Source organism: Heterocephalus glaber, unplaced genomic scaffold (genome assembly GCF_053883595.1).
Source record: "Heterocephalus glaber isolate CG9 unplaced genomic scaffold, H.glaber_assembly_v1.0 deba00001600, whole genome shotgun sequence".
Classification (NCBI taxonomy): domain Eukaryota; kingdom Metazoa; phylum Chordata; class Mammalia; order Rodentia; family Bathyergidae; genus Heterocephalus; species Heterocephalus glaber.
This window is the reverse complement of record NW_028258372.1, coordinates 27,438,974-28,015,689: the sequence shown is the minus strand read 5'-3', so window position 1 is coordinate 28,015,689 and position 576,716 is coordinate 27,438,974. Positions and strand designations below refer to the sequence as shown.

Below are 576,716 nucleotides of genomic sequence, written 5' to 3'. Positions count from 1 at the left end.
GAGTTGGTATTTCTTAAGTTATGCATAGTTAGGATGCACAGCATGATGTTTTACTATAAAAACAGAGAAAAATTAATACTATAATTAAACAAATTAACATATCAGATCACATATTTATCTTTCTGTACGTGATAAGATCACCTGAACTTTATTCTCTAAGCAAATTTTCAGTATGTAGTACAATACTGTTAGCTAAAGACTTACTCATCCTAGTTTTCCTATATAAATACAAATTTGTACGCATTGACCTTCATCTCCCCATTTCCTATCCCTCCTACATTCCCCGTAACCACCATTCTACTCATTACTTCTATTTATTTGACTTTATATTAAAATTCATATATGAAGGAGATCATGAAGTATTTGCTTCGCTGTGTCTGCTATGTTATCCTAAGTGTAATGCTCTCCAGGCCCTTTCATGTTATCACAAATGGGATGTTTTGCTTTAAGACTGAATAATATTATTGTGACTATTTATATATTCACACCTCAATGGACACTCCATATTTGGGCTGTTGTGAATAATGGTACAGTGAATATGAGAATGCAGATATTTCTTTCAGATATCGATTTCATTTCTTTTAGCTATGTAGCTATATGCCCACAAGTGGGTACATAATGTCTGATGTTTAAATTATCATTTCACAAAATAATGAAGACTTAAAATATCCTGCTGACAATGGGAATGAAAAAGAAGGTGAGATTTGAGAAGTTTTAGTGAAGTAGGTATAGCAAATATGTATGGCACGTGAATAAGGTGGTGAGCATGAGAGAAAAGTTAAGACGTCAATAAAACTTTGGAAATATCCACCTATATAAGAGCTGATTAAAAAATACGGCGTGTTTACATTTTTTAAAAATTTATTCAAGTAAAAAACACATTCTCATTATCCGCCCTCAAAATCCTCTCCTTTGTTTCAAATACATTTACCTCATGGTTCCTGACACTTTCTGAAGCAGTTCTAGAGGTTCTCCTTTGCAAGTCTTTGGGAGGTGTGATCAAACTACACTGAATGCTGCTGTCAAATGCTATTTAATGAAAATGTAGGCTTATGAAAACAGTACAATGTGTCCATATCTATGTTATTCACCATATCTGACTCTGGATGTGTTCTGACTCTGCCAAATTCAAAATGACCATGAAGGTAAATGTTTTGAATCAACTCAGGGCATTGAGGCAGACTTGATATCTCAGGAATTTTACACTGTCCATGTAATGTAGATGTTATTATCACTATTTTACAAATGAAGAAAAAGAGTTCTAGAAAGAAAAGTAGTTTCTGCAAGTTTTTAAATTGGCAATTTAAACAACCAATATTTGAGCTCTCATTGTTTTTGTTGTTGTTCTTTCCTACTATTCTGTTTTCTATTCTGAACTTTCTGATTTTCTCTAAGGCTGCATTCATGGATGGCTAAATACAACTGAAAAATTAATTTCAACACACTTTTAACTAATAAAAATAGATTGGTAGAATTCAAACATCACCGAATATTTTGCTACTAATTGCTATTTGTACAGTGGGATACAACATTCATGACACTAACATAATATAGATATCATTTCATTTAAGACCTACACGGCTTCATGAAGATGTGAGTCAGAATCCAGATAGGAAAGAATACTACACTTTGGTCTACCTCTCAGTTTTTCAGTTTCCTTCATTGGCCTATGTTTCAGTTTGTCAGCATTGGATATCTGAAATATAAAGAAATTAGCAGTTTTCAGGGAATTACCAAACTTGGGATCTAGAAGGAGACTTAGAAGGTGTCACATTAACTTTATTTATTAGTGAAAATATTTGACCCACAAATGGTAAACAATTCATTCATATTTACAAACTGTACTTAGCTTCATGAGTTTTCTTTTATTATTATTTTTTTTTTGAGACAGGGTCCCACTAGGTAGTTCAGGCTGGCCTTAATGCATTATATAGTTCAGGCTGACCTTAAACTTACAGAAATCCTCCTGCCTCAGCCTCCAGAGTGCTGGGATAACAGGAATGGGCCACGATGTAGGGCTTCTGTATCCTTTTTCATAGCCTGCTTTCTCTTTCTCTGTCATAATTACCTTGCTGTGCTTTCCATGGCATTTGCTTTTTCAAGACAAGTCTATTTTAGTGCAAGAAGTAAAAAAAAATCCATTTTGAAAATAAACTATATTTTCTAAACATAAATATACCATTATTTTTTGTTGCACTAAAAATATTGGTCGTATGTAGTAGTGATAAGCTAGAGGAATTAGAGTAGAGTAATATGAAGTGGTTGTCATCTAAGCCTAAGAATCTCTCATTATATTTGCCCACTTTGCTTGCTTGGGAATTGTCCTTATTCGAATCTTTTCTGGTTTTCATATTAGTTTTTTGAAATTAGTTCAATTTAAGTTTATTGCTTGAGTTGCTTTCTGGAATAGATTTCAAAGTTTATCTTTGGAAGTGTTCTCATTTTCAACCTGATTTTATCACTAACAAGATAAATAATGAGAGAATCGACATACAGAGTATTTAACATAACTATTTCATTTCTCCTAAACAAAAAATTACTAGAGAATTTATATCTAGTGGAGAATTTATATCTATCTATTGCTTATGTAAATGTATGAGTTTTGATTTTTATCTTTTTCCTGTATCTATGTGGAAATAGCTTCTCAGGGTATAATGTGTGTGTGTGTGTGTGTGTGTGTGTGTGTGTGTGCATGCATGTGCTGGGGTTTGGAACACTGGAGCCCACACACGCTGGTCATGTGTGCTGACAGACAAGTTCTTTAAGCTAAACTACATCCCCAGCATGGCTTCACATAATTATATTTGCAATCATGTATTAATAAAGTTTTTATATTTTACTTTGTTTCTGTTATAATAATTGAAATCTTTGAGAAAATATTATGCCTTTTTCATATAGATAAGATACAGGAAAATATTTTAGAAGCAATTATTTGCTTATCTGTTTTTATTCAGCAACGTCATTAAAATAGTCTCACAAATGAGGAGAAAACATTAATGCTATCATATCCATAAGAATCCAAAGTATAATTTAAATTTTAAAAAATTAAGTGCTCTTTAAGAATTACTAGTGACTTATCACAGAACACATACTTTTATGGAAGGATCAAAGTGGCTGTAACCAGCAGTTAGGTGGGTAAGGAAATAGTATTCAACAAAACCAGAACAATAATAATACAAATAAAAAACAAAGGCAATAGAGTGAAAAGATCACAAGTAACTCAAGGTTGGTTTTCAATCTCATTTTAGACTTCAATAGGCCTCAGTATATTTATGAATTTCTTTCAAGGATAGCCTCCTTTGAGTAAAGCTGATTTTTTGAGTAGTTGTCAAATGTGACATTTTCTGCCATTTTTCAAAAGTAGAAATTACTCACTAGGGATGGAAATCTTTGATAAGTTAAAGCTCAGAAATTGGCTTTTTGAGAATTAGCCCTTCACTGCATAGCTTGTAAGAGTAAGTTTCAGAATGTCTGAGAACTTTCATTCCCATCCAATAAAAATACAAGAAGTATCTGAACATCATTTCCTCTATCTAAGGTGACACCTATGTTTAACATTTCTTTCTTATTTCTAGGAAATATGACATCCAAATTACACAGAAACTCTATTTTCTCGATGTAGTAAATATGCTAATCTTATCACCTTTGTTTGCTGCTCTTGCTGAAAAGATTCTTTGCATTTACAAAACACTATTTTTCATTTGTATGTGATTTTATACTTAACATATTCATCAAAATACAGATTTTTATTTATGATCTAGAATTTCAGAATTATAATAGCAATACAGTATCAACAATCTCCAGTTACTATGCACATTTTGACTAAATTTATGTCATGATGTCATTATAAAGATATAATGTCGATTAAAACAATATTTAAGAATGAACATTGCCCTAATATTCATATCATAGAAGGAAAACAGTGAATTAAAAACATTAAGTTAAGAAGTAAATATTATATATTATACAATATTCAACTATTAAAGGTAATGCTTCAATGTAATTTGAGAAAAAATAATTAGCTAGAAAATTCATATACATCAATGAAGAAATAAAATCCACATTAAAAATTTGTAAGGAATCATCCTGAAGCAAAATAAATGGAACTGGAGATTCAGTGACTCAAAATAAGAGTCAGAAAGATATGTTTTCTCTCCCAGGTGCAATCTAAGGAGTTAGAGAAGAGGAAGTGAACAAGGGGAAAGGGGAGAAAAGGGGAAGAGATGCAACAGGAATGAATGGACGTGATGGAGGTATATCATGTGCATATACAAACCTGCCAAAGTGAAACCCACTAATCTGTGTAACTAATATTCACTAAGTTTTTAAAAGGGGAAAAAGAAATATGCTGAAAATGTAATATTATTTCTCAGTGAATGGTGGGAGTATGAGTGGCTTCCATTTCTCTTTATATTTAGGTCTCATTGAAAATCAATTAGAAGTTAAAAATAGTGAAAAGAATGACTAAATAAATCCAAAAAAACACACAATTGTTTTATTTTTCTTATATATTTCTCATTCACACTCTTAACTTAGATCTATTCTTTGAACTCCAAACTTATAAGTCCAACTCCCGATTTGCCACCTCAACTTTGATATTTAATAGTCATCTGCCATATTATAAATTCAAAACTGAGCTCTGCATGTTCACTCCTTAAAATTATTGTATTATTATACTTCTTAGTTAACATCAACTCTATTGTTCCGATTTCTGTAACCAAAATATTTGGATGACTTTTGTTTACATTTTCTCTTGATTTCTTCATCCAGCCAATCACCAAATCTTCATGACTTTGCTTTCAAAATAACTGGAATATGGAAATGCCACAGTACTTTCACTACCTCCGTGGATTGTTGTCTAGCCTCCTATTCTTTTTATCTAATTTGAAAGAGTAGCCAGAGGAATGACATAAAGCATAACTCATATTAGTTTTTCTTTGCACTCTGCATTCAGTGAGACCATAGTCCCAAGTTAACCAATCAAATACTAATCTAAGTGTGGGTGTGAATGTGTTTTGTAGCTATAATTAAAACTCATAATCAACTGACCTGCTAAGGGAGATTAGTCCTAGTAAACTGTATGGCCCTGATTCAATCTTGTGCAATGCTTTAAGAGCAGAGATAAGATTTCCTAGAAGAAGAAATTCTGCCTATAGTTAGTGATTTTGGTACATGTCTAAGAGTTATAGATTGGTCCTTCTGATGGCTTACTTCATTTATTTTAGATTTCTCCAGTCGTTCACCACAAACATGTAAACCAAAATCTTGTAATAAATAGAACAATAAAATTCCAAACTTAGACTCAATTTAATGGCAGAATTTATAAATACATCTGGAAAATCAGTAGTGGTTAAAGATTATTTTGCAAGTGGAAGAAGTTCCTATGATTTTATAACACTAGATTTTAAGTAAAATCAGAAATGATTTTGATGTTCTAATTCCAAGCAGTAATATTTTGGACTATGTTCATGAAAATAAGCAATCTAAATAATAGGTAGCTTTATAAGTGATTCAAATTGAATTGGATTTTGAAACAAATACTGAATAATGCCAGTATACATGGAAAACACTGTGAAACCATTCAGACTAACTCATGGTGCTCAGCTCTAATTAACAATACTTTCATAGTTTATTAAAATAAAATAAGTTCCATATAGCAACACCACAAAAGAATACAGTGACAACTATGTATACCTCTTGACCCAAAGTGATATAATTGGATGGTTTTTATTCAGTAGAAAAATGCATATGGAAATAATTTTGCTGTAATGCTGTAAAACAGCCCAAGTTTCATTGTTTATTATGTTCTTAATAGTTTAAATTAATACATTAAAATGAATACATTTTATTCCTCTTTTAAAACTTGGAACCATCTCCTTGCTACAACATCCCTTTCTTTCAATAAATGCATACTAGCCATCATTAGGTTACATTGATGACTGAGTGATATTACTTGTTCAAAAAGGAAAATGAAATGATGATAATATATTTAAGGGCCTTCTCAAAGCCCTGCCATCTCTGCCAACACAAGTAACCAACAAAAGATGGAAATACGCAGTCTGAGACAGTACCAAAGATGAAGTAGTTCCATCCAAAGTTTTGAACCATAAACCTGATGAGAATATTTGAACACATGTTAAAAATGTTGTAGTTCTCTCCCTTCTGCTGCTGTCTAATAATTTTTGTACCAGTAACAGGTGTGAGCATTAAAACATGATCCACACACTCCTAGTTTCATGGCAATAACACCATTTAGTAGCACCTGAATTTTGAACATAAAACATTTAGAATAGTTTTAAATATTAAATATGTATTTTTAACATTAGTACATTGGTTATTTAATGTACTCGTGTTCCCCTTTTCCCAGCTGGGAATTGAACCCAGGGCCTCATACATGCTAACCACATGTTAAGCACATATTCTATCCCTAAACAAGAACTTCAGCCCTATTTTGCCAATTTTGAAGAAACTTTAAATTTAAGATTTTAAGATGTTTAATTATATCTCATACCATAAATATCTATATGCATTATAATATAATTTTAATTTTTATTTTAAAACACATCAGTTATCTTTAAGCATCTGTTCTGGCAGAAGAGTGTCACATCCCTTACAGCTTCTTGGAGTTATCATTTCCTAAAAGACAAGGCTATAAAGATAATGATGACATAAAAATCAGCAGTATCATAGAAAATTTAGTGTGCTCAAATTTACTACCAAGAATTCTAAAGAAGAAATTTAACTCCTTTTTCTGAGTTATGAGTGAAGAGCTGAAAATATACCTGGTAGATAAAGAGCAAATGTTGTTTAAAGCTGACTGTAAGGTCTTTTCATGATACTGTCCCCTACAGTTTAAAAGCTCTGAGCTGCTGCTTCCAGGAGATATGAAAAGGTATTACTCAGTGTACAATGGAAACTCCACTCTTATTTATACTCTAAGAAGAAAATTTATTTTTACATTCAAAAGAATTTGAAAATGGCATTCCCATCTCCAGCTGGCTCTGGTGATAATACACATCCAGATTTCTCAGGCGAGATAAACATGTAGACAATTGAAGCATCAAGTGGCACTTACATTTAAAAAAAAAAAAATCACAAACAGGAAGTGTCCTCTGAGAAATCAAGTGATAAAACCTTAAGTTGAACAGAAATGTGACAGCCTCTCTTTTCAGGGTCTACCAGTAGGAGGATAGATTTGGCAGCCATGCACTATGGATCAAATTCAGACTCTGATATTTGTTGGCTTTTGCATCCCAATTGTCAGAAAGAATCAGAAAGAAAACTCAAAGTGCTTAACAGAAGAGAATGTAAAGAATGAATTGTTTTCAGACATAAATAAAAGTTAACTAAGAAATACAGAGAAGCACCCTGAGATGAGAAAGACTGAGATGACCCTTAGTGTTATCAGGAACTTAGCACCTGAAATTGGAAGGAGAAAGTGGAGGCCCAATCTCAGATGTGACCGGAAATCAGTGAAGGCTGGTAAAAGTGTGTGGAAACTACCCACATGGAGTTGGTGTAAAAGACCAGTCTAACTCCTGCTGGAAAGACCATGTGAATGCAAAACCATACCTGTGTCTCTTACCTTCATATCTCCTGCTACTGACTTTCATCACTGAAATCAAACTAAAACCACAAGTCAAGAGATCCTGCATGACGTGACCCATGGAGTTCTTCCTCTTCTGGCAGAGAGAACAGTGATGGAGCTCAATGTACAGCTCCATTAGAATATGGGTAGAGAGCAGGGAAATCATATAAGAATTGTTCTGTTTAAAAGACACATGTAATTCCTTCATATGAAATGATGAACTTGAATCTAAACCTTCTAACTAAGAGTCAAAACTTTTCTTACATTCATGTTATCTTCTCTAGGAAAAAAGCTCCTTTGGATTCCTGCTATATTAATCCTTTAGACTTGATTCCTCTCCTCAATATTTAAAACAATTTTTCCTTTGTACACTTCTGCAATGATTTCTTCTCTTAGTTTGTTTTTATCAATTGAATTCAGTTTAAATTTATAAAATCAAATTATCTTTAAACTGTCTTTGATTTCTAGAATTGTGTCTCAAAGAGTTTTTAGAAAGGATTTGTATTTAATATAGAGTTCAAGTGAGTTTTACAGAAAAGGGAGAAATAGAGTTCTGTGTTAACTCTGAGAACACAAAATCAATCTAGAGTAACAGAAGATAGAGAGACGGCGAATGGATCTGAGGAAAGCCAGACTTATCTGACATTTTGTCCCTGTCTGGTTGTAGGGATTCAATAAATGGTGACTGAATCTGAGGAAACACAGTCCCATCTTGCCCCAGTGTAGCTGCAGGAACTCACAATTCTTGATGGGTCTTTTCCTGCTCTTGTGGTTTTACTATATCTGTCTGCTGTCACCTAAGGGGCTCATAGCATCTTCTAGAGTTTTACTTTGGATAAGGTCCAATTCTGGTAATGAAATGAATTCACTTAGAGTTAGGGCTAGACAACTCTATCATAGGTTAAACAACTCTATCATAAAGGTATTGAAAACTGTTAAAAAGGAAATGATGACTTAGCTTCTAATTTTTTTCTTCTACCTGAACAGGTGATATTTAGCAATCACATTTTTCTCCTCATTGTCCTGTATTGAAAGGATTTGTACTTTGTAACCTAGAAAAAGATCTGGCAATACTATGGTCATTTTAGGGAGTTATGATTGCATAAAGAGAGCCATAGGGATCTTCCAAATTAATATAACTTCTTTGTAATGTACTTCAGTATCATATTTTTTGCTTTCTTCATTGCTTTTGTTTTTGCTTCTTAATCTCCAAGACCCATGTTAGGGACAGAAGCAAAAGATACTAAGTATGATGGGAAATAATTTCCTGTTCTCAGTAGGGAAAATGATGCCATTCTTTATATTTGCTAAATTTTCTGCATTACTTTGAAATTACTGTATTAAGTATATTAATTTGTAATAGCTTAAAAGATTATTTCCTCTCTGGCTTCTAACCCAGATAGTTAAGTAATAGAAGAAACATTTCTCTCCCTGTACTTTGAAAAAGAAACAGACTAACTTTAAAGTCACTACTTTTTTAATTCAAACAGCTGAATACATGGAGCAAGCATGCTTTTTTTGTGTAGAAATAATTGAATAGCAGTAAGAAGTGTCCCTCTAGAATAGGTGAAAAGTGATGGTCACATGCTAACTGGAATACAGACAAACCAGTTTTGGTGACGAGCAGAAAAACTGTGGGTCCTCTTGTTCTTGCAAGTTATTCCATGACCCATATTGGGAGCTGACAGAAAAGATTAGAAAGAGGTCTCTGAAGTGCCTTTTTAGGACAGAACTCAGAAAGTCACAGAAGCTATTAGAGGGAGTTTCCAGAAACTCTACTTGGATCCCAACAAAGTAAAGATGAAACCTTACCTTAATGAGGGAGACAAAAATAGCAAACATCTCTGCTGTTACGGTGACACCATCTTGCAATTTCATAAAAGAGTATAACCTCTAGTCTCAGAGAGTCTCCCGGGATTAGCAGCCCATAACTAGAGGCAGGGTAGGGGGCAGGAGAATGAAAATGTCTACACCATCAAGACTCAGAGATGGAGAGTGAGGGGAAAAGAAGGTGGGGAAAGAGAACTAAGCAGTACCAGCAGGTTTATTGCTAAATCTGAGAGGGACCTCTCTGTGGTAGCAGAACAGAGAAGGTGTCTCTTACAGGCCAGAGGCTTTTATAGTGTGTGTGTGTGTGTGTGTGTGTGTGTGTGTGTGGTGGGTTTTAGAGGAGGCAGGGGATTAGAGAAACAAGGCTGATGTGTCCTCTGTAACTTGCTGAAATGTCCTCAGAAGACAGCTCCTAACCTGCTGAACATGTCCTCTGTGACCTAACTAAAATGAAACCTACCTTTCATTTGAACTGGTGATGTCCCTGTCCAGGCTCTATGAGAGACCATGCCCAAAGCTAAAGATTAATCAGAACTACAGAAAACATTTCCCTCCTTTATCACATTTCCAGGCCAAGCCAGGAAGCCTCATTTACCAAGTATAAGCAAAATTCTTTTGATGGAGCAATAGGAACAAAGAAGATATTTCTGATGCACAGCAAAAGGAGAGACCCAAGATTCAAAACTGGACAGAACTTGCTAAAGTAAATATCTACTGTAAACAGCAAGTATTTACCCATGAGTTTTGAGACTGATGCATCAGTAAATCTAAAACCTAGCTCAACTTCTAGTAAGACAAATTAAACTCCCACACTAATGGCAGGACCAAAATAAAGGTGTTTTCTTCAGCCTCTCCTATCTTACACAAGATGTTTGGTGCTCAGTAACTATGAGACATACTAATTAATAAACAAACAAATAAATGAACATTTAAAGAAACAAATAGACTATCAGATGCAGATATGGCATATGTATTGGAAGTTGCAGGCAATACACAATTATTATGAATTAGGTGCTAAATGTTATTATGGGAAGGCTGAAAAGATCCAATATTACATGAACAAATTCACAGAGATAGTGACATCTATACAAAAGGATCAGAGAGAAATGGAAAACAACAAAATATCTCAAGACCTTATCAGTGTAAACAATAATTTTTAAAAAGCAAGATTAAAGACAGTTTGATGGAAATAATCAGGTGGAAACACATAAAAACTAAGAGAGAAAAGAAAGAAAGAAGAAAGAGACATTAAAATGAAAGAAAGAAGGAAAGAAGAGAGGGAAGAAAGCAAGAAGAAGTCAGGGAAGGAGGGGACAAGCAGGGAGAGGAAAGAAAGGGAGAACAAGAAAGTTTTAGGAGACAACAAACAGAATTACACAGTAAATAAATTAATCATGGCAAAATGGAGTTTTGGCCTTTGTCCTTGTGTTCTGAGAGGTAATTTCTAAACTTTTAGATTGTCCTTTCTAATAAGATTATCTCTGCTTGGGTACTTTGGGTCACTCAAGAGACTTAAGGCTGGGACCAGGGATTTTAAAAGACAGAATGTGATAAAGGATGGAGATTTGGAGTTATATGATATCAATGAATTGGCAACTGATATCAACCTTGTGGGAAAATCAATCATGCTTACATATTGGAGCCCCAGTAATAAGCCTGAATATTGGCTCTGGTGAACTTCCCAGGGTTGCAATACTGTGCACATTGTCACATATTAAAACCAGGAAAATAACCCATCCTGACTTCATGGAAGAAAAAAATAGAGGCTCCATTTGTGCTGCTTCTCAAGCTTTACTTTATGAGCTTCTTTCCTTGCCTGATTTTAATTTATATCCTTTTCCTGTGATATATTGTACCTGTGAGCATAATCACTGAGCTCTGTGACTCCTCCAGAAAATGAAAGAACCTGAGAATGGAATATAAGTGATGTCAGAAGTGAAGGTGGGTTGTGGTCTTTCTCATTTGGCAGTATTGACCTAAACCCTTGACACAAATGAAACACCAGAGATCAGTATAACAATAAAATTCTAAGAAATGTATAATGAGGATTCCTGGTTGAACAGAGAAAGAATGTGTGGAATTAATAGTCTAGAATTTTTCTAAATTAAATTCAGATAATAAAGTACGTATCTAGAAGCCAAGAAAAAAATACCTACAGGATAAACATACAGACATGCACATATACTTGTGTGCACAATATATTCAAATTACTCAAAGCTAGAGACAAAGAGTAATTTATAAAGTCATTTGAGAAGAAAGAAACATTCTATAATGATGAACAAAGAGAAGAAGCAATTTTCTCCTGGGAAAATATATAAGGCAAAAAAATATGAAATGTTGAAAGGTAAAAGAAAACTTAAAATCCACAATGAACACAAATTTGTCAAATCAGAATTCTTTATTATGTGAAAATATTTTTCAGTAATGAAGTAAAATGAAGCCATTCTTGGGGTAGAGGAAGGAATTCATTGCCATAAATCTTAATGAAGTTTTTTCAAGGAGAAACAGTATGATTTACTACACTGAATATTGGATCTACACAAATAAATCAATTGTGGAAATCAAAAGAATGGAGTCAGTGGTAAATTATTTTTTTTTCTTATTTTTGATCCCTTCAAAAACCTAAAATAGTACTAATATATCATATTTTTATACCAAAAGTTAAAGTAATATAAATGATACTACAAAGACAAATGGAAATGAGGACTTGATACTTACTGAAAATATATGCATATTGTATATCTTAGGGAAACCAATAAATCTTTTATTTTAAAGTGGTAGAAAAATAGATCAATAAAGAGATAAAATATATTCATTTAAAAATATTTACTGAATACAAAAGAAAGCAGAAAATACAGAAAAAGTCATAGCAAATATAGAGAAAATAGACAATGGCTAGCAAAATGAAAGATTTTAATCCAATCTATTAATAGTTATATTAAATATAAGTAGCCTACATACATCTGTTAAAATGTAAATATTGGACATAGTACACATATACTGGAATACAATGTACCACATTAACATACACAATTATGTTTAAAAATGCATAATATTGGATATAAATAAGGCTCAATAATGTGCAACATATAAGAAACTGACTTTGTACAGAAAGATATTGTTAGAGTAACAGGAAAAGAATAAGTAAATATTCACCAAAGAAAGATGGCAGAGCTGAGTCAAAAAGTAGAGTTCAGAACAAGGAGTATCATCACCAATAGAGAAGGATTCCATAATGGTAAGGAAAATCACTGCTTCAGAAAGATATGATCTTATATATGTTTGCATCTCACAGTAGATTTTAAAAATATATGAGGCAAGACTGGTTAAAATGAGAAGAATATTTTTTTTAAATCCACAATATTTGTAAACTTTAACACTTGTCTCTCTGTAGTCTGTAACTATTAGAACAAATAGAAAAATAATGATGAAGACTTGAAAATAATAACAGCCATATACACTTAATTTATAAAACTACTGTAAAATAAAGAAGAACAAATACAGTCCTTTCGAAATGAACACAGAATATTGAAGAAAAGTGAACATATTCTGGGCCATAAAACAAACTTCCATAAAAGCAAAGAAATGCAAATCAAAACATTGTATAAACTAGCATTCTATGCATTGTACTTTATATACCTTGGTCCTCACACTACAGTGGAATTAAGTTAAGAATCAAGGGCTTAGAGATTTCTCAGAATCATTAAATATTTGGAAATGAAACAAAAATGTTGAAAAATTTGAGCCAAAGAAAAAGTGATAAAGAAAATTAATAACTTTTAACTCAATGAAAATACAACACATCATAATCTTTTAATTGAACTATATCAGATCTAGGAGGATAATTTATAGTATCAAATATACATATATGAGATGAAACAATCAAATTAATTACCTAATTTTGTAACAAGACTAAAATAAGTTCAAGTTAAATCAATAAATGAGAGGGAAATAGTAAAGATTAGAGTAGAAACCTAATTTGAATGTAGAAAAATAATAGAAAAAAATTAATGAATATTGAATAACAAAATTACTTCCTTAAAAAAAATCATCACATCATTTCTTCATAAACTTTAGGCAGTCTGACTCTGGTAAAACAAAAATAATCAGTATCAAAAATAAAAGCAGGTCTAACATGATAGACTTCTTATGCATGAAAAAGATACAAAATACTACAAACCTATCTATGTACATAAATTTGACCACAGAGATGAAATAAATCAATTTTATGAGCCATAAATTATCAAAATTGAGTGATAAAGACTATATATAATTTATCTGTTTATAAACTCAAATATTTAGTTAAAACCTAAAATTTCAATGCTGGATGGCTTTATTGAAGAACTAACCAAACATCTAAGAAAGAAATAATATCAATTCTACAAAATCTACTTCTAAAAATAAGTATGGATTACTTTTCAACTCATTCATGATATTATTATTGCCATAACGCCCAAACACAGAAATATTAGAAGAAATATTAGAAGAAATATACTCTATGAATAGAAATGAAAATATCAAGAAAGTGTTAGCATATCAAGCCATATAATATGTGAAAACAATAACACATCTCATCTAGATAGTCATCTCCAAAATGGAAGCCTGCTTCAATATTTGAAAATTGAGGATTTAATTCATTATAGTAACATATTGCAATAGAAAAGCAATACAATAGAAAAGCAATGAGTTAATAATTCATCATTTCAACATATTGATGTAGAAAGCAATATGATAATTTTAATAGATATAATGAAACGCATTTAAGAAACTTCAATATCTCTTTATGTTGAAACACTATAAACTGGGAAAAAGGAGAAATGTCTTAACTTGGTTGACAACAGCTATCTAAAATCAACAAAGAGCATCATACCTGCAGTAAAAAATGGAATGCTTTTTCTAGCAGTTTAAGATGAATGCAACGATGTCTGTTCTCTTTACTCCTATTAACATTGTCCTGGAAATTTTAGTAAGGGCAACAAACAAAGGATGTTTTATTTAGAAAAGAAGAAATAAAAATGCTTCTATTCATAGATAGTATAATTATTGTTCTAGAGAACCTTAAAGAACATATAAAAAGCTCAGTATGATTATAGGATACAATTAACATAGGCTAGGTATGGTGTACCTCATACCTTTGAAAATCCCAACACACTCGGAACCAGGAAGCTGAGTCAGAAGAATCTCAAATTCAAACCCAGCCTGGGGAACTTAGCAACTTAGAAAGACTCTGTCTCAAATTAAAGGCCCTAGGTTCAATCCTCAGCATTGATGACAAAAGAAAAAAAATTATATTAACAATGAATATAAGCATTGAAAACTTTTAACAAATATCAGTTATAGTAGCACCAAAAATGAAGTGTTTGATGATAAATATGAGAGCTTTTTTTCCCTCTTTCACCCTAGAGAAAATAATTTTCCATGCTGGATTAACTAAGTTTCTATGTTTTCTCTGGTGCAGCTTCTTATATATAAATCACCTTAAATGTATTTAATTTTTCATATTAAAATACAAACTTATACCTCGGTTTGTTTTGAAAGAGCTCTAGTCAGTTTTATGACACAGTTTCATAATGTGATATCTACAAACCACACAGTAATAGAAAAGGTTTTTCCACAGAAACACAAAAGCCTGCATGTTTGTTCTTTCTCTCTGCACGTACAAGTTCTCATTTATTTCACCAGAGTTTTTTCTCACAGAGTGAGTAAAAACAACATGGGAAACTTTAGATAGTGTTTGGTAAAACATTACTATTTAAGATCTGCTAAAAAATTTAAAACAAAGTAAAAGAAGTTTCTAAATAGGCAGAGTTCAGTTGCTTCTGAACAATTGTCCACTTTGACCAGTACCTGCTGTCAGTCATTTTTCCTTTGTCTTTTCAAGTATTTTTTTTTCGGTGCTGTCAACTTGAACACACTACTTTTTTCTGGTACTCAAGTTAGATTTCTGTTAATATCTAGGTTGTTATCTCTAGAAGAGAAAATAAAAGGAAATGCTAGCAAGAGTCTACACATGTGAATAGATACATTGTGATTACACTAACAGTAAAGAATTCAAGATGAGAGGGAAAATGCATAAATTGCCCAAATAGAAATAAGATAATAAAATAAGTGTACTTAATCTAAACTATTATTTTTAAAAATTTGACTTGAGCCCTAGAATTCTTGACTTCACAAGAAAATATATCCAGGTGATAGATAAATAAATAATAAAGTTAAAAATGGATGTAATATCTCAAGTAGAGGAAATTTAGAAAAAAGGAGAAATTAAAATAGATAAAGAGAAATGGGTCCTGGGCTGGGGATTTAGCTCAGTGGCTTCGCTGCCTGCTGTGCAAGCACAGGGACCCAAGTTCAATCCCCGGTACCCCCCCCAAAAAAAGGAGAAATGGATCCTATTAAAATGTAGACACAAAGTAATTACCTGTCAATATAATACATTTCAAAAATTCTTTAATGGAATCATGGCATATCTATGTAAAGATAATATTTTTTGTCCCATGACACTTTATTAAGAGAAGAATTAAAACTTTTAATTACTGTAAATTAATCATTAAACAACAGAATAAAAATACTGAAAAAATAGTATGTGTGAATATATACTGTAATATATGTAATATAATATATGCAATATACACATATGTATACATGTACAGATATACATATAAGTACATAAATGTACAAATATACTCATACATATATGCAGATATGTAATATACATATATAACATAGTGTTATATATGAATATAAATAGGTTTTTAGAAATAAGTGAAAAAAGTAAGCAGAAAAGAACTTTAATAAAAAGAATTAATGATTATAACTTAATGGGATTTAGAAGCTGGGTCTCCTCGATGGGTAACTCAAAGCCAGTTAAGTCTTGTTGTCTCTACTTTCATTTTTTATTTCTCTTTTATTACCTTAAAACATTGGATCAGATCTCTAGTCAGTTCTGCATGTAAACATTTTTAATACAAGGTGTATTATTTCTAAATGTATCTACCCTATTTCATCCCCATTCAAGACTGAGGATCCAAGAGTAACTAAGGTAATTTGCAAGAATTGTAGGCTTATCTGATCTCCAGCTTTTACAATGTCCAGATTTAGGCCCCCTGGAGTGCTGCCTAGAAGCCTCCAGCCATTGTCTTAAACCTGTGCTGACCCTGAACTCCAGGAAAAGCAAAGCCTTGCAGACCACTCCATGACAAGGTCACTGCACCCCCTGCCATGTGGGAGCAATGACCCCAGGACAAAACCCAAAGCTGCCCCCCAGGCAGGAGCTGTCCTCCCATGATGAGACCCGAACTGTGGCCTCGAGCAGAGCAAGACACTGAATACCAATCAACCAGACCATGATTTGACCAGGAAACCCGAAAAGCATGCCTTTGTTCACCTCTTCTATAAAATTTCCAGGCTTTGGGCAACTCCTTGCAAACAGATCTTGACCCACTCTGTCCTTCCCAGAGTGGTCACAGTATGTAAAGTCCCACACTGCCTTTCTCCATGGCTCAGCTCCTGGACTGGTGCTGTGAGAGGGGAGGCTGAACCAGCTCTGTTGGGACCACTGAAGCAGGGATATTAACCCCCAAACTCCAATAACATGGTCAACAAATAAACATTATAAACAAAGCTGAACACGTATTTTCCCTTCCATTCTTTTTCAAAAGATGAATCAGTCGCCTATATGCTGCTTGAACAGAAATAATAAGAAGGACTGTGAAAAGCTAAAAAGAAAAAAGGAGACCCAAAAGGAAAAAGGTGGAATCCTCTTAGTAGATGAAGAAGATTGATGGGGACAAGGCTCATGGCTGCTCAACCCTAGTGAACCTATGGTGACTTTGGAGATAGGGGAAACAGATGTTCAGTTCCTTGTGGACACTGGTGCACCCCACTCTGTCTTGAAGACCCCCCTTGGACCCCTCACTTCCTCAAAAACCTCCATTACTGGAGCCATTGGGAAAGCGGCCTCCTACCCTTGGACCACTAGATGGACTGTGAATCTAGGAAAAGGCACCATCTCCTATTCCTTCTTAGTTATCCCTGAGTGCCTGTACCCATTGCTGGGAAGACACTTGGTACGAAAGTTAGGGGCTATTATTTCCTTTGAGCCTGAAAGAGGGAGTTTTGAGCTTAAGCCATCCTCTGCCATTATGGTGACGGTTCCCCTAGAAGATGAATTTAGGTTGCTAAAGGAGGGTGCAGAGCCTCCCGAACAAAAATGGGGCTACCTTCAGAAAAAGTTTCCCAGGGTATGGGCTGAAACCAATCCACCTGGGCTGGCCAACCACCATGCCCTGGTGGTGGTCCAGTTGCTGGCCTCTGCTGCCCCATCCATGTGTGACAATACCCCCTCTGGCTGGAGGCCAAGGTGGGAATCTCTAAGCACATCCACCGACTCCAAGAGGCCAGCATCTTGGTTCCTTGCCAGTCAGCCTGGAATACTCCCCTGCTTCCTGTGAGGAAGCCTGGCACCTCAGACTTCAGACCAGTACAGGATTTGTGGGAGGTGAACAGCCAGGTTGAGACTGTCCACTCAAAGGTGCCAAACCCCTATACTGTGCTGATTCTCATCCCTCCTGCCCATGTGTGGTATTCAGTACTAGACCTCAAAGATGCATTTTTGAGCATACCTCTGGCACCAGTGAGCCAACCCCTCTTTGCCTTCGAGTGGACTGACCCAGACACTGGGACTACTGGACAGCTGACATGGGCCTGGCTGCCACAGGGATTCAAGACCTATCCCACTCTGTTTGGGGAAGCTCTCAGCAAAGATTTATGAGAGGCAAGGAGAGTTTTTCCCCAAGCAACTATTCCTCAATATGTAGATGACCTCCTAGTGGCAACTTCAACCAATGAAGAATGTCTTGTGGCCATCGAGGGCCTCCTGGAAGTTCTCCAAGACCTGGGAAATCGGGTGTCCCGGAAAAAAACTCAGCTTTGCCAGACCAATGTAACCTACTTGGGCTATATTCTTGAGGAAGGGAAGAGGAGGCTGGAAGAATCATGGACATCAGCAATTCTCCAGATTCCAGAACCAAGCTCAAAGAAACAGGTGCGTGAATTCCTAGGGGCAATTGGGTATTGCAGAATTTGGCTCCTAGGTTTTGCTGAAATTGCCAAACCCCTGCACAAAGCCACTGCAGGGGGAGATACACCCCTCAAATGGACTGAGGTTTGCCAGCAGGCATTCCAACTGCTTAAAACTATGCTTGCTTTGGCACCAACCCTGGCATTGCCAGACATAACTAAGCTCTTCACTCTGTATATAGCAGAGAAGAACGGGGTAGCTAAGGGAGTGATAACTCAGCCTTTGGGACCATGGAAGTGGCCGGTGGCATACCTCTCGAAAAGGCTAGACCCAGTGGCTCGAGGGTGGCCCATCTGTCTGAGGATTGTAGTGGCAGCATCTGCTCTAACCTGAGAGGTTGACAAACTGACATTCAGACAGGATTTGACTTTAGTCACTCCCTATGCCATTGAGCCCTTATTAAACAGCTCCCCTAGCAAGTGGCTATCTAATGCCAGATTGTTGCAATACCAAGGACTCCTATTGGAGCAGCCACGCATCAAGTTTGCCACTACCGCTAGCCTCAACCCGGCTACCTTACTCCCAGAGTCTGATGAACAGATGCTCATCCATGATTTCCTTGAGACTCTTGAAAATTTACAGGGAGGGCATCTGGATTTAACAGACCAGGACCTCCCCCAGGTGGAGGTCACATTCTATACTGATGGGTGCAGCTTAGTGCGTGATGGAGTGCGATATGCTGGGGTAGCAGTGGTCAACCAGGACCAACAGGTGGAATGGGAGCAAGGGCTGCACCAAGGGACGTCAGCACAAAAGGCTGAGTTGATTGGTCTGACCAGGGCTCTAGAATTAGGTAAAGGTAAAAGAATAAATATTTTCACTGACAGCCATTATGCCTTTACCACTGCCCATGTGCACAGGGAGATATATCAAAACCGAGGGCTACTGACCTCTGAAGGAAAGACAATTAAAAATAAAACTGAGATATTGACATTGTTACAAGCTATTTGGCTGCCACGAGAGATTGCTATCATCCATGTCCATGGGCATCAAAAGGGGGCTAGCCCCAAGGTGATTGGTAATAATACAGCTGATCTGGCAGCAAAACAGGCTGCCCCAAAATCAGTGGGGAAACAGATGGTTCTGCTCGCCACACTGATGCTGCCAGAGAAACCAGAGTACACAGATGAAGAAATGGTGGAAATGACCAAAAAGCAGTGGACCCAAGGTAAATATGGCTGGTGGACAACCGAGGATGGAAAAGTGCTCCCAGCCACTGTGGCAGACACACTGCTACAAGAACTGCGTGGGTCCACCCACCTTGGTGAAAAAAGAATGATGGCCACTCTGCGACCCCATTTCTCAGCAAGGGAATGGCACAAAAGGCCAAAGACCTAGTGAGATGATGCCCCACCTGTATCAAGGTAAACACAAACCAGGTGACCAGACACCCAGGGGTCCGATATAGAGGATTAACTCCAGGAGAACATTGGGAATTGGATTTTACTGAAATGAAACCTGGCATATATGGGTACAAGTACTTATTAGTCTTTGTAGATACTTTTTCAGGATGGATAGAAGCCTTTCCTACTAAGAGAGAGACAGCCAAGGTAATCATCAAAAGGCTCTTGACAGAAATAATTCCTTGTTTTGGCTTTCCCTTAGCTCTGGGGTCCAACAATGGCCCAGCCTTTACAGCTAAATTATCTTGATTCATCAGTAAAGCTTTAGGGATAAAATGGAATTTGCATTGTGCCTATAGGCCTCAGAGTTCAGGACAAGTAGAAAGAGCAAATCGAACCTTAAAAGAGATTCTAACTAAATTATGCCTGGAGACCAAACAAGATTGGGTAGAACTTCTCCCCTTTGCCCTCCTTTGTACCTGTTGTGCCCCTAAGCTGCCCCTAAATCTGTCACCCTTCTGGATCATTTATGGGCGATCTCCCCCAATCATTCCTCTGGTTGATTTGGAGTTAAAGGAAAGACTTTCCCACCTCCAACTCCTTAAGTCCCTAAAAGCAGTCCATCAGCTTCAATCAGAGCTACATGATAAGCTGAGAAAAACTATGCCTGGTCCCAGTGAAAATCCTTTGCAATCCTTACCCTATAACCTGGGGGATTTGGTTTTCATTCACAGGTTTGACTCCAAGACCCTTGAACCCCGCTGGAAGGGACCATTTCCTGTCATCCTGGTGACTCCCTCAGCAGTGAAGGTAGCTGGACACTCTGCCTGGATCCACCGCAGCCATTTAAAGGCAGCATCCCTGGAGGAAGTGACCTCAACATGGCGGATTGATCAGAACACAAAGGACCCCCTCAAGATAAGATTGATCAAAGACTAGTTTGGACAATATGGGGGTTCTTGGGGCTACTGTTCTTACCAGCCCCAATGGAAGGGGGATCTGGACGCCAGCTGATGTTGTCCAGCCACACTCCCCAGAACTGGACTTGGTCCTTGAAAAATGCCTTAACGGGAGCTCACATTGCCACCATTACTACTGATAGACAGCCCCATTTTATTATAGGCCTGTGTTCTCTGGGGCTTCCAATCATTAGTGGTGGAGGGGCTGGATCAAAGGGTAAAGTTTCATCTGGAAAGATGGGTAAAGGGGGCTGTGGAGGGAGGTGTGGAATAGATGATAAGTTGGAAAAAAACCTCCAAGATATAGATATTTATGCCTGCCCCATAGGGAAAAATAAAAGGTGTGATGGGGGACCAGGAAACCACTGTCATTATTGGGGTTGCGAATCTATTGCCCTGTAGAAAAACAATTATGCATATTTGGCCTTGGAATGACAGACACCAAGTGGTTCATGTTCCAAAGGAAGATGTAATCCCATCAAGCTAACCTTAAAACAATGGCAAAATCCATATAAAGATTGGGAAAAAGGAAAATCCTGGATGATGGCACTCTATGTGGGTGGAAAGGACCCTATGACTGACCTCCTCATCCAGCATAGCCCAGTAATAGTACCGCCTAAACCGGTAGGCAACATTTATAGGGTCTCCAGCCCCCAAGAAAAAGAAAAGGCAAAAGGAACCTATAATGTGTCATTAGTTGCTCCTGAATCTCCAATCCAACCATACCTAAAAACTCTGGATGCCATGTACACCCTATTAAATGAGTCTACCTCCAATCTTACTCAAGTGTGTTGGCTGTGTTTGAGTTCACGTCCCCTGTATTATGTAGGGTTGGCAGTAAACAGCACCTTCTCAGAAGCTGACCAGAATGAGTGTGATTGGAAACAACTGAAGTTGTCAATTGGGGATATAAAAGGAAAAGGGTTATGTGTTAAAAATCCAAGTGTTACATCATCTTATCTGGACAGTATATTTTCTTATCATACACTCACCATCAGTAATGGAAAATATTTAAAAGCTGGAAACAATGCATGGTGGGCATGTACAAATGGTATAACTCCCTGTTTATCCATGACAGTCCTCAATCAGGAACTTGAGGTATGTGTAATGGTCCACATTTTACCCCAAGTCACTATAGATGGAGAAGACCAGGGTTGGGAATACCTAGCTAAGAGAGCACACACCTGAAAGAAGCACCACTAAGCATTGATTCCTGTGTTAACTGCAGCAGGCATTGCGGGATCAGCGGCTCTGGGTGTGACCACAATAGGACTGCAAGACTCTTGCCCAACAGGTAAAAATAAACTTAGGCCTACTTACCAAGTCAGTTTTTCTCATTTGGAAAAAAAAGTTTATTCTCTGGCTGAGATGGTCCTTCAAAACCGCAGAGGACTTGACCTTGGGTTTATGAAAGAGGGAGGGCTATGTGCAGCCCTAGGAGAGCAATGTTGCTATTATGCTAAGAAATCTGGAATAATAACTCTGGCCACTGTAAATAAACATCTACAAGAAAATTATAATAGATTGATAAAACAGGAAGGATGGTTCCAGTCAATGTTTAACTGGTCTCCCTGGATGACTCCCCTTGTTTCTACCCTTGATAGACCCTGTTAATCTTGTTACTGGCTTTGACTTTCGGTCCATGCATTATTAATAAGCTTATGGCCTATGTAAGGGCCCGGATAGGATCTGTTCGCCTAATGATTTTGAATCAACAGGCCAAATATCATCCTTTAAGTGAGTTAGATGAGAAAGAACAAAGATGGAGGCAAGAATACCAAGATAATGCTGTATAAGATTACGCAGCTATGGGAAAAATCAGTGGGGAATGTAAGACTGAACAACAGTTACTCCATCTTTGTAATAGGGCCCCAACTTGTCTGCTTCTGTTACAGATCACCAGGTAGACATCGAGTTCCAGGGATGTGCTTGTTGTTGTGCCAGGAAGGTCTGTTGTGTGCGTAGTGTTCTGTCATGCTTGCCCAACTCCATATCTGAATATGTTATCTTAAGGACAATGTGTAAAAGGTCTGTTTTATCTCTCTCCTCTGCTTTTGTATTTCTGCTTGCCAACTTCCCCTGCGACCCCCTATAAAAACAGCCTCAGACTCTGAGCCAGTTGCCTCTCTAAGCTACTTTGCTTTGGGAGTGCCATCTGGCCAGACTAATAAAGGTCTGTTTTACTTTCCAACTTGTCCAGTGTGTTCCGTCCCGGGTGTTCTTCGCTGCAGTCAGCTCCTCAGAGTGTTTGGTAAGTCCCTCGGTCTTATATTCCGATAAATTCTATTCTGTGATTCTTGTTTTAGTGCAAGTGCTGTGTGAAAAAGTGTCCATGGTCAGATCAAATGTGCAAGTCTATCATGGAAATGTCTGTAAGACAAAAAGTTCCTAACGATACAGACTTCTTTTAAAGTGAAGGTGAGAAGAAGGTAAATAAAGGAGGCAGATAAGGCACTGGAGTGCTGAGGAATATTCTGCAGGGTTATTAGGGAGTCATGGGCCCAACTTTCCTTTGCAGAGTACATCTTCCGGGGATATTCCTGCCTTCACATTCCCACTACATACAGTCCTTGCCTAACAAACCCTGGAGCCGAACTGAATTTCACAGTGCAGCAGCTGAGTCCTCAGGTCAGGTCTGCCTCCTGGATTTGAGATCTGAAAGGTGCACTTTAACAGCCACCACTACTCTCACCAGAACAAAACAAAACAAAACTCAAAACTCAAAAAAAAAAATGAAATAAAAAAACAACTGCAAAAACACAATTTCAGTTCTTTGTTCTCTCTTTTTCCCTTTTTGCTTCTATCTTGCCTATGAATCTATCTCTGAACTGAATGAACTTCTATTTATTTCATTATATAATAATAGATATTAAACTATGGGCAACAGAAATATTCTTAGAAGCAAATACTACTACCAATTGCCACTAGAACATGTAACAATTTAAATACACAATTACAAGTAAAATATGGAAAATCACATAATATATTCTCTAACCCAAATTAAATCTGAATTTCTATTAGCAACTTTCCAAAATGTCTCAAGGACGGTCCAAAGTGACAGAGGAGAAATGAATGAAAATGGAAAATTGATTGAGATTAAAATGTCTTACTGTTTTAAATTTTACAAAAATATATGACCATGTGAATATTTCGCTGGGGCTCCTCACAAGGTCTTGGAATGGGAGCTTGCCAATTAGGAGGCCTGATGATTAAGGTTAATTAAATCCATAGTTCATTTGCTCCTGGAGCTTGCTAAGTATCTAACTAAATTCTCTCTTAGTTTTAATTTTGAGAGAGACTAAAATATAGGTACCTAAGGCTCCCAGGACAGTGGAGAAGAAACCATTAAACCTTTTCCACAATAAAATAACTTGAGATTCTTCATCACCTGCCACTTGTTTAAATAAAAAGAACAAGATATGATGTTATAGAGAGAAATGTGTTTGAAGGACAAAACCATAAGCAAATGTGGGGGGAGTTAAAATAATTTGAGTTGCAGTTGTGTTTGTGTGTATGTGTCTTTATGCATAGTTCTTTCAAAGCTCATGAAACATGTAATAGGAACATAATAGCTTGAATTACATACTTTTTAGTAATTACTTTGAAGTAATATTTGAGTCTCTTGATATTTCCTTCAAACTTTCATGAGTGCCTTTATTATTTGTTTTTTAGCCTCATCTGCTAATATATCCTACATACATGAAATATTTAAAAAATGGATAAATTTGAAGACAGACAGAATGAACAGAAAGTAAATTTTGAAAGAAAAGATATGTGCTTTAATGATTGAAATGTTACTTTGTAATACATAAATGATTAAAGATAATCATAGAAGTAAAAGCTATACATCAATAGAAATTACATGGAGCAAAATTTCACATTAGTGGAATTGGGGTGAAAAGGTGGGTAGCAGTATTCTCAGCCAAGCTCTCATTTCATGTATCAAATATCCACACTTTGTTTTTTTTGGGTTTTTTTGTTTCAGATTGACAGAGCTCACCTTGAGCTCAGACTAAGTTTTTCAATATAAAGGTTATAAGATATTACAGTAGCTTGCATTAGGAGAATCTACAGTAAATCCTCAATATTAACCTTTAAGGTGAAATTAAACTATTTTCCTATGAAAGTTTAAATAAAGCCTCTCTTAGAGGTTAAGAAATAAAGTTGTTAACCCTGTAAGGCCTTTTCTAATCCTAGTAAAGTACATGATAAAGCAAAGTGTGAATTGGGAATTATGAATACAAAATCAGAAGCTTCACATCTATATTTTGTGGATAAAATTTGAAATTTATAAGCAAAATGTACATTTTTAAGGAAATAGCTAACTATATAAGGTGCCTTTTTAAGAAATGTAAAATGTGAGTAAAGGGTGTATAGGTTTCTCAATTTTTAGTTATTATGATTAGAAAAATTCCTTACATATATGTAAACCTGCTGTTTGTCATTGTCCACACTAGTGTAGTATAGCATTTCTCAATAATGATAATAATAATGTTGAGGTAGTTTAAGAAAATTAAATTTTATTAGCTGTGTAAATATTTGGCTATATGAATTGAGGTTCACATTTCTACCCAGTTGATTTTTATTCAAGAAACAAACAAACAGCAACAACAACAAAAAAACACTGGATAAGATAAAAATCCAGCCAGTATCCCCAGCTTTATTTATTTCATCCCAAGGGTAATATTTAAAACAGTCTTTAATGTACTCAAAATCATAACCTAACAATTTGTCAGTGGGACGAAGGATGAACAGAAGAATGATCTATTACTTCATCAAGCTCAATTAATGCCATTTTGATGGATTAACAGACCCATTGACTACATTAAATAATGAAAACACTAAATTCTTGAAACATAAGATTGCCAATGTATGTGGATATTTGATAATTACAACACCCTAAGCAGGCATTTTGAGTTGCACTTCAGATAAAGCTTATTTATTTGGATGCGAAATTACATTAGGGTCTTTCAGGTTGATTAATGTTTTGGTCTAATTTAATAATGAAAGATTGAAAAACTTTACATTAGATATGTCAGTATAAAATGTGGTACCATATATATGGACAAATAAATGTATAGATTTATACACACCTTTACCTATATACATATCTGTAAATATATAGAAGCAGGTATATATTTAGATGACTATGCACATATAATTACTGATACATATATACATCTAAGCATGTGTTTTAAATTTCTATTTAAACATGTGTGTAAATTTCAAAATTACTTCTACCATTTACATACTTTTATTAAATAAAGATTTATTCACACCAGATACTTAGAAGTAGAAACAAAGCCCTAATTTTTTTTTTTTTTTTTTTTTTTTGGTACCATGGATCAAACCCAGGACCTTGCACTTGCGAGGCAGGCACAGTGCCACTGAGCTAAATCCCTAGCCCAAAAGCCCAATTCTTTATTTTCGGGCAGAAAACATAAACTTTATGCAGCCATTGTCTGCATGAATGTGGTTAGTAAGAGGCAAATAATGACTTTTCCTGGACTCAGAATTAATTTTTTCTAGGCATCTTTTTTTCTGTCCTTGTTATTACAAGAGGCTTGAAAAGGGGGTTAATTTAGATAATAAAACATTGACTAAGAAATTGTATGGTTGCTCCTATATTGTCATGAGCATTCTCAAGTCTCTCTCTCAGCTCCTATTCATTATACATATACCACACACACACACACACACACACACACACACACACAAATACATCTCCTCAAGTATTTGCCTGTAATTTATCAGAAATAGATTATTTTTAATTCTCTAAACTATTTTATCTCCCTTAGGAAGCAAGATTGGCAATGCTGGGAAATCCAATGTGTGTCTGAAAGACCTTTCTTAACATCTCCATTATAATTTATTTTACCATTTCATATTTAATTGCTAAAACTGGTATTGCACATGCTTTCCTTTTACCTGTATGTGGAAAAGACATGATACTATATATATATTTTTTTGCTTAAATTCTTTTATTGGTACATTTTAGGTATACAATACGTTTACATTTATCATTGGGTGCTTCTACCTGTACATGCTGTATCTTGATACTTATTTTTCCCCATTCTCTGTGCTCCCTTCACCCCCTCCACCCTTCCCTATTTACAAAGACTTTGTTTCCATTTTTTAAACAACCCAAGTGCCCATCAACTGGAAACTGGATAAACCGGATTTTTATAAAACGGAGTACTACTCAGCCATAAAGAATGAGGAACTAGAGACATTTATAGCTAAATGGATGCATATTGAGGCCATACTCAAGTGAAATAAATAGGACACATATGTGTAAATACTTCTAGTGTGAGAAACTGAAAGTATAAATAAGGATTAAAATTATTAAAATGGATAATTTATAATTTGAAATAGGAAGAAACTGTATTTTGTAAAGAAAATTCCAAGAACTCAGGTTTCAAGTAGTCTTTCCCAAACTGCAAAAAAGGGTTATATAATCATAAGAAAACTTTAACACACGTCTTCTCTAATAGAAGATTAATTGATTCTTATGCTTTGTCAACGAAAGCCTTGGAAAAGTAATGTCCTAAGCAAAGACCACATGACCTGCTCAGACTGAAAGAAATGGCAATCAAATACATTTTTCTGAATAATTTAAGGTCAGATATATGACAGTTACAATAGATGCAAAATATTTAGATAGATTTTAGTATAAATATAGTAAAATTTATATTTTTATTTCACTTTACCACATATTTAAAAAAAAACAAGAAGGAAGAGAAAGTAGAGGAAGAAGATGAGGAAGAGGAAAATGAGGATGAACACAAGGAGAAAGAAAATAAACAATTAAGTTTCTAGTATACTCTTTCTAAATTAAAACATTGTCCATGCCCAAAATTTTCAGCTTAAAACATATGTTTGTTTGGAGAATTTATGTGATCATAGTATCCTGATTTAAAAATTTTAATATCCATTGAAATAACTAAGGAGTACAGGTAAAAATCTAGATAATTATAGTGACATACATTGGTAGGAAAACTCAATGCTCTTAGAAATGAAGATGGTATATGATAACAACAAATGTATAGACAGAATCTGAAAATTTTAACAATAGAAGGAAGTCTAAATTAAAATAGTCTTTTCTGAATTAATTCATATTCAGATTTAAATGTAATTTTGTATTAAAGCTTTAGAATAATCACAGGGACATAGCAAAACTTAATGGATGTTACTAATTGTAGAAGTTATTTTTATCCTAGGTTTAAACTGTATAAACTCTGGAATTTGTTCAAATTTGATCTATTTCTGTTTTTTAATTTAATTTTTATTAGTACATGTTTGCATCACATAATGATTGCATTCACCATGGAGAGTCGATGTATACACATAACACATTCTAAGGACTCAAGTGATATTTATTGATTTATTTTAATTTTAAAATTTTTATTAGAACCTGTTGACAATACATAATGTTACATTCCTTGTGAGATGTTGACATATGTACATAACACATCCTAATTCCTTTTCTCGTCTCCTTTCCTTCCCCACTCTCTCTCTCCTCACTCTATCTCTTCCCACTTTTTTCCCTTCCCGCTATTTTCCCACTATTATCTATCTCCTGTTTTGCTCCTTATTTATAATTTAGATTTCTCATATAAGAGAAATCATGCAATATTTAAGCTTGTGTGTCTGATTTATTTTACTTAACATTATAGTCTCACAGTGCATCCATTTTCCTACAAATGATTCAAGTTTATCATTCTTATGGCAAAGTAGTGCTTTATTTTTTGTAAATATCATATTTTCTTTATCCATCTAATTGTTGATGGACATATAGGCTGATTTCAAGTTTTATTGTGAGCTGTGATGCTATAAACATGAGTATGCATGTATCACTGTAATATAATATTCTTGATTCTTTGGGAAAAATATCTAGAATGGGAAAGGCCGGGTCAAATGGAATTCCTAGTTTCAGTTTTTTTGAAGGACCTCCATACTTATTTCCACAGTGATTGTACTGTTTACATTCCCACCAACAATGTAGAAGGTTTCTTTTCCCCTCAGTCTTGTCAGCATTTGTTATTAATTGATTTCTTGATAATGGCCATTCTTTCTTGGGTAAGATGGAATCTGAGTTTTGTTTTAATTTGGACTTCTCTAATGAAAACAGCATGTTACTAGCAAAAACAAAGTTTTAAGGATCAATGCAACAGAATAGAGGATGCATAAACAACTCCAAGCACATTCAGCTATTTGACAAAGGGACAGAAACATACAGTAAACAAAGATACAGTAAGGAAAGACAAGTTGATTTAGATAGATGATCTTTTAAAAAGTTTTTGGATTCTGTTTGCCAGTATATTGTTGAAGATCTTTGCATCTATGTTCTTTGAAGGGATTGGCCTGTAGTTTGCTTTTTTCAGTTGAGTCTGTCTGGCTTTGGGATCAATGTAATGCTAATTGTCAGGAATGACATGGGCAGTTCTCCCTTTCTTTTAATTTTATCAAAGAGTTTGAGGAGTATTAGAGATAGATCTTCCTTAAGTTCTTGTAAAATTCAATGGTGAGTGGGCCAGGGAATTAGCTCAGTGGTGCCACTGTCTGCCTCACAAGCACAAGGTCCTGAGTTTGATCCCTGATACCAAAAAAGAAAAAAAATATTCAATGGTGAATCCACTGGGTCCTGGACTTAACTGTGTTGGTAGTTTTAATTTTTAAGTCCTGTCTTAATTTCAATGTCTGTTATTGTATTATATAGGGTATTTACATCTTCTTGGTTCAGGTTCAGTCATTTTTATGTGTCACAAATTTATCCATTTCTTCTTGATTATCCAAGTTATTGAAAGACAGGTTTTTGAAGTAGTTACCTACAATCTAATGGATTATAGAGGTTTCTATTGTGATTTTTCTTTTTCACTTCCAATTGTGCTGATATAGGACTTCTCTTTCCTGCCAAAGAATCAGCTCAATTCATTGATCCTTTGAATTGTTTTAGACTCAATTTCATTAATTTCTACTCTGATATTTATAATGTTCACCATGGTATTATCTGTGGATTTGAATTGTTCTTGTTTTTTAGGACCTTGATGTGCATCATTCTTTGAGTTTGCATTGATATGGGTATTAACAGCTATAAATTTCCCTGTTGGGACTTCTGCTATTGTATTCCATAAATTTTCATTTGCTGTAGTGGCACTATCATTTGATTTTAGGCACTGTCTAAATTCTTCCCTGATTTTTCTATGACTCATTGATCATTCAAGAGTATAGAGTGGCATCTCACTTCATAAACTTAATTCATTGCACAATTCTGGGGATTATGGCAATGTTCAAGTTCATGTAGGCAAATTGGCTGTGGTTGTGTTCATCATCTGATAGAGAATTTATGAATGGAAACAAAATTTTACCAAACACTTATTTGTGAGCCAAATTTTTCATGAACAAAAGTATGTGAGAACTGAGGTATTACTGTATTGTTTTATATTCTTATGTTTCCATAATTTCTGTGGTTTCTTTGCCATTGATTTCTAGTTTCATTGCACTATGATCCAATAATTTCCTAGGATTATTTTGGTTCTTTAGCACTAATTAAGTATGGTTTATGTGGTTTATTTTGCAGAAAGTTCTATATGCTGTTGAGAAAAATTTGTACTTAGCTGTTTTGGGATGAAACATTCTGTAGATATCTATTACACACATTTGTATGAAGGTGTGATGGAACTCTGAGATTTCTTTGAATTTTTTTTGGTCTAGTTGTTCTTTTGGGGTGGGACAATATTCAGGTCACCTATTATAATTTTGTTGAACTTTATCTGATCTTTTATAACTAATAATATTTATTTTATGAAGTTGAGTGCACTAGTTTATGGTGCCTATCTGTTTATAATTGTTATCCATTCTTTTTGAATTGTTCTCTTAATACGTAGTGACAATTTTTGCTTTCTCTAGATAGTTTTGTGTTGAAGTCCAATTTGTCTGAAAATAATATAGCTACCCCTGTGTGTTTTTGGCTCTTCTTCCATGGAATATTATTTTACATTCTTTGATTTTTAGGATATATTTTTTTAGATTAAGTATGTTTATTGTATACAGCATGCCACTGGATTTGCTTTTTGATCCAATCTGAAAGTCTGTGTCTTTTGATTGGGAAGTTGAGCTCATTTACATTGAGAGTTTCTATTGAAAATTATTGACTTATTCTTATCTATGCATTGTTTTCCTACTGCTGATCCATTTTTTCCCCTCTTCTGCCTAACTGCTCACTTTACATGGTGATCCATTCCTTTATATATTTTTGGCATTGTTGGCTTTCTTGGTCTTTCATATATCCTTGAGAATTTTGGGGGGTTCTGGTTTGGTGTTCATGAATTTCTTAAGGTGTTCATTGTCATGGAAAGAACCCATTTCTCCATCAAGTTTGAAAGATATTTTTGCAAGCTATATTAGTCTGGCTCAGAAATTGTTTTCTTTTAAGGCTTCAAACACTTAAATACTAGCTCTGTTGGCATTTAAAGTTCATTTTGAGAAGTATGCTATCATTATTCACAAGTGATTTGTTGCTAGTCTTTAAAAGTTTTTAAGATTTTTTTCCTTGTGTGGGAATTCTGGAATTTTAACTATAATGCCTTTTGGAGAAGTATTTTTCTATTCATGGCTCTTGGGAGATCTATATGAGTCCTGTATGTGTACATAATATTCTTCCCTCATGCTTGGAAAGCTTTTTGGTCTTATTTCAGTTAATAGGCTTTTTTTCATCTGGGTTCTTTTCTGATTTTTCTTTAATTTCAATAAATCTTAAATTAGTCTTATTTGCATCCCCTAGCACAGTGATAGTGAACATTTTAGAGGTTTCAATTATAACAAACAGCCTACCACGGCATGTGTGTCATAGATCCCACACACACACTGATCTATCAGGTATTAGATACATTTTACATGATCTTTTATGGTCTTTATGGAATCTCTGAGTGTATGTTCACTTATATCAGCACTATGTTTGGGTTTTGGCCCTGTGTCCTCATATTGGCCACTTCTGTACCCTTATTTCAAAAGAACTTTTCTTCTGGATTTCTGTTTGGTATATTTGCATGGACTCATTCTTTGCTAACAAGTTTCATGTTTCGTATCATTTGGTTTAGCTCAGGTAGCTTTCTATTATTGCTCAATGATCATTTTCTTCATTAAATGTATTATTAGTTTATTTATATCATCATTGAACTTGCTGAGTACTTTATTAATTTTTTGTTTGTTTCTTTTGTTATCATTTAGTATAATTTAGTTCTCTGGCTTTTGATTTTTCTCTCCATTGAAGTCTCAAGAATTAGCTTTGGGGAACTTGGGATCTTCAAGGTTCATTTTCTGTTGCCTAGTTTTCTCAAGTCTCCACTATTTGTTTGTTAATGTACTGAGGTTTGCTGGCTGATTATACTGGAAGAACATTTTTATAGTTTGGATATTTCATTAGTAAGTGATTTCTTTGCATTGATGCAATCCACCTGCAGCTAAATATAGACTTATGCTTCTGTTCCAAGATCCAATGACCTGTGCTGATTTGTGGAGAAGGGGCAGTGTAATTGGCCAGGGAACCATTTCTCAGAAAATGAATTGTAGTTTTATTGATGACACAAAGAAAAACCAGATATTGACACTTAGTAAAAGCCATTTAATAGCAAAAACAATGCCACTCTGGCAATAGCAACAAAATCAACAATAATAGATACAAAGGCAAACTGGATGTTGACGTACCATAAGAACCAAAAGTACGATCACTGTGTTAGCCTTAAGAATGGAAAATAGATTTTTAATTATAAAATAGGCATAAATTCAAAACAAATACTTATATTACATAGCCACTAAATGAAAAAAATACCAGCTTTAAGAACAAAAACTAATTCAACAAAAATAACACAAAGCAAACTAAATATTTAAAATTAATAGAGCCTAATATTAATACTAGGATAGTTGGAGGAATGGGGAAAGGGAATATGAAAGAAGTAAATTTTGAAAAAGAAATGGAAGATGAGAAGGGAAAGAAATGAGATAAAGGATCCCATTAAGAAGTTGAAGGAAATTAAAAGAATTGCATAAAAACATATAAAACACAAAAACAATAAAAAGAAAAATACAGAGAGCAAATTAAAAAAAAGAAAAAAGGTAAAACCTCACAAAAGCAATGAAGTAAAAGAGAAATGAGTTTACAAAAATTCTTCTATGTTTTTGAAGAGTGGTTTTATTTCCCTAGAGTTTTCAGTAATTACAATCTAACAGATATGGGGGAGGGATAATGAGTCTCTAGGAAGACTTATTTTGTTTCCACATTTATATTTTTGTTTGTGAATGCAAAATCCTGCCCTTTTCTGCTGGGCATGGTTGGTTAATGTTGTCTGCCCTAACATCTCATTCACTCCAGCTTCTTCCAGTTTCTGTGTCCCTCTTTGTGCTCCATGTCATGTTTGTTCCACCTAGCTTTACAGTTTGTGGGTTTGTGAGGTAGCCCCTCCCTCTACTCCAGGGGCTTCTCTGACCATGATCCCAGGCTTTTGCTACCATCAAAGCTGAGGTGTATTCCTGATCATTTTGGCAGATGAAGAAGGCAAACAGACCAGTGAGCTCTGTGCTGGGTGTCAAACGAGGGATGAAGGAGTATTGAGCAGTCTGCTGGATTTAATAGAACCTGTCAAGCTTGAACCACCAGTGCTATATATATATGACTGACTCAGTGGATAGCTTGAACCACTGGTGATTAGCCACTTAACATCAGATAACGGAATTCAGATCAGAACCTCCGGGCTGTGAGACATATGAATTACAGCCCAGGCAGGAACATGTCAATGCCAACACTTTCAGACACAAACCTCTCCAAAATCTATACACAGTAAGTCTGGCCCCTCACATCAGGTGGGACCTCTGTGTCCTTTGTGGTCTGAGCTTAAACTTAGGTGCTCCATGCCTAGCCCAGCCCTCTGCCCAGCTATCTCTTGTAGCCATCTCCCACACCATGTAGTGACTGACATAGGGGGACCCGAGCAGCTCATAAGTGTAATTGTTCTGTGGTTTCTCAGCAGCTCTACATGAGACACCCTTTCCCCAAATGGCTCCTAATTAGACATTCCCAAATATAGCATGTGTTGCACTGGATTTCCCCAACTCTAGCCTGCCATGTTAAAGGAATCACTTTCAGAGTAAAACACCACAGTGTATTTGCAGTTTAAAAAAAAACACTTAGAAACTTAAAACAAAAAACTAAAAACCCTGAGCTCTGTTGGCCCTGTGAGTTTCTCCCTGGAGATCCTGACCCTCGCTAAACTTACTTTGTGTTAGTGGAGTCAGGTGTCTTTCTGGTGGAACAGGGATTAGCATTCCAGAATGCTTCATTCTTTTCACTGCATTGTGGTTCATTTCTGCATTTTCTCTGTATTTGCTAGTTTTTCTGTCTACTCTCTCCTAATTCTCAGAGATCTAATTCTTTTAATCTTCACTATGTTGTTATTTTCCATGTGTCCTGATTCCAGGTCACCAACAGGCTGTCTTTTGCTGCCCATCTCTACTCCTTCATTTTTAATTTCTCAAATTTGATCTATCTTTGGAAGAGAACTTCTTTCAGAATAAAAGAGCCTATGCATCTAAACCTATTAAGATTTATTCATTTAAGTAAAATTATTTATTTATTCATTCTCTTTGCTATTTCCTTCTTTCATTGAAATTGTTATTGATTGCATACTCTGTGGAAGGCACTTTTCTTACTTGTAAGGATACAAATAAAAATACAAATTCTAAGCCTTACATCAAATGACTTGCAATTACAATGTAGAGCAATATAAAAATATTGTTTTAGGATATGAGATTTAGTTTATTAGCAATGCTTTATTTGATCAATTTTTTCTAACTGTGAAAAACTATATAATCCTTTTCTAATGTGAAATGCTTTGTCTTCAAATTTCTCATTTTTCTTTGTCTTTCCAAAACATATCTTTATAATTGAAAGATAAATGAAGAAAACAATTTCTAATTAGATAACATCATATATTATATGCTCTACATGACTATGTTAATTGTTTCAGTTTGAAAAAATAATCACTAAAGTTTTACTTTCTTTTCTTCTAGAGTATTATGCAATTACAAAATAATAAAGTTTTAAGTTAATTAGTACAAATTTAGGTCATCTTGCCAAGAAGGGACAAAATAGAAACAGACATAATTAGAAATCATCATTCATTAAATTATTAGCTTTCATTACTGGACAGTTTCTAATAATAGTTTGCTCTTAGCTACCTAGTTAGTCTCAACTTTTTAAAAATTGTGTATTTGAACAATTTCTTAGTTATGAAAGAAGTGAATGTCAGTGGTCTTTAATAACCAATAATTGAACCTCATACATTAATTATGTTATACAATTATACCAAAGAGTCAATGAAACTTAATGAACATTATGTAGTCAATACAATAGTTATAAATTGTCCATGTCTGAAACTGAACTTTATTAATTAAACCATTAAGATAATTTCCTAAAATAAAGTATTAGACATAGGTAAAGAATGAATGATTTCTACAATAAGATCTGATAGTGAAAGGAGTTAGAACATGGGAACAAATAAAACTATGCAAATTTTATTTTAAATGTTTGAATTAAAATATATCCTATAAATATATATTATTATTTTATTAAGTATTTCATTAAATATTTGACTGATTATTTTTATTAGTTTATAAAATTTTAGGCAAGACTTTATTTATCTTATATGCCTGCCAAAAAGATTTAAAAATTATTAATAGTGAGGAATTACTTTTAAATCCAAATGAAATCAACTCTAATAACAATGTTATACAACCCCAGATTTTATATGTAAATTTTATAAGAATATTGGTAGAAATAATATTTTTTATTTTTATTATTTTTATTATTATTTGATACTATTTTTATTTGTTCCTATAATGCTAAATTTGATATAGAGTTTAATGTATTTTTATTCTCCATCACAGTTTTACACAAGTTATTTCAGATCACATTTCAAATTTAGACAAATACAATGTCTGAGGGTAATATTTTCTCTTTTCTCATTCAAAAATAGTCAATTTAATAAAGCACACATAAATGTGCTAATTTCAGATAGCTAAAAGACAAATTTGCATTAAAATTGTCTGTTATCTTTTTTTTTTTTTTCTTGGTACCGGGTATTGAACTCAGGACCTTGCACTTTTGAGGCAGGCGCTAGAACAACTGAGCCAAATCCCCAGCCCAAAATTTTCTGTTATCTTATTGAGACTCTCCTGAGTCTTTTCTGCATTGGCTTCTTCTGTAATTTTTTTCCTTGTGTTTATCTTTCAATACTTTGACTACAGTGTGATAAAGTGTAAATCTCTTTGACTTTATCTTTGGAATTTTTGAACTTCTTTGATGTGCAGATAGAAATTTTCCATTGTATTTGAAAGTTTAACGTCCATTTTTAAAATTTTTGTGGTACTGCTGCTTGGACACAGGCCCTTACTAGTTAGGCAAGCACTTCAGTGCTGAGCTACAGCTCTAGTCATTTTTCTTGTTTTTATTTTGAAATAGGGCCTTACTAAGATGCCCAGGCTGGACTCCAACCTGTGAGCCTCTTGTCTCACTCCCCCAAGTGGTGTTAATTACATGCATGCACCATTGAACCTGGAGACATTGTTTATTTGATCATTTTCCTCCATTGTCTCATTCCTCTCTTTGGGGAATTCTTCTTGCACGGACATCATTACCCTTGATAATGCTCCCTCCCTTTTGCCTCCATCTGTTGCTCCCTTTCTCTTGAGAAAGAACTATCTCTAGACTTCCTATTACCTATGATTTACTTTGTTCTGTATTTATAATTTGGATTTCTCATATAGGAGAAACTATGAAATATTTCATGTATCTGATTTTTCATGTAACATCATGACTCAAGGTCCATCCATTTTCCTAAAATGACTCAATTTGTCTTTCTTTATGACAAAATAATATTCCATTGTGTATAAACATCACATTTTCTGCATCCAACTATCTGTACATTTTTCCTTTCATGCTTATGCTTTAGGTATCTTTTCAAAAATTGCTTAATGCAACGGCAAGGAAAATTTTCCCTGTATGTTTTCTTGCAGTTTTACAGCTGGATGTCTTTGTTTAATAATTTTACTAAACATCAGAATTGATTTGGATTATATGCCTGCTTTTGTATCATATATATATATATACATATATATATCAATTTAATTGTTTTTCATATGAATATCCATTCTTCCAATTGCCAGTTATTGAAGAGACATATGGTATGCTCTTGACACTCTGCTAAATATAAGTTGATCAAAAACATTAAGTTCAGGGCTCACTGTTGTGATTCATTGGTCTATGTTCCTAATATACCATTGTAGTGCTATATTGTTTTAATAATATAGTTTTTTATATTACTGTTTTTTAATGTGTGTTCAAAACAAGAAGTGAGATGCCTCAAGCTCTGTATTTATATTTAAGTTTGCTTTACATATTCCTTTTGAATTTTAGACTTTTTTCCATTTCTGTGAAAAATATCATTAAAGATTTTGGTAGAAATTTCACTGGATCTGTAGATTGCTCTGTGTAATGTGGACATTTTAGAATAATAATTATTCTAATATAAAAAACAATGTTTTTCTTTACACTAATTTTGTCTTTTCTCTCATCAATCAATGTTGTATAGTTTTCAGTGTACAGACTGAAAAAGATCACATCTGGCTCAATTTATTCTCAAGTATCTTATTATTTTTGATCCTACCATAAGTTGGATTTTTTTTTTTTTGATTGCCTCCTGTTAGAGAAATCAAAACACCTCACTTGTCCTATTCTGGCTATGATATAAGGGCAGTGATGGTTTAGTAGGTTGAATTTGGTAGTGTTCTCTTCAATTTTTGAAAGAGTTTAGAAATGACTACTATTATTTTTTCTCAGAATTCTCAAGTCAAGCTACCTATCTCTGGCTTTTCTTTTTTGGTAGGTTTTTGATTACTAATTCTAATGTCGTACTAATCTTTCGTCTATTTAGATTTTTTTCCTCATGATTCGGGATTGGCATGTTGTATGTTTCCAGGAATTTATCCATTTCCTCCATCTCATGTTTTTCTTTTTTTTTTTTTTTTTGGCATATAGTGGTTAATGGTTCACAGTTGTCTTATACAGTACTATGTTTTCCTTTGATATTATTGGTAATGCCTTTTCTTTTTCCTTAACAATTTTATTCATTTGTATTTCTTCTCTCTTCTATTCTTGGCATTTCTATTTAGTTTTTTGTCCATATTGTCTGTCTTTTCAAAAACTCAATTATAAATTGTGTTGATCTTTCCTTGTTTTTAATTATTGCCAGATAATTTATTTCTGCTGTAATCCTTGTAATTTCTCTCTCCTCGTGAATTTTGGTTTACTTTGTTATTTTTTGAGTTTCTTGAGATATAATGGTGGGTTTTCTTTTAGTCATTTATCACTATAAAATTATCTTTTAGGACTGTTTTTGTTGCATCTAAATTTTGTGGTATGTTGTGCTTCTATTTTTATTTTGTCTCAAGGTGATTTTTGATTTCCCTTTTGTTTTCCTTTTTCACCCACTGGTTATTCAATTGTGTGTTGTTTAATTTGTACACATTTGTGAATTTCAAATTTTCTTTCAGCTATTGATCATTAGTTTCATACCATCATGTCTGGAAATATATGTTATGTAAGTTCAGTCTTCTAAATTTGAAAGTATTTATTTTGTTGCTCAATATGATCTGTCCTACAGAATGTCCCTTATATGATTAAGAAGAATCTTGCTGCTGTTGGAAGTTATGTTCATAGTGTTTCTTGTAGGAATGTTGAATCTTTTGTAGTCTGTTATTTACTTATTGTTTTTCTGTCTGCCTGATCTATTGTCTAAAAATTGATACTGAAGCCACTTCCTAATTTTGCATTGCTGTCTCTCCTTTGAATTCTGATAATTCTGGCTTGGTAAATTGAAGTTCTCCAAAATTGTTTGCTTTATATGCTTAGGCCCTCCACTATATTTACAATTGTTATGCCTTTTTGGTGAATTAACCCCTTTATCAATATGCAACAAATTTTATTCTCATGACAATTTTTAACTCAAACATTATTTTGTCATTGATGGATGCCTGCCTTATACATATAAACCCTGTTCTTTTTAGATTAACATTTATATAAAATATATATTTTCATGCCTTTACTTTTAGCTTATGTCTGTCCTTAAAGCTAAAGAATATGTTTTATATTTCAATTTTGAAGCATTATACGTTTTTACCATTTATAAGAATGATTTCACAGTGTAAATAATTTGCATTTGAATATATTTTGAGATTCAATTTTTTTCTCTGACCAAAATATTTCCTAGTCCCATCATTATTATAAAAAATAAAATTTTTGATTGTAGATAAATCTTAATAATTAAGTATGCTCTTAACTAAGATCCTAATTATAGTATAAGAAGCTATAATTCCACAATCTTAAACTTATTTATATATATATATAAATTAAGTAAATATATTACTACTTTTAGAGATTACCAATAATCCACGTAAATTTACCTAGATGAATATTTTGACTAGAAAAAAGGGATGTGTTGTATATCAGGTAGTGTTTAGTAGAGAAACAGATATAACACAAAATATACAAATATATCAAAATTTACAAGATTGGTTTATACTGACCAGCCAGCGAGTTGGATGAGGAGGAATGTAGAGGGCATGTTGGAAGTCTCAAGCTCACAGCTGTGTCCCCCATGAGCCCGCATTAGGAGGCTGAAAGGTCTACAGTGGCAGGCTAGAGTCTATGCATGGAGGCTGAAGAATCTGCTCTGGAAGCCAAGAGATGATGTCCAAGATGAAGGGGAAGACTAGAGCTCCTTGGAAGAAACAGAAGCCGATTTGTCCTTCTTCCTTTCCCCTTTATACTATCCAGGCAACCAGCCGCCCTAGGGTGGGTCTCCCGCATTCTGGGGTGTGGAATTGCTGAGCCAATTAATTTAGTTTCTCCTGCTCAAGTTGACACAATCAATCAACCATCATATGTTGCCCAAAATGAAAAGAAAGAAAAGCATTATCATGAATTAACTAATATTCTTGAAATAGTAAGTAAAATATTTGAAGACAAAAATAATTTTAAGACCTTTTTCATCTTTTTGCAGGTGTTTAATATTTCATAGAAGTCTATAACATTTAGTTGACAAATCCTAATTGTATACCATTACACAATACAGTGTTATGACTCTATGTATGTATGTAAAGTGGAATGATTACATTAAGCTAATTAATAAATCTAACACCTTATTTATGTTTTAAGGTGAGCCACTTGAAATTTACTTTACAATTTTGAAATACATAACACGTTATTATTGGATATAGTAATTTTGTTTTGCTCTAGATCTGCAAACATTCCTCTTCTCTAATTCAAATTTTGTGCTTTTTGATCAACTACTTCTTATTGCTTTCTCTACCACTTCAGCCTCTGGTACCCAGTATTCTATTTGCTACTTTTATAAATTTGACTTCTCATATCTGATATATGAGTGAGATCATGTGATATCCTTCTGTGGCCGGCTTATTTCCCTTAACATAATATCTTCCAGATTCATCGACATTGTTATAAATGACATTTTTTTTCTTTTTAAAGACTGGATATTTAAATTATTTCCCCAATATAGATGACTTCCATTTTTTCAAAATTTATAGAGTGCATTTTAATTTTCACTGCCTGTTTCCACAATTTATATAATTAACTTGTTTTCCCTTCATATCCTATGGAATTTTTGATTTGCATCCTTTTACATTTTACTTTAATATTAGTTTTTAGTTTCTGATTACTCACAGTCTGATTAAATAATCTTTATATGTTCTTAAGTATGTTTGTAAAATGATAAGTTTTTGGTTAAATACACATAAAATGGAATAATCTATGCCCTTCTGAACTTCAAATCAGGTCGATTAGCACTGGAAATTAAATTAACTTTTAATTAGTAATTAATGGGCACAATGCATAAACTAATTAAGTAATATAAATTATAATGTTTTCCATTATTCAACTATTTACTTAATCATTTATAGTCCTCTTAATTCTATTAAAGAATTATACAACATTACATTTTGGTGCATGTTGATAGATAACAAGATGCTTTCAGCATCACGTAGGTATTGTTGCTAAAAAGGCAAAAGAAGCATTTAATCATGAAAAAACAATAGAGCCCAACATGAAGTACAAAGCCAAGATCAGTCAGTGTGATTACTTTTGATTCAGCCTGTGTGTGGTTTTTATCACATACTGTACAATTTGAGAAAGAATCAGATGTGTTTCATTCCTTTTCATCAGCTATCTCAAACCTGCTGCCATCAATTGAGTGACACCAATTGTCTGCAGAGATCTTACTTTTGGGGTTAAGCTTGGTTCTGAACATTCACATAATAGCTCTATGACTCATAATTGCATCTATGTCATTAAGAGCTTTTTCCTATACGAGCTTCTTCAATGTCATTCCTTCAAATTTCTTTCTCCATAAAATCTTGGCTTCACTGCTCATTGTCATTTCAGTATATCCAGAGACTGAACTGCTATTTTATTTCCCTGCTATATTAATTATCTTCCGATCTATCTTTTTTTTTTTTTTTTTTTTTTTTTTGTGCTGGGAATTGAACTCAGGTCCTTGTGCTTTAGGGGCAGGCAGCAAAACCACTGAGTTAAATCCCCGGCCTTTCCCATCTATCTTTTAAATCCAAACTATTTTTGCACTGTTTGTACCTAATATAAATGGCTCATACATAAAAAAAAAAACTGTTTATAGCACTTAGGTAATAATCTCCAAATCAGCGGCAATACAGATACGGATGCAATAGTAGGAATTTTTTGTGTTTGTGCCTAACAGTACCTTTTTCCCCACCTTCCTTTACTCTTTTACTAAAGAAATTTTTGCAGCCTCAATAAAGATTATGATGCATGAATAGTTTCATAAAGTAAGAGAGAAACACTTTTTAAAGAAATTGTTCAGTTGTTATATCGCTCACAGTGTTTCCTCATAGTGATTACCATATTAGGGTCAGCAAAACAGGCATGATGCCTCCCTGTAATTTACATAAATCTGTTTTGGGACCAATTTTCTTATTCTTCCTTTCTGAGTAATAGACTCTCTCATAGTGTTCTTTATTCCTCCTCTAAAGTACTCTAAAGTGCTCATTGAGGGGAAATTCTCATTCTTCAGAGGTCTCTTTAAGTTGAGAAAAATCCACAGAAAATTCTTAAGTGATGAAAAAATAAAATCTCCTTAGCTTGCAAGTACTACTTCAGAAATTAGAGTTTTTACTAAGGGACAGTGGGGCATGGTTAGTAAATGTCGTACTCCTTGTTTGATTCAAGTGTCTCAAATCTAGCTGGTAGCGAAAATGTGTGCAGTTCCTCTTCTTTTTGGGGAATCTTCCTTTCACTATCATTGTTACTCCTGTGGCATACAAAGAATTGGCATTAGAATTTCACCAGATCCTCAGAAGATTAAAATGCTTTGGGGAACCTTGGTTAAACTCATTGTCTATAGATCTTTTAGACCTCTCCACCCTCTGATTTTGAGAAGAGCGAGTGCTTATGTCAAAGTATCTGAGTCATGGAAAGAAGACATTAAGTATCCAATCGTCATGTCTTTCCTCATCCTACCAAGCAAGCACTGAAATAATTAAATGAAGCTTCTTCTTGTGTCAGTAAAATACTTTAATTCATGAAGTACCAGAATTCTACTTACAATTACCTCCCATCTCAACAGCATTCCTAGTTCAGCTGCTAGCTGCTTTATCTATATTTGGAACACTGTTGTAAGTCATTGTTCAAGGCAATATTTATAAATAAATTTATTCAAGCCCAATCATGGATAGACAAATAAACCTGTAGACATACATCCCCATTCAATTTGTTTTAAAATTATTAACTACAATTTTGATATTTTTCAACAGTATTTATTTACACATTACAAGATCAAGAATTTTAGAAAAAAATATTATGTCATTCAGCAAATTCCACTGAGACTTCTAAGACTCTTCCTAGTGTTAGGTAAAATATGAGTTGTACACATGGCAAAACAACGTAAAGTTGATAATTCAGTGTTTCCTAATTTTACAATGTAACTTCAATTCTTTCTGAATTTTAATTCCTTTGAATATTTTACCTAAACCTAAATCTTTAAACTTCTTAATTCATTATTCCCCCCAAAATGCAAGAGTTTAACCTTCCTGGCAGTTTTTAAACACACATTCCAAACTTTAATTCTCATTCCATCCTGTACAAATTGTTGCTCTTTAAAAGCTACAGTACTAATGTACGAATTTGACATCTGAGTTTGTAGCAACAGAAACCAAAATTTTAAAATGGAATTTACTGTAATTATGCAGGTATTCAAACATTATACAAGGGTAAATGTACACTGACAGCACACTTGATAGTGCAATAGCAATAGGAAACAAAAACAGAATTAGGTCTTGTTGCTGTAAGTTGATCTCTTTACTTCCAAGATTACATGTTCAAAGGTGGTCTGGAAGGTTTTGCAATTTTCCATCACTTCCATCAAGAAATTAGTTATTCTGAGGGTAAATGCACACATTCTAGAATACAAATTCCAAGCAAATGACAGTGATTGATTATATCAAACGCTGATCCCGGGACCCTGTAGGTTTACCCGGGGTGTAACATTTTGTGTTATATAAGCTTGCCAGAACTACTGCTGTGGTGCCACATCTGTGTTAGCATAAGGACATGAAGACACCATCCATTAGTTAAAAACTATAGCTGATAGCTCAGTAAAGTCAATAATTATATTTCTTACATCTAAGTGTTCAAAAAAAGAAAACAGTCCTCAAAAAGTTTGGATCTTTTCAACCATTGCATTTATCTATAGCTTGGTGCTTATCTCTAGTAATTCTCTTGGTGAGGTGAGAAGCCCAACAGTTACATGGATGTTTCATCAGAAGTCAAAAATTAACAGAGAACATTCATATGTGAGCAAGTAACCTGGTTGTTCTTTACTTTAAAAGACAAACAAAATATCCAAAACTTTCATACCATATTTTGCAATCTAAATTTTTTCAATACTATTGATAGAATACAAAGCATTTACATTGAGTTATATTTTTGAGACAGTCTTCCTAAATTACCCAGATTAAGCTCAAACTTGATATCTTCCTGCATCAGTCTCCCAGAGAGCTAAGATTCTAGGAATGTACCATGATTTCTGTATGTAAACTAGATATTTTTGCATCTTATGATTTTTGTTAGTTTGAGAAATATTTAACCAAAAGAGATAAAAAATAATTATAAAAACAATTACTTCAATAATTTCATTCCAGAAAATTGTGTTGTAAAGAATATAATTCTAAAACTAATGTGCTCTGCATAAAAATTTAAAAAATGTATGGGACAATTTAGTAAGAGCATAGGATCTGTAGCTGAACTTTCTGAGTTAGTTTAAATCCCAATCTGGCACAATAAATTTGCAGATTTGAGGTAATTATACAAGTTACCTCTTAATTTTTAAAAGAGAAAAATTAATATAACAATTATCTATCTATCTATCATCTATCTATCTACTGTAAGATTTTAGTGAACATAGAAATAGTTAATAGTGATTAAGATTTGTGAATAGTGACTGGAACAGAGAAAGTACAGTATTTAGTAAATTTAAGTAATTCCATTAAAGTACTGCAATAAATCACAAATACTTATAATCACCACTGATTGTTTATTTGAGGTTCATATATATGGCCTCACCATTTCACAGTCTGCCTTACAACTGAACATGTCCTCTTCCTTCACCTGGGGATTGAACCCAGGAAGCTATGAGCTATCCCCAGTCTGTGTGCTATTTTGAGATAAGGTTTCAATAAGTTGTCTAGACTATCTTGGAAGTCATGATCCACCTGCCTAAACTGTCCAAGTAGCTGGGGTGACAGACACGTGCCTCATGCTTTCTTTGTCTTTCTGGCCTCAGTGGACTGTTTTTCTCAAAGGCACCAAAATTTTATCTATCAGTACATTTCAGACATCAGAATTCTGGCTGTCTCTTCCTTTTTCTATCAACCAACGTTCAGTCTCTGATTATCACAATGATCTTAAATAGTGTATGACATATTGCAAGGGATAGAAACTGTTTACTGAATTCACTGAGAAAAATTTTTAGATATCCTTCCATAACACATCTTACTATGAGGCTCCTTACATCAATCTTGAATTTTAGCATTGATCCCATATAAATTAATGATCTCAAGAAAAAGCTGCCCTTATTTCTGAACACTGTATACAATATAAAGGCATTTTCTTGGAATTCTATTTTGGAAACAGTAAATCAAAGGACTAAAAGAAAGCAAGCAAGAGAAAGAGAACTTCTCTTTCCATTACTCTCTCCAGGAACTCTGGTTTTCCACACAGACAACAAAGAGGTGGTCAGTGTTCAGTAGGTTGTGGTGATTGATTTATGGGCCCCTATGAGGAACAAGTGGATGGAGCAGTGAGGGTTCTGGAATGAGGGCATTCAGGTGACTGGCACTTAAGCTCAGCACTGGGCATTCATAGGAATTTACTGTCACGAGGGAAAATTTTTCAGAATGAATAGAAATTTTCCTTTCTATGTCACCACTTTGTGTGATTATAAAACTTTGATTCTAGTAACATTTTTGTACAAAACCAAAAATGAACAAAAATTAGTGTGCTCCTCATTTTTTATGCCAGAGATACACTAATTACATATGATTTTGTATTTAGTAAATATATGCAGGTGCAGTTAAGGAAAATACAATTGTAAACCTTGGAAATGAATGTCTTTTTTTATCATCCTAGAGAGACATTACTCAATATTTATTAGTTATAATCAAACTACCACAAAAGTTCAAACTTTCATCTACATTAAGTCATAAGTGCTTCTAGGAGTTTCAAGACCATTGTATGTGTAAGAGGAAGAGATATTCTCAGATCTTTCAGAGTACCTTTCTGGGGGCAAGGCATAGGTAAGGAAGGAAATGACAGCTGCAGAGTTTTGTTTATCTGTCCACCTATCTGAAAATATAGATGGTTAGATTTATTTTGCTAATGGTAGGCTTCAGTCATTTCAAGCATTTTTGTTTTGGGGGATGAGGGGCTTGTGATTCTGGGCATTGAAACCAGGGGTATGCGCAAGTTCTCCATCACTAAATTACACTTCCAGCCCTTAATTCAGTTAATCATTGCTGGGGATTTAGCTCAGTGGTTTCACAGCCACCTGCTGTGCAAGCAGAAGGACCCAAGTTCAATCCCCAGTACTAAAAAAAAAAAAAAAAGAAAGAAAGAAGTTAATCATAAAATAGGGAAAGGAATACATATATAGATTTCTAAAATTTATGATATTTAAAAGCATCAGGAAAGTGATCTAAACTTCACCTATTTCACTTATTATAAAAAGAAAAATATGCCAAATGAATCCATATAGATAAGAAAAAATTGACATAATGTTAAAATATAGTTTGATGGTAAATTGAAAAGTTCTTTCAGATGTTTGTCAAGTTATCAAAAAACTTCTGAAATTATTTTCCACTTTAAATGAAATAGTTCTATAATAAAATAGAATGCTTTTGATCTTTTATTTTTATTCTCAAAAAGGAGTATTTTTTGAAAGGAAACAAAGAATGAAACAAATATATTTTTGAGTGCTTTATATTTATAATTTCTTCTCTACGTTAATAAAAACAAAATTTAAAATGAGTAAACACATTTAAATTCCTTCTGAAATACACTATGCTCCTTTAATGTGTCCTGGTATGGCACTCATCAGGTTTATTTATTCTTTCTTCTTTTTTATGTACTGTAGGCAATGTAGACCAAATGTAAGAATGGATATGTCTCTGTTATTCCTTAAAACAAAACTCATCATGCTGGATTTTTGCTCCAGCAAAACATTCGCTAACATTTTTACAAAGATGAAACGTTCAAAACATTTAAAAAATAATGGAAATCATTTAATTAAACTGATCCCTCAATGAGCAAATAATTTGATAACTTCAACACAGCACTTAATGTGTCATAGATATAGATTGCATCTACCATTCTGCTAAAAAATATTATGTTCCATAGCATTTGTTTATTTACAAAATGCTGTACTGAAAAATATAGACAACAAAACAGCAATGGAGTCCCCAGAAAGTTTAACAAGTGTTGAAATTAATATAGCAAATATAAAATATATTTTATACGTTCATGACATTTATAATTTCCTTTTCTCAAACTAATATTAGGAAGTAAAATCTAGTTTGATTTAACATAAATATGAAGCTGATTCTTCCAAAGTAATTTATAATGAATAATGTTTGACAAAAAGCAATAAGCATTTATATGAAAAAAACTCACAATTTAATAATGAGAAGTTTGTTGCGTACATGGAGATCTATTTTCCTAGCAGGAGAAAAGAAAAACACAATTTGACAGCAGTATTATATCATGAAATTTATTATATCAGCAGTATTATATCATGAATATTATATCAGATACACTACCTTATAGTATTTTTTTTGTTTCTTAGATATTTTTGCATCAGAATGTATACAATATAATTTATAACATTAGTATACCAAAAAATTAACTTTTAAATTCAGGTTTGACTTAGAATTAAATTAAAAGATGGCTCAGAGCTGTAGTAGCCAAAACACTTCAGAGAATAATGTGTACTTGAGAAGGCAAATCCTAAATTAAAATCAAATATGTTTAGCTAAATAAGCAGATTAATATTTATATGCCACTTACACTTTTATGTGAATATAAACTTGTTTCTTTTTTTAAAAAAAAATATATTTATTGGTACATTTTAGGCATAAAATACATTTACATTTATCATTGGGTGTTTGTACCAGAACATGATGGATCTGAGTTTTTATTTTTTCTCCCATTACCTGTGCACCCTTCACCCCCTCCATGCTTCCCTATCTACAGAGAGTTTGATTCCATTTTTTTTCTCATAATTTTTTTCTTTCCCTTCTTCCCTTTCCCCTTTCACTTCCACCATCCCCAAACCCTTGGACCTTTTCTTATTTTAAATTATCAATTATTCATTTTAATCATTTTCATCCTTATTTACACTTTCAGTTTCTCACACTAGAAAAACTATTTGGTATTTACACATGTATGCCCTATTTATTTCACTTAAGAGTATGGCCTCAATATGTATCCATTTAGCTATAAATATCTCTAGTTTCTCATTCTTCATGGCTGAGTAGTAATCCATTTTATAAAAAAAAAACATATCTTCTTTATCCAGTTTCCAGTCGATGGGCATTTGGGCTGTTTCCAAGCTTTAGTTATTAGAAATTGTGCCGCTATAAACATAGGTGCACATATATCACTGTGGTATGATTCTTTTAATTCTTTGGGGAAGATTCCCAGTAGGGGCATAGCTGGGTCAAATCAAACCTGTAGTCCTAGTTCTTTGAGGTATCGCCATACTGATTTCCACAGTGGTTGCACCAATATACATTCCGACCAACAATGGAGAAGGGCTCCTTTCTCTTTACACCCATACCACCATTTGTTATTGGTTGATTTCTTGATAGCAGCCATCCTTTTCGGGGTGAGGTGAAATCTCAGTGTTGTTTTCATCTGCATCTCTCAAATGACCAGTGATGTTGAACATTTTTTTCATATATTTACTTGCTGTTTTCACTTCTTTGTCTGAGAAATGTCTGTTCATTTTGGTTGCCCATTTTTAAATTGGGTCTTTGAATTTGGGAGGTCTGATTTTTTTCAGTTCTTTATATATTCTTGATAGTAGACCTTTGTCTGAGCTACAGCTGCTAAATATTTCTTCCCACATTGTAGGTTGTCCCTTAGCTCTGTTGCTAGTTTCTCTTGCAGTGCAGAAACTTTTTAATATGATGAGATCCCAGTTGTTGATTCTTTGTGCTAGCTCCCGTGCTACTGAAGACTTGTTCATAAAGTCTTTTCCTATGCCAACGACATCAAGAGTTCTACCTAACTTATCTTCCAGCAAGTTTAGTGTTTCTGACTTAATATTTAGATCTTTAATTCACTTTGATCTTAGTTTAGTGCACGGTGATAGGTATGGGTCTAGTTTTAATTTCTGACAGGCTGAAATCCAGTTTTTCCAACACCATTTCTTAAATAGGCTATCTTTCCTCCAATGAGGGTGGTTGGCTCCTTTGTCAAAGATGAGGTGACTGAGTATGTCTGGAGTTGTTTCTACATCTTCTAATCTATTCCACTGATCTTTGGGTCTGTTTCTTTGCCAGTACCATGCTGTTTTTAGCACAGTAGCTTTGTAGTATAGTTTCAAGTTGGGCATTGTGATGCCCTCAGCCATGTCTCTGTTGCCTAGAATTACTTTTGCTATTCTAGGTTTCTTCTGTTTCCAAGTGAATTTTTGGATTGTTTTCTCTAGTTCTCCGAAGTGTATATTGTTGGAATTTCAATTGGCATTGCATTGAATCTATATAGTAATTTTGGAAGTATGGCCATTTTCAGTATATTGGTTCTTCCTACCCAGGAACAAGGGATATCTTTCCATTTTCTTATATGCTCTTCAACCTCCTTCTTCAGAGTGCTGTAGTTTTCAGTGTAGAGGTCTTTTGCTTCCTTTGTTAGGTGGTTGATTCCTAGATATTTCATTTTTTTAGATGCTATTGTAAAAGGAATTATTTCCTCAATTTCTCTCTCAATGGGTCTGCTATTTGCATATAAAGAGGCTATTGTTTTTTGAGTGTTAACCTTGTATCCAGGTACTCTACTGAATCTGTCAATTAGGTCTAGAAGACTTTTGACTGAGTTTTCTGGGTCTTCTATGTAAAGTATCATATCATCAGCAAATAATGACAGTTTCACTTCTTCCTTTCCTATCTTTATTCCCTTTATTTCTTTCACTTGTCTAATTGCTATGGCTAATGTTTCCAGAACAATATTGAACAGGAGTGGTGATAGTGGGCATCCTTGTCTTGTTCCTGATTATAGTGTGAAAGTTTTAAGTTATTGACCATTTAGTATGATGTTGGCTGTTGGTTTTTCATAGATAGCCTTAATCAGCTTGAGATAAAGATCTCCTATTCCAATTTCCTGTAGAGTTTTTATCATGAATGGGTGTTGGATTTTGTCAAATGCTTTTTCTGCATTTATTGAGATGATCATATGGTTTTTGTCCCTGACTGTTAATATAGTGTATTACATTTGTTGATTTTTGTATGTTGAACCATCCTTGCATCCCTGGGATAAATTCAACTTTGTCAGGGTGTATGATTTTCTTGATGACACTCTGTATTCTGTTTGCCAGTATCTTGTTGAGGATTTTTGCATCTATGTTCATCAGGGAGATTGGTCTGTAGTTCTCTTTTTGGGTTGGGTCTTTCCCTGATTTTGGAATCAAAGTAACACTTGCTTCCAGGAATGAATTTGGAAGCCTTGCTTCCCTTTCAATTTCCTTCAAGAGTTTAAACAGTAATGGCGATAGTTCTTCTTTAAATATCTTGTAGAACTCAGCAGTGAAGCCATCAGGACCTGGGCTTTTTTTTTGTTGGAAAGTTTTTTATTACATTTTCAATTTCACTCATTGTGATTGGGGTGTTTAGACTTTCTATATGTTCTTCATTTAATTTTGGCAATTCATATGTATCTAGGAATCTGTCCATTTCTTCTGTGTTTTCCTTTTTATTAGAGTACAGATTCTCAAAGTAGGTATTGATGATTCTCTGGATTTCTGCTGGATTTATTATGGTTTCACCTTTTTCATTCTTAATTGCATGTATTTAAGCCTTTTCTTTCCTTTTTTTGATAAGGTTGGCTAAAGGTTTATCAATTTTATTTATTCTTTCAAAAAACCAACTCTTTGATTCATTGATTTTTTGTATCATTCTCTTAGTCTCCATTGCATTGATTTCTGCTTGGATCTTTATCATTTCCTTTCTTGTATGAGCTTTGGGTTTGTTATGCTCTTCTATTTCTAGGAGTTTGAGGTTCTGCATTAAGTTATTTAACTGAGTTCTCTCTGTTGTCCTAATATGGGCATTTACTGCTATGAATTTCCCATGTAGAACTGCTTTCATTGTGTCCCACAGATTCCTGTATGTTGTACTTGCATTTTCATTTACTTGTAGAAACTGTCTAATTTTCTCTTTAATTTCATCTGTGACCCACTGGTTGTTCAGGAGGGTGTTGTTCAATTTCCATGTATTTGTGGGTGTTTTGCTGTTTCTTATGTTATTGATTTCCAATTGTATTCCACTATGGTCTGATAATATACAGGGGATAACTTCAATTCTTCTACATTTACTTAGATATGTCCTATGAGCTAGCATGTGATCTATTTTGGAGAATGACCTGTGCACAGCTGAAAATAATGTGTATTCTGATTTTGTGGGGTGGAACACCCTGTAAACATCTATTAATATCCATTTGTTCAATAGCTTCATTTAGTTCTAGAATTTCATTGTTAATTTTTTTTCTAGTTGATCTGTCTATTTGTGATAGAGGGGTGTTGAGGTCCCCCACTACAATTATATTAGTGCTTATTTGGTTTTTCATGTCCATTAATATTTGTTTTGTATAGTTGGGGGCATTTGTATTTGGTGCTTATATATTTAGGATTGTCATCTTTTCCTCTTGGATTGTTCCTTTCACAAAGATGTAGTAACCATCTTTGTGTCTCTTAACTAGTTTTGGTTTGAAATCTACTTTGCCTGCAAATAAGATTGCTACACCTGCTTTTTTCTGGGTTCCTTTGGTGTGGAGAACTGTTTTCCATCCTTTTCCTTTCAGTCTATGGATTTCCTTTTGAGTTAGGTGTGTTTCTTGTATACAGCATATTGCTGGGTTTTGCTGCTTAATCCATTCTGCCAGTCTATTTCTTTTGACTGGTGAATTGAGGCCATTAACATTGATAGTTATAACTGACAAATATTGACTCATCCTTGTCATGGTGTTTTACTGTTGTTGGCTCTTTTCTTATTCCCCCCCCCCTTTGCTTTAGTGTCTTGTCTTGTGTGGTGCTTTCTCTCTGCTGGGCCTCATGGAGTTGTGACCTTCATTGTCTTTTTCTAGGATATTGTTATTGTGAGTTAAATTAAAACCAAGGACCAATCCAACAAAGTTTATAATGAATAAACTCTTCAATATAGCATCTTTCCCCTTTGGGGTGGGGAGCTAAAAGGAGTTTGGGAGGGAGGGACAGGTAGAAAGAACAAGTAAGATTAGCGGTGAGGCCAGAAGACACAGAAAGATCACACAAACTCTAAGAAGTTGTTAAAGGCAAGAGAAAATGGCAGAATGCAAGAACAAAGATGTGAATAGAACCACCTAACAGCAACAGGGAGGCCAGATAGCAAATTTACTTTCCTTTAAACCTACTGATAATCAAGAGAAGGAAAAAGAGAAGAACAGTAAGGGAGAAATCCGAATTCAGTGCAGAAAGGAACAAATGGGGAGATAAGGGACAATGTGGGACAGTGAGAGAATGGGAGAGAGAGAGAGAAAGAAAAGATAAAAGAAAGAAAAGAAAGTAAAACTTTGAAAAGTAGAAAAAAAGTAAAAATTAAGAATTAAAAATAAAAAAAAATTCTTCTTTTTTGCAAATAGCAATAGAAATTATGGGCCTCCTTCAGGGTATGTCTCTGTTGTCACAGTAGGCAAGGTAGGAATTCCTGTGCATACACAAGTCAATGAGTCTCAGCAAGCCAGCAGCAGACCAAGTACAGTGGTCTGATGTGCCTTTGCTGTAGAGGTTCTCTTTACTTTTCTGCTGAGCTTCAGTTTTCTTCCAGAAGCCTGAGAAGCCCTCTTTCAGTTACTAACTTCTGCTCTCTCTTGTGGCCCTCAGGACAAGGGTCTTTATACTCTCCTGTGCCTCTGTAGTGTGGGACCAGGTAGCAGAAAAGCCAGAAGGTAGGCGGTGCAGGGTGGGGGTGGGGGGGACCAAGCGTTGGAGGCCCTGGTGGCTAAGCGGACCTCACTGTGCCATGGGTGTGGCCTGGGACAGTCGCAGGAACCCCAAGCTGCTTGTCTTGTTTCACCAGGGCCAGTTGCTAGTTGCAGCAGCTTTGAGAGTGTTGGGTGGGGTGGGCCTGCAAGAGGCCTCTGTGACCTCCCAGGGTGGTGGGCGTGGCCTTGGACCACTGCAAGGACTTCAAGTTTAAACTTATGTTTCTTATCACTATGAGTTCATATTTTTCTGATTGTTTCTACAGAAAATAAATCTATCCCTGACATTGAAAAACTTATTTTAACAGTAAATAAACATTATTTTAATAAGACTTTTATTTCAATGAATATGTCATGAACATTTAATAATTTGACTATTTTTTCAAAATATATTTAGGTTGATCAATGACCTCATTTTGACTAATTAACATATATTTAAAAATACTCAAGAAGGAGAACACCTAGGGTCATCCAAGCACTCTTTAGGTTCTGGTGATGCCATAATTACAAAAGCTGGTTACGTTCTAGTAAAGCAAACAAAAATTAAATAAACATATAATGTGTCAGTGGTGAAATGGTATAAAGATGATGTAGAAGATGGTAGAGGAAGAGATAAAGGATGTTGTTTTAAAATATGACAATGAAAAAGGCATCTCAGAACAACAATTTAACAATGACTGATGGAAGCCAGATCCCCTGGAAAGGGTACTCCAGGTAAAGACACCAGCTGGTGTGAAGATCTGACAGGAACACAACCAATATGCTTAGAGAACAGAGAACAGGGAAGACAGAGCTGCAGGTTCATTGCGCTGTGGTGATAATGGAAGAAGTGATGATGGATGGATTATAAAAGAGTGTATGACCTCATTGATACAACTCAGCATAAAAGATAGTACAGAATCACTCAGTGTTAACCCCTCTGAAGAGTTTACAATTAATTCCTCACACATGAATCAATTTTGGCAATTAAGTAAGAAATGTTTTCAAGATTGTACCATTTAATCTTTTAAGAGTTTTGTAAACAAAAAGTTTTTTTAAAGACAACCTCTACATTTGAGTTTATCCCCAAGGTTCAGTAAATTAATTGAACCAGCTCAGGCTTTTATCTTTTAATTTGGAATTATATATCCAAATGGTTATTTGGTTTTGTTATTTAAAAGGCTAATAGTCTTTGTATGCATTTTTCATTTTAAGAACACAGAAAACTTTAGATTTGCTTCACAAATTGATCCTTTCCCAGAAATTTCTGTTTGAAATTGGCAGTATCTTTCACATAGAGACAGAAAATGAAACAGTAATTAGGACCGGAAGGAGGAAATGCAGATGTGTAGATCAAAGATCACAAAGAAGCCCCTGTATAAGATCAACAAGTCTGGAGGGCCGGGGATTTAGCTCAGTGGTTTCACTGCCTGCTACGCAAGCACAAGAACCCGAGTTTGATCCCTGGTACCAAAAAAAACCCAAAACAAGTCTAGAGATGGAATGTGAAAACGTGAGGACTATGCTAATAAAAATGTATTATATTAGTATGTTTTACCTTTCCACAAAAATGAGTTATGATATGACAGACATGTTAATTTGCTCCACTATAATAACTATTTTATTAAGAACATATAAAATATATATACACATATATAATAACATCATTTTATGTACCTTACTTATACACTGTTTTTTAAAAAAATCATACTACAAGTGAAAACATAACCAAGAAAATATCAGATCTTGAAAGTTAATATTGTTATTAATTTGACTTAAAAAGTGATATTCTGCCAGCTTGATTATATACTTTTCCATTGTACTAATAGACAAAGAAAAAATACCTTGTACTAATAAATAAATTAAAAAATAATTTCATAATAGAGGACAATTCATTCAGTTTGTATAACTACATTATAAAGGTGCAGAATAATTTATAAAGTTTGGATAGAACAAAAAACATAATTTAAGAGCACAACAAAATGTGGAGTTCAAAACAATACCAAATGCCTTTGTTTTGAAATATATGAGAATATAAAGTGATAATTTGACTATCATCAAGCAATGCAGTAGTTTAATTGTAATTCTGAAATACTACATTTGATTAGTTTTTCTATTTTTATTAGTTTAAATGAAAAAATTACTGAGAAATTTTTCAAAACATAGCAATGATTCTATTTTATGTTTTTGCTGTACATCTGTATAGTCACATTCAAAAATATTCCACTAAATTAAATCTTACACTAAATTCAATCTTTATTAAAGTCAGATTAAACATATAAATGAAACACGGAAGCAAACTCACATAAACATGATTTCTTTAAAATGTTTTTGCTTTTATAAACAGCAGCAAGTTTTCTTGGAGGCAACAATTCTTTTCCAATAAGGGTTTGAATTTAAATTTTACATTTTGTCTATTGTAGATAGATCTCTCAGAATATAAAATGAACACACACACACACACACCAGTATCACCATTATGTAGAACAGAGCCCTTTGGATAATTTGTTTCATTTGAAAATGAAATGAATCTCTGTCCCTGCTCACTCTCTAGCGGAATGTCCGCCTTGGTCGGAGACCTATGGTGAAGCTTGAAGTGAATGGAGTTGTTCCTACTGGGCACCTGATCACCAGGGCTCCTTTCAACTCTGGCAAAGTGGATACTGTGGCCATCGCTGACCCCTTCATTGACTTCAACTACCTGCTCTACATGATCCACTATAGTTTCTCCCATGGCAAGTTCCATGTCACTGTCAAAACTGAGAATAGGAAGTTGGTCTTGGAGAGAAAGGCCACCTCCATCTACCAGGAGGGAGATCCTGCCTACATTGAGTGGAGCTAAGCCTCCCAGTACTCCCTGGAGTCCGCGGGCATCTTCACCACCATGGAGAAGGCCCGGTTCACCTGAAAGGTGGAAACAAAAGGGTCATCAACTCCAGGCCCTCAAGTCTGTGATGGGTGTGAACCACGAGAAGTATCGCAACTCCGCCAAGGTAGTCAGCAATGATTTCTGCACCACTCACTGCTTAAGGGTCCTGGCCAAACTCATCTATGACAACTCTGGCACTGTGGAGGAACTCGTGACCATAGCCTGTGCCCCCACTGCCACCCACAAGACTGAGGACTGTCCTTCTGGGAAGCTGATTGCCACGGGTCTGTCCAGAACATCATCTCTGTGTCCACTGGAGCAGCCAAGGCAGTGGGCAAGGTCATCGCCAAGCTGAGTGGGACACCCCCAGCCACGGCCTTCCACGGACCCTTGCCCAGAGCATCGGTGATGGGGCTGAGCCCTGACTCGTCATGCATCATCAATAAAGCTGATTGGACCTCCAAACACAAACAAAAACACAAAGAAGAGAAGAAGAGAAGAGAAGAGAAGAGAAAAGTAATGCTTTATTCAAAAACTCTTTCAAAGAAACTACTCTTATGAAACATTAATGACTGTGAAGTCCTGCGTTTGTACTTTCATTTTGTGAGTTTGTCTAAATTTTATCTGCCACTTTAATTTTTTAAAAAATTTTACTGTAATGATTATATTCACCCTGAGGATTTGGTACATGTACATAACACATCTTAAGTATTTTTTGCTTCCCCTCCACTTCCTTCCTTTGCTTTTTCTCCATCTCTTTGTTACCTGCCCATTTAGAAAAGATCACCCTATTTTCTATCATGTCTTTAATTTTGCTCTTTAATTAATTCATACTTTGTATTTTTATATAGGAAAGACTATAGAATATTTAAGCTTCTATATCTGAATTATTTCATTTAACATTATTACCTCAAGATATGTACATTTTCCTACAAATGATTCAAATTTATTCTTTTTATGGCAGAGTAGTACTCCATTCTGTATATATGCCACATTTTCTTTATCCATTCACCTGCTGGATCTTTCTGCCATGATGTAGCTATTATGAATTGTGCTACTATAAACATGGGTGTGCATATATCACAGTAATATGATGTCTTTAACTCTTTTGGGAAGATACCTACCAGAGGAATACTGGATTGAATGGAATTTCCATTTTTACTTTTGAGTAATCTTTATAATGATTTCCATAGTGGTTATACTTTACATTCACACCAAAAATGCAGAAGTAATTATTTTCTCCCACAGCCTTAGCAACATTGTTATTATTTGATGTCTTAATAACAGCCTTTTTTTCAGAAGTGAGATGGAATTTCAGTATTGTGTAAATTTGCATTTTTCTCTTGGCCATGATGTTCCCCATTTTGTCATGCACTTACTGGATATTTAAAGTTCTGTGAAGTGTCTTCATTTCAGTCACTCATTTTTGGACTGAATATTTTATTTTGTAGATTCTAATTTTTTAGTTCTTTTTACAATTCAGGTATTAGTCCTCTGAGGAGTAACTTGCAATTTTTCCCCACTTGGTAGGTTTTCTCTTCACTCTATTATCTATTATCTTCACTCTATCTATTATCTTATTCACTCTCACTATTATCTTATTCACTCTATCTATTATCTTATTATTATCTTCACTATTATCTATCTATTACCTTCACTCTATCTATCTTTGCTGTGCAGAATTATATTTGCTGATGCTTGAAATTATTTCTTCTGCTACTGGGGTTCTGCTTAGAATGTTCTTACTTGAGCCTATGTTTTCAAGAATCTTATCTTCAGTCCAAATAAGTGTTTCTGTTTCAATATTTAGTGTTTAATCTATTTAGATTTTATTTTAGTACATGGTGAGAGATATGGGAGCAGATGTAATCTTCTACATTTATATAGCCAACTCCCCGGCACCATTTGTTAAAGAGGCCATCTTTCCATCAGTGTAAATTTTTGGTCCCTCCTCTTGTCAGAGATCGGATGGCTGAATGTCCTTGGAGTAATTTCTGTATTCTCTATTCTATTCCATTTTTCCATGTGTGTGTGTTGTTTTTATCATCATAGCATTGTAAATTAACTTGAAATCCAGCATCTTGATGCCCCCTTGCTGCCTAGGATTGCTTTTGCTAGTCTGGGTGTCTTACAGTCCAGGTTGCATATAAATTCTAGGATTATTTCTGTGAGGAATTTTTTTTTTGTATTTGGATTGGGATTTCAATACATACATATACATACTTATACATACATATGTATTTAGGCCATTTGACAGTATTCTTTGTACTATTCAGGAATAGGGTATATCTTTTCATTTTCCAATGTCCTTTTGTATCTTTTTTCAGAGTAGCATAATTTTCATTGTACATATCTTTCACTTCCTTGTTAGGTTAATTTCTAAGTATTTAGTTTTTCTTGAAGCTATCACAAATGGTGTTGTTTTCCTAATATTCTTTTTGTTAAATTATTGGTGTACAGGAACTATATTAGTTTTTGTGTATTGATTTTGTATCCTGCTACCTTGCTGAATTTATTATTTCTAGGAGATTTTGTGGAATTTTTTGGGCCTTCTATGTAAAGGATTAAGTCATCTGTGAATAGATAATTTAACTCCTTCCTTTCTTATACATATCTTTTTATTTCTTTCTCTTGACTAATTTCTCCAGCTAAAGTTTTGAGTCCTATATTGGTCAAGTGTGGGGGTAGTGAACATTTTTGAAATTGTTCCTGATTTTAGAGGAAAGGTTTTCATTTTTTTTCATTTAGTAGGATGATGATTGCCATCTTGTATTCACACAATTATTTATGAATGACCAAATATTGACTCAAAGTTATTGACAGAATCAAAGTAGAATATATGATTGTTTTATGTGAACAGTTCAAATAATAAAACTTGACCAAAATTATCAGTACAATACTTATTTATGTTGTTTAAATATTTTTTTCTTCACGTGTTCTTAAGGTAAAGATGCATTATATGAAAAACAACATATATTTGGGGATGCTAGAATTATAATTTAATCTATTAATTGGTTAAGCCAATTGTTTGGTAATATTAACTAAGTTACTTTTGGTAGTACCCTTTCATTTATAAAATTAAGGTCAATTGAGAATTCTAGCAATAATAACATTATAGTTATTAGTAGTTGTAGTTTTAGTAATATTAGGTTATATCACAGGATTTTTATGTAATTCAAGTAAAGTAATATACAAGAAAACATTTTAAAATTTAAAATCATTTTGCAAATATGTGACAAAAGCATGTAGTAAGAAATGATTTACAGAATCAAAATGATGTATGGTCATTCATCATTGGACCTGAACAGAGGCTGAGTATATTACTGAGGTCTCAGACATGACAGCACACTAACAATGTTGCTCTCTGAGCATTTAGATGCTTTAGTAGTAGAAATTAGAGTATTGGTATATTTTTGTTTGGTTGGTTAAGGTTTTCCTTTGCAATATTTTGCATATGTAAGCTTGGTTTAGAGTTTTAAATCTTTTTCAGAAGTATTATCTTATTTCATACTCATGGGACTTTTCAAAGGTAAGTAGGGGAAAAAATTATGTGGTAGTACAAGAAAGGCAGTAGTAAGTTTCTCCCACATAATTCCAAAAACTGAGCTATCTGTGCAACTTCCCATTATGATGGATTATTTCAGAGGCCAAAGAACTTGGAAAGTATCCAGGTTGCCAAGAGTTCTCCCTCTCCTATTGAATGTGAAGAAAAAATATTTTCATGTAGTCAGTTCTCAGAACTTTTGTTTGAAGAAATATGGTGCTAAAGAAAACAGTTGGAAAAAAGAAAATCAACTATATTCCCAAATTTTTAAATTTGTTTTCATGATTGAAATAAGAAATAAAGTTGATCTGTATATACTTTTCAGTGTAGACTGCATTGTATGACAAGATTGTACATAAAACATTTCATAACACTGATTGAATATCTTTAATACTATCTATAGAGCTGTACTTGCTATAAACACCTACTAATGAAACAAATTGTTAATTATTTTACTTGTAGATACCTTTAATTATACAATCTATCATTGCAAATGATTATTTGTCTTATGAAAAGTCCTCTGAATATTTTCTCTATTTGCAGTGTACTGAAAGAATTGAATTTAAGGACCTGAAAGCTCAGGAATATTTTCTATTGGACATCAAGGTCTTTCTAAGCCAAGTGAACCACTGAACTGAACCCTGCCTTTCTTTGTAGATGCATTTCAGCCAAAAAAGATAGTTAATATACAAAGCATATGTTAGTTAATATACAAAGCATATGTTCTATGTCTTATTATATGTCACATTGATCAACTCAGTATATTTTACTGTATTCATCTGCTTTTCTTTCATGTCATAGCTCCTTTTAACCTATATTCATAACACATAGACAACTACATAGTGAAAGGTTCTTTGCTGCTCTATAAATATGTGCATTGATGATACTGGAGATTCCAAGTGCCTTTTACATGCTTTTCTGTGCTTTCTGTGCATGTCTTGCCCCCTAATAATTTCCTTTTTATGAATGGTGTTTCATGTTTACAATAAATATTCAAGGTGGCCCTATTTTTGCTTTTCATAATCTTTGCTCTTTTTTTTAGCACTTTGCCAATCATCTTTGGTTCATTTAGACTGAGAAGTCTAAGTGAGGCCACCCTCTTTTACTTTTACACAACTTACACAAAAGACCTAATAGAGATACTTCAATATATACAACTCATGATGCTTCCAAAGGTTTAATTCAATGTTACTTTGATTTGGTTGCCATTTTAAAGGAAAATAATCCCTTTCTTTTCTAGTAAGAGTTTTATGTATCATTAGATAAGTTTTCAATTTTTAAAGTGGTTCTTACTTTGTTACCTCATTTTCATGGAAAATCCAGATTACATGTATAGCTTTTAAGAGAGACAGCAGTATTTATCAAAATGATCAGATAGCATAATTTAAAAAATATTCTACATGAAGATAATTTATAAGTAAATGCAATTTAAGAGTTGTTCCTTTTTGATAAGTGATAATGGTTAATTATTTTGCCTATGAGGGTGGGTTAAATACTTTTTAAATATTCACTGTTAATATACATTTAGAAATCAATTTCCTTCTTATATTGGCTGTAAGATTTTAAAGCTCATCTGAGTTTAGTAGTTGAAAACCCAGGATGATCACTTTTCTAATACACCTTAATAATGTTACAGTATAAGCGACCAACCCAGAAGGTGATCACTGTATTAGAGAGCTGTCTACAAATGTACCTTTGCACTCAAATTACTCAGAGTCATTTTCCCCCTTATAGGTAGGATCTTATATTTCTCTTTCAAAATAAATTGTTCCACATAGATACTAAAACTGAGTTTATTTATAGTAGTCAGACCTTTCAAAAACTGTTTGAAATAAACTTTGCAAAAAGTTTTTCAGTCTATGCTTTATTAACATTTTTAATTAAATTTAAACATATTTACTTCATATTTGAAACATTTTACTAAGAAGGATATTGACATATGAAAAAAGAGAATATTGCTATTTGAAATGAAAATAAACTGGGAAAAAAATAGACTGTTGCAATTGATGAGACTAAGTACTTTTTTCCACAAGAGGAACCAATGAATTTCCATGTTAGATTCTTACCTGTTCTTTACATGAAATAGTAAGATGGTTTCCTACACAATTTTTCTTCTTTTTTATCTTTGAGACACAATTAACTCATAAATTTACTGAAAAGTGATGTCAGCAGTATTTCATGATTTAGCATAAAATAGGAAATGCACCTTCACCATTCTCTCTAGACCTACTTGGTTCTGTAAATGCAACCTTTGTTTATTTCACAGACACACACATATATAAGGAATAGAAATGTATTCATCTGTATTTAATAATCATTTATACTTTTCATATTAATTAACTTACCCCATAAGAGAAAATGGTGGTTCTGTATGGTTGCTTATTTTTATACTAATTAATTTACCATCTAAGGGAAAATGATAGTTTTTTATTTGTGAATATGAATTCTTATGTCTGTCTTTTTTCATAATCCACAGTACTTAGCATTGAATTAATGATACCACTCCTACATATTCAACAAAATTTGTCAATTATATTTATACAAACTACTGAATCTGATTTTTATTTTCATGATAATGTACCTTGGAGATCTTCAAATATCACCACCCACAAATGTATAGGATATTTCATGGATTGCTTGGGGATTCAATAATTCTAATTCATAATTATATTTTTCCATAATTATTTCATAGTAATAGGCTTATATTGGTGCAAATAAGAACATATTTTTTTTACATCTTGACATTCATATTCTGGTGAGTGAAATGGAGATTAGACAAATATATAATTAGGAAATAAACTCCAAATATTTCCAAAGAAATAACCATATTTATTTTAGAATTACTAGAGAAATTCTTTCCATGAAGGTGATATTTGAGTTCAGACATATATAATGAGAGAAAGTAGTAAACAAAAAATTAGGAAAAGGACAAAATGTACTGGATGGAATAAAGAGAATATTTTTCCCAGGGAGAACAAAAAAGAAATGATTGGAGAGATGAGTGGTAATAGAAGATGCTACAGTATCAAAAGAGCTTTGTAAGCAACATTAAGGGTCTTCATTTTAAGGAAAAACTCAAAATTACTGGAACACACAGCTATGTGTTTGTGTGTGTGCATGTGTGTGTGTGTGTTTATAATTAAAAATCATTCAGTTCCTGTATGTAGTATGAATTGTTGAGCAGAGTGAATGGAGAGAAGGATGATCACAACATGCCCTCATAAATTTTTTTTAAAAGTATTTAAATAATGGCACATTCAGGCTCATATGTATTGCTAGAAAAAGCAATGAATATTGAATCCAGCACCCCTGTGCTTTTTTTAAAACTCAAAATACTTGCCATTTCTTCTTTTGTTATTATTATTGTACATTTAAAATATTTCTAATTTTTAATTTTATTTTTGCATATTTAGTTGAACACTTTATGTGGCAAAGTTCTTATATCTGTAGTAGAATTATGTTTCCAGTAAATAGAAAAATACTTATACACTAAACTGCAAAATTCAAAATACATAATCACATGACTTTCACCATAAATTTAAATACAATATTATCTGGCATAATTTATCTATTTTATTGTGAATAATATAAGTTCAATGAGATGAATATTAAGTTGTGAGCATATTCTAAGGCAGAACACCCATTTGCATCAGAGCGTTTAAAGTAGGTAATCAGATGATTCTTTATATATAAGGTACAACAAAACAATAATTTTGCCTCTAATCTTTCCTACTGTATAAATAGCAGTATGAAATTAGTACACTGGTAGCATAGCCATTGCTAACATGACCCTCCACTGACTATAAACACTTGACAGACTTAAAATTTTATTCTAATTAGTTTTTCAATGAGTAACAATATTAGAGAAATATTTTCATTAATATTTCACCTTGAAGATCAAAACAGAAATTGTATTCACATAATACTTTCCCATAAGTGTATATAGAAGACATCTATTATTTTCTTTCTGAATAAGCTTATTTACTGCCATTAGCTTGCCATAGCTGTAAATACATTTTGATATAGTACACAGGAACAGGAAATATAATTCTTGGAACTCGGCAATAGTTTGAGTTGGTGTCTTTTTACAAGTAACAATTTAAAAGAATAGATTGCTGACTTGGGGGAAATAGTATATAGAGAATAAGTATTGAGGTAGTAATACAAGATGAATCAAACTTTGCTCATAGTAGTCATTCAAAATTAAACTCTGTGGACAAATGTGCAAAATTTATTGTTTTATTATAACAATTTTGCTCAATTCCTATATTCTCCAAATAATAGTCAATTTCTCCTATAAGTCACATAATGTACATTGTGTTTATTCTCTATGTTTAACAAGCAAAATGAACATGAGTTCATAGATAAGATTACATAAGTTAAATTCTGCCTCATATTTTCTCATTATAATGTATTATAATTTATGTAGCACCTGCTACATTATATATGTCCCAGGAAATAAAATATTTTCAGAAAGTAATCTTAGACTTTCGGAGGGATTATTTTTTAAAAATGAAATGTTTCAAAAATAACTTCATTGAAGAGCACCCTGATTTCTACTAATGTAATATGTAGCCTACAATAACAAAATCTTCAGTTTTGATTAAAATACACTGTGGCAAAATAATTGCTTCCCAAATATGTGCTCATCGAGGTCCCTGGAACCTTTGAAATCACTTTATACTACATGGAAAGGTGAACTAGGTAGCACTTGGAATTACATTGCCAATCAGCTGACCTTAATATGGAAAACTCTCTCCTTAATTTTCCATAAAGTACAATATAATCACAAAGTTTCTTTATGTGGAAGATGGAGCAGAAAAGAGTAAGTGTCAGAGTGACTCTGGATATATGAGAACGACTCCACTTGCTAGTGCTGGTTGCAAAGATGAAGAGTGGCTAGTTGCCAAAAATGCCAGAAGCTGGAAAAAGCAAGAAAAGAGATTCCAAAATGGAATGCAGCCTTGCCAACACCTTAATTTTAGCCTAGTAGAACTCATTTTGGGCTTCTGATTTCCAGAAAAGTAAGATAAAAATTTCATTTATTTTTAGCAGCCAAGCAGAGTTAATTGGTTAGAGCAATAATAAAGACACTAATATAGACACGGAATATTCAATACACAATTTTAAGAAAATGGATTTCATATTGGTAATATAAGAAAAGATAATTGATATAGTACCTCCTTAGATACACCGAAATGGAAGGTACAAATTCCTAAGGGAAAAAGGTAATGAATAATCCTAAAAAGGTCATGAATCCAACTCAAATTTAGCACTGATTTTCTTGGAACTATACTTCTAAAACTAGTACCATAGAGTGCTATAAATAAATCTCTCTAAAAATCAAGAGAACAAAGTTCTTTGATTATATATGTATCAAAGGAAATATATTTATTTTATTGTGAAATAAAAACATATTAGCTATTTGAAAATTATGATCTGCAAATCCTAAATTTAATCATGATTTCTTATAGGGAATGACTTAGTCAATTTTCAGCCTGTTTGAAGTAAATTCTCCCTTAAATAAATACTTTCCTTCTCTGAGAAGTTTTTCTTCATGATTCAAATTTAATCTCAATTTTTAGAATCTTTGTACTATTTGTAGGAAATAGTCTTGAAGAAGTTTACTCTTTTTATACTAGTATGAGTTAAGTAAAATGAAAATGTGAATTTTTCTTATTTCTGTTTCACAGCTAAGATGTTTGAGAATATTTTTCTGTGTTTAGTATGATTAAATTATTGTGTAAATATTTTTACACAATTTTTTGTTTACAGAAATAGACTCTAATAATAATTCAACTGTAGCTGCCTAAACAAAAAGTTGGTGTCTTTTAATGGTAAATTTTTCAAACATACACAAGAGGGCCAGGGATTTAGCTCAGTGGCATGTGCCTGCCCTAGAAATGCAAGGTCCAAGTTCCATCCCTGGTATGAAAAAAAAAAAAAAGAAACCTAAGTTGAGGCTGCAAACAAACCTAATGGTACCACACCTGCCTCTCAAGTGCAAAGTTCAGAGTTCAATCCCTGGTACAACAAAACAACAACAACAAATAACAAAAAGTATAATCAAAATAGACAAGCAACCTACAAAATTTTAAAACTTAAATATAAACTATCAATAAAGTGTTCTAAATTTAATCACCAACAATTTTTCTACACTGAAATAGTTTCAGGAGTACCATTAAGCCCCAAGTAGGGAATCTAGTAAATTATCTGCCTTACCCACAATGCCACTCTGTGACCATGCAAGAGACAGAGTATAAAGAGCAATAAGAATGCAATCTCCCTGGGCAGGAATGTCATCTGGAATAAAGAGCAACTGACATAATGTATTTAAACAGACAAATGTTAAGGCCACGGAATGATAAGCCTTTAAAATTGCAGAAAATTAGATGACACCAAACATGACTATATCTGAATTTACTCTATAATCATATGATATTAGAGGCCTGAGACAAGAACTACTATTATCTTTAAATTCATTTCTCATAGTATAGGCAGAAAATAAAAAGAATGCATTTTGTAGACTTCCTTTTATTTAAGCATAAAATACTAATTTTCGACACCATCTCAACATTTTTACTTAATAAGAAATAGAAGATGCAAGTGAGGATCTCTAGGGGAAAAATAAAATTCATATTTGACATTCTTTTAACATATCTACTTTTTGTCAATTATCTTACACTATAATTATTCTCTACAGTGTGTGAAGAAAAAATAATACATGCTTCCCACTGATAAAAAGGTCAAATTTTTGACAAGCATTTAAAAACAGATAATATGCTTTAGAAAAGAAAGGAAAATTGCTTGACATGCTTCATCTAACTAATAAAAATACAGACACATTCTGATCAATTTAAAGATTTCCACTTTCATGAGCAAAGAACTGTAGAGCAGCACATTAGAACATGAGGGTGAATCCATGACTCTGCTGTACCATACACAGGACAATCCAACACTAGACCACCTTGATTATATTACCAACATGATATCCAAAAAGTCATAACTGTTTGGGGAGTGGCAGGGCAAGGACTAACAAAAAAGCACACATTTTTCTGAGTAGAAAGGCAAACTAATTTTAATATCTATTAACTATATTATCTGATTTAATATTTTGTATTTTATTTTGGTTTTGAAGGAAAGATAGCTTTCTAGACTGTCAAGAATTTCCCTAAAGTCTTTTGTATATCAAAGGAAATGAACTAAAAATTCTAAATATATGACTTATTTTTGGGTGAGCTCAAAGGAGCCCAGTCTATACACCAATATGTGAACGTATAAGATGTAGCATTTTTAGTGTCTTTATTATTATCCCTCTAGTCTATAGACAGCTATCTCTTTTGTTCTTCTGTCCATCTCTTTTTCTGACTACATTCTTTTTGGGGTTTTTTGCTTTGTTATTTTTGTACAGGAGATTGAACTCGGCTCCTTGCGCTTGCGAGGCAGGGAGTGGAACCACTGAGCTAAATCCCCAGCCCTTTCTTACTACATTCTGATAGTCATTCTGTAAATCCTTACTTTCTGGCTATTAATTACGAGAAATGCTTCTCCACATTCAGGCCATAGCAGAGAATAGAATAGCCAAATAATTTGTCATACACAAAAAGAATTTACATGTTACTGGAAATAAAAAAGAAAATATATGTAAAGCAGATGTCATGTTAGGTTGTGTCAGAAATGTAAACAAGAAAAGAAGGAAATTATGAAGTATTAAGGTGGAAAAACGCTTCAATTTTACCCAAGTTAGACAGCAAAGATGGCAATTAGAAGGTTGAGTAGGACTATCACCACAAAATACAGTGGCTTAACATAGCTATCACTTTATCATCTCAATTTCTGTAAGTAACGAATGTACATAGGACGCATAAGTGCATTTGTCCTTTGAGATCTCTATGCAGTTGCCCTCATATGATGACTGGAGCAAGAATATATCATCTTACTTTCTGTCATCAGACCTCTCTCTGTGGCCTTTCTGCACTTGCTGTTTGGAGAGTTTTACAGCATGGTGGGCTTGAGATGAGTTACCTGGAGGGTTGAGTCTTCAGTGTAAGAGACAAATGTCTGGAAAGAGAGAAGTCTCTGAGTTTTACACTCTCATCTTGGAAATTATATACAGTCCTGTATGTCCCAATCAAAATCCCACCCAGGTTTAGAAAGACCTTAGACCCTGATTTTTTTTTTTTTTTTGGACCATATCTTTTTACTCTAGAAATTGGGAAGAATTACTATACAAATAACAAACACATATTTTTTTGTGCTTAAATTCTTTTATTGGTGTATTTTAGGTATACAATATGTTTACATTTAACATTGGGGGCTTGTACCTATATATGATATATCTTGGTTCTTACTTTTTCTCCATTCCCTGTGCTCCCTTCACCCCCTTCACCCTTCCCTATTTACAAAGACTTTGTTTACATTTTTTCCTTTTCTCATATTTTTCCTTTCCCCTTCTTTCCTTTCCCCTTCCCCTCCCACTTCCCCTACACCTTTGGAACTTTTCTTCCTATTTCAAATTATCAATTTTTCATTTTAATCTTTTTAATCCTTATTTACACTTTCAGTTTCTCACACTAGAGAAACTATTCAGTATTTACACGTGTGTCATATTTATTTCACTGAAGAGTATGGCCTCCATATGCATCCATTTAGCAATAAATGTCTCTAGTTTCTCATTCTTTAAGGCTGAGTAGTACTGTATTTCATTAAAAAAATAGTCTTTATCCGGTTTCCAGTTGATGGATACTTGGGCTGTTTCCAAGCTTTAGCTATTATGAACTGTCCTGCTATAAACATGGGTGCACATATATCACTATGGTATGATTCTTTTAATTCTTTTGAGAAGATACCCTGCAAGGGAATAGCTGGGTCAAATGGGATCTCTAGTCCTAGATCTTTGAGGTATCTCCATACTGATTTCCACAGTGGTTTCTCCAGTCTACAATCTTACCAGCAGTGGAGCAGGGTTCCTCTTTCCCCACAGCCCGGCCAGCATTTGTTATTGGTTGATTTCTTGAGGCTAGCCATTCTTTCTGGGATGAGGTGGAATCTCAGTATTGTTTTCATCTGCATCTCTTAAATGAACAGTAATATTGAACATGTTTTCATATGTTTATTTGCTGCTTTTACTTCTTCGTCTGAGAAATGTCTGTTCACTGCAGATGTCTGTTCACTGCAGATGCCCATTTTTGAATTGAGTTTTTAAATTGGGGGGGTCTGACATTTTTCAGTTCTTTATATATTCTAGATAGTAGACCTTTGTCTGAGGTACAACTACTAAAAAATTTTATTGTAGGTTGTCTCTTAGCTCTGTTGGTGGTTTCTCTTGCAAATGAGATCCCAGTTGTTGATTCTTTGTTCTAGTTTCTGTGCTACTGAGGTTTTGTTCATAAAGTCTTTTCCTATGCCAATGTCTTCTGGAGTTCTACCTAAGCTATCTTCCAGCAAGTTTAGTGTTTCTGGTTTAATATTTAGATCTTTAATCCACTTGGATCTTAGTTTAGTGTGTGGTGATAGATATGGGACTAGCTTTAATCTTTGCCAGGTTGAAATCCAGTTTTTCGAACACCATTTATTAAATAGGTTATCTTTCCTCCAGTGAGGGTGGTTGGCTCCTTTGTCAAAGATGAGTTGGCTGAGTATGTCTGGAGTTGTTTCTGCATCTTCTAATCTATTCCACTGATCCTTGCATATGTTTTTTTGCCAGTACCATGCTGTTTTTATCACAGTAGCTTTGTAGCATACTTTCAAGTTGGGGATTGTGATACCCCCTGCCATGTCTCTCTTGCCTAGAATTGCTTTTGTTACTCTAGGTAGACACTTATTCTTAATGTGAGAACTGTGAAAATTACACTATAAGCAAAAGAGTGAGATGTCATGTACTATTGGGATCATTTTACAATAAAGAACCCCAGTGGAGCCTGAAACTGCAGGAAGTATCAAACTCTATATATGATGTTCTTTTCATACCAAGAGATTTAGAATAAGCTTTCATTTATAAATTAGGCATTGTAAGAAATTAACAACTCTAAAATAATAAAATAGAGCACGTAACATTACACAGTAGTGAAATTGACAGCTTCACTACTCTTGCACTGCTGCGCCATTATTATATAAAATAAGAATCATTGAGATAGAAGCACTAGGATACTGTGACAACGGGTCTGTTATCAGAGATGCCTACAAAGTCATTAATGGACAAGTTGCCTGTAAACTGTGGGTACATTGAACAATGGAGTTATTCATTCCAGTAAGAACATGCAAGACTCATGTGATCTCATCAGGCTACTTAGAAACAGAAGTTAGAATTTATGAATAGTTAATTTCTGGAATTTTGCATTTAACATTTTCAGACTCCAGTAGGTAACTCACAGGGGAAAAAACTGTAAATAAGAAGAAATTGTATAGTATGATACAATTTAGTAAAATAACCTTTCTTCTTTTAAGATGATTGGATCTGAAATTTATTTAAAATTTGTATCTTAATTTTCTTATGTGAATGACTGTGATAATAGTTGTTCAAAATTACAGGCTTTTTATGAGAATTAGTACATGCAAACAAATGATGAAAACTCTTTTATGTATATTTTATTGTGTAATGGAAGCTATATTATATACTTACAGTACTTTTATGTTTACTCTATATTATTCTTCACAATTTTAACTCTTTGAGAGAATGTACATTCAAATTAATGTTTTATATACAGATCTTGTACTAGTGTCATCTGATCATTTCTTCAATAGATATTAAATATCAGATTTGTTTCTTGAGCAATTTCTTTCATATCTGAAAGAGTAACCTTTGGAAATACAGAAACAGTTCTTTCCATAATGTATGTCAGGATCTGTATAGTAAAACTTGGACTATTTAATTTAATAAGACTTTTTTAGTCAAAATTGCAACATTTTTCTTTCAAATTTAGAACTTTTTATTTCACTCTCAAGTTTAAGAAGTTCTAAGATGAATATCATGGATGTATCCTTTTATGTAAATAAGAAAGCTGTGAGGTGGAGGGGTTTCATTATTCTTTTTTTTTTTTGATTAGAGAAGACAATTAACTGCTTCCTAAAGTCATTTTCTCTCTCTCTCTCTCTCTCTCTCTCTCTCTCTCTCTCTCTCTCTCTCTCTCTCTATATATATATATATATATATATATATGCTGGAATTTTTTTTCCCATTTTCTGGGCAGTAGAATTCCTAGCATGTTTCTATCTCCCCCTCCCTCCCACCCTCTTTCTTTCTTAGCTATTAGAGAACAGGCTCAAACTTGGAATTTTGAGGCCAGGTTAGCATGAAATTTCCAATCCTCCCATTTCTGCCTCCCCAGTGCTGAGATTCTTGGTATGCACCATCACACGTGGCTTTCCCAACCTTCTTCACAGACAGAAACAATTACATTACTAATTCTTGTCAAAGAAATTTGAAAGGCAATAGGCCATGAAGGAATTTGATGCATGCACTTGTGTGTTTCACCCTCTTTCTGGTAATTGGACCAATCACGGAATCCCTAAATCTGGATTATAACATCAGAAACAAACCGATATCTATTCCACTATAATGTGAGGCCTTTTGTTAAGTGCTATAGCCATTCATTTAACACAAAATGAATTCGGGGTTAGAAAATGTCCTTTATTGCACCCAAATCTCCTAAGTCTAAACCTCTCAAATAGGTTACATGCAAGAAAATACAACATTGTTAATGACAAAATGAGTAACAATGGCATTGGTTTCCAATTCAAAAAAAGTATCCACGAGTATTAAACAATTATACAAGTATTATACAAGTACCACATGTATATTAAACAGGTCAGGATCCATCTGATATAAACAAATGGGTTATTGGGACAGATAAAATGGAGATTAGAGAACAACTCTTCCTTATAGTGGAATTTCAATTTATAAATATAGAAGGAATGATAGAAATAGAAAATTATACTTGTCAACATTGCAGCAATAATGATAGGCAAGAACAATCAGTGATCTCTAAAATTTGTGAGCAAGCGTGATGAGATAAAGTATCTTCTCACAAGATACTAATTTGAATAAATGGGAAAATAATAATTACAATGAAGAAATCTGGTGGAGCCTACCTTGATCAAAAGATCAATATATCAATATTATTAGTGTATTACTCTGAGTAATATGTCCATATATGATAAACTGAGTAAAAAACAATATAATTTCAGGAGCTTTACTGTCCAAACTCCATAACCTATATTTAATCCTGTGAAATCAGACAAACCCAACAGAATTTTCTAAAACAATTGATTAGTTCTTTTCAAAACTGTCAAAATCATCAGAGAGTGGCAAACTGTAGGAGAATAAAGAATACAGAACAAAATATGACAATTAAATGGCTTGCTGGAACAAACAATAAAGATGTTAGTGGGAAAATTCAAGGTTTGTTTTTTTTTTAAGTAGGAAGATATTTATTGATAGGAAAGCTCCTCAGGGGCGGGAGGGGTCCTGAGTGGGTAGCCCTATTATTTGTTATTCCTTTTTTTTTTTTTTTGGTACCGGTGGGATTGAACTCGGGTCCTTGCGCTTGCAGAGCAGGAGGCAGAAGCACTGAGCTAAATCCCAGGCCCATCAAATATAGTTTTAAAGTAGTTAATATTATATTGTTACTCTCCTATTTTCTAACATTGTACCATGGTTATGTAAAATGATAACAATAGGAGAAATTGCATAAAGGGCTATGGGACTTCTACCATTAATTCACTTTTAGGAAGAGCAATAAGCCTAAAATTATTTCACAAATAAAAGGAAAAAAAGGAAAGATGCAACAGTGTACATCAAGTATGGATTGCCTTAAAATTTCCTTCAGTTTAATTCAACTCTAATCAGGATTCTTCCTAGAGATAGGCTCCAAACTTCTCTTTTCTAATTGCATTTGAAGTACTGTAGAAAGTTTTCATTGTAAATTATTGGTCTTCTCTTGAGATGTACATATTCTTCTAGCCTTTTGAAAGTTTACAAGTCTTAAAAGTGAAATGTTTTTCTTGAGCAACAGATAGCAAAGTATTTGAGATGTGGTCATCAAAGTAAGTAGTTCCCTACATATTAATGCCAGATGAAGTTGAGAAAAGGTGACACTAAACTGATGTTGTATCCTTTTTAAAATCTGTGTAGTGCTATTTACCATTATTAAGGGGAGTTTTCATCATTTGTGAAAGAAAATCATAACAATTATGTTGTTAAATCATTTCTGAATTAATAGAAGAAAAATAACAAGTGCCAATTATGCATGAAAATTTAAATTAATGATGCTATTCTCATCATTTAAAATATAAGAAATTTAACAAATAGAAAATGCACTTTAAGAATTTATATTTGCACTAAAGTAGCTTTCTTGTTTTATTTTTAGTGGTGTTTTTCATAAGATTAAACATTAATTGAAAATTTTTGAAAAAAAATCAAATGTTCATACTACCATGGAAGTACATCCGATAAATTCAATTTATTGATAAATGTCAAAAAATGATACAATAAAACTTTTAATAAAAAAGCAAACCTGTAGTTAGCAAACAGTACTTCCTTAAGGTATAAAATGTTTGTTTCCATAATTAGCTATTATTTAAAAACTCCTACATGCATACAATACTTTTATAGTCCTATTAAAATGTTAGTGATTTTAGCAATGATAACTGATGAGCTAAATTTGAGATTGACTATTGTGAAGTAACGATGTTTCAAGGAATAGCATGACTTAAGAGAAAGAGTATGTCATGAGAATGTATTGGTTCCCTTTCAGGCTTATTGGTGTTAGGCATAAAAGATTAAATCAAATTCACATGAGCCTTAATGGAAATGTGGCTGTGGGTGGAATTGTAGATATTGCCTTCTAGATGTAAGATATCATCACAGATGTCCTGCATTCATTACATTCAGTTTCTTATAGAATTAATGTGTAATCAGATAATGGTTATATACAAAGAAAAATAAAGCATCAATCCCTGAGGGTATAATTCTAAAGATTATTTTTAAATAAAATAAGATATAAAATCTAGAAGGTTTATCATCAGAAGGGCACCATGTTCACATGCATCCATAGGCTTGTGGTCAGAAAATTTTCACTCTTTTTTTTTTCCATTAAGTTTATTGGTGTATTTTAAGTACAAAATACAGTTACATTAATCAATGGGATCTTGTACCTTTAAATGATACATCTTGGTTCTTATTTTTTCCCCATTCCCCTGCCCTCTCTTCACCCCCTCCACAATTCTCTATTTACAAAGATTTTTTTTCTCTTTTTTATTTCTCATATTATTTCTTTTCCCCTCTTTTCTTTCCCCTACCCTGCCCACTTCCCCTACTGCTTTAGACATTTTCTTCCTATTTCACAATATCAATTATACATTTTGATCCTTATTTACACTTTTAGTTTTTCACACCAGAGAAACTATTCAGTATTTACACATGTGTGTCATATTTATTTCACTTAAGTGTATGGCCTCAATGTGAATCCACTTAGCTATAAATGTCTCTAGTTTCTCATTCTTTATGGCTGAGCAGTACTCCATTTTATTAAAAAACATATCTTCTTTATCCAGTCTCCAGTTGATGGGCAATTGTGCTGTTTCCAAGTTTTACCTATTGCAAATTGTGCCGGTATAAACATGAGTGAGGATATATCACTGTGGTATGATACTTTTCATTCTTTTGGGAAGATACTCACCAGAGGAATAGTTGGGTCAAGTGGGACTTCTAATCCTTGCTGTTTGAGGTATCTCCATATTGATTTCCACAGTGGTTGCACAAGTCTCCAGTTCCACCAACAATGAAGAAGGGTTTCTTTCTCTCCACACCCTCGCCAGCATTTGTTATTGGTTGATTTCTTGATAGCAGCCATTCTTTCCAGGGGGAGGTGGAATCTCAGTGTTGTTTTCATTTGCATTTCTAGAATGACCGGTGATGTTGAACATTTTTTCATATGGTTATTTGCTGCTTTTACTTCTTTGTCTGAAAAATGTCTGTTCATTTCAGAGGCCCGTTTTTGAATTGGGTCTTTAAATTTGGTGGGTCTGACTTTTTTGTGTTCTTTATAAATTTTAGATAGTAGACCTTTGTCTGAGGAACAACTGGTAAAATTTTTTTCTGACATAGTATGCTGTCTCTTCCCACAGTTGGTGGTTTCTCTTGCAGAGCAGAAGCTTTTTAATAAGAACAGATCCCAGTTGTTGATTCCTTGTGCTAGTTCCCGTACTACTGAGGATTTTTTCATAAAGTCTTTTCCTATGCTAATATCTTTGAGAGATCTACCTAACATATCTTCCAGCAAATTTAGTGTTTCTGTTTTAATATTTAGATCTTTAATCTACTTGGATTTTAGTTTAGTGCATGGTGAAAGATAGGGGTCTAGTTTTAATCTTTGGTAAGTTAAAATCCAGTTTTTCCACACCATGTATTAAAGAGGCTATATTTCCTCCAGTGAAGATGGTTGACTCCTTTGTCAAATATGAGGTAGCTGAGTATGTCTGGAGTTGTTTCTGCATCTTCTAATCCATTTCACTGATCATCTGGTCTGTTTCTTTGCCAGTACTATACTGTTTTTATCACAGTGGCTTTGTAGTATAGTTTCAATTTGGGGATTATAATACTCCTGCCATGTCTTTGTTGCTTAGAATTGCTTTTGTTATTCTAGGTCTCTTCTTGTTCCAAATGAATTTTTGGATTGTTTTCTCTTGTTCTGAGAAATATACTATTGGGATTTCATTGAGGATTCTATTGAATCTGTATGACAGTTTTGGAAGTATGGCTATTTTCACTATAATTGTTCTTCTTACCCGGGAACAAGGGATATCTTTCCATTTTCTTATATCCTCTTTGATCTCTTTTTTTCAGAGTGTTGCAGTTCTCAATGTAGAGTTCTTTGGTTTCCTACATTAGATTGATTCCTAGATATTTCATTTTTTTGATGGTATTGTGAAAGGGATTGTTTCCCTAATTTCTCTCACAGTATATCTGTTATTTGTGTGCAAGAAGGCTATTGATTTTAGAGTGTTGACCTTGTATCCAGCTACTCTACTGAATCTGTCCATTAAGTCTAGAAGTCTTTTGGCACAGTTTTTTGAGTCTTCTAAGTAAAGTATAATATCGTCAGCAAATAATGACAGTTTAACTTCTTCTTTTCCTGTCTTTATTCCTTTTATTTCTTTCTCTTGTCTAATATTTCTGGCTAATGTTTCCAAAACTATGTTGAACGGGAGTGGTGATAGTGGACATTCTTGTCTTGTTCTTGATTTTAGCATGAAGATTTTCAGTTTTTGACCATTTAGTATGATGTTGGCTTTTGGTTTTTTATAGAGAGCCTTTATCAATTTGAGATAAATACCATCTATTCCAATATTCTCCAGGTTTTTATCATGAATGGGTATCAAATTTTGTCAAATGCTTTTTCTGCATCTATTGAGATGATCATATGGATTTTGTCCTTGACTCTGTTAATATAGTGTATTACATTTATTGATTTACATATGTTGAACCATCCTTGCATCCCTGGAATAAATCTAAGTTGGTCAGAGTGTGTGATCTTCCTGATGACCCTATGTATTCTGTTTGCCAGGATCTTATTGAGGATTTTTGCATGTACGTTCACTAGGGAGATTGGCCTGTAGTTCTCTTTTTTAGGGTCTTTCCCTGGTTTTTCAAATCAAAGTAATGCTTCCTTCCAGGAATTTGGAAGTATTGCTTCCCTTTCAATTTCACTGAAATGTTTAAAGAGTAGTGGCAATAGTTCTACTCTAAATGTCTTGTAGAATTCAGGAGTGAAGCCATCAGGACTTGGGCTTTTCTTCATAAATTTTTATTACATTTTCAATTCCACTCATTGTAATTGGGTGTTTTGAATTTCTATATCTTTATCCTTTAACTTTGGCGATTCATATGTATCTAGGAATCTCTCCATTTCTTCTTTGTTTTCCATTTTACTAGAATACAGATTCTCGAAGTAGGTATTGATGATCCTCTGGATTTCTGCTGGATCTGTTGTGACTTCATCTTTTTCATTCCTAATTGCATAGATTTGAGCCTTTTCTTTCCTAGTTTTGATAAGTTTGGGTAAGGGTTTATTGATTTTATTTATTCTTTTGGAACACCAGCTCTTTGATTCATCGACTTTTTGTGTCATTCTCTTAGTCTTCATTGCATTGATTTCTGTTCTGATCATTATAATTTCCTCCCTTGTACAAGCTTTGGGTTTATCTTGCTCTTCTTTTTCTATGAGTTTATGATACAGCATTAGGGTGTTTATTTCAGCTCACTCTGTTTTCCTAGTTGGGGTATTCACTGCTATGAATTTCCCTGGTAGAACTTTCATTGTGTCCCATAAATTCTTGTACATTGTACTGGAATTATCATTAAATTGTAAAAGCTGTCTAATTTTGGGGCCGGGGATTTAGCTCAGTGGTTCTGTTGCCTGCCTCGCAAGTGCAAGTTCTCTAGTTTGATTCCCATTACCAAAAAAAAAAAACTGTCTAATTTCATCTTTAATTTCCTCTGTGACCCATTGTTGTTCAGGAGTCCAGGTTTTTGAGTATCAGATTGTTGCATCTCTTTTCCTTTTGGGGTTGCTTTAGGTGATCTGAAAGTCTGGTTTTGAGACTTATTTATGTGTAGTCTCATTTCAATGGGGGGGTGGAGAAGAGGGCTATGTGCTGCTGGTCTACTCACGGCTCACCAGTCACCTCTTCAGAGCTGGTTGCAGCTCTGGTCCTCAGCACTGTGGGCATTGGTATGGCATCCTAGAAGGCTCACCTCCTCTGCTGGGGGCAGCTGTGCTCCTCATTGCTTGCTACTGTGTAGTGTTATAATTTGTTTGCACCAGTACTTCCTACTGCTGTTGTTATGATTGAACTAGTTCTATGAGTCTATGGTTCCCCAAAGACTCATACATTGAGCGCTTGGTCTAAAAAGCAGATATGTCCAGAGGTTGGGTAGTTCATAGGTGTTTCAGTCCATAGTTGGGTGGCTCTGTGTCTGGGATGGCAAACAAGCGTCACAGAACAGAGCCAACATGGTACATACAAGGCAGCAAAAGTAACAGGAGGAGTCATTTCTTCCTCTTTGATTGTTCCATTTACAATGATGTAATGACCTTCTTTTTCTTTCTTAATAAGTTTTGCTTTGAAATTTACTTTGTCTGAAGATAAGGTAGGTATCCCTGCTTTTTTCTGGGTTCCTATCACATGGAGAACTGTTTTCTATCCTTTTACTTTCAGTCTATGTATTTCTTTTTGAACTAGGTGCATTTCTTGTATACAACATATTGTTGGACTTTGCATCTTAATCTATGCTGCCAGTTTGTTTCTTTTAACTGGTTAATTGAGGCCATTAACTTTGATGGTTATTACTGATATATATTGACTTATCATTGTCATATTATTTTCCTGTTGTTAGCTCTTAATTTTTTTTCCCTCTCTTTCTTTAATTTCTTGCCTTGCCTGATGAAATGTTTCAGATTTGCTGTTGGGTCTCATGGAGTTGTGACCTTCATTGTCTTTTCCTAGGATATTGTTAAAAATTGTTTGGAGGGCCAGGGATTCAGCTCAGTGGTTCCACTGCCTGCCTTGGAAGCACAAGGTCTTGAGTTTGATCCCCAGTACCCAAACAAATTGTTTAGAGTACTGGTTTATTATTCATGAAATTTCTCAGGTGTCTTTTTTGAAGCAAGTATCTTATTTTGCCATCAATTTTGATAGATAGGTTTGCAGGATACATAAGTATAGGTTGGAGGTTGTTTTCTTTTAGTGCTTGAAATACCTCACTCTAGGCTCTCCTTGACTTGAGGGTTTGTGTTGAAAGGTCTGCTGATTCTGATGGGCTTTCCTTTGCATGTGATTTGTTTCTTTTCTCTAACTGCTTGTAGTATTTTGTTCTTCTGTTGGGTTTCTGGATCTTGATGATTATACGCCTAGGTGTAGATTTTTCTTATCATAGCTAGTTGGAGTCCTATATGCCTCAATGATTTCTATGTCAAATTCTTTGGCTCTGTTTGGGAAGTTTTCTATCATCATTATTGTGAACAGATTTTTTACATCATTTGTAATTTCTCCTGATATTTTGTGGACTCCGATCAGTCTTATATTGTTCTTCTTTGTGTCATCTAGTAGCTGTTGGATTGATTTCTCATGGTCCCTTACCATTTTTAAGAGATCTCTCTTTTCATGGTCATTGATTGCCATCCTTTCTTCTATAGCTGACATTTTGTCTTCAGTTTGGCTCACCCTGCTGTGTACACATTCAATAGAATTTTTAATTTACTGAATATCTGTTTGAATATGTTTCATGGATTCCATTTCTTTCCTATTTTGGGCATTCATGGCTTCTATCATGGACCTGAATTCATCTATTTTTTTAATCTGTTTCTGTTCTAGATTCTCTAATCATGTCTTTCATTCTGCTCACCATCTCTGTAGATATCTGGAATTACTTCTCTTTTGAATTTTTCTAGAGCCTCATTCATCTCTTTTGTTACATCCTGTGCCATCAGTTCAGGGTGTCCAGGAGGTTTATTTTCAGACTTTTACACCTCATTTCCCCTAGAATTTGCCTTTGGTGAGCTGGAAATCTAATCTGAATTTGTATCGTGGTTAAATGTCTTCTCATTTCTATTTTTGTTGTTAGTAATGTTTTTGGTGTAATTCCTGGGTTGATATTTCAATGTTGCTTATTACAAGTATCTTTGTTGCTTGTATTTAGAAGCCTTATTGAATGACTGCTTCTCAGAAGTGTCTTTCAGATATAGCTGGTCTTTAGATTTTGAGTCTCTAATGATTCTAGGGCAATCTCATTTTCATTATACCAGGAAGGATAACTAATTAGATCAATCACAACACCTTAGCTCAAGTGATACAATCAGCAATGACAATAGTATCAAGCACAGCTTAAAAAAATGACAATTTGTGCTAGTTATTAATCTATCACCTTTAACCATGTGAATTAAATTAAAATTGAAGACCAGCCCAAAATATGATTTTATTAAATAAACTCTTCAATATAGAAACTTTACCCTTTCAGATGGGGACTTAGAAGTATTTGAGGAGGGAGGGATAGATCAGTAGAAATATAAGGAAAAGTTAGAAGTGAGGCCAGAGCACACAGGAAGATCACACAAATTCTAAGAAGCTGTTGAGACAAGAGGAGAAGACAGAACTAAAGAACAAACACAAGAACAGAAAAAACCTAACAGCAATAGAGAGACTAGAAACTATATTCACTTTCCTTTGAAACTAATGACAATTGAGAGAAGGAAAAAGAGAGAAGAAAAGAAAAAGAAGAAATACAAATTAAGCCAGGAACCAGAACAAAAAGGGAGATGATGAACAATGTGGAAGAGCAAGAGACCAAGTGAGTGAGTGAGAGAAAGAAAAGAAAAAGAAGAAAGAAAAAAAAATGTGAAAAGAGTAGAAAAATTTAAAAAAAGTTAAAGATAACAGAAAAAATAATTTTGAAAATAAAAAATAAAAATTAAGAGCTTCCTTCAGGGTATGTCTCTGCTGTCACAATAGACAGTGTGGGCAGGAGTGTGGAGATCTAAGTCAATGAGTCTCAGCAAGCCAGTCTCCGACCCATGAGATTCAGATAGATTTCTGGCTGCAAGTCCCAAGTTGAGCTCCCTGTCCTTCTGTAGGGTTGAATTCTGCAAGGTTCTACTGCAGGTTCCAGTTGCCCTTCCCCAGAAGATAGTCCAGGTTCTGATGGGAGGTGATGATCCCTCCAACTTACCAAGTACAGTGGTCTGGTGTGCCTTTATTGCAGAGATTCTCTTCACTTTTCCATTCGGCTTCAATTTTCACCAAGGAGCCCAGAAGAAACCCTCTTTCTGTTGTTCACTTCTGCTCTATCTTCTGGAGCTCAGAACAATGGCCTTTATGACCCCCTGTGCCTCTGCAATGTGGATCCAGGTACAGTTGCAACCAGGAGGACAGAGGTGTGCCAAGGGGCGCGTATGCTGAGATGGTGCTGCAGGCACCCCCACACCTCTGCTCCTTACCTGTCCACTTGTGGCTCATAAACTTCAACACTGGAAGACTTGTTCACATCTGATCAAAGCCCAGATTTTTCCAACCTTAATACAGCTGGGGCAGGCAAAAATTTCACAAATATTTTGAACAAAACTAAAATGAAGATAGGTAGTCTGACTTAAAAGAGAGTGGTTCTGATGGAGTCAGTAAAGGTTGGCTTCCAAAGCTTTCTGATCTACTCTGTATGAGACCGTGGTGGGTGAGGAATACATATATAGCCTAGTGATGAGCCGTCACAACACACTTTTTAACTTAGTTCTTGAAAAAGCATATCAACTTTGTTTTGGGGTGATCTTTATCCTTTGTTTTGTGCAGTAATTAACAATGAGAAAATAAATCCTTATCATATCAATTTACAACATGAACTCTTTTACTCACAAATTTTTTTTGGTATGAGAATCCTCAACTTTTCAGATTATACTAGAAATTATAAAGTATTATCTTTATAAGTGGAGTAAAAATCATTGTACTAAAACAATAAAATCGTGAAATAAGCCTGTAACAATATTGGTATTCCTAGAGCAGTCATTATTTTTATCAGTTAGCTCTGAACATTCTTTATGTTTATATTTATTTTTGGTAGTTTTGTATTTATGAATTTAACTGAAGTATAATATTTGAGTGTTATATCTGAAAAGAAAATCATATAAGTTGTTAGTCATTTATTGAGGGAATAGTGTTTTCCCTGTAAATTAATAATAATTTTAATGCAGTGTCACCTTTGATATCTATTTGTAGTATCCAGTAAAACTTTGTAATGATGAAAATATTTTATACCTACACTATCCAATATGGAACCAATATACATACATGGCTACTTGAAATTTCTATAATATATATGGAAAAAGTTGAAAATGTATTTGTATTTAAAATTTAGCTAATTTAAAATGAAAGATCTACATATGGCTAGATGCCATAATATTGCTTAATATGTAGAATATAAACAAAATCATCTTGTCCCAATATCCCATAATTTCCTGTCTTTGAAATTATACCATAAGTTCACATCTATTATTCTTATTTTTCAAAATGTTCTTTGTCTTATTTGTACAGTAAATTTACTTGCTTATAGAAGTATGACTTTAAATGGCTAAGCATACAATGTAATAATTAGTGAATAATCAAAGCAATGTTTAAATTCTCCACTCTGAGTGCTAAAGTTTGAATCTGAGCTCTTCCTTGAATATTCCACAGGACAACAGCTTGTTCCCCACTCTGCAGTCCAATTAAAAGTAGATAAAACCTTTAAGAGATGGGACCCAGCGAGAGGTTTTAAGTTATTGGGGGAATGCTTTCAAAATACAATATTGCCAGGGACTTAGCTCAGAGGTGCCATGCCTGCCTGGCAAGTACAAGGTCCTGAGTTGAATTCCTAGTATTAGGGGAAAAAAAAATACAATGTAGTGGGAATCCCTAAATTTCAGACCACTGATCTGTACTGGTCAATCAATCTATGGCCTGTTAGGTTCTAGGCTCCATAGCAGGAGATAAGCAGTGAGCAAGGAATCTTAGTCTGTATTTAGAGCTGCTGCCTGATGCTCACATTACTTCCTGAGCTCTGCTTCCTGTGAGATCAGCTGCAATATTAGTCCTCATAGGAACATGAGCCCTATTGTGAACTGCACAGGCAAAGGATATAGGTTGCACACTACTTATGAGAATCTAATGCCTGATGATCTGAGGAGGTGAGGTCATGAGTTGCTAGTGCTCGGAATATAATTATTATGTACTGGAAACTAAAAAATAAACTAAAAACCCCATGAGTGGAAAAATTGTCATCCATGAAACTTGTCCTTGATACTGAAAAGATTGGGTACTGCCTGATTATAGAATCCTAGTCTGCTCTCTCTTTTTTTCCTAGACATGATGTGAATGGATTTCCACTCTCCTATAGATACAGTCTCTCCAGAAACCCAAAAGCAATGGAGCCAACCAACCATGGGCTGAACCCCTACAGATGTGAGCCAAAGTAAACCTTTTCTCTGCTAAAGTTGTTACACTGAGGTATTTGATTTGTATTGAAATATGAAGTGATTTAATTTGATTTGCCTTTGTGATAAGGAAATTTCTATGCAATTTTATTATTATGAAGATTTTTAAATGATAATTAGTAGCAGAAACATTGTCTTATTTTACTACTAGCTTGAATTGATCCGGTTTTATCCTATTGAGCAGTTACTTTAAGACTGTGGCTAAATGGTTATAGTTATGATCAATAGTTTAAAGGATTTAGAAGTATCTAGGTTATGATCATTATTTCTTTGTTATATATTGGCTACATATATCAAAATGAACCTCAAAGAAATGTACAATTAAAATGATCAATTTCAAAAGACAAATATTTGAATTTTGAGTATGTACTCTATTATTAAAAATAATTTTGAAATTACATAAGTAATAATCATTCTGAATGGAATATCAGAGTCCACAGAAGTAATATCTATTTATACTCAATTACTGTCAGAAGAATATATAAACTGTAGCAATTGATTTTAATTTGATATTAAATAAAATATTTACCTACAAAACTATTCTTTGAATCATTAGCATAAGCCCTAAAGAGAAAAGAAGAATCATTTCAATTGTTTTCACTTAGAAGCATACTAAAATATTATTTCTGTTTAGAAGAAAGTAAAATGATGCATTCTACTACAACTGTTTCCGAAATGTTTGTATTTAAACAGTATCAGGAAAAGCAAAAGATATATATTCTGTCCTCCTACCATAGCCTACTTAGTTAATACCTTATATACCCTTTTAGATTTTCTTTATTGTTTCTTTATTCTTTCTTTTTTATATACCCTTTATTTATTTTCTTAAATTATATACTTTGTAAATTTCAATCCACAAAAACATAGCATGTAATTGTTTCACAACTGAATAATATGCATTGCAAAATTTCATTCCACCTGCTGTGCTAGAGGAACTTTGGTTTTAGTAAGTTCCCTATTCTGAGTTTAGTCTAAATTCCTGAGGGTCAACCAGTGTCTAAGTTCTGGCAAGTTAATCCTCTACTTTTTCACATTTGCTGTTGGGCCCTTGGAGTCAACTACCTTTTCTCCTTCATTTTAGAGACACTCCTAGGTACACAGATGTTATCTTGTACCATGCCGAGCCATGGGAATATTGTGAAATATATTAGTAGAAAACTGTCCAATATGGGAGGCACTTGCCACATGTAAAAACCGAGCACTTAAAATGTGCCTAATTGGAACTGAACTTTGCTATCAGTCTAAAATGCAGACTGCGTTTTAAAGATTCTGTTCTCAGATTTCAAAGTCTTTTGAAAAACATTTTGCTTTGGGTAGGGGTAGAGACACACATAGCAGTGTCATAGCTAGCTCCTGTATCTGTTCATGATATGATGTTGGTTGGATAAGGGTCATGAAATGTTTTCACACTTGTCTGTATGAATTTTCTTAGATACTTTTTCTGTGTCAGATTTCTTTTCATTGCCAAAGCAGCACAGATTTTTTTTAAAAAGAGCAAACATACATGTATTCATACATGCATTATAACACATTTTCTATACATTCTGCTATATTCATTGAGTATGCAAAACATAGTATTAGGTGAACAAGAAAAATGGAAGACAGAAGTAAACACCAAGAAAATTAATTAGTTACAGTATTACTTTTCAAAAGAACTAAAGATGAGAACATTAAAAAATTGCATACAAAGAAAAAATACAAATGTTTTAATAAAATTTTGTTTGGTGAAATAAAAATAAAGAAAATCACCATAAATATTTATATAATATTTTTATTTTTCTCAAATGATATTATTTCAAGTACATTGATTTGAAATCTGATTTTTCAAAATTTTTGATATACATACGCTATTGACATCTTCCTCAAGTCAGTTGCTATAGGGCTATATCTGATTTTTAGATGCCTTTTATTGTATGATATGTAGATAACATGGGACATGTTAACATTTTTTTTTTTTTTGGTACCAAGGATCGAACTCAGGTCCTTGAGCTTGCGCAGCAGGGAGTGAAACCACTGAGCTAAATCCCCGTCCCATTAACATATTATTTTGGGGGAAATATACACTGTTTTCATTGTTATTACAATTTGCATAATACATATTGATACAAATAACATTGTACCTATATTTCAATAGAATAATTGTAAATACACTGAATAATATGAATTTGGATATAATATGATTGGAAAATCATATTCAAACTTTTTTTCTTTCTTGAACTGGCCATTTTACTCTCATTTCCTCTTATCCAAATATTTTATCTGGAATAGGATGATAAAATAAGTGTTAACTTCTTATGAGATTTTTGAAATTATTGCCACCTTTTGTAAATCTTATCCAATCGCATATCTCAGAAATTCTCCAACAGTTTTTAATCCAAAATCCACAACTTCTAATACCGAATCACAGCTATGGGTTACTGATTTGGGTTCAGGATCTGGATCACTGGAACTATTGCCTTCTAGATGTTTTTGTCTTGATCATTTTATTGAACACAAAATTAAATCACTGTCATTTACATTTCTAGATATAATTTAATTTATTAATAAACAGTTTTATTTCTGAAAAACATGTTGTACAATTAGGATTTTAGAGTGAAATAGTGAAGACAAATGTGATTTTTATAACAACTTACATATTGTTCTTTAACTATTATATATATATATATACATATACATATATTTGATGGCCAAAATTTATCTTTTCTTCACTTCAGCACATAACTACATTTCTTATTTTTTTTTGTATTGACCAGATCCAGTCTCATTTGGGATTATATACAAAAGGAAAATACATCACTATCACGATGATCCACAGCTAGTGTCTCTTTCTTTAAAATTTAATTTTATTGGTACATTTTAGATAGACAATATAATGACATTCATCATGGAAATTTGTACCTTTACATAATCTCTTGGTTCTTATTTTCTCCCCCTTGTCCTGCCCTCCCTTCAAACCTTCAATCCCTCCATATTTACAAAGAATTTGTTTCCATTTTTTTATTTTATTTTTCTTTTCCATTAAGTTTATTGGTACATTTTAGGTATAAAATACAGTTACATTTATCATTGGGATCTTGTACCTTTACATGAGTATTTTGGTTCTTTTTTTTTTTTCCCATTCCCCTGCTCACCCTTCACCTCCTCCACACTTCCCTATTTGCAAAGACTTTGTTTCCTTTTTTTTTCCTTTTCTCATATTTTTTTCTTTTCTCTTCTTTCCTTTCCCTGCTCCTCCCACTTCCCCTACTCCTTTAGACATTTTCGTCCTATTACACAATATCAGTTATACATTTTAAAAATTGCAATATCAAGATCTAGAAGACATTACAATAGATTTTACAGAATTTAAAAGGATATAGAAGGCATATTACAAAAAATCTTTTTTGAAATAAAATTTGACACAGTCTAAGAATTACCTTGGAAGACAAATGATTGCAACTGTCTTGGGAGGAAATATAAAATTTGGATAGTACCTATTAAAGAAAGTATATTCCTAGCTTGAAAACCTACTTATTTGACAACAACAGGCTCATATAGTTTTTAACTGATAAATTATGTCAAACATTTAAAGCAGAAGAAAACGGAACACTTCTTGCCTCATTTTAGGAAATCAACATTGTGCTAATAGTAAAACTAGATAAAGATAATAGAAGAAAAATGTATGAACATAGATAAAAACTTGTTTAACAAAACAAACTATTAGAAGTCAGATCTGGCAGTATGTAGAAAGTGGTTTTATTATAGGGATGGCAGTATTGGTTCAGCATTGGAAGATCCATCCCCAAAAGTCATCTTTTTAGCAGAGGAAAGGAAAAAGCCATATGATCCTGTCACCAGTTGGAGAAGAAGTATTGAACTAAATTCTATAGCTGTTCATGGTAAAAGCTATCAGGAGGCTAGAAGTAGAACAGAACCTTCTCAACAGATAAGTCATGTACTCCATACTTCCAGCAAAAATGCCTTATATGAATGGAGAAGATACAATGCTTTCTCCCTAAGTGGGGAACAAGGGCAGATATGCCTATTCTTCATCTGTTTATTAAACTTTGAAACACAGGCCCAAACTAAAATAGTCTGGCAATAAAATGACACAATTAGGATAGGATTGGCAAGGTAGAAGTAAAATCTTTATATGTTGATGAGATGGTCATCTACAGAGAAAATACTAAGAAATCTCTAGGAGCTCCTAGAACTTGTATTTGAATTTAGCAGGATTAGAATACACAAGGTATATATAAAAATTCAGGTCTATGTATACTTGCTGTAAATGAAGAATTGGATATTGAAATTTAAAAGTTATGTAGGAGTACAAAGAACCTAGGAAAGTAAAAAGAAAAACAAAACAAAAAACAAAAACAATAAAACCCACAGTGTTGGAAGACATTTATTACCTAATTTTAAGACTTCCTGTAAAGTTACAGTAATCAAGGCAGTGTTGGTGTAAGGAAAGACATATAGATCATTTGGATAAAACAGAGAATCTAGAAATACAACCACACATATATGGTCCACTGAGTTTTGAAAGATTATTTACTACTAACATTTTATAGAACATAAACTCAATTCAAGAGCAGAGGAAAAGATAGTGTTTTCAGTAAATGGCACTGGAACACCTGGTATCTGTATGTAAAAAATTAACCTCAACCCTTTATTTCCATACATAAAAATAACTTGAAAGGATCTATGAACCTAAATATGAAAGACTAAAGCTATCAAATTTTAAGGAGAAATTATAAGGTAAAATGTTTATGAATTTAGAGGAGGTAAGAATTTCCTAGGATATAAAAAACATGATGTATAGAAGAAAAAAATTGTTAAATGAGATTCCATCAAAATTTGGAACTTTAAATGACATTGTTAAGAAAATGAAAAGTAGTCCTTAAACAGACCATATTTATAATGCATATAACCTAAGAACAGAGTATATAAAGAACTCTTACACCTCATTAATAGACAATCCAATTAAAAAGTACACACAAGAAGATGATAAATAACCAGGAAAGGTGTGCAACACTAGAATCAGAAAAATACTAATCAATACAATAACAAGATTGAATTATACAACCATTAGGGAGATGAGTTAAAAGTTTTAAAAGAACAAATGTCACTTTAGGTGTGAATCAGAATTTACTAATACTGCTAATGTCAATGTAAAATGATAAAACCATTTTGGAAAACAATGTAGAAATTTCTTGTATTACTGTTAAGAACCAACAGTTCTGTTCTTAAGTTTTTACTTAAGAAGAATGAAAACACATGTTCACAATAGATTTGTTTATACAAGTTGATTATCCCTTATCTGAAATTGTTGGGATCAGAGTATTTCAGATTTTCATTTGAAATTCACTTGATTTGCAAAGAGTATAGCTACTCCTGCTTTCTTTAACTTTCAGTCTATGAGTTTCTTTTTGAGTTAAATGTGTTTCTTGTATTCAGTATATTGTTGGACCTTACTTCTTGACCCATTCTGCCAGTCTATTTCTTTTGATTGGTGAATTGAGATCATTAACATTGATGGTTATAACTGAAACATATTGACTTACATCGCCATGACTTTTTCTGTTTGTTTTATTCTCCCCCTTTGCGCGTAATTTCTAGTCACACCCACCAGATTCATTCTGCTGGGCTTCCTGGGCTTGTGATCCTCATTGTCTTTTCCTAGGGTATTGTCTAAAATTTTTTGGAGTGCTGGTTTGGTATTCATGAAGTTCCTAAGGTGCTCTTTGTCATGAAAGTATCTTATTTCTCCATCAATTTTGAAAGGTAATTTTGCAGGGTCCATCAATCTGGGTTGGAGGCTCTTTTCCTTTAGGGCTTGAAATACATCACTCCAAGCTCTTCTTGCTTGAGGGTTTGCATTGAAAAGTCTGCTGTGATTCTGATGGGCTTTCCTTTGTATGTGATTTGTTTCTTTGCTCTAACTGCTTATAGAATTTTGTTCTTCTGTTGTGTTTCTGGAATCTTAACTATTATATGCCTATGTGTAGATTTTTTTTTTTTTTGATCATAGCTACTTGAAGTCCTATATGCCTCACTTATCTGTATGTCAAGTCCTTTTCCCCTGCTTGGGAAGTTTTCTGCCATCACTTCTGTGTACAGATTTTTTTTTATGTCATCTGCACTCTCTCCTGTTTTTTCTTTGACTCCAATCTGTCTTATGTTATTCTTCTTTGCATCATCTAGCAGCTGCTGGATTGATTTCCTGTGGTCCCTTAAAATTTTAAAGAAATTTTTCTTTTCCTGGTGATGAATACCAATCTTATCTTCTATACCTAAAATTCTGTCCTCACATTGGCCCATTCTGCTGCACAGACTTTCAATGGAGCTTTTAATCTCTTGGAAATCTGTTTATATCTGTTTTATGGATTCTACTTGTTTCCTATGTTGGGATTCCATCATGTTCCTCAGCTCCTCTATTTTTTATTTGTGTCATCTCTAGATATATTAATCATGTCTTGCACTATGGACACAATCTCTGCTGTTATGTGAGAAATTATTTCTGATTTCATGTTTTCCAGATCTTCTGTTGTTGCCAGTTCAGGGAGTCCAGGTGGTTGAGTATCAGAATGTTCCATCTCATTTCCCTTTGGGGTTGTTCTAGGTGATCTGGAAGTCTGGTTTTGAAACTTGTTTATGTGTCTTCTCATTTCAATGAGGGGAGAAGGGGTTGCTGATGTCACTCACATGGCTCACCTCCTCTTTGCTGGCAGGGGTGGTACAGCTGCCCTGAAACATCCTCTTGTTCATTGGGAGCAGCTCACCACCTCCATGCTGGTGGCAGTGGTACAGCTGCCTGGAAGCCTCCTCTTGTTCCATGGGAGAGGCTCACCTCCTCTGTGCTGTGAGGGTGGTACTGTTGCCCAGAAGCCTCCTGTTCACTGGGAGTGGCTCACCTCCTCTGTGCTGTGGGGGTGGTATGGCTTCCCAGAAGCCTCCTCCTGTTCACTGGGAGCAGCTCACCTCCTCAGCTAGCATCTCAATGAGGAGGATTCTAAGACTTTAAGTGGAAAATGAAGAAAGCAGAAGGACCCTAGGATTGACAGAACACACTAAGAAGGTCACATAGTGATTGGAATTTCAACATATGAAAAATAAAATTCTGTTTTATTAATATACTAAGGTTTTGGAGTTTTTTTGAAAATTAGGCTTTTGACACAATAGAATGAATTTTCCACCACAGTTCATTGGTCTTCCCTATTTCATGTGATTATAATCAATTTTGAAATTTACCTGAGAAGTAATTGTATTCCCTTAATAAAGATTTACTGAGTACTACTTTGTGTACTAAGCATTATTCTTTGTGCTGGAAATGTAGTAATTACCCTCACATTCTCAAATTAGAAACCATCTCTTCAAATAATTCTACATTTATCACTTTTTGATAAGAGGATCCCTATAAATCATTTTATGAGATGGTTTCTAATTTGAGACCATAAGGCCAAAAGACTAAAGTCTGACAATGACCTACAGATAGTATTTTGGACAAGTAAACAACACACACACAGGTTCTTAAGACCAAGTAAGAAGTTTGGGAATTAGGTTAGAGAATAGTGTAACCAGAAATTCATAAGTGGGTACCAGGAGTTACCATCACAGATCTTGAGCGAACATAAATCATTTAAGACCATAAAAGCCAGAAGAAAGATTTTGGTTGACATTCTCCGTTTCTTTCCTATTTTCAAATTTTTATTTGATCGTTACTTAGTTCTAAATGCTGTTTATTCAACTTTAAATCAAATAGCCTCATTAAAACATTTTATGAGGTATATGAAATTAAACCTCAGTTTGTATTGTTATTTGTAATTTGTATTAAATTGTCCCAAATTTCTCTAAGAATGTAACTTCCAAGTGATTCATATTTACTACTATTGAAAATTTATATAAAATTTCAATGATGTGAGTTGTTTATGATATATAAAACCTTTATACAACTTATAAAAATATGTAGAAATAGTTCATATAAAGAGGTTAGAAATATTTGCTTTTCATTTTTTATATCTCCACCATACCTTTTAACCACAAAAAATATATGTTTATATTTTACTCCAACAAACAGAAAACAAATGTAACATTAAAATTATTCATAGAAATACTTACAGATCTTATTACATATCCTCCTTTTCTGGAATGTATTATTACATTAGCTTTGTTTGAAAGGAAACCTCCCTGAAAAGCTGAATTGTACTATTTTAGTGCCACAGACTAGAAATCAAGCCAGTGGATGGAAATGATGAAGTGTGTTATAAAAAGGATTTACTAAGTTTCTAAGGAAAAGAATAAATGTCTATACAGTGCACTGATACCACCGACCAACTGCTCTACTCACTGCTATCTAAATGTACCAAAAGAAACTTATCACCAGCAATACTGACAGATGCTATAAAGCTAAGCTACCCTTTACAAATGAATAAAAATGAGTCACAGTGAACAATGGAAAGTGAATTTTAAAAAATAAAGTAGTATAGTGAGAGTCTATGAAATTGTTTAACAAGTAAAAGTACAAAGAACATAGTAAATGTTAAATTTATAGGCTAGAAGACTTTAGTAAGACAAATATTTAAACTAATTTTGTAGTGTTTACTGGAGATTTTAAAAATATTTTTTTCTGAGAAATATCCAAAATTATTCATATAACAAAAATATTTTGTATGTTGGTTAAGCATGTTCCATTTAGATATTTGCTTCTGTATACTAAAACTGTACCTATTGAATATAAATCACCTAGATTTGAAATGATTCATATTTACTGGTGTATATGGAATTTTGGCAATAAATTTAAACTTTACCTTCTTTTAAAAGTGTATTGGTAGCATATAATAAGATATTATATAATCTTTATATGAATGTTAATATGTATGCAAAATGTTGAAATTTTTTTATAGATTCTTATTGAATAGGAGAGTGGTTTTTATTTGGCTTTATTTGCATCCAAGTCAACATTCCCCCAGAAAAGCAATAGCTATTGGTAGTTATAATTATCATCCAATACCTATGTTAACATCACACAAATGAATGTAGAAAATCAATATAAATCTTCAGAAGTAGTTAAAATAATTATAGGCCAGAGGAAGAGTTGTAATTGTTTAGAAACTTAGGTAAGGGGCAGGTGAGGTCCAAGACTGGACAATCACACTGTCCATCAACCTCCATTCCAGAAGATTCCCTCTTGAGGGGAGGGACACAAAACATTGTAAGGATCACTATTTTTGTTCAGGAGTTTGAACTCAAAGAATGGCCAAAAATAATTTTAAGTGTCATTATTATCTTGTTTTAAGGAAATATATATTTTAATTACTAAATAAATTTTGGAGAGACACTCATTCCATCATCATTTTATTAGGAAATCCTTTTTCACGAAATTAAATTGATGACACGAATTGCAAATGTCACTGCCTAAAATTTGTAAATCAAAAAGACTCCTCAATATTAATTATATTTTTAAATTATAATTATCAACTTTAAACTTTATCAAGAATGCTTTTTATATGCAAAATTCAAGAGATTATACTTTAAATATTAAATATTTAAAAATTTTGGAATCTTAATGGAAAACTTATTTGATTGCCATGAAGCAAGACAAAAGGTACTTCTGTCAAATATTAAGCTATACTCATTTTTTATAACTTAGTAAAAAATATTCTAATAATATGCAAAACTTACAGAGAGTGAGCTATAAAGCTTTTCCATGGAAAACACCAAGTTTCAAAGTCTCTATCCTAGAATCAGTAGTTTTGATCTGTTTCAGTCCCAGAGTTTAGAGTTAGCCAAGAGGCAGTTGGATCAAAGCCTGTCTCCTTGAACTATGTCAAAAAGAGAATAGTTAATCATGTTTACTGTTAGTGGGAAAGAAAGACACCAATAGCATATCTCAAACTGATGAATATAAAATCTATGCCTGAACATGGTAAGAAAGAATGGTTTTTCATATGTTTTTCTTTAAATGAAAATGTCTCAATTTTATTTCATTTATTTTTGTAAACAGAGGATAAGTCTAATTTGGGTTATATGTTTTTTTTTTAAGTAACCAAAGTACAAAGTGTTTTTCTGTGCAAAGATGTTACGTACAATGTCAGAGTAAAAATAAATGCCTTTATATCAAAATCAGAGGGAATATTTTTGAAATAAAATGTTCAATTAAATAATTGAAAGAAATACTGAAATTATAAGTAATATGCTTAATTTAAAATAATTCTAACATTTCCTTTTGATTTACTTGGCAATAAAAATCACATAAGGCATAATTTTTTAAAGCATAATATTTAATTGTAAATAATTCTTATTCACAATTCTAGGACATTTATAGAAAATGATATAATTTCATGGCAGTACATAAAGCAATTAATTGGTTTCTATTTATTAACCTTAAGATATAATGAAAACATAAGAGGAAGCAAAATATATTTTACTGTATGATTAGCATTATTACTGCTATATTTAAAGTTGTCTTTATATTTCTAAAAATGATCATATATACTATGTAGTAATGATTTGGATATAAGTCCAAATTAAATCACTAGAGACTCAATTAGAAATATTATGTTAATTTGTTTAACCAGAATGTATTGACTATATACTATATTTCAGACCCTGCAGTAAGTCTGCCAAGATATCTAATATTTTTGTACTCTGAAATTGTTACTGTGGTAATAATCTCATAATTATCCTAGCCAATCTATATACATGACATTATTTTCAGTTTGGTTTTCAAATAAATCAAGATATGCAATATTTTAACATTATCATGAAATGTCACATTTGAGAACTTTTAAGTATTATCCTTTCTTTAGGTATTTGCTGGTTTGTTTCAAAGAAAGTCATACATGGAATATAAAGAAGCTGTTCTCATACAAGTAGAAAGTAAAATGGTAGCAACGGACTTCTAGGGTGGTTGTGGGTGGAGACAACGAGTTTGTGAAATATTGGTTACAATTCACAAAGCTTCAATTAGATAAAACTCTTGTACAACATGGTGACTATAGAAAATATGTTATGTGCTTGAAAAATACCGACTGTAATATAAAGTGTGTTATCACAAATATAACCACATGAGGTAATACCTATGTTAATTAGCTAGATGTAGTCATTCTGCAATGTAATACAATATATGAGATACATATGTGTACTTCAAAACATCATAATATGATAAATCCGTACAATATTAGCTGCTAATTTTTTTTTTAATTAAAAAACTTAATTTGTGAACTCATTTGTTAGAATTGTCCTAATTCGATAGGAACATTTTATCTCTTTCTCAGGGAACTTTTTTCTTTCCTTTTCAATTTTGTTTTTAATGGACAAAGAATGATTGTCGTTTGTTTTTTCAACAGAGTATATGACATAAATAACTTTTGAATATCAAAACAACTGTGCATTTCTGGAATAATCCACATTTTTCCAAGATATGTGATACTTTTTATATTCTGTTAAATAGTTAATATAAAATTAAATATTTGTATTTTAATAAGAGGCAGTATTCTGCAGTTTCTGTTCCTTGCTGTGTCATTATCTGGTTTGGAATCAGTGTAACAGGGGTCTTATAAAATGGTAGGGAAGCATTTCCTTCTCTTGAATTTTCCTGAAGAGTCTATGTGGAGATGTATTATTTTTCCCTTAAAAGTACTGTAAATTCACAAATAAAGTCACCTGGGTCTGAAATTGTCCTCATGATAAGAGGTTTCTTTATTAAACTGACTACTTTCCTTGATGTAAGTTTAATATAACTTAATAAATCCATAAAGTATATGTTTTACTAAGTATTTGCATACTTCATTGTATTTCTTCTCATGTACTTACTTATTATACTATAGTTCAATTTTTTTATTTGGAGTGAGTTGTGTAGTGATGAATTAATTTTAATTCTTGATTTGCTCCTCTCTCTTTCTCTGGATATGTAAAAATGTGTTTTTTCTCTCTGTCTCTCAAACTGAGAAACTTGTGCAGAGCAAGGAAAATATTCAACAAAGTGAAGAGACAACATACCAAATTTTAAAAATATTTGCAAATAACCAGAATATGGAAGAAACTAAAATATTGAACAGTAAAACTAATATCTTGATTAAAGATGAAATTTTCAATAAATATGCCATACTTGCAAGAATTCTGATGAGGATGGAATTTCATTTAATTGAAATAAGATGCTGAGCAAGGAAGCTATACCTTCTCAAGTAAAGGAAAAACAACTCATTTTGATTTTCTTCATTAAAAGAAGAAGAAAACTACGAATTTTGATATGCTAGAATTCAATCAATCTGTGATAACCACCTATACAAAAGGAAATAAGCACATACATGTAAGTCAGAGAAAGACTCACAAGCAGTATAACCAGAGAGAACAATGGAATTTTACATCATCAGGATACTCCTGAAAGCAATGCAAGTGGAATTCAGTCATTTCCATTTTGGATCTACATCTGTATGTGTTTTTGCTTTTAAAATAATAATCTGGACTATTATATATTGATAAAAATAAATTATAAATATTTTATTCTATTTATTTTTTTCATTAAGTTTAATGGACATTTTAAATACATAATACAGTTACATTATCATTGGGATCTTGTGCCTTTACATGATGTATCTTGGTCCTTATTTTTTCTCCATTCCCCTGCCCTCCCTTCATCCCTCCACCATTCCCTACTTACAAAGACTTTGTTTCCATTTTTCCTTTTCTCATGTCTTTTCTCTTCCCTTCTTTCTTTCACCTACCTTTCCCAATTCCCCTACTCCTTTACACCTTTTCTTCATACTTCACATTGTATATTATACATTTTAATTCTTACTTACACTTTTAGTTTTTCACACCAGAGAAACTATTCAGTATTTACACATTTGTGTCCTATTTATTTCACTTAAGAGTATGGCCTCAATGTGCATCCACATAGCTATAAATGTCTCTAGTTTCTCATTCTTTATGGCTGAGTAGTACTCCATTTTATATAAAAAAAATCTTCTTCATCCAGTCTCCAGTTGATGGGCAGTTGGGCTGTTTCCAAGTTTTAACTACTATAAACTGTGCCTCTATAAACATGCATCTGCATATATTGCTGTGGTGTGATTCTTTTAATTCTTTTGGAAAGATACTGAACAGGAGAATATTGGGGTCAAATGGGACCTCTAGCCCTAGTTCTTTGAGGTATCTCCATATTGATTTCCACAGTGGTTGCAACAGTCTGCACTCCCACCAACTATGAAGAAGGGTTCCTTTCTCCCCACACCCCCACACCAACATTTGTTATTGGTTGATTTCTTGATAGCAGCCATTCTTTCTGGAGTGAGGTGGAATCTCAGCACCATTTTCATTTGCATCTCTTGAATGACCAGTGATGTTGAACATTTTTTCATATGTTTATTTGCTGCTTTTATGTCTTTGAGAAATGTTTGTTCATTTCAGATGCCGATTTTTTAATTGGGTCTTTATATTTGGGGGTCTGATTTTTTTTGAGTTCTTTATATATTCTAGATAGTAGACTTTTGTCTGAGGAACAGGTGGTAAAAGTTTTTTCCAACATATTATGTTGTCTCTTCACACAGTTGGTGGTTTCTCTTGCAGTACAGAATATTTTTAATAAGAACAGATCCCAGTTGTTGATACTTTGTGCTAGTTCCTGTGCTACTGAGGATTTGTTCATAAAGTCTTTTCCTATACAAATGTCTTTGAGAGATCTACCTAACTTATCTCCCAGCAAGTTTAGTGTTTCTGTTTTAATATTTAGATCCTTAATCTACTTGGAGTTTAATTTAGTACTTGGTGAAAGATAGAGGTCAACATTTAGTCTTTGTCAAGTTGAAATCCAGTTTTTCCATACCAGGTATTAAAGAGGATATCTTTCCTCCGGTGAGGATGATTGGCTCCTTTGTCAAAGAGGAGGTAGCAGAGTATGTCTGGAGTTGTTTCTGCATCTTCTAATCTATTCAGTTGATCCTCAGGTCTGTTTCTTTGCCAGTACCATGCTGTTTTTATCACAGTGGCTTTGTAGTATAATTTCAAGTTGGGGATTGTAATACCCTCTGCCATGTCTCTGTTGGCTAGAAATGCTTTTGTTACTCTAGGTCTCTTCTGGTTCCAAATGAATTTTTGGATTGTTTTTTCTAGTTCTGTGAAATACACTGTTGAGATTTCAATTGGGATTGTATTGAATCTGTATAGCAGTTTTGGAACTATGGCCATTTTCACTATAATCATTCTTTTACCTGGGGACAAGGGATATCTTTCCATTTTCTTATATCCCCTTCAATCTCTTTTTTTCAGAGTGTTGTAGTTCTCAATGTAGAGGTCTTTTGCTTCCTTCATTAGATTGATTCCTCTATATTTCATTTTTTTGGATGGTATTGTGGAAGGGATTCTTTCCCTAATTTCTCTCTCAATAAATCTGTTTTTTGTGTACAAGAAGGCTATTGATTTTTGAGTGTTGACCTTGTATCCAGCTACTCTACTGAATCTGTCAATTTAGTCTAGACGTCTTTTCGCACAGTTTTTTGGGTCTTCTATGTAGAATATGTTGTCAGCAGGTAATGACAGTTTAGTTTCTTCCTTTCCTAACTTTATTCCTTTTATTTCTTTCTCTTGTCTAATATCTGTGGCTAATGTTTCCAAAACTATATTGAACAGGAGTGGTGATAGTAGTGATAGTGGATAGTGGATAGTGGATTGTCTTATTCCTGATTTTAGCATGAAAGTTTTCAGTTTTTGATCATTTAGTATGATGTTGGGTTTTGGTTTTTCATACATGACCTTTATCAGGTTGAAATAAGAAAATCTATTCCAATTTTCTATAGGGTTTTAATCATAAATGGGTATTGAATTTTGTTAAATGCTTTTTCTGCATCTATTGAGATTATCATATGATTTTGTCCTCCACCCTATTAATACAGTGTGTTACATTTATTGATTTATGTATGTTGAATCATCCATGCATCCTTGGGATAAATCTGACTTTGTCAGGCTGTATGATCTTCGTTATGACTCTCTGTATTCTATTTGCCAGTTCTCATTGGGGATTTTTGCATCTACGTTCACTAAGGAGATTGGCCTGTGGGTTTTTTTTTTTTTTTTTGGTTGAGTCTTTCCATGGTTTTGGAGTCAAAGTAACACTTGCTTCCAGGAATGAATTTGGAAATATTGCTTCCCTTTCAATTTCACTGAAGTGTTTAAAGAGTAGTGGCAAAAGATCTTCTCTAAATGTCTTGTAGAATTCAGCAGTGACCCATCAGAACTTGGGTTTTTCTTTGTTGGCAAATTTTTAATTACCTTTTCAATTTCACTGATTGTATTGGGGTGTTAAGAATTTTTATATCTTCTTCATTCAACTTTGGTAATTCATATGTATCTAGGAATCTGTCCATTTCTTCTATGTCTTCCATTTTATTAGAGTACAGTATATCAAAGTAAGTATTGATGATCCTCTGGATTTCTGCTGGATCTGTTGTGACTTCACTTTTTTCATTCCTAATTGCATGAATCTGAGCCTTTTCTTTCCTGTTTTTGATATTTGGCTAAGGGTTTATAGAATTTATTTATTCTTTTGAAAAATCAAATCTTCTAGTTGTTGATTTTTTGTTCATTTTCTTAGTGTCCATTGGATTGATTTCTGCTCTGATCTTTATAATTTCCTTTCTTGTATGAGCTTTGGGTTTCTCTTGCTCTTCTTTGTCTAGGAGCTTAAGTTTCAGCATTAGTGCATTTATTTGAACTCCCTCTGTTTTCCTAGTATGGGCATTTACTGCTATGAATTTCCCTCATAGAAACTGCTGTCATTGTGTCCCCTAGATTCCTGTATGTTGTATTGGCATTATCATTTAATTGCAGAAACTGTGCAATTTCTTATTTGATTTCCTCTGTGACCCATTGGTTGTTCAGGAGGGTGTTATTCAATTTCCAAGTGTTTGTGGCATTCTTGCGGTTTCTTATGCTATTGATCTCTAGTTTAATTGCACTATCATTTGATAATATATAGGGGATAACTTCAATTCTTTTGCATTTACTTAAACATGTTCTATGAGCTAACATGTGGTCTATCTTGGAGAATGACCTGTGTGCAGCTGAAAAGAAGGTATGTTCTGATTTTATAGGGTGGAACGCTCTGTAGATATCTATTAAGTCCATTTGTTCAAAAGATTGGTTCTGTTCTATTATTTGATTGTTGATTTTCTGTCTAGATGATCTGTCTATTTGTGACAGTGGAGTATTGAGATCCCCCACTACAATTGTATTAGTGGTCATTTGGTTTTTCACGTCCATTAATATTTGTTTTGTATAGTTGGGAGCATTAATATTTGGTGCATGTATATTTAGGATTATCATCTTTTCCTCTTGTATTGTTCCCTTTCCGAGAATGTAGAGACATTCTTTGTCTCTCTTAATTAGTTTTGGTTTTAAATCTCCTTTGTCTGCAAATAAGATAGCTACCCCACCTTTTTTCTGAGCTCCTGTCACATGAAGAACAGTTTTCCATCCTTTTACTTTCAGTCTGTGAATTTCTTTGTGAGCTAAGTGAGTCTCTTGTATGCATCATATTGTTGGATTTCACTTCTTAATCCATTCTGGCATCTCTTTCTTTTGGTTGGTGAGTTGAAGCCATTAATATTGATGGTTATAACTGGTATGTATTGACTTATCATTTTCATGTTATTTTCCTGTTGTTGGCTCTTTTATTTTTCCTCCTCTCCCTTTAATTTCTTGCCTTGCCTGGTAGATTTGCTCTATTGGGCTTTATGGAGTTGTAAACTTCATTGTCTTTTTCCAGGATATTGTTTAGAATGGTTTGGAGTGCTGGATTGATATTTGTGAAATTTCTTAGGGGTGATTTGTCATGGAAATATCTTACTTCCTCATCAATTTTCACAGATAGTTTTGCAGGATACATCAGTCTAGGTTGGAGGTTGTTTTCTTTTAGGGCTTGAAATACCTCACTCCAGGCTCTCCTTGACTTGAGGGTTTGTGTTGAAAAGTCCGCTGTGATTCTGATGGGCTTTCCTATGCATGTGATTTGTTTCTTTTCTCTAACTGCTTGTAGCAATTTGTTCTTCTGTTGGGTTTCGGGAATCTTGATTATTATATGTCTAGGTGTAGATTTTTTTAATCATGGCTAGTTGGAGTCCTATATGCCTCACTGATCTCTATGTCAAATTCTTTTGCTCTTTGGGGGAAGTTTTCTGTCATTAATTCTGTGAACCATTTTTTTTTAATGTCATTTGTACATTCTCCTGCTTTTTCGTGGATTCACATCAGTCTTATATTATTTTTCTTTGCATCATCTAGGAGTTGCTGGATTGATTTCTCATGGTCCCTTACTATTTTTAAGAGATCTTTCTTTTCATGGTCACTGACCGCCATCCTGTCTTCTATATCTGATATTCTGTCTTCACATTCACTCATTCTGTTGCAAATACTTTCAATTTTTAGTCTCCTGGATATTTGTTTGAATATGTTTCATGGATTCCATTTCTTTCCTATGTTGTGTCTTCATGGTTTCCATTTCTTTCCTGTGCTGGGGATTCATGGCTTCCATCAGGTTCTTGAGCTCATCTATTATTTTTATCTGTTTCTATTCTAGATTCTCTAATTATGTCTTTCATTCTGCCCACCATCTCTGTGGTTATCTCAAAAATTACTTCTGTTTTTGAATTTTTCTAGAGCCTCATTCATCTGTTTTCTTACATCCTGTGCCATCAGTTCAGTGTCCAGGTGATCATCAGATTTTTTTACCTCATTTCTCCCAGTATTTGCCTTTGGGGAGATGGTAGACTGGTTTTGTGCCTTGGTTAAGTGTCTTCTCATTCTATTTTTGGTGTTGGTGCTGTTTTTGGTTTAATTCCTGGGTTGATATTTTAATATTGCTTATTGTAAGTATCTTTGTTGCTTGTATTTAGAACCCTTATAGAATGATTGCTTCTCAGATTTGTCTTCCAGATATAGCTGGTCATTAGGTTTTGAGTCTCTAATGACTCTGGGGCAATCTCATTTTCATTATACCATTATATCAATCACAACACCTTAGCCCAAGTGATACAATCAGCAATAACAATAGTATCAAGCACAGCTTAGAAAATGACAATTTGTGGTAGTTATTAATCTATCACCTTTAACTGTTTGAATTAAATCAAAATTGAAGACCAGCCCAAAATATGTTTATACTGAATAAACTTTAATATAGCAACTTTACCCTTTGGGATGGGGACTTAGAAGTAGTTGGGGTGAGAGGGATAGATAGGTAGAAATATAGGGAAAGGTTAGAAGTGAGGCCAGAGTACACAGGAAGATCTTGCCAACTCTAGGAAGGTGTTGAAGACAAGAGGAGAAGAATGAAGAACAAACACAGGAATAGAACAACCTAACAGCAATAGGGAGGCTAGAAACTGTATTCACTTTTCTTTGAAACTAATGACAATCAAGAGAAGGAAAAAGAGAGAAGAAAAGAAAAAGAAAGAAAAAAGGAAATTCGAATTAGGGCAGGGACAGGAACAAAAAGTTGAAGAATTGAAGAACAAGGTGGGGGGAGAGAGAGAGAGCATTGAGATAGAAAAGAAGAAAAAGAAAAAGAAGAGAAAAAATGAAAAAATGAAAAGAGAAAAGAATTAAAAGGTATTAAAAATAAGAGAAAAAATTTCTTTGAAAATAAAAAATAAAAATAAAGGGCCTCCTTCAGGGAATGTCTGCTGTCACAATAGACAGTGTGGTCAGGAGTGTGCAGATCTAAGTCAATTAGTCTCAGCAAGCCAGCAGCTATCCCCTGAGATTCAGGTTCATTTCTTGCTGCAAGGCCCAAGTAGTTCCCTGACCTCCTACTGTGCTGAACTCTGCAAGGTTCTACTGTAGGTTCCAGCTGCCCTTCCTCTAAAGATAGTCCAGGTTCCAATAGGAGGTGGTGATCCCTCCAACTTACCAACTACAGTGGTCTGGTGTGCCTTTATTGCAGGGATTTTTTTTCACTTTTCCAGTAGGCTTCAATTATCATCAAGGAGGCCAAAAGAAGCCTTCTTTCTGTTGTTCACTTCTGCTCTATCTTCTGGAGCTCAGAAAAATGGCCTTTCTGACCCACTGCCCCTATTTTGTATGGATCCAGGTTCTGGCATGGCCCAGTGGCCAGAGGTGTAGGGGGGAGCTTACTGGTGCCCATGCAGCTTGGCTCTTCTGCTCCTCTGTGCCCAAGGGGCAATGCTCCTGGGTGGCACCTGGACATTTTAAATATAACATTTTTCCTACTTAAAATGGACTTTTCAGAAATTTTCTATAATAGCATTCAGAAGAGGATCTTTTATTTTATGGTATCACATATGTAACAGCTCCACATATTTTTTTTTCTATGTGGTTGAATAGCACTCCATTTTATTAAAAAAATCACAACTTCTTTATACAGTCAATAGTTGTTGGGCATTTGAGTTGTTTCCAAAATTTAGCTATTATGAGGAAAGAAATGGAAGCAAAGCTTTTGTAAATAGGGAGGGAGGGGTGGAGGGGTGGAAGGGAGGGAAGGGGAATGGGAAAAAACAAGAACTAAGATATCTCGTGTACATGTACAAATATCCAATGATGAATGTGATAATAACATATATCTAAAATGTACCCATAAAGTAAATTTAAAAATAAAGCTCCACATATTGGCAAAACAATTCAAAATCTAGTGCCCATTAACACATCAGAAAAGCAGAAAAGTAAATAGAAACAGCTTTTAAAATTACATTTAAAAAATCAAGTCTCATACTCAAGTAGTTGAAATAATGTTGTGTTAATTGGTCCCAATATACAACTAGATGACTCATTTTTAGGCCTTTTGAGGATAAAACATAAGATAGTGTAAATTGGTAGAAATAAATCCAAAGTGTCAGCCATCAATTACAATTGGTAGCTTACTGACAGAGTTTATGTCAAAATAGTAATTTAGAGACCAGGAAAACTGAAAGGAGAAACAAGTCTTGAAACATAATAGATAACACAGAACAAGACCTACATGATGAGGGTGGGCAGAAAGAGCTATAGGGAGAGGATAGTCTTTTAAAATAAACTTTGCTGGGACTGTTTGATATTCCTATAGACAGACCTAATCATATATACCTTCCTGACAAAAATGATGTATCAACAGAAGATGCAATGTTGAAATGTGAAAGGGGGCATCATAGAACTTGTTAAAACAACTAGAGAAGACAAGTTTTTAAGACTTTGAGATAGGCAATATTTTTTTCAAATGTATTCAAAACATTCACACTAGAAAAAGTATAGCAAAGTTACAAAATGAAACTAAGAATTCTTACACGTGCAAAAAAAGATAAAAATACAGAAAAGAAGCTACAGAGTTGTATATAATACCTGAAAAAATCATATAAATGACAACAGACTGATGTTGGAAATAGAGATGTAAACTATTAAACCAACAAGGAAAAGGCAAGCAACTTTTATGAAAATGACAAAGGGTATGAGCAAGTATTTCACAGAAGATAAAGCAAGAAGATTAAGATACTCATAAAAACATTTATTACATTCATAATTAAGGAAAATCATAACTCATTAACCATTAGATGTGTGTATAGACATATATATCTACATATACACCTGCATACATACTTCTGTATATATGTTTGTACATGAATTTTTATTTATTTATTTATTTTGGTACCCAGGATAGGACTCGGGTCCTTGTGCTTGTGGGGCAGGTAGCAGCACCACTGAGCTAAATCCCTTGTCCTATACATGTATTTTTATAATAATAAATGTTGAGGGGCCAGGGATTTAGCTCAGTGGTTTCGCCACCTGCTGCGCAAGCACAAGGACCTGAGTTCCATCCCTGGTACCAAAAAAAACCCAAACAAACAATAATCAATGCTTGGTAAAGTTTTAAAATATCAAAAATTTCAGGAAGATATGTAAAGTAGTAAAATTAACATTAGAGATATACTTACTATATTTCATAACAATGAAAATTTAAAATAATTAACCTCTACATCCTGTCAATGCCAGTTTCAGATGTCTACCGCACAAAAAGTTTTGAATATGTGCACCAAGAGTCATGTAGTAGAAAATGTATAGCAACTTGGCTCACAGTAGCAAAGTAGTGAGGCAATTCAAATGTCCATCAATGATAGAACTGACAAATAAATATGATATTTTCATAAGTTAGAATGCAATGTGGCATCAATGTGCTGTAGTAATGTGTAGATTTATGCATGGGTAGATCCCATAATCATAATAGATAGATAATCATAATAATTTCTTTATCCCTCAATAAAAAATAAACTTTAGACCACATTTTTTAAATTTGAGACTACAAAAGTTTTCCTCATCTTTCTTTTCTTGTTTAGTGTAATTGGATTACACAAAATTTACATAAAAGAAACACTATCAATTAAATAGATCTTTCTAAGAGGTCAAGCTCTTTATTTAGTACAGAACACTTTTTTGAAGTAAAATCAGTAAATATCTATCCATCACTGTCATCTCCAATCATTTTCCCTGCTTATTCTCATCAAAAGACTATTGTGGTTTACAAGATTGCTTCAGAAAAAAAAATCATTTAGATAGTGATGCTTTACTCTTTTATTTCAACCACGGGTTTTGTTTCCATGCAAAAAATGAAAGTACAAACTAAGGTTATACTTGTTAATTATAATTAGAAACAAACATAATAGCAATAATTATTTTGCTTTCAATTTCTCATAGGCTCTAAAGGTCATCTAAATTTTAGTAATCAATTTCTAACAAATTTACATAATATACCTTAAGATGTGTTGAGATAGATACTGTGTCTTGCTACGCCCGACCCTTAAGGTGAGTTTACCTATATTAGCCCTCTCTGAAGATCATAATCTATACAGAACCAACAATATATGTTTCATAACACCTTGGGGTTTAGTTTACTCAGAACTATGGAGAAAGTGCAGCATATTTTTCTGAAAACTGACAAATCCCTTATATTGAAGAGTTCTTTAGGATAAGCAGGCTTTGCTCTTAACCAGACACTTGTATGGCTTCTTTTTCCTTCCCCAGCTGTCCTTACTTCTCAATTTTCAAGGAGATTACTTCTTTATAAATAACTGGCACAGCTATTTGCTTCCCTAAGTTTCCTTTCAGGAAACAGACAGTGATATTTAATCATTTATACATGTAGGCACTGAGATGTTGCATCAACTCTGACTCAACCACACTCAGAGTTTGATGATCATCCACAATCAGGGCTTTGGAGCAGAGAATAGTTTTTTATCTAGACATCAACTTTTCTTTAAACCTAAGTTCATCTCCAGTCACCACAATGGTTTTTTGCTCTTCCTTTAGGTAATTTTGTAATTTCATTACTTGTCAGTGATCCTTAAACAAAGACAAGTATTATCTTTGACTATAGAATCAGTTTATTTTATGCTAGGTTTTGTTTCTGTCACTATGGTAGACAAAGTGCATGCAGATGGTTTATGCGTTGCAGTGTGACTGGAAAATCACTTTTCTCTTTAACCAAATTATTAAACTCCCTCATTATACTTAGATTGCCTTCCGTTTATCAGTAGAGTAGTTATCTATTTTTTAATGAAGTATTTTCATGAGTTTAGTAAAAAGAAAACACCCATCAACTATTTAGAACCATACCCCTTCTCCTGTTACTCCCTTAAGCATCCTCCTAGCAGGCTTTGCTCATGAACATCTACTGTTGACGTATATCATGTTTCAGATTTGAGGTTACAATACCACTGCTCCCTCAATCAATTATAGCCTTCTTTTTTTTTTTTTTTTTTTTTTTTTGTTGGTATTGGGGATTGAACTCAGAACCTTGTGCTTGCGAGGCAGGCACAGTCCCACTGAGCTAAATCCCTGGGCCCAGTTATAGCCTTCTTGAAAAGCTTGTTCCTGTCATCACCAAAGTTAATTTTATTCATGTGCATGCTTAATTCATTTTCAGAATAAAGTCTGTAGCAAAGTGATAGCAATTCTTGATTCTTGATATAGTGTTTGCCCTGTATATTTGCATGTAGTTTCATACTTCCATTTCTATATTTAAAGTAATTGGTTAAACCAGTTTATTGATTGACTCTGAGAAGTTTTTGAATTTCAAAATGATCTCCTGTTTTCATAAGATATTTCCAATTTGGCTTCTCATTTATGTCTTTTTAGTCTTCTTATTCTCTCATTGACATTTATTACTTTGACTTTCTACTCAATTAAACTTGTAGTGCATCAAAAGGATTTAAGGAAATACAAATATTAGTGAGATGAATGTATAGATTAGTATACACTTCCTGTCCAAGATGATCAGAAATCAAAACATGTCTTCATTTTCACTGTGTGCAGTCTGGTCAGGAACAAGCTGAAAGTAAGGGGTCTGAGATTACCACAAGTGTATAGAATTGCTTCACATATATAATTTAAGAGATGGGAGCTTTGGGGATACCTTGCTGACAAAAAAAAATTCCACAGTAAAATATTTATAAGACAAAGTTCAAAAATTAGACATATATATTTAAAGATTTCTCCAGTTCTTTTTTCTAGAAAAGAAATATAAATTCAGTGAGTTTTTAGTGATTTATTTACATCCACAAATATATTTTATCTATTCAATCAGAATGTTGAAACATACTTGAGTGGCTTATATTTTTGTTAAAGATGTAACTAACAACATTATTATAAAAAATGAGTGCCCATGTAAATAACATTGATATAGATATTTCAGAAACATTAGATAAATTAGCAGGCAGCCTTAATGTTATACCAATGTTATTTTTAAATTTATAAATCTATTTTGAGTTCAGATTGTTTTAATTAAAATGTTTTTAGCATATAAAATGTTTTCTGATGGCTTAGATAATTTCTGAAGATTCCTTTTGTGTAGTACTGTTATTTACATACTTTATATTTATATTATATTTAGTTTTATATTTATATAAATGTTCTCTGGAGGTTATAATAAAGTTCTATGAAACACAAATGGATCCACTTTCAGAATTCTTCAGTGTCCTTTTCTTCTACACAGCATCCATTAAATATACAGATACACAAAGAAACACACACACATATGGATGCATGCACAAAAACATATATCAAGAATGAATTGAACTTAAGTTTCATGTTTAGCTATTAAGACCTTTAAAATAGAGGATATTTGGAAAATTATAATTTCAAATTCAAAAGTTGTTCTGCAAAGCTTTTAGAAAGTAAATATGAGAGAAATATCTGGCTCTTATTCTTAGCTACATTGCCAAACAGGCTAGAATATAAAAATCCATTTAAAATGACTCTCAAATTGTACAGATTGTGTAACACGTTGTCAATAAAATATGTGGAGATTCCTTTTTTGGTTTTTCTTTCCTATTTTTTTGCATTCTTTGTTGGTATATACATAATCCATTTTTCAATAAATACATTCATGTGCAAATAACATCACTTATCCTAAAAATCTGAGAACATTGTAATGAATAGGTAAGTTTAAATGGTATCACTGAGACTTAACTTGAAATCCATAAGACAGATCATGAACAAGGTGTGATATACAGAGATCTCATAATGATTAAAACATTGAAATGCTGTTAATATAATGTGGAGAAATTTTCCTACTTTTTGTTTCTCTTATTCATTTAATAAAGTCCTCACACAATGTCTTTTGGTTTGATAATATTGATAACTCAAAGAAATGTAATAAAATAGCGATTTATCAAATAATTCCTGATTATTCACTCAATTAAAGATACTAAGCTTGAAAATATGATAAGCAAAATCCTTGCCTACTCTCAAAAAGTACATATAGGAGATTTATTGAAAACAAATTACTTTCTTCTCATGCCAAAGTTTCAATATTGTCCTTTATAGAAGAACTTGAAAAATATCAAGAAGAAAAAAAAAAAAATTGACAAGTGGAAAAAGCAGCTAAGGATAATGGAATTAAGGCCAGAAAGCATGGACAATGTCAAGCAAGAGGAAATTATTAATCAAAATATAGTAAGTGTCCACCTCAGCTAGAATCAACAATATAAAAATACACTAAGCCACAAATGCATATGAACAGTACACACAGATCCAGTTCAATGTTTCTTAGAAGTGCAACAGTGCTGTTAGACTTGTATTTTAACCTGATCGTTTCTTTTTGCTACTGCTTACAAAATGGGCACTTACGGTATTTCTGTGTTAACTTTTTGTCACTGTGACAAAACACTTGACATAAATAGGACAAAGGAGGAAAGATTTATTTTGGCTTCAGAGGTTCCTGCCAGTGGACAGCTAGCTCTAATCCTTAAACTTGTGGTAAGGCAAAATCACCATTGAGGAGGGGACCAGTGTAGGAAAGCTGCTCACCTTACAGCTGCCAGGAAGCAAGGAGAGGGTGTAAAAGGCAGAGAGGAAGGGGTGAGCACCAGGTATAGTCCCCTAGGCCATGCCCCCATGATCCACTCCATCCACTAGGCTCTCCCTCACTTGCATTACATTATGATTTCATTAGTAGACTAATCCACATGATGAAGTTAAAACTTTCATGATCTAATCACTTCTGTAAGCCTCACCTCTAAACTTTGCTGTATTGGGGAATCAAGCTCACAGTACATGAGTCTTTCGGGCATATTTCATATTTAAACCAGAAAATGGCAGTAAAAAGTAAGGAACACATAAAACAAAAAGGGGAAAGTCATTGTCTTTTAAGTTGATAAAGGCAAAGTTATTTAAAAATTGTTAGGGGAGAAATAATAGCTTGAAATAGAATGATAGCTAAAGTCATAACAATTGATCTGCGGTTAAAGGTAGATTTTAAAATACAGTGAAGAGAATTTTCCATGGATTGGTTAATGTAGGAAATCATATTAATATGGATGAATGTATCATATAACCATAGTGGTAGAAAATATTGACAAAGTGGTAAATTAACAAATTTGTTGCAAGGAAGGTTAGAAGAACCAGAGATATTAGAGGTACAACTTTTATTAAATACTTTTGAGTTAACACCTAGATATTACTCATATTTATTTAAGGAATGCAGAGAATTATAAGTAAAAAGCTTAAAAGAAAGAGTGAAGGAAATGCATTCATAATTATTGGGCACATGGTATATTTGGGACAAAATCTAAATGTGTATAAGTATATATGATTTAATTTATTCTTCCTAAACTAAGTCAGGTGAGCATCACTGTTTTAATGTTTAGAAACTTGATATTTAGGTCTTTAATTTTTTTAAATATGAGAGATAGTAGCTGACACGATCAACCTTTCAATCTATTACTAGTTATCAAAACAAAACAAAAACTTTTCATCCCTCGATATTAAAGACCTACTGAAGATACAAAGATTAAACTTATGGTATTGAATGCTCTCCTTTGCATTGATAAAGAGCAATAGAGAAATAATTTTTTGCAAATTTTCATGAAGACTGAACAAATAGATTTTAGGATGGGCCATTAGAAGTGACTGACAGAAAAATAAAGAACTGATTCAAGAAGAAAGCTATCACATCTGAGAGTGACACTAAATCCATGAGTTTCAAATAATTCTTGCCTAAAGAAACTGCAAAATAGATTGAAGTTTCTGGCTTCACAAAGCCACCAGGGTCTTTCAACATTCCAGAAGCCAAAGAGTAGGCCTTAAAATGATACTGCAGCTAACCATTGGATTTCCGAAATAGCATTTTCTAAGAAACCTAAGAATAAGGAATGAAGAGAAAAAATTATGAAAAGGTATATGGGAGAGAAGAGAAATGTAACTCATGCTTTAAAATGAGTTCATTCTTCAAATCTTCCAAATATTGTTACATACCTGCTTCCAGTGATAGACCTAATTATTACCTAGATCCTATTCTGAAATAATCCAGACAATGTTTCCAAGTAGAAGGGAGATGAAACCAATATTTAGTGAGCTGATGGATAACATCCTCCAGAGAAATAAAAAGGATGAGCATAGTCATGTTTTTTTTAAGCACAGCAAGAAAAAGGAGATACCAAAATAAGTGACAGATAAAATACATGCAGAAATAAAGAACAGGAATAAGTATAATGCTATGTTTCCCCCCCCAGAAAAGTTACTGTATTTTTAGAAAATGGGAAATGCATTGAATATGGTCAAACTGTGGAAAAGATACAACAGAAAATACTGTTGTATATACTTCAGTTACTGCAGATTTAAGACAAAAATAATTTTACTGAAATATTAAAGGCGTTTTTGAAGAGGAAAGATCTTATTCAAATGAAAGAATTTGAAGATATCAGCATTTTAAATTTAAAAGATAATTGAGAAAATCTAGGCAAAAGAAAAGCAGCCATCGGAGGCAAAATGCAAGTGAGAAATGGAATAATGACTAAAGTGAATGTCTTGGAAAGGTAGATGGGTTTCAAATAAAAGAAAAACACATAGAAAGGTTTTTTTTTAGAAAGAAACATCATCCTTTAATCAAAGTGGTGTTCAGAAAAATAAACATATAATGGAATAAAAGTGTTTTGGGATGTAGGAAAGAATATTAGAAGAATTTGTTCCTTTGCTGTTAGAGTTAAAAGGTGAGGGCAGGAACCTGGGTGGGGGTTGTGGGATTGGGAGTTTGGAGATAGTGGAAAAGGAGAGGAGAAGCTAGAAAAGTAGATTAGAAGACAATATAGAATATATAAAAAAATTACTAAAACTATTGGGTTGAGGCTTGATTCATGTCAGGTGGGCCATGATTTTCTTTATTTCTTACATTCAGAAACACGAATTGGGATAAAAATAAACATATTTGAATATCGTGAATCTATTGTGATGACATATAATTTGGAAAATATGAAAGGGTTCAGGAAAATGATCATGCAAATGGCATAAATCAGTGAATGAGAGATGTGGAAGTAGATTTGCATCAGAGTAAGTTGAGAGTTAAAAATTTTGTGTGAGAGCCAAGCTGGAACATGACCAAAATAAACTGAAATTTCAAGTAATTTACAGAGATATAATAATAGCAATACTATATTAACCCTAATAAGTCTAATATTTATATAGAATATATGGAATAAAATTATGAAGTTTTTAGTGTTAAAAATTACTAAGGGGACCCAGGGATTTAGTTCAGTGAATCTGCCGCCTGCCTCGCAAGCGCAAGGACCCAAATTCGATCCCCAGTACCAAAAAAAAAAAAATCTCTAAAGAGGGTCATGTAAAGTTACAGAGCTCGATCAATATGAAAACTAACTCTCTGTAGAGCTCATTGTAGGAGAAGAGCATACTTCAGAGTAGTAAAATTTGCAAATCTAATTTTAACATATTTTTTAATACTTTTGAAAAATAGGACATGATTAGTATAAATTCTGTGTTCATCTTCATTTGATACAATATTATTAATAAATTATAATAGGAAAACAGTTTTGAGAACCTCTACTGGATATAGTAATAAAGCAGACAGTTAAAATTCTAGAAAATATATATCTGCTATATTTGTTTGAGATAATAAGATTGATTAGACATTTTAATATGTACTTATTAAATTAGATATATACTAACCTTCAAAATGATCACACATCTTTCACTGAAATTTCTCCAGTGTCTGGAAATAAATTTAATTTTTACTGTTAATGCAATCACCTATAGTTATTCTTCAGGTGATTATAGCATTATTCTAGATTGGTAATTCATTATTAAGTTTATTATGAAAGGATTGTTAGAGTATCATTCTATCTAAGTCACTTTGTTTAAATGCCTGTTTCTAAATTAATATTGTGTCTAATTTCACTATCAGAACAATAACCATTTCTATCACATTCTATATATATTCTAATTAGTGGATATATTAGTGAATATACTATGTTGTAATATAACAATATATTGTTATATTTATTCAGACCCTCTAACAGCCATTTGAGATCATAGCTATTTCTATGCTGTAAAATATATATTTTAAGGAATGAATTACAGAAAATATATGTACATATGTAGGTTATTGCTAACTTAAGACAAAACATTTTCTATGTATTTCATAAAACATATCATAATTTTATATGTCACTATAACTTTTATATATTTCAGATCATAGAAAGAGTTACCTCTTTGATTTATTTTATGACTCTAGTATCAGAATGAGCACTGTCTAGCCTCATATATTATCAGATGGATGTTGTGGCTTATATGTAGACTTTCCCCAAAACCTTATGCACTCCTCAGTGAGGCTTTTGGGAGGTGGTTGGATTATGGGTATGTGAGTCAAGATTAGTCCACTGATTGGTTTGGCATAGTTCTGAGTGAGGATGATGGATTTACTGTAGAGGGAAGAACCTCTATGGGTGGCAACAAACAATAGGCTGGTAGCATGGCTGTAATAAAAAGGGGTAGAAAAAGGAAGACTCACTGCTTCTTGCTTGCCATGCCATGAACTGTTTCTCATCTGCCATGTCCCTCCTGCTGTGCCACCATATCTTGGAGCCAGTTGACTATGGACTGAGACCTCTACAAATTATGAGCCAAAATAAACCTTTTCTTCTTTAAATTGTGGATGTCAAGTATTTTGTCCTAGCAATGAGAAAGTCACAATGATAATAGAGATGTTTTCCAGGTTCTTGGTGTCCTGAACAAAGAATTGGACATGACACACTGAAAAGGCAGTGGGAGTGTACACTTATTGAAAGCAGAAAAGAGGTACCCTCTACTGGGCAAAAACAAACTAGTGAAAAGGCTCACAGAGACCCGGAGGACAAGGGAAATAGGTTGTTTGCATCCCGAATTACTGGACTGACTTTCCTCTCATGCAAATAATGTATTGGGATGGTTGTCCTATCAGAAATTCACTTGGTGTTGCACACTATTTTAACTCTTCTATCAAAAGAGTTTTTGGTTTCCCACCAAATATAAACACAGGATTGAAACTAGCACTTTTCTGATTGGCCCTGAAAACAGCACCAGATTCAAATGAGGGATTGAATATATTGCTTTCCAATTGGTTCTGTGTACAGTGCCCAAGACCCATGAGTCACTTCGGGTTGTGTGTTATATGCAGGACCTCTGGGCTTTTCTGACTTTTGACATTCTGCCCACTTAGTTGTCTGGTTTGCCCCAGTCCTAGTTTCCTACCCCACTTATATTTATTATAAACTACCCTCCACTTTCCAAGGACCAAGCTGTTATAGTTAGAGGCTGAATATTTCTGTGGGGTGGGAGGATCAGGTTCTGCTTCTTAACCCTCAGTTCATGGCTATGTCACCAACCAGTTGTGTGCTTGGAGCTTATGACTCAGATTGCCACTAAATCTCACTGCAGGCCATGGAGCCTATGATCCCAGTGACCCTTGGATAGGCTGGATAAAGTAATCCAAGCAGAGGGTGAGCTTAATAGCACACAGACTAAACCTTGAAGAAAAACAAGATCAATAAATCTCCCTAATTCCCCTGTCTTTGAGCTACACAAAGAGATTCTTCTTTCAGCTCTTTTGGGGCCTCAGGTATCCAGTAAAAGCTCTTGGAAAACTTTGCTATATTTGTTCTAGGATCCTTTTAAATCATTAGCTAACATGCATGCTTCACTTCCTTTGCCTCTCAACTTCCCTTGTCCACATTAATTCTTTTTCTCCCTGAGGCAGAAGAGATAGGGTTAACTATGACGGCTGGCAATCGAAGACAAAAGCATATTCCACTGAAAGCAAATATTCCTTTGCTAATACTTTTATAGAGGAGGTATGTCATTCACTGTACCACAACCATAGGGCTACTCTGCTTATAGAGCAGTCTACTTTGCTTCTTAAATAAACTTTTCTGACAGCCAGGCATAATGGAGCAGTCCTATAATCCCAGAATTCGGGAGGCTGAAGCAGGAAGATCTTTGAGAGTTCCAGCCCAGCCAGGGCTACATAGTTCCATGCCAGCCTGGAATATACAGTGTGGCCTATCTCAAAAAATAAAAAACAATTAAAAAAAATTAAAAAATAAGCGAAGAACCTGCTTTGTAGAACAGCCTGTTGCTGTATTCTGTGTGATCCTAATAAACTCTTTCCCTACTAATTCCCTTGGGCTATGTCAGATTTCCATCCTTCCCAAGTCAAGGAAATGACAAACAAGTGACAAACATGTTGCTTTATAATGTATCTTTTAAATAAAGAAGGATTCATTCCTTAATTCTTTTTGTTTCCTCTGTTTTGAAGAGGACTCAAGTTAAGTCAAAAGAGGTTAAAAAGGGGGTAAAATGAAAAAGAAAACTTAATAAAGGTCATTTAATGCATTTAAACTCAATCTCAAATATTTCCTTTAATAATATAAGTAAATACATAAGAATAGCAAATAAATGCCTTAAAAGAAACTTCCATTATCAGATATCAAAATATAGGCCACTGTAATCAAATTATTATGTTTTAGTGTTTATAGGAAATAGTCATAATTTAAGAATATGCTAACATTTTAATGTACAAAAAGGGAAGATTTTATTTAAGTGAAATAGAAAGCTTTTTTAGTTAATAAATGTAAATACTAAGTACAAATCTGGAAAAACAGATAGACACCTATTGGCAATTATTATATATAAATAAATTCAAAATGATCTAAGGCATACTTTTTTTAATTTACAAGAAAACCTAAGAGATTATTGTACAATTTGAGGATAAGGAAGACCTTCCTGCCTTATAGACAATTACAAAGAAAAACAGATATTATTTTCGTATATTAAAAATTAAAATCTTTCACAACAAATGATAAGAAAAAATCTAATTCCAATCATAGACAAAAAGCGAATATTGTTAAAGCTGAAGTTTTAAAACTAAACAGAAAGCATTTTGAGAAATTGAAAATGGATATATACAATTTACAGGGAAATACTACTAATATGTGTGTGAAAAGAAACTCAGATGTATTAGTATTGAATGAAATGTTACTGCCGGAAATATCTATACTCATTAATTACTTAAAATTCAAATGATTATGTTAAACAAGAGTACACAACCAAACAAATATTACCTATCAGTAGTTAGTGCTAAAATGAGGAATAAGTGAGTAAAGGCCATGGGACAATTGAGAGAATTTTGTTCTGTTTTCTCTTAGTGTGGCAAAATTGGAGCAGGTATCTGAATAAAACGGAACGCCTGAGGCCGAGAGGTGGAAATACAATCGCCGCGGGCCCTGAGCTGAAGGGAAGCTTGAGTCCCAGGAAGGAGACCCTGCATTTGGCGGTGGGAAGTGAGAACTGGGACAGAGAGACACGCATTTAGTGCTAAGAAATTTAGTTTAATTTTACGGCTAAGAAATTTAGTGCTAACTAAGAAAAAGGAAGCAAATGATAGAGCAAGTGGATAGACTTTTAGGAACTTATACTTGATCACTAAAAATCAACAAATCTTAAAGTGTACACATTTTCCTACAAATGACTCAAGTTTATCCTTCTTTGGGGCAGAGTAATACTCCGGAGTGTGTGAATACGTTTGATTTATCCATCCTTCTATTGGTGGCTATATGGGACCATAATATTAAGTAAAATAAATCAGACAAGAATCTTAAATATCTTATCGTTTCTCTTATATGAGAAACCCAGGGTAAAAATAAAGAACAAAATAAAAGATGGAGAATAGGAAGTAGGAAGGTAGATCATTTTGAAAGGGGAAGGGGAAGGAGAGATGGAGGGAGAAAGGGAAAATAGATGAAAAAAGAACGGGGATGTGTTATGTACGTGTACCAACTTCACACAAGGAAAGTAAACGTTATGTACTGTAACCACGTACAGAAAAAGGAAAGGGGTCAAAGATTGGGTGGAGGAAGACGGGAAGAAAGGAAAAGAGAATGAGCAAGAAATCAAGATGTGCTATGTGCACGTACCAACTTCCCACAGGAATGTAAATACGTTCTACACATGTCCTAATAAACTAAACTAAAAACGTCAACAAGGCACATTTAGAAATCTGACTTTGCAATTTAGTCTGAAAGTTTTGAGTTACCTGTAATGAGTAGTAGAAAACCAACATTTTGTGTTATGTGACTTGGCAGGTGCACATAATACTCTAAACTATTAAGAGCAAAGAAAGTATGATTTCCTCTGTCTTATGGGATTGATATGAGGGTTAATTAGGTAACGTTTATAAAATGTTTTGAAGATTGAAAGTGCTAAGTATTATTGTACTTTTTACTCCACCACTGATTCATTCGTCTGCGTTCCTAAAGGACTTAATCTATTACTTGGCTAGCAATCAACTTTCAAATCAACAAGCCCCTGAAAATAGCTTCAAATCTGTAGCAGACTGTGCCTAAAATAGTTTCCTTTGAAATTGTCTCCTAAGAAGTCCTTTTACTGTATTTCACCCAATCTAACATCTTTCTAGATTACTCAGATTTCAAGTACCATAAATTATTTTTCCAGTGATTAATTCATTATATCTAACGAATATTGCTTTTGCATAACGCCTATGGAAGCAAAATCAGAACATTTTAAAAGTTTTACAAGGAAGCCTGCATACTTTAAAACTAGCATTTAAAAACAATAATGCATTTGTTGATTGCATTACTAGAGCTATATTTAGGTAAAATATTCAAACTTCATTCAGGCAGAAACACTGTCTGCATCTGCAATGACAACTTTACCTCAAAATAATTTCCCTCATTTGTTCTTTTTGTCATTTACATATATATTCCAGTTTCATCCGAGATATTGCTTCTTAGGTGACAGGTTTATATAATATTTTAGAGTCTATACCATGATGGGACTGCAAAAAATTTGGAAATCATGTTACAAAACTAGAAAGCCGATATTTATTTATAATGGGCAGACAGTATTCAGTCATCTCTTATGTTACAGGATAAAATGGGGTCAAATTTGCAGTACATTTATATCGAGGAAAGTAAAACCTGCATGTCAAAAATAAACCCATATTGAAGGTAGGAGAATGGGAAAAAAATGAATCAAGATACATCATGTAGCAGGTCTTGGTGGTGTACACCTATAATCCCAGCACTTGGGAGGCTGAAGCAGGAGGATAGAGGCCATCCTGGGCTACATAGTGAGTTCAGGGCCAGCTTGAAGTATAAAGCAAGACCTGTCTCAAAAAACAACAACAAAAAACCCCAAATATCATGTAAAAGTTCAAATTCCCTATGATGAATGTGATCATTATGTAAATCTAAATTGTACCTATAAAATTAAAAATGAAAAGTGGTTGTTTAAAATTTGTTCCCTCCAAAGATGACAAAAATTTAATACAACTAAAATAGTTAAAACCCACATCTCTGCTATTCTCCACAACATATAGCTTCCATTAATAGAGATACCTACATGATTTATTATTTTTTTATTTGTTTGTTTTTTGAAACAGGGTCTTTCTATGCAATTCAGACTAATCTTGAACTCACTATACAGCCCAGGATGGCCTTGAACTTGTGGTGATCCTCCTGCTTCAAAATCCCAAGCGCAGAAAAATGGCTTATTCTAATATTTTTGTTACCAAATTTTACAATTAAAATATTGATAAAACAACGTATATTATGACAATTCCTTCAATATTGCCACATTTGTTTAACTCAACAGTTTTGTCATATATTTAATTTAAAACTGGATTAAAGTGTGTGCACTGCAATGTGCATGTTTGTTAAAGGATTATTTATTTGCTCATCAGTAGAAACCATTTTCTCTCTCATGCCCTACATTATACTCTCAGATTTGGTCAGTGAAGTTTGAACAACTAGTAGTTATATATTTGGGATAAGATACGCTTTACTTTGACATGCACTAAGTAGATATAAAGCCAGTTTTTAATCAAGACAGTATCTGTTAATAGAATCTAGTCCTACACTGGAATATAAAGTAGGATTGAAGAATTTACATTTGTTTTTTTATGTCAATTGAAAGTTTTATGGATATTGATTGTTGAATTTCTGTAATGGAGAGGAAAAGTGACTAGCATAAAGATTAGAAGTTATTCCAATGCTTATTAGACTGTATATCCCAAAGACTTGAAAACAAAAAAGACATTTAGAGGATGGTTCTGATAAGCTTTTATAGGCTTTGGTAAACTCTCCAATTATTTCTTAAATTTTATCTTTTCAATGCTACCAGAGCCAGGCATGGTGGCACATTCCAGCACTCGGGAGGCTGAGGCAGGAGGAATGTCATGACTTCAAGATCAGGGCTACATAGTGAATTCAGTGCCAGGCTGAACTATATAGCAAGATCCTCTCTCACAAATAAATAAATAAATATTATTAAAAAGTTAAAAAGAAAACCAGGGTAAGAGTGCATGCAAATCAAAGTTTTCAGGGAGTGATACTGAAGTACTAAAAAATCAACTAAAAGTCCACTTAAAATATGTCCAGCATAAAACAAAAATGTATGAAAAATGTCAACATTTAAAGAACAATAATAGGAGGGAAACCAAGAAAGACAACAGATTAATAAGGGTCACCAAGACAGTATGCCATGAAAAGCAAGACAATAAGATAATTGGAAGAAGTGAATAGTAGTTTAGCAGTTTTGAAAGGTGCAGAATAGTCCAGTCTTGTGATATATTTATGGACCATTTCTGCTCCCACATTCATATGTTGAAATCCTGTACCCCAACACAATGGTACTTGAAGATGAGGTTTGGGGAAGGCAGTGCTTCATGAGGACTCCTACACAGAGTGCTACCCCACTCTTAGTGCCCACATGAGTCGTCTGCATCTCAGCAGAATCTCCCATCTCAACATCGGCCAGGCTGACACCGTGCTCTGAAACTGGTTGCCTCCAGAACTGTGAGAAATAAATCTATTTTTTGTTCCTTTCCTTTTGCAGGAAACTGAACCTAGGTCCAGTTGGATGCTAAGCAAGTGCTTTACTATTGGTATACCCTGAGCTCCAAATCATTGCTTTGTAAACTGGTAGCAATTTGCTACTGTAGCTCAAACTAAGATAAATTAGAAAAAAAGATGTTTTTTAACTAAACATAATTTGTAACTTTAGGAGTAAAGATTCAATTTTGGACCAAGTTAAAAAAATAAAAAAGAAAAAGAAATAGGCCATTTTTGCCATAGCAGAGAGGCAAGGTAAAAGAGACCCAAGAATTACTTTTAAGTCAGGAAGTGGAGACAGCAAATGCAGACGATTTTTCAAAAGTGTGTCAGAGAACAAGTCGGTTAAGATATGGATGTTATGACTGTGAACGACTGAAAGAAAGTTGCAAGACAAGTCATTTAATCTGGGAAACCAGGAAATTGAGCCCAGGGTTTTGAACAGGCCACCTGGATGAATGGGATGCTTCCCATTCGATAGATTGACAGTTAGTCTTTTACTAGAAATCTGAACTGAGTAGCAGTGTTTTTAGTGGATGATGATGAGGAACAATCACTGGAATGTCAATAACAAAGGTGAATGTGTTTCTGTTTTGGCTGCATCAGTGAAGTATATTTACTCTTAAAGGGAAGATAAAGACTAGATGACGCGCATGGAATTTGGGGATCAATAAGAATGTTTAAAAGAACCCAGTATAGAGCATCTTCAAAAGACAGTCACATTTTATTCAAAAAGATCAAGAAAATACTAGCTGTCTGTCCATCAGTCTGTCTGTTTGTCTATCTATCTATCTATCTATCTGGATGTATATGTATATATTTAAAAATCCAAAGATATTCTGTGTGGTTCATTGTTTTGTTGATTGGTTACTCCACCTCCTGTTTGGTTTCCCATGCAATACAATAGATTGATGATCATGTGTTTCTGACAGGAATTTATGCTCCCTGTAAAAATGACATTAAACAATTGTGTGTGTGTGTGTGTGTGTGTGTGTGTCGTGAAGATATTGGAAATTCATTAAAATTAAAATTGTCTTCTTTGTTCAGAAGATGAGACCAAGGAACATTCAACACTGAACAATAGCTGACTTCAGAAGACTTTGACAAATGAATATACCAACATGAGAGTGTGGGGGGAGCTACAGAAGTAAGCACTTTTAAAATGTTTGAAACATGTTGATATGAACTCTGATTTTAAAATATGATGAATCAAGCCAGGGATTTAGCTCACTGGTGCCACTGCCTGCCTTGCAAGAGCAAGCTCCCAAGTTCAATATCCAGTATCAAAAAAAAAAAAAATAAAATAAAATATGATGAATCAGGGAAATTACTTCTATTTCTTTTTTGTTGTTGTTCTTTTATTGGTACATTTTAGATATACAATTTATTTACATTTATCATTGGGTGTTTGTACCTGTACATGATGTATCTCGGTTCTTTTTTTTTTTTCCCTATTATCTGTGCACCTTTCACCCCCTCCACCCTTCCCTATTTACATAGATTTCATTTCCATTTTTTTCCAGACAAGGAAGTAAAAGCAGCAAACAAATATATGAAAAAATATTCAACATCACTCGCCATTCGAGAGATGCAGATGAAAACAACACTGAGATTCCACCTCACCCCAGAAAGAATGGCTGCTATCAAGAAATCTATTTCTAATTGACTTAAATAACCAACTCATTCCATGTTATCACTGTTGTCTAAGGTTCTAATTCCTAGACTCTCATAAATTCTTTCTTTGAATTTTAACCTCCAAAACTCATACACAGGAGTTTGGTAAGGACAGAAACAGGAATAAAATCCAGATATAGATAGGCTTGGCTATTCCCGTGGAAATAGATTTGTGCTTTTCTTTTTCATTTTTAAATTTAGTAGTGGGCAGTTTAGTTGGTAGTCTTTGTATTATGTTTATATTAGACCTCAGAGCTGAGTGTTCTAAGGGACTTTATCAATTACTATTTCTATGTAACCCCACTCAAAAACTTACGATAAGGTGATAAGATGATAGGCATTTATTATTGTTCACAAGACTAAAGGTTGGCTGAGGGCTTCTTGTGTTGGCTAGGCTCACATTTGCATCTGCAGGCAGCTGTGGTGTGGGTTAATGACTCTACTGGCCCTAGGTAGATTTCCTCACCATATTTTAAAATCAGCACAGCCTGCATGTGCTCGGGTGCCTAAGATAGGACGAATGTACTATTCTCGGCCTGATTCCTCACCTTCCAATACCTGAGCTTGTCCATTTGTTGATTTTTGGGTTCAGAAAGAAAAAGTATAAGCATGGAAATCAGTCTTGGGGCCCAGCCTCAGGCCCAGCGTAGCTATGTTTCTGTCACATCCTATTTACCACAGTAAGTTACAAAGCCATCCCACATTCAATGAGTATAGAAAAAGCTTTTTTCCCAACGGGGGAAGAGTAGATGCAAAGATATAAACAAAGAGATAAAGAATCAAGGACATATTTGAAATAAATCTTATATAGGGGCTTCAGGAGCTGAGAAAATGTCTAGTAACACCTCTGGGTGAAAGTAGAATTAAAGAGAAAAGTCCCTAAAGTCACTAAACTTTACTTCACAATTCTACCAAAATTCTTGTAGAAAGGAAATTTTCAAAAAATTGAGAAGGAATGTTGGGGAAATGCCAATTGTAATTAAATGTAACAATTAAAATTGAATATAGCAAAATTTTAAATCAAAAGAAATCTGAATTCTTGACTTTCATCACAAAACAAACCTCAACTCATGTAAAATTGTATCCATCTTTAATCATAGCAAAACCAGATAATAAGAAGAGTAATATTTAAAAAATCACTAAAAGGAAAATAAACAATGTGATACAACAATACCAAAGCATCACAATATTTGATATTCTAAACTACTGTCAAACCTCAAGAGTTTATTGTAAGGAGATTTGTAGTTATATACAGTAAATAACTATCCGTTCATGATTCATCTAAATAAAAAGAAATATAATAACCAATGTTTTAATAAACCCATACAGATGTTAATAGTAACACATGAACCTATTCTTTTGGCTTTTGACTTTCCTTTGTGTCTGTACTACTTGAACACAGTGAATAAAGTTTCATATTTTACAGCAACCTGTCATTTTAACTGATGCTTGTCACATTTCCTTACATTTATTTTACTGTTGTGTATTTTGCCCCTCTGTGAATTATATAGTTCACAGTTATTATCATTTTCTCTGTCTGTTGTTTAAAGTATAATTTGATGCATGTATTTTATTCTAATAAAGATGTACTTATATTAATTTAAACTCACTTCTACTTTAAATTTCCTGTGATCTCACTAGATATGTGTTATTATCAAATATGTATTACTATAAAAGTTAAGCCCCTGCTAGGCACAGATGTACAGAAATAGCATTGTCAGTAATCCATTTATTTACCCTCTAATTTCTTGAATAACAAAATAACTCTAAAATTTATGAGAAAAGGAAATAAAACTGTGCTATTTTCACTTCTTTTTCCCAGAGGAATGAGAAACTAACCACTTAGAAGCAGCATGTGAGCTAGTTTATCACATAGCTCAAATTTATGTCCTGTTTTTTTTTTAAACACTACTTTCAAACTCTCATTATTTCTATAGATTTCAAAGTATATGTGACCAAAATTGCCAAGCCAATTTTTTTGAATGATCCTTAGGCAGGATGTCATGCAAATAATCAAAGAAGAATGAGAAGACAAAAAAGTCACAATTTATCTAGGCCCAACTGCAATTTCAGAAATTCATCTTTGAACCTCTAATCTGAATTCAGCCCCTGAATCTCATAAGCATGTTGAAACATTCACCATATTTCAGAAAGCAGAAGAAACAGGGCTTTTATTCAGTCTATTTCTGTCACCACAACAGCAATAGTAAGAATAGCAGCAAGGGTTCCCACAGTTTTATGTATGGAGGAAGTGTAGAAAAACAGAGGTTGCCTGCTGCTTGGAGAGAGTAGATTTCTGGAAGCCCTCTACAGCCAATATATTCACACACCCTTATCAGCTCAGCAGCTGGGGGTGTTTGCTCTTCTAAATAGTGGCATTAATCTTCATCATCTCAAAAATATGCATATCAAAGTGGAGAAGGTAGTAACTGGGCACTTGGAGTGTGAACAAAGGCAATGGCAAAAAAACAAAACAAAACAAAACAAAACACCATGTATAGGATGGTAACTATGAATTCTAACCACTCTCCCCTTCATTCACTGTCACAAAGCCAGCAACTGAGTGATAATCGACTAGCATTCCCACAAGCAGCCATGTTAGAGTTGCTATAACTGTTGGCCTGAGGCAGTGTCTTTAATTCAATTTTAACAGTTATTAGTGACATAATAGTTATGAACTTCATAAATGTCACTTCAAATATTTTTGGGATTGTGTGTGTGCATGTGTGTTACTGGATATCAAACTCAGGGTTTCACCCATGCTACTATTGAGCTACATCCTGGTCCACCAACCCTTTCAAAAAACATTTTATTTTCAGACAAGTTGTCACTAAATTTCCCAGGTTGGCACCAAATTAGTTATCTTCCTTCCTCAGCCTCTAAGAGCATGAGATTACAGGTGAATGCCACCACACCAGGTTATGTATTCTTTTTTAATGAAGCTACTGATAAATTTAGTAATAAAATTGTGAATGTATGTGTATTTCATTTGTAAATATGTCTAAATCGTAATTTACAGTGAGTTTATTTTTTCCTTCTATTTAATATAATTTTTGATATAAACTAATCTTTCAAAAGAACAGTAAAACAAAGCCATTTCTAAAATTAGAAGGAGAAAGCAAAAAGCATTTGGATTCAGGAATTCAAAGACTCAATAATAAATTCTGTTGGAAAATACACATTTAGAGACAGATAATGGATTGTGTTTGGACATAAACTTTGAACACTTAGAATGTGAAGCATTTACTGAGTTTAAATCTGAACGACTTACTCACTGTGGAGAATTCTCTATGCCCTTAAGCAAATTTTGTCTTTGAGAAGCCCTCGTCCAGTCTTCTCTCCTTTGGCATAAAGTGGGTATGCAGTGTATCTTATTGTCTACCCACTATTTATATAATGACTCCCAGAGCCCTTGTCCCTGTGAGGTTGTTTTCTGGACGTGGAAAGAGGACCCCTCTCCACACCTGCTTCTTACCCTCAAGCCTTAGCATTCTTGTTTCTTCTTCCCATAGTAGATTTCAGTAAGAAATATCTACACTTACACATTAATGTATTTTCTCAAAACTTTCTATGGATGCATTCTTGTAACTAATAATGTCTTGTGGGACAACTCATAATGTAACATACTATATTAGGAAATTCTGCTGACATCTAAATACCATCGAAAACTGCAGGAGAACACTTGAGCCCACAGATTTGTAAAATGCTCATAGCCTCTCATCTTGTATAACACAGAGAAGGACACTGTTAGGATTGCAGTACCACGTGTGACATATCTATTTTACTCTATAGCTTATGTAAAGCACAACCTGCAAAAAAGCACTAGTGCTGACTATATGTAAGGCTCTGTGTTCTAAAGGAAAGCATAGATGAAAAAATCACTGTGAGCAAGTTTAATGGCTTTAAATACAACTCCATGGGTAAAGAGGGATTGTTAAAAGGATTCAAACAGAGAGATATCATGATTGTGTTGCCACATAAGTGGCTTCAAAAAAAATCTGAGTCTTTTTATGAATGAGTCTTAGAATTGTGCAGCAACACAGAGAAAAAAGAGCCAGGATAATAGTCAGAAGCAAATCACAATATTAGTCAGCAGTGAAATTAGCATTTAGTGAAAATAATTTGAATTTTTTCAATGAATTTTGGTAATTATAACACGATTTTCTACCACACATTATATATACATATATATATATATATAGAGAGAGAGAGAGAGAGAGAGAGAGAGAGACACACACACACACAAAGTGTGTACAAAATACATCTTCTCTATTCAGAGCCCTGATCCCCATAATCTTGCTATCCAGAGAGTTCACAGTGAAACACCTCTGCTACCTCCTTGTCACCCACAAGCCTTATTATTCATGCTTCTTCTCATATAAATGGAATATATATTCTCCTCAGTAATTATGCAAATTATGAGAATGAATTGAACTGAATTATTTGGGTATTTGTATTATTTGACTTATACCAAGCTATTTCTACTATCAATTTGAAAATAATGAAATACGTCTTCTTTACAATAGCATGTCTCTATTCAGAAAATTTCATACTAGCTCTTATGGATTCAAATTAATAGGTCATTACCATAAATATAATATAGTCAATTTGGGGGGGTAAAAGGAATCGAACTCAGGACCTTGTGCTTGTCATGCAGATAGAGCCCTATAGCCAATTTTTTATAGAAAGTCCTCTATTTCTGATCTAGGTACATTCAGTAGGGTAAAGTTTCTAGTTACCACCAAAAACTTGACTTATTAAGTTGATACAAAATATATTATTCATAGTTCTAAATAGCTTTATTATATCAATAATATTAATAACTTTATAACTGCCACAATAAATCCTAGACACCATGAAAGAGGTGTCACTTATTAAACTGGCAACCAACTTTCCCATGTACAATTTCATACTCAATCTCTCCTATAGGAGGGGACTCTCCTTCATGACTTCAACATCTTATATGCTAGGTTCTTGTCATGACTATAAGAAGAAGTTTCTATGATGGCTGTTCTCACTGGCTGTTAAGCATTTGGACCTGGAACATGCTTTAATCTCATTCAAGTCCAGCCTGTGGCACTATAGGGAAGTGATAGAAGCTTTAGGAGGTGGGGCCTATTGGGAGGAAGTTAGGTCATTGGAGGAAGTGTCATGAAGGAGATATTGGGACCCTGGCCTCTTCTTCTCTGTCTTTGCTTCTTAAATGCTATGAGATGAGCAGCTTGGCTCCATCTTGCATTCCCCAACATGATGTTCAGCTTGTCAAAGGCCCCAAAGCAATGGAGCCAAGGGACTGTGGGCTAAAACCGTGAGCTAAACATGAATCTTGCCCTCCTTTCAAATTACTTATCTTAGGTATTTGTCATAACAATGTAAAGTTGATTTGCACAATGGCTCTAGAATTGGATTACCTCTGCTTGATTTTTTTTTTTTCCAGCTCTCATCTCTTGTTACTGTAGCTCAGCTAATTACCGATTCCTATGCCTCAATTTCTGACTCCAAAAATTGGGAAAACTGTACTTACCACCACAGAATTGTGTATGTAGTAGAATGAATGAGAAACACATGAAAAATAATCACTTAAATACTCAACGACTTATGGAATATTATTATCACCACCTTTAAAGACATCTCCATTCTCCATATAACTGTCATTCTCATTTCTTTCCTTCAAAACTAAGTTTTTTCTAAATATTAATTGATACTTATGATCTCTATTTCTTTACTTTTATTTTTTAAAAGTTTTCAAATTTAGAGAAGATTGACAAGATATTACAGAAAACATTCATAAATCCTTCATATCACCAGTTGTTAAAAATATATGTTTTATGCAAGGCCCAAGGAAATTATTCTCTACTCAAAAAAAAAAAAAATACAGACAAAATAAATGGTTGCATTTTGGAGATGGCTGCAAGTCTAGAACACATTTAACCAACTTTTATGCCATCATATTCTCTATTAATAATTGGGTTGTAAAAGACCTCTTCTCTTTCTGGCTTGGTCCGCTAAAATAGCCTTGGAGCAATGATTGCCTATTAGTAACTAACACATGTATTCCTACATGAAATAATATGCTCAGTAACTTTTCCCACATAAAATTCATATATATTAACTACATTTTACAAGCATTTTATACATCAAACTATATATATATATATATATATATATATATATATGTTATATAATGGTGTGTGTTGAAATAATAAATATACTATTCTATTTCATGTTTTTACTTATTGGTTATATTTTAATTGGTGTTTTCTGCTGTGATTGCAAAGTGGATAGTAATGATAGTTTGTAGTTCTATTTATATTACATATTGGTATGTTTGAAGCTGAAAACATTGCAATTTAAAAAAATTAATTTTATTATTTGAAAATAAGTATATTCTCTATTTATTGGCTTAAAATGATGTCCATATGTCTACCTAACTACTCATCTATACTGACAATTCTCATTGTAATTCAACACCATAGAATCAGTTTTTTACACTTGTTCCATGTTTTAATTCCTTCTTTTATAGTAAATATTTAAGTGCACATCAATTTTTCATAATCACTTGCTCAATCTTACAGTAGAATTGAAATGGTTACAGATTTTGTACATTTAAATACTCAGAAAAAACCTTTAAACAGGGTTCAAGATTATTTATTTTTACTCTTCTCTATGAGTGAATATATAGAGCCAAAGTATTGGGTTAAAATTTATTCGAATTAGACATTCACTAATATTTGATGGTCTTTTTTACAAAACAGTTATAGGTTCACAGTAGTTTGCATGTCTCTTAAGAAACATCTTGGCAAGTAGGGCCAGATATTTAGCTTGGTGGTTCCGTCGCCTGCCTCGCAAATGCAAGGTCCCAAGTTTGATCCCTGGTACCAAAAAAAAAAAAAAAAATCTTTGCAGGGCATAGTGGCACATGTCTATAATCCTACCACTCTGGGAGCATGAGGCAGGAAGATTGAAAGTTTCAACCCAGCATGGAGAATTTAGTACCTTAGGAAGGCCCTGTGTCAAAATAAATAAATAAATAAATAAATAAATAAATAAATAAATAAAAATAAGATAAAGATCTAAGGATGTAGCTCAGGGAAAAGGTGCTGGGTTCCACCCCCAGTGTCAATAAATAAATAAATGGGATGAGGGTATACAGCTCAGCATGAAGGACCTCAGTTCAATCCTTAGTACCACACACCCACACACAAAGAAAAACCAAAGTATTTTACCTAACTATAGCACAGCAGAAAATTCATATTGACATAGTGCTACTAATTAGCAAGTAACTCTCATTCAGATTTCAACAGGGTTTACATGCATTTGATTTATATATTAACTTTTAAACAAACAGCAGTTTGCCTTGTATTTTTCTATCTAATTAAATCACTCCAGAGAAGGTCACTCCTGCTTTGTCTGGACAGAGGTGGATAAAATGAATGTATACCTTTTAATCCCTGATATTTACATGACTGTAGACATTGCTGACAACTTCCTTCCTTTTATCTCTTTCCTTAGTTTCTGAGACGCTGCTCTTCTGTTTCAGTTTCTTGTAGTTTCCTGAGATTTTCTTCCTTCAACTACCCCTTGAATATTATGATCTGTTCGTTCTATATCATTAGTGTTTCTCACACATCCTTATGCAATTGACAAAAATATAGGTTATAGAAATGGAGCGTGTGATTGTTGAATAAAAGTTTGGCTCTGTGCAACACTACTTGGGGATATTTTGTTATAATTGAATTTTCTTTTTTTTTGGTACTGGGGATCGAACTTGGGACCTTGCGCTTGCAAGCCAGGCAGTGGCACCACTGAGCTAAATCTCTGGTCCCTGTAATTTAATTTTAAGTTGGATTTTTTTCAAAGACTACCAATGAATATTCTAAATATTAAAATTCAATCATCAAAATTCAAAGCAAAAGGACTAATCTAAACTGAAAGTAATTTATCCCTATAGTGGATCCTCGTTATTTCAGTTCTGAACTTTGTCATGGACTGCAATCATGAAGCATTTTGGAATGGTTTGGGCTCTTTCAACATCACTGTATAATTAAAATTCCTGTTATTCTGATTAAATAAAGCTATTGGTTTTCAAACACTATCTATGAGAATTGTCTTGTTTAATTTATAGAGCATTAAAAAGTGATTAGGAAGGGCAATAAACAAAAAGCACATGAAACTATATAAAAATAAGTATATTTATACTTATTCTATAACTCATTTCTCCATTCATATGGAGTTTCATTAGAAAAGAGTCACCAAAAGATATATCTAATTGGCTTTTTTTTTCTCCCTGGCCTATGCAAATAATTTAAATATGTTAGCTATTTTTCCTATATCAGTTTACATATTCTTATTTTATTTAACACATGCACTCCAAATAAACATTTTTATTTAATATACAAGACAAATATTTAGATTAATGTGTATATGTATATTTTCTCATTCTTCTTAATTTCTGTCTGCATTTTCAAGTGTCAATCTATTGACATTTTTCCTGCTACTACAGAAGACATTTATTTGCTTTTTTGTTTGGAGGATATTTTCAAGTAAGTACATATTTGAAAGTTGACAATATTGTGATTGACTAGCTATTTCTGGTTCAGTGGGTTTATCAATTTTTCTCTCTGTGTGCGTGCACGCACACATGTGTGTATGCATGTGTGTGTGCTTATCTGTCTCGGTACATCTGTTTCTATCTCTTTTCATTTTCTTCTTCCCATCCCCATTCTCTGTCTCCTTTTTCCTTTTACAGAATATTCTGGATTCCACTTTATCTCTCAAAGACTTAAAGATGTAATATCTCTGATAGTACAGAACATCTGAGGCTGATATTCTCAGCCTCTCAGTCTCCTACTCTGGAATTGGGAGATCTTATAGGAAATAGGTTTCAAATATCAACCTCACCTCTATTTGGGTTTTGTCTTTTTAAAAAAATTAATTTTATTGGTGCATTTTAGTTATACAATATAATGACATTTATCATTGGAAATTTACACCTTTACATAATGTCTCTTGGTTCTTATTTTTCCCCTTCCCCTGCCCTCCCCTCATCCCTCCATCCCTCCCTATTTACAAAGACTTTGTTTCCATTTTTTCCTTTTCTCATATTCCATTCCCTTCTTTCCTCCTACCCCTCCCTCTTCCCCTTCTCCTTTCTTCCTATTTCACATTATTTATTATACCTTTTAGTCCTTAATGTGTACACTATCCCCATGATTTTTACTGCCTCCCTAGATCCAAAATATCCTTGAGCAAATGATTATTACTATTTATACATCTTTCCTAAGTGTTCTCACCAAGAGTATTGGTCAGAATTACCTAGGATGTCCTTGCTGAGGAAAGTCTGCACTACTTACAGTATTACTTTGGGAAGATATGGCCATTTTCCTGAATGTAGGTGAGACCCAGGAATTTTTACTGATATGATATTTTTCAAAGTTCTTGGCAAGAGACTTTGAAAAGAGCTTTCTTTTTTCCCTTTTTTTCTTTCTTTCTTTGGTCTTCTTTTTTAACAGAATGTGTTACTCTAAATTTTTTTGTGTATATTACACATGGGCAGTCATTATTATTTATATTTTAATAATCATTGGAAGCATGTGTGATTCTTTGGTGTGGAGAGAATTTTCCTTAGCTCCTTGTAGCCAGAATGTTCTCACAAGCAGGAGCCATTGCAAGTCTCAAGTGGGAGTTTAAGGCTCAAGCTTTCCATATTAGTATTGCTCACATCGTGTTTTTCACAGAACCTGCAGTTGTTCTCTGTCTCAGGAAAGATTTGTTCCTTTAGATTCTGAATGGTGCCTTTACTCTGACACTTTTCTGCAACATTTCTCTACTGCTTAGGTCTCTTCTCCCTGTTTCAAAGGCCCCAGTTTCCAAGAATTTGGTCATCTTCACTAGCTAGTTCCTCCCTCTGCTTCCAGCTACTAAGACTTTGACTCTTAGTATGGAGGTCTAACTTCTGCCTCCATCATGACCTCAGTATTATATTCAACCCAGGACTGGTTAGTGTGGAGTAAGAAAACTCCTTAGATGTTTTGTTCAATGAGGATACTTTAATAATATGTCATGCATAGTCCCTCAAAAGCTTTATCATGCATCTCAGTTTTATAGTAATTGGGTATCTCTCAACACTGAATCCATGGAGTTCAATAGTTGGTTATGCAATGGAGAATTGGAAGAACAATTGTTCAAACCTGATTCTTCTGATGCCTATATTGAGTCCTTTCCACTTCATAAATGCTGTGTTTTCAAAATAAATCCGACAGTAATTTCTTCAAGCTTAAATTAAAAAATAAGTTGTACTACATAGGTCAGTAAACTGTATACCTTAAGACAGGTAAGTGACAAATATGAGATATTTTAATACCATCCAATTGCCTTATGCAAAGAATTTGCAACCCTGGTAAAATCAAGTATCTCAGGATCTTTAATTATGAAACTTATTGGTTACAAAATAATATGTATTTTAACATTTGAATCATTTAAACAGATAAAAATTGCTTAGGAAACTGAGAAACTAGATGAAGAAACTGCACTATTGTTTTTAGTTGAGATGATGCATTTCACTTGAAAGGCTAATTTGCAAATTGTTTAGTGTGTGTAGTATATTTTCTTAAAAGAAAACATATAGAATATTTTATAATTGACTTTTTTTGGTTTTTTGGTTCCATTTCCTTTTCTCAGATACTTTTCTTAGATCAATGCATTGCCTTATCTTATAGAGGATAAATATAGTGATTATATTGCCTTAGTTACTATTAATATCTGACTTTTTATTCCTAAATTTTGTCAATTAAGGGAAAATTTAGTCTTTTTTCTGTATTTCTAAAATATAAGAAGTATCCTGCACTAGAAACTTCTGTCTGTTTCAGGAACAAAACTCCAAAATTCTGAATATGGGGCACTTATAAAGAAGCACATTATGATTCAATGATACATTCTGTTTCTATATAAGGCTCTGTGTGCATCTATTATGACTATAAATCCCGGAGACACAGCAGTCGGAAGAGATCCCATGGTGCATCAACTAACCCTGGACTTTAATTGTATACTCTAAGTGGCATATTAGGAGCTTTAGGAAGTGTCTTTGCTACATAGTCAAGAAGGATGATTGGAAAGATAAGATGCAAGATGAGAAAGTATTCCTATCCTGTGAAGCCAAGTGACGAGAACATTGTGATTGATTGCAGGCAAGGCCACTGTTAAATTGAGCAGAATCAAGACAGTCAGAAAACTCTGGGGTTGGCAATCAGTAGGTCACATTTTGTTATATGCACAAGGACCAGAATGTATTTTATGAAACATGTAGAAAAAAAAAATTCTTGAGAGGCAGTGTGGAGAAGAAAGGAAAACTATTTTCAAAGTATTTTGGAGTTGAGCTTACCGCAGTTTTAAGAAGATAAATGATGAGGAATATTAATGTTAGTAATAGGAAAAATTTCATGATTGCAAAAGAAATAAAGGTTAATATCTTCAGTTAGCATTAATTTGAGATGTAAAAATAAATCTTCAGTTTAGTTCTGAAATACTGAAATTATAAACAAATTTTAAATATTGAATTAATAATACTTCTAAAGGTGGACAAAAAGGAAGAACAAAAACAATAATAATTCACGAGGCTATCATTAAAAATTACATGATATGAAACAAGATTATAGAAAATGTCCATAGAGGAGACCCAATAGTTTGTTGTAACAGAAAATTATTTGATACTTTCAAATCTCTGTAGTCTCCAAGAAGGGAGTAAGAATCCTCTAGGTTCAAGGCAGCAGAAGGAACAATGTTCAAGCAGAAAGATAAGGCTGATGATAGATTCTATCTTCTGCATGCGGATAAGCAGTTTTCTTAGCACCATTTGTTTCAGAGTCTATAGTTTCTTTACCATATGTTTTTGGTCATTTGTCAAAGGTTGATCTTTGAGTGTGTTTTGGGCTGTTTCTGCATCATCTATTCTGCTCCATTGATTCACATGTCTGTTTTTGTGCCACTACCATGCTGTTTTTACCATTGCAAGTTTTGTAGTATAGGTTGAGATCTGGGACTGTAATTCTTCCTACTTTGCTCTTGTTGCCCAGGATGGCTTTTGCTCTTCTGGGTATCTTTTGGTTACATTTAAATTTTAGAATTCTTTTCAAGATCTGTGAATAATGCTTTTGTTATTTTGATTGAGATTTCACTAAATCTATATATCAGTTTTGGCAATATGGCCACTTTGACAATATTGGTTCTGCCTATCCAGGACAGAGGTATCTTTCCATTTTCTTGTGTCCTTTTCAATTTCCTTTATCAGAATTCTACAGTGTAAATTGTAGAGGACTTTCACTTCCTTGGTTAATACCTAGGTACTTAATTTTTTAAGCCATTGTGAATAGTATTGTTTGCTTGATACCTTTCTCAATGTATTCATTGTTGGTATAAATTTAATTTTCTATCTCGCTACTTTGTTCTAGGTGTCTTTGCTGGAACTTTTTGGGTCTTCTTTGTTCAGGACCACACTGTCTGTGAATGAAGATAATGTGGCTTCTTTCTTTCCTCTAAGTATCCCTTTTATTTCTTTCTCTTGCCTGATAGATCTAGATAATTTTTCATGTACTATGTTGAACAGGAGTGCTGAGAATGAACAACCTCATCGCATTCCTTATTTTAGGGGGAAGCTTTAAGTTTTCCCCAGTTTGATATGATGTTGGCCATGGGTTTGCCATAAATGTCTTTTATCAGGTCAAGACAAGTTTCTTCTACACCTGTTTTCCTCAGTTTTTTTTCTCTTTTATCATAAGTGAACATTGGGTTTTGTAGAAGACTTTTCCTGTGTCTGTTGAGATGTTTATATAATTTTCCCTTACTTCTGTTTATGTATTGTCTTACATTTATTGATTTATGCATGTTGAACCATCCTTACATCTTGGGAATGAAGATAACTCAATCATGAGGTATGATCTTTTAAATGATTTGTTCCATTCTGTTTGTTAGTATCTTGTTGAGGATTTTTGCTAATATGTTTTCAAAAGAATTCATTTCTTTCTTTTTCTCTTTTTTTCATCCTTTTTTTCTTTTTTGGTTGTTGTTAAATTCTTGTTTGGTTTTGATATGAGGGTAATGCTAGCTTCCAGGAATGATTTTTGGAGTATTCCCTCCTCTTTGAATTTTATTGAAGACTCTGTGGAGTATTTTTGTTATATCTTGCCTGAAGTTCTTGTGGAACTAACCAGTGAATCCATCAGATCCTGGCCTTTTCTTCACTGATAGGTTTTTATTATTGACTCAGTTTCATCACCTGTTATTGTATTGTTCAGTGTTTTTATACCTCCTTGGTGCAGTTTTGGAAATTCATATGCATCTGGAAATCTATCCATTTCTCTAGATTCTCTAATTTATTGGAAAACATGTTTTAAAGTAATTATGTATAATCATCGTGCTTTTAAGGGTGTTTTCATTTTGTCTTTTTCATTTCTGATTTCATTGATATGAGTCTTATCCTTCTTTTCAAAAGCTTGCCTAAGTGTTTGTTTATTTTGCTTTATCTTTCAAAGAACAGCTCTTTGATTTGTTAACTCCTTGTATATATTTTAGTCTCAATTTCATTAATTTGTGCTTTGATCTTTATCATTTCCTATGTTGTATTAGTTTAGAATTTGAATTATTATTCTAGAGCCTTAGGGTACATCATTTGGCTATTTAGTTGGGATCAGATTGTTTTTATGGTAAGTATTCATAGAGATAAACTTCCCTCTTAAAAGTGCTTTCATTGTATCCCATCAGTTCTGGTATGTTATAATGACTTTATGATTTAATTCTAGGAAGTGTTTGAATTCTTCTTTCATTTATTCTATGACCCATTGGTTATTCAAAATGTATTGTTTAATTTCCATGTGTTTACATAATTTCAATGATTTCTATTTTCATTACAGTATGATCTGATAATATGTAAGGAATTATCTTGATTCTTTCATATTTATTTAAACTTGCTAAACACCTTATTGAACTGTTCTTTCCTTGTTTGCTTTTTCATTTATCACTTTAACTTGTGGTTTCCATTTTACAACCCATTGATAGCCAGTGGGGAACTATCACTTTGGGTGAGTTAGAAAATTTTGGAGGCATTTTGCTGCTTTTTATTCATATTTCTATAGTTTTTATTGTTGTTATTGTTGTTTTACAAGGGTTGAGGATCAATTAGAATGAAGAAAATCTGTTGCTAATATGAAGATTACTTTAGTTAGTATTTACTTCCCAGTGCTGTGATTTTGGCTTTAGTTGCTTTTTGGTATTCATTTATTCTTCAACTTTCTGAGTTTAATAAGATTGGACCCAGTTGATAAGTAGTATGGGGAGAATCCCAGCTGATCCAACATCAGATCCAACCATACATCAATCATGCACACTAAAACTTGTTTTAAAAATGTCACCCTTTTATCAATGCCCCTTACAGACTATATTGTATGGCTATCAACAGACTGAGATATAGAGGAAAAATGAAAGAAGAAAGAAAAATAAAGAAGGGTTAAATCAGTAAGGAGAGAAGGAGAGATTTTTAATAGATAAAAATGGGATATTTGATGGTATTTCAATTATTTTTATAGCTGGAGGGGAAGGCTATTGTTGAGGAAGTTTGAGAGGATAGTTATGGGATAGTGAGAGGAGAGACAGAAGAAGGGAAATGTAACTGGAAATTGAGGGAAGCTGTGAAAATGTGGGAACCCATATTTGTGTTGATAGTTAGCTTGTGTTTGGTTACTCAGTACACAGTTTTGATGGTCACCCTCTCTTGCCCATGAAAGGTACTATTTAGATTAAAGCACTGATTAATTCTTACTGTCTTTTGATATACTGAAGATACAGGATATTTTGCTGAGAGAGCCATGACACTGGGCACAGCAAGAGGTGGGGTTTTTACGGGAAGTTGAAGAGATGGGATATGATTTGTGGATGTGTGGAGCCCTAGCTTGAGATGGTGAGACACTTTTACATATACACTAGAGGTAAGAAAGAAGGGAAGAGAGGGAAGATAAAGGGATAAACAAGAGAAGAAAGAATAAAAAAGAATGCAAAAAAGAATAAGAAACAATAACAAAAACAAAAAGCACACAATTGTAAATACAGTGTAGGGAAGCGCTGCCCTATAGAGAAGGCCTGAGTGGACCTCCAGCCCTGGCTCTTTCCTGCTCCCCTGCCCTTCTGTAACCATCCTTGTGTCCACAAGTTATCTCTTCTCACCCTTCCCAGTTCATAGCACCTCAGTTATTTCAGGTCTCCATGCTGGTCCCCGCCATGACCTTCCCATCTGTCTGACATCAAGTGAAGAGGTTTGTAGATTTGTTTGGCTCTCCAAGCTGACCTCTCAGCTGCAAGTGCTGGGCATTGCTACCTTTGGGTCTTTGCCTTTGTCTTAATATGTAACCCTTTGGATCATTTAAGGAGAGAAGGCTGCAATGTGATTGGCCTAGTACTCAACTTTTACTGGTTTCCACCAGGATCATCTTGATTCCTCTTCCTTTCCCTGCAAGGGAAAAGTTTTCTCTGATTTCTACCTCCCCAAGCTACCTGCCAAGTGTGCCACTGAATGCCCTCTGGCTAGGTTGCCACTCTCTGGCTCCCTGTGGGCCTCGATACTGCATTCAGCAATCCCTGGCAGGGCATACTGGGTCTCCCATTCTGAGTCTGACGGTAGGCCACAAGCAGTGAACAGGAAGTCCCTTAAGTATGAACACTCCCAGTGTTTAGGGGAAGAATGGGGCTAGTTTGGCCTCATTTCTCTCCAATGTCTAGCCATTCATAGACGACCTGCTCATGTTGCTGCAGTCTTCTCAGCACTTCAATTTGGGTCCCTAATCAGAGCCACTTATGTACCTGCAGCTTCCACAAGTTCCTGCCAGTACCCTGTCAAACATCTCTCATCAACTTTCACTTTCTCTGATGCCCTGGACTCCAAATATCTCCCTGTCTGTCTTCTTCTTCCTGGTGAGGAGGGCAGAAAGGGTAGGAGCCTTTTCCAGTGGTCTCACCACTTCTTCAGTGCTGGCTTCCTCCCTCAGAAATTTGAATTCTCCCTCATGATGCCATTTACACCAGACCTGGGGTGTGAGGAGTGCTGCATCTCAATGCAATCCAGCTTCCCTTTCCAAGTCACCCTGATACTAGATTTGGATCTGTTGAGTTTCTTCTTCTGTCTGCCTTCCTGTTTCTACCTTTCTTTGATGCCCCTTGTTTCAGAACACCTGACCATTCAATTGCAGATCTTGGAGCTTCCCTACTTCATTGCTGCCATGTAGTCTGTAATCATGGAACTTCAGCTGGGGTGTATTATTTTGCAAGAATCTGAGAATTTCGCCAAGAAGTCAGATCCACATCTGTGCCTTCTACTCTTCTTCAGTGAGGGCTATGGCTCCAACAGGAGCATCCTCTTTACCTTCTTATGTTGGCTGCGCTTTTGATTAGATCCCCCTCTCTGACCATCCATGTGCCTTAGGAAGCTAAACTTCAGATCCCAGCCCCAGCACAGGGATCTCTTTTTAACATACTAAAATAGGATTAAAATAAATTCTATATCGACCTATAAAGTAAGTTTTAATATTGTTCATTATTGAAACTGTTGTTAAAAATTTCTGTGTTTGGCATTACAGCTCATGATAAAAAGCATGTTAGCATGTTTAAAGACCTGCGTTCCATCCCCAGCCCCAAAACAAAAAAGTATTCTTAGACTACATTGAATTAAAGATTCCTCCAAGTCCTCACAGAATAGTAAGTTCAACTCATCAATTTATTTATGAATTTTATCACACCTAGCACAGTTTTCTTGCCATATTGCTTATATAACCTTAATTAGCTCCTTTCATGCTTTCCGGATTTCAGATTCTAGTGAATGAAAATGGGACATAAATAGTCAATTGAACAACAATAGAGAGATCAGACAGAAAAAGAAATATAGTTCACTGGGTGACCCACTCTGGGACCTATAGAAGGACCTATAGAAGACCTAGAGAAGTCTTAAAAGATGTGAAAATTAGGCAATTGAATATGAGTAAGGCTATTTAAATAAAGAGAATACCATGATATGGAACAACTATGATAAACCCATATTGTGTTCAGAATACTATTAGGAAAGTAAAAAGTACAGAATAGTTAATCTCCAGATGTCATTACCTGATGAATATCTACAGACTGACTCTACTGTGCATCTAGATGCAACATTATAAAAGGAGTTTTATCAAACTGAACTCAGCAATGATGAAAATTATGATATACCACCTATCAATACTTTTTCGGGGGATAGTTTAATATTTGAAAATCAATCAATGCAAATAATCATCTAAAGAAAGCCACATGAATATGTCAAACATCACATAAACCACTTCAGCATTCTATTAGGATGTAATTTCCTACTACTCTAGCAATAAAGCTTCAACAATTTGATATATGTCAATATGAACAGTCTAGAGATAACATCTAACAATATTTTCCTCTAAGATTGACAACAAGACAAGAATGTCTGCTCTTATCACTTCTACTCAGCATAATAATGGGGATCCTAACTAGTTTAGTAAGAGAAGAAAAATAAAAATTATACAAACAGGAAACTAAGAAGTAAAATACTACATTCAGAGTTGATGTGTTGTATAGCTAAAAAATCCTGATAATTTTACAAAACAATATGAGAACTAATAATAGTATGTCTACTAAGATCATAGAATACAAATTCAAATTACAAAAATCACTTTTAATTGTATATATAAGTGAGGTGTCCCTGGAAATTAAAAATTTCAAATGCTTGCCATGCAAGCAAAGGTGCTGAATTTGATCCCTGGTACCAAATAAATAAAATAAATTAATTAAAAAATTTAAATCCAATGTAATGTATCATCCAAATCTTGAAGTTCATATTTAAAAACATATTGAAATAAAGTTGCAATAGATCCTCCTTATTTTATATTTGTATAGAGAAATACAGATAAATAAAAGAGAATGAATGGAGATAAATAGAATAAAGTGGAGGCGAGAAATAGGACTACACATATATGACTATCTGATTTTCCATAAAAGTATCACTATCCCAAAATCAAGAAAGAGTAATCATTTCAAGAAATGGTACAGGAACAATTAGATATACATATGTAAAAAACTGAACCTCAGTTCTTACCATACATTATAGACAAAAATTAAAGGAAAGAAACAGAAAGAAAAGTAAGATGGTTGTCTGGGCATGTCAGGCACATTTCACTCTAAAACAAAGGGCTAAAACAACAGCAAAAACATGCAGAACAGCTACTTAACTGGAGTATCTGCAGTGGAGCCTCAGACTCCAATGGGAGTGTAGCATAGATACAAAGAGCAGAGCACAGATACCTACTGTGGCCCAGTAAAGAAGGGGTCTAAGCACATGACAGACACAGTCCATTTTGCAAGCTCAACCCTAAGTCAAAAGTGGTGTTGATGTTGTTCAACAGGGAAACAGTAAGCTGGAGGCTTTCTTCAGCTCCTGTAACAGACACAAGGCATTTATAGTTGGAGAACACTGTTGGAACAGCCATTCTTTAAAAATTTTTGAAAAGAATGTTTATTGCAGTACTCTTCATAATAGCCGAAATATGAAATCAATCTAAGTGCCACTGACAGGTGTGGGAAAAGAAAATGTGATGAATGCATATGAAATTATGCTATATAAATGTTGTTGTATCATTTGCAGAAACTTTGTTGGATGGAACTTGAGAATATCACATACATGAAATATGTCAGGCATAGAAAAAATAAATCACATGATCTGACTTATGTATAGAATTGAAAATTGTTGATCTCAAAGAAGCACAGAATAGAATATTGGTTGCTATACCCTAGGAAGTGAATTGAGCAGGGAGAGAGAGGAATGAAGAGAGGATGGTCAATAGATATAGTGGTGCAAATAGATAGGAAAACTCATATTCTATTGAACACTATAATAACCATAATTGACAGTAATTAATTGAATATTTCAAAATAGCTAGTAGAATGGATATTGAATGTTCCAAAAGCAAAGAAATATGTGCTCGACGTAAGAGATATGTTAGCCTGTATTAAGCATTACACATTGTATAAATATATTGAAATGTCTTATTTTACTCCATCAATGTCTACAATTATTATGCATAAATTCAAAATAAAAATATATTTTAAAATTTTAAATGAATGCATCATAAGCTAAAATAAAAGAGCTCAATTTTTAAACCTTTTAGACAAAACATGGGAGAAAATTTTGTTAGCTTGATTATACAAAAATTTTTAAGATATAAAACACATGCATTATAAAAGGAAAAAAGGTAAATTAAACTTCATCAAAACTAGATTATCCATGTATCATAGGGCTTTATAATGTAACTTTCAGAAATTTACAAAAAAAAGAAATGCAAATATTTGCTAATCCTGAGATATATACCTTATTATTTATAGCATCTTTATTCATAAATGCAAGAAACAGGGAACAACTTAATTATCAATAGATGAATACACAAACTGTTTTATATTTATGCAATGAAAAGCAATGAATCACTGATATCCACAACATAAATAAATCTCAAAACCATTTTCTTCTTCTATTGAGCAAGAAAAGCTAGAATGCAGAATTCTATCTATATGAAAAGTTAGAAAAGATGGATCTGACCTATAAAGACCCAAAGGTGATGAGTCATTTCCTGAGGCCAAGATGAGATAGAGAGGAGCTGTTTATACAAAAGAAACAAAAAAGAATTTTATGTGGCAAGGAAATGTTCTATATATTGATTTTGGCGGTATACCTTTTTGCTGAAACTTTTAAAAATACATGCTTAAGTGAGTACATTTTAATAATCACAAATAACACTTAAAATAATTAATAAATGTGCACATACTGAAATGCTGTTTCCATAGGAAATTAGCTATCACACAGAATATTTTGAAGCATGGGAAGACACCTTTGATATTCTACTCCATAAAACAAACAAGATAAAATTGATAAAATTTAAAAATCATATAATATTAAAAAAAAAGAGAAAAATAAATCAGAGTAAGAAGCATCAATTTAACAATTCTATACTCTGCCATGTGTAAGACAATATAAGAGGGTTGGGGTGTACAAGTGTGAAAAGCTGTTTCCTCATATAATAAACATTGATTAAACGGACTTTTAAATTACTGCACAATGAGCAAAGATATATTTTCAGTCTTTAGTCTTGCTTTGTATTATGTAACATATTTGGAAATTTTATAGGCAGAATCCAACTAATATGTGGAAAATTGCATGCTTGGCAAAATTGATAGTTTTTCAATTATATCAAATCATAATGAAACCTGATACTTTATCATGGCAATAATTTAAGTTTGAGGTTTTTTTTTTTTTTTTTTGTCATTAGAAGGTCATAGACTATGAAGGTATAAAATCATAGACATTCAGACAACAACTTACTGAACACAGAAACAAAATAAAGAAGGCTTGGGGTTATGGCCTAGTACTAGAGTTCTTGAGTAGCATATGAGAAGCCCTGAGTTCAGTCCTCAGCACTGTGAAAATGATTTTTCTTTTAAAAAAAGAAAAAAGTTCTGTACAGATAGCCAGACCAAAAAGTCTGGTAACAACTTTCTATGCAATGACATACAAACTCGATAAATGAAAATTTGAATTTATTCTGATGGACAAAAATTAGGAGTGATTGATCATATGACAGAAATATTCAATTTTCCAAATATGTTATTCAACATCTATCATTGTTAAGTACCAAGTGACTCACCTAGTGCGCATAAGTATTTATGGTCAAACCATTAAATATGCAACTTCCTTATTCCTCATAACAGCCCTCATATGGGTGATACTGCCTCATTTTGCATGTTATGATATAGAGCATAAAAAAATCCAAGAAACTTACCCAAAGTTCCACAGCTAGAGAGAGTTGGAAGAAGTGCCACCTTGCAATATTCCTTCCTAGTATCAGGGTATTTAAACTTTTGAGATTAAAAATTCAATATGATTTTATTAAAAATCCCCCACATCTTCTTTAGCCAGCCTCCAGTTGATGGGCACTTGGGCTGTTTCGCAGTTTTAGTTATTACAAACTGTGCTGCTACAAACACATATATATGGGTGCACATATATCGCTGTGGTATGATGCTTTTAATTCTTTGGGTAATATACCCAGCAGGAGAATAGCTGGGTCAAATGGGACCTCTAATCTTAGTTTTTTAAGGTATCTACATACTGATTTCAAGAGAGAATGAGAAGCTAGAGACATTTATAGCTAAATGGATGCATATTGAGGCCATACTCCTAAGTGAACTAAATAGGACACACATGTGTAAATACTGAATAGTTTCTCTGGTATGAGAAACTGAAAGTGTAAATAAGGATCACAATGTATAACAGATAATGTGAAATAGGAAGAAAAGGTGCAAAGGAGAAGGGGAAGTGGCAGGCGAAGGGGAAAGGAAAGATGGGCAAGGAATAAATATGAGAAAAGATTAAAACAGAAAAAAGTTTTTATAAATAGGGAGGGGTGGAGGGGTTAAAGGAAGAGCAAGGAAATGGGAAAAAATTAAGAACCAAGATATATCATGTAAAGGTACAAGTTCCCAATGATGAATGTCATATTGTATACCTAATATGTACCAATAAACTAAATGAATAAAAAAATTCAATATAATTGACTCACCGCTCTTCCTTTCCTCACCTAACTCCATCCTACTTACTGAAAAAAAAGTAGTTACCACTGCTCTTTCTCTTTTCCTCCTCATTACATTTAAAATCTGTGTGTGGATATGTACTACAACAGTAACTCACCAGGGGGGGAAAAAACCCCTAAAAAATTAAACAATGGAATCCAATGGATATATCTCAACATGGGAAAAAAGAATTGTAGAAAGAACATATTACTACATCAGCTCCATTAACATCAATAAATAATATTAAAATAGAAAATTTGACAATATTTTTGTTAAGCTTTACTATTTCAATTGTATAAGTGAAAGATTAGTATTAATTTATCTAAAAATTATCTCCTACAAGCTGACTTCCAAGAAAGGGTTTAGGGATCCTTAGAGAAAGGTATCAAAGCTTAACCTTTAGTCGATCAATTCTGATCAAGAAGCAAGGATTGGTCTTGGATCTCTCACACTGCTCATGAAAGGTTTGTGCTTTCTCATTCATAAACAGTGGATTAATAGGATACAACCAGAGCCAAGGTTCAATGGCCTTGTATCTTGACCTTGTCACACTTTACCATTTCCACAGCTTTGTAGATCTAACAGCATCCTTTTTCCTAAGTACCTGCATTACTTAGTTACCTCTCTCTCCTTGCTGAGACAAAAATACCTGACACCCAAAGTTAAAGGGGAAAGGGTTTATTTGCTCACAGTTTGCAGAAGTTTCAGTCAATAATAGGCTGTCTCCAAGTCAGGGATGGCAAACAGGCACCGTAGAGGAGAAACAATGTAGCATGCACAAGGTAGCAAAGGTAATAAGGGCAACAGTTATTGGCAGAGGAAGACATCAAAAAGAAACAAGGGGCCTTAACAGTGTCTTTCTGCTCCTTTTGTCTTATTCAGACTACTGGAATTAGGCTGGTGTCAAACCAATTACTCATGTGTAGTGGTTTAGTAATAACATGCCCTTAATCCCAGCATCATACATTCCAGATTTAGCTACCTTCAAAAAAGACTGCATGAGGCTTTTGGAGTACATCTAGACACAAGCCACAGTAGTACCATGTGATGTCCTTCTAGATGCCCATTTATGTTCTGGACAATAGAGGGCTTATAAACCTGAAGCAGCTCTTATCAGAAAAAAGTAGTCAGATGACTTGCTGATGACCAAATATGGGGAAAGAGTAAGAAATTGAGTTAAGACTAATTTACACAGTTGAATGGATTATGGTGGTACCATTCACGTACATTGGAAACACTGGCAAAATATTAAGGCTTGGTCCAAAATGAAGAGTTCATTTTTAAGTTTATTGATTTGAAGTGCTTTGTGACATTTTTCTAATAGGAGACACAGCATAAATATTGCATCAATCAAAAACTAAAAAGAGAAGTCAGGGTAGTATACATTTTTCAGTTATTTGGTTCTTCCAAAAGCAGGCAATAGACACGATTGTCGATCACTGAAGCACAAGAGTGAGTTTATTGGAAGGATTTTTATTAGCTCAAGAATCCTCTAATTTGGTCATATAACTAGGATCAGAATACAGGCAAGAATAAAAAAATCAAATGTCTAAATCAAATGAAAAATCACACTAGAGGGCACCGATGATGAGTGCGTTGATATTCTGCGCCCCCAGCACCACCTTTGACCCCTCTGCCACAGGCTAGCAGGTATAGTTGCAGGTGCAGCTACTGATACTGGACATGCCAACCCAATGTTGCTGCTGCCTCTGCTGGTAATGCACAAGCAGATCCCTTACTGTGTGTGATGATTTGTGCTCCTAATCACAGATTTAAATTGCTAAGTGTGTGTATCTAATTACCCATTTTACTAAGTCACATCTTAGCACAGGTAAAGTTCTTCTCAGTAGCTTCCCTGAGTCAGAAGCAGTCTTATTCAGTAGAGCATTCCTTATGCATAGGAATGTGATTCGGAGAGGGAGAAACCAATATTATGACAAATGAGCTTTCTGGACATCGCTAATTATGTGAGTGTTTTGAAAAACTTTTAGAAGAGAATATGGAGTGACAAAAAATGAAAATAATTCTATTTCAATGTAATTTGTTTAATTATTCCTGCATGGCAGAAAATGTGTCAGAAAGGGTCAATTGATACACTTTCTAATTTTTGCCACTGCACATCTTTGCAGTGCTTGTTAATTGATTTAATATTGTCTAAGTCTTCCCTTTTATGATTTCCTGCAAGTTGCAGTATAATAAAAAATGTTGTATAATTCACAGCTTATTTCATGAGCATTCTCTTTGGGAAATATTCTACATATGAGCATTCTTATCTCTAATATGATAGAATGGTAAACTGCTTCTAGTAGAGACTGTTGTTTAAAGGGATCATAACTTTAAAGACGAATTAGTATGCAAGTACATTTTCAGTTATTTGGTAGAATCTATGCGCTATATGGAGAAATGGCTGCCTCCTCCCCTGAAATTAGGATGTTAAATCACCAGCCATTTACATGAATGTACTGGACATAAAGTCTATAAAAAGCTGACCCAGGTTAAATATGATCATAAGGAATAACTTGATACAATAGAACTGTGCCTGCATATAAAAGGAAAAAAAATCATTTTCCACCATATGGGGACACAGGAAGAAAGTTGTTGTCTTCATGCAATCCTGAAAGAGAAATCTCACTGGAAAATAACCATACTGTCAATTGGATTTTGGATTTCCTAGCCTTGAGGATTACTAGAATAAATTTCTATTGTTTAAGATACCCAACCTATGGAATATTATTATGGTATCCCAAGCTAACACATGAATATACTATATGCTTTTCACCAATATTAATCTGTACAGCTTTAGAAGATATGAGAAGATTATGGTATGCTCCACTCATTGTTTAATAATGGAGAAGTGCCAAGATAATTAGCTACACTGTAAATGATATTTAACAGTACCATAACAATGTTTGAAGACATTTTTATGAATGTGAATGAATAAATATGACTTGTATTAAGCAAAGCATTGTGGTAATAAATGTATTTTCTAAATTTTAATGCAACAATATCTATTCACTGCTATAAGTGAATGAACAATGTATATAATAAACAGGACTTTTGTGAGAATACTGAGGGGGAATTTGTTTATATAAATATCATATCAATGATGAAATCATTCAAATGTATTGTAACTTGTTAATATTCATATATGGTACACGCAGCATTATGTATATCTTAATGGTTCACATTCTCTTTTATTACACATGTATTAATTTATAAATAGATACATTTTGAATTTTGGAAGGTTATACATTTTTCTTAACACTTACTTTAGAAAATTGTGCTTTTAAAACATCTATTGATGAGTGAAACTCAACAATAAATACTGTATTTTTTTTTGAGCAAATAAGAATTTTTTTCATGGGCCTCTCAAGGCAATCTAATGACTTATCTGAAGAATTTAGAAATAAGTGCTAAAAGAAATTTTATTTTACTGGAAATATTTGATTGTTTTGTCTGTGACCCAAATTTTTCTTTTAGATTTCCAGTATCTTTTTGTTTTTAATTGATTATATTGTGTTTTCCTACATTGTATGTAAACAAAATATAATTAAACCTGAAATACATTGTTTTACTTACCTATGAGATGTTTGAGGCTGCTAATATTGTCTTTATTTAAAAATATTTATTTTAAAATGCATTGTGTCTTACAAGTGTGTTTAGGAATTTTTGAATATAAGAATGGCAAACTACCCAAAGAGACCAAATCATATATGTGTAAATAAAGCATACTATTTTAAACAATATTAATGGACATTCAGTTTTGAGAAAATTAATTATTTGATTTACAAATGTTTAACACTATTTCCTCTTACAAATTAGATAGAATGGATTTTTCTTCTAATAATCTCAAGTGTTTAAATATATGTCTTATTTTATTAACATATAATAGTGTAGATAAGAGCATAAACAGTTATAATAATTGAACTACAGTTCTTTCTAAGACTCAACTAGAATTTATAAAAGTGACTAGAGTGGACAATGATTATAGATTTTTCTTACAGGAATACTTGGTTTTGAAAGTTGAAGGGCAGCTGAAAAGTTTTGAGGGAGAAAAAATATGATTATAATTCAAAACTGTTTAAAATAGATTTGCATGTCAGTGTTAACTAAAAATATTCTATACTTCTATAAGAAATTTACAATGGGGCCTGGGGATATAATTAAGGGGTAGGTTGCTTGTCTTCTATGAGCAAATCACCCAACATTATAAAAATCAAACAAACAAAAACCAAAACAACAAACACAGAAACCAAAAAAGCAAAACATGAAATTTATACTAAACTGTTGATTAGACTTAATCTTAGAAACTGATTTCTTTGCCTGATTTTCCCCTGTGAACACTGTAACTGCAAAATGTATACAATCCTCACGTATTTGCAATGCATTGTGGCTTCTCTACACCTTTTCTATACACATTTAGAAAACTTGAGCCTCAAATTTATTTTGATCTTTTGTTTCCATTGTAGTGCAATAGAGACATGTGACATAGACCACATAATTCAAACCCAAACTTTGGCTGATCAATTGAACGAGGAACTATGCTTAGCAATTCTGCAAACTTAACTGAACTGTGCTTGAGCACAAAATTAAATTTTCTTTACAAGAAATGAACTTTAAAGCTGTTAATTACACCATTAACTTATATGGACTAAAACATTCATTCTCCCTCATCTGGTACCACTTAAACTCTAAGCAAATTTCTCTTCTAAAAAACTCAACCTATAGGTTAGCGAACTTACACATTTACAGAAGATGTAAGTTAACATCTGATTGTGTTAATTTTTGTAAGATATTCCAATCCTTACCCTTGATTGTCTTAGCACATTATTTTAGGAAGTTCTTGGCCCATAGATGGGAATCAATAAAATGGTTTTCTTTCTAATAAAAGAACGATTGATGATGGGAATGAAATTTGCTACAGAATAAAAAAATATACTTATCAATACAGTCCCCTCTGTTCCAAACAGGACATGAATATTATAACTTATTTTTATATCCTTATAACATTTAAAATCATGCTTCTTGCATAAAATACCATCAACAAATGATTGTTGTATAAATGCTCAATAAATATTTGTTGAATTGACTTAGAATTGGTATCTTTCCATAAATATAAAGTGCATTCATTTTAGGTAGTCTTTTAACATTACTTTTGTCTATGAATTCATATTTTCTTCTCAGATCTAAATTCCATGATCAATATGAAGGATTATTTTTCATCCTACTACAAGGTATGTATTTCTCCTGAATAGAAATGCATGGATTAGAGAGATTTAAGAAACCAGGAGAATCAGGAATCAAGTAGTTTAGTTTCTCTCTCCTTTCATTAAAGAGGTGAAAGGCTTTCAGAGTTCATGAGACACAAAAATTAATGATTTATCCTAATTAAGTAAATATTCAGCTCCTTTTTCTTGATTACAACATTATACAAAATCTAAGGAGAAAAAGAAAAACAAATTGCTTCAGATCAATTTCTCCATGGAAATAAAATCCTCCCACTTCCTGTCAATCATTCTCTGTAGTGTCAATTTTAAATCTCAAATTTCTTTTAATATTTTGCTAATTGGCATCAGCTTCTATACTTTTTCTTTTTGTGCTTAGTACCTTTTCTTTACACTAAGGTTAGTACTTTTCACCTAGTTGTTAAGTTTATTGAACATTATGCATTTTCTCAGACCCACATTAACATTTTTGTTCCTACATTGGCAGTTTTATTCCTAAATAGTAAGGCTGTGTGCTAAGTTGTATATTCAACATAAATAAAGTTTTACAATATTATATTTTTAACTCATTTCCAGTAGTTTATTGCTGGAAACTAGTGATCCATTTAGTTTCCCCCTTCTTAGTTCTTGTCCATTTTCTGTGTAAACAAATCTTTACATTTAATTCCTCTAGTCCTGTTTAATTGAGGAATGATAATTGCTAAATGAATTCAGTGTTGACATTTGCCTTTAAGTTTTCAGTTTACAAAAAATTAAAAGCTTGCACATAATATTCAAACTTTGATATATGTGAAGGAATGATGAAAACTGATTGAGGTTCAGCCACTCCGGGAAACTGAATAATGTTTAACAGCTGAAGAATTTCCTCCTACTTTGAAAGGATTTTTTAAAATGACCACAAACACTCTGCTTCATATTGCAGAATTACTTTTATCACAAAATGTTCTTAGTCTCTTTATATCTTTCATGATGAGTGTGTAGTTTCAGAAATGCATCCGTTGTTTATTAGTTAAATGTATGATCATGAGATGATTACTTTCTTAGTGGAATAATCCTATTTAGTATATTGGTAAGATATTTAAGAAGTAGAAAAGAAAGGTGATATGATGGACTATCATATTACAGGAGGATGGAATTACCCAGTTTACACTGTACAGGAAAAAATAGTCTAGGGAACACAATGCATGGACAAAGGAACAGAGAATATTCCCTGAGAAGTTAGTATTAGGTTGTGAAATGTTCCTCTCTGACCTATATATAGATGTCCCACCAAAGCCTCATGCACTCATAGGTGGGGCTTTGGGGAAGTGACTGGATCATGGGTGCATGTGATTTGGTGGGTCATTGTGGGTGTGGCCAGGAAGGATATATGATGGGGCTGTTTCCTGTCTTCATGGCATGATCTATTTCTCCTAGGCTATGCCCTTCTGCTATCCACTCTGCTTTTGAGTCAGCCAACTATGGACTGAAACCTCTACAAACTGCGAGCCAAAATAATCCTTCCATCCTTTGTATTGTGTATGTGTTGGGTATTGTGTCTCATCTATAAGAAAGTAACTAAGATCCTTCCTCAATCTTGTGCATGGCTTCAGGGGATAAAATATAACAGAAAAATAACTTTCTATAGTGGAGGATATTAATTATCAAAGAAATATACTCTAGGCCGGGGATTTAGCTCAGTGGTTCCACCACCTGTATCGCAAGCACAAGGTCCTGAGTTTGATTCCCAGTACCAAAAAAGAAAAAAAGAAAGAAATATACTCTAAGAAGGATGGCTGTAATTTATAAATCTTTTTACTACTTTCTTCCTTTTATATATTCCTTATGTAAGTATTATGGTTGTGTTAGCAACTAATATTAGAATTTAACTGATTCAGATTGAACATTATGAAGTTAGGAAAACTATATTTAATCTCCTTAGGTTACTACTCGGTACTTGATTACACTAATCGAATTTCTCCAATTCTCAACTTCTTCACCTTTGAGAGGGATCAAATTAAATGATCCTTAAAGTTCTCTCAAGTTCAACATAATTTTCTTCAGATTGGAATACATTGCCGATGTTTATTTAGTAGCATATTGATCTTATATAATAAAATGTGAAAATGCCTACACAAAAAGGTACTTAAGAAACTTCTGACCTCTACAAGAAGAAAATGTTAAAAACAAAATAAACTCATAGCAAAGAGCATAAAATAAATAAATTTCAATAACTTAATTATCAAAATTATATATATAAACGTGTCATGTACAATGTGTGCAGAAGCAATCCAAAGTTATTCATCTTACTTAAACTCATTTTTGTTATAAATTAAAGACTAAAAATAATCTGAAGCACATTGACATTTTGCTTCACAAGAAAATTGCTTCACAATCTTTGCAGTAGAATATATAACCCCTGTGTGTGTGTCTGTGTGTGTGTGTGTGTGTGTGTGTCTGCAGGGGATCAAACCTAGAGATTCTCTCTTGGTAGGCACAAACTCTACTACTGAGAACAGACCCCCCCCCAATTTAATATGTTGTGAATGTTACTTTTGGATTCGATATTTCAGTGAGTTAATAGGTTAGAAATACATTGTTCTAAAAACAAAATCCAGCTAGAAGATATAAAGTCTGTGACTTTCTTTGCTGACTGAATGTACAATTTAACACAATGCTCCAATACTTAAATTATTAAATGTAACATTTATTTATTTATTTTGGCTTTTTGAGACAGGGTTTTGCTGTGTAGTCCAGGCTTGCCTTGAACTCAGCAATTCTCCTACCTCAGCTGGGATTACAGGCATTAATCCCAGTTTAATGTAACTTTTAAATACTACAAATTACATTAAGAGTTAGGAATTATGGGTCAAATTGTCTTTTTTTCAAATACTGTAGAACAACAACCTTAAATTTGTTTCACATATAAATTGGTTTTTTTTGTTGTTGTTGTTGTTGTTGTTTTTTGAGACAGGGTGTCATTACATAGTCCAGGTTGGCCTGGAACTAATGGCAATCTTTCTGCCTCAGCCTCCTAAATGCTGAGATTACAGGCATGCATCCCCATACCCAGCATAAAATAAAAATTTTAATGTCATATTTTTTCTACTTGAAGTCCAGTTTCCTGACTCCTTAAATGCATTTCTTTGAATAGCAAATGAGGTAAGTAAGCTTGGGCATCATATTCAGATCTTAAATGAAAAGTATGCTGCCTATGTATTACAATGGCTAAAATCATATTTGTAATGAATGTACTTCAGTATAGGGATCTTCAAGTCGATTTCAGATCTTCTTAGCATTTGTCAGCCCCTGTAAAACACAGAGACACAGAGAAGTCACCATTCTCTTGATAAAATGAGACAGCTGAAGAAAAATTTTTTCTCTAGGACATCATTATGGCTCGAATAAAGTCTGAAGAAAGAAAGAAAAGAAAAAAGTTTTACCTACATGTCAACATGTTCTTACTGAAATTTTTCCCTTGACAAATTTCATAGTAGTAAAAACTGTAGACCTTTGAGCACATGCATAATTTGCTTTGTCATTATAATGTGCTATTTAGCTGTCTTTCTTTTGGAGGTTGTATAATGATAATTTCTCTAATACTGATTATCAAAAATGACAAACATTTCCAATAGAATTTTAAAATCATATACTTTTGATGAATTTCAGGTCATCCTTGCATCAGGAATAAAATTTTGCAGCAATTAGCTGTCCCTAATTAGAAAAATTGGAGGACAAGGGGTTAAAGTAGGAGTGACAATAGAGGAAAAATGTTAATATAAGTATTTTACTAGTAATATATTTAATAATTCAAAATTGTAATGATTTCTTATGGAGCTTGTCTTCTGTACATTTAAAAAATATTAAATAAAAACATTTCAAATGATCAACTTACATTGGAAAACCAAATTCACACAGTTTGTGAGATTTGTCATTCTCCACACTTAGTGACATGTGGAACAAGCACAGCTGAGGGCCCTTTGGCTTCTTTCCACTCCTATACCTACCCAGCCTTCCCACTATGAGCAGTACAGGCTGGGGGTGCTGTAGACTCATGGAAAACCGGAGGGCTTTAGGAAACGCCAGGCAAAGAGCCAATTTGGGACACTGCTGATTTGTATCTGATACAAGAATTGGAACCAGTAGGTACATTTAATGGAAGATTTCTATAGTTTCAATTTATGTGAAAAAATAACCATTCCCAATGTCTATAATTGAAAGGATATTATATTTAAGAGCATGGCTGACGTAAACCAAAAGCATAAGCATCAAACCTTGGGCCACTACTTAAAACTATTTTCTTTATTTTCAAGAAGGAAAGAGAGTTAGGAAATAAAGAGGGTCCTTAAATACCATTAGAAACCAAGCAAGGGTGGACTTGGTATGTTTTTTGGTTTTCAGCGCAGGTTAATGAAGGACCTTAAAATGCTCACATTGCCTGCTTAAACCCCCCTGTTTCAAATTCACACTTAAATACTACTACTCTTTTAGGAAGGAGAAAAAGAACATTTCCACTGACACAGCTCGTGATTTACATACAGAGAGCAAATAAATGAATGGAGCGGGGGATGGGGCAGTGAGAAGCAATGTGTTTCCTTTTCAACCGCAGAAAATAAGATTACTCACCAAGAACATTTTTATCCAGGGCAAATGTTTATTCCTTCTATCATTCGGCGACTCAGTCTGCAAAAAATCAATTTCCACTCTACCTTTCTCTCCTACTTCAGGGAGGGAGGGAGGGAGGGGAGGGACAGACAGACGGAGAGTCAGAGCCCGAGCAGAGAGCAGGAGACTCCCTCCGCGCTCTTTACACGGAGGCGAGCTCGGCGAGCGATCCCAAGGGCTGAGGGCGGAGAATCTTCTCTAAGGAGAGACTCCGTGCGGGGAGGCGGACTCATTCCTCGGCCAAAAAATAAATCATGTACAAACAGAATTACCAGCCTCTCAGTCAAACAGACGGTTCCCCAGGGAAAGTAGGTTTCAAAGAGAAAAATAAAGAAGAGAGCAGAAAGGGGACGAGGGAGCGAGGGAGGGAGGGAAAGAGAGAACTTGGTCTTGGAGAGGGAATGGGTCCACTGAGAGGAAAAGGGAGCAGGAATAAAGCTAATCTTACCAATCGATCAGGTGATCGTTTATGCAGCATCCGGACGGGAAAATGGCAAGATAATGCGCGGGGCAGCAAAGCCCTTTCTAGCACACACTCCCTCTGTAACTGTGCAGAAATCAGAGGGGAGTTGGATGCCTCAAGCCTGCACTCGCTCCGGGGGATGCTTAGAGCCCCCAAAGCTGTAGCTACCTTGCTTAAAGCAAGTCTGTTGCCTTGAGCCCCAGGCAGCCGGATTCGCGAAGGACGTGAGACCTGCGAAGGCCTCCGCCGCAGCCGCCAGTGCCTCCCGCCGGGCTCCGGGCTCCTGCCTGAGCCCCCAAGCACAGCGCCCCCAAAGCGGCCGGCGACGCGGCCTCATCCTCACCCTTAGACTCTCCCACGCCCCACCACCCTCTCCCCGCCAGTGGACCTCGCTGAGGACTTGGACATCCTAATGTGATCTGTGGTAGTGGATTTTGGGGGTGCTGGTGGTGTTGGGTTTCTTTACTACACCTCCCTCAGTTGCGGCGAGTGAAGGAGTTCAAGGGAAATCCTAGTGACATGTTCTGGTGGAACACTATTAATCCTAGTAATAATGTTCCCAGAGCAGGTACCTCTTAAAGAGCTGAGAATAGGAAATCAGAGCAGGATCTTCGCAGGGGTGCCTCTTGAATTCTCATTGGATCCTCCCCAGAAGCCTCACTCATTCTTGCCTCTATATCTCTCAGGATGACTACAGCCTTGCTATCTAGTTCTCTCTTTATCTCGGTGTCTCCGACACATCGTTCTACTTCTCCTTGCAGATTTATCTGTGTTCCACCTCCTGTTCCTCACTGTGTGGGGATAAACAGTCTGTAAATCTCCACTTTGCCTAAGGACCACCACAAATAAGCCCCCTCGCCACAACCCCCCCCCCCAGCGCCTCTTTCCTAATTTGCTTCTTTTCCTTGGAGTTGCCAGCTCCCTGTGGCACTGGTTTTCACTTGGTTGCATGCCACCAGGAACTGCTGATTATTTCAAAGTCCTGCTACCCTGCAGATCATTACTTTACCTTGATTTTGAAGACCATGGAATATCTGTTTGAATCTTGGATGTATTTTTCTCACGGTCATCTTGCTTCCTGAAATTTCCTCTGGTAAGTTATTCTCTTTATACACTATCTATAATTAGTGGTATTTTTAAGGAGAATTATTTGTCGTGTCTCATTTTTGCATTTTTGTTACTTCCAGAACTGAAAGATCTGACAGCGTTTATTAATTAGTATGCTGGTTGCGATTGAACTACAAAGATATAGTCCATGTAATGAATTACCCCAGTGGATTTTATATTCTTTTTAAAACTTTCTTTTCTCATTTTATTACAGGTTATATGGATATTAACTGTCTTCACCCCCCATTAACCCCTCTTGGCATAGATTTTTGTGCTATTTGAAAGGTCAAATTTCATGTTTATCTAAGAGCAAGCTCAAATGAGATTATTGAGATTATTTGGGAAAGTTCCCTACTTTCTCTGATCTTCAGAAGGTTGTTCAGGTCAGTGTGTGCTCTTCTCATTGTAAGCAACCGCAAGACTGGGGGGAGGGCTTTGATAAAGTATATTTTTATGGGTTTAGCTGGACCCTGAGCACTAACACGGTACTGTGTCGTAAGAAGTGACAGTGAATTTCAAAACACCCTGTTTTTTCTTACAGCACCCTAAATCACTCATGAGCATATTATTTTGAACACTGCATGTGAATTCAGGCTCAGTATCTGGAAGCATATTTCTGATTTTTCGAGTTAGCTGATAAACAGTGAATTGGACATGGAATGAGTGTTCTTTTCATAGAAAGAGAGCTATCAGAAGAAACCACTGATTATTTTGCTTCTAATAAATTGAAATTCAGGGACCTCAGTTGCCTTAGTCTCACACTTTCCCATCCCACCCTCAATTTTCAGTAAGTATGTACATAAATATGGTCACTGCTGCACGCTTTTATGTGGGCTTAGCTGACAGGGTTATCACCTCCCCGTTAAGTATGGTTGTTTCGAAAAACACTTAAATCTACGTTTACTTCACGCATTGACAAGCGATTGATATTCATTAAACGCCAGATCTCCATGTATCAGTGATCTCTAACCGGTACTGAAGGTTTTCTCTGTGAACCGTCCCCCTTCTACCTCCCCCCCGCCCCCAGTACAAGTTTCTGGTTTCTGTAACATTTCCCCTTAGTGGGATGGATGGAGGTGAGAACCTATTGTCTAAGCTTTTCTTTCTTCCCTTTTCTTTTTCTTCCTTGTCTTCTTTTCCTTTTCTTTAAAAAAGAAAATTCTCGGAAAGCACTATTTCTGTCGTCATTAATAGCTGACGCCACAACCCAAGCAAGGCATTTTTTTTTTTTTTTTAAATTCAAAAGCCCTTTTAGCTTCCAGACAGAAAAGTCCCCCAGCTGCAGCGCCACCCCATCCCCCGCCGCCTCCAGTCCCTGATCCAGGGCTTCCCCCTTCGGCGGCACCGAGAGCGGCTCGGGCTGACAGTCCGCAGGCTCCGCGCCCCTCCCGTCACTAGTTTCTACCTGGGCTCCGAGCGGGTCCGACCGCCCTGCCAGCCAAGCCAGTGCCTCGCGTCCGTGACTTACTCAGAAGAAGCGAGGGCTTAGTGCAATTCTCCAGTTCCAGCATCCTCTTTGGAGGACTGCTGCTGTGGAGCGGGAGTGGAGGGAGGGGGGAAGCAACTTTGCTTGCAGTCAGGTCTTTCTTTCCCTTGAACCCCGTCTGCTCCAGCAAGGCACAAACATCCGGAATCGGGTAAGTGTGTTTCCCTGTATCCTAACCTAAAGCTTGCGCTTGGCCAAGGGGAAGGTACGTCCGAGAGACTCCCTCAGCCCAGGGGGCTTTAAGCAGAGGGCTATCAACAGGCGACTGTGCCCGGAGATTTCTCCGCAGCTCCGGGCTACTCGGGGGGCTCAGTGCGCGGTGATCGCGGTGCCCGGCTGGGGGCCGGTCCCCGGCCGCGACCCCCGACGCAGCTCCGCACTCGGTCCCCGAGGAGCTGGGCTTGGTGTGGGCGTTGCAGCCCAGAGAGGGACGGAGGGGCTGGCGGGGACTTTGCATCCTTCCGGAAGGATCCTCGTCGTCCTTCCTTGGCTCTTCTGTGTGAGAGGACAGACGCAAGATTCCCGGGATCGCTTATTAACGCCGTTCTGTGTGTTCCTGTTTATTATTTTTAATGAGCTGTGTCTTAGCACATGACGGTTCTTTAGTGAGCCTGCTTTGTAAAGCCTTAGCCGCCGTTTTCCTGAGAGTGCTCAGCAGGGCTGAGAATTGCTGAATGACTTCTCCGGGTCGGTGTTAAAGTGTTGCTGACCCCAACTCCTCTCCTTCCTTTACTGACTCCCACGAATCCGGAGGGCGGTGGGGTGAGGCAGAGTTGGATTTCAACTTGGAGCTAGAGGTTGAAATAATGAGGCTGAAGTTAAAAGCAGAGTCGAGCCTGGGAGCTGAGTAGCTTCTATGATAACCCTTTAAAGTTGGGCTTTCATCCGCGCCCCACCCCCCGCCCCATCTTCCGGGCTGGGGTGGGAGGTAGGAGGACCTGGGTGCCCCGCCTCTGCTCCCAAAAAGGGGTGGCGCCCCTGGACGCGGGTGACTGAATGGTCCTTCGCCAAACAGTGGCAGAGTTTGTCTCGGATGGCTGTTCCCCTAGTCCCCAAGAGTTGAACCATAGTCTTTTACTCTGCGCCAGGTGGAGAACGTTATGCGTCCTTTGGAGCAAGGACCTCTTTAGTCTCTGGCCGGGAAACCAGCCTTTTAGTTCAGAAGACAAAATGCATACTTCCAGCTGTGTGCAAAGCCAACCAGCTGTTTGAAAATAGGAGGAGTTGTCTATGGTTACAAATTAACCCTATTGACCCGTGCACGCATTCTAGCCGGTCACATGTATGTAACCAAAGAGGAAGGAACCAGAATATAAAACTGTCACAGCAGCGTCCAAGACAGATGATCAGATTTTGGGGACTTTTTTCCTTTTGCCTGCTCTTTAGATTCGTTTGCCATCATGCAGTTAAGCAGGTAAGGACTGAATGTCTATGTTTTATTGACAGCTATATAACCTGTGTTTGACCCATTCTCTGATGGCTTTCCCTCTTTCAAGTGCTGGAATAGATGCATTTTCAAATGTTCCTGCTGTAATGCATAACTTCTTAATATTCACATTGATGAATCTATTCAATGCTTTCAAACGCTTAATCTTTCAAATGCTTAATCTATATTTATTTAAATATGAAACATGAATTTACTTAAATGTTTGACAGTGTTAGAAAAATGGTAAATTGGAACTGAGTGAGGGGAAGAAAAGGTAAAGTAGAGAGATGGAGGAAGGAATGTATACATAGCCCTAATGAAGTATGGAAGATGGCAGTTGGAGAAATGCCTTATAACATTGCTTCTTGCTAATATCACAGATCTTAAAAGATAAAGGACAACTGGAAATTATTAAAGGTACCTTGAGCTAACAAAGTGATTTTTGACTACTTGAGAAAAAGGTTTTGTGGATTTTTTTTTTTTTATTTCTCATTCTTGAAACAACAACAACAACAAAAACATGATGAGGGAGTGGGTTGGGTTGCTAAATAGGATGAGAAGAGTTTGTCCAAGGACAGTGTTTGGGATAACCCTAGTATAGAAATCTTTGGATTAAGGAAAAGAGTTGGAAAAACAATAATAAAAAAAATCAAATCAAATTTAGAAAACTATAAGAACTCTCCCCCTAATAAACCTCTTTAAATTAAAAGTTTTATAGCTATGCAGATTGAGCAGTCCATAGGTTTCTTCTTCTATCAGATTTAAATCAAGTAAAATCCCAAAATATTTTATTGTTTTTAGTAAGTTTTGATATTACTACTAATATTGTTTTGTTGTGTTTTGCTTATATGATAAAGGATTTTGAGTTTCTAGTAAGTGAAGCAAAAAAAGAAGAAAAAAACTAAGACAATCATAAAATGACTCCATTTATTAATATCATTTTGTTATTAGAAAAATTGTCTTTAAAATTTTTTCTCTAGAGATATATTTTTTTCTGTTTGTAAAGCTTACACAAATTTCAACAAATAAGGAAGATAATAATTCCAACTTTGGGTTGTAAAGTAGCAAAGTTATAATACTCTTCAGCTTGGTGCAAAAGCTAGTTTTTACTTCATCTGAGAAAGTAATTCATGAATAAATTCTAAATTCTCAATTCTTTTGTATTTTAGCCTCTGGTATTTTGTTTTATTAAGTATGATTATGGTGTGTACACATTATTGCATGGATAGAGAAGATATTTATTTTATATCCACATTGTTTTGAAATGTCTTCAAAATAAAATAGAAATGATAACAATGATCAGTTTCATTTATCTTTTAATCTGATAACATAATGTGCCTTCAGATTTTCATGAGATATTTTCTTTTTAGAAACCCAATATTATAATAAGATTGTACTTTTTTATAAAATACTGGGCATATTATTTTGTTTCAGCAAAATAGTATACTACAATTTAGTAAATCAGACATAAATAAAAAACTATTGAGTTAATGAATGTGTTTGTGTCATTCATAAATATATATATATCATATATATATATGATATATATATGATATATATATTCTACCATTAGCTGTGCACTTAGATTTCTGTGTTTTTTAATAAATGTGTGGGTTCTTTCCAGAACATTGTTCTTGTATATTTCTCTCAACAAGTGTAGAGAACACAACTGACGGACTATCCAAACTTTAATGCTGCATTACAAATCTATGTTTCAGTTTTGAATATTTTCTGCTATTGTTTTATTTTTTACATTTATTATCTATAAAATGAAGAATTCCTGATTAGAATAACAACCTGAAAATTTTAGTAATCTAGAAAACAGGATATGAGTATTTAAAGAGTACTGACATGCATGAATGATACCAGTGTGTGACAGGTTAAGCATACACGTATGTTTTTTCTTAAAAACTAAATCCCAAATTTGGTTATGATTATTTCTGAGATTAATGATTAATTACTCTTCTAATGATGTAAGTTTTCCTCTTTCATCTCTTAATTATAAGTTAATGAAAAAAATACTAAATTTATTTTCTGAATTTCAGTTCTAGTTCTACCTAACTGATATGATTGTAGTAAGGTTTTTTAACACTATTCATTAATTTTTCTCATGCTTCACATGCAGATACCAGTGTACATTGCGTAGAATTGTGGACAAAGTGACAAAGATCACCACCACTGACAATAAAAAAAGAAAAACATGTTATGAAAACAAAATATGTTTTTCAGAAGATACAATTTAAGTTTAAAAGTTTGTTTCATTTCTGATTCTAGGAATGAACCCAGGGCCTCGAACATATTAGGTAGGCACTCTACCACTGTGCTGCATCCCCAGCCTAGCTAAGTTTGATTTTTAAAATTAGTTTCTTAAAATAAAGTTTTACCTTCACACAAGGTATAATATTAGCTCAACTTATTTTTTTAATGTTAGTATCAAATATTCTTAGTCTATGTTACCATGATGTCAAGTAAGTTTAATTAGTATTCCTTTTGTTTTGATACTATGTAATTTTTAAAAAAACTTTAAATAGTATGTTTCTTGAGTCACATTGGCTCTTAGAGTATATTTACCATGAGTTTAATATCCTTCTGGGAGAATAGTTGCTTTTACAAAACAGTTACTCTTGGTTTACTCTTCACTGTTATTTAAACAGAAATTTTGATTTCTTAGCAGATTATTTTGTCAAGTTGGTGATTTATCTCTGCTCACAGTTGTAGGGAACATCAAAATATTCTCATGTAATAACATCAAAATGGAGAAACTTTTCAAAAGTTAGTTTGTAACATATTTTGTAAATTGGCACTCAGCTTACCAAAAGTAAGTAGAGTGATATCTGACATTGTTGATGTTTTAATTTAGTAATTACTTGGATAATTTTATTTACATATTTAGGAGAGTAACTCTGACCAGTTTCTGAATGCCCTATCATATGAACTATGTCATTTTTTAATTTTAATGTCTATGTAATTCCTTTAGAAAAGCAAAACAGTGTACTACAGTTAAGTAAATCAGAGATGTGTTTGAATATTATTGATTGCTAATAGATGATCCTAATTGTTAAGAGTGGGATAGTGTAATGATGTTTCTTCTATTCTCTAAAATAGAAAATGAGTCACTGAGGATAAAATTTAATTATGAACACTTATGGCCATTTTACTGAGGAGATACCTGGAAATTCTGGTTTGGCCCAGTTCTTTTCTTATGCAGGTATCAAATAGTCACTGTAACCATTTTATATTGGTCATTAAATATCCTCATCAATAACACTGTAAGGTTTTTATAACTATCATTTTCAAGAATATTTGATGAGTTATCAAGAATACTTCTCTCCTGTTACTCACTTGCAGACGTATCCAGTTACAAAGGTTCAGTACATATTTATTTCATAAGGTAAGAATCTGCTACTTTATATATACTGTTTGAAATAAAGTATTGAAGTGTTTTTAATATTCAAAGTGACTAATCATGACTAATTGATTCTTTAACAATGGAAACAAAGCTAATTATTATTCACTAACAATTTATTCCAAATTAAAATACATTAATTAATATATTTTAATGAATTGGTTGGATTACTAGTTATTTTATCATGAAATAAATAGTTATGTTGATTTTGAATGCTTAGTTTTAACTAAAAAAGTATAATTTATGATATGGAAAGTTAATACATAACATACTAAATTGAGAAAAATTATAGATTCTCATTCTATATTTGACATTTCTTAATAAAAATATATTATTTTTCAAAATTTTATACTTTATTACACTTAGAGCTGCAAAGGGTAGTTATGCTCAATATAACCTATTTTTACTTGTAATTATTTTCGAGTATTGATTTTAATGTCTAAACACTAGTTTACTGATATGTGGATGCCTTTGGAACATTTGAAGCATAACAAATTCCCTTTAATAGCTAATAAAATAGCTACCATATTATACTTCCAGAAAATTAAATCTATAAAATACACGTTTATTGATTTAATTAATAAATATGTGAACATTACATTCAAATGTATTGTAACTCTCTACTATGCGAGAATTATTCTCTCATAATGGGATGTTTCATTTAAATTCCATTATAGATTTATTGTGAAAGGGTATTTATAGATGGACTTATTCTTCCTGAATCTGTGAATATCAGCCAAAGTCATCAGGATTGAGCTATTTTTTATTAACTTTTCTGGACTCTTGTATTTTGTTAATTTAAAAAAGCTATCTCTAGAATATTGCACTATTCAAAAACAATCTAGCCTTGGAAAGACCAGAATTGAGTAAGCATACATTTTAGACTTCACAGTCTCAAATAATGGCCAGTATACAAGCAAATCATTGCTTTATAGATTCATTAAACACTCACTATTATGCACAAAACACATTTTTCTACGAGATATTTCAAATGATATCCACAAATTTTGTTAGTTTGAAAAAATAATTAAATTTAATGAAAGATGTAGTGTATAAATTATGGATTTCTTCAACTGTCATATTTAAAAATCATATCTATGCAAGTAGAATATTATTTTGTTCTGTGCAATATCTTGATACACACATTTTCATATATAAGCTTTTACAAATTATTTTATATATACAATTAATATTGTGTGCAGAAATCCTGCTGTTATAGCTAAAGCAATTATATTCTAAAAATGAATGCAGTCAGTAAGTTCTTGGTGTAGAAAATATATAAAAGTGGCTGTATTAACTTTAATGTCATCCTTCTCATGATGCAGAAGCTCAGCTCTGTAAGTGTTTATATAGAGTTTGGGTACTCTACACAGAAGTGAATACTTCTTAAATAGTATTATATACAATTTAAATTTTAAGAAGAAAAATTATGAAAGGTTGACTAAATCATGCCAAGTTGCAAATTTTTAAAAAGATAATTCATACTTTCTTTAATATTTTTATAGATAGCATCAAGAATATATACTGTATATAATATATACACTAAGTCTAGTTTACTTAAAATATTTAAATTGAACATGTCCACTTTATAGTAATAGAATTTCTTACTGTTCACAGAAACAAATCACTGTTATAAAAAGGCAGAGTCATAGTCCATTGTATAAAGGTGATGAGTAATATTTTTAAGATAATACTATGGAAAAATGAGAAAGAAGATCAAGTTTTAAAAACTTAATCTAGAATGAATGGAATTACAATTAAACATCAACAAAAACTACAAAGTGTATGTTTTTCTTATTTAATACTAATTTCTCTTGAAATGAGCTCAGGTTTGTTTTTTGTTTTTTTGTTTTTTGTACTGGAGATCGAACTCAGGTCCTTGTCCTTGTGCAGCAGGTGACGAAACCACTGAGCTAAATCCCAGGCCCTCAGTTTTTAAAATAACTTGTTAAGTTTTACTAAAAAAATATTTCTGAATAAGCAATTATGATGGAAAATGTATTCTCCAAAATTAGAGACATATTCATTTTTACTTATTAAAGGTTTCAGCCTGTCATTCACAGTCACTCAAAGATAATATTATGGTTTTAAAAAATGTGAATTAAAAATATGAATCTAGTCTTCTCTAAGAATTTAAACTTGAACAGATGTGATTCCTAAGGAATTTCTTAAAGGACACACTATAAATTCTGAATTAAATTTAAAACTTATCTTTTGATTAAAGTAATTATTTTAAGGATCTTTTTCACCTTTGAGTGGAGAACATCCTTGAGAGATTTATAAGTTTCCCCCACTCAAAACCTTAACACACACACACACACACACACACACACACACACACGTACACTTTTGTATTACATCATTCCATTTTTCAGAACTTTTACATGAAGGACATTTTATTAAATTTTAAACATACATCAATCTTTGTTTTGGCTAAAAAGTGGTATACAACAGTAACTCTGAATAGTAAGTAGTACAAGAGATAAACACTTATATTTCATCTTACGGCAAACTCTGGTAGGTTTCTTTCATGAAATATAGAAACTGTGATAATCTCTTGTTCAGCTAATTTGAGAGAAAATAAATCAAATTACAATCTTTTAAAGATAGGGCACAATGAATGCAAAAGACTACTTCTGTCATTCTTGCTTTTTTTTTTTTTTTTTGGTACAGGGGATCGAACTCGGGTCCTTGCGCTTGTCATTATTGCTTTTTAAACCTGTCCTTAATGTAAGACATTCAAGGAAATCAATTCCAATTTAGAGTAAGAGTCAGTAGCTCTAATATAAACTGCTGTGATAAACTATTAATATATTTCTTTCTCTTCAATAATTTTGTGTACATAAAGTAAACACAAATTTAATCAATTCCCACTTGATTCTTTCATCACAAAACTGATAACAGGTTGACACATCTTTTGGATAAAAATTTGCAGAAGTCTTGGCTAAAATAACTATTTTGCTCAGTATTTGAAATCAAATAATTATTAGCTGTACATTACAAAGTATTTATTATCAAATTTTAGCCTTTGATAATTTTAAAATTGTGATTCCTGTGATTATTTTTAAAATAGTAATTCCTGCCAGGAGTGGTGGCACACGCCTGTAATCCTAGCACTTGGAGGCTGAGGCAAGAGGACTGCTGTGAATTCAAGGCCAGCCTGGGCTGCATAATGGGTTCCAGGACAATCTGAATGACATAGCGAGACCTTGTCTCAAAAAACAAAACAAAACAAGATGAAACAAAACAACAGAAAAAGTAATTCCTGACAAGTTCAGACAAGAGTCTTCAAATATTACCATTTAGTGTGTCCATATCACGCTGGATAGCATTGATATGCAATAGTCTCTATATGTCAGACATGGTAATTTTCCATTTATTTTTCCTTATAATATTCTTCAAATATCTGCTGGTTATTCATATATAAAGGGTGGCCTTCAAAAATACTGATCATTTTTATATCTTTTTCTTTAAAATTTAGTATCTCATAATCTTTGAGTTTGAAAACCATCTGCTGTATTTTAAAAGTTAAATTGGTATATTGATAAAAATGGTTCTCCATAATATCAAGTGTTTTCAAAATTGAATTTTGGGGAACAATTCTGCAAACAGATGCTCATTGTTATTTAAAAAACACTTAGAGAAATCAGAATATATTACCAATAACAAGCATTGTAAGGCTCACATCTTTGAAAAGCTATGGGCTGTACCAGCATCTCCATCAACTAAGTAAGATAGCCCAAGGTTCATTGCTAAAGGAGCATTTTTTAAAAAGAAATATGAACAGTTCAGGCATGCTTTATTAGACAGGAGATCAGAAGGTACTGGAGAACAGCAGATATTTTTAAATATGTGATGTTAAGTTGGTTTGCTCCTGTAGATCACTTCTGTTCTGTTATTTTTAGTTCTTTAAAAAAATATTTAATAAATGTTGGATGAATTGGGTGCACTGGTGTAAACATTGGAAGTGTAATGATGAAAACAGTCATTACTCACAATATGCTTACTTATTTTGTTATTTGGAGTACCTTTCAATTAATCCAATTCACAAATGCACTGTTTTGGCCACTAATCTTTTCACACATTGTTATGTAACTATAATTTACCTTGCTATGTAAATATAATTCTCTTTAAAAGAAGAGACTTATCTAATTCCTTAGAATGAAAAATGGTCAGTTAAGATGATCTTTTCTATACAAGGTACAAAAGAAAACTATTGAAGAGATATGGAGAAACCAAGGCAGTTTTGAAAATAAGTCATAACAATTCTTTAATAATTTAGTTGGCATCTTACTGTGCTTTACTTTGGTTTTCAAAGATGTCAGCATCTTTGTAATGGGAATATTTTTCAATAGGTTGCTATTTTTATTTTAGTAATTAAAATTCAATCCCAAAATTTACTTTGGTGTTTAATTATCTTATTTTATCTACGTAATAATGAGTTACTGAAGACCTTCTATACCCCAGGTTTTCTTACTTGTGCTATCCATGGATCAGTGAATAAAAGATACACAAATCCCTGCCCCACATTGCCTGAATCACAGTGGAATTAGCTTGTGAATTAAATGACATTTTTAACCAAGAAGAGGATAACTTTTGGAGTTTTTAACAATATTTATAATAACATAGTCCTGGTTTTAAAAAATTTAAATTTTAAATTTCTTATGCATAGAAAAACAGAATCCAAAGAGTATTGCTTTGAAATTTTAAGTTTTTACTATAGCCTAGATAATCAGAACTTCTTTTTCTACTTTAAAAAAAATTACTAAACCTTATTTGAAAGCTTCTTAAAAGTAGTATTTTCTATCACACATGTTTCATGTTCTGTAAGTTCTCAATAAGATAACTTCTGATGCTGTGGCTCACTTCATCTTCTAAATCTGTCTAACTCCTGGGTAAGTTTTGGTCTCATTATATTTTGTGAGTATTGTTCATTTGGTGACTACATTTATAAGGTTTCATAACTGTATCCAGTCTTGGAAACCTTCAAACGGAGTATTGAGAGAGCTTTTGCTGATCAAGAGTTAAACTTTCAGGTTTTCCCCAGTGTCACTGTAAAGTAACAACATAAACTTTCTAAGGCTTTGCACAACTCAAATTAAGGAGTAGATCCATAAAATCAGGGGTAAAACATTATCTTTGTACGTGCATAGATTTTCACGTAATATAGTGCTAAATAAAATTTTTAAAAATAAGCAATATTCCTCAAATTTCCTTCAAGTTGACATTTATATGACAAAATTCTTTTAACTATAAGAAATTTTTTTTTTCTCACAAACTAGAATGTTTTCTATTATCAGTCTCTGCCAGAAAAAGCAGAACGATTCAAAAGCATTGAATCTTCATGTCTGCAGCCACTATTTCAAGTACATTCCTATATGGACATTCTTTTAAAGTGTCTTTCATTTCACTGTTTTACAGTAAAATATATTAATGATAATAAGTTTTCTTGTACTCTTAAGGAAGCAAATTACTCATGATACTTATTAAAGAATGATAAAACAGACTGCTCAAGATGGGTATTAAAAAGTGGCGCGATAGTAGAAGAGTGGCATTGGTCTCAAGTCTAAACACAACAAATAAAACCGGGAATTTATAGTGCAGTACCAAGATGTGAGTAAGTGGATAGAAAATTACTAAGAGGAAATATTACAGCCAAGGAGGATTCTAGCTAAACTGATCCATTAAGATTCTAACGTGAAGAGGGGCAAAGGTGAGCAGAAATCACCTGGAAGATGGTGGGGGATGTGGAACCTAATTAGTAACAGAGTTATCATACATAGAGTATAAGGATTCTGCTAATTCTGAGTGGAATTCCTGCAGAGATCAACACTTAGCTAAAAATTCAGAGCTTATAACAATTGAGAGCTAAGAGGAGACTGACTTGTGTTAGCTCAAGGAGAGAAGTTTGTGAAAACCATCTTTATGTTTTCTTTTACAATTAGATTTTGCAATCTAAATGTTCTTTCAACCATTCTCTACGGGACCTTTCTTCTTGCTTGATTGCTTGTTTGTTTCTTTGGTTTCCAGTGGTGGGAATCAAACTCAGAGCTCTGCAAGTGTTAGGACAGCACACTGCTGCTGAGCCACACCCTAATCTGAACCTCATTCTTCAGTCTCCGACCATTTGCATTATGAATTAAATTGATGTGAAATCTAAATATTATAATGATATTGTTATGTGATAATTTATGTTGAAATACTGTGCTATTTTTATTTATCAGATAACCCAAGTGACCTTTAGACTTTGGAGCTTAGAGAATAATATCCTCTATAGTCTGGGTAAAATTAAGGAATGGAACTCACTTTCTCTTCATTTTTTCTAATCAGTTCTACCATTAGGTAGTAGCATTTAACTTTCTCTTTATTGGTAGGACAAGATTGTATTGACAGGATCAAGCAGGAGATTAGTTCCCTTCCCAGTATATACTCCTCAGAGGAATACTCACTCTCATTAAGATGGAAAACACTTAAAGCTCTAATTCAGAGGCACTGTATTGCCTGCTCAGTTAAAATAAATAAGGAAAAATACCCTCAGGAATACAGGTTTAACAGAGTTAAATGACTACAAAGCTGCCCTTCAAAGGCCAGACTTTACCTATACATTGTGATTTAAAACAAGGAAGCTCATTTCTTCTAAAAAGTTAAGGAAGAAGAAAAAGGAAAAAGTATTACAATAGTAATGCATCTCTAATTGGTAAATTTAGTGATAATCCCTTCCTGGTATAAGCACATTAATAAAATAGTTTATAAATTTTCAAAATGAAGCTCAACTCAGTATATATTCTAAAAATTTAGCATGTGCAAAAATAGCATGTTAAGTATTAGGGACCATAAAAATTACTTAAACATTTCGTGCCAACAAATACCTCTAGTCTAGTCATATGAAAGGCCTTATTTTCCCTAAAGGGAAAATAACAGCATATCATAAAAATTTAACTTCATGAATAAAAGTCCTTTTATTAAAAATATTCCAACTTACTGACTTCAGAGCAATTTAAGGTATTTATTAGCACATTAGCCTTTAAAAACTCTCAAGAATTATTAATTCAAATCATTGTTCATTGCATATATTTTTTAGTAGTTCATGATTGTTTAGATACATTCGGGTTACTGTGATGCTTGGAGCTGAATGATATCTTTCTGCTTTTTTTTTTTTTTTTTTTTTTTGGTGGTACCGGGGATCAAACTCGTGTCCTTCTGTTTGCGAGGCAGGTGGCAGAACCACTAAGCTAAATCCCCGGCCCTCTTTCTGCTTGTTTACACATTTAACTGTTGAAAGAATGATGAATGCAAAAGCAGAAGAAAAAATTTTCTTATAATTCTTGCATATACATAGTGGTAACTTGTATAACTAAACTCAGAATGACTTTTTCCTATTTCTGCATATTACTGTTTATTTCAACAGAAGCACAGAATTCAAACAACCATTCTTCTGTACTACTGTTAAATACAAAAAAGAATGGCAAAATCTGACCTACTGATATGGAAAATACTCCACAATTTGTGAAGTATCCAATATTTCATATCTGGATGAGTTATTTGGTATCTTTATAGAATAAATTACCAACTTTTAATTAATTCATTTTAAAATTCATTACCCCTTTAAGGAAGCAATGCCTAGATTAAGAGAGAATAACTTTAGGTCATTTGAAGTCTAAAATTATAGATTGTAATCTATTTCATTAAAGAAGTAACATAATACGTATTTAAATAATTAGTAAATCATCTGATAAACGTTACTTGACAATATACTGTATGCAAGTCATGAAAATTAAAAAATAAAAATCAATATGTATCTGCATGTCAGGAAATGATACATTTCATTGTCCATGTAAGAAAGAATATGTTCTTTTAATTTAAGGCAAGTATTAATAGCTGATCTAGAAAAGTAATGCCTTTAAAGCATTTTTCACCACATTCAAGGATCTTTCTCAGCAAATGGTCTTATAAGTTCTTTATGTTTTAGCTAAAATCCTGACTTTTCACGTTATTGTTCCTTAAAATAATACCTGTTACAAAAGATCCTCATATTCTTGTCATTATCAGGTATATATGAGAACATAATAAAACTGACCTTAATTAAAATTTTATGGTTGTATTTCAGCAAAATATTACAAGTCATCTCATTTTACTGAAATTTTTATTATATATCCCCAAATGAGAACCGAATCTATCATATGTATATTGGGCAGGGTTTTTTCTTAATATGTTAGTAGCACTGTAAAGCAATTTATCATTAAATTCAATAATCAAAACATGTTGGATAATTTCTGTGAAGGACAGTTTAAATGAGATTCACCATGATTTTAATTTTAAACAGTAAAAAACATATAGTATGAAAAAATTATTTTTCTAATTTTTTAGTTCATGGCAGATGTTTTAAAATAAATTTAATTATATTTAGTGTATTTATTACTTCCTCTGAAAACATTAAGTTATACAAAGCAGATACCTCCTGAAAATCCATATGTAATTTCTCAGATCACTTACTTATAATAACCCTATTAAACTCTTCTCTTAATTTTTATTTCCATTTTATTTCTATTTATTGTATTTAATATTTAATTTTTATACTAAAGGGGAAACAAAATCTTAATAAATAATCTTTCAGTCTGCAGTCAGTTCCTACTAGGTAGTAGTATGGTATAACACAAAGACTATGGTATTCATTTGAATTCAACACTGTCACCATTGATCCTTGCTCTGCTACATAATCATATCTCTTAAACATCATTTTTTTCTAAATGAAAACTGGAGATAATAATATACACCACATTGTGCATGAAAAAGTGAAATATTAGTAAAACTTCTGGCATATCAATGGGACTCAATAAATGTTAATTTGGTTTTGAAGACAATGAGTAGTGTGTCATTTTAAAATTCTTTTCCCCCCATATGGTATTGGAAGGAGGGTGACTCCAGTCAAAGTTATCTTTGTTGTATGACCTTCCAAGGAGGCTGAGACAATGTGTTCAACTGCTGTATTATTATTATTTAAATTTCCAAGTAACATACGCTGTTTCTCAGTGAGATTTGTATTTGTTTTCTAAGTCAAATCTGTTTGACTTTCATCCCGACTATTACCTTTAGAAACTATACAACACAAATTGAAAAGCTCTTATTGCTCTATAATCATGTGCACTATCATAATAATCTGTTATTATGCCAAAAATTAATAATCAATGCTCATGAATTTATATTTTTGTCTTTAACATTTGTTAATTAATATTAAAAATGTTTTGCTTTGATACTATATGGATATGTCATTTTTACTTACAATATAGCCATAGAAATTTATCTTAAAACTCCATTTTCTCAATTTCTCAGTTATCAAAGCTAGTGTCATCCTGAGCCATAGATCAGATATAAACTCCTTAATTTTTTCCTTTCTATGAAAAAGGAGTTTCTTAATCTTGCCATCTATATCACTTTACTTATACTTCAATTTACTACTTGGTTAATCATTTCTCATTCATACAACTAATACTTATTAAGCAACTTTATGTCAGGTACTTTGCTAAGTCTGGTTTTCATAAAGAAAAGACCAGTTATTTTATGTTGAAATTAATGTAACTGTGGGAAGAGAGGTAGACATATGAATAAACCAAGCATATAAATACATTTGCAGTGTAAATGTGTTATAATAGCGGAAGTCATGGGAACATAAAATACCACCAACCAACCTTGAAGGGTCATCGAAAGCTTTGTGGATGAAGTAATCTAGTCTCAGGATTCAAGGAAAGTCAAGTTTAAGCAGGTGAAGAGGTCGGAGTAGAGATGGTAATTCAGGGAGACGAGACTGCAAAGAAAAGATGCTGAGGGAGAAAGAAAGAAAAGTGAGTTGTGGAATAAAATTATATCTGAAGCATTTTCATATTTGATTGGTAATAGTGAAGATATACACACATGCACAAGATGTGGGTAAAGAATTAAACAAGAAAAGACACTTTTATAAATTACTTGAAAGAGTTTGGATATTATCCTGAAGACAAAGCCTGTAAAAGTGGAAATAAAGGATTTATCTCTTCAGATTTAATGACATTAAGATAATTCTGACTATATTAAAAATAAAAGTTTAGAGAGTTCCACTTGGGAGTTAGGAAGACCAGTTATGAAACTGATGAATCAATCTAGTTCAGAGACTACTGGGCAGTGTAGGCAGCAGGTCATGGATCTGTCAAGTAGAATGGAAGTGAAGAGAAGATGATGAATATTATTGATACAATAAACAATGTATCAATTTTATTGGATTGTGCAGTCCAAGTGGATTGGGTTGATAAGGTATGTGCAGTAAGTGAGAAAGTTGGAGAATATAGTGTTTAAAGGTAGGACTATGTGGAAGTATTTAGTAAGAAAACTAGCAAGAAGAAAAAAGAGTTCACATTGTTGAATATTCTTTAGTTGACGAAGGAATAGTTTTCTGATGAGGATGGCCACAGGTAGGTGTGCTGCCTTAAATAGTCCCTTCCTCATTGAATTCTAAGTTCTTTCAAATAGAAGCATTCTTTTTCCACCTGTGGTCCACCTCCACCTCAAAAATTCCTGGCAGTAATTTTCACACTTCAGGTGATCAATATGATTTACTGTCTTATTCTGATTTTTTCATCATGAATTCTACCAAATTAGAATTGAAACAATAAATAACTTTTGGGAAAAACTATTGAAAATTTATAATTAAAAACATTTTATCTCATTTAAAAGCATTTACTTATATAATCTATTTAATACATACTTATTTCCAAGCCAGTATTTATTTAAATAAATAATAATAAAATGTATGTAGGTGCCATACATTTTAACACATTGTGGGATTATATACTTATATTTTATTTTATAATAATAAAATGATTTTAAAATTTATAATTTAATACAGTCATATATAGTCTATTAAATTATGTATAAAAATTAGACTAAGTAGATGTACTCATTTTGGGTATTGGAGAGTTTGTTTTAAAGGTTCATGATTTTGGTCCAGGGATTTAGCTCAGTGGCACTGTGCCTGCCTCACAAGTGCAAGGTCCTGAGTTCAATTCCTGGTACCAAAAAAAAAAAGGTTCATTATTTTAAATCTGCTGACTTCAATATTGGTGAGAATTAGTGTAAAAGAACTATTTTAAAGAGCTTGCTTAAGAAAATCCTTGAAGAAAGATCCTTTCTTAATCCTTGCTTAAGAAAAAAAACTTGAAGAATGTGTGTGTGACCCTGTTATAATTAAATCAATTTTGTTCATACCTTTGATACTTAAAAATGGGCGAGGGGCAGGGGAAGAAAAAGAATAAATGATCAGATATAAACAACTAGTAATATAGTGGAAAGATACATGTTTAATGTATTGGTCTTTTAACTTTTCCATGAGTTTTACACTGAAATAAAAAAATTAAGTTTGATAGAATTATTTTATGAAACTTATTTGCATATTCAAGTTCTTGAGTGGATTTTATTCCTTCAGAAAATATTGTAGCATTAAAAAATTAGTCTGAATAAAGGTATAAAAATATACAGTTTGCAATTTAAGGGTTTAAAAACTTGTAATAGCTTTAAACATCCTACTGGGTAGTGTATAAGAAAACATTATGGTATATGAAATGAGCTAACTATCTAAAAGATAACAAGACTAAATCAGTGATTCCAAACATTTGTTTATATCTTTGTAGTTTCAGTTATACTGGAAATCACTTGCAGCATTTCAAGAAATATTTTATAAATGTCAAAAGTTCATGAATTTCAGGCATATATGTTATATCAGCATTTTAGGTAAAACTAATGCATTACCATCTTGGAATAAGATTATAGAGATCTAGTGGGGAAGAATAATTACCATAATCTAGAATATATATTATATACACATTATTGTATGTATTTATTATATGTATTAACATGTAATTTCTTTTTTATATGTTTTCTTTCTTCACAGATTTTTAAGGTCATTAGGTTTTCTCAAATAAACCTATATCAAGAGGCAATTTTCAGACTAAATTTTATTTTGTGCGAAGGAATTTGCTGGAAGAATAGGCTATTTCCTAAATATCTGTTTTTAGTGAGATATTTTAATACTGCTTCTTTCATGAAAAGAAAAACATCAACCATATATTCCACTTTTTTGGTTTTCTTAAAAATTTTCTTGGTTTTTTTTCTTCAATGCCTTTCACATAACATTTTTATATATTCTAGAAAATATTATAAATTGACAGTGTCATTTCCTTTGTTGGTAACTTGGGTACCTTTTCAGTAATACTGAATTCAAGATCATTTTTAATGTTTGTCATTCTGTAGGGAAAAAAATTGTTGAATTCACTGATTGGTTTCATAATTTTTATTTTCATTTATTAGGCCTTATGATTTTTTATTCTTACAGGACATCTGTGTTTAGCTGTTTACCTCAGGTGTGACCTCCAGATATTTAATATTTTGTTGAAGTTAAATGAACTCTACTCACTTGTCATTGGCAACTACCTTAGAAAACCACTTCTCAAACAAGGACTAATGGGGTTATTAACTCAATCCATATAATAAAAAAAATCCAACAATAAAAACTAGTACTTTCACAGGGATGATTCTAACAGACACTTACTTGCTTTTTTGGCAAACCAGAAACTTAAGCCTGTTTGTTAGTGAGTACTGAGTTAAATGACCACGTGATCTAAGGATGTTGAAGCCTACATCATTGACTTACAAATTCTGTCTCTGTTTTGTACCTTTTCAAGGAGAGTTCTCTGACTGCTTGAGTAGAATAGTAGAACTTTTGTGGGATATCTTAGTTTTGTTATTATAAATATCTTTTAAAAGACCCAAAAAACATCCTTTTAAAAATTTAACTTAATTTAGCTTAAATGTGATCAGGATTGATAGTCTCATGTAGTAATGAACTTTTCTTTTAGAAAAGTCATTTCTGAATCAAAATATCAACATATACCCAAAAGAAGAAAGAGATACATAATAATTAAAAAAATTAATGATAATATTCTTATATATTATATATTATATTTTAGGTAGCTACTGCTCATGTCTTAAGTAAATCTTTTCATCTCCCCACAGGTTAAGATGGCTCATATATTAGATAATGAACATGCTACTTTGTTCCTAGTAACTTTTTACTGTACATGCATGGATCATATAGCATCATGCTATATATCCTAAATATATACTACAAAACATATTTTAAAATGAAAAAATATGAAGTCCATGAAGCGACCTTAACACAATTGAAAAAGAAGACAATAAAAATGTGGTTCCAATTAATTACATATCAGTAATATCCTAAATTGCCTATTCCAAAAGCATATGCTGCAGTACAAAGAGTTGGTCTTCATTTTACAGTATATAATTATATGATTTCATACCAATATGAAATATAATTTGAAATACTCACTGTATATCCTTACTACATGCTAGGCTCTAATGTAGGTGCTTTATAAATTTTAACACATTCAGCCTTTCTAACAGACTGATGATGTGAACCTCTATCAGAGTTGAGGGATTTGAGAAACAAAAAAATAAACTTGGTGGAAGTCAAACGTTCAGTTGGGAGGAGACGAAATTTTCATACAGACAGTCCAGTTCTGCAGCCCAGTCTCCAAACCATAATGTGGACTATCTCATTGTTTCATGAACTTGCTGTATTGGTTGTTGACAGATCTGAAGAAAATCTGATTTTGTTTTCAAAGAAAAAGTTAGGATAGAATCATTCTTGTTTAACTATTATCAGTAACATTCTTATTCACAATGATATTTGCTAATAAGATAGCTTTACTTAGATGGTGCAACTGAGTTCAACTGAATTAAAAATTATTTTAAGATTTGATGTGGACTAAAGTAGTATATTTAGTAATTTATTTCACATGTACTTGTCAAATGAAAATGATTCTTATTTAAATTAACAAAAGATAACTTTTTGTAGCAATGATTAAATTTTGCTAGTTTTAATATATTTGATTGGCAGAGTAAATGTGTACATATTTTTAAAAGATGAGCAATGTTTATTGGTCATAACATACTATTGCACATAGGCATAAGTATTGATTTATGAATGTAAATAAATTAAATAATTTGAATATAAATAATATAGTTAACATAAAAGAAAAACTATGTGTTAAAAATGTTTTGTGCTTCAGCACCATTGAGTGCCACAAGTTGACTCCTTTGACAATTTTCCATTTCTAAACACATTGAAAGTGGTGCAGAATCTCTCCTTATCCCAAAATCTATTTCATACATCCTTAGGTCTTCTTATGATAAATCTTTTAAAGATGTCTTTATGTATAAAACTTTCCAGAGCGCATCCATTAATTGTCAGAGTTGAATAATTCATAACATTGGGTCAACTCATATATTATGTGAATATCACCCTTTTAATTCTGTAGTGCATAAAATGATGAATCTCACGATCTAGGGCACTCATATCATATCACTCTTTTGAAATATTTTTTGTCACAGAATTACTGCAGCATATTTCTCACATCAAAATAGTTAAGAATTAAGTTAGAAATTATAAGTCTGTAGCTGGAAAAGAAGATAAAATCTCTCAGTATCTTCATCTAAACACTAGAAAAATAAGGTAGCTGCTACTTTATATTGCCAATTTTTATTCTATTGTAAAAGATTTTGCTGACTGAACCCTTACAAATTAAAACAGCCTCATTAAGCAGAACCTATAATACTATATAGTTCATGTTTTATAAATATTATGACTTTAAATGATTGATGAGGATTGAAAGTAAAATTGAATTCAAATACCTCTGCAATCTTTTGTGTAGCACATACAAATTGTAATAGCAGCTTTGCATAAAGTTGTTTATACCATACCACACTGGTATTACAACTCATCTTACTTTGTTTTTGGATGTTTACGATACAATGTACATGGTTTCATAGTTTATGAACATCTGCATTTTCTTACTTTGTATATATATGAATTTTGTAGATATGACTCTTTATTTCATAAATAAGACACAATATATCCCTATCTGTCCAAAGCCTTAGAAATAGTTTCACTATGAATCTGTCTAAATAATCAGTGAAGCAGCTTGTCTCTGAGACAATAAAAATAAAAATATCCGGGGCCAAATTCTCCCCCTGCTTCATCTACACCCCAATCCAAATCCACACATCTGTGTGTCTATTTGTCTCTATCTGGGCAGAGAGACACACACATATATAAACACACATGTACTTGCATATTAATGTGTACTTCAACTTATATATTCATTCCAAGGTTAGATTATGAAAATAACTACATGAATAATTTTAATTCATTTACATAAAATAATTATAAATTAAATAAATATAGCTATTATTAAAACAACAAAATCAATTAAATACAAACATTATTTCAAAGGTGTCCATTTTTTATAAAACATTTAAGCAGAAAAATGAAAAGTAGCTGAAACTTCTGATTGTTGCTCAATAAGCATAATAATCTTCTGGGTGATATTGTTATGAGAAGGCCTATAGTGACTTAGTGACATGTTTTCCATTATTATATATATATATTTTTTGGTACTGGGAATCGAACTCAGGACCTTGAGCTTGCGAGGCAGACATGGTGCCACTGAGCCAAATCCCCAGCCCTAATATCTTTTAAAAGGGCTCAAAATATTCAGAAATATAGCTCGGAAAATTATAAATCATTTTGCTTTGCTTCTTACTCGCTTTTGCTACCATCTAATTAAAAACAACTGTATCAGATTTAAAATGTTAGCCACGCCAGCACCCTAACTGATAGTGAAGAACCTTCCAGGGGCTAACTAATTGCCTGTGTGTTTTGTCTAGGTGTTGAGGGAAAGCTAAGAGAATGAAGGCTGTAAATCCCCAGTGGAAGCATGGTATGGCGGAGCAGAGCTGGTGCTGAACTGTTCTCTCCGATGGCTCTATGGGAGTGGATAGCACTGAGTCTTCATTGCTGGGTTTTAGCGGTTGCTGCTGTCTCCGATCAGCATGCCACAAGCCCCTTCGACTGGCTCCTCTCTGATAAGGGACCCTTCCATCGCTCACAGGAATACACAGATTTTGTGGACAGAAGCCGGCAGGGATTTAGCACAAGATACAAGATATACAGGTATGAAGCAAAGGGAAAGCAATTACAGAGATCTCATTCTTCGAGGTTATGAAGAATTAGTTTTTGTAAGGGAAAGTTTCAGGAGGGTTATTACTGGCAATGAACCACAATAATTTTTTTTTTTGCTATTTAAAAATATTTCTTATAGATGTGACATATTATGAGGGAAAAATAGATAATAGTGACCATTTGTGTATCAGTCTCAAATTTTAGAATGCTACATTGCCTTAAAATAAATTCTAATGTACTTTGAGGCTGTGTTTCTCATTTAAAATAGTTGAAATTTTAAATGATGTTTCTTTAATTGCTTTTCCTTTAACAATGCTACATTACCCACTTTCAGCCTAAATGGAAATAACATCTTCTACTAGCATTGAAAAGTCGAGTCACCTCATCCTTTTCTTTTACCTGAAAGGTAATTGTACAGTTAGAACCTAGAGGAAGCAGTAATGGAATGAATGAAAAGAAATAGTAGACAAATAGGACATGATAGCAAGAACAAAGCAAAAAAAGGGAACTACAATCTACAACTTTTAACTTTTGTTACTCCTATATATTTGAAATCTAAATAAGTTATACAAAAGGAGTCATACATTAAATCTAACAAAGGGTACCTGCTCTCTGAAAGCCACGTGAATCCATTAAATAGAGGATTTTACAAGTGGTAACCTGAAGGAATTAGATTGTATTGATCTGTGGCTTATAAGCTATTTTATGTACAAGTATCACGTTGCGTGTTTCTTAGTGGTAAAAGTTTACAACTCCCAGTGACTGCCTTAACATTTAGCTAGAAGCAAATCTTATTTTTCATTTCTTGGTATTTGTTACTTATGTAGATAGTGGTACACAAATTTTTTTTATGTTATATGTGCACCAGAGGGCACTGTGCTTCACATCTGTAGTCGTCTTTTATACAGCACTGAGAGAAATTAATAAATCTTATCAGCAATCCACAATTATAGAAGAGACTGAGTGTATTGAACAAGTTCATGAAGCATCACACCACCTGTTTTGCTAATAATAAATTTCTTAGCCATGAAACCAAATTAGTGTTACATGTCTAAAAAAAACTTAATCTAATTTTTTAATGAAATGAAAAATACTGCACATTCTTTAGTTTCAGCAGAAACAATCAAGGTATTATGATTCCTTATTCATTTACTTTTATATGTGCTTGTTGGTTTAGTCAGTTTTTCATTACAGATTGTGTGAAACTACTGGATATTTAGGGTTGTATGAATGTCTCATCCTTCAGCATTGTGCAAGAGAATTTTTAGCTGTCAACAAACTGATGTCAAGGCATGTTTCCATGATGTAGTGATGTCTCCATCTGGGGGCTGAGGTATTGTCTCATGTGTGATTGTTGTGGTTTGGCTTATCAGTCAGCTGGGAGCTGAAAACAAGGCTTGACATGTTTCTAGAGTTTCTGGGCTGGATAAAAGAGACATTATTTTGATCACAGTACTAAAAGCTAGTGAATGAAAAAAACAAAAGCGTTTTGCATATTGCTTACTAGCTAATAAAACCTGATTAGTCATAAAGGGCTTCTATTTGGAAGATGTTTATTAACACTATGCTCCTCACCTTACCTCCGTCTTTACCTTGGTGGCTTGAATAAACTTGTATGAATGTTACATATATTTGTGATAATGTATTAAGGTGCTCCTTCCTAACCCTGATCTGGGTTATAACTCCTTAGGAAGCCAATTAAAGCTTTTGAATGATGCCATGCTCATTGATAATTGCTATAAAATGAATGATACAATCTGTTCATTAGAATTTCTTTGGTCTTGGAAATGTGAAGTATTTCATTTGTCCATCTAATTGTTTTCTTATATTTCAGAGAATATTATCTACCTATTTATACAGCATAGTTGATGAAAATTTTTCCTCTGGAAATTAATCTTATTTTTGAGAGGTTTAGGAATTTCAAATTCAGAGATTAGATTACCTTTTATATTTTGTTCAAACCATATTTTATTCATCTGAAAAATAATTATTGGACTTTATGTTTTAAAAATGGTTGCCATAAAACACAAATATGGGATTAGTGAACACTTAAAACATAATGAAAAACTAATATTTTTCCATATTTAAATACTTGATTTAATACTTCAAAAGACCATATAATTTCCTAAATGATCATCCAAATTTTATTAGTGCTTATTATTGCTATCACAGACTCCTTTGTTTGGCATATTACATTGACATAGCTTCTGAAAGCCATTAGCAATGAATGAAAACATCAAATTGCTTTCAGTTGTTTTTCTTCATTTCATCTCCTTTTACAAAAATATTTTTTCTCCTTATCACAAATATAGAAAAGCAAGATTGCAACAAAGATCACTAGGATCATAGGCAGGGAAAAATTATGTGGTTTTTACCTCTTCAAGAAAGATGTATTTTAGTCAAAGGCTTACATTTAAATATTTATATATATATATATATATATATATATATGTGTGTGTGTGTGTGTGTATATATATACATATATATGTATATATGTATATATATATATAAAGTATTTTCAAGTTGTGCTTCTGAAACTGTATTATGATAAGAGATAATTCATTGCTAGATTGCTGAATTGGAGGATTTAGAGTGTGAACACTAATACTTTTCTTGTTATTTGGTCAAGTGTGTTTTTGAGCTTACTTACAGATTGATAACTGAACCTAGATACAGGATATACCTAGATATAAGATAAGATGAATGTAGGTGTCCCCACATCCAGAAATTTAGCTATACTTGGAGAAATTTTATTTACTCTGAAGCATAAGATAGGTATACACTTGATTCTTGAATACAAATAAGTTGGAAAATTGTGGTTGCAGTTGCATTGTAGAAATATTTTCAGGCAGCAAGCCCACAAGTACATGTACACAAGTACATTTTTTTCTGCAAGTTGTAAAAAATCCTCATCCTTTTATAAATTACTGGTTTTCTAGATCAATGAATCATTTACTGATATGAATTCTAAAGTCATAGACTAATAGGCTTGTGCGGTAGCTCAGTGGTAGAGCACTTGCCTAGCATGCATTAAGTCATATCCTGCCAAGTTTATTCCCATAAAAGAAACATTTCACATAGGTAAAGATTCAGATATTTTAACAAAAAATAAAAGTCCATTTTATTCTTTCTTAAATTTTACCCTTCTTTCATCAGTCACATGTACAAATAAATCATAGGATATGATAAATTTCTTACAAACTTTCTAAATATTTATAGATCTGTCATAATACTACTAAAATCTTAGCTTGCTTAAAGAGTAATTTTTCAAGCATTGCTCTGAGTTTTAGTGAGAATAGGAGACTATTAACATAGTGTTGTGCTTCATTGATTTTTGTAGTTAAGCTCTCTGGGAAAATGTATTTAAAAAATGGCCTGAAAAGGACAAGTGAAGCTAGAAGCCTGAAAAAAATGGAGAAATATATGGCCACTTCATATACAACAGAATTGTAACAAAGCAGTTTATGTGTGGGAAAGTGTGAAATTTTGAATAAACAGTTATTCAATATGCATAATCGTATGAAAAAAGCAGAAATTGGATCTCTTCTATGTACTATGTACATATCTATTTTTATAGACTATAAAAGCCAACAACTTTTTGTTTCTAGAAGAAAACACCTTTATAATATGTAGAAGCCTAAGGATTTTGTAAAGCACAGAAAAGTTAATCATTAAAAATTAATCAAATCAAGCTGGGTTTGGTGGCACACTCCTATAATTCCAGCACTCAAGAGGCTGAGGCAGAAGGATTGCAGTGAGTTTAAGGCCAGCTTGTCAAGACCCTATCTTTAAAAAAAAATCAAATCAGGGCCCGGGGGATTTAGCTCCATGGGTCCACTGCCTGCCTCACAAGCATACAGTCCCTAATTTGATCCCTGGTACAAAAAAAAAAAAAAAATCAAATCAGATATAGTAACATTGGGAATAATGGAGGTAGACATTTGAATATGGAAAGGGGATCTGCAGATAAGGGGAGACAAGAGGACTAGTGAAGGAAGGGAACATAAAACTGATTAAGATGCAGTATGGACAGGTACCAATTCCCCAAGATTAATGTAATTATTCTGTATCACAAGCATGCACTAATAAAAAATAAACCAATACAATCACATGAATATAGCTACCAGTAACAACCAGTGTGATTGAATATCTAAAACAGAATTTCAGGTGAAGTAAATAACATTCATATGTATACAATTATATATGGTATGATTTTATTTACTTGAGGTTTGCAAAAGAGGCAGAACTATATTATATTGTTTAGATAAACATACTAAAGTTGCTTATTAAAACTTAAAAGTGAGGAAATTACTATGACCAAAATGAAGATTATGATTATTTGTTGAGAAGCAAATAGTATGAGATATTAGGAGAGAAAAATGACTTTTCTTAAATGGGGTATTTTTGGGACTCAAAGTGTGTTTTTCTTTACATACAGACTTTATATCTCAAAATATCAAAAATATAAAACTAAAAAAATACTGTAAGCTTTGAATTGAAAGGCTAATCCTCAAGTTAAGTGAATTTATTCTTCCTCTTGAATTATCTCTTACTTGTTCCTGAGGCTAAATACGCCACACTCACAGTTAAAGGAAGAAAGGTTTATTTGGCTCACAGTTTGTAGGGGTTTCAGTCTTTAATCAGCTGGCTCCAAGGCAGGTTGGCATGGCAGAGGGGCATCACAGAGGAGAAACAGTTCATGGTAAAGCAGTAAAGGCAGAAGGTAGCAAGCAGCAAGCAGTAAGCAACAAGGAATGACACTAGCCCTCTTTCTCTCCCTTACATTTTATCCAGGCTACCTGTGCTTAGGGTGGATAGCACTCACAGCCAGTGAGGGGAACCCTTAATCCTACCAAAAACTGTGCCAAACCAATCATTTGACTAATTTAGTAATCACATACCCTTGATCCCAACATCACAGATTAATTCCAGTATCACACAGTTTAGATCCTCTGAAAAACCCCATTTATGACCACATGATGCTTTGGGGGAACATTTAGATGCAAACTATAACAATCTCTAAATTTAAAAAGTATTTCTAAGATGTTTAAAAATTGAAATTCTATAGACATGTTAGTTTAGGCCCCATTATTTTTTATATTTATGAATAAATCCATGCACAAAAATGAAATTTGTTTGTTTCGTGTTGCTTTCAAAGAACTATTATATTTTTATACATTTATAATGTACCTTTCCATTGATTGTATTAATTCACTAATTTTGAAAAGCTAACATCCAGAGACTAAATGATGTTTCTACAAAAGCTCAGGCAAGTGGTAAAATATAAAACACTCATCTGTGACTTTAGGTTTTTAAGTTCAGTAACCATTTTATCACAATTAAAAAACACAAAAAATGAGGCATCCCTATAAATAATTGACCACATATTTAGAATGAGATGTCCTGATTATTTTTAAAAAGTATCTAATATCTTTATTTCTATGTTCACAGATATCGGTATCCTTGGCTCAGTAAATATATCCTCTTATCTAATATACATTCCTTGTTCTTGGTAATCTAAATGAAATTGCAATTGTTTTAAGCCTCCAAGTTTTGAAATGGATTTTTATGCATCATATATGATTGATACAAGTATCCTGCATCAGGAATATTGATTATAAATATTCATTAATAATATCATAAAGAATATAGAATTATAAATATTATATTTATTAAAGACTTTCTTTAAGAATGTACATATTTGCACAGCTATGGATGTAGCTCAGTGATGTAGTGCTTGGCTAGTATGCTGACTCAAGATTCAATTCCCAGTACCCACCTCACAAAACATGATTTTATGCATTTTAAAAATGAAAACTATGAGTATTTGGTTTAAAATGCCTTCTAAATAGTAATTTCTGATATATGAACTTATAATCTCCGATATAAATACTATATATACATAGAAGAGAAATGAAAACTTATAAAACCAAGCACCAATGTCAATACAAAGTTTCTTGCCAGAACAAGGGAGTCATTTCAACAGTTTATAAGGCTCAGTGATTAGCAAAACATATTCTAGTGCTCAAGCCTGAGAAAACCTGAGTCTGGACAAAGTGACCCTTACATTAAATACAACAGGGAGCTGCACCATTACTCTCAGCTACCTACTCAAAAATGCAGTGTATGTGCTCGATAGAGAGTATACAGCCCTCTCTCCACTCCAGACCCTGACTTTATGATGTGGACACAAATATCTCCATCTCACACCAGATTGGGAGGTGATGTGACACAAGAATAATATGTGTAGCTTTATTATTCATTCTGAGAAGTATATCTTTGCAGTATTTGGAACATGATTATACCCAAAAATAAATTGTTCTAATTTATTTGTCTGCCGTGTAGTTTTATTTGTTAATCCCGTATGCCAGTATTGATATCGATGATTATGTGTCAGTAACAATTCTCAGGAGTTGATTTAGAAGAACAAGTGGAAAAGCCCTGAATGTAGTGAGTACAGTTTCTCATGGACATTCTTATTCTGATGCTCAGCGACACTAGCGCCAGAGTTAATCCTGCCTCAGTCACTCCCTGACAATTAAACCCCAAATGCTGCGCATCAGTGCATTCTCAGGCGAACAAAACAGTAAGTGGGAAAAAATGACTCATGAAACTCTTTTCTTGAACAAATTCTAGGTATTAACAAACTCTTCTTTATTCCACATAAAATAAAATAAATTAGTAGTATGATTGAACGACTAGTGTGTGGCAGTATGACTGTAACCTGTTAAGGAGACTGTGCTTACTGAAGGAAGAAAGAGATTTTGAAATAAAAAAAAAAATAGATAAGTGATTCTCTTAAAACTCAGTGGAAGAGCCTACAACATTATAATGCCCCCCCAGAACACATGTGCACAAACATTAGGTACACATACATAGTTGGCCATCTTAGTAGATTTTAAGAGATTCTGAAAGCTCTAGAACCCAGAGTTGAAATGGTAAAAGTCGTTGAAAAGAAATGAGTTAGGATGATGCAATAATGCAAAAAACACAATAATATAAATGAAATTATTGCACATAGTATAAAATTGTGAACATAGTACTGATGAGATTACATAGAGATAGTTAAAATATATTTCTGGGAAAATCATATTTGACATGGGACATAGTGATTAGGTTAAACTGCCTTGAGCCCATGAGCTCAGACGATATGAATATATATCTAAAATAAGAAACAGGTAAAGGTTGAATAAAATCTGAAAAGTTTACTCAAAATTCAACTTTGTTTTGATTTTTAAAATAGAAACAGAAAAAATTAGTTTAGGATGTTAATTACAATCCTTAAAAAAGCAGCTTCTACATAAAAAAGAACATTGTGCATATCTTAAAATTTCTATTCACATATAAAACAAACACAAGGTCTAAGAAAATGAAAAGGATAGAATTAGAAAACTTGAGAAAAGGTAACTTCAAAAATATAAATGTATAACTAATATAATAAATGTAGATATTTTAAGCTCTACTGAATACTATAAACAGACTCAAAATTTTAATGTTACTTATTGCACTATTACCAGAAATAAAATTACATCTAACATAAAAATTAAAATGATGACTACTTCTCTTAAACACCACCCAACACATCATAATGAATAATATTTTATAGTAGATGGTATGACGTCAATTGAAAGGCAAAAGGACACCTAAAATTTTAACCTATCATTTCTATTCTTATGAATGAAATGGAAAATAGCAGTGTAAGAGTGGTAGAAGACCAATAATCAGAATATGGAATTTAGTGACATTGTTTTAATATGTAGAATACTATACAAAAGCATGTAATATGTTTTTTCTTAAAATATTCATTAAATATTTATATAATTTGATGATTTAAATACAAATTAATAATGCAATTTAAAAATAAAATATATCTATGTAAGCCTCAGCTTTAAAATTGAAAATAATAATAATTATTATTATTATTTTTTGCTTTGGTACTGGGGATCGAACTTGGGTCCTTGTGTTTGTGCAGCAGGCGGCGAAACCACTGAGCTAAATCCCTGGCCCCCAAAATAATTTTAATAAAACAAATAGATATGATAAAATATAACAAAACAACTTTGTGCAAAAAAAAAGGAACTATGTAATAGGTGGAAGTATTCTAGGGATCATATATATATATATGTATATATATATACACACATATATATATATGTGATGTATAATAGAAATTGGTTTTTCACATATCATTGAATCCTTTAAAAAAAATCTGAATAATTCCCATTTTACAAGTTAACAAAAATGAGATATACCTGTTGTCTTTTTGTTCTTCTCTCATATCCCTGCATATGTTATTTATGACATTGCACCAAAATAACCTGCTGATTCCCTTGAACTACAAAGGCCTTTAGGTGGGACTTTTTCATTTTATTTACTTTATTTCATTTCTTTTTGGCCATCTTTATATTCCTGTAGCAAGCCCATTATATACCTATCAAAGTGTCAGCTTTTACATTTGAATTTGCTTGACTTAAAAAATAATGCTTATCCCCTGAAATATCTCCTTTTGAGTGCATGCAGGAGGCATGGGTTGCTTTCTCCTTTGCCGTTAACTATTAACTCAGGTTTGTAACTTACTTTCTCAGACATTGGCATCTTTATTTGTATAATTAAAGATGCACTAGATCTCTATCCTCTTTTCCCCCCAAAAGCAAAATGACAGCATATCATTTGAAAGATAAGCATTTTTCAAAAAGTAAACTGTGGTTCTTTATTTTGCCATTTGTCTGTCTTTTGAAAAAGTCACTGTAAATACTTATTTAAACATAATATCTAGCTGGGTGTGGTGGTCATGCCTGCAATTCCAAAATTATGAAGCTGAGGTGAGAAGATCCTGAGTTCAAGGCCAGCAAGGATTACACATGAGGGCAAGGGCAGCCTGGATGACATGGTGACAGCCGATCTCAGTAGAAATCCAAATAAAAAAGCCAAACAATTCAATGTCTAGGAATCTCTTGCTCCTCTAAATTCACATATATTTGTACTCGAACTTTGTAATTATTGCTCTTTCCCACAACTCCAAATCTTTTGTTTCTTATATGTTATACAGAAGAGACTACAGTCAGACGGAAGTTGTTTGAGTTACTATAAATCATTCCTTTAGTCATAGCACACTTTCCAGTGCAGTGATGAATTAAGGGGATTATTCTAGCTAGTGATTTTATGCATAAACAACCACAATTATTTGAATGCATTTATTCAACAGTTCTAATACTTTATCTAGTTTAATCTTATAACTGTATTAAATTTTTCAACTTAATCTTCATTAACAATTAGAATTTACTATAAATTCATACTTTAAATATCCTTCATTTTACATTTCAGTCAACAATAAAAATATTAATTCAAAAGTTTAGAGATTAGAACCTAATTTATGAAAAATTAATTCTTAGTGATGATTGTATATAATCAAGGATTACATGTAAAATGTGTCTTGTGATTAGAATTTTAGTAAAAAGTTAGCTTAGTAGAGTATTCGTGTTTATTGCTATTAAAATGAAAAAATGAACAGAACTGCTAATTCATACAATTATTTACAGAAGGGGAATCAACAATTATAAGTCTTTGGTATTGAATACTTTATTTGATTATTTTTCTGAATCTAGTTTCATCTGATCAAACTCTCTAATTCTTCATTATTATTATATCTATAGTTTTATTCCAAGAGTAATTGCCAAAATTAGTCAGTGTTGTTTGTCCTTTTTGGCTGTCACTGTTCTTGAGGCTTTCAAATTGTGAATATGAACTTTTGCAGTAGGCATTATTCCCAAAGTTCAAAGCTTAGAACCATAAAAGAAAGACTGGTAAAATTTCTTAAAGCTTTTACTTGGTGTGCTTGTCTGTGTGTGTATATATGTATTTGACTGACTCTCATGTAAAAATAAGATTTACTTTTTACCACTCTAAATAAAAAGAAGTCTTAAGATTATCTCTATGGAATTTATGTGGCCTTCATATAAAAATAAAGCAACAGTACATCTTAATTGGAATACTTAAGATTTTCAAGTTGTAAAAAATTAGCTATAAAATTAGATATTATATTTTATTTTAATAAAATAGTAGATTAAACACCTTAAATTTTTATTTCCAAACTTAAAACTGGTTTGTCTCAGACTATTTATCCAATATCTGTAAGTACATTATTCTGTTATAGACATAGCAAGTTTTGCAAATTTTGAAATTTCCATTATTTTCAATAGGAATCATAATTCCATAATCAATTTAGGATATAAAAGTTACCTAGTGAAAATTCATTTGGCCAGAGAAGAGTCTCGAATCAGCTGATTTTTAATCTTTACTCATTGAATTCACCTCTATGATTGAAGAGATATATAATTACATATAATGTATATGATATATATCAATAAACAGGAAAATATTAATAAAATATTGTACTTTGGTCATAAAAATTAATAACTCTGATTATAGAGGAAATACTATTTCATACTCCAATTCTTATTAATGAACTATTAAATATTTTTGAGCATTTGTTATGAGTCAAACTACAAGGGGCTGGGGATGTAGCTCAGCGGTGCCTGGCAAGGGTGAGGTTTTGAGTTCATTCCCGGTACCAAGAAAGAAAAACAAACAAACAAACAAAGAATCAATGTACAGAAGGATTCTATAAATTTTCAAAATAGTTCATTAATGTTCATGTTTACTGTTTGGGCATCAATACCACAACAACACAAAGTAAATATATATATATATTTATATATTTAAATATATATATATTTATATATTTATATATTTATATATATATATGAAAATGAAAATATAGGAAATGTATGTAATATAAAAATATATGTCCTTCTTTTAATAATCTCTCTTTCCTTAAGTAGACTCTTCATATTCTCTTTCCCTTTGAAATGATTGAAAGGGGCAAAGTGAATGTCTTGCCCGTGTATGTGTGTTCTTTTTCAAGCAGACGGTTCCCTGGCTGCTCACTTAAACAGATATTAGCAGCTAAGTAATTAAACTATCTTTCCTGTCAGGTTGAAATTAGCAAAGGCTTTAGAAAAATTAGCAGGGCCTCTACTTTGCTGTGGCCTTATGTTCTGACTGTCTTATTTTAAATCACACACAATTATTATTCCAAAACATAATAGAAAATTAGATTTAAATACTCATTTAACGTTTTAAAGAACGTCTTCACAAACTGTCATCTTTCAAATATTATCATATTAAAAGTATATTTTTATGTAAATCTTTACATTTCATTCTCATGAGAATATTTTTCCATGATTATAAAAAGGTAATAAATTTCTTTGCAATTTTCTTTTGAAGAATGAAGGTCTTTTAATATATAAAACCAAAGATTAGAATTGAAGTGACCTTATGCCTGTTCACACCACTGGTCTTTAATTCATGCAGTATAATTCCCGTTATAATGTTATACCAAGTGAGCATCTGGCCATTCTTAAATGTTTCAAGTGTCTGGAAACTCACTACATCCTAAGATGACTGAATCAGTCCCAACCTTGAGCTTATATCTTCTAAGAATTATCTGAGTTCTATCTTCTCACTGTTTATTCAAATGCTAACATGCAGGGCTCACATTAATAATCCCTTTTGTACACATAATATTTTTCATCTATTACATGTTCTTTCTATGACACAGCTAGATTTTCCTACTCTTCAGAGAATTATATATGTCCATAACTCATTTAAAATAATATAAAAACGTTACTGGATCATTTGGCTAATCTGTCTAGAAATTACTTTTCTTGAATATAATCGAACATGTTGGTTATTTAAATCTGCTACTTCAAGAAAATATTTCATATCTGTTCATTCACATCATTGATAAAAATTTTAACAAAATAATAATAGAAACCAAGCCCTCAATCACAGCATTAGAAACCCTCTAACAGTTAAATTGCAACTTTCATGTGGGATCAAAGTCCTTTCAAGGTCTGTAAAATCTCTAAACTCTGAAAATAAAACATTTTTTTTCTTAACACACTTTAGCTTTTCCAAACCTCTCTTGACCTGGGTAGATGTGGAATTATTTATAGTTGTAATTTAATTTTTGTAGTTATTGCAAATAATTTTATATTTCATAACAAAGATGCTGGTGTATTTATTTATATATCTTGCTTTAGATTCCACTGAGTATATTATGCAACATACACAATACATACCTTATTTGCCTCTCCATCTGAAAAGCTCTGAACTCTACCTTCATGGTTTTAGATAAACACTTTGATTGGTTTTAACTTCCAGGCTTTTCTCTAGCTTCTTTTAGGATATTATTTTTGGCCACAGCATAATTTTCTACAGTGTTCAGGTATTTTACAGAATACAGTACTGAGCATTTTTCTTGATCTATAAATCTATTAATCCTGTTTAAGAAAAAAATTAACTATATTCCATTTTAGTTCTATGCTTTTTTTCTAATTTAAAAAAAAAATAGAATCTCTGACACACCTTTTCAATTTTGAACATTGTAATTATATTCTAAGCAATTTCAGTTATTTTTCACCAGACGTATTTTCTTATCAGTAGATTGCAAATCTTTATTTAGTTAGTGACCTCATAACCTATACTTCCTTGAAGAGTTTTTCAGTTGACCTTGGACATGATAGGCAATTTACTCATTTTTGATACTCTATCAGTTTAATCCAGTTTGTTTAAATTATTTAAAATGGAGAGGGAAAAACAAGACACACATGGATACAAGGAAAAATGAGTTGGCATTGTGGAGCTGAGGTTTCACATTTGTGTCTACCATTTTTTCTGTCCAATTGTGTAAAATGTTATCATACCCCTGTACTTTGAGTCTTCATCTAGTAAATGAGGAAAGCAGTGAAATCTCCAAGATTATTTCTCCTATAAGATTCCACCAAAAAAAAAAAAAAACTTCACTGGATGTCTTTCTGACAGAATCTATTTCAGATTGTTGATATTTAGAAAAATATAAATGTATTTTGAAATGTTAAATGCTTCTTAATACGCCAAAGAAAAGACTATAATTTTCTTTTCTTTAGAGTCAATAGTAGAATTCTTCTGACTATAGTTTGTGCTGTTGAATGAACTTTTTGGCTCAACATAAAGATCTTACATTTTTCTAAACTTCATGCATAGTTTATTTCAAGATAAGGAATCTTAGTTGTTTCTAAAAAGTACTGCAAGAACCGTATAGGGAAAAAATTTTAACCAATCCTTTTGTTGTTGTTGAGACAAGGTCTCGTTATGTAGTTCAGGCTGACTTTGAACTCCTTATGTAATCCAGGCTGGCCTCAAACTCTCAGCAATCCTCCTGCCTCAGCCTCTCGAGTGCTGGGATTGCAGTTGTGTGCCACCATGCCCAGCTGGGAAAAATTTTTAATGACCCTGGAAGATGAATTTCCACTGTCAATTCTTCTATAAATGCTTTAGCAGTTTTCAGATTAAAGTAGTTCCTCAAATTAGTATTCTGTAAAACCTCAGAGAAGGTGAGCATTCCTTCCTTTTTATGTAAATGAAAACAAAGAAATTAAAAATAAGAATAAAAACATTTGCCCATAACATGAAAACTTATATTTTTCCATTATTTTAATAATTTGGTGGGCCAAAATGAAGAGATAATATTTAGCATAAACAATATATTTTTGACTTATAAATTAATGTATATTTGAAATCAATAGATTATATATAATATCAATATATGTATATCTTTGAAACCAATAGTACAATTAATAGAGTGAATATTTCTGACACCTTCAGTTTCCTTGAACACTTTAGTAATGTCTCTGTCATTTTACCCCCCAAAACCACAGATCTGCTTTCTTTCACTATAAAATACTTTGCATTCCTTCAGCCTTGTATAAACCACTGTCTTGCTTTTTTAAGGCATGCCTTTTTAAGTTAAATACACAAAAGTATAATTTTATGCTATGATATTTTAACTAAAATAAGTTAAAACATTAAATAAACCAAACTAGGATCCTGGAGTTCAGAAACACTTTATTTATCAGTGTTCACTGGTTTCCCCTTTCAATACTTCTGTCCTCTTTGTTATACTATTTGTGTGCTCATTGTGCCTACCTTCCACTAGTATGTTTTTTCTCTTGGTAAGAAGGAAAAATAGACAACCAGGTAAATTCTGGCCATCTTTTTGTCTACTGGCCTACACTGTTTCAGAGTCTAAAGGGAAGAAACATATTCACCTGTACACCTTCTATTTTTTTGTGTATGTCATTTCCACACATACCTGCAACTCTGACAATGATACCAAGGATTGGATGAGACACAAACAGTGAATTAAATTCCTACTTTGTCATAGGAAATCAGGTGGCAAAAATTAAAGCCGGGAAATTTGAAAATAAAAATTGAATTTTTGAAATCAAAACTAAAGGGAAACAAGTAACATCCACAATAGGGCTGAGAGTTCTTCACTCTTGTTGTTAACTTGCACTGATAGCACAGGCATTTTACAGTTATATTTTGAGAGGGAATTTTACTGTTCTTTGATTGATGCCCTGCTACACAAAGACAGCTGTCTTTGAATCTTATGTAGCCCAGTGTATATTTCGGGCAACACTGCTTTTTAAAAGAACTGTTATGGCATTAGAGATAGTGCACATCAGCATTTTCTAAATGTAGAAACTTTGTGAAAATAATCCCAGTGACTTTAATATTAAGGATTCAATATGAAAAGACATCAAACTCAGCATAGGATACCAGGTTAGCTTAATAATGGGTTTCTATTACTAATATGTCAATTTCCTCCAAGTCAACAAGTTGATCTTTTTGATAATGAAACTCTAGAAATATTGTTGATGCACAATAAACATTTGTGTCAGCAAGATTTTGGCATAGATTACATACACAGAAAGAAATAATAAGAAAGGGCAGAAGAAGGCGATCGAGACAGGAGAGATGACTGCTTACAGGATCATCTAGTGTCTGAAGAAATGAACGAAGGCTAAAATTTATATTTAGGGTTATCTTTATATTTTTCTATATTGTTTTATAATTAAACTATAAAATTTCAATCACATTTATACTTTTTGTTAAACTATGTAAAGGTTTTGCTTAATACTGCAAGATAAAGTGATTTTGCAAGAACTCAGAGGAGTAATTCATCTTACAGAAAATTAATTTAGAATTGCTTTAGTTTTGATTTTGCTATGAAAACTTTAGGAGTGAAGATGACACCTTTATAGCATGTGTTAATAAATGTAGCATGCTTATATTTGTTCGAATATTATTTCCATAATTGTACCTTATATCTTTTCTTTTTTTTTTTTTTTGGTACCGGGGATTGAACTTGGGAACTTGTGCTTGCGAGGCAGGCGCCGGAAACCACTGAGCTAAATCTCCGGCCCTGTACCTTATATCTTAAAAGGAAAAAAGGGCAAAAAATCTTATGAAACATTATTTTTGAATATTTATTCCTCAGCATATTTGATTATCTATAATTCCATTCATATTAAAGTAAGTGGATTAATTACATTTCTATATATTTTAAACAGTTCAATACCATAGCACTAAACATTTTCAAAGTAGGGATAAAAATATTTAAACAAATAATGATATTATTGGATGTTGTTGGCTTTTCCAAATAGCACCAAGACAATAAATTGATAAGAATCAAGTGAATTTTATTCTTTCTGTTCTACATCAATGCATTACTACCTCAGTGACTTATATTGTTTCATAGGGGAGAAAGGAAAGTTGGAGTATTCATTGAGATAGAACAGTTTTATTTAATGTTGGGCTATCATGTGGGCAATGCAAGCTTTGAATGGGAGTATGTAAAAATCTTAGACATGATAGTTTAGATTATTGCACAGAGCAAAATTAGGACGTCAAAGGCAAAAATTCAGATTATTGGTAATAAGCTATTATTTGATGACTTCTTTTGAAGAATCTGTTTGTCAGAGAGATCTTGAAGTAAAGAACAAACTCATTTTAAATTTATGTCTCCAAGCAAGAATTTCCTGGAATTATAAAGTTATATGGATGAAGACACTAATATAGATAGATGTTTGCATGCTGATGGCTTTGAATCTCACAGCTCTGTGATTTTATTCCAACAGGACAATATCCCAGTAAGATTACCAAATTCTCTAAGGTCTTGAATCTGTTTTCTTGGCAACAGTACTAGCCCAGAATTTTTTTTACAAATAATATGCTATCTCAGTTTTCTTTAGCAGAAACCCATAGAAGTCACTTAGATTTTAAATTTAAAAATGACAATACAAAAAAAATAAGAAGTGACTTCAAACAATATTGATTACAGAAGTCTTTCAGCAGTACACAGGAGAAAGTCACCTTCATAGAAAGGTAGATAAAATAAAGCTGCTATCATTTATATTGTAAATGCTCAATTTCTGACAGTATTATTGGCTTCACGAGAGCAAATATTATATTTTGTTTATGTTTGTAGTTCTAGAATGTAGCATAAGCTATTGTACAAACATATGATCCATAAGGATGATGATAATCCATGAAAAGCTTTCAGCAGACGGCACTGAGTATCTGAGTCTCAGACTCTCTCATTTGCTGGTTTTCAGCTATTATCAGTTTAGCCAACCAACAGAATCTTAGTACTATTCGCTTAACATTATTCTTTTTTTTTCTGTGCTGGGAATTGACTTAATGTGATTCTTAACCAAATATATTTTTCTACATTTAACTATTTGTTGTATCATATGGGATGAATTATTTAGATAATTTTTAGGAACAAAAAATTTTATTTAACATCATTTTTAGAAAAGTGGATTATTAAACACTATTCTCTGTCCAATATACTTCCCTTTTGTGATCTTAAAATATTTAGAGAGGCAGATTTCCTCGGTTTTCAAATAGTGTAACTTAGTTTGTGTCACTTTGTCCAATAAGGTATTAAATTTTATCTTAATACATTACAGTATTTTTAGCCTTCGAGGAAAGTTGTTTAGCCATTTAAATTTCAACATAATTAGCATTGAAATTATCTGCTTGTGGTTTAATGCAACTAAACTAATCCCTACCTTTCTGACTTTTGGTTTCCACACCTAAAATCTACCCAGAGCAAAATAAAAATCATGTTTCTCCTGATTCAGTTCTTATTACTGCCATTGAGCTATATCCTCAATCCATAGTCAGTGACACTTTAATTTCCTACTCTATATCCAACTAAGGCAAATAAATTCCCCTAATCCATACATGTGTTAACAGATAATTTTAAAAAATGTACAACTATGACATGCACAGAAATATAAGGCAATCCCATACAAAATTTTCATTTCACTCATTAATGAGAATTATAACTGCTTCTGAGGAAAGCTCAATCAAGAATAATAAATTAATAAACAGATGCATAATTACTTTATTTCTTGGCAAAACAATTAATTGTCCCTCTATCTTACAAAATCTGTGATCATATCATTGGAAAAATATCATTGCATTGTTATCAGTTATCCAGAAGTTAGAGTTGTGAAATCTTCAAAGTTGTGGTAAAAGAAAGAGCTGGGATTTCTTGGAAGACCCAGTAAATGAGGTTAAATGATGTTAGACAAAGACCAAGAAACTAAATCCTGGGGTTCTAAAAGTGCAAGTATACAGATTTTTCTAAATACAAGACAAGACTATTTAAAGTTTAAAATAGGTTAATCTTATTTGTTTTTTAAACTATTCCTTGACACTCTGGAGATGATAGCTTACGGAGTAAATGAGAACAGACATGATAGCATTTATGAATTTTTCAGTAGTGTAGGATGAGTACGTGAAGACACAAACATGGATAGAATAAAATAAAATGAAATTTCAACACTTGCTTTAGTTTTGACTTGGAAACATATTTCTAAGTTGTCAGTGTAAGTATGTACCAGGTAGCAGAACAAAATATTCTAAAAGTGTCATTATAGTTTAGATCTCAAATGTCTCCCAAAGTCTCATTCAGAGTTGGAACTTTATGGGAGGTGATTAGCTCATGAGAGCACTAACCTCATGAATACATTAACCCACTGATGAGTTCCTAACTGAAGAATTTATGAGGTGCAACCCAGTTGGAAGCAGTCCCTGGGAATATGCCTTTGAAGGGTATATCCTGTCCCCAGCCTCCTCTCTTTTTCTTTGGCTCTTTTCCTATCTTTTGGGCTTCCATGACACGAGAAGTTTTTCTCTCCCAAGGTGTTTCTCCGGGATGTTTCTTCCTTGGAACCAGCCGAACATGGGGCTAACACCTCTGAAACTGTGAGCTAAGATAAATCTTTTGTCCCTTAATTTGTGTATATCAGGTATTTTCCCCAGCAATTAAAATTTGACTAAGATGTTACACATTTACTCTTTTTAATAAATTTGATTTTATTTTTGGTATAAGATTCAATGTGCTTCTCTTATAAAGATGAAAGCAAATATTATACACTACTTACAGATTTACATGGGTTATCAATTACTACAATCCCAAATAAAAGATGTGACCATTATCTGTGAATCACTGATAGTGCTCAACTTCTGGGCTATGGCAAATGTAATCTTAAACTTGATCTCATGATAAATACAGAATTTCCACAGGTGGACTAGACAGACTTTGCCAAGGAAACATAAATGTAAATTCATAAGTCTATTTAGTTCTGTGGAGACAGAAGCATTAATTCAACCACATCTCCTGTAGTGGGCAGTAAAATTGCAAGCCAAAACAGATAATTCTTGTCTAAAAAGTGTCAGGCGTGACTCCTCAGAGTCCTTCCTTTTCACACTGCAAATGCTATAACACATAGAGCTCTAAAAGATAGGATTTTTGATGGACAGTAGATCAAAGCTTAATAGGTTAAAATGGTGATATTTGCTGTGTGAACATGTGTGTGTGATAGGGAATTTGAACACCACTAATTTTGAATATCTCCAAAAGGTGAGTAGAAAATTTTCAATTCATAACTTGTTAGATGGATGTTATGGTTCCCACCATATCTAATTTGGGTCTAGAAGAAATATGTCTCTACATGGCAAAGGAAATTCTATCATTTTCAGCTGCAGTAGAATTTCAGGACTATCATATTGTAAGATTCATAATTTCCAGATCTTAAACATGAAAGATATGTTTAGTAGGTCATGATATGATGCATGTGAATGAGACGAGTAATAAGGCATGTATCTAAAGGATGTATTTTACAGAAGGTTCTGTGGATTCACATATTTGTGCTTTGGAGTCTTGATTATTTCCAGTGCATCACTCTTCCCATTGGTATGTATATTTCAATGTACTTTGTTACTCATACCCTCCTTTCACCTTCACAATTGTGAAATGAACAGCATTGTTCATTTCACAGTTTTACTAAAAATGCATGTCCTCTAGGGTTTATGGATTTAAAAGCAGAATATCACTTTCACATCTTTCAGTAATACAAATATGAAATATATTTTAGAGGGAAATTCATAATATTGTAGGTTAATATTAATCTAATTTGCACTATCTATGAGAAAAACAGGTACTGTTATGGCATAGGAAATTTTTGAAAGAAGCTAAAGTTTATTTGAAGAGTTCATGAGTGTGGATGTGTTGATTTTCTCTTACTATATTTCATTGAATCTGAAGTCTGCATTTTATTTAGGTTAAGAATTTATTACATAATTTCATTTATAAGAAGCAGTAACATTAACAGAATAAATTTTTACAAAGTTTTACCTTTTAAAATTGCATATACGTATTTGAGAGCAACACACACATAGAGAAAATCAAATGTATTTAACATTAATTAAGGCATAACCATAATAAATATATTGTTTGTGTAATATTTCTTAAATTTCTAGAATAAATTTAGATAAGAATAATAATATGAGAAATCAGGAATATACTGTACATTTAGACATGTTTCTCTAACATTCAAAGTAGAGAAGTAATATATAATGCTTCATAAATTGTCTATTTCCTGAGACTTTACAGTATTTACCACATTATCCTGTAGTTCTAATAAACATTATATTATTCAGAGATGTTTCTTTGAAAAATATCTTGTAAAGTTATAATTTCAACAAGATAAATATATTTGAACAGTTTGCAGGACCATTAATTTGATTTCTTATAAATTATACAGTTGGATTGAATTGTTTCATTTTATACATGCATTCTAATTGTAAAAATCACTACAATTGAATTTCTTCTTTCATAAAGCTAAATTATCACTTTTTGTCAATATGTTAACATTCCACATTAAGAAAGTGTGATATGTCATCATTGCTTTTCAATCTGATGATCTTTAAATGTCATGAGAACTGGAAATTCTTCCTTTATATTGAAGCTACAAAGTTTTGATCAAAGAAACATAATACTAAAACATATTTTTATTACACAATTTGGCAATGAGGTTCTGACCTATTCCCTGTGCCTGTTTTCATCATCTTTCCCAAATTGGTGTCTTTTGATTTTATCATCCACTTTTTGTAGGAGTCTCACCTAAATCCAGATGGCAGTAGTCCAGTATTATAGGATTGAGCCTTTCGTCCTCTATTTCTTTTGCTAGCACAACTTGACATTAATGGCTTAATCCTCATAAGTGAGATTTCACTTTGTTTCCAAGAATAAGCAACAACTTGTAAAGCAGTACTGTCAATTAGTTTTGTGCGATGGTTTATCTGTTTCAGTTCCAGCATTGATATCGCTCACTCTTTCTCTATGTCTCTGTCTCTTTTTCTCTCTCATATGCTTAAATCAATTGGCTAGCAAAATGGCCAATGAAGAATAAAACTGACTGACTTTAGATGTTAGAAAATCTTACCTTCTCGTAAAAGTAAAATTTGAAATGAATATTTATACTGGCGATTAATGCTGACGTTTTTCATTATGAGGCAAAGCAGAGAAGATCAGGGTAAAGTCAATTTTCTTTAGCAATATTCCTGAACTTCCAAACTATAAGTTACTATCCACAGACATAAAGATTTCTAGACTCCCTTGTAACACAATGCATTAGTCATATTTTTGTAGCCATGCATATATCAGAGACCCATAATTTAAAGGAAGAGAAGCTAGATTTAGCTCATGGTCTCAAGGTATTCAGTCCTTGGCCACTTGGCTCCCAGGCACATCAGGTTGGAAGGCTTGACAGCGCAATGCTGCTCACCTCATATTGGTCAAGAAGCAGAGCAGAGAAAGAGCACCAGTGAAGAAGAGGTGAGGGACCACATAGTACCCAAGGTCACAAGGCCACGACCTACCCAAAGATACCCAAAACTGTGCTCTACTAATTGCCTAGGTGGGTCCAAAGCCAATCAAGTTGACAGCTAATTTTAATCATCACACACGAGTTATCTTGTAATTGTTTTTTACAAATATCATTAAATTTATGAAAAATATGTGACTAAAAAACCTTGTAAAAATCCTGTAGAATTAATTAAAAATTAATGGAAAAATGTTTAGATTGGGGGCGGGGATTTAGCTCAGTGGTTTTGCCTCCTGCTGCTCAAGCTCAAGGACCCAAGTTCTATCCCCAGTACCAAAAATAAAAGAAATTATATATATATATATATATTTAGATAAATGGTTATATTTTAAATAATACTTACAAGCAATAAATATCTTTACTGTAAGTTCAAAGAGTGCAAAAATATTTGGTGAAAAGTTTCTTTCCTTCACTTGAACCTCAAGAAAAGAAGAAAATGGATTTTTTCATTTCCTTAATCTTCACACAATTTGATATCTTATTACACATCCAGTGAACTCTACTCTATTTTACAGCAATATAAATATAGGAGAAGACAAATAGCATATTAACTCAGATGTGGACTAAATTTGAACTATGATTTTGCCACTTTAGTAATTCGTGACCTTGAGAAAGTCATTTAAATCATTATTCATCTGTTTCATCATGTATAAAGAAAGATAACAGTATTTATTGGTTTTCTTGTGTGGATTCAGCTAAATAATACACAGCAAGATAGCACTTAGTCCAGAAACTGACTTAAAATAAGATGTTGATATAATTGTATTGTTATTGGCACATTGGCAACATATCATGCTGCTTTGACCACACTATAAGATCAGAACTAATTTCTTCTCAGTAGTTACACTGTAATTTACTCTCCTATTTTTCTTAAAACTCCTTAGGAAAAGGTCCAAAGGGGTAGAGGTAGGGGAAGGGGCAGGGAAAAGGAAAGAAGGGAAAGGAAAAATGATGAGAAATGGAAAAAATGGAAATAAAGTCTTTGTAAATAGGGAAGGGTGGAGGGGGTGAAGGGAGGGCTAGGAATGGGGAAAAAGGAAGAACCAATATGCATCATGTAAAGGTACAAGTTCCCAATTAGAAATGTAATTGTGTTGTATGCCTAAAATGTACCAATAACAGAATTTAACAAAAAAAACTCCTGATAGTTTATTTTGTGCAGTATATTCTTTCAACTTTTTAATGAATATTTCATTTTTTAGAGATGATTTTTGATGTAAGATGACAGTTTCTTTGCCACAATTCTTATCATGTCATCACTGTGATTTCAATCTTTGACAGTTCTTCATTACCAAAAAAAGTATATTGATACTTTTGGGTTTTTTTCTTTTCTTTTCTTTTTTTCTTTTTCTTTTTTTTTTTTTTTTGGTACCGAGGATCGAACTCAGGTCCTTGTGCTTGCGAGGCAGGCAGCAGAATCAATGAGCTAAATCCCCCACCCCTATACTTTTGTTTTAACTATGAAAAAGTTACCATCTGGTAGTACAGGGCAAAAAAAGGTGCAATACAACAAAAAATGAGTTTAAATTCCTATCCTCCAACAAGGGACAGCACAAGAAGGGGACAGCTGCCTTCTAAGCTGCCTTGGATGTATGGACTTTCTCTGAGCCCATCCAAAGCCCTGCTTTACTTAAAAATGAAGCCCTCTCAGGTCCTGTCAACACTAGAATTATAGTTAATTGTCTCCAAATAATGGCAAGTTGACCACAATATTGTTTCGACCATTGTTTGAGATGGCTGAACTTTCCATTTCCATCCTGTTGAATTGAGAATTGATGACTGTCCCGGCCCGTGGGTAAGTCAACGAAGACCCTAGAGGGGGAGCGAGGATGAGAGGGGACAGGGGACACGAGAGATGGAGACAAGACAGGTTTCTGATCAAGTCTCGTTTATTGTGGGAGCTGCTACAACATATATACTGTAGGGCTAGAGGGGAGGAGCAAGAGGAATATACTGTAGAGCTAGAGGGGAGGAGCAAGAGGAGGGTACTGGGGATACTTCCTTGTTGCCGGGTAGATCTTCAACAAGCCCGGGCATGTCCGTCAAAGGCCTGCAGCAAGCCTGGGCATGTCCGTAGAAGGCACTCAAGAGTTCCAGCGGGGGGGGGGGGCAGGACCCCCTACAGGTCCTCCTTTTAAAATTATTTTTTGAAAGGCGCCAGGAGAGTCAAGCCTGCGGGGGCTGAGCCTGTCTTGGGTCAGAGCGACATACGTGTCTGCACCGTGCACCTTACCCGTCCTCGGTTAACCAGAGAATCAAGGCTCTGGCACCTGTCTTAGGCGGTGTACGAGGGTTCCCTCAGGCATGGCACGCTTGCTCAGTTGCCCGTCATTGGCTTGCCAGCCCTCTCACCAGGTACTCATCCTGATCAGCCATGGCTAACCAATTATAATGGACCTGTATGGGTGCTGTTTTTATAGCCTCGAGTTGGGCCTTTAGGAAGGCCACGATTTTGTTATAAAGTATGGGCCCTAAAGAAATGAGCAAGAGTAGACCCAATAGAGGCCCCAACAAAGGGAGGAGATAGGGGAGAAAACCATTGAGGCCAGTCCAGAGGGGATTTTGAATGAGTTCTTGTCGTCGTCTGTTTAAATCTTCTTGAAGTTCGCGAATTTTTCCCCTGACGATCCCAGATTTGTTGGCGTAGAAGCAGCAATGTTCATTTAAGGCTATGCAAATCCCTCCTTGTTCCGCTGTGAGGAGGTCCAGGCCCCTTCTATTCTGAAGGACCACCTCAGCCAGGGAGTCAATCTGATCTTGTATATCTGTAAGAGTGTTGGAGAGAGCTTGAACATCATTAATCAGCTGGTTGGACAATTTGGCATAAGAATGTAACGCCACTCCGACGCCAGCAGAGCCAGTGGCAAGGGCGCCAGACACCCCTAGTCCCACGAGCAAGGGGACCAGTGAGACGGCCCTTTTATGTCGCCCAGCGATATAGTCAAAGCTGGGCAAGGGCACCGGCTCATCTCCAGGAATAAGGGAGATGTCCGGGAGAACAGTCGCCACCACGCACAGCCCAGTCCAATTAGTGGGGAGGGAGGTGAACGCCAAGCTCCCTCCACAGATGAGCACGTGACCCGGGGCAGGGCAAATGGCGGCAGAGTCACTAAGCACTACCGAGCAGAGAGAAAAATTTTGGACTCCAACATGTATGTCGAAGCTATTGTTGTTGACCGAATTTAGATAACAAACTGAGGCATTGAACTGTACTGGCTGGACCCTGAAGGGCAGGGAGAAGCTGCAATTGTAACTAGAACTGTTAGCGTAGTCAGTTTGGTCGACATTCGGCAAGGTGAGGGGCAGGGGCGTGCCAAGGGTCAAGCATAACCAACAACCTGCAGCAAAAGCTGGGTTGGATGTATTGATCACATGATAAGTGGCCTCTAGGACACTCAGGGTTTGGGAGTCAGGGTCTGGGCCTCGAGGTTTGGGAAGGACCAGTGGATGATAGTTTAAGGAGGGATACATCTCTTGGATGATAGTCTCAAGTTGTTTTTGTACTCGTTCTTCCCGGAGCTGATCCGAAGGCCCTCCACCGTCTGATATATGGGTGGGGGCCTGTGGCGGCCAACAGACGTCTTTTCCCAGAGTGCCGCGACAAGAGGCCTGACCAAATTTAGAGTATCCTTTGGGGCTGGGAAGGTCCCAGTCGCCTCCGATGGAGCCACTATAAGTTCTTTGCAAGACAGCAGTTAAATATATTTTCCCATCGGAATGGGTACATTGCTAGGCCTCAATATAGCAGGTAGAATGCATTTCGGTGGCCATGACACACCCGGCAGGGCATGGCCCTGGTTTGTCATTGACTGTTGGTATAATCTTAGGTTTAGGGACACATTTCCATTTTTGGTTATATCCTCCTGCTAATGCGGCCTCATAAACTAAATAAGCAGTCTTATCCCCACAATCGGTACTGCGAGTGTAACTTGAGGGCACAACCCTACCAGAGCCCCCTGTACAATCACAGGGGTTACCATACAAGGCAGTGAGGAATTGTTCTTTGTTAACTGGTTGAAATCCGCTCTCCGTTGTTGATGCCAGGAGCAGCAACAGGCCGTGCAACAGGATCAGGGGTATCATCTTCAGAGCCTGTAAGCAGAATTTGTCTTGTGATATAAACAAGGTCGAGCCACAGATAAGAGAGTTAGGCTAACCTGATTGAGCTTTTGAAGATAACCAAAGTGGGCATATTACAATAACATTTTCAGAACTTAACCACTATGAACGTTTTGTAACAACATATTCAGTGTTTAAACATCCTGAACAACTAATACAGTCAATTTACAACCTATTTAAATAATATTCACTATGATATATCTCCCATAAGATCACATGATATAAAATTTACTAAGGGGTCCCTTTGATGAATTAAGACCAGAATAATCATTTTCTGGGTGGCCACTCCTATATTCATCAAAGGGAGTTCCCATCTATGATCGTTTTAATTAAGAATATGTATCCTTTTATTTTACAACTGTGGATTGCAATTTGATTGTTGCCTGTGGGTGACAATGCATGTTACTTTCATAAATTTCACAGCCTGGGAAGAAAAGCATGTCTTTAGTTTAGCCATTTTTCTCTGTAAGTTAACTTAACAATAGGTGAATATCCTATAAAAGGGAAGGAACATTTTGAGCTCAACTATACGAACACAAACAACAGACAATAGACAAACATAAGACAGTGTACTTTTGATGATTGTTAAATTGTAATTGTAGGCGCCATTGCTAACTGGTTGAGATTGGGCAATGTCAGGTCATTGGTATCATCAGCATGCCTATCGACTTGTTTTACTAGGAGTTCTGGGAGCCACCGGGCTGACTTCATTTCCTTGGAGTAAACACACACCGATCCTCGGCCCCAGATAAGTACAGGATCGGGCCCGTGCCATGAGTGGTCCAGGGGGTCTTTCCACATCACCGAGGCAAATTGTCGTTGCGTCTCTGGTTGCCAGAAACGATTGGCTGCAGATAAACCTTTGGCATCCAAATTTAAAAAGTTAAGAATGAATAGTGCATGTGATATCAGGTTTCTAGGAGACCCCTTGGTAGGGTACCATTCCCCCTTTTTTATTTTGTCTAAAGTAATTTTGAGTGTGAGATTAGCCCTTTCTATAATGCCTTGTTCCTGAGGATTATATGGGATTCCCGTTATGTGTGTTATTTCAAATTGTTTGCAAAACTTGGAGAAGCCAGAACTGGTATAGCCGGGACCATTGTCTGTTTTAATTTGTTGTGGACATCCAAGTACTGAGAAGGCAATGAGGAGATGAGCGATGACATGTTTAGTAGCTTCCCCAGACTGCAGGGTGGCAAATATGAATGCACTACAGGTATCAATGTTGACATGTATATATTTAAGAACGCCAAATTCAGGGTAGTGTGTGACGTTCATTTGCCAGAGGGCATTTGGAATTAAGCCACGAGGATTAACTCCCAGATGAGGCGTAGGAAGGTGCAGAGTGCACGTAGGGCAGGCCTTAACAATTTGTCTAGCTTGTTCTCTAGTAAGCTTATACATAAGGCGAAGCGTGTGAGCATTAAGATGATGGAATTGGTGTGCCTTCCGTGCCTGGTCAATCGGAATGGGGGCATCAGTGTTTATTGAATAGGCAAAAGCCTGAGGTCTTGTGGCTAGGTCTGCTAAGCGGTTGCCCTCTGCGAGTGGGCCAGGTAGGTTAGAGTGGGCACGAAGGTGCCCAATGAAAAAGGATTTGGATCTTTTTTTGATTAGATCTTGTAATTGGAGGAAGAGACCACCAGTCTGAGAAGCAAGTCTGATCAGTCCGCATGTCTCTAGTAAGGGGACAGATTGAGCAATGTAAGCACTGTCAGTAAAGAGATTAAAAGCTCGCGCAGGGAATGCAGAAAAGACCGCTATGACTGCCTGTAGCTCTGTTAATTGGGCCAATGAGTGGGCAGTTTGGAATTGGACAATGTTATCGTCCCACACATAGGCAGCCATCCCGGTGGAAGAACCATCTGTAAAAACGGATAGGGCTTCTGGCAGAGGAGAACAAGAAGTGACTTTCGGGAAAATGAAGTCATGTCTGTTGGCAAAGTCAATGAGTTTGTTGGGAGGATAGTGATTGTCCAATAACCCTGAATAAGAAGCGAGAGCAATTGGCCAGGAATCGGTAGTCTGCATAAGCCAATCGATCTGATCTTTAGGGTAGGGTTGGATAATGACATCAGGTTCTTTTCCAAAGTACATCTTTCCATGGTCTCTGCCTAAAATAACCAGGTCTGCAACTGCAACATAATAGGGATAAAAGGCCCGCTTAGGGGAAACTGGGAGATGAACCCACAAAAGGGGAGTGGTTTGCCAAAAGACAGCAGTGGGAGAAAGAGAGGTTTTGCAGATGATATATTGTAAGGGAGAGTTATAATCTATAAAGGTAATTGTTTGATTTTGGATGGCTTGTTCTACCGTGCTAATGGCTTTGCGCCCCTCGGCAGTGAGCTCCGGAGGTGAAGTGGGGTGGCTATCACCTTGTAGGGTATCATAGAGAGGCTTCAGGTCATGTTTAGTGAGCTTTAAATAGGGCATAAGCCAATTAATGTCTCCGAGCAGTTTTTGGAAGTCATTCAGAGTTTTAAGACCATCCAGCCGTAAGGTAAGCTTTTGGGAGGAAATGTGACATCCCTTCATCTGAAATCCGAGGTAACTGTAAGGGTCTTTTAGTTGAACCTTATCAGGGGCAATTTGGAGGCCATGAGATTCAAGGGCCCACCGAAGGTCAGCATAACAAGCTAAAACCTCACTTCCTAATTGTCCCGCCACGAGGATATCATCCATGTAATGGATAATATACATTTGAGGCCAATTGTCTCGGGTGGATTGGAGTGCTGCGGCTACAAATGACTGGCACAGGGTGGGACTATTGGCCATGCCTTGGGGCAGCACTAGCCATTGAAAGCGCTGCATTGGGGTGCAGAAATTGGTCGCCGGAAGGCTAAATGCGAAGCGTTTTTGATCAGCAGGATGTAAGGGAATGGTGAAAAAGCAATCCTTTAAATCAATAATAACCTTATAATATCCAAGAGGGATGGCTACCGGTGAGGGAAGACCAGGTTGTAAAGCTCCCATAAGTACCATGGTTTTATTAACTGCTCTGAGATCTTGCAAGAGCCTCCATTTTCCCGACCGTTTTTTAATGACAAAAATGGGAGTATTCCAAGGGGAATGGCTAGGAATGATATGGCCAGCATGAAGCTGTTCCTGCACCAGCTGTTGAGCTGCTAATAACTTCTCCTTGGAGAGGGGCCACTGATCGACCCACACTGGATCATCTGAGAGCCAGGTGATCTTTTCAGCGTGGACCGCAGGAGTGTCAGTGACCCCTATGGAAAATGGCCTAACCCTGCTCGAGGGGGCCGAGGGACAGGCTCAATGGGGTGGGTAAGGCTTGTAGGGTGTTTTCCCAGCCCTGTTCCTGGAATGTACCCATTTTTAAACATTTGCATAGTGACAATTTCATTGGGGCTGGAAATAATTAGCCCCATTTGTGATAATAGGTCTCTCCCCCATAGATTGACAGGCAACCCTGAGATGATATAAGGTTGAATGGTGCCCTGATTACCATCTTGGTCCCTCCAGGTCAGATCTTTGGCACTTTGTTTAGGATTTTGACTTTGACCTATACCCCTGAGATGGGTGAGGGTGTCCTTTAATGGCCACGCCCGAGGCCAATCCTCTCCCTTTATGATAGTTACATCAGCACCAGTGTCGACCAACCCAGAAAACTGTCTCCCATCTAACCACAAGGTCATGAGAGGCTTTTGTGCTGAAAGTATCTCCGACCAGTAGACATCAGATGAGCCGAAACCCTGGCTACCTCAGGCATCGTTAAGAGCCTTATGAGAGGTAGGGAGAAGGGGAAGGAGTAACAGTTGAGCAAATCTTTGGCCTGATTGAATGGTGCTGATAACTTTGGGGGAAGAAGCCATAACTTTAATTTCCCTGGAGTAGTCGCTATCAATCACTCCTGGGTAAACCAGCAGTCCATTCATGGTGCTGCTGCTTCGGCCTATTAGGAGGCCAAAGGTCTCCTTAGGTAAGGGTCCAAAGACTCCTGTGGCGAGGGCCTGGACTCCCATTTCTGGGGTCAATACTGTGTGGGTGGTGGCACTGAGGTCCAATCCGGCACTTCCTTTTGTGGCTCTGACGAGGTCTGAAATGGATTGCTGTTTATTGGAGCAAAATTGAGCGCCCCGTAAATTTGTTTGGAATTGGGGGCCCGGGGCTGGCCCCCTTTCCCATTTCCCGAACTCGAACCCTGGAGAGGGGGGAGGGGTCGGCCCTGGGCATCAGTTTTGGATCGGCACTCACTCACCCAATGCCTCCCCCGATTGCATCGGGGGCAGGGCCCTGGGGGCGGAGCATTGGGGCCCTGCATTTTAGCGGTCGGGCATTCTCTAGCAAAATGGCCTGTGGCCCCACACCGGAAGCACTTATTGCTGACGTGGCGTTGCAGGAATTGTTTGACTGTGAAGCCTTGCATGGCAGCTGCCATGGCAAGGCCCTGTTGGTAGGCGGCCCCAATCTCAGAGCAAAGGCGAATGTAGCCGGAAAGGTCAGTTTTCTTTTTATAGGGGCGGATAGCGGCCTGACAGGCGGCATTGGCATTCTCAAAAGCAAGCTGTTTAACGAAATCTGTCCCTGTCTCCGCGCTCCCAAAAATCCGGCCTGCCACCGTGAGAAGGCGGTGGACAAAGTCCGCAAATGGCTCGTCTGGCCCCTGCCAGATATTAGTGAGGGAGGCACTTACGTCTCCTTTGGAGGGGAGTTTTCTCCAGGCCCTAGTGGCTGCGGTCTGAATCTGGGCATACAACCCCGCGTCAAATTGCATTTGTTGGTCGTTAGCGGTGTAGGCCCCTCCCCAAGAAGCATGTCAAGCACCCATCCATTTCCCGCCTGAGCATTGCGTCTAGCGGTCTCTCGGCAATTCTCAACATACTCAGATTTCCATAATAAGTAGTCACCTCCTGTAAGGGTGGCACGGGCCAGAGTCTGTCAATCAATTGGGGTGAGCCAATTTTCTGCCACCGATTCTAAAATAGCCATGGTGTAAGGTGCAGTGGCCCCGTATTGAGCCGCAGCCGTTTTAAGCTCTTTAATAACCTTGAAATCAAAGCCGCTATGGTGTCTCCATGCCTGACCCTGTGCGTCAACAGTCTCAGTGACAGGGAAGGCTTCCACAGGTTCAAGTTCTAGGGGTACCCTTGATCCGGATGGCACCCTGGGGGTTGCCCCTCTAATGGGGGGTCATGGCTTATGGGTGTCTTCTCTAGGGACATTTTCATGGGCCTTGCCTGTTCTTAAGCCTTCAAGCTGGGTGATAAGTTCTTGATGTTCCTTTTCTAACCTTATCTGTTCTTTTAGAAAGTCTATTTTGTCCCGGAGTTCCTTTTGGGGATCAACAACAGGATAGGCCAGAGCGGGAGTGTTGGGGCCTGGAGGGATATAAGGAGGGGGGCACCCAGAGCCGCCCCGCAGTGCTTCCCCCGCAGACTCGTCAGTCCCGGAGTCCTTTTGGGGCGGATCTGGGGTAGGAGGCAGGCAGCGATAGGCTTGAAGGGAGGGATATAGGGGCGGAGCCTCCCGTGAGGGTGGGGCTGCCTTAGAGGCAGTGACGGAGGGAGAGAAAGAGGGGGTCCAGCGAGGCTTTGCCTTATAGGGCTTGGCAGGGATCGTGGCCATTTGGGATTGGTCCAAGGGAGCGTTATGTCCGTCGGGGGCAGGATCATCGTCACTGTCAAAGGACATCAAGTCCTCTTCCTCGTCTGGCGAGGAAGTCGTGGCCTTAACGGGCCTGGGTCCCGGCGCCATATCGGCGTCCCGGGAGACTGCGTCAGAGCCGCCTGGAGGCGTTGGATTTTCACCAGTGCGGAGGGCTATCTCTCCAACCTGTATAGCTTGAGCTACCACTGGGTCCCTCGTCTTTTGAGAGATGATATCATTGATCAAATTCCAATAAGAGAACGCCACAATCGGGACCTTTCCGGGTCCGCAAGCGGCATAATAATCCTGAAGAGCTTCCCCTACCCTTTTCCATCTCTTTTCGTCAATGGTTCCCTCGGCAGGGAACCAGGGACAGAGATCCTTAATATAATCAAAAAATTTCAGCAATTGTTTGACTGTAACCTTTACCCCTTGTGCCTGTAATGTCTCCTTGAGACCTTGCAGGAACAATTCGTGCTGACTAATGCCCTGCCCCATAATCGCTGTTCAACTTACCGAGGTGCGAAAAGACGGCAGGTCTACGTCAATCGCAAGCCTCTCCTGTGTCGAGTGTGCTCTTTGTTCCTCAATCTTAATCTTAGGGCCCCTGAGCAGCGTCCTTCACTGGATCCCCCGTTCTCGGGCCCCACGTTGGGCGCCACTTGTCCCGGCCCGCGGGTAAGTCAACGAAGACCCTAGAGGGGGAGCGAGGATGAGAGGGGACAGGGGACACGAGAGATGGAGACAAGACAGGTTTCTGATCAAGTCTCGTTTATTGTGGGAGCTGCTACAACATATATACTGTAGGGCTAGAGGGGAGGAGCAAGAGGAATATACTGTAGAGCTAGAGGGGAGGAGCAAGAGGAGGGTACTGGGGATACTTCCTTGTTGCCGGGTAGATCTTCAACAAGCCCGGGCATGTCCGTCAAAGGCCTGCAGCAAGCCTGGGCATGTCCGTAGAAGGCACTCAAGAGTTCCAGCGGGGGGGGGGGGCAGGGCCCCCTACAGATGACTATAATAACATTCTGAAGAAATGTGATGGACTGTTTTTCTTTTTATAATGAGTAACAAAAAATCTTCTCTTTGAATACATTTTAGCACCTGGAAGACTATAGCATAATTTTAAAGCAGTAAATTTATACTTGAAGAGAGGCTCACGAAAGTAAAATTCCTAGCTTTCCCACAGCATCTCGAAAATTGTGCCAGGTGGAGAGAAAAAGGAAAGACCACTATGTCATCCCTTCCATGTGTAGTTTCGGAAAGGTGAAAATGAGATCATTTCTGCAATACATCTGACTTTAGGTACAACATTAAATGGTAGTCACTTTATTAATCACACCTGATCTGTGTGGCTCTCAAGACACCAATGTTCTGTATGCAAACTGCCTCTCTACCCATCACAATAGTCTCTAGACTTTTTTGATAGTACATCACTAAAATTCATTTAAATGTTCTGCATACATAATTCAATATACACATATTTGTTTAAATCATATATATGTGCTACTTTACACTTCAAAAGTCACACAAGGAAACGTTTCAATGAAGCAAATTAAGAAATAAAGAAATGTATAAAGTTGAGAGACCTGGGATTGAATTGTGTCAATTGAAATGTGTAAGGATATTTTATAAACTAGTTTATCTCTTTTTGAAAATAATTTTCTGTGGAAGCCAGAATAATTAAGATGTAGCAGCGTATTTTAAAACTACAAATATATCTGTATATATATAAAATTATGTCATCTAACTCACCGGAAGGCTTTTACTTTTCTGCTGTCATTTGATTATAACATGTAGAAATCCACAAAGACATTTCTTATTTAATTACTTCTTCACAAAAATATGCTGAAATTGACAATTGATTTCATGCCATGTTGCACTAATGTAATTGATATATATTTGATAATACCTAGATAAATAGGATAAAATAAGCAGAAAATGGGGTATATAATATATTTCAAATGTAATAATTGATAAATTTTGATTCATTAAAACCAGGAAATTCTTTTTTTCTTTGCTGAGGATTTAACTCAGGGCCTTACAAATGCTGTACTCCCAAGTTACACCCTCAGCGCACAATTCCATATTTTACCAGCTCTGGAGTGCAGTGATTTAACATGTGAGTTGTCCCAGTTGCACCTTTTTCGTTCTTGTTTTGTCTTTTGCTGTTTAACAGTGTACCTTTGGCAGAGAAAGAATCTGTTCACTTTTAAGAAAATTAAGTCTTTTTTTTTTTTTCCCCAATGTCTCCAAAATTTTTCAGTGTTACTTACCGTAGAAATGAAAATCCCTTGATGGGCGTTAAATATTTGGTCAGCGGTCACTTTCCCATTGCTCAGTCCTCACTCGCTGATGGCCAGTTCTCTCAGCCTTCTTGCTTTTCCCAGGACTATGGTGGTACTTCCGGGACTTTGCCTATTCATGTTACCTTTCTCTAAAATCCCCTTCTGACTAACTTGCTTATCTCCTCCTGAGAAGTCTTTGCAACTTCTTGGTAAAATTATCCTTGTCAGTTTACTGGAGTACTACTTTGAACTTCTACATCATTCTTTCCTCACTCATTCTTCCCAGTAGTTTATATCTGTCTTTCCTGTGGTCATACAGGTCCTTCCATTTAAATAAAATCTCCTTGAAGACCAGAAAATCTTCTACAATTTTTTTATGTTATTTATGTCAAAAGCTTCTTCAAGTATGTGTTGCTTATAAATGTATGTTAAGTTGGTGTCTAATTTATAGCAAGCATTCAATATTTTTCCTCGTACTCTTTTTAGAATGTGGTGCCAGAGGTTATATTTAGAAAAGTATTGTGATCTTGATCCCAAAGTCTGTGATACTCCGTTTTAGGAAATATTCATTGAGAATCAGTGAAATATTGAAGCTACATTTTCAAGCATTTTATTTAAAAAATAAAGAGGTTGAGAAAGGAGGATATGGAGTTAGAGAGATAAAATTTTTAGCATACTACATGGGAAAAATTAAGATCAGCAGTTTTAAAACAATAGCAGATTAAGGAAAGAATGAATCAGAGCTAAATCATTTGTTAGAGGCGGGAATTACATCTTATATTTTTTGGGTAAGGAAAGGGGGTTGACATTACTGTGTATCTCAGATAAGCATTGATACGATGACATGATGACATCTAAATAATGAATGTAGAAAGTATATTTCATATTTTCAATAATTTTATTTTGATGCAATAAACTTGATATGACAAACTATGCAGATAAAGGTAAAAATGAAATAATAGTGTATTCTATGTTACAATGTTATTGAATCCAGAAGATTAAATGAGTTTACCATAATATGGAGGAAGGAAGATTTAGATAATCATGGAGAACATATTAGGAAAAGCTGGAGCAGAATGGGCTGGAAGGAAAATAGTTAAAGGGACCTGAAATAGTTAAGAAGAAAATTTAAAAATTACAATGTTAGATATTTAAATAGTCCAAATAAAGCAACGAGTGTAGTATGCACTTTTTTATGAAGAAAGAACAATTTGATAATGGTTAATAACTATAATAAAAAGAAGAGCACTGAGTGTTTTTGAAAGACGTTTTGATGGATGTTTGAATGATGTTACGGATGAAATCCTGAGTTAAGAAGGTTAAAAAACATGGAAGGAAGGTGAAATATTCAGACAACTTTTAGAAGAAAATTTTCAATAGCAAAAGCAAAGAAAGAGTCAAAGAAGACAAGGACTTTTATTTTTGTGGAACAAATATATATATATATGCACATATATAGTAATATATATATATATATATATATTATAGAATTAGAAGGTATTCTTTCCTAAATGAAAAACTGTTGAATTTCCATTCATAACTTCTTCTGTATACCATAAAAATTACTTTTCTATTGCTATCATAAGTTGCATGGTTTAAAGCAACACTTTTATATCCCACAGTTCTGAAGGGCAGACAACTAAAACAAGTCACAGGGCCATAATTCTTCTTGAGGCTTTAAGGGAGAATGTTTCTTTAGCATCTCACATTTAAAAAAAAAATTAAGCAAATATTTTGCATATCTAATTCATGAATGGTTATTAGCTTCAACAATAGGTTACCAGAGTCTTTAAAAAAATGAAACTTACATGTCCAATTCAAAATAAAGTTACTATATTTTAGAAATGTGATTTGAATTCAGCTACTTTAGAAATATAGAAAGAGGCTATTGTAGAAAGGGGCTTCGATATTGATTTTGTTGTATGATTTCTGTCTTTACTGTCATATGGAATTCTTTTATATCAATCATTTGAAATCTGTGTTTAATCCTAAGTGGATGTGTCTAAACACACAAGAGTAGTTCAAAATACCTTGACATTTGGAAGCTTTTATTTTTTTTCTTAAATAACAAGATAAGGATTATTTGACTTTTTTTCCATTTCAAGTTAGAAGGCGAAAACATACTTTCTATAGAGTAAAGAACACAATTTTAAACTGGTTAACTGCTTAGAAGTATGTCTTGTTCTCCAAACTAAAGTAACTTAGAGAAGTATAGAAGTATTTCTCAAAACTCATCTAACAATTTTAATCTATGAAATACACAAAGTCTTTGACATCAAGGGACTAACATTTTAGAAAAAATATAGCAAATGTAAAAATAAGAGAGACAAAAGACAGGAAATTGAGCATTTTATAAAATATCCCTTTACACTCCAGGAAGGACTGGATAATTATGAATTTTCTCTTTTAATTTTCATGCTAATCATAACTACTATTTAGAACCCCTTAAGGAAGATAAGAGAAAGTTAAGTAACTTCCTTGAGCAATGCGTTGACCTACTCTATAAATTAGAATTATATTTTATAAAAATTTTCAACTTTTAACTTAATCAACAGATTGATATTTATATCTACACTTGACAGTTAATGAAACCTGAAGAAAACAAAATAATTTGGTTGCTTAGGAAAGAGTTTGGTGTTTTATCTGCAAATTTAAACAATAATAATTCTATAAACTTACCGTGACTACTAAATTTAACATTTGGTATAAGCTCCGATGTTACTTTTATGGACATCTCTACACAATTGAGATTTTTACTGGTGATTAACCCCAGAGTCTTCTCATAAGGATGTAGCTTAAGAAAAGTCTTTCAAATCTTTTTATTTTTATAATATTTTATTTTTTTATATTTTGAGGCAGGGTCTCACTGAGTCACTGTGTTGCCCAGGTTGGGGTCAGACTTGCAATTCTCCTGCTTCATCCTCCAGAGAAAAATTACATATATTTTGAAACTGTGTTTTTCTTCAATTTTATCTATAAACATGTCTGTTATTGTTAAATGTTTTTAGCCAGCATATTTAATTGCATTCAGTAATTAAGTCATAACATCTCCTATTAGTCATGATAAAGTAGAATGATAGATACTTTATAATATGTGAAATAAAATCACATTTAATTTGCTTTATAAATTCAATGTTGCCATTGTAATACTTCTAATTTTGTTTTGAAATTTTATGGAGGGGATTGTTGAGATCAGAAGATGAAACAGGGAATATTCTTCTTTTTCCCTCAAAAAAAATCCTGAAAATTATACTCTGGTTGGGGATATATGTTTCCATTACATATTTTCAAGTTAAAGGATACAAATAAATTTTTGCAAGCCTCAGACTATATTGTAAGATATGTGTTTCTTCATTTTTCAGGTTGTGAATTATACATATTAATATATACTTGCAGAATTTTCATGCAACATTGACATTGTGTATGCCAATGCATTTAAATTTCTGCTGATTAAAAATAAAATGCTAGGCTTTCCATTATTTATTGGCTTTTTGTGAAAGTGAGATTTATTGGCTTCCTGTTGAAATGAATATTGTTAGAAAGGAAGATTTTATTGCAATGATTTTGTTTGAGCCATTTACCGTTCAGAAAGGCACAAATCAACATTGTTTGGGTCTAATGGTTATTGATTTGGAAATAATTCTAACAAGTATAGTCCTTTAAGGTCAAGCAAAGTTTTTGCCAACTTAGCTGTTGTACAACATTATACATTTTCTAAGCCTCTTTTCATAATTTCCATCTTACTTTATAGGGCTAATCATTCATGTTTCTGATACAAGAGATAAAATTGAAGTGCTTCATAATATTCACTATTGCCTTGTTAACTATGTTCATGGTGACTCACAGTAAAAGGGATTGCCATTCTTTGCAAATTAAAAATTCCATCTTCTTTGAAATAAATAATTTGGTACTTTCTTAGATCTAGTACTCTGGGAGCTTTCTTCATTGTTGAAATAAATTCCCCGTTACAGATTGAAGATAGGAAAATCCTGTTCATTAATTAGTAGGTTGACTAGATTTATTTGAGACAGTATTTATGCACCTGCTGGTATATGTTTGTTGATTTTTAAAGTGATTGATACTCTCTTGAAATTCCTAAATCATTTCTACAAGTATGCAATCTATTCAGCTCATCTAAAGCTTTTAAATCTGTTTTTAATTATTTTCTAATGATGTACATTTTCTACAAAGCCTCTAATATACAAGTTTCATACATTTTTTCTGTCTTTTGGATTGCATTTTTGCTTCTCATTGTAATTTTTCCCTTTTCCTTCTGAGATTCGTTTTTCTACACTTTCCTCACTGTTCTGCTGTAGTTATTTGAGGTGTCAATTTTGTTTGTGTTTGCCTTCCATCTAATTTTTTTTGTTCCATCACTTCATTCTTCTTCCTTTACTAGCACTTTGTTTAGTCTTTAGGTCCTCATTCCTTCCACCACATGTTTAAAGATTTCTTGTCTTTCCATCCTACATATTCTTTTGCGTACAACTGACACAGTGCTGACATTTCCTTCTGGTGATAGAAAACAAATTATTTCCTAAAGCTGTCTTTCTAAAAGGGATATCCCTGAGACTTACAGATTTAGTTTTCTATAATCTGTGGTAATTTTAGAGCATTGCTGTAATGGTTTATTCTTTAAAATCTGAAAGTCTGAGTGATTGCAAACCAGTATTCTACCATCCTTACTATTTGCCATGCAATTCTCATGGAAAGCAGGATAGCAATCTCCTAAACTGTGGTCGCAGACCAAAGTTCCTGTGAGGCACTTCTTAGTGGGACAGCATTGGGGTATTAGCCTTGCAGAGTTCTTTGACAATCTGAGCTGGAAAAAGTTCTGTCATGCTGGTGCACAGCAGGGTAACGATAGATAATGATAAGGAACTAGAAGGAAAGATTTTAAATGTTTCCAATACAAAATAGAAATAAACATTTGAGGAGATAGGTATGTTTACCCCAATGTAAACACTGCATAATATATACATGCATATACTGAAACATCACATGATACCTTATAAATATGTATAGTTTTAATGTACCAGTTAAAAATAAATCTAAATACAATTTTATTTTTCTAAATTCCTTATGATAATTTATTACTAACAATTTTCTTCACTTTCTATGACAATATTGCCTTCCTTTTTCAAATGCCCGGGTGTGTTTTCAAGCTTGATATCTTTGCATGACCATCAAAATGCTGGAAGGGAAAATACTTATGATTATGAGTAATCAGGAAGCAACAGTCTTTCATATATTTTATTCTGCTTGGTACTCTGATTATATAATACTACATTTCACAAAATAACAAAGTAATATCTTCAAGAAAACTAGGATAAATGTTAGAACTGAAACATATTCAAGTTGTCTTTCTTGGAAATGAGTTGGAAAATATGTTTTTAAATCTGTAATAAGCTGGAGAACATGAAAACATGGGATGCATGCAAACATGTTTAAAAATATGGTATATGGGCACAATCCAACTGCAACATAAAAATACTGTAATATTCAAAAATGCAGTCAATAAATGGGCAGCTTGCAAGCAGCAGTGAAATTAGGTTAACCAGCTTCATACTGTTCAAAATTGGAATTACAATGATAGAAAAAAAGTATAAAATCCTTTTGACAGAAAATATTGTGCTTAAAAATAAAGCTATTGTAGTAACAATGGAAAATAAAATTCAAAGGTGTTTATGTGAATATTTTGTTTAGGAAGTGAGAGGATTGTGTGAAGTCCAAAGTTTAACAAACATACTCAAAAACAAGAAAACATCAAATGACAGCATTTCATTATGTTGTAACCATGCAATCTGTAAAAATGATTTTGTTTGGTACTGGGGATCAAACTCGGAACCTTGTGCTTGCAAGGCAGGTGCGGAACCACTGAGCAAAATCCTCAGCTGTAAAAATGATTTTGATTATGTTATACTGGATGGATAAATATAAAGATCAAGTCAAAAAAGATTGAAATAATTTTCTTGTCAAATTTTCAGTATGGAAAGGTACAGTGATTTTTGTCTTGGTAAGGAAATTTGGTTTATCTATTGCCAGTATCATAACAATTGTGGAGGATAGATTTCACACTGTTATATGCCTATATTCAAGAATGTCTATATATCTTCAAATGTAATATTTACCATTTCTCTTTTTTTTTTCTAAGTAAATAAAAATTAGGTCTATATAGTGGACAGGGCTGGCTAGGAATGACTCTATTCCACTACTAAATTACAGAAATGGGGATAACTTTTCTGAAGTTGTGCGAAATATATAGCAATAAAAAAAGTAATGGTCAAGGGGCCGGGGATTTAGCTCAGTGGTTTCGCTGCCTGCTGTGCAAGTGCAATGACCAAGGGTTCGATCCCCAGTATCAAAAAAAAAAAAAAAAAGTAATGGTCAAGAAAAGAAGAGACAAACCTACATCAAAGAGTACAGGAATTATTTAGACCTTCATGGCTACGTATGGTGTTGTAATATCTTCCCAAGGAACAGATAGAACTCACATCTCTCCTTACAGGGAGCAGGAACACAGCTAAACTCACACAGCTCCCTATCTAAAAGGCCACTGTCCAGGACTGAGGAGGTGAGGGCAGGAAGCACAGTAGGGTGAAAGGGTCTAGAAAATTTCTGCTCTTCCTTTCAATTGAGGAGAAGCAGTGGAAGCTTACTGTCTGCTTAGGCCACAAATGAATCAAAAAAGCTCCAGGTTTTTAAAAGGCTTTCAATATATAAAATGAAATGTGAAATATTGTAATAATATTTAATTTTTGAACTGTTTTTCTGTAAATTATCAGTTTTTATATAGGGTATAATATGACAATAGAAAATATATTATAACAAAGCTATTTCTTTCATTCTGAAATTGCAAACCTACAACACTTAACATTAAAAATACTCATGAGAGCCAGGGATTTAGCTCAGTGGTGCCTCTGTCTGCCTTGCAAGCACAAGGTCCCGAGTTTGATCCTTGATACAAAAACAAAACAAAACAAAACAAAACTCATGATCCTAGTGTTGAATGAAGTTCAAGAATTTGAATTCATTTTTTTCCCTGACCCACTTTTTAAAAACTGAACATGAGCTCTTATTTCTGGACACCTGGCTTCATAATAAAGCAAGATATGCTACTTAACAAGAAACAAAATTATATAGAAACTTAGACCTTGCAGCTGCTCGGGTAATCACTGTGTTTCTAGTTACCTATCACAACAGAGAACGTTTGTAATGAACTTGAACATATGTCGCCAATGCCTCATTTCGCATGTTGCCTTCCCCTAAAGTAGGCACAGTTTTTAGCAACTGTTGTTTTCATGATGTTTTGAAGATTTAAGTTATTGTCAATAGGAAAACCATATTTCTGCTTTTTTGTGTGTGTGACGCTAGACAATCAGAGCAAACATCTTCTCAGTTCTAGATTATTCAAGATATTCAAAGTGTATCACCCATCTCTATACTGAGAATGAATAATTAGACTGAAGAAAGCAAGAATGCACATTCATTATGTCAGATTGGTCTCAATTCAGAGCTACAGGCAGAGTATTCCCCGTCGAGGTCGCGCTTCAGAGTTTGTGGCCTCAGTTGTTCACGGATTTTTCTTTAAAACCTACCTAATAATTGTGGAAATCCCTCAATTTCGGGAAGCCGCAAGTATCTCCACAGTTGTTTTGTTTGGGCAGCAGATTTGCAAGGAACCAATCCGAGAGCGTTATTAAATTATCCTTGTTGCTGACTGGCTGCTGCCCTGTAACCAACCCATCTCCCAGCATTCCTGCGTCATAACGGGTTGCTGTAACACATGCAGCTATCTTTATTGTTCTCGGTTTTGTACTTCCTAAATCCCTAAGATCCCTAAGATTCCACCAAAACCCCTGCATTATCTCAGGCTTTATTAATATAGTATTTTATGAAATTAAATTAGATAACTGCAGGCCACATAGCATATTTAGGGTTCAAACTATGAAAATAGGCATTTATAGGCATTGTTCTGATCATATCTGAAATTTGCAGTTTTTCACAATTCGTGGTGTCCTAGGAACATAACCCACCCTAATTTCAGGGGTCCATTGTAAGTAAATATATACGTCAGATTTAAAGTGCTCCTGATTATAAATGTTGATATCCTGTCATATTTTTACATAATACATTTATTTAGATCTCCTGAGGGTAACTTATTACACATTATTTTATTATACAGAATTTAACATTTCTATCTTTAATTATCATGAAATCATACTTGTTGTTATGCAACTACTAATAGGTAATTCACCTTTGTAACAGTTCAGTTACTGCTAGTAAACAAAATAACACATTTGAGACGAAATGGGAATACATGCTAAGTGAAATAAATAGGACATATGTGTAAATACCGAATTGTTTCTCTGGTGTGTAAAACTAAAAGTATAAATAAGGATAAAAATATATAATTGATATTGTGAAATAGGAAGAAAGCGTCCAAAGGAGGAGGGGAAGTAGGAGGGGTAGGGGAAAGGAAAGAAGGGAAAAGAAAAAACATGAAAAAAGTAAAAACATGGAAACAAAGTCTTTGTAAATAGGGAAGGGTGGAAGGGGTGAGGGAGGGCAGGAGAAGGGGAAAAAATAAGAACCAAGATACTCATGTACAGGTACAAGATCCTAATGATGAGTGTAACTGAGTTGTATACCTAAAATGGACCAATAAACTTAATTGAAAAAAAAGAATTCAATTTATTGCATTATGATATGAATACTTTTCTTTCTAGATGCAATTATCATTACTTTAAAGGTTTCTGCCATTGCCAGTATAATCACTGTACTGAGGTGATATTAGTGTAATTTTTTTTTCAGTTTAAGAGAGAATCATGCAACTATTACATTTATTCAGGTTACAGGGCCAGTAACTAACACCTCTGGCCTCAAGAGGTGTCACTGAACAAGCTGTTCTGACCTCTTTCTGGTAACTAAATTTAAAAACTGATACCTTGTAGAAGGCCTGAAATTCCACTGAAATTACAATTCTTGTTAAAATCCTTATTCAGGCATAATGATCTGTAAAATCTCAGTTATCTTTCCAGCTGTTCCTTTGAATGAGATAGATAATATTACCTGGATAAGTAACAGGATTTGCGACTCCTCAGATTTCAAGAATTGTAAGATTTTTGCAAAGAATGATGGTTCAAAGACATTTTCTATAACAGGAGGAATAAAGGTATGATTTTTCTAATGAGAAATTTTCCAAAACTTAACATGTTACTAAATTATACAAAAAGTAATTAATAAGATGTGAAGTACTGCTGAAATTTTGACCATTTTGTGAGATGTGATTTTCGCCCGAGAGGAGAGAATAGGTCATTTTAGTTAATTGAGAAGAAAATGTTAAATATTTTATTTTATCCTAATCCTATGATGAAAGTAGAAAATCTAATCAAAACATATTTCTTTCCTGAACCAATTCTCTTCTTTTTTTCTATGTGAGCAATTAGATCCTGCATTCTTCCAAACTATGACAATCTCTAACCTTTTTCACACATGTCATGTACACCTGTTAAGGGTGTAGAGATGAGCTGTTCAGAGAATGTGAAATGTTGGGAAAATTGGAGACATAATTGTGAAGAAATGATTGACAGAAGATGTCAGCTCAGTAGACTGGAGAATTCTTAGAACAGCTGTACATGTCCACCATTGCTTCAAGTCACTAGCACATGCTCCTTCCTAAATAGCTTTAGTTATAAAGACATGACCACCTGCAGAGCCATCTGTTTGCTTATTGAATCTTATTTAAGATTCATATATAAATACATTATAAAATGAATCTACTTTAGCCCCCAAATTTGGTTTGCTTATAAACATATTATACCAACACAGCTGACATTTATATAACCTTCTAAAAGAAAGAAATTATTTTAAGACTGATTGGTTTCAAATAACATTGACACATTGACCTGGATATATATATTTTTCTAAACGATGTTTTTTCCCTTCTATTTATTACTGGCTGATATATTTACATTAATCTTCTTTGATTTTTAGAAGAATATTTCTCTTACTAGTTTCTTAGTAAAGTAACATAAATTTGGGAGTGTCTGTTGTATATATAATGTCACCATTAAGACTAGAAACTACAGAATATATGAAAGCTATGTGGCAAAGATAAAGATTTCCATCTTTGTTCAGTTTGTATCACAACTTGGTATAAGTACTCCTGCATATAGTTTCATTTCAAATATCTATTCATTAGAGTAAACAATATTTTCCACTAAATTTGGATAGAATAGGTATTTACTATTCAGCTCTAAACTGTATTAGGGTAGTTTCCCCTTAACCTCAGTTTCACTTTCTACAGTTTGAGTTAGCTGGAGCCAACAGTGGAGTACCAAACCTACACATACCCTACAGTAAGGTGTTTTGAGAAAAAAAATCACATTCACATAGCATTTATTATACTATATTGTCACAATTGTCCTATTTTACCATCATTTCATTTATAGTGTCTGTGATTAATTTATGAGTTAAACTTTACCATAGCTATGTAAATAAGAAAAATAAATATCCACAGAGTTTGGAACCCGGTGCAATTTAGGCATTCACTGAGAGTCTTACAAAACATACCCTGCTGATAAAGAGGACTTCTGTTAAAATATTATTGAACTAATTTCAATTTTATAGACATAACCAAGTATTTAAAGTCAATATAAATAATATACTTTGTGCTTATACAAAAAAGTTAATGAAAAGATCTGGGGCTGATTGATTTCTTTATTAATTCAATCAGAAATTGGTGGTCACGCAATACCAGATTTTTTAAAAAATTAGCTATCAAACTTTACAGATTAATTTTCCTTCTTAAATACATAATGCTGTTAAAACATCCAGGTTTTTTCACATTTTCCCTTTTGATAATAATGGTACATGTTATAAAAGTTTCTTAATATTTGAAGCTTGAAGTGTGAATATTAATTTAATATTTACTGTCTCAGGCAGTAAATGGCCTCCACCTGACAAATTTCACATATCTGGAAAATATAGAAACTCTAATTTTCATGAGAAATCTTGAATATAAGAAACACAAATACTTTAGAAAGAAATATCAGTATGGTAAAAATAAATCATATGATTTAATTACCCTGGAAAAGATAACCTATCAGAGTTACATTTTCAATAAAGATTCATCATGCATAAATTTGGAATTCATAACAACACAGTGTGAGAAGAGTAAGTTTTTTTTTTAAATCATAGCTGGCTTGTAAAGCTACATGATATAGAGGGTACAATATTTCATCCATATCTCATAAACACTTCTCAAATCATTTCCAACAAAGATAAATGTGGGATTCTGTAACTAAAACTCAAGTTCATTTTTTGGTATGTCTTTTTCTGGTTTTGTGGATTTTTGCACAATAAATAGAAGTATGTTTAATTTTAGGATGAATTGTATCCAAATGAATATATTTTCAACATTTTAAACTTGATTGAGATCATCAATTTTGAGTTAGTTTTTCTCGTGAAAATCTCAGTAAAATATTTAAGATATATTCATATATATGTGCAATAAGAAGAAAAATTTTAAAAAAGAAAACTTGTGAAAGATATAGAAAAATATTAAGAAACATTGTAAAACGTGTAGAAGTTACTTTCAGGCACAAATACAATGTGACACTGACATTTTAATTAAGAGAATAAGAATAATGAATTAAAACATAATTTGTCTTCATCAACTAGGCTTTAGAGTCTTCTTTCTAATAAATAAGTATAACACTAAAAATTCAATTTACATTTTTAAACTTCATTATTGGCAAAAATTGTTTCTTGCAGTTTCTATTCATTCCTTACTTCAAGAAATTCAAAAACTAATTAAGAGTACATATGTAGACACACAGAGTCCATACACAAATGAGTATGTGGGGTAGGCTTTGAAATTCTTAGAAGAATGTGAGATAGCTGAAGCCATGTTTTGGGCAATGCACAGGCAGGACTGAAACTCCAGGAGGTGCAGAGGTGCTATACCTTGGAGTCTCTATTAAGGTGACTGCAATGAGATAATAGGGAGCAAGGAGAAGGGATTTTCTAATTTGGGAAGAGGAAGAAACTATACTCTGATACTTTTAGACAAGATGAAGTCAGTGGTGTTAAAGGAATTGAAAGGTCAAGAATAATGAGATCTAGTCTGCTATATTTCTGTGCTAAGATCTTTGGGGAGTTAAGTATATATATTTAAACAAGGAACTCGATGAACCAAAGGACTGGTTGCAGTTCTCTTATTTTTTATCTTTGACATTTAAAATTTATCTTGATTTACGGAGGAAACATCTTTGGTTTTTACAGTACTTATATCAACTAGCTATTTTTCAGTGGGTTAAAGCCAACTTGAATAAAAATTATCAACTTGAATTCCAAAGAGAAAGAATCATATTTGTGAGTTGATATAAAAATGCACATCTCAATATTTCTTTTTCCTTCTTCATCATCTTCATAGCATCAACTATGTTTATATTCTCAGAGAATAAGACAGCTTATCTCAAACTGAAATAACTTTTGCATTTGTAGCAACTGCAAGTTTCTCTTTTATAATTTTATAGTTTTGTGTTATTTGCTACCCAAACCCATCTGATTTAACTTTAAATAAGGCTCAAATATTTACCATTAAAAATAACTTACATTATAAGAAAGGATAAAAATGTTTATATAAAATACCAAAATAATAGAAATATTTATATATTTAACAAACAAATTCCCAGACATTATTTAAAAAGAGCTACAATATTGTTACTAATTAGTATTAATATTTCAATATGTGTGTGTTGGTGAATATTGTTCCTAAAGAAATGGTAACAATGAATAGGCACATTATATTAATCAACCCAAAAGGAATTTTGCAAAAGCTATTAGTCCACACTCAGAGTAATACAAATGCACAAAATATGCCTTCATTTCATTTGATTTTTTACTCAGTAAAGTTCATTCATACAATTATTTTACTGCTTCCTATTATAAGTGTCTTGTTAAAAATCAATAAATGATATCTAATGTAGTTCAAGTAACCTCTCAAATGAGTTTTATCGATTTGATTTGTGATTCTATTGTAATAAATTTCTACTTTATTTCAGAAAATAGTTTTTCCAATTAAATTTAGAAGCATTATACACAATTCTAAACTTTCAGCTTCCAGGCATTGAAAAAAGGGGAGCGTTATGATACTAATTTTTCCAAAATAAGCATAGCAAAAGACACTTTATTTAATTTCTTGCATATAACTTAGCCTGATGTGGATAAAATAATGTGTCTAGTACAAAACAATAATCCCAAGTGGCTTTGATTCAAGGAAAGCCCTGTATATATGTCTCTACTATTGAGGTGGCTCATGCTCACAAGTAGGTCATCTCTCAGGTTGGAGACTCCATTTCTAGAATTAGACTGTCAAAATCTACAAAACCTTGGACTGAAAGTGTTATATTTTTTATACTTTAGTTTTCTTAATTGCAAATACTAGGTTATGATACTACTCTTCCTTAAATTATGTGGGATAATGAATGTAAAGTATTTCATAATGACTGGTATAAGTTTAGTGTTGAATAACTGATCACCTTTATTACTTATCTCAGATTTACATCAGAAAGTTATATATTCTCATAATCATAGTCTCTCATGAACATAGATGCCTTCTATTGCACTATAAAAGTCTTCCATGTTCTGTTAATTTGTTCACAAGTTACATGTGGTTTCAAAATGTAGTTTTGCAATTGAACTCAATGGTTATTTATTCACTACATGCAATGTGCAGTAACTCTCCTAACAGGTTTACTTGTATAAGAAAACATGTTTGTAATATTGGAGAAGGCAAAGAATTCTTTAAAATGTTATAAAAAGTGCTAACCTAAAAGAAAAAATAATATTAAAAATAGGGGTGTCATTTAAGGTCACAAAAGAGTGAAAGGGCAATTTATAGAGTAAGATATGTGGGTATGTACAATAAAAACAAATCCCAAATGTATGAAAACCTCCTAAAAATCAAGATTTTTAAAAGCCTAGTAAAATGAAGATGAGAGACTTGAAGAGAAAGCCAGCTACAAGAGATATTCCCAGGTGTGGGGTAACAAAGGGCATGTAAGTGGTATCAACATCAGTGCACCTTTATTAATCAGATAACAGATTGAAAATTTACCAAATTAAAAATATAGGCAAAGGAATTTGTTCATATGTAGACCTGGGAGCTATGTGTTAGCTTTACATATTTCTAAACATTTATAAACATTTACACTTACCTTCACATATTTATAAACATTTACCTAGACTTACATATCTATAAACATTTACCTTTATATGAAGGACATATGAGCAAAAATATTCAATGGCATAAATCTTTGAAGAAGTTTGTAGTTTTGAGACAACCCAGCAGATTTATATATCGAGTTGATTATTACTTAATCAAGTTTCATATTGTGTGATATAAAAGTAAATTTAAAAGGCGTTTAGAAAGGATCAAAATTGGATTTAACTTCAGGAACATATTGGTTGTGATTGAGACAGTAAAATACAATGTGTAAAATAAATATACCTTATGTATCTAAAATGAGAAAACGTTTGAACATCTGTTTTTACTACTGAATTATATTTACTTTCTTATTTATATTATGCTCAAATTCTTCTGTTGAGCTATTCTTTGATTTTAAAAGTTAAAATGAGGGGCCGGGGATTTAGCTCAGTGGTTCTGGCCCTTGCCTTGCAAGCGCAGGGTTCCAGGTTAGATTCCCGGTACCAAAAAAATTAATAAAGTTACAATTATATTTAGATAAAAATATTTCTGATACAATTACTTAATATTTACATGTGCCTGTTTTGTTATTCATGTTTCAGTAGAATTGAAGCCATTAAATATTAACTATTTATGTAATGTACAAGTTGAATGACAAATGAGAAGAAAAAGTCCTTGCTTTTTCTTGTTTCTCTGATGCAGATTGAGAGACTGTTTTGACTTTATTTCCTGATTATTAATAATTCAGTTAGGCATATGCATCACCATGTAGATTAGTCCCTGAACAAACTTACATTCCTAGCAGGAAATATGTGGAAGAAGAATTTCTCAGCCGGTTGGGGTAAAAGAAAGATGCAGGGTTCTGTATGGATTTTTGGCCTATGAATTTCCCTTTATCATAAAATAAAGATAAATTTTAAGTTGAAAACTTTAGATAAAAATCTAATCCTCATTTTAGCTATATAGGTAAAACAAATGGAATACTTTTTGAACAAGGGACTTAAAACAGAAAATATACAGTTAATAGAGAACAAAGGAGAGACATCATGACTGTCTTTAGCTTCAGGCAAAGCAATGTAACATAGTTGTTCTTCCTAAAGGAATGTGACAGGGAACAAATATGACAACCACTCCTCCTGAATCTTTATTTGAATAATTCGCACTGCCATCTTTAGTAGTTACTTCCATGGTGTGGAAGACATGACAGGTAGTCAACCTAATATCCGTCCTTTCTATGCTTTAGCAACATTGCTTCCAACTATAAGACTACACTGCACTGACTGACTGCAGATTGACCCTACCAGTGTGGCACAAATGAATACTAGTGGGTCAAGCTTCTCAAAGAACAATTCCCCCTTTTCCTTTATTTAACTCTTCTAAGATGTTGATCCAGAATACACCATATGATAACATGTTGCCCTTGAGAAGGAAACTATGAACTATGAAAGGCAAATACAAGTATAGAAGATATCTGTACCCACTGTGACTTTTATAGTGGGTAGCCTAGCCATCAATGCCCAACATTCAGAATAATTTTATTATATGTTATGTTGAAGTCACTGAGCTATGACTTATGATATTATTGCTACCCAATATAACTACTCATTGATGTCACAGGAAAAATACAGAAATTTTGTCATTCTCAAAGCTCCCCCCCTACTAAATTTATTGGTACATTTTCGGTATACAATACAGTTATATTCATCATTGGGATCTTGTACCATTACATGAGTCTCTTGGTTCTTACTTTTTTCCCCTTCCCTTGCCCTCCCTTCAACCCCTCCACCCTTCCCTATTTGCAAAGACCTTGTTTCCATTTTTTTCCTCTTCTCATATTTTTTCCTTTCTCTTTTATAACTTCCCCTACCCCTCCCAATTTCCCTGCTCTTTTAGATCTTTTCTTCCTGTTATACAATATCAGTTATACATTTTTTAAATTATAATATCAAGATCTAGGAGACGTTACCACAGATTTTACAGAATTTAAAAGGATATAGAAAGTATATTACAAAAATCTGTTTTGAAATAAGTTTGACAACTTCTAAAAAGTACCTTGGAAGACAAATTAATGAAACTAACTCTGGAGGAAATATAAAATTTGAATAGCACCTATCAAAGAAAGCATATTCCTAGCTTGAAAACTTACCTATATGACAACAGCAGGCTCATAAATATTTTAACTGATAAATTATATCAAACAATTAAAGCAGAAAAAAGAAGGAACACTTCTCCCCTCATTTTAGGAAATCAACATTGTGCTAATCCTAAAACTGGATAAAGATAATAGAAGAAAAAGTATGAACATAGATAGAAATTTGTTTAACAAAACAAACTCTTACAAGTCATATCTGGCAGTATGTAGAAAGTGGTTTTGTTATAGGTATGGCAGTGTTGGTTCAGCATTGGAAGATCCACCCCCAAAAGTCATCATTTTAACAGAGGAAAGGAAAAAGCCATATGATCCTGTCTCTAGTTGGACAAAAAGTATTGGACTAAATTCTACAGCTGTTCACGGTCAAAGCTATCAGGAGCCTAGAAGTAGAACAGAAGCTTCTCAACAGATTAGATACATGTACTCCATACTTCCAGTGAGAATGCCTTATATAAATGGAGAAGATACAATGCTTTCTCCTTAAGGTGGGGAACAAGGGCAGATATGCTTACTCTTTATCTGTCCATTAAACTTTGAAACCTAGTCCCCACCAAAATAGCCTGGCAATAAAATGATACAACTAGGATAGGACTGGCATGGCAGAAGCAAAATCTTTATATGTAGATGAAATGATCATCTACAGAGAAAATACTAAGAAATCTCTAGGAGCCCCTAGAACTTGTACTTGAATTTAGTAGGATTAGAAAACACAAGTTATATATAAAAATGCAGGTCTGTGTATACTTGCTATAAATGAAGAATTGGATATTAAAATTTAAAAGTTATGTAGGAGTACAAAGGACCTAGAAAAGTTTAAAAAAAAGTGTTGGAAGATGTTTAGTATGTAATTTTAAGACTTCTAAAGCTACAGTAATCAAGGCAGTGTTGGTGTAAGGAAAGACATATAGATCATTTGAATAAAACAGAGAATCTAGAAATAGAACCACACATATATGGTCCACTGAGTTTTGAAAGATTATTTAACATTAACATTTTATAGAATATAAACTTGACTCAAGAGCCGAGGAAGAGATAGTGATTTTAGCAAACGGCACTAGAACACCTGGTATCCATATATTAACCTCAACCCTTTTTTTCCATACATGAAAATAACCTGAAGGGATCTATGAACCTAAATAAGAAAGCCTAAAAGTATAAAACTTTAAGAAGAAATTATAAGGGAAAATATTTATGAATTCAGGGTAGGCAAGGACTACCTAGGATACAAAATTCATGATGTATAAAAGAAAAAAATTGATAAATGAGATTCCATCCAAATTTAGAACTTTAAATGACATCATTAAAATGAAAAGTAGTCCTTAAACAGACCATATTTACAATGCATATAACCTATGACCAGAATATATAAATAATTCTTAGAGCTCATTAATAGTCAACCCAATTAAAATGTAGACATAAGAAGATGATAAATAGCCAGTAAGGAATGATGTGCAACTATAGAATCAGAAAAATACTAATCAGTACAATAGTAAGAATGAATTATACACTCATTAGGGAGATGAAGTCAAAAGTTTTAAAAGCCTTGTCATGACTTTTTCTTTTTGTTGGATTCTCCCCCTTTGCCTTTAATTTGTCACATCCAATGGATTCATTCTACTGAGTTTCCTGGGGTTGTCATCCTCATTGTCTTTATCTAGGGTATTGTCTAAAATTTTTGCAGTGCTGGCTTGGTATTCATGAAGTTCCTGAGGTGCTCTTTATCATGAAAGTATCTTATTTCTCCACCAGTTTTGAAAGATAATTTTGCAGGGTACATCAATCTGGGCTGGAGGCTGTTTTCCTTTAGGGCTTGAAATACATCACTCCAAGCTTTTCTTGCCTTGAGTGTTTGCATTGAGAAGTCTTCTGTGATTCTGATGGGCTTTCCTTTGTATACAATTTGTTTCTTTTCTATCACTGCTTGTAGAATTTTGTTCTTCTGTTGGATTTCTGGAATCCTAACTATTTTATGCCTATGTGTATATTTTTTTTGATTAAGGCTAGCTGAATTCCTATATGCCTCACTTATCTGTATGTCAAGTTCTTTTCCCCTCCTTGGGAAGTTTTCTGCCATCACCTCTGTGAAGAGTTTTTTTATGTCATCTGCACTCTCTCCTGTTTCTTCATTGACTCTAATCAGTCTTATGTTATTCTTCTTTGCATCATCTAGCAGCTGCTGGATTGATTTCTCATGTTCCCTTACAATTTTAAAGTAATTTTTCTTTTCCTCCTCACTAATTGCAATCTTATCTTCTATATGTGAAATTCTATCCTCACATTGGTTCATTCTGCTGTGCAGACTTTCAATGGAGTTTTTAATCTCTTGGAAATCTATTTGTATCTGTTTTATGGATTCCATTTGTTTCCTATGTTGGGATTCCATCATGTTCCTCAGATCCTCTATTTTTTTTATCTGTGTCCTCTCTAGATTTATTAATCATGTCTTGCACCATGAACAAAATCTTTGCTGTTATCTGAGTAATTATTTCTGATTTCATTTTTCCCGGATTCTCTTTTGTTGCCAGTTCAGAGAGTCCAGGTGGTTGAGTATCATAGTGTTCCATATCATTTCCCTTTGGGGTTTGTGTAGATGATCTGGAAGTCTGTTTTTGAGGCTTGTTTATGTGTCTTCTCATTTCCACAGGGGGCGTGGTTCTTCTGGCGCCTCCACCGCTCACCTTCTCTACCCTAGGAGCTTGGGATGGCAGCTGGGGAGCTTCCTTCCAGGTGCTGGGACCGGCTCAGCTTCATGAACTGCCCTAGGAGCCTGGGATGGAGGCGGGGGAGCTTTCTTCACAGATTGCTTTTCTTCACTAAAGAAGAGAAACAAAACCAAAACATCTTGACCCTCACTTTCTTCTTATGTGTGACATCCAGTACTACTTATCTTTTTGCTCAGGCCAAAAATATAAAAGCCATACTCTCCCTTAACTCTTATATCTGATCTACTAGGCTTAACATTTATACTACATGTAGGGCCTAATAATTGCTTTTCATTTTCTCATTATCAGCACAACTGACCAAGTCCTGGTTATTATCATTTCCCATTTCTTCAATATATTATCTTCTTAGCAGCCAGAAATATTTAAAAGGATGAAAGAACAAAAGAAGAAAGAAAGGGAGGGAGGAAGGGAGGAAGGAAAAATGGAAAGAGAAAAAGAAGGAGGAAGGCAGGAAAGAAAGAAGGAGAGAAAAGCCAAAAAATGTGGGAGAGAAGAGAGAGAAATTATTTCTGACCTTTACCTGCTTAAAGCATTCTAATGGTTTTTATTATGTGGCTCACTGCGTCCTATATGATTTTGGCTCCTGCATTTCTCTCTGACCCCATTTTTCTATCACTATCTCTTACACTCATTACTTTTCATCTAAAAACACTTAGATTTTCTCATATAAAAGTGAAGTTCACTTTTTCTTAGACCTTCATACAAATGTTTCCTTCTCTAATGCTCAATTATTCATATGTTTTATTCTTTCACATCATTTTGGCATGCATCAGGTACTCAATAAATACATATTGTATAGGTGATAGTGTATTTCTTAGTTCCCATTTTCCAAAAGTGAAATATTCATATCAATTTACCTTAGAAAATGTTTAAAATAAAACTACTTTAAACTTTTTCTCCCAAGAATGATTACTTTATAAAAGCGGATGTCATTTTTACTTTGAAACAATTACACCATTTAAAAAAATAGCTAAGACATACAAAAATAACGTTAACTACTAGGTAAATTTAAAAAAGCTAAAATAACAGATTGAAATTTTCAGGTAGAGATTTGAAAATTCAAAGATAATGTTTTTTGCTTTCTCTCCAATATGTTGTGTTGATATTAATATTACTCAATCTTAGACTTTTATATTTATCTCAAAAGGAAGTATATAAAAGCAAGAAGGATTTTTCAACTACTAGCGTTTGTGAACCTGAGAACTGCAGTCTCACTATCATGAGCTGGCCAATGTCTGTCCTGGCCTCTGTTGGATTTCCTGGCAGAATCACCAGATTCCACCTATTAAATGCCAATAATGGCAACTGCACCTGCTTCTAAGTTATAGTAAAAACCACTCTAGACACTACCAAATGTCAGCTACTAGTGAAAGTTTCTTCCTCTTCTGAAAAACAGGTTTGGTCTAATTAATTTCTTCAGCTCTTGATAGTTTAAAATTCCCACACTTATAGTGAAGAGTTTAAGAGTGATAGCAATAAAATCTGTGCAAATCCTATTTTGATATTCAAAAATATCTCAAGAACTCCAGATAACCACTGGAGGACAAAGTCATCCTCAGTGGAAAACCAGTAATGTCATACATGTGAAAGAAAATGAGCTTAATTACATTGATTTTTAAAATTAAATGGAAAAATAAAAGTAAACATGTGAGCTTCACTGATATATGTGCTTTGAATTTATTCTACTGATCTTTTAAAACCATTTATTTATCTATTTATATCGGTGTATGTTTGTAATTCATAATATTAACATTCATTTGGGGGGATTGGTGTATCATTTTGATCCCTTTACTTTCTTCCTTGCACTCACCATTCCCTCTTCCCTTCTTTATATCCCCTTCTCCATCCCAAAATTATCTGCCTCTTATTTTCCTACCTTCTCTGCTTTATTTTATTCTTTAATTTACTTATATGTTAGATTATCTGTATAAGAGATGCTATATGTTTAACTGGCTGTCTGACTTATTTCACTTAACATCACAGTGCCAATTTCCATTCATTTTTTCTGCAAATGGCATGATTTAATTCTTCTTTGTGGCTGAATAATATTCCATATGGCACATATATATACCATTTTATCCATTATTTTGTTTATAGGAATCTGTGCTGCTTCCAGAGCTTAGCTATTGTAATCTTTGCAGCAATTACTATTTTTAAATATTCAAATCTGAAATGTTAAAGGTGAAAGAGGCCATAAGGAAAATGTACTTCAATTCTTTTATTTTATAGGTTTAGAAACTGAAAATAAATGGCAACAAAATGTTATGTACATTATCCATGATCACAGGGAGAAGTATGTTTTACAAATAATCTATGTTCAATATGGTTAACATAACATACATTTATTTATAAAAAATTAGTGTGATGTTGAAGAAATATGTATAGAAATATTAGACTTTGAAATGAGGTCACAAATATATCAAAAACTAAACATGTCCCCAAAGAAATTTGTTATATATGTATGAGATATTTTAAATTTTATTATCTATAACATTTACTCTGGAAAAAATAATGAATTTTAAAACATTACATGTCTTTTTCAGTTGTCAGACTATACAAATTAAGATTCAAATGTTTTAACAAATATATTGTGCAGCACACTTTTTTTTTTTTTTTTTTTTTGCTTTAATAGCAATTCTTTCTGCCAGGATTTACCAGAATACTAATAAATGAAGTACCTTGAAGTGTAAATCATGGAGAGAACTTGGAGCGCTGCTATCATTTTTTGAGCACTCACGGATTCAGCTATTTTAGATGGCAGGTGAAGTTTACTGTAGGCTTGATAATTTGTTATGGGAGGTGGCAACTACAACTGTATTGATGTCTAACTGAAAGGATCTCATGTCCTGACAGTGTTTCCCGGGGTTTCTGTCAGAATTAAAGCACTATATATATATTTTCTCAAGAAGCTGCTTTGCTAGTGCTAAAAAAACTTGCATTGCGATGATCAAAAGATTTTAATAAAAGGTCAAGACTAATATATTAGACTAAAATATTTTAAGATCAGTTGTAATCTGGCATGTAACATGACCTAACAAGAGCCTCCGTATTGTTCACATGAAACCTTCGATTTTTTTACTGACTTCCTTTCACTTTCAATGCTCTGATTAAAGCGATATGATTCTAAAAGGTAACTAAATTAATTACTAGATGGTATTGTTTTGTAACTTTCATTTGAACTTTAGAAACCATCTGCCAGAGTCAATTATTTTGGTTTTGGTAAAGGGAACATGTAGCTTTTTTTTTTTTTTTTTTTTTTTTTTTTTTGCTGGAACACAAATTATTCAATAGTATTTATAGCCTTTACGTTGGCAGAATCTCTTAGCTCATGACAATAAAGCTGTGTTCTCAACATACAGGATGCTTGCATATTTTAAAATAACTTGATGTATGTTATGTCACAGCAGGTCAGAACGTATCCCACTTCATCTAAAAGCTGAAAATAAGTAAGGGGAAAGCTGTACTAAAATCTACTCTATTTTATAATACTTGAGATTGAAATCTGATCTGTCAGGAGACTCAACCAGACAGTTGTGACTCTCAGGGTGGTATGGAAATACAGGCTTAGAGGAAATGGTAGCATGCTATGATTTGTGTTAAGCTTATAAACGTGGTCTATAGGATATTAAAAGATGATGGTGGGTAAGTGATAACTGTGATAACTATATTATTCTCTGGTGATTTCTCAGCATGTTGAAAGGAAGTAACCAGTGGAGCCGATGTGACTAAAAATTGGCAGCACAATAAATTAGTGGTAAAGCTGAGATACCCTGTATATCCAATGTCTTTAAAGATTTTTATATTTTGACTTCTATATCAGTGTATAATACTAACAAGTAACAATTTTTCAGTGCTTAATAGATTGTACATTACAAAAAATGTGGTTGAAACTAATTTTATTAGTTTGAAAAAATACTACTTCAAATATAAGAATGAAGAAATGGCAACACCAGCCACCCTTGATACCATGAGTCATCATGTATTTGTTGAACGATACTAAGCACCCTGTATCATACCATCTAAGTTAAATGAAGGAAGGGACACATTAATGTGGCTGACTAATCTTCAATTTTATTGCCTGAATAGATTTGGATTAATTTTGTTACTTGAATGTCCTTCTTATGTAGTTACTGCAGGATATCTAATAAGGTAAAGAATCATTGCAAATGAAATTCTCAAATCCACTTCTGGAATTCCAAAAGTTTAAATTGGAAAGTAAAATAATATTATTGCCTATTTTTGCTTTAATTTAGAATATTATGCCTGGCAATTCCTTTCCCTTCATTTGAATTCATTTCTCTGTGTCTTGCTCGCAGATGTGGTACTGCATTAATTTATATGATAAGCCTCTGAGCTGCATTCTCTGTGATCTTGCGGTATTCTCAGAGCTCACAACTGCTCATCATTATTCATGCTAAAGTGATGGGACATATCTATGATTCTTAGAAAATATTCTTTATTATTGCAATCTAAGAAAATGTGGTATAATTAATCGTAAGATTCAGGTACTCTTAGTGCAATGAATGCATATATTTTCTAACCACGTCAAGAAATAAAACAACTGCTTCCTTTTTGGTTCATTTGTTTATGTTTTCTATTTTGTTATTAGGAGCATACTAATTTCTGTGTAGGAAGTTTAAGATCTTATAAAGAATTATTTCAGGATCGCTTCTTGGCCTTTTGGCTAAGATCAAGTGAAGAATTATTTCAGGGGAGCCATTCACTTATGACTTTAAAATTAAAGCCAATGTAAAAACCAAGGAATAATTTGTAAACCTATCCCATATGGTAAAATCATTGTATTGAAAGACACCAGAAAAGCCAGAAAGAAACTTGATTTTAATAATATATATAAAAACTATAAAAACTATGTATATTATTGGACAAGGCACTTAATCTTTCTGAGCCTTAATTTGCTCACCTATAAAATTGGGTTAATAATTTATCTTCCCTGGCAAGCTCATAAGGCTTTTCTAGGGCTAAGTGATATAGTGTGTATGAAAGAAACTTGAAAATTATACAATGTTTTATAAATGTATTACTATTAACTGTTTTTACTAAAGATCATATTTTCCCCCATTTGTTAACTTTATTCTGTCTTTGTTGTTATGTGAATATTAAAATACTTTTTGCAATTAACAATCATTTTTAAGCAAAAGGAAATAAATATATCAATAAATAACAAGTTTTCTAAAGTTAGGAGCAGCTGTACCATTATTAGGAAAGAACAACCACATCTTTTTAAGCTAGTTCCATTTGTCCATCAGGAAAAAATTATTTTAGAAACCATAATACATCTTTTCATTTGATTATTTAGCACTAGATCATAGAATTTCTTTGATGGATTTTTTTCCTTGAGTAAAAACTATCAATGTATGTCAGACTTTGTTATGGTACAATAGTATAATTAATTTATTACTATGAACTAAAAAGTTTTTCATTGGAATTACTTCAATATAAAAAAATTATTGTCAATTGTAAAGTGAACTGCAATTTGAATGAAAGAGTATGAATTTGAGGGTCCTAATTCAGAACTCAAACAATATTTACACATTTTCTGTTTTGATTTGGACATCTGTAAAATTACACAAAATCCCATCATCTCTTTTCATTTGTTTGAAGATTAAAAGAGATAAGGTGGGCACATTCTCTAGCACATTGTAGATTTCAAATGAATTCAAATACAGTTCACACACTCTCTTAGGGAACTCTGCTTTAAAACATAATGATGATCTTTCTCAAATGGGAAAGGGATCAGAGATGGAAGGAAAGGTAGGGAGGAGAGGGAAAGGGAATAAAAAAAAATTAAGATGTGTTATGTTACATGTACCAACTTCACACAAGAAATATAAACAATATATACTGCAAACATGTACTAATACTAAGAAAATAAATGAAGCTAAAACAAAAACATACTACTCTCTAAGCAAGCCCAGGACTTCTGTCCCCACAATTTCTGCTGTGGCTTGGAATCTTTTCTCAAACTACTTATGTGTAGTGATGAGAAGTGTTGAAGAACCTAAAGCAAATTACCATCAAGTTTCAGACAATGAGGAGAGTACTCTGAAATATGGAAGAGATTCAAAATACTAAATACTTCAAAATTTATCTACAGAAACATGCTTTCATATTCATTTTTCCTTAGGTAATGTATTTTCTATTCATATCCAGAGCTATTAATATGTTTATTCACCTTTCATTATATGATTAAATCAGTCATGAACTCAAGTGATATTAAGAAAGGTTATATGCTCTGCTCTGAGCAATGCAGTGAACAGAGAATAAAACTTTTTGGCTCCTACTTCTTTAGTTGATCTAACATAACACAATGTTGGCACTTCTACTATGCAAGAGGTTTGTCAGGCGTTGTGATTGCATGTATTCTGTATTTACCCTGTTAGGAAATTGAAACAATACCTGGGGCTGTGCAGCTGCTTCAGCCTTGTCTTCAGAATTCAGAGAGCTCACGCAGTAGATCTTAATGGGTTAAATGATTACAAATTTAATAAAACATGACTATTTAAACTAGAGTATTACAATTTGATACATAGGAAATTAGATCATAGGCTATTAATTTCCATTTGTTATGCTCCTATTTCCCTGGGCCACTACAAAATTGAATGTTTCAATTCTTTTTGTACAATTGATTTGTTCAGAACATTATGTTTTCAGGACAATATGAAAAATGTGTTGTTGACAGAGAAAAAGGATGCAATCTTTTAAAATACTTTAATACGGGCATGCTTTTAAGCTAGTTAAGGAAGAAATATTAATTTTAACATTAGTGAGCACAATACTTTTTAAAAAAAGAAGTTTTAATGTTTCTCTTTTTTTCTTCTATGCCTAATGGTAAAACTTGAGCATTAGAACTCCACATATTTTCTATGGAGTATCATGATTAATTTTAATTTTCACCAGCATTTGAACCTAGGACTTATTCATCTATTTTTGTGAATAGATCCGATGATTTTAATGACAAAGTATCCTCCTCTGGAAGCACATTCTAAGAAATTTTAATATAGTGCCTGAAAAGATAGTTTAAAATGTCAATAAGATTTCCAAATTGATAACTGTTAAGTGTAGAGATGGTGTAGCTAATTTTATTTTCCAACAAGAAAGAGCTATTGCAGGCATTAACATTTGAATGTTCATGTTTCTAAAAGTCTTCCAGTTGATGAATGTAAGAATATATTATTTGCATATACAGTATTTCCATAATTTTGAAAATCTCCTATGCCAATGATGATAAACCTATGGCACATACATCATTTGTTTTTCTTTTAAGACAAAAGATGATAATGTACAAGATCTTTTTGAAGAAAAAAAAAAAAACTCATGTAATTCCCCTTTGAGGTTAAGCTTTATTGTCATACACACCTATGCATATGACATCAGTGTCCATTTTGACACTGGTTGGGAACATTTTCAAGATTGAAAGGGACTGTAGTTTTTCTAATTGGATTTGTAATTATGTAATGGGATTTGTGATTTGTATTCACTGTTAAATTCAGATTGCATATTGTTCTAGTAAGAAACAAACTTTGGCTACTGTAATTTAATGACATGTATATGGTAATAGGTATTTCTTTATTGAAGAAAAGGAATGTTTTAAGTTTGAAATCATGGAAGAATACCATAACTTCAAATTTTAGTTTTAAAAAAGCTTCAATTAAATTAGTCAAAATTTATGAGTTAAAAAAATATTTTAAAATGAAAGCATTACATAAATTAGGAAGTAAAATTCTTTTTAGTAAGCCTTTAAGGATTTTATATCCCAGTAGAATTCTAGGTATGCCACTTTTAGTGCCTGCCATTTAACACAGGAAAATATTTACTAATACGTATTTTCCTATTTGACTTTTATATACCAAGAGGTTATTTATGAATAGAAGGTATCTTAGCTTCTTTTCTCATTGCTGAGACAAAATACCTGTCATCCACAGTTAAAGGAGGAAAAGTTTATTGTAGCTCAAAGTTTGTAGAGGTTTCATTTCATAGTTGACTGGCTCCAAGGCAGGGTGTCATCGGAGAGGGACATCGCAGAGGAGAAACAGTTCATGGCAGACAGAAGGCAGCAAAGCAGTGAATTAGCAATCAGCAAGTGACCATAACAGCCCTCTTTCTATCCCTTATCTTTTATCCAGGCTATTCACCCTTAGGTTGGGTAACACTCACACCTAGGGAGGGCCTTCCCATTATCCACTTCCAGAATTATGTCAAACCAAACAGAAGACTAATTTAGTAACCCTATGCTCTTGATCCCAGCATCACACACTCTAAATCCAGCCACCTCTGAAAAAGCCCCACCTATGACTGCATGAGGCTTTGAGGGTACATTTACAGACAAGCCATAACAGAAAGATACCAAATATATACATTTTTTTTCCATACTGAGGGTTTAACCCAGATCCTCTGCACTGAGACACATCCTCAGCCTTTTTTTATTTTTAATTTTTAAAACAAGGTCTTGCTAAATACCTATATTACTCAGGCTGAGCTCCTGCCGAGCCTCCACCAGTATTGGGATTAGAGGTATGCATCACCATGCCCAGTATACACACAAAAAAATTTTTGAGCTATTCAAAACCCATGACATATTCCAGATGAAAACTATTTTTTGTACTTTTTAAAGAAATACTTCAATTTCATGTGCAAGTATAATAATTTTAATTTTAGTTCACAACCATTGTCTCTTGATGGAAAAACAAAGGGGACCACAAAGTAGCTCCCCTGGGAAGATATGATATTTTACTTTTAAAAAAGTACTTTAGTGACAACAACAAAAAGCCTAGTAAATATTTTTGGAAATGTTTTATGTCTTTCAATGTACGGTACTGATGTGTTTTTTTCATTGTTTAGAAGGTGGTGGATATATTTTTTTCCTTGAGTGTATGTTTTAAATTAACAATACTAAGTGATACTTTGATTCATACATATCTCAGAGTGTTTCAAAATTAAGCATATATTACTTTACATTCATTTATTAAGTATTTCACCAGGTTAAGAATCAATAAGGTAAATTACGATTAATTATTGTCCAGAAAGATTTCATAATCTCTGGAAGAAACAGGCATAAATGCAGATATTAACAATGCTACCTTCCCATTCATGGATATATGAGTAATGTTCATGTTAGGAATATCAGAGGAGGTGCACTGGGCAGGAGTAGACCAGAAAGACTTCTTGGGAAAATTTTTGGTATTGTTATTTTGATTTTTTTGTTTTCTAATAGGCATAGAAGTCTCTATCTAAGTAAGAAAGACAGAGACACTAGCACCAGAGGTACACCAAGAGAGAGAAAACAATATTCAATTTATGTGAACATTCTACTTTCTATACCTGTTAGTTTGATGTTAATAGTGTGGACCTCACACATATTTGAAAATGAAATAAGATACAACATGAACTATTATATTGAGCATATGATATGTGTTTAATAAATTAAGTGGTACTTTAATTTTTATACACGTTAACAGAGTCTATATGAGGAAAATTTCCTTTAAATAAAATTCTGCTTAGTCTCTATTAATATGAATGAGATCTCTCTATATGCTAACTCAAAAGATGAGGCTATATCACATAATTATATTCTTTACTCAAGGAACTGGTAAACAACTAAGTAGTTATTTTTCTCACATAAGGCTTTTAAGAAAGAAAGAAAATAAGAAAAAAAATAAAATCTCAGGGTCTGGTTTGCACAAGAATTGCTTGTGTTTAGTGTAGAGCAGTATCATGGGGGCCTGAGGAGTCTGAGTCTGTAGTCTTCATCCCGACCTAGGACTGTATAACCACTCCAAGAGGTTGTGGTGTGTAGAATCACTGAGCCATGTTTAGAGACACACTTATATTAGATGTAATTTTGTATAATTTTTAACTCAAAGTCCTCATTAATCTGGAAAGGCAAATGTATTTCACTTACAATGTTTCTTTTATGGCATTCAACAATGTCATATGATAGAATTTTGTAGGTTAACCTTATTCTGAACTGTAGAAGGGACATTCATTTTATATTCAGTATCATACTTAATATATGAAATACATATATCAAAAATTAGTAAATAACTAAAATTTAAGTTACTTTACTGTCATCTATAATTTTGCATCATACTTCTTATAAACTCAGATGTTCAAAGTAGGTTATACTTAAATATGTAATCAAATCTTGTTACGCATCAATGAACTATTAGTGAATGTTTAAAAATTAACTTTTTATCCTCTTTGAAAGCATACTTATGATTTTTTCACATTCTTCATCACTGATGGAAATTGTACAACTCTCATGTACTCAAAGAACATAGACTAATATTATTATTGACTTACATGATATATTAATTGTAGTATAGTTTGGCAATTCTTCAAAATTATATGATGAAACAAATGTAATAATGACTTTTTTGTTCTCTAATTTTATATGTTACTTTAAACTTCAGCTTGTTTACTATAAGTATTTAAAAAATAAAACATTTTTGTGGCTTAAAAGAAAACATAGTTTCTCTATGACCCAGGAAATTTACTTTATAAAACACAAAATTTGCACTGGGTAAGATATTAAGGGCCAGGGATTTAGCTCAGTGGTTCCGGCGCCTGCCTCTCAAGCACAAGGTCCGGAGTTTGATCCCCGGTACCAAAAAAAAAAAAAAAAAAAAAAAAAAAAAAGATATTATTCTTTTAGTATCATTAAAGCAAAACTTGACTGACTTATATGTTTATTTACTTTTGGAAAGAGATTGTAGGAATCTTCTTATACATAAAAAGACCTCAGAAAAAAATTCTTATTTTGATGTATTATTATTATTCAAATACTAAAGTGTTCTTTACTATGTGACTTATATGAGATAATTTTCTTCGTAAAATGTGCAGAGGATTTTAATTAAAAATAAAATAAATTCATTTATTCAAGCTATTCATATAAATAATCAATTTTATCTTCAATTCAATCCCTATAGTCAAACTCCAAAAAATATACAGGTGTTTTCTTTGCTCAGCAAAAAAACTGACACCTAAATTTTACATTTGGAATGTCCTGATTCAGGGAACAAAAAAATTAGAATATAATTAGATTGTGGAGTTCCATTTCATTCACAGTGTAGGGAGAAATAGGACACAGCATAAAGGATAAAGTACGTAACTCGTTATTTTGTTTTATGTTGTTTTGGGGTTTTGCGACATTGTCTTGCTATGTAATTCAGGCTGGCCTCAAACTCCCGGTGATCCTCCTGCCTGAGCCTCCCGAATGCTGGGATTATAGGTGTAAGCCACCACACCTAGCTATCATTCATTGTTTTCATACTAGAGATTGAAGAATTAACAAAGTGAGGTAGATGAAGTAAGGTAAATGCCTAAGCCTAAATGTGTAGGGAAATGAGAATGGAAAGGACTAGAGACATAGGGATAGCCAGGGGAAGTTGGGGAAGAGCAGCTCTGGTGACACAGTCACAGGAGAGGCTGCAATTGTGAGAGAATGCCCATTTTTGAGTAATTCCAGTGTGACTTAAGTGACTTGGTAACAGGGGAACATATATGGAAGAAAATGAGGCATGATTCTTGAGTCTTTGTGGCTTGTAATTATATATATGCAAAGTGCTAGAAATAGCAACTTGCCATGTTAGTAAGAAGGGCTGCAGAGGGGTAAGAAATAAACTGGCAGAAGTTGAGAATCAAATGAAAATGCCAGAATAAATTTAAACTTTGGAGTCCAGAGGTGGAAGGAAAGGACCATTCTCTCCAATGAGAAGGCACAGGAACCACTGAATCTGAGTCTGTAGTATCAGACACAACAGCTACAGAAAGCTACATCCTCATCTGGTCTCCATTTCTGACTACTTATGGAAGTTATGTGTATCCTTCATCTTTTTTTTTTTTTGTATCCTTCATCTTAAAGAGGAGTTAAAGAAAATGGAGAAATATAAAAATTTTTCACTCACACATTTAGAAAATATATCTGAAGGAAAAGGCTCAGATACTGAAAACAACTATATTTACCAGTTGATACATCAATTTCATTGTTCATTCTCTCCCAACTCAAGTCTCCTCCCATGTCCAGTTTAGCAAAATAGAATACTTAGGGAGATACTAGTAGATGGTGAGAACTTAACGTACAAATTAAACAGGTGCTTTTAAAATGTAGAAATGTATTTTTTTCATTCTGCTTCAATTGTTAACAAGATGTAATTGTATAATCTTGAAACTGTAATACAAAAGAGAATTCAACTTATTTAGAAAAAATTGGGAGGTGCATTAGAACTAGTTGAATCAGCTTCATAATTGATGACTTTTAAAGTCATTGTGTTCAGGGGATCAATAAACAATTTGCCTTTGGATGACTTAGTAAGAAACTTCAACTTGTACTTGCTAGTTCATGTCTAATGAAGGTTGGAAAAACTAGGTCAGGGACCATGCCCTTGAGTACTAGTGGTTGAAGATAACAATATATTTTTTATTTGATACACAGATGCAAGCTATAAAACTTTCTCACTAGAATTCTACAATATAACTTAAATGAAACTAAAAGTTGGAAGATCTTGCTTCCTTTAGATTTAGTAATATCCATGGAGTTTAATCCCAATATTATCAATTTACTCACTGTGACACTGAGAAACTCATTTAAATTTATTATCCCTCCAGTTGTCTTTATTTATAAAATGGCAACGACATGACCCACCTTTGACATTTGTTAGGAGAATGACATAATGAATATTGAGAACTCTAAATCGTACCAGATATATTAGTAGTACACTAATTTTTTTTCTTTTTCAACCATTTTTCATGCAATAAAACATAAGAAATGTACTGCGGCTTTGAAACAATATTGCGAAGGAAAATTAATGATTTTTTTTCATTGCCAAAAACAACCTAAAAAGAATCCGTAGACTGAAAGGTTCTAAAAAGAAATTTCCTAAGAGCTGAATGAAGCTTAGGAAAGAGCCACTTATGGCAAACTGATTTAGAGAGTTCATTCAGCATATTTCTTTAGAGGGAGAGATTGAAATTGAATGATAGTAGGTTTTGTAATCAAATCTACAATTATTAGTAGCATTAGTAAGATGTAATAAAATTTTATATTTATAAATTTAATTTCATATCATATAAAATTCAATTACATAAAAATTATCTCCTAATATTTATTAAGTGTTAATGTGACAAGCATATGTTAAATGCTTTTTAGGTGCATCAGTAAGCCCATTAGATGAAAGCAATAGTCAAGTCAATTGAAATATTTTTTAAAAACTGGATAAGTTGCTTAATATTTTAATAAAGAATAATGTTAATAGTATAAATAGATGTAATTTTTCTGTTAATATTCAAGTTTGCTTATATTACCATGCTTATAGAAACTTTCCATTTCAACCTATAGTGCATGACATTTAGGAAATTCTCAATAGATGTTTTCCTTTACATTAAGTTTTAAAAAATAAATTTATGTCATCTTCTTACTCTTGAATTAAGTATTGTCTAGTAAAATAATGTCTTTAAAGGAATATTTAAAATATACCTTTAATTTTTACTCACAGCAGCATGAGAAATAATATTTTTTGTCAAAGTGGTAGAAAAAATAACTCCCTGAATATAAGCTCTTAATACACAGACATATTATTACTATAAACATCACAATGTGGTCTGATTTTGTAAACTCTTACATGAACAGTACTACAGACAAGAATTTCTGAATGGACTTACTAAATTTCCACTTGAATAATAATATTCTACACACCCTACAAATACATCTCTTTAGAGCAGTGCAAATCTTAATTTACTTAGTTGCAAAGGCTTTCTAGCATGCAATTCTCTTTCAGATTCTGAACACTAAGTGCTCTCCAGAAACCTGATCCTTTAATTTAAGTGGGTGTCTGTACAGTGTATTTATAAATACAAGAATCTTTGCATATATTAAATATAACTCATATTAAAATGATAAAAATTAACAATGAGCCCAGAATATATTTAGAAAAAAAGAAACTTAAGTGGTAAAATTCAGCTTCTTCTGACTTTAATTAAATTCTTTCTTAATCTTGATTGCTGTATTTCAATTTTAATATTGCTCCCTATTATTGGAGATATACGGTAATTTAACTACCTTCTTTAGGGGAAGAATAGGGCCCCTGAGACTACTGTTTGAAATATGCTGACTGCAGAAACCAGCACAGTTTGAAATAATACAGATTTAGAGGGTTTGCTTTTTTTGGAATATGAACATGCATACTCTCTTTAGAAAAGGGAATTAGTAATTTTAAACACACTGCAAGGGATCCATTACCAGTTGAAATCAGTATTATTGAAATAATGACATTTTAATTGTGGTATGTTTAATAATTCCATTTTTATTAAAAAGGAAATTATATTTTGTTCTGAGGATTCATTAAATACTCCACAATAAGGAGACTAAATAATTGTAAGTAAAGAAAGAGATATTTTAAAGTATTATAAAATGTTATTGAGGTGAAAAACTTGACAGTTTTAAAAATCACGTACCTGTTCCTAATTTAATTTATGTTCTTTTAAGGTACAAATTAAATATGATAAACATTTTTGTACAATAGTTCTATTATCTAACTGATAATATAGTCAAAATATAAAATAATTAATACTAAATATTTTGTATAGATCAATGTTGAGTTTAAAAGAGTGAAATACTTGTAATACTATAATTTCTCAAGATAAATAGTTTTCAGGCAAAGAGAAATTTTAAAATGAGATGGCTAAAGTACATTTACTCAAGTTATTTCTTAACTGCTTGGCTAGCTTTACAGCATGTGGACACATTAAAACACTTCTTAAAACTGAAATTCTGCTGTGAGTGCACAAGACTAGTCATAACATCCATTTTAGCATAATCAGATGCAAATTTTAATAACCATTTTCAGAGTAATACATTTAGTCAAGGTTTTTCAACATGCTTTTAAATAGAACACTCTGAGATTGCAGCTATATACAAGAAAATATATCAAAATATATTTTAAATTCCCCCTTTAATTTTCTCAATAATTAAAAGAAAATACAGAACAATCTGATGTTTTATATCTAAAGTTTTATAATGTACATTTATATATGTGTGTTTAATGAACCTGCTATATATATATATATAGACAGAGATAGATTTTATATGTACTTTATATCGGAGTTTCTGTTCATGTATACTGCATAAAGCACAGTAACATATCAGGAAGGATTGTGCTGAAGTTTAAAAAAATAAAAACTATATTCTAACTAATACCTGCCAAGATGCTTCTCCTCTCCCTGTGCAGGTATTTTTACTCATCAGACTTTAATCTCACTTTAGTACCCTTCAAAGATTGCACCGAATAGCGAAAGCTATTATAAATCAGTAAGTTGAGTTGGCATAAGTAGAAACTGTTTCCTGTCCTGTCCTGAATATAAGACAATTTTGTAATAATCTTAGCTTTCTAGTCCCTCATGTCAATCTTTTAGCAAATGCTATGTATATGAATATATATATATATATATATATGTCTGGATACACATATAGATAAAACATTTTAATATATATAATATTTTCTAGATTTCCTCATTTAAAGCTTATGTAAATAGTGCAAATACCAAAAAAAAATATGTAGCACATATAATCTTCTAGTATTGCCAGTTATAGAAATTTCAAGTATTGAAAGAGATACTTGATTTCTCGATTCCTCATATGGGTAAATATTGCTGTAATCATATTTCATTCCCAGTCTGTGACTCTGTTCTGGTTGTGAAATAGGAAGAAAATGTTCACGTGGGAAGGGAACTGGGGGTGGGGGGGAGAAAGGAAGGAAGTGGAAAGACAAAAAATGAGAAAAGAAGGATAAAATGAAAATAGTTTTTTTTTTTTAAGAAGGAGAGAAGGGGTTGAAGGGAGGGGAATAGGAAAAAAAAAGAAGAATCAAGATATATTAGGTACAGGTACAAATTCCCTGTGATGAATGCTATCATTATGTATATCTAAAATGCACCAATAAATTTAATTAGTTAAAAAAAGAAAATATGAACATAGGAAGAAAGTTAATGTAATTGAGTCTTACATAAATATTATTACTAAAATGGCTTAAGACTATATAAATGATAAAATTTAGATAGAAATATGACTTAATTAATCCCCTCTTGGGCCCGATTTGAATTTTTTTTTAATTGGGAATTTGAAAATTGAGGTTGTTTTTCCCTCCAAGGTGCCCACGAGTGTATAGAATGACAGTGAAACTAGGCAAGCTATATTAAGGATGGAGAATTAAAATTGTTCATTCCTACCCTTATTGAGAAAAATGTAGAAAATGTAAAAGTGGAAAAAAATGTGAACTAATCTGAGTGGCAGCTAGATTACTTCTTTAAAGAACTTTCATATAGGAAAAAGTCAAAAGTGACCTTTTTGAAAAGTTCTTTGAAACACTTCCCACCCCCAACACTGGTATTTAACGTGTCCTAGTTACAAAAGGCAGACCTCTTTAGTTCTAGTCACATCATGTTTTACCTGTGTGACTTCTATCAAATTATCTCACTTTTCTTGGTTTTGTTTTTCTATCAGTAAATCATGAATAATATTCATGAAATGAGATAAATTCTTTCTATTAATTTTAGTTCCTCATCTATATGCCTATATACCCCAAATATTACATAGTATCATTAATATCTATATTATTTCTATATTAATGCTATGGAACATTGGTATTATTTACTACTTTATTGTTATAACTTTAATTTTATGTCTGTGTTATAAAAGAGTGTACGGATCATGTGTAATTTTAAAACCCATTTGAAAGGGAGCATTAATTACCAGGCATCAGAACATTTTTCAAGATGATTTCCAAAGAGGCTTCTGTTTCTTTCTGTAGTAGCATGTTTGCTAAGCTAATTTCTTGTTCTATTTTGGCTTTATATATTCTGCCAGGGTAACCTAGAACAGTTTTGTATCACAGCTGAGGGTTAGATAAATGTTAACATTCTCAACAGCATATGAGGAACTGAAGTGAATAGCTTCTGGAAACTAATTAACAGTGGCTGTTCCACATCAGGTATTGAGTATAAATAGATATAGTTAACCAAACTTAATGCTGAAAGAAATGATGAAAAAAAGCATTATTGGTCTCTATCATTGATGACAGTAATCTAACAAATCTCATTCAGTAGAATAAGTATATTCAGTGTCACTTACAATGTAGTCACAGCTCTATTATTTTCTGTGTGTTGTTCATCTCATCAAGCCCTAGTTCCTGGTGAAAAAGTGAACAAAAAGATAATTTCCATACCTGTACAAGTTTCAAAAATGTCAATTCCACCTGTTGAAGTATCTGTTTACACTGAGATATTTTTAAATTTATTGTACTATATAAATTTGAGTTGTTTCCCTTCTAATAGTTAATCTAAAAATAAATATCATGATATCAAATTGCTATTAATAGCTCCATGTACCTAGATTATCTTTCTAGTTCAAATGATTATGACACTAACTTACTTATTCACAATTTTATGTCAGTAAATGATATAAAATCAGCAAATTTTATATTAGCAAATATCAGCAATATATATTTTGTTAGATACCAACTATGTGGCACTATGAAGTATTAAAACTGAATAATTCATGTTCTCTTCCTAACTAAGAACTTACTCTGTAAAATTGCTCGTCTTGTTCCCATACATTTGGATATAGCAGAGAAACTTGAATCATAGATCAAGATGGTCATGATCAAGATGGTGACAAGACAGTCCCAAAGTTTAAAATCTTCCAGAAAAATTTCCCTCTCCCAGTCCCCAAATACATATTAGTAAGAATGAAGAAGAATCAGAGAATCCCTTCTGCTCCAGAACACTTTAATCCTCACCATTACTGAGGTGAAGAAATGGATCCCATTTCTATTGCTCAGCAATCATAGGTTTGGGCTACCCATACCCTTTGAGAAGCTCAGAATTACTCTAATTAATTTTATTTCTTCCTCTTACATTATTTACCAACGAAACCCAGGACTTTTAGGTCATTGCAAGTCACACATTTAACACCCCACTCTTAACATAACTGTCAAAATTATTCTATCGGCAAAACTCACTGTCGTGTATCAGCATAATTACTCTACAATTATCACTTCTCTGTTTATCCATTTATCTTCTTACAAGCTGCTCTGCCTTGAGGACACTCCTTCTCCTAGGGTCTCCATCCATGTTATGGTTCATATTTGAAATGTTTCCCAAAGATTCATGTGTTTTAGGTTTGGTCCCATGGGTGGCAACATTCAGAGGTGAGGCTTTTGGAAAATTATTGGCATATGACGCTCTAACCTTATTAGTGCATTAATCCATTAATGGATTCATAATTTGATGACATTATTGGAAGGTGGCAGGAACTTTAGCAAGTAGGGCATAGTCAGAGGAAGTAGGTCACTGGTGGCCTGACTCAGAAGGCTACATTTACCCCTGGGCCCTCCCTCTCTCTCCTCCTCTCTATGCCTCCTGAGTACTTTAAGGTGAGCTGCTTTATTCCAGAACATGCTCTCTGCCATGATGTTCTGCCTCACAATGAGACCAAAAGGGATGGGGCCAAAAGATCATGAACCTAAATCCCTGGAACTGTGACCAAAAGTAAATCTTTTCTTCTTTAAATTGATTTTTTCAGGTATTTGGTTGCAGTGGTGAAAAGCTCACAAGCACAATATTTTTTAAAGGAAAATACCTGGGACAGAAGGTGGGATAAATGACCACCATTTTCCTCTCTCCCTTCCGCAAAACTCCAAAATATTTTGAAGGCAGTTATTAGAGTCCTTGCTTCCTACCATGTTGGTCACTTGTCACTTGAGGACATTAACTGCTGTCTCACTGTCTTTATATAATGTTTGTTTCTGTTATGATCCATGATGATTTGTATGGAAGATATTGCTAATGATTAATCTTTTCAGTTTTTGACTTCTTCAGTAACTGAGGGATAAAAGTTCTCCTTTCTATTCAGGCATCCACACTATGGTCGTGGTCATGTCTAATCACTGCCTTTACAGATATATGAAATTTCTTCATAAATTCAATTTTAAGCACTTCACCTTTAATCTTCTAGCTTTAATTTCTCTAAAGCCAAAATACTACTGCCATCTCTTTCTTGAAATCTCTAACACCTGTCATTCCATCCTATTCCCTTCTCATATAGTGACTAGCATTCATTATACCATGCAGGGAGACACAAAGCACTTAAAAGAGATAGATATACCTCAAGGCCCGTACTACATTGATCTGTTCCCCTCATATTGACTCACCTTTGTAGGGTTGTTGCTCCAGCATTGCTCTTCTCTTTCTTCCATATCAAGATTTTGCTTTAATTTTGTCATTTATAAATTTATATTTCTTTTCCATCTATAGGAACAACTTTATCATGTACAAACATATCTTTATTGTTACTATCAATTAATGAAAATAGGAGCAAAAAACTTTCTTGACCCATTATGGCCCATTTCTCTGTGGTGCTGAAGAGTACAACAACACTGCACTTCTGATTCTTCTTCCATGCGTCTATTGTCCAGCACAATGAGGGTTTTGGCTCACACATCCACATATATTATGAAAATATCCCCAAATTTCCATGCTGTTAAAATCAATAGTTAATTAATTTCTTTCAGTTTTTTTTATTCTTAAGTTCTTTTATTGGTGCATTTTAGGTATACAATATGTTTATATTTATCATTCAGTGTTTGTACCTGTACATGATGTATCTTGATTCTTATTTTTTCCTCATTACCTATGAGCCCTTCACCCCCTTGACCGTTCCCTATTTACATAGGCATCATTTCCACTTTTTTCTTTTCTCATAATTTTTCATTTCCCTTCTTTCCTTTCCCCTTCCCTTCCCTGCACCCCTACTCATTTGGAAATTTTTTCCTAATTCAAATTATCAATTATTCATTTTAATCATTTTAACCCTTATTTACACTTTCAGTTTCTCAAACTAGAGAAACTATTTGGTATTTACACGTGTGTCCTATTTATTTCAATTAAGAGTATGGCCTCAATATACATCCATTTAGCTATAAATGACTCTAGTTTTACATTCTTTATGGCTGAGTAGTACTCCAATTTATTTAAAAAACCCACATCTTCTTTATCCAGTTTCCAGTTGATGGGCACTTGGGCTGTTTCCAAGCTTTAGCTATTACAAACTGTGCCACTATAAACATAGGTGGACATATATTGCTGTGGTATAATTCTTTTAATTCTTTTGGGAAGATACCCAGTAGGGGAATAACTGGGTCAATTGCGACCTCTAGTCCTAGTTCTTTGAGGCATCTCCACACTGACTTCCAAAGTGGTTGCACCAGCCTGCACTCCCACCAACTATGGAGAGGGGTTCCTTTCTCCCTACACCTCCACCAGCATTTGTTATAGGTTGGTGTCTTGATAGCAGCCATTCTTTGTGGGGTGAGGTGGAATCTCAGTGTTGTTTTCATTTGCATCTCTTGAATGACCAGTGATGTTGAATATCTTTTCATATATTTATTTGCTCCTTTTACTTCTTTTTCTGAGAAATGTCTGTTCATTTCAGATGCCCATTTTTGAACTGGGTCTTTGAATTTGGGAGTCAGATTTTTTTCAGTTCTTTATATATTCTAGATAGTAATCCTTTGTCTGAAGTACAGCTGCTAAAATTTTTTTTCCCACATTGTAGGTTGTCTGTTATCTCTATTGGTGGTTTGTCTTACAGTGCAGAAGATTTTTAATAAGAACAGATCCCAGTTGTTGATTCTTTGTGCTAGCTCCTATGCTACTGAGGTTTTGTTCACAAAATCTTTTCCTATGGCAATGTCTTCAAGAGTTCTACCTAACTTATCTTCCAGCAAGTTTAGTGTTTCTGTTTTAATATTTAGATATTTAATCCAGTTGGATCTTAGTTTAGTGCATGGTGATAGGAATAGGTCTAGTTTTAATCTTTGGGAGGTTGAAATCCAGTTTTTCCAACACCATTTATTAAATAGGCTATCATTCACCCAGTGAGGGTGGTTGGCTCCTTTGTCAAAGATGAGGTGGATGCCGAGTTCAATCAATGGTACCAAAAAAAAAAAAAAAATGAGGTGGTTTAGTATGTCTGGAGTTGCTTCTGCATCTTCTAATCTATTCCACTGATCCTCAGGTCTGTTCTTTTGCCAGTACCATGCTGTTTTCATCACAGTAACTTTTTAGTATAGTTTCAAGCTGGGGATTGTGATACCCCCTGACATGTCTCTATTGGTTAGAACTGCTCTTGTAATTCTAGGTCTCTTCTGGTTCCAAATGAATTTTTGAATTGTTTTTTCTAGTTCTGTGAAGTATATTGTTGGAATTTCAATCGGAATTGCATTGAATCTATAAAATAGTTTTGGAAGTATGACCTTTTTCACTGTACTGGTTCTTCCTACCCAGGAGCAAGGGGCATCTTTCCATTTTCTTGTATCCTCATTAATCTCTTGTTTTTCAGAGTGCTGTAGTTTTCAGTGTAGAGGTCTTTTGCTTCCTTTGATAGATTGATTCCTAGATATTTCATTTTTTGGATGCTACTGTAAATGGAATTGTTTCCCTAATTTCTCTCTTAGTGAGTCTGTTATTTGTGTACAAGAAGGCTACTGTTTTTTGAGTGTTGACCTTGTATCCAACTACTCTACTGAATCTGTCAATTAAGTCTAGAAATCTTTTGGTGGAGTTTTTTGGGTCTTCTATATAAGGTATCATATCGTCAGCAAATAATGACAGTTTAACTTCTTCCTTTCTTATCTTTATTCCTTTTATTTCTTTCTCTTGTCTAATTGCTGTGGTTAATGTTTCCAGAACTACATTGAACAGGAGTGGTGACAGTGGGCATCCTTGTCTTTTTCCTGATTTTAGCATCAAAGTTTTCAGTTTTTGACCATTTAGTATGATATTGGCTGTTGGTTTTTCATAGATGGCTTCTATCAGTTTGAGGTAGAGACCATCTATTCCAATTTTCTGTAGGGTTTTTATCATGAATAGGTGTTGGATTTTGTTGAATGCCTTTTCTGCATCTATTGCAATGATCATATGGCTTTTGTCTTTGACTCTGTTAATATAGTGTATTGCATTTATTGATTTATGAATGTTGAGCCATCCTTGCATCCCTGGGATAAATCCAGGTTGGTGAGGGTGTATGATTTCCTTGATGACCCTCTGTATTCTGTTTGCCAGTATCTTGTTGAGAATTTTTGCATCTATGTTCATTAGGGAGATTGGCCTGCAGTTCTCTTTTTTGCTTAGGTCTTTCCCTGGTTTTGGAATCAAAGTAACACTTGCTTCCAGGAAAGAATTAGGAAGCCTTGCTTCCCTTTCAAAATCCTTGATGAGTTTAAAGAGTAATGGCAATAGTTCTTCTTTAAATGTCTCGTAGAATTCAACAATGAAACCATCAGGACCTGGGCTTTCTTTTTTGGTAAACTTTTTCTTACCTTTTCAATTTCATTCATTGTAATTGGGGTGTTTAGAATTTCTATATCTTCTTCCTTTAACTTTGGCAATTCATATGTTTCTAGGAATCTGTCCATTTCTTCTGTGTTTGCCATTTTATTATAGTACAGGTTCTCGAAATAGGTATTGATGATCCTCTGGATTTCTGTTGGATCTGTTGTGACTTCTCTTTTTTCATTCTTAATTGCATGGATTTGAACTTTTTCTTTCCTTCTTTTGATAAGGTTGGCTAAGGGTTTATCGATTTTATTTATTCTTTTGAAAAACCAGCTTTTTGATTCCTTAATTTTTTGTATCATTCTCTTAGTCTCGATTGCATTGATTTCTGCTCTGACCTTTTTTTTTTTTTCTGTTTTGATCTTTAAAATTTCTTCTCTTGTATGGACTTTGGATTTGTTATGCTCTTCTTTTTCTAGGAGCTTGAGGTTCTGCATTAGGTTATTTATCTGAGTTCTCTCTGTTTTCCTAATATGGGCATTCACTGCTATGAGTTTTCCACATAGAACTGCTTTCATTTTGTCCCATAGATTCCTGTATGTTGTACCGACATTATCATTTACTTGTAGAAACTGTTTAATTTCTTCTTCAGTTTCCTCTGTGACCTATTAGTTGTTCAGGAGGGTGTTATTCAATTTCCATTGTTTGTGGGGGTCTTGTGGTTTCTTATGTTATTGATCTCCAATTTTATTGCACTATGGTCTGATAATATAGGGGGGTAACTTCAATTCTTTTACATTTACTTAGACATGTCATATGAGCTAGCATGTGGTCTATTCTGGAGAATGGCCCATGTCCAGCTGATAAGAATGTTTATTCTGATTTGTGGGGTGGAACACTCTGTAAACATCTATTAAGTCCATTTGTTCAATAACTTGGTTCAGTTCTAGAATTTCCTTGTTAATTTTCTGTCTAGATGATCTGTCAATTTGTGATAGGGGGGTATTGAGGTCCCCCACTACAATTGTGTTAGTGCTTATTTGGTTTTTCATGTCCATTAATATTTGTTTTGTATAGTTGGGGGCATTTGTATTTGGTGCATATATATTTAGGATTGTCATCTCTTCCTCTTGGATTGTTCCCTTTACAAGGATGTAATGACCACTTTTGTCTCTCTTAATTAGTTTTGGTTTGAAATCTACTTTGTCTGCAAACAATATTGCTACTCCTGCTTTTTTCTGGGTTCCTGTGGTGTGGAGAGCTGTTTTCCATCCTTTTACTTTCAGTCTATGAACTTATTTTTGAGTTAGGTGTGTTTCTTGCATACAGCATATTGCTGGATTTTGCATCTTAGTCCATTCTGGCAGTCTTTTTCTTTTGATTGGTGAATTGAGGCCATTAACATTGATGGTTATAATTGATAGATATTGATTCATCCTTGTCATGATGTTTTGCTTTTGTTGGCTCTTTTATTTCTTATTTTTTTCCCCTTTCCTTTTAGTTTCTTACCTTGCCTTGTGGCTTCCCTTTGTTGGGCCTCATGGAATTGTGACCTTCATTGCCTTTTTCTAGGATATTGCTTAGAATTTTTTCGAGTGCTGGTTTGGTGTTCATGAAATTTCTCAGGTGTTCTTTGTCATGGAAGTATCTAATTTCCCTATCAATTTTGAAAGATAATTCTGCAGGATACAACATTCTCGGTTGGAAGTTATTTTCTTTAAGGGTTTGAAATACTTCACTCCAGGCTCTCCTTGACTTGAGGGTTTGTGTTTAGAAGTCTGCTGTAATTCTAATGGGCTTTACTTTGTAGGTGATTTGTTTCTTTTCTCTAACTGCTTGAAGGATTTTGTTCTTTTGTTGGGTTTCTTGGATCTTGACTATTATATGGCTAGGTGTAGAGTTTTTTTGATCATGGCTAGTTGGAGTTCTATATATGCCTCAATTATCTGTACATCCAATTCTCTAACTCTGGGAAGTTTTCCACTATTACTTCTGTGAACAGTTTTTTTATGTCAATTGTACTTTCTCCTGTTTTTTCATGGACTCCTATTAGTCTTATGTTATTCTTCTTTGCATCATCTAGCAGCTGCTGGATTGATTTCTCATGGTCCCTTGCTATTTTTAAGAAATCTCTGTTTTCATGGTCCTTAACCGCAAACCTGTTTTCTATATCTGATATTCTATCTTCAGATTCCCTTAATCTGCTGTGGATACTTTCAATGGACTTTTTAATCTCCTGAATATCTGTTTGAATCTGTTTCATGGATTCCATTTCTTTCTTATGTTGGGCAATCATGGTTTCTATTTCTTTCTTATGCTGGGTATTCATGGCTTCCAGCATGGTTCTGAGCTCATCTATTTTTTTTTTTTTTTATCTGTTTCAGTTCTTGAGCCTCTAATCATGTCTCTCACTCTGCTTACCATCTCTGTAGATATCTGGGAGATTATTTCTGCTTTGAATTTTTCTAGAGCCTCATTCATCTGTTTTGTTACTTCCTGTGCTATCAGTTCAGGGTGTCCAGGTGGTTGATTATTGGATTTTTCCCCCTCATTTCCCCATAGGGTTTAACCTTCATGAGGTGGAAGACTGAGTTTGTGCCTTGTTTAAATGTCTTCTAATTTTTTTTTTTTTTTTTTTTTGGTGCTGTCCTTGGTTTAACTCCTGGGTTGATACTTCAAAATTGCTATCTTTGTTGCTTGTAATTAGAAAACTTATGGAATGATTGCTTCTCAGAGATGTCTTCCAGATATAGCTGGTCTTTAAGTTTTGAGGCTCTAATGACTGAGGCTATCTCATTTTCATTATACCAGGAAGGACCACTGACTAGATCAGTAACAACACCTTAGCCCAAGTGATACAATCAGCAACACCATAGCATCAAGTACATCTTAGAAAATGACATTTTGTTGTAGTTATTAATCTATCACCTTCAACTGTGTGAATTAAATAAAAATCAAGGACCAACTCAACGTATGTTTATAGTGAATAAACTCTTCAATGTAGCAACTTTACCCTTTGGGATGGGGAGTTAGAAGGAGTTGGGGAGGGAGGGATAGATAGGTAGAAGAATAGGGGAAGATTAGTAGTGATGCCAAAGGACATAGGCAAGAGAAGGAAAAAGGGAATAATAGAAAAATAAAGAATAAATCTGAATTAGGGCAAGAACAGGAACAAAAAGGGAGATGAATAATGTGGGACAGCAAGAGAGTGAGTGTAAGAGAGAAAGAAAGGAAAGAGAAAATAAAGAACAAAAAAGGAGAAAGAACAAAAAGTTTGCAAACAGTAGGTAAAAGAATTAAAGATAAGAGGAGAAAAAAACAAACCAATAATTCTAATTTTGGAAATAAAAAAATAAAAATAAAAATGAAAGGCCTCGTTCAGAGTATGTCACTGCTGTCACAATAGACAACGTAGGTAGCAGTGTGCAGATATAAGTTAATGAGTCTCAGCAAGCCATTTGTAGACCCATGGAATCTCATGCCTGAATCTAGGCAGATTTCTGGCTGCAAATCCCAAGTTAAACTCCCTGTCCTCCTGTAGGGTTGAACTCTGCAGGATTGTACTGCAGGTTCCAGCTGCCCTTTCACTGAAGATAGTCTCATTTCTGATGGGAGGTGATGAGCCCTCCAACTTACCCATTACGGTGATCCAGTGGTCTGGTGTCCCCTGTGTCATTGTAGTGTGGAACAGCGTATCAGTACAGCCAAGAGCCAGAGGTGTGTGTGGAGGTGTTCTGCAGGCTCCCGTGCAGCTAAGTGGATTGCTGCCTAGGGAGCAGGTGGATGGGGTGGGTTCCCTGCGACCAGGGACCCCTGTGCGGGGTCCGCGGATGTGCCTGGCTTTCAGTTTTAATAATAGTAATAATAATCTGTTTGCATTTATTGACAGTTTGTTACTATTTCAAATGAAATGATCGATGGTGGTAAGTGATATAACCTATGCTTATAATTTCATTTTCCCAAATTCCCAAGAACACAAAAAGTTCTCTTCCAGAACATGAAATTCAAGCCTTCCCTATAGAATGATTGGATCAAATAAAGTTCTGTGTTTTCCTGTGAAAATAATCATTTGGGCCTCTTGTTCATAAGTTATTTAGGTTAAATTTTAGTTGTAAACTACATATTTTTCAAGGAATATAATGATGTTATTTTATTAAAATCTATTCTTAGAGGTAGGAGAGGAACATTTTCTTCCCTTTTCCCTTTCTCTGTATCTCTGTCTCCATTTTTCTTGCAGTAACTCTACAAAGGTGAGAGAATAAGAGTTGAATTGGAGGTGGAGTGAAAAAAAAAAAGTGTCCAGGATGACACTGCTGCCTTGTTTGGTGGCAGCAAGGAAGGAGTTGGCAAATATTTAGAGTAGGAGAAGTTTGCAATAACCATGTTTTGAAGGAGAATATTAAAGTACAATTTTTGATTTCTTTAGAGTAAAATATATTAGACCATTAAGCGGAGATACACAGAAAGTAATTAGATACTTCAGCATAAAGTTCAACAAACTCAGACTGAAGATACAAACTTGTGAGCCATCATCATAAGCATAGAATTTGAATCAATGAACCTAAAAGAGAACATCAAGAAACGTGGTGTCAACAGTAAAAAACTCAAAGATTGAGAATTTGATAATATTTCACTGCTTTTTATGGAAAAACTCACCTGTGTATAAAATGAACATATCTCAATGTAATAAAGGTCATATGTGAGAAGAACACACCCAATATTATACTTGATGAAGGATTGAAAATATTTTTTTGAAGATCTGAAACAGCACAGCGATTCCCAGCTTAATGACTTCTATTCAAAATCATAGTGGAAGTTTTTTCCAAATCAGGCAAGAGGAAAAATTTAAACTATCCAAACAGGAAAGATAGAAAAGAAATTCTTACTGTTGATGCATAATATTTTATATAGGAAATCCTACAGACTCTTTAAAAAATTGAATGAATACATGGTTAAGTTGTAGGATACAAAATTAACACAAAAAATGTAATGATTTCATATACAAACTATGAATTATCAAGAAAATATATCCTATTTACAATAATTAAAAACTCATATAAAGCAACAAAAAATATCCAAAATACTTATGAATAAGTTTAACAAAAAAGTGAAAAATCTGTACATTAAAAACTATAAAACATGGATGGAAAATTTTGACTGCTCTATTATCTGAAAGCTAGATGTTTTTATGGATTGGAAGGAATAATATTGTTCCAATGTCCACAGTACCCAAGTGAGGTACAGACTGATAGATTTCAGGTCCCTCAAAGGCCCATGTGTTGAGACTTTGGGAAAATATTGGCATTATGAGAATGTTAGAAACTTTAGGAGGTGGGCCTTACTGGGAAATCTTTGGCTTTAGCCAGTGGGTCCTCAAAGGGGTTTGGAGAATGTCTAGCTCTTCCTTTTTTTGTTTCTACTCCTATTCATGCAATGAGCAGTTTTGCTGCAATATGTGCCTGTATCACAATGTACTACAACCCACCAGTGGCCTAAAAGCTATGAGTTGGCCAGATTGTTGGAACCACCACAATTGAAACCCAAATTAAACCTTTGCTCTTTCAATGTAGACTATCTCAGGTATGTGTTATAATAAAGGAAATCTCATTCACTTACATTGTCCTCCCATTGATATATACCAATGACATTCTTCACAGAACTATGAAGAACAATATTAAAATTAATTTGGAATCACAAAAGACTCTCAATTGCCAAAGCAATCTTGAACACAATGACCAAAGCTTGTGGCATCACAATATCTCATTTTAAACTACACTAAAAAGTTATGCAAAGAACAACAAACAAACAAACCTGACAGAATGATCAATGAAACAGAATAGAGAGCCCCAAATTGAACACACAGAATGTCCATTGATTTCTTTGAGAAAGTGCCAAGCACATGCAATGGGAAAAGGACAATTTCTTCAATAAATGCTGTTGAGAGAACTCGATATCCACATTCTGAAGAGTGAACCTGGACCATTACCTTATATACAAAACCAACTTAAAATGGCTAAAGGATTTATGATGTGAAATTTCAAAAGTACTGGAAAAATATGGAGAAAGAAACTATACAACACTGATCTGGGAAATGATTTTGGAATTAATTCCCAAAGCAGAAGTAACAAAAACAAAAGCAAAAATGGACAAGTGAGATTACATTAAGCTGAAAAGATGCTGCATAGCAAGGGGCACAATAAACAAACAGAGACAACCTAAAATTGAGAGAAAATATTTGCAAGCTACATATCTGATAAGAGATGTATGTCTAAAATATATAAAGGCATCAAGCAACTCAATAGACAGAAACAAGTGAACAAATAAACAAACAAAGAATTCCAAAATGGAACCTGAATAGATGTTTCTCAAAACTGGACATACAAATAGCCCATAAGCATTGAAAAAATCTTCAATATCATTGGTCATTATAGAAATGCAAGTTAAAGTCACAATGAGTATTATTTCACAGGTATCAAAATGACTTTGATAAAGAATGAAAGCCAATAGCTGTTGGCAAGTGTATGGAGGAAAAAGAAAAATTTTGCATAATGCTCTTTGGAAAGAAAACCAAGTCATTATTTAAAATTGAATGGAGGTTTCTCAAAAAAACTAAAAATATAATTACAATATGATCCAACAATCCCACTTCTGAAAATTTACTAAAAATAGTTTGAAATTAGTATGTTGAGTATATATGTGTGCTTTCATGTGCATTTCAACACTGTTCACAGTTTGCATGGTACATAACAAACTTAGGTGCCCATGACTAGATGAATGGATAACAATATGGTATATACACAATTGACAATTTCTATCCTTAAGAAAGAAGGAAATTCTGCCATTTGTGATTACATAGAACAAATTTTAGAACACTATGCTAATTGAAATAAGTCAATCACACAAAGAAAAATACCACATGCTCTAACTTATATGTTGAGTAAGAAACAATTACACTCATAGATTCAGTTAACAGAAGCATGGTAAGAGGCTGGGAGTGCAAAGAATGGGGAAGTGATTTTCAAATGTACAAAATTTCAATTAGACAAAAAGCATATATACTTTTAACTTTGTTGCACAGTGTAGTGAATATAGACAATAGATATTATGCATTTTATAATTTCTAAGAAAGACATCTCTAATGTTCTCATCACAATTATGTCAATCATTTGAGGGGATGAATATAACTAGCTTGATTCAATATTTCACGCTGTACTCATAAATAACAATATCACTTTGTATATCATAAATTTCTGCAATTATAAAATTTTAATTTAAAATAAAAAGAGATCGAGCCTTGTCACACTCCAGTGTTTAGATGATCAAATGTATGAGATTGAGAAATAAGCGATCAATAAAATAAAATACACAGAATATGTTGTCCTGGAATCCAAGTTTATGCTAAACCTGTAAAGCCCCTTCAAGAAACTTTACACAGCTCCACTACAGACACTTGCCCATTTTGGACTCCTGGTGGCCTATAGTTTTTATTGCTCGTCCTGAATTTTAGTATGTAAGATTAAATAGTGTTTCAAATTCATTCTGACAGCACAGAGTACAGTGGGCTTATCAATTCCCACGATAAGCACACCATAACTTTATTAATGCAGCCTTGGATTAAATTAGCTTCTGCAAGCTTGTCATATTATTTTCTTTCATTAACTGAAAATCCCCAGGTCTCTGGCACATAAACTATTTTCCAGTCAAGTTTCCTCCATCCTCCTCTTATTATTGCTTTCTAGAAGTTATATCCAGAAATTTTCATTGATCCTTATTAAATGTCATAATTTGCTTTTGCTAATTTGGTCTTCCAAATTTATTCCAATTCTTGATTCAGCAATCAGATAAAATAGCTCTGGTTTTAACCAGATGTCATCTGCACACCTGAGATGCATACACTAATTTCCTTCTCCAGTTCATTGACCATAATTCCAAGGGCTGATGTCTGTGAGGATCTATTAGAAACCTTTACCCAGACTTCACTAATCCACTTAAGAATGAATGTTTAGTGTTGGCATCTGAAAGAGATGGAATTTCATGATGGTGCAGCTGTTGGCAAAGCTTTTACAAGGTTAAAATAATAAGTCCTACTTTTTTCTGTTTAAAAGAATATAAAGGTACATTTTAAAATTAGGAAACAAAAAAATAATAAAAACATTACATCCCGTAGCAAAAATAAGAATTAGCTAACAATTTTTAACCAATATGGATTGTAAGCCCTTTGCTTGGCTGGCCATTCAGTCCTTAATATAATTTCACAAAGGAGCTACTGTTACTAACTCCACTGGAAGCAAAAGCAAGTTTAGGCTTAAAGGAGTTAGTAAAGTAACTGTTTATTTATCCATTGAAACTCCAAGGATGGATGTGATGTGATCCCTGGCATCTAACTCCACAGAGCTGGTGGACTTGTCCAGAAGTGATACTGACTTATAAAATTCATCTAAGGAATCCTTGACAAAGTCCAGTCCATAAATATTCTTATCAATAGCTAATGATTACTGTAAATATTTCAGTGGTATACTTTTAATTTTAATATACTTTTCCTTAGATTTTTTAAATCACCATATAAATAGCTTTACCACTTTTTTTCCCTTAAAAATAGCCCAGAAACACATCTGCATCCAAAATAAAGATTTGCTGCATCAATTTTAGTGACCAGAGAGCTGCTACTTAAAGTATGATTCATTATTTTATCAGTATCCTACCAGCTAACATTGTTCTAACTACTGTTTATATTTTAAAATTGCTGAAAATTTTCATTATAATATTATATCCATTATGACGTAGTGGTTTGTAATCATGTAGTTTAAATTTTAATTCAGACTTTTTGTAGACTGTTGATATTTTTTGAGTTAATTACTAAGGTTGTGTAAACTTTGGGTTGCTTATTTTTTTAAAAAAACATAATGACAAAATTAGTGTTATAGATTTAAGCTATGGATGAAGAGTGCAAGAAAAATCTTAGAATAGTGTTTGATAAACAGTAAGAACTATTATCTTTATACCTATAGTTGTACAAACTATCTTCTTATTTTTATTGGCTAAACTTGGTAACTTAAATTTGTAGTTTTCAACACTTTTATATATATGCAAAACTTATCTTCACAAATATTTTACTAGATCCCATTAAACATCTACAATTGTAAACACATTTAACTACAGTGATATTATTCAGACTTTCAGAGTTTTAATTACTTAAAATAAGAAATTACTTTCACAAATTGATTTTGCTAGCAGAGATATACACCTAATGCATGTCCTAGGATTTGCTTTTCAATAAAAAACTTTTTTTCCTCCTATTTGTTATAAAATTTAAAGGATAGATTCTCTTTAGGTAGAGTTTTGAATGTTAAATACACATAACTCTATACTAACAAAAATTCTCAAAAAAATAAAAGTTTAAGACAAAAAGCAATGGGAAAGTGATTATAAAGAAATCTGTGTTCCAGAATTTATCATTATTAGTATATTTTTGAATTTGATGATCTCTGCATCTTTTCACAAAGAAATGAGGTGATTATGTTATTGCTGAAGGTACATATGGTTAGAGTCTTTGGCCCTTATACGTCCATGTGTGAGTCAAGGATACCAATACTTCTGGTCTCTTCCAGAGAAAAAGTGCTATTATTGATTACATAAGAATCAAGAGTTCAATATAAGAGGAAAATGTAGGCCAACTAATCAGTAGCAATGGAAATATTTAATTTATGAACAAAAGCAGGTGAGATGTTGCTCAAAAACTAACATTTTATTGGTAAACTAAAGGAGATTTATATTCCTATGAAGTTATGCTTAACTCAAAATCACCTTTGTTTATTTCCTTGTACATAAAAAGTATTATGAATCTGCATTATTTCATTTTCTATGCATCACATATTCAGCAGAAATGACAGAAGGTATTATTGACACTGTTACTTTCCAATGATGTAGAGATGGTACACACTCTGCTTGCTTCTTTGCCTCATACTCTCTCTCCTAATGTTTATCAGTCCAGAAATAATATTTTGGTATGTGGGATGCTTATATTTTACTCCATATATTGCATCCATACTTTAAAAATTATTTTTTTTTTACTCTTCATAAACAGCAAGGATTTTGTCGAATTTACAAATAAAATTGGAATAGTGCTTGATGCTTGGACGAACTATATACAAGGGCGCCTCACTGTCAAAATTTGTTTTCTTTTGCTCATGTAAAATTCAGAAGACAAGTAATGCAAATATTTTATTTTAGAGAATAAAATTTTATTCTGCATATTTTCAGAAAATTAAAAGGCATTAAAGAACAATGATTTGATTAATTTCAAGGACTTTGGGCTTAGATGCCTTGCTTTGAATCTTGGCCCCATTATTTAAAAACTGCATGATGTTATCTAACTTCTTTACCTCAATTTTTCATCGTAAAATTGCCATAACTGTAATAACTACATAATGAAAATAGTGTAATGATTACAGGTGTTATGTCATGTAAAGTGCTTAGAGGAAAATACAACAACAACCATTTAACAAGTGACAGCATTTTAAAAAAAAAAATTTTATTTGTTTTTGGTACCAGGGATCAAATTTGGGACCTTGTGCTTGAGAACTAGGTGGTGGAACCACTGAGCTAAATCCCCAGCCCTGATAGCACTTATTGTAGTATGAGTCTATATAATGAGGGAGTATTTGAAAACACTTGTTACAGAAATATTAATGTGAATTATTTGCATATACTTATGAACTTCTTTCTATGGGCATTATTATGTCATATAATTCTTTAAATTCAGTATCATTCTCATTATACAGGCCAAAAAAGTATTAAATATTAGATTGTTAAATCACAGATAAGAATCATCCCCAAGGATTCTAATTGGAAGTTTATTTTGCTATTTATGCTTCATTTTTTCATTAACAGAATGATTTAGTCTCTCACAAAATAATATACATGCCAAAAGTATTGCTTGATATGAATATCATAAAATTGATGTATTAGTTTATTATTTGGTGGAACAATTTACGGATCCCGGAAAGTCTCCAGAACTTCAGTGATATTTTTTTACTGAGTATTCTGTTTGTGTCTTACAAAGAAAATGTATTGCTGGAACTTAATTATGATGGTCTCTTCTGTATGTGCTCGTGATTACAAGTTGCCATATCATTGCAAAGTAAAGTGTCCAGTGACGTCTCATGAATTATATGTCAATTTTTATTGCTCATTAACTCTTATAACAAGAAGTTTACGTTCTACCAAATCTAATGGCTACAAAAAAAATGAAAAGGCAAGGGGAATTATTTTGCTAGTGACCTCATACAAAGCACCTAGTTAGATATTCTCCTGATCAAAATAAGATGAATAGACAGGAAAAATACACCAGGAATGGATGATTGCCAGTATACTAATTTCAAGGGTCTTCTTTCATATCCTAGTTCCACCTGCACCCCTGAGAACATGCAAATCAATACTGTATCTATTCTGGTTTGTCAATTTGCCAAACTGAACTGGTGACAGTACTTGAGGAAATTTAGCATGAGTTTGGTCTACATGCCTGCAGTGAATTGAAATGACTGTAGTATTTGCTTTTCTTGAATTGGGATGACGTAGTTCATTTACACATCTTGAACCTCAAGGCTCATACTAGGCACATTGATGTGGATCTTATAAACAGGACATATCTATTGGCACTGACGTCAGCTAACTTGATGGCTGCTAATTTTGTGAAAGAAAATATGTAATGATAACAAATTTCAATATTCCAAAGCAGTTAAAATTCTTTAGAGGGATCTTTGAATTATCAGATAAAAGACTACATTACATCTGTCCTATTCTAAAAGGACAAAATGTTTCATAAATGTATACTCTTCTTTGTCATTTGCCAAAGGTAGACTGTCTTTTTCTTGGGAAAATCAAGGAATGATTGCTACATTCCTCTCTAATTTAAATAAATTAAATTGTGGTTTGCTGTGATCATTCCAAAAATTCACAGTTCGTGATTTTCTTAACTTTTTACACTGCTAAGTTGAAGTATGAATTTATTAAGACTAGTTGAGTGAGTCCACATTTCTGCCTTTCTCAGCAGCTATTAAATATGCAGTTGGAACCAGAAACAAAGTTTTCAATTGTAGTGGTGTTTTAGGAAGGAGAATGTAAATCCCAGTTGTGTGACAAGGAAAGATGTGACAGGATTTCTAAGTATAAAGTAATTAGGAAAAATTGTGACAATTGAGAGAAAAAAAGAGAAAATTAAAGAGTTTTTAAAGTGTAGGCATACATTTTGTTTTTCCACACTGACAATCCATTTCAAATCACAGAAAAGAACAAATGAAAATGGAAGATTTTTTATATTGCAAACTTTTAGGTTTCTACAAATAGAAAAAATTCTGTTTTCACAGAAACACTTTCAATAGTATAAGAGAAATAATATATTACCATACATGCACTCTGTAAGGAATAAATTGCTTTATGTGCTATATGAGTCTATTCTTCATATGTATGAATATAGTTTTCCAAAACATCTGATTATTTGTGCATTTATAACTAAAGTTTTAAATATTATAAGATTTATCTGAAGGATTTAAACTTTATATAAAATTTCCTGATATGTAAATTTCCTGTAGAGTCTGAAGAAGTTAATATTCTCAATTTATGAATATGAAAAGGAAAAGAATACTGAAATAATCTTGGAAATAAGTGCTGATCCATATGGTTCTGACCTACAAGATGTCATCCTGTGTTGAATGAAATTAAACTATAAAAAGAATGTGAATAGCAGATGGATTTAATGAAAAATATACTATTCACTGCCAGCCATTTACATTATTATTATTTGATAGTTAATGAATCACTGACAGAAGTATATGAATATTTTTATACGACTTAGACTAATAGGAAAGAAGAGAACAGGGGAAACTCAAAGTCATTGGTATATGATCAAATAAAATCTTTAATGATCTAGCAAAGTTATATCAATTTAAAAAAATAAAAAAGACATAAATATGTTCGCAGTTACTTCATTTATTTTACTCTAAGTGAATTTCATGACAATGGCATAGACTTTAGTATTTGACTCATATTCACTACTTTTGTAAGCTTAAGCAAGTCACATTTTCTCTATGATGATAAAACTTGTTTCCTTTAAAGTGATTAAGCATAACATCTACCTTTAAAACTGTCGATGTCATCGACGTGGTAAATCCATAAACTCTGAAGTCCATTTTTCTTCTAGATTGACATATAGGTTACATAATAAATTTCCTGCTTAAGTCAGTTTGAGTTTAAATAATTTAGTCTCACAAAGTTAAATACAAATATTTTTTGATGTGTATTTATTAAATTTATTTTTCATTCTAGCTTTCTTTAAAAGTTTATTGTGATATGCAACTACTATGTTGACATCTTTTTTGGGGAGAGGATATTAAATATTTGTCTCAGAATTAACACATTGAAAATGAGGCTTTTCATATTATTCCAAAAAATTCTCACCTGCTTCTTCATGCTCGAATGATCACTCAACTACTCATCTGTTTTAAAACCTATGTCATTCCTAGAGACACTTTTCCTCAATTAACTACTTTTAACCCATTGACCATTCTCTTTAAGGCTCCAATCTATACATTGTGGTCCATCCTTATGCCCTAGAGCCAGAAGATATTACCATATTTGTCCAGGACTATTCTTATAAGCATCCCACAGGCTTATGTGAATTCACCTCAGCAGCCAGAGTGCCTTCTCAAGACTGTAGATGAGATCACGTCAATACATTGAATAAGAAAGAATGTTCAATGGTTTACATATTTTAGTGGAACCAAATCTCAGTTTCTTTTCACAACCTAAAGTTGTTTTCATAAACTGGCTCTTTCCATCCTTCTAACTCTAATACATGCAGTGACTGTGTGCTTGATCACACACAGTCAGTCCAATGGGAAAGCCGGATGTATCAGATGATCCATGTGCTTGTGAGAGTTGTTGAAAAAAATGCAGCGATTACTTGCAACAGTATTTCAACCTCCCTATACATGTCTATGCCTGTGAAGACAGGTATTTTTTCAAACAAACATGCAAATTTTCTTGTTTAATTATTAAATGGGTTTATGTTATTTTATTTCCATGTCATAAAAAAACTTAAATGTAAAGGAAGTTTTGTCACTTATCTACATTAAGTATATTATATAATTTATATGCAACCCAAAACAATTCCTCTTCACTCAGTGCAGACTAGGCAAGACAAAATGTTGGACACTCAAGCTCTACAGAATTCCTATGCATTTGCCTCTTACTTTTTCCCCAATTTCATTATTAAGCAAGAGAAAAAGTGTTTATAAAGATAAACATAAACATAAAAAGATAAAATTATTTATTAATGCCATGTATTAAAATTAAGAAACAATACAAATTATTGGGAATTCTTTCCTTTGGTTTGTTTGTTTTTGTAATGGTGAGATTAAATTCGGGGCATTGTACATTCTAGACCACTGCTAATTACATGCAATTTTATGCCAAAGTTTCAACAAAATAAGTTGTTTACAAATGAATATTCAACAGTATTATTTGAGAGATAATTCTGTGCATTCATTTTCTTGTTCAAAACAAGGTAATATGTACTTGTAATCCTCTGCTTCTTCATAGATACAATGTGAAAATTATATTTTTGACTACTTGAGTCATTATGAGAATGAAACAGTGCTTACAGCACAGTGTCTAGCACATTTTTAATGTCTAATGATTTACAAAGCAAGTATATGAAAACTAGTTTAAATATATAGGCATATGTATGTATATATGTATATGATAATTTGATTTGATACCTCTAATTTATTTATGCCTGCATCAAATTCTAAGTATACAAATTTAATATGGAATTTGTTACTGTAAATTCTTTTCCATACAGTATACCAAACAGTGTAGATATGATGCTATTTCTAGAAAACATTTAATAAAAATAATAAGTTGAATGAAAAGTCCCAATAAAGTAAGCAATTACTTGCACGGTTTGGGTCTTGTTTCTTAACCAGCTGCTGCATTACAAAAGAATCAATGTTCTTAAATTATTATCCACATTAAATACTGCAAGGACAAGATTAATTTTGTAATTACAACTTTTTGTAGTTTTTTTTTTTTTTTTTTTGCTTTGTTTTGTTTTGCAAAACTCAGGGCTTTCACACTGAGATATGTCCTTAGATGCTTTTTCATTTATTTATTTATTTATTTATTTATTTATTTATTTAGTAAGGGTGTTTTTACATCACATAGTTGTGGGTATGTACCACTACAGCTGGTTTCTTTGTGCCTTTGATAAGCTGTGACTTCCTTAATATTTAAAAATGTCCACCTATATCAAAACAAGTTTTTTGGTTATATTTCAAAGATAATTTTTCCATCATAGTTGTTTGGTGTTTTATTATTTTTCTTTTTATTTTACTGATACCTTTTAGATATACATAATGATAATATCCTTTTGGATATAAATAACGATAACATCATAGGGAATTTGTACCTGTGCGTGATATAACTTGCTTCTTTTTTTCACATTCCCCTCCCCTCTCTTCAACCTCTCTTCCCCTTCTATTTACAAAAGCTGTTTCTATTTTTTCCCTCTTTTCTTTTCTAGTCTTTCCTTCCCCTTCTCTCTAGTTTCCCTTCCCATTTGGACATTTCCTTCTCATTTCCCAATATGTATTATACATTTTGGCCTTTATTTACACTTTCAGTCTCGTACCAGAGAAACCATGCAATATTTACACACGTGTGTCTGATTTATTTAACTTAAGAACATGGCCCCAAGGTGCATCCATTTATGTAGAAATGTCTGGAGCTTATCTTTCTTTATGCAGACTAAGTACTCCATTGCATGAAAAAAATCACATTTTCGTTATCCATTCATCAGTTGATGGGCATTTGGGCTGTTTCCAAGATTTAGCTATTACAAATTGTGTTGCTATAATCATGATTCTGCATATACAGCTGTGGTATGCTGCTTTTAATTCTTTCAGGAAGATACCAAGAAGAGGAATAGCTGGGTCGAATGGAACCTATATTTTTAGTTTTTGGAGGCAGCTCCACTCTGATTTCCACAGTGGTTGCTGCCGTCTACACTCTCACCAACAGTGGAGAAGGATTTCATTTTCCCCTCATCCCCACCAGCATTTATTATTGGTTGATTTCTTGATAACAGCCATTCTTTCTGGAGTGAAATGGAATTTCAGTGTTTTAATTTCCATTTCTCAAATGACCAGTAATATTGAAAAATTTTTTTCATATATTTATTTGCCATTTCTACTTCTTAATCTGAGAAATTTGTATTCATTTTAGATGCCCATTTTTGGACTGGGTCTTTAAATTTGGGGAATGTGATTTTTTTTTTTTAGTTCTGTATATGTTCTAGATATTACTCCTTTGTCAAAGATATTTTTGCTGCAAGAAAATTGCATGATGGGTGTTGTGCCTGATGAAATTCTTATTTTATTATGATGCAGATTACATTATATTTAAAACTATGAATGCCAAGAAGACCAGTTAAAATTTTTATTACAGAAAATGGAAAAAGAAAGCACTAACATATTTATTTATGTTTATGACCTTAAATATATGAGGGGCTTTTTGAGATTATTCTCTGATCACTCTGAGGAGGAAAGGTGAAATCATTTTAAAAGTGAATTCTCCTATATGTATTTGCACAATTGTTACTGAGTTAGCAACAAATAGCATTTCTTTGGAATCCAGCTATATTACATGATGAAAATACTATTTACTTTACATAACTGCCTGTGTATATGTTTTGGCCACTTTCTATTAGATTGTCTTTACTTGCTCATATGTAGAGATTTATAAAATTTGGATATATTAGACTTAGTATATGTAATATAAACTGTATTTTTTTAGTTTGTTGTGCTTTTTGTCTTAATTTAATGGTTGAAAGGAAGGATGGAGTCATGTGTATATTAGTTTTATATAAATTAAAAGTAAATATTCTCTTACTATTTTTACGTTTTGAGGCAGAGTTAGAATGGCTTTGGTCATAAATGACTTAGCTATGTCTTTCACACTATTGTTGAATATACATCTATTTATATGTAAATGTATAATGGTACTTCTTTTAAAAATCTTTAGTCCATTTATATTTTATCTTAGTGTGTGTTAAGGTATCAATCCAAGTCCTTTTGTTTCCCCAAATCACTACTGAATTTTCACAATGCCATTTCTTTAAAATTTTATCTTACTTGATATATTATCTTTATTATATAATGTGTTTTTCTGTATATTTTGGTTTATTTTTGAAAATCTACCTTATTCTTTGGGCTCTTTATCCAGATACCATTAATTCCTTCTTACGTTTATTGTGTATTAGTTGCTATTTTTTTCATATAGGTTTATGTGTCTTTATTTATCTTTCCTATGATACTCAGACCTCAGTATTTTTCCTTATATTTAACTTACAATACTTTTAAGATGTTGAGTCCTTCTGTGGTTTATATTCTTATTTCTTTTATTCTATTTTTGTGATTAGTAAAAATGTTTTAAATTTTTCTTAGATTTCTTAGATTTTTCTCATTATTCATTTTTTATTTCCATACTTTTGTATTTCTGTTGTTAATATTGTAAGTAAAATTTTCTCTCATATGTTTCTCCAGCTGGTCATTGTGTTTACACTTGAAACATTGATTTTTCATCTTATTTTCTCATTCTGGTGCCATACTGAATGGCTTTATTGTTTATAGAAGTTTCTCCACTTCCTCTAGTGAAATTGACATGTTCAAATTGTATTATCTACAAATATTGATGTTTTTAGTATCACAATTTTAGAACTACTATGGTTTGAATACTGTTTTTCTTTTTCAAACCTTAATTTGGATTTGAACCCCCATTATGAGCTACTAAATGGGTGAGAACTTACTGTGACTGTTGTGTTTAGAAGTGGAGCTTCTGGCTGATAAATGGGATTAGATAAAGTCATCAGGGTGGAATAACAATGACTGCATATTGGTGCCTTTATAAGTACAGGGGAAAAGATCTGAATTTGAATGCAACCTTCCTGTCTCCCAGTGTGGTGGCTCCCTTTCCCCAAGCTCACCTCATGATGCTATAGTGGTGAGGTTAATGAGGTGAAGCACCCTGGGGAACCTGAAGACTGTGCCATGCTGTTTGGACCAAGTGTCTCCAAAACAGTGAGCTCTTCTTTTTCTACAATTTACTCAGTCTCTGGCATTATGTTACTAGAGACAGGAAACAAAGACAGAAAAGTGGTATGGAGGAATAGGATCATTGATATGATTGCATGTAAAAATGTGGAAGAAGCTTCAGTGAGCTTCATTACTTAGTAATGGGCTAGAAGAGGCCTAAAATGCTTCTGAAAATGAAAAATATTCTAAATTGCAATATAAGCCACTTCCGTCATACTGTTGCAAAGTTAGCTGAGCTCTTAGTTTTGTGTCCTAAAACTTTATGAAGCACTGATTTAAAACGATGAACTTATTTGGCAGAGGAAATTTCTAAACAATAAAGCATTCAGGCTTTGCCTTAGTTATTCTTTCTTTTGTACCATGTTATTTGATGACCTAAAGGCTGAATGAGTAATTAAAATAGAAGTAAACTGGATAGATTGAAAGATGCAAACTGAACACCAAAAGAATGAAAAAAAATTATGTACAGACATAGCTCAGCAACTCATTGTTGAAGAGAGTAGTGTAGATTAAAAAGAGCAATGACAAAGTCGCCTTGATGGCATCTCAGAAATCTTTGAAACCACTTCCTCCATCACAGGCCTAATGGTGGTTTAAAGAAATAAGTTCTGGTGTTCTCCATGGACATACCACACAGGGCTGCCTTGGAATTTTGAAAACAGAATGCTCTTGGCCTCTCCAGCTGTGGTTCAATCAGGTTCAGTTATTCCATATCTAGTGGCTCCACATAGATTCCAAGCAATGATTATTTTGTGACTACACAATCCGAGAACTAATGTGAAGTAGAAGCTTTTGCTAACATTGTTTTAAAAAATTCAAGGTTGGAATGCCAAGTAGAGGCATGTTACAGGACTGAAGTGACACAGAGGGCTCCGTTGGGGCAATTCCTAAAGACACAAAGGGAGCAGGACTGCCATGACAACCTCAGAAATGTAGAGCTGTCAATTTGCAATATCAGCCAAGGAGGGCTGCAGTTATGAGTCTCCATATCTAGAAAGGTGAGTCCAGAAAAACCAGTAGGTTGGACTGTTTGACACCTTGCTGGCCTTACAGGTGTGTGCACAGATGCAAAGGACCTGCTGTTCTAAGATTTCCTGCCTTCCCTGCAGGGTTTCTGATAAGCTGTGGGCCAGTTATATCTTTCTCTTTCCTATTCTGTCTCTTTGAAATGGGAATGTGCAACCCAGGCTTGTTCTACCCTTGTATATTAGAAGAAGACAATTTGTTTTGGTTTTACATGCTTACAACTGGAAGGAGTTTGCTATTAGTTTTAGAGGAGGCTTTGGGCTTTTCAATTAATGACGAAAAGGGTTAATTCTTTGGTACTATTTGTGCCAAATGATTGTGTGTTGTTTGTGAAAAGACATGAGATTGTGGTTGGCAAGAGAAGAATGGTTTTGATATAATTTGTCCTCTTCAAGAGTCATTCTGGAGGCCGGGGATTTAGCTCAGTGGTTCTGCCACCTGCCTCGCAAGCGCAATGACTGGATTTGCATCCCCGGTACCAAAAAATAAATAAATAAAACTCCAAAAATCATTCTGGAGATTAATCCTCATTGTAATGTTTAAAGAGGATAGAAATTTAACATAACTATGATGTGTAAATGTGAGGCCTTTGGAGGTAAGTAGGATTAGATATGCTCATCAGAGTGGGGCTCCCATAGTTAAATACAAATGGAAACACAACATATGGGACTTAAATACGTGTGGGAACTCTAATTCAAGTAAGGCAAAGTACAAATAAAGAACAAAATAAAAGATTGATGGGGGGAACAGGGAGATAGACCTTTTGCAGTTGGAAGGTGTCCAGGAGAATGAGAGACAAGAGGGGAGGTGGGGGAAGAGGAAGTAAAAAGATTTAAGATGTCATGTGCATGTTAGCAAATACCTACAATGAATGCAAGCATTATTTGTCATAAAGACAAATTATTAATAAGAATAGTAACAATGAGAATGAAAATGGGGAAATGGAACTTAGAGAAGAAGGGAGAAAAGTAGATGAGAAGAAGAGAATTAGAAAATAATCAAGCTGTGTAATGTACGTGCACCTGCTCCCTAAAATGGATGTAAACATGTACTCCAAACATGTACTAATAAGATAAAACAAAAAAATAAATCAAATGTTCAGAACATATAGAGAGTGCCATATGGTCAAGTATATTTGAAACCTGATACAAGGTCAGATAGCTCAAGCATGCCAGTCTAGGTGTATGGTTACTGGCGATGTGTGTTTTTAAAAAGAAGACAAAATCATAAGATAGCTACACAAAATTAAAGCTCAGAAAAAATGAAAGAGCAAAAACTTGGATCATTAGACTATTGGCTGACAATTGAGTGGGAGAAGGATTGGTTTCCCAGGAGCAGTATGAATACCATTAAAAGTTTATCTTCAAATTGCTTGAACATTTTATCAGAAATGTTAATTTCTTCCAAGAAGGATGTTGTGAATAACATTTCATTTTATTCAGATTTTGTCTACAGATATCACAAATAATTCATGTCCAAAATTTAACTAATCTCCTCCATTACCTCCAATCTTCACTTTCTCCTGTGAAATTCTCATCAAGTGATGTTGCCTGTTATTCGCCTGGACATTCTAGGTACAAATCTTGCAGTCATTCTAAATAATTTCCCATAATTTTCCATATAATCGCCATGACAGTCATTTTATCTTTTAATATTATCCAGTGCTTTCTTTTCTCTCCATTCTCACTATTATTATTGCGCCTTTATTGACCAATCACAGTAGACTTGCATAGGATCCACCACAATCCTCTTCTATCTTTTCTGTAAACTGCAGCCAGGACAATGTTGCACACATGAAATCTGACCTGTCACACTCCTGCTTGCAATCACTCATCAGATCCCCATAATTTAAATAAAGAAGAAAAGTTTCTAAAATACATGTATCAGAAAATTTATGACAATTTTACCAATCTTACCTCTTAAATGTTTTATGACCTTTAATAATATGTTGGATTGCTATTCCTAATAAGTTACCACAAAATTATAACAAGTAAAACTTGTTCCTGTGGGTCAGTATTTCTGCTCTCTGTTGCTGTTATCACAAGGCAAAAGTCAAGCCATGGCTGGGTTAAGTATTTTTCCCAGTTCACATGGCATGGACTCTCCTGACCTTTGAGGCTGCTCTTAGATGCTTAAGTGCACCTTAGATCCATGCTGTGTTACCCCCCATAAATGCCCTTTCCATATTTCACTCAGTCTTCCTTTGAAGATAAGCTAAGCTCTCTGAGCGCTTCCCTGGTTAAGTTGGGTTTACCAGATAACGTTTTGTTAAATCAAAGTGAAAAAATTAATAACTCAATCATGGACATGATATCCTATCATGTCGACTGTTCTTTCTGTAATCAACAAAGGCATCCAAAATCTTGGAAGTGTCAAAAGGCAAAATTAAAGCAATTTATTTTAAATATCTTAATTGACTATTTTTGATTCTAAAATCAGGTGATAATTCATTTCATAAAATACAATAAGTGTTTTATTGGACTGAGCAGAAGAGATTCATTCTATAGACAAAGAAGGGCTAAAAAGGCAGAACACAGAACAAAATAGATGAGCTATTTCAAAATTGCTTTCTAATGGTGGAGACAGGTAGACAATAGAAAAATAACTGGTCAACATAAAGTACATTGGGTTTCTTTTCTGTACAATAATTAAAGCAGTGAGAACGTCATTGCCATGGCAATTAAAACTAGCCTGTTTGGAAAATTTGACTTGCTAGCCCTCATTTCTTCCCATTTTTGGATAAACATCTTAGTTTCAGTTAGTTTTATGAAACTATAGCAAGAGTGACTTCATTTAGGAAATCTATTCATTGGAGCCCAGTGCAGAAGCCTAGCTTCATAAAACATGACCTCATAAATTTTAACAGAGATCATCATAGAATTCTGTGTACCACAAATACAAACTATTTTGGATTTTCTTTGAATGTCCACATACTCTTCTAAATAATCTATTTCCTTAACTTTTGCCTTTATTTGTCACTTCATTACCCAAGTATTACACAACACTAAAGTCTGTACTCATTAACTTTATCTAGCTGAAAAGGTATAGATAAAGAAGCTTTGAAATAAATGTATTCTATTTGCAACACTCTAGAGTAACTCCACCTAAAATGGAAAGAAAAGTTCTATCCCAATAACTTATTATGATAATGGTATCTTTACTGTGGAAAATATATCAATTGGAAATTATGTTGGAGAAAATAATATCCAAGAATAATAATAATGTTCCAATGTTAAGTGAAAATATTGATCTAAAGAAGTAATACAATTCACTGTATTATTTGTTTTCTATACAGCCCCTCAACCTTGTCACACTATAGGATCCCAGAGGCAAGGGTTTGTGTTTTACTCATCTTTATGTCTGTGGAAGTGGAAACACATTTTTGATATATAGTAAATACTGAAAAATGTTGTTGCTTTGAATGAATTGGCTGAAACAAAACCGTAGAGTTGCCAAATGTTAATATACTGTTAGTAGTTCTAAAATACACACATACCTATAGCCACCTGTCATGTAATACTGTGTCAAATATATTACAAAAATTTCACAGCAAGATTACAACTTTCAATGTATTATGTAAGGGCTGATCAAAATAAAATGGATGTATTTAAATTTTTGAAAAATTATTACAGTAAAAGACACATTGCGATTAATCTCCCAAAAAATACTCTTAATTGAAACACATATCCCATCATTTTTGCCACTTTCTGAAGTAGTTCTTTCTTTTGGAAAGTGTTCTTTTATGAGTGCATTATGAGATATGATCAAAAATGTGGTGAATATGGCTGCCAAATATCATTCAATGAAGTAACACCAAAAAAATCAGTGTGTTCTCATATTCATTTAATTTGGCACCTTGCCATTCCTGGCTCTTCCCTAAAGTCAAAATGACTATTACAAGCAAACATTTAAATCAACTCAAGTTATCAAGGCAGGCATGACAGAGCAACTGAAACCACTCATGAAAAATGATTTCCAGAGCTGTTGCAGGCTGGGCATGGTGGTACAAACCTGTAATCACAGCACTCAGGAAACCGAGGCATGAATAACTTTGTGATTTTAAGGCCAGCCTGGGTTACACAGTAAATGTAAGGCCAACTTGAACTACATAATGAAACTCTGCCTCAAAAAAAAAAAACAAATTAAGAAAAATAAATAAATAATAACTGCTCCAGAAGTGGCAGGAACAATGGGGTGCATTTGAAACAAAGAGGACTATCTTGAGAGGACTTAATAGCAACACATCTTTTACTCTATTTTTTAAAAATTTAAACATTCACTGTATTTGTTGACACACCTCATAAGAAGGAATTTACTTCTGGATACAAGAGAACAATTATTTCCTATGCTCCTTTTAAGTACAGACTCTCTCCTCTTTTTAAAAACCTTCTCAATCTCCCTATTGTGATTATAATATTGTTTCAATTTTATCAACCTGGTGTAATTTATTTACTATTTTTAATTCTTTGACCATTTTCTTTACCCATAATAAATGTACAGACTTTGTAACCCTGAATGAGTTCGCCTAGACCTCTATGCATATCTAAATGTGAATTGAGCCTACACCTCCAATAGTCAGAGATGCTAGGGAAAGACTTCGGTTAGTGAGAAAGCACTATTGGAGCCCTGAGATTGGGAAATGTACTTGTTTGATTTTGAGTCATATTGAGTTAGAAAAGACACTCAATCCTTCCCTTTTTCCCTGACAACTGTAAAGGGGCCTGATTTGGCTGGTGGTGGTCATGCCCCAACCCAGCTCCAGGCACTAATGCCTGTGCGCTATGTGAGGAGAAGCCCCAGTGTTGTACTTAATGACAGTTTGGGAAGACACCAAGGGCCCTTGCTGATGTACTCCAGGGTCTCTTTAACCCCAGTGGGCTCCAGTTCTTCCTGCAGGTTCCACAGTTTTTACTCACCTGCATTTGGTGGAAGTGCAGGAGCTGTCTGCTGAGCTTTCATCATGACAGCTGATGCTGTCCTCGATGGCCTAGGCTGCTCTAGATGATATGAGCCCTGGCCACTATAGGCTTGAGAAATGGGTCTTTCCCAGATGGTTTCCCCTGAGGCCCATTCTGGATGGCTTCATCCCTCAAAGACCCCACAGTTTTAACATTAGTTTAAAAGTACTCCAGTAGGTCTGCAAAACTGCAGGAGATAGCTCTTGCTCAAATGGCTCCTCCTCTTGATAAGTTGCGCCTCCTCGCACCCCTGGGCTCATTGAGAAGGGTTCCTTCCAAAGCACTATTCCCTGTGCTAGACCATAGATCCTAATACAGGTCTGTCTGGTGATCCTGTTTCTGTTTTGAGTAGAGTAGGCTTAACTGGCTTTACTGAAAAGGCTTAGAAACACTAGGAGTGGTAAACCTCAAAGAGTGGCTACAGACTTGGGGAATGAAGACCTGTAGCAAGGCTGTCAGCAAAGGCCAGGGCCAAAACCAAAACAGGACCTGCCTGAGGCCTAAGGCTGCTAATAGGGGCCAAGCCAAGGCCTGAAGAGAATGTTAGAGAAGACCTAATCTGAAGCTAAGGTAGAGTCTGAGGCACAGGTCCAAAGCTGTTAGAGAAAGAGAAGGGTTAGGAAGAAATCAGCCATAGCCTATGGCAGAGGAGAAGGTTGAGTCCTGAGGCTCCAGTTGAGTCCACTGGCAAATGAGGAGGAAGAAGGCTGAAACATGAGGGCAGCTGCATGGCTGAACACCTCAAAGGCCAGCTGCAGAGCAGCCCCAAGAGGCAGCAGAAGTTGCAAGTAGGGCTCTAGAAAGCCACAGAGCAGTCTGCAAACCTTCACTTTCATAGTGCTGAGATGGATAATTAGAAGTGGCCAGGGGCCATAGCACTAAGAAGTGATACCAAGAGTTGTAGCACTAAGAGCTAAGAGGCTCTGGCCCTTGAGGCTCAGAGCTGAGGTGTTAATCACTGAGAGTCACTGGCAAGCAGGGCCTGAGCCACTCATCCCAAGGGAGCTGCACTTTGCCAAGTCAGGGTTTCCATCCAAACTTGACCAAAGAACCCTCAGCTGATCGGTGGCAGTATTACCTCTATCTTTCTTTCCTTTTACTCAACTACAGAGGTTATTTTCTTGCTGTGAGCCACAGGGATTTATTTAACTACAATTTCTTTTGACAGGAAGAATAATTTTGTACTTAGATTATCTCAGCAGGATATATAAGAACAGAAATAATTAGTGATTTTGTGTGAATTTACTTGTTTTTTCCTAAGTTTAAATATACGTGTTTATACTTATTTCTGTGTGTATGTGTGTGTGCTTGTATCTTGCTAGACAGTTCTGAGTTTTATAAACTGTAGAAACATAGGCATAACATATTGCTCCATTTTAGGATCAAAATAGAAACTCTCAGTTCTGAATAATCATTTGTTGATTTAACAAATATTTCTTGAGTCTCATATACATATGTACACACAAAGATATACACACACATTCATATACATATCACACTATGCTCAAAAGTGCATTTAAGTGGTGAGCAAGAAAGATGTAGACTTTGTTCTCCATATTCTTAATTTGCCTGTAGGTCATCTCCGAATTTACTAATGCTGGCTGCCGCAGACAGAAGTGTTTTTGTTCTTCCTTCTATTACCTTAAGAGCTATATCTGTTGCATATTTCCTTTATAACCCCAACATTTTCATTTTATGTTGGTTCTTTTTTTAATCCTGGAAAAGATCAGAATGAATGTTTTATACATTGTTTTATAGATTGTTTTTCTACTTCATATGGAGCAGTGCCTAGCACATAGTGGTACTCGTTAAGGGGTTTTTGAATTTTGAAAGTGATCTGAGTCTAATTGTCTATATCTTTAGAGTACTAATAAGTGTTTAATGGACTCTGGCTACTCTTCATCATATTTGTTAAAAGGGCCCAGTTCTCTTTTTTCCTGATCTTCCATTGTTACTTACCTCCGTAGTTTATGTTTTCCATTTATTTCTTCTGAGACTGTATAGTTCTAAGGTCAGAAATGACCAACTTTCTAAATACAATAGTATTATGTTGGCTTTCAAAATACTTAAATATACTTCTGCATTTTTCATAATGTTGACATTCCTTCATTCATGTTATCTTTAGCAGAACATATTATTGAATATATTACTCATATTCTGATACTTCTGTTTTATTTTTTGGGGGCATACCAAGGATTGAACTCAGGACCTTGTGCTTGTGAGATAGACATGGTGCTATTGTGCTAAATCTCCAGCCCTCACTTCTTGTTTTTATTTATTCTCTCATATTACTTTCTTTTAAATATCTGGTGTTCTTTTTTTGTTTGTTTGTTTTCTTTTTGGTACTGGGGATCGGACTTGGGAACTTGTGCCTGCAAGGCAGGCGGCAGAATCACTGACCCAGCCCAGTATCTGTTATTTTAAAGTCTGTGTCCTTGGCCTTTTCTTTCTTTGCGTTTTGCCTAATTGACTTACTCACAAGACTTAAAGTGCTGCCTAATACAATAAAAATTTTAACACAGTCCTTTCTCCTAACTGCTGGGCTTTTATTTCTCACTATCAGGCATCAGTGTTGGCAGTCAAAGGCAATGCAAACTAAACATTCAAAATCTAACTCCTCTTACCTGTCTTGCTTTTGATTATTGACATAAGATTTAGTTTTCCCACCTCACAAAATGCAGTTGACTCTTCTGTTACAATTTTTACATCAAGTTGGGTCCAAGTGATATTAGAGAAATACAAAATAGTTCTCATTCCTTCAATCAAGATTCCTTATCTTCAGGTTTTGGAATATTATCACAATTTCATTAATGTTCTCATTGCAACAAAATGTTTTCCTGCCTCCTGTAATGCAATAAAGCATTTAAAATTTGTGATATCTGCTTTGTGGTTGGCAAATTTGAGATGAAGACTCCTTATATGTTACATAAAGAAGCAGAGAGCTGCAGATGCCTGTGGGTTTTAAGCATCTTCTAAACCTGCTTTATTTCACTTGGTTGATGTAGACATTGTAATTTGCTCGTATATGCACTAGTGTTGAACTGGCCCTGGATATTTCATCTTTTTGCCAATGACATCAGTTATTTCATTATATGCTACTTGATTGATACTGTCTCTTGACTTCAAAGTCATTGATGACCCCTTGTTAGGGTTTAGATCTACAATATCATCCCAAAGCTTCATGCATTCAGCCAGCAGTAGGGCTTTGGGAAGGTGGTTTGCTCATAGAAGTACTAATTCATGTGGATTAGTCCACTGATGAATCCATAACTGAACATTCTGTTAGGATGAGAGGACTAGTGGGGAGAGGCAGACACTGGAGGATCACCTGAAAGGGTTTATTCCCTCCCTGGCTTCTCGTTCTCTCTTTGATTCCTGGCTACCAGAGTATGAGCAATTTTCTTCCACTGGGCCCTTCCACCCTGCTGGTTCTCCGTTGGAGCCGGCCAACCACCCATGGAATGAAATTTCTGAAACTGTGAGACAAAATAAATCTCTTCTGTAATTTGTGGGTGTCAGGGATTGTGTCTCAGCAATCAGAAAAGTGAATAAGACACAGCAGGGCACTTTATTCCCCACCCTACAGGCTGACTCTAGTCTTTTCCTAGCTTCTACCTTCATTTTCTGCTTATTCTTCTCATTCTACCATAGTGCCTTTGCTTGACACAACTGTAGTTACTCACCATTCGCTGAGCAAGGTTTCCCCCCAGTCTCAGTGTTTCACACATGTTTCCATTCCTCAAAGTTTTCCTAAACTCTTCCCAGTTACTGAAAAATTAGATCTTAAGTGTTTGATGGTATTTCCCAAAACTATTTTGCTAAAGTTTGTTATGTCTATTTTGCTCCCTACTCCTTTAATATGGTGTAGATAAAATATCTGAACACATTTGAATTATACATTGAATTGTAACTGGTTTATTTCCCTATTCCTTTCTCTAGATTCTGACCTCCCTTCCAAGAATCGGAGAAAAATCGTAGTTTATTTCCCTTTTTATTGTCATTCTGGAAATACTGCCTAGCTGTATTTGAAAACAAGAAAAAAAAGCTAGGAATGCACTGAAGTAGAAATAAATCATTTGTTTGCAACCAAGGCAATCAATGATAAGGGCTGGTAAAGATATCAATGTTATTATTTTCACTTACCTGCATTTAATCTTGCACATCATATTCTTATTACATGTGCAAATTTTTTAAAATTTGCATAACCAGAAACAATGCATGTTAATTAAAGAATCATTATGTAAATCCTTCCTAAATGTTCAGTCCCAATATTAGATATACTTAACAGCACTTGCTTATGGTAAACCTCAGTCTTATTTTGTTTTCATTTTGTAGTACTGAGGATTACACCTAGGGCCTCATGCACACCCTATACCACTGAGGTAAAACCCAGCCCACTACTGATTATTTTAAATTCTTTAAAGATGTAAACTGCTATTAAAAAGAGTTTGAGTAGTAATTTCAAGCAAATTTATTATTTAGATTTCATTTCTTTAGTGGAAAGTGTGAATTATTTAGCAACTAATTCACTCTTTAAAAATATAATTTTTTATTACCTGAAGTAATCCTCCCTTTCTCTGTAATAAAATATTTGCTAATGTCCTAATTCAAATACGTTAGTATATCACCCACAAAAATATGTCATAGAATCAGGAGAATGTAAACAGCTATGTAGTAAGAAAGACCACAGACTTCCACGGGAATATCTTTATTTCAAGGGGTAACTACTCTCAGTTTTGATGATTCACCAGAGCAACTCAACTCACTGATTCTACTACACTAATGTTTATGTTTAATTAAGGGGAAAAGGGTACTGATTAAAATCAGCTGAGAAAAAAATGAGTAGTTTAGCAAATGTGGAGCTTCCACAGTCTTTTCCTTGTGGAATTATGATCCAGTACTTTCTAAGCTTTGACATGTGCCAGTTTTTCAAGCAGAATCGCTAAGCTCTCACAAAGGTTGAGCTCAGAGTTTTATTGGGGCCCCAATATGCATTCATGATTGATCAATTTTATTTTCTCCATGTGTACAAATGTTCCATCTCCCAAAGCCCCTCTTTAAACCACATCCTTGTTGTATCTGGTGTGGTTGCCCCCTGCCTCAGATATGGTTAGCCCAGGCTAAAGGGTACTCTTCATGTCTTGCTACCCCAGACCCCTTGGCATACAAAAATTACCTTGCAAGAGTCAAGGAAAAAAGCTAGGTCTGTTCTTAAGCAAGGTGAAATTCTTTATTGCACACCAAGATATTGCATTTGATGTTCTTAAATGGGATCACACTGAGCACAGATTTTGAAGTTCCTCAAGACCATAAATGCAGGATCTCTACTATGGAAATTTTAGACTAAAAAAACTCATAATTCTATATCAAATATATCCACCAGAGAAATGAGATATTATTAAAATAATGTTATAATCAAAGTTCCTTAAGAAATTCTTTGAACACTCCAATTTGTTTTAAAATGAAAATATTATGGCCACAGATATTAGAGATAAGGAGTTGAATCCATAACGTCATCCTTTTAAAAAAAAAGTTGTATATGTATTTTTTTAATTGCAACTAATTGATTCCACATGAAAGTATAAGTATTTTACTTATATGAAATAGTAAATAATTCTGGGGCTTAAAAAATGAGAGAGAAGGAACTAGGGAACCTCTACAAACAGTATGAGGAGTAGTGCTGATCACTCCGAAAACATTTGCATATCTCCATGAAAGTATTTGTCATCCTTTTGTTCTGTAGGGTAACTGTTAACCTATGTGTCTGCCATAGCTATCCTCATTCTGCTTTTATCTTCAGGAAACTTCCTGAAGTGCAGTTCCTGGGGCGAACCACATGCTTATTAATTGAATGAATAAATCAATGAGTGATTGCATTCCATTCAAACAGGGGAACTGAATTACTTGTTGTGGAGTCAGGATAATGACTCAGATAACTCATTCCTTAATCTCATAAACCTGGAGATACACTGTTTTGCATGGAAAGCAGGAGTTTGCAGGTGTGATTAGGGATCTCAAGATGGAGAGGCTATGCTGAGTTATGTCGATGGCTATATCACAACTATCTTTATATAAAGAGAGGCTAAAAAGTCAGAATCAGGGAATAAGATGTGACCCTCCCTTGATTTCCTTTCATTTTTTTGGTAGCGGGGGTCAAACTCGGGACCTTGTGCTTTCCAGGCAGGCGGCAGAACCACTGAGCTAAATCCCTGGCTCGACCCTCTCTCAAAATGACAGAGGGAGACAGAGTGTTGATGAAGATCTTATACTCCTGAATTTGAAGATGGAAAAAGGAACCATGAGCCAAGGAATGCAGTCAGTCTGAAGAGCTAGAAAATACAAAATGTTGAAGATTGTTCAACAGGAGATCCTACAAGAAGCAATTTTCCTGACCTATTTTAGACATTTTACTTCCACTATCAGACAATACATTTACCTGATTTATGCCTTAAACATGTGCTGAATTTTCACAGAAACTTTTATAGAAAGCTCATCCATTTTTGACCTGCTGCTGTTGTAATACCTTCCCATAGAGCCTGAATGAATGAATTGTTATGTAAAGTCATTTCTAATAAACCCTGAACTTCTTATCAGGCCACAGGCAGCAAAAGACAATATTTAATTTTTTACATTTGGTTATAGCCAGATTACAAAAGAGGAGAAATCAGCATTCACATTCATGAATTTAAAAAAAATTTACACTCTATCTCAAGTTCCAAAAACTAGTCTCAATATAAGTTTTTGCTTATAAAAATCAAATCTTACATGGAAATCATTAGTACTGATTGACATTTTGATTATCTGCCAACTGTTGAACAGATATTCAATAGGTAAACATGTAAGTGTACCTTTATGTTTTTATGAGACATGATGGATAGATAGATGATTGATAGATAGATAGATAGATATAGATAAATGGATAATGATTATGGCTAAGAACTTGGCTTAGAAATACTTCTCTGTATTCCCTTCCTGAGAAGAAAACTTTCTACCCAAAACCGGACGAATAAATTCAGTGAGTCCTGTGAAGATTGAAAAGCAGACATCACAGGCAGAAAGAGAACCAAAGGAAAATTAACCGCTTTTAGGAACAATTTGTACCTCAGAATTGTAGAAGGAATTATTATATGGCTTAATTTTCTGAAATGGGGAGTTTTGGAGAATTCCTTCAGAAGCTGAAATGTTGTTCTGAGAAAAATTAGTTGGGAAATCAGAAAACTTCATATACCTGATCAGGAAATGCTGGCATGATGGAAGAATATAGTTAGCAGTTTGGGAACCAGGACAGAAAACATGTAGGAAAAACTTACCATAGGCTCATGCTATGCTTGGTTTTAATTCTTCCAGACAGTAATGTATGTTTAGGGTATCATCCATTCCTAAAGGTGAACCATTTTTGCAAATAAAATAGTGAGATGTTTTCAGTGCATAGTATAAACAACTCCTATGAGTGGTGTTTCAAGAGACATTCAGTTTTGAGAGTAAAATAAATTCTCAATTTGGAAAATTTGTTAGTGGTTCTGTATTTTGCTGTTTTGTCAGAGATCTGAATACAACATAATTCATATGCTACTCAGTAATGTCATTGGTGTTCGCCGATATTTGAATACTATAGGCTATAAGTTTTTGTTAATATTATAAAACTTAATAATTTTTTTAGGAAGTAGATATTCTTTTCAAAAATAGCTCTAGAAAATGAAGAATATTAGATAATTATTTATGATTTGAAGTATTTCTGAGTATTCATGGTAATTCTAATTTCTCATTCAGAAATTGAAGAATTCAGAAAGACTAGGATGGATGCAGTTGAATTTGGAAAAACAGAAATAAGCAGAAACCATAGTATGTGGAGTCTTAAATAATATATTAACATTTTTTTCCATTTAGTTTATTGGTACATTTTAGGAATACAGTACAGGTAATACATTCATCATTGGGATCTTGTACATATACATGTACCTTTTTATTTTTTCCCCATTCCCCTGCCCTTCCTTCACCCCCTCCACCCTTCCCTATTTACAAAGACCTTGTTTCCATGTTTTTCCTTTTCTCATATTTTTCCTTTTGCCTTCTTTCCTTTCCTCTTCCCCCCCACTTCCCCTATTCCTTTAAACATTTTCTTCCTATTTCACAATATCAATTATGCATTTTGATTCTTATTTATACTTTTAGTTTTTCACACCAGAGAAACTATTCAGTATTTACACATGTGTGTCCTATTTATTTCACTTAAGAATATGGCCTCAATGTGCATCCACTTAGCTATAAATGTCTCTAGTTAACATTTAAAAAAATTATCTAGTGTTGAATTTTTTTATTTTATTATTTATAATAGTGACACAAAATTACATAAGTTCATGGGACACTGTGATATTGTCAAACATGTATATATTATGTAATGTTTAAATAAAATATCTTTTCAAACATTTATCATCTCTTTGTGTTGAAAGCCCTTCACTTTTTGAAACATACAGCCTGTAACCTATAGCCAACCTACTCCACAATAGAACACTAGAACTCATCTCTCCTATCTAATTATAATGCAGTACTTGGCCAATTTCTTCCCATCTCTCCTTCCCCATGTAGTCTCCTAACCTAGGGTAACCACTATTCTATGTCAACTTCTCCAAGTGACAGGATATCATGCTTTCCTATGACTGCATGACATTTCGTTATGAATACATCAAGCAGTTTCATTATTTACTCATTAGTAATTTACTCATTGCATGCAAGTCATTTCCATTTCTTAGTTATTATGAAATAAGCATAATATGCAATAAATATGGGAGTGAAATGTCTTTTCCATTTGATATCATTTCTTTAGGAGTTATACTTATGAGTAGAACTGCTGATCATAAGGTTATTCTATTTTCAAATTTAGGAAGACTTTCCATACCATTTTCCATAGTGGCTGTACTAATTTAGATCCCTATCAAATGTGTGTAAGCATTTATTTTCTCCACATTGTAAAGTGAAAGGGGAAAATTGTCAAATTTGAAAAAGAGGAGTAATATCATCAATATTTTAATTTAATTACAACTGGTTTTCTATAAATATAAAAATACATTAGTTTAAGTAAAATAAAAGCACATTGAAAACTTTAGAATGAGAGATATTGACAGCAATGTGAATGAGAAATGGGTAAATTTGTGCCATATTTTAGAGGCAGGAGCGAAGCATATTTAGTGAAGTATTGGAACTGTATAAAGAGCAGAAACCCATCGAAGCAAAAGAAATATGGTGTGTTTAGGAACAGAAGAAGAAATTGCTTATGGAAAAGTACATTTTAAAATCTTCATCAACATACTCATTTTAGTATTAATTCCATAGTTCAAAGACTATATATTTGTACATATATAGCACAGTACTTGTTGACTGATCTCTTCCCACCTCTCTCTGCTCTTGTAGTCTTCCCAACCTCAGGTAACCACTATTCTACTCTCAATTTCTCCAAATGATATGATTTCATCTTTTCTTCTGACTAAGCAATATTTCATTATGTCTACATCATGTAATTTCTCTATTCAGTCACCAATTGATGTACATGGAGGTCATTTCCATTTCTTTCCTATTGTGAATCATGCTGCACTAAACATGAAAGTGCAGGTGCAAATATACATTCACTTAACATCCATGTATAAAACACATTTGAGATGCCAGGCTTTCTGCTCAGTGCTAGTAATTCTCTCACAAAAGACTCCCTTCGTGTCCTAAAATGAAGTTTCTCAATCTGCACCATGGCATTTCATGCTGGATGATTTTTTGTCATAGGCCTGTCTTGTTCAGCAGCATTCCCGGCCTTTACTCACACAATAACATTAGCATTCCTTCTTCAGTTCTGATAACCAAACATTTAATGTTGCTGGACATTCCCAAACTACATCCTTAAAGCAAAGCATTAGGAAAGACAAATAAATAAAATACTATGACAGCGATGCTAACTCACAAAGCCTGCTATGAGTGAAATGAAACTCCAACAGAGCCAAATTGAGGGAAGGGGTCACTGGGAGACCTGGCATCTGTAGAGAGCAGAGGACATAACGATGCAGGTAAGGGAGTCAATCAGTAGCAGGGCTGAGTCTGTTAAGGGCTTGCATGTTAAGAAATTTAGATTCTGTTGGGAAGGGAGATAAACCATGGACCTTATTATGGAAAAACCAGTAATACATAAAATGTAGAATAGCTTTAAAACAAAACATGTTTTCTGGTAAAAGCTTGTATATATCATTTTACTTAAAATGTTTAGTAAATGAAGATTTTTTTTCTGGTGTCCACTTTTCTTAGTGGTGCCTAAAAACACCCCATCCTCTCTGAATAATAACCATACATGTGTTTGCTACAAGATCTGGATGTCAAAGAAAATGTTCTGAATTTCCTAGTTCAAATTCAATAAATGCATGTGTATCACGTATATGTGAGGGAGATGAGAATATGCTTTAGTATAATTACCCCTGAGATTAATTATGATAATATTTTATTTTATGAATTTAATGAAAGAATGTTTGTTGCAGGGCTGGAGGGTGATGTGGAAAGATCTCAGAATAAGTTCATGTAAAGAACGGTGTGCTAACGGGGCAAATAATATGAATAGGTTAAGAAGTTGAAAGTATTACTTGTTTTGCTTTTAAATGTAAAGTTTTATTAGTAAATGTTTATAGTGTTTAATGATTATATTTGTCATGAGGAGTTGGTAAGTATACAAAATACATCTTAGTTATTTTTATGTCTCATTTCCGTTCCCTCTTTCCACTCTTGGTCCTCTCCCCATTTGAAAAATGTCTACTTCCCTATTGTCCGTCTTTTATTTGGCTCTTTATTTATTCTTTGAGCTTCTTAAAGAAAAATAACATATTTAAGTTTGAATGTCTAGTTTATTTTACTAAAATGTATGGTTTTAAGGTGTATCCATTTCCCCATAAATGACTCAAATTTAACCTTGCTTAATTGGAGGTATTACTTAAAAACAGGTCTGGTCATTTTGAGAAAGTTCCTGTACCACCTTTCTTTTCACCATAAGAGAATTAAAGTCGAGTTTTTATAGTAAAAACTTCAACTTATCAAGTGTATATTAGTTATACAGAATCATCGGTTTTGTTTTGACATATTTGCATATGTGTTTGATATACTTCAATCATTTCCACTCCTGTTACCACCCTGGACCTCCATCCACCCTCCTCTCAATCCCTTTCCTTTTCTCTCGTGGTCTCCTTCTCCTTTCATGCCATCTTGTCTTTATTTTTTAGATTCTAGCCATGAGAGCAAGCATGACATTTGATTTTCTGAGATCATCATGTTAAGCAAAAGAAGCCACTTCCTATTTTTAAATAATTTAATTGTAGTTGCTCATGTTTATTATACATAATGCCTAGATCACTATTTTGTGGGTGCATATTTTATGGGAAAACATTCCATTGTGTGATATGATCCCTCTCTTTGTATTTGGGGTCCAATTGACACAAAGTTAAATTCCTCTAGCAGTCGCCTTTGAGCATGTGGAACTCAGGAATGCTCTCATATAGTTCTCATTTTCTTCAGAACAGCAGGATCATCCAAACAGATATTAAGCTTTACCGATTCCTGGGAATAGTGTTTAATTATATTTTGGCAAGTCTAAATCAAAGTTTCTTTTGCTAACATGATCTATGAACCATATTATATAAATACCCTGACCATTTAACACTTTATTGTTTCCACAAACAATACATTATTTTTTTCTGCTGCTTGAAATTTTCTTTTCTCTTTTATTAGTCATCAGAACCCTTACTGGGTTTTGGAGCAAGATACACTGATTTTTATTATTTTAAATATTCTAATGTTTGATCTTAGAAAAGTAATGATCTATATTTCACATTTAAAAACAAGTGCTTTATCTTATATGAAATTTTGAATATTCAGAAATCTTTACCTCTAGCTTAAAATCACTCTTTCTATAGAACTGTGTGCAATAATATATTAATCATTATTTAATTACACTTTTACTAATATGTCACCTCCACTAATTTTTTCATCTGAGAAAAGGTGGAAATTGAATCAGTACAGACATATATATTTGCAACAATATTATTTTAACATTAATATCTGTATTGTAAGAGACTATAAATTCATTACAAAACTTCTCAGCTACTGTCTTCCTCCTCTTCCAGCCAGTTTCTATATGTGCAGGGCATATCTCTCTCTTCTTTTCACCTTACTTCTTTTTTCTCTTCTTTTCACTTCTACTTCTTTTCTTCTTTAACCTTGGATAAATATTAAAATTTTACTATTATTGGTTGTCCCATCCAATTCTTTGAACAGGACAACAGCATGGAAATAAGATTCTGACAACAGTTTTGGCAAAGGCAGCCAAGAGGTAACAATTGGAGCCATAAAAAGAAAGGAAGAAAGGAAGAAAGGAAGGAAGGAAGGAAGGAAGGAAGAAAGAGAGAAAGAAAGAAAGCTCCCAACCAAGCTATGTGAATCTATATTAGCCTATAGACAGCTAGAAATTAAGAACATATTATGTGACCCACCACACCTCACCTTGAAACAGACACAAAACAGGTTGAAAAGCCTAGAATGACAGTAGTACTTTCAACATGGTAAAAACATTTTTTCTCCTACATTTGCATTTTATCCTCTCATGTAGTAAGTACAAACCTATACATTTTTGTAGTGTTCAATATATGAATATTTTTCAAATGCCACATTAATATTATAAAGACATTTCCAAGTCTTGCTCTGTCAAGATTTCATTCTTATGAATTTATGAATATAAAGTATTAATAATATCCATTAGTGAAATAAACCATGGCAGAAAATATAAGTAGTTTCATATTATAAGCAAAGTAACTCAAAATAAAATTTTCATATATTGGCCATGTTTCTAGTGTGAATTTTCTGCTTGGTACATCTAATCACTTCTACCAAAAATCTAAAATCTGATGAGTAATGGAAATGTGAAACACACACATACCCAGATACACACACAGACAAACATACACAAAGCAAGAGCTCTAAAAGAAGAAAGATTTTTAATTCTATAAATGGCCTTTTAAAAATCTACCTTGGAACTGTAAGATCAACTTTTGAAATACCGAAAAGTCAGGTCTTTAATTTGATGGACTGTGGCTAGAGAAACCACGGTGATGAACACAAAGAACACGGACAGGTGGTCAGTAGGCTCCTGCCCATTGTGACACTGGAGACAGAGAGTCTAAATTCTACCATAAACTGTCAAGAGTAGCCTGTAATTTATTGAGATTAGATAGACCCATCTGCAAAAGGAGATCCAAGTTCACAGTGATTTGAAAAACTGAAAGTTAGTTTATTCCACCTCCTATTAAAGCCAGACATCCAGAAGTGTATGGGGTCATTAGTGACTGGGTCCCCTCTGTCTTTTGTTTACACCATGTTAGTATTGCCTTTCTCTCTCTCTTTCTTTCTTTTTTTCTTTCTTTCTTTCTTTCTTTCTTTCTTTCTTTCTTTCTTTCTTTCTTTCTTTCTTTCCTTCTTTCTTACCTTCTTTCTTCAGATTCTACCAAGAATACTTTTATTATTCAAGTACCATACACAGCAATTATTTGAGAAACATTCACAGGAATAGAGTTCACTTCCATGTCTGCACTTCACCCACACAAACTTTCTCCACACATGCATCTCAGGGTTGAGCCCCATGGGATGAGATGGGAAGTTACTGCTTTCTGAGACCTCCCCTTAAATAGAATCTTCCAAACCAAGAATGAAGCCGGTATCTTCTCAGTTCTTAAGACCCTGTGTATATATGAATAAACTGTAAAGATGTTATATATTATCCCCTCACCATTAAAAGTTAATATTAAAATTGAAATGGGTTTGCTTTTGCTACGTATTAAGCATTTATACTTCAGAATCTCGATTACCCTTTCCTTCAAAGTGGTGCTACAAGTTTTAAAATAAGTAAGATGCCCAGGCCTCACAAGAAGCCATACACTTGGCTGTTGTAATGTCAAATCTATGTGACATTAACAGATCAACATCTTATATGTTCAGCGTTAAGATATAATAGCTGGTGTTTGCATCCACAAAATATTTATCTTAAAAAAGAATATTCATCTAGGTTCTTCAGCAATAACATCTTCCAGCAGGAGGTGGAGGTTCTGTGTGCTTAGCAACCAGTTAATGGGTGGAATTTGGCACACTTTAAATCCCAAGTTCAAAGGTTCTCCTGGTTTTAGAAAACTTGTAGAAACAAAGCCTGCTGGTTTCATTTTTCTTTTTTCTTCTTTTTTTTTTTAAATTTTGAATGTCGTCTATCTTTCAAAGCCATCATACTGTTCTTTGTGGCACCAATTCTCCAGCTGCCATCCTGTTATTCTGTGCATCAGAAAGAAGGAATTGAAAAAGATAGAAGGAGTACTGTCAGTACTTTATTTCTAGGAACCTTTCTGACAGTCTAAGTCATTACGTTTTATATCCACTGGGTATCCCTAGCTAAGAAATGTGCTTTACTTGGTGGCTATGTTACCACTGGAATATAGCAGTGGCTCAATATCTGAGGATGTTTGTAGAGTACTGAAAGAAACTAAAAATATCATTCCACTTTTGTGTCTGCCTTAGCCTTTTGTTCTAATGTGAGTTCCACTGTGTGATTGACACAGAGGCCCTCCTCATTTGCAATCCTTAGGGTTTCCTAGTCAAATTACATAATGTGATTTTGCCCCCCATCTTTTTCTTCCATTCTTCATTTATTCTTAAACATTTATCTGACTGCACCTTACTCTAGTCAAAGTCTCAGCTGAACAAATGCTGCACTGAAGTAGCTCTACTGCTTGCCTTACTGGAGAAGAACCTAATTTTGGTTTTCACAGTTTTAATACTATAGCAAAATATCAGCTTTAAGTGAGGTATAGTTGGTAATAGGGCATTTTCCATTTCCTAGATGTAGACTGAATATACACATTTTTATTTTATTTGCCTCCCAAAATATAAAGTCCTTACATCTCATGGCAAGGTTGTTTCATTGTCATTGCTGGCGTATTGGGAAACAACTTTACAAGGTGCTGTGAATTAAGTTTCTGATGAATACAAGGTCCTAAATCATATATTCTATGGACCTAATAAAAATGGACATTAGCTTCTGTGTTCATACACTCACCTAAAGCCTCTCCTATGCCCTAAATGACACAAAATTTTGTACATTCTCACTCCAAACAGAAATAGGTTTGTACCCCAAAATCTCACTTTTCTTTTCTCTAGAATTCTGTAAATTTGACTATGACTTTGGAAGTATTTATCTCAAGATACTGCAAAAATTGAACCTTAAATTGACCATCTGATTTCCCCTTCCTCTGCTTTCTGCTGTTTCACCCTTTTCTCTTACCATCTTCTAAAGTCTCTTCAAACTATCTTCAATATAATAAATTTAAATAAGTGAAATGAAGTAGCTCATAAAAAATCATTTTTATGTGCTTTTTAAAAGTGGAGAAATCAGAACCACTCAAAACCCAGAATAGAATGGCAGTCATTTTCTGGAGTAAGGTGTTTTTCACATACCAATCTTATCTCTCAATAGAACTGAGTAAGAGTTACATTTATCATTATTCTGGAACTGACCAGTTTAAATGCTCTATCATCAAAACACCATCACTGTATTAGTTTCTCTATTATATTTTGTGAATCATAATTTTTCTCAGAATCTTTAAAAATAGGCATATAGTAGGAATGAACAACAAAAAATACAGTGCAGTTCTTTGAAGAGCAAGTTACAGTATTACACAAAATATTATGTTTTATCTTCTGAAGTAAGCAGTGGATGAACATTGACCTGGACTGAATCATAATTCACTTGAACTTCCTGGGTTTGCTAAGGAATGTGAACTCCAGACGAGCATGTCTGATATTCTTGGAAAGGCACAAATAGTCTAAACCTGTAGGAACTAAGGACAGAAGCTAAACACTGACCAAAATACTGGTATGTATCTGTGGAATACAACATAATATAGTAGAGACTTTGAAGTATAAAAGCACCCAGTGTGCCATTACGGTCATTTAAGTAAGAAAAGTATGGGAGAATAAGCGATGTGTTGTTAATAGAGCAGAAACTGTGGGTAATTTAGGAATGCAAGCTCCCAGAATTCTTTACACAGGCATTAGGACTATGTCAGAATAAGTTTGTGCATGATATCCACCAATTCAATACAGTAACATTTAAGAATATGTAAGATCATACTTATTTCTTATAAAAAAATTCAAACCACAGAGTTGAATGATTTGGAAATCATTGGATGTCTCTTTAGATTTTTTAGTTTCTAGAAGAACATTTTGAGAATGAGCAAATTGTATTTATTAAGTGAAGTCACACAGAGAGAGGCCTTCACTTAATTTTCAGAGTTTAAAGCATATGACCCAAACACTGATAAGATCTTGAAGCCAAAACGAACTAAAGAAATAACAGTTTGATTCAAGGTTAAAAACCCTGAAGTTTTCTTCTACTTTCTAAATGTTAGGTCTTTGAGAGGTCATTTCTTGCTATTCTAAGTGGAGTCTTTCTGAATGGCTGCTTGTATTTCACTTATTTGTTGTATACTATCTTACCTTTCCTATTTGAATTTTATTGAAGGCTTTATAAAAAGCACAGTAACAAGGGTAATACCTTCTATATGCTTCTTAGGTTTAAATCTACAATTTGATCTAGTCCATTTTCTTTATTTATATATTTCTGGTTCAAAATAGCTTATATGTGAATTTCTACTTTCTATAGAAAGCTTTCAATGCATAACCTCATTCTTAACTTTCTTTGTGACCTACCTAAATTATAACCTGCTCTAAAACACATAAGAAAAATTGTCTTTCATTTAATGTGATTCCTAAATTGGTAACTGAAAAACTATAAAAAATAAAAGCTATACTAAAGGCATCTTGTGCATATGGGTCATGAATACTAGCCTTCAATATTCTTTAGGGTTACTGGAGTAAAAGAAATGAACACAAATTTATAGTATTCATTTGTATAATGAGTCAATTCACCCTACTTTGTAAGATTCTTGAAATTTGGAATTTTTGGAAAAAAATAGTATTTGTTCTTTTTGTTTGTTTGTTTGTTACTGGGAATCGAATTTGAGATCTTGTGCTTGCAAGGCCGGTGCTGGAACCACTGAGCTAAAGCCCTGGCCCCATATTAGTTCAATTTTAATATTTATTGAATACACTTTGATGTTAATGTAAGACATCTAGAAGTGAATGTTAAACAATATGTGATTTCTTCCTTCTTGAATTCATGGACTAATCACAGGTTTAGACTTAAAATGTTTAATTATGTTTAACAGCAAGGTAACCTATCTTGATATTTTTCATAGTCTCTTATAAAATGTTTAATTACCTTTGAGTGGTTTCCAGATTGTTTTGTGGGGATGAGGGAAAAGTTAAGGAGAGAGAGAAAGAATGAGAGGGACAGAGAGAGAGAGGGTTACACCACACATATACACACACACAGACACACACACACCCCTTTCAAACTATTGGCTTTAAATGTCTACTTTCAAGGACCTGGAAAAAATAAGAATTTTTTTTCCGATTTTTTATTATACATCATGGTTGTACAATGAGGCTGGTTAAATACAATTAGATTTCAAAATCTCTGAATATTTTCTAAATTACTACACGCAAGTGACCATGAAAATATTTGGCATTTAAAAAATTCTGAACAGGCATTTACTTGAAAGAAAACATTACCATTCAATAGATATTCACATTTAAAATGCTCCAGAACATGGTACGTGGATCTTTTGGCCAGTAAAGAAGTTGGTTACTGAACATTTTATCAAAGGACCATAGTAGTGAAACAGGTTTAAAGAAATGTAGTTTGGGTTCTTAGCTTACTCATGAGGTAAGATTAACTGACAAAACTTGCACTGAAGTGTAGTTTAAGATATTGCTACAAAAAACAATGAACCACAATTGAAAGTACTTTCCACATAGCAGGCTTTGTTTTGGTTTCCACGCTCCACATCTAGTGTATTTGAGATCAGACCCCATGCATATGAGTGGATGACTGCAACCTCGTTTTTTGACACTGAACAAATGACCTGAATTTAGTGTTTAAAAAAATTAAGACAGACTGGGTGAGTTTGAAATGGAGTTTGAACTAGCCATAATTCCAGTTTAACAAACATGAAGTTGTCCAGATCTGGATAAAAGTCCCCCCTGATTCCCCATCTCCCAATTTTCCATTGAAGAATGAATAAATCTGTAAAATTATGAAAGTGGTATTTGCAGACATGTGACAAGACTATTTCTTAAATTAAAAAGAGATATATATATATATATATATACACACACACACACACACACACACACACATTTCTAACTATGGGAAAATTACATAGTTGTAACAAGTTCTAAAATGCCAACATATGTCAACTCCACATTGCAGAATACATATGGTAGTACTGCTGGGAAATAATACCAAAATGATTACATAATATGGGGGAGAAAAAAGGGTCACAATGCCATGCCATATAATCCCTGGGGGGAAAAATATTTGTAACGCAGAAGTCTTCAAAGAGGATAAAATGCAGAAAGCTATGAAACGGTAGACCCAGAAGCACCTTCAGTGAAACACTCCATGTACATTTCTCCAATGCATATGTAAAAAGGAATGTAGTTCTCAAAAATATTAATATGCTATGTTCTAAATCTTTGCAAGATATAAGGTCCACTTAGATTTTCTAATTTGATTTGAACACAAAATATTTAATTGTTTACATGTAAAGAAAAGGGTATTTATTAATATTAAAGAAGAAAAGGATTTACAGTCAACATTATGATGATAGAAAGCAAAATTACAAATACCAGCCTATTCAAATGAAAATGTTTAATGTTTATGCTGATGTAGTATCTGAGTGCTTATCATCAAAGTGTGCAGTAAAATAAATAAATAAATAAATAAATAAATGAGGGCAGCTTAGGAAATCTCTGGTGTTTCAAAGAAAGCACTTTTTTAAATGTTTGTACATGAAGAACATTTAGTTATATTGTAAAATAAATGCAGCACTGTAAGATAAAGGAAGACTATTATATTTGGAGTTTTGGCCTCTTTCTCCCACTACAAGCTGCACTCAACTCAAGCTGCTGAACTCAATGGTTATGGATTGTTTCCCCCATTCAGCTCACATTTTAGGCTGTTCAGCAGATGCCTGTGAGTCTGGAGATTCAAACTGATGGCTAAAGTTCATTCTCTGTTTCCTTAGTTTTTCAGGAGCTTTTCTCCATGGAATGCTTTCCTGCTGCTTGAAGTACCTTCTGTCTTCCTCATCAACAAGCACTAGATTCAAAAAATACCTTACTGAAAATTTTTTGTTCACATCTCTCATTGTTGGTATTGGGTCACATCCTGCTAAAAATAGTCTTATTGGAATGGATTCACCTTTTACTGATATACATATGAACTAAAATCAACTAAGTTGGAAGATGAACATAATGTTGGAAAGTTAATTTTCTCTACTTTTGAAAAGCTAATTTATCACATATAATGTGATTAATTATTTCAAAATATAACATTAATGCCTGCCACTTAATAATTTATGCTATAAATTCTTTTAATATTAACTTGTATTTCATTATCATAGCACCTCTCCAGTCTTATTTCTCCTAAAATTTGTAATTATAATTTATGTTGTTACCTATAATGGGTAACCAGTAATTATTTTTGAATAAATGAAAGTATTGAGTATAGAGGAAGTCAAAGGATTCTATCATAGTGGCTAAGAGGTGAGTCAAGCAATCTAGAGTCAAGATTCTGGAAAATGGTGATACATATATAAAATAGAATTTTATTGAGACCTTTAAAAGAATGATATTTTGGCACAACAGGTACAAGTCTGGAGGACTCTATGCTTCCAAGAAATAAATAAGACACACAAAACTAATGTATGATCTCATGTACAAGTGGAAAACAAAATTCAAATATGCAATAATATAGAACAAAACTCTGGCTACAGGGGTGGAGTTGGGCAGGAAATGAGGAGATGTAGGTTAAAGCATAGAATGTAGCAGAAATATAGGATAAGTAAATCCAGAGAGTTAACATACAACATGAAGACTATGCTTCATGCATTTGTACTATACTAAAGCTCATGTTATATGACTAGATTATAGCTTCTCTTGTCACAAAGATATGGGTGACCAGCTGAGATAATAAATGTGCTAATTTGCCTCACTTAGTCATCACTTGGTTATCTATATGCATTCCCACAATATCGTGTTGTATGCCTTGTACATAAACAATAAAATTTACAAAGAAAATATCCTGAGCATACAGTTTAATTCCGTAAAGCTTCAATCTTTCCCAGAACAAAATTCTGACTTTTAATAATGCTTGTGAGAATTAACAATTACAGTGTCTGTAAATTTTAGACCAATGGCAAGTGTACTCAAATGATACCTACTATTTTGATAATTACTATTAACTCTAGGTGGGGGAGGAGGAAAATATTGTGTATCTGTTTTCCTACGTCATGTGTACTATTCTTATCAGTGGTTGACTTTAAAAACCACGTAATAAATCATTTTTTAGAGAGACTCCTGAGTGCTAGCTGCTAAGAATGCAACAATAAAAATACAGGACAATTTTCATCCACAAGGTATTTACTTTCTCTTGTGGAAGTTACATAAGGCAAAAGACAATCATAAAACTGTGATAAATGCTATGTTAAGTACTAAAAATGTTTCCAGACAGTTTTCTTTTAGCCACGGAGAGATAAGTTAAATAGTCTGGGGCATATGAGGGATTACAGCTGGGGGGAAAGAACATGCGGGGCAATGAAAATGGATATTCTGATATTCTTACAGTGGCCTGTAACATTGTCCATAGTAAAAAAGATTAACTAGAATGTTTAGATTCATATTAGATGAATATGGATAGATAATAAACATCATTTGGCTGTAAAAACGGGGCAATACCTATGACCTGACAGTTTCAAATAGAGGAAGTCATCTGAAAAGACAATAGAGAGATAGCAAAAATATCAAGGGGAGTAGTTAATTATCTAAACAAAATAATCTTAAGAATTAAATTGGATGAAGCCAAATGAATCTTAACAAAGCAATTGACTTTTACTTCCCAATATTTTCCTATAGTATTTGTAATTTCTATATGAATAAACACCCATCTGTTTGACTTATTATATGTTTTGGTGATGTGCTATTGAGCAAATTACTGTGTTTACAATTTTCTAGGATTTCCCTTATGGGGCTCTTAAAACAGTTTTCCTATGGCTAATAATTTCAACACACTGGATGGTTATTCTCAGCAAGACATGAATGTCTGTACATACCATTGGAAGGAAATTAGGACAGAACTGTTAGAAATGTATGTGTATTTCACTGTTTTATGGTTCTAATGTCTGATGCTATGAAATGTCAGCATTTGCCATTTATTTAATCTTTGTCCTGTGCAAGTCATGATTTGTGCAAATCATTTAAATATGATTCTTCTTGCTACTTTCTCTAGTTTTGATTTTGGTGATTTCCAGAGAAGATATATGTTTTAATGTTTAGAATCAACTTTAGGACTGGAAAATATTTAGTTATTGTCTAGGACTAGAAAATACTTAGCAAGAATTTCGAGTAAATGCTTCTTTTGTTAAAAAAAGTTATTTTAAGTTTAAATAGGTTTTTCTTTCACAGTTTTGCTTCAAAAGACAGATAACAAAAAGTTCCACAAATTTTAAAGATTGTTATTTTCTGCTTAGTGTAAATGACTATTTTGTGCTTAGCTCAGTAATTTAATTCATTTCATGAAAGTTTTCTGAATTTGAGCTACTTTGTTTTAGCAATAATCCTCTAAACAAATTAACTTGCAAATGTGATTTTTTTTATTTTCTAATTTTAATATTAACCTTTCTTATATTAATCCACATTATAATATAAATGAACAAAGTTATATAAATGTAGCTACCAATACCGATATCACATTTCTAAACAAATTTGGATTAAAAGTCTTAAAACAAGGAATAGAACAAGAAGGAAAAAATAATTCCTGAATTCATCTTCCTGATTACAGTTCTTGTTATTATTCACATTTAGAGTTGCAAACATTACATAAACAATTGAGATTTTTAGAATTTTTAAGTTATCTGGATTTGGAATCCCATAAAGGGCTTTTTGGAGAAAATCTAGGTGCCTTTTTTCTGGAATGATTTAAATCCACAACAGAATGGCAAGTAGTACAGAAACAAGTAGACTTAGTAAGGTGCTCTTAACACCCAAGAATCTATATGTGCATAATTTTTATAGTGGATCTAATGTTAAATCATATATATATGATATATATATATATATATATATATATATACATACATGCATATGTGTGTATAATAGCAGAATTAAGATTCAAAATCAGGTTAATCTGGTATTATTTTCTATTCATTGTTCAGAGTTTCTCTTTTCATGCATCTCTAGCTCTACTTCTAAAATCCTACCCCTGAAAGCCCAAGTTCTTTCTACCTATAGCTATCACAGACACCTATATTTAACTCTTTAAGCCACATCTTGTGCCTGTTATCCTAACACTCTGAGAGAATGAAGCAGAAAAAACTGCAAGTTTGAGGTTGGGCAATTCAGTGACTTAGGAAGACACTGTCTCAAAATTAAAAACAACAACAAAAATTTAAAAAAGGACTAAGGAGGATATAGTTCAGTGAAAAAGGCCTGAGTTCAATCCTCAATATGACAAAAATAATACTACAAAAACAGAGAGAGAAGGAGGGAGGGAGTGGGGGGGGAGGGATCTTTATTTTGTCTCTAACTTTATTCACAATCTTTTTTTTGCTGCCGCAATTTAACCCTGATTGTTCATCCTCATTGTACAGGTACCAGTGAAATTCCACCTGTTTGTTTTAACTCAAGCTATCCCTGGTTGATAATAGATTTCCCCCTAAAATAAAGTTCAAAATCAGGTGCTCATGTCATGGTTATTTCCAGAGAACCACTACAGCTCTCCAAATCTCACTGAATAAAGTCCACAATACTTAAACTTGCTTTCAATGGATTTTCTCACTTGATTCTAACATAAGACACTTCTACACTCGCTGTAAGCTCCAGCTAAATACAAAGATACATCATATGGAGCATGTTTCATACGTTTTTAACATTTACATTTACTTATTTTATTCTGAAAACAACCATGTGGTTTCTGTAGCAAATACAGGGTTTTGCACTGCAGAGGAAAATTCCAACATACTGAACCTAGAAGTTCATATTTGCCTTGTGTTGCCCAGGCGACATCCCCAAACCTTCTAAGGGAGGAAGAAAACCTTTACTGCCTATTCTCTAATGCAATGAATCTTTTGAAATATAAAAGGATGAAACAAATCTTTAGAAGGTAAATTGGAAAGTACTGACATGGAATGGTCAACATTTGATGCCAAGAAGGGGAGTACATAGCTCCAGCCATGGAATGCGAGGAATATGTTTGTCTCAGGAAAAAAAAAAAGTCAGTAACTCTATAGCATATAAATTCTATAGCAAAGAAAACTGCAACCATGAATGTGTAGATAAAATAATGCCCCAAACCCAGTTGCTAGACAACGAATATGTTAGTTTTCTTGGTTAAGATTGTGTTAAGATTGGAGACGGAATTAAATTTAGTTGAATAATCTGAAAAACTTCTTCATGGGAATAGTATCTTCTACTATCCAGGGGACTTCATTGTAATCATAAGGATTCTCCTTAATGATAGAAGGAAGCAAAAGATAGAAAGCCAGAAGAATGGCTTGGAACGAAGTCACTCTGACCTTACTGAGTGTGGAGAAACAGGAATGGAGCCACAAGGCAAGAAACGTGGGCTGTCTTTAGAAACTGCATAAAAGTAATTTTGCTCTAAATGAGCCTTCCACAAGAGCCTGCAGAGGGAATTTAGTCCTGTCAACAGCTTGATTTTAGCTCAGTGAGAAGAACTTTGGACTTCTGAGTGACAAAATTTTAAAATAATAAATTGTAATGTTTTAAACCACTAAATTTATGCCACATACTCACATCAGATTTCGGAAACTAAAGCAATGCAGAAAGATGAAAAGGCTGACGTTGTTTCCTGGCAATGGCATAAACATTTGTGTCTGTTTCTTTTTCTTATATCAGTGTCTTTATGTGTATATTTTTATATGGTTTAATTGCCACTTTCCACCAACCTTTTTTTGCCTCATTTTCTTGTCATGATAGATACCCTCAAATGCTATTATGAGAAGGCAAGTCAAGAGATAACACTTTGAAATCTAGTGCGACGATGCCACTTGTGAATATCCACATGCTCTTTATTCATACGCTACTTTTTATTGTTGTAGCCATTGTTTTATGCCATATGTGCTTATGAACAGGTGGCCTTTATTATATTTTTAAAATAGCATTGTAATATGCAGTAAGGAATGTGATTGAAATAAAATATATTTTAAAAGACTTCCATGAGTGGAACAGGATATGTATGCAACACAATATATATGTTTATCATAGTTCATATAATAAAGGTAAAGATTACGTACAAATCAAAGATAACATATATTAGAAAAGATACTTTTCTCTGCAACTTAGAGTCTATGTATAGATTGCCTGCTTAAGTGCACGTAAGTGTACTCCATGAGTTCATATAAAAAGACAAATATGCTTGTTCTTCTAACCAATGTGAAGAGAAAAAATAAGTAACTCATCAGTAACTGTCTGGTTTCTTGTGAAGTGTGATGGCAGTTGATCTGAGTTCAGATCCATGGACCATAGACATAAATTCTACTCATTAGAGTATAAAACTTTCTGTCTTTCCTATTACTGATGCATCTCCGGAGCTAGACACTTCAAAGTAATTTTTTTGAATTAATGAATGTACATCAGAAGTGTATTTCAATCATACTTTCTCACTGGCAGTCCCTAAGTCAGAATCCAGGTATATTTAGCTTTCTCTTAGAGAATAGGGATGAAATTGAGGACCAAACACCTGGCATTGAGCAAAGCATCTGATATTAAATTTCAAATTTTTATTTTTGAGGGACCACGCAGATTTTGTCATCTCATTCACAGTAATGATTCTCTGTTAGTATTCACGTGTGGGAAAGGGAGTGTGACCTTACACGATATTGCTCATTACAACGTCTAAGGTGAAAGAGTTTTCTATGTTCAAAATTTGAGTGTCACGGACGCTTAGACTTGATTGGCCAATCTGATATGTTAGAAAGATTGAACTAAGTATTTTATTGATTCAGAGATGTCAGAGTTTATTCTTTTGTGTTCTAGGAACCTGTATCAAATTCTTGGGTAGATAACCCAATCAAAAGGAAGCCGGAATATATGTGAATCTAGACCAAAAATCATATTTTCAGAGACTTTACAGTGAGGCTGAATACTGAGAAGCATGATAACAGAAAATCTCAGCTCTTGAGTAGGCAGTATGAGACAGATTCTGAAGCTCTTGTAGTTTGCCCTCTGCTTTCTGATTTCTGATTACTTTTAAAATGAGTAAATTCTATGTGCTCTTGATACTAGCAGTGATGCATCATTGGTTAGTAGAGATTCCCATATGAGATTGGATTGCAAGCTTTTCACATCTAAGGATTTTGTTTAATTCTAATTTTTCCATGTCATACAGAATCAGTACATAGAAAGGCTATTAACTATTTCTAAATATAGTTATAAAAAGAGCACTTTTTCACTCTTTTAGTACTCTTTAGTGTTTAGTAACTCTAGTCAATCAAATTTTCCCCAGATAATTGTCATAAGACATGTATATTGGACAGTGTGATATAGAATCCTATTCTGAAAATAAATGTCTTTTCAGAAAATGATAGATGAATACACTTTTTTATCATAAATTATAATTCCTAGAGAAATGTTGATGTACAATGTGCCTTAGTTTAGTTAGAAAAAACCTTTTGAAAATAAATGAAGAACTCAAAGTATGACTCTAAGTTGCATTAGAAAAAATTCCTACTAAATTATAATTTATAGAAAAGATTCAATTAATTTTAATATTGTTTTCAAAAGTATCAGAGGAGGTTGACAAGTGTAAGTAAGGCAGAACCAATATGAATATGTAACTACAAGTAAAGTCAAGTTACAAAAACTATTTCCTCATTGTTGTCTATATTAGGAAAAACACAGGAGCTATTCTTAATAGATTTTTCTTTCCTGTCTTAACATTACCCGTTTGTTTGCCTGACCTTCTCGTACATTTCAGAAATGATTCCCAAACAACCTTCTTATTTTCCTACAGGGCACTATCACAAAGAATTGAAACGCAATTCTCCTGCAACTTATACAGATATTATTGAAAAATTTAGGAGAGTCATGGTTATCAGGGTTTGTACTAGCCAACATAGGAAAAATGTATTTTATTTTTGTTTTTCCATGGCAGATTACAATCCATCTCCGCAGATAGTCTCACTTTTAATGAAGCATTAGGGATCTCTGCAGGGCTGCTGCTATTTCACAGTGTCCTGTGAAGCTTTGAGCAGAACAGGCTCAAAGCAGATGAACTGTTCTGTGAGGCTTTTGAGAAGCCACTGTCCAAAAGAGAGTAAGGTAAATTGGTTTGTTGTTAAGCATTCTTTTAATATTATAGGCATTCTGCCTGGTTGTGTTCTATAGACTGAAAACACTCTCCAATTTTTTCCCATTCAGGATCAGTCATCATCTTCCTCATAAAATAAAAATAAGTGGGACAGAAACCAAGTCTCCTAATGTATACTTGCTTACACTAACATACTTTGAAACTATGCATAAGAACAACTCCCTTTAATAGGTAAGAATATATTGCTAAGTCTGTTTTCCCTTTTGTAAACTGCACGCAATATACAATGCAGTTCTTCTAGGTTATAGCTCCTTACTAACCAGTTTTAAAGGCCGAAATTACATTACTTACATTAAAAATTGATGAACTGTCATCATTTCAATATAATGACTTCTTAGATAATATCTATAAGATGGTAAAGGTACACAAGAAACAGCTCACCTGAAAGAAATAAAGGTATTGCAAATGTGCTATAAACTGATAGTAAAACCAAGTACTGTGGATGTCTAAAATTTGTTCACTTTATTTCAATTAATTGTCACTTATGTTTTGGTGTTTACTTTTTTCTCCATATATACTTGTACTACAATTATTTGTTAAGGAATATATATGTATATAATATATTCATATATATATTATTCTAAGTAGGAGCAGTCTTGTTTTAAATACTTTATTGTCCCTTCTAAATATTGGAAGTTCAAAAGATAAACTATTTTCGACTTCCCACATACTTAATATTTGTTTTCCACACCGTCAATATATAGTATTTAGATCAATAAAAAATTTGCATTTCTCTCAATTGGTCAAGATATAAATCTTTACTTTCTCTAAAACTTCTTAACCCTTTTGAAATTTAAACAAAACATTAGCTTTAGAGTTATCCATAGACAGTTCCCAATGAGCCTATGATACAAGACAAAAGAAAATAAGTTATTCTGAGTCTGAGACTTGGATTGACTAAATGCAACTTCCTTGTCTCATTAAACTGGTAAAATGTCAAACTTATAGTTGTAATTTTTATTAACACACATTCATTATATGTTTGAATGGTATTCACTGTGATACTTCCATACATGCATACTGTGTACATTGATCATATCCATTCATTCTTTTACCCAACTTACTTCACCCCAGGAACCCCATTCAGACCCTAGTAATCACACTTCTACTTTTTAGTCAATATATTTTTTGCAGATGTTAAATGTATTTCTTCTTTTCTCTAAATTTTGTCAGTTTTACTATAGTATATTTTGGTGAAGATGTCTTCTTGTCATGTTTATTTGTGTTTTTATAAGCGTTTTAGTTACTTTTGTTGCTGAGACAAAATATTTAATGTCCAAAGTTAAGGGAGAAAAAGTGTATTTGGCTCACAATTTGTAGAGGTTTCAGTTCAGAGTTGGCTGGCTTCAAGACACGGTGTCAGGAACAAGGCAGCAAGGCAGCAAGCTACAAGTAACAAGCAGTGACTCTTTCTGTCCCTTGGATCTTATCTAGGCTTTGTGCCCTTAGGGAGGGTAGCACTCACACCCAGGATGGGACACCCTTAATTCTACCCAGAACTATGCCAAACCAACCAGTGGACTAATTTAGTAACCACACATCCTTGATCCCGGCATCATAAATTTAATCTCAATAGCATACACTCTAGAGCTACCCACCTTCAAAAAGCCCCAACTATGACTGCATGAGGGTTTAGGGGGGCATCTAGATGCAAACATAGCAATAAGCCTCCTTTATAGGATGCCGATGTCTTTCCCTAGACAAGGGAACTTTATACTATTATTTTTTAAAAATACATTTTCTATACCTTTAACCTCCATTTCCTCACTAGTGGATAAGGTAATGATTTGGATATTTGATCATTTAGTGGTATCCAAAAGATTTTCAATGTTCTTTTTATGTATTCCTATTTTATTTACATTCTCTATTTTTTTCTTTTTCTGGCTGGATGTGATATTTCAAAGGCTGTTTTAAAACTCTGATATCCATGCTTCTGCATATTGTAGCCTACTCTTGAGACTTTAAAATAATTTGTAAATGACTTATTAAGCTCTTAACTTCCAAGATCTCTGTTAGGCTATTTTTTTTCCCAAAAATTTCTACCTATTTGTTGAATTTCTAATTTATATCTTGCACTGTCTTTCTAATTTAGTTTAATTTTTTATCTGTATTATTGTGGATTTCATTGAACTTACAAAATGTCTTTTTATTCTTTATTTGGCATTTCATCTATTTCAATTTCTTTGGAATCAGTTACTAGAGTCACAATCTTTAGAGGTGTCATAATATCTTCCTTTTTTCATTTTTCTTCTGTTCCTACACTGAGATATGCATATGAGATGAACTGGTGAGTTCTATAGTTTTTATATAATAACCTGCTTAGTAATTAGCTCTACCCTGAAGACATGTTTTGAGATATCGGATTGTTATGCAAGATTGAGCTTTTTTCCAGTTTGACACCATAGCATAATTTCCCTGCAGCCACTTTGCCTGAGATTGGTGAGTCTGAGTGGGGCCTACTGTGTTGGAGTTGAAGAGACCCACTGTCTGTTGGACAAGAAAAGTGGGATAACTCTAACAGTTTACTCATTTGTGATGTGTAGAGAAGAAGGTGTGACGCACACTGTGTTCCTACTCTTGCAGAGTTGTGGCCCCTATTGTGTGATGGGAGTTTCCCCAGGCACTGTGGATACTGACTCTGCTACTATTAAGGCTCTCTAGAACTGCTGCACTAGTGGTGGAGAGAAGCCTGACACAGTTGTGCTCTGATTAGACTGTCAGGTGGGAGAAGGGATGAGGGATGGCTGCCCTCAGTCCTGAAATTACTATGAATCTGCATGTGGCCTTGGTCTTGGCTGGGATCTTCTCTTACCTGCGCCATTCCTGAGATCAGGGCTATCTATGCCCCTCAAAGTCACAACGACCATCCTCTGTTGTGAAGTGTGACCAGGGGGTTAGGTCAGATTCACTCCACTGAACCACGGTTGTTTTGTGTGACAACTACCCGCTGACTCAGTGTCTTGTGGCTCCTAGAATCATTCAAATTCAGATGATAGATTCCTTCTCAAGATGGCTCTTGGCTGCAACAAGCTAGAGAGATGATTTGTGATATTTCTACCCAAAACAAAGGCTACTGTGCAGATTTCTGTTTACTTATCTGGTTAGTTATTCTGCTAGCCTAGGAGGGTTGTGAAACTTTTCAGTAGCTGGGATTTCCAGTATCCACCTTGGTAAGAGTTTGCTGGTGTTCTCTCTTCCACCCTTTACCCTGAAGATGGGTTACACCTATCTACCTCTGGGGACCCAGGATTGTTCTCCAGTCTCTGAGTCCACATGGCTTCTCTTTTTCTCCTCTTGACTCCCAGTATTCGCTCAATGTCACTCATCTCCAAACGTACCACATCTGTTGCTGTGGTTCTTTGTGGAGAAGCAGGTGGGTGGTGGGTGGCTCTAGTCAGCCATCTTTTGATACTTTTTCCCTTAGACATTTGATTATCTTTCTCAAGAGTTTGTGATCTTTAAATTTTTGGACTATGGGTGTATCTCTTAAATTAAATATAGTAAGTCCACTTCAAGCTATCAACTGAGTTTGAGAAATGCAGTTTAAACTAGGCCAAAGACTTTTTCATATGTGACAGAAACTATTATTTCATATGGAACTATGACTAGAGGTAGATATTATTTTATTGATGAAATACACACAAAATCAAAAGAAAAATTAGCCATGGCCTCAAATAATGTTCAAGTCTGAGTGTAAATCCAAACGCAAGAGAAGACAACCAAAGGTAATAGTTTGACAAGTCATCAAAAACAGAAATATATTATTATTTAGTTAATTTTGATTTGTTTTTCTTGCTTAGGGGCAGAGCACAAAATGAAAATATTGGTTTCCTTCGATTTTCTAGTAATCTATTATGTACATTGCCTCACACCTGTCTCTGCTCCCTAGATGCCTAGTGTTATTAATATCATATATTACATGCAAAATTTCCTTTTTGGTGACATTTATAAAACTCCAATTCATCAAATATTTATTGTACTCTCGTTGGGTATTTGCTAGGTTAAATCATTTAAATTGGAAGATGGATATAAAGGAAAAAATGACAGAGATAGAGAAGATACTATGTGAATTATTATCAGTTACTCAGTAAAGTACTGTGGGAAATTGTAGAATTTAGTTATCTAGTTATAAGAATAGATCACAAGAAGTTTGTTAACTGAGAAAATTAAGTCATTTCTGGGAAACTTCACAAGTCTGTTTGTTAAAAGAATGCCAGAAAACTTTAAGTGACATTGTAAAAGTCTCACGGGAAGAAAACAGGTTTTCCTAGTTTTCTTATTTACCATTTCTCGGGATCAGAGGACCACAACCCAATGACTCTATGGGTGGTAAGAGAGACAGGACTCACTATGCACATCTGTGATGTTTGTGGTGGGCCAGTGGGCTTGATTTTGGCTGAGATCGTCCTGCTTTCTTGATACCATCTGATAAGAAGAGGGCTGCGGTGTGCTCTTTGATGTATGGGATTGGTGAACGGAAACAGGGGACTTGTGAATTCGCCTGTAGCTTTTATGAGTCACTTAAAGTCATTTGTCACCAGAGGTTAAAATCAGAAAGACGATAGCCAGAATAACTAAGCTGCTTTCCTACATGTATAAAAGCCTTGCTTCTTCCCTTTGTGATGGTCGAATAGTGTCAGAGGAATTAAACTGCTGTCTCCTTTTCTTTCTTTAAGAGTCGGTGCTTTCCGGGGTTCCAGGTCTCCCTCTAGAGAGACCACCAACAAAGTACTAATTATTATTCACTTTATAAATGAACTAGAGATAGTAGAGAAAAATCCAATTTGTATTACTTGCTACTTATTACTTATTACACGAGAGTTAATTTATACTCAAATTTTTAAGAATCTGTCCTCTTCCAAACTAAGTTCCCTATGTCAATAGTATACACAGTGATGATTTTTCTTTGGTCTTTTTTTTTTTTTCACTTTTCTTTTTTGGTACTGGGAATCAAACCCAGGGCCTCATGCGCCACTGAGCTACACCCCCGTCCAGTGATGATTTTTCTGAGTTAACGCTCTCACTAGATGTATATCGGCCTTGATAAGATTTACATGATGAGTGGAAGAACAGGAGTTTCTATATCAATTAAGGAGCTTGCTTTTTGGAGTTTCCTTGTGATATTTTAATTTACTTCCTGTTAATGTAAGTCTATGTGGTTTTCTTCCATCATCTACACATTATTTAATCTATACAAGAGTTTAGTATTATGAAAATAGATAATTATTTCAACTTCATTTGTTAAAGAAAGGAAATGTGAAAACGATGCTTGGAGCCCCTCCATAATATTAAAAGGATCTTAGAAAAACATAGTTGGGTCTTCCAAGTAGCTATGTCTACAACCGTAGTGTATTGCTCAATACAACTGTTATACTACTATAGTTACAATAGTTTCATAATTCAAAGAAGGGAAAGTAATTATGGAGCTAAAGACTTGGAGCCCAAAGGAATCTTATCTGTCAATTTATCTAACGATTTCATTTAAATGATAAAAAAACAAAAATTAAACTACTGACATTAACATATAAAGTATCCTTGTGTTCTAACCGGCTGGAGCACTGAACTTCTCACTTTCAGAGATTCAGTGACAAACTAAATATAAAATCGTCATGTAGTCTGAGAAAAGCAGAATGGGTTTCAGGCAGATTACACACTATAAATTGGTCTCTGTTGAAGGAATTCAGCTCTTTTCCCCAAGAAAATACTGAAGTAAACATTTATGATCAATTGTTATGAAAGTAATTATGGTAATTTCTACACTGGAAAATATTTTTAAAGATATAATCTTAAATCATTTTTGTATTGCCATGCTTCTGATGGAATCCAGGGATGTCATATGCAAAACTATGTTATATAGTTTTGCATATGTGGTTCAGCTATATCTATTAAAATGTGCATATGCTGAAGTCTCCTGGTTCTTGTTAATTCTATATTTATTTTGTTTTCTTTATCCACTTCCTATGTTGAAAAATTAAGAATTGGCCACTTAATTAAATGTCTCACTAATCAATGATTGTTAACAATTGTGATCACTATACCTATGTTCTGCTTAAATCATAGATTCACTACTCAATAGCTCGTAAATGGATATAATTTTTAATATTTTTGTTCTTGGGTTTTCTCATCTATAAGTTACAGGGAAAATCTACTTTAGCTATTTGTAAAAGTTAAAGGAGATAGTTTGTTCAAATAAATTACCATGGAATTGGGCACATAATAACCATTCCAAAATGTTGATAATAGGCATTACCAATAGAAATCAATATATTTAAAAGTTGTTTAAGGATTAGAACAATATTTCCATCTTGTAGCCAAATATTTGCATCGTTCCATGTGCAAAAATGATGTGAAATTAGTTTTTAACAAGTGAGCATTTAAGTACATGTATATATGGAAACAAAAAGTAGATGAAATTACTGGAGAAACCCCCAACAGCAAAACATGCTTAGATTGATAACAGCATTCTTTAAGAGTCACGCCAAATTGAGAAACAAATATTTATTGTCTCCCTTATGCTTTTATTCAGAAAAAAATCATCTAATTTTAAAAAAGTTTTTGGTTTGTTGTTCGTTTGTTATGGGTTTATGAAGTGCCCTTGGAGAAATCATAGTGGTATAATTATATCTCAGTGAAAACATGCCTTGCCTTTGATGTAGGTATAAACAGGACTACTTTTCTAATCAGTCAGGGATTGCCTGACTGAAATGTGAAAGATGTAAACAGGGAAAGCGAAACAGAGAACATTTTATTTCAGAAGGACTGTCCTGGTAGAACTCTGCCCGAAGACTTGCCTACTCAGGCATGCCACACCTTTAAACTTGGGGGCTCCAACCCCCAAAGAGAACACTCAGGCAGAGGAGGTAGAGTAGATTGAAATCCACATCTGGTGCATAATAGAAGAGACTATCAGGATAGATATATATGGTGGATGATATGAGATGAGAATAGTTTTGCTTAACATATAATATGCTGGTTCAGCCAAATGCAAGTTCTCTGGTAAAGACCCTTGAGTTTCCTTGAAAAAGGACTGCTTATTTGATACCATTTGCTCCTTTAGGTTTGTGTATCATTCTTATTCCCAACCATCCCAGCCAAACAAATCATTGACGAGGAAAAGATGGCATTGTGTGTGCAAATACTTCTGGGAAATTCACACACACTTTTATATTTCTTCCTTATATAAAGTGTGAATATCCTAAAAGAACAGATAATAGCTTTAATAATCAAAGTTAAATCAAGAAAAATTAAAGGTGTATGCCATCAGGTGTATTTTCCTTTAAATTATTGTATTTTTGCTAATATGTCTACAAAATGAAAGTATCTAAGTGATATTGCTAAGAATTTTTTATTAGGCATGGTGGGCTCACTGGGGCAACTAAAATATCCCACAATTAATGATTTATATACAAGTAAGCATTATTTTTATTCACATAAAGAACTGTTATGGTAATCTACTGTCCTCAAGATGTGGCTTCCATATTTGCCCTGGGAGTTAATTTATTACTGATAGCTGGAAGAGGAAAGGAACATGCAGAAGTCTAGATGGTAGGTTTTTGGAGGTTAATTCTTAAAGGGGTACAGATCACTGTGTTTTAAAATTGATGGCAGAAATTAGTCACATGTTAGCTTACAAATGCAGAAGTGTCCACATATGTGCTTAGAATAGAGAGAACATAATTGTTTGAAAGCATTTAACTAACTTACATCATATACTGAATATGAATCAGACTATTATAACCGTAATGCAAAGTCTTCAATAAGTTACTATTCTAGCATACTAATGAATTTTTGAAATCTTGATATGTGTTTTGATAGTAAGATCCTTGCAGTGTACAGTCAAGACAGCATGTTAATATACATCATTCAATCAAGAAAAGTTGTGTCACTTTCCATGAGTTTTTGATCTTCAGGTAATTCACATGGGGTTGAATTTTATAAGATAGATTAGTTTTTGTTTTAAAAACTTGTATGTAGTAAGATCAAAATAAAAAGTGCCAATTGGATATCCCTGAGCATATGGGAATGATGAATCACATGTAAAATGTTTTATGTATAGGCAGAAATAATTAAAAATTAAAAGATGAGGACAGGAAAAATGTCAAACTGTCAGATTGATAAAACAGCTATACTTTTTCATCTGTTAATGACATGGTCCCTTTATACCAGTGGCTTCAGAATAAATATATCCCTGATTATTTGAGCATTATCAAGTAACTCAAAGTAGCTTTCTTGGGTTGTCCAGGCCATATGGAAGCTCCTTGTGAATGCTGTTTACTTAAACATCAATCATCAGTTTACAATTTTGATTTGTAAGTTTACATATGCTTTTATATCAAACTCTTAACATTAAAATTTTCAGTATGAAATTTCACTATCTACTTCTGACCACTTCTTCTGCCTTTAAAAGTTGGTATAATTTTTTTTTAACATTTTCTGTTACCTTTGTCGTCCTTATTACATCTCACGTTTGTAGACTGTGGGTTTAACTGTATGCTTAAGTCAGTTTATCAGAGTATGGGAAGAAATACTCTAGTCTGAAATTTAGAACAACTAAATCTTGCTTACCATCATTTTACTTTTGTGACCCAATTTCTTCTTAAAGCAACAAATAATTTATTAAATTATTATTTTGAAATAAATTATAATACAATCACAATTTTTGTTATCTGAAGCAATGAGTCTGTCCTTTTTCTACCCAAAATTTGAAGTTCACTTTTTTCCCTTCAAAGTTTGATGTAAGTTTCCTAGTGGTGATCAGTTCCTCAAACTTCAACCCTAGATATTTATTATTTTCTTCTATTTACAGTGAAGAAAAATCTTTTATAGAACATTTAATATTTTACTTTAAACTTCATAAAAGTCTTAAATTTATTAATGAACTTCTGTTTTCATTACCTACAACACTTGTTCTCAACTTTTTTTATTGAGTTTCACGTTGTTGAACATTTTTTTGGAGCCGCTGATCGAATCAGCACCTTGCGCTTGTGCAGCAGGCGCAGCGCCACTGAGCTAAATCCCGGCCCTCATGTTGTTGAATCTTACTCTCTCACAGAAATCCAATATTCAGAAGATACTGCAATTTGGTAGAGTAATCAATATTGCTCTTTTTTTCCTGATTTAAAAAATTATCTTGTAGCCTCAATTAGTTAGAGGTGATTAATTTCATAGAAATTTTGATACAATTATCAAGGTGATGATTCCCTTGTGCTGACAAAGTTTTTCTACATGTATATAAACATTGATCCATAATCTATAAAATATTACAAATATTTTACAGATATTTGATAATTAAGAATGCTAAAGATTAATGACAAAAACTATTTCAACAATTCTCCACACCCTAAAGATAAATCCAGTGGGACACTTAACAAACCTAAGCAAATTTTTTCAGAACAATATTTGTGATCACATTGTGTGAATAAATGAAGTGCCATAGTTGTCAGTACTTTATTAAGGTAAATTTTTTCCCTGCAGTCTTCTTGTTTGCTCTCCCTATCTCCCTATCATCACTGGCTCTGGAAAGTACTTGCATTACATGCTAGAAACCAGCCCGTGGGATCTCACTCTTCAAAGTTAGGACAGAGCAGCATTTGGGAAACTATCAATTGCCTTTCACCCTATTCATCTTTTATTTCCTTATTGAATGTTCTTTCATTTTCCTCTTTTCAGTTTTGAGACATCACATACATTGTGTAACAGCAGGTCTCAGAAAATTATATTTCTTCCTTGCTACCTGAAAAATCAAGTTAATAGTTTGTATTATAATGAAGAACATAGTTTGACTAACAATTTCAATTTTATATATTTAGCAATTTTTTCCAAATATTTAATGTTATTTCTACTTTTTACTTTGTGAAATAGGTTGAAAATAGTTTCGATTGCTCTTAATTTGTCAATAGTCATAAAGAGCCAGTTATATTGATTTATTGTCCAGAGTTCCTATTTTTAATGTTGGAAACATGCTCTTCAACAGTACATTTGGCTTCCTTCAACTAAAATTTATTTATTGTTGGATGAATTCAGGTTGCAAAACTGTAGATTCTTTTCAGTAACCAAAGAATTCATCGCTCAGCAGTCTTCTGCATTCACACTGTGCACCTGTGAGAGGATTTTCTCTTACAATATCTTAGCGTGTAACTGAAGGTTTTTCATTTGCAGTAATTATGCAGCTGTCTCATGATTCTGTCATACTTGTCATGTTTGTCTTGCTTTCTTGTGTCATCTCAGTGACAGAAGTTATAATATTCAACCACACAAAACTGTTAAATAACGAAGCTTAATGCAGAGAAAAAAATTCTCATGTAAACTCCCCATACTTTTTAAGGATGCCTCTAAACTGTATGTTATTTTATGCGCTAAATACCAAATTATTTGGTATTATTTTGTTTATCCAGTTGAGTAAATATCATATAAAATTTACTACAACACATTCTTTTCCTCAGGAGAAAAATTGAAATAGCTCTTTTTTCTATTGTAAATATTTTAGCTCTTAATGAACTTCTCTATTTCTTACATTTGAGCACTAAATATATCTATATTTGAAAAGGAAGCCATCATGGTAACAGCCTATATTTTTGAAATATTTGGAGAAAAATTGACCTAGTAAACTTTCTAAAATGTTTACCCAGTAGAAAAATGATAATAATAAAAATTTCAAGAATTTAAGAGATGAAGTTTTTGTGGAAAACAACTTTTTTCCTTACCTTTGCTCTTCATTACATTTTCAATGTCTAAACTGGGTATATAATAGCGATGTCAGTATTATATGACATCCTGTCCTATATCTATGAACTTCCATTGGGTTTTTTGAGACATAGTCCCACTCTGCATCACAAGCTGGCCTTGAATTTACAGTGATCTTCTGCCTCAGCCTCGCAAGCACTGGGATGATGGGCACGTGGTGCTAGGCCCTTCTATGTCTGATTTACATATTAAATAAGCAAATATTAATGTGTCAATATTTTGAACTAATAAAACCCATTAATACCATGAGTCTATCAAATATTATTTAGGCAATTTATATATTTCTTCTTATCCTTATAAAATTATATGAATTGCATTACCTACTAAAGATTTTGATCAGATTGAGTTGACTAATGTGAAACAATTCATTACTACTTGTCATAATGCAAAGGATATTTTGGTTATTATTATTATTATATAGCCAACAATTACAGAACCCTAAAGTGAAAGTTTAATTTTTATATAAGATTTTTTGGACTGAATATCAGCAATGTGAACTCTATCAATTCTATCCATTCCTTTCATTCAAGTGGGTTGGGAAAATCACTATGTCTCCTTGTGGCTGATGGTGGTATCAAACATCTCTGATTTTCAAGAGCATTATCTACTCAAGGTGGTATCATGACACACATTGAGATATCCTCACCACCACAGACTTAACTGATAAAGATCATTCTGTGATATTCTCTTTTTTCAGACACACTTCTTCAGGTTACCCCACGTAGTCATATCCATTTCCTAAGATGCATGAGAAATAGTCCACGTCCTCATAAAATACATCAAGGCCTCTCTACCTTAACACAGGATGCAGACTATTATTTTATTGCTATGCAAAGATAGGCACAAGGAGATGCATATATTCTACTTCTGGACTATACTTATGGAGAGCTAACAGATCATTTCAGGGACACCCAAACCTATCAACACTTGCCTTATCTGCTTCCCTTTATCTTCATCTTGAGCTTGTCCCCAAGACCTAAGGTTCGAGGAAAGTTTTCTGGATAAGCTACTGTATGTATGTGAAATACCATATTCTCTAGCATTTTGGTCCATTATATGAATCTCTTGTTCTATCATGTGGAATACCTTTAATTTAAAGAGTGTTTGAACCTCATATAACATATTCATATTATTCTGGTACATATACATAGACACATTCATATATATATATATATATATATATATATGCCATTTAAAAAATCTTTTCATTAATTTCAGAGAAAATAATCCATGAATTGTAAGCTTTAATTTTTTTCTTGCATATACCATGACCAAAACATTAAGTATTTGAACATAATCTACTTTTTCTGTGTCAAGAAATTGTTTTTAAAGTAGTGTAAAGATCTCATAATACTATGAAAAATAAACAATATTTAAATATTATTAGTTTTATCAACTTTTGGCGAAAATATGAAGCATAATCATCTTCAATAAAGTATGCATTGAATAAATTCATTAACATAATGGTACCTTGGTTTACCAATTTAATTTGTTTTACCATTTTGGGGAAGATGCCTGCATTTGTGTTTGTCTGGGGAAAATGGTCATGGTCATGTTTGTAACCAGATATTGTGAACGGAAGTAAAATTTTGCTGAATACTTTTTTGGGGGAATTGAATTGTTTGCAAACTGGTGCGAGAAACTGAAAGTGTAAATAAAGATCAAAATGTTTAATAGATAATGTGTATAATGTGAAATAGGAAGAAAAGGTCCAAAGGGGAAGGAGAAGGGGAAATACAAGGGGTTGGGGGAAGGAAAAAAGAGAATGGAAAAAATATGAGAGGAGGAAAAAATGGAACCAAGTCTTTGTCAATAAGGACAGGGTGGAACAGTTGAAGAGAGGGCAGGGGAATGGGAAAAAAATAAGAATCAAAATATATCATGTAAAGGTACAAATTCCCAATGATGAATGTCATCATATTGTGTACCTAAAATGTACCAATAAACTTAATGAACTGTTTGCAAACAAGTGTTTGTGAACTGAGGCAAGGATAACGAAAGACCAATTTAAGAATTGGTGATGAGGAAATAATTCCTGATGTTATGGTTTAGATATCGGCTGTTCCCTAAGAGCCTCAAGCGCTCTCAGGAGGAGGAAGTGTGGGAGGTGGGGCTTAGCCCTCAGCGATGGGTCACCGGTCACCGGGGATGTGACCTGGAAGACCATGTCTGCCTTCCCTGTTCCTCTTCTCCCTGTTCCTCTCTTTTCACTGTCTCTTGGCTGCCATATTGTGAGAAACGTTTTCTCCTCTACCAGAAAGTGATTAAGACATCTAGTTTATTTAGTCAATTAAAATATAGAGTGTGTGCAAATGGGACTTTTATTTCCACATTTTTAGTGCATATTATTTATACAGATTAATGGGTTTCTTTTTGGCAGACTTGTATGTTTACATAACATATTTTAATCTTTTTCCCACTTTATCCCTTTTTACCCCATCTTTCTCCTTAGTTTCACATTTTTGGGAGATTCATGTGCATAATGTATTTTGATCATATTAATTCCCCCATTACTCACCTTTTTACATACACATCCCTCCCCATTTTTGGCTAGTTATAGTATTTAAAATAGCATTGTTATTACCAATACATTATTCTACCATTTCATAATATCAGAGACCTTTGCAGTAAGCTCTGTGCTCCTGTTCGGTGCTAAGGTGCAAGCCTGAGGAAAAAAACTAAACTAAACTAAAAGACAGAACTAAGAAACAAAGAAACTGGGGAACCAGGAGGGCCAATGCTGCTTAGTTAGCAAAGGCACAGGTCCACCCAAGCCACTCATTTTTGTTAGTAATTCATTGGAGTAAAGGCGAGCTTCATGCGAGGCTGGGACTACATGCAAGTATGTGCAATTGGGCAGTTTCTCTGGAAACCAATGGAGATAAGACTCATCAAGAACAAGACAAAGCATTCTCAAATTAGAAACAGAATAGACAAAATATATGGTTGTACTTAGAACATTGTTGTTTCAGTAGGAAGGTTTTAGTTGTGGGGACGGAACTGGGATGGAAATTACTCTGACCTTGGCATGGATGTTTTGGGTGGACTCACTTCTATAAACAAACCAGTTGTGGGGTTAACTCTTTACAGCCTGCACTGCTTACAGTCTCCTTTCAACATAATCAATATTGCGGTTGCCTACATCATAACATTTAAAAAAAATATATAGAAATCTCATTTCTACTAGTATAAGTTCATATTTTATGATTTATACTTTATTTTACAAATATTTTCTGCTTTTTATTTTTGTACAGTTTATAAATAATAGAGTTGAAATTATAAGTGAGAGGTATTTTGAGAAGCTTATTTTTTCCGCTTAATTAAAAACACAACTATATTTTGTTAAGATTAAATGTAATAAATATAATGGTGATTAATTCTTTCCACTTTGGGTTCTTAAGATTGAGTACTGGATTTATGGCAGGAACTAATGACTTATTCTTCTTTGTCTCCTGACTCAACTCTACTTTTCAAAATTTTGCCCACTATGCGCTAGAGCTATATGCCTAAATTGTCTGCCTGTAGTCCCCCCAAAACATGAATGATTTCAGATTATTCCTTAATGTTCTATATTATAACTTTTGTATTAAGACATCAGTAATTGCTAGGGGGGTGGTCCACTCCTGTGATCCCAGCCCTGGGGAGGCTGAGGCAGGAGGATTGCCAGGAGTTCCAGGGCAGCCTGGGCTATATAGAAATTTCAAAGCTAGCCTGAACTACACAATGAGACCCTGTCTGAAAAAAGAAACAAAACAAAACAAATAAAGAGTTCAGTAATTATGAAACTTAAGTTTATCCTGACTTAAAAAACTCTAAACAAACCAAAATAAACGAGCTCATTCACATAAACACAAGAATGTCACAAAAAGCAGAATTTAAAAATCACATCAATTTTTAATTTTTAAATTTTATTTTCTATTTTCTAAACCCCATTACTGATATACATTCAAAGCAATAAGTAATAATTCCAGGGCTAATTATCAGGTATAGAAAGATAAATATAAAACAGTACCTATAAAGAAGTTTATTCTCTAATACGAAAAATAGACAAGTTAAAAATAAAATTAATAAGATAAAAGCTGTGGTGCAGCAATGCACAGTCTGTATAAAGATGGGAGACAGAGAAAGAGATGCCAAAAAGGAAGGGTATACCATGAAAGGAGGAGGGATGAGGAACAGGTTAGTGTATAATGTTCCAAATGCAGGAAAAAGGTATAAAGCCAAATAGACTGGATTTAGCTTCTAAAGGATGAAATTTGATGAAGGTCACATTTGATCTAGCCACACATAAGGAAGCCTGAGATGAACATGCCAAAAGAGGGTTATAATAAAGAAAGCAAATAAAATTTTCTTTTAATCATCAGAGTTTCATTTTTAAAAGTGTCATATTTTCCTGTTATTTAGCTTTAACTCACTCAATAAGATAAATTAATTAAAGCTGTTCACCTAATCATACAAATAAGAAAATGAAAAAGTTCTTTATGTCTGATGTAATTATTTTAGGGAAGAGGAACCAGCCAGGAATAGGTGCCAACCTCATGATTCAGATTATGTAGACAAATCTTCTCTGCCAAAGATTTGTCTACAGTTAGTCTTTGTATTTAATTTATTTAAATAAAAATATTGTGGCCTATTGAAGTAATCAAAACTTTTCCCTACTCTCAAATTTATTGCCAAGCACAAGTAGAAATGTTCATCACTGTCTTGCATTAAAAGCAGATAGAGAGATTGGCTACATGGGTCGTTGCCAATTTGTAAACACCTATTTTGTGAGAACTTGATGGCATAAACACTTGAGATAAATTGTTTTCCTTAGCCAAATTCCTTTAAGAAGCCAAAGGAAATTAGAACATCAAAATGTTGAGATGGAGATAAAATCATTTTAGAAATGAAAATTAAGACCATGAGAGTTCGCATTAAATGTCTAAAATACTGTGAGAATTAGATGACATTAAGTGATATTAGAATAGGGATGGGATTGGAGTAGGAAATGAGGCAAAGAGAGTCTTGGGCAGCAGAGAAAATGATATATTTCTATATCTAGAGGTAGGGTAGTTTGGGTTAGCTTTAGGGTTAAGTTTAACAAAGTCTCTTTAAGGGTATCTTCCCTTGTTTAGTTTATTACCAATATAAAGAAAAAAGAAATGTATATTTTCTTTTCTTCCTGTCTGTGAATAATATTTTCATTCATTCATTCATTCATTTAAATAGATATTGAACATTTATATGCTCCCTTTGTGCTGAGGACTGACTATACTTACACAAGAATTCTGCCTTCAGCCTACAGGGGAAACCAACATGTGACAGGTAAACTAATTTTACCGCAAGTAACATGAATAGAGATAGCAATCAATTGTAACAAGAATACATATATAACACGGATAAATAATTCTGCCCGTGGAAACCAGTAAAGATTTCACTAAGAAGGAGTTCAGGTCGAAAACCATACACTGTAAATGTGATTTAAACAGAAACAAATGAGGAACAGGGATTTCCGGCAGGGGATACGACACAGATAAAGTCATGCATTTCTGAAAGTAAATATGTGTCATGTTCGGAAAACGATAATAGCACAATGTGAATTTTTTCAATGTGATTTTCTTAAGAAGTAAACTTTAAAGAACAAGAAAGGACACAGAGCTTCAAGAGAAAGGAAATCATGAAAATGAGACCGGAACTTGGATTCCAAATAAAGTGACATCACAATTTTCCCTGAAGCAGCAGAGCAGAAGGGATGCCCGAAATCTGTTGTAGACAATTTGAGAAATATGTATCAAGAATTTGTCTCATTGGCCTCAATTTCTACCATGAAGTTAGAGACAAGGACATCTGTGACCAGCAGGGGGCTCTGTGCAGGTTTCAGATGAGTGACAGTACCAGGAATAGCTTCTGAGAACATTTGAGTCTGGAAGAGGTGTAAATAAGGCCAAACTCATTCATTTTGTGCCATGAGACAGAAGCAGTTTCGTGTCCTGCTTATTCTAAAGAAGACCCTGGACCAGCTGCTTTTGGGAGCAACTGCTTTTCAAAAGTCAAGATATTTTAAATATATTTTAGCATAATAAAAGACAAACCATTGCCAAAAACCAGCAGTTTTTTTTATACTCACTATTTTATTTACTTGTCCTGAATACATAAGAATGCTTAAATTGGTGAAATCAAAGCTCATTTAGTGTGAACCTAGCAATTCTTTCACAACCTACATTCAGGGAAAATATTATTCATGTGTTCTTGCAAAGAAATGCAGTGGATCTTGAATTTTAGAGATCTCAAGATATTTGCAACCCTTAAGTTTTATATCACCGAGGTTGTCAGAATTTTTAAAAATTATCTCTTTTAGGTAGAGGATTCAATGAAATGGTTTATATTCACTATTTTCATATCTTCTGTATACAATTATAACTTGTTGTCACTACTGCTTTGAAATGAAATTTTCCAGAATCCACAGTGCCTTATTCTTTTTCAAATCCGATGACTTTGTGTCATAGAATTACAATGAAGAGGACAGCACCTGTAGCCAAATTGAGGACTGGCTCAATTCTGAACTTACTGCACATTAGTAAAACATTGGGCAAGTAATTTAACTCCTCAGTGCCCTAGTTTGCTCATCTCTAAAGTGAAATGAGTACTTAAATCTACTTCACTACATTGTAAGGACTTCTGTGATAAGGCTACATTAGCAACTGTCACATATAAACACCTAAGTTTCATTGACAATATCAATTCAACCTTTTCGACATTATTAAAATCCAGTAAACGGCTGGGGATTTAGCTCAGTGGTTCTGCTGCCTGCCTTGCAAGCCCAAGTTTCCAAGTTCGAGTCCCATTACCAAACAAACAGACAAACAAACAAAACAACAAAAAATCTAACATCAAGTTTATATTAAACATCCTGGTCTGTGGAGGTGTGAGGGATGGGACAAATCGCTTACTCATTCATGGCTCTACTACAGTGATAGCCCTGCAATCTTCAGTCAGGTCAGTGTCCGGTTGGGATTAATCTTGGAATATCAGTCATGAGATGCTTGGAAATAGTTTCCATTAAGGCCATTAGTCAATAGAGGAGGCCAGAAAAATTGCTTTCCATTGTCTTCAGTAAAAATAGGAAATGAGACAGGTGATAAACTAATACATTTTATAAAATTCTACTTATCTGGACATGAAAGTCATAAAAGTCAACCTCTTCTTTAAACGTAAATACACTTACACTACCCCATGGTAGAGAAAATAAAGTTCTATCCATCTATTGCATTTAAGATCTCTGGATCTAGCAAGGTTCTTTCCATTAGTTCTGGATTAGTTTCTTAGTCTGAAAATGAATGACCTAAAGAGACATGTTCTCCAACTGGAAATAGGATAACTAATGCAATCTCTCATTTTGATAAGGGAAGAAGAGAACTCGTGGGACAATGATTGATCAACACATGTGAAGTATTGGTAGATAAGCTAAAGATTTTCTACCTTAAGGATAGAAGAGACAATTTCACTTAGAGGTTGGCTCCACAATCTCTGTGGAAACTATATTGTCTGTTGTTCTTTGTGATCTTTGACTTACTTTTCTTGAAGGGTTTTCTTTATTATTAGTGATTCCTCTTTATCTCCTGCAGCCTACTTCTGTTTATTTTACTTTATAATATTTTACTTCAGACTCTGTGGACTATTTTAAGGCTTACAAAGTTAAGAATTTTAAAATATTTTTTTTGGGGGGGTACCTGGGATCGAACTCAGGTCCCTGCACTTGCACAGCAGGTGGCAAAACCACTGAGCTAAATCTCCAGCCCAAGAATTTTTAAATTTTAAATAGTAAAAAGTATTGTGTCTTTTTTATTTGTTCTCTTTCATCTAGTTTTTTTTTCTTAAATTCTTTTATTGGTACATTTTAGGTATACAATACGTTAACATTTATCATTGGGTGCTTGTACCTGTACACAATGTATCTTAGTTCTTACTTTTTCCCCATTACCTGTGCACCCTTCACCCCTCCACCCTTCCCATTTTCATAGACTTCGTTTCCATTTTTTTTCTTTTCTCATAATTTTTCCTTTCCATTCTTTCCTTTCCCCATCTCCTCCCACCACCCCTATCCCTTTGGACATTTTCCTGTTTCAAAGTATCAATTATTAGTTATTAAACCTTTTAATCCTCATTTACACTCTCAGTTTCTCACACTAGAGAAACTATTCGGTATTTACACATGTGTGTCTTGTTTATTTCACTTAAGAGTATCGCCTCAATGTGCATCCACTTAGCTATAAATGTCTCTAGTTTCTCATTCTTTATGGCTGAGTAGTATTACATTGTATAAAAAAACCCCACATCTTCTTTATCCAATCTCCAGTTGATAAGCACTTGGGCTGTTTCCAAGCTTTAGCTATTTTAAACTGTGCCACTATGAACATGGGTGCATATATCGCTGTGGTATGATTCGTTTAATTCTTTGGGGAAGATACCCAGTAGAGGAATAGCTGGGTCAAATGGGACCTCTAATCCTAGTTTTCTGAGATATCTCCATACTGATTTCCATAGTGGTTGCACCAGTCTGCACTCCCACCAACAATGGAGAAGGGTTCCTTTCTCCCCACACCCCCGCTAGCATTTGATATTGGTTGATTTCTTGATAGCAGCCATTCTTTCTGGGGTGAGGTGGAATCTCAGTGTTGTTTCCATCTGCATCTAACGAATGGCCAGTGATGCTGAATATTTTTTCATATGTTTCTTTGCTGCTTTTACTTCTTTGTCTGAGAAAATGTCTGTTCATTTCAGATGCCCATTTTTTAATTGGGTCTTTGAATTTGGGGGGTCTGATTTTTTAAAGTTCTTTATATATTCTAGATAGTAGCCCTTTGTCTGAGTTATAGCTGCTGTCACAATACTGAACTTGAAGCTATACAACAAAGCTACTGTGATAAAAACATAGCATTTTTTACCATCCTTATCTATAGTGTTCTTTACCATCCTTGAGTCAGTTCACATCTTAAATGAACAATCCTGTCTGTTTCTGATTCAGTTTTTCTTTCTTAAGTGTCCAAATTATATTTGGTCATATATTTCACAAATCCTATATTGACAATTCAAAAGAATGTAGATTAATCCTCTATTTTCCTCTGAACTGCAAGACAAATTCCAGACTGATATTGTGGATAGGCCTTTTGGGGTATTCTTAGGGCCTCAAGCTTAGTATATGAAAAGATGTATAATTTAAAAGTCTAATCTTTATCTTTGATGCACCTATGGATGAATTATTATCTTTGTAAATCTTGGAGTAGGAACATCTTTTATTTTTTTCCTTTTTGTATATTCATTTTGGAGTTGATAAATTTTATAGGTTTAAATAATGTTTTTTCTACTGGATGTGTGGTTTTATTTTACCATCTTTTATTTTGCCCAATAAAAGAGGCATTGGCAGGTTTTCCTTCCTACAACACTAAATTTGCAGCTCAACCTTCATATTGTCTCAAGAGCCACTGTGACCCATTTTCAATCTTCAGTTGTTCTAGGTTTTTATTTTTTGTCTCTGCTGCTCTCTGAAATGTTATCCTGCTACTTCTTTCCTAAAGCAACTACTCCTTAATCATTTCTGTACCTGATCTTTTCTCCATTTCAATTTCTTATGTAGTAGACTGGTTCTCTCAGTGATGTTTACTTTTAGTGTTATAATTGACACCTTGCTGTCCACTGAAGATGTTTCCTCTGTAGCCAAAATAAAGAGAGAAAGCTGATTCTCACACTCCCTTTCTCACCATAATTCACTCCCCATTTCATTACTGTGTTACTTCCTCACTGTGGATTTATCACATGCCCTTGAATGAAATCACATGTGGTTAATCATTTTAAGTCTTCAGTTCAATCAACCCTCTGCCTCCTCCTCACCACAATAAGCTGTTGTCCTAGAGATTTCCTCCTGACAATCACTGAAGACTTGTTACTTGAACCCATACATTTCTCTTCAGTAAAGCTTGCCTATCATCTGGAGCTATGTTAAGCATCCATTTGGACCACACATATTATATATTCATCTTTTAATTCCTCTGAATTTCCGTGTTTAATGATGTACAACCTACATTTTATTTGAATAACCATTTTCTGTGTTACACTCGACTTTCTCATGACCTGTAGCTGCTTTGAGTTGAAAATGTTAAATTCAGTCATCTGCTTGATTACTGAGACATCAGTCTTGTATTAAGCTGAGTCACTGCACTCTACTAAACTATTTCTTCTTCCTATTTATATTTCTCTGGAAATAGTCTTAACTCATCCTACTGTTTTTCCATACACCAAGTTTTTCACAAAGACCCTCCATGACATCTTTATGTTCAATCGTCCTTCTAATCTTTCTATGGCTTTGCATTCTGTTAAAACTTCCTTTAAATTTGTTATAATTAATAATATAATCTTGTTTCTTATTACATCACAATCTTCAGTAACTTTTTTATGTTTAACTTGCTGTTAATATTCCTTCAGGCTTGTTAACTTTCACCTTTCATTCTGACCTTCTGAATCTTCGTATTGATGATAGTATTTAAATTGCAATCTTATGTCATTTCCCAGATTATAACTTCTAAATTCTTTCACATTGGGATTGTGATGAAGATAGAGATTGAAATTAGCCTGACCTTGATTACAAGAATTGGTCCTTACCCTTCTGTTTTACCATTGCCTTTTTACATTCTGACCTTATTTTGACATATGGATTTTTCTCTTTTTAATTCTAATAATATTAACAACAATAATAACAATTAATATATTTTCAGCTCTGGATTAGGCACATGTATTTCAATCTCCTTGCAACAAATTATTTCATAATGTATAATCCTTATTCATATATTGAAGGTCTTAGTGTAGAGATTAGTATTAATTTCCTTTTGCTTTTCTAAATTACAAGAAATTGATCAATTTAAAGCAACACACATTTAATTATCTTATGGTTCTAGACGCAGGAAGACCAACATTGGTGAAACTGTACTAAAATCAAGATGTCAGTAGTGCTGGATTATTTCTGGTGTTTCTGGAGGAAAATTAGCTGTCTTGGCTTTTTTCAGCTTTAAGAGGTAACCCACAGCTCTGGGGTAATGGCCCCATTTGCCCACCTTCAAGCTAGGAGGATTTGGTGAGTCATTGTGCTACTGATCTTTGGATTCTCATTTGTTTCTTTCCTTCACTTCAAATGATACGTTTGATTACATTGGGTCTCATTGTTTAATGGTAAGCAGTCTAAAAACATACATTTAATGTTTTAATTTTCCCCCTCAAAGTCCTAACCATAACAATCAGTCCAAAAAAAATTTATATTCTATAGTTTCATATTAAAATCCTCCAACATCCAGTCTAAATTAATTAATTAATTAGCCTTTTGGGATGGAATTTTGCTATATATTTCAGGCTGGCCTTAAACTCACTTTGTGGATCAAGATGGCCTCGAACCTGCAGCAATCCTCCTGCCTTAGCATAAATTTATCTTTCTAAAACAATCAAAGATCATACTTAATAGTTGTATCACTTTAGTCAATTTAAGTTATACCAAATTCTTAAGTTTCACTATATTCTATGTGTTCTCTATAAAATATCATGGTATTAATTTCATTGCAAAATACATTTTCCAAGTATACTACATTACTATGAAAACTTCCCATTACATTCTTTCTCAATACTATTAACACCAGATGGACATTTATCTCAATTCAAATATGACATATAGGTTGATGTCAATAAATCTTTTCGATCTGCACTATATTCCCCTGAGCTTTTTCTCCCTAGTGCAAATGTGGAATGAAGTGATGAAGTTTCTTATGTCTGTGCTCCTCTCTCCTTTCCAGAATTCTTTTCCACATTCAGTTAATGCAGGGTTAATAACTTTAATGCCCTCAAATGTAACTTTGTTTTTAAAAATTTGATTTCCTTGGTTACTATTAATCTATTAGTTAATTAATTCATTTTATTTCCTCAGCCTATCATTTGTGCCTGTATTTACCGGATATTTTATTAAAAAGTAAATGTTTTCTTATCCTTTGATCCCTTAATAGAGAACTACAGCTTTATTCTTTATAACTCTCAAAAAGTCTTTCACAGTGCTTTCTATATACAAATCATCCAGTACAGTTTTTTAAATAAATTATTGATAAACACAGGTCCTTAAGTAGTCTTGTATGTTCTTAATATAGCTTTCAGTTATATTTTATTTCATAACATTGCATTTGTTGGAAAGAAAGTTATAAAAAGCATTAAAGCACTTAGCTATATTTTCCCACTTTTTATAATATAATTTGAAAAGTATTTAACCTACCTAACTCATCAATTTTCCACATAACAGAAGCACAAAATTGAACCTCAGGATTTTGTGTTTCTCCTTATTGTATAGGAAGAGCTATCTAGTATCTACACCTAAAATTGCTAGGAGATAAAGTAAAATAATGAATAAGAAGCACTTAGAGTACTTAAAATTTATGTAGTTCTCATTAGGTACCAATGGCTGTGGATAATATTCCTATAATAAGAAATATGCATAAATAAACTGGATAGATCCCTTCTACTGCACATTGTATGTATTATTGTCCAAATATATATCACAGAGTCTGCTGAGTTTGGCTTCCATATTTGATGAAAACGGTAAGCCATCATAAATGTTTTTGTGCATTTCAATTTAACTCTTTTATCACTTTCATTTCTCTACCCCTCTACTCCCTCCTCTGAATTCTGTTTGCTTTGCTTGTGTTGATACTGCTTAATCTGTGCTGCTTACTTCTTTTACTTTCATTTTACATATTTACTTGAGATAAATGCATCAGAATAAGACACTACCTAAAAGTGTTGGTCTGATTTGCTCAAGAATTCAGTAGCTTCTTTGGAAGAAGAGGCTAAAGCCTAGGTTATGTAATTAGCCAATTTTTTTTTCATAATTTGTAATAATACTGTAGGCAAATAGATCCAATAAATGATATTTTCACTTCTTTTCTATTCAATTTGCTGTAAATTACTTGTAATTTTAGTCCTCACCTTAAAGTAAAAATATATGTTGAGTTTAATTTATAAATTAAAAATTCTCATAAGATGTAGAGCTTGAAGTTGATAACATCAGTGGTGGTTATTGAGAGAATATATTGTTGAATACATAGTTAAATACAATTTGAATAGAATGACAATCTTGCTTGAGTAATGAGGCACATATTCTCAAAACAGGTTATCATAACTACAAGTTAACAAAGAGTTCCAATTAAAAGTTAGAGATTATGAAAAAAATAGCCTATCTCATATGATGTGCATTTTCAAAATTATAATCACCTACATCCTTAGCTACCTCCCATTATCTGATGACAGAGAATAAGACTCAATTTAAGATTTGAGCTCAATATTTCAGAGCTTTCACTTAGAAATTTTATCTTGCTCTTCTTTTCAAAACTTTTGTACATTTTTCATTTGAAAGATCTCACTAAATTTGGGAAGAATCTTTTCAGAAAAAAAGACTGAGAATATTGAGGAAGATACAGAAAGAAGTTCAGTAAAAGGCACTAAGAATGCATCTTGAGGTTGATTTCATTTCCTGTTTCAAGGAACAAGGACAATTTATGATATAAATAGATCCATCCACAACTGATGTACTCTGAACACTTAAGCAACATGGTTTTATTCTTTTCACCAGTCCAGAATGGAGTAGATATATTTAGGGATCATTCTAAAACATAACGTATCTTTTCTCCCCAAATATCTCTGGGGATCATATGAGTACATTGTTAGAAATTTTATATATTGACTTTTCTTCATGCTTTGATGTAATTACAAAATTTATTTTAGCTCTTCAAGATACATTCCCTTCTCTAAATATAACCAATTTTCATCTTTGTAGGAATTCTCATGACAATCAAAATATTCAACTTTGCAGTAACACAACTCATAAAATAATTATTTTCTGTTAAGACTTGGAACCACCTAAAGTGTGATTAGTTACTTAAAGATAAAAATACTTTCAGTATAACTGTTTTTACCTACAGTGTGACCTTGGAAATGTTGTTATGTCTTGGATTTTTCTGGACAGTCTTCATTTTCAATATTATGTTCAATTTGCCAAGAAGAAATATTTAAGAAATATTGATCATATCTTTGACTATAAATACTGCCAACATATTCATTGTAGTAGCATAATTTAAGTAGTTATATTTCCAATATTTATAAATTCTTTTAGAATTTTGGGAATTGATTTTATATTTCTTTTATTCTTTTGCTCTCTTCAATCTTAATTTCTGTCTCTGTCTGTCTCATTCTATCTTTATGTCTCTCTCTCATCTTTCTCATATCTATTTGTCCTCTGTCTACTTTCGCTGTCCCCAGATTTTTTACTCTTATGCCACCTAAAGGAACAAATTAACTTCATGTTGAGAATATTTCCATTAGAATTTTATAAAAATTTTTTGAAATAAACTTTTCCAGCCCTAAATCAAATTGTATTCCCTGTAAATTAAATATAAAATTAAAATAAATATGTTCTTTTGGTTCATTTCATTATCTGGATACTATGATCAAACTATTATTAATACTATCCAATGTATTCCTTCAAATAAATATCATCATTTCTATTTTTTACCATTCCTTTAGTTTCCAAAGATTTAATTTTTAATCATCATATTCTACTACCAACAACTAATTTTTTTCCTCAAAGTTTGTTATGTCCCTTCTCACATTCTATCTTTCAGTCAACTGGGATTAATATTTATTCCATCAACATTCACTGTACTTTCATTTATCTATGTCTTCATCCAAGTCTTTCTCTTAACCTTCAAACTCTTTTTCCATATTTCTCACATATTCAAAATCCTTGTCACTTTTCAAGGCAAAGTTTAAAAGCTATGTGTTCTATGAATTCTTCCCTGATAATCAAGATTAATATTCATGTCTAACCTTTTCAAACTATAAAAATTCATAATACAAGCAGATGGGAGTCTGTACTTGCTGTTTAATTGTATAGCACTGTTAATAGAAATCTGAGTCTAGCCACAAATCAGAAAGGACAAAAGAACTGAAAAAGTTTGTTCTTTTGAAGTGAAAGTTATCAAGTTTCATATCAAGCTTTACTACTAAAAATAAATTTACAGAGAAATAAGGAGATGTGAAGGACTTTGACAGGAGGTATTTTCCTTCCATCCATTCTTTAAACTCTAGGACTCTTCTGCATAATTCAGGAATTAAACATATTTATTATTTATTCACTTGAATTGTATTTATTGTGTTGGAAATCAGTCTGCTGCTTTGTAGTACATTATGGCTAATACATTAATTTTTTTTTAATTTATGGATTTTGGGTGACTGGGGGAGGGAGGACATATAGGAGAACTAATACTGATTTTGTGAGACCATGAGCAATTGGAACCCTTGAGCGAGAGGCTTATGTATTTCAAAGAGGGATGTTCTATGATTGTTCTATTAATGAATTAGTGACACTGGGGAAGGAGTAAGACTAAGTAAACAGTAACAATTGGAGAAAAATTTGATAATTAGATATAATATGATAATAATACTAAATTAAGTTCGCTGAAACTGATGGTCTAGATTTTTGGAGCTCATTTAATAAGTAATTAAGTGCCACGCTCTACACTAGATTTTTAATACATTCACTCAAGAAATAATTTTAATCAATGAAGAATGCTATTGTAATTATTTCTAGGCATATGCAAATATATATTAGTTCTAAAAATACCCCAAAATTCATATTTGAATTTTGTTGTGATTGAATAACACTTGAATTGCTATCTTGGTAACTAAACTTAATGTCTCAGAAAGCATATATACAGGGCCAGGGACTTAGCTCAGGGGTTCTGCCACCTGCTTTGGAAGCACAAGATCCCAAATTCCATCCCTGGTACCAAAGAGGAAAAAAAAAAAAAGCATATATACCTTATGATGTGATATTTCCCATAAACATGAAAATTAACTGTGAAAAGGTTTTCTTAGTAAACCAAAAATCAAGACCACAGAAAATTTCCCTTTCAATTAACTGCAAATGTTTGTATTCAATTGATGATTCTCTTCTTTCTTAAACCATTCCATTTTTGGCTTTTTCTTGGTGGTATTTTAAACAAGGAACTAGTGATCAGTCATAAAATCAGTTTTATTTAAAAGAAACAGAAAAAACTACTAAGGAAAGGTGATTTTCATTACACTAAAAAAATCTAAAATTGCAATCTTATACTAAGCAGGAATATAGAGACACAGAGACTTTGAGATTTGTCACCCCTGCCAATGCTGTGTCTCTTGGCTGGAGTCCCTGAGGAGATCTCTTTGAGACTTGGCAATCAAATTTCTCAGAGTCTCTGTACTAGAAGACTGAAGTAAAATAGAAACTAAATTTATATTATATATACATTTCATCCTTATTTTTAAGATTTGAGATTTGAATTTTTTGTAATAAATATTGTATAAGTATTTTAATAAATAAGTAATATTTTATGTTATCACAAAATAAATACACTACCACAAAAATAATTATTTTCTGAGTGAAATACATTAACTTCTTATATAAATAACCTGGGCAAATGAAAATGGTTTTTCCTCAAATTTTCTTTGACAATATTATCTTATTGTAGGAAAAAAATTTCTTCCCTTTATATACTATTATATATTGCAAACTACAATAAAATATAGATTTTTAAAAATAAAATCCTTAAATAATGAGTTTTGCACCAGTAATATGAAAATTTCTTTCTTTATTTTGTTGCAATTATAGAAATATATAGTATTCTTCTCTAAAAATATTGGCCTGGATCATACTGATTTAAATTAAAACATGTAGTAAATTTTAAAAATTTTTCTTCAATTTGCTTATTATTTCTCTAATATATTGCTGTCCTAATCAATTTTAGCTGATAACTTATTATGGCTTTGACTTTCCATTTCCTTAATGACTAGTGATGTTTAGTAGCTTTTAAGTGCTTGGTGGCTTTTTATATATCTCAAGAGAAATGTCAGTTCAGGTCCCCTATCTACTTTAAAATTGGTTAATCTTCTTTTGCTTTGTATGGATTGCTCTTTTTAATGATTTTGAGTTATCAGAGATATTTATATATTCCAGATATTAATGCCTTTATATATATGATTTGCAACCATTTTCTCTGATTGTATAATCCAACTTTTATATTTGCTGATTGTGTTGATGTGCAAATTTTTAAAATTTTTATAGAGCCCATTGTATTAACTTTTATTATCAATACTAAGAATCAACTTTTTTTTAAGATTCTGTTATGCTTTTTCCATGTTATCTCATTTCTCTGTTTTGATATCCTTTTTTCTGTATTTTTGAATTTTTGTAGAATCTTTTTCTCACTTTGATTACAGATTTGTTCTGAACAACACAATCTCTTTAGAACATTCCAATGTAACTATACCAGGTTCTGAGGAGCTGGGGACTCTTTCCTAGAGGTACAGTTTTTTTCTAGGTTCTTTCTGTCCTGAACAAAGAATTAGCCAGGACAAGCACAAACGGTAGTGGGATTTTACATTTATTTAATGTAAAAAAAGAAACATGCTCGGCCAAGTGAGTGAGGGCCAATCAAAAGCAGGAAAGGAAGTACACTCTACAGGTCAAGACGGGACCACTGTGAATGAGAGAGCACACTGGCCAAGAACTCAATGGCAGCCATCTTTTGTATCTCCCACTCCTCAGGCTGATGTCACATCTAGGCCTCCCACCAAAAACCTACTTGAATTCTCATGAGAAGACTGACGGCATTTTTTGACTCATCCTAGGTGCAGGGCTTTGGAAACTTTTCTGCAGGTATGTCCTGAAACTCTGTGATTGACAGGTTATATCAACTACCCAGCCAGTTTGCCATGCCCTAATCTCCTGCCTCATAATCTTTTGAAGTTATAAATTTCATGCTTAGGAATGAGGCAGCAGGTTAGGAGTGGGGCAGACCGGTCAAACTAGAGGAAGGTTTCAAAGTCATGGAGACCCAGGAAACACATAGAATATGATATCCGGAATGACTCTGTACTTTCCGTGCACTGTATGTGGAACTAATCAGAAAAGTGCTGCTTTCAGTGCTTCATTTACATCTCATCTTTTGATAAGGCAGTTTAAATCTGGCACCAGGCCACATGAGACTTTGATTGGACAACTGTTTCAATGCCTTGCATGCATAAGGAACAAATCAGTCCAAGAATTTGGCCCATACAAAAGATGGCTTTCCTGTATCCTTATACCTGCTATGAGTCTTGCCTTCTCTCACTTTTTAGTGCTTTTATTTTTTTTCTGCCTTCAATAAATGTACATCTCTGCTACCTTTTTTGTGTGTTTTGTTCAAGTCTTTGTTCAGGACACCAAGAACCTGAAAAGAATTACCCCAGCACCCACTGTGAAGTAACTTTCTTGATGAGCCAGCCAGGAAATAAGACCCTTTTGTGAGAATTTTTTCTCTCTCCTCTTTCCCATCTTTGTCTAACCTAAAGTTTATTTGTCTCTTATACTCCCACACTTTTTTCTTCCTAATATGTTACTCTGTAACTTGCTTTCCCACTTAAATAGTCACCTGTCTCAGACTGCCTTTCTGTGCTCTCCATGATCAAAATCTCATTTGGACTTTTCCCTACATGGTCTTTTATGTTTAGCCATCCTTAGTGACTCATTTCCTTTAGAGCCACATTTCCTAAAACCTCAGGGAGCTATTCTTGTTCATCTTGCCAACACATCTTCAATTGTCCTGATGGACTCCAGGAAATCTCACTCCAATAGATAAGAGCTAAGCTCTCCACTCTGGGAGAATATATGGGCTTCCTCCTTTTTTTCCCTTTTAAATCTGAGTAAAACCCTTTGTAGTTCCTTCTAATGAAAATCCAGGTAATATAGTAACATGTGCCTGAGGGCTAGAGCAGAAAAAGAGGAACAGAAAATGTGAATATGCATAGCTAGAGCTGGAGTATTTTAGTCAATAGCTAACAGACCCAACCTTAGTATTTGGAACTTCCAAGTCTCTCTCTTAACTTCTGGGAAATAGGCTTCTATCTCTATTGAGAAAATTACCACTGCTTCTTTAACTGTTAGATGAAGCCAGTAGAGGGCTCTACTCTGGCCTTTAAGGAGTTATAGTGGGGTCCAGGGTATGAAGAAGTCTAAGGGGGGGGAAAGAAAGCACCAATGCCACCCACACTCACTTTGCCTGAGATCTCTGATAATCAATTTGAGTTTCTAGGGGGAAACCACAAAGGTCAACATGTCTTGACCTTCGGTGGGGAAGCCCTCAAAGAGACCTCAGACCTAGTCTCTCTCCATAGGACCCCGGAATCATGATAGAGTACAAACTGCCAGTTCCACTGACCTCACCATTAGGCTGCAGTATAAAGTGGGAAATGGTAAAACACAGATAAGTCTGAATTACCATGCTTCAATTAAATCTTTTCTGCAAAAGGGAAAAAGAGTTAGTTTGAATTACTTTTGGTTCCTGAAGCAACACTCTTCCTTAAAAATGCAATTTTAATATAATTTTTTGTCTCATTTTTGTCATCCTTATTTCTTATACCTCATTAGAGTCTATTTGTAAAGGACTTAACAGGTAACTTCGTTCTTCCTAATGTACCTGATTAAAAATTTTAAAAAGTTTCAGTGTGTATTGTTTTAATTTTTAAATTAAATTAATCCTTAATTGATGTACAAAAACATACAAATTATACATATCGATAGGGTAACATGTGATGCTTTAAAATGTGTATACATTGTGTAATGTACACATTAGGTTAAACGGATCCATCTCTTCAAATATTTCCAATATGATTCATGTTAATTCTTACTATTTCACTTTAACAATGTCATTTAAACAAGCTCAGGATTTAAGGAATCTGTGTTTCTCAGGACCATGCAGTTCTCATGGAAATGATTTATTATTTGGTAAACAAGTATCTTCAAATGTCATTTTAATGTTAAAGTTATAATATTGTAACAATGGTAAATACTGAGGTAATATTTTATAGTTGTATTATTTACTAAAGTACTCTACAGACATAACGTACATTTTATAAATAGGAATTACTCCATCCACCTTTGAGATACAACATTTACATAGACTATTTATCCTAACTTTGTTTTTTTAGCCTTGCTCTTGTGTGTCAAACTGTAAATGCAATTGCTATACTTAAACCTTGATTATGTGTTCTAAAAAAAAGATGAGCTCCAGCACAAACAATACTAGTCTACAGACAAGTTTATCACAGTGACCACTTGATTTTGGGTTTTGTTTTATTTTTCTGAGACACTGTTTCAAATGTAGCTCAGGCTGGCCTTGAACTCTCTGAGATCTTCCTCCTCCAGCCTCCCGAGTGCTGGGATTACAGGAGTGCACCACCACACCAGACCATGGTGCCCACTTGAGTGTTACAAAAATTAGGTCAAGGTCATGGATAGTTTTCCTAAAGTTGTACCCCATCCCCCAGATCTAGCTTTGTCTTTAATTTTAAAAAATGCTACTACCTTGAAGAGATAGTATGCATTTTCTTTTTTTTTGGTACCAGGGATTGAACTCAGGACCTTGCACTTGTGAGGCAGGTATGGTGCCACTGAGTTAAATCCATGACCCAGTGCCCAGTGTGTATTTTCAGGTCACAATGAAAATGCATATTGAAACCATGCAGCATTATTTTTATAAAATTATTTTCATTCCTGTCCTTCTGACCCTTTAGCACACTCATAACCAGACTGTCTGAAGTCCCTCCAAGATGATTTACTTAAATTTACATGCATCTTCCCATCCTGAAAGCCATCTCAAAAACCTTCTTTTTAATCTCCTTTAATGTATGTTACTTTCCAGCAAGATGATTAAAGGCTACTTTTACATCACAAAGATTCTACTGGGTAGCATCAATTTATTAACTGTTGCAGACTGAACAAATACATTAAACTAAATTTTAGTATTGCTACAAGCAACTTAGGTTCAGGCTCACTTGCTCCCAGCTGACTACATCAAAGAAGACCATTAATTTTAGTAAAAAGAAGGAAAAGGGGTTTATTCAAAGCTAGTTCTAAGGAGACAGAGAGGCTCATTTTCTTCAAATCACCATTTAAACATGTGCAGGTGGGCAGCGTCTTTTATAGTTAAGGAGCAGAGAGAGAGAATCCAGATATCCGCATTGCTTTATCCCTCAAGCCATCTTCAGCTCACTGGCCCCTGTCTCAGGAAAAGGAAACTGGCCTCTCTGCCTTCTGGTGCCAGCACCTGCATGTTCTGCCCATTTGTCTGGTTTGAGGACACATGGGTTAGGTATTTATGCCGGGGCCTGAGGGAGTTTAGATAAGTCACTTGTTGGTGTAGAAAAACAATATATAACTTCTAAAGTTCATTTTGTGGTCCCACTCACAATTTTATCAGATTTAGAACAAAGATATAATGATTATATGTACCTTACAAGGTTGCTGAGAGTTTTCAATGAGAAAAGAAATATAACATTGCAGTAGACTACACATTATTTGCAAATCAGTTGAACATTTTCAAGAGCCAAATTTTTTTTTTTTACTATTGTAAGTAAATGCATACAATAGGAGAACTTTCAATATACAGGAAGTTATATACTAGTTACCTACAACTGTGTTTAATCCTGAGAAATTTAACCTGTGCAATTTCCTCTACAGAATGTGTAATTTAAACCGTGGGTTTTGAACTAAAGATATTTGATTTTTTGAATTTTTAGTCTAGTTGTTAGAGAGTTTTGATTTGTTTTGTTTTGTTTTATTTTGTTTTTGAGACAGGGTCTCACTATGTAGCCCAGGCCGGCCTTAAACCTGTAGCAATTCTCCTGCCTCTACCTCCTGACTACTGGGATTACAGGAGTGCACCACCACACCCGCTCTAAGTGTTAGGTTTTTACAACATAGAAAATAAAGAATCTAATAATAAGTAATTTATTCAGGTGTCATAAAACAAGTTGATCATATAATTAGATGATTATGAAATTAACCCTCTGGTCACGTTTCTACTGTTTAAACTTTAAAAATTATTTCCTTTAACACATGGTGTTTCTTCTCCAAGACATAACCACTTGCTAGTGAAAAACCTAACTCTATACAAACTGCATAAACCTGAGCTAGTTGTCTTACTAAGTTCAAGAATGAAATCATAGACAGAAGGAGGCTAAAATGTAAGTTTTTCCTGGAAACATAAAAGAGACAAATAGCCCTTGTGAGTATTCAGGGGGACCTCAAAAATCCAAAATCCTTTCTTTGTCTTTGTCTTGATGGATATGCAGAGCTCTTTACCTCATTCTGTTATCTAGAGATCACCTGTCACAAGCAGCTCTGTGGGTTTTGAATAACCATTTGGGGTTTATGATTTGTAGTGTACCATTTAAGGAAAATCAGTTACCTTGTAACTGGTTATTTTGCATCATTAAATTCCTGAAAGTCCAGCCCAGAGCTACAGAAGACTTGTTAACTAACTTAATGTATTCTGCATGAGAAGTATATTTTCTGAGATGTATCATTCTTATCTTAACTCTTTCTCCTTTCTCCTGTGTTTGCTTTTACATTTTGAACCTTAGCTTTCTGTATGGCTTGAATTACCTCTTAACTATGCATGTGTACTATTTTCTTTGCAATCAGCAGATTCTGTCTTAATCACTGTACCTTGCTAACTGCTTACTTATAAATGAACTAACTAAACTTTTGCACTACCTTTGTGTGGTTGTCTACATGAATCACTAACTCATGAAAATTGAATTATTTATGATTTTTGGTTGTTCAATTTGTTCTTATATAGTCAGTTATTTTAATACCGAGAAGGGAAAGGAAAATGTTTATTTTATATAAGTCTGTAAATAGAACTGAGTCATCTCCCATTGATGGAACAAATTACTGGAAATTTTCCAATTTGCCAGGTTTTCACATATAGCACATGAATAATTGAATAATGAGAATGAGCCAAACCTAGGGTAGTTAATTTTAGTTGGGTGAATTCAATGCCATATGGACTTCTGGCTTTCCTAACTTTTAATTGACCTAGTTCTTTCAGAAAAGTCCTTCTACCTAATTTCTGAAATAGTTATTCAAACTCAAACCAGAATGAGTAAGGCCACTTGTTAGAATATTTAATTTTAATTTATTGAATATTGAATAAATAGCTGATGTTTGGTTTTGAAAGTTCCCCTTTGTAGTGTCAATTAAAATTATATAACAATGTAGCTTAATATTTTAACATTTAATTTATATTTTCTTGCAGACTATTTTTCCAATCTTTATAGAACATTGCATCTGTGTTACTCATTGGTAGCCTTCCGAATAGAGTAGGCTTATTTTTGCAAAGAATTGTTACGTTTGACTTCACAGCCACCCTATTCCTATTTTAATCTTTTTCTTTTCTATGAAACATATTAGTTAAATAATCAGAAGAGTTATAACATTTAACTTATGTTTATATGGATAACAAAATATTAATGTTTCTATAAAATTTAATTTTAATTACTCTTTGGAGAATATCTTGGCAGCATCTTCCTATTAAATGTTTAAAATGTTTATTTCCATCTGCTGCTATATGCTCAGCTAGAAAATTAAAATATGTTATTTAATTATAAGAGTTATCATTATGTCTGCCACAAGCACAAAAGAATGCCTTGGGACTTCTCCTCTTACCATTTTGATGGTGGTATATCCATTTATTTAGATGCTAAATTTTAAATTAATATTTCTCTAGTTGCTTCATTAAAAACACCAGTAAAATGTATACATTGATACTTATTTTACCACCATCATTGGTTATAATATCTAATAAGTGCAACACTATTCAGCAGATATAGCTGAATAAACATTTTCCCCATTCTAGAAAAATATTTTCATTAGATTCAAACATAAACATGACCTACTTTTTAAAAATTGTAAGACTCTAATGCTGTGACTCTTTCCTATTTCTAACTTTTAAGATAACCCAAAGAACTACCAATAGCTAGTCTAATGCATGAAAGGCATGACATTTTTAAAAATGTGAAAAATAAAAATGAATGGCAATATGTATTTCACATAATATTTATGAAGAGTTATGAAGGAAGAGGTTGAATAATTATGTTTAAATATTAGATCAAATATGAATAGTCAGCTCTGTGGGAGGAGAACCACAGTTTTGAGCCCTGTCTTTTCGAGAAGGAGACTTAGTGAAACTGTCCAAGAAAAGGATTCTTGGGATGTAGCTCAGTGTAAAGGCCAACTTTCAATCCTCAGTTAATCCCATGGCCAAAAAAGGTAATAATGTTATTGAAGGGTTCTGAATATTACTGAATACTCTACAGTGGCAGTTGATATATATCCAAATTATTTTACCACAGCATCTCCATTACTTAAAAAATATGTCACCTCTAAACTCATAAAGTGTACAAATGAAAGTGAACTTTAATATAAATTATGATCTTGTTAGGTTTTCATTGTGCCTTGTGAAAATTGTGGCATTTCAGAAGATTAAAATTCTGAAAAAAAGTGCATGTCTATCTCTAAATAATATTCTATATTTAAAAGAAAACTCAACTGATAGTGATGATCTGGTGAGCTGGAAATTTAAAAAATATTAGTTTTGCATATTCATATTTTGTTTCTTTCAATACTGCAATGATGCAGCAGTACTTCGAAATATTTTTTATTTATGTGACATAAATGCCTTCTTTTCATTTTTCTTCTTTATTTTCTCCTATAATATCCTTTACATTATTTACATAGGTCTATATTGTGTTTAGGGACATTTTCTTTAGGTACTTTTGTGCTTACTGTTTCACCTTTTTATTTTCTATTTCTTTTTTCCTTCTTCATTGTTTCCATCTTTTTATCTTTATTTTTTTTCACTGAATACACTTTGTTGCTCTCCCTCTATGTATGATAATATTTATAATTGGTAGTTGGTTTATAGAATTTGTCTCTTATTTAAGTAGCTGATCTGATTAGTTATTTTTGTTGTGATTAATCTTCCCTTCCATATATTTTCATCATCTAGATAGATTTTGTCAAATATAAATGCTCTGCATTACTAAGTATTTTAGCAGCTTGATTTTTCAGTGTTCTGTACGTCTATTTTAGCACCTTGATCTTTCAAAAAAAGACTTTGAAAGAGGAGATTAGTATTTTGTTTTAAAATCAGTAGATTATATTCACGAGTTTGTTTCTTCTTTTTCTTTTTTTTTAGAAAATTAGTTTGAACATATTTATTTCTCTTCTACCAAGATGGAACTTGAGTGTATGTAAATCTGTGCCCTCCATTGCCTTATGGCTGACACATAGATAAGACACTGAAGAACCTCTCATAACTGAAATAACATTTCTAATAGAATGATCAGACATAATATTCCTTTGCAGAAATCATGCTGTTTTTAAGCATGATGGAATCTTTTCCTCTTGTTCAATGATGCTCAGATCTATTACAGAATCCAAGCTTCTGCATGAATTTGTGTGCAAGTGTGTGGAATCATCCTATGCATCAGAGCCCTATTAGCAAGACTGGTGTATAGGTGAATTTTACTTCAGATTTATTTATTTTGCCTTTGCCTTCCTCTCCTCTTTCTCTTGCTCCTCTTCTTCCTCTTTGTCTCCTTCTTCTTATCATCAGCTTTTTCTCTGAGTCAGTCTCTCTCTCTCTCTCTCTCTCTCTCTCTCCCCCTCCCTCCTCACAATCCTCCCTGTGCTTCTCAATCACATATTCACAGAGGGTAGTGATGTAAGATACTATCACTAAAGTTCATATTTCAACCAAAATTGCTATTAATCTATAAAGAATTTAAGGTTGTTGGTGTCAAGCCTCTCAGTTTAAAACTCTTGCTATGTTACAGTAATTATTTATACCAAAATTATCTCATTTATGAGGAGATTAAAAGAGCACATATTTCACAGGGTGATAGTTTAAGCCTTCCAAGTTAATTACTTTACACACACCTAATTAAATTATCATCTTATAGTTCGTGCTAGGACAAATATTATATGCCAAACAAAATTTTTTATTTATTATTAATATAAAGTTGTGTTTATTGCCTGTGAAAATTTAAAATTATTGACAGCTAATTGGTGGAAAATACACTTAAATTTTTAGGAAAAAATTAGTCAAACATTTATCCCTCCTCTAGCAAGATGGGACTTGAATGTATGTAAATCTGTGTCCTTCCCTTGGCATGTGGCTGACACATAGATAAGACACTAATGATCTTCTCATAATTGAAATAGCAGAATTGCTGCCCTTGAATTGCATTAATTGTTGGAGGTTCAGAATTTGAGCATTAAATGTTTCACTGAACTAATAGGCAAGGATTTTTTCAAGGTTCAGTGTAGTGTTTTTCTCAAATATGTCCTTTGCTTATTACTGGAAGAAAGTTGTTCTGTAGTGTTAATGATACTTAATTTAAAGCAAATAACTAATTCTTATTCCCCAGTCACTTGAACACTTGAGTATAAATGAGAAGAGAATGCTTCCAAAGAGCTTTGTTTTCTGTGAACTTTAAGCAGGCTGTATGCGAACCTCAGTCTTTCTCTAAGGAATTTATTTTATTTTAATTCATGTGAGAACATTTACAGATCTTTTGATTCAGATTTGTACTCAATGAGAGCTTATCATGTGTCATGAATTTGAATTTTAAGAATATAGCAGCCATGAAAAGAAAACAATACTTCATGTCTATCTGGACCTTATTGTGTAATGTAAGAGACAGACATGAATCCAATAATCAAACAAATATATGTAATGTGTTCTCCATAGAAAAAGAGTATTCTGCTATGAGCACCAACCAGAAGAGAAACAAACTTAGTTGTAAACAGGGATGGGACAGAAAACATCAAGTTAGCGTCTGCATTGGGGATTGATATTTATAAATTTGGAGATACTTAACAAAATTATTTCATATAAATCTTAAGCTTAGAAAATGCTAAGATGTTGTGCCTGTTTAGTAAGTTTTAATTTGAAATCCAATTTAACTGTAATATTTTAAAAAGGGTTACATGACTGGCTTATATCTCACAAGGTGTTTGTGTACAAAATGGTATTCAGGCAACTCAAGTTTAATTCAAACTGAAAGGTTATAATTTGGAGAATGAATAATTTATGTCTTTTAAAATTAAGGTTACACACTTTCCTTAAAATTCATTTTGTCAAAATGTACCATATCCAACCTCCTTGTCACATGTACATATGAAAGATAAAGTTAGGAGCAAATTGGAATAAATTACTCATATCTTAAAAACTATGACCTACCACAACACAATTTTCTTTGCCTTGATTGTATGGGGAAAACCACCTAACAGTTTTAAAGACTTTTCTTTAAGACATTTTAAAACTTATTGTAGGAAAAATATTCTGATAAATTATGTTACTACTCAAAACTAATTTTATTATGAAAAATAATTTGTTAATTGATAATTTGACTTACTGCATCTAAAATATTATTCTAAAATGTCTTTGATTATACATTTTTTACCTCATGTTACTTGATTCAGCTTTTTTTTTTGTACCAGGGATCAAACTTGGGACCTTGTGCTTGCGAGGCAGACAGCAGCACCACTGAGCTAACTCCCTGGCCCTTACCTCATGTTACTTGAAATGAACAAGTATATTAAGTTATAATCTATTGTATAGATATTTATTTGGCTAGTTACCTGACTCACTGTATGGTTTATGAAAGTTTAATGCAGAGCTATGAGACTGAGATTATATCTATCAATTAAAAAACTCAATGAAAATACTTTCTTAAAACGTTTGAAGAAGTCATCAAAAAACACAATATCCTTTCATTAGCAGCTATTTTGGCATTCATCTTTCCCTAAGAGTTCGATTTATTAGCTCATGCTGGAATTCTTTGTGGGGTTATTTATATTTTAATTCATTAATATTTTAATTAATAACTTCCTCAAAGATATTTTTATACATTTAAAAATCTATGACTGCATAAGAATGTGGATACTATTGTCTACTAGGAGATAAACAGCATTTCCTATACTATTTTGCTAAGTTTTACAAATTTTTCTCCAAAATCTCTATAGTCATATAACATAGATGTCTCTATATTATATGAGGCATCAATATACTAATGAAGTTAAGAACATACAAACCTTCAAAGTTTTGGGAATTGAATTATTGAGGACTGAATATGAATTTTGCCTGTCTGACTCCTAAGTCTATTCCCTTTTGGAAAAGAATTGCCTACATGAAATATCTCACTTCTGAATGATGTACAAATATTATCCGTTTATGAATTAAGATAAATTACTTCAATGATCTTACACGTAAAAAAGAGGTTTTACATATGTGCCTTTTCAGAAAGAATCAGGGTAGATTTTTAAATAAATTTTAAAAAGATATATTCACATTTGTTTATTGCTTTTGAAGAAAGATAAAAGTAGGTATTTTATTTTAGCCCAGTAATATCTATGCTTCTTGGCTTGCTTACACTGATCAATAATTACCAAATCTGTATAATTTTCTGAATGAAATCATTAAACAATTATGATAAGTTGATACAACTCTTGTAATAGATGTTAAACTACATTCTCCAAATTTAGAAAGAAATAAGCCCAAGCAAAACTAGCACCTATTTATTTCCCTTTCTTCAACTTAGAAAGTCATCAGTTACAACATGTATTTTTACATAAAATATTTGCTAATCTGTTTAAACATAAATCATCAATGTGCAGTTATACATGTGGTAACATTATATAGCTATGCCATATGTTATTATTATGTTACTACCTATAGTTAATAGACTACCTTTGGTATTAATAGTAGAGACTGTGATAATTAAATTCTGTGATATTTAACTTGTTTGAATAAAATTATATCTATTACACTACAGAAATGGATTAAGAGCTATGTAACATGAAATTAAATTACTTTTCATCAATTCATAGCCTTAAAAGTTTAACATATTTTAAAACCTAGAAAAGAACATGGATATTCACAGGCCTGAATATTGTTTTAAAATTTATCAATCTTTTGGTTCAGTGATATAGTAAAGAGGTTACTGCACCCTTGTTTGAACGAAATGGGCAAATGTGTGTTGTAATCATGCTAATTGTCTATACTTTGAGTTTGGAAGTTCATTCAAAATATATCAGTCAATAATTTTTGCCTTTCCAAACTTGTACATATAAATATTTACATATAAATGCATATACAAAGGTATAAATACATATAAAATACATATAACATATATAAGGCATAATTGTGATTGTTTTTCTAGAATTTAGTTTTCATGGATTCACTCTGCTAAATTTCTAGCCTCATCCAAAGATAACTCCCTAATTAAAAAACTTAGTACTCCTATATTGAAAAATGGAAGACTAATAAGCCGGGTATATCAAGGGGCAGGAGAATAAGTGTGGATTTTTCTGCCCTGGCAACTGCTTCATGTTAAGCTGCATTCAAAACACTAGCTTCAGAGCTACATTCATAAAGGCCATGGGGGACATTTTGCTTTTATGAGCCAAATGGGAAATAGCATCATTGATGCTATATAAAAACAGTGTTAAAAAAGCTAATTATATATATATATATATATATCAGTAACACAATAAAATTATGAGAACTAGTGTTGATTATTAGTGGCATTTCTTAACATCAGTATGATTTTACAGATGTAATTAGAAGGTTATTGCTACTAAATTTTGGCAAGTCTGTTTATGATATTCACATTGAATTTATTTCCACATTAGTGATTGGGCAATACATTTGTTATAATATTCTGTTGTGTCTGCAAATTTTAATGCATATTGATAGAATTAAAATTATAAGACACCAAACATAGTAATGTGAAACTAACACAATAATAGCTTTTAGGAGTTTAGACAAATAACTTCATTCAGTGTAAATTAGTAGTTAAAGATAAATCTCAGCAACTGCATCATTTGGTTTGGTCAATATTTCATGCTGCTTTTCCCTTGATATTGAATTCAAAATTTCCAGTATCAACACTGGCCAAGTCTATATTTTTAGTGACTGCATTTTAAAGAAATCATAATAGTTAATATATTTTAAATACACTAAGTACACTTCTGTAATAACATAAGATTTAAATGGTAATAAAAAAGATCAATGGCAATGTGGTGATTATGTAACCATCATTTAAATGAAATTTGAAGATGCTGTCTGTTTTCCAATCTTGTTTTGAAATGGTTACGAATAAAATCACAATAAACATTGTAGAAAATAAACTTTATGTGGATTCATATAATAATAAATTCTTGCAAGCCAGAATGTGTAACAGACAAATATACAGCCCTAATAAACTAACAAAGTTACCTTAGAGCCAAGAATGTCACTTTCAAAGTAATATTCTGATCGAACGGATTAGAGCCCATTTTTTGTTTTCAAAACCTTGGTTCCTCTAAAGGGGCTGAGTTATGTTAAAGTCTAAAGATTGCCATATTTCATTTAAATACAGGCAGAGGTTATGATAGGAAGAGATTTAAGTTCTTTAAAGGTTCTATGTAGAATGCAGAATTTAGATAAAAAAATGCTTAATTTAATATAAATGTAAAGTATCTGAGTGGGATCCTGAAATGTCTTTAACTAAAATGTTAACATTATGATCATGTTTTCAGTTCACCACTCCACTGTTTTGTTTTTCCAAAATTTAATGAATGCCAGCTCTACTTTTCTTCAGGTGAATCTTTCCTTCAGGAATGAGAAAATATGTAAACACATTAATGCCTTGTTCCTTTCCTATGTTTTCTCAAAGTTGGAATACATCAGTTATGAGGCTCTATATTATATTGCCAAAAGAGGCAAATAATCCTATAAACTTGATGACTTTATATAACAATTTTTTATAGTTCATATATTTGTTCATTCTGGAAAAAAAGGATGGATAGTTTTGGTGATAAGAACCCTGATCATCCTTGTTCAAGTTCAAGGATAATGGATTGGCTTAATCTCACATCCTCCGTGGCATTGCTAAGTCAGTCACAAGGTCACACTTGCCTTTAACGTACACCAGTAGGTGAAATCTTATCCTGGATTGAGGGAAAGTGACCCGAGGTTTTTATGCTTATATCTAATACTGTAACCATTTTTAAGAGTGTGGTGGTATTTAGAATTCCAGAGATAATTTCCTCTATGTAAAATGTTATTATATTAGCGTTTCAGGATTATTTCTATGAGTTTTAGCTGAGAGACTTTAAAAAGATTATGATCATGTATCATTACAATAAAAACAAAATATGCACACCCATGTTTATAGCGGCACAGTTTGTAATAGCTAAAACTTGGAAACAGCCCAATTGCCCATCAACTGGAGACTGGATAAAAAAGATTTTTTTAAATAAAATGGAGTACTACTCAGCCATAAAGAACAAGAAATTAGACATTTATAGCTAAATGGAAGCACATTGAGGCCATAATCTTAAGTGAAATAAATAGGACACACATGTGTAAATATTGAATAGTTTCTCTAGTGTGAGAAAAGGAAAGTGTAAATAAGGACCAAAATGTATAACAGATAATGTGAAATAGGAAGAAAAGGTCCAAAGGGGCAGGGGAGGATGGATGGGGTGAGGAAAGGAAAGAAGGGAAAGGAATAAATATGAGAAAAGGAAAAATATATAGCAAGTGGCACGAGAGACCTTTTACATTTTACATATTACATGTTTGTTTTCTACCCAAACTAAGCATGTTGCATATACATGATCAGAGCTATAGTATTTTGCTTGATTCTTTATAGGATAATATGAGGGAAAATAGTAAAGAAAAATAACTTTAAATAAAGCTCCTAAATAAAGAAAAATTTTTCTATTGTTATTAAAATATTGGGTTTATTTATTTTGTTAATTAGTTAATTAATTAGTTTCAATTTGTTTGTGTCCACAGTTTGTTCTTTGCTTTTGGTTGCCGCACGGCAGAGCATAAATTGGTCATACAAGGTGGCAATATTTTTGTGCGTGTGAAATAATAGGGAATTGAGGCTGTAGGAGCTGAGAATGTCCCACACAAGGTTCCCCCAGTTAGGTTTTTCATACCTGAAGAAAGTGTGTGAATCTAAAGGGAAAGAAAACTTAACTGAAGGGACATAGATGCAGAACGTCAATATCAAGGAATAGTCAAATTTTTATGCTAAATAAAATATTGCACATTTGAATTTTAACAAAGAAAAATTATTTTAAAACCTTTATTGTCCAGTTATTCATTCATATTTTAGCTCAATAACATACTTACTTGTGGTTATAGGTTTTATTTTGTTTCAGTTTATTTTTTGGTGATACAAAACTGAATAAAAAATGTATATAGGTATGGTGTTTATGTGATATTTTCATACATTTACACAGTATATAATGCTTAAATCTGCCTTCTCCGACATTTATCTTTTTTATTGTGAAATCATTCAACGTCTTTTGTTCTAGCTTTTTGAAAAATAAAATAAATCATCATTATCTACACACAACCCATGGTGCAATTAGATAACATAATACTATTGATCAACCCTATCCCATCTCATATAGAACGCTACCTGGTCTCTGCTAACTTCCTCTCTATGCTCAACTTCTATATCAATTTGGGTAATTCTATTTTTAATTGTTTGAAGAAACTCCTTACTGTTTTCCATAGTAGCAATAATATTTTACATGCCCATCAACAGTCTGCAACTGTTTCCACATACTCACTGGCACTGCTATCTTTTGCCTTTTTAATAATACTCATTCATACTAAAACAAGGTGATATTTCATTATAGTTTGGGCTTGCATTTGCCTCATGATTAGTGATGTTGATTATTTATTTTTTATGTATATTTTCTTTTGAGAAATTTCAGGTTTTTATAGGCTAGTAATATAATAATAAGAAGTAGTATATAATAATAATTTCTCTTGAGAATGATAATTTTGCAAATGGTGTTAGGTACATAATGGTGTTATAAGTAATGCAAAATTGTCACAAATATGTTTTATTTCTTTTGTCTTATGCCTATTTTTTGTCAAATTCAAATGGAAGAAAATGAAGGAAGTCATTTATAATAATGGATTTGTATTTGTATATTTGCTAAGTGTTTTTTTTTAAAGTTGTGGAAGGCCAGAATTTTTTTCTTATAATATGTAGTTACTCTCATCCATAAGAAATACCATTTCAGAAAAGTTTACATGGATATAAAGTATCACCATGGACTGAATCTTTTTGCTAAAAGTTCATTGAATTCATTTAGAAACTCAGATATTAATCTATAAATTTATATACATGTTAATAAATGTTGTGCTTTAATCCCTAGAAAAACATATATCACTATTTTAGGGTTAAATTGATAAAACTATAAACTTTTTAGGAGAACAAGAGTAAACCTATAATTTTAGGAAGGAATAAGGAACTATTTTTTAAATTTGTAGTTTAACAAATAGCTTCTTAGAACTTATATTACTGTATAATTGTTATATATTGCCAATAAGAGAAATATTTACACATATAATGAAATACATACATAACACATGTGTATGTTTTATATATATATACTTTAACAAAATTCAGATACATTTTAGATGACAACAAAGGTAATTCTTATTGTCTTCTAAAAATATAGTTTCGATGTGCCTTACATTTTCTGAAAACACACGATATTGAATAGATTTTAAAGTCAGTACACCACAGTACCTAAATCAATTGTTTTCTTAAAAGTATGGCCTTTAGAAAAGCAGCATTAGCATTTCTGTTAAAAGCACATGCTTTATTCTTACCCCAAATCCAATAAATCAGAAATTTTGGGAGAGTTTACAGGTGATTCTGCCAATTGCTGATGTTTAGAACCAACAGTACAACAAGACTATTTAAAACTGTTTAGATTCACTATTCCTAAAGGAGAAAACAAGAGTTTCTCAGTGAAGGAAGCAGTAAATTTATTTATTTTCAGGACAAATTTTGATTCTTTCATTTATCATTAGTTTCCAAATGATGGTATTTTGTTTTTACTGCTATATATGTGGCGCATTTGCAGAATATTCATAGTTAAAGATTTCCAAGATTGTGGCTCATCTCTGATAAGGACTTACTGTATTCTTCATTATTTTGTGTGAATGTTTGGCCTATTTCTCTCCATCTGAAGCCTCTTACCTTCCTTCAAATACCACATGCACATTTTCTCCTCAAAGATGCTCTGCTTGGGAATTTAATGCAAAACAGGACAGCACTGGACACAGTCTTTCTGCTACTCCTAGCAGGAAGTCTGTGTAGTTCCCAGAACTTACCACGATTTGAATTTTTAAAAATTTAACTTTATGTCTTTATTTTCTTTCTTTATTTTTAAAACTTCTCTAGCAGATGAGCTTCATTTGGAGATGTGCAGTATTAGTCTCTTTCATAGATTAATCCCTTAGCCTGCACTGTGCCTGGTATACTGCAGTCTTGGGGGGGGGCATATATAAATAGAATCTATGTGTATAAAATATAAAATCAAGATTTTTGTTTGCCAAATACTGACTTTAAAATACACCTGAAAGTATTAAGCCAGTAAAGTGAGTCCTCCCTTATCAGAGATATTTAATTTTTTTTTTTTTTTTTTTTGGTACTGGGGATTGAAGTCAGGACCTTGCACTTGCAAGGCAGGCGTGGCACCACTGAGCTAAATCTTCAACCCGATATTTTTATGAGACTTCTTAGGAAAAATTCTGTGCAGTTGATATCATGAGATCCAGTTCACACCATAGCTCTTTTTAAGGTAGTAAGATGCTTTCAACTCAATGTAAATGTATGTCTTTTTAATGTATAAATCCTTTATAACCATAACTGGCATTTCTCTAATTTGCAACATCTTTCTGTAGTCATTTTCTACCTTAAGAAAGTGCTAATCAAGTTGAATTTGAGTTTCAGAATATGCTATAACAATGATGACTGTGAAAAACCAAATGAAAATTTAAAAAATATTATTTCTCTTTTGATGAGCTTTTTAGTTTTTTTGCCACTCCATAATATTTTTGAGGCTTCATATGTTCCCACTCTAACGTGAATAGAGAGTATCACTCTGAGTAATGAAAATAAGTTTCTTCATTTCAGGTTCCCATAGGAAATCATTATCTTAATTTTTGTTTTCTTTTTTGTTGTTGTTGAGTAACTCCATATTCATATTCTATGCCTCATAAAATTATTTTTTATAGATACATCTTTCCTCGGGGAAAATATGTCAGTAGAAGCTGTCCACTTTTAAGTGGCTTATTTTTCCACTATGTGACTTGATTTTAAGTATTCATTCCAGTTAAATAAAATATAAATATTATTTCTCCTACTCGGAGCACAAGACACATTATTACAAGCTTGAGTCATTGTAATGTGATGACCTCAGCTAAACTACCAATTGAACTTTTCAAATGAGAACATTCAGATAGATTGTGCATTCATGAATAAAAATAAATTTGCTTTTCAGAGAGTTTGGCCGCTGGAAAGTAAATAACCTTGCAGTTGAGAGAAGAAATTTCCTTGGCTCCCCTCTGCCTCTTGCCCCTGAATTCTTCCGCAACATAAGACTTTTGGGACGTCGACCTACCCTTCAGCAAATCACAGAAAATCTTATCAAGAAATATGGGACTCATTTCTTGCTATCTGCTACTCTGGGAGGTACGACTCTTTGAAAATATTTCTGCCTGTGTCATTGTATATAGCACTGAAAAATCATTTAGAAATGTCGATTAATCCAGATAGCTGCAATTTGAATAATTTGAGAATTCCTTAATGCATTTATCTAACATATTTACTTAGTGCTCACATTGTGAGCTTGATGAACATCACTTATTTTCTGTCTAAATCTATTTGCCACCTAATATGCATTAAATATAGGTATATTTGTACTGTATGATCCATAGTGATATGGGAAATTTTGTTTTAAAAACTGAGTAATAAGCATTCACATTTTTTGTAATGGAGAACAGAAAAGTTTTCCTGAAGTAAATGTTATGGATGGATAATTAAATATTTTAGCACAATTTTAGTATTTCTCATTGTGGTTGACATATAATACGGAAAAAGATATAAATACTGTATCAATTATGATAGATAATGTGAAAATATTGATAATAATGCCACCTTTTGCAATCAATTCGAGAATTTATAAAGGTTAGCAATATTATTGGTTAATTTGTGTAAATATAGGCTGACCATTGTGATGTATAATTCAGCATTTGAATACACTTAAATGATATTTAGAGAGGTAATGTGCAATAAGCAAATACAACATTTTCCTCAAATTTAAAATATCTCTGAGTTGTATATATGTAATTTAACATATGATTTCAAATAATGTCCACTTACTTATTCCAGTTAGAAATGAATGTTATATTCTAATAAAATTGGATTGAAATGCTATGAAAAAAGAGATTCCCCACTCCCTTGTCAATCTTTCAGTAAGTGTAAGTGAGTTGATTTATATCAATGGAACACTGTCTTGAATGACTGCTTTCTCTTCATTTCTAAGCCTTCCAAAGTGAGTCTTTTTATTTCCTGTACCTGCTTATCAAATCTGTCAGAAAATCAGGCAGTTTAGTACTCCCGAATACATCCCACATCAAACTCTTCGCCCACCTCTTCGTTGGCATCCCTAGATATAGTCCCCATCACTTCTTTTTCTATAATACTCCTAGGGTTCATCCTCACATGATAATTTTAAAAACTAGTGTCAGGTCATATTTGCTGTTTTAATGAAGGGTGAGAAATGCCCACTGGAAACCTAAACATCTCGCCCTTACATTACTAACTTAATGCTAGCTTTCATACCATACCTCATACTTGTGTCCTCCTTATTCTCTACTTTTAGTTATAAAGGCCCACACAATTTTCTCCTCAAATGTTATCTTCTCAGAGAGGCCTAGTTGATCAGCAGTAGAACCCAGGGAACCTGATTATCCTTTATTATTATGGTTCTTACTTTGTATTCTTTATAGTATTTATGATTATCTAAAATTAATTCTATATAAATGTAGAGTGCTTTGTAATCATTTTCCTGTACATTTTCTAGTAAATGGGGACCTGTATTTGTGATCCCTTTATTCCATGGTTACAATAGTGGCTGGTGTGTACTAAGTTTTTGTTATTATTTGTTCAATGAATAGTAAGAAAATCCGTACCTTTCTAGGAGATAGAGGTCATCCAGTTTACTAGATGAAAATGACATATTATAGTATTTACAGAGGATAATTGATATCTAAATCAAGAAGACTACTGAGTGAAAGAAGCAAATACTAAAATTAAAAACAGGTCAAATTCACAAATAACTATTCAGAATTAGAGGGAATTTGGACCCAACAAGGGCATATGGGTAAAACATGAAGAGGTTAAAAAAGGAGCAGACAGACTCCAGGGCAAAATTAGGAAACATAAGCCTGCCATATAACATCAAAGAATTAAAGGCACAAGGTATAGAGTGTAGGCAGAAAGAAAAGGCTGGCTGTGTGTATATGCTAACTCCCTTTTCCCTTATTCCAAAAATATATCTTAAAAAAAATAATAGCAGATGTAGACTCGGTTTACTTCAGTGAAGTTATCTTCCCTTTGGGATCATGATCCTCAAATCTTGGGCTCCTAGATAGTTCTGTAGTTTCCAATAAAGATTAAAAAATAGTACAAAGGTATCAAACCTTGTGTTATTGGATTCTGATCCTTTTTTATATACCAACTGAGAGGATTTAAAAACTGTTAAATGCCTTCTCTGAAGTTTACTTTATTTACAAGGAAGATAGTTGTACCTGTGTGTCAGACATGAGAGGATTAGTCTAAAGAATGACTTTAACAGTATATTTGGCATAATTGAAGCATGAAATGTATTAAAGTTTTCATTACACTCGAATAGATAGCCAAATCATTATAAAATATCCCAATAATTATGAAAACTGATTCTGTCATAGCTGTGTCTCTTTGCCTTAGTAATGTTAATTACTACAAATAGAATAGTATCTGAATTTTGAACATTATTTTCATAACTTCTTTCGATAGTTGAGTGGTTTTGAAAGTCATATTAGTCTTTACCAACAAAGAGGAACACCTAAAGTATTTCAGAACATAAAATATATTTGCCAGATAAGAAAAGAAGGAAGAGGCAAAGGAAAGGCCAGGGCAAAAGTAGATATGGATCTCACTGGTAACTTTGAACCTTAGCAGAAAAATTTCAGTACATTTTCAATGCATTTATTATGCGTACCACATTTTAGCTCTCTAGTTAGTTTTCATTTTATATAGTTTTTTGTGTTGTTTAATAAATAGTATTTCAAAATTTTGTGGAATTAAATCCCTTTTGGGGGCTGACTATTCTAATCCTGGCAACATATATCACTATTTGCTCATGACATCATTTTACATATACAAAACCCCAAAGGCTCCATTAACAATAAACAACACAAACGACTTGCTGCTTGAACTAATCAACAAATTCAGTAATTCAGGATAGAAAATTAACATAAAAACACAAGTGCTGTCTCTGTATATCAGTAGCAAATTTTTGAAAAAAAATCAAGAAAGTAATCCTATTATAGCTGTAATAAATTAAAATATCAAGGAATAAATTTATCCAAAGCAGAGAAAAATTTCTGAAATGAAAACTATAAGTCATTGGTGAAAATGTTGAAGAGGATACAGACAAAGAAAAGATAATTCATGGTCATGCATTATTAAAATATCCGTGTTACCTAAAGCAATCTACAGGTTCACTGCAATCTCCATCATAATATAAATAACATTCTCCATAAAACTGGGAAACAACTAAAAATTGTTTGAAAGCATAAAAAAACTCCAAATATCTTGAACAAAAAGAACAAAGAAGGAAGAATTGTATTACCCAAATTCAAAATATACTTCAAAGATACTGGAATCAATGATGGCAATGTGCTTTCTTAAAATAGTTTTACCTCAAGTATTTAAATCTTGTTCAAGAGTTTCCTTAAGTAGGTCCTTAAGAATTAATATTTTCATTCATCTTTTATTCCTTGAATATTTCTCATATTTAGTGTTTGTATTATTTCCTATTGAAATTTTTCTTCTCTAAATGTAACCTATATTTCCCTTCAGGAATATCTGTTGGGTGATGTTAACAATTTAGTTTAAATGAGTGAAATTATTAAATAGCTTAAGAATATAAACTTACCTTCAATTAAAATACATACCCTTAATAATATCAGGCAATTTAAAAAATTACTGCTACTATAATTGCACTGAACCCATTTTGCTTCTCTTTTAAGCTTTATATGTTTTACATTATTGAACAGAAAATTACATTATTTTGCTTTTTAAAGAAAATTGAGATTTATTTAAAATGAATTAATTCCCTCTCATACACTATATCTCTGTTTCTTTGTCTTTGTAGTTTTCTGTTCTTTCTCTGATCTACTGAATGATTAAAGTCAAGGCACAATTACAGTGCTACACAGTGAGGCCATTTCATAGAGAAAGTAAATCTATTAAACAAAAACTCCAGTTAGTTTATTACTAGATGTTTCCTAAGTACCTAAATCTTCACTTAAATTTGAATAGTTTTTCGAAGTAATTACTCTATCAGTATTAAACTCTATCAGTATTAAAGAAGAGGAAATAAATGAAAAATTGCTTTTTCCCAAAAAGTGTGTCATATTACTGACATAGACATAGAACTGTAGACTGCATGTTTGAAGTCTTTAGTAGGATATTTTGTTATAGATAAAGTCAGTGAGTGAATTATTTTTCTATAAAGAAGATGTATTATAAAGAATTTTCTACAGTACATTTCATTTTCCATATTTCATTTTATCCCTTAAAGACTATTTATCGATATAATAATTTTGCTTGCTGCTAGTTTGGTTAATGATATCTAAACTGTTCAAATTTCCAAAATAAGCTCCTCAATTTAAGGAATATATCTTGAAAAATGATTACACTCCTGGGATGTATTGATTTCTAGCTAAGGAATACATTTCATGATTCTTTGAGTAACATATTTTATTATAATGCAATATATGACAAATAGTGAAATAAAAGTATCTATGTGCTCAATGTGGAGATTGAAAGAAAAAAAATAGTAAAGAAGAAGGAGAAAAATCAATAGGGAAAATATGACTTTAAAATTATTGGACTTTAATTAGAAGAAAGAAGATGAAAAACCACTGGATCAGAGTTGTAGATTAACAAACACAATGGCCTGAGAAAAAAGGAGGCCAAAATATTCATTAAAATCTTATTAACGTTACAACAAAATAGTTATAATAATTTTAAGCATGCTTTATCCTCATCTCCATAGTTACATTGACTTATTCACTTGTAGAAGAGCAAAGTACATGCTCTCTCCTAAACTACACATCTGAGGAAGAAGAAGAGCGAGAGATAGGCTTCCGCAGAGCCAGCCCCTTCCCTGTGCCAAGGTATTTCATTAATCCTGGCGGCAGTGCTGTGGGCAAGGTTAGAAACATGGAGTCCATGAGGACTGTTTATGTAAAGGACCTTCCCTTGTAGAGAAGTGCAGGAAAAATATTCCCTTTCTACTGGAAATTCTTTCAAATTGGACCAAAATTTTATTCAAGGAACAAGTAGACAATATATTAAGCTTTGTTATTTTAAAACAACTTTAATATTTTTTATAAGTAACGTAAAAGCAAGTCAAGTTTGCCTATTGTTTTTGAAAATATAGGCTTTTAAAACCATGTTTAAATATTTAATACAATTCACTTCTTTTAATTTTCAAGACTTTATAATTTTTTCTGAAAAAAATCATTTGCCGAAGCTATACAATTTGGTTACCATATTGCTATATAGATGTAAGTCTTTTTCAGATATTTAATTGTATTTAAATAGAGAAATGTTTTCCTTGTTATTGGAATGAAAATATTCATGACTGATGTCCATAGTAGGATTAAGTTACTAGAAAAGTATTTAAAATAACCATATAATGTGTAAGTAACTATACCTTCAAAATAGTTCTATTTCACTTGAAAGTTTTATAAAACATTTAAAAAAACTATATCGCTTTTAAGGAAAGAATGAATATTGGAAGTTAATAAAATATGTGAATATAATTTATATCAGATTTTTCTATTTCACTATTTCCATTGCCACAAGAATTTTGATTATCTTAATTTAATTTCAGAAATAAAAATTTTCTCACTCTTCTGTATGTGAATTATTCTCTGTGTGAAGTAGCACAGATTGTTTTTAACTCTCTGTCATACACCACCTTTCCCAAAATCAATTAACAGCTGTCAGTCTTATTTTCACTTGGTTTCTCCTTAGAAAGTACAAGTTTCTTTTACTTTCATTAAAGTGAAAAGTGAAACATATTTGAAGAAGTAAATTGCCAAATACTGATATATATATATGTGTGTGTGTGTGTGTGTATCCTTAAAATAAGTAGCATGAAATACAAAAAATGACTATTATATATTTATACATACACATTTACTATTATACACATTTATTATACACATTTATTCACACTACTTAAGCTTATTTTCATCATGTATTATTAAATTAATTAGATCAGTGTTTTGCCCCTCCATTCTGCTTCTCTTTATATGGTAAAGAAAATGAAACACCTGAAGTCAAAGCAATATTATTAATTTTAATAATTGACAAGGGAGTTATCTATTAAAATATTTAAAATAATTTGTATAAATAATAAATAGAAAAAGAAAAAATGAGATTAAATTGCTATTTTAGCTGATCTTCATAGTAGGTAAATTGTAGAATATCAAACACTTGACTACATTTTTTTATATAGCACATCCACTGCCTGCATAGTGTGTCCATTGTTTGACAAATATATATACTGTGTTACCTATGACAGTTCAAAGACCCAAGAGCTTCCTTAGATGAATACTCAGGTCACTGATAAGGGAAGACATTTCAATTGGTACAATTTTATTGTGGTTTAAAACCTCATTACTTGATTGTGAATCATGGGCCAACAGCATCAGTGTCATCTTCTAGCTCGTTAGAAATGAAAACTCTCAGACTCTGTTCCAAATTAATGAATCAGACTCCAAATTTTAACAAGATTTCCAGATGATTTATATACACATCAAGTTTGAACCACAGTTTCCTAGTATCTATATAAATTTAAAGTACAATTAACTATTCCAAAACTCTCACTTCTGAGAATTAATCTTACAAAAATAATAGTAGCAGTTTGGTACTTCACATCCCAAAATGTTCAGAATCATCCATTTAACTTTGTGAACAGCTTCATAATTAGAAGTAATGCAATTGTGTTTCACTCTAGGCAAATTCACTGCCACCTAACCTTGGAGGTAATTCTAATTCTTTTTTTTTTTTCATGTATTTATGTTACAGAGAATATTATGGCATCAGGACAATTGTATTTAGAAATTTTTCAGTCTTATCTTGATGTAAGGTCAGTTGCTTTCCTTCAGGACATTTTGAAAAACATTTTACACTTCTTTCTCAAATCTGTAAGAGATAGTTATCCTCTTTCCATATCTTAATGATGTTGATAGGTGTTGAGCCAACATGTCTGTTTCTTTTTTCTTTAAATACTATATATGTGCTTCAACATCTTGACAGAGGTGTATTTTCCTACTACTTACATCTATCATTTTCTTACAACACTATCTTTTTCCTCCTATAATTCTCTATTGGTAGGTAGGATTACCAGGATTTAACATGTTAGGAGATAGTGAAAACTGGTGAGAACAAAGGAAAATAGTAAAGTGACTATAACTTGCTGGGGTACAATACCCTAAATATTGCAGATTCTAACACAAGGAATACTATCTCTCTTTCCCAAATAGAGGAAAATATTTTTGAGATAAAAGTTTACTTCAAATGCAAAACCTACATTTAAGCCACATCTGTAAGATTTATTCCTGTGAGAAAGATTTCCCTTCAAATAATAATTTTTAATTTTTTCCTTTTCCTTCTTTCCTTTCCCCCTCCCCTCCAGTTATGAGAAAGAAAAAAATGGAAACAAAGTTTTTGTAAATAGAGAAGGTTGGAGGGGGTGAAGAGAGGACAGAGAATAGGGAAAAAATAAGAACCAAGATACATCATGTACAGGTACAAGTACCCAATGATAAATGTAAATGTATTGTATACCTAAAATGTACCAATAAAAGAATTTAAGGAAAAAATGATTTTTAAATAAATATAACTTAGAGCAAAACATGAACAATGGTAACATCTTCAAATGTGAGGAAGTCAAATGAAAAGGTGGGCCTCTATCATAAATACATTTTGGGGAGTAAAATTTAAGTTGATGTCAGTAGGTTAACAAAGGCTGTAGCCAATATAAAATAAATGAAATAAAATACAGCCAACAGTAAGAGTCAGTTCTATTGCAGTTCAACAAAAGACCCTAAATATTATTGAATTATAACAATAATCATAGTTATAATGCACGTTGATGTCTGTGTATACCTTGTACTTCTTCCTGTGAGTCTTTTCATTCTGGAAATCAATTTGAAGGAAAATGCCTTCTTTGGAGAATGGTATCCTCCTGGGAGAAAGAGAAGAGATGAAACTCAGTGATGCCTTAGTGGATCATGACATATATCTGGTTCACTTGCATTCCACTGACCAAAGTATTTCCCCTTTCCACACCACAATGAAGCAAATACACTCGTGAATTACTTATAATTCTTCTCTACAATGGAACATCAGTCCACGTATGCATGTGTGCATACATGTCAGGCCTGTAAATAAATGCAAAGCATGATATAATCTATCACATCATTCTTATTTATTTATTCCTAAGATATATTTAATTATCATCATATCCATTGTGATTCTTCCAAACATTTCTCCTATCCTCCATAATTCTACATATGGAAATCAAGCTGGAGAAAACTCAATGAAAAGTAAAGAGCATGAAAGTTCCTTAATTTATGTTTTGTGGGTTTAACATAAATGACTTAAATATCAGAATAAAAACATAATTTTAAGGGTCATAGCATAGGAAAAGTTTTTAGTCCTCTAAGCCTCCAAATACAACAGCAAGTTCATAATCATACCTAACGTGATACAGCTATCCCATGTACAAATGAAAATTCTCTTAATTCCCTAGCCAGCATTGGATAACAGTTACACCTGCCTTCACATTCTAAATTTAATCTTATATTGTAGTTTTACAAATTAAATAATTTTACTTAATTGCCTGTATTAAGTTAATCAATATTATGTAATGGAATGAAAATGAAATGAATTATGAAATGCAATTAAAGAAGAGATATGGGTTTCATATATATATGTATACATGCAGAAGTATATTAAGAAAATAGCAAAGAAATATTCATCATGATTACAATCCTTTCTATAACTGGTCATGTAGTTGTAGAAGATATTTATAAATATCTTCTCCTACTATATTTGTATTCCCTTGGTTTCCCTAGTACCTCAGCAAGCCTTGCTTCTTCCTGATGAGTTAACACACACCTTCATTCCTTAATGTTCTGGCTCTTTGTCATCCTGCCTGAAATGGGTTTTTATAGTTTCTCATTGAGCTTAATAACAGGACATGATGACATGGTAATTTAGGAAATGGCTTAAGAGATCACCTGTACTCTGAACATTTTCTTCCTTACCCACATTGTGAAGTAGTCCAATTTCCCCTGGGCAGTGTAGATAAAACATTTCTGCCAACACCATAAGTCCCTTTAGAGCTTGGTGCCGTACTGGGCATTTAGTGTTCTTCTCTACTGCTAGTAGATTGACCATTCAGCAGGGGCCATAGTCAAATCAGCCTTAGTGTGTGGAAGTCCACATTGCAGAATCCATGGCTAATTTCCATCCCTGCCACCATAGTCATTTTCTTCGTGACCTCATTTTGCAATGACAGAAGTGGCTGAGGAAAGAGATTGACTGCTATCCACAGAACAAGTCACTTGATTATTAAATTAAAATTCTCTTCTACCGAGGTCATCTTTTGGTGTGTTATTTCCATGGAACAAGAATATCTTCACATCCTTCACCCATGTGGAAAGCTCTGTTCATGTACTTCTTTCCCTAATATCATTGTAATCAATTTTCCATCATATTCCCTTCAAAATCCTTAACTTTCAGTCAGATCACTGGCTACAGGACTTAAATTGGTATATAATCTCACATCTGGCCATTTTTTTTTCTTCTAAGCAAAATATATGATCTCATGAATGGCCCAAAAATTCTGCCACTATGAATATTTTCCTTCACTGTCTTTTATTGGTGTTGTGGAAAAGGATATTGCTGCAGCTGTCAACTTTCATGCAGTGCTTGCATAACATGTAGAATCATTTTAAATTTGGAACCAGTCTTATTTTCCTGTGTCAACTTATTATACAGTGTACTCTTTGAGGCCATACATGCATCCAGGGGGGCAAAAGGTAGTACTGTATAGCAGCAGTAGGAGCTATGGGCATTTGGATCACTTGTTCATGTAACTGTCTTCTAATTTGAGAATTTCCTCAGTCCCAATCACTTATATATACACTTCTATTTGGTGATATCCTACTTTATCAATGGTTGTGATGGATGACACTCAGTGCATGATGGGCAGCTCAGGTTGCATTATAACCTGATGTCCCATGGTCAAGCATTTAATTTCTACTGAGGCTCAAAGCATGCCATTCTTAAAGTGAGAGTAGTTGTTTGAAGATGATGGCAGACCCTTCCTGAAAAATCCTAAGGGACATCACTGTGAATCACCTATGGTAAAGGCTTCATACAACTTCCTTATCCCTATGGACATTAAAGGGCCATTGAATCGGCTGGATCACATAGTCCAAGTGGTAGAGCTGCCTGTATAGTAGCTTGGACCTTTTGCAGAAGTATTTCTTTCTCTGATTCCCACTCCAAACTAGCAGATTTCTGAGTCACTCAATAAATGGGACAGAATAACAAAACCAAGAGAGGCGTATGTTGCCCCCAAAATCAAAATAGGCCCAGTAGGTTTTATGCCCCCTACTTGGTTATGGGAGGGGCCAGATCCAGGAAATGATCATTGTTCCTAGAGGAGATATACCTGCATGCCTCACACCACTGGGCTGAAAGCAATTTCATTGAGGTAGAGGACCCTTAAATATTGGCTGAATTTATTTACCTTCTTGTAAAATACAAATATTTAAACAATACATTTCTGATACGTCCTGCTCACTTGATCCAATCAGGATAATATCGCCAATGTAATGGGCTGGTGTGATATCTTGTGGAAGAAAAAGTTGATCAAGGTTCCTGAGAAGTAAATTGTGACCATCACAGAACTTCAGTTGGACGAGTCTCATCTGCACGATTTCTATGTGGAATAATCACATCTTTTTATATCCATAATTGTTCATCTCATTCACATTATAACAGAATCAGAATGTTTAATCATTTTTAAGTCACATCACAAAATGTATCAGTGTCCCTTAGAAATATGTCATACTTAGGAGCCATGGTTTTTAAAAAATAAAAATGAACTCTGAGTTTTCAAATCTGAATATTTCATACCATTTACATGCTGTTGATGTACCCATGAGGTAGGACAGTAAAGATATATTGCTAATCATCCCACCTGAAAGTAAACTGCTTCTCATGGGCCTTGCAGTAGGTATAGAGCATACCAGATCCTGGAAACATATTAATCTACACAAGCAGAGAAACTACATCTGGTACAGATGCTGCAATTAGAATCACCGCTTCATTAAGGATAGAGTACTGTCCATTGTCATTCTCCTTACCTATGTATTTTGTGCACAGGTCACATAAGAGAACTAAATTGAGAGAGGTCTTGCATCTTTCAAGTCCTTGATGGTGGCAGTAATCTCTCTCTCCCTTCAGGGATGTGATATTGTCCTTGATTTACTATTTTCTCAGGTAGAAATCAACTCCTGTTGTCTCCCTTTGGGTCTTTTTCACCATCATAGCCCTCATTGTACTGGTCAGGGAATCAATATGGGGATTCTGTCAAGTGCTAAGTATATCTGTCTCAATTATGCATTCTGGAACTGGGAAAATGAAAGGATGGATTCAGGGAACTATTGGGCCATGGTGAGTCAGTCTTTGGCTAAAACTTACTCTTCCAAAAATGTAAAAAATGTTCAAACACACTGAATTCCTTGGGTCTAACAAGTCTCAAATTAGGATAATCAAAAGGACATGTATTGCATATTACTTTAAACAGTTCACACTATGAACTATCAACATTCTCTGCATTATCAGAAGGAAAGACCATGGAAACTTTAGGTCTCATCAATTAGAGAGCCAATTGCAGGAATCCTAAACTATTCTCAAAATTCATCCTTAAAATTCTGTTTGTCTATAACTAATCTCAGTTCCATGATTTATATTAGGTTTCTATAGAGGAACAGTATATATAATAAATGCAACAGCATTTATTAGGTAGGCTCAAGGATCAGAGGTTGGAGAGTCCACATTGGCCGTCTCCATGCTGGAGAGCCACAGGATCCCACAGCTACTCAGCCAAAAAGAGAGGAACAGGGGGAATCAAAGATGCAGCACCAAGATCTAAGTCCAAGATCTAAGACTTCTGAGCTCACCATAAGTTCGTCATTGTAAGTCCACACTGAAAAAACTAGAGATGTGGAGACTGATGTCCAAAGCCATAGCACCAAAAGACAAACCTACCCAGGAAGACCAGAGGTCTTCAAAATGGAAACGCTTCTGTCTTCTTTTCCTTATATTCCATCCAGGCTATAATTCTATTGCTTGGTACAACCCACATCTCAGGTGGAGATTCTTCCCTCAGTCTGCTGGCCTACATGTCAGTCATGCACAGAAACATCCAGAACCGTGGTTTCCTGATCTGCTGTGCATCTCTTACTCCCTTAAGTCAACACATAACTAAATATCACACTCATGTAATATTTAGATTGTAATTTGTGTTCATCTTCTGTTTTTCATTCTTTATGAAATTGTCTTTCAATATATGTTCTTAATGTCCTTAAACTATCACAAACTTTTAGTTGGACAAGTCTCATCTGCATGATTTCCATATGGAGTAATCATATATTTTATACCATAATCATTCATCCCTTTTGAATTCTAACAGACTCAGAGTGTGCAATCCTTCTTAAAATCACATTATAAAATACATTAGTGTCCCTTAGTAATCATCTCATACTTATGAGCCACAGCTGTTTTAAATAAAAAGATTACCTCTGAACACAATTTTAGTTGAGTTTTCAAATCTGAATATTTCATACCATTTACAGAGAATTCTAAAGAGCTTGTATAATTGAATGGAAAATGTATAGTAAAACTCACAAGTACATTCTTCTTTCTCAATATTGACTATAAAAATCTCAGTGCTGAAAATATAAATATTACAAGTGTTTTGTGACAGGCACATTTTTTTAACAAAGCCAAAGCTCTTAGAGAAAAAAAATAGGCTTATTCTTTATGTATATTGAGAGAATTTGCCAAAAATCTTATTTAATAATCCATCGCATATAATATGGATTTATAAGTTTAGCAGCTGCTAGCCAGCTTACATCAAATAATAGTCTGGCCTGGTGTAATGAAGGTTAGAAAGGGACATTCATAAAAGAACAACTAAGTAATTTGTTCTGCAGCTTTAGTGGGCTCTCATACTTCAGTGCCAGGGAGGCTTTTGCATACATGAACTAATATATTACAATGGGGACGAAGCAGGAGCAACTTGTGTGTGAAGTCTCTTTAGCAGCTAATTGGAAATGATAGCTTACTAATATCTTTAACGATTCCAATATTTTCATTAAAACAACACTAGGAAGCAGCTTTGACTAAATCCAAGGTCCTGTGATGAAATTCAATAATCTAAAACACTTATACATTTATAACCTCCTCATTTCCTATGAGGCTGTAATAAAAACAGGAAAGGATAAGAAATCAACATTTTTTGTGAATATAATATGTGTCCTGCAATTCTGTAGAGGAATTATAATTTTTAACCTTTCCAAAGACCTGAGAGAATGAGAGAATGATATTTCATTTTTTTCCCATTAAGTATATTGGTACATTTTAGGTTGGAAGGCTAAGAAAAAATGTACAAGGTATAATTGAACTATATGTTGAATATTTAAATTTAAGAAAATTTACAGTGAAAGACATACTGCATCAATCTCCCTCAAAACATTTCCTTCTCCCTTTGAACTCATTTATCCCATCATTCTTACCACTTTCTGAATCAGTTCAGGAAGTCCTCTTTTATGAGTGTCTTTATGAAGTCTGATCAAAATTCAGTGAATGCTGCTGCTGAGTGCCATACAAAAGCAAGGCAGACTTATAAAAGCAGTGTATGTTTTCCTCATCCACCTTATTCACTGATTCTGACACATGGGACTTCTGGTTATTCACTAAATAAAAGATGACCTGATGAATACATTCAGGACATTGAAGCAGCTACAAAAACACAACTAAATACATTCATGAAATAGAATTTTATAAACTGCTTCAGAAAGCCTGGGGGATTGCATTAGCCTGATGAGGTGGGGAGTGTATTCTAAGTGGGATGAATGACAATATGTCTATTACAATAATATATATTTTTTAAAATGTAAACATTCATCAATTTTCATCATATAATTTTAACAGCATCCGAAAGCTGTCAAGAGATTGTATGCTGTCAGCATTTGCCCTTACACGCCTGATTCTAAACCCCATGTTTTTTCACTCCTCAGTATAGCCTATTCACGCCAGAGTTCTGTAATTCAAACTGAAAAAAAAATAAATAAAATGAGTTTAAAACTTATATTAATATTTGCAATAATATTTCTTATTTGATATTCCCCTTTGTCTGAAATATATATTTATTTTTTAGGGTGGGAATGAGAAGACATAGTAATTCATAATTTATAAACAAATATAGATACCATGAGAAAGAAAAGAAATGAATTTTTATTTCTTTAAAGAGAGAGAAAGAAAACTTCTCTTATAAATGATGATTTAAACCACCATTTGCCTATGTTCATCTATGCTTAAACGTATATTATTCTTTGATTTATCATTTCAATTGTTACAATGAAGGCCTTTCGAAAACAAGGATCATTGGCTCTTGCTATGTGTCATTTTGAAATTGTGTTACAGAACAGTGTAATATTTGAAAGATAGTCTTAAATCAAGTAATTTTAACTTGCCTTAAAAAAGCATATGATGAGGTCTGTGGACACCCTACCGAGGTCCTGAGTCGCTTGGAAGACACCGAATCACCCCGCTGCAGACAGGCAGGTCTGCGCATGCCCTACAGAGGTCCCTAGTCACGCGGAAGATGCCGAATCACCCCACTGCAGACAGGCAGCCACCTGATTCCACACTACAAAGACGCAGAGGACAACAGACCACCAGACCACGGTACTGAGTCCCGCTGATCCTGGCCCAGAGGTAGGGGCTTCCCGGTCACCATCCCTCCCGCTGCTCCCAGCCCAGAGGAAAAGGCTTTTGGGCCACCTTCTGTCCTGCTGCTCATTGCCCAGAGGAAGGGACTTCCTGGCCACCATCCCTCCCGCTGCTCCCAGCCCACAGGAAAGGGCTTTTGGACGACCATCCCTACGGCTGCTCCTGGCCCCTGTCCCACCTCTCCCAGCTCAGAGGAGGTAATTCATGCAGGCGCTAACAGACCCACACCGCAGTCGAAATGAGAAAACACATAAATAAGTCTCAAAACCAGACTTCCAGATCACCTATAGCAACCCCAAAGGGAAATGAAATGAAACACTCTGATACTCAACCACCTGGACCCACTGAACTGGAAACAAAAGGGGATCTGGAAAAAATGAAATCAGAAATAATTTCTCAGATAACAGGAGAGATTGTGCTTCTAGTGCAAGATATGATTAATAAATCTAGAGAGGAGCTGAGGAACATGATGGAATCCCAACATAAGAAACAAATGGAATCCATAAAGCAGATGCAAATAGATTTCCAGGACATGAAAAACTCCATTAAAAGTCTACACAGCAGAATGAGCCAATGTGAGGACAGAATTTCAGATATAGAAGATAAGATTGCAATTAGTGACCAGGAAAAGAAAAATTGCTTCAAAATTATATGGGAACATGAGAAATCAATCCAGCAGCTGCTAGATGATGCAAAGAAGAATAACATAAGACTGATTGGGCTCAATGAAGAAACAGGAGAGAGTGGAGATGACATAAAAATATCTCTTCACAGAAATAATGGCAGAAAACTTCCCAAGCAGGGGGAAAGAGCTTGACATACAGATAAGTGAGGCATATAGGACTCCAAATAGCCTTGATCCAAAAAAATCTACACATAGGCATATAATTGTAAAGATTCCAGAAACACAACAGAAGAACAAAGTTCTCCAAGCAGTCAGAGAAAAGAAACAAATCACATACAAAGGAAAGCCCATCGGAATCACAGCAGACTTCTCAACACAAACCATCAAGGCCAGAAGAGCTTGGAGTGACATATTCCAAGCCCTAAAAGAAAACTGCCTCCAACCCAGATTGATGTACCCTGCAAAACTATCTTTCAAAATGGATGGAGAAATAAGATACTTTCATGACAAAGAGCACCTTAGGAACTTCGTGAATACCAAACCAGCAATCCAAAGAATTTTATACAATATCCTAGGAACAGACATTGATGATCACAACCCCAGAAAGCAAAGCAGAATGAATCCATCTGGCACAACAAGAAATTAAATGTAAAGGGGGAGAACCCAACAAAAAGAAAAAGTCATGGCAAAGACAAGTCAATATGTTTCAGTTATAACCATCAATGTTAGTGGTCTCAATTCACCAATCAAAAGAAATAGACTGGCAGAATGGGTCAAGAAGCAAACTCCAACAATGTGCTGCATACAAGAAACACACTTAATTCAAAAGGAAACTCATAGACAGAAAGTTAAAGGGTGGAAAACAATACTCCATGTGACAGGAACCCAAAAAAAGGCAGGAGTAGCTATCCTCTTTACAGATCAAGTAGATTTCAAACCAACACTGATTAAGGGAGACAAAGAAGGACACTACAACCTTGTAAAGGGAAGAATCCAAGAGGAAGAGATGACAATCATAAATATCTATGCACCAAACACTAGTGCACCCAACTATATAAAACAAATACTAACAGACATGAAAAGTCATATATGCACTAATACAATTGTAGTGGGGGACCTCAACACCCCACTGTCACAAATAGATCAACTAGACTAAAAATAAGTAATGAAATACTAGAACTCTATCGAACTCTTGAACAAATGAACTTAACAGATGTTTACAGAGTCTTCCACCCCACGAAATCAGAATACACATTCTTCTCAGCTGCACATGGGTCATTCTCAAAAATAGACCACATACTCACACATAGAACATGTTTAAGTAAGTGCAAAGGAATTGAAGTTATCCTCTGTATATTATCAGACCATAGTGCAATGAAATTGGAGATCCATAGCAAAACAAACTCAAAAAATTTCATAAACACATGGAAATTGAACAACACACTTCTGAATAACCAATTGGTCACAGAGGAAATTAAAGAAGAAATCAGACAGTTCCTTCAATTAAATGACAATGACAATACAACATATTGGAATCTACGGGACACAAAGAAAGCAGTCTTATGAGGGAAATTCATAGCAGTGAATACGCATATTAGGAAAACAGAATGAGCCCAATTAAACAACCTGATGCTGAACCTCAAGCTTCTAGAAAAAGAAGAGCAGGACAACCCCAGAGCTCATATAAGGGAGGGAAATTATAAAGATCAGAGGAGAAATCAATGCAATGGAGACTAAGAGAACAATACAAAAAATCAAGGAAGCCAAGAGTTGGTTCTTTGAAAGAATCAACAAAATTGACAAACCCTTAGCCAACCTTATCAGAAAAAGGAAAGAAAAGGTCCAAATCCATGCAATTAGGAATGAAAAGGGTGAAATGACAACAGACCCAGCAGAAATCCAGAAGATCATCAATACCTACTTCCAGAACCTATACACCAATAAGATGGACAACACAGAAGAAATGGACAGATTCCTAGATACATATGAATTACCAAAGTTGAACGAAGAAGACCTAAAAAGTCTGAACAACCCAATGTCTACCAATGAAATTGAAAATGTAATTAAAAACTTATCAACTAAGAAAAGCTCAGGCCCTGATGGCTTCACTGCTGAATTCTACAAGACATTTAGAGAGGAAGTGCTGCCACTCCTGTTTAAACTCTTCAATGAAATTGAAAGGGAAGCAATACTCCCAAATTCTTTCCTGGAAGCAAGCATCAACTTGATCCCCAAAGCAGAGAAAGACCCAACTGAAAAAGAGAACTATAGGCCAATCTCACTAATGAACATAGATGCAAAAATCCTTAATAAGATACTGGCAAACAGAATGCAGAAGATCATCAAGAAGATCATACACTCTGATCAAGTGGGATTCATCCCAGGGATGCAGGGATGGTTCAATATATGCAAATCAATCAATGTAATACACTATATCAATAGAGCCAAGGACAAAAACCATATGATTATCTCCATTGATGCAGAAAAACCATTCCACAAAATCCAACATGCATTTATGATAAAAACCCTACAAAAAATTGGAATAGATGGTCTCTACCTCAAACTGATAGAAGTCATCTATGAAAAACCATCAGCCAATATCATACTAAATGGTCAAAAACTGAAATCCTTCACACTCAAATCAGGAACAAGGCAAGGATGTCCGCTATCACCACTCTTGTTCAATATAGTTCTGGAAACATTAGCCATGGCAATTAGACGAAAGAAATAAAAGGAATAAAGATAGGTAATGAAGAAGCCAAATTGTCATTACTGGCAGATGACATGATACTCTATATAGAAGACCCCAAGAACTCCACAAAAAGTCTTCTAGACTTAATAACCAAATTCAGTCAAGTAGCTGGTTACAAGGCCATCACACAAAAATCAATAGCTTTCCTCTACACCCGTGACAGACTCACTGAGAGAGAAATAGGGCAAATAATTCCTTTCACAATAGCATCCAAAAAACTGAAATACCTAGGAATCAACTTAACAAAAGAAATCAAAGACTTCTTCTCTGAAAACTATGGCACTCTGAAAAGAGAGATTGAAGATGATATTAGAAAATGGACAGACATCCCCTGCTCCTGGGTAGGAAGGATTAATATAGTGAAAATGGCCATACTTCCAAAACTGCTATATAGATTTAATGCAATTCCGATTGAGATCCCTGCAGCATACTTCATGGACCATGAGAAAGCAATCCAAAAATTCATTTGGAACAAGAAGAGACCCAGAATAGCAAAAGCAATTCTAGATAACAGAGACATGGCAGGGGGTATCACAATCCCCAACCTGCAACTACACTACAAAGCTACTCTGATAAAAACAGCATGGTACTGGCAAAGAAACAGACCTGAGGACCAGTGGAAGAGATTAGAAGATGCAGAAACAATGCCAGACGCACTCAGCCATCTCATCTTTGATAAAAGTGCCAAACACCCTCACTGGAGGAAAGATAGCCTCTTTAATAAATGGTGCTAGAAAAATTGGGCTTCAACTTGTCAAAGATTAAAACTAGACCTGTATCTCTCACCATGGACTAAATTAAAATCAGAATGGATTAAAGATCTAAATATTAAAATAGAAACTCTGAACCAGTTGGAACAGAGGTTAGGTAGAACACTTGAAGACATCAGTGTAGGAAAAGATTTTATTAACAAAACCTCAGTTGCCCATGCACTAGCACAATCAACAAGTGGAATGTCTTCTTATTAAAAGACTTCTGCACAGCAAGAGAAACCACCAGCAGTGTGAAGAGACAACCCACAATGTGGGAAAAAATCTTCACCTGCTCTTCCTCAGACAAAGGTCTACTATCTCGAATCTATAAAGAACTTAAAAAGATCAGACCTCCCATATTTAAAGACCCAGTCCAAAAATGGACATCTGAAATGAACAGACATTTCTCAGACAAAGAAGTAGAAATAGCAAATAAATACATGAAAAAATGTTCAACCTCACTGGTCATTTGAGAGATGCAAATGAAAACAAGGCTGAGATTCCACTTTACTCCAGAAAGAATGGCTGCTATCATGAAATCAACCAATAACAAATGCTGGCAGGGCTGTGGGGAAAGAGGAACCCTGCTCCACTGCCGGTGGGAGTGTAGACTGGTGCAAGCACTGTGGAAATCTGTATGGAGATACCTCAAAGAACTGGGACTGGAAGTCCCATTTGACCTCACTATTCCACTGCTGGGGATCTTCCCCAAAGAATTAAAAGAATCATACCACAGTGATATATGTGCACCCATGTTCATAGCAGCACAGTTTGTAACAGCTAAAATTTGCAAATAGCCCAAATGCCCATCAACTGGAGACTGGATAAAGAAAATGTGGTTTTTTAATAAAATGGAGTACTACTCAGCCATAAAAAATGAGAAATTAGAGACATTTATAGCTAAGGGGATGCACATTGAGGCAATACTCTTAAGTGAAATAAATAGGACACACATGTATAAATACCGAATAGTTTCTCTGGTGTGAGAAACTGAAAGTGCAAATAAGGACTAAATGTATAATAGGTAATGTGAAATAGGAAGAAAAGGGGCAAAGGGGAAGGAAGTGGGAGGGCTGGGGGAAAGGATAGAAGGAAGTCAGATTAATATGAGAAAATGGTAAAATAGGAACAAAATCTTTGTAAATAAGGAGGAATGGAGGGGTTGAAGGGCAGGCTGGGCAAGGGTGAAAAATAAGAACCAAAAGAGACTATGTAAAGGTGCAAACTTCCAATGATGAATGTCATTATATTGTATACCTAAAATGTACCAATGATTAGAATGAATAATCGATAATGTAAAATAGGTAGAAATGGTCCAAAGGGGAAGAGGTAGTGGGAGGAGCAGGGGAAAGAAAAGAACGGAAAGGAAAAACGATGAGAAATGGAAAAAATTGAAATAAAGTCTTTGTAAATAGTGAAGGGTGGAGGGGTTGAAGGGAGGGCTAGGAATGGGGAAAAAATAAGAACCAAGGTGCATTATGTAAAGGTACACTTCCCAATGAGAAATGTAATTGTGTTGTATGCCTACAATGTACCAATAAAAGAATTTAATAAAAAAAAAAGCATATGATATTCTTACCTTTTAAGGTGAGGTATGATTAACTGGAGTCCCATTAATAAAAAAGTATATGAATGTCTAACAAGGAAAGGAATGGCATAAAAGATGTGATCAAAACACAATATTTAAATTTAAAAACAATAATACAGTAAAAGATGCATTGTCACTAACGTCCTTTCAGACACTCCCCCTGTCTTTAAACACATGCATCCCATCATTCTTGACACTTGGAAATGGTTCTAGAAGTCTGCTTTTATTAGTGTCTTTAGTTGTGCTATTGTGACTGCCTCAATGTCCTCAATGTCCTGAGGAGACATTTACCTTTCATAGTCACTTTGACTTTGAGGAATACTCAGAAATTGGATGATCCTAGAAGGATCATTAAGTGGTAAGTAAATCAGTAGGTAAAGTGGGTGAGCACATACTGTCATTTCTTTACAAACCTCCCTTTCCATCGGATGTGGCTGGGCAACATTTACTGTGTTTTGATCACACCTAGTAAGGACACTCATGAAAGAGAACTTCACAAACTGCTTCAGAGAGTGGCAAGAATGATAGGATAAATGTGTTCCAAGGAATCTGGAGTATTTTTAAATCTAAAAATATACTGTATATTTTGATCACAGCCTATAGAAAGGATTTAGAGAAGTGCATTGGGGGATTTTTGTTCACTGCGTATGAATGAGGACTATAGGACAGTGTCAATGAATTTGTAAAAGAAGCAGGTAGGCAGCCTTTCGCTCTTCACAAATAATAGAAAACACTTAAAATTATTAGAATTGTCCAGGAGTGGAAAGAGTTTCTTTATGTAGTTCTAAAGAGTTATAGTGACTAAAGGAGAGTAATAGCATGTTAACAACTTTTGAATTCTTAGTGTATTCTAATCATATTCTATACACTTTACAATTAAGTTTCAAGCTTACAGTTGCTCTCTGAGAAAAGAATGATTATGCTTCTATTTTATGAGAGAAAAGGAAGTTTTAAGTTACATTATTTAATATCATTCAGTTACTAAATTGAAGGTAGGTTGAGAACTAAAATCTGTTTAAGAGTAAAACTTGGAGCATTTACACAAAAATATAACAACTAATTCTACATTTCTTTGTCTTCCCAGAAATCATAATTCCAATAAATAATCTCTTCTGCTCAGTGATAGTTTTTCAGTTAGTGTTTAAATATCTCCAATAATGGAAAAATTCACTATGATACAAAGGGAGACCTATTGAAAATATCTTTTTAAATATTTACATAGTCTTCTTGCATCTCTACAAGACAAAACTATGGTTCATTTCGTCAATTGAGCTGATATTTTTGAATTTAATATATCATTGAATTGAAGAATATATTATGTGTATAATACACACATATGCATATATAAATTAGTAAGCTTCCTTTTAAACGTAGAAATCTTCAGAAACCACTGTGAATGTAGCAATGGGAGTTTTTCCAAAAAATTTTTGTGTACTTTTAATACAATAATCTGGGGACTACTAAATCATCTAGAATTCCATTTTCATCACTATATTAGCCATTAACTTACCAATTACTTAAGAAAGCTTGTATTATGAATTAACATTTTAAACCTGTGCCCAACACTTAATGAGAGTTGTGAGAACTCATGTCCTCTTCCTTATTCTCTTCCTCGTGTCTAATTATAATGTGTTCTTTTTGCCTCTGTGCTTTTATGTCATCTCTCTCTCTCTCTCTCTCTCTCTCTGTCTCACTTATTCATTTTTAGATTCCATATATATAAAGGAAATCATACAATACTTATTCTCTGAGTCTGGCTTATTTTACTTAGCATGATAATCTCCAGTTCAATTCATTTTCCCATAAATGACATAATTTTGTAGATTTTTATGGCTGAAAAATATTTCATTATGTATATATACCACACTTCTTAATCCATTCATCATCATTGATGGGTACTTAGAATGCTTCTATGTTTTGGCTATTGTCATTTTCAACCACTCTCTTCTTAATTAACATAAATTAATTATTTTGATAAACTTCCTATGTTATTTAATTTTGCAGATGACTTTACTACTTTTAACTTGATATTTTTATAAACAAATAAATTAAATTCTTAAAGTATTTTTGGTTCTTACACATCATAGCAAAGTATATATATATGTATATATGTATGTATATATATGTATGTATATATATGTATGTATGTATATGTATATATATGCATATATATACATATATATGCATATATATACATATATATATGTGTGTATATATATGGAGAGGGACCTTTGTTCCAAAGGCATTCCTCTATCTCCTTCCCTTCCTTTTCCTGTAGGTAAAATTTAGATAAGTCTTTGGTTACTCTTTCCAGTGTTTGCTTTATTTTTAAATAAAAAGAAATACATATATATATATTTGTCTCTTCCCTTTTGCTTTTTTTCTCTTTTGGTTTTTGTTAACAGCCACTTCTGAAACATTTCATATACTATAATTTAACTTTATCATATAAGTGTGCAGGTGTGATACACATATTGCTATTTTCCCGTTGCACAATAATCTACCCTTGGATTGTAGCATCCTTCAATTTCTGTGAGTAGGTATTTATATTGTTTCCAAATCTGACAGATAAAATAACAATTAGAAAACTTTTGCACATTTTATCCAGTACATCTTTAGAGTAGATTCTTGAAAGTAGGACTGCTGAGTCAATCACTATAAATGCTTGCCAAGTTTCCCTCTGAGTTGTACCATTTTGCTAGCCCAATAGCAATACAGTGGGAGACTCCTAATTTTCAAAGAGTTTTGCTCAGGTTGTCAAAATTTTGGATTTTTAAAAATTTCATAATAATGAGGTAATGTTGATATATTTTAATTGGCATTTCTCATTCTATACCTCATGTTAAATAGCTTTTCAAAATGAAAAGGACCGTTTTATCTATTCTTATTTTAATACTTTTTTCCTGTATTTTTTCTCTTTTTCTGTCTGACTCATCATTGATTTTCATAAGCTCTTACAATTTTAGAGTAATAAAACTGTTAGTTGTTTTATGAGTTTTAAATACATTTTTACCAATGCATAATTTGTCTTATTTATAATGTTTTCTGTTAAGTAAAAATATAATTTTACCAGATCCAGTTAATTAACTTCATCAGCTGTTGATTTTTTAGTTATAAACACTTGATTGGTATTTTCATTTTTTTCCCCTTGGACTTGACTAGGCTTATTTCATTAAAGGTTTATGGCTCTAACATGTTGGGAATTTATTCTAGTATACAACCATACACCTTATTTTTTTACATGGCTATTTATGATGTCACAATGTTATTTTTTAAGTCTATTTTTCCCCTGTGAATTCATAAACCAATCTTATATACTGCTAAATCCCAGATGTAATTGTTATTTTATGGATACTTTCTCTTCTATTTGTCTGTTTATTTATATATAGATATTAAGCTTTTTATTTATATAAATTTATAACATTCACATAGAGTACAATGTTCTCAATTTTTCTTACACTTTTAGAAAGATTGCCTGGTAAATTTTACTTCAAAATTTTTTTTCATTTAAAATTTATAATTGGCATGACTAGATGCAAGGAGCAAAAAAGTGACTTATTCAGTTTTTTTAATATAAATACATTACTATTGTACTTTAAGATAAAGAAATTTGATGTACTTAATGTTAAATATTACTGTTCAAATAAAAGTCATGCCATCTGTTCAAAACTATTTGTTTTACTTTAGCACTAGTTTATAAATTTGATGATATAAAATTTGCTTTTTCATTCCATTTTTAATGGTGTGATCTTATCCATCACTGTAAGTAGAATCGTAACTTAGTTCTCAATTGTTTTGAAATGCATAGAATTTAATACTCCACATATAACATGTGCTTTATGATTTTGTGTTGCTATTCATAAATTATGTTATCTGTTGTTTGTTTTGATGACCTTTTCTAGTTTTTTGTGTCAATTTTACACTTGGCTTATCAAAATAAACTTGTGTTTTTTCCATCATTTAATTTGAGCTGGAAATATTTCCAAGAATGTAAAATTTCTTGGTATTTTTAAATACTATAGTGTTACCAGAATTTCTTTGTGAAATTTTATGGTCCTATTGAATTTGTGAGACTGTTTGCGTGTAGGTCTTTTGTGACAATGAAACTTATTTCCAAATTATTTAATGAAATAATTATTTTATGTGTTCCAAAAGTTTTTGTTTCATTATATTTACCTTCTAAATTTTTATGTAATTTTCCTTATGGAAAAAAACACAGGTTGATAGCTGTTGATATATTTTTCCAAAAATTTTACTTTTGAATTTATTAGTAATTTCTACTTTTTAAAAACTCTGTTACATACTTTTATTTCTCTATTTATCTCTTTTTAATATAAAATTATTTCAGTCATATTCATCTTGATTTTAGAGTTATACATTTAACTCACTTATTTTCAAGGTCTACATAACATCTCATATAATGTTATGAACATTTCCTTGAACATTACATTCTATCCATTAGATTCTGACTATTTATAAAGTTTCCTTCATTTACCTCATCATTCAAAAGTTTTACAGTAATCATTTTTCTATACAGAATGACTTTTTGCTTTTCTATGAACTTTTATTATATTTTAGTCAATGCATTATAGTATTTTTGAATATTTATTTACTAAGAATTTCTTTGGAATAGAATATATTGTCACCTTTGCAAATATTCACTTTACCCTAGAATATAGGTCAATAAAAGTTTTACAGATGTGAAAACAAGTACTTGAAAATGTATTTTTTCACTCTATTATAACTTTTAATATTTGCTTATAATTTCTGTTTCACCATCTAAGTTTTATAACTATCACTAGATTTTTTTCCCACCACAAGATCTACTTACATCTAAAAAATGTATATTAAAGTCTCCCACTTTTAGCAAAGTATATCTATTACTCTTGTAATTTCTCCTTTATGAAAAGTGTTACTTTAGCACAGAACGCTGATTTTGGTTAAGAGTCCTATATCATAGATTTCCTTTTTCCTCATTTAGTAATTTTTGTCATGAAATGTATAGATCTTATATTAAGATCTTTACTATTGTTTCATCTTTAAATGTTCACCAACATATCTTTGTGCTCTATTTTTAATCTTTTAAAGACATATCTATTGCAAAAATGATAGATTTTGGCGTGAATTCTTAGAAAAAGCACAGGACTGTGATTCTCTTTCTACACATGTAGAGAGTGTTTGTTTTGCTGTTCTTCCTCAATAGGAACAGGGGTGCATTTTTGTCAGGAGCAAAGGTCATTCTAAAGTCATTCAATCCAATTTCCACAGTTTGGTGTTCTTTGGAAAGTACAGAATATAAGTTGGAGATTTACATTTTTCTACTTTTATTTGTATTTTATATACAGATTACCTTTCATTTTCAGATGCTCCCATGCATATTACCTAATGATACTGATAATTTGCCCTGCCTATTCAGATACATGAAAGACATTTTGTTCTTTAGCTCTTCTACTAAAAATGCAGATTTACTGTATCCATGTCCAGTCCAAATAATAGGATCTGATTTTCACAAGTAACATTTGTTAACACCTGACTCAATTATAAATTTGTCTGATCTCTTACACAGACATATGAGCGAGCTATTACTTAAGATTGAATTATCACTTGTGATATGTCATTTAAAATTGATATTAATCTAAATATAGAGAGGAAATGCAAATTACTCTACTAGATGATCTGACTGGCCTTTTATAAAACTAGCTTGTCAATTTGTAAGTTGGCACATGCCCTCCACAATGGATGCATTCCCGAGAAAAAGGAAAAGCAGCAAGTTTGACAATTGTATGGTAGATGAATATCTAAAAATATGAAAGTCTGAGGATCACAGTTTTTTCATGTCTAACTCAAATAACATGCATTTGCATTAACATTTGAACATTGACAATCACAGTTAGATTGTAACATACTTTAAATTTAATCATTGAAAAATCCATTGCCAGTTTGTAAATCTTCCATGGAGTTTTAAATGTATTTCATAGAGCTTATTAATATACAATATTGAGTACATCACATGTAGAGAACTTCTGAATTTATTATTGTTTAATTATATATCCATAAGTGTATTTTAACCTCATTTGAAACATACAGTTGAAGACTGCTTATAATTTGTCATTTCCATTTTGTATGTGTTCTGTGGTTTAAAATTTTCTGTATTAATATAATTATATTCAGCTCTACTAAGTTTACTTTATATATCTTCTTTTTCTTACTTGCTATTTGAGTGTTAATGAAGTCAAACCACATGCTCCATTCAACGAAACCCATATAAATAGGTCTACAAATGCTAGATATTCAAAGTTCACTAAATGTATATTTAAAATCTAGTCATTGGGGAAATGTTCATAAATTTTTAAAAAACGTGAAATTCTGAAATTTTGGTCTTATTCACTTGTTTCCTTCCTTCCACTCCTCTAGGCATCCTCACCTTCAGGTAAGTGAAAACTCAATTTTTGTGGAAAATGGAATAATTTTAAATATTATTAATGCAGGAGAGGAGTCACTCACAATTTTTGTGGACAAGCGGAAGCTGAGCAAGAGATCTGAAGGAAGTGATTCCAGCACCAACAGTTCTTCTGTCACTCTGGAAACACTACATCAACTAGCTGCTTCCTATTTCATTGACAGGGACAGCACCCTTCGGAGACTTCACCACATTCAAATCGCATCCACTGCCATAAAGGTATGAATGAGTTTATTCTAACAACTTCTCGTCCCTCTGTTTATCCATCTCCAAAATACATGTCTAAATAGTCGCTTTGCCAAGCGATTTAAACAACTGCATTAAAACATATATATTGAAATTCCCTTCATTTTGAGTTATGTAACACATATAAGATGAAATTGTATGAACTTTTCAATGGGTTAAATATTTTCATGGCCAAGGGTAATGACAGTAAATTTTATAAGTTTATCATCAGATACACAGACTCCCTCAAAAAGCATATTTGGAAACACTTTTGTTTCAGTATCATAGATTTCTTTTGTATTTTATATTACATGTGCATTTTAAAATATTATAACAAAAAGGACCTTTATTGGGCTCAAAGTCATCTATGGTACAAAACAGCATTAAGAAATCCTGGTTGAAGAAGTATTTTCCCTCAAGGTCTTTGAGATACTGTCAAAAATTTGAAGTACTTGGTTGTAAATTTCTAGACATCAAAAAACATTACAGGTTAGAACTTTTGGACTAATACTTTTGTCTATAATAAGGGTGACTTTATCACCCCCCCCAAAAAAGGGGAAGGAAAGTAGCTCTAATTTTTGAAAGCAAGATGGAGAGAAGTAAATTACAGTGGACTATGCATGCTGAGGGTGGGAAGTTTTAGTTTCCATATAGGAACAATGACTTTCTAAGCAAATTTTTCTATCATACCATGTCATCAAATTATTTTCTCTGGCCGATGCTGATGGTAACACTAATTGAACAAGATTTAGCAAGCAGAATCCCAGACTATGTTAGTCATAGTGAAAAAAATATAAATATGATATATGAGTGTTTCAAATCCAACATTTTATAGTTAATACAAAAAGCAGACTTCAAATATATTTCATTGTTTTTTAACACTCAAATTAATACATATATTTTTTCTGTTTGTTGAAAAAATTTTACATTACTTCAATATCTTGATGATGTTATGAAGCATTATCTCAAGGTGTATCTTTTGTTGAACATATACTGGAGAAAATAAAAGATGTTATGGAATTATACTTAGGTTAAGGGTTACATAAATAATACCCCAAAGTTCTAGCACCCATGTTTTTAATATTGCTAGTAGACAGGATTGGGAACAAAGATTTTTGTAGACGTAAACTATACAATATAGTTAGTCTGCTTTCTAACTGGAGGAGTTATGTTATATTGAGCAATCATTTATATATAACTAATACTATTTAGATGATATAGATAAAAATGTAGCCAGCACAAAAGCAGATGCCTTAACTAATTTGGAAATGTAATAAGGTAGAATATTGTTAGAGATATGTAGTTTAAGGACCTTGTGAAGAAATAGACTTTTTCAGAAATCTGTTTTAATGATACAAACAGTGACTTAAATGGTATTTTCTAATCCAAGAAAGTATCATAATAAGTGTTTATTATAAGCTTATTGATTTATAGTATGATGGAAAATTTTATTATAAAATTCATTGTTTATTATAAGTGTTTATTATTAGAACACATAGAATTTGGTTTAGAAGCACAAGTGTTTATTATAAGCTTATTGATTTTTTAGTTTAGAAACACATAGAATTATACAATAGTTTTATACTTATACTAAACAAGAAATATTCCTACAAAGTTCATGTCTAAACTTTGTGAGTACTTGTACTTGAATATGTCCGTAACTATTAAAAGCACATGTTTTCATGAAGCAGATTCTGTTCTCAGTTTCTACTGGTGTAACTGGGAATAAATGTTCCTGAAGCTTAAAATCTCATTCCGAAATAAAAATGAACTTTCCAAGAGAAGTTACTTTAATAAGAAGTGACATAAGAGCACCTCAGAAAATGAGAAAAGCTTAACATTCATGTTGAGAATCAACAGCCACACCTTGAAAGAGCAATAGAGAATGTCTCGTTCCTCATTAAATGAAAAGGAAACCCAGAGTACAAAGAAAAGTGTTGTGAAGGGTGTGTAGAGTGGCTGCAGATGGGCGGGAAATGGGGGTTTTAGATCAAACAGAAGAAGCAGATAATTTGGGAATGAAACAAGAAAAGATTATAGATAGAAACATTCATTTTTAGTTCTGTAAGAGAAGAAACAGGAAGCAAGATGTTTGCTAACATAGATATAAATATAGGTACCTTGTGCAAGAATGGGATAGTGGGGAATGGAGAGGGAGGAGGGACATTACACAACTTTTAACTATGGGTTACATATTTAGTGGTTTACTTGTTTATTTGCTGATTTGTTTATGAATGGTCTTGCTATGTAGTTCCAGAAGGCTCCTAGCTCACTGTGCACTTCAGGTTGGCCTCAAAATCACCACAATCCTCTTATCTCATTCTCTCAAAGTGCTATTTATGACACCATGCTGGGATAACAAAATTTTGGAGTAATTTAGGCCTGAATGAAATTCCTTTCTGGTGCAGTTAAATTTTTCATTGACTGACGATCCTTCACAAAAGGATTATCTGAGTTATTGTGAAGGGTCCAGGGAAAGGCTTCTTGCTAATGTACTATGTTCACCAACAATGGAGCCAGACACCTGGCATTTCACATCTATAGATGACTTGAACTATGGACACATTCCTGCCTGTGAACTTTCCTGGAGAGTATCATTTATTTTCATTGCAATTTAAGTTATCAAATGTGACCCTGCACAGACAAAAGACATATCTTCTCATGTATAAGTTTAAGATTTTAAATGTTTAATGTGAACATATAGGGTATGAGGGTCTGATTAGGTGTGGAAGAGATGGCTAGGCCATATCCAAGGGCAACCAGCCAGTGAAGACTTTATAGTCAAATAAATAGTTTAATACAAACTACTCTAGCAGTATCTTTCAACCAACAGCTTAACTCGAAGTCCCTGTAGGTTTAATTCCTTGCATTTATATTTTCAGAAGTCAATATACCTGTGGAAAAACTCACAATTTCTTTGATTTGGTGATACAATTTGTGCTTCAAGAGCTATGTAGTGCACGTTTAATTTTTTGAACAAATAGTGAATATTATTGTCCCTTGATTTACAGAATTTTTAGAGATGAAGTATTGATTGCAAACAAACTCAATTATCAGAAAGCAGCAAAAATATAATTAAACCTTCAATATGATTCCAGCTTTTATCATGTGAACTCTGGAAAACACAAAAGATTGGGGCAATTAGTGTTAGTTATGAGCTACTTTCTAGTAAATGGAATAGAGCAATTTGTCATTTTCATCTCTTATAATTATGAAAGTAAATTCAAACTACATTAAGTTCATTTACACACCTGTACATTAAAACACAGCACCTCAAACATCTATGTAGCTTATTTAATTAGGATACTAGTGGAATTAATGAAAGTTATACAAAATATTATTTCTGAATTTTATTTGTAGTGTAAAAGCATGCCAAATATATAGAATTAGCTATTATCTTTAGAAGATTCAATTCAATTGACTCAAATTAATTCACGTCACTAACATATCTTTGTTTATTTTGAAATTGTCTGATATTTAATATTATATAACTGCCATTAAGGAGAAAATCATAACTGTATTATATATTTTGGGGGAAATTTAATCTATCAGCTGTCTTGGATTATGGCACATACACTTTATTTTTTAATAGCAAAACATTTATTAGTGCATGTTAGACATACATGATGCTAACATTCATCATAGGGAATTTGCACCTGTACATAGTACATCCTAATCTCACCTCTTTTTTCCATTGCTCCCCTCCCTTCATGCTTCCTCTTCTCCCTATGTACAAAAGCTTTGTTTCTATTTTTTCCTCCTATTTTCACTTTTTTTTGTTTTTTCATTCCTTTCTCCATCCCTCCTTTCTTGTACCCCTTCCCATTTGAACATTTTCTTCCAATTTCTCAATATCTATTATACATTTTTGTCCTTATTTTCACTTTTGGTCTTTCACACCAGAGAAACAGCGCAATATTGACACGTGTTTCCAATTTATTTCACTTAAGAGTATGGTTTCAAGGTGCATCTATTTAGCTATAAATGCTGCAGCTCATTCTTCTTCATGGCAGAGTAGTAGTCTATTGTATAAGAAAACTACATTATCTTTATCCATTCATTGGTTGATGGGCATAGGGTCTGGGAGGAAAAAGGAACCCTTCTCCCCTGTTGGTGGAAATGTGGACTAGGGCAACCACCATGGAAATCAGTGTGAAGATTTCTCAAAAAACTACAACTAGAGGTTCCATTTGACCCAGTTATTCTCCTTCTTGATATCTTCCAGAATGAATTAAAAGCACCATACCACAGCAATATATGCACAGCCATGTTTATAACAGCACAGTTTGCAATAGCTAAAGCTTGGGAACAGCCCAAATACCCCTCAACCAATGAATGGCATATGCAGGTTTTTGTTTTGTTTTTTTCCTTCTTGGTACTGGGGATTGAACTTGGGACCTTGTGCCTGCGAGGCATGCGGCAGCACCACTGAGCTAAATCCCCACCCCTGGCATATGCACTTTTAAAGTAGATTTTCTTAATGGTGACCGTTACAGATTATTTAGTGAATAAAATTAAATTCCCTTACAAAACTTTCAAAAATTTTAAATAATAATTAATATTTTTGAAAGAATTACTGATATGTTTACTATATTTATGGTAGTCTTAAAAATATAGACAAAATATGAGGTAGTTTTTAAAATTGTTGTGGTTAGAAAGGTTTTACAATCAAATGTTGAGCAAAGCAAATATGTTAAATTTAATATAGAAGTCAATATTCCAGCTTAAAAAAAAGAATCATCACATGCTTTGTGAGTGGTGAAGAGTTTACCTGAGAATGCTACAGGTAATGTTGAGAAGAGGCTTCCCAACATTAAATTATGCACTAAATTAAAATTGAAAATTGATTTATAAAATTTAACATGATAATAATTTTCAAAGATGGTTTTTAATGTAAATTATTTATTCTTTTGTAATAAAATTAGCAAAATCTAATAATTTTTAAAAGACCTTACATAAGAAAATTTGCATGTATGACATTCATAGTAATTGTAATTTTTATTTCATATACCCTTTGAATTGCTTCTAGGCCTTTTGGCTATGATCAAGTGTCATATATCATTTGCAGTTCAGGAAGGATTCACACATAATTCTCTATTTTTTGTTGTTGTATAAGAGGTCCACAATACTTTGAATACATATTCATTATTAAATGGATATTATAATGAAGCAAATAAATATTCCCATCTTTCATTTTCACAAACACCTTATCATTTTCTGTAATATCTATACTACTTTGGGTTCCCTCTCTTCAATGCGCTTGCAGACATTTATTATGTATTAATTTTTAAAATTGGCATATTCCCTTAAGATTTTAGAAGAGCATATGCATATATGTATAATATACATATATAAATTCAATTTGTAATTACTTTATAGAATAAGTGACACTTGACAGATTAAAAAAATAGTCAAATTTATTGTTTATCTAATTTTTATGTAAACTTATTTGCCAACTTCAAAAATTTTTGAGAGAAAGATAGTAATTCTGTGCAATTTTACATAAATAATACATCATTACTAAAGTCATAAAGATTCTCAAAGAGGAAGGGAATCAAGACATGGAGGGAGGGGGAAAGAGAATGGAGGAGTAGGAAAGCAGATGAAAAAAGGAATTAAAATGTGTTATGCACACATGCCAACTCCCCACAAGGGATGTAAACATTTACTACAATAAGTACTGATGGAAGGGTCACATCTGGGGGACCAGCATCACTGCTCTGTCCTCTGAGCAGCCCACTGGAATCCTGACTCAGCCCCAGTAGTAAGTTAGAGGGATAAAGTTTAATGAAAGGAAGACACTTTTACGTAAAGAGGAAAAGGAGGAAGAAAGGACAAGGAAGGTAGCTACCCTGATAAGAAATAATCAGGTTAGGGGTCCCTGGAAAGAGGAACACCCATGGACCTTTTGCTCTCAACTGCTTTTGTAGAAGGATGAGTGACTCTTTCCCCTCCACCTGGGACTTGCTATAACTGGATTAGCTTCCCTCTGCTCAACGTCATTTTTTCCAGTGGACTATTTGCAGCTTCTTTCTGTCTAATTGTTTACTTGTCTTTCACATACCTTTTAAGGCCTTATCTTTGGGATGGGCAGCTGGTTAGCAAGGGGGTGTCTTATTCTTTGTTAGCATAGAGTAATAAGGGGGAGTGAGGATATCTATTATACTCTCTAATGACACTAAGGTGAATAATATAGTGACTTTAGAGTGAATTCATACATATACAGGTATATATGTTAGTGCATAGGTGTGGGTACACACTGCCTTAAAGTTAGATGACTCCGCTCCCCTGCTTCCCCTATGTATTTTTAGCAGTGGGGCAGCTTATCTTTTGTGCACCTGGCTTCTCTCTGTATCCTACTTGTCAGCTTTTTTTCTGGTCACTTGGTGCAAGTCTCAAGGCCATTTGGTGCCTTTTTATTAATCTTTTTTTTCTTTTTCTCCCCTGTTTTTGACTTGCTTCCCAGGGGAATCTCACCAATAAAGTTTGCTTGTAACTCCTTCTAGTCTGGATTAGCTAGAAGACTTAAGAAAGCCCCTATTTTATTTTCTTGTTAATAGACCACTTTCTCTACAAAAGCTCCAAAGTAAATGACAAATTGAGTCTGTAAAAATATGCATAAATTTTAAAAATCATGTGCATTTTTCTGTAACTACTATTCATTAACACATCTGTAAATTAAAAATAAATAGCTTTGGCTATGTAATTTTTTTGTTTTGTTTTGTTTTGTTTTTGGTAGTGGGAATTGAACTCTGGACCTTGTGCTTATGAGGCAGGTGGTGGCACCACTGAGCTATATCTCCGGCCCTGGAGTTTAATATTTTTGTTTAATTAACATCCTGTGTCTTCCTAAACTTGACTATAATTTTCTACTTTGCATTTTAGGTATTGTTTTACATTGAACTATCTTTATTTTGACTAATAGTTCTTATATTCTGGAGGGCAAAGGCAGAACCAGTTTTTGTTTGTTTTGTTTTTAATCCAACTGATACACACATACATATCATTATACATACATATCTATATCTATATATAATATAGGTGAATACGTAGATATTAGTTACCAAATGGCAGTAAACTTTTTAGATTGAATCTTGGTAGATGAATCAAGAAAAAAATAAAACTTGAATTTGTGCTGTTTTTCTCAATTATGTGTTATTATTTTGTTCTTATTTACAGCTCAGTTCCTAGTTGCAATTTTATCTCCAAGGGAAAAAAACTATGTTCACTGAAGACATCAGGATTAACCTGTTTTCTTTTCCTGCATGTGTCAATATTATACTATCCTAAGGCACAGACTATCTCTGTTTTTCATGTGATAATTATGTCTAATTATGTTTTCTATGTTATAACTGAGTGCTAAGTATTTTTTTCCACTCCTAAAGAATATTTGGAATAAAGTTACCTTTAAAAATAAAACTGAAAAGGGCCAGGGATTTAGCTTAGTAGCAGTGCTCCTGCCTTGCAAACTCAAGGTCCTGAGTTTAGTCCCCTGTATCGGAAAAAAAAAAAATTGATAAAAATAAAATCGAGAAAAATAAATAACATTATGTATTTATAAAAATTCTAAATCAATTTAAACTTCTCTAAACATATGACTTTGCAACCAAGGACAAAATAACCTAAACTGGACTAAACCTCCTATTTGAATATATGACATCTATATATGACAAACACCATATATATCTATATACCTATACCTATATGTATATCTATATCTATATCTGTTGTATATCTATCATGTTTTGGGGGAGTCAGTATTCCAAGCCAACTTAGCTAATTCCTCCAGTCAGTATCCAGAGCTGATTTTCACCTGAGTCTCAATTTAAGAAGGATTCATTTCCAAGTTTATGTCATTTTTTATAGAAATCCATTGGGTTTTATCTAGATGAAAGGTCTCATGTGCTTTGGGCATTTGGTGGGAGTGCACATTCAATTCTTTGACAACTGAACCTCTTCATAACTCACAATATATTAATTTGATTTTCAATTTCAAATGGCATACTATCACATGAAGATAAGCTAAGTTAAATAATTATACTATGCATGCAAACACAACCACAAAAATAACAAAATAAACATAATCAGAAAAAGGATGATAAAATTATATTTAAAATGGTAAGAGGAAACAAAAAAACTTTTAAAAGGGAGGATATGTTGCAGAAAAGTAGAAAATACATATCAAGCAGATAGTTTTATTTTATCATAAGAAAATTATCACAGCAAATGTAAATAATCTTATGTACTCACCCTTCTTAAAAGGCACAGATTGTTACACTGATCCAAATAAGATCCAAATTTATCTTCCCTACAGAAAATTGTTTAAGACATAAAAGTAGTTTAAATGTAAAAAGAGGACCTGTGCATCATGGCACACACTTGTAATCCTAGCACTTGGAAGCTGAGGCAGGAGGATCACCACGAGTTTCAGGCCAGCCTGGGCTACATAGTAAATATAAAATCAATCTGAACTGCATAGGGAGACCCTATCTCAAAAAACAAAACAAAAACAAAAACCACCACTACCAACAACAACCCCTCACCAAAAATTAAAAGGATGGAAGTACATATAATATGCAAATAGAGTGGTTACTTTAATATAAGAAAAATACAACAAAAATAGATTTCAGAAAACAATATCACCTTGATAAACTCACTTCATAATGATACATTAGTCAATTAAAAGTCTTAAACATTAATATCCTTAACCAGAGAACTTTAACATACACAAAACAATAAATACCAGAGAAAGAAAAACAAATTCTTTTTTTGGAAACAAATATCAATTTGATTTATTGCAGAAGAACATATAAAGCTTTCTGAATGGTTAAACACTATCACAATCATTCATTTTCTTACAAAATCTAATTTTAAAATTTTTGTATCCATTCTCATCTTTGGCAGATTAATAAAAGAAAAAATAAAAAGACTATAGTACAAAACTTTCATTATAACAATCTACTTTATAAGGCTGAATGAAAAACTTTTCTTTGTATTACTAAAGAAAGCACATTCCCAACATATTCTCTTTGACAGATAATATGAATGCTCTACTGTACCTCAGACCTTACTGGTCATGTACATGGTTATGTCAATTCATCCAGCTCTAACTTTCCTGGGTCTCTATTTAGAATGGCTATTGTTGACTGTATGGTTTCTTCTAGTATTTTGTAGTTAGGTCAGTTCCCTGTAGAAACTCAAATGGAATCAATATCAACAATTATTCTCTGGCTTTTTTTATTCTCTGTCCACTCTCATGAACATCCCCACAAATTCATAGTTCCAGTGATTTGGGCAAAATACATGGCTATTCCCTAAAATTTTACCTGTGCAGCTGTATCATGGATTTTGCTTCCCATAGTCAGGGATGATTTTGACTTAAGCTTTACCTGCCCTGTGGTGTTATACCTCTTTTCTACAGAGGAGTACAATACATTTTCAGACTCCTTTTATGAAAACTACCTTTAAATTCTCCAATTATTGGATATTTCTGTATCTTAAGAAGTATTTTTAAGTTACAGTGGATTGGGAAAATACTTTTATATTTGAGTTCTGAAATCCAGTCTCAAGGTTCATGCTTGTTGCTTCAACCAATATGCTCACATAAAGCCAAATCAGCCGTCAAGTGGACTTCATTTTGCACTGGATACTGCAGACTATGGAAACACAGAGATCTGCTGTGCAAAAAGAAAAACAAATTCTTGAAGGATATTTTAACTTTTCTCTTAATCACAACAAAAGAGTTGGAAAATCAGCAAAGGTATTATAGATTAAACGACAATATTATTCAAGACATCAAAATATATGTGAATATTACAAATATTTAAAAACTAAATATTGTAACATATTTCTAAAATGCCCGTTGGCCAAGCAGCATATTAAATGAAGTATGAGAAATTATGACATGATAAAAACATAACATATTGAAATTTATCAAATGTTGTTTTATTATAATTTGAATGAATATTTGTAGCAAACTGATTTTATTAGAAAAAAAGCAATAAAACAATGACAAGGGAAAAAATGAAACAAACCCAAAACAAACAGAAGAAACAAAAACAAATCAAAATGAAAATCAATAAATTAGAAAATAAAACAATAATGAAAAGAGTAAAACAAAAACTTTTTTAAAAATTATAGAAGTTAAATAAATATTTTAACCAAAATTACCAGGAAACAAAGGAATCAATAAATTACCAATCTCAGAAATGAGGCAAAAACATATTAGAAATCACACATATGTGAATATTAAAAAGAACATGCCTTGAACAAATGTGTACCCATTCATTTGAAAATTAGTGAGGACATTCCTGAAAAGACAAAAATTTCTAAAGCTCCTTGAAATAGGAAGAAAAGGTCCAAAGGGGAAGGGGAAGGGGAAATGGGAGCAGTAGATGAAAGGAAAGAAGGGAAAAGAATATATATGAGAAAAGGAAAAAAAGCCTTTGTAAATAAGGAGGGATGGAAGAGTTGAAGGGAGGGCAAGGAAATTGGGAAAAAATAAGAACCATGATAGATCTTCTAAAGATACAAATTCCCAATGATGAATGTCATCATATTGTATACCTAAAATATATCAATAACCTTAATGAACAAAAAAAGAATTATTAGGCTAAATTTTGTTTAATTTGCCTAATGAGACAAGTTGAAAATGTGTCTTTCAGAGAAAACTACTTGCCCAGGTGGCTTCATTGTTAAATTCTAAGCAATATTTTAAGAAAGAAACAATACCGTTCTTCACAAACTCTTCTAGAACATTCAAGAGATATGAGTAATGCCTGACCATTTTTTAAATTCAGATAATGCTGTTACAAAGATTCAAATCTATGGATACCTTCATTAGTGTTGATGCAAAGATTCTAAGCAAAATGTAAACAAATTGAACTCAAAATATATCAAATGCTTTACACACCATGACTCTTTAAAATTTATTAAAAACTATAGGGCAAATAACACGGAAAAATAAACTGCTAATAAGTTAAATATAGACACAAACAGGAGAGAAACAATTTAAAAAAAGAGACAGAGATAGACAAATAGAATTTTCTCAAGACATATAGACAAACTTTAGCAAAGTCTGTATTTCTGATACAACACTAGAAAAGTCCTCAATCTGATAAGGAGCATTTACAAAAATCTGTAAGTACTGTTGAAAACGTAAATACTTTTACTCTAAATTTCAGGAACACGCCAAGGAGATCTATTATTATTGCTTTTATTAAACATTTTTCTTAAAATTCTAGCTATAGTGCATTCAGGCTATAAAAGAACTAAATCATTCAGATTTGATAAAAAGTCAAAATGTCCTTTTACACAAGTAACTTAAGTGACTATGCTAAAAATCCAGTGGAGTCATTAAAAGATATAAAAATTTAAAAGGGAACTTATCAAGGTTTCAGAATGTATCAAGGTTTATGAAACTTCAGTCTGAAGTTAAAATTGATTCTAATTTGCACAGCATTAAAATAATTTAAAATCAATAACAAACCAGAGAAAATATGTTACTAAAATAATAAAACTATTGCATAAGTCTACTTGTGTATGTTTATTTGGGAAAGGGGCTCCAGAATAGGGCCTTCTGCATGCTAGGTAAACATTCTACCACTGAGATATATCTACGCCCTAGTTCATAATTTTAGTCCTTGTATTATTGTATTTTAAAAATACATAAATAGTTGTTTATATGATTCAGATTATATACATATATATAAATTTTATCTTTGATAGTATTGATTCATTGTTTGACTGTTTTTGAATTTCCTTTGGTTTTTCATTTTTAGAAGTTTCATTCTAACCTTAGTGTGATTTTTTTCTATTTATTGTTCTAAAGCTATTTAGATCTGGTGGTTGGAATTTTCTTCACATTAAAAATATTCTTTACTTTTTTTTGTTTATTTTTTCTCATCAGATAAGTCCTTCCTATTATCCTTGCTCTTCTGAGGAATTCTTAATATTTTATATCTGCTCTCAATCTTAAAAATCTCAGACTATTGTACATTGCCATAGTTTCTTCCCAAGTTTTTAATTTGTATTAATTTTTCATGATTATCTTCAGATTTATTCATTGTTTTTCCTATTTATCTAAAACAATTGTAAAGTCAATCACATAAATTTTCATCTTTTATTCTTATCGAAATTGGCCTCTGTTACCCTGCCCATTAAGTTCATATTCTTTTTGTCTTTCATATTGTCATCTTATTATCAAATATTATTTGTAAAATGAAAGTAAATCAAAACAAAAAAATCAAATTAAGATTCATAGTTGTATTTTAACTGACTAATATTCAAGTGGTGTCTCATGTTTTATAACACTACTACCTGATATCTGAATCTTAGAAAATCTCTCTTCTCATGTCCTTCATTTTCAAATACTCGGAGACCATTTGCATCTTGCTGCATTCCCATAGGACTTGAACTCTCAGTATCTTGCACTTGGTGTAAGTATGGAATGCTCAGTCAGCATTCTCAGGTTTTCTCCACATTTTGTATCTTATTTAATGAAAGCTAAAGCTGCCTTTTGAAGATTCTCTTTGTTCTCATGTCTTCCTCAAACTTTTTTGTTGATATAGGGCTTTGTTCTAGTTTTGATTTAAAATGTTCCCCAGGAGTCTCATATATCAGTGATGAGGTATTTGGAAAGTGACTGGGATCATGAAGGTGCTTTAATCATTAGTGTATTAATCTGTCGATGGGTTCATAGGTGAACATGCCATTAGGAAATGGGGGCTAGTTAAAAGAAGTGGGTCATTGGGAGCATTACCTGGAAGTGTGTATTCTGTAATGAGCTACTCTGTTCTCTTTCTTTGCTTCTTGGCTGCCACTGTTGAGCAGCATTCCTCTGTCTTACCCTTATACCATGTTGGTTCAGCTCTGGAGCTGACCAAGCATCAACTGAAACCTTAGAAATTATGGATCAAATAATTATCTCTACTTTTACCTTGTGAGTAACAACTATTTTGCTCCAGCAACAAAAATATGAGTAATACATAAAATTGGTGCCAAAAGTAGGCTAATTTTTGTCCTGTACTTGCCTATATGTTTTAAAAGCTTTGGAAGTCTTTTGTGGGAGGAATTTTAAAAGTTTGATGATACAGGCTGGAAAAGCCTTAAAATGTCATAATAGTGCTTGAACAGCAGTAGTATTTGGATCTCAGAAGACAAAAGTGATGATAGGAATGCAGGCAATAAAGGCCGGGATAGTGGAGTTGCAATAGGACTCTACTGAAATCTAGACTATAGGACTAGAAGCCATGTGAATTTCATTGTAGTAAAGAATTTGCCTTCATTTTAACTGTGTCTTGAAATATTGTATGAGGTAAAAATAAAATGTGATGAATTAAAGAATCTGGCAGAGGAAATTTCAAGGCAACCTAACATTCAATTTCTAGTATGAGTATTGCTGGTTGTGCTTAGCTAGATCTGCAGTAAAAATGGGAATCAAAGGCAGAGCTACAAAGTGAAAACGACTGTGAAGTTTGCCCCTGATGCCCCTCCATAAAAAGTGCATGTAAAGTTAGGACAAACAAGAATATGATTACTAAAAAATATTAGAATCATTATAAAAATACTGAGTGCTTTGCACTGGGATGATAAAAAGTTGGTGTGTGTATATCACAAATTGGCCAGACCCCACACATTGCAGACTCAAGGGTATAAAAAAAGTAAACTTCTTTAAGAGTCTTTGCTTTAAAAAGATAGCCCCAGGATGTCCTGCTCACTTGAGGCCACCTACAAAAGTTCATCCTTGAGTTTACCCATTCAGGCACTCAGAGGTTTCTACAGCCATGGTCCTTGGGTCCCCAGCTGCTGCTTGAGCTGGAAACTGACTTTAGTGACATTCATATGGTGGGGTCATGGATGCTTCCATCCAGATTTCAACAAAGGCTAGGGAGGCCAGACATTATGCCCCTTGAGTTGGCAATGTATAATTTTGTACAAGCAAAGCTCACGATTTCAAAGTTAAAGATGAAGAAAACATGAAAGATTTACAGAGAAATCCTACCAAAGAGAAAAACTGTCCCAGGAGAGAGGCCGTGTAGGCAAAGGCATAGTAGTAGGATTGCACCACCCCTTTGGAGTTCACATCTCACCACAACGAGTGATGTGTCCTCTAAACGGAGCTAGAGGATTTGATGTTTGCCCCTTCTGGCTTTCAGCCTTGCTTTGATCTAATTCCTTTTTGTTACCTTATTCTTACTTTCTTGAATGTTTGCCCTCTACCATCATGTAGTAAAAGTATGTAACTTTCTTTTTGATTTTCATCGAGGCTTGTGGCTAAGATTTTTATCTTGGATCTCAGAAAATATTTTAGATTTTTGGCTTTTCAACATTTTTAATACTGTTAAGACTTTGGCAACTTTTGAAAATAGAAGGAACCTCTTTTAGATAATAAGATACACTTAGACCTTTGGGGGGTTAAGGGGAGAATGTTATTGTTTAGATATAAAATGTCCAGCAAACATCTCATGTATTCAGAGGTGAGAATTTGGAAGGTGATTGGTTCATGGTTGTGCTGTATGTATCAGTTGATTAATCCGTTGATGTCTTCACAGCTGAAGGTGCCACTAGGGGGTGGAGCCTGGATGGAAGGGTGGGTCACTGAGGATATGAATTTACTTTTGTGTCAGGCTCCTACTTTCTCTCCTTCTTTCTCCTTCTTGACTGCCATGAACTGAGTGCCACTCCTATGCCAGGCTCTTCAGCCATGTCTTTTTTGCATCGGTGTGTGACAACTCTGGATTGAGGCCTTTAAAACTGTGAGCCAAATATATTTTTCCTTATGTTACGGGTAGCAGATGTTTTGTCTCAGTGATGGAAAAGTAACTGATACAGCTTTGTATTTGGAGAAGATCCATGTGCTTATGAGACTATTTTAGCTCTGCTACTCTGTACAAGGCACACGTGTACTCACTGAAATCTTGGTTTTTAATTTACAGGGTGAGAGTGTACTCATTTTGGGGATTTTGGTAATATCTTATTCTGTAAGTATCAACACAACAATAAATTTAAATTTTCTTTCACATTTTCTGTTCTTTTGATAATGGCAAAATTGTCTTCCTTCCTCTGCCCAGCACAAAAGAAGCTTTGTGTCCTTCCCTTCTGTAAAGTGCATGTTTTTGTGAATTTTAGTTCACTTCCAGCATCATTTATAGATTGAAAACAGTAAGAACAACAGCTTTTGAATTTTGTTTATGTTTGTAATGATGAGAGCAATAGTGAGGTGCAGTTTTGTTTACATGCAAATGAAAATTTGAAAGCCCTCTCTTTTAGCCTCAGACATTTCATCCCTATTCCCCTCTACAGCACACTAATTATGCAAAAGACATTATAATGTTCCAGATTAACTAGCTTTTCTATATTAGCTCAAAGAGACTTCTGCGAATACTAGGAACTAAAGCTTTTTACAGTTGCAGTGTATGGGCTCCAGCATTTTCCATTTCCTGAAAACTGAGGAGATTTTAGAACCAACTAAGAAGTATTTGTAGGAATCAGAATGACTGGAGTAAAAATATAAGCCCATTTCAGGTATCATGTAGAAGTGCAGTCACAACCACCTTCAAAGTAGTTTTCTCCAAATTAAACTTAAATACATAATACTCTCCTTTGGGGCAGAGCCTGTTCCCATAAGCTCCGCAGTGGACAAGATTACACCTTCTCTAATGATTTCAATCGAGTGATATTTCAGAAGGAGCCGAGTTGATCATTCATAATCCCTTCTTTTAGTACCATTTATCGTGGGTCCTTTGTTTTTGATGAAAGGCATTACATGGAGGAAATTGGGCTGAGAGGGAGTATCAGTAAGATGACTTTAGTAGAATTGCTCTCAAAGAAACAATAACCAAAGAAAAGGGACTTTACCCTATTATAATACCCAGGGGAACTAGCTTCTTTAGACTGAATATGTTCAGTTCCTCAAGATATCTAACATTCATTTATATTGCAAAACTGGTGTGTGTGCGTATGTGTGTGTGCACACGCATGTGTATGTGTGTGTTTGAGCCAGGATCTCACTATGTAGGTCAGAGCGGACTTGAATTCTCTATGTAGTCCAGGCTGACCTTGAACTCCCAGTGAGCCCACTGCTTCAGCCTCTGAGTGCTCAGATTACAGCCCTGCACCACCATTTCTGGCTTGATTTTATTCTTGCAGTGTTCTCTGTATAAGTCCATTTTATTGTCTAGTATAATACTTCTTCATGAAAAGCAATTAGATATTGAATGTAAATATAAATCCTGATCATGATCACCTTATTTTTAAACAAGAAAATAGAACATTTTGTTTAAGTTTGTCTTGTTTCAATATGAGTATCTGTATCAATTCACTAAATTCATACAAATATTTGGTTTGCATTTGTCCTTTATTTAAAAATTGGGAAAAAAAACTCAATAGCATTGTGCCAGACTATGTATTTGTTCTAGAAATCTGGGTTGATTTATTATAAACAATCTGAAACAAAGATGCTCACAAACAATACTTCAAATTAATAAACATTTGAACTTTGTTTATTCCCACATATAAATTAAACTTATGACATGAAAAGGCATTCCAAAAGAGCAAATGTCAAATAATAAAACCAGGAATGTGTCTAGCTGCTTTAAAGCATGCATAACTGTCTACCAGTCTTGCTTATTGTATCGGTCAACAAACCACCTAGATGATATATACTGTATCTGTGAAGTCTCTGTATGCTCACTTCATGCCCTTATTGTCTGTCATGTGTGTGTGTTTGTAATCATGCATGTGTTTTGGCATGTGACTTTGTACATTTGGGCCATGTTGTACTAATAAAGACAGATCTAAAATCTTAATTGATACTTTTCCAAATTTCCAGCTGAGAATTTCCCCTTAAGTAATTAAGACTACTTAGTCTATTAAGCTCAAACTGCTTAAGAATATAGAATGAAAAATCAATGTGCACATATGATTATGCCTCAAAATTAAAATACATGTTAAAATTCAATATAAATTAAACTAAAAATTTTACAAGGACGGTTCAAGGGAGCAGGGAGAATAGCTCAGTGGTAGTCTTTGCCTAGTATGCTCAAGACTTTGGTCTCAATTACCAGCATCACCTTAATTAAAAAAAAATGGCTTAAATATTTTCTTGATGACAGAGAAAGATTTATATAAATTTATATAAAGGAGGAAGCAAATGTTATTACAAATGTAGTCATATTGTGGAAATAGAAGGTATAAGTATTCTTTGTGTTTCTTTTAAGTTTAGTATTTTTTGCAATGAAAATGTACAGGTACATTCCAATGCATTTTGTCATGATATTATGAAAATTGTCATTTAATAATCACTTCAAAAACAGGTTTATTTTCCTATGATCCCTGTCCCATACATTTCATGTATTTAAGTTGTCGAATTCAGTGTTTTTTAGTTCAGTGGTACCTTGGTTCAGGAACATTTTTGTCTGGGAACAATTTGCTTTGCAGGAAGAAGTGTTTCACAAAATTTTATTTTTGTGTGTGAACTCTGCATCCGTTGACAAACATGACTGCAGCCATCTTACTTGAAGAATCATGAACACGGCCATCTTTTCCAGAATTGTGAAACTAATTAATTTCTTGAAACGAGGTACCACTGTATACGGGCAACCATTACCATGGTGAATTATAGAAAATTTATCACTTCACAAAAAAATTATTTTATCTACTAACATATAAACAAACCTAAGTTAACTAGTGATCCATTTCTGACTCTACAGGTTTCTTTATTCCGCACTTTTATATGTGGAGTTTTGTGGCTGCCCTCTTTCATTTAACATAATATTTTCAAGGTTATTCCATGCTGTAGAATGAATCAATACTTTAATTTTTTTCCCATTTTATGTCAGAATGATGTTCTTGATATTCATGCTAAGGGTATACCACAGAGTTTGTCCATTTGGTGGTGAACTTTTTTTTTCCTACTTGGGGGCAATTATATATTACTATAAATATGTTGTATATGTGTGTGAGGTTTCTGCGTGGCCAAATATTTTTTATTTCTCCTTATTTTTATGTAGATAAATACTTTTTTGATAAGATTTGAATGGATCAATCATATAGTAGTTTCTTGTTTAATTGAGGAATTGCCAGGTTTCATCCAAAGTAGTTTCCCCTTTTGCTTTTCCACCATGATGTATGAAGATTGCAGTAATTCCACTGCTTTGCAACTGATTATTGTTATATGTGCTTTTTTACTTTTGTCATATTAGTGGCTGCAAAGTGGCTTTCACTTGCATTTCCTTAATGGTCAATGATGTTAAAATTCTTTTCATGTCTTTATCAGCCATTTGTACATCTTCCTTGGAAATCTGCCTATTGGAATTTTGCTCATTTCATTTTTTATTTCATTGTGTTTCATTTCACTCTAGAAGATTAAATTCAAGGCCTTCTCCATGCTGGGCAAGTGCTCTAGTAATATTTTGCTGATTTCTTAATTTGATTTTTTTCCTTCCTATTCTCTATAATTCTAAATATGTTTCCTTTATCAGATATATAAATTATAAACATTTCGTCCCATTCTGTAACTTCCTTTTCAATTTTCTTGATGATGTACCTCCAAGGTCTTGAAAATTTATCTCTATATTTCCTTCTAAGAGTTTACAATTTTTGCTCTTATATTTAGGTCTTTGATTCAATTTGCATTAGTTTATGGATTTTGAAGAAAGTGAGGACCCCACTTCATTCTCTGTCACATAGCTGACCAATTATCTCAGCATAATTGTATGAAAACTTTTATTTTTCTATTAAACAACTTTGACATTCATTTAAATATTACTTGATTACAGATTTGGGGTTTTTTGTAAACACACAATTCTATCCTATATACCTGTAGATCTAACATTTTTCAATACCACAGTATCTTGATTGCCATTTTATTGTGGTAAATTTTAAAGTCGGGAAGTATAAGTTTCTTCTTTTTTTTACAAGATTAATTTTAGTAATTCTTAATCCCTTACAATTTCATGTATTTTACAGAAAAATTTTCAATTTCTACAGAGAAATAACCTGATATTAATTGAATACTTCACTGAATCTTCAGATTGGTTTAGGGTTTATTACCATCATTTTTCTTTTTCCACTACCTAGGATTGAACCCAGGGTCACTGAACTGAGTTACATTCCCATTTCGTTTTATTTTATTCTTTTGAATTTGAGATAGGATGTCATTAAGTCCAGTAAGTGGCTCAGGCTAGCTACTTTGCAAATTATGATCCTCTTGTCTCAGCGTCCAAGACTTCTTGGATTTTTACGCATGCGCCATTTTAAAACTTAAATTTTCTGACGCATGCACATAGTACATTTTTTTTATTTATTAAGATTTCTTTTAATTTATTATAGATTTATTATAGTAGTGGTTAGTAGTTTTCAGTGCGTAAACTTTCAGCTTTTTAAAATTTCTTGCTAAGAATTTCATTACTTTCAATGGTATAAAAGGGGTTGTTTTGTTATTGCATTTTTATTGTCCATAACAAGTTTGTAAAACTACAAAGGAGTTTTTGTATTAGTTTCGTGTCTTGAAGCTTTCTACACAATTTTACTTCAATTTATTTTCAGTGAATTCTTTGGGATTTTTCTCCTAACAAATCTTCTCCAAAATTTAAAAACTTACATCCACTAAAATAGAGAAAGAAATAATTTTATGTTTTCCTTTCCAATATACTGTAGATGCTTTGGCTGAAATCTCTAACACAATAATGAATAAACATTTTGACAGTGAAAATCCTTGCTTTGACCCTGATATTAGCAAAGAATCATCAATTCTAGAAATACTATCTTCTGGGTTTTTCATAAATGTTCTTTAACATGAGCAGTAAGTTTTCTTAAATTCAAAGCTGGAGAGTTTTAATAGTGAAAAGTTCATGGTATTATCAATTGCCTTTTCTATGTTTATCAAGAGAAACATGTGACTTTTTAAAAAAATTTTATTCTTATAATGTGCTACATTAATTGATTTTCAGATGCTGTACCAACCTTGAAGTTAGGATGACTCCCACTTGGTCAGAGTGTATAATTATTTTATATGTGACTTCTTTCAGCTTGACAGATTTTTAGAAGATTTTTGTGCTCCTATTCATAAAATATATTGGATTATAGTTTTCCTGTAATTTGTTTGTTTCACTTCAATGTAAGTTAATAATGGCATCATGAAAGGAATTGTGTTATTCCTACTTCCATTTTGTTAAAGATTTGGTGAAGAATTGGTAATAATTATTCCTTGCATGTTTGGATGAATTCAGAGGGAACATCACTGGGCGTGGGCTTTGATTATTGCTTCTAACACTTCATTTGTTATAAATCAGTTTAGATTGTCTATTTGCTCTTCAGTAAGTTTTAATAGTTTGTATCTTTCTAGGAATATTTTCATTTCATCATATTTCTACTTTGTTGGCATCCAATTTCATAGTATTCCTTTAATATCTTTTAAATTCTGTAATGTCAGTACAATGTCCTTTATTTTTTCCTGATTTTTTCCTTAGTTGTCTTACTTCTGTTATTTGAGTGTTTTCATTTAATTGTGCTCAATTGGGTTCTTTTTAAAAATTTTCCTGTTCTCTTCAAAGGACTAGTGTTTGATTTCATTGATATTCTCTGCCTTTATTATTCTTCATGTTATACATTTTTCATTCCAGCATTCATTATTCCTGAATTATATGTTTTGGGAGTAATAGAAAGTGAGCAGAGGAAAGGAGGAAAAAGAACACGTAATAATAAAAACCTCTCATATTTATTTTAAAATAGTAACTTACATATTGAGAAAACTCAATGAACACCCTGTAAGATAAACTTGAAGAGAGCTAAAAAAACTATCATAGTAAAAATGCAAACACAAAACAGAAAGAGAAACCTGTAGTTGTAAAATTCTTTATTTAAGAAAGAAAAGACTGAAAAAAAACAAAGAGAAAACTGAACCAGAGATAAACATATTTCTCATATTTCACTAAGCCTCTGTTTAATTTTTTCATTATTTTTCTCTCTTCTTTACCTTGTATAATATGTATTGATATATTTGGGTTCATTAATTTTCACTTCTGCCACTTTAAATTAACTGAGATTCTTTAGCACTTTAGTGATGTCTATCCTCCACTCACAGATAATCCTCTGATCCTAATCTTCATGAAGGTGCAGGTTTGCATATGCCTGTGTTTAGCTTGAGATGTCAATAGTATTGACAGGCCTTTTTTTCTTTATCTTCTGACCATACTCAGCTAAACTCCATTTACTATTTGATGGTTGTTCTATTGTTTTCAACAGTTGCCTGCCACATACATTGTCCCTTAAACTAATCAAGTCAAATGGAGTGTCCTTTCAAGACATATTTTCTAGGGTAGGATTTTTTTTTTTTTTTTCTTTTGGTACAGGGGATTGAACTCAGGATCTTATGCTTGCAAAGCAGGCAGTGGAACCACTGAGCTAAATCTCCAGCCCTCTAGGGCAGGTATTTGATCCTGTTCTGATCCTACGACCAGGGCTATCTGTATGATTCACTAACTCTCTCCTGAAAAGTAGCTGGCCCAAAGACTAGCTTGTTTATTTTAAAAAAATCCATGACATTTTCCCCAATTACATTTACCACAAGCTCCAAAATTCTTGAGAGCAACTTTAGTTTAACTTTCTTGTTCTTTTGCAAATGAAGTTAGCTCTTTTGGAAAAAGATTAGAAGCTATCTGTATTACTTCTGTTTCTTGCCCCATGCAAAATGTGGCAGGGCTCTGAGCTCTGTTCTGTGTAGGAACAAAAGGGAACAATGACAAGCCTCATTTTGAGAGATACCATCACTTCAAGAACTGTCTGGTAAAGGGGAGAAAAGTTTGATGCTTCAAAACAGACATTCAAGAATTCCTCTTACCCACTCATGAACACATTTGAAGATATTATCCCTTTCAAACTCTCATTAGTTTAGAAGGGACAGAATTTAAGAAATAAATTGTGAAAAGAAATAGATTTTCAAATCCAATAAATGGTCTGTTGCAGGATGATGTTTTCAAAACCATTAATGTTCACACAACATCCTGTGAAAGAGATTTTCTAAAAGTCAAGCTACAAAACAAATCTTCCAAGACTGAGGGTCAGCCACAAAGAGCTTTGAGGACACTCATCATCTTCATAATTATCGTGCTGGTATTCCACATAAAGAAGTATTCTCTTCAGAGGCAGAGATCAAAAAATTTATTGCTAGAGATTGGCCTAGGAAAATCATTATCTTCAGAATTTCAAGTATTTTCCATGTAAAGTGTTGATGTTATAAAAACATTTACCCAAATATGGGAAAATAGTATCCCACTGTCAAGGGCAATATCTAGAAAACTTTGTAGAGACATTGGCAAAATAAAATTTAGGAAGGAATGAAAGAAAATAAGAAAGAAAAAAAGGCAAAATGAACAAATAAATCTGTAGTGATGTGTTTATTAAATATTTCTGTTGTGAATATATAGAAAGCGTTTAGGCATTGAAATACAGATGACAATATACACCATATGCTATTTGAAATTTAAATTTCATTCATAATGTAAAAAAATCAGAAAACACATATAGGATCTTTTTTCTAAGTTATAATACAACTTTATTTTCAGCAAAATTATATATACTGTTATAGTAATATAAGAAAAGATGACACAGACAAGATAAGATTATGACGAAATCTTAGTTTGGGGACATGAAGTAAATGTGAAACATATGTGGAAGATTTTAACTTATAGATCATTGATTTTTGGGGGGTTTTTTGTTTTTTTTTTTTCTTTTAGTAAAACTTAGTTCAAGAATGTGGATAGTCTCGGACTTCTTAAAAATATTGACTTCATATGTATGCATAAATTTTTATCAATAACTCTTTTTTGTTGTGGTGGTGGTTTCTGTTTCTTTTTTTCATGACTGTCCTAGAGATTTTCATTAGTAAATTCTTAGGGTTACAGAACTAATTTCACTGCTCATACTCTTTCTCTTTGGTCTTTCCTCTTATACTGTCTTGAATTGATTACATTTTAATCATTTATCAAAGTTCTCTTTATTCAATGCATTTATTTTAAAATGTGTATATTCACTCATTAAGCCTCTCATTCACTTCTTAAAATATTTAGCAGCACAGATGCTAGAGCTGAAACACCTGAGTACAAATCCCAGCTGTTCTGTTCATTAGTCAAGTACACCATTCAGCTTTGCTTGGCCTTAGTCATCACCTTCAGCATAAGGAGATTTGCTGAAGGAATGAATGAGTTCATATATGAAAAGTTCTTCAAGCAATATTTGGTGTGTAAAAGCACCAGTTTTAGTAATTTGTATACAAAATATTTTTATTTAGCACTATTTTATTCCAAGACATTGCATATTTATCTTTTGATCTCTCCACTCCGGACTCAGTACCAGATAGCTCTATAACATTAAGGAAATTAAGGGAACCTAATTCAGCATGAGTAGAATTGATGTTGTAGCACTGAGCAAAGGCAGAAACTACAGAGATTCAAATTGCTAAAGAGAGGTAAGAGGTTACAAATGTTGCTTAGATGCTAAAAAAGCTTTGCACAGTTTCACAGGAATTCCCAGTAGGCTTTTATCTTTCTATATCTTCATTTCGCCTGTCTTAGTTTAGCAGAGTAATAGCTCTTCTGTTAAATTTGCTTAGATTGTACTCAGAAATTATATATATATATATTGGGATTATAAAGTCTAGGTGTTCTTGAACACCCCTTTATCTTTGTAACAAAGCACTTTTTTCTTATCCAAAGGAAATAAAATGATAGCTCATTTTCAAAACAAATATTTTATTGACTTAAATATTGTATGTTTGTAGAAAAAGCGTATGGTATGAGGGAATGAAGGGTTCCAACTTTTGTGAGAGTGGCCGTGTTTGCTGTGCTATCATTAAAAACTAATGCCATTATTTCAGTGGTTTAAAACACAAAGGTTTATTTCCCATTTTTATTGTATATTTACTGCAGGTTAATTTATTTTTGTAGGCTATATATGGTTACTCTCAGATACAGGAATAGAACTCTTCTTGGTAGCAAAGAAGAAAATGAGGAAGTTGTAGGCAGATGATGGCTTTTAAAACTTACATTTCAAAGTGAAATTTGGTTACTTCAGTTCACAATCTTGTGGTCAAACTAGTCATATATTAACCTTGAGGTTAGAAAGACAGTGAGAGAAATTTGCCCAAAGAGAAGCAGTTGTTCAGAACTTGACGTTAATAAACACTGTTGAGGAGGGGATTATTTTAACATTGGCCTGGTTTAGAATTGCCAATATATGGTAGTGATTGAAAGAAACTGATATAAAATTTATGATGCTTTCAAAATTGCAGACAGTGGAGCCTTTTATTTCCCATGTACTGTTTGGTTATCAATTATTATTCTACTTGTGGTCCTCAAATGGGGAGACTTAAATTTTTCTTGGAAGGAGTATCTGATAAGTCATTTTTACAGAAGGAACAAGAGAAGATATTTTTCCATTAATAAAGTCTATTATTTTGTGGGTAAACTATGGCAATAGAGATAAACATGCTAGTAATAATTTTAGAAATACAGTCAAAATACTTATAGAGGCTGGAGAAAAAAATGAAAAAGTAATTAATAGGTTGATAAGTGACATTAGTAGATAGTAACAATAGCCAAGTAACAAGAAACTAAGCAAGGACTTACAAATGTTATTTCCAGAGAGAGAGAGAGAGAGATAGAGAGAGAGGGAGAGAGAGAGAGAGAGAGAGAGAGAGAGAGAGAGAGAGAGAGAGAGAGAGAGAGAGACTTTTTACAAGCTAATTAGAGTCAAAGAATGCGTTAAGTGGCAATAAATAATTTATTTTTAAAATAATTTTTATTAATAAACTATTGGCATATACCAAATACAACGTCAAGGAAAAATATATATTTTGTCTTTCAGATTGTATCAACAATGAACTCTAAATTGACAGTTTGGAAAAATGTACTTCTATTTCTAGCCTCAATCCCAAATTGTCTATTATTACCAATAAGAGAAAATGTTTCATTCAACTTATCACATTTATGTAAAATTCTAAAACTACAAATAACCCCATTTCTGTCATTCTTTCTGTTTATTCCATATACCTAATCTATCAGTGGGTTTTGCAGATGTCCGCTGCTTTTTCTCCCTTCCTGGTAAGTTTAGTTCAGGCACTTCCATTGTAGAGATTTTTTACTTCATTTTTGACTTCATTTATTATCTTTCAGATGCAGCATGCACAGCATCCCAAGATGAATTTCTATAATACTTTCTTAAATCATACTATAATGCTGCACAATATAAGTAGGGTTCAAATTTCCTATTATGTCTAATGCCACACAGATAATATTCTCTAGAATTGAATAATATCTTGTCCCTGGGCCTTTCTACTTTCACCACTTCATCACTGACTTGAGTAGTGACATAAAGCAGGGCTTATCAAATTGGTGGAAATTAAAAGAGAACTGAATAAAGATCCAAAACTGTTTCATCAAGCTGGGGAATAAATGAGTTTAAAAATAAAAAGTATGAGTACCATTGACACAAATGTGAAATTAATAAAGATACTTGCATTTTTGTCTTTAATATTCTAAACATTCAATATATAATCCTTCTACTTTAAACTTGGGACAATTTTGCAAGATCTTAAAGAAGACTTAACTAGGTTTAAAAATAATTTGTGATATCATATAATAGAAGAAATTTTCTGTATGCCACCAGATAACAGATAGTTTCCCCATTATATTATTCAAAGGGAGTCAACCATTTAAGTGAATGAAACTTGCTGGATCATGTTCTGGGGGTGGAATTTATATTTCAGATTACTAACCTTTCCTTCCAGCTAGATTGAAAAAGACTGAGGTTAAATTACTTTTGCACTTTAAAATGTATTTTAAGCTACACTAACTTCCTAATATTTCTGAAAATTGATCTTAATTATATTTTCTTTATTTTTAAACTACAATCATCTATTAAGAATTTTTGAACTCAAATGGAAAATTTTCTTAAGAGACTATTTTATTTTCCATTTAGAGGTTTCTATGAGAAATATAACAATTTTCTTACTTTAACATGTATGGCAATTGTGACTTACATCAATTGAAAACGTTGGAGCCATTTTTAGTTAGGTTCAGGACAAATATACTCTCACCTTTTCATAACTTAAAAATGGCTAAAGCAATTTAGTTCAACTCTCAAAGAAGCTCACGTTTGGTTCTCATCCAAAATAGAATCAAACCCAGAGAGAGTTATGATCTATAGTGCAGATGGATATTGTACAATCATACTTTTTGTGTACTTAATGCACATGAGGATTAGTTAGACACATTTTACTCTTTTTGATGTTTATTATAAAGTAGCCAGTTTTAACTTCTAAATTTGCAGCATCCATAGATAAAACAAAACAGTATGTTAATAATACTAGAGGAAACTAATTACTCTTAAATTATATTATTTAAAAAAGCAAAATCATACATTATATGTGATCCTATATTTTGAGAAATAATTGTGTTCAATTCTTATGTCAGTATAAGGTTGTCTGGAAAATTTCAAATTGCCTTTCATTATCAGTAAATGTTAATTTCATATTTGTGATCTGCTCAGCACCCCTAACTGTAGGCCTGCGTAAATGAAATGGATACGTCTTTCTCCTTGAGGTATTTACTGTGGTGAGTTACAGATATAGATCAAGGAATGCAGTATGACAAAATTGGATTTGTTGCTTCAACACTGATGGATTCTTTCCTGAAAGGAGTTTTAAGTGTGTTCAGAAACCTCTGACCTGGAACTTGGAGCATATATATCAAGATAATAGCATAGGAGGAGAAAACCAGATGGAAAACAAAGGGTTTGCAGTCTGAAAGAGCATGGCATGCAGAAGAAGGACTATGGAGAAATTCAGTGTGTTTAAAATGCTGTGCTCACTTACTTGTGGCACAGTATTTAAAGAGCTTGTAATGCAATAAATTGATTTAATTTCCCCTAAGCCTTCACCTATGCCGTTAGCTCACCCTTTGCCAAATGGGTTTGTAATTTATTAGATGATACTTGAGGTACATTTTCTTTCCCTTAAACATTTAGAAGTCAAGAGGGTTACTGTCAACATGTTACTTCGGTAGTGGAAAGTTAGTCCACTTGTCACAAAGGCTTGAAATGTACTTCTGAGGTTGAATTTCCTTTCTGGTGCTCTGTCACTGTCACAGGACAAACTCTGTCTCGACAGCCCCCATCTCTTTAGCGCAGGTCCCAGAAGGAAGAAGTTGCAGACCCCATAACACCAGCAACCTTCCCTCTATCAGATGAAATATATGTTTGAAAGATTCTAAAAGAATTAATGAATAAATCAGAGGACAGGGATGATTCAGAACCGCAAAAGAGATGGAAGGACAGGCAGAAAAGGGTGGAAAGGACATAAAAAGAATCAAAGTGTTTTATGTACATGTACCAACTCCCTGCAATGTAATCATTATGTACTGCAAACATCTATTAATAAAAATAAAAATAAAATAAACAAAAAAGTAGTAGAATCAGTGAATACCTACACATCTGTATGTTAGTATGTGAGCTTGTCATAGAATTCAATATAAATGTAAACTAATAAATTCTCTGAAAACATGTAGTGTAAGTTCTAAATAGGAATTTAAAAAATGAAAATCATCTAATGCAAAGAAAATTCTTGCTGTAGTTTAGAACTATAAAAACTCAAGAGAGTTTTTAGATTTAAAAAATTATATTTAAAAAACATCTGATTGTTTTTTGTTTGAGGTAGAGAAAAGAAATAGAAAGTTCTCAAAAGAATAATTGAATGGAAGTAGTAGAGAATGGATAGTGCGAGAATCAAAATATTTAAAGATAGCATTTCAATTGGTTAAGGGCTCAGTGTAGAACACAGTATGTTGGTGAAATGCATGTTTATATTATAGCAGAGAAGGAAGTTTTAATTATTATCCTTGGAAAAGGAAAGTTGAATATTAGTGAGAGGTAGATACAAAATAAAATATTATGTTATAAGAGGAAAAAAATAGCAACTTTACTAAATCAATAAAGGAGAGAGGGAGAGACAAAATGTAGAAATAAATCTCAACTAAAAAAAGGCTATTTAAATCAAGTATATCAATGTAAGTTAAAATATGACTTGAGTTTTCCCATTAAATGACATAGAGACTGTTAAAGAGAAAGAAAATTAAAGCAATGGGATAAAGAACAATGAAGCTTATTCATAAAGCCAGAGATAATTGTAGTTCTCCTTTTAAAATAACTAAACACGTGGGTTAAATGTTGAACAAATTCTTCTATGAATCAAAATTTGAACAGAAAAGAATTTCGAAGTCAGGCTACAAAAATGGTGGTGGTGGGGGGGAGGAACATCAAATTTTCTAAGAGCAATGTTTTTCTGAAGCACCCGAGATAATTCATATGTGCTTTCAAGGTTGAAAAGGACTATCTACATAAAGACATATTAAAACTAATTTAATTAACACAGAATGCACACAGGACATGTATTTTTAATTTTTGTTAGTGAAACATGGGGATAAAAAGTTAAAGAGAATGGAATAGAAATTTAGTAATGTGATTAGATAAAAAGAAATACACAGAAAACAAAAGAGTGTCCAACAGTAGCTATTTCAAAAGACTTCCTGAAGTACAGCTAAACTAAAGGAAAATGATCTTTATAAATGTAAAGTTAATACCTTATATATGTCACTTCTCTTCAAAATGAATACTTATGATAAATTTCAATTTGTGCTCTGTGGAAGGTTTTTGTTTATTTCATTTTATTTGGGAAATGAACCCAGGATCTCGTGCCTGCCAGGCAGGCATGGCACCACTGAGTTAAATCCCCGGCCCAGGAGCTGTGGGAGCTAGGACATGACTGTCATAGCAGTCGTGGTGGGACTCAGAAGCCCAGCACTCTGGGAGGCTGAGGTGCAAGGCTCACATTCTGAGCCCAAACTGGGCAACTTAGTGATTTAGCACACTTCCATTTCAAAAAAATTAGGGTTTAATGAATTTAAAAGACTTTAAGACCACTTAAAAGAATTTAAAGACCAATTCCTTAAATTTTTTCCTTTTATATGTGCCCAAATTAAGTTCAATTGATTATGAATGATTTCTTCTGGGAAAGGGAAGAACTGGATTTAGAAACAAAATCTAGGTTTCTTTTTAGGGATTCTAAAACTGAAGAAGTATTGCCATGTACAAAACGTGATAAAGAATTATTGTGTGTAGTATATGGGACCAGATACTAGTCAATTTAGCTTTACATAATTAGAAAGATGTCAACATTAGAATAAATTTGATATCTTTATGTCTATACTATTAGATATGTAAATTGTACCTTAAGAAATGACTGCAATGTTATTTTCCTGTCTTTTATTTGTATTAGTATGTATTTGCAGCACATGAGGTTTACATTCCTTATGTGGAGTTCTACATATTCATGACACATTTTAATTTTCTTTTTCATCACTTTTCTCACCTCTCTCCCCCCTCCCTCCATCCCTTGATCCCCCCCATTTGAGAAACATCTATCTCCCTCCTTCCTATTATCTAACTATAAATGCAAAGCAGATATTTTGATATAACTGACTTTCTTATTTTATGAAGTTTAAAATTAAACATGTATGACTTTCTTTAAAACTACCATTGATTTATTCATATCTTGCAGTGATGCATAATTATTTATAATTACATGTATATACATTTATATGCAGACATTACATATCTGCAAATATGTGTGCACATATATTACATATGTGTGCATATATATTTCCTATCTAATATCTGTACATAGGTACAAATTTAGTAAACATATTATAGATCAACATGTAATATTTCTTGGGAATGTTTTTCTTAGACAATCTTTTACATTAAGTACTTGAATATATCTTTCTTAGAAAACCTTATACATTAGATTTCCTTCTTAGAAAATGAGTATGTCTTTCTTAGAACACGTTATATGTAAAGTACAGATGTCTATCCATGTTTCTCATGTGCAGTTTTTCATATGTTATTGTGTGCAGTACACATAAATTCTAGCACTTAGGAATCTTCTTACACTATGACCAGAATCTTGTCAATTGGCCAAACTACAATTGCAAACCCTTTGAGTGTTTGTTTCCTGTTTGCTATATAGAATTTTACTATGTGGTCAGCTTTATATACACCTCTCCCTCAATAGTAAATGTAAAGTATATTTATCTATTACACTTGAGGAGGAACTGTCTGAGGTTCAGTATTCTGCTACATGACTTCTACCACTGGTAAATGACAAATTTATGATTAACAATATTAGTAAGAACACTATAGATATTTTAAATTTGAAATATATGACTGTAAGAACCCTAATGTCATATTCACTAACTTAAAATTTATATAGTACATCAGAAAACTTAAATATAAGATTCTAGATTAATCTAGAAAGATTTTGCTATTTCTTTTCCTGAAGAGCATGTAATTTAATTGTGAGAGGGTCTTTTAAGATTTCACTTAGAAACTACTTAGGAACAAATCTACCTATATTAATTCTCTGGCTTCCTACCTGATGAGAAATTGTTAATCAGTTTTCAGAGAGTACTATGAAGGAACGCTTGCTGGAGGCACAATAGTTAGGCTTTAAAACATGTTTTTTATAGAAGATAAATACATAAAATGTTACCTGTGAAATTAAATTAAAAAAAATAGTCACAGTAATACACAAAATTAATTTTTAGCAAAGAAGAAGTTGCAAACATATATGAAGCAATTTAAATGACCCTACAGGATCATACTACATAAATACATTTTATCAGGCACCTTTTAGGACATAAGAAATAACCATAAATTCTATATGCCATAAAAAATGTCCCTATGCAGGTCACATGCACAAATTTTGGTTGATTGTGAATTTGGTAACCATTTATAAAAGAAGCCAAGAACATCAATTAAAATTAAGTACCTGCTGAGGAAGCATTATCTTCTTTATGATTTTTCTTTACTAACTTGATGGAGTTTAGTGTAAAATTCGAAGAAACAACACCCGATTGATTGGCTAAAGACTATTTCTAGAGATTCAGAGTTCATGATCTGGGATTTTACAACTCTATGGACTATAGCAGTTGCCACATTTTGGGGTTGCAGGCTGAGAAGTCTATGTTTGCCATTAAAACTTTATGAACTCCCAGAAGTGTCATGGGGATTTCTTTGGAGGGTCTCTACTCTCTAAAGGAGATAAGTAGGCAAAAGGAGATAATATAAAACAGATGAAGATTGGGGGGAAAATAATAGGAAGAAAAGGAAACAAGATTTGCAGTTAAACTTCACATAGAACTTACTGTCTTTTTAAAATTTATTCTGGGATATGCACAAATATGTAAGTTAACATGTAGTAACTATGTGTTTTTTGTGTTTTGATATGGCTGCGTTGAATGAGGTTTAAGGATAAAAACTTTTCTTAATTATAATCCTTAGCCTATATTCAGCTTGAAATGTAGAGAAAAAGACAGCACTGAATAACATGATTACAATATTACAGAGAGTTATGGTTGCTCTATTGATTTTCCTAAGGTTTTTTAAAATTTTAATAATACAGAGGTAATTCCAAATGACCGTAACATTCCTCTTTCTGCTATATAATTTAGTTTGTTTTTCTGAGCTCATTTCAGTGCTGACATACAGTGATAATCAGTTGCCAAAATTTAGATTTCTCCTAACAGTTTTGTGAGCAAAGCCAATTTATTTTTCAGGAAAAAATTCACAGAATTGTTTCTGTATTGGCCAGTTGAAATAAGAAATCCAATTCTGTCTTTTTAATTATCTTTAACTCTGTTGAATTTTATTATTCTACACTTATCAGTTCGCTTAGACATTTCTTTAATTGGGTGACAAATGGAAGAATATGACATGTTCATTTAGGTAGTTCAGTTAGTTATGTGCACAGACATTAGTTATTCTATTACAAAAAGAAAACTGAAGTCAGACGTTATTGATATGCTTAAGGAATTCAAAAATATTTAATATATCTAAAACTTCAAAAGGCCATGATAAAAAGTTTTTAAGTTTTAATCATAAACAATAAGAGACATCTTAATAAATATTTCACAATTATCCTGTTAAATAGAGATTTGGAGTGAATAATACGACATTGTTGATAGAACATTATTGTTTTGAGATAAAATAGAAGGAACTTTAGAAATATTCTAATACATTGTTCTGATACTTAAATGGAGGGAAAATAAAACAATAATAAGGAAATAGTTTTAGCAAATATTAACCATACATAAAAGAAGCCTATTTCTAACCAAGTCTCTTGCTTTAGTATCTTAATATGGCCTAACAATTTGTGGAAAGACTGTTGCTGGCATTTTGTCAGTGACAGATTGTCCGGGGTGTGCTTTGTGTGCACTGCTAGCTGTGGTGCACTGGCAGTGTCCTCGATTCCACTGCCATCATCCTCTAATGTGGTGATGGGGGCTGTGCTTGTCATCGCGCATGGAAACTTTTAGCTATTTTGTTAAAGAAAGCAAACTAGATAACTCAAAGCATACGTTTTTATATCATCAACAGCATTAGCTCACCATCAACTCCTTGACTGAGCCTCCTAGAGAATCCCAGTATGCACTTTGTCTGGCTTTAGGGACATACCAATAAACTGCCTCATACAGTAAGGCTGAACGAAGGGAGTGGCTCTGCTCAAGGTAACTCTTTGGTCTCTGATCTTAGTGACAGTTCGTTTGTGATCTCAGTGGAATTTGCTCAATTGTAGGTTAGCATCTACACCGTCGACGGCATATTCATTCCAGTTACTTGCTTTTTCTATCAAGGCAGACAAAGGGTTCTTCAAGGTAGAGGAGTAAGTAGAAGAGCTGGATATGACGGTACAGAAAGAATTTGGGAAAGGAATGAGAAAAACCATAGGGAGCAGGCCATGTGTGTTCTTTCACAATTAGAGATCACTGCCTCCAAGGGAGAGGCAATATGGGCTGAAACTGTTCTAATCTTTTTCCTTCAATGACTTTTTATATTAAATTTAGGCATTCTAGTTTTTTGGGTTTTTTTTGTTTTGTTTTGTTTTGTTTTTTGGTACTGGGGATCGAACTAGTGTCCTTGCGCTTGCAAGGCAAGCGGTGGAACCACTGAGCTAAATCCCCGGCCCCCATTCTAGTTTTTGTATTTTCATTTAATTGGGATAGCTGATGACACTATTTTTTAAAATGATTATAAAATACTATCAGTTTTATATGATGACTTACAAGAGCTCCAAAGAAAATAGTGTTTCTATCTTGAGTCTGGTTTAGAAATATTTTTTTTTGCCATTGTGTTTTAAATTATGTGGTCATTTCAAGTACATTCAAAGAATAAAGAGAAATGAGGATGCAATTCACAGAACAAGTAAAAAAGGAAAACAAAATCATTCTCTCGTATTTTACTTCTTCAGTTTGCTTTCATCTCTAAAACAAATCTAATAAATGTTGTTTGGGATTATTTTTATTCTTTATGTGAAGCAGCAAAAAGAAACTGGGCCCACGGTTTCCTTAAGATGTGAGTTCTCTGGTCCAGGAAAGTGTTATTCAGGCTGGCAGTGGCAGTGGCAACCCGAGGGGCTGTGTAATAACTCACCAGACACGGATAGTATCCGTACCCCGAACTGGGTACTGTCTGTATCTTTTGTTTGTAACTGTGGCAGTGCAGCTTTAGTTTTTGCCATTATTAACATTGAAAAAATCAGAAAACTCTTAGCCAACTGTAGTGTAATAGCAATATCTCTTTAGATTTTGTGTAATGAAATACAAAGTGACCCTTTATTCAACACCATGAGTTTTTGCTCTTACAGATATAATGTGTAGAAAAATGTCAATTTTCTAAATGTGTATCCATGTACTTAGGATCTTAATGAAAGCCTCCTTTGCTCTATAGCTTCTTAGGATTGCTGTGATTTTAAGTTCTATTATTAAAGAAAAATAAAAAATAGCATCAGTAGGAGTGAGCTCTCAGGTTTGGGCTCTCCATAACCAATCAAGTGCTATGCATATAATTTCCATGGTAACAGTGATCAAAGCACAAAGGGTTCCTGATGGTATTTGGCAACCTTATTTTGACTAAATTGTGTCCAGTTTACCTTATTCCATGTTATATTGAATAGACACTTCCAGAACCGAAGAAACTTCTATTTTCTAGCCTGGCATGTAATTTTATATTTTAATGTCTGCTCAGAGGCCATACACAGTCTTGCTTAATAGGTTTCCATGTGGGTGTTTTTGTGTGGTAGGTGCCCTTGTATATTCCTTTGATGGGGTATAATTTATGGGGTATAAAAAACTAGGGCAATCGTTGTAGCCATGCCTGGATACATAGTGGCAAGTACAAGAGCAAATTGCTCTGAAGCAATTGCTGAAGACATTGTTCATTTTGGCCTCAAATATAGTGTATGCCCTGTCTTTTGTATTACTCTTCTTGAACCTTAATAGTTTACTTCACATAAACACATTATGCTTTGTGTTATTTCTGGTTCTTTATATTGTATAATCTACCTCTATGTATCTATACACATAGTACATATTTAGTGAATATACCGACAATATTGTTACAATTAAACCTTTTTACTCTCAAGTTTCAAGTATCAGTGCTCCTCGTGTAAAAGAACCTCTAAATAACTAAATTATTTTATCTATGGAAACTATAAGGAGTAGAATGAGGTCAAATAATTAGCAGTGAGAAGTGATTTGGACAGATAAATAATTCAACAATGTATAGAATCCTTTGCATTACATTCCAATTGACTTATTTTTGTGCTTTTACTGTGAAAAGTAAATAATTGGGGTACTGAATATATATCATACACTATTTTGAACTGCCACTGAATGGTTGCAGCAGGTCCAAGGAAACAATGGCATATCAAATGTATTTAAAATCACTATAACCATTTTATTCTAAGTGTATTGGTCATTTTTGCATAATAATGCAAGAAAACTTTGTTTTTTAATGTACTGCACTCCTGTATTTTTCATTGGTGACGATTTTAGACATGAATTCACATTTTCCACTCAAAACGTACCCTATTTCTCCACAAAGAAGACCTAGTCAACAAATAATCAGCCTTGAGAACTAGAGACCTAATATGCCAGTCCCAGTCACCCAATTTGCCTTGCCTGTGGCCACCATCTCCTGCTTCGAGTCTGCCCCGTTAGGCAGGTAAGGCAAGGACACACTGACTGAGCTGGACTTTTTAATCTCTTGTTTTCAGGGCTGATTATTTTCCACTTAGGTCTTATTTCCAAGGAAACATGGGTATTGTAAGTAGGAAAAATGTTTAAAAATATACACTTTTGGAAATATGTATTTAAATATCTGTATTTTGGTCTATACATACCTTAAAATTTCAATATGTATAACATTCATTTATTATTGAAAATAGTTCCAGAAATATTGTGGTAGGATAAGGAACTAAGACTCATATGAATTATTCTATGATGTGTTATAAAAATTGAAATAATAATCCATGCCTGGCAGAGAGAAAAAAGATTAAATGGGAAAAAAAATAAATTCATTTTTCAAAAATTATCATGAAAATAATCTTTAATTGAGAAAGTAGAGAAATATTCTTTTCTTTCTTAGTATCAGGATTTTTCCAAATTTTTTGGTTATTTTCATATCTTTAACAATATGTAATTGTAAAAAGTTTCCTATGTGAGTAGTAATAGAAAAAAATCATACGGTCTTACGATATAATTAAAACTAGTCATCACTTAGGTTTTGCTTTTCAAATATTTACTGGGGAATAATATAAGAATATGTGGGAAGCTACATTTCAAAACATTAATAAATTAATATAGAATAAAAGCTAATTACTTTCACTGTCAATCAAAGTTATATTAACCAGTGCATCCACAGTATTATTTATTATTAAATAAATGATCATCACCTAAGATACTATAACAGTTTGATTGATTTCTACATCAACCTAGACCAATGAAATTGTTCTTTATTGTAACTCTATTGCAAGACGCTGGAGGATGGGTTGAAAATTACATGAAACCGAGGAAAGTTGCAAAACCTTGTTAACTATAGAAAGTACAGGGCCAGTATGATGTTTAGAATCCATATTTGGTCTATGAGCCAAGGAAGTCCCTAGGCCATTTTACTTACATGATAGCAAGCTAGCTGGATAATCTCTCTGGGTCCAGATTCTTTATTCATATAATGAGATGGGACAGGATGATTTCTAAGACTCCTGACAGATATGAAATTTTATATATGCTCACATTGCTCCACTTTTTTCAAGAAGTTCACAAAATGTGTAATAAATTAAGTATTCCTTTGTAGTAAAGTTTTCTTAATAAAAATGAATGTGTATATATGTGTATATATATATATCCCAATTTACCCTACAGTTGTTGAATTACTACCACATACCAGACACGGTGTTTAATTATGTATATGGGGAGAATAATTAAGTGTAAAGAAGGTAATGGGAATAGATGATTACTTTGCAATTTTTATAATTACTCTAATAAAATATAAGGAAAGCCTTGAAGTAAAAAGAATAAGATATCACAATATTTTGAGAGTTTTAATCTAATAATTCTTTGCATATTTATTAATTTCCTAACTTTGAGAAACATTGTTTTTAAGTTTGTTTAAAAAATAATTGCTTTAAAATAATTTTTCTAAATGTAACTCTGGGGACATTTTCCAACAACTTTGTAATCATTAGGGTTTAATTTAAATATTAACTATATAAATATAATAAATTTTTATTTTATTGATATTAAGTACAATTTATTTGCAATTACTTTAAAATCTAATGAAAGGAGACTAGGAAAGCAAATATAACATGGAAAAAAGAAAATTTAAGTAGCTTGCTTATTTAATTGTGTTTCTTTTTATTGCTGTTTAGAGATGAGTTTATTAGCAAAAGACAAATTCACTTTTATCGCAGATAGATGTATTGTTTGGAATCGTAGCTACCTGTAAAATAAAAAAAAATAATGATAATAAATAAGTTAATTCATAGCAAAAAATTAATTTGTCACTGTGTATCTGCAATTTTCAAATTATGGCCTTGCAAAAACCAAAATACAGGTAAATATGACTTAATCTATCATGATTTAAAGTGGATGGTATTTAATTTTAAGAATTTTATAATTTTAATAATCTAAAAATAAGTCACTTGTCTTTCACAATTTTCACATTATCACATTTTATCATTTTCTTTTTTCATTTTTTGGAAAACCGAATCGAAGTAGTAATCAATTTGCAAGAGTATAAATACGAAGACTCAACCTTACATGTAACAATGGATTGTTGATATGAATGATCTGGTGTGGTACTTCCCCTAATATAATTCACAAGGGAAAAGGTATTAAAACATTTGGCTAGTATATGTTAATATTCACAGACAGAGAAATTTGGACAGTAATCAGATTTGAAAACTGAATTTCAGCAACCATCACTTTAAAAAAAATAGAACCTGGACCAGTGATTTAGCTCAGTGGTTCTGCTGCCTGCCTCGCAAGCAAAAGGTCCCGAGTTTGATCCCTGGTACCAAAGTAAATAAATAAATAAATAAATAAATAAATAAATAAATAAATCGAGCCTTAGAACTTTAGTAGAACCCAAGAAGGTCCCTTCATGCCTCCTTACTATATAGAAAGGCTAACATCATGATGTCTTCTACCATCATTAGTGAATATTTTCCCAATTTTGAACTTTGTAGCAATGAAATCATGGATTTCACGCATTATTATATTTGTAAGATTCATTCATGTCATTTCGTTGTTACCTTATCTTACTATTACTAGGCTACAGTTTTCAACTCCTCTATTTATATGTACATTGTATTATTGATTGCTATTTCGATATTTTTCTGCTTGGAGTTATTATAAGACTGGTGATGCTAGGAATCTCAACATGTGTCTTTTGCTATGCATTTACTCAGTTTTGGTTGACTGTACCCTTGGCTCATAAAATATGCTTCTCTCTACTTATGTAAATAATTGCAATGATTTTCTAAGGTGATTTTACTAATCTGCACCCCCGGAATCAGTGTAAGAGAATTCCCATTCCTTTGCAGTACTGCTAACACCTGGTTTTATATTCTTGTAATATAAAATGCTTTGTAAAAGCACTTCAATAAGTGGGTAGTGACATCTTCTTTTTTTTTTTTTTGGTACCTGGGATAGAACTCGGGTCCTTGCGCTTGTGCAGCAGGCGTCGAAACCACTGAGCTAAATCCCTGGCCCCGGTAGTGACATCTTCTTAAGCTTTAAAATTGTATCGGCCTGATAAGAAAATCAAGCACAGTTTAATGATTATTGAAATTTTAGATATCATTATTTATCAAGTGTCTTTTCCACATTACTCTTGCCTTTTTGGTACAGGCAATTGTACTCAGGGCCTTGCTCTTGCCAGGCAGGTGCTGCCCTGCTGAGCTACATCCCTGGCCCTGCTCTTTCCATTTTATTATTGTTTTGTAGAATTTCATTATATATTCGGGATATGAACCATTCATTAGCTGTAAAGATCGTAATTATCTTAGCCAGTAATGTTAATAAACACAATATCCTAGAATAAGTACCTCTATAAAAATTTATACAAGAACTTTTTTGAAAAAAAATATTCATCTTCTTAAAACGATATGTTTAGGATAATTAAAAGATAGAAGGATATTTGGAAGGAAGAAACAGTGTACACTATAGGGTAAGGGATATCTGAAGAAAATGTGATCAATACATGGACAAAATTGAAAAGAAATGTAGACAATCATTGTTACAGCAGTTTGTGTGGATGTTGGTGCCAGTAATAAAATGCATTGCTCATTACTCCAATCTCCGATACTTTAAAGATACTTCTGTTGGTACAATATGAGGTATGTAAAGTATCCTTGTAAATATCAACATTCTCTTTGTGGACATCTAGGTACGTTGTGGTCTCTAGAGAAAATGGATCTCAGAAGGAAGATCCTAAGTTCCTATCTTATACTTACCATCATTTCATTGTTTCGTTACTCTGAAACAAAATGATAATTTAAATGAGAGAGGCTGTGAAAAGGAAAGCTAGTGAATAAAGAACAGTCCTGAAGAACAGTTGGTCCCGATTTCAACTATTTTCTTCTCTAGGAAAAGAATGTAGGTAAACAAATAAAAGTAGAAAAAATATTAACAGTTGTTCCTTTGGGCTAGTAATTTATCTTATTGCTTGAATTTCCTATATGAGCATTTATTACTTTTGTTATTAAAAATGACAGGTTGGAACAAGTCACAATATAGCTACTCTCTATGTGTTCCTGTTATAAAACCAGTAAATAGTTGATGAATGACAAGTCATTAAAAAGGGGAATAGACACATACATATTTTGAGGAGGTTAAAAATAAAAGAAATTACTTCCACTTAAATATTACCTAAAGTTCATAAGAACATTACAAGCTTTAACACTGTAGTTTTAAAATAAAATATACATTATATAAATTTGTAGTAAGTGATGTAGTATTCATAGGACTATGGATTTATTGTCAAGAAGCAATAACCACTTCAGTCAAAATGATGAATTAATATTTTGTTTCATGTTGAAAGAGGCCTAGAGCAATACTAGTTTTAAATATCTCTATAAAATTATGTGTGCATACATGTATAATTTGAGAAAGCACATATATATATTTTCACCTTCTGTTCACACTCAACATGAATAAATTTTCTCCTTTAATTAGGTTTTTGGGTGGATTATTAAATTAGGATTTATATCAAAGGATGAACAGTTTTTGTTCTCATTTTTATTGCTGATGATTTTTAAAATTATTCTATATATTTGAACTTACAGTTTTTCTTTAACTATTACATCTTGCTTAGTGGTGTTTAGATTCTTCTTCTTACTATATTATGCTTTAGTTGTATATTTATGTGACCTTGGAAGAAGTTCAAGTGTAACCTTGATTGGAGGTGACTAAAATGCAACACTCTGTCAATAAAAAGCATAGGAACATGCAGTGATGACGTCAGCAAGAGTTTTACAACCTTGATTAGAGCCTTGGAGATGGATAGTTCGCATACATTTAAATCAGATAATCCCCATCCATTTACACTTGCTTTTCAATAGTAAACATTGCATCATACTACACATATTTGAAATCATTCCTGTTGGACTGGACAATGGGAAGCATTTCTCATACACAGATGATCTCATTTTAGCTTCACAACCGCCTTGTACTGCTGAGATTTTTAACCATTTTGAAAGTAGAAACTTCAAACTGACAATAATTCCTCTCTAGTAAGTGACAGAACTTTTATCCAGACATTCTCATTTCAGTCTACTTTTTAAAAAGTAATACTCTTATTAGAATTCGTTCTGGAGATACTTTAAATTTATAATACCAAAATTCTAAGATAATGAGCTTTTAAATAGTACTATTTGTGTTTAAGAATGTAAATGTTTTTTCTATTTAGCTACTCTTCTTTTATGACTGTTTTTTCATTTTTGTTTCAGATTGCTTTTCTTCAACATGTTATTGAATTAATTTCATAATTTCAATGCTTTGATTTACCTTAATAATCTTGAGGCAAATATTATCTTTTGAATGCTTAAGACTAGAGGGAAATGTGATATAAAGTAGCAAATATTGTTCATTTTCAAGTAAATTATCTGTATACACTGTATTCTACTTTAAGTAAACTCTAACCTATAATATTTTAGATCTGTGAAGTTTGCCTATACATTTATTTGTGAGACAAATTTTTGAATTAAGAAGGCTATTTTTATACTCTCTGTAAGACTTTCCAAGTGTGAAAATTAAAGCCAATAATTTATCAAAACAATCTAGATCAAATTGAAAGGAAAAATGAATATATATGTATATCCTTACTGATTTTTAAAAATATAATTTATGTTCATTCACACAAATTGTCAGATATAGAATCAAGAAAATACTTGACATACTTAAAATATCAGTTTATTTTTAATTTTTCAAATTTTTGAAATTTTTCATCCTACATTTGGTTCAGCCATAACCTCAAAGTCGCATACTCTACAACATGCCTTCATCTGTCAAGCCAATCAAGCACGTATAAGTTTCACATGGTTTTCATTCACACCTATCTCCTATGTAACACCTCAGAGGCGACACTCTTTGTATTCTAAGGTGTATGTTTCTTTGCTTTTGATATCTCCTGTCCTATTAATAAATAAAGTGATTTTCCCATTGCATATGCTATTTCTCTAAACTGTGGCTGCAATCAGTAATGGATTATTGTCACACTTAATCATTTTTATGTTTAGCTATTGAATGACATCTACTTTCATAAATGGTGAACCTTAAAACAGACTTTCATATATCAACTGATGAAGAAACCTTTTTCTGGCACATTTATGTAATTCAATTTTGGCAGGCTAGTACCTCTACAGAAATACTCATATAATATTTTGTCATTTAGTTTTTCTATTTATTTTTGTTAATTTTATTGTTACATTAAATTTAAATGTATATGGACATATTTATTACTGCTGACACTAGTGAGACATGTAGGGTCCATAAATATGATAACAATTTAAAAAGTAAATATATTTAAGAGAATATTATGAGTTTTTATATTTCTATATTAAATTGTACAAAATCAGTGAATTCAGTTGTGAGATGATAGATGGCCAAAAAATATATAAACATGATGTTACACTTTTATTACTGTAGATAGTAAATGATAAGAAATAAGTATAATATATAGATATAGATACAGAGATATAATCATTACATTTATAAATTTATTATTTTCTCTTACACTTAATATCAAAATACAGTAATAAAAGACTCACAAAAATGAGACACTCTGTCACAAGACAAAAAGATAATATTTATCCTCTTTTGAACATTGTCACAGCTGGATTGGTGGCATTTCTGTACAACTTGAAATGTAAGGCACGAGTTTGAGACCAGCCTGGGCAACTACACGAGATTTTGTCTGAAAAACAAAACAAAATAACAATATAACAAAGTGATACAGTATTTCATTTGAATTTTCAAGGTATCATAAATGTCCATGTAATTAAGCCAATTTTACTTAGAAATTCTCTAAAAATAACACAGAGGTTTTTATTATTTTTGCGTGTATGTGTATTGAAGGCAAAAACAAACTATATTATTGCACGAAAGGAAAATTTAAATTATCTTAAATCATAAATATTTCACTTGATGTCTTTCATCTTCTCCCTTCCTTATTTAATTGTTAACATTTACATATAATGTAGATTGAACACATAAACATGTATATTAAATGCATATTAAACACAACATAAATTATTTATCTGAACAGAATAATGTGTTTATTATCATCATTCTGGGACAGTGACTAAGGAAAAATTCAAAGTCAATGTGATATTAGAAAAAATACCTTCCTTCTTCTTCTTTTTTTTTTTTTTTTTTTGCTACCAGGGATCCAACTCAGGATGTTGCGTTTGCGAGGCAGGTGCGGTGCCACTGCCCAGTGCCTTACTTTTAAAAAATCACATTGTCAACTAAGCGCTTAGCATTTGGAAAATATGATAGTTTTCATGATATAAATCATGCATAAACTTCACACATCTGAGAGTTTAAGCATCTAATTACCTATCTTTATTTATTGCCCATGATTTTGGTGATTCCCGAATTACTAACATCGTGTTTGAAATAACTGCTGAGAAACAGATTTTGCTCTTCCAGCTAGCTGTTTCCCCTGAGTGTCAACATGCTCAAACATCTCTCTTACATGTCTTCTACATTGGAGCTTCTTTCCCCCATATATGTATCTTATCACTTAAGCCATAAACTTTAATGTCTTATTTCTTTTGATAATTATATATTTTCAGTGTTTCATAAACTTGCCCGTTTTGTTTTTCATAATTCATTCTCTTAGGTACAACTTACTGCCGACAACTATTTCAGGATGTCACCATCTCAAATGTGACCTTGTTCTTTTCCTTGGTTCATTTTTCCCTCATGATGCCTCCTTCTTTTTCTCTTAACTAAGGTCTATGGCAAATAAATACTAGCAGTAGTTGAAGGGACAAAAGAGTAAATATTTCCTGCACTCGTGGCTCTTCTAATTCTAGTGAAAGAAGTCAAAGTAGTCATGATAAATAAATAAATTATATGACATATTGGAAGGTAATGACTACTGTGAAAAAGAAGAATAAATTTAAAAGGAAAGAAAATATGGTTTGAAGAGATAGGAGTATTCTTTTTAAGGACATTGGTCTAAGTCGTCCTAATAGAATAATATTTGAGCAAAAACTGGAAAGAAGTGGAGGAATAAGCTTTGGAATATTTCAAGGAAGCACAGTTCATATACCTGAACAGCAAATTGAAGATCCTGAGGCAGGGAATATACCCAGGTTCTGAGAAGCAGTAAAGGGGCCAGTAGGATTGGAATGATATAAATAAGGGAAGGGAGAAATCCAATGAAAGGCACAAAGAAGCTCCATAATATGGCAGATTTCTGAAAACTACTTTTAACTTGAATGAGTAGGAAGCAATTGCAAGATTTTAAATAACAACATAAAACCATTTAATTTGTGTTTTACAAAGATAATTTTTTATTAAGAGCAGAATATCTAGTTAAAAAGAAATATCACTTATATACTTTTCTGCACCAAAATGACTTTTTTAAATTATCTTTTTTTTTTTTTTTGAACTAGAGATCGAACTCAGGAGCTTGCTACATGTAGTGGCACCACCTAACTAAGTCTCCAGCCCTAAAATATTATCATAAGCATGAATTTCAGTGCTTATTTTGGCAGCACATATACTAAAATTGGAAGGATGAATTTCAGTCTCACATAATTAATTAAACTTAGTGTCACAATCTTCTCATACTATTTTTCCCAAGAGAGTCATGAAAATTTCATTCCACAGTATGAGATTCCTTCATGAAGTACTAAAACTGTTCACTGAAAACCACAATTGCATAGAAAGGTTTAAAAACTCGAAACCGTGAAGGAATACTTTGTGTGGCTATTTGAAGAGCGGATAAAATTGATCAGCCAAAGTTGAGAAAAGTCTTTTATTCAAGGATGGAATTTGGGGTGTTATAAGCAAAGGTATAGAATTAAGACTGCTTTACTTTACAGGCGGAAAGCCTGTTTTTAGGGGGAAAATCAGACAGGGATAGCCCAAGTACAGTCTTCGATGTCATCAGAAATGAGGAAAATTATATTTTAAGTAGAAGACTAAAATAATAAAGTCAGTTTTTAGATAGTAGATTGGCAATAGCGTTAATTTGAGAACAATAACAACAAAGATGGTATTTATATAAGTCAAAATTCATTCTGTCTTAAATAGTATGCCCATTTAATATCCTTGTAAAATCAGTGGCCTTACATGAGTTATATTTGATCAAAGTGATCTTTCAGTACTTTCCCAGAAGATACATGATTTAACCAAGTGCTAGAAAACGAAATTAAAGAAAACAGAAATTGTTGCTCATGGCTGTGTTTCAATGGGTGTATTGCTGTGAATTAGATCCTAAATCTTTCGGTGATTTAACCATCAGATGTATAGTAATATGTGGCAACTACATTGAACTGAGAGAACATTGTGAAGTCTGATTTATGTAATAAAGTTGATGTTTTTTTTTGTCAGGTAACAGAAACACGGACGGGTCCTCTTGGCTGCAGTAACTATGACAACCTAGATTCGGTCAGTTCTGTTCTGGTTCAGAGTCCTGAGAATAAGATTCAGTTACAAGGTATGTAGGTGAAATTTCAGTAATCGTCAATCAGCCTGGATGACAAACTATCAAGCTGTAATTTCTTTTCATTTTTTAGAAACCAGACACAGCACACACACACACACACACACACACACACACACACTACTAGACTGTTAAAACCCTGCTAAAAGTCTAATTTCATAATTAAAAAATATTCTAGAATAGATGAAGAAAATGCCAAAATTTATATTTGTTTCAAAATTGAGTAATATATAGAAGTTGAAAACTTATTTTGATAATACAAGAAGGGTGGATCAAAAATACTGTGTTTACATAAAAAGTTAAGACATATTGCCGTTTATCCATCTCAAAATACTCCTCCCTGACATAACACACCTATGTCATCATTCTTGGTGTTTTCTGCAACAGTTTTGGAATTCTTCATTCATGAATGTCTTTACAAGATATAATGAAATACACAATGAATATTTCTGCCAACTGTCAGCCAATGGCAGGCTTGTAAAAACATTATTGCTTGTCTGCCTCTACTTTATGCACCATATCTTGCACCATGCAACTTCTGGCTTTTCCCTAAAATTGAAATGACTGTGAAAGATAATTACTTCAAATCTATTCAGAATATCTAGGCAGCCACGACAATACAACTAAAAATACTCACTGATGAGAACTTATAGGACTGGTTCAGAAAGAGACAAGAATGATAAAATAAGTGTTCCAAGGGGGAATGAAAAGTATTTCAAGAATATTTAATGGCAATATTTATTTTACTATCATTTAAAAAAATTAAACATTCAATATAGTTTTCTACTATACCTCATCTTTTTATCGTAACTATTATTTCAACAAGTGCCAATTTTTAACAGACTTACCTAATTTATAACTATTTTTCTTTTGATGCTTGTAAAAGATCCAATCACATTTATTGATAGCATAAACTAAGCTGTTCATATTTTAAATCTCAGTTCTTATGTCAGTCAATGCAAACCTTGTTTCTGATAAGTAGCAAAGTATTTGATATTAGCAAAATATTTATATTGACATTATTTCCATTGTAAATATTGATTGTGTGACAAGGGTAATGAGTTGATTTTTCTATAACCGTACAGATACTTACATATACAGATATTTACACATATATTTGTTGAATTAGTTCAGGAAATTGTTGACATTTATTCTCTAAAACAAGTTGATTGCTCAAAGAGACATTTTGAGTTATTATTCTCTAGTAGATATTTTGGAATTTTGTAAGTTAGAGCTGTATTTATTCGATTCAATTTTACATAGAAATGTTCAAAACTTTTAGAAATTCCATTTGTTCTCAACTTTTCTGCCTTAATAAATGTAATTACATTGTCTTGCTTTAATTATTCAAAATGATACATAAATGCCATTAATTTTGAATTGTATACAAATGACAAAGTATGCAAATATTTTAATACTTTAAGTGATTTTTTAATATTAATTTTAAAGCTATCAAAATATTTTCTCTAATTTAAATCAACATTCAGTATACCAGTATCACGTGTAATTCTGTACTGCTTATTCATTTTTAATGTATGCATTCATTTTCCATCAGACTACTAACTTTGATAAAAAAATGAATAAAACATTTTTAGACCACTTTAGTTATTTGTATTATATTAAAAGACTTTATTAACAAGATATGGTTCTTATTGTCTGCCTTACTGTATAATTTCAGAATAACTTTATATTGTAAATCAAAAAAAATCAGCTCCCTAGTCCAAAATATAATGAAAGAAATTAAAAACTATCTAATTATTTTTTATTCTTTTCAATTAATGTGATTCAGAATCTTGCATTTCTGTCTTATTTTTTTCTACTTGCCAAATGTGTACTTTTACTTTCCTGTTGTAACTTTATTTGTCACCCTGAGGATAGCAAGTTCTTTCTAAGGTCATCTTGGGAAATCCATTTCAAGATCCTCAACATCCTATGTACTCTAAATTTGACCAGTACTTGCAGTCCAAGGATAATGTTTATTCTTCTTTTCAGCTTCATTTTTGTAATATATCTTCACTTTATAATAGAATGCAAACAACTCCTCAATTCTCTATCAATATTAATATTGTTCATTTATTTGATGGAAAATCATGGAGTCATTCTATATGGGAATCAAAAATACTGATTTTCTCAAAGAATCTTATTAAGGTGCTAGTTTAGGTCTTTGGGTTTATATTTAACTACATGGATGTGTGGACATGGATGAAGATTACATAAAAACAGAGATAGATTTTTCATTTTTGTTGTAAGCAGAAAATAAGGTTGTAGAATCAAAATGGGATTATTTGGGGAACTTTATAATTCATATTTATTATTGAAAATTGACTATAATTATGAGTTTTCCTGTAAAAATCATCTTCCACATTTTTACTATTGTAGAAAAACAAATCTTCCTAAAGTAGAAATTTATCGAAGCACAGAAAGCATATAATTATTGAAAGCAGACATTAGACAAAAAATTTAGAGCAAAACTCCATGATTTATCTGTAATATAAGAAATTGTTAATTCTAATGTCAGTAAAAATACACATGCACATGAAAAATATGCAAGTAACACATGAATTTTAGCTAAAATGGTTTTTCATTGTGAGTAAGCTGGATTTACATTTTTGTTTGTTTACGATCTTGTTTTGTCAGTATTGTTACAGAGACAATATTTTTCTAAAACCTGAAAAAGCCATATTTACAAGTACAAATTATGAAAATATAAAATATATGATAAAAATAAACATAAGAAAATATTGGAAGAGATATATTTCAGTCAATAAAATTCCAAGTTATCTCATACCTTTTGAGTGTGGCATGTCAAGCAAGTTGCTTCTAGGCAAAAGGATAACAGAAGTAATTTTAAATCACTTAAATTATGGTAGTGATTTTTAACAAAATTCTCAGAAATTGAAAAAGTGAATAAATCCATATCACTGTATGTGAAGTAATTTCCAGGTCAGTTGTCTCTATCTGACACAGGAATAGGCCATTGTAAGATAGAAGAATAAATGTAGTTTTTTTAAAAGATGATGAGTATGTGATGTTTTAGGTTTGCAACAAAAAGTGATTGATATTGCTTCATAAAAATACCTTTGTTCCCATTTTCTGAATACAGAATATTTATTGCAATTAATATTTTCAATGTTTCTATATATGAATTTGATAAGTAAAAAAATATGCTGAACTCTCAAACTGTCAGTCTAATAAAAATAGAAGAAAGAGAACAGAAAGAAAAACTAGCAACCAAATAACTATCCATTTATTAAGAACATCATTTCAAAAACAACTAATTAGGTTAGTTTTCCTTAAATTTCACATTAATGTTTCTAATAATTTTAGTTTTGTAGAATTACATAGTATAGTGATTGCTATAAAATTTTCACCAGATATATTTTGATTTAAAGTTTTTCATTATCAAAAAACTCTATATGGTATAATTTAGAATCCACTACTTACATTGTTATTTATAATGTAGATTTCTTAGGAAATATCTATGCATATACATATTTTAAGTCATTGACTTATATAGCAGAGAAATATCAGTCATTAAGAAAAGGCATATATGAATTAAAAATATGATATTTAAACAAAAATATTTTGAGATAGTGGAATGAAATTAAATTTAAAAGAGGGCATACATATGTGGGTATATGTATGAGTATATTCATGCATTTGTTATATATCTATGGTTATATGTATTACCTATATGAATATATATGTATTACATATGCTATTGTTCAAATAATATTTTTGAAATCATATTATAAGGCAAATTATCTGGATTAGATTCTGATTGATATGTATATAAAATGATATTATTTATATACTTTAAATTTGTTTTAAAAATACAGAAATTACCTATGCTGGGCCTATTTCATGAAGTAGGAAAATTGTAATTAGCAATTTAATCATGTTTAAGAGAATAATTATTTTTTCCAAACTATAAATAATACATAAGCAAAAGAGCATTGGAAGACACTGCTCAGCTAGTTATTTTCACATACAGTTTGTCTTGTTATAACATGTTGATGAAAATTGCAATGAAATTCTTCTGATGTTCATCATCAATTTTATAAAATTATTTTATATTTATGTACCAAATAGTGCTTCTTTCCTTTCTCTTCTGTCATTCTGGGTTTCCAATTAAATTTGAGATTTTTCCCTTAGAATCTACATAACTTTTATGCTGTCTTCTGTACTTTATATCCTTTTATTTTTATTATCATGCTTCTATATATTCTTACTACATATTTCATTTTAATAATTATGTCTTCACTATTTTTAATTTATTGTTATATCCATCGTTACTACTTAATTCTATTTTACATATTCTTAAATGTAGAATTTCCATCTGACTATTATTTATAGTTTCTGGTATTTTGCCAAAATCAGTTTTCTTCTTCATTTCTGAACTTGTGCTGGGAATGAAATTATAGTTCATATTTGATATCATTTAAAATATTTTTTCCTTTATAAGCTGAGTACTTATCAGATTTTTTGTGTATTAAAAATTTTAAAACAATTCTAAAATATTGAAGATGTTTTTCCATTATAGAACATTTATTTTTATTTTTAATAGTTTTCTTTAAATGTTATCAATTCAAAAATATAAAATTATTTAAGTACCGCAAATATAAAGTAAATATAAAACAGATTAAATAGAAATTTATGGAAACAGATACACTAGTCTAGCATTATGTCAACTAGGTTGGCTGAAATCACATTACTTTGACACTATTCAATTTTTACTTCAAGGTAAACAAAGACTTGTCATGTGATCATGTAATGATATGAAGGCAGCTCTCTTAAAACTAGGAGGTCTTAATACACATTCACTAAACAAACCTCCTAACATAAAACTTAAGGGAAATTTGTAGATCTACAAATATTACTGAAATTTTCAAAACACTTCCCTCAGTAATTGACAGCCAAAGAACACAGAAAAATCTTTAATGGAACAGTTAAAATCAGCGATCTATTTTACTTGAACTAATTTAAACTATGCAATTATGCTTTTGACTTAGTGAAAGTTAAGGGTTTCTTTGTTGGTTTGTGTGTTTTGTGTTTTTCTTCTTTAGTCTTTGAGTGTGTGGCTCCTGTGAATTCTATAAACACTGGAGGAATTTACAGTCTCTTACATGGCTAGTTCAAAGGCTCAATTTTTGCTTTGTTATTTTCCATAGAGAAAGTATGTTGAATACTGCGCTCACTCCCAAGGGGTTCTCTTCTTGCCACGTAGCTTCAGAAATCCTCTCTGCCTTATTAGTTTCTTGATCCCTTTGAGAAATTAATTTTAATAATTTAGCCAACATTTCTAGTTGTTCTCAATGAGAAGTTTTGTTCAAAACAGACTAGTCCTTCAACACTGGAATTATTATTTAATGAATCTCAGCATGTAGAAGTTACCTGCTCCACATCCTAGGTTTAATAGTAAACTTCTAGGTTCAGAACCTTGCTTCCTAAGGTGTATCAATAGGTAGACTTTCCCTAATGAGAATGTTGTCAATATTCCTATTGTTTTGTTCCTTTTCCTTTAAAAAAAAAAAAAAAGATTTATGTGGGTAGCACGCATCTACTTGTAGTTCTTTACCTATCTCTCTAGGTAGCTATTATTGTGTTTGTTGGTGCTATTATTATAAAATAAGGAAGTTGTGAGTGGTCTTCCCAAGTCTGTTTTCCCCCAAAGTCTTTGTGCATGCATGTGTGCGTGCATGCATGTGTATGTGGTTTTTCAGAATGGACAGTCCCATCATTTAGCAGGGTGTGTGTGAAAGAGAGATGGTATCAGAAATGCTTGTTATGTCTAAGACTGAACTCTTCATATCTTACACCCGCTCATTTTTCCCTCAATTACTTCTCTAGCCTTCTGTATTTCAACAAAGCGCAACCATCATTATAAAGTTGTAATGCAATAATTTGCTCTATAATTTTTTGATGTTTCATGAATTCTGTAAATTTTTTTGCTTTATAAAGTCAAAGTTGAAATAGATCAGTAGTTTTTAAATATCTGTCCCAAACACAATTGCATTTACTTTAGATGTTTTATTAAATAATTTACTGATACCTGACAGTACTTGAGACTCATACTGATTCAGTCTGTGTTTTTAACACTTAAAATGATGTTTCCCAAAGAAATTACTAAGTATTTCAAAGTGTACAATAATTTGGAAACCAATAGAACTACATATTTAAACTATTTCTTGGTGGGGGTTTTTGGTACCTCAGAGTCATTTGACATACTTTACATGTATTACATCAAATAATGCACATTCTCATTTCACTTCTATCATATAAATTGCCTTTCTATCATCATTTTGTTTTCTTTTTTCTACTGAGAATCTAACTCACTGCCTTGGGCTTGCCAGGCAGGCCCTGTGCCGCTAAGCTACATCCCTGGCTTAAATTGCCTTTCTATCACCATTTTCTTGGTTTAAACATTTTAATTGTCTGTGGAAATTAATCCTTTATCTTCCTTAGACCTTCTTATTCCAAATAAGTATAACTCAGCATGTGTTACAAGGTTAAAAGTCACTTAATCTAAATGAATTAATTCCATATAGTTTATTCATATGACCACAAATTTATGTTTCTAAAAATCTCTCTTCCATTGTTTCCGCCTTTGTACAATGAAACAATACTTATTACTATTTTTATTTTTTTATTTGGCTTTTTGATTTTTTATTAATTGTATTGGTGCATTTTTCATATACATAATGATCACATTCATCACTGGGAATTTGTACCTGTACATGGTATATCTTGAATCTTCTTTTTTCCCCATTCCCCTCCCCTCCCTTTAACCCCCTTCTCCTCCTTTTTTTAAACCTTCATTTTCTATATTTTCCTTCTGTTCCCTTTTCTGTCATTTCCCTTCCTTCCTTATCCCCTCTCCCCTCCCTAGTTCCCCTTGCCATTTATACATTTTCTTCCTAGTTCACAATATCTATTATACATTTTGGTCTTCATTTACACTTTTGTTTTCATATACCAGAGAAACTTATTGTTATTTTTTAAATGTATATTAGCTATTCATTTTTACGTGATGCTGTTAACATATTATTCCTTTGACATGAGCAAATAATGTCTCAGTGTTAAGCCAGGTGTCAATATTCAAGTCCCTTTCATTTTTACTTCTTTTTATTTGTTGTTGTTGTTGTACTTGTTATTGATCCCAGGAACTTGCATATTCTAGGCAAGGGCTGTATCACTGAGCTACACTCCCAACCTCAAAATCCTATTTTCTAATGAAATATTTTTTACTCTTTTGAAACTGATATCACTGTGTAGCTTATTAATTATATCCAGTGAATTATGTGTATCTCTATGCTATTTGTCATTAAGTAATATTCCATACTATTAGTATATAATTAAATCTTCAATTTTAATAAAAAATTTATAAATAGCTTTAGGATGAGCATGTGTCTGTTGTCTCCACATTTATTTCTCATATTGAAGCTATTTTTATAAATGGCAGGTGTTCCATTAATATTTTTATTTGATGTGAAATAAAAATAATAGAAATGTAAGTATATATCTGCTTATAGTACTCTCTTGGCCAGTATATGGGAGATCAATCTGAAAACAATATATGTTCTTTTAATGCATTTGCAAAATAGATTTTCCCACAAATATCAGTTCATAGTTTTTTATTAAATCAATCTCATAGATAATATTCAAGTATTAAGAAATCGAGTTTTTGTAATGAAGGAAACAAAAGTTATAAAAATCCAATTTTGTAGTAAAAAACAATTTGGTGTTGAGGAAATGTGCCTTATGTTTATTTTTACTGACTGATTAGTTTTCATATGTATATTATTTATTAAATTTTCTTAAGATGTAATGCTAAAATTGGGACTATATTTTTGAAATATGATATTAAAGTCCAAAATATTAACTTTATAGCTTTCTGCACTTATGATACTTTTATAAAGAGACAGTGAGTTTATCAAACTTGTATCTGGAAAAGTAATGAGCTATATCGTGAGGACTGTTTTAGTACACCTCAAGGAAATGAACTGTGAAATAAGTGAATCAGTCCATGTGATCCTCTGCAGTCAGTATTGTACATGCCTCCTAACTGTAGTCTATAAGCTATGTGCTGTTAGTGCCATGAGATAAGTCTTACCCGGAATCTTCTGTAACTCTATTAGCAAAACTCGTTGTACTATGATGTTTATGTTGCCATGGGCTGACACTGTGAACTAAAATGAAAATATTGAAAAATCATTTGAAATCATGTGAAAGACGATAAATACACACACGTATTTTCAAAAATATAGGAACAGAGGTTCTACTGAGCTATATAAAACAACAAAATATTGTGATTGATTTCATCAGATTTCCTCAGATAAGTCTAGAAAATTTAGATAGTCTAAAGTATCAATCACCTGCCTAATTTCAGAGAATCTACATTCATAGAATTAGCCCATGAGCTGAAAGAATTATAAAACTTGGTAATTTAATTTATAGATAACTTTTGAATGATAGTTTTAAAACATGCATGAATTCTTCATTGAATGTACTAAAATTTGAACTGTTTTAATTTTCTTTGACAAAGCAAAGTGGTTCAATTTTTTGGCTTGTTTCCCCAGGGCTACAAGTCCTCCTTCCAGACTATCTTCAGGAACGTTTTGTCCAAGCAGCCTTGAGCTACATCGCTTGCAATTCAGAGGGAGAGTTTATCTGCAAGGACAATGACTGCTGGTGTCATTGTGGCCCCAGATTTCCGGAATGCAACTGTCCCTCCATGGACATCCAAGCCATGGAAGAGAATCTCCTTCGCATAACTGAAACCTGGAAAGCCTACAATAGCGACTTTGAGGAATCAGGTAAGATATATACCTAATATAATATTTTCAGTCTTTGACCAAAAATTGTTGAAAACTCTATTTTGCCATTGTCCAAGAACCATAGCATTTTTGGAAAGGTTTTAATTTGAAGTATTCTTTAAAATATACATTTATTTTGTCTTTATTACTGGTTAATCAGTGTAGTACTGAAAGAATGTGCACTGCTGTATGTTATTGTTGCTAGAGGATAGCCTGCTCTTGAACTGATTGAATGGCAACATTTATTTTACTATCATTTAAAAAATTTAAACATTCACTATAGTTTTCTACTTTACCTCATCTTATTATGGTAACTATTATTTCAATAAGTGCCAATTTGTAGTAGACTTACCTAACATAACTTTTTCCTTTGATGCTTGTAAAAGATGCAATCACATTTACTGATAGCATAAACTAAGATGTTCATATTTTAAATCTCACCTTTTATGTCAGTCAATGCAAAACTTGTTTCTGATAAGTAGAAATGTACTTGATATTAACAAAATATTTATATCGGTCCTTTGTTCATCAACGATCTTGTCTTCTCGATATTAGAATTCACAATCTAATACTTCATGTCTTTTTGGAATTTTCTAGTGGCCCTTGAGTTTCATTTGTGAGGCAAAATGTCCTATGGCTTCTTTACACAAACATGAGTCTTATGAGTGTTATCCTTTAGTTGACTGCTTATTCTATAACCAAATTTAGATGCATTTTGAGATAAAAAGCTTGTGTGAATTTTTTTGGTGATTTCTGAATGCATGAGAGTTCACATATACGTTTTCAATATCGTTTCTTTTTGGCTACATAAGATTTAATATTCGGCTTTGTAAGTAAGTAGATTTACGAAGAATTAATAGATTTAGTTTTTCTTGATACATTTTACAAAATAATTCCTTAAAACATTTGGACTCATTAGAGGAGAGAGTAGAAGGATTGTTGTCATAGGCTGAGAATAGAGAAATGGGGAAATGTTAGTCTAATTTTGCAAACCTTTATTTAGACCACTGGCATAAGTTTCGGAGAGTTGTATAGATCATTGACTTAATTTAAAAGTAATATACTGTGTAACTTAAAATTGCTAGGAATAAATTTCAATGTTCTCATTAGACAAGTATGTATGAATGGTGGTGCATATGCTAATTCACCTCACTTAGTCATTCCACATGCAGCCATACATCTCAACCTCAAACCTCAAGCTACACCAGAATGACATACACATATACTTTCTAATTTACAGTAAAAAAGACATATTTAAAGGAGCCACTTAAAAATATCAGGCAAGAATGGAAAATACTGGAGAGAATGATGAATTGACACTGAGATTCTAGACTGCTTTTCTTTGGTGCACATTTATCAATCCATGGCAGATTTCAAGGTAGAAAATCCATTATTATTCTCTGGAAAATACTGCTATTCCAAAACAGGAAAGTGAGAAAAAATGTTTGCAGTCATACTACTTTACAGTGATAGCACTGGGAACTTAAAATGTCATAAGTGCATACACAGCCAGTTACTACTGATAGACATTTTCCTTAATTTGAATTCTACTTGTGGAAAGTGCTTAAATAGTTAAACTAATAAACCTCCAATAGTAGAACTGAATCTTTTACTGAGTGATAGGGCTAAATTGCAAATACTTACCAAATTTGAAATTCAGAGTGCTGAAAGTCTACCCTGAAAATCACATAAGTGAAAATAACCTGTGTCCCTCAACAGATGAATGGATAACAAAATGTGGTACTTTTACACAAAGAAATGGTATTTAGTAAAAACTGAATAAAATATTGTGATTTACTACACATCTTTGGATCTGGGACATGCTACGTTAAGTGAAATAATCCAGAGAAAGGATGTCAGTACCAAAAGGTCTCCATCAAATGGAATATAAAAATGTTGTTCACATATAACTGGAAAATCAATTGATGATTAACAGAGAATGGAGAAATTAGTGAGAAGAGAAGGAAACATTGATCAATGGTTACGAAGTTATAGTAAGGGAAGAGTAAAAGTTCTCCTGGACTATTTGTACAGTAGGGTGATTGCAGATAATAGCAATGTACTGTAAATTTTAAAATCTGGAAGAAATATTTGTGGAGAATTTCACCATAAATAGGTGGCTAATATTTAAAGAGATAGACATTTTTAACTTGATTTAAACATTATGCACTATATACATGTATCAAAACATAATGTAGAATTCCATACATATATATACTTTTTGAACCAGACTATATATTCAAGAAAACTATGCATAGATATTGTAATAAAGCAGGAAGACTTGCAATAGGAGAGAGCAATTTTACTCATTTCATTGAAAAAAGGTCTGAAGCATTTTAGATACAGGATTAAAATTAAGAAAAAGTAGTGGAGGACATTAGAAGGGCGGTTTGTCACCATTCTTGGTACATCTGTGTTTGATGATTGTCTGTTACTGAAGTTAGTTAGGCTCCTGCCATTTCTCAGAGATTGGAGAAAGGAAAGCAATTCTTCATGAATTACATTTCAAATGGATGGGTGGCCTCTACCGCCCTGAACAAGACCTATCCAATTTGTAGACTAGTTCCTTGTGAAAAGGTAAAGGAAGAATTTACAGTTTCCAAGTACTGTAAATTCTTTAAGGCAAGAGAAGTCAAGGATTTATAAACAGGAATAAACTTGGAAAGCAAGAGAGTTCAGAAACCTATAAACAGAAATAAATGTTTAAATTTTAGTGAAGCTGAAGAGAATGTTCAAGTACTCTTCATCAGTATCTCATAGCACAGGCTCCAAAATACAAGAAGAAAAATTTGACACAACTAAAAGAAATGAAAGACATGTACACAGTTATAGTAAGATTTTAACTTCACTTTCTTAATAAATGAAAAGATAAACAAAATTAACATCAATAAAGATTATGAATTTGAACAGAAAATTTGGAGCTGATGAAAATATACATAAAGCAGTCAACAAATATTTACAGTTATGTATTTCCCTAGGATTCATGTAACACTTACCAAATTTTATCAATGCAGGGCCACAAAGCAAGTTTGAAAAATTACAAAATAATAAAATCATTTAGAAAATGTTTTCTGACGATATAAAACTGAAGTGCTATCAGTACTTCAGAGATAAATGGGCAAATGGTATCTCTCAGGAAATTAAAGGGAGCTTTTAAAGAAAAGGAGGAAAGAAACAGGAAAGGAAGTGAAAGCTTAGAACAACTGAAACTCTCATATAATAAGGATATGAATGTCTTGATTCCTCTTATTTAAAATTATTTTGCAATAACTGTTAAAGTTGAGTATGTTATTTCCTTTAATCCAGTAATTTAATTCCTAGGTAGAAAATTAAATAAATAAACAAGAATTTCAACAGCACAAATATAGAAAATATCCAAGATCTTCTCAGTAGAACTATTCATGATACCCTGAAAGAGAATGCTGCAAAAATGCTCATTTATAAAAATTGTTTTAAATCTAAAAATCATCTTATATTTACAAAATGGAATCTTACAAAGTTAAGTGAGTGAATGATAGACTATCTGTGCAAGAGTATTGTTTCTAAAAGTTTCCCAAATCAGATATTTATAATACGCATATGGCTATTCAATGGCCAGAAATTGGGAAGTATTAAGTATTAAGCTAGCTTTCATAAACTAAACTTTTAATTTTGTCCTACATTTCAGCCATCCATTTTACAACCAGAAGTACTCATCATGGATTTAGTTGGGCGAATGTTGTTAAAACAGTGATCTATTTTCTGGGATAATATCTCTGAAACTATTTTCAGTACTAAAAATTTTAATAATTAATTCTTTTTTCTTTTATAACTGGTGATATAGCATATACGGTTGATTGATATTTAATTTGAAGAGTTAATCTGCTTTGCTGCAAATTTTAAGATAGATCACGGCAGTATTTTTATCCTTTTCAATACGTAGGCAGCTACAGAATGAACAAATAAATTTTTCTTGTGCATTACTTCTTCAATTAAACTATATATACTAATATGGAGTTAGAATGAACAAATGTTAAAATACTCAATTTTGTTTGAACTCTTCTCAAAACTAGTAAAAACTATGGAAGAGGACTTTAGTTTTGATAATGGATTCTGTTCTTGAAATTTTTTTTTTTTTTTGCCTCAAGATAATCAAAACCTAAGAAGTAACAAGGCAGACATTTCATTGGAAAAGATCTCTAAAATATTTTCACTACTCACAGGATCATATAGGTTGGAAACCTTCATTCTAACTATCAGGATTGTAAGGAAACACATCATCTTATTTCACCCCGTAGATAGTTGGAAAGCAGTAATACTATGTGGAGATACATATGTGTTCCTGTTGGGAATTTGTGAATTTTAGGTATAAGGTAGAATTATTTGTATATACATACCAATATACCAGAAAAATCAATCCTGTTGTATTCTATATAGGCAACAAAATTCAAGGTGGTGCTTTAGGTTACTTTCAACTATTCAATTTAACAATTTGAAAAATTAAACATGCAAACAATTAACATGACAAAATATTTTTATTGAAACTCAGAAAAATTAGATTACATTTTTTTATTTTAATGCAAGGGAATATACATCTGAAGTTAGAAAATTCATTCTATAGCACAAATAACGAGCTGAAGTATGTGACAGGGACTAGCCAGCAATATAGAAGCTATTTACTCTCATCAAAAAACTAGAAAAATGGAGTTGTTTGCTATTAGGTCAAGGTTACTGGTTTGTAAATTCCTTTCTGTTTTTTGTGTTTTCTATTTATAAAATTCAATCAGTAGATAAAGTTAGCATATAATGCCATCATTCAAATATTTAAATTTATTTGAATCATTCTGTCCTGTAATGTGCAAGTCCTAGAAAATACACTTACTACGGACTACAAACAAAAGTGTCACAGAATTTTCAAATACATGTGTATTTCTTTTCATATTGTGCACCTTGAGATCATTTCCAACTATAAAATATAAATTTATACAAATATATTGGTTATGTTTTCTGAAATATGTATTTAATAAGAAATATAGATGGCATGCTTCATTGTTTAGAATGAAAGAAACAATGCAGAATAATGATAGAAGGAAATATAGAAGCAGAAAAGAATAAAATGCATGTACACCTTCAGAATAGAAATAGCTAAAAAAAGGATTTACTTGCTATATTTACTTAGATGAAAATAATAATTTCATTACAAATTATAGATGAACAATGTCTTCTGTGATCAAGATCAAGGATTCCAATTTACTGAGAAAACTGGATGTACTCAAAGTTTTACATATGTACCTAAATGTGTAAAACTAAATTTTTGTTGGCAATACATTGCATTCTCAAATAAAGTTTTAATTCATCTTCAACTCTTTCTGAATGAGAACATTAATTGCTTAAGCTAACATCAAGGAATATCATGGTATTCTTGCAAGTAAAAAAATTGAACTTTTTGGTTGACAGAACAAATATTTTAGAAAATTTTGACATGACACCAGAAAAATTGTTTCACCTGATGTATAAGAAATATTAGGTGTTTGTAGGCTGTCAACAAATATCTTTATCAGGATCAGATCCTATTAAATAGAAAGATATTTATTTGATGATCTAAGAATGGGAGTTGTAAGGCATCTTGCAATGATATTGTGTAGATGCTACTTTTGAGAAGTATCCATTTTGACACTTCATCTGAAGCAAGATAAATGCTCTAATGCTATAAAGACAAAACAAAATGAATATACAGTACTATAAAGTCTGAACTAACTTAATTTATGCACTTTAAAATAACCTCTTCCTACTTGCTATTTTTATGTGGACCAGTCTTGATTCTCTTTCTGAAGAACAAGTTCTCTCTTAAATGTTATATGACCATCAGTTTATTGGAAAATATCTTCTGAGGAAAATCACTACATATTTTAACTTTAATTGTTCATTTTGAATTTATAGTCTTTGATAAAATCCTATTTATACCTCAGTGCCTATTCTCATTCTCTGAAAGTAAATTTTTCTATTTTTTGAGGAACTTCCATTCCATTAGTATAGGAAAATACACGAGACTGAGTTAATTCTGAGACCTATTTCTATCTTTTTTTAATGCAACCTGTACACAAGAATCCATTTCTTACAAAGAGCAGCTGAAGACCCGGGAAAAATTGACTGCCTGAGAATCAGAAATTTATTTCCTAGGAGTATGAGGGGGAAAGGATAGAATCCTTATTTTTCTACAGCAGCTGTTTTGAGTGCTATTAGCTTTCTTCTTACCCTGGTAATATTCTGACTATAAAATCCCCAAATCTTTGAATTAGAATACTAAGTGAATTTCTTCCTCATTTGTTCAATGTAAGCTTGTTGTGGATTTTGTTCTGTCTCCTTCCAAAATTCAAGATGACAGAGCGAAATCTGTATGGACAAGGGATCACCACAGCAGAATGAAAAAAAAAATCACTGCAAGCTCTGCATACATTAATATTAAAGCTTCAGCTAGAAAAATGATAGATGATCCACCCGCTAAAATTCTGCTAGCCAAAAAATTATCTAAGCCAATCTCAAGGAGGAATTTTTTTTCTTGAGAGGTCAAACATTTGTAAAAAGTTCTGACTCCACAGTGTGCTGTTCTTATTGTTCCATATTCAACATAATTCTTTTCCTAGATGTATATTCGAACATGCCCACGAAAACAGAGTAAAAGTCACATCTATTATAGAGTCTAATACAATGAGTGAGACTTGGAATCCTCTTCACCAAATCCAGGTGTGTTTCTTTAGATATCAAGATGTGAACCAAATAATATCTTAGGCATACTGCACATCAATTGATTAGCATAACCACATAAGCACTTCCTGTCAAAAGAGGAATATGAAGGCACATAAAACAAACTGAACTTGGAGCAATTGGCAATTCGACTAGCAGTATACTTTGAGGTTCTAAACCAAATTCCTTGAAAATACTCAGTTTCTTCTTTGCAGAGTAATTCACTTGTTCACTGCTTTCCATGGATCCAAGCTTGAACATAGGAATGATCTTCCTATTCCATTACTCTCCTTGCTACATCTTAGGTGAGAATTGGAGAACATTCCTGAGGTACAATTTTCTCAGGCTTCTATCTGCCAAAACTCTGGGGCTGAAATATAATTTTAAATTCTATATTCTTTTTGCTCAAAGTGTGTAGCAGTATAACTCACACACAAATTAATTGATGTTTTCTATGGTCATTTTTCTGTCATTTTTATTTGATTTCCAGCTCCATCGGTCAATAACTATACCTACAGTTTTCTATATTTGCTGTTTTTTTCATTAACTTTATTTAGGCTGGATGAACTAGAAAGATAATTCTTCTTTTCTTTTCTTTTATATTTTTTTGGTACTGGGGATTGAACTCGGGTCCTTGCACTTGCGCAGCAGGCTGCGAAACCACTGGGCTAAATCCCTGGCCCTAATTCTTCTTTTATAATAGTGATTACTATCATACAGCCTTCTCATGTATGCTTGTCTTTGTAACAAAAATCTTCTAAAGGAATTTGTAGTTAAATTTTAAGAGTAAGGCAAAGAAAATAAACTTGTCATAATACCAAGTCTTAATCTTGTTCCCATGATAGCAATTTCTTTTAATTGCAATAATTTTCTTCTGGACTATATTATGTATTATAGATAACTTCAGTACTAACAATAATATATACTTCTAAAACTTATGAAGAAACCAATTTAGTTTCTGCTGCTGTTATATTTACACTGGGCCGTTTTTCCACTGATTCATTAGTTCCTGGATGTACTATATCTAATATATTATGAATGTTACTTTTGCCATTACCAAATCTTATTTTGTATTTCAATTAATTTTAAGTATGATCTGAAATAAGATGATTTTGGATGTCAAGCAGGTGTTTTATGTTACTATTCCTAATTTATATCCCAAAAGGCTTCCTGCCAAAAGTCTTGTCACCCTTCCAGTTGGCATTGTTGCATTGGCCAGATGAATGCCAACATTTCAAGTATCTGCCAGTAGAATCTGTCATTTCTTTAGGGCAGAGAACAACATATTCCTTTGTATCATTCCACAAAATCCAGCACAGTGTGCTGTTTTTGATAGATGCATTATATATCACAATATATGTTGATTGATTGATGGATGAGGTAATGAAATATATGTGGCTAGACATTGCTTATGCCTTTCACTTCATCTATTTTAATCCATCTTTCTGAAAATATCACTGTAAGTATAGCATCATTTATTTTTTCAGTAAGTATATGCTCAAAACAATTCTAAAAGTAAAAATATTCTACATGTTATTTTGAACAATACATAAATATATTTTGAGAGGATTTTAGTATTATTTTGAATAAGACCACAAATAATTATGGTAAGATTATAGAATGCACAGATTCACCTGAACACAGGTATAATGTTTATTTTCTTTGTATGGTTTCAATTGATTTTTCCTAAGGGATTGTCTCTGAATAAAAATATATGTGTATCTGGCTTAAGCTATCAGAGTCTATGTTTATCTGAAGTCTTAATTCATTCAAATATCGAGTTTAATCTGAGATTAAATTTGAAAGCTTTGATTTATTATCATAAGAACTAACTAAATAGTAGCTTCATTAAGTTTCTTATTGGTACTCTTCATATTAGCACAGACCATGGTGACAGAGTTAATAAATAATATTGTGTATTCAGAGAATTTTTATTTGTTATTCAATGGTTAGTTTTATAAAAGTATATGGGCAAGTTTATCCTTCCTTACGGAAGAGTACTACTCTATTATATTAAAAAAAACACATCTTCTTTATCCATTCATCAGTTCATGTGCATTTGGTTGTTTTCAAGCTTTAGCTATTACAAAGTGTGTTGCTATGAGCATGGGTGTTCATATATCACTGTGGTATGATGCTTTTGATTCTTTTGGGAAGATGGCAGCAAAGGGAATAGCTGGGTCAAATGGTACCTCAGTTTTATTTTTTGAGGAATCTCCACACTGATTTTCACAGTGGTTCCACCAGTCTACACTGTCAACAACAGTGTAGAAGGGTTCCATTTTCCCCACATTCCACCACCATTTGTTATTGTTTGATTTCTTGATAATTCTTTCTGGGGTGAGATGAAATCTTAGAGTTGTTTTAAATTGCATCTCTCAAATGTCCAGTGCTGTTGAACATTTTTTCTTATATTTCTTTGCCATTTGTACTTCTTCATCTGAGAAGTGTGTATTTATTTCAGATGCCCATTTTGAGTTGGGTCTTTAAATTTGGGCACTATGATTTTTTGAGTTCTTTATGTATTATAGATATTAGTCCTTTGTCTGAGGAGCAGCTGGCAAATTTTTTTTTCCCACTCTGGGTTTTCTTTTAATTCTGTTAGTGATTTCTTCTGCTGTGTAATATGGAGACATGGAGACATTTGTGTTTGGTTATGATCTGTCAAGGTACATATTTAACATATATAACACAATTTTCTCAATTGCCAAATGAAATCGATATGAAATACAGTCTTTTTGTGTTCATTACCAAAACTTTGTTCATCACCATCCATATAGATACCTAAGAAATTTGACCTCCTGGCACCTTGAAATTAGATGTGATTATGTGACTTGTTTTGATAGAGAAAACATGAGAAGAAACAGGTTTGTCATTGTCATATGGAAGGAAGGCTATGAGAGCCAGGAGCTTTGTAGTTTTACTCTGTCAGCCAAAACAACTGATGATGTTTTATAGATGCTGAAGATGGGAAATTTGTATCACTGAATTAGGACAATGGGAAGTGCAGCCACAGCCTTCTGGGGGTGTATTTGTGATGTGAATTGAATCTTAAAAACATTTTTGTTGGTGGTGAAGCTTACAAATATTTTGGTAGTGTTTGTTACTTTGGCAAAACTTAATCTGGGCTGACTTATACAGAAGAAAATTAAGCTTTATATTCCAACTAGAGAAAAGAAATATTTGGGTGCTTATGATGTATTTATCCAATACAAAGTAAAATATGAAATTTCTCTTGATCATTTTCTCTGTGAAATGGTACTAAATGTTTACTATATTTTCAAATTTGCATTATACAATAAGTCTAATCAAAGTATACTAGACTATTTATAATGTCCTAATAACAGTATAACAGATATTTCAGTCAGGCTTTATACCATTTTCTTTATAGTGTTAATATTATGATTAAATTTTTTGACAGGTAAGAAATCTGGGGAATAACACATGATAAGTGGCTTTGGAAGCATGATTCATAAGCGGTAAAGTCAGGATTCAAAGTGCATTGCCCCTTTAATACATAAATCTGTTCAACATACAGGTGTTAATATTGCATAAAGAGAAACTTGATGTTCTAGTAATAACCATATCATCTCTCATACATTAACTTCCATAGTGAATTGATATTATCTAGAGATTATAACAGGGGTGGAGCTGTAGCTCAGTGTGCACACTCTTGGCTGCATGTGAGAGCACCAGTCAAACCTCAGAATCTCAAAACAAAACCACAGAATTTAGAATTAGACTTTAATAATAAATGTGAAAACACGAAAGCAACAAAAAAAATCTATGACAATGAGTGCATTTATATGAAGCATGAAAATAATAAATTCATACACCTTTTAGATATCCTTAAATATTAAAAGTGGGAAAATGTGCTTATTTTATTATGGAACAGTGAAGAGCTCTAGAGCTAAAATAGAGATGATTGTTACTTAGAATGAGTTGAACTCTGTGCAAGTTTCTTTCAGTCACTATTAATAATTTCTAACTACCTCTTATCAAGGCTATATAAGTTCCTTTTTTAAAGACTGTAATCTAGGCTTGCCTTGGTTTTAAAGATAGACTGTTGTGTCTCTGACTTCTAAAAAATGTTTTCTTATATGTACATCGATAATTGCAGATCTGTAGAGTATAGCCAGATGACTTAAAATCTGTACAAAATACTTTCTTTTTGCATTGAGCAATGTTCCTTCATTCCCTTATAGTGACATCTATATAGCATGGACATTGTGTTTGCCATATGGCTAAATGGCCTGTCACTGCGAGTCCCATTTAATTTTTGTTATCTTGCTACTGTGATCTTAACAGCTAGCTTTGAAGAAGAAATAACTGTTATGCTGGCAAAAGTCAATGCTACATTTAAAAAGTTGACAAAGTGTTAGTAGAAAGATCTTGAAGTTAATTGGCAGCAAGACAAATGTATGGTGTTATGTCAGGTTGTTAGGCAGCTATGTTGTGCGAACTCTGAACAAGTATGGTCTCAGGAAGGTTGACCAAATTTGTCACACTGGCTATGCAAGACAACACAGAACAACAAGATAAATTTTTCCAAAAACTACTGAAACATGAAGTCATGTCTCAATTCTTAAAACTGACAGGCCTATTACAGCTTGTCAAACTTTCTACCTGATGAAGAACCGTCTATTTCATACAATTTAATACTGATTATTTACCTATTGTTTCAAATAATTGAGAACTCAGTGCATCATAAAGCTGAATAGTAAGAATTTGAAGATAAATTATTGCATATTTCCCACTTTTCTCCAAAAAATAGCATGATATTACCTTGTGCTGAAATATATATAGTTGTAACTTTGGTCCAATATTCTTAGCCTTCCTATATAGAGAGTCACACTAATGTTTACTTTCTCTTCCACAGGGCAGACTTTCAGTATAGACCTGTGTCTGTCACGTCTTCTTACATATTTGTCTTTGAAAATTTATTATTCCCACTCTCCTGGGCTACTTTTTATTTCACAGAATTTCTGAACAATTAACCATTTTTTCATTGTCTTGGGTTAAGCTCAATTTGTCAGTGGAATTTAGACCTCAGAAGATCATGAAATTTACAAAAATGAAAGCATATTTATCCTTTACACTGCATATGGGCCCCAGGTCAACTGGGCTTTGTCTTTTTCTCCTTAGCAAACCAGGTTAAATCTGTGGCTTAACTACGGGAAGTTTTTCACTTGTTGCAGGGAGAAAAGTGACAGGCATTTAGGCACACATTTTGTTGGCCAAAGGAAGTGAAGAATGAATACAGAATTCCATAGAGTAGCGAATTATTCTTTCAACGTAAGCATAAAAAAGATAAGGCCATTTTAGTATTAATCTATGCTTATATGCTTAATATGAAATAATTTAAATGTCACTAAATATTATCGGAGCTCTTTTCGGAAAGTCATTTATTTTATTTCAGAAATCTCATGGTATGATATGTACATATTAAAATGTATTAGAGCTTATATAGTATGCCATATACATCTGATACTTGAATTTCTCCTATGTAATGCTTGAAGCATTGATGGATTAGCTTACTGTGATTATCTGATTTTTCATCCTTTCTGAAGGCAGCCACTTCAACTTTCAGATTTGTTACAATTCTTTTCCTTAAATCCATCAATAGATATGCCCTTGATGTCTGCCCCTCAGGTTAGCTCTGACTCCTAAGCAGCACATAATAGATCATAATTATTCCTAGTATCTCTTTAATCAAGCTTTTAAAGCATTTGAATTGCATAATCATTTTTTACTGTAGAATATCCTTTCTTCCAAGTTGTGTTTTTATTTTGTTTTTTTTCACCCTCCTTTCTGTAATATGATTTCAAAGTTTTGCATTACATTGTCAATCCTTTTTAAATGTTTTTATAGGCAATCTAGGTATAAGAAACACTGCACAGAAATGACAAAATGAAGTCACATATTTACTTATTCTAGAATATTTTTCCTGACTAGATAAGTCTTGATAAAATATCTTTAGTCAATGCAAAATTCACTCAGCTTTTGTTCAATATTGATTTATTTAAAATACTTTACCTTTTATTTCAAACTGATATTAAGTGTGAACATGTCTACATAAATAAATGTTTTGATAGTTTAATTTTTAAAAAGATTGGTATCATATTACATAATTATCAGCTATAAATACCCTTCAGCCTAGTACATAAGCCAAACTACATATAATATTATGCTACTTCTGATTGGATTTTCCTTTATTTGTGAAAAGTATTCACCATTGTTTCTGGTTGAAGTGTATCTAAAATTATACAGCAAGTACAGCAAAAGATAAAATGCTAACATTCTTTCAGTTTAATCTTTTTTTGTATTTCCTAGCATCTTGCTTTCTGCTCAAATGCATACTTACATTTTGTAGTTTTCAGATGAAATACAAGCTATTTACTATCAAGGAAATCTCCTAGGGAAAGCTACATCTGTTCAACAATCTTGAAAACAATGCTTGAACTTCTCTGTATTTTAAAATTCTGAGACAGCTTTGATGAGAACATTCTAAGATGTGAAAAACCCTCCCAGGAGCATAGAGGGCTATTGAAGCATCTAGTTAGCTGGAGTTATAAGAAACAGATTTCTTTTTAAAAGGAGAAATACACGTGTAATGTGTGTCTTTTAAAAATGTTATTTGTTCTTCTTTATTACAATTCTACCCCATGTTTCTTTAGAAAATCATAGATTTCAAAAATATCACAAATCATTCTTTAATAAATATGTTGCATAACATGAATTGCACAGAATTTAAAAATACTATATTCTTATATAAAATGAAAATTATACTTTCACCTAACATCAAAGTCTAGACATGTCTCATCATACTATTGGTGAAAGAATATGATATATAAATTTGGCTAATATAATTTCACAGGAGTCATCTAGGCACCGAATAGAAGAGTGAATGCAAATCACTGTAACAGCATGTTTTTTTTCAGGAATTAAGCCCATGAAAAGATAGCCTGAAAAATTTACTGCTACTCAGGCCTTGCTTATCATTATGAGTCTAAGTGAATTCATTTTTTGTGCATTCTGTATTATATGTTGCTAGGCAAATGACCCTTGGGAATGGTTACGCCTTTCTTCCATTATCAGATTTTTAAAAAAAATTTTGGTACATTTTAGGTATACAATATGCTGACATTCATCATTGGGAGTTTGTACCTTTACATGATATATCTTGGTTTATATTTTTTCCCCATCCTCTGCCCTCCATTCAACCCCTCCACACCTCCCTATTTACAAAGACTTTGTTTCCATTTTTTCCTTTTCTCATATTTATTCCTTTCCCTTCTTTCCTTTTCCCTATCCCTCCCACTTCCCTTTCCCTTTTGGACCTTTTCTTCCTATTTCACATTATCTATTACACATTTTGATATTTATTTACACTTTCAGTTTCTCACACCAGAGAAATTATTTGGTATTTACACATGTGTGACCTATTTATTTCACTTAAAGAGTATGGCCTCGGTGTGCATCCATTTATAATACTATCAGGTGTTTAATTGATCACAATGTGTAGGTATTTAAGATTTAGAAGCTATGTCTATGCCTTGGCTGACAAACATATTTTACTCAGAACTGTGAGCCAATTAATCTTAATTATCCATCTGGCTGAATTAGACAATCCTGGAGAAGTGATTGTATCATGGAGAAAACATACTTATCAATACTTATTTATTAATCTACTGAGGTTCATATGTGAATGTGCTCTTGGGAGCAGGGGGTAGTTTGAGTAAATGGATCACTAGGGACAACTATTTGGAGCTCTATCCTTTTCTGATGCGCTTCCTCTGTCCTGTGCTTTCTGGCCACCATGAGGTAAGCAGCTTGCTTCACCATGCCTTTTGCAATGTTGTGTTTTGGCTTGGAGCCAGCTGACCATGGACTGAATCCTCTGAAGCTATGAACCAAATTGAACCACTTTCCTTAAATTGTCATTGTCAAGTGTTTTGCCTGACCAATAGTGCTTATACAGAAAAGTAAATGTTTCAAGATATTCAACATTCCTAGGGGTGATTCAATACTAGTTCTACATTTGTGCACTATTGTTGCTCTGGTAGATAAAACATGCAATCTATTTTCTCTGAGTTCAAGTGTTATGTTTTATACCAGTTGAAATTCTGAATTTGTTCCAAATCTAAAATTATCTGAGTAGGGTTAATAGTGCTTGGAACCAACCACCAAGGCTTGAGGGGTCTTTGCTGTGATTCACAAACAATGGCTATTAATCAAGAAATAGATGCAGAGTGAGCAAAAGAAATGCATACAAGAATCAACATTTTACCTTTAAAGAACAAAATAATGTGTCTGAGAAGACACATTTTAACAATTTACTTCAATACAAATGGAGGTTCTGTGTTGTGTGACACAGAGAGGTAGGCTCTGTGTCACAAGACAGGAAAATAAAGGTTGGTTTCTTGATGAGAAGCCGGTAGGAGTTTCTGAGGAAGAATGCACTTGAGTGCATCTAGAAAAAGAGGTAGGAGCTGGTGAGGTCAATGCCAGTCATAATGAAGACTCAAGGATTACAAACCAGGAGGAGAAACTGAAGATATCCAGGCTGGCAGGTCTGCTAGTTTTCTTACGGAACTGAGGCATCTAGTTAGTTAGACAGACATTTCCAGAGAGGTGAGTGGATCATGGGGACACTAAACATATCAGTATAGCTTTTTAAAATTTTTCTTTTGTTTCTTTCCATATTGAAAGGAATATATATGAAAATTCTAGTCTATTTGGTGACTATATGCTTATAAACTAGAATTTCCAAAAGAAGAAAGGAATATGGTGTGATTTTTATAATAGGCAGAATGTGTTTCGAAGCATTATGAATCTGTCACTTTAATTATTGTATCTTTTTTGTTGTTTTGGTTTTAACCTTGGCCATGTTTCCTATGATTTGTGACAAAGATGGCTATCGGCCTTATCAGTATTTTTTCCTACCAGAGGAGCCAAAGATGGGAATGATGCTTTTTAAACAAAATTTACAGGAAAATACAATGGATGGGAATGTTATAGCTCTGGTTTGGGCATGTAAGTAAAAGCCACAGTGTTTCTTGGTTTTAAAATATTCTGGTTTCCAAAACTGGCACTTTCATTTCTTTTTGACCTTAGTGTTGTTGCGGGGAAGTAATATTTCAGAATTATACTCAAATTAATTGCACCTTTAGAAGTAATGTAATGAGATGGAAGAAAATGTATATTCAACAATAAAAGTAGATAGTCTGCTTGAAAAATAGATGTCTGTTTGAAATATATTTCTAGATTCATTTGTTATAATAATGAAGATGTTTTAAGCTCAACTTCACTTGTATTTGCTTGTTAGAGAATTTCAGGGTGAAGTGTGCCCATAACCCTCCCAGTGACTGCTTGTCTCCATTTCTGAACACCTCTATTAAACAGTGTAAATATGGGTCTAGCAAGAATGATATCTAAGACGCAGTTACTAATTCTGAAATACTGAAAGTTACTGTTCATGAAAAATATAATTTTTTTATAAAACTTTAGTATCAAACACACACATACAAAAAATTAAAACGATTCAAGGAGGAACAATGTAAGGAAAAAAAAAACCCACAATAATATTCAAACACAGTAAAACTCAACCAAAACAAAACTGAAAAGCACTTAAACATTTTTCTATGTAACTTAAAAAAGCATCTCAAGCACCAACAAGGCACCAGAAGATGTGATTTGTTTCAGAAAGATCCCCCAAATCAACACTGTACAAATAATGACCTGGAAAAAAACTCCAGTTAGCTAGCAGACTCCACATAAGCTAAACTTCTCCCTAAATTAAATTTTGATACAGTCATATGACAAATGATGGAAGCACAATCCAAGAAATATGTTATTAGGCAATTTCATCCATGTGTATCCTTAATTACACTTTCAGTTTCTCACACTAGAAAAACTATTCGGTATTTACACGTGTGCCCTATTTATTTCACTTAAGAGTATGGCCTCAATATGCATCCATTTAGCTCTCATTCTCTAGTTTCTCATTCTTTATGGCTGAGTAGTACTCTATTTTATTTAAAAAAAAACACATCTTCTTTATCTAGTTTCTAGTTGATGGGCACTTGGGCTGTTTCCAAGCTTTCACTATTATGAACTGTGCCACTATAAACATGAATGAACATATATTGTTGTGATAAGATTCTTTTAATTCTTTTGGGAAGATACCCAACAGGGGAATAGCTGGGTCAAATGGGACCTCTAGTCCTAGTTCTTTGAGATATCTCCATACTGATTTCCACAGTGGTTGCACCAGTCTACACTCAAACCAGCAATGGAGAAGGGTTCCTTTCCCTCCACACCCCCACCAGCATTTGATATTGGTTGATTTCTTGCAGCCATTCTTTGTGGGGTGAGGTGGAATCTCAGTGTTGTTTTCATCTGCATCTCTCGAATGACCAGTGATGTTAAATAATTTTTCATATATTTATTTGCTGCTATTATTTCTTTGAGAAATGTCTGTTCATTTCAGATGCCCATTTTTGAATTGGGTCTTTGAATTTGAGGGGTCTGATTATTTTCAGTTCTTTATATATTCTAGATAGTAGTCCTTTGTCTAAAGTACAGTTGCTGAAAATTTTTTCCCACTTTGTACGTTGTCTCTTAGCTCTGTTGGTGTTTTCTCTTGCCATAAGATAAGATCACAGTAGTTGATTGTTTGTGTAAGTTCCCATGCCACTGAGGTTTTGTCCATAAAGTCTTTTCCTATGCCAATATCTTGAAGAGTTCTACCTAACTTACCTTCCAGCAAATTTAGTGTTTCTGTCCTAATATTTAAACTTTTAATCCACTTCAATCTTAATTTAGTGATGGTGATAGGTATGGGTCTAGTTTTAATCATTGGCAGGTTGAAATCCAGTTTTTCCAACACCATTTATTAAATAGACTATCTTTTCTCCAGTGAGGATGGTTGACTCCTTTGTCAAAGATGAGGTGGCTGAGCATATCTGTATTTGTTTCTGCATCTTCTAATCTATTCCACTGATCCTTGGGTCTGTTTCTTTGCCAGTACCATGCCGGTTTTATCACAGTAGCTTTGTAGTATAGTTTCAAGTTGGGGATTGTAATACCCCAGCCATATCTCTGTAGCCTAAAATTTCTTTTGCTATTCTAGTTCTCTTCTGCTTCCAAATGAATTTTTGTTTGTTTTATCTAGTTGTGTAAAATATATTGCTGGAATTTCAATTGGCATTGGATTAAACCTATATAATACTTTTGGAAATATGGCCATTTTCACTATATTGGTTCTTCCTACCCAGGATCAAGGGATGTCTTTCCATTTTCTTATATCCTCCTCAATCTCCTTTTTCAAAGTGCTATAGTTTTCAGTGTAGAAGTTTTTTGTTTCCTTTGTTAGATTGACTCCTAGATGTTTCATTTTTTGAGGATGCTATTGTAAAATGAATTCTTTCCCTAATTTCTCTCTCAGTAAGTCTATTATTTGTATATTAAAAGGCTACCATTTTTTGAGTGTTGCCCTTGTACCCACCTGCTCTGCTGAATCATTTGATTAAGTCTAGAGTATTTTGGGTCTTCTAATGTAAAGTACCATATCATCAGCAAAAAATGACAGTTTAACTTCTTCCTTTCCTATCTTTATTCCCTTTATTCCTTTCTCTTTTCTAATTGGTTTGGCTAATGTTTCAAGAACAATATTAAACAGGAGGAGTGATATTGGGCATCCTTGTCTTGTTCCTGATTTTAGCGTGGAAGTTTTCAGTTTTTGACCTTTTAGTATGATGGCTGTTGGTTTTTCATAGATAGCCTTAATCAAGTTGAGATAAAGACCTTCTATTCCAATTTTCTATAGGATTTTTCTGATGAATGGGTGTTGGATTTTCTCGGATGCTTTTTCTGCATCTATTGAGATGATCATATGGTTTTTGTCCTTGACTCTGTTAATATAGTGTATTACATTTATTGATATATGAATATTGAACCATCCTTGCATCTCTGGGATAAATCTGACTTGGTCAGGGTCTATGATCTTCTTGATGACCCTTTGTATTCTGTTTGTCAGCATCCTGTTGAGGATATTTCCATCAATATCCATTAGGGAGATTGGCCTGTAGTTCTCTTTTTGGCTTGTGTCTTTCCCTGGTTTTGGAATTAAAGTAATACTTGATTCCAGGAATGAATTTGGAAGCTTTGCTTCCCTTTCACTTTCCTTGATGAGTTTAAAGAGTAATGGCGGTAGTTCTTCTTGAAATATCTTGTAGAATTCAGCAGTGAAGCCATCAGGACCTGGGCTTTTCTTTGTTGGTATATTTTTTATTCTATTTTCAATTTCACTGATTGTAATTTGGGTGTTTAGAATTTCTATATCTTCTTCATTTAACTTTGGTAATTTGTATGTATCTAGGAATCTGTCCATTTCTTCTGTGTTTTCCATTTTATTAGAGTACAGGTTCTCGAAGTAGGTATTGATGCTTTGGATTTCTCCTAGATCTGTTGTGACTTCACCTTTTTCATATTTGATTGCATGGATTTAAGCCTTTTCTTTCCTTATTTTGATAAGGATGGCTAAGGGTTTATCAATTTTATTTATTCTTTTGAAAAACCAACTCTTTGATTCATTTTTGGTATCATTCTCTTAGTCTCGATTGCATTGATTTCTGCTCTAATCTTTATAATTTCCTCTCTTATAAGAGGTTTGGGTTTGTTATGCTCTTCTTTTTCTAGGATCTTTAGGTTTTGCATTAGGTTATTTAACTGGGTTCTCTCTGTTTTCCTAATATGGGCATTGACTGCTATGAATTTCCTGCTTACAACTGCTTTCATTGTATCTCATAGATTCTTGTATGTTGTACTAACATTATCATTTACTTGTAGAAACTGTCTAATTTCTTCTTTAATTTCTTCTGTGACCCATTGGTTGATCAGGAGGGTGTTATTTAATTTCCATGTATTTGTGGAAGTTTTGCATTTCCTTATGTCATTGATCTGCAATTTTATTGCACTTTGGTCTGATAATATACAGGGGGTAACTTCAATTCTTTTACATTTACATAGACATATCCTTTGAGCTAGCATGTGGTCTACTTTAGAGAATGACCCTTGTTCAGGCAAAAAGAATGTTTATTCTGATTTTGTGGGGTGGAACACTCTGTAAACATCTATTAAATCCATTTGTTCTATAGCTTGATTTGATTCTAGAGTTTAGTTGTTAATTTTTTGTGTTTATGATCTGTTTAATTGTGATAAAGGGCTATTAAGATCCCCCACTACAATTGTATTAGTACTTATTTGGTTTTTCATGTCCATTAATATTTGTTTTGTATAGTTGGGGGCATTCATATTTGGTGCATATATGTTTAGGATTGTCATCTCTTCCTCTTGGACTGTTCCCTTCACAAGGATGTAGTGACCATCTTTGTTTCTCTTAATTAATTTTAGTTTGAAATCTAATTTGTCTACAAATGGACTTGCTATCCCTGCTTTTTTCTGTGTTCTAGTGGCATGGAGAACTGTTTTCCATCTTTTTACTTTCAGTCTATGTATTTCTTTAAGAGGTAGGTGTGTTTCTTGTATACAGCATATTGTTGGATTGTTCTTCTTAATTCATTCTGTCAGTCTATTTCTTTAGATTGGTGAATTGAGACCATTAACATTGATAGTTATAATTGATAGATACTGACTCATCCTTGTCATGATGTTTTACTATTGGTATACATTTATTTTTTTTTTTCCCTTTGCTTTAGTTTCTTACCTTGCCTGGTGGCTTCCCTCTGTTAGGCCACATGGAGTTGTGATCTTCATTGTCTTTTTCTAAGATATTGCTCAGGATTGTTTGGAGTGCTGGTTTGGTATTCATGAAATTTCTCAGGAGTTCTTTGTCATGAAAATATCTACTTTTCTCATTGATTTTGAAAGATAATTTTGCAGGATACCACAGTCTAGGTTGGACGTTATTTTCTTTTAGGGCTTGAAATACTTGACTCCAGGCTCTCCTTGACTTGAGGGTTTACGTTGAAAAATCTGCCATGATTCTGATGGGCTTTCCTTTATAGGTGCTTTGTTTCTTTTCTCTAAATGCCTGTAGGATTTTGTTCTTCTGTTGGGTTTCTGGGAGCTTGATTTTTATGTGTCTAGGTGTTGACTTCTTTTGATCATGTCTAATTGAAGTTCTATATGCCTCACTTGTCTGTATGTCCTATTCTCCACCTCTGTCTGAGAAATTTTCTACTATTATTTCTGTGAACAGTTTTTTATGTCAAATGTATTTTCTCCTGTGTTTCCATGGACTCCTATCAGTCTTATATTATTCTTCCTTGCATCATCCAGAAGCTGCTGGATTGATTTCTTGTAGTCTCTTACTATTTTTAAGAAATCTCTGATTTCATAGTCTTTAATGGAAATCCTGTCATCTATATCTGATATTCTATCTTCAGTTTCCCCTAATCTTCTCTGCATGCTTTCAATGGAGTTTTTAATCTTCTGAGTATCTGTTTGCATCTGTTTCATGGATTCCATTTCTTTCTTATGTTGGGCGATCATGGTTTCTGTTTCTTTCTCATTCTGGGCATTCATAGCTTCCAGTATATTTCTGAGCTCATCTATTTTTTTTAATCTGTTTCTGTTCTAGAGCCTCTAATTATGTCTTTTACTCTGCTCACCATCTCTGTAATTATCTGGGAGATTGTTTCTGCTTTGAATTTTTCTAGAGCCTCTTTCATCTGTTTCATTATTTCCTGTTCCATCAGTTCAGGGTGTCCAGGTGGTTGATTATCAGACTTTTCCACCTCATTTTCCCCAGAAATTGCCTTTTGTGGGTTGCAAGCCTTAGTTTGTGACTTTATTAAATGTCTTCTCATTTTTGTTTTTGGTGCTGTCAGTTACAAGTCAATGAGTCCCACTAACCCTGTCACAGACCCCTGAGATTCAGACAGACTTCTGGTTGCAAGTCCCAAATTGAGCTCTCAGCCCTCCCTCAGGGCTGAACTCTGCAAGGCTCTACTACAGTTTCCAGCTGTCTTTCCCCTGAAAATAGTCCAGGATCAAATGGTAGGTGATGATCCCCCCAACATACCAAGTACTGCAGTCTGGTGTGCCTATATTGCAGAGATTGTCTTCACTTTTCTAGTGGGCTTCAGTTTTCATCAGGAAGCCTGAAAGAGGCCCTTTCTCTGCTGTTCACCTCTGCAACTCAGAACAATGGTCTTTATGTCCCCCTGTCCCTCTGTACTGTGGAACTGGGTAGCTGCACAGCCAAGAGGCCAGAGATGGTGGGGTGCAGAGAAGAGAGGCTGTTGTTACAGGCACCTGCACAGCCAAGCCAATGGCTGGTGGGCCAGAGGGGGGAGGTGTCCTCAAGGTCTTCTGGATGCAAGTGGGTGGGGCAAGCAGGATGGAGCAGGGCGCAGCTACTGGCATCTGACCACAAGGCCAAATTGGCAGTCAGTGTCCACGAAAAATATTTTTAAGAGATAGACACCTGAAAAACACAAATAAACAAACAAACCAAAATTTAATAGTTAGTGTGGTCAAACACTTTGGGAACAGAAAACAGTAATAATTAATGTACCTCAGTTCCTGATTATGTTTATTCATAATTTCCTTTTGATACTTCTATATTATTAATGCTATAACTAATATTTCTAGCTGGATTTCTGGCTTGAAAAACTGTTATCATACCTACTTACTCGAAAATAAAAATACGTGTGTACAATTTTTGCAGCAAACATGTTTTACAGTTCCAAGGCTAAATCTAGTATCATAAGAAACACCGAAAGTTACTAAATCTTCCAATGACAGAAGACTATCTGGTGATGGACAAGAAATTCAACTATTTGATTTATACCACCCAAGAGGTCTAAATATATCTGCCACAGCTGCCAACACAGCTGACTAAAAATGGCACCCAGACAAAAGAAGACAGGGTGCCCTTGCAAGTGAATGGAACTGTAGTGGTTCTGAAGGAACAAAATCTAATGTTCAAAGAAGCATGGCTGAAGCTTGGAAGTCAGCACTGGGAGAATCAATTTAATGATTCATCACGATGTATACTGTACAGAGACAGAAACTCTAACACTTATAAATCTTGGTTTTGAAAATGGTACATAAGACCTGATAGAGAATATATGAGAGCCTCTGAGCAATCTACATCAGAAGCTCAGAGTTACAGAATCTTGCCAACTGCCAGGAGTTACCTGCCGGGACAACTGTGGAGCTGAGAAGATATGCCAAATAGGGGACTATTGATGTTGTGTAGCTGAAAACGAGTTTCAGAAAAATTGAGTGGAAGCAAGGACAGGCAAGATGTAAAATTTTCAGGAATCTTAATTATGACAAGAGAAAGAAATTTAGAATGGTGGCTTCAGGAAGGTATACCACACAGGAAAAATTATTTGACTAGGAAATCACTTAAGAATATTTTCACACTGAATGGAAGGAAAATGAAGAGGATGAGAGGAAGGAGATGAAAATTACATTAAAAAAACTCTGGTTATGGCAAAACACAGGAGTAGGTATATATAATATATATCTGTCTTTATTATATAGATATATTTCTATGACAGAGGGAAAGAAACTGGTTATGGAAAAACACAGGAGTAGATATATATAATATATATGTCTTTTATACATACATATATATATATATATACACAAATATATTTCTATGAGAGAGGGAAAAATTCTATTCTATTTTTCCTTTCCTTTTCTTCTGCAATGCTGGGAACAAAACCTAGAGTTAGTAAAACACTGTACCAATCAATAATATCCTTAGCTTCAAAGGAAAGTTTTTCTTTTAATGGAATTCTTTATACATGTGATACAAAGGAAATTTTGAAAGCGTTGTGCTAATAGTAAAATATTTTACATATAGAAGAGGAAAAGTCAGATTATTTAATGAAAGATCTATAAAACTTTCCTGTCAAATTTAAGCACACAGTAGTGTTATAAAACTATGGGAGTAGTACTACAGTTTTCCACTGAAGGATTAGTATCCATGTCTTTTTCTACAAATAATGTTAAGGGAGATAAATTATGTAAGAAACTAGTTGTAAACTACTATGCTATGCAAAAGTTAGCTTTATTTTTAAATAAACTTTTATGTTTATCAGTATAATTTTTATATATTTACATTTATAAATAAACTTTTAATTATTATAAATTTTTTTATTTTCTAGATCTAGCCAAAACTATATATGATATAAATAAAAATCTATTTACCACAGCAACATTTACTTTGGATGAATAGCTGTGTTTTATTGTTATTGTACACCTAAAGCACTTCAATTTCTCTTATGTGTTGCACGTGATGTTGTAGCACGTATTGACTTTAAAAGACTAATACTTAAATGATTAAAGGTTTTGCTTTTGAACTTCTGATTGAGAGTAAAAATGAAAAGTAAAAATAGTTTTGTTTATCAAAAGTTTTAAGTAACCTTGTAAACATAGTTCAACATAATGTTTATCCTCTAAAGAAGTGACGGGAAAGCTCTTTTGAATTATTTATACTAACCATCTGTTCCTTGCTTATCATAACTTCCAGAACAGACAAATCTCATGGCCTTCAGATGTTAGCTAGGACTACTTCTAGTTGAGCAGCTGTTTTCATATCAAAAATCCATACTGAGGCTGTTTATCCTAAATTGGTGAATTTCATTATTATCTCCAGGGCTCTGGTGAAATTAATCTATTTAAACAGCATTCTTCTTAAATGCAAATGCTTAAGTGAGTTATCCGAATTCTATCATTTAAAACAGAGTATTCAGAAAAAAGCCTTCATTCTTTGAAAAAACAAAATAATATTGCTTTCTTTTACTACTAATATTTTATGAAAACAATGCAAGGTTATCAACATATGATACTTTTATGACACTTGCCAATCAAAGAGGGATCTCAATCTATACTCATTTAAGTAAATTAAGTTTTACAATGATTTCTTTACAACTTTAAGATAATGCACTTATAAGTGTATCATAAAAAATATTTTTCTATTTTTATAACTGTATATGTTCTAGATCTGCTGGAATAAATTATCATAAATGTGATGGCTTGACAAGACAGGAATTTATTCTCTCACATCCTGGGGGCAAGCAATGTAAAACCAAGGTGTCAGCAGGACAATTCCCCCTCAGGATTCCCTACAGGAGGATACCAGAAAAAAATAAAGCAGATAAAATAAATTGAAGAAGACACAAGTAAATTGAAAGATGCCCTGTGTTTATAGATTAAAAGAAATTTTTAAATACCCATATGCCCCCTAATTAGCTATGGATTCAATGAAATTCTTATCTCAAATATCAATGACAATCTTCAAAGCATAGAAAAATATAAGCCAAAAATTCATCAGGAACAACAATATACATCAAATACAAAGAGATCTTGAGCAAAAAGAACAAAACTAGAAATATCACATTACTTGACTTCAAAATAGATGAAAATTTTATAGCAATGAAAATAATATGGTATTGGCTTGAAAAGAGACACAGAACAATGGAAATGAGTAGAGACCCAAAAGTAAGTCCATTTTCAGCCAACTGGTATTAGACAATGGGTACAGTCACACACAGTGGTGAAAAGACAGTTTCTTCAATATGTGGTTTTAAGAAAACTGTATTTCTACATGTGAAAGAATGAAAATATATTCATATGGAATATACACAAACCAAAATGGATTAAATATTTAAATATAAGAACCAAAGCAAAGAAACTACTAAAGGAAACATTGGTCTGGATAATGACTTTTTTCATATTATCCCAAAGTACAGGCTACAAAAGCAAAATTAGATAAATGTATGGGATTAGATATACTTAAAAGCTTCTAAGAATAAAAACAATAAAGTGCAGAGATAATGTATGGCAATATAAATAGACATTTCTAAAAAGAAAAAAACTGGCCAGAAAGTGCCTAAAAAAATGAATTAGGGCAATGTACAGTGAAGTTCACCACACACAATGTGTATGTGTAGTGAAGTTCAGCATACACAAGTTTGAATGACAACTATTAGAAATTCAAAAGATAAGAATTAGTGAGGATGTTAACATAATTGACTATTTACACTCTTTTAGTAGGAATATAAATTACTATAGCTATTATGGAAAATAGTATGGAGGTTTCTCCCAACTTTATAATTAGAATTACTCTATAATCCAGTAATCCCACTATCATGTATGTATTCAAAGAAAATAAAATATATGGAAAAAAGCTATTCACTCTCATGTTTATTGTAGCATTATTTGTAATAGCAAAGATATAGAATTAATGGAAGCCATGAATAGATGTATTGATTGAGAAAATGTAATATTTGTACCTAATGGGATATTAATCAGTCATAAAAATAAGAAAATGCTTTCATCTGTGATATCATAGACAAACCTGGAGCACTTTGTGTTAAGCAAAATAAGCCAGGCACAGAAAAACAAATGTGGCATCATCTTTCTCATGTGGAGGCTTACAAATTGTCTGATAGATGTAGTGAACAGGATGGCAGTTACCAGGGCTATAGGCTTGTTGGTATAAGTATTTGGAATCATGAATAATGCTGGTCAAAGGGTGTAGAATTCCAGTTAGAAGAAACAAGCTTAGAAGTTCTATTGTATGGGCTGGGGATGCAGTTCAATGGCGCTGAGCCTGCCTGGCAAGTGCAAGGTCCTGAGCACTATCCCTGGTAAGAAAAAAAAATCTATTGTACCATACAGAGACTACAGATAAAAACCCATGTTATGTTCTTGAAAAATTTTTACAAGTGAATGTAGAGTATTCATCAAAAATGTAAGCTTTATAAATTAATTACCTAGGTTTATTCACGTCTACATGATTCAAATCATCATGTTATACATGGCATATGCATAAAATTGTACATAAATATAAAACAAAATAAAATACACATAAAAACACAGCACAAAACAAAACAGTTGAAAACTGTTGGTGAAGAATGCTGGAACCTGTGTCCTAACAGCAACTCTGCTTTTAACTTACTGTTCATATTATTTGACTCTTGTTAATTATCTTGATAAGAAATGACTGGCATTTTAGTGATCAGATTCATCAGGGGATTTATTCAAGAATTCAGAATTCAGTTTCTGAAATCAGATAATTTTATTTTTTTAAAGGGATCACTTTATATTTACTATACCACTTCATCAAATAGAACATCTAAGTTATATATATATACATATATATATATACATATATATGTATATACGTATATTATATAAAATAAGTTAAAATTCTGCCCATTTTTTATTTAGTAAAATAATTTTGGTTACCCATTGTATACATTATGTGCTTAAGATTAAAATATGAAATAAATAAGTTTTGTGCTGTTCAGGTGCACTCATAATGGTGGAGTAAAGAAAGAACTAATGAATGCTGAGAAGTACCAAAAAAGAGCATTTTTGACTATTTTCCTTCAGGTTTACAGCCTCAAAGCCCTCATCATCATTCTTTGTGACCTTTATTGCAGTGCTTTAAACTCATAATATATTCTTTCATTAGGTCTAGGGCAAGAGTAGGAATTACAAAAATTTATTTTAAGAAATTTTATCTTAAAATATGTTTTTAAAAGCCATTCCTTTCATTGTAGTCATTTATGTGAAGCTCGCTGTACATTTGTAATTGAGTCACTTCATTCCCCTTACAGATTTTTACAGCTACATTTTTTAATGCAAACACTTAGATTTGGGTTTTGTAATATAAGAAATTATATTAAATAAAGTGAAGATAAGAAAAATGTGATAAATATTAAAATATACATTATTTCTATCACTAGTATATATTTAATCTCTAATAATAACTCCTTAAAATCAAGTGGGTAGATTGAAGGGCTAAAAATTATCATGCACTATAAGGTAAGAAATCAGATCTTCCATTTTTGCTTTTCTTAGATGTGTGTTTGAGATAATGAAAAACTATTCTGTGGTCTCTTTTTGGTTATTTTTGACAATGGGAATTCTCACAGGCATGAAGTGATATCTCTGTGAATTTGATTTGCATTTCCCTGATAACCCATGACATTAAGCATTTGTCATATACCCCTCTACCATTTAATTACTTCCTTGGAATAAACAATATCTATTCAAATCTTAAGCCAGGTTTCATTTGGATTGTTAATTTTCTGGATATTGAATTATTTGTGTTCAATGCATATTTCAGAAATGTCTCTCTTTACATACACATATACATATATATCTTTTTGTTTTATTATGTTTTTTCATTCTTTTTATTATTATTTTTGGCTTAACAAAAGTGTTTTTTGTTTGGCTGGGCCTGATTTTAAAAAATATTGTCATTATTGCATGGGCTTCTTGTGTGTTTTCTATGAAAATATTCAAGACAAATGTTATTCATATTTTCCTTTATTATAATGTAGGGATATAATAGTTTAAGCTCGTAGGTATAAGATTTATCATTTTGATTTCATTTATTGTTTATAGTGAAAAATAAGGTTCTATATTTGCATATTAGCATTTAGTTTTCCCAGTAACACTAATAAAAGAGACTTCCTTTTTACCGTTGGGTATTATTGATACCTTTGTTTTATATTAATTGTGTATGCCTATGTTTATTTCTATGTTGTCAATTGGTCTAATTATTTGTGAGGATGAGGAAAAAATTAAATCCTTCTTAGGTTAAATCCTGTTGCTGATGAGAATACAGATTGGTTCAATCATGTGGAAAATAAGAGTATGCCAACTCATTCAAAGTAGAATTCCATAGGATCCAGTGATCTCACAGTTGGGCTTTTATACCACAGAATTGAAATCAGGATCTTGAAGAGACATGAAGATTTATTCATTGTAGTATGTGGAAACAATCTAAATGTTCGCCAATAGATAGATGGAAAAATAAAATATTTTATATAAATACAACAGAAGGGAATTTGGCATTAAAAATGACCAAAATCCTAAAGCATGTGACCATGTGAAAGAACTTTGAGGATAACATGTAAAATGAAATAAACCAGTTACACAGCATGGTTCTGTGATGTCTATAAAACAGTCTACTTTGTAAAAGAACCCAGCAGTAGGCTGGAGCAGGAAAAGGGAGCAGATAATCAATGGGCATAAAGTATCATAAAATAGATGAGTAAGTTCTTGAAATGAAATCTGCTGTACAACATTATACCTTCAAAAATGTTCAATAGTACCTTCAATAATGTATTTTACTCTTTGATCTTTGGTAAAAGGCTAGATCTTGTGTTAAAGATCTGACTATAATGAATATTTTTGAGCAAAAATAGCAGTATTTTATTCTAGCCTTTAAAATTGAAGTGTTTTAGCTAAAAACTCAGATAGTATATATAAATCAAACATAAAATTCTCCCGGGTGCAGAGAAGATGGTGGACTGGCCAGGGGATCGCAGAACATGAGGTATCCAGAGCTATAACTTCTCTGAGGTTTTGTTATTATTGTTTTCTTCTATCCTCATTCCCTTCTTTCCTTCCTTGTTGCTTTTGTTCTACTTTTCTTTCTTTCCTTCTTTTTATATTTTGTTTTTCTTCATATATCACATTAAAAGACAGAAATCTCTAAAAATGGGAAGAAAAAAGTCTCCAGGCACAAAAAATGGGAAATCTAATATGACAGATAATTTTTAGACAAAAATTTTCCTATTCCTGTGAAACATTTCATAGAAAAATTGCCACCCAATCTTACCCCTGCCATCAAAAGCCAAGTGGGTAGTGTGATTTCCGTCCTCACTAAGCCAAAAGAAATATGCTCCAAAACTCTACTGAGATGTTGTGACAGAAATCCAGATGGAGGATCTGAAATTTCTCTTCCACTTGGAGAGAATGATAATAATAATAATAGTAATAATAATAATTATCACCCCATCTCCATTGTGTGAGAGGATGCCTACAGGAGAGCCTGGACTTTTATCAGCAAAGGCTCAAACCTGTGGGTAGTACCAGAGGAAGATATGTGCAAGACAGTAATGAGGCAGCCCCCAGCTTCATCTGTGCTAGCATAAATAGAAACCATAGAAAAGCTGAGCCCCCTTCCCCTCAAAGCTGTAATGAGGACTCTTCTCCATGGGGGGTTCAATGGAGGACAAATTAGACTTCCATCATAACCTGTCTTTACCCAAGTGTTACCCTCCTTCCTTATTTGAGCAGTTCAGGAATGAGCTAAAAAGCAGATTTAAGTACAACTCAGTAATTTCTTACATAGTATAAAAATTGTCAGGTTTCAATTGAAATTATATATATGAATTACTAGGAAAAGCTTAACTTGAATGAGAAAAACCATCAATATGTGCTAATAGAAGGATTATATAGCTGTTAGAGTTGTCTAACGAAGACTAAAGCAACTATCATAGAAATTCTTTGATGAGTAATTATGAATATATGTAAAACGAAGGAAAATACAAGCTCTCAAGGTGGCAAATAAGCCCAACTGCAAAGATGGAAGTGACACAGTTTTCAGTTAGGGTAACATTGCCCTCACTTCTGACACTATTTGGAACTTCAGGAGTTTCCCAAAACTATCTTCACTTTTGATAATTTACCAGAATAATTTATAGCTCTAACTGAAATCTATTTTACTCATAGGCACATTTTAAGGAAAGGCATAGTGTAGAGGTTATTAGAAGGATACAGATTAAACTGAGCCAAAGGAAAATGTGTACAGACTCTGAATAATTACCAAAAAATGGAACTTCTGTTCTCTTCTCCCTGTGGAGTCTGAATAGGTTACTTTCCTGATATTTATTTGTGACAATATGCATGGTGTATTGCCTATCAGTCAAGCTCATTGAGTTGCAATGGCCAGAGGGTTTTTTTTTTTTTTTTTTTTAGATTGTTCACAAAAGCATCACTGATTAACAGTCTAAGGGATGGATCTCAGTCTCCAAGTCAACTGATATGCTCTGATTCATTTCCCATTCTAAATTTTTGGGGGTTTTTGGTACCGAGATTGAACTCGGGTCCTTGTGTTTGCGAGGCAGGTGGTGGAACCACTGAGCTAAATCTCCGGCTCATTTCCCATTCTAAATATTATGTCATGTAGCCTCCCTCCTTTCCAAAAAACACTGTAGATTATGTGACATAGACCAAGACTCTAAGCAAGCAAAATAAGTCCTATCAGGCATGGCAGAGATTAAGCGTGAAAGCCAAAGATCTTTTTGGACAATGCTACATAATTACAACTACAACCAGGTTTCCTGTGTAAATCCTAAAGTGACAGGAAGACTAAAGCAGCTGTGTCCATAGGTGTATATATAACAAAAACGGATGGGAATTCTGAATTAGGAAAAACTCTTGGGTGTAAATCCATAATGTACAATGTGAGATACATGGGCTTGCATAGTTCCTCAAGAGATATTCACATACCAAAGGGCTAAAGTTAAGACTCAGGTTCACTAGTTTCCTAGGTGCCCCTTTCAGGTAAAAAGAGAGACAACTGCTTCTTTGTCTTTTGTAAACTCCCACATCCACACATCTTGTCCTTGTTGTTGTTATTTTTGCCTGGCCCCTGGCTACCAGGCTATCAGGTTATCAGAGGGGAAAAAGTGACATCACATCACATCTCCTTATGTCAGCTCTCAGGTGAGGACTCGGGCAAAAGCACCTTATTTACTGTGAGGTGTTTAATAAGAAGTTCCTCCCTGGACCAGAAGATTGCTGTGTTCTTTTAGGGTAGAATTAATATGAAAGAGTAGGAGAACAACCCAGCATGACTCCACTTTATGGAGCAGGAAAGCTTGTCAGAGGGCAAATCTTCTTTCTCAAAGTCACTACAGAAACTGAAGCTTAAATGACTCGGATTCAGAATGTATTCCCAGAGCCACAGTCTTGTAAAGGGGAAGGGGAAGAAATGAACTCTACAACATCACAAGCCAATATATTCTGCAGACTCTTTCACACATCCAGTATATTTTACTAGGAAGATGATTCCGTTTGTATGCAAAGCAAATTTTATCTTGCTTTCACAAAAGATTCCTTGGGGACTTTTTAATTAGATCAATAGAAATTGAAGTTTACCTTTAATAATTTAAAATAAAGAAATAGGGCATTAATAATTACTGCTTTTGTCAGGGATAAGAAAAAGGGGTAAGAAAAAGAACTGTGAAGACTTGCGTTGCTACTGCAATTGAAAGAGACTTGGGAATATCACATTTAAGATTACAAACAGTCTCGGAGGGTTCTCAATATAATTATGTTTTCTTCATCATTTTGCAAGGGTGTTAATTGCCTACTAGAAATTAACTTCCCATGTGACTATCAAGAAATGTAATCAATAGTAACAGCAGAGGGACCCAGCTGTCATGAATTCTGTGACCAATATCCTTTCCTCACCCTTGGCAAGTTGTTTCTGTTTTAATAAAATGAGCAGGTGCAAATGTACACCATTTCTCCAGAAAGTCACAAGCTGAATCAGTTCATCTTATAGTTGTGAAATTAAAATGTAGCCAATCAGAACTTTGAAATATAATTGCCTCATTTTCAAACTTAAATACATTATGGGCCTCCTGCTAGTGCTGCACCTGGCAAATCTACTTATTAAAGTTATGAAGGTAAGAGTTTGCTGAGACATTTTAAATATTATGCTGACATTGTAATAAAAGAAAGGAGAAAGGTAGGCATGATCTAATTCTACTGACGTCTGCTCAGTTTAGTATATACTGTTATTCCTGTAGAGCTGATAATCAAATTTCATTCATGGAAATATTTCAAATAATTTTGTACAAAGTAAAACCCACTGAATTTAAATATATTACCTCTCTCAGAGTTCTTCAGTTTCTCTTGACATTTTTTATTACTCTTTTATCATTTGACTCACCCAGTGTGTTTAACATTTCTTTTTCAGTAACTCTGTTTTTTCATCACTATTATGATTTCATATACATTCAGAAATACTTATGTAAGTAAGGGGTAGAAGCCATAAGGAAAATGAAATTCAACTTCTATCGCTGCACTGGCAAAACAGTCATGTGTACCAAGATCTGATGAATCCTCATCATCAAACAATGAAGACACAAAACCAGTATTCTGAGTTTTAGCAATAATATTTTAAATTAATTATTCATGTACTTTACCTTATCCTTGATGGCATAGCATTAATAAAGTGTTGGAGTGTTGATTAACAAAAATGTGCAGTGATACTATAACTGGCTTATACAAAAGGCAATTTCATTTTATGCCTTTAAATTGGATGTGTTTGTAATATTAATAATAAAAAGAATGACCTATAATAGTGTTCAGAAAGAAAAATAAGTGTATATCGAATGTGAGAATATTTATAAGTCTAAATATATGAAGTATAATGAGGCAGCATGTGCCAAATTATTATGTATAGTCCTCACTTATCATGTTCAATAGGTCTACATGATGTAAGAATTAGATGTCTATAGTACTACGAGCAAAACCATTGTGGAAAATCATTTTACCTTCTAGAAAGAAAATCTGATACAGATAATGCATATTACATAACTGTCCAATTTATCTAAGATTTCCTCATGTGGAATCAAGGAAAGATTTCTCCTTCCCAAAAGCTTAGATAAAATTGGCTTGGTTTTCAGTGTAATTACAAACTTTTGTTCACTTTTTAGAGCATTTGGGGGTTTTAATATTGTAAATATTAGACAGTAGAGTTTATGTCAATACTACTTTTGTTTCTCATTTATGTAATTTTACTTATTTCATTATAATCAGGCATTAAAAACAGTGATTTTAAAATAGTTAAACATTCATTCCTTATCCACTAGGACTAAGTCATCTCTGTGTCATTGCTTCAAACCTCACTCTCCTGACTACTGGAGAAAGTGTGGACTTGAAGTGATGTACTTCCGTGACTGACAAAAAAGTGATTTTGATGTAGTAGTCAGTTGGTGCAATAGCAAGAAAAGATGTCAACTCATGTTGTTCTTTGGTAATATAGTCATCTTCAATTATTTTATGACCAATTGTCTCATGTGATGTTTGCTTTACTGAAAGAAGTTCAAAGGAAAAGGCTTTGTGGTTTGTGTTGATAGAAAATGGCTGTTTGATCATGTGCTAAATCAACACTGAGCTCTCTGAGATGTGACGGGGACAAGGTTCAGATGTTTCAGGGATGTGAAATTAAAACATATAACACCGTCTTGATTGTAAGCATTAAAAGGTTAAGACTGAGAAGCTTGAGGGATACAGGTTCCGTAAAAGATCAGTGTAAGGGTACAATCTTCCTCTAACATCTTGACAGGTTTATGATATCTCAATGCTTTAAATATAAGAGAAACAGGAAGACAGAGAGAGAGAAAGAGAAAGAGAGATTAGAAGAAGAGGAGGAGGAGAGAAAAGAAGAGAAGAGAAGAGAAGAGAGGAGAGAGACAGAGACAAAAGAGGGATTAGCAAATTTGAGAACCACCTCTGAAAAGAACTGTGGGAAAGAGCATTCACTTTGAAGTACAATTGAAAAGAAGAACCTCCCAAAATGTAAAACTGGAACCAAAAAACCAACCTTTCCAAGACAAGCCTCGGTTACTGCGTTGGTAGATAGGATTTTAGGATGGTTACAAAGAGTGATACATTTGCATCCCTCATTTTCACCTCTTACAAATACTGTAGTATTTTTGTTGTGGTTATTCCATCCCTCTTACAGCACTGACAGTGGACATGGGAAGAAAATACTTCATCTTTTTAGCTTATTGACTTGTAGACCAATGGGAGATATATCTGAAATTAATTTGTAGTTTACCTAATATTTCTCAGCAAACTTGGCCTTTTTACCTTATGCAGTGATAGGATATTTGTGTCATCCTTCACAGGAAAGAGTGGAGTATATTTTATCTATAAGAGAAAGAGAAGAAGGACATAATTGATAATCATCAGGAAGACTGCAGAATTCATACAAATTTTTCATTTCTTCCTTATTTTCTTACTACTCTTGCAGTTAGATTGTGTAATATGAAATATTCTGACATATGAAGGGTAGATGCAGGTAAGGAGTGTCATTTATGGGTAAAGGCAGCAAAACAAAGCAAAGCAAACAAAACAAAAGCACATGTTGCTCTGTCACTCTTTCCCTAATGTAAAAACTAGTAAGGCCTTAGGTTTGAGTGTATTCCATCAAGCCATGCAGCTGACATTATTCTGGGATCCTGCAGAGACCACCAATGATCCACCAAGCATGTGACATGATCACAAAAAAATGCTGTTTTAAGCATTTTAACCTTAGTAGATACTTGGATATCGCAGGAAATTGTAGTATTTTCTGATAACTACAGGACACATAATAGGTGTTGAGTGAAAGTGCACAGGATAGACAGATGTATGGATTGATGTACCTGATAGATACATAAATTTTGTTAACGTCTTCTTCTCTAAGAAGTAAATATTGGATAGTAACCTTTTTATGATTTCTTAATAGAAATACAATGAAAAAAACTGATTTGTGCTATAGAATCATTGCTAAGCCTTTCTTAAACAATTATATTTATTGTGTTTGTAAAGAGAAAGAACATTTTCAGTTGAGGTCTAATGTTTCCATGCATTCCAATATGCACACAAAAACAAATTCTTTAGAGCTGAGAATCCTGTTTCTTTAGGATGAGCTAAGTAATATATTGTGAACAGCTAAATTCCATTGGAACATGAAAATAGTGTATTTTCATTTTAGTTTTTTGTGTTTTGCCCCAGAATATGAAGAATGGCAAAATTTTGTAAAGTAATGTATCTTTGGTAAATCACTATTGTAATGCTAACACAGTAGTGAAGCGTAATTTTATTGAACATTTATTTGGGAGCCTGAGATATTGGTCCTATTGTAAATCAATCCCTCTGATAACAATTTCACAAGCTTTACAATTTTCTATTTCAATTTAATTTTGCCAGTGGTGCTAGACCTGCCATTACTTTTATTGCTTATATTACTATTGAAAATATTGTTGTGAGAAAGAAATAATATTGCCATGATTTTATTATTAGGCCACTTTTCTTGTACACAATGCCAGGACTCTACAAAAGCATCAAGCTCTCAGGCCATATGGAATCATTATATCTTTTATGACTGTCTCTCAGGGTTCTCCTCCGAGATTAGTAATGGTGATTTTCAGAGCTATGATCAGAGAAATTCACCTCTACACCAAATAGAATAAATACACTACAACTTTTAACACTCGCTAATATATTTCGGGAAAAAATGATAACTATCCCAGTATTGTTTCACCACCTAAGAAATTCCAAGACAATATATGATGAAAAAGGGCAGGTCTATCGAACAGCTGCAGAAGCTGTTAAATATAAATTAACCTATAATTTTTCTCTTTTAATGTTGTTTTTATGATTTGAAAAATGAAACATTGCCTGCTACATTTCTAGAGAATAGGTATCACAAATTTTCTTTCCTTCATACAGTTTACTATTAATCCTATGAAATTGTTCTAGATTTTACATATTTTTGTATTAGTTTGATGTTTGCTACGTAAAAACTCTGTAGTTATTTTATATATTAACTATACATTGTATGCATTTATCATGTAATAAATTTTGATTTTATATGTATACATAGGCAAAATATTTGTATGTATATATTAAATAGGTTATATACATGTACAATCTAAAAATAACTATGTGTGTATGGATGAATTTGTGAATACAGTTTTAGTTACATTTTTTTTCAGTTTTAAATCTTTTCTGTACCTCCCCTTAGTATTACCTTCCACACAGAAGTACTGACAAAATGGAAATAATACAGAATTTTAAAGGCCATTTAAAGTAATCAATTTCGATTTTGAGAGAAAGAAATTACCACTCCAATGCTGAATTCACTTGACTCTGAAAGGGAGTCAACAGAGTAAGAGCTAAACTTATTTACATCATAGGCCTGATGCGGATGTTATTTGAAAAAACATGTAAAATATGAAGTGTTTTACAGATGTAAGATGTAATCATTGTGCTACTCTATGGAGCAGTGGTTCTTAGTGAAACCTGCTTCCCCTGAGATAGTTTCAGAAAGTCCATGAGGCCAACTTTCTGTAATAATGCTGAGATGTTTTCTGCTTAATTTTGCATGTTTTCTTATGAATGTTCAGACACATGTATAGAAACTACCTGGCATATGATATTGCAACAAAGTGAATGCAGAAGGAAAGAAGCGAATCCAGGTGTTTTTTCTTAAACCAGACATTAAAGAGAATGGCAAAAATGTGACACAGTAACTGTCTTCTCCTAATTGTTTTTGCTTTAGATAATGTAGTTTTCATGGAAAACATGTTACTTAAATATAAAGGGCATCTATTGTTATTCACGTGAATTAATGCATTGATAATTCACATGGTAAATTCCTATAAAATACTCAGATAAACAAAAGCATCTTGGGATTCTCAAAAATTTCTACTAATGTAAAGGGCTTTTGAAATAAGAAGTTCAGGAGCCCTTGGTTTCAGGACTGCATTCTCTGCTGTTTGTTTTGGAAGCTCTGTGACTGATAATACTTTTCATGTAACAGCAGTGAGGCTGCAGTCTCAGTGCTGCTTCAAGAGACTTGAAAAAGCAAGATTAGGTTTTTCCCTTTTTCTTTTACTTTTCCCTCCTGGTTCCAACAGGGCTGCCAGAACTATGGCTCAACAATTCAAAAAGGTAGGCAAGAGAATGAAAGTGTAAACCCTGAGTTTCAGACAAAGTTTTGAGCACACAGAAACCCTTATCCTTCCCATACTGGGTTTCTCCCTCTCTCTATGCCACTGGGCATAGAGTTGTCACATTGGCAGTAGATGCTGCAAGCATCACAGTGTACTGTTGTCCATAAAACCAAATTCTGGTAGTAACAGGAGGAGAATGGAAGTGGTAGCTAAACTAGTCACAGCTGCTCTTATGTTTTAAATGTGCTGTATCCCAAAGACTTGAGTATTGAGAACTTGGTCCCCAATGCAGAAAGTTTCAGAAGTGGGTCCTAGAGTGGTGGCTACATCATGAAGGCACTAACACATTGATGAGTTCATAGCTGAATGTGCTGTCAAGAGATAGAGCTTGGATGCTTGAAGTAAGTCACTGGAGGTGTGCCTTTGAAGGGTGTATCCTGTCTTTAGTCCCTTCCTCTCTCTCCTTGGCTGTTTCTCTGGTTCCTTGCTCTTGGGCTACCATGAGGAGAATAGCTCTAACCTGGCATGGCTTCCCACATTGTGTTTCACCATGGAGCTGGCCAACCATGGACTGAAACCTCTGAAATTGTGAGCCGACATAAACCCTTTTCCATTAAGTTGTATATGTCAGGTATTTTGTCTCAACAATAGAAAATCTGACTAACATAGCTATTTTACTTGATTTTTCCATTTGAGCCTAGACAGAAAGATAGTCATTAAAAGTCTATTAGAAGAGCATTTGTTTTTAATTTGAATTTCTTTCAAAATTAATAGACTAAAACAAAATTTTTATGCATATTTATAGGGGGACTTGTGATGCTTTGACTCATGTATACATTTTGTAATATTTAAATTAGACTATATATTTTTTCATTTCCTGAAAACATTTACTGTGTCTTTATGATAAAAATATTCAAAATCTTTTCCTTTGTATTTTTTTATTAACTTTATTGGTACATTTTAGGTATACAATGTAGTAACATTCATCATTGGAGATTTGTACCTATACATAATATATATTGATTCTTATTTTTCCCCCTTCCCCTGCCCTCCCTTCAACTCCTCCACCCCTTTCTATTTACAAAGACTTTGTTTCCATTTTTTCATACAGAAGTTTAAGTATGTCACATCATCTATAGTCACTCTCCTATGAAATATCACACCACGACTTTTTTTTTTGGTACCGGAGATCGAACTCTAGTCCTTGCACTTGTACAGCAGGCGGCGAAACCACTGAGCTAAATCCCCGGCCCCAACACCACAACTTTTTACTCTTTTCTAACTATAATTTAACACACATTGATCAATCTTTCCCAATTCTCCTTCACCTCTTCTCACCCCACCACTGGTAACCTCCAATCTACTGTCTGTTTATTTGAGATTAACTGTAATGGAGCCCATGTTAGTGAGGTCATGTTGTACTTGTCTTTCTGAGTCTAGATTTGGCACTTATCATAATGTTCTTCAGGTTCATTTACCTGGTAACAAATAGAAGGATTAAATTCTTTTAGTGGTGGATTAAAATTCTATTGTGTAGGTTTACTATTTTTATCCTTTCACTAGCTGATAGACACTCAGATTATTTCCATTTTTATGGCTAATGGTAATAAAGCATTGATAAACATAGAAGTGCATAGAAATCTCTATGACTTGCTGATTAAATTTTGTTTAGATATACACACAGTAATGAGATAGCTGATCATATGGTGGATCTATTCTTAATTTTTTGAGGAACTTGTGAACTGTTTTCCATAATAGGTGCACTAATTTGCATTTTGAAGGACAGTGTACAAGATTTCCCTTCTTACTGTTTCCTTCACAAATCTTGTTATCCTTTGTCTTTTTGATAACAGCCATTCTTATGGGAGTAAGTTGGTATTCCTTGTTTGGATTTGCATTTCCCTGATAATTTGCAATGTCCAGCATATTTATATATCTTTTTGGAAATTTGTATGTTTTCTTTTATGAAATGTGTTTTAGATTTATTGCCCATTTGTAAATCAGATTATTTGATTTTAAGCTACTGCATTTTCTTTTTGTTGTTTTTCCTTATTTATGTTCCTTATTTATCTCTTTAGTCTAGTTCGTAAAAATATTATCCCATCATGTAAGTTGTCTATTCTGTTGATTTTTTTCCTTTGCTGTACAGAATCTTTTTAGTTTTATTTTTTATTTTTGGAGGGTACCAGAGATTGAACTCGGGACCTTGCACTTGCGAGGCAGGCAGTGGAACCACTGAGCTAAATCCCTGGCTCTTAGAATCCTTTTACCTTGATAAAATTCTATTTTCCTATTTTTTGATTATGTTTCTGTGCTTTTGAGGTCTTATAAAAAATTTCTTACATATTCCTAAATCATTTCATTCATGCTTTTCCCAGTAGTGTCATGGTTTCAGGCTTTACATAAATGTCTTTAACTCACTTTGAGCTGATATTTTTCCACTGGTGAAAAATTTGAATCTAATTTGAGTCATTCCTTATGTGGATGCTCAATTTTTCTGTCATTCTTTTTTGAAAAGACTGTCCTTTTATTAATGTACTGTATATTCTCAGTGCCTTTGTTGAAAATCCCTTAGATATAGATGCATGGGTTTACTTTTAAGCATGCTATTCTATCTCATTGGTTTATGGGCTAGTTTTTATGCCAGTACTTTACCATTTTGTTTAGTACTTCTTTGTAAGTATTTTGTAGTATGTTTTGAAGTCAGTAGCATAATGTTTCTTACTTTGTTCTTTCTCCTGAATATTTATTTGGATATTCAAAGGAAAGGGATTTGAAGTAGAAAATGGTACTTCTATGAGGGGGAACTAAAAAACTTAAAAAATGGAAGGCAATAAAAAGAGAAGTAGAGAAACACCCATCATCCACTTATTCTCAAAACCTTGTCAGGACTGGAAAAATCCAAGTATCCAAGCATGTATAGTATCTTGTCCAAAAAGTAGAGGTCTAAGTATGTACTGTATCTGGCCCCTATAAAGTAAGAGCCATTAGAAAGCAATTTGGAAGTTGATGCTCCTGTACATGCTGTCACTTACATGGCTATTGCTTTTTCTGTGGAAGCCACTATGCATTATATGAAGGATGGCACCTCCATGTCACCCATTGTCATAAAACTTCTGAGAATGATGGCTTCCACTTCCTGTCTGCCTCTCACATCCCATTTAAGGTAATGTCATTCATTGATGAAACTGTGACCTAGAATTTTCCCAAAGGAGAGGTAGAGAAAGAGTTTTCAGCTTTTGACTGTTGATGATATCAGTGCTACATTTATCATAAACAAATTACTGGAGCTACCAAAAGTGTGTAAAGTGAAATTATATAGTTTGAGATATTTTACTTTGGATTAAATTCACTAAAAGTGATCAATTAGATACATTATGTATCATTTTTAATTTTAAAAAGTCAAGCTCCTGACAAAGTTAGCTAATATTATAAAAATATATTGAACAAACTTAACACATACAAGAGATGATTAGAGTTTATGGACAATGCTTAAATCTTTTAAAAAAATTATTATAGTAAAGGGCACTTTGCCATTAATCTTCCTCAAAAAAAGCCCCTTGCTTCTCACACACTTATTCCATCGTTTTTGCCACTTTCTGAAGCCATTCTGGAAGTCCCCTTTTGTGAGTGTCTCTGGGAGGTGTGATCAAAAGTACAAGACTGCCAAAGGCCATTTAACAGAAAGACAGGCTTGTAAGACATTATAGCGTCCTCATCCACGTCCCTCACCAGCGCTGACACAGTGAGACTTCGGGCTCTTCCTCAGTGTCAAGATAACCATGAAAGATCAACATCTGGAGTTGACTTGAGACATCGAAGCAGCCATAATAGTGCATCTCAAGACACTCACCAAATCGGACTCCCAGAACTGCTTCAGAAAGTGGCAAGAACAATGGAAAGCCAGGGGGAGTATTCTGAGAGGGACTCATGGCAATGCGTCTTTCATTGTAGCAATATTTTTTTTGTGAACTGGGTCAAATGAGATACACTTTTAACAACTAAGAAATATGAGGAATCAACTGTTCCTAAGATATAATAAAAACACGTGGGAAATATCTCTTAATTTCACGATAAAGCCAATAATTTTCAAACATTTGATGGAAGAATTAACTCACACTTAAGGATTTAGTTTGTCATAATTAAAAATGTTATCTTGTAAAAATTTTATCACACTGTCTTTACTGTTCTGGTAGGTAATTGTATTTTTGTCAACATATGATGAAAAAAGTTTAAAAAGTTTTTATTTAAATACTACAAGTGAAGGGGATGATACAGAGTAACTGCTCTCTTTCCATTGTTTCTAGTTGTGTGAACAAATACTGGATAAGCCTATTGAGAGAACTTTCTTGTCTGGACATGGTTTCTTTTTCTAGACTTGGATTTAGCTAACTTTCTCTTCTTTTCAGAGGTTCCCCATTTGAATGTTGTAACCTACTCTTAATTAAAGTTTGGTCTTCCAAAGATTTGAAATAATTTATTAAGATTCTATTCAGTGACCAAAGACTCAGGTTATTTTCTTACCTAGGAGTCGTCACTATACTGAGAACTAAACTTGGGATAAACTACATTAGCAATCTTCACATAATATTCTTTAGATTTGTTCTTAATGAAATTCTAAATATGCCAATATGAAATTTTTTTTAAGTTTTGCTTTTATTTATAGAATGTATTAAATTTTCCTTTTTGTAATACTTCCCAACAGTTAGCAGGTTGTAAATTGTATTATTTTAATGATGATCACTATATATTTTCATGTAAATATATTACATTTAAAGTGCTAACATAGTATAAATGATAAATTATTGATGAAAATTCTTAAAGTACTAATTCACCTTTTCTACAAACCCATACTTATAGGAAAATCACTAAACTTTTTGGTCTGCATTTTCATTTACTGTTGAAAAGGAATAAAAACTGCTGCAAAAATTGATAAGTGGCTTAATAACAGGAATGTGGTACCAGAAAGGTGTTTCCTGTTTAAAGAGAAAGGAACTGTCCTTTGAGTATTGCTTGCTACTTGACGGTGCAAAGGAAAATGCCACACACCTCATTGCCATCACCCTGCTCTTGGATTCCCTGTCTGCTAGGAAGTATAGCCTTTCAAAGACATCCATATTGCTTATGTGCTCAGCAGGTTTTTCTTTAGACATTACTAAGTATGCATCACAATACAGCTAAGTCATGGTTATTATTTCCATACAATGGGTATTGCAGCAAAAACTACTGCATATGATTCAGACAGCAAAGTGCCTATAAGAAAGCTTGATACTTATAAGAAATTGAATATAAATAATCCTTATGCAATCATCAATGTGTACTTCTTTCTAGTTTTTTATGACCAATGATTACATATCATAGCAGGATATTTTGATTAATTTTATACCAATCTGAACTTTATGTTCATTTTTTTAACACTTAAAACCCATTTACATGTTTTTTTACCTATAATTTAAGGAACTTTGCCTATGTTTAAATTCCTGCTTTTCTTTCTATTTGAATTCCCCTTAAATATATAGTGTTATGGCTAAGAACAGTAATATATACCTTATTATAACTTTGTTTCCCATGACAAAGTAGAAGCTCTACCGGATGAATTATCCTGTATACTTTTACAGCTAACTATTTGTGAATCTTGTCAACTGGATAACTCTTTTAAGAAGCACATATTTAATTCATAGTGTAAATAATGTGTTGTATTAGTCTTTTGTAAGGGAAAATAAAAAGGAAACATTTTCATGATCCTTAGAGAAATATAAAATCAGCTTTCTTTCTATTTTTCTTTGTCTGTGTTATTTTCTTTGGTTTTCTCTTAGTTGGCTCTGTTCAGTGAGCCTATAATTCAAATTAGTTTCACATCACATTTCAACAGAACCAGTTGTCTTACTGCATGGTTATTATGAGATTGAATTTGAATGTTTGTGAAAAGCCTACCACACAAAAATATTCTTCCCATATGTAGAATAGTTTTATTTTTCTGTTTACTTGTAGATAATTTATTCTTATTGAGTCAGGGTCTGTGGTGTTTTTTTTCAGTCAAGTTTGTTCTGGGATTTAATTATTAGCAGTGTCATTGTGAACAATTTGTTGAAACTAGATAAAACACATTTTCTCATCAGAAAAATGCAGATTATAATTATACACATCTCCTAAAATTTCAGTAAGGAATAAATCAGATAATCTAAGAAAAATGCTCAGAATAACAAACATAAAAACAGTAATTTCTAATAAAAATAACAGCTAACACCTATCATTTATCATGTAAAAGTTATTTTATTAAGCATTAACAGTAATTATCTAGTCTACATAGAAATTAGGTGGGGAAAATAATATTATTATATGTATAATTGTAATTATTCATGTAGTTTAAATTCTTGACTAGCACAGTGACTGGCACAGAGTTGACACACAAATATCAGTTAATCTCTTGTTGAACTACAGATAATAAGTACTCTTGGGGCCTCAATTAACTGTATCATCAGCATTCTTTAAGAGTAAGTCCTGATTACAGCAGAAAAGGAATGTACTTAAAGACATTGGATTGGATATCTCAGAGTATCGGCATGGGGATTGGAGACGCTGGCTGGGAGCTGGTGGAAGGAACAATCCTGAAGCCACTCAGCAGGAGCAATCTCTGGAGAACGTCAAGGAGCAGAAGAGACTGAAGCTGGCACATCTGCTACCCCAATGCAGATCACTGAAGTCATCATTATCAACAAAGTCACCAGAGAATTGATGCAACTTCTAAGATTTGTGCATCTTTTAATTAAAGGAAGATGAGAAACAGGTGTTCTTCACTGTGATGCGGCTATCCAAATATGCTAAGTTTAACTAGAGTCTCACAATGAGTGAAATTTATTTCCATTCGTCATGCACAACTAAGGGCTAACAGCTCACATAACAGCTACTCTTATTTTTCATGTCTTTTTCAGTATCATATCATTAAGAAAATATGACCTATGGCATAATGAGATAATCTATATCACACAAAGGCTGAATATTTATTTAACACTAAAATACAACGGAGAATGTTTAACTTCTTTGACCAACTTGTCAAAGAAAAACATTTCTGGTGGTCTCTGTTTAAAATGATAGAGGAAAAAATTTGCATCGGAGAATAAGTGTTATCCTTGGTACTAGGAGTCACGCCATTGGTAAAAGTGTAACATCAGGGAAGCGGGTTCAGTTTTATCCAGATTCTGTGTTTTAGCTATCTTCAATAGGATGAGTTATTTGAAGATGGAATATGAATATTGTCCTCATCATTTCCAAGCATTGAATGGATGTCTAATTCAATTGTACACTGATACAATTGTATCATGCTTGACAAACAAACAAGAAGCTTTTCTAATCCTTTAGTCAAGGAATGGGAAAATATAAATGTCTGGAGTTATGATATTACTGATCCTAATTTTAAAAGGATACAGAAAAAATGCATTTACTGCCATATTTCTGTAAGACTACATGGTGAGACACAGATTATCATAGCATTCAGAGCCCTAGGAATTTAGTATTAACTCACAATTCAAAGGAAAGATTTACCCTACTTAAGCTGTGGTACAGAAGTACTGTGTCTTTGAAATGATTCCAAGATGGGAATTTGATAGGTATAGATTTTTTTTTCCTTCTCCTCATGACTCAAGTCAGGCCTTTGTTCTCAGGTGTAGGTCTTTTTAAAAAATTATACAAACCAAGTAAGACTTCAAGAGATAGCCCTATATTAAACTCCCTAGGAACTCTGATGTGATCAGTAAACTATAAAACTCCTATAGGTTAGACCTGTGTAAGTAGTACACTGGGTCTTTGTACGTTATAATAACCATGTCCACTGTTCTTCTGGTGGCTGATAGCTGCTATGCAGCCTCAGTCACAGTGGGGTCATTGTATCCTCATTGAAATCAGTGAGTGCATCTGATTTCACACCGAGTTTTACACTAACTGGTGTTCTCAGCCTTCAGAAAACAGTGAATACAGCCTTCATCAGAGATGCAGGCAAGGCATTTATGATTTGTTAATGATTTTTCTCTCAAATAAAAACTGTCAAATTCTGATAATATATTGGGAAATTAGTCTTCTTAGGACAATTTAATAAGAAACCTTAGATCACAATGGGTGATTAGACTGGGCAGGATAAACACTGGGTTCGGAATGGTCACCTTTCAATTAAGAATTTTCAAAGGCTGGAGCTCTTGCTGAGGGAGGAGCACTTACCTAGCACGCACATGGCCTGGGTTTCTATCCTCAGTATGAAAACATCTTTACAATGTCTAAAATTAAAACACAGTTGATCATTTACTGTCTTGGTGAGAATTTACTGTCTTGGTAAATGGGACAAGAAAAACAAGAATTCATGTGATTTCTCTGAATCAGTACTAGTTTGCCCAATATCTCATTCCCAGTTCCCACACCCTCATACCTTCGCAGTCAGTGTTCTTCCTAACTTTAACATAACCAGTCTGGCAAGGATTTAAATTCAGTCTTGAGGCCAAAGTTTATTTTGAAGCCCTGTGGCTATAAGAGATAAAATATTTCTTTTCCATGGCCTTTGAAAATCTCTAGTGATCATTCTGTGCTTACTGAAGAAACTGTAGGAAATTGCACACTTTAAGCAAGCCATATATGTTACTAGCAACAACATATCCCAGGTCTTTGAATTCTTCTTGTACTATGTTCACTTTGAGATAGGCACATGGACCTAAATGCTATTCCTGCAGCAAGCATTTCATTTTAGATTTACAAGTGGTATTTCTATTGTCAAAGTTCTACCCTTAGTACTATATGAATTTATAAAGCTTTTTATTCCTGTGGTTTGAAGAAACCAATAATTTATCCAATCAATTGTCTTTAGAAACTATTTACAAAAATAACTTTTGATATTTTTATCTCTATCACACCAAATTATTTTCTGTATGGAAGAAAAAAGCTTTAGCTGACTTAAACTGATAAAGAACGTGTTAAAGAACACTGTATATGACATACAATAACCAAGAAAGGTACATAAATATATACCTCTCTTATACGGTCAGAAATACTAAAATTTTTGTGTAAGACTTAGTGAGGTTATCACTACTAATTTCTATGAACAACAGATTGAAATTAACATTACTATTACTATTGGAACCATTACCTTTTGAAAAAATTACTCCAAGCATCCTCTTAGTCTTCAGATATAAAATCTGAATGTGTAAAACTGAATTATGTAACTTATAGTATGCACTTACACAGTAGCTGCAAGAGTACTGGGAAAGCTCCTCCATTTTCCAGTTAGAAATATGGTTTTGTTTGAATCCTTTCTCAAACACTTGAAAGTCCCTATTAATTGGGCAACTGAATAAAGGACAGATTTTTATGCCTTGCTTAATGTATTGATATAAACATTTGCTGCATATTTCAAAGAAAAATTAAATGTTAGAAAACAATGATATTTCTAGGTAAATACTAAGGATAAGGATTGGTATGTGATTTATGCCCTTATGTACTAATCACCTTGCAGCCTTATAAAATTTGTGAATTTGCAAGCTATTGCAGGGGCTTTCCATTTACTTCATGCAGTGTCTCAGTTACTTTCTCATTCTTGAGACATAATACCTGACACCCATAACTTAAAGGAGGAGAGAGAGAGAGAGAGAGAGAGAGAGAGAGAGAGAGAGAGAGAGAGAGAGAGAGAGAGAGAGAGAGAATGGGGAAGAGGCGGGGAAATAGCCCTTCCAGGCCACATCCCCAGTAATCCAACTCCTTCAATCAACCTTCATTTCCCAACTAGCATTTAGCTATAAACTCATCAGTGGACTAATCTGTTGATGAATATCACACTTTCTTGATCCAATTACCTCCCCAAAGCTACACCTATGAACTCATGAGTCTTGGTGTTGATAGGGGAAATCTAGATAAAGACCATATCATGCAGCATTTTAGCATTTTGTGAATTTCAGTATAGACTCTATATCCATGATTGATAGAGTAGTTTAAACAGAATTGATTTAATAGGTAACCACTTAGGATGGAGGAAATTCTAAACTGACGTAAATCATTCAAATAGTTGCTTAAAATGGTCAAGAAAAACGTTTACAAAAGTTAAAATCAATGAATTCTCGTCAAAATTAAAAGAGTAAAGTTGAAGTTTACATATTGGATTGGTTGGGATTTTTGTTCTTGCTAACTCTCTGTCATTCCGGGTACTGAATTCCTGGGTTTTCTTTGTCTCAACTTTGCCTGACACTGTCATTCTTCCTACTTATAACCCCCCTCTTGTCCAATTTGTCAATTTTGTATCTTACCTACTTTAGGCTTGTATTTCTGTAGTTTTTTCTAAGGTTTTCAATGAACTTAGTAGAAAAATCCTTGCCATTGAAAATCAGAAGATGAACAAATCCAGGAAACTATCTGTCAGGGAACAAGAAACAGTTGTCTGAGAGGGTGTTCTGGTTTGACAACAACTTTGAGGTTAGTGGTAGAATTACTTTGGTACTTACTTCTTAGCTTTGCAGGTAAAACAGTATAAATCTAGACCTATCGCAGACTAAACAAACAAACGAAAAGCAATAAAATTAATAAATAAAAATCAAGTTAAGGAAATAGAACATACTGGCCATGTGTTGATATATAGAAGACCACAACACTAATTTAAGTATAGGGAAGTAATATTTGTTTTGTTAGATTGTTGCTTAGATTTTGGTTATGCTAGTATTTGTTTATTTCATTCATTTGTTCCAAAAATCTTATGTTAGCCCATCTAAATAGGAAAGATGAGTTTGATTGCATTAGATTGCAAATATCATAAAATCAGAAATGATCATTCTTTTTGCTCAGAAGAAAATGTTTGCATAAATTTTTCATACATAATATACTTAGACATTTCATGTTTTCAATTTATCAGTTTATTTGAAGAGCTCTTTTTTCATATTTTACATAAGTTTTAAACATTGTATATTTTATTATTATTATGGTAAGACTATTACTATATTTTCATAATAATTATCCTTATTGCCTTATCATTATTACTAAAAGATACTTTAATGGTGCCAAATTGTTAATTGATTATAAAAACACATATAATATAATATGAAACAGTGGTCATTTACCCACCAATTAACAAGTAAATAATGTCATATTATTTAAATTACTTGGTCATAATTTACATAAATTGTCTGTTGATAATTTAATGGTATTTTGGGTTTTTGTAGTTTACAAAATTAATTTAAATCTACTCAGTTAAAAGTTCATAATGAAATCATGAAAGCAACAATTCATAAAAATCATGAAAGCAATAATTTCATCCTTCAATCTTTACTTTCCATAGGTTTATTTTTCCATAACCATAGCATTTGTTTTGGAATATCTAAGTGGATTTATAATTCAAGAAATAATTTCTAGGTGATAAAAAGTAACCTGATTGTTACACTTCTAGAAACTTTACAATATCTAAATGATTCCGAATATTTCTTTCAGCACTAAAGATTGATCTCAAGGTCTCTCGCACAATAAGCAAGCAGTGTAACACTGAGTTACATCCCTATCTCTGTTGCTTTAATTGTATTTTGAGGCAGGGTCACAAAGGCTGACTTTGAACTTGGATCCTCTCCCTTAGTTCCCAAATACCTAGAATTAGAGATGTGTGCCATCATACCCAGCTAACATATGTTTGAAAGTGTACGCTAGAATGATTCTAAATAGAGGTTCTGAATATTGGAAAATACATAATCAACGATATTGCTTGATAATTTTCATGTATCAGTATAGGGAGAAATATCATTCAGGATATATGCATTAAATTGATCTTTTATATGGCCACAAGTTTTATTGCACCACTCTCATGCATTTAATTCAACTGTGAAGCAACCATGAGAATAAAAATGATAAAATATAAATACTTTCAGAAATAGAGAAGTTTTAATGAAACATTTTGCAGAAAATAAAGTTATGAAACAAAACTTTATCTGCAGTCTGCATACAAAATTTCTCCAGTAAAATTTGCATGAAGAATTACTAGAGATACAATTAGATTGATATTTAAAGCACTTAAAAAGTATATATTGTCAAAATTAAAGAGAGAGGAGATTATTAGTTTCAAAATTAGCTAATTATATATATCAAATGTTAAATAGAGTTTCTATCAAGGGAAAGGGAAGGGAAGCAACAAACCTTGTTAAGCTATTTTAAAACCCCCTTCATTTCAATAGAGAAATGTTAGTAGTCCATAGTTACCATGGTGCATAGCTAAGTCATCTATAATTCATTGGAAAGTTGTCACATAGCTTAATTTTCTTCTCCTCCACAGAATTCATTAATATAATCCATTTCACCCTGCATTGTTTCATATGAATTAGCTTCCTTAAGACAACTGAGACTGACAATGAATTTCTACCAGCATAATTTTTTAAAAAATTTTATTTTATTGGTGTATTTTAGGTATACAATATAATGACATTCATCATTGGAAATTTGCTCCTGTACATAATCTCTCTTGGGTCTTATTTTTTACTCATTCCCCCGCCCTCCTTTCAACCCCTCCATCTCTTCCTATTTACAAAGACTTTGTTTCCATTTTTTCATGTTCTCATATTAATTCTATTCTCTTCTTTAACTTAGCCTACCCCTCCCACTTCCCCTTCCCCTTTGCCCCTTTTCTTCCTATTTCAGATTATCTATTATACAAATGGATGCACATTGAGGCAATACTCTTAAGTGCAATAAACAGGACACACATGTGTAAATACTGAATAGTTTCTCTAGTGTGAGAAACTGAAAGTGTAAATAAGTACCAGCATAATGTTTATCAGCACTGTTATTGTTATGCTTATGTTATTTTGGTTTTCTATAGTGCTCAGAACTAGGCTGTGGAAAAGTACTCAACTGAAAACATACTTAACAAACAGGTATTTCTAGAATAATTATTTTCTAAAAATGCATATGAATTTAGATTTCTGGGTGGATTTTACATGACATTGATTGGTTTTCTTTTATGAATGTATCTATCCATATTAAAAAGTATGGGTAGTTTTATTTACTTGTCACTAGAAGTACTTTAATATTTATCTAGAGTATTAACTTTTATCATCTATGGAGTCCTGGAAATTGCTGTATGATAAAATATTACCTGGCATCACTAGTGATTATATTTTATCTTTTTTATATAAATAAATGATTTATATATTAATTTATGTCATTAAAATTTCATAATCTATAAGTACAAATTTTACTAATTGGCAAAAGTGAAAGACAAGTTATCCACAAGAATATTTTGGAAAATTGTATTTCCTTCTAAATAGAATGAATTCTAAATGAAATGAAATATTTTTCAAATGAAAAATATTATTGTAGCATTTGAAATTATGCTGTATCATTAATTAGTATTTTTTTTTAAATGAAAAGTTTTCCTATACTTGCTCTCATAGACTAAAACATCTGTATGTTATGTGCACAACAGGTGTTCAATAAATGTTTTGGCTAAATGTCAGTAGTGACCCTTAATGAGTTCATAATGAAGTAATCATTCAAGTGTCATGCTAAGACACCTTTTCCTAGAAATTGGGTACTGACACTTTGCAGCAGACATTCCTATTATACACACTTTAATAAATCAAATACATTCTACTTCAAAATATTCTTTAATTTAAATAAAATTCACTAATTTAAAATCCATTCTAATACTGCTATAATGAACAATGAATATAATTAAGTATGCATACCCATAACACAATACAAGCTTATCAGAATTGTTCAAGTAAAAGATGACAATGAAATGAATGATTAGTTTTCAAAGTACTGGCATCTGCTCAATGAATAATCCAACAAATCTTTCCAACTTCTATGCATAAATTCTTTATTCAAAAGAGGAAAATTTTCAAAACAGACATATGGGTTCAAACTAGTGCAGGCATCTTCAGCAATTTTTTTTTTTTCTGTTAAAAGCCTTTTGTTTTATTTTCCCTTTTTCTTCAGGTAAAGTCTATACCTTTGATGTCCAAAATATGATAGATGTATCTTTATGCTTTCAAAGAAATAATTCCAATATTCATGAATACAATTTTCTTTGAATTCTTAAAAATGTGTATTTACTGGCATTGATGAGATAGGTTAGATCTGAATATTAAAATATACCTAATACCTAAATCTAGAGATACAAATGTGTATTACCATGATTTACTTTATCAGATTTCAATAGAATATTTTAAGAAACATTAAAAAATGATTTTATTTTTTATTTTTAAAACTTTCATTAGTACCTATTTGCAATTCATAATGATTGCATTTCTTGTGGAGAGTTGGTACAAGTATATAATACATCTTGATTCTTTTTTGATCTCCTTCCCCTCCCCTTCCTCCATCTCTGGGTCACCTTTGCATTTGAGAAATACCCTTCTTCCTGTTTCCTATTATTTAGATTTTATTTTGCTCTTTATTTCTACTTTGGGTTTCTCATATAAGAGAAACCATGTAATATTTAAGCGTGTGCGTCTGACTCATTTCTCTTAATGTTATAGTCTTAACATTCATCGACTTTGCTACAAATGACTCAAGTTTATTCTGTATGCCAGAATAGTACTCCATTGAGGATAAATGCTGCATTTTCTTTATCTATTCATCTATTGATGAACATATAGGCCACTTCCAACATTTGTCTGTTATTAGTTGTGCTTCTTTAAACATGAATGTGCATGTATCACTGTAATCTGATGTCTTTAACTCTTTCAGGAAGAGGCCTAGAATGGGAATAGCTGGGTCAAATGGAAATTCTAGTGGTAGTTTTTTGACGAATCTCCACAGTGATTTCCATAGTGGTTGTGCTGAATTACATTCCCACCAACAGTGTAGAAGGGATTCTTTTTCTTCCAGCCTCACCAGCATTTGCCATTATTTGATTTCTTGATGATGACTTTCCTTTCTGGAGTAAGGTGAAATTTTTGTGTTGCTTTAATTTGCATTTCTCTAATGGCCAGGCATGTTGGACATTTCTCTGTAGTCACTTCTGTGACTAATTTAGAGCTTTCGTAGATCTGATAAACTGAAACACCTTATCTAAATTTAGCAGAATGTTAATGTAATAGCTATTATTGAATATTTAAGAATAACTATTTTTAAACTGGACATGTTAACTTCATGGACATTAAGAGCAACTGTTTCTAAAATCACAAGAATTAAAGTTAAGTGAAATTATAATTCTATAGTACTTTCTCATTTGCATAGAAGCAAATTAATATGCAGAAAAATGGAGGTCGACTCCATAACACATAATGTTTATATGGGCAGAATACTGAAAAAAATGCAATTTTTGCCATGTTTCATTTCACAATTTCCAAGTCTTCAGCCACTGAAATTTTTTTCCAGATCTTGTGGTCATGGGTGTGGGAAAATTCAAGTATGTATTGCATGAGAATAGATGCAACAAAATATTAACAAAAGAAAACTTCATGTCTGTTGACATGAACCTATAACTCCATCACTGAGCAAGGCTGAGGCACGAGGGTCATAAGTTTGAGTCCCACTTGAGCAACTTAAGGAGATGTTGCCTCGATAAATAAATAAATAAATAAATAAATAAATAAAACAAGAAGGGTTTAAAGTGTTGCTCAGTAATAGAGCATCCTTGCGTTTGATTCCCAAGTCTGAAAGCAACCATTTGAAAATTTAAAAAAAAAACAGTTAATTTTCAGATGCAAGAAAATGTTTATATTTTGAGAACTTGCTCACAAAAATTGCTTCAAAAGAACAGGAGACATAGGAAAGAATGGTCAAGTATCTTTGTGAATATTTTTCTGTAATAAAAACATACAAATTTTGCCACTTCAATCATTTTCCACTCCACTATTCTGTGGTTTTAAATGTGTTGGAGAATGATCATTACTATTGTTTATCTTAAAACATTGTCTTTGCCCAGAATGGCAGCTCTGCAACCATTAAACAATAATTTCCTTTGCTCCCTTCATCCAGCCCCTGGTAAATTCAAATCTGCTTCCTATCTCAATGAAATTGACTATTCTTGATATAATCATGCAGAATTTGTCTTTTTGTGTCTAATCTCACTGGGCTTATTTTCTATGTTTACCTATTTTGTAGCATTATTAGAATTTCCTTATTATGGGTGAGTACATTGTATGTATGCACCACATTTTATATATCCATTCACCTGTTGATGGACCTTTGGCTTATTTCCACATTTTGTCTGTTGCCTCAACTATCTTGTGTGTGTAGATAGCTAGTAGAGTCTTTATGTCATTTAATTTAGTGCAGCATCAACTTTTATTCTTATTGTTGGTTTAGTTGACATTGGAAAATAAAGCAATTTCATGCATATTAACTATCAACAAAAAAACAAAATCCAATATTGGGGCCTTAAATGCTTTTCATTTTTTTTTCTCCTAAGTAAACACTTCCATTTTATTTAAACTGCTAGGCCATGACAAATGAAAATAAGATTAGTTACAGAAAATATAGTCCACAGTTGAATATCACAATTACCATTTAAAAACCTTTCTCATTATTTTAAAACATTAATGTACTTATTAATGATATTATATAGTTCTATGCTGAGTTAATGAAAAAATTTTAAAATATATTTGAAGATTTCTTTAACACCAAACTAAATAAACAATTGTACTATTGTAGAAAGTTCATTCAAATACCATCAAAAGGAAAATACAGTAAACTTAATTTGAACTTAAACTTTCTGTATATGCTATTTATTTTTACACAAATTTTAAACCAATTTCTTCTTGCACAAAATTCCTATTTTAAGGTAATCAAAAGGGAAAATAATTCTAACACATCAAAAATTTTATCTTCTACTAACTTCCTACTATCAAATAAGATATTTCTTTTAAATATTAACATGTTAAATGTTTTGGAGAAACATATTAAGTTTGGATTTTATGATTAAAACGTTTAATTTTAACCTTTTTGCAGATGAGTTCAAGTTTTTTATGAAAAGGCTACCTCTGAATTATTTCCTCAATACATCAACCATAATGCATCTGTGGACAATGGATTCTAATTTTCAGCGCCGCTATGAACAACTGGAAAACAGCATGAAGCAACTTTTCCTGAAGGCACAGAAAATTGTACACAAGCTCTTTAGCCTTAGCAAGAGATGTCATAAACAACCCCTCATCAGCCTGCCACGACAAAGGTAAGACAGATGGCAACGTAGTTAACTGAGGATACGGTTTTGATAGAGAGTTCTACTTATTTTTCTGAATATAGGTGTGGTTATATACATAGCTGTGTGTTATTTATATTAATAGAGATAATTTGACAATAGCATAGTCTTTAAGCCAAAAAATAAATTTCATTTATTTTCAAAGTAATAGTAAAAGGAGTTACACATATATTATTATGTCCTTTGTTTTCTTTATTTTATTATAATATTAAAGAGATCATTCTAACTGTCTATGTGGTAAGGAACTAATATTGTCTTACAGTAAAAAGAAAAGCTTACAACCTACAACTAAATTAGGAACCCATGAAGTAAGCATAGTTGCAAACTGAAAGCCCTCTTATCTAACTTTCAATAAGAATGATAATTCTTCAAGATTTATGTTATATCAGCAATATTTAAGAAATCATAAATTCATTCTATAACAGTCTTTGAAAATTGTTCTGAATAATTCTAACAGTTAACATGAATGAAGGCAAACACAAAATTTTTGTGTCAGAAAAGATTCGTGAAAGGTTTCTGATACGTTTCTTTAACTAGTATGGGTTACTCAGTGATAAAAAGTTGTACTTATGTAGTTGAGATCTGCTTAAAAATACATAAAAAAAACTACAGAAAAATATAGGACAGGATCACAAAAATATACGTCTGTACCAGTATCTCTACTATAAAATGCTTGAATGTTGATTTGATGCTTAAATCATTAAGAGGAGAAATCTATAGTTATAGATTTCTTTCACTGAAAACAGCCCAAAGATTTATATTCTATTAAACCCCATTTAAAAATAATTTGTTGCCATTTTTCATTGGTTTTTGGTATATTAAAAATTTGTGCATATATCTCCCAAATCTAATGAGACTATTTTCCTTAACTCTTCAATAAAAAGAATTGCAGGAAGTCAACCTTCATAATCACTCATCTGTCCCTAAGTCATTCAGCCCCATAGATTTGTATAATCTACTATTTGTCAACAGAGCTGCATATTCTGAACATTTCAAGTAAATGGGATCATAGATTTTGTGTCTTTTTGTGACTGGCATCTTTTATTAGCACAGGCTCTCAGGGGTATCCATGCTCTAGTATCAATAGTATGCACCTGTCACATTTTGTTTATCTATTCATAATTTGATGGACATTTGTGTTGCTTCACTTTAAACTATTATGAATACTTTAAATGTTTAATGTTCATATAAGCATCCATGTAATCTTTTTATAGGCACATGTGTTTTCATTGTACTGAAAAGGACAATTATACTGAGGTATGAGGTAATTGTACACTATTTAACATCTTTTAGGATACACCTATGTTTTCCAACATGGCTTCAGCATTCTATATTTGCACCACTCATTAATGATTGCTCTAATTACTTATCTTCACCAATATTTGTTATTGTCTGTCTTTTTGATTAGAGCCATCTATGTGGTTGTGAGCCAGTGATGTGGTTTTGATGTCCATTTTCCTAATTACTGTAAATGTTGAACTTCTTTTCATGTGCTTATTTTTTGACAAATGTCTATTCAAATATTTTACCTACTATTGTTTTTATTATTGAGTTGAAAAAGCACTTTATGCATCTCGAATATCAGCCCCTTATCAGTTACTTATGTGATATACAAATATTTTCTTCCATTTTCTGGGATAGAATTTCATTTTTCTGATTAGTCTTTGAAATACATATATCAAAGATATATATATATATTTATATCTGACATCTCACATATCAATGTCATTAAACACATATTTTATTAATTTTCTTGATATTCTTCAAGAATTTTCAATTGTTATCTATGTTTTTAAAATTCATTTTATTTTCCTACTCTAGTCATCATTATTTATTTTTTTTTGTTGTAGCATAGTATGATTTATTTTTCCTAATTTTTTTCAGAGTGAATACTTAGGTTATTGAATTGAAAATGTCATCCTTTTGAATACAGGAATTCATAGTAATAAATAGTCCACTAATTAAATACTGCTTTCAGTTTTGCTATTTTATGAATCTCATAAGCTTTCTAATTCGCTCCCCAAATATGATATTATAATAAGTGTATCTGCACAATCCCTGGGAACAAGCTCAACAACAACAACAAAAAAACGTGACTAGAGATAAATGGGTATTTGAGTAAAATGAATTCTGTGCTTTATATTTGTGGACTAAAAAGTGTAAAAACGATCGAAATAGATTATTGTACCCAAAATAGAAAATACAAAAAAATAAAGCAAATTAGGAAGCAAATTGATAAATCTAGTTATAAATCTGTTCACTTTAAAGTTCTATTGAACAAATATAACCAGAGCTGGAAGTATACATACATATATAAAATATATCAGTATTTATCTATCTGATATATTTTATATATTATATACAATGTTTTATAATATATAAATGTATTTATACATTATATATTTATATTATATTTATTATATATTATATGCTGGTATGTATAGTATATAGCCATGATGGTGAACCTTCAGGAGGTTTCAGTGGTTACAAACTGTGGCACATGTGGACTGTGGTCAACACTGGCATATACTATATGTATGTCATCAAGTATATATAGACGCTTTTGAAGCACTTCAAAAGGACAGGTGGGAGGATAGTCATCAGTACACACACATCAGTGAAGCCCAAATACCATGCCATAGTAAATGGATAGACATTGCTGTGATAAGGGAGGTGAATGCAGAAACACAAACTTCAAATTCGCAGACAGTAGAGTAATACAGATCCTAGCAGCCACATTAAATTTTAATATAACTAAATAAACTTTAAGTTCAAAATACAAATATGCTGTAAATGTGCAGAATTTGTAAGGGAAATATTAGAACCTACAGCCCAATACCAGTTGGCTATATACAAAAGAAATAGTGGGATAAGATAAATATATATTATTTGGAGCAGAATTCAATACAGTACAGATAATTTTTTCTTTTCCAAGGTTTCTGAAATAAATAAATCAAAGTTTGCCACGGGGTTTTCTTGACTTTTTAAAATTTAGCATAATTCCTTTGTTAACTATCTTTCATCACACAGAAAGACACAAGGCATGCCTCTCGTCACATGAAGGGTTTTGTTAAATTTGGATTTTTTGTCATCTTCTTTTACTACCAATATGAGATTTTGCTCCTATTTTCTTTTGTTGTTTTTTTCTAGTCTTAATAGAACAATATAAAATGACAATAAAGGGCCAGGGATTTAGCTCAGTGGTTCCGGTGCCTGCCTCGGAAGCGCAAGGTCCAAGTTCGATCCCCGGTACCAACAAAAAAGAAAACAAAAAATACTCACTACAGCCTATTAGTAGAGTGCAAACAGAACCTTAGATACTTGGGGAGGGGTGTTTTCAGAAGTTTTTGACAGAGGAAATAGTTCAGCAATACCAATAATTCACTTTAATTATAAATTTTATTTTTTCATCCTGATTTATGGACTTTTTCTCAATATCTCTCTTAAAATTTTCTAATATTTTAAATTATTGAAAACTAAGCAAAAACAACAAAATGAGATTTGCAAAGCACATCTTCATTAATAAGATGAACTCCTCACACATGTTAAAGTGGTAGATGTGTTAAAGTTGAAGTCACTCTTTATAGTGTATAGATCAGCCTTTTTGATAAAGCATAACACTCAGTTTAAGAACATCACATTTGTTCTCAGGAATTCACGTGGTAGCATTTTTTTTTTTTTTTTTTTTTTTGAGACAGGGTGTGACTATGCAGTTCAGGCTGCCCTTGAACTCACTAAGTAGCCAAAATTAGCCTCAAACTCACTGCAATCCTCCTGTCTCAGCCTCTTAAGTGCTGCGATTACTGGCATGCACCACCATGCCCTCCATGAAATACTAATTTTTTACTTGACTAAACTCTGAAGCTTGTGGTAATATGATTTTCTGTAAGCAGTCAACTTTTGTTGCTACTCTAAAATTTTTCACATAAATAACCATAATACCTAATTACTGTTCAATAATTATAGGAAGTATTGATAATGACTGTATATATTTCTTTAAGGTTATCTCTATTATTCTGTGTTGTTATTCATAGAGAGCAAGAAGTCATATAAATATGACATTGTGGTATGGTTGTCAAAGCTTTAACAGCTGTCAAGAAGGCAATGAAGCCTTGATTTTCAGTATTTCTCAATTTTGGCACTGTAATTAGTTCCACCATGGTCAATTTCAATTTATCAGTATGGCAGCACTAAATAGAGTTGTTCAACGTGTGCACAAATGGCTTACCAATTGCTAGTAAACAATTTGCAATTGATTACAATATTTTATGATGTTATGTCTTCTTCGTTAACAAGGGAAACTAAGATGTGGTAAACCGAACTCATTTCTCTAATGTCACAGATGAAATGAATTTAGCTAATGCAGTTACGTCACTCATTCCCTATACACACACTAGCACAGGTGTTAACACATGGACCAGTGGACCAAAAATCTGGCCCACAACCCATTTTTGCGTCAATTTTTAAGACTAGGTATTTACATTTCAGTAATCCAACAAAATAATATTTTTGATCCATGAAAATCATGTAAGCTTCACAGTTCAGCGTATGGAGATAAAGGAGCCTCTGCTATACATGTCCATTTTGTTCAACCACTCCATGCCTAAGCCAGAAGCTTAACATACAGAATGACCACGTAGTCCTTTGATCCCGCAAATTTTCTTTTTTTCATTTCAAAACGTCAACAGCTTCTCTACTGTAATACGTTTGTGAATATTTTAATTCATGTATTATTGAAGCTTTTTACATTACAAATACACTTTTGCTAAAGACAAAATAGTCTTACTTCACTTCTATCCAGATGGAGATTTTTAGCAACCAAATTGTTTGAATCCTGAATACTGATATCAATGAAGTAATACTGAATAATTTAGTAACAATTTTCTCTCCCTCTCCTTTTTGTTTTTGTATTATATGTGAATACATACGCATATATGTAGTCATCTATACATACTTGTATATATTTTAACATAATATCTGTAGAAGTTACTTAAAATCCTGTATTTCAAAATAAGTTTAATTAAAAGCTTTTTCAAACTGACTTATAAACGCAGAATTGAATTATTTTATAAACAATTTTATTTTATTTGTTGTATTTCTCCTTCTCTCCTTGACCTTTAATCATAGTACACTTCAAAAGGATGTTATGATTATGGCCTAAGAGGAAGAACAAAAAATAATTACCTCTTGGGAAGATCAAGTTGAAAGAATTATAATGGCTTGGGTGGAAGAGAATAAACCTGAGGTTGACATTAACCACAGTTTATGGAAGGATCATCCGCCCACTGGAAGCTCTGAAGAAAAGGGACCAGGAGAGTGACTCATGCTGATCAGCAGATCTCTTACTACAGAAACTCAAACCATTAATTAAAGAGTATAGCAAAGGAGAAATTGTAGGAAAGAGGAAGGCAGAACTTTTGGAGAAAGAGAAGGAGGTGAAGGGAAAGAGGAAGAGTGAAGGCTAAGAGGAAAATAATCAATACAAATATATATATATATATATATATATATATATTCCACAAAACAAATGTAACTGTTATGATTGAAAAATATACTAATATAAATTATTGACCAATCCAAATAATTTTATAGTAAATATAAATATAGGTATGCATGTATACATGGATAAGAAATATATACATATTCATGTCTACAGGTACTATAATAAAAGCTAAAGCTGAGAGATGTTTAAATATGTTTTTATTCATTAATGTAGTTTAAATAATAATAGCAAGATAAATACTTGTTATCACATATTACATTTAAAATTAAATTATTTTTATTCATTAGTTTTCTATTCTGCTTATGATAGTTAAATTTTCCTGATTCTTCATGAAATCATTGTAACTGTAGCTTCTACTATCATACAGATTTGTTGATGGGGAAGTATTATAAAAACCTTTTCAGATAACTGTTCATATTATTTATTGATACCATAACAAAATTCAGCAGATATTAGATGTACTATGGAGTACAAACCCTACAATTAACTTTTGAAATCAGTTACACTAAATTCTTTGGTATTTCTTGTGTTTTGAATGGATCTTATATTTACACAAGAAAAATTACAATAGTTATTTGGAAAATATTTGTTCACTTAATGATTAAAATCTTCCAATTGATGACATATCATTGTATAACAATAAAAGATATTATTCTTCAGTATTATCACTGCATATCTGAGAAGTCTTTATATTTTAAGATGCAGTCAGTCTCATAGGATTAAATATAATTTTCTAAATCTTAATTCTTTTCACTTGAAAGCCGGAATTTTGTCAATGGCATTAAATATGTCAGTTATTTTTTCTTAAGGTTATTGCTTCATTTATTTCAGTTTCAATAGCATATCTGTATATTCAAGTTTGAGAAACCATACTATCAAACTGTATCAGGCAAACAGGTGGTCAGTAAAATAGTGACTATTTCAGCTGAAGTAAAGTAAAAAGCTATGCACATGTTTTTCTTCAAGGAAAACTCTTACAGTTCAGTGTTCAGCACAGATACTTTATTCATACTGCTCTGTTTGGACAAATAGCTTGTACTAAAGATGGAGATATACTAAACTTTTCCCCAACTACTTCATCAAGAACATTCTTAAATGATGTAACTTTCGCTTTGTTTTACATGTACTGTAGTTTGGTGCCACTGTAGTGGTTTGTAATAGCCTCCAGGAGTACTTTACCTACCATTGTTTTTGGAACAATTGGTAAATATATTAATGCAACACAGATGTAAATTATGTCTTGGAATTTCTATGAGAGTTGGTTTTTTTGACTCGCTTTCCCAACTGGATTGTATTCTTCCTCAGTTCGCACGGACCTATCTATACCTAAGGTTACATAGATTACTCCTTGAGAATGATGCTTTAGATCAATTTCATCTCCTCAAAAGGATTTAGTAAAATAGATGACAAATCTTTTTTCCTTTACTTTCTCTCTTCTTTTAATCAAATAACCCTGATTTTTCTCAGCACAAGTTTCATACCTGTAACCCTCCTTTATATCTAGGTTAGGCACATTGCTTATTCTTATCAAATGTGTGTAAATAGGAGGAACGCATGAAACTTTTAAATTGGGCCTTTAAAGGAAGGAAAATACAGTGGCACCTCAGTTCACAAACTTAATTTGTTCCACGATGCGGGGGGACAAGGCCAAAGTCATATTTGTCCCCTGAAGCAGAGTTTGCCAATGGAAGCAAATTTTTGCTGAATGCTTCTGTTTGGGAACCAAATTGTTAGAAGACAGAAACGTTCATGAGCCAAGGTATTACCATATATATTATCTCTCTTCTCTATTTTTCCTGCTGGTATTAAAAATTATTACATGATAAAACTTGTTAGGATCATTAGAGAACGATTTCTGTGAAGCCTTCATATTAGTCCGGATTGCTTATGGCGGTACATTGATTTCAGGAAGGGATAAGATTCCTATTGTTACAGTCACTATTATTTCACTTGTATCATTACAGCCACACTTGAATTTGAGCTAATAAAGGGACCATACAGAATAGTCTCTAAACCCTTTAATATAACAGATCCTCTGGTTTAATTAAAAGTGTCATTTATATATTAATACAAGAGACTTTTGTTGAAACCAATTTTATATGAAACTGTATGAAAAAGTTAGGATATTAATTTTCTTTATTTTAAAAACGCATTTTTTTTAGAACCAACCACTCCATGATTCACATGCATAGTATAAGTAATAATTAAGCAGTGAATTTAAAGGCTTTACTGTTTAGATATCTTCAACTAGTTACTGAGAAATTTAAAGTACACAGCAATAATGCAGTACTCAGTGTATGGAAAGTTCTTAAATGATTACTTTCTATTTCCCAAACAGAAAACTTCATTTTGTATGTCTAGGCAATTTCTCATATACTATTGAAATTTCTCCAAAATGTTTTATATGTTTAATACCCAAAATAAAATGTTATAAAGATAATGACATACATGATGTACAAAACATGTTGGTAGTTTAGTAAGACTATCTTAAAGGGTGGATTCTAATTAAAATGAACCAGGAGAACAGAAAAAGAAAAAAAGTAACTAGTGATTATAGTCTATAGTCTATCCTTGGTCAGAGAGCACCTTTCAATAAATTTCTAAGTGGGCAAATTTTTCTTTTCATTCATGTCACTTCACACAAAATTCTTGGTGAAGCTGACATTTCAACACGCATGGATCTAAATGATCCTTAGCTTTTCATTATAATTGTCCTACTATGTCTGACCTTACACTCAGAAATCTTTTAATGAACTTTTATTTCATTAGATCTTAAACAGCCATAATCTGTTATTTACAAAATATTATCTATGAAATTATATGTAAAAGGTGAAAGGTATATATGATCTGAAGAGAAACCAGAGTATTGAAATTATTTGTAACATGAATATATTTTTTGTTAGTTACCATCAGATTCACTTATATCTATCTGTCTATCAATCATCTATCTGGGTATCAATCTACCTATAGTTTTTTTTGGTACCCGGGATCGAACTCGGGACCTTGTGCTTGCAAGGCAGGCGCCAGAACCACTGAGCTAAATCCCTGGCCCTATAGTTGGTTTTTTGAGAAAGGATCTTGCTATGTTTTCCTGGCTGGACTTGAATTCACTGTGTAGCCCAGGATGTCCTCGAATTCATGGTGATCCTCCTGCCTCAGTCTCCTGAGTGCTGATATTATAGGCATGCACCACTACACCTGGCTAATAATAAAATAATTCAAAACTTTCTGGGATTATAATGTGTTTCTTCTCATCTTCAAATTTTTTCTCAGTGATAATAAAGAATGTAGAGCAGCCAAAGATTTTGCCACCTTTACATTCTGTCCAGTGAATGCTGTCTGCAACCCAGAATACAAACAAGAAAATGTCCAGCCCATATCCAGGAGAGGCACATTTTTAGGTAGCTGAATTTGATAATATAATAGACTAAAAGGCATTAGTCTTTTTTTTTTAAGTTTGTGGCCTGATGCATTTGTGTGTGTGTGTGTGTGTGTGTGGTTTCTACATGTAATAGTGCCAAATGATATGTCATTATTTCTTGGAAGGTAAGAGAAAATCTTGCAGTTTTATCTCATTCTCTCATTAATCATAACAATTCTACTATTGGAGAGAAGTAAATCAAGAGCAAAGGGAGTTGTCTTGAGCATAAACATATTCCAAATAAAAGAGGATTGTTCTTTTTGTTTTCCACTTGGTTAACTGTGCAAATGTCAGTTCAGCGGCTCACACTATGTCTTCTTCACAATAAGAACAGTCTTCAAAGAATGATTAAGAAGGTCACTCTGGAATACTATTTTTTTCATGGTTAAGTCAGTAAAATAGTCAGCTAAATGATGGATTTGGGAACAGAGAGTTTACAGACAGATCGACCTATCACAACATTTATGTTAATTTACTTGAATGAAAACAAGTCTTTATTGAAGAAAAAACTTAGAAATAAACTCTGTAATGTTAAGATTATCAAATCTCCCTTCTCCAGCATATTGGAAGTAAGAAACTTGTTTGAACAACCAGAATTAGTGTGTTTTTCTTTCACAGTATCCATAGGTTCCTGCACATGAGGGTTTTGTTACCAGTTCTCATTTTCTCTGCACTAAAGAATTGATGATAACTCTTCATTATATGCTGCTAAGTGACTTGGAAGGTATTATTGTTTGTTTTCAAAATGAGTATCTAAATCCATACATTTTTGAAAAGGAGTCATGGCTAAACAAATTTGAAGACTCATGATTACATAAACCCTTCTTGGAGCATGTCAAATACTGTACTCTATTGTTTTAGAATTGGAAAAGGCAGTTATATTTATTTGAACAAGACATTTACAGAACAAATGTTCTTGCTTCCAGAAGGCCTTGTTAACTTCCCAAAGAGTACACATTGCAAACTAGTGTCACATCATCTTTTTCATCCAATCTTCAATAATTCTCTAAGTGTCTTCAGTTATAATATAGCCACATTAATCAAACTAAGACAGTTGCTAATTACCTTTAGCTGGATGTGAGTTTTAAAAGACCCTTGCTTTCTCAGCAACTTTAGTTGTGTCCTACTGCTGGATACCAATCTTTGCAAATTATTCTTTTATTGATTCTCATATGAACCCAGACTTCACACTACTTTATCCCAGGGAAGCTATAACACAATATGTTTCTGCAAATTAAAGCTGATTCCTTATTTAAACAAATTTTCTCACATTTTTTAGAAACTGAATCTTCTAGGTTTTTGTTGTATTCTTTTCAGAGATGGATGGTAGCTTAAGTGCAATTTTTGTTTTGAGAGTTAGTTCATACATGAAATTATATGTCAGAAAATGTGATGGAGTACAAGGTTATAAACAAATTATTTGTTGATATCATTTTATCCATCAAAAATTTCTACATAGCCATAATTATGAACTTATAGAGTATACAACTGAGGACATTAATTTTTCTTTAAATCTTATAGTATTATTGATATTAAAAGTTTTTTAAAAAATGAACTTTCAATATTTAAATATAGTTAAGTTAGAGCTGAGTTTCAATCAGTAATTCTATTTGAATCACTTCTAAATAACTTTATTTATGTTTTGGAAGAAACCTATTAAATCACCAAATAAATAGGAAGCTGAGTATCATTTTCTATTCTGATGATGTATAACTTCATTATCTCAGAACAGAATCCCATTTTATATAACAGAAGTATAAAATTATCCACGAACTTTTCTCCTGAACACTACTCCTTAAAATATTGTGCCAAAGGAAAACTCCATGATATTGAATATTGATTGATAAATTTGAGTAGAATTTTAAAATATCTTGCTCATCAAAAATGTAAGAATATATTCATAAAAGAGTAATAATTCAAAATAGTTTCTCCTATGCTATGAAATACTATCCTTATGTCAGCTTTCATAGAAAATATATTAGCATCTTCAATGTGTGTAGATAAAATTAGTTATATTAAAACTGTCACTAGTTTAATAAACAACATCTTTCCTGAACTTCTTCCCATTCTCAAAGTATTAATAAGAAACAATCTGATGATATACTAAAGGTTAGAAAATAAATATTTCAAATAGCACATTTTTCTATTCAAACATAGTCAATTCAGTATGGAAAGATCTTGAGTAGGATTTACACTTAATCTAATGCTTATTTTCATAGAATGATTAAGACACAAGTGTGGAATCTATAGTCTTCCTAGCATGTTTATAATCTTCATATAGAAGATGAAAGACATCATTATGTCCTCACAGATACATGTATTTCTGTGACAGACATATATATATATATATATATACTAAGTCATTAAAATAATATAAAACTGAAATCAATTGATGTTCCTTGAGTCTTAAACCAAGATGTCATTTTCTCAAGGCAAATGGCTTTGTGAATCAAGGAGGTAAAAACAAAATAATACCGAGATATATACTGCCACAAAGCCTGAATACTGAAAAAAAACCTCTTTGAAATACTCCAATTAAGGCAGCTGCTACAAGTTATAAAGCGAATGAATACATTTCAAAAAATCAATGCCAATTGAAATAAAAATCCTCTATCTCACAATCTAGATGTACTTCAGACAGCAACAAATAGAATACCACAAAAGAACATTGATGTGACCAAAAAACACAGGAGAAAATGAAGGTCAGTTTGTTGTGGTTGTTCTATTAAACCCAGCAGGAAGACTTCTTGTAGGTTTCTCAAAGGAAACAAAGAAGATCAAGTCTGTGGTAATATTTTTTATTGAGTTGAAATAAAATTAGTTCATAAAAGCAGGAAAGTTAGCTATAAACAAATCTAAAAACAAAATAGTAAGAACACAAAGAAAGCTTATCAATAGGAAGCATTACACATTCATAAATGTGTGTATCTTCAATTATATACTTAAAATAAAAGAATTTTATGGGATTATGATCTAAATACATGATTTTTTCTTAGATGATTTCTTCTAAATTACCTTGGACAAAATTATATCACTACTTGAAGTTGTTTAATCAATATGCAAGAATGAACAGTTTTTGTGAAAAATATCCCACAGATCACAAACAGAAAGATAGGCAAAGCGGGCCAATTCAAACTTTATCACACCAAGTGAAATATCTACCTAAGAGCCAAATAGGTCGTTTGGTGCAATCATCAATGTGCAGAGCCACAGGCATACCATGGTAAAAGATGATTCTTTGAATTGAATGCCCTAATGAGAAATGGCAGGATTGGTTAGTTCACTGGCTAACATGTATTTAGCAAAAACTATGTATCAAAAAATGTTTCAAGTGCTTCACTTGCTTGTCTTCATTTAGTGGAATGTTACAAGGTAGATAGTATGTCCTATTATTCATATTTAGAATTGAGGACACTTAAGTTTAAATTTTAAAGAACTTGTCCCAAATTAATCAGGGAGTGGTGGTAGTTTGGATTAAACTTCAGGGAATCTGGCCAGCAAGCTTGGGTTCTTGTCTATGCACCATGATATTTTCCAAGTTCACCCTGTTTGATAGAGAAGGGCTGTAAGCTCCACCTAAACCTTCACCTCTAAGAAATATGAGAGGCTATTGAATCCATGAACAGGCACTGAGTCATGGAATAAATCAGACAGAAAAGTGAGGAGGTATAAATAAGATTACTAAATTTAAATCTAAAACAAATGGAGCAGACGATTGCAGAAAATTGAATTGATTTATCAAAAGAAGCTGATCCAGTAGTTCAAATAAAGAATGGGGGGTATAATTTACCAAAAATGTAAGAGTCATGAAAGGCACGGGGGAGAGAAAAAATAATATGTATAATAGAATTGCCAAAAAAAGAAAATTGGTTTCTGAAAGAGACAGAAACAGACAGTGACACACAGACAAAATGATGGAGAGACAGAAAGCAATATTCTTGGAAGACTTGAGCCCAAAGGGAAACAAAAATGACCAACAAGACTGACTAATTATTGAACAAAATTATATTGTGCAATGATTTCTGAATTAATGTCAATCATTTTAAATGAGCATTTCATTTCTTCCTCATTCATCAAGGAGCTTAAAAATTTGGCACATTTTAAGACCTCACTTAATGTTTCTATGGGAAAAGGGAACAGACATCTCACATGTCTGTTTTCAGAGTTGACAACTACAAATGACATGCAAATAGAAGGGAGACTATGAGAGCAAATCAAGGATAGAGGACTGGAGGAAGGGAGGGTAAGAGAGGATAATGGGGAGTGGATAGACCAGGCATGTTATGTTCATATATTCATGGTGTCACAATTAAACCCATCATTCTGTATTACCAATATGCACTGATAAGACTTATAAAGGTAATATTGTCATTGAATAGTACCCACCAAAATCATATTATATTATGATTAAAACATATTAATTTAATATGATTATATCATATTAAATTAATACTTAAATATTCATCTAATAAAGAACATTAATAAAGAAAATTTAATCTGGAATAATAAGCAAGGAAAAGTAGTATTATTTTAAAGAGGGAAAGTTACAGTAACCCAGCATCATCAAATATTAAAATCTCTTGTAAGGCAATTAAATAACATTCTAGGAGATTCCTGGCTGCACTGCTGAGTAACCACTGGAATTTATATTTCTTTATCTTGGTTTCCTATTTGTAGAGTGTGAATAATAAGAGTACTTACCTTACAGGATTATTATGACAACTAAACTGTATATGGAAAATCTTAGTCATTATTAAAATTCAAAGATATATCTTTTATATGAATATTGCTATTGTTAATGAATGATGCCATAGTAATTGAAATAGTGTAGAAAATCTTACAAACTGTAGAAATAGACTTCAGTGTATATAACTATTTGTTTTGTGATTGTAGAATTCAAATGAGCTACGCACTATGAAGAACAGAGTACACAAATACTCCAACAGTGGTTAAAATCCAGATATCGAAAAAGATTTTTTAAAGTAGAGTTTTAAGCCATTTTCTTCTATCACAACCTAGTAGAGTAACATGGTATAGTGAAATTTTTAAAGTACAATTTTCAAAAGTAAAATTCTTACCTGATTGGAAATGAAAAGCTCTGCCTTAGTTAATTCTTAAACCAAAGAAAATCTGAAGGGAAATTTCAAATTCTAAAGAAAACAATTCAAAGGAGATTATTTAATAGAAGTACCTCAGAGAACACTAAAAATTCTAAAATTGAACTAAAATTTGTAATATTAAATGCCTTAATTCTTAAAGAAGAGAAAATAAAGAAATTACTTAGAAATTTCAACTATTTATTCTTTCATTCAACCAATAAATATTTAATGCCATTTATAGGTGAAGAAGGTGCATCGGCTTAATATATACAAATTATATGTGATGTATTGGAGTAATACTTGGAGTAATTGTCTCAGTAAGTCAAGAAGACAAGCAAAATATGTATTAGTTTAGAAAGTGGTGAATGCTATGGCAAAAAAAATAGAAAGAAGATAGGGAATATCAGGAGTTCTAGGTATACAGTTTTTTATTTTTAATTAACTTTCGACTTATAAGAACAAAACAAATTTCTTAATAGTGGGGCAACATTAACATATTATGTTCTGTTACATGTATATATTGTATAAAGTTTAAGTCAGGTTAAACATACACATTTCCTCAAACATTTATCATTTCTTTATGGGAAAAAAATCCCAAATCTTTCCTTTTAGCTTTTTGAAATGTACAGCACATTATTGTTCTACCCAAACACACCCGTGCCTCAGCACACCAGAACATCTCATTTCTGAGCCACCTCAGTGCCAATCCATCAGCCTTTCCCCACACCACCTCCTCTCTCCTCTCCCTCTGCTGATCACCAGGCTCTTTTCAACTTCTACGTTATCAGCTTTTTAAGATCAAGTGACAATTGGTTACTTGTCTTTCTGTACTTGCTTTATTTTGCTCAACATAATGATTTCCAGTTCTATCCATGTTCTCACAAATGATAAGATTCATTATTTTTTATTGGTGAGTAAGATTCCATTATTATAGGTACCCCATTTTCTTTATTCATTTACTAGTTGATGGACATAAAGGTTTTTTCCATTTCTTGGCTATTGTGAATAATGTTGCAGTAAATGTGGGAGTGCGCATGTCTCTGACATAGTGATTCTGTTTCCATTAGATATATATCAGTAGTGGTTGACTGGATCCTATGTAGATACAGTCTTAATTGAAATTATCAGCAAAGTCCTGAAGGAAGTGAGGGTGCAATCAGCTATATATCCATTTGGGGAAATAATTACAGGCAGAGTGGAAAGCCTGTTAAAAGCCCTAGGTATAATTGAACCTAGTTCTCAAGAAATAGACTCCTCATGAATTGTATTGTAGTAAGAAATGTGGTCAGCTTATTAATTAGGAGTGTTCAACAAATTATAGGAATAAATGACAAATACTCATTTTGAAAAGTATCCAGATGAGATATACCAACAGGTTAGATTTTTTTCTAATAGTTAAGTGGTCAGAAATGTTATTTACATTTTTTGCAGGCTAAAGAAAACTATGCAAGGCAACTTGTGTTGACAACCCAATATAATTTGAAAATGAAAAATAATGCAAAATGTCATTTAAAAATAAATATAAATATGATTGGAAAATAAAATGACCACATAGAGGCAAGGCCATAGGATATTTCATGACAAATATTTTAGGGCACCTGCAATCTTGATGTACCACATAGCACACAGTAGCATGACACTGCACACTCAGAGTAGCAAGATTGTTATTTTTTAAAAAAAGGAATAATTCACACTGATCTCTCCTGGAATATACTTAACACATTTTCATGGTACTTCTGCTAGTGAATTATTTCACGGGTCTTGAGTGTCTCTTTTAGCATCCATCTAACAAATAGAATTTTTCTCCCTAAAACTCCTTTACTCATTTTGTTGGACATGAACAACCAACAAGAAAGACAGGAATCATGCTCCTTGCATGAATTTGTGAGGCAGAAAGACCACTTGATCAAAGGTATTACTTTCCTTCTTGATGCTTGATTAAAATGATTTGACATCGTTGGTGGTATACCACAGTACTGATACTCAGCTAGAGACAGGATACAGCGGCATAGCAGCACCCTATGTTCTGATATTCTGAGTGTTCATTTTGATGGGTTGGTTTCCATGCTATACTATTCATTCATTAAATACTTTCAAATTTTACTCTAGCATGTCATATAAAGGTGCAACGACTATTCCAGTGTTAGGATATTGCTTTTTGAAGCAGTCCTTTGGAACATTCTTCTACTATTTCCATATACATAAAGGTACTGATTCCTTGTCTTTCTTCAATATTCCTTGGGAAAATGCAAAAACTATATTCTCATTGTAAGCTCCAGTCTTGAGCACTGAACAGCATCATGGGTAAAAGAGTTACCCAACAGTATCACATTTTCCTTCCCTCCCCTGATCTATTTTCTCTATAGTATGGTCTGTTTTGTCTTAACCAAGTTGAATTACATGGACATGGCCAGTGGAACAGGCAACCTTACAATGCTAGAGGTAGCTTGTCTGCCATGAGGATGAGTCTTACACTATTAGATTTACCCACCAAAACTACTATCCTATATTAGCCTGAAACTTTGGAAAGATAACCAAATGAGCCTATAGGTTCCCTGTCTTTTATCTTCTTCTAAACCTTTGTCCATTTCTATAGATTTAAAGTAATTTATTTTATTGAAATCTTCCTGGGGTGGGGCTCAGTTGTAGAGCTTTTGCCTACTATGCATTAGGCCCTGGGTTCATCACCAGCACAGGAAAAAAACCAAAACAAAACAACGAAGCCCAGTAGAAAGTTTCTTGTAAATCAGTTTTATTTTTCTCCCATTTAGAAAAAAAAAGGGCATCTCCCTGCCAGCCTTCATGTAACTTTACATAAACACAGACTGAGGTTGAAGCAAATCTGACTGGTTTTCAATTATCTTATTTCTAAATAGAATTTGTCTCTGATCGAAATGTAGCAGTGCAAATATTGTGATTTCTAGGATGTGACATTTTCAACAATCTAAAATTACAATACTTTGTAAATGGAAATACTGCTACAAAAAAAATAGCATGCTACAAACAGAATGATATATTTTGTTTCCAAAGACTATGGATATAGGAAAACAATGGGAAAATAGTAATAATGACAGTGGGATATTTCATACCAAATGCAGGGAGTAAATTCGTTCCTGAAAATAGCAAGCTATCCTGGAGTAAATGCTGTAGTAGCAAATGCCACCCGTGAGTGTTTTGTGGGCAAATGTGAAATGGGTTAAATAGGAAAGGGGTTAGCAAACCTCTTTCCTTTATTTTTCTTTACTCACATGACACAGACTATTCAAGAAAAAATTCTAAAGTCTTGAAAAGCAAAAATAAAATTTACTCCTGGTTTATGAGAAAACTTTTTTGTGATAACAATTATTCAGGCTTATTCCAGGGTCTTTAATCTCAGGTTCCTTAGTCCAGAAAGGTCATTTTTTCTTTATAGAATTCATTCATGAAACATAAAGTGAAGTTTTTGACATTTAGATTAAATTGTCTTAAAAGTACTTTAGTCCCATATTTTAAAATTTTGCATTTAGAATTAACATTTTCCTAAGTATAAAACTATTTTTGAAAGGCTTTGCCTTCGGTTCTATTAAAATACAAACAAAATTGCACTCAAATTAAACATTCAAGGTCACTCACCACTTTTGTCACATGGCAACTTCTGTTAAAACAAAGATCAACACATATATATTAACATAGAATTAGTAAGAAAAAAAATAGAACAAACCCCTATCATTTTTCCAATGTTAAATATGTAAAAAAAGTTTTAAAATAGCACTGTTTTAGATCCAGCCACATCTAAATTCTTACATTTTCCAATTTTTGAATAGAATGGCACTGAAATTTCCTTTTACTATAGCTGATTATGTTAAAATATTACTTGAAGCGCTTCTTGACCTTCTATTTATGATGTTCTGTAAAATGTTGGCTCAAACACTTTGTGCAGTTTTATTGAGCTGTTTTCTTATTATTAGGTGTAGTATTTCTTTGCATATTTCCATTTAAGTATTTTCTCAGACAAAAGAATTATAAATTTTGTGTTCTAGAGGATGACTTGCTATTTCATTTCCTTAATGATGTATTTTGAAGAGATCTTTTTAATTCTGTTGAAGTCTTAAGTTATAAATCTTTTTCTTCTGTAGGTAATGTATTCAAATCCTAAGAAATCTTTACCAATTACATACTTGAGTTTGTCCTATATTTTCTTCTGAGAAAAATCTCTTTATATTTTGATATTCCTTTCTACATGGCTCTTGTTCTTGTATTTCATACTTTCATTCATATTTTTAATAAATGATATCTTACTCTATCCTCACATGAACTCTCTGAGATGTATAAATCAGGATTTATTATTCAACTTCACAGGAAAGTGAAGATTAAAATATTAAGTGATATTTTAGTAGTTGTTCAGTTAGTAAGTTATGGAAGTAAGTCTCGAATTTACTCCATTGTGTATTTTCCTTGCCACTGCACTGCTGACAGATGTATCCAAACATGGGGTCTCAGTGAAGAAGTATGTATTCAAATCTCAGGCATAAAATCATCTTCATTTCTGTCAAAATAGCCAAGAGATACAGGGATTTAGAATATATGAAGAAAATGGAATTTTCCCCATTATGTGAGCACTATCAAATCTATAAAAATATATCAATATTTTAGTGGCAAAATTTGCACAGAACAACAGATCAATTGGCATTAGATATTTTCATCAGTAAAATAAATTGGATGCAGTCTGTAAGAGTTGTTACAGAAAAGCAGGAATTATTTAAAGAAACACGACATTAAAATGCTAAATGGGGGTGATTTTTTCAAGAATATTTATAAGAGAGTCAGTGTATCATTCTGCACCTGTTATTAAGAGGAGCTACAACTGCTCATGCTCTAAATTGAATTGGCTTCAAAGATCTTAAAACATAGCCTCTCTGTAAGTTTTTGGTCTCTTGTGAATGGAGATTTGTCTTTTGCAAGGGAGGAGTGGCTGACTATTGGGACATTCTCCGCAGGCAGCACCTGTGAAACTTGGCAGACTTAAGTATCTTAAGCTGCTGGTATGAATAGGTTTATATTGTGTGTGTAAAGAGGCCTCCACCAGTACTTGCTGATGAATGAAACCATGGAATGTTAATTTTGGTAGCCTTGAATTCTGTGACTAGTTCAATGTTTAAGGGTTGTTTTTGAAATGTCATCTACTTCATCTCACCAAGTTTGAAAACATATCCTCTGGCTATAATTTCAGCATTTTATTTTATAAAAGTGGTGCTGATGTTAAGAAAGTGTCAAAATTACATCTTGTCTCAGATTTCTGACTTAGTGAATGAAATTACTTAACATTAACTTTATGATTTAGGTAGAATCAATAGCAATAGCATAAATGTAAATTCTCTGGGTGACACTTTTTAATACAGTGATCAGGTAAATAGGCATTCTGTATAATTTAGTTTTTTATGGAGATAACCCCATTTGCCAATAATAAATATATAATACTTATGATAGCATAACATATACACATGAATTTTCTGTTTTTGTCTTTATGAAACTTTTTAGACTAACAATACAAGTATAGTTGAAAGGAAGATCAAAATGGCTTTGAAGATTAGTGAACATGTCTGTATAGGGTTACTTTCAACACACATAATATTGAAAGAAAGTGTCATTCCCCCCAACTCAAAAAAAGGACTATGGCAATGTAAAACCAAATTTAAAAATTCACATTACTCCATCTTAGTGATTATTTTCTCTAAAATATATTTAGCCTGTTTTCTCTTCTTATTTGCTGGGATTTAGTTGAAATGTTATCTCCTTTCCTGAAAGCTTTTCTAAATTCCTTTTCCTTTCAAAAAAATTTAGGAACTGTCTTTCTGAATTCTATATTCCTCAATTAGGACTTAATGCATATTTTTGTTTATATGTCTCTCTTTCCCTCTTTCTGTCTTTCTGTCTGTTGTTGTCTCTTTTCTGTCTTTCTCTCTTTTGCAACAGATATCCCCTCAGAGACAAAGTTTGTGTTTTGTTCACTATGCTAGCACTTTGATTTAACATAATTAACATCTAATACTTAATTAATAGATACATTATAGAATATATCTATTTATATATTATATATATATGACAAAGTGTGTGTGACATAAAAAGTTGCCTGAAGATAACCCACTTTTTAAATTTATGACATATGCAATATAGCCTCAAACCTGAATTACATGGACTCCCTCAGCAATAAATTAGCAGTTTTTCTCATTTTCTTCAGTGATTTAAAAGTGTTTATTCTATCCTTCCTTCACCCTTCCCAGCTTCCCTACTACTTTACTAGTAGGAGCTCTAGTATGATTTTCTTCTCAGAAAAAAGAAATGTAACATTTAAATTATACAATATAATGATAAAAAAGAAATGTAACAAGACATGATCCATATGATTTTGAAAGTTATTCCTCAGATGTGAAAAAATAACAATTTTTTCCGAAATATTGTAGCTTGACCTTGATCCATTTATTTGTATTTCAGGAAGTTAGTCTAAACTCTAAGTTACATTTGTTCTCAATCTAAAACTCAAATATAGTCTGTATCACCACTGCATTAGCTATAAAATACCTCCGTAGGATTTTCTCTCCTTCCTCATAGGCTGATTCTAGATCCAGCATGGATTTTGTAAGTGCCACTCAGTCGTAAGTGATCTGTTGGTGGAACTCCAGCTGTGTTGCTCAGACCCTGTGGAGGGGCTGCCCCTACTGAAGTCTGTCTAGAATCAGACTTCAGGACACAGCTGCACAAGCCACACTGCATCTTCCTGATGTTTACATTCGAGTCACTGCGATCCTTTGCCTTTCACACTATAGACTTAAGGAAGGGCTTGGCTTTTCTGTCAGTCTTTCTGAGGCCCATCTGTCTCTGTTGTTCCTTTCGTGGCAAAGCTACATAGAGCCTCAGTTGGGCTGCTGACTCCCTTTTTCACTGAAGCTTAAACGTGAAAGGGGTTCCCTTCTCAAGCACTACCACCTACAACTATGTTTAATACAAGGGACAAAGCACAAAGCCCAACAATCATCTAAGCGTTCTGGATTTCGTGATGACTCTCTGATCTGCCATGGCCTGCCAAATGGCTTTCTGAATCACATCTGTATCCTTTTAGTTCTTGTTTCACACTGAGAAGGTGATTTGGAAAATTGGAATTAAATAATTCAATGCTTTTTCTTTTTATGCGGTAACTTCTTCACCTCAAATATGTGTTATGCATATTTAGCTGTCTGCATGTACTAGGAGAAAGATTCTCAATATTAATGAAGAAATTATTATTCAATCAATGAAAAACTTTCCTTAAATTCTATAAAGCCAGATTGCATTATTTGTAATGTAGAAAATAAGAAGAAAGTGATGGTGGTTTTGTTTCACAGAAAATACAATGTGCTTAGCATATAGTACATAATAAATTTAACAAATATTCATTTCTTCCTTTAACTTTAGAGTAACTCCCTCTTCCTTATTAGTCTATCATCTAATATTTGGGACACTGTAGCAAGGCTTTCAGTCCCATGTTGCTATCTTCTTCCATCAGTCTTAAAATTATAGCAGCACAGTTTGTAATAGTTAAAGCTTGGAAACAGCCCAAGTGCCCATCAACTGGAAACTGCATAAAGAAGATGTGGTATTTTTTATAAAATGGAGTACTACTCAGCCATAAAGAATGAGAAACTAGAGTCATTTATAGCTAAATGGAAGCATATTGAGATCATACTTTTAAGTAAAATAAAAAGGACACACGTGTAAATACCAAATAGTTTCTCTACTGTGAGAAACTGAAAGTGTAAATAAGGATTAAAATGATTAAAATGAATAATTGATAATCTGAAATAGGAAGAAAAGGTCCAAAGGTGTAGGGGTAGTGGGAGAGGAAGGAGAAAGGGAAGAAGGGAAAGAAAAATTATGAGAAAAGAAAAAAAAATGGAAATGAAATCTGTGTAAATACGGAAGGGTGGAGGGGGTGAAGGGCATGCAGGTAATGGGGAAAAAAATAAGAACCAAGATACATCATGCACAGATACAACCACCCAGTGATAAATGTAAACGTATTGTATACCTAAAATGTACCCATAAAAGAATTAAAAAATAATGGATGGAAAATTGCCAGATCAAAGGGCTTATCATTTCTTGTCACCCAGAAGATAATTGCTTTAAAAGTCCCTTCTATAGCCTTTGGAAACTCTCTTCTCTTGGTTTCTATGATGCCACACCCTGACCTTCTTCCTCTTCCTGTGACCACACTGCATTCATTCCACAAAATTCTTGCAATACTTTGTTTCTCTTGCTCTGTCTCCCTCTTCCTCTCCTTCCCTTTTCTCCCCCACCCCTTTATACTTTCATTTCTTCTAGTTCCAAGCCTTGCGCTCTCATCTCAGAAAATGTCCATATATTAATTGGGATACATCTCTCTGCCTCCAGTCTCAGGTCAGATCAATTTCCTCTCCACACAGCTGTCAGAGTAATTCTTTGTTCAAAAATGGAAACCTGATTACGTGATATTCTTATATACTATCCTCTCATATAGAGCTCCTAATAGCTTAGTAGGAAGAAAGCATATTTAAAATTTCACTCCTGCCTTTTTTCCCTGCAGTTCCATCAGTTGAGGCTGGTAATTACAAACAAAAGCTTTTTTATTGCCTAGAAAGATTCAAATTGTGTTTCTCATCATTCATTGTATGAAGGGTAATGAACACATAGCTATATTACACCTCATTTTATTTATCGCTCATTTTAGGAAAAGTCATAGCCTCCCATCCAGATATTGTAAGAATTAGAGATACCTAAATTTGAATGGATAATATAATGAACCCATCTTTAAGAATGTCATATAAGTTTAACTTATTGGAAGATAATTTAGTTAAATAAGTTTTCGATTTCAAGTATTTAACAAATGTCTCCCATATACCATGCACAATTATTTGTGATCGGGTCACCTTAGACATTCTTTTTTCACAGCTCTTCTAGTTTTAAACTTATAGCTCTTCTAGTTTTAAATTTACTTCCTATAGTTGTTTTGAACAGTCTCTTTAAAAATTTATTAAAAATTGTGCCAAAAATAATTATTCTTCTATATAACAAGACTCATGTGGACTATATGAAAAATGTATGTGGAGATGAAGAAAGTGAATAAGATGAAAAATATAAATATATTAAAATTGTAAGTTTCTGTTAATTTAAATTTCATCTGATAAAGATAAAAGCATTATTTTAAAGAGTTAAACATTTTGATGAATAAAATATTCACAGAGGGAAGCAAAGAAAGAAGTTTAGCAAAATAATGTAGAAATGTATTAGATTAAAAATTGCAACTGGTAAATTGCAAATAGAGATAGCAAAGAAGGGATTCATATGACATGGATGGAGTTGACTGAAATTGACAGCTGAATATATTTATCTAAAATGATGAAGACTTTGTGAAGTAATGTTTGTTAGATGCTTGTTAGACCTCTAAATACTAAGTCAATTTTTAAAAATATTCTCCAAGTGAAATATATAATGTAATTGTATGTTTTAAACAAAAGGTAAATAGAAATGCAAAAGATGAGAGCAACGTAAATTTTTGGAGATTTTAGATAAAAATTCTACCCTAGTATGATTTCACTGTATTATACTCTATCTTGGAATATTTTCAATCATTAAAAAGATGGCTGTGGAATGAATAACTGTTCACTGTGCATACACAAACGTTAGTCTTATCCTTTTTCTGTACTTGTTTTTTACTACATTTAATGGCAAGATCTTTTTTTAACAAGAAGTTGGATACTATATTACTGTATGTATTATTTTTTTTAAGTATAACGTCATTTTTATTGTGTTGTATCTTGCCTTTCCCATATATTGTAAAGATCTCACAACATTCAAAGGATATGATGAATATAAACAACTTAGAATCAATTACTTATTAATTATTTATACACAATGTTTATTTATTTACAATTTATAATCTTTTTTCAAGTCATGCTTTAAGATGAATGCATTGATCCTCTAGTTTAGCCAGGGGCTATAACTTAAAAACATAATCATGTGTAAGTATCCATGATCATTTATTAAATGCAAATGTATGATAATTGGCATTATTACAATCGTCATGGAACATGAAGTATATAAATGAGATCATATACTTTCATTTCTGCCCATTTGCTCTGGAGTAAAATCAAAGTCCCCCATCTAGCCCACTTGATTATTTGACCTTGGTCCATTTCTAGAGCCTTCTCCAAATGTCTTTCTCACCCTACTGCTGTCAACACTGAACAAGCCATCATATCTTCCTAAAATTACAATTATAGCTGGGGAACAACAACTCAATAACATGAGTCTCCTCCAGCCCACCTCTCCATGTTAGTTGATTCATTACACAGCACTCAGCATACTTATTTTGTACATTTTTCTCCCCTCTTCAGTGAAGCTACAATACAAATTTGATTCCTGTGACTAATATAATACTGTTTCATCACACTTCAGTAACTCATGATGCCGCGGCCACACTGATTTTGTTATTCCTTTCATGCAGTGTGGAGATACCTGTACTCATCCTGAGGTACATATACTTTTCATAGCTTCAACAAATAGCCAACTCTAATCATTTCACTCACATCTCAAATAATACATCCCTTCAGAGGCTTTTCTGAGATCTTCCCCAAGGTAGTCTTCACACATTATTCTGTAGAATTTCACATTCTTAATAGTTTTGTAGCACTTAAATTTATTTAATATTTCCCATTTACTTATTGCTTCACTTGTTTATTGAGAATGAAATTCATGTCTCTTTTTCATTACTCTATTACTAATTCCCAAGTTCAAGAAATGTAGTGGTAATTTTTGTTGGTTTTGCTTTATCAACACAGTTTGGTTTTATGGAATTAGGGTATAAAAATTTGGATTGATCACACACATCAGTTCATTGTTATCATTTCCTTTCTTATGTCAGAACATTGTCTAATTTTAAATATAATAATATATAGGATATATATTATATATATATTTGTATTTTCTCCTCTTTATCCTTTATTCTATTTTCCATTCTCTGTCTCAGCAGAGGTATTCAATCTGGTGGATGTAATAATTTTTTTTAATTTGAATGTGTCATACTAAAATATGTATATATTCAATTATGTATATTTAATTTTACCAATTATGTTTTGCATTTTTGATTATTACTTTCTTCATCAAATATGTTTTGAACATCCATGAATTGTATCTGCATGATGTGACTTAGCTTTTGCAGAATACATTGTAATCTGCCTAACTATATTTTTCCATCTCTTCCCTGGTGGTATGCCCAAAACTATCTTGAAACCCCACCACACATATTATGCCAGAAAAGGTGCTGCTCAAATGTTTCCTTCAGATTTGTGGGAATTATTTGTAATACATGCTCAGAAGTGAGCTTAGTAAATCATAATACATACACTTATTTTCAAAATGACATAATAGATTCTTAGTAAATATTTTTGAAGCAATTATTTTATTACTGTATAATTACTCAATAAACTATCTTGCACTATAATTTTATCCACAAATCATCGCAAATTCTTAGAGACTAAATTTATAGTTGTAGTCTAAATTATAAAATATTACTTATATAGAGATGTATAATACTCTTTTCCTAAATTGTAGTAGCTTCAAATAACACATGTTCATTACCTCTTAATTTTTATGCGTCAGGGTTTGGGGAGAGGTTTAGGTGGGAGCTTTTACTTACAATCTCTGTGAGGCTGCAGCCAAGCTTTTACCCAGGCTGTGGGCATAGGAAGCCTTCTGGGATGGCTTGCTTGCATGACAGTTGGGAAGAGTTGTCCAAATGCTCCATAACTGTCCTTCTTATATGTTAGCTTTCTTGGTGATCCATGTGTAAGAGTTAGAATAATTCAGGGTCGGGGGTTTAGCTGAGGGATTTCGCCACTTGCTGCGCAAGCGCACGGACCCGAGTTCGATCCCCGGTACAAAAAAAAAAAAAAGTTAGAATAAATCAGTACCTTTTATGTTTCTTTTTTCCTCTGAAGTTCTAGTCATTATCTTTGTTTTTCTCTATTAGACGTACTTATCACCCACAGGCAAGTGAAGAGTAATTAAGTTCTATCTCTTGAAGTAAAGAGAGTCAAAGAACTTGCAGGCATATTTCAAATTCACCATGAATCCCTAAGACATGATAGAGTGCTGTAAATTCTGAATAAATATTTGTCTATGTTTTGATTTTGATCCCTTAAACATTAAATATCCATTTTTTTTTTATCAAATGACCCTCTAATGTGAAGAGCAAGATAAGTAGGATTTATGCTATGAAGAAACTTACAAGTGAATAAGATAAAACATAGAAACTATTTAAAATGTAATTCAGTACTGATCCATTGAAACAGGTTCCTCTAAAACTCAATATAATGGCAATATTCAGGGTAACACACTTGCCCATGACATACTGAATAATATATTACACAAAATACAATAGTATAATGTAATGGTGCTCTAAGCATAACTCAGCCTGATTCTGCTGGGAAATAAAAGTCTCAAAATGATGTCAGAGTTATATGTAAGATTTCAAATAATCAATTAGGCACTTCCTAGATAAATAACCCATATTTAGGAGCCAGAAAGGACATTATAAGCAAATGTACAGGTATATGAACACGAGATCTATGTTCTGAAAATTTTAATCACTTGGTAGTTTATATGCAGGTTCTAAATTTCTCATAAATTTCATATTAAAGAATACTACCAATTAATGTTTAGATTATGGATGATTAATAAGCTTTTGCTAGAGGAAGTTAACTTAATTCCACAAATTAGCCAGGATGATCAGTTCAAATCTTTGTTGAACACTGTATTTGCTTTCTTAGCACTCCAGCAACTCAATGTTGTATGCATTAGCAAATGTTTTTCTTTAAGGTGAGTTACAAACAAGCAATGTAGAATGTTAAATACACTAAGGGCCTGGAGTTAAAATAGTGCAGAGTTAACTGCACATAAAATTTAAGGGCAATAATAGAAGAAAAACAAATAAAGACGTGTTCATGGGCTTAACCAGTCCATGATATAGAGTTACTGATTATTTAAATAGAAATATGGTATTAGTCAATCAAATTGTTAAACATTTTCTTTTAGTGCTGGTATAAAATGTAGATAATAGAAGTTGGCATTAGGGGAAAGTGACATCTGTGCAATGGATGACACGGCTTCTCACAGAAGAAAGGCATGCGTATGAAATATATTTAGGAAATAAATTTAGGGAATATTTAGGGAGTAGAAAGAGACCTAGGTGAATGAATGTCTATTTGAAGATGCAGGAGTCAGAAGCTATTACAAAGCTGTGGGATTTTAGCAAGGGATATAGATTGACAGAGATATTACTTACCGAGTTAGGATAGATCTAGTAGTAAAATACAAACTTTACTATTGTGTTTTTATCATTATTATCTCAGTGTTACATGAAATTATATAGCTAATCTGGTAATAATTACTTTGTTACTCTCCAGTGTAAGTAACATTCTTAATAGCCTAATGCACTTAATATTATTAAAGGCTTTTCATTAATCTTTTTGTAACAAGATATTGTTTTTAGACAACTTCTCTTACTTCTACTGTGTACCTCTAGACAAGGAAGTAATCTAACCTCCCTTGGTCTTGGCTTCATCATCTGTAGAGTGGGGATAAAAATATTTATCGGCATCAGTTATGGCGAGTGGAACAAATAGACCCCAACTCTTAATGAATAAACACGGTAGAGATTAATTTCCCTATTTAATGAACCCAACATGGTACCAGATTAGTAGAGGATAGAAAATAGGGTTATATAAACTTGGGAACTTGTACCTTTCCTCATCTCATCATTCAGAATTGCTGGCTTATGGAGGCTTACATTTTTGATGAGTGGCCTTAATTTTTTTAAGGGCCCAAAACATTTGCTATTTCTGCCCTTCATACTTCATTGTCATGACTTGTGAATTGCCATACCTGGGTGTGAAATTGATTGGAATATAAAATCTCTGGCTGTATAGCCATTTCCTCCAGAATGCCATGTCAACTCTTAGAGTTGTTGAGAAAAATAAGCAAGATAATACCCAATCCTCTTAGAACAAGGTCTAGTGCATTAAGTGATCAACAGGTATTAGGTTGGAGGGAAATGTGGTGGGTGTTAGCCCATTCTTCTCCTGAGATAATAAGACAGTAGTTAATGAAGTTTTATAAAAATATTTAAGGGCACTAAATCTCATTAATCATCTTACAAGAGGAAGAAAAAATGTTTTGATCAAAGACTTAAATAAGTAAAACAATCCAACAACATAAAAAATGTGTCCCAGATATAGACATCTGAAGGCTCCAAAAGAAGCATGAAGGTGGGACAAATGGGGCAGGGAAAGATTAAATAAAAAGCAGAGTTTTCATTTTTTTTAAGTATAAAAGTAAAAGTCACACATGCAGTCAAAACATTTAAAGATTTGTCAAGAGTTTTACTCATAAAAAACTTGTAGATAGATAAGAAATAAATCTAAAGTCACACAGAAATTTTCATAATAAAAGCAAAATCGATTTCACTTAAGAGTATGGCCTTAATGTGCATCTGTTTATCTATAAACATTTCTAGTTTCTCATTATTTATGGCTGGATAGTACTGCATTTTATTTTTTTTAAAAAAAAAACATTTTCTTTATCCAGTCTCCAGTTGATTGGCAATTGAGCTGTTTCCAAATTTTAGCTATTACAAACTGTGCTGCTATGAACATGGGTGCACACATATCACTATGGTATGATTCTTTTAATTCTTTTAGGAAGATACCCAACAGGGGAATAGCTGAGTCAAATGGAACTCTATGTTTTCAAAATCCTTTCTTGAATAATTCTTTCCTACTGCATCAATTTTCCTTCCCTGGAGCTCTATTTTTTTATACTACAACCACATTGACTTACATATTCAGAAGTTCAAACAACAAATCATTATTCTGAAATAAATCTATGAGTCTTTAAGAATTCTTCTAAAGAACAAATTTCAGTTCATTATTATGTTTTAAATATACAACTGGCTTACCATCATTGGTTTTCTTTTCATTTGTCTTTATTGTAGAAATACTTTCTGAACCCAGTATTATATCTATTATAGAGAATTATGTAATCATTTCTCTATAAATTATCTTTGTCTTTGGGGAGTAAATGATATAGGAATGTGAAAGACTACTAACTAAGGAAGTAAAAATGACCTTTTGTTTTCTAACATCATCTACAGTTTAGAAATTCCACCGTGTCAGTAGCATACTCATTCTTTGCACTAGGCATGCTGCTCTAAACACAGATTGGTTTATTGTCCTTAGTGTTCAGAAACTGCACCTGTTCTTTTTTTAATGGTATTTAAAGGAACATAATGCTGCAATTATCTGTTGCATGAATTATAAGTATACCCAGAACTGGTAAATAATATAGCACTACAAACTAAAATTATGGTTTAATGCTTATTTGCATGTAGATGACCAAAACTATGTCTCTCTATGCACTCTTCAGCTAGTAGACAATAAAATTACTATCATTTCACTTTGAAAAGAAAAGACACTTCTGTGGTTTTTCTTTTTAATGTTTGGCTGTGCTGGATAAATTTTAGAATAATGTTATATACAGGAAATTCAGAAAGAAGGAAAAGAATTAAATCTTGGCCCTGTGTTAGATGACAGTAATAGAGTTATTTTGTGTAAATGAGATTCTCAAATAAAATTGAGCTTGATTTACTTATGCCTTGACAGAAATTCAAATATATAAATAAAATCATATCAAAAATTGTATTCCAATTGCTCGGTGTAAACAAGGTAGACTTACCCAATCCAATCAGAACTTCCAAGTGTTTATTCTTAAGAAACAGCAATCAGACACATCTAAAAGATTTAAAAATTATTTTGCAATTTGTACCTTTTATTGTAAAATCAATATTGGCATAATAGTTTCCTTTGACCCAATAAATGTCAAGCCTTCAGAAATAAACAGACTCAGGAAGAATTTTCAAAGCACTAGCTATATTTAAAACATGTTTTGTCCAATATTCCTTTGTGTCACACATTTCTTAAAGTTGGTTTGCATGGTTTCTTCCTTCTCCTGATTCTCTGCTTTCCTTCAGACATAGGCAAATGCAGTCCATTTTCATTTCCTAATCTGGAAGCCAAGTAAATATCTAATATGAGGTCTTGGAAATATATTTTCTTAAGAAATAATATGTGTTGTGTTTGGAGTAATATCATATTCTCATTCAATCCGCTGTCAGAAAGATTTCTCTTCTAAGAAATTAAATTCTGGACCACATAACATTTAAATTCTGTGAAATCAGTAGAGAATGATAACTTTTCCATTAATTAACTATTTTGCTTATTTAGTATAGTTGAATCAGCTTATCAAGTTTCAAAATAGTTCATGGCAGATAAAATTGAATTGTCAGTTATATGACAGTAATTGATAAAAGTCTATACAATAAACAAATGAAGTGAACTTTTATAAGAATGTTATTACAAGCCATTTTAAAATTAGGAAATCAGCTAAGTACTTTCTGGGAATTTATAAACTGATTATATCTATATCTATATATCTATATCTATATATCATTACCAGACTCATACACAATGTTGTATTTTAAATTTCTCCATTTATCTAGTAACAAAATCTATTAATTTATGAATTTCACACAACTACTGACAATATTTACTCACCAAATATCCATGATTTCCTCTCCCTAGTTAGGGTGGTCCATGAGGCCAGGTATAATCAATGGATTGAGAACAAATGTGGGGGGTATCATTACTGTACCAGAGAATGAAGAAGTCAGAGCCCCCAACCCAGCATTTTCTCTCCTAAGCGATTGGGTTTGGAGCCTCTAACTGAAATGCTGTACAAGATTACACTGTCACAACACTCATACTCTGTTTGCAATGTTGCAGCACAACAATAGTTTGTTTTTCACTCATTGTACCTGCACAAAACAGTTGGCCAGATTCTGCTTATTGTAGTACCCAAGCTGCTGGGTAATCTCTTTTAGCACATACTTCCTTTATTCCTTAGACAAGAAACACAGGACTGATTTTGCACTGATATCTGACAGGTTATCCTTGAGGAAGCCATATGCATTACTTTTATTCTTATTTTGTTGATAAAGAATTCATTTAAAAAAAAAGAATTCATTTGGCTACTGCAATTGTTACTTTTATATGTCAGCTTAGCTAAATTGTGGTATTCAATTATGAAATCAAGAAAATGAACAAAACAAAATTAATGTCTTTGGGAGAACATATGCATTCAGAATTATATAACAGAAAATACAGAATGAAAAATAAATTCATATTGATAGAACTAGTCTTATATTATTTACCTTGGAAAAAGTTTAATCTTTTGTTTAAAAATATATTTTAGGGTCAGGGATGTAGCTCACTGGTGCCTAGCCTGCCTGGCAAGTGCAAGGTCCTGAGTTTGATCCTCAGTACCAAAAAAAGAAAAACAATTAAATGGTCTATTATTTTTCATTATATGTAAACAAATAATTTATAATAGTTTCAAATACTTCAATGTTTCATAATTAAGTCATTGACTACATATGGTTTTTTTTGTTAGTTATCCTTCACTTGGGTAAAGAGAGAATAATGCCTAACTTCCAGGACAAAAATGGGAATGATTATTCATTATATTATTAACTCTTTAGCTCAAAAATAAAAAAAATAATTTGCATAAAATGTGTCATGTTGTAGTTTATTATGGACTCATCACTGCTATGTAGTGCTTTACCAAGATTTTCAGTTTTATTCCATATTTTTCACAGTGCTGAGAATCAGAGACCTTAGGATTCATATATGTAAGAGATGAATGAATACTGTTAGTGATCAAACTAATACTTAATTTTTGTAAGAGCTTCATTATCATTGCAATGACTACCTAACCAATCATTTATTAAGTGATTGCTGCCTTCACTGTTCTTTAAATCTATTGAAAACTGAAACTGTATCCATATTTGTCTTTGAAGAATCCTTAACACCTCTTAAGAAGAGAGGCAATCACAATCACAAATAAATGCCTACTAAACTTCATATAGTATTAAATCTATGAAAGAAATACATCTGTTGATGTGATAATGATTGCGAGGAGAGTGGCATTTTTCATAGAGAAGCATCAGAAAAGGTAAAATTTGAACAAAAATATAGAGGATGAGTAGGAACATATCACGTAGATCTGAGAAGATAAAAGATAAAAGGCAAAGACATTGAGTATCATGTGTGCACTGAGAATTAAAACTTTTGACACAGAGGTGTATGGTTTCAAAGGAAAATAAGGATTAGTAAATAACAATTATAGTGTCAAAGGACATCAGAAGTTTATTAAAAGTGTGTCCTTCTGGGAAATCCAGGAGAGCACAGAGGAAAGAGAGTGAAGGTAGACTGCTGAAGATGGGAGCTTGGAATTGAATTCTCTAAATTGGCAGATTTTCCCATGAATTCAAGCTGAACACATGGAAAGTGTACAGGGTGCAATCTAACATAAGTATTTGTTTCAATATAAGAATATGCACAATGAATCATTAAATACATAATTACATTTTCAAATTACTCTTAGAGTGTAAGAAGTGGTATCATTGTGAAATACAGCAAATGTTCATTGTTGAAGTCAATTTTGTCTAATCTGCTCATACAATTGTCTATTAATATAAATAGTTTCATTTCCCAGTCAGATCAATCCCACTTGTATTAGAGTATATACTAAACTGCTGTGAAGAAAAGTACTCAAATTATGGTTTGCACAACATAGAAGTATTTTCTCTCTCATGTAAATAACTCAATATGACTTTCATGCTGATGTAGTGGAGCAGAGTATTAGAGACCCTGGTCCCTTGTAGTTGCTCTGTCTTCTTCCACACACATCTTAGTCCTAGGGAAAAAAGGTGATTATTTTAGCTATCAGTACAGGATTCCATTCCATGAGAAGTGAATAAGAAATGGGGGTGGGGTTGGAGAACACACACTTCTTTCTTGAGGGATGTCACCTGAGTGGAGTATATCATACCATTTACAATTCAGAGCCCAGAATATATGATAAAGTCATTTTAAATGCTAAAATGTTTAAGAATTTGGTCTTTAGTTGAATGGCTCTGTGCTCTGCTTAAAAAAAATATGTTACCGTACAAAGAAAGGAAGACGAATATTAAAAAACTCTGGTATATCATCCATTTTGATTTTAATTTTCAAGTGTTAGATTAAATTTTGGAAATGTAGAAAAAATTTTAATATAAAATGAAATGAACTGTGGAGGAAATTAATTATATATTCTGAATAGCTGTCTCAGTTTCACTGCTTATGCCTACATAATTATCAACAACGTCCTCATGTTAATAATTGTTAAAATAAAATGCACAGCATAATTTTAGGAGAAAAGTCATATTTTCAATGTTCTTTAAAAAGGAAATAAAACATATGTGCATATCTATGCATTTTACTTAAAATATTATCTATTTATGGGTATGCACCTATAAATTTGTTCATTTTTAAATCTTTAACATGTATTTAATGACAGATCTCTTTATTCCATTTTATTTTTTAACATTCTGCAATAGCATGACCTTTATTCAGGTGAAAGCACCCTAACTGGATTTTGAATACTTACGTTTGAGGCCTTGTTCTACTTCTAATGATCTGTGCGACCTTGGGAAATTATTCCTGCCAATCTGGTTTCAATTTCCTCCTCTGCCAAATGAAGGTGTTGAACAAGGTGATCTCCAAGGCCCTATCCTGCTCTAATTTTCATGATTGTCTGACTCATGCTACACTGTGAAAGCTGATCTAATTAATTTTCTTAGTCACCTTCACGAGACTCCATGGAATATATTTTCTCATGATGTTCAAGAAGCTGATTCGTGCACCCATAAAGATTTTAGTTAAATATAAACACTAATTTTGGCTCTCATAAGAGGCACAGTTGAGTTTATGGAAATGTACAGTAATTGCAAAGACCACTCCTCCTGCCTCCTCTTCTTCTTATAACAATTTTGTCCATCCCTCCTCCTCTGTTAGACTTCAAAATGGTGTCAATTTATCCACCCATAGTGCTACATATAATCCTTGCATTTCAAAACTATGTCTTAAGTGCATGGTACAGATGAGTTATTCTTCTAAAATAGATTTAAGCTGTTTAAATTGGGAAGATTTATTTGAATATCATCATATGTCCCCATTTCATTTTCATTGTCAAATGTTTAATAAGCAGCTTCTATGTGCTATAAAATTTTCTGTGCTCTAAGAATGAAAATATACATTATTCTCACCTGTCCCAACAGCTTAGGTTCATTTATGGATATAAGAGAATATGCCACATATACTATAAAGTTATTTTAAATGACTTCATAAGTAGCAAACATAGAAGAAATGAAGTCAATTTGGAGACTATACAGTTTGTTCAATAATAGAAAGGCAGGATTTAAGCAGTTTTATACAACCATTTAAAATACAGGACTCCCAAGTAAGAGACACCTTTGTCACCTTTTCATGAGTCATGGCACAGCAAGCAGTGTAAACATGAATATATTTGTGGCAATTCCCTTTTGTGTTCAACTCACATAGTCACATAGGGTTATGTGAGGGGTCCAGGTAGATGATTTGCATGTGAGATTCTCACCCCAACTGAGTAACCCAGGGGCAAGTGTTCAAAACTTTTTGAGCAAACAGCAGGCATTATAGTAAGTAGTAAACAAGCCAGTCCTTTATCCCTGGGAGTGAACATTTATACTGTACACATTAGCAGCCTGTAGTTACCTCCACCTAGATTAAAGGAAAATAGTGTGACTTTTTAGTAAAGCTGATTATATTAACTAGAACTAGTAGAGCTCATTATATTAACTAGATTATATTATTTGTATTATAACAGGCAGGGTTAATATTATCTTTTGTTATCTCTATTTTTTTTCTTTTCCTCATGTTTATTTCTTTCCCTTCTTTCTTTCTCCTACCCCTTCCACTTCTCCTTCCCCTTTGGACCCTTTCTTCCTATTTCACATTATCTACTATACATTTTGATCCTTATTTACATTTTCAGTTTCTCACACCAGACAAACTATTTGGTATTTCACATGTATGTCCTACTTATTTCACTTAGGACTATGGCCTCAATGTGCATCCATTTAGCTATAAATGTCTCTAGTTTGCCATTTTTTATGGCTGAGTAGTACTCTGTTAAAAAAATATATCTTCTTTATCCAGTCTCCAGCTGATGGGCACTTGGGCTGTTTCCAAGCTTTAGCTATTACAAACTATGCTGTTATAAACATGAATGAGCATATACCACTGTGGTATGTGGTGTGATTCTTTCAATTCTTTGGGGAAGATACCCAGCAGGGGAATAGCTGGGTCAAATGGGACTTCCAGTCTTAGTTCTTTGAGGTATCTCCATACTGATTTCCACAGTGGTTGCACCAGTCTACACTCTCACTAACAGTGGAGCAGGGTTCCTTTCTCCCCACACCCCTGCCAGCATTTGTTATTGGTTGATTTCTTGATAGCAGCTACTCTTTCTGGGGTGAGGTGGAATCTCAGAGTTGCTTTCATTTGCATCTCTTGAATGACTTTTGATGTTGAACATTTTTTCATATGTTTCTTTGCTATTCCTACTTCTTTGTCTGAGAAATGTCTGTTCATTTAAATGCACATTTTTGGATTGGGTCCCAAATTTGAATTTGGGAGGTCTGATTTTTTTAAGTTCTTTATATATTCTAGATAGTAGACCTTTGTCTGAGAAACAGCTGGTAAAATTTTTTTTCCCACCTTGTTGGTTTTCTCTTCACTCTGTTGGTGGTTTCTCTTGCTGTGCAGAAGCTTTTCAGTAAGAAGCAATCCCAGTTGTTGATTTTTTATGCTAGTTCATGTGGGACTTCTTATCCATTTTAATTAAAGAATATTTATGAATTTTTAGTCAAGAATAGAACTTGATTTAAAATCAAAGTTATATTTTAGTTTTTATGATTTAAGAATAGAATAGTAATTTAAACATAAACAATAAAAAGACAGTGTCACTTATGAGATTTCACTGAAAAATTTGCCCCCCAAAAGTACTTAGATCTCCTCAAACCTTTGATAGCAGTTTGTATCTTACAGGTTATTAATTAGAGATGCAGGAGTAAGTAAATTGCACCATGTGGAATCTACCAGTCATATCAAAGTGTGGGCTAATTTGCAAAACTGATTTCGTTTCATCAAAGTATAGAAAGCTATGAGAAGAGAAGAAAGGGCTGAAAAACACCTATGGGACTTTAAGACCTAATGAAATAATTCAAGTTTCTTTGGATCCTGATTTTCAAGTCTTAAAATGAATTCTTTTTACACTATCGGGGAAGTTTGAATATTGCGTGGGTGTTGATTAGTCCCAGTCAAATTATAATTAATTCTACTGAGGGATAAAAGGAGCTGTTGCTACATTGGTAAATACCTTTTTTACATTTTAACTTTTCCTATAAGAAAGTGGGATGGGGTAGACAAACTGCTTATGCTGGCTTAGCAACACCTGGGAGCTCAGGTGGAGTCCCTACTATTTATGTGTGTTTGGAAATTTCACACAAATGTTGCTAAAAATCATTACAGGTTGAATGTGGGCTCCTGAAAATAATTTGTCTTTTCAGGCTTTTTACAATTATATATAGAGTAGAAACTTAATAAATTCTTATTAAATTGTATGTATTATAAAGTACACGTTTTCATTTAAATTGACACAAGAGTCTTATAGAAAGTTATTAAATATACACCGTGATAGATTGATATTTCAACCATAAAACCTTTAACAAGATGCCTCTGGTTAAATTTGCTCATTTGAATAACAATGAGTCAGTTTCCTCTAACAAGGAAAAACTGGATTACAAAACAACTTAAAGAACTTAATTCTATTTTCTGCAAAGGCATTGCGTCGAGAAGGTCAACTATATTTTGCATGAAGTAGGAGTTTAAATACCAAAACTACTGGTAATTAGTCCCTTTTCAGCAACGTAACTTGATTTAATCAAGTAATAATCTTTTTGAACTTTGAGAATAACCATTTGGATTATAGTGTCCCTGGGACCAAAGCACTGTTCTTAAAATCATGTAGAAAAATTGGAATTTGCATTTTTGCACAGACATGTCAGGAAACCTGCTGTCAAATTCATTAAGCATAAGATAACATAATAGAATCAAAAGTATTTCATATGCAAATAGCAAAATATTTTGTAATGTCAAGTCATTCTTCACTTTTTTTTTAGGTAACTACTTCATAAATAAAAACTCACATTTTTCTCATTTTATTTTTGAATCAGAAAATCTATTAAGAAAAGTAATGCAAATTTCTTTGTTTCAAATTTTATTTAGTCCCTTCAGAATGGTATATTTACACCAACCACTGACACTGTAAGAACAAGATGATTTACTACAGGGTGGAAATCCAGTTATATAGGAGTCATGCTACTTTGAAACTAATTTTCGAAACAAATAACAGAAAGGACAGCAGGTGTTTTTGTCGAACCCCATTGGTTATGATTAGAGATATTACAAAACTATGAAAATTAATGTTGACATGCCACTCTGAAAGCTAATTTTCTTGTATGTGTGACATGCCACAGCATATCTGAAATGTGTGTATTCCCACTTGCCAAAATAACACATTATTTGTTAGGGCATTTGGTTCTAAAAGCAGATGTTGTCTAGTTCAATCAATTTTAAGCTATTAATGGTAGCTTTTAACTACATTTGTGAAAGGCAGATACTTTCAATTAGCATTTTTCAGGAGCTGCATGACATTTATTCTGAGGAGGAAGTTAAGGCTGCCAAAATCTATTGTAGCAAAAGATCATTTAGGCAAAAATTACCAAGTATAAGTAGTACTGTTCACAGCGTTTGGAAACAACTTCATTTTTCTTCTGTGATTATACTGCTCAGAAAATAGTGATCATAACTATACTTAGTGGAATCAAATGAAATTCGGAATAGAATGAATGAATGAACAAAGTTAAGATGGGCAAGAAAATTTCCACAATGACTGCAAGCTTTTTGAGGTAATGCATTCACTTTCTTTCTCGGGAAGTTCCTCAAAGCCACATACATGCTTCAGATCTTTCTCTCCTGTTCTTATATTAGAAAGCCAAATAGATATATGCGGTAGAGCTTCTATGTTCTTGTTGTACTTGATTTCTATTATTCATAGCAAAACCATAGGTACTTCTTTCCGTGTTTTTTACCTTAAGACACTTGTGGAAAATAAATTTAGATAATGGTAGAACAAGAAATTTGTAGTATTGAATAGAAGGAGCATTAAATTACTTTTGAGGATACAGGCAGATGCATGATATCTTATAAGAATAAAATCTGGAAATGCTTGCCAAAGTTTAGGTGAGGAATATCTTCAAGAACTGAGTATTCTCTTTGGTCATCACATTGCTTTCTGCTAAAATTTCACACTAAATAGAATCTTAATCCCAAATATATTTATTGAAAGGAGAAAATGAAATAGAGTGAATATTTGTTAGATAAAGTGTAGAATCTAGGGTTAGGAGCAAAATGAAGAAAAAAATGAGTCATAATTTGTAAGTGTTTCTATTTTCTGAGAAGTGTTTCTATTATACTTAGAACCTTCTGTAAATTGAGCAGAGGCAAAGCAAAAGGACTACACTTACTTGTGTTTACTAAATATGCCTTTTGTACGTGTTTTCAAAATTAATAAATTCATACATTCTTCAACTTGATTTATGAGTGCAAGCTCTAAGCCAGATACCGTTGCTGGGATCACAGACATGAAGAGTCATTGGAGTTAACATTTTAAACATTTAAACACAAAAATGAAAAATAAGCTCAATTAAAAAAAAAATTAAACGAAAGAATTTAATCCAGGGATGGATAGATTGAATAGCAATTTTGAATAGGTAAACTATGGAACGTCTCACTTAAAAATACTAGTTTAAAGATCTGAAGATGACAAAGGAAGGTGTATGAGTAAGGGAGTTCCAAGTCTGGGGCAGATGTGTGCTGTTCAGGGAAACGTGTGGGGACCCATGAAGCTGATGCAGATGTGGCAAAGAATTCCAGGTGGGGTTAGAGAGAAGAAGGTAAAGGAGGAGTGATTAGGCAGTGTTCTAAGAGATGACTCCAAATATCTCCATTTTGATGCTACATGAGATGATGAAAGATTTTGATAGGAGGAATGATGTGATGTTAGGTGTTAATGGAATCTCAATGTTTTAGAAGACTTTGATATAAATATAAATAATGCACACACAAACAAACACACACATACAAGTACACATTGTAGTAAACATATTTCTAAAATACTTAAAAAGAACAGAAAATGACTTTTTCCCCTTTGGATTGAACTACTAAAGTCTCATTAGCAGACTTTAATAGTTAACATGACCTTATTTATAGGAACCGATTTTCAAGGGTAGTTTTTAATTATTTCCTAGTGAAAAAAACATAACTTTAAGGTTTGTAGATATAACCGGGAGTTTTCAAGCTAAATAGAAATTTTAAAATATTCTAGGAAAACTTAGCTTATGTTAAAAATTTAAAAACTGGTTTCTGAAGAGAGATTGGTGATACATCCTCAACTCACAGTTTTGAAGTCTTCAAGCTGGGCCCTGCCTGGGACTCATTCTGTCCATTACTGCGCCATCCTACAAAGAGCCCAATTTTGGTTTTATTGCTAAAATCTGTTATTGTTATTCTACTTTCTCATTCACAAGTGAGACAATGTTTCTACTTAATTCTAACTTATTTTCATCCAAATATATTTTTTTCTGGAAATCTAGAAGTCTGCAAAGGCATTAATGCATTAAAACCCACTAAGAGTTTCTCCTAAAAGTAAAATAGGTCGTTTATTTAATTAATTAGCAAAATTCTGTGACAGATTTATCTTATGTTCTTCTTTTCCACATATATTTTAAATGGTCTGACTTTTGGGCAGTGAGATTGATCAGTTATTTTTAAATTTTATTTTCACAGGCAGAATATATGTACCTCAAAGCAAACGTGCTCTGTATAAAGATAATAGAATCTAAGGCTTCCCATGAGTGTGAAAACATGGTTAAGAATAAAAATGAGGATCAGGAGAAGAAGGCAGTGGAGATTGAAGAGAAGTGGGAGAAGTAGAAAGTTTTGGCTCATTTGTTTTTAATGCTGCTTAAATTTTATGATATTTAATTGACAAAGTGTGTATTTGCCACTTGCCACTGTGTAAACAACCCAACATGTCTATCACCACACACACTAAACAGGAGATCCCAAAAGCTTGTTCATTGTATCACTGAGAATTTGCTAATGCTTTTATAAAGAAAAAATACTTTTGATGCAAATAACTATTGCATTATTTTAGGATGAAGAACTTCACTTAGAATACCAAAGTGAGAATTGGAAGTTTGACGTAATCGTTGGCTCTTTGCTGGGGAATGTAATGTTTCGAACCGTTCTCACCAAAACAACTGAAGGAATTGATACATAGTGACAAGTTTCTTCCAGTTTAGAAGACTAGGAAGACATTGTAATTTTAGATCATTTACAGGAGTGATAAATGTGGGGATAAACTAAAATGAGATGTAAAAGATTGCTAGTAAGAATCAAACACTGTTAGGTAGATTTTTAGAGAGACTTTGCATTTATACAAGAGAAAAATATGCATTGAATTAAGAGTACTTACTAGTTTCCTGATTTATTTCACAAATTAAAAGGGTAAGTGCACTTGATTATAATTTTCAGTGCAAAAACAAAATTTAGTGTGATAAGATAGGCTCCTTGGTTTGTCATATAAATTAAGAAATTCATAACTAATAAACTAGTACATGGTAACATAAAAATACATATAAAAGTTAATGATTTTAATATCATTAATGTTATGAGTTAATGTCTCATTATTAACATTAGAATATGTCCTCGTTAGACAAAAATATTATATACTTTAAATATTAATTTCATTAACAATAATGTTATGAGAATATCATTACACAATAATCAAAACATATATTTCATTTTTAAATCCATTTCTTTCCTTGCAAGTGGGGTTTGTTTTCAAAAAGCATTTAAAGACTTTTTATTTTATCCACTAGTAATTCTTGAAAACTCTACATTCTTTCCTAAGTTGTTAATACTTTTGATGATTGTTGTCACAAGTTAAAGTTTTCATTTGTTCACCAAAATAAAATCACTTAACCATCGAGCCAAAAGACTTAGTTTTCTATTTCAGATTGTCATGTTTTTGTTTTTATAATACAAAATTTTCAAGAATTTGACTTGGTTGGCTTTCATTCTAAAGTTGCTAAAAACAGGTGGTTTTAAAAATCTACTTTCCTTTAGAACTTATGTTAGATTTGGCAAGCAATTCCTTTCATGTTGCTTCATCTCTGGGAAACCATGCACAGCAGGTTTCTTGATTTTTCTTTTTCAAAAACTAAATATTCTATAAAAGTAATTGCTGGCAATGATTATTTAACTTGATTTGTGGACCAATTTCCAAGGTTCTCTTTCCTCCCTCTATCTTCCTTTCGCATTTATTGTCTTGAAATCATAAATGACTCCAGCGGCTTGATACTACTTCTGTAATCAAGGTGAGGAGAAGGAAGTGGTGGAGTAAGAAAGAGCTGTTGATTTCTTTCAGGAAGGAGAAGCCATCTCGGATTCTCCCCCTTAGAATTCAGTTTGTGTCAAAACTGTGTCATGTTCTCACCTGTAACGACAAGGGAAACTAAGGAAACAGGGGCTAGGGATTTAGCTCAGTGGTGCTGCACCTGCCTGGAAAATGAAAGATCCTAAGTTTGATTCCCAGTACCAAAATAAAAAAAAAAAGAAAACAAAAAGAAAAAGAAGAAAGAACAGAAAAAGAAAAGAAAACTATGGAAACATCTTAAATTTGGCACTTTGTGCTGAACAATTTCTATTAGTTTAAATAATGGACTTACAACTATTATGTTAGCATCTAATGTCAAATATAAGGCACTTATTCTTAAATTACATATCATGTTGCTGTTTTTTTATTTTTCAGCTTTTCTTTGGTCAGCCCAGCGCACACACACACACACACACACACACACACACACGTGTGTGTGTATATCTCTTTATGCATGTGTATATATATGTATCGCTGTACATATGTATGCATATATCACTTTGTAATTTAGAACAAAATAGGAAGAATTTCTGAATAAACTTATTTATTTAGGTAATGTTGGAATTTTCACAAAGTCTGTGCTAATTTACTTCCTTTGATCTCAATTAAAGTTGTAATGAAAACACTCTTCATGATAATTTTTGGACAGGTTTATCTTATGCTAGAAGAATTAGAAGCTGTGATCATAAATGTTATACATAGTAATAACTTCCAAAATCATTCACGAGTTTGGAGATGTGCACATTTGATTTTTGTGTTTCCTTTTCCCTTTGATGTATGATCACAGAGACTTAAAAATCTATTCCTTATGCCCCATGCTGAAATTGAGCCAAAGTAGCTTTTCTTTCACTTAGGTAGAATGGCCCTGGGACAGTGATCCAAGTCAGTGAAGAACCATATTTGTGACTCTTACAGACACCTGGCTTTATCTTGACCTATGAAAGAAGGATTTTAGTAAAATGTGCTCTTCTAAAAATGTACAGAAATTTAAAAAGCATTGTGATGGTATTAAGATGCCACTACATACTCATTCAACTTTCTGATGAGAGAACCTATAGCACCTCAAAGGTTTTCTGGGATGCAAAAAAGTTTTAGACAATTCTCACCTTAGAAATTAGTCTGAAATTATAATTACCTAGAAAAATATCCTTTCTCCATATATTTTTAAAATTTGTGTGTCCTTATTAGCCCAGTAAGATCATAAGTATTACAGTGGAGTGGTTAAAAGTATGGTCTCTGGCTCCCTGTCATTGACAAGGCTGTTTTGTAACCTGTGGACTATGTTGTGTAACTTGATTTTCTCATATTTAAATGTAGATGATAGTCTTCACTTCTCTCATCTGTTGCCAGGACTAAGCAAGTGTTAATATATGTAAAAAAAAATTAATAGACTCCAGCAAAACTCTTCTTATGTGTATTAGCCAGTGTTATTCAAACAGAGAATCAATTGAATAGACAGATATAAATATGTCAAACTATTTATTTTTCCCCAGGGAGGGCAGCCTGTTTATTGAATATAGAGCTTACATTGATAACTGAGTACACAAAATAAGTAGCTGGACATTCTCCATCTAGGGTCCATGGGTGGTCTAAGCAAGGATCTTCCAACTCCCTTGTCCTTCTCTCAGGACCAGGCCTGCCCTGAGCAATGGAAGAAATAAATTTCCAGGGCTTCAGGACTCTGGAGACATTTGGAAAAGTGGCAGGAATTTCTGAGGCTGTAGGGCTTGAGCTTTCCATTCCATCCAGCCAGAGCAATAGGGACATAGCAGGGGGAATACATACAAGGCACTGCCAGTTTGACACAGTGGTCTCTTTGGTTTGGTACCCACTGGTAGTGACTCATACAGAAAGAGGACAGTGTGGCCCAAGGCTGCCTACTGGGAGCAGCTGAGTGGGGTCAAACTCTCCCACCTGGTGGGGCCCTAGGTAAGGCAGAGACAGGTTGTTGCTAAGTTGTGAAATTCAGTTTTGATGTCCAGAAACAGGAGGAGAAGTGCATCCTAACTCCAAAAGGTAGTGAGTGGAGTCTTGTATCCTTTAGTTGTGTTCTATAGTCACTAGGTGACTAGAAGGTGCCTACCCACAATGAGGGCAGATCTTCTTCAGTCTCTAGTTCAAATGACAGGCCCTTCCAGAAACATGCTCATGGCCATACTGGATATAACTCTGGGTGTTCCTGAATCTAATGAAGTTAACTAAAATTAGCTAGCATTTTGTATGTGTGGAATTGTTACATAATGGTAGCTAAAAGGATTGTGTGATTACAATCGTGGTTCAAGATACCATGAAGAATGTGGTTTATACTTCTAATAACACATACTGTAGATCTGATGAACTATATCCAGAAGGGCCTTTGTCTACCATTAGCAAACAAATTAAATATGCTTTGGAAAGTTAAGCCACATATGTTAGAATAGGCATTTAAACTACAGAGCATATATGAGTAGATTAAAATTAATCATGTAATCTTTTCAAACCATAATTTTAACAATGATTTACATGCGATGTGTTTTTTTCTTTTATCTTTCAAAAATCATTCCATATAGAAAGATAATAAATTACAAATAATGTAATAAATGAACAGAAAATGATATTAAAAATAGTTTTGTAAATCAAAATGACATAACTAATTTTCCAATTATTCAAAAGGGAGCTTACCCAATTTATCTCAACTAGATTTACTCAACTTGAGTGCTCACTTTATCTCAACTTTATCTCAACTTGATTAAGACTATTTATGAAAAATCAACAGCCAACATCATACTAAATGGTCAAAAACAGAAAACTTTCACGCTAAAATAGGAACAAGACAAGGATGCCCACTATCATCACTCCTGTTCAATATTGTTCTGGAAACATTAGCCATGGGAATTAGACAAGAGAAAGAAACAAAAAGAATAAAGATAGGAAAGGAAGAAGGTAAACTGTCATTATTTACTGATGATATGATACTTTACATAGAAGTCACAAAAACTCGGCCACAAGACTTCTAGACTTACGTAATTGATAGATTCAATAGAGTAGCTGGATACAAGGTCAACACTCAAAAAACAATAGCCTTTTTATATACAAATAATAGACTCACTGAGAGAGAAATTAGGGAAAAAATTCCTTTTACAATAGCATCCAAAAAAATGACATATCTAGGAATCAATCTAACAAAGGAAGAAAAAGATCTTTACACTGAAAACTATAGAATTCTGAAGAAAGAGATCGAGGAGAATATAAGAAAATGGAAAGACATCCCTTGTTCCTGGGTAGGATGAATCAATATAGTGAAAATGTACATACTTCCAAAACTACTATATAGATTTAATGCAATGCCAATTGAAGTTCCATCAATATATTTCACAGAACTAGAGAAAACAATCCAAAAATTCATTTGGACCCAGGAAGACCTAGAATACCAAAAGAAATTCTAGGCAACAGAAACATGGCTGGGGGTATTACAGTCACCCACTTGAAACTATACTACAAAGCTACTGTGATAAAAACAGCATGGTATTGGCAAACAGACCCAAGGATCCATGGAATAGATTAGAAGATGCAGAAACAACTCCACACTTACTCAGCCACCTCATCTTTGACAAAGGAGCCAACCACCGTCATTGGAGGAAAGATAGCCTATTTAATAAATGGTGTTGGAAAAACTGGATTTCAACCTGCTAAAGATTAAAACTAGGCCCTTACCTATCACCATGCACTAAACTAAGATGGCAGTGGATTAAAGATCTAAATATTAAGACAGAAACATAAAATGTCCTGGAAGATAAGTTAGGTAGTACTCTTGAAGACATTGACATAGGAAAAGACTTTATGAACAAAACCTCAGTAGCATGGGAACTAGCACAGAGAATCAACAACTGGGATCTCATCTTATTAAAAAGCTTCTGCACTGCAAGAGAAACTACCAACCCAGCTAAGAGACAACCTACAATGTGGGAAAAAATTTTCAGCATTTGCACCTTAGACAAAGAACTGTTATCTAGGATATATAAAGAACTGAAAAAATATCAGACCCCCAAATTCAAAGACCCAATTCAAAAATGGGCACCTGAAATGAACAGACATTTCTTAGACAAAGAAGTAAAAGCAGCAAATAAATACATGAAAAAATGTTCAACATCACTGGTCATTAGAGAGATGCAGATGAAAACAACACTGAGATTCCACCTCACCCCACAAGCAATGGTTGCTATCAAGAAATCATTCAACAACAAATGCTGGCAGGGGTGTGGGGAGAAATAAATCCTTCTCCATTGTTGGTGGGAGTGCAGACTGGTGCAACCACTGTGGAAATCGGTATGGAGGTACCTCAAAGAACTAGGCTTAGAGGTCCCATTTGACCCAGCTATCCCCCTGCTGGGTGTCTTCCCCAATGAATTAAAAGAATCATACCACAGCAATATATGTGCACTCATGTTTATAGAGGCACAGTTTGTAATAGCTAAAGCATGGAAGCAACCCAAGTGCCCGACAACTGGAGACTGGATAAAGAAGATGTGCTTTTTTGTTTTTGTTTTTGTTTTTAATAAAATGGAGTACTACTCAGCCATAAAGAATGAGAAACCAGAAATGGATGCATATTGAGGCCATCCTCTTAAGTGAAATAAATAGGTCACACATGTGTAAATACCGAATAGTTTCTCTAGTGTGAGAAACTGAAAGTGTAATTAAGGATTAAAATGATTAAAACGAATAATTGATTATTTGAAATAGGAAGAAAAGGTTCCAATGGGTAGGGGTGGCAGGAGGGCAAGGGGAGAGATCAGAGTTACAGGCTGGAATCTGAAAAGAAACCATATATAGATTGTGTTTAAAACTATAGGAAGAGAGGTAGAGAGTAGTCTGGAGCTCGTCTGTGTGTTGGGAAGGAAGAGTCCCTGAGATCAAAGGAGAGAAGGGTGTGTTTCCAGAAGAAGCACATACAACTATGTATAGTACACAGTACTCAGTAGTGTGATAAATGACTGTTACTGCTTTAGGTACTCGTCATAACATGCTGTGTTTTTCATCCTTTAGAACGTAATCCTACTTATATAAAAGAGTTTACTGTAAAACAGTGTACTGCTATGCCAGTGGTAGCCTCATGTATCTCGTGTTCAACTGCATATTTGGATAACATCAAGGGGCCATCACAGATGATTGATGTATACCTTCTCAGTTTGCACTTAGAAGTTGGTAATCTGTTTGGTACTTTGCGATACACACTGATGAAATTGCCTAATAACATATTTCTCAGATTATATTTCCATAACATGTCCCATGACTGTATTGAAATTTAAATTTTAAAAAGTTTGCCTTATGTGGAGTCTACTAGTTAGTTAGAATTTTTTCTCCAGACCACTCTTTGTCCAATATTAGTTTTGAAAATCTTTCTAAAACAAATCACATCTTCTGATGTCTGTTAATGCCTGAGATGTTTTTTAAAAATTATATGGAAAAGTGTTTAAGTACTTTTCAGTTTTGCTTTGGTTGAGTTCTACTATATTTGAATATTATTATAGATTTTTTCCCTTGCATTGTTTTTCTTTGAATAATTTTAATTTTTGTATATGTGTGTGTTTAGTGAACGATAATAAAGTTATACATTTAAAAATGTGTTTATTGTTCAAAATTTAAATTAAGGGTGAGATGAAAACAATGCCAAGAAGCATAAAGATCTTCCCCCTGCTAACAAAACAGATTAAGCTTTTGAAATGACATGTTTCTGTCTATCTTTCTGACAGTTGATAAGAAGCTCCCATTTGTATTTTTGTGGCTTTCTAAGAGAGGAGTAAATTTTTAAAGAGTATGCCATTTATGTCACTGCTGATAGCATACAAGAAGTCGTGTTTTTTTTTTCCCAATCAAATGATATTTTGGTTAATGTAAAGCCTTATCACTGAGGTGAAAGAGATGTTCTATATTGTAAAAGCCTGCTTAAGAGATGTTCTACATTGTAAAAGCCTGCTTAAGAGATGTTCTATATTGTAAAAGCCTGCTAACCTAATGATTTAAGTTTTGGCTTTACTGTTTGTTTTCTGAATAGATGTGAAAGAGGTATTTAAGCTAATTCATCATTTCCTATTGTTATCTTAAAAATCAGGTCAAAGAGGATTATTCATACTGAATTTCCTTTGTCTTTTAACCAGTTATTTCATACATTCTACTTTTGTTTTCTGCACAAATAATGTAATATTAAATTGCTAGAAAAATGAGGAGACAATACTGTTGCATTCTTTCTTTTCAATGAACTAAGTCATGTGAGATAGAACCATAGTTTGCTAAGTGCGCAAACTTAAATTTTGAGTACAGAACAGTATGGAAAACACAACGGGAGATTTTGTGCAATTCTTAAGGGTGCATATGAGGTTTTTGGGGGGAGCTTGTTTATCAGTTAAGCCCTAAAGATTGAAGGAGCTTTAATTATCCTGGGGAATGGGAATTTAGGAGGGATTTCAATGAACTATCCAGCGGGACTATGAATATTTTATCTAATATGAAAAAAACAATGTCTAATTGATATATTTATGGATTTTTTAAAGAGCCACTCAACATATGCACCAACTGCCTTAGAATTCAGTGAAGTGGGTGGAATGAAAGATAATTAGAGAATAGTGAAAGGACAGTCTAGAGAGTTCTAGAGGGGTCACCATGTAATATGAGACTGGGAGTATCATGCCCGTGATTTGGTTGTTACCCTCAGTGGTAGGATCCCTAAATGGCTGTAGGTAGAATGCCTTCTCTGAGTACTGTGTAGAGAAAGGATTGTGAAGGAGGCCACAGGAGGCAAAATCAGAAAGATGTGTTAGGGAGGTAATGTAATAAAAGAGTGGTACAGAGTCTATCTTTAAAATATTACAGATATAAATTCTAAAATGTTTGCAATTGGTAGTTACTTTTTAAGTGCTGAAAATACTGACAGTGGTGTTGACATTTGAGAGGAGGTTGAAAGTTATGGATGGCTTACGATTCTCAGATTTTTAGCTCGGGCAGTGGTGTGCTTGGTGAAGAAATTAAATTAAATGGACCATAAAATTCAGCACTAATATAAATAAATGGGAAAGAGCAGTTAAAATGCAAGAGTTTGGGTGAATGTGATGAAATTCATTTTTCAGTATGTTTTTTAATTGTTTTTGAGGCCTTCATCTTAAATGGAAATGTCTAATGGACATATGATATTATATATATATATATTTAAATATATATATATATGTGTGTGTGTTTAAAATTCAGAAATAACATTCAAGTTAGGCCTGTATATTGTGAGTTAAAAGCAGAGAAATGATAATTAAAGCAAAGTAGATCTATATGGTTATGCTTTGAATGTAGGATAAGGGAAAAGTTTTGAGGAATATAGATTGAAGCCAGATAATTTTATATTGACAGCCAAAAATGGAATTAAGCTCATAGGCACTGAAATAATAGAAATGGTTCAGAAATTAATGTTAAACTGTTATGCTTCAATTCTACTATTTTATCTGTATAATGTCTTAAAAATAACAAAATAAATTCTAAGGGACACATTTAGATTCTTCAAAATATTCCCATTAAAAGCTATTTTTCTGAAAATAAGTATGTTAGACATGGAAAAAAATCTAGAAGATAAATCACTTAATAATATTTTTTAATTTATTTTTTTCACAATAACAACTTAGAAAAGGTAATATATGGTTATCTAGAGTTTATACATGAATGAAAAATGAACTCAGTGACATCACAAGATTTTTAAAAAACATAGACATCTCAAATTAGCTGTTTGTGTAATATTGAAAGAGAGTCTACTATTTTATCTTCATGCCAAAAAAAATAGAAAATGCACATTTACTTGACCATTAAATATTTTATTGCTTATTTGATCAGATGCTGAAAGGCTCAATCTCAGTATTTCATATGCTGGAGATGGAAAACAAAGGAGTGAAGGAAGAATCTATTTTAAAATATAAGGACTTTTCTTTGTATTACAAAGAAGGAAGTAGAATGTCTTCAGAATGATTATTTTTATGTTGAGAACAGTATTGTTTGTGTTCATAGAGTTATCAAATAAGCACCTGTGGTATCTATATTTTTATCTTTGGGGTATTTCTTAGATTTTCATGAAATTAAGTCAGTATTCAGATTGGTATTAGGATGTAAAGTTATACTTTTCTCAATTCCATGGCTAGGATGGTCTAAGATTTGAAGAAGAGATGGAAGAATGAACTTTCCTTTATGAATACAATTTTCCATTTTCTCCTCTTAATACCACTCAATCTTTAATGAAAAATCACCATCCTAGTCCAAGTCACTGTTATCATTCCATGCTTGTACTTTACTTTCCCACTTTGTCTCCCTTCATCAGCTCTAACTACTATAAATCTATTCTATGCTGGAAGATTGACCGTCTAGCCTGATAGAGAGATTAAAAGGGAAGAAACAGCAAGCCACGGAAACTGATGACTCTTGAGTCCTCCCACTGGGACAGGGATTTCAGTGTGTGTTGGGGTAAAGGTGAGGGAAAGAAGAGTTCATGTTCAGGTGTGTACTACCAGGTATATATAAAATTAGTCTTGACTATTGCAAATGAATCTGTATTGAAGATAAAATTTTGGACATGGTCAACATGTATTATTATTTAATAGTTAAACAATGAACTTATATGTAATAGCTTGGGTAGAACATGTTTATTGAAATACGAGGATTACAGAAATTGCCTGTCAAAATTTAAAACGGTAGGAGTTAGTGAGTAGAAAAGATTCTAACAAAGGAAAATAATTAAAATTCCTAATGATATTGGTTTATGAGAGAAATACTAAGAGCACAATATCTAAAAAACCAAGTTAAGGGAGTATTTCAGGAAAGAAGTAAGTAAATCTGTCAGAGTGTTAGTTTTGCTGAGATCAATTTTTTCTGAGATACAGTATTGGTAACATTGAAATCAAGCCAGGCCATTTTTATTAAAATATTGGGAATTAAATCTTTTAAAGTTAAGAACAAAGATAATGAGAAGAAAGTTGAAATAGATAATGCTTCTGATGAATTATTAAAAAAAGTGAAAGGGGAAATTGGATTATATCTGAAAAAATAAATTAAATTGAATTTTTTAGGATGCTCCCAAGTTATATGCCATAAATTAGAGAGAGAGGTACTATGATAGTTAGGAAAAGGGAATTATTAGAGAAAAAATTCCTAGAAGGCATTGGAAGATGGGGTTCTGTGCAAGGTTAACCTGGAAGTGATCAAGAGTATTCGAGTAATACATCCATTACAGTCACTATGAAGTGACACTATTCACACTGTTTAGAAGGAGAAAAGTTGGAATCTTAGTGATGGAAGAAAAAAATAATCCTCTTCTAATTTTTGTATTTTCTCAGTTAAATCACAAGGAAAGTTAACCCATGGGAGTGATAAAATGTAGTTATTTGAGAAGAAATTAATTATATGTAAAATACTCATTCATTGATTAGGAGACCACAATGGGAAAAATGTATAAGGATTATCAAGCAGCACTGAAAGCTTTTGAAATTTTTCATTACAAATTTAATGTGAGTCCATTCTATATGGTTTTGTGTTTTCTTCTATCCATGTTTACCTGTTCAGGTATGGTGAGGGAAGAGACCACAATTTGAGTATATTTAGGACTATTATTTTAAGTGAAAGCAGAGAGTTAAAATATGTGTGAAGTTATCATGATTATGAAGCATGATATTACACATGGATAACAGTTAAAATAAAAACATAAATGGGAGGCTGATTTTGAAGATGCCTAAAACTACCAAGTATTAAAATGTCACAGAACTGAGAGACCAAAGTCTTGCACAAAATGTCTTAATGTATAGTGAAATTACCAGAAATTGGAGCACAAATCATAGTGCCTAAAAAGACAAAAGGAGAGTAATCCTTAACGTCAGTTATTACTTTTGAAACTATATGGTATTTCTGTTACTAAGTGTAAGAATAGGATTAAATGTCAATGTTTTGAGTCCTATCCCAGAGCTCTTTCCACTTCTCTGTGGGGTCCAGGCTTTTTGTTATCTCTTGTGTATGGACTGAATCACATTTCCTAAGGCAAGGTTGGCCAAACCATCTCTGTGATTGCTGACATATAGAACTGACATGTGCAGTGCTATTTATAATTTCTTGTCTTGTTCTGTCGCAAGGGGTTACCATCACCTACAGGCACCTGTAATTAGGCATGTGTAAATATGCAGAAGAGCATTTTAAGTTTAGGGAATAATCTTTTCCAAAGCCCTGAATTGGGATCATGAAGTTGTATTTCAATGTTATTGGAGCTGAATATATGAGGGTGAAGGAAAATAAAATGATATCTGAGAAATCAGAACAGTTTTCTCAGGGTCTGTGCTTGCAGGTTCATGTCAATCTAAGGACATGGATATTTTTTTGAGTCAGAGAAGAATGTTGTCAAATTCTCCTTAGTTTTCTTACTTGCATTGGCTGATAAAAGAAAATATATTCCAATTGTAGCAACAAATTAAAGAATTTATATGTTATACTGTACATAATATGTATTCTTATATATTAAGAGAAATATAGAAAAATAGCTCTGCTACAATTCAGCAAATTTGGGATATTTGTCACAAATCCGTATTTGCATGGACAGTGTGTAATGTGGCATGTCCTGATGTGCATGTGATAGCCTGTGCTTAGTGAATTAAAAAGGTCTTCATATTGAAAAATTGATACATCTACACACAGTGACCGTAATTAATATATAAAACATTTCCATTTCCTCAGGAGTTTTCTCTTGGCCACTTACAATATCCATTCCCATAAGCAGCATTCTTACAACCATAGGTCTTTGTTTGGCATTATTTTGAAATGCATATAAATGATATTAGGCAGTACATATTGTTTCATATATTGCTTATCTCATACAACATAATATTTTCAATATTCATCTATACTGTTGTTTGTACCACTTCATTCTTTTTAATTACTGAACATATCTGTGAGGCATGTATTAAAGTGACAAATAATATTTTACTTCAAATTTTTTTTTTTTTGTACCGGGGATTGAACTCAGGACTTTGCACTTGCAAGGCAGGCGCTGGAACCACTGAGCTAAATCCCTGGCCCAACTTCAAAAATTTTAAATGTTATCATTTATATTTCCAAATTTCAATCTGTAGTGAACACTTTTTCATAACACTATAAATAATTGGAAGATTGTAATGAGAAGTTTTAAACACTGGAAATGATTTGCATATTTTATGATAAAAAAGTGGATAAGAAAACAGGTATATCTTTTTCCTCACAGCATGTATTATGTAATGAAAGATAGAAAAGACTTGATATTAATGATTGGCTGTAATTAACATTTTGATGGATAAAAACCAGAATACTATCAAACACAGGAAATATCTCTTTTTGCAAATTATTTTGCAAAATAATTGCATTTATGTCAATATCCTTTATTGACATTGATAATTTAACAACATAAACTTGCACATCATAATACTTTTCTAAGCCTTTGTTACCTTATTTAATGTGATTTACTGGAAATGTCATTATGATAACATCTGGTGGGAAATTAAACATGAACTCTAGTTGGAAAAAAATTGGTAATATTTATCTTTATTGACAGTAAAATAATTGTGTTTATTTTGTGTGGCTTCCATTTCTCTGAATGTTGCTGAATTTCTTTCACAGTACAAGAATAATACATTTCTTTATTTTTCTTGATCCATATTGTCAAATGTGAAAACAAATTTTAGTACTCCAAAAGTTAGGAGACTTTTCTGTGAACACCATTCAACCCAATAAAATAATAAGTTATTTCTATTGTGGGTGTTTATAATGATGAGAAGCTCAAATACTGGAGTAATAGAAACTGAGGATGTACTTTCTGCTCTGGTACTTACTACCTATTTGTTATTGGGCAAACTAGAATTATTTAAATGTTTTACAACTCATATCCTTACCTACGAATTGAGGCAATAAACATCAATATATAAGGAAATAGGACAGTAATAAGGAAAGAATGCAATAATGGTTAGAAAACTACTAGGCACATGAAAAAATCAACTGCAAGAATGTTACCACCAGATAATATTACTTAAAATATTGTCCACATCTAACTGGTTCCCCCACTTATTCATTGTTCTCTTGCAAAACAAACTTAGTAGATTTTAAATTCAGGTTCAGAAAATAAAAGGTTGTATATGTGTGCTGGTGGGTGTGTGTCAGTAGTTTCTAGGGAAAATCACAGCTGAGTGTACTTTACAAGTGAATATCCCTCTTTTCAAGATGTAAAATTATGTCCCAGAGTGAAACTGCGGTATGTCAAGAGTGTCAACATGAGCCCAGGTAACATTTTCAGGGCTCACATGGCCAGAACAGTAGATTCAGAGAAAGAAAAATGACACAGTATTTGTCGTTTTTAATGTCTGTTTCCATGCCAATAATCAGTTATGACTGTTTCAAATGCTTTGGGTGATTAATCCAAAAAACTGTACCTAGTTTAAAGTGTTAAAGTCTGAGAAGATCAAATCTATGAAGCCTAAAATGAAATGGAATAATCCTGAAAATTCAAAAATATATTGAAATTATATTGTTTAGGTTTAAAACTTTGGATTCACAGTGGATGGATTTGGAAAGCAATAAAGGATTAGCAGGTTAGAGTAAGGGACCTTTGAAACAATATTATTAGTGCTCAGAGAGGTTTTAGCCATGAGAGGAGGTAATTGTTTTGTATCAACATATGTTCTAATACTTCAGTGGAAACAGCTACCTTCTAGAGTACATGCCTTTAACTTGAGCAGTACTGACTTTGCAGATTTTAAAGGGCTTCAAATCTATCACAGACAGGATATACAAGTACTTTTAAATACAATCTCAAGTATATTATCAAAATGATGTCTATGTTGATAAATGTGATATACAGGACTAGAATAATATGCACGAATGCATATGTTGTCAAAAAGAAAATGAAATGCTTTATCTTCTGGGGAAAAATCAGTTATAATACAGAAACTGCCTCCAATGACAGTTTTTTTAAATGACAGTAACAATAACAGTGATGTTAAGAATAGGGACATATAATAATTTCCTGTTTATTCTGTGCACACATACCCTTCTAAAAGCTTTGCCAGCAGTTGTGATGTATTTTGAAAACAACCCACTGAGATACTTCATTCACATTTTTCAGGTGAAGAAAATGAAACAAGATTCAAAGATGACAGTTTTTCCCAAGAAAATTGTCTAAAGCCAATATACTGTGTTGCTACTCAAGATATCCACGAATAAAAGTTATTTTATTTTCAATGTTCTGCTGCGGCAACAAAGACATATTTTCCCTGAGGTCATTTGTTAAGACTTTTCCTCTCTATTCTAAGGAACATTTTCAATTCTCATTTAAAAAAAATAGTATTTATATTTGTTCATTTGAGTTTGTCTTCTTTCTAATGCTTAATATATATGTCACTAAGTCATTCAAGCTTGTGAGGTTCAGTTATTCTCAAATTTTAAAATGGAGTTAACCTTTATAATCTCCTTAGAAAAATAAAACAAATGAATACAAAGTGGCTGCCTGTGACATGAGTTGTGTACTAAACAGTAAATTAATTTTACTGGAACATAGTAGAATTTATTTATTAAGTTAAGCTTTACTGTTAGGCTTATTTTTTCCATAAGTAATGCAAAAACTTTCAGTACGCAATTTCCAAATTTTCGTAAACATAGGGCCACAGAGTGCTCAGTGCATGTGAATTCAAAACTGTCTACTGCTGTCCCTCTCTTATGTATGTATGTTTCTGATCTTTTCTGCACATATTCCTCCACAGTGATGGCTAGCTAGTTTTAAAACATTTTCTAATAGCTCGTTTTTGGCTGTTAATTTACATACAGAGAAAACATGAAACATATTCATGTATATAAGAGTTTGATAGGACTGAATATGTTAGCAAGGCCTTCCTATTCCAAGAAATTGTCTGAGGTTGTGTGTAAGAATCTGGTTCACTATGGTAATCATCTTTCTGTTGCTAGGATAAAATACCTGACATACACAACCTATAAATGAAGATGTATATTTTGGCTAGCAGATTCAGATGTTTTAGTCCATTATCAGCTTACGCCCTTGTTTTAGGCTTGTGTTGTGTCAGGGATATCATGGCAGAAGTGGTTAAAGAAAGCTGCACATTTCATGACAACCAAGAAGCAGAATGAGGACACGTGACCCAGAGAAAGAGGAAGAGGCTGTGATCTATCTACTTCCTCCAAGTGGATCCCACCTTCTAATAAGCTCATTTGGGTACAAGCTCACAAATCCATTGATGAGATCAGCACCTTCATGATCCACTTACCTCTCTAGGCTTCATCTCTGAACACTGCTGCACTGGGGATTAAACCTTCAATTCATGAGTCATTGGCAGGCACTTTATATTTAAAACAGAACACTTGTCAATCACATGTAGGCTGATTTTCTTAATAAAAGAAAACAAAAGATAAGCATTTATGTCATTTTATTAGGAACAGCTACTGAGCATGAGATTTTGTGATTGGTTTGGGTGTCCCCAAGTGGTCTGTGTGTTGGAAGCTTAGCCTCTAGGATATTGGAATATGATGTGGAGTCCTAATGAGAGGTTCTTAGGTCATTGGGGGAGGGCTGCCCTTAGAGGGGATTAAGAGATTTTCTAATGGAACTTTAGTCTTCTCAAGGATTGTTATGAAAGTAGCAAGCCTGAATCCACCCAGCTAGCTCTTTGTGATTTGAGATACAGTGTTTTTGTCATGAACCCCTTGCTATTGCATGCATTATGCCATTTTCACATTTAGCCTCCCAAACTGTGAGCTAAATAAATCTCTACTTTGTAAAGTTTGTGTCAGGTATTTTGTTATAATGACAGAATCTGACTAATGTAATATGTTACATCTTTTCATCCTGACAACATATCAACAAGACAATCACAAACAAATGTACCAAGGCTTAGAAAGCTATATCTGTTCCTTACCATCATGTAGAATCAACATTTGTATGAAGACTTTCTTGAATTACAAAGTTTTGCTAAAAGTTGAAGAACTAAGGACTTGTCCCAGATCTGAGGGTACAGTTTAGCTTGAAAATAAGGCATGCATACCTGAGTCTAGTGCTATTTTGATGCTCATATATGTTCCTTGTGGAAAAAGTTAGATTTAAACACATGGAGAATATTACAGGTTGAAGAAAGATACCTGAACTAAAGAGTCTGCTGAAGTTCTCAAAAGGTCTGTTCCTAATAGGTATGTGGACTCTGTAACCTTGCATTGGCCCATATCATAATACTCATCAATTGCTTTTTCTGTTTTCAAGTCTCTTTCTTCTCTTTGGCCATAATGCATACTTCCTTTACCATTATTTCTTTCTCCCCTCTGCAGCATTACTCTCGGTCTTCCTCTATTGTCACTTCCTTTCTTCCTTTCTTTATTTTATGAAGTGCTTTTAAGTAAATATCAGGATCAATGTCACATGTTAGCTTAAGAGCAGCAAAATACCTCTCTCATATGTGTGTGTGTGTGTGTGTATATATATATGTATATATACACATATATATGATTTTAGTGTATAATATATACTATGTAGAGTCTATTGTCTTACTTTCTTTGTCACTGGAACAATACAATCCAGAAATCAAGGAGAGAAAGGTTTCTTTTGGCTCATAGTTGAGGTTTCAGTCCATAGTCACTGGGTCCAGGGCAGGCTGACTTGGCAGAGGGCCATGGCAGAGAAGACAAGATTTGCTTATGAAGTGGCTGAGAGAAAGGAGAAAGAGGAAGAGCAGAGTGGAGACAGATAAACACAGGACGTACTCCCTGTGTCCTCTGACCAGGCTTCACCTCCCAACATCACAGTTAGCTTTAAACCCAGCGGTAGGCTACTCCGCTGCTAAGCATCATGCGGCCATGAGACAGTCACCTCCCCAAAGCCCCACTTAGGAGCGCAAGAGGCCTTGGGGGGACATTCAGGTAAAAACTAATACACCTACATGATATAGACGGTTCTATCCATGTCTGTATCCATATCTATTGATTGCATAATGTAATATAGTGATATGTATCACTTAATGCATAAGTTCATTTGTTTTAATATTAAGACATAATAATAAATAGCTAAAAATAGTACAACATAACTTGGAAATTTGAAGACATTTCTCTTAAGAAAACATTTTTAAAATTAGGAAATAAAGTAAGATCGGCTAAGTTTTATTTTGTTAGAGAAAAATTAATTATGTGAACTTTTAGTTAAGTGAAAAATTCATTATGCAACCCTAAAACTTGCTTAGCCTGTATTTTTGACTGCTGCTTGCAGTAGAGTTTTACCAAGAGTAAAGGAAAGACAGGTTATTGAATTTCCTTTTCCTTGAAAAATCTATTCTCACCTTGTGAAATATAGTAAAATAGTTGAAATGTAAGTAGTAAGTGGGAAAGGACAAGAAGGAGCAAATAAAAAAAACCTACTTGCTAGCTCTTCAGTCCCAGGGTAGCAGGGCTTTGACAGTATGTGGAGTTATCGGTATTCATACGTGACAAGCTGAAGCCTGAGAAGCCGAAACACATTCCTTCCGAGATGCATCTGCGGGAATGTGAAACGGATTGGAGAAGGCTAAAGCTGGAAAAGGCATTGCTTTTCTAAAATGTCCAAATGATTCTTTCTACAGTGTCCTAGCTTTGCGAGTGCCGCCTTTCGCCTCGGGTCTATTTATTTCATTTTTTATTTTGTCCTTATGATTTCCAAACATGATTAGAGCTTATAGTGAGAGATGAGTTGGCTCAGAGAATTTGTGGTTTTCTTTCAGGGAAGAAAATATAATTTTCCATCCAGATGGGGTATATATTTTATATACTTTATATTAGATAGAAACAACTACAGAAAAAAAAAGAAAGCAAGTGGGACTTAAAGAGAATAAATTAGGAAAGGAAAAAGGAAAGAAGGAAGGAAGAAAGGAAGGAAGGAAGGAAGAAGAGGGGGATGAGGGAGGGAGAGAAGGGGAGGGTTTGATTGAAAATGGAATGGAATGGAATAAACAAGCCAGTAAATGCATAAAAATAGGTAATATTAATTTCTGTAATCTGTGACTAAACCCAGTAATAATTAATCAAACAGTTTCATAAACCAGAAAGAGGATGCTTTTTGTATACGTACTCTTAGATGAGAAAATAAAGCACCACCATAAAAGTCACAGGGATACAAATACTTCCATGAATGGTAACGCACAGCCAGAAAGCTCACTCTTTGTTATTTCACAATACTTGAGCATGCTCACAGGACAGCTTTTTAGAAAAATACTTACAGAAACTTTGAAATCAATTGTCTTAGAGAATTTGGTGCTGATAAAATACTGAGACTAATTAATTTTTAATGAACAGAAATTTATCAGCTCAGTTCTGAAAGCTGAGAAGTCTGAGATACAGGCATCAGCATTTGGTGAGGGCCTTCTTTTTTTTTATTCTTAATGAATAAAACTTAAGTGTTTATCAGTACATTTTAATTGTACAGTATGATGACATTCATAATTGGGAATTTGTGTCTTTACAAGATGTAGCTTGGTTCTTCTTTTAGGAATAAATATGAGAAAGGGAAAAATGGTAAGGGCCTTCTTGCTGCATCATCCCATGGTAGAAATTCAAACAAAGAGGAGAAAAGAGGAATGAGGGGCAAACATATCCATTACTAAGGAAGCTACTCCCATGATAAGGAATTAGTTTGTGCATGAGGGTAGAACTCCTGTGAAAATTTGCCTAGTTTCAAGATCCATCTCCCAGAATTGCTGCATTGGGAACCATTTTTCTAAGACCTTTAGGGGACATATTCAAAGCATAGAATAAAGCTGATAGCTTAGTATTTTAATCAGTGCTTCCAATGTGATAAATAAGTAAGATGACAATATTTTTGGTTTGCTAAGGTTCTTTTTTTTTTCTTTTCTTCTGGGTCAGTAGGATGTGACTGCATTTAGACAAGTGAAACAAATAAAGCTTATGTATGTGTTAATAGTGCAAACATCAAGGCCTATTTTGTATAACTCTACTACCTGAAGCTTGAGAGGTAGACGTCTTTATTGCTGGAAATGATCAGTTTAAAGTTTAAATTTCACTTTAAATACCTTATTGGAGCATCTTTCTTTAATCTTTATATTATCTTATATATTCTTTATCTTTCTTTATCTTGTATTTTGTAAAGTATTCAAAAAACAGTAAGGGCTCTGATCTATTATTCTACTGGGCATTTAGTATGTATCTTTGAAGAAAATATATGGGGTTCTGTCAAGCTAGGTATTATATTTAATAAGTGGAACAGTGTACAGAGAACATTCATATGCTATTTTAGGTGGTCAAGGCATAAAGAAAGGTAAGTAGATGCTGCAAGAGAAAATGAAGAACTAGTTAATTTATTTGTAGAAACAAGGACAAGCTAACCTTAAAAAATTTTAAAAAGAGTGTTAAATATTGCCTAGGCTAGCAAGTCAGAGACCAAATTTGTGTGTAATATAAATAACCACTTTGAATATTTTTAATTATTTTAATAATTACTTAAGCAGATTAATACCTAGTTTTACAAGTATTCTGAAGAAATTATTTGAACACCAGTGAGCCAACAAATCTAATGTATTGATTAAACTATACCTGTTTGGCAGACAATTTCAAATTTCAAATGCGCTAAATATGAACTCTGGAAAGGCATAATATCAATAATAGATTCAATTTTGAGTGAGTTCTGTGAAACAGACACAACACTACACTCTAAATAAAACCATGTAGCTTTTAGACTAATGTGTCTGTCATAAAACCTCAACATGGAAGACATTATTATTTCTGTTTTTCATGTGCAAGAAGCATAGATTATAGAGTTCATGCAACTTTTCTCCTGATTCAGCTAGAATAGAAAAACAACATTCTAATAACAAGGAATTATCTGATTACAAGGCCAACACTTTGCTATCATTATTGTACTGAGATTTTCAACAAGCCAAGAGTTTGAATAATATAATGAAATAGGAAAAAAAATCTTAAACTGTCCTCATGATTAGCCTAAGACAAAATGTTGATGACTGCACACTTTAACACACATAACTCTTATTGAATGAGCTTATTTGTTTTATTTTTAAAAAGAGCTTATTTTTTTGTTTTTGTTCCACTAAGTTTATTGTTTTAATAAAATATTTAAAAATATTTGAGTAGATGTTAATGAGTAAAACCAAACATGTTTAAATAATATTTTCCCGCTCCATGGGTACTTGTACATTCAATGTTAGTAACTCTCTAGGGGAAAAATGTTGATTAACATATTCAGTTGTTTATTTTTCTTTTACTCTGTAATATTCAGGTTTCCTACAGCACTTTTAATCTATGAAACGAATAATCAATGAGCAATCTTTTTTATTTTATGATAAACAAACAAAATTTCATAACAAAGTAATGAAAACAGCAATAGTTAATGCACTATGTGCCGCTACCTTGCATTTTATATGCTATAAGTTTACTCCATATTTAATAATAAAACTATTTGCTTGGGCCAGGGGTGTAGCTTAGTGGCACTGCACCTGCTTGGCAAGCACAAGGTCCTAAATTAGATCCCAGGTACCAAACAACAACTACAACAACAACAGCAAATATCTTCTCTATTTTCGGTTGTTGATTATCACTTCAAAACAAGAACCAAGCTTATTATACTTGCAATCAGCTTTTAAGAACACAATGTGGCGGCATACAATCTTTCAAAATATAAAACATATCCCATGTTTAGAGATGGAGTATTCTAGTACCATTTCTCCAAAATGAATGTAATTATTATGCATTGCAAACATATCGAATAAAAAGAATCTAGAGTATTCAAGCTTGAACGAAATGTTGCTAATTTGGGGTTTTTTTCTCAGTGACAGAACACATACGCGCACACACAAATACGCATTAAGGCTTTGTATTTATATAGACTCCTTTTGTTTTGTATTTCTAGAACGTCAACCTACTGGCTCAACCGCATCCAGTCTTTTCTCTACTGCAATGAGAACGGCCTCCTGGGCAGCTTTTCCGAAGAGACGCACTCCTGCACCTGTCCCAATGACCAGGTGGTCTGCACGGCCTTCCTGCCCTGCACGGTGGGCGACGCCTCCGCCTGCCTGACCTGCGCACCTGACAACCGCACCCGCTGTGGCACCTGCAACACCGGCTACATGCTGAGTCAGGGGCTCTGCAAGCCTGAAGTAGCGGAGTCCACTGATCACTACATTGGCTTTGAGACTGACCTGCAAGATCTGGAGATGAAGTACCTGTTGCAGAAAACGGACAGACGAATCGAAGTCCATGCCATTTTTATCAGCAACGACATGCGCCTCAATAGTTGGTTTGACCCTTCCTGGCGCAAGCGGATGCTCCTCACTTTGAAGAGTAACAAGTACAAGTCAAGTCTGGTCCACATGATCTTGGGCATCTCTCTGCAGATTTGCTTAACTAAAAACAGCACCTTGGAGCCTGTGTTGGCTATTTATGTCAATCCCTTTGGAGGCAGCCACTCCGAGAGCTGGTTCATGCCTGTGAATGAAAACAGCTTTCCAGACTGGGAGCGGACTAAGCTGGACCTCCCCCTGCAATGCTATAACTGGACACTGACTCTGGGGAACAAATGGAAGACATTTTTTGAGACAGTACACATCTACCTGAGGAGTCGCATCAAGTCAAATGGCCCGAATGGCAATGAGAGCATTTACTACGAACCTTTGGAATTTATTGATCCTTCCCGGAACCTGGGCTACATGAAAATCAACAACATTCAAGTGTTTGGCTACAGCATGCACTTTGACCCTGAAGCAATTCGGGACCTGATTTTGCAACTGGACTACCCCTATACTCAGGGATCCCAGGACTCCGCACTTTTGCAACTACTAGAGATAAGAGACCGTGTAAATAAACTCTCCCCACCTGGTCAGCGTCGTCTAGATCTTTTCTCTTGCTTGCTTCGTCATAGACTCAAGCTGTCAACTAGTGAAGTGGTGAGGATCCAATCCGCTCTGCAGGCGTTTAATGCCAAATTGCCAAACACAATGGATTATGACACGACCAAATTATGTAGTTAACCGTAAATGTCAAGCACAACCCAAAATCTTGAAGGAGTTTTTACAGTGCTTTTGTGGAACAGTTTATGTTTGGAAGAGTACATTTAAATTGTCTTTTCAATATCTGTCTTATATCAGTCAATAACATTGGATGGCAATTTACACACATGAACTTGCTGACAATGAATATATTATACTGCAATTTTGGTTTATGAATGAAATAAATACTGACACCAGTCTAGAAGACATTCTACTTTTTACAATAAATTTCATTTGTAATTTTATATGTTCCGTGGCAATGCTTTTGTGCATTACATCCTCTAGGGGGAACATAAAAAGACACCAATAAAATTTTGTAGCTGAACAGTTATTAAAAAGAAGTGCTGTGGAATTCCTTTTTTTTTTTTTTCCATGAAATGAGTTCTATTTTGATATAGTTTATTAGAACCTAGAGAAAAGCCACCAAGATTTTTAAATGGAAACATTTGAAGGCCCTTTTCAATTATATTCATGGCAAACCCAACTGGGTAGAATGCTTAGTGGGAATTTTTTTTTTTTTTTAATTTCCTTAATAGCATAATGGTAGTGTATGTTTATTACCTATATTTAGAAACCAATCCTAGAAACACAATCATTATTAAAATAGCCAGATAAACTAATTCTCAAGTACATATCAGCACATTTCGGGAAACATACAGAAAAAAAATAGTCTGTGATTATAAGGGATATTATGAAGAAAGTAAACCTCTAATTTCTTTAGCAACTTGCTTTGTCATTTTATTTTTGCATCCTAATAACCAATAATCAACATACTCTGCACAATCATTTTCACCTCAAGTCCTGAAAAGCTGGTTATTCCAGCATTTTTACAATGTCAATAAAATAACAATTTTAGAATTTAAAAATTGCCATATAATGACATAAAATAAATGTTCAAATTACTAATTCAAATGTAAATAGACAATTTTTTCTCTCAGAGATACTGTTAGGAATAATGCTTAAGGGCTAATATCTAGAATATATAAAGAACTCAAAAAATTAGACCTACCAAAATACTAAAATACTTTAAGGAAAAATTTTAAATGTAAAACTGATTTTAATTCAAAGTATTCTCTTGAACATGTTATTAGCTTTGATGAAATAATAGACATATAAACAATAATTTTTCCTTATAAAGTTGAATGTAACTTTTGTTTAGGTGTTTGACTATGTTAACAAAAATGTGTTTATGCTATTTATCAGATATTTCTTGTCTAGATATTTTGTATTTTTATTATCTGGCCAAATTCATTGCCCACCTTTTGATAACATGAAGACATTTCTCAAGGTGTAGAGAAAGGAATCCATGACTTTGAGGAAAAAACCAAGAGAGTTGACAAAAAATTCTAGGACATACTAAATTCTTGGATCATTTTTCTCAATTCAAAAGAATTTTAAGAACAGTAGATATCTGGAAGAACAAATACTTATCCAGTCTGCTATAAGGAAAGATTATTTTTCCACCTAATATCTAGATAGCCGAGTTTCTTACTGTAATTACCTATTTTTGGTTTTTTTGCTGCAATTTCTGCTGTTATAGTTTTAAAGACCATTTCTCTGGTGTCATAGCAAATATTCTCTTCTTTTGATGCTGATAACACTAGGTTATGAAATATTTCTTCACTTTCTGGTAGAAAAACAAAAGTTCAGAGAGGTTCATCAAATTGCTCATGATCATGCACAAAGACGTTGAAAGACCATATTCCAACCCAAATATTTCTGTAATGAATCTGGTCTTTTCATTGAATTGGTAAGTTGAAAGGAATCATTGTGTTTCTTCATTTAATTTCCTTACATATAGAGGTTTTTAGTGAAACAAAAATGAGTCAATATATTAATATCTGAATCAGCTAAGTTGTAAAATAAATTCTCATTGTATACCTGAAAAATTAAAACCAGCTCTTATCATGCGCAATCATCCACACAGTGACCATATTTATCAATCGTAGAAAACACATTCTGAAGGACATTTGCTGTAAGGGTCAAAGTTGCCTATAGGACTTTTTCCAAAAGAGTCTTGGCAGTGCAACTGTCCACCGCTTCTGACACCTGCAAATCACCTGAGCAAAATGGAAAGTACCAATAATCTCAGAAAAGAAATAATTTCATTGTACTTCCTAAAATTATCTGCAGTACTATTTCTTTATTGCAGAGGTCACTCCACCACTGACTAAAATGGAAACGAACATCCTGCTAGAGCTGGTAAGATGGTGCTTTACTGCGACTTTATCCTGGGGCTGTTTGTTCCTGGCTAAAAGGGTTACAATGGTTGAGATAAATGTATCTTACTCAAACTCTCTTCATTAACTCGGTCAGTGAGTCTTATATCACTGAATCTATTTTCCTCTTCAAAGTAGAGAAGAAATATGAACATCTTTCTCTGAATGTTATGTTAGACATAGCATAAATACATGTAAATATACCAAACAAATCTTCAGTGCTGTAGAGATTTAAAGGATACATTATCAATGCACAAACATGTTTTGATGTTTATATTTGTCATATTTACTAGATATTAGGTATTGTTCAACAAGTAGTAAGCAACATGATCTAAATTAATGCAACATGAGTTATCAATGTGTGGAATACATGCAGCTCATAAACATTTCATTTTTTCTGAATGGGCCTATGTGCAAAAAATTTTTTGCTCACTATTGCTTTAGAAACTTGAAGATTTTTAATAAAATAACCTTAGTATCAAAATCTTATTGAAAGCAAACACACAAACACATTTATAATCATAGATTTATATTATGGTGTTTATGTCTTATTTGTAATTCATTTTTTTACATTGATCTTAGAGTTAATGAAGATAAGAGAACTTGAAATTCTGGAAATCAAAAATTTACTGCAAATACATTTTCTCCAGGAACATTTATTACTGTTTAACTTGCTTTGATGACCATCATAATTTGACTTGATTTTCTATCCTTGGAATATCAAGTTGATTTTTTAGTAAGTCAAATCAATATCTAAGCAATCACTCTTAGCACCCCCCCAAAAGGTCGAAATACCTGGAGGGATATCTACATTCAAATAATTTAAGATGATTATTTTTTTCTTGCTTTCTTTAATTATTTTAACTCTTTGTGTGTGTGTGTTTTGCTTATACATGAAAAAGGCAATTGAAAAGGAACAGGACTGTCCAAGTCCTGTCCTATAATCACATCCATTTCTCTTAAAAAGTATCCTTCTTTTATTCTATCCATTATTCAAATTGAAAGGCTCTTCCATTTTCACAGACATAAAATGAATTTATTTGAAGAAAATAACCCATTTGAAACAATTTAAGACGAAATTAGACCACATACTATGGAAGTAACATGTAAGATTATGTAAGTGGGAATTGCAGCATACAGAAATTCAACTGGGCAGAAGATAGTTTCAGAAACAAAGTAGAGACAATTTGAAGTAAGAAATTTAGTGTAAGATTTTCAGAGGCCTTCCAAATCAATGTGAGATTTTAAAACAACATATTAAATAAACCAAGTTTAGAGATACTATAACAATCTCATTCTGAGTTGGTATCTGGATCCTTTTATTAGAATAATCTTTTTTCACAATTGAGGCTTTTCCTCTAGCCATATTATTTATAATCCCAGGAACAAATGTTTAACCTGTATTATTCTTATGAAGTATAATCCAAACAGCTAAATTTTTGAAACATGCTCATTCACTGTATCATATTTATATTCTACAAATAATGACATTCCATTTCTTTTGCCTCCACCTACATGAGCAGATTTATACTTCTATCTTCTAACTTTCTTACTTTAATAACTTCAAGAATTATAATTCAATCATTACATGTTAATTCCAATTTTTACTAAATGCATCTCAGACAATGGGAAATTTTCACAAACATTTCCATTTTTTTCACATAAATGAGACATTAATTATTTCAATGAACTATGAATGGCTGATGAATTAGACTATCCTTGTCAAATCATTACATATTTAGGACATAGCAGCTATTTGTAGTAAATTAGTTGGTAGGAGTGAAATATAACTGAAGCAAAAATCCTTCACTTGAAATTAACTCATGCACTGTCAATCAGATCAAATGATTAACATCTCAAATATTATTTTGTCCAATGATAGTGTATAATATTTTACTTTTTGAATACCTATGCAATACTGAGCATGAGTAAGGTGCCCTCGTCATGGTACTGTAATTACGAGAATTTTGGGGTGAGGTGGTGATGTCAATACAGGTTACTGACTTCTTTCTTTCTGCAAGAAACATTATTGTGGGTATATGACAATCTTGAAAGGGCTTTTTATAGTGTGAGGATGAATAAATAGGGGGGGATATAAAGTACATAAAAATAATTTGCAGATTTCAATAATAGAGAACAAAATATTCAAACTATCACCAATATTTTAAATCAACGGAACTTTAAATATGTATGCTACAGAAAACAAATATCAGATTAATCATCTTACACAGAAGCATTTAAAAAGGCATATTCTGTGTTCTTGATTTTGAAATATGACTTTGTGTACTTTTTTATGATAACTTGGTCAGATTTTTTAATAATTTCAAAACATTAAAGGGAGGGAAAAATAAGTAAAAATTATTCTACAGAGTGGATATACTTTAATTAATAAGCAGTAAATTCTCATAAAATAAGAATAAGAAATGTTTAAAATGATACTAAATATACCAATAATGATGTTTTTAATAGAAAAAGTTAATATTTTCAATATTCATAGCAACAAATAAAATATTGGACCCTTTAATTGCACTTGGATATTTCTACCAGAATAAATCTGAACAGCTTAAAGAATAAATGATAAAGGGCCAGGGATGTATCTCAGTGACAGTCTGGCAAGTGCAATGTCCTGAGTTTGATCGCTGGTACTAAAAAAACAAAAAAAGAAGAAGGAGGAGGAGGAGGAGGAGGAGGAGGAGGAGAAACCAAACCATAAAGGCCAGTGACTTAATTAGATAAATGCAATAAATAAATAAATGAGTTTTTTCACTTTGGAAAATGCATATTTACATATTGTCCAGTTAGAAGATCAGATCAATAGTATAATATATATTAATTCTACTGCAAATTAATTTATAAGTTTACTTCCTAACAAATAAGACATTAACATAATTTTTAATTACCATAAAAATAGAATGATTTTAGTGTATTTGGAAAAACAATTTGATTGTTGTAATCAAAAAACATTAAAATAATACCAATTCCTGGGAACTTCTAAAAGCAAAGAACAAAACATATAAGTAGTGGAAAAATAAATCAAAACTACAATTTTAGATAAGAAAGTGTCATGGTTAAAAGTAATAGTGTTCATCCAGGTTGAGTTATTTCATTTCCTACTTAAAAATGGGCATTTAAAAATCATATTTATATCTTAAAGCAGAAGTAAAAGAAATTAAATTTTAATGCTTTAGGTACTTTACACCCTAAGTAAATACAAATATGAAATCTACATGAAGAAACCCAGTTTGACAAGGTTATGTTCTAAGAAAGAACTCTCAAGATAGAAATATTTTAGCCAGAGATTCAAGCCACATATGCAATGTAGAATGTTTTTATAGCCACCATTTTTTTAAATACTGGAAAAAAAAGAAGAAATGCTTTTAATGTATGTAAACCAATATATCTAAGAGAGTCTGAAACCAATCGATATGAAACATTAACAGGATTATTTTATAACTGATTCTTTACTAAGTCTTGATATGTATTTTACACTTATCCCCACCTCATTTTGGACAAAGTACAATTCAGAAGCTCAGCAGCCACTGCAGCTAGAAGATGGAGACTCTTTTGAGAATTATTAAAGGGTGGGATGCTGTGTATACCTATCTCACCTAAACAGCCTCACCTTAAGTGACTTTTTCTAAGTGAGAGACTATCCTGTCATCTTGACTCAAGTTACTTATCTGCATTTTGCAAGTTTTTGTTTGTATATTTTTATTATCTTTGTTATACACTTAGGTATTTAATACCTCTGTTCATCTTCTACATGTGTTAAAAATCTAAACTTCTTCATTAGCAAGGCCACTCCCCTTCCATTATTGTCCTATCCACACTTGCTTCACTGTTGTAAAATTGATAACAGCCTCTGCTTTCTAATTTCTGCTTTATTTTTGAGTCCTGATTTCTCATGCTTTGTTCCTTGTTAACACTGTGTAAAAGGATTCTTGTTTACTCTGTCTGTTTGAAGTGTTTATTAGGGAACTTTCCCCCCCTAAACTAACAAGTCTGTTTTATTGATGAGAATCCACATCTCAACTTTTCTCTCTAATTCCCCTTGATACTTTACCAATTCATCATCTACCTGGTTACCAGAAAGAACATAGAAAGTATAAACCTTTTAAAATGTAAATCTGTTGTACATCTCTCTGTAGAACAGGTATCTCACTTGTTAGTGGGTATGTAATTCTTTTCTTAATGCAGCCCTTGGCCATTTCCCTATCCTGTTCCACCAAATTTGTTTCACTCAAAAGTAAATCTCTCTGTATAAAATTGCTTTCAGTGCAGAGTCACACACTTTTATGCCTGCAGACTTTTTCTTTTTCAACATCCTGCCTTCTGCCTGCAACACTTTCTGCCTTGATTGTCCTCTGACCTGGATTGTTTTCCAAATATTCTACCAATAATAATGATTTACATTCAGGTGTCAGATGGAAAATTGCTTTGCATTTTAATTTACTTCTTGTATCCCATTAGTTAAATTGAACATTTCCTTTTATACAGCCATTCCAATAACATCTAAATGCTAGTAAAGCTTTTCTTGATATTTTACTCTATTTAATTATTTATGAATCTACTAGACTGCAAGTTCCTGGAAAACAAAACAATACACACACACACACACACACACACACACACACACACATTCATTCCTCTTTTAAAACTAGTAAGTAAAATTTTAGACAAATGTTCCAGTACTCAAAATGATTTGTAATTCCCCAAACAGTGGTTCAGTGAATAAATAATGTGGAAAGTGGTTCTAAATTTAAAGATTTTAAAAAATCAGCTTCTGAATATAAATATTTTAACTTTGTGCTTTTTGTTTGTTTGTTTTGATGATACTGAGTGCCAAACCCAGGGCATTCTCAGCAAGCTGCATCCCCCCCCCCACTTTAATGTTTTTGTTTTGAGACAGTGTCTCATTAAATTGCTCAAACTGGGTTTAAAATCACAATGCTCTGCCTCGACCTCCCAGAGTGCTGAGGATTATAGGCCTGTCCCACCATGCCTGTTTGTGTATATTTTTTATATTATACTAAAGTTCAAAAAACATAACTAAGAGGCAACAATATAAATGATTTTTTTCTAAATTAAAATATGATCATTTTACTTGTTGTCATTTTAACACAATATACGGCTGATTCTACTTTTAGAACTCAGCCTCATTCATGTGAGACACTTCATTTTGGCACTTACTAAAGGAAGTTGTTCAAACATCTATTTCAAACGTAAATTTAGATGGTCTTCTCATTTGGAGCCATCTATGCTATCCTAAACAGATAAGAGGATGGGAAATGAAAGAAATTAATTTCCTTGGGTTTTATATAACAAAATTGGTACATTTAATTTAAATAAAATAATTTTGGTTTAAAAGCAATTAGTTGAGTATTTTAGTGTAATGTGTTATTTTATAAGTCTTTTAAAGTATCTTTTTTTGTTATTTTTTGTGTGGACAATCTTCTATCTGAAGCTACTAAGATAAAATCAAACAAGCCGTAGCAAGATTTTAGCAAACATAGTAGCCCATTTTAACTATTTAAACGAAATTGTACTTATGTCAAATACCTTTCCATATTTTTTCAGACTCTTTAATATTTATATGATGAATATTCATAGCATCAGGTAATATAAAAGCATATCTTTTAAAAAATATCTTTGTAAATGTTGAGGCTAGTGAAACATTATTATACACAAATTATATGAATATAAAGTGTTACAGTTGTGAAGTAAGTTAAAATGCCTAGAAAATATTTTACTTATGACTTATAGGGAAGCATTGAAAGTACATGAAATGTCTTTTTTCAGTTATGGTAATGAAAACTCAGATGGTCCTGATTTGAAGAACTCAAGGCCAGTGTGTTTATATTGCCATGTTTGACTTGGGCAAAAAAATTATAATGAACAATAATCTAATTTATAAAATTCATATATTATATGATGCCCATTATATAATAATTTATTTCTGTGTGCCACTCAAATTTTCTAGGCTAATCTATTACCTATCATATAATCACAATTTAATATGATATGTTTAATAAAATTTTTCTCATTAATTTTAATCATATATTATCATTTTTTCTTGTAAAACTGCAAAATCGACATAATGTATCTCAATAACAAATATAATCAAGTTTGGCAAAAAATAAAAATTTGAAGCAGTAGAATAACAAAAATTATAGAGAGATGCACAAAATTAATTAAAATATTGTTTTGTCGTCGTTTTATATGAGTGGTTTAAGAAAAGAAAAAGAGATAAAAAATTCTGCAAGTTTCTATTCTCTAGTTTATCTCAATGCTATCTGTGAGTATGTTTCCTAGAAAGAGTCTATTGTGAATTTTAATAATATATATTTTGCTTAAAATTTTTTAAAATTAAAATTTTATATGCATTCCTTATTAAAAATTAAATGAATTATTTAAATTAATTTGGCTTGATAGAGCATCAAGTCCCCTTTCCAGTTTTTATTTTTGTTGGTTTTACTATTCATTTTTTGTTTCATTTAAGCCGTTTCATTTCTATCATTATTTACCCAGCTATGTATTACTTTATCAAATAAATATTTGCAAATATATTTCAGGGAAAGCACTAAAGTGTTACAGTTGTAAAATGAGCAAGGTTAAGCATAAAATAATTTTTAATATAATTATTGCTCTTGAGAACCTTAATATGGTAAAATAATAGAAAATGAACAAGAAAAAAATCATGATGAACAACTTTTGTTCTCTTCACTTTTGTATTTGTAATAAAATTAATAAAATTATATTAATAAAGTTTCACCACACATCAGAAATATTTCCTTTGCTTTGATTTCTTTCTCTTTATTTAATTAAAGTGGCATCCTAGCATCTCTAGTCCTTTATCCAGCTTTGAATTCAGCGGATTTTGAGTGTTTGGATGTTTTTCCTATAATAATGTCATGTTTGTTTTAATGACATTCTCAAATAAGCTGTGGTCAGAAAAAAAAGCTGTGGTAAAAAACATTTAAGAAATTTTTATCTTTGTTGTGCCTGCTTGCTATAAATAAATAAAAGCTGCACATTTCAGAATTTGAATGGAGATGTTCTATTATTATATGTATATCTTTATCAGTATATATCTATATATACATATATATTTCATGTGGAAATGTAATGTAATCTCAATTCCACATGCAAAAATTTATATATTTCTTTCAATCAAATGCAAATTTAATAGCAAAATCATACATAATAAAATATTGTGTAGAACATACAAAATATAATCATATGTAACCTCCATTTATAATTGACTTATAAATAGCTTGGAAATCATAACACTTCCATACAATAGGAAAATCCCAAACATACTGAAAAGCAATGTCTTCTACTATACCTATTAGAGAATCAGGTTTGCAGATCAAAACAAATCTCCAAGCTGTGGAAAGAAAAGTGAATGTTGAATGTTGAAGTCAAGATACAGTTCTCTAAAACAGAAATTGCTTCAGCAATCAACTAATTGAAACTCTTAAATGGTAATTTGGACAAATTAGTGGGAGTTGAGTGTGGGCAAGCATAATAGTAAGAAAATCCTGGGGCAGTATCAGGTCACCCTGAAAATTTGATTACAAGTCCAACAGGTTTCCATGGTGAAGATCCAAAAAAAAAAAAAAAAAAAAAAAGAAGAAGATTTGATGTGTCTTACAGAGAAACAGGAATGTAAATCTTAGTGAAATATGCCCCTAACTTGCTCCATAACAAAGGATTACTCTGCAGATAAAGAGTGTTACCAGAAGTGACACCACTTGTAGGAGGACATTCAATTCACTCTATCCTCCTCCAGCCTCTCTCATGATTGAGATAAAATGTCCCCACCAAGATTCATATGGTCAAAGGTGAAGATTTTGAAAGGTGATTGGATCAGAAAAGACTCCATTATCCAGTTCATTGCCAAATGTGCTGGCAGGAGAGTGGGCCTGTTGAGAAGAAATAGATCATTGAGTTATAACCTGGAAGGGTGTGGTCTTGCCCTCCCGTCGTCCTCCTTTGTCTTTCTAACTCTTCCTGCTCTCTTTGCTTCCTAGCTGCCTTGAGCTGAATGACTTTCTTTCCCCACACTCCTCACCATGGTAGCTTTGCTTTGGAGCCAGTTGATCATGATTAAACTCTGAAACTGTGAGCCAAGATAAACCTCTCCTCTTTTCTTTTGTATCAGGCATTTTGTAATAGTAATGAGAAAGTGACTAGTGCAGAAAACTGATACCAGGAAAAGAATGAGGACTCTATTAGAGATGGAACTAGAGACTGCTCTCCTTATATTCTGGCAAAGAACTTGCATATACTTTTGCCCATATCCATAGACACTGGATAGGCTGAATTTAATGTTGACAGACTAAGGGATCTGGTGGAGAACATTTCAAGGTAGCCTAACATTCGAGCTGTGGAGTGAGTACTGCTGGCTTCATTTAGCCCGAACTATAGTAAGAATCTGTAGCAAAAGCAAAGTCGAGATTAAAAAAATGTGAAAATGTCATAGCTTTCCAAAAACAAAATAATAAAAGCGTCCGTAAAGTTAAGGTCAAGTAGAGTATAGTTGCTGTAAAGGTTAGAGTTATTAAAAATAAGCCAATAACTGCCCTGGAATAATAAGAAAGATACCCTGGAATCACCTCAGGAATTGGCTAGACACATCCCATCACATTCTCAAGCCTATAAAACAGTAAACTTCTTTGAAAGAGTTTGTGTTGAGAAGACATATCTGGAGACATCACTGAGGACAAAATATTCTTGGGTTCAGCCATTGAGATACTAAGAGGCAGTAGCAGCCATGGTCCAAGGGTGCTCTGTTATTGCAGAAGATGGCAACAGACCTTGGCATCATCCATGTGGTGCTGGTTTTATAGCCATGCAAAGTTCAAGATGTTTGAGTTAATGGAAGTTTCAACCCAGATTTCAAAGGAAGGCCTGGGAGGCCAAGAAATATGCCCTGAGAGGGCAATGCATGACAAAGTCAGAATGAAGCTAAAGCTGCAGTGCAAACTCCAACAATCAGGAGATATCAAGAACATGGAGTTCCTGGCAAGAAGATGTGGACAAGAAGCAGAAACAGTTCGAGAGAGAAGCTATGTGGGCTGCAATCAGCAAGGCCATAGAGGTGGGCCTGCCTCTCCCAAATCTCACCACAACCTTACCTGATCCTAAAAATGGGCTACAAGAAGTAATGCCTGCTTTATTGGTTTTCAATTTTGCTTTTTTCTGAATTCTTTCTATTGTCCTAATCTTCCCTTTTCAAATGGGAACTTTACTTTCTGCTCTTTGAATGTTGGTTTGTTTGTTTGTTTAATTTTTACAGGGTTACACTTAAGAGTTTGCTTTCCGTCTCAGAGAAGATTTTAGACTTGGACTTTTCTGCAATACTGGAAGGATCATGATTTGGGCAACTCTTACAGTTGGACTAAATGCATTTTGCATAATGAGGTGAAACACGAGCCATTTAGAGGAAGAATGTTGTGCTTTAAATCAGAAATGTCCCCCAAATCTCATATTCAAAGGTGGGGTTTTGGGAAGGTAGTTGGATAATGCGGCCACTATATTTATCATTGGATTACTCTATTGAAGAGTTTGTAAAATATCGTACTATTGGGAGCCTGAGACTTCAGAAGAGGTCATTCACTGGAGGCATGACCTGTAAGAATGTATTTTTGCCCCGAGTTTCTCCATAGTATTTCTGGCTCTTTCTGACCTTTCATCTTCCTGGTTGCCATGAGTTGACTAACTTTCCTGGGATATGTTACTCTGCCATGATGTCTGGACCACTGAGGCAGCCAAACATACTCTAAACTTTTGAAACTATGAGTCATAATAATCTGTCCTCTCCATCTTTAATTTCAAGGTGTCAAGTCTTTTGTCCCAGCAATGGGAAATTGACTAATGTAACTTGCTTTCTTATCTAAGAAGGGGGGCAAGTAAAGGAAAGTTATGCTACTAGATAACAATATTTGGTCACAACCAACTGCAGAGATTCACTGAAAAAGTGAGGTTTAACAATCATATTATGTAATCACCCTGCACTACCCTACACAAGTTACTGCTACACCATCAGGGCTTCAGCATAGCTGTGATAATCAGCAGAAAGAGTTACAAATTTCAAACTATTCATGTGAGGGAATACTAAGGAAGTACAAAGTCAACAAGGAAGATAAAAATAAGAACAATAAGGACAATAAGACTCGCCTCTAATCCAATATGGCTTATGTCCTCATAAAAAGAAAATATGTTCTTGGTAAAAAGCCATTCTAGCTAGGATAAGATGGAATCTCACTGTTGTCTTGATTTGAATATTTCTAATGGCTCAAGATAATGAACAGCCAGGCATGGTGGTGCACACCTATAATCCTAGGACATGGAAGTCTAAAGCCAGGTGATTGAGGCCCACCTCGCCTACATAGTAAGTTCAAGGTAGACCTGAAATGTATTGTTTCTCAAAAACCAAAACCAAAAGAAAAAAAAAAAAGATTTTTTTTCATGTATTTATTGGCCAATTCTATTTCTTTAGAGAAGTATCTATATAATTCATTTGCTAATTTTGTGACTGGATGATTTATTTTATAGAGACTGATTTTCTTCATTTTTTTTTAAAATTAGTCCACTGTCAGAGAAATAGTTGACAAAAATGTTTACTATTCTGAGGTCAACATTTGATTCTGTTGATAGTTTCCTTTGCCTATAAGGGTGAATGGAAAAAAAAAAAAAACTCTTCTCCATTGTGGGTGGAAATGTAAGCTAATCCAATCACTATGGAATTCAGTATGGGGATCCTGCAGGAAAACGAAGAATTAGAAATTTCATTTCACTCAACAATATGTCTCCTGGGTGTATGCCTGAATTCATACTAGAGTCATGCATACCCAAGTTTATAGCAATTCATGATAGCTAAGATCCCTATCAACAAATACATGGATAAAAAAATGTGCTATATATGTACCATGAAATATTATTCAGCCATAAAGAAGAGTGAAATCATGTTATTTGCTGAAAAAATTGATGAAAGTTGAGATAATAAGGCTAGGTGAAATAAATTAGGCATAGAAAGTGAAATATTGTAGTTTCTCTTATGTGAGAAAATGGAAAATATAAGCAAAATGAAATAAAAGAGAGATGGTAGAAAACAAAACTATAGATTTCATAGAAATAAGTAGATCAAAGGAAGGTTAAGGAGGGTATGTAATGGGGTTGAAAATGATCAGGATATGAAATATACCTATAATGATTCCCCAGAATGATGGAAACTATTATGTATTACAATTTTTTGTGAATGAAAAAGAGTTAGAACAGATGCACAAGGGGTACACCAAGAGAAGAGAGAGAAGAAATTCATCTATAAGACAAGGAGGGTCCTCAAACAAAAATCAACTGTAATAACATTTTGATCTCAGACAGCTACCCTCCAGAATCTTGAAATAATAAATTTCTGATGTTGGTACCTTGTGATAATTTGCAGTTCCACCATTCATAGTACTTTTGTTGAGGCAGCCATAGCAAAATATTATAACTCTGGACCAACTTCAAAAGCTGTGACATACAGATGCTCAGAATAACAGAAGTGAGGACAAACACATATTTAAAGTAGTAGTGACTAAGACCTCAACAAAATTAATTACAAATATCAAATCACCAATCCAGGAGGCTCAGAAATACCAGAGTAAATATAAAAATGATATAGCTAGTTCATGATCTGAATGTTTGCATTTTCCTCGAATTCAAATGTTAAAATTTAATAACCAACATGATGCAGGCAGGAGCTGATGTTCTTGGGAAATGATTATGTCATGAGATCAGATCACAAATCAGATTACAGTAGTGTGCTTATAAAACCAGAGAAAATCCTCTTCTGGTCTCGAAAAATGAGAGACATAATTTTCTCTTCTTTATAAATCATATGATTTAATGTATATTGTTATAACAGATTGATTGGACTAAGGCATCCAAGTATCTTTTATTCAAATTTCAGAAAACCAGAATTGGTCAAATAATTTAAAATTCTATTAGAGAAAAGGTGTACCTTTACCAAACTAGAGCAGGGTCAGCAATTAATCAGAATTTTAATTGAAACCATTAAAAAGAAAGAGGAGTAAAATATTTGAAATTGTGAAGAAAAAACATTTCAGAGTTTTACATCCTCCTAAAATGTCTATCAATAGGCAGGAAAAAGAAAAGCTCCCTCAGATCAAAAAAATTAAAGTAATTCATCACCATTAAATTTACTGTGCAAAACATGAATAAAGAATTTTTAAGGAAGAAAATTACCTAGGTCAGAATCTCAGACCTAAAACAAATAAAGAAGAGAATCAGAGAAAGAATAAGTGATGGTTAAATTCAATCATTAATTTTTTATTGTTAATTTGTTAAGGGTGATTGTTTGAAGTTAAAATAGCAAAAAAAAAGATAAGTAATTATAGCCTATAAATCAATTACAGCAATGGTGTAAGGATAGAAGGATGATATTGCTTAGGAGGAGGAAGAAAATTTCAGGAACAAATACTCTACTACAACATCCCAGCACTAGCATGATGCTGTTGGAGTTGGATTTAAGAGTTTCAAAAATGTGTATTACAAACTATAGAACAAATACTAAAACATCTTTTTAAAAAAATATACTAATATTCTAAGAGGGTAAATACAATTTAATTTTTAAAATTCTCAGATAAAATCAGAGAAGTAGAAACAGAAGGGTAAATACAGACTAAGAGTAATAGATATAAAACATGTAGAAACACGGTGAATGTTAATCTAATTTTTCAATAGCATGAGTTGTATAAATACACTATGCCACATTGTCATAATAAGTAAAAAGACTTAAAAACATTTTAACTAGGGCCAGGGATTTAGCTCAGTGTTTTTTCTGTCTGCTGTGCAAGCACAAGGACCCCAGTTTCATCTCTGGTAAACAACAACAACAACAACAAAAAAACCAAAAACATTTTAACTAAGTCAGTTTAAATACAAAAATTATAAGCCAAGGAATAAAAAAGATACACTACACCATCAACCTATCAAGTAAAAGCTGGTAAAACTATACTATGTTACTACCTAAAGAAACATGCTTCAGAACAAGAAAAAAATTGCAGATAAAGATGAGCATTACAAAATGAAAGACAGGTCAATGAAGAAATCATAACAAACCTTAGCAAGTATTCACCTTACAAGAGAGCATCAAAATATGAAAGGAAAAAAATGATACCACTGCAAAAAGAAACATACACATCTACTCTTAAAATCAAATATGTTACCATCCCTGTTGCAGTAATTGATAGGTCAATCTGGGAGAAAATCAATAATAATAAAATTAATCTCACTGAATCTATAAATCAAATTGAGCTCATGGAGGTTTATTTTTTAAAAATCCTTCCAACTACAGCAAAATTACATATTCTTGTCATAATTTGACTTCTACTGTGTGTTCTGGAGAAAAGACAATAGAATGGCATTTCAGTACATTGTATAAAAGGTAGCTACTATCAACACAAATTATCACTGTTGATATTGTCTGGATCATCTGACTGAAGTAGGGTTTGTGTGTTTTTACACTGTACTGCAGTCTTTAGAACAAGGTCACTATAAGCAATCCACACTGACTGGTGACTTTACTCTTCTTTAGAGGTACGACACAAGTTAACTGAATGGGTACTACACAAGTTAACTGAAATTCTACATGAAAAAAATGCCTCATCTCTCTCATTTACCTTTTCAGCAATTCTTTTATGTCAATACAGGAAGAAGAATATTTACGTACATCTCGAGTTATAATCTCATATTGTTTTATTGATTCTGTGCTCATTTTTTCCAATTTTGGCTATTGGAGGCTTTTTCTGAAATGTCACTATGGTGGTGTTTTTGATCTTTGCCCTTTGATTATTTCTTTACCAGCACAGCAAAATGTTTCTATCACATCTTCTGTGTTTCCTATCGCAGTCCTAGAATCAGGGGCTTCTCTGAGGAGGTCAGGTCTATTTTCTTGGAAACTAGTGTTGCAGAAACAAAGATCTAGAATCTAAGTGTGCTCATCGCTATAAGGTTGTCACTGCAAATTCTTAAATAATGCATATTGGAAAGAGTTACTACAAAAATATTATTTTATTCACTACACTTAATATTCATGCCCTAGACACAAATCTTCTCAACTAGATAGGTGTGGCTATATGTCTGCATTGTCACCAATGAAATATACCTGGAAATCATACCAATAACGACTATCTCATCAACTTAAAAAATAAAACTTTTAGCTCATTATTACTCTCTTCCTTGACTCCATGTGTGGGAGGAAAAACTGGAAAAATTATGTCTCAAAGAAGCTACTAACTATAACTGATATCACTATTTTGAAAAGATTTCAAATTATCCATCATGCACTATTATGGTTTAGGTCAGAAATCGCCACCCAAAATCTCCTGTGCTCAGTAAGTAAGACTTTGGAAGGTGATTAGATCATGGGGGCACTGAAGTCATCAATGGATTAATCAGTTCATTAGTTCTTAGCTCATTTTACTGTTAGGCGCTGGGGCCTCATTGGAGGAGGAGGATAACTGGGCACTTGGCCTAGAAGAATATATTCCCGTCTTTAGGCCATTTCTTTCTCTCTGGCAGTTTCATGCTCACGACTTCTGGTTAAGCACTTTTCCTCTATGGCATGCCCTTCTATCACGTGATTCCTTCTTTGGAATCAACTAAACGTACTTTGAAACCACCAGCCAAAATAAACCTCTCTTGCTTGAAGTTGTCTCAGGTATTTTGTCCCAACAGGAAGGTGTTTAATCTGTACACATTATCTAACAAAAATAAATTGATTTCTTGTTTGAGTCATGCTATTTTAGATCTTTTTAAAATTTTTGTTCAGCTTTCATTAGAACAGTAATAACACAAGAACATCTTCTACACATTACTTTTTGTGTAATACATGCTGCAAATGAATATTTAACACCACTATATGTATTTTTATGATAAATAAGACCAAAATTTACAATTTACAAATTATGAAAATTCTCCTTGTAATGCAATTTTACAGAGACTAAATAGTATTTAACAGGATATTTTTTTCTGAAATGGAAACCTATTACCTTTTTTATGGCTTCAAACTGCTTTGCTGTAGTTCTTTTGATGTGTTTTTTTCTAAATTTCTTACACAAGTATACTGTGCAGTCAAAATAACCACCAGTTACTTTTTGCTGTTGAAATAACATAAATAACATAATAGTGAATATTTTGATCTATTAACTTGCTTTGCTCTATACTAAATAACTCCATTTGCTGTAATTTTTGCATTGATGTCACTTTCACAAGCCTTAGTCTATTATTTGAGTACCTAGAATCACATGTGATTGTGCCAACACTTTTTTAAAAATGTATTACTCTTAGTCAAGATGGTTACACTTAAATTTATAATATAAAAGAGAGCTCTAGTTAAGATTATTTCTTACCAGGATTGATGTGACACATTCTCTTATGATTAAGAAAAATGAAATTTTGTACCTCTATAATAGACTGACCAAATATTATTTATCTTTCTGAAAATAGGGCTCCTTAGAAGCACTGGTTATTTCCTTTTGCTTATTGTGAGCCAAGCATATGTAAGCATTTTTTCATCTTTAAAATATTTAGTAAATATTAAATCTTACCAGATTAGGCCAATCTCATTTTCTCAGTGGTCTTTTGACCATATATAGCCACCTAGAATTGAAGTATATGTGTATTTTCTTCCATTACTTCAGCTACTGTACTATATATTCATTTCTTCAACAAAAAGCACAGCAGCCACCAACAATGTGTTTTTCGTATTGTTAATTTTTGGCAATGAAACAAAGAAAAGCATGGACACTGCAGTGAGATTGCTGACTATAGGCCAATATTCTTTTTTTTCTTCTTTTACTATTGGAACTCCTAAGTTTTACATGCAATTGGCTGCCAGCAAAATATTACATTCCTCAGCAGTTTTTATGCAAGGCTGTGGTCATACAGACAATAAGAAAGTGGGAATGATTAGCTGGCTCTATCTCTCAGAGGTAGTGATATAATTTTCAGAGTTCCCTACACATTTACATTCTGATTCTAAATTTATTGAAAATTTTAAGATAGTAACAGCTGGGCATTAAACCAAGCATATGTCCCTTCTAACTGTGTGGTCCCTGGTAACTATCTAATGGGCACATCTATCACCCCAACTCTGAATATTCTTATTAAAAGCATGTTTGTTCAGTTCTTATACTTTTATTCTTTCCTCATCACACAAAGATTGGAAAAATCACAGATGAAAGGATAAAAGCAACATATTATGTATTAAACACTAATATGTTTTCCCTGGACTAATTTGAGTAGTGTCCAATTTCAACATAACAATGTGAGATAATATGTAATTTTTAGCCCTTTTTCTGCATGACACTGCCTGTTGTCAAATGAAGATATAAATATATATATATGTATTCAAATGATCATCTTCCAAATTTGACTCCATGCTAATGCAATGCACACCCAGTTAAATTTTCATTATCCTTACACTAAATTTATGTAGCTATAAATTACAGCTAAATAGGTAATTTGGTGGAAAGCTATTTACTTAAGTGATTCCAAACTGCTATTAATATAGAAAAGCTTATGCTTTGTTGTACCTTGTTTAAAAAGATGTTTCTCTGATATTTGATCTTATTTAATGATGTTCTAATTTCATTAATTAATGTTATTATGTTACCACAACACATTGATACATATATGTATGTATATGTATGTGTATATATATATATTCATATATACACATCTAAGGCACATACTCTTTATAGTCAATCAGATATCTTTTCTGTGATCATAATAGTAGAAGTTACACCAAATATCTAGTACATTCTAAGCAGTAGAGAATAAACTGGGTCAGGGAGGTGATATAATGGATCATATCCTATGAGTAAAGTCAATATCATCTGACAGGAAACATATATACTTTCCTCTCTACTGTTACAAACAGATGATATATAAATACTGAGGTTGAGAGATGGATAGAAAGGAGAGAGAGAAATAGATAATGAAAGAAAGCAAAATTTTAATGAAGTAGTTATTAATATCTGTAAACAAAGGATGCTTTCTCCCAAATGAAACCATGTTGAAAATAACAATAATAATAATAATATAAATGATGGTAACATTAGTTGAAATTAGATTGAAATAGTATTTAAGTGGTTATGTAAGTGGTATATAAGTGATCAGTGCCATTTTTTAGTGGTACTTGATTAATTTTCATAAACTCCCAAGATGCAAACCCACAACACAAAAAACATTATTTTAAAAACAAATTGCTATCAGAAACTCTAATTTTATATGCTAAGCATTTTTCTTATAGTATTTGAAAACACTCTAGATGGGTCAAATACCATATAATGTGGGAATACAACTGCATGTCCTGGTGACCAGTAATATATGTATTTCTTGTCGTTTGAAATTGACTTCTTACTTTTAATTCATAAAATTTGAGTTGGAGAGAGAACATTTTTACAACACTAAGAAACATAATATTTCCTCAGCTGTTTAAAACAATTTAAAAATTAATGCTGCTTTCTATTGTTAAATTTCTTTATTTTCATTAACAAGGCTCCAGTTAAGTACACTTATACAATAGTTGCTCAAACCATGATACTACTATCAATTGATGACTAAAGGTAAGATGGAATAGAAGGAAGACACAAGGAATTATTCATTAGGTACACTCATTTTATAAAATAAACTATATTTATGAAATTTTATGCTAGTTTTGTTGAATACAAGAATTACAGGGAAATGCTTTTAAAATTTAAACAAAACAGCTTTCAAAAGATAAATTACTAAAATTAGCATCAATTCAACTGTTCATTGAAAAAACAAAAAGTTTATCAAAATTTATACATGAAAACAAGGCTATAGTATTTTTAACTGTACTGTTTTTCAAAAAAGTGACATTTACTAAAAAAAACAGCTTACATAAACTTTAAAGAAAGGGAATCCAAAGAGGCATACGTTGTCTACAATGTAGTTCTCCATTACCAATCAGAGGCATATGTGCTTCCAACATTCTCTTTCTTACTTTAATAATGTGCTTTATATGCTAGCAATTGAAAAATTGGGCTACATGTTCTCCCAATGGGTCACATAAATATGCTACTACTTTTCTTTCTGTTTGCCAAAATTAATCATTTTTAATAAAATCAATACTTTTTAGAACCAGTAGTTTCTCAAAATTAATGTACTTTATGCTATAGGTGACAGTAAAATATTTCATTTTCCTATTGGATTTATCAATAAACATTTAAAAAATTAAATGTATGGCATAGTTCTAAGTGCTATGCATACATCAACCCCTGTAATTCACAGAGTAATAGTAAAATCTAATTGTATCACATGTCTACAGATTGAATGGACCAGGGCAGAGAAAGTAAAATAACTTACCAAAGAGCTCACAGCTGGTTAGTAATAGAGATAGGATTTAAATGGACAAATTCAGTTCTAGACTCTCTGCTCCTAAGTAGTATAATTTTACCCTCTTTTAAAAATTGCAATATTTTTAAAGTGAAAAAATTTGTAGTAGGATATATTACTTGCATCATTCAGTTTAATGATTTTTATTCATTGTCTCTAGCTATTGCAAGACAATATCAGGAACCATTTGTCACTCATCTTGTTGAGCACATAATAATCTTAGGAAATTTTAAAAACTGAGAGTGTAAATAAGGACTAAAAGGATTAATAACTAATAAATGATACTTTGAAATTGGAAAATGTCCAAAGGGGTAGGGGTGGTGGGAGGGGAAAGGGAAAGGAAAGAATGGAAAGGAAAAATTATGAGAAAAGAAAAAAAATGGAAACTAAGTATGTAAATAGGGAAAAGTTTAGGGGTGAGGGGCTCACAGGTAATGGGGAAAAAATAAGAACCAAGATACATCATGTACAGGTACAAGCACCCAAAGATAAATGTAAATGTATTGTATATGTAAAATGTACCAATAAAAGAACTTAAGAAAAAAATACAATAAAATAAAGTGAAGCCATAGATGTTAAGGCAACAAAAAATAAAATAAAATAAAATAATAAAATAAAAATACATTAATGGATATCCACTCTGTTAGTTCATTTGTTCCACCCATATTTTGGAAAAAAAAATAAGTCATTTGAGTGTGTAATCATGATAGCATGAAAAGCATAGAGATAAAGTTTCCTTTAGCCATGAGTAAATCACTACATACTTAACACTGTATCAAAACTGCTTTCTCATATCTAACTACCTACTTTGGGAAGTTAGTTCTTTCTTTCTCAGCTTTTTTCATTCAATCATCACATTTATTCCATAGACTATATTTGTTTATACTCAACGTACAGTTAATTTTCACGTGAAGTTAGCAATTGACTGTATCATTTTCTGTGACTGCTGTAAGAAATTATCAAAACCTGAAAGGCTCAACACAATAGAAATTTATGCTGTCACTTATGGTACGGAGAGGCCAGTAGCAAAAAGAGGTATCGCTATGCTGAGATCAAAGTATCAGCCGTGCTTCAGTCTGTCCAAAGGATCAAGTGGAGAATCAATTTTTCTCTGGGCTTCTAATGGCCACACGACACAGTTCTCTGTGTGTGCAGTCAAATCTGTCCCTGCTCCTTTTAAGGGAGAACACACAGGATTCCCTGTAGGTTCCCTGGGATTAATGAGAATTAGCACCTCATCTCAAAACCTTTAACTCAATCACATCTTGGGAATTTCTTTATCCAAAAATACAACATTTATAGGGATTGGGATTTGACTTGTTTTGCAAGACATTATTTAGCTTATGACAGTAATAAATGAAAGTAGCTTGAAAATCAATGTGTAGTTTTTCTTAGTAAACTGAAAAGGGGAATCTATGAACATAAGCTTAGTGGTCAAGCATCATGTACTTTAAATTACAATTAAGATTTCAAATAAATTTAGATCAATGTTTACCAGACTAATCTTTAAAGTGCCTGGACAAGTATAATATGTGTGTAAAGATGACTAGATTTTGTTTTTAATCATTGGATTCAAAATTATTCAAGTATTTAGTTATTCAACTAACACTTTTTTCCTATTTTTAAATTCATCAAGTTCATTGGTATATTTTAGGTCATCATATTTTTATGATGACATTCATCATTGCAAATGTGTACTTTTACATGTTGTATCTTGGTTTTTATCTTTTTCCCCATTCCCCTGCCCTCTCTTCCACTCCTCCATCCCTCCCTATTTACAAAGACTTTGTTGTTGTTTTTTTCCTTTTCTCATATTCATTCTTTTCCCTTTGCCTACCCCTCCCACTTCCCCTTCCCCTTTGGGCCAGATAACACTTTTTAATTGAAGAAAAATATTAAGTTATCATCTTTATCATTTCATTACAATTCTACAATTTTAATAGGATCTTTCAAATCATTAATGCAATAGTTTGATTGGGATATCATTCATATTTATTTTCTTCATAATATAGGCTTTTTCAATATCAGTTAGGTTATCACACATATTGGCAAATAACATGGGAATCTCTTATAAAACATTTTTTTGGCATCCATTGTAATATGCCCCCTTATTCTTAATTTTGTTTAGTATTGTTTTAATCATAGCTAAGAGCTTGCCAATTTTGTTCATCTTTTAAAACTGAACTCTTGGATTTGAAACTTTCCTTTTTTTTCTCCTTCAGTTTACTTATTTATCATCTAATATTTACTTTCTTCTTATACTAACTTTTATTGTAGTAGTATGTTGTTCTTTTTCTAGTTCCTTGATGAGTAAAGTCAGGTTATTGAAATATTTCTTCATTTTAAAGTAAGGGTTTATAACTATAATTTTTCCATTAATAGTGATTGTTTACATGTTACAAGATATAATTCTTGTTTCTCTTTTTACTTTTTGAGACAGGGTTTTGCTATGTGGCTAAGGCTGGTCTTGGAGATTGTGGTGGTGAAACTTAATTTTGTCAAATGATTGGCTTGGGAGCCACCTAGGGAGTGAATAAAAAGTACTTCTGGATATGTCTGGTCAGGGACTCCTGACTGTGGGCACCACACATTTTCCCTCACTCCTCATTCTCAGGCACTGTTTCTCTGCTCTGCTTTCCACTGAACTTGAACTAAGCATTTCTCTTCCATCATATTCTTCTTCTATGATATTTCTTTCTGCTTTGGATATGTGTTCCATTCTTCTCTTTCTCATTTTGGAGAAAAGCTGAGATTTGGACTTTTCTCTGAAATTTGCTATAATTTTCTTATAAGAGAATCTATGGTGAGTAACTGCCACCAATTTTCCTACTGGAGTCAACGTTGTTGTGTTTGGCTACACTTCACCTGAGGTACAGAAAACTCTTAATCAGCTTCTAGATTTCTCACAGTGTCAAAATATATTTCCAAGTAAAAACTTCTGGTTAGTTCTTTTAAATTAGAAGATAAAAATAGAGAATACTCAGTAGGGTTATATCCCATAGATAGCAAATCGGACAAAGATTGTGATATTTAATGACTATAGCTATAGAAATTTCATGGCATTACCTGACACATCATGTTCTTTAATTATTTAAGAAGAGAATAAGAAGTGATAAAGTAAAAGTTATAAAGTATGTTTTAAGGAAACTTCGCTGTGTTTTCCGGACAAGTGGCTAATCTACACTGGCCTCCATCTTCTCATGTACTCTCTGAGGCGTTCAATGGAAGTTGCAGATATTTTCAGCCTAAGAAATTATGAACTGGAACAAGATGTAGGATAAAACGTACATACCTCTCTGCAATTCTTCCATAGGACGTTTGTTCATGTTATCACTGCCTCTAATTTACACCAACATTAATTCATTTTCAGGGCTATGGCCTACCCAGAACAGCCTCACTGCCCACTATCCTTTTGGGGAAACATCAGCTGTAGAGTGAAAACAGGAAACTTCCTCATAATTACTACTTAAAAAGGATTGATTGAATCATTTAGAGAGAAACAGTAGTCAATCATGGTAAGATTGATGTTGTAGTTTGTATTTTATATGGAAAACTCAGAGACTGATAGAGGTGAGATGGTAAACACAAGCGCTACCCGTTTAATTAAAAACAGCTACAGGGGCAGGGATTTAGCTCAGTGGTTCCACCTCCTGCCTCGCAACTGCAAGGACCTGAGTTCGATCCCCTGTACAAAAAAACAAAACAAAACAACAACAACAAAAAACAGCTACATAATTTTAAATTGAAAGAAAATAATAAAATTAGAAGTCTCAAGAAAATTCTTAAAATATGTATGAGTGGACATATATGGGTCAATGTTGAGTGATTTTGAGGAAGACAGAAGTGTGTAGAAATGTTGACACAGAATCAATGTGGTTAAAAAATAGAATTTGCTTTGGGGGAATTATTTTATTATTATTATAAAAGTATATATTAGGTGATTCTTGCCTTGGTTATGATTGTAACAATTTTCAGAACATGCTAAGAAAATCCCTTCTTATTAAAATGAAGACTGAGGGTAATAGAAATTTATTAAAATGGGAAGAAAACAATAAAAAAGGCCCTAATTATATTTTTTGTGGTCAAATCTTGATATGATGTAGTCTTCTAGACATCAGAATTTTTATGAATTTCAGAATAAATAAAAATTATGACATTAGAATTTCAATTTATTACATTTCAGACCGTGAAGATTTGTTGTCCAGAGGCATTATAAATATACCTGTCTTCAAAAAATGTAGTGAAAAATTCCAAAATACCAATTAGTATTGTACACCAAGTTCAAATAAGATTCAGTACTAAAAGTGAGTTCTATGTTAATTGCTTAGAAAGTTTTCTGTTTTTCATACATTCATCAATTTCTAAATTCCTATTAAAAAGAAAGTAGATTGCCCATTTTCATTGGTACTTTGATATCATAAAGTGCATGGTCACCTATCGATGATTTTGAATTAATTTTCCCATGAACATACAAAGATAAAGATATACTAATAACCACAGATTAAGGATTCCTGTTATCTTTTTCATTACTTTTAGTCACCTACAGTCCATATAAAAGTCTGAGATATGGTGCTACACTGTCCATACTGAGTTAAGTAGTTAGACATTTGGAGTATGAAAAGTGGTATTTTCATATCTGCATATTTTCAGTAGATATTAAAGATTGAAAATCACTAGAAAGCAAGCCAAATCGTCACCTTATTCAAGTTAATGAAACTCTGATGTTTCACACACTGTAATATTGTCATTTGATTCACTGTTGGCTACATAGAGGTGAGCATTAAAAGGCTGTGTTACAATGATCAGGAAACATCAAAGGAAACCCAATAGAAAGAATCGAGTAAATTAAATGGCAATTATGCAGGTTGAAATAATGGTACTTTTAAGTGGAACTAAATTCCAACTTGTAGATAAGTGATTGGGTTTCTTTAAGGTTGAAAACCCTGTGTTCTTTTAATATAATTTGTACAGATTGCAAACTAATAGTTTTTGTTCATTAGTATTATAATTTAATATGGCGACATGTAATTTTAAAAATTAAGTGATAAGAGGGGCATAGTTTTTACCTGAGATGATGACAGTCATTTCCAGCAAAATATCCTTGGTACTCAAAATGCCCCTAATAGCATCTTCCTGAAATTAGAACAATCAGTGCGCAGAAAATAAGGATTCAAAGTTCAACATATGAAATGATAACTATGATTTGGTATATCTCCTACAAGATTTTTAATTAAATCTTACAACCAACTTTCCTCCAGGAAGAAGCCTCAGTTAACAAAAGACTGAAGCCTCGGTAAGGAAGATAGCTGTATCACAGCATCAAAGACTGTGCTTTATGGCAACATTTCAATTATTTAAACAAATGGAAGTTATTTTGGTCATGAAAAAAATATGATGTGGATGTCCCTACTCAGTAGGTTGTAGATCAGGGTCCTGACATCTAGAACATCCATCAGCCCCTAGGACTTAAATTTTTTGGATCAAATTGGTAGTTAGAATCCAAGATTGGAGAAGGTATATACTACATGCCTGTTAAATTTGTTAGCCTGAAAGTGATTGGTAATTTAGAGAATAGTCCACAGACCCACCTCATTTCTAACACTTGCACACTCTATTGGTCCTCAATGCCACCCATAGCTTTCATAACTTGTTATAAGTATTCATACAAAAACATCTTTGACAGCTGTTATATTCATTGTGTAGCACAGTAAAAGGAAGATTATTAAAAACAATCAAGACAACAGATGCATGTGGTAAAATTAGCAAAGTTCTCTGAGTGGAGACTCCTGCTATACACTCCCAATGGGGTGATGGACAGTGCTTAGGATAAGTGATATGTGACAATATGCAGCGAGCATAGGAGTTGTCTTTATCCATGATTTCACTTTCAGCAATTTCAGTTATTCATAATCAAAGGTGTTCCAAAATATCACATGAAAAATTCTGTAAATAAATATTTTAATTCTGGTGTTGTTCTGAGCAGCATGGTTGAGTCTTACACTGTCTTCCATTGCCTCACTCACCCCACTATCCAGCCCAGGATGTGAATCACCCTGTTGCCCACCATATCACTCATGACCTCCTTATTAGTCACTTTGTAGACATCTCAGTTGTCAGATCGACCTACTGTCATGGTATCACAGTGTTGCATAGTAGCTCGTGTTCAAGTAAACCATATGAGAAAGCTAATGGTGTCAGAGTGATTACACAATTCACCTTACATCATTGCAGAACCAAAGAGTGAGTTCAGTACAATAAGACATGTGAAGAGAGATCATATTCACATAACTTTTATTGCCGTAAATTTTTATTATTTGATTTTATTACTAGTTATTATTAATTCTCACTATGTCTATTTTTTAAATTACATTTATATTACACATAGGAATGTGTTTTTATGAAAAAACATATTCAATATATTCATATGTATGGTGTATATATCCCCTGTATGTCTTGAAATGTATCTCTGTGCATAAAGAGATTATTATATTTAGCCCCAGAGGAGATGACTCAAAATATGTTATGTAAGTTCTATTGGGGCTTTTTAGCCACATTAGCCTGATTTACTTCCATGTAGCTAACTTTCTGGAGGTCAATATCATATCATGCGATCCAAAGACTCAACCATCCATCACATTATTACACAGTCTTATGTAGCCCAAAGTCCTCAGATAAACAAAGGGACATTTATCAGAAAGAGCATTCTAAGTGATTAGCAGTTATCCCCCAGAGGCCAATGGAAAAACCTCTGGCAAGGTTAAATTCTTGACTAAGGTTTTATTTACGTTATTTATATTAATATTTCTTTGGTGGGAAAGAGACATGATAATTCATATCATTTAAGTAAGAGGAGATTGATAAACATTATGGTATTCTTTGCTAAATGGTTTATTCTCAGCAGCAACTATTCACAATAAAAAGGGAATACAAATCTTTAGGGATGCCAGTTATCCCCGGAAAAACAGTAACTTTCTGTATGTCAGTGATTCTCAAATTAGAATTTGTACACACTTGTGGTACATTCATAAAACTATTCTTGAGAGACATCATTACTATTGGAAATGTGATTTAATTATCTTTCAATTTTATGAAAATCTCAAAAAGGTTAACTCACAATCTCTGTAATTAAGATATGGCTAATATTTAACAATGATGTATACTATATGGTATGTAGTCTTCTAAGCACTTTACATGTAATACTTATAGGAAATTAAGAGAACACACAGCAATAAATGAACCTGGATGGCAATGGTCTTACAAGTTCAGGTTGAAATATAATAATATTTTAGTCTGAAAGATTATATTTTTACAAATATCTGAAAGATTATGTTCACACCTAAGTTTATTTGAATTCACATACAAATTAATTACAATAGAAATTGTAATTCCTAAATTATACATTCCTAAATTATATGTAAGAATAATTTCTACATTTTAAAATATTAAATTTATTTTTAATTCCTGGAAATCATGTTGTTCTCCTTAATATGTCAGGATAATTTTTGTGTACACAAACTTTTTTGAGCAATTGCTCCATTTTTAGCTTGCTTCTCAGGAATTACAGTTCTATATGACTTCAGTGTGAACTTAATCCAATTATTTTGGTTCTATTGCCTTATTGAGTGTTGCCTAGGGTTTTAGTCCACCTTCAAGCTATTAGTAAAACAAGTACATTAATTTCAAATCTCACATTTATAAATAGCAATACCTAGAAAGAATGATACCTGACAGAATGGAGTATAAAATTATTTCATTTTTCATTCTCCGGGATTATTTTCAATAGCAACTTCAATACTGTGTTGTCTGATCGCTAACTTCTCAGAAGAAGGCCAGCTATCTCGCAACACAGAAGTGATACAGAAAACTCCATTTATCTAACCATGGGTGTATTTATATTTTCTTGTGGTGATTTTTAAAACATGAATAATCAGTTATGCTGTTAATCACTTCACCTGGAGATGCCTAGGACAAATGGTCTTTGTTTTGAGAATCGAATTTGTGCTATTATTACCATAATGAGCCTTGGAACTCCAGGCTTTGATGAGATACAAAAATGTACATAAACTTCCCTTGTATTCACTCAACTGAAAAATGTTTCGGGTGTGTTTGTTGAATTAATTACCTAAGCAGGCAAGCAGAGGACAAATGAGGCATGGTTATCACTCATTATGTTTTGTATTTGTTTATTTACATTTTGATGACGTTTACCTATGGCATTTTAGGTAACCTGGATGTTCTTTACCTTTTGTCACAATCCATGTCATAGAAAAGAGTGACAGTAGGACCTATCCTATTCAGTGGAACCCAATGCCAAGCAGAGAGTTGGAATGGGGTAATGGAGGATCCTGGCAACCATAATTAAAGTTAAAATTCCTGAAGTATTGGTTGACTAGATATTTCTGGAGAAAGGATTAGACAGTTGGGTTATTTGGAATTTTCTGAGTACTGACAGACATAGTTATTATTTGGGAATATGTAAGCCAGTTTTCTGACTGTGCTCATTAGATATTTGAAAGTGCCTGAATAACTTTGGGTAAATGAGAATATTGGCACCTGTTGTAGACTGAATTGTTACTCCCAAAACTTATATGATTAAGTCCTAGACTTTCAAAATGTTTCAAATGTAAATTGGTAATTATTGAGGAATGAGATCACAAAAGCAAAAGCACAATGTAATATGACTTTTGTCCTCAAACAAGAGAACATTTGCACAGAGAAAAAACCATTTGAGAGTGAAGACAGCCATCTTCAAATCAGAGAAAAAGACCTGCTGACTCCTTGATCTTGGACTTCTAGTGTTCAGGCTATGAAATACAAATTTCTGTTGTTTAAACCACCAAACCTGAAGTGTTTCATTATTGCAGCCCTAGAAAACTAATATTATACCTATCACTTTATTTTTTAGCATAAACTTTAGAAGCTACATTTTTCTCAAACAAGACCTGAACCAATAAAGGCAAAACTAGATTAAGGTCAAAACAAGCCTAATATATGAAGCAAGGAAAACTTAATCCAACACTCTTCTTACTCTGTATTGTATGGATCAGTTTAAAAGATACACTAATATACAAGTATCTCTACCAGAAAGGAAAGAGATAGATAAGGATTAAAATTTAGCATGCCTATTAAGGTTTTCTGTGGCATAGAAGGAAGAGACAGTTCAGATAGAGAATGTGGATGGCTTTTTCAGGGAAAGAAGCTTTATCAGTGAAGCACAATGATTTAAAAAATTACCATGGTAACCTGTGCCATGAAAAAAAATTACATCCATTGTACCAGGCAACATGAAACACTCAATCAAGGTCACCTATAGTACCTAGAGCAGTAAACTATTTAGAGGTGTTGAAAATACCTAGCTGAGGAATAAGTATAAAATACAGTGTGGAATAATCAAAAACTCCACGTTTCCTATGTCGAGTAATATAACTAAATTTTACTTCATAATGATTTAAACTAGAATTTCAAAGATTATTTAACAAAATGGAAGTGCATCTGTGTGAGGAGACATCATCCCTGATAAATTAATGCAAAATAAATATTTCAAGTTTTCATTTGAAATGAAGCCACATATTAAATTTAGAAAAATGTTATTTTAAATCTGACAGTATCTGAAAAAGATGTGCTACACTGCACCAAGTTATTTGGAAGAATCAAGAATGAAAGAGACCTGTGGATATATCCAGGCCACAGCCAGAGGCCAGCTCAGATACCATCAGTAAGTGTGAAGAGACCCAGCCAGAAGCCCACGTGGACAACAGCAGTGTGAGTGCACAGGGCGCAGCCAGGGCCCCATCTGGACACAAGTAACTTGAGTGAGCAGACCCCAGCCAAAGGCCTGCCAGAAAACATCCATAAATGTGAACAGGCCCCATTCAGAATGCTGACTGGGACAATAGCACTACTGGACCTAACTACACAAGACAAACACTAACAGATATGAAAAATCAAATAAGCACTAATTCTTTCTCTTGTCTAATTGCTGTGGCTAATGTTTACTAAACTATATTGAACAGGAGTGGTGATAGTGGACATCCTTGTCTTCTTCTTGATTTTAGTGTGAAGAACTTCAGTTTTTGACCATGTAGTATGATATTGCCTGTGGTTTTTCATAGATGGCTTTTATCAGATTGAGGTAGAGACTGTCTATTCCAATTTTTTGTAGGGTTTTCATCATAAATCAAGAAAAGAGAAAGAAATAAATGGAATAAAGATAGGAAATGAAAAAGTCAAATTGTCATTATTTGTTGATGACATGATATTCTATATAGAAGACCTCAAGAACTTTACTAAAGTCTTCCTGACTTAACCAAATTCAGTTAAGTAGCTGGATGCAAGGTCAACACACAAAAATCAACAGCCTTCCTGTACAGGAACAACAGAAAACAGGAAAGAAAAGGCTCAAATCTATGAAATTAAGAACAAAAAAGGTGAAGTCTCAACAGATCCAGCAGAAATCCAGAGGATCATCAATACCTATTTCGAGAACCTGTACTTTAATAAAATGGAAAACACAGAAGAAACAGACAGATTTTTAGACACATATAAATTACCAAAGTTGAATGAAGAAGATATAAAAATTCTAAATACCTCAATTACAATCAGTAAAATTGATAATGTAATTTAAAATTTACCAACAAAGAAAAGCTCAGGTCCTGATTGCTTCACTGCTGAATTCTACAAGACATTTAGAGAAGATCTATTGCCACTACTCTTTAAACTAGTCAATGAAACTGAAAGGTAAGCAATACTTCCAAATTCATTCCTGGAAGCAAGTGTTACTTGATTCCAAAACCAGGGAAAGACCCAACCAAAAGAAAAGAACTATAAGCCAATCTCCCTAGTGAACATAGATGCAAAAATCCTCAATAAGATACTGGCAAATAGAATACAGAGTGTCATCAAGAAGATCACACATTCTGACAAAATCAGTTTTATCCCAGGGATGCAAAGATGGTTCAACATAGAAAAATCAATAAGTGTAATAAGCTATATTAACAGAGTCAAGGACAAAAAGCATATAATCATCTCAATAGATACAGAAAAAGCATTTGACAAAATCCAACAACGTTCATGGTAAAAACCCTGCAGAAAATTGGAATAGATGGTATTTATCTCAACTTGATAAAGGCTCTCTATGAAAAACCAACAGCCAACATCATACTAAATGGTCAGAAACTGAAAATCTTCAAGCTCAAATCAGCAATAAGACAAGGATGTTCACTATCACCACTCCTGTTCAATATAGTTTTGGAAACATTAGCCACAGCAGTTAGACAAGAGAAAGAAAAGGAGTAAAGATAGGAAAGGAAGAAGTTAAACTGTCATTATTTGCTCACGATATGATACTCTACATAGAAGACCCAAAAAACTGTGCCAAAAGACTTCTAGACTTAATTGACAGATTCAGTGGAGTAGCTGGATACAAGATAAAGACTCAAAAATCAGTAGCATTTTGTACACAAATGACAGACTCACTGAGAGAGAAATTAGGGCAATGATCCCTTTCACAATAGCATCCCCCCAAACAAGTCAAATATCCAGGAAGCAATCTAATGAAGGAAGCAAAAAATCTCTACACTGAGAACCACAACACTCTGAAAAAAGAGATTGAAGAGGATATAAGAAAATGGAAAAGGGGCAGAGAAGCTGAGCCAGTCCAAGGACCTGGAAAGAAGCTCCCCCACCACCATCCCAAGCTCCTAGGGCAGAGAAGCTGAGCCATGCAGGTGCCAGAAGCACCCCACCCACCGTGCAAATGGGAAGACATATAAACAAACCTCAAAAATAGACTTCTGGATCGCCTACAACAACCCCAAAGGGAAATGTGATGGAACAATCTGATACTCAACCACCTGAATTTCCCAAACTGGCAAAAAAAGAGGATCTGGGAAAAATGAAATCAGAAATAATTACTCAGATAACAGCAAAGATTGTGCTCATGGTGCAACACATGATTAATAAATCTAGAAAGGACACAGATTAAAAAAAAATAGAGGATCTGAGAAACATGATGGAATCCCAACATAGGAAACAAATGGAATCCATAAAGCAGATGCAAACATTACCAGGAGATTAAAAACTC

At 33.1% G+C, this 576,716-nt stretch overlaps 1 protein-coding gene, 2 long non-coding RNA genes and 1 pseudogene across 10 annotated transcripts; 2 read left to right on the top strand and 2 right to left on the bottom strand.

The window, feature by feature from the left end:
• The first annotated feature begins 55,247 nt into the window (after positions 1 to 55,247).
• On the top strand, positions 55,248 to 59,712 carry LOC101725361 (glyceraldehyde-3-phosphate dehydrogenase pseudogene; annotated as a pseudogene).
• An 85,786-nt stretch (positions 59,713 to 145,498) lies between these two features.
• On the bottom strand, positions 145,499 to 151,725 carry LOC106010906 (uncharacterized). Its single transcript, XR_001184600.3, has 3 exons — positions 151,364 to 151,725; positions 150,877 to 150,933; positions 145,499 to 149,559 (listed from the first exon to the last, which is right to left on the bottom strand). It is a non-coding gene; the product is annotated as an uncharacterized LOC106010906 (long non-coding RNA).
• Positions 151,726 to 151,785: 60 nt separating this feature from the next.
• Brinp3 (BMP/retinoic acid inducible neural specific 3) lies at positions 151,786 to 544,225 on the top strand. 7 transcript variants are annotated; one of them, XM_087194463.1, is made up of 9 exons: positions 152,311 to 152,471; positions 158,746 to 158,788; positions 174,575 to 174,860; positions 346,184 to 346,374; positions 373,274 to 373,464; positions 417,990 to 418,095; positions 426,681 to 426,917; positions 481,076 to 481,298; positions 542,846 to 544,225. In XM_087194463.1, the coding sequence occupies exons 3-9, from the start codon at positions 174,625 to 174,627 to the stop codon at positions 543,960 to 543,962; spliced, it is 2,301 nt and encodes a 766-aa protein (XP_087050589.1). In that variant the 5' UTR covers positions 152,311 to 152,471; positions 158,746 to 158,788; positions 174,575 to 174,624; the 3' UTR covers positions 543,963 to 544,225. The 7 variants fall into 7 exon arrangements, with proteins under 7 accessions (XP_004862835.1, XP_087050590.1, XP_087050589.1 ...); XM_087194462.1 differs by lacking the exon at positions 152,311 to 152,471 and adding an exon at positions 153,822 to 154,122; XM_087194461.1 differs by lacking the exon at positions 152,311 to 152,471 and adding an exon at positions 154,975 to 155,385.
• Positions 495,513 to 543,296, bottom strand: LOC106010909 (uncharacterized). 2 transcript variants are annotated; one of them, XR_015444585.1, is made up of 7 exons: positions 543,135 to 543,273; positions 539,353 to 539,467; positions 538,493 to 538,647; positions 537,222 to 537,341; positions 511,132 to 511,187; positions 507,038 to 507,241; positions 495,513 to 499,876 (listed from the first exon to the last, which is right to left on the bottom strand). It is a non-coding gene; the product is annotated as an uncharacterized LOC106010909 (long non-coding RNA). The 2 variants fall into 2 exon arrangements; XR_001184603.3 differs by lacking the exons at positions 537,222 to 537,341; positions 538,493 to 538,647; positions 539,353 to 539,467 and having other exon boundaries at positions 495,514 to 499,876; positions 543,135 to 543,296.
• Positions 544,226 to 576,716: the final 32,491 nt, after the last annotated feature.

Coding starts and splice junctions, on each gene's coding strand:
- Brinp3 (XM_004862778.3), top strand. CDS start 174,625: ATGGTATGGCGGAGCAGAGCTGGTGCTGAACTGTTCTCTCCGATGGCT. Junction 373,465..417,989: donor TCGCATCCACTGCCATAAAG/GTATGAATGAGT, acceptor TTTTTTTGTCAG/GTAACAGAAACACGGACGGG. Junction 481,299..542,845: donor ATCAGCCTGCCACGACAAAG/GTAAGACAGATG, acceptor TTGTATTTCTAG/AACGTCAACCTACTGGCTCA.